Here is a 496,929-nt window from a genome sequence, read left to right as displayed (position 1 = left end):
TTCTTAGTCTTTTATTAGTTTGGCTTAAAACATTTCCCCGCCTCCTTTAGCTCTATCTCCTTTTTTGTGTGCCATTAATTTTAAGTTGCCGTTTCCTCTTGTGTGTTCAGGCCCCTCCCATTGGTCCAGCTACAGCTAGCCTGTGTTATCTCTGATGGCCTTCCTCAATATTATCTCTGCTCTGCAGCTTTCCGCCTCCCCCCCCCCCCCCCCCCCCCCCCCCACCCCCCCACCCCCCGCCACCGCACAGCTCCTGACCAAACGACTTGGCTCCCACTGCTTTTTCTTCCTTTCAGTGCTTCCCTTTGATGCGAGGTCCACCTTGCACTGTGAATTCTAAAAAAGCAGGCCGACCATTATCGGGCCGACACAAAAACAAATGTTTCCAGTTCTTGGCCCCCCCCCCCCCCGCACAGCTGGCGATATCCACTGGCTGTCATTTCAATTCTTAACTCCAACTCACCCCCAATCTATTAGATATACTTCCACAAAGCTTTCATCCAAAAACAATGGAGAACTTCCTCCCCCACTCCCACCCTGCAACCACCCCCCCCCCCAAGACAAACGGTCCCTGGATGTGAAATCAATGATAATATTCGGCACGCTGGGGCTCTCTTTTCTCGAAAAGGGAAGGCTGTGGGCTGAGCTGATAGGTATCTTTAACATTAAGAAAGGCTTTTCAAAATGTGGTGGTGTGTTTGAGTTCACCCAGAGTTGCTGTGGCAACAAATACTTTCTGCAGACATTTCTGGAGATGTAGGGGGCTTTATTAGCCTGAAATGGAGGCCGCTTAGCGGGCTTCCCGCTGGGCACCATGGCCTCCACATGCCTCCATCAGCCAGATTTCCAACGCCATCAGCTCCGCGCCGATTTATATATGCAAATAGTAATTTGTATGTATTTTAAAGAGCATTAGCTGCCTTGGGACTGAATCCCCAGGCCCGCTAGCATCCTCTCCCCCACCCCGCCAGGAGTGGTTCACTCCAGCGGGGTTTAGTATAGCTCCCCACTTGCGGGGAGCTGGAAGCCCGACCCTGCTGGGAGTGAAGGAGGAGCAATTGAGGACCTCCTAGAGGGTCGTGCGCTTGGGGGTATCCCCTGGGCATTGCCACCTTGGCGGTGCCAGCCTTGGCCCCCCCGGCACTGCCCAAGGGGCAAAGTGCCAATGCCCAGGGGGCATCTTGGCATTGCCCATCGGGCATTGCCAAGGGGATGTGGCATAATGGCGGTAGGGCTTGATGGGGTGAGGGGGGGGGGGAGATCTGTGGGGGGTTGGGGGTCCTGCTGTCACTCTGCACTTTGGGCTGAGTGACAGAGGGGGAGAGGCCATCGATCGGCGCTGGCCATCAGGGTGGGAGGGGGAGGAGAGGTCAGCCTGCTGGGGAGGGGGTCAGGACTGCCGGGTGGGGGGGCAGTCGGGGCTGCCGGTGCGGGGAGGGGAAAATCGGAAGATAGGGGCTGAGGGGTGGGGGGGGGGGGGGGGTTTGAGGCTGTGGGGTGAGGGGCGGGGGGTCGAGGTTAGCCCGGGCAGGTTGGGGGGGCCAGCGACTGGGCTGCGGAGGGGGGGTCGCACAGCATGTGATGCGGGGGTCGAGGGGCGAGCCAGCGTTCGAGCTGGCCAGCGATCGGGAGGCCAGCGATCGGGAGGCCAGCGATCGGGAGGCCAGCGGTGCGGGGCCACTGCGCATGTGCTGATCTTGATACAAACAACAAAGAACAATACAGCACAGGAACAGGCCCTTCGGCCCTCCAAGCCCGTGCCGCTCCCCGGTCCAGGATTGAATCCTGAATCCAGGATCCCCGCCCAATTTTCCAGCCTATCTACATACCAATATCCTATCCACCGAGCTGTCCCTCACAGCTACGATGCTTTGTTCATTACAACCTATTAACTCACCCCCACCCCCCCATTCCCGACCATGTGATCTCCAGGGAGAGGCGAAAACCCAGAGTGAAAAACCCCAGGGCCAATATGGGGAAAAAAAAATCTGGGAAATTCCTCTCCGACCCCCTGAGGCGATCGAAACGAGTCCAGGAGATCACAATGGCCCAACCCTAGTCATTTCCACTTCCACGAACACCATATGAATTCCCTGCCCCCGAGACAGGTTCCCAACTATCCGCAGTCTCGCTCTGTACTGGCACCAGCAAGATGATCATAGAATGAAGCCATGAAACGAGAAACAAGGAACAATTAGCCCGCGCCGCTCCCTGGTCCAAACTAGACCACTCTTTTGTATCCCTCCATTCCCACTCCGTTCATATAGCTGTCTAGATAAGTCTTAAATGTTCCCAGTGTGTCCACCTCCACCACCCTGCCCGGCAACACATTCCAGGCCCCCACGACCCTCTGTGTGAAATATGTCCTTCTGATATCTGTTAAACCTCCCCCCCTTCACCTTGAACCTATGACCCCTCGTGAACGTCACCACCGACCCGGGGAAAAGCTTCCCACCGTTCACCCTATCCATGCCTTTCATAATTTTATACACCTCTATTAAGTCTCCCCTCATCCTCTGTCTTTCCAAGGAGAACAACCCCAGTTTCCCCAATCTCTCCTCATAACCAAGCCCCTCCATACCAGGCAACATCCTGGTAAACCTCCTCTGTACTCTCTCCAAAGCCTCCACGTCCTTCTGGTAGTGTGGCGACCAGAACTGGACGCAGTATTCCAAATGCGGCCGAACCAACGTTCTATACATCTGCAACATCAGACCCCAACTTTTATACTCTATGCCCCATCCTATAAAGGCAAGCATGCCATATGCCTTCTTCACCACCTTCTCCACCTGTGACGTCACCTTCAAAGATCTGTGGACTTGCACACCCAGGTCCCTCTGCGTCTCTACACCCTTTATGGTTCTACCATTTATCGTGTAGCTCCTTCCTACATTATTCCCACCAAAATGCATCACTTCGCATTTATCAGGATACTGTCGATACCCACGATACTGACAGATCGGGGCATGCGCAGTACCCCACTCAGCACTATGTTGTTGGCCTCTCCAGCAAGAATAGCCCCAATCCATTGATTTTTGGACTGATTTATGCTCGGGCACTCTGCAGTGCACAGAGTGTGGGAGATTCATTTTGAAACTCCCACTGAAAAACGCAGCGGGATTTACTCCATTTATGCGAATTTGACATTTATGTGTCTCAGTGGAAAGGCTCCAACTTTCTTCCCCTCACATGGCTGAGCAGAATCTCTCCCACTCTTGCCCCCTGTGGGTTTCCTCCGGGTGCTCTGGTTTCCTCCCGTCCAAAGATGTGCGGGTTAGGTTGATCGGCTATGCTAAAACTGCCCATGCTAAAATTGCCCCTTAGTGTCCTGAGATGCGTAGGTTAGAGGGATTAGTGGGTAAAATATGTAGGGATATGGGGGTAGGTCTTGGGTGGGATTGTGGTCAGTGCAGACTCGATGGACTGAATGGCCTCTTTCTGGACTGTAGGGTTTCTATGTTTCTATGATTCTGTGATTGGTATGCGTTCGAAAGATTCATGGGCTGATACTCAATCTGGTCACGTTATGAGCCTATCCAACCATCACGTCCTGAGGTGGGATTCGAACACAGAGCTTCTGGCTCAGAGTCAGAGATGTTACCCACTCTGCCCACAAGACCTCCCCATTTGATAAGGTAGATGTAGAAAAGATGTTTCCACTTGTGGGTGCTGGGGGATGGGGAGTGGGTGCAGTACATAAAAGACCAAAACTAGGGGGCACAAATATAAGACAGTCACTAATAAATCCAATCAGGAATTTAAGAGGAACTTCAGTACCAAGAGAGTGGTGAGAACCTGCTGACACATGGAGTAGCTAACACATGGGGCGACACGGTGGCAGTGGTTAGCACTGCTGCCTCACAGCCTAAAGACCCGGGTTCAATTCTGGCCTTGGGTGACTGTGTGGAGTCTGCACGTTCTCCCCGTGTCTACGTGGGTTTCCTCCGGGTGCCCCGGTTTCCTCCCACAGTCCAAATATGTGCAGGTTAGGTGGATTGGCCATGTTAAATTGCCCTATGTATAAAGTCAGGGGGATTAGCGTGGTAAATACATGGGGTTATGGGGTAAGCCTGGGTAAGAGGTGGTGTAGACTTGATGGGCTGAATGGCCTCCTTCTATAAGATCTATGAGTTGGGGTGACCTAGTTGAGGCTGGCATAGATCAGCCATGATCGTATTGAATGGTGGGGCAGGCTTGAAGGGCCTTTCCTTCCTTCTATTTCTTGTGTTCTTTGATTTGCATTTAAGGGGAAGCTATATGCGAACATGAGGGGGAAAGGAATAGATGGGTTACGTTGATGGAGTTAAATGAGATGGAGTGGAAGGAGGCTCATTTGAAGTGTAAACATCTGCATGGACGAAGACTTGAATGGCCTGTTTCTGTGCTGTAAATTCTGTATAATTCTATGTAAATTGGCCACTTATTCCACACTGGGTCCTAATTTTGTATTGTATTGTTCTTGTGGTGCTTTTTCATTACTTCAGGTTTTCTTTGAGCTTTGAACTAATAATTAGTGCCATGCAATGCTGTAAAAGGTACATTCTGATACCAATTATACTCCAAGAGTGAGCCTGTTTTAAGAAAGGGTTTAAAGACTTGTCGTTGTGCCAGTGTATTTGTGGTAATTTATGTGCAGTAGGATATGCCATGTCTCTGAGTCACAGCAGTACTTTCCAACTTGGGGATCCAGAAAGTACCTGCCTAAAGCTAGTTAAAAACAAGATCTGCAGCCAGTTTCCATTTGGTTGAGCTATGCCCTTTGGTTATGCAAGATGTCCTCAGTCCAGAATCTGCAAGATTAGTCGTGAATCTGGCTGAAAAGAGAGCAATGTTGCTGAAGATTTGCAACTTGCACTCATCAGGACAAACACAAGGACGCCAAATTTCCAACAAACACAACAATTTATTACACAGGGGATGCCAACATCAGCACCCCTTCTCCTGTTCTTCTCCTACACAACAATATAAACAGTTGCGATCGTTTGAAATTGGACATTCTTGCAATTGGCCTGATGAGTGCAAGACAAAAAGCTTGGACAACCAGTCTCTCGTTTCAGCAGGATTCGAGCTCTGTACTACCAAACTGAAGGCTAGTCTTTGTCTACCTTTTCTGGGTGGCCACCCCATGGAAAATATTGGCAGACTTCTGGGAACCCTCCCTGGTCCTAATTTCTAGAGAGCTGAATCAGTTGCCCAAAAGTTGAGCAACTCTACCACTACATAAGAACAACATTAGGCAAAGAAAGATTCAGGAATTGAATGACAAAAATTAAGAGCCAATCACTCCAAGAACTCCCCGAGATGCTCTCACAGGTTTTCATCATCCAGGAATCCCAGTTTTTTTTAAAGTTAGAATCGTAGATTCTCTACAGTACAGAAGGGGGCCATTCGGCCCATCGAGACTGTACTGACCACAATCTCACCCCAGCCCTATTCCTGTAACTCTCATTTACCCTGCTAATCCCCCTGCACGTGGGTCAATTTAACACGGCCAATCAACCTAAACGCACATCTTTGGACTGTGGGAGGAAACCGGAGCAGCCGGAGGAAACCCACGCAGACACAGGGAGAAAGCGCAAACTCCACACAGACAGTGACCAGAGGCTGGAATTGAACTTTGGTCCCTGGCGCTGTGAGGCAGCAGTGCTAACCACTGCACCAGAAGTTTAAAGTTTATTTATTTGTGTCACAAGTAGGCTTACATTAACACTGCAATGAAGTTACTGTGAAGATCCCCTAGTCGCCACACTCTGGCACCTGTTGGGGTACACTGAGGGGGAATTTGGCTTGGTCAATGCACCTAACCAGCATGTCTTTCGGACTGTGGGAGGAAACCGGAGCACCCGGAGGAAACCCATGTAGACACGGGGAGAATGTGCAAACTCCACACAGACAGTGACCCAAGCCAAGAATTGAACCTGCGTCCCTGGCACTGAGGCAGCAGTGCTAACCACTGTGCCACTCTGCCACCCATATAAGCCCATGGCAGCCATATAAATGCAGGTTCTTACTTTAATAAAGGCAAAATACTGCAGGTGTTGGAACCTGAAACAAAAACAGAAAATCGCTGGAAAATCTCAGCAGGTCTGACGGCATCTGTGGAGAGAGAATAGAGCCAAACTTTCCAGTCTGGATGATGAAGCTCTGACGAAGGGTCATCCAGACTCGAAACGTTGGCTCTATTCTCTCTCCACAGATGCTGTCAGACCTGCTGGGATTTTCCAGATTCTTACTTTCCTTGATATATTCCAGGTTGTAAATTAATGATGAAACAGAAAATGCTGGAAATACTCAGCAGATCACAGGACATCTGTGGATTCCCCACAGAGGCTGCCTGACCAGCTGAGCATTCTCAGCATTTTCTGTTGCTGTTTCAGAATTCCAGCATGTGCCATATTTTGCCCTTGCGTGGTGAACACGACTCTTTGCACATGTGAAAATAGCTTTGAGAACGTTTTTGGTTCCATTCAAACCCTACCAAGTTGGACCTTGTGAATCACAGAAAGAGAGAAAGAATTGCTCTTAGTTGGAGCCTTTTACAACATTCAAAATCACTTTACAGCAAGTGACGTGTTTTTGCAGTGGTTGTAACGTAGGAATTGTGGCAGCCAATCTGTGCACAGCAAGACCGCACCATCAGAAATGCCATAATGATCAGATCGTTTGCCTCATCTGTCATATCAGGGATAAATATTGGTTGGAACACTGGTCAAACTCCTCTTTACCAAATAGTGCCTTGGGTTCATTTGCAAGAACATAAGAAACAGCAGCAGGAGTAGACCACATGGCCCAAAGAGCATGCTCTGCCATTCAATACATTCAAGGCAAGGCAGTGGCACACCGGTATTGTCACTGGATGAATAACCCAGAGACCCAGGGTAATGCTTTGAGAAACTGGGTTCAAATCCCACCACAGCAGTTGGTGAAATTTGAATTCGGTAAATAATTTGGAATTAAAAGTCTAACGATGACCATGAAAATCAAATCGTTGTTGTAAAAACCCATCTAGTTCGCTAATGTCTCTTTTGGGAGGGAAGTCTGCCATCCTTACCTGGTCTGGCTATAGGTGACTCCAGATCCACAGCAGTGTGGTTGGCTTTTAACTGCCCTCTGCAATGATTTAGCAAGCCACTCAGTTCAGGGGTGATTAGGGATGGGTAACAAATGTTGGCCCAGCCAACGACGCCCATGTCCCATGAAAGAATTAAAACAAATTTTGGGCTTCCACTCCATTTTCTCATCTACTCCTTAATATTCCTTAATTCCCTGACAGACCAAAAGTCTATCCCAGTCTTAAATATATTCAATGATGGAGCAACTACAACCCTCTAGAGTAGAGAATTCCAAAGATTCAAGATCAAACCTCTTCAGAATCTTGTAGGTTTCAAAGAGATTGTCTCTCATTCTTCTAAACTCCAGAGAATATAAGCCCGATGCCCTCGGCCTCGTATTATCGGACAACCCCCTCATCCAAGGGACCCAGTCGCACCTCCTTAGAAAGTGGACAGGGGCCTCAGATTGAGGTTCCAACTGAAAGGTAGCACCTCCGCTGCCCTCCCGAAGTACCGCACTGCAGTGTCAGCCTGGATTTTCTACCCAAATCTCTGGGGTGAAACTTGAAGCCACAAGCAGAGGCGAGAGTTACCAACTGAGCCATGGCTGATTGTTGAACGATTCACCTAGCAGAATGCCCCAAGGGGAGGTTTACAATTAGCAATATAAAGAGAGTGTAAAGTGTGCAGAATACCTAGTACACCATGTAATTATAATGCCCTAACTTGTAAACTAATAATTGTGTGGTTATGCACACCACCCAAAACACATTTGGACACCTGGGAGCTTTGGGAGCCTATCATTATCCCCAGTTGCTTTCTCCATGGCAACACCTCAGCCAATCAGAGTTGACCTGTCAACCAATCAGCATTATTTTCTCCTGTACTGTAAATTGACCTGATTTTGAAATTTGGTATTCTTGCATTTATCCTGAGGAGAGCAAGATGAAAAACATCATAACATGTCCCACATTCCAGCAACATACAATTTATAGAATGATAGAGAAGTACAGCATGGAAACAGGCCATTTGGCCCAACCACTCCATGCCGACCATGGTACCCTCCCAGCTGGTCCCAATTGCCCGCACTTGGCCCATATCCCTCTAATCCTTTCCCATCCATGTACTTATTGAAGTGCTTTTTAAATGTTGCTATTGTACCTGTATTGGGCGGTACGGTGGCACAGTGGTTAGCACTGCTGCCTCACAGCGCCAGGGACCCGGGTTTGATTCCCGGCTTGGGTCACCGTCTGTGTGGAGTTTGCACATTCTCCCCGTGTCTGCGTGGGTTTCCTCCGGGTGCTCCCGTTTCCTCCAGTCCAAAGATGTGCGTGTTAGGTGAATTGGCCATTTTAAATCGCCTTTTAGTGTCAGGGGGACTAGCTGGGGTAAATGCACTGAGTTATGGGGATAAGGCTTGTGTGGGTTGCGGTCGGTGCAGACGCGATGGGCCGAATGACTTCCTTCTGCGTTGTAGGATTCTATGATTCTGCCTCAAATGCTTTCTCTGGCAGCTCATTCCATATTGCACCACCCTCTGCATGAAGAAGTTGCCCCTCAGCTCCCTTTTAAATCTTTCCCCTCTCACCTTAAACCTATGCCCTCTAGTTTTCAATTCCACCTTCCTGGGAAAAAGACTATGGGTGGGATTTTATGACCTCGCTCGTCCCGAAACCGTAAAATCCTGCCTGAGGTCAATGGACCTTTCCCGTCTGTCCCTCGCCCGCTCCGATTCCCGTGGCGGGTGGGACAGTATAATTCCGGGCTGTGCATGTTCATCCTATCTATGCCCCTCATGATGTTATGCACCTCAATTACGTCACCCCTCATTCTCCTACGTTCCAAGGAATAAAGTCCTAGCCTGGCCAACCTCTCCCTATAACTCAGGCCCACCAGTCCTGGTAACATCCTCGTAAAATTTATATTATACATTTTGCGATAAAATGTGGACATTTAGCAAGAAACACGACACAAATATGCATCATGAAAAGTGCTTGGGGTAACTAATCTGTTGACCCAGTGCAATTAGGAAGCGGCAACTAATCATAACACAATGGGATTATGGATCTGTTACAGGTCATCAGTGTTATTAAACATGTATAACCCCACATAGTAATTTAGTAAAAATAATACCTCTGTGCGCACTTCCTGTCAACTGGCAGGAGGATGTAATTACAGCATGACAAGTTTACATGGGCAATTTCCATTATAAATACGGTCCTCATGACAATACATAATCTAGGGAGGATTTAGAAATTGTGCACTAGAATGGGGGCTAATGAATTGATGTGGATTTGTGAACACAATTCTTCACTCACCCGAAGAAGGAGCGATACTCCAAAAGCTTGTGCTACCAAATAAACCTGTTGGACTTTAACCTTAGAATCTTAGAAACCCTACAGCACAGAAAGAGGCCATTCGGCCCATCGAGTCTGCACCGACCACAATCCCACCCAGGCCCTACCACCATATCCCTACATATTTACCCACTACTCCCTCTAACCTACGGACACTAAGGGCAATTTTAGCATGGCCAATCAACCTAACCCACACATCTTTGGACTGTGGGAGGAAACCGGAGCACCCGGAGGAAACCCACGCAGACACGAGGAGAATGTGCAGGTCCCTGGAGCTGTGAAGCAGCAGTGCTAACCACTGTGCTACTGTGCCGCCCTGGTGTTGTGAGACTTCTTACTGGGCTAATGAATTAACTAACAGTTTTTACATCTCTCTTGATTTTTTTTATTTCCACCAACTCCCATTAAAGAGGCTGACAATGAATTAGTGCCAACCTGGATTCATGACAAAATGGTTATCAAGGACTTAAATATGGATCCTATTGGTGGGACCTCACCTTCTAATCTTGCCCCACCCAAAGATCACGCTTGATTCAGGCTTCCCCTGAGCGGGTAGCATCACATCTGGTGAACCAGCTTCCCAATATAGTGTAAGAATGGTACTGTAAGTACTGTAATTCTTGTTTGGACGCACCCTGCAAGTATTAATTGGCCTACTCCATCCCCACCCACCCCAATCCCATGCCAGGACAGCTGTGAAACTCCTTTTGAGTTTTAACCATAACGTTTCCGCTGGCAGTGCACAGAACAAGTGGAAGTGATACATTTCTCCCCACACACACACACACACACTGGCTAATAACTTACTAAGAAGTTTGACAACACCAGGTTAAAATCCAACAGGTTTATTTGGTAGCAAGTGTGATTTGGTAGCAAGTGGTGAGTGTCACCTGAAGAAGAGGCTTGGAGCTCCGAAAGCTTGTGTGGGTTTTGCTACCAAATAAACCTGTTGGACTTTAACCTGGTGTTGTTAAACTTCTTACTGTGTTTACCCCAGTCCAACGCCGGCATCTCCACATCATAATAACTTACTGCCATGCCGTTCCCCTTTTAACGTGTGGTTTGTGTGCCAGTTGCAACATTCACAATCGAACTTCAAGAAATTTTGGAGAACTTTAGTTGCATCCTTTAACTTTTTTCTGAAGGGGAGGGGGATTAAAAAGCAAGGGGTAACTTTTTTTAAAAATCACATTTCTGATGCTAAACATGCACTGTGTGAGATAGTTTTACCATTCTGGCAACATTCAAAATGTTGGTTTGTTTTCGGGGGGTGGGGAACGGGAGAAGGGCAACCCTTACAATAAGTTTCTGCAGGCGAGCTGTGTGTGTGAGCAGTGATCAGGATCTACTCACGTCCTGCAGCTAGGAGCTCACTCTCACTCTCTCTCTCGTAATCTCGCGTTAGTGGCTTTGTCTACCTCCCTACAAACTGACAGGCGAGTGCATGCAAACCAATTCCAGGATTTTCATTTCAACATGGCCACTACCGCAACGTGTACCAGGTTTAGCGACGAGTACCAGTTGTATGAAGAGCTAGGAAAGTATGCTGCCTTCTCCTTTTACCCCCTCTTTCTCTCCCCCCCTCCTCCTACCCCTGCAGAGACTGTCCCACTCCAGCTGTTGTCTCCCCCCTTGTTTTTGACCCCCCTCCCTCCCTCCTCCTTCTTCTTCCTCCTTGTATATTTCTGGATTAAAATCCCTGTTTGCCTTTTCTCTCTCTCTTTCCCCCTCTCTATCCATACCCCACCTCCCCCACTTTTCCTTAGGGGTGCCTTTTCCGTCGTTCGCAGATGTGTTAAATTATCCACGGGGCAGGAGTACGCTGCAAAGATTATTAACACCAAGAAACTGTCTGCCAGAGGTGAGTGACTGGGCAGGTTGTGGAGGGTGGGGGCTTTGTCTCTGGCGTTCAGCAGAGTGTGGGTGGTGGGGGGGTGTTTGAGACAGGGAAGGATTTAATGTCAGCATCAGCAAGGTGGAAGTGTCTGAACAATATATCCATCTGTATCCACCCAGCCTCCCTCCCTGTTCGATTCACTTAAAACGTTGACAGTGTGTGGGTCACAGGAGAGGGGGAGCAGGATTAGATTATCTGTCCAGCATTTCTGATATTTAACAAGTAAATTGCTGCTCTGAAGATGGAAATGGTGTACATTGTGTGTCTGCGTTTTCCAAATCCTGCTTCCAACGGCCTCAATTTAATACATATGTGATCACTGTGTGTGTATGCTGTCCTTACCCAGTATCTTTGATAGTCTTTTGTAAAAGTTTAATACAGCCTTTGCCACTTGATGTAGGGGGTCTGTTTTTGGGCTTTGATCTATCTCTCTAACTTAAGTTGATATATGGAATAGAATTTGTACAGGTAGAATATTCTGTGCAAGAGCCTTCCTTGTTTGTGTTGTGGTGTGGGGTTGGGGGTGGGGGGGAAGGAGGAAGCTGGTACAGTAATGCAAGACCAGGGGAGAGTGAGGTTTACCACTTCTTCTGCCCCAAAGTGGTCCTTTTTAAATTGTATTTGTACAGACCGTGAGTGCCCACAGTGTAAAGCAGACTCCCCCCTCTCTTTAAACAATTCAGGCAGGGAATTCACGGTGACCGGAACTAGTGCATTATTACTACCAGACGGATCTGTTACCAAACACACGAGACCCGCAACCCCACCAAGTTCAAACTCACACCCGCGGTTAGAAGACCCAGGCTGGTTGGGTTAACACTTCTATAAACTGCTGTGTTACCCTTCCCGTGTGTGTGTGTGTGTGCTGCTTGTATCTGGGAAGCGCTCTCTCCACAAAGTCTTCCAATGTACCATGGGGATGGAGAATTTTTTTTGGTCTGGGAGTTTAAACCTCATCCACAGCTCGGGATGTTGTAGTTCAGGTGTTGACAGAGCAGGTTAAACAAATAGATTGCCTCTTCGGAGGGAAAAACTAAAACAAAGCAGCATTCATTGTCCTAGATACTGAGCCCTCTGTAAAAGTTCCATGGAAGGCAAATCGACCTGGTCTGGTTAAGCCCCCCTCTCGTAGGGCTAAAACCCCAATTGTGTACCTGAAGAAAGTGACCTACAGGGAGATTGTGATTATTAGAAAGTGGGTGGGAGGGAGTAATCTAGAGGCTGAGCAGGGAAGCTCTGTCTGCTTTGAATGGGAGGCGGGGGGGGGGGGGGGGGGGGGGGGAGATTTTCCTTTTGTTTCTTCCATTTGGCAGAGAGGGTTAAGGGGGGAGGTCAGTAGACTTGTTTGGGGGTCACTTCAGCCGCAATGCAGGTGTGGGAGCCGCGAAGGAAGGGGAGGGGAAATCGGATTATTTATCACTGTACCTGCAGACAGAGAGAGAGAGAACGCTTTGCAAAAAAAACAAATCCCCCAGTCCTGTTGCAGTACCCTAGCTCGAAGCAAGAGAGATAAAAGGACGTGTGGCGTTCTGCCTTCTCCTGTCTCCCACTCCCCCCTCTCTCTCTCTCTCTCAGCCCAGGAGATGAATCACACTGTCCATGTCTCAACCACGCACTGGCTGCGACACAAGTGGCTATTTTTAACCATCTTCCTATTTGATTTAGCGATGCCACTAGCTGTAAATGTCACAGGCTTCCGAATAGCTTCTGGGGGTCGGCATGTTTACAGTTTGGTGGGATCTCAATCCCCTTCCAAGAGGGAAGGGGGGTGGGTGGAGGGTGAACAAAAGGAAGACAAGAGGTGTCTCAAGTGTTTCCAAAAGGAAACTGAACAGCATGGATTGTATTTTGTACTCCCCTTTGTAATAAAGCAGTATTCCTGTCTACCTTTCCTCCTGTAACCACCACCCCCCCCCCCCCCCCCCCATCCTACATCTTATGTTAAGGTGCAGACGATAGTTGGAATTCTGCAGGCAGTGCATTGGGGACACTGCCGGTGACTGAGTTGACGTTTTGTAGTTTTGCAAAAGTGTGCGCTTTCAGGGGTAATTTTGGGAAGCGGCGGCAGGGGACGCTCGGATAACTCTCCTTTGCTTAAACCACTGGAGCTTTTGCTACAGGGCAGTTGCTTGTTGGCAGCCTTGCTTCAGCAGATGCACTCAGCACGACTGTGTGAGAATGATCCACCCCTCTTTGTTTTCATAGGGTTTCTTGCAAGAATGTTTTTTTTAAAAAAATGATGTTAACAGCATCTGGGATTAATCTCTCCACATTTTTGATATCAGTTTAGGGTAGGGAGTGTGAATTTGCATTCCAAAGGTGCCAGACCCAATGACATTGTCAATCTTTAAAATTCCCTACGTTGTCCAAATTACTTTTCTCTCTCTCTCTCTCACCTACTCCCACTCCCCTATTCTGTACCAGATGACTTGCTGCGGTCCACAGGGGTGACCAGGAGGCCAGTTCTCTGCACTTAAGAGGCAGTTTTAGCTTGAGACTGGGAGAGCTGTATGTGTGGGGAAACTGCGTCTCTTGTTCTGTGCTGCAGTGCATCAGCGCCCGAATATGTGCACTATGCCATCAGCCTGTCAGACTGCTGCATGTGTATATTCATTCTCTCTCTCTCTCTCCTGGGCACAATATGCCTCTAACTAATCCGTGAAACTGGTTGGCCTACAGTCTTTGCCGCTGCATCATTCTGCCTTTTTAATAGAGGTATCTGAAGACATGATTTGCAAAAAGCAAATGTGCAGGGTGGCACAGTGGTTAGCACTGCTGTCACTCAGCGCCAGGGATCCGGGTTCGATTCCCGGCTTGGGCCACTGACTGTGCAGAGTCTGCACATTCTCTCTGTGTCTGCGTGGGTTTCCTCCGGGTGCTCCGGTTTCCTCCCACAGTCTAAAAGACGTGCTGGTTAGGTGCGTTGGCCGTGCTAAATCCTCCCTCAGTGTATCCGAACAGGCGCCGGAGTGTGGCGACTATGGGATTTTCACAATAACTTCATTGCAGTGTTAATGTAAGCCTACTTAGAGTCATATAGGTTTACAGCATGGAAATGGACCCTTCTTTTTAACTTGTCCATGCTGCCCATTTTTAAAATTACTAAGCCAGTCCCAATTGCCCGCGTTTGGCCCATATCCCTCTATACTCATCTTACCCACGTAACTGTCTAAATGCTTTTAAAAAGGCACTAATAAATAAATAAAATAAATTGGTCTGTTATTGTGTCCCCCTCTAAGTTAGAATCCTTTGCCACTGCTTGCCAATCTTTCTGGCTTCCTGATAAGAGAATGAAGCCAAACTAATTATAAGTGGTACCTTTTGGGACTTAATTTGTAGCCTTCTATTTGAGAATCAATTTGAGATGTTTGGTTGAACATCTCCCATTTTGCCTTTTGTGTCTTCCCACCCTTTACATCGAAAAAGTGGGGGTTTTGTGAGGATTGTGTTTCCATTGGTAACAGAATCTCCCCACATGATCATTTGCATGAATGTGCACAATTAACATTGGGAGGCTAATTGACTGAGGAGGTGTGTTACCAAGGAAAATAAACTTGCACATGCGCTTTCTCGTAGTGGGTCATTGTAGCAATCCTGAGAAAGAACTCTGGTCTATTCTCCTCTGTCTGCCTGCTTGGAGCTACTCCTACCGGTGAGATCGTATCCTGGTGTGTCACGCTCGTTTGCCTTGCTCCATCCGCACGGTGGTTGTTGTATTGGAGGTGTGCCATAGGGCGGCACAGTGGTTAGCATTGCTGCCTCACAGCACCAGGAACCCAGGTTCGATTCCCGGCTTGGGTCACTGTCTGTGCGGAGTCTGCACGTTCTCCCCGTGTCTGCGCGGGTTTCCTCCGGGTGCTCCGGTTTCCTCCCACAGTCCGAAAGACGTGCTGGTTAGGTGCGTTGGCCGTGCTAAATTCTCCCTCGGTGTACCCGAACAGGCGCCGGAGTGTGACGACTCGGGGATTTTTCACCGCAACTTCATTGCAGTGTTAATGTAAGCCTACTTGTGACAGTAATAAATAAACTGTAATAAAACTGGGATTCCTGGTTGCTGAAACCTGTAACAGCGTTGGCAGCTCGTCTCTAACTGTCCATCGTCCAACTATACTTAGGCCATCTTTCTGCTGTCTCTACTTTACTCTCTGGAAATGATCCCTGCAGTTTTTCAGCTCTGATCAACTGGCTGAAATCCTGACATGTCTTTTTCTGGAGGTCATTTTTGTTCTTGCTATTTTGAGCACCTCTTCATTTGCCTTATAGACTGCAGATGGAATTTTCAGCACATGTCTTAGAATCTACATTTCAAAGGTCTTTACTTACTTCCACAGATCTTTACTTAGTGTCCAGGTTCCCAAGGCAGATGGGAAAGTCGATGGAATGTAGCATCTTGTGAGTTTCTTTCCTTTGTTTGAGGCTCAAGGTTTCTTGATAACACACCCTCCATCTTCACACCATTGCTTCTGGCTGTCTTCAGCATTGAGTCTGCCATTTTTTTGATATCATTTGTCCCGAACAGACAAAAGTTATCTATCTGCTCCAGTGTGACATCATCCTCTTCAATCTCCACTCTAAAGATTTTCCTTGCTATCACGTTCACCCCTGCCTTGTCCAGAGGGCACTGGTGGGGAGGGTCCAGAACAAAAGGGCATAACATTAAAGTTAGAGCTAGGTCATTAAGCGGTGAGGAATTTCCTCCTCCTCCCTGAAAAAGCTAGGGGTTGACGGGATATTTTCATAGAATCCTGACAGTGCAGAAGGAGGCCATTCGGCCCATCGAGTCTGTACTGATCACAATCCCACCCACGCCTTATTCCCATAACCCCACATATTTACCTTGGCAATCCCGGTGACTCTAGGGTCAATTTAGCATGGCCATTCAACCTAACCGGCACATCTTTGGACTGTGGGAGGAAACCGGAGCACCCGGAGGAAACCCACGCAGACATGGGTTTTAAAACTGAGATTTTGATGGATTTTTGTTAGACCAAGGGCATCAGGGTGTATGGATTCCAGGCAAGTCGCTGGAGTTGTTAGCTGATTGGATACGTAATCTCATTGAGTTGCGGAGCAGGCTCAAGGAGGCGGAATGGCCTACTGCTGTTCCTATGCTCCAGCACCCTCCACACAGGTCGGGGATCAGACCTACAACATTCTTTGCCTGCACGACCCTGTACCTCACCAGTCAGCTCATCTGCTCACCTAGTTGAGAGGACACCACCTTTTCTTTTGAAAAGGAGTATGAACAATTGTTCCGTACATTAAGAAACACAGAATCAGAGAGGTTTACAGCGTGGAAACAGGCTCTTTGGCCCAACTTGTCCATGCCACCCTCTTTTTTTTTAAACCCCTAAGCTAGTCCCAATTGCCTGCATTTATATAGTCATAGAGATAAGGTCCTATCATTAAACAAACCTACTCTTGTGGCTGAAAGCTAACTAATCAAATAGCTTGATTTTTTTCCCCCAAAATATGTGCACTTTGTTAACTCTCCGAGAAACCTCTTGCTTTGGTTCATCATCTGTGCACGGGTGACACAGTGGTTAACACTGCTGCCTCACAGCGCCAGGGACCCAGGTTCGATTCCCGGCTTGGGTCACTGTCTGTGTGGAGTCTGCACGGTTCTCCCTGTGTCTGCGTAGGTTTCCTCCGGGTGCTCCGGTTTCCTCCTACGGTCCGAAAGACGTGCTGGTTAGGTGCATTGGCTGTGCTAAATTCTCCCTCGGTGTACCCGAACAGGAGTGTGGTGACTAGGGGATTTTCACAGCCAACTTCATTGCAGTGTTAATGTAAGCCTACTTGTGACACTAATAAATAAACTTAAACATCTTTCATTGAATTATATAGTTCTAAATCTAGATTTTAGCAAGGCCGTTCATTGCGGAAGTCTAGGGATCTCACAGTTTTAAGTGTAGCCTGTCTAGAGTTGGGATTTAATGCGGTCTATCACAATCTTTCTGCAAACTTCTACATGTTTAGCTCCTGGCATAGCTCCAGATGTTTTTAACCTGAAGACCATAAACTATTCCATTCACAAATCCTCAGATGTTGAAGCAGTTTGTGTCCACATTCCGCAAGACCTGGACAGCGTTCCAGCTTGGGCCAAGTGGCAAGAAACATTCATGCAAGCACCAGGCAATGACCATCTCGAACAAGAGAGCCTAACCACACCTCCCTTTGATATTCAGCAACATTACAATCGTCAAATTCCCCATCATCAACATCCTGAGGGTTGACCAGAAACTGTGCTGGATCTGCCGTGTAAAGACTGTGGTTACAAGACCAGGTTGGGGGCTGGGAATTCTGCAGTGAATGACTCACCTCCTGACTCCCCAAAGTCTGTCCGCCATCTACAAGGCAGAAATCAAGGATGTGATGGAATACTCTCCAGTTGCCCGGATGAGTGCAGCTCCAAAAACATTCTGCCCAAGCATCCATCCAAGACACATACGTTTGCTCGACTGGCATCCTACCCACTACTTTAAACATTCATTCCCTCTGCCACCAGTGCCTGGTGGCAACAGTGGGCACCATTTGCAAGGTGCACTGCAGCAATTGACCAAGATGTCTTCAAAGCATCTTCCAAATCCATGACCTCTACCATCTAGAAGGACAAGGACAACAAAATCAAGGGGCAGCACCGCTTGAAAATTCCTTTTCAGGTCACAAATCATCCTCACTTGGCAATGTATTGCTGTTCCTTTGTTGTTGCTGGGTTAAAGTCCTGCAGCTCCATATCTTACACCACTGTGGGGATACCTTGCAGCACGTGGCATGCAATGGTTCAAGAAGTTGGCTTACCACCATCTTCTCAAGGTCAGTTAGTGATGATCAATAAATGTTGACCCAGCCAGCATTGCCCATTGTTGTCCATGGAAGAATAAAACAAAGGCAAATTCTCTTGCTCCAATTCCTATTTCCTTTATAACTTTTTAGATTGCAGTATTTGTGCCAGAAAGAGAGAGACGTTGCCAAAGCTTTTTGTCTTGCACCCATCGAGGTAAATTCACAAAAATACCAAATTTCAAATGATCACAATTTGTATTGCTGGAAAATGGGTGCTGATTGGTTAGCAAGGTGACTCTAATTGGCCAAGGAGTTGCCATGGAGAGAGCAACAAGGAACTATAGGCTCCCCAAGCTCCCTGCTAATAGCAGCTTGTAGTTCCCCATTGGCTAGTGTGTTGCCATGACAAAAGCAATCAGTCAACTTGCCAACCAATTGACACCCTCTCCTGTAAAATAAATTGTTGTGATTGTTTGCAATATGGCATTATTGTGTTTGTCCTGATGAGTGCAAGATGAAAAGTTTTGACGACATGTCTCTTTTTTGTCAGCAATACTTAAGTTCTGTCCTACCAAGTGACTGATGTTTTCCTAGTTGAGTTTGAATTCCATGAGCGGCAACTTCAAAAGGTAATGAAAGACTTGTCCCTGCTCACTATAAAGGAGGCAGCTAAAAGCTTGGAACTCTATTGCTGTGTTCTCTGTCTCGATGCAGATCTTGAAGGATAAGTCACAGCTTGAAGCATCATTTGGCAAGTATGTTGTGTGTGGCGAGGTCCAACAAACAGCGAACACAAAAAAATAAAACGCTGCAGACATCGGAAATTGGCAATAAAACCAGGAGGAGCTGGGAATACTGAGCAGGTCTGGCAGTGTCTGTGGAGAGAGAGACAGAGTTAACGTTTCAGGTCAAGTTCTGTTTTTCTCCCCTCGTATGCTGCCAGACCTGTTGAGTATGTCCAGCATTTTGTCTTTATAAAAAATGCTGAGAAGGTGCATGTGTTCAAGGAACTATATTTAGCTTATCTGTCTGGAAAATAAAGTCGGTGCAGGCTCGGTGGGCCAAATGGCCTCCTCCTGCCGTGTCAGGATTCTATGTCCATCAACTCCGAGGCAATGCTACAGAATGTGCAACTTGTAATAATCGGGATGCAGTGCTTTGGGGCCCTTTTAAGTATAGCTATAACACCTCTGAAATGAAAAGATATTTATTCTGCCCCATCCTTATTCAAGGTGGGTCGGTTAGCACAGTTAGCTGGTTGGCTGGTTTGTGATGCAGAGTGATGTCAACAGAGTAATGGGTTCAATTCCGGTACTAGCTGAGTTATTCATGAAGGCTTGCCTTCTCAACCTTGCCCCCTCCACCTGAGGTGTGGTGATCCTCGGGTTAAGTCACCACCAGTCGGCTCTTCGCTCCCGGGTTCAATCCCGGCCTTGGGTCACTGTCTGTGTGAAGTTTGTAGGTTCTCCCCATGTCTGCGTGGGTTTCCTCCCCGGGTGCTCCGGTTTTCTCCCACACCCCAAAGATGTGCAGGTTAGGTTGATTGGCCGTGCTAAATTGACCCTGGTGTCAGGGGCTTAACAGAGTAAACATGTGCGGTTACGGGAATAGGGCCTGGGTGGGATTGTGGTCCATGCAAACTTGATGGGCCGAATGGCCTCCTGCACTGTAGGGATTCTAAGGTCTGATTAGAGAACATGGAATGAAAACAGGGTTTGTGTTGACCAGTCTAGGTGCGCAAGTGCTGGCCTGGCCATGTAAATGTGGCCGCTTTAAGCTGTGGTGCGGCTGGTCAGATTTGCTGATGTCCCAGGTGAGAGTGAATTTTGGCAGCTCTTACTGCTGGATGGTACACCGTACTCCTTGGCTGGTGACGGGGGGGACTCGGACACCAGCCTGCAAAGGTCCAGGGTGTAGTGCAGAAGGAATAAAATGAATCCACCCTCCTTCATTTTGTTTGCAAACATTCAGATTTCATAATCTCCAACTCTAGCTGAAAAAAAATCTATGCTGTTTTATAGTTAAATAAAATGGTTTTACAAAGCATTGCACCTGAACAAGCTAATAGTGTCCTCAAATAGTCCCAAGTTGATTTAATAGAGTTTTCCTGTTCCTCCGTTTCACTTATGCACATTTCTGTGTGTTTGGTTCTAACAGGCTGTTTCCTGTCTTTTGCCGACAGCACCCCCACCTCTTTGTTTATTTTGACAGAATGGATACAAGGATACATTCAATGTCACTCCTAACTAAACTCCACTGTGAATAGTCTAGTCAGCTTTCCTCCTTGTCTGCAGAGTTTGAAGATGATTGTCATGTTGATCTGGACACTCTGGTCTCATAGCTATTCCTTTAGCCTTGTAGTTACCAAGAGCACTGGCTTCCTTGTGAGTGCGCTTTAATTTCCAGATCGTTCATAAATATACCAGACAGATTTTTGTAGCAAGCATCTTGCTGGGTGGTGCGTTACAGTTCTCTGAGGGAGTCCGAGTTGCTGTGGCAACCTGCTCTTTTCCACGCGTGTTGTATTGGAGCTATGGATCGTGATGGTAAAGGCTCCAACCAGGAATCTTCCCTTCACTTACCACCCGCGCGAAGGGAAGATGTTCAGGTTGATACTCAACTTGTTTGGCCGCGTTATGAACACACCTTCCTTGGCCTTCAAGTCCTGGGGTGGGACTCGAACCTAGAGCTTCTGGCTCAGAGGCAGGGACGCTCACCCCACTGTGCCACAAGACCTCTCGTCTTGCTATGGTGGCATAGGTGTCATGTTACTGGACTAATAATCTGGACTTAACCAGTGGTCTGGCGATGTGAGTGCAAGTCCCATTGTGGTGGCTGGGAAATTTAAAATGAATGACTTAAATAAAGCTGGAAAGATCATAAGATATAGGAGCAGAATTAGGCCATTCGGCCCATTGAGGCTGCTCCGCCATTCGATCATGGCTGATAAGTTTCTCGACCCCCATTATCCCACTATTCCCCATAACCTTTGATCTCTTTACCAATGAAGAACCTATCCATCTCTGTCTTAAATACACTCAATGACCTGGCCTCCACAGCCTTCTGTGACAATGCATTCCCCAGATTCACCGCACCCTCTGGCTGGAGAAATTCCTCCTCAGGAAAGAAAAGCTAGCAACAGCAGAGCTGAGCATGAAACTAACAGATTGTCATTACAAAAACCCCCTGGCTCACCCAAGAGAAGAAACTTTGCTGTCATTACCTAGTTTGGTCTGTGTGTGAAACCAGACTCTTGGCAATGTGGTTGACTGCGAAGTTGCCTTGCAAATCTCTCAGTTTAGGGGTTAGTGATTAATTGCCGGCCTTCCCATTGAAGACTATGTCCCCTGAGTGAAGGAAGCTGTGTTTTCTTGGTCAGAGGTACAGACTGAGAAGGTTAAATGATCTAAGCGGCAATGTCTCTTGCACAGTTGGAGAGGGGTGGGTGGCATAGAGAGTGGGGAGTTGAATCATTTTTGTACATGTGGAGCAGCAGAGTAAGGTGGAACATTGGGGATGTGAATATAGAGGAATTGTTGCAGGTTACCTTGTTCAGGAAATGTGATACACTGCAAAACTTTCCCTTTGGAAACAAAATTGATGGAAGATGGTTGCATTGTTGCGTAGGATTGTATCCGAGCAATGGCAGGAGACAATGCATTGACCCAAATGACCTTTTCAGATTCCATGGGAGGAATTTTCCCATCCTGCCTACCGGGAATCATAGCTGGCGGGGCAGGACCATGTAAAGGTCCGTTGACCTCAGGTGGGATTTTCCAGTCTTGGGGCGAGCGCAGATGGAAAATCCCACCCCATGTCTGTGTTATTGAGTCAACCTGATCTGTCCACCATGAGTTGTAATGTAACAGTATTGCCAATGTCTTGCTGACTGCTTTATTACACCCTTTAATACAGATAGTTACTAGTTAACTCCGCCTACCAGGTCACACAATGTCTTGATTTAAAAAATTCTCTTCCCTATTTTCAAATCCCCCCTGTGGCTTCACTCCTCCCTATCTCTGTAATCACCTCCAGCCCTACAACCCTCTTGAAATATTTGCGTTCATCTAATTCTAACCTCTTGAGAGGATCCCCAATTTTAATCCTTCCACCACTGGTCACTTTGGCAAGGAAATCTGCCATGCCTACAGCGACGTGGTTGACTCTTTAACGGCACTCTGAAATGGCTGAGTTAACCACTCAGTCCGAAGGCAATTGGGGATGGGCAACAAGTGTGGGCCTTGCCACAGATGTCCCCGTCCCGTGAAAGAATAAAAGAAACATTTAGTGTCATCAGTTGTCTAGATTCTAAGCTCTGGAATTCCTGCCCGACACCTCTCTACTTCACTCTTCAAATTCCTGAAAAATTTACTTCATTGACCAAGATTTTGGTCATCTGTAATGACTTTAATCAGGCTGTTGAGGTTGGCCTGTTTAAAATATGAACTCCCTGATTAAGGGCCAAATTGTTGGGCCAATCAGGGAGCCTCTTGTTTTGTATTTAACCAGGAGTGTCAGTTCCTCTGGGACCCCTCATGTAGGCTGTTAACTGAAAGCGCTCTGTATGCTGTTGTCAGACTTGTAAATAAAGCAATTTTGGTGAAGGGACTTCTGCCTCCAAGGACTTAATCCATCACCTTCCCCTAATACCTCCTTATGTGGTTTGGTGTCCTGTTTTGTTTGAAGTTCTCCAGTTTAGTGCCTTGGGACATCTATTACATTAAAGATGCTATCTAAATGTAGATTGTTGGGGGTTATTAATCACTAAACTCCCTTTATTTGGCAATATGGATGCGATAACAAGGCGATGTGGTATCGGAAATCCACTCTGCCGCAGAGAGAGTGGGAATGAACCCAGGAATATGTCTTCCGCGTAGAAATAACTCCACACAAGACCAGTTAACAAACAAGTAATTGTGTGTTGCAGAGCTGTAGGTATTTGGATAATAACATGAGATGAATTCGCCAATCTCGCACTCCCTGCCGGGAACCATGCTTGAAGGGAATACTAGTTTCCTGCTGGGAGTGTCTAAATATTCAATGTCAGGTTTGTTTTAACAAAAAGAAAACCTAGTAGCACTTCAGCTAATTCATCACACAAGCAACATACAGTATTGCAGTCAACTTCATTCCAGCAGAGGATAGCAGGTTCTGAGGACAATTTTGTCTTTTAAAAAAAAAAAATCCTCTTGTTATTTCTCCATGGGGAATAGGCCCAAAGGTATTATTTGGAGTTTGGTGAGTATTCTGTGTCCTGACCAATATTTGGCCCCTCAATCAAACCCAACCAAAATCGGACAAAAAGAACTTGCCTCGGGGTATTCCAAAGTACTGTCCAGCCAATGGAACACTTCAATGGCTATTCGCTGCTGTTTCGTAGGCAAATTCCACTCCCAAACCATGCATCACCTTGGCTTCAACTGTGTCATCGTTCCTTCACCGTGGCTGGGCCAATATCCTGGGGTGGCACAGCGGTTAGCACTGCTGCCTCACAGCGCCGGGGACCTGGGTTCGATTCCCAGCTTGGGTCACTGTCTGTGTGGAGTTTGCACGTTCTCCCCGTGTCTGCGTGGGTTTCCTCCGGGTGCTCCGGTTTCCTCCCACAGTCCGAAAGATGTGCGGGTTAGGTGGATTGGCCGTGCTAAATTGCCCCTTAGTGTCGGGGACTAGCTAGGGTAAATGCATGGGGTTATGGGGATCGGGCCTGGATGGGTTATGGTTGGTACAGACTCGATGGGCTGAATGGCCTCCTTCTGCGCTGTAGGATGCTATAACATTCTCCCTAACAGCACTTTGGGTGCACCTACACCACACAAACTGCAGTGATTCTAGAAGGTGGTTCCCTGTCAGCTTCTTAAGTGCAATTAGAGATGGGTAATAAATGCTGGCCTTGTCAGGGACATCCATATCCCCATGAACAAATTTTTAAAAACCGATGACAATTTATGCAAAGCAAGATCCCACAAACAGCGATGAGCTAATGATGGTTGTTAATAGCAACCATGTTTTGATTTAAAAATTCTCATCCTTGCTCTCAAATCCCTCCATGGCCTGGCTCCTCATTATCTCTGTAACCCCCCTCCCACCCCACAGCCCTCCCAAGATATCTGCGCTCCTCTAATTCTGCCCCCTTGTGCATCCTGGTGTTAATGCTCCACTGTTACTGGTCGTGCCTTCAGTTGCTTTAGGGCCTAAGCTCTGAAATATCCTTCCTCTATCGCTCCACTTCCCTACCTCAACTGCCTCCTTTAAGCCACTCCTTAAAATCTACCTCTTTGACCAAGCTTTTGGTCACCTGACCTAATACTCCTTAGCAAGGCTTTTGAACATTGTTTTATCATTCCTCTGTATTCTAGGGTGTGTTAAAGACACTATATAAATACAAGTTGTAAATGTTATCTGTTTTAATGGTGTTGTTTGAGAGGTAGAACTTGCCCAGATACCAATAGAACTGGCCGGCCTTCATTCTAGACCATGTCCTAGGAGCTTTTGTATCCAGCTGAGAAGATGGATGGTGCTTCAGGTTCACATGTCATCTGAAAGGCTGTGTCGCTGACTGTGTAGCACTCCTCCAGTACTCTGCTGGAGTCTTAGCTTGTATTATGTGCTTATGTCCCTGGAATGGGGCTTTAAACTCCTCCCCTTTTGACTATTGATGCAAAAGTGTGACACACGGTGGCACAGTGATTAGCACTGCTGCCTCACAGCGCCAGGGACCCGTGTTTGCTTCCCAGCTCGGGTCACTGTCTGTGTGGAGTTTGCACGTTCTCCCCATGTCTGCGTGGGTTTCCTCCGGGTGCTCCGGTTTCCTCTTGCACTCCAAAGATGTGCGGTTTAGGTGGATTGGCCATGATAAATTGCCCATTAGTGTCAGGGGAACTAGCTAGGATAAATGCGTGGCGTTATGGGGATAGGGCCTGGTTGGGATTGTGGTCGGTGCAGACTCAATGGGCCAAATGGCCTTTTTCTGCACTGTAGGATTCTATGATAAGGCAGGCACTGGTCAGTAATCTTGTTGCTGTTTGTGAGATTTTGCTATGTTCAAGATGGCTGCTGTGTTTTCCTAAATAAATCATTGAATTTCGGCGTTGCTTCAGTGTACGTGAGGTGGGCTGAGATTTTTTGAGGAGTGATAAGTAATGGAAGAATTGATGAGGTCTACATGTGTTTAAAATACAAATATGAGTGGAGCTTATTCCCCCCCTCCATCGCAAATACAATCTCATTGCCTCCTTTGCTGAAAGGAATATAATCGATAGACTTGCAGCCTACATAACTGTCTCAATTTGCGGTAATTACAACTGTCTGTAGTGAAATGCTGTGTATGTTCCTTAGTCACTGACGTAAACAATTACAGGATTACTGGGTGAGTCATGGATGAAGCATGCACTAACAGTGTATTTAATATTGTTACTGCCTCTTGGGGGAGGAGAGTGCGTTTAAGCTTTCTGAGAAACAGCCACTTCCTATTGGCGTGTTATTTCCAAATGAACTGACTCGGTTGTGTGAAATCTGTTCCCTTCATTCCTACAATTTATGGAGATGAAAACAGCACTCGATTCCTTATTTATCACCATCACATCCACTTTCTCTGTTTTTCATTTATATTACCGTGAAATATTATGGGTGAACTCCCCGGTGCGTCTGTCTGTCTGTCTCCCTCTTATGTGTGTGTGTCTTATCTCGGTCTGTGTGTGTCTCTCTCTCTCCCTCTCTCTTTATTGGTCTGTCTGGGTGTGTGTGACCCTTTCCTTGTGTGTCTTTTGCTGTCTGTCTGTGTCTTTCTCTCTCTGTTTCCAATTGTGCCTCTCTCTTGGTGTGTGTCTGCCTTTCTTTCTCTCTGTTCGTTTCTATTGTCGGTCGCTGTGTGTTAGTCTTTCCTTCTCTCTTTGTAGGTCAGCATGGTGGCACAGTGGTTGGCACTGCTGCCTCACAGCACCAGGGACCTGGGATTGATGCCCGGCTTGGCTCACTGTCTGTGTGGAGTTTGCACGTTCTGCCCGTGTCTGCGTGGGTTTCCTCTGGGTGCTCCAGTTTCCTCCCACAGTGCCAAAGACGTGCTGGTTAGGGTGCATCGGCCATGCTAAATTTTCCCTCAGTGTACCCGAACAGGCACTGGACTGGGGGATTTTCACAGTAACTTCATTGCAGTGTTAATGCAAGCCTACTTGTGACACTTAATACATTTTAAAAAATGTATTATGTTTCCATTGTCTGTCGCCCTGTGTGTGTCTTTCGCTTTCTCTCTGTATGTTTCCGTCTGTCACCCTCTTGGTGTCTGTCACCCTCTTGGTGTCTGTCACCCTCTTGGTGTCTGTCACCCTCTTGGTGTCTGTCACCCTCTTGGTGTCTGTCACCCTCTTGGTGTCTGTCTCCCTCTCTCTCACACTCCTCCATCCCTTTCTGTGCCACTCTCTCTTGGTATTGGATCAATGGCATTGAAAAAGTGCTGAACTCTTGTGATTGTGCAGAGACTGATTATTAAATAGCTACAACTTTCCTGGAGAAATCCAGAAGCTGCTGCATCTAGAGCTGCCTTCTGACACCCCTGAGAAAGGAACATCCTTTTACAGGCTTGTTGCTAGTAAACAAAATGATGTAACGCTAGCCGAAAGTTTATCTTCAAGTTTTGTCTAGAATCCTGTCACTAAGTCAAGGTAACCTTCACTTACTCACGTCAAGGCCTCATTTTTTTTATGTACGATTAAAAATGTATTGATTTTTATTGAGTATCAAAATATTTTTTCAGCATTGTCATGTCATAGAGGTTTACAGCATGGAAACAGGCCCTTTGCCCCAATTTGTCTATGCCACCCAGTTTTTACCACCAAGCTAGTCCCAATTGCCTGCGTTTGGCCAATATCCCTCTATACCCATCTTACCCATGTAACTGTCTAAAAGGCAAAATTGTACCCGCCTCTACTACTACCTCTGGCAGCTTGTTCCCGACACTCGCCACCCTCTGTGTGAAATAATTGCCCCTCTGGACACTTTTGTATCTAAGAACAAAGAACAGTACAGCACAGGAAACAGGCCCTTCGGCCCTCCAAGCCTGTGCCGCTCCTTGGTCCAACTAGACCCTCTCGCCTTAAATCTATGCCCTCTAGTTTAAGACTCCCCTATCTTTGGGAAAATATATTGACTAGCTGATCTATGCCCCTCATTATTTTATAGATCTCTATGAGATCACCCCTAAGCCTCCTATGCTCCAAGGTAAAAAGTCCCAGTCTATTGGGCGGCATGCCAGAGACCCGGGTTCAATTCTCGGGTTAATGTCAGTGTGGAGTTTGCATGTTCTCCCCGTGTCTGCGTGGGTTTCCTCTGGGTGCTTTGATTACCTCCCACAATCTAAAGATGTGTGGTTAGGTGGATTAATCATGCTAAATTGCCCCTTTAGTGTCAGGGGGATTAGCAGGGTAAATAAACGGGGGTGCGGAGATGGAGCCTGGGTGGGATTGTTGTCGGTGTGGACACGATGGACCAAATGGCCTCCTTCTGTACTGTGGGGATTTTATCCAGCCCCTCCTTATAACTCAAACCATCAAGTCCCGGTAGCATCCTAGTAAATCCTTTCTGCACCCTTTCTAGTTTAATAATATCCTTTCTATAATAGGGTGACCAGAACTGTGCACAGTATTCCAAGCGTGGCCTTACCAATGTCTCGTACATTGTACAAGATTTCTTTAATCTGGGGTCACTGCACTGCAAGATTCCTTTGTGCAAGTTATGCCAAAACAAAACCACGGAACAGGAGATGAGTGGCCTATAATGATAACCTTTCGAGATGCAGAGTAGACGCAAATGATTGCGATGTGCTCTGAGATATCCAGTCCTGGCAGCTGAAGGTCATTCCTCCAAACCAGCAATTTCTGCACCACCTGAGACTGGTGCACCGGTCTTAAAATGAGATTAGAAGTGCTTTCAAAGTAGTTTGCATTCCGTCGTGATTCGCAGCACTCTTGTGTGAAAATTATTGGGGAATTCGATAGCACAGAAGAAAGCCAATCAGCCCATTGTGTGTGCGCGCGCGCTGGTCTTTGGAAGAGTTGTGTAATCACACTCGCCCTCTTGCTGTTTCCTGGGGTTGGTGTGGGCAGTGGGGGTAAACCCCATTAACTTTGGGTGTGGAGTGTAGCCCAAAGAATCGCTGCTATCCATTTAACCATCTGAACACTTGATGCATTCCTTCCTTTTGCTTTTGCAACAAGACCTAAACTATTGTGTTTTTGCCTGGATGGGAGTATTTTAGTTATAAGCAAAGATTGGATGGAATAGGCTGGTTTTCATTGGCGCAGAGGAGGCTGAACGGGGGTCCTGATCGAGGGGTCTAGACAGAGTGGATAGGAAGGCTCTCTTCCCCAGTGGTTGAGGGAGATGGTAACTTAGGGGCCTAGTGGCATTATCGCTAGACTGTTAATCCAGAAACTCAGCTAATGTTCTGGGGACCTGGGTACGAATCCTGCCATGGTGGATGGTGGAATTTGAATTCAATAAAAAATATCTGGAATTAAGAATCTACTGATGACCCTGAAACCATTGTGGATTGTCGGAAAAACCCACCTGGTTCACTCATGTCCTTCAGGGAAGGAAATCTGCCGTCCTTACCCGGTCTGGCCTACATGTGACTCCAGACCCACAGCAATGTGGTTGACTCTCAACTGCCCTCGGGCAACCAGAGATGGGCAATAAATGCTGGCCAGCCAGCAACACCCTTGTCCCATGAATGAATAAAAATAAATAAATTAGAGGACTGCGATTTTAAGGTAGGGGGTTTAATGGGGACTTGAGAGCACGCTTCTTCACACAAAAAGGTGCCTCGTGTCTGGAACTTGCTGCCTGAGAGGGTAGCAGAGGTGGAACCCTTGTTACATTTAAAAAGTACTTGGATATGTACTTGAAGCATGTAACCTGGAGTTGACCAAGAGCTGGAAGGTGGGATTGAGCAAGATGCCTCCTCCTTGGCTGGCATAGATATGATGGACCTATTGGCCTCCCTCCATGCTGTAAATTTCTGTGTGTCATTTTGGACAACTTGCCAGTGTTAAAGTAGCAGACTGAGGAATGTCAGTGAAATGTGTTAGTTCACTAATATTGCTAACAGTAATTTCTGGGTTCCATTTTTTTATTAAATGGGGACCCACATTCTTTTATATATTCTTACACCATAAGACATAGGAGCAGAATTAGGCCCCTCGGCCCATCGAGTCTGCTCCACCATTCAATCACGGCTGATATTTTTCTCATCCCCATTCGCCTGCCTTTTCCCCGTAACCCCTGACCCCCTTATTAGTCAAGAACCTATCCATCTCTGTCTTAAAGACACTCAATGACCTGGCCTCCACAGCCATCTGCGGCAAAGAGTTCCACAGATTCACCACTCTCTGGCTGAAGAAATTCCTCCTCATCTCTGTTTTAAAGGATCGTCCCTTCAGTCTGAGGTTGTGCCCTCTGGTTCTAGTTTTTCCGACTAGTGGAAACATCCTCTCCACGCCCACTCTATCCAGGCCTCGCCGTATCCTGTAAGTTTCAATAAGATCCCCCCTCATCCTTCTAAACTCCAACGAGTACAGACCCAGAGTCCTCAGCCGTTCCTCATACGACAAGCTCTTCATTCCAGGGATCATTCTTGTGAACCTCCACTGGACCCTTTCCAAGGCCAACACATCCTTCCTTAGATACGGGGCCCAAAGCTGCTCACAATATTCCAAATGGGGTCTGACCAGAGCCTTATACAGCCTCAGAAGTACAACCCTGCTCTTGTATTCTAGCCCTCTGGACATGAATGCTAACATTGCATTTGCCTTCCTAACTGCCGGTTGAATCTGCACGTTAACCAGAAGAGAATCTTGAACAAGGACTTCCAAGTCCCTTTGTGCTTCTGATTTCCTAAGCATTTTCTCATTTAGAAAATAGTCTATCCCTCCATTGCTCCCAAAGTGCATAATCTCTCACTTTTCTACATTGTGTTTCATCACCCATTCTCTTCCACCTTCTTCCATCTGGAAAAAGATGCAAAAGTCTGAGATCACCTACTAACTGACTCAAGAACAGCTTTTTCCCTGCTGCCATTTTGAATGATCCTACCATATATTAAGTTGATCTTTCGCTAAACCCTAGCTAGACTGTAACACTACATTCTTGCACCCTCTCCTTTCCTCCTTCCCTATGTACTCTATGAACAGTATGCTTTGTCTGTATAGCGCGCAAGAAACAATACTTTTCGGTGTATCCCAATACATGTGGCAGTAATAAATCAAATCAACGTTTAAAAGGGATTCTGCCTGTGTAAACTGGGAGAAGAGTGTGATCACAGACTGACGTTTACCAGATGCATTTTCCATTTTAAATGTGGACACTGGAATACAGAGTGGAATATGTTATATGTTCATCTGAACATTCACTGCTCACTATATTCCTTGCCCAAGGACTTCAATTTTAGCCTGTATTATTTGTACCAACTCTCAACAGTTTTTCCCCAGTAAGGGTGAGTGATTTGATTTGATACATGTATTGGTATACAGTGAAAAGTATTGTTTCTTGCGCGCTATACAGACAAAGCATACTGTACATAGAGAAGGAAAGAGTGCAGAATGTAGTGTTACAGTCATAGCTAGGGTGTAGAGAAAGATCAACTTAATGCAAGGTAAGTCCATTCATAAGTCTGACAGCAGCAGGGAAGAAGCTGTTCTTGAGTTGGTTGGTTCGTGACCTCAGACTTTTGTATCTTTTTCCTGACAGAAGAAGGTGGAAGAGAGAATGCCCGGGTTGCGTGAAGTCCTTAATTACGCTGGCTGCTTTGCCGAGGCAGCAGGAAGTGTAGACAGAGACAATGGGTGGGAGGCTGGATTGAGTGATGGACTGGGCTTCGTTCATGAAGTTCACAGTTCACGAGTGGGAGAAGGGAATATGATAGTTCAGTTGTTAGAAAATTACTGAGTCACAAAGGTGTGCCCGGTTGCATTTTGCGTCTGGAATTGCACATTTATGTTCTGTCTTTGGGAGGAGGCTGTGGAGGGGGAGGACTTTTCTACCACCCTTGGCATCTTCCAAAGTCTTTGCTTAGACTACTCTTGAGCATGAATGAATTGATGGTATTATAGCTACATTTCTGAGAAGTTTTATTTACTATGACATGAGAAATGGAGGATTTATGGATTGATGTTGGCTGTTCAGTCATTCGGAAGCGTGTGTACATTTGCTGCTTCCAGAATAATTTGTATTGGATTATTATGGGTGGCACGGTGGCACAGTGGTTAGCACTGCTGCCTCTCGGCACCAGGGACCTGGGTTCGATTCCTGGCTTGGGTCACTGCCTGTGCGGAGTCTGCACGTTCTCCCCCTGTCTGCGTGGTTTTCCTCCCACAGTCTGAAAGACGTGCTGGTTAGGTGCATTGGCCATGCTAAATTCTCCCTCCGTGTACCCGAACAGGCGCCGGAGTGTGGCAGCTAGGGGATTTTCACAGTAACTTCATTTCAGTGTTAATGTAAGCCTACTTGTGACTAAGATTAAATAAACTTTATTTCCAAGCACAAATGATCTGCCACCCTATTACTGCTGTGTGGTCTGTGTACTGTATATAAAATATATTGGGTAGTTTCGCCAACTGATGACATGTTAATATTCAATTGGAGTATCTGCCATTTGGTGTATGGGTTAGAGCATTCACTAGTTAGCATTGGCCTCTTGTTTCAGACTAGGTGGAAACTGAGTCCCAGAGTTTGCAGCCATCAAATAAGATCTGTTTTGGTGATTGTAGAGGAACAGCCGCAAGTTTACTATTCAGTTTTTTTTTGTTTATATCCAATTCAAAGTCTCAGCAAGCGAGACATTCCAGATCCAAGCTGACAAGACAGGCTCACCACTTCCTGTCTTGGACTTGATCTACGTGATCCAAGCTGATTGGGGCAGGCTTGCCCCTTCTCCAAGGCTTGATCTCATTTGCATCTTAGCCAAAAGGCCTAGATGCCACTTTACAAAATTGCTTCAAATGAAGCAATGACTTCAACCAAGTGCAGGATGCCAAAACTACACTTGATTTTCACATCTTGGCCAATAGCCATGAGTTTGCTATCCAGTTTGTCTGGTTGAATATTAAACCCCCCCATCTTGTTTGCGTGACAAGTTTTATTATCTGGATTAAGTGCTTCTCAGGACACATTTTGCAAATTGGTTTTAAAAGGGTAGGGAGGATAAATGGTGCTTCACTGATACCAATATCGCTAACATCAAAGTGTCGCTGTGCTCTGATGAAATTTAACATTTTTAGTTGAGAAGAGGCTCGCAAAAAAATTGGGAGATTTTGAATTGTAAATTAGGTGCAAACACAATTGTGACCAATGAAAGCTGAGCAAAATATGGCAAGGTCCCCTGAAAATTATTTTGCTCTTTTGAAAGCAACATAATGGCACAAATGGGCTGAGACTACATCAGAAGAACACCTGGTGCCTGCGATTGGCTATTAGGATGGCAGAAGGTAGAATGAACGGTGGTAAACACAGTTTGGAGAAGGCCAACATTATCTTCAATCAGTCAGGCCCCATGCTGAGGTAACAGTGGTGATACCTTTTCCAGTGTTTAGGATGCACCAATGCAGAAAAGACAAAAACAAAGGAGGCAGTGGACACGAAAACCAAAGAAATAAATTGTCTTATTAAAAAATAATCATGTTTAAGGGTAGCACAGTGGTTAGCACTGCTGCCTCACATGTGCCAGGGACCTGGGTTCGATTCTGGCCTTGGAGTCTGCACGTTCTCCCCGTGTCTGTGTGGGTTTCCTCCGGGTGCTTCGGTTTCCTGCCATAGTTCAAAGATGTGTAGGTTAGGTGGATTGGTCATGCTAAATTGCCCCTTGGTGACCAAAGATGTGTAGGTTAGGTGGATTGGCCATGCTAAAGTGGCCCATCTGTTAGATAGATTAGCCATGGGAAAGGTGCAATGTTACAGGGATCGGGAGGGCATGGGTAAGATACTCTGTCTGGGAGTTGGTTCAGAACCTAAAGATGACTATTATCCTCTGTTCTCTTTATCCCTTCTCTGTTGACTTATCCTAGTGTCTGTGAATATGGACATCTTTGATAGTACAAGAACAATTTGCACTCGAGAGAGCCTGCAGTGCTTTAAAGCGGCTGAGGAGACGAGCAGCTTTGGGGAAGAGGCAAGTCGGTGCCGACTCAAAAGCTTGCTTAAGGGAGTGAATTCCGAGGAGGCATTTTTCCAGAGGATTGGCAAGGAGGAGAGTATTTTGGGAAGAGACCCGTGGAAAGCATGACTCTGATAGCTGCACACGGTGTCACCAATGGTGGGCTAAAAGGAAGATCAGTTGGGTGCAGGGGATGTGAACCTATGGCTGGGGCAGGTTGTGGAGGTCGCATGGAATGAGGGCTTTGAGGAGGGAAAGGGGTCTTGCTCTGTACTGGGAGAAGAAACTTTGACATGAACACTGAAAACTAAACCATAATCATTGCTTTCTGTTCCAATATATTCATTCACATATGTTCATATATTCACTTGTATGTCACTGAGGCATTTTCTCAAACTAAGACGACAGTGGAACTTATTTGGATATTAATTCCTCAAAGGATTTTGCTCTCCCCCTCCGATTTGGCAGTTATAATTCCCCCCTCTCTTTTTTTTTTGTAGCTTTTTCCACCTCCAGTAGTGCCATGCGTCATTTCCGACTGAGAGTGTGGGAAGGTGATCTGTTCCCAAGTTGCCTCCTCCTCCTCCTCTCTAACCCATTGCACACAGTTACTCACGGTTGCTATGGCATCCCTCCTGACTACAGCAGAGAGCTTCTGGAGCTTCCCCGCGTCTTGGGAAACAATGATGTCTGAAATGTGGAGAGGATAAAATAATTCCGCAGGCGGGACTGGCCGTGACTGAAATCCCCCCCCCCCCAAATTTCTGAGGGAGGAAGATGGGTCGCTGAACTTCACAAACGAAAGGCCTCCCTCTGCAATCTAGACTGCTCGGTAACGCAAATGCAATGAATGGTTCTGTGGGAGCCTGTCTGGCAGGGCGAGAAAACATTGGCTGCAGGGTCAGTAACGCTGGGACAAAAAAAAACAGCATAAAGTTGTTCTATTCAACATTAACTGCAGAGGGCTACATCTTCCAAGCTGTGTTTGTCCTAGACATTTTTATTCCCACATCCCATAACATTTCTGTTTGGAACATGTGGGGAAACAGTTCTATTACCTAGTGGAAGAAACATTTCCCAGCATAAACAAATAAGGAGGAGGCAATGCAGAAGTTTGTGCCAGTCCCATTAAATTGTACTGAAATAGATTTGTCTACAACTAGTCTTCACAAAGTACAAAGCTGTCCATACATCATTTCCCCTTGAATGTAGTGGTATAATGTCTCAATGCGATTACACCAGATGCAAATCTGTTACCAAAACATCAAACACATTTAAGGTGAAGGTTTTCCTAAATTCTGGTCATAAGACAACCGCATGTTTGTTTCACCTTGCACTGTTAAAACCTTTGCTGTTCGCAGCAAACTACCCAGCCTTCAGGAGAACAGCGACCATGACACCACGCAACCTCTGCAAGATGTGCCAGATCATCGACATGGATACCACCATCATACGTGGGAACACCACCCACCAGGTACACGGTACATACTCATGCGACTCGGCCAACGTTGTCTACCTGATACGCTGCAGGAAAGGATGTCCCGAGGCATGGTACATTGGGGAAACTATGCAGACACTGCGACATCGGATGAACGGGCACCACGCAACAGTTGCCAGGCAGGAGTGTTCCCTTCCTGTCGGAGAACACTTCAGCAGTCAAGGGCATTCAGCCTCCAATCTTTGGGCAAGCGTTCTCCAAGGCGGCCTTCAAGGCACACAACAATGCAGAATCGCCGAGCAGAAACTGATAGCCAAGTTCTGCACACATGAGGATGGCGTCAATCGGGATTTTGAGTTCATGTCACACTACTTGTAACCACCACCATGCTGCCTGGGTTTGCAAAATCCTGCTAACTGTCCTGGCTGGAGACAATTCACACCTCTTTAACCTGTGATTATCCCTCTCTCCACTCACACTGTTTGTACCTGTAAAGACTTGTTTACCTGTAAAGACTCGCATTCCAATCATTCTTCACATTCCAATCTATAATTATCTTGCAATTGTGTCTTTGCCTATATGTGCCATGTTTGTGAAGCTACCTTCACTCACCTGATGAAGGAGCAGCGCTCTGAAAGCTCGTGATTCCAAATAAACCTGTTGGACTTTAGCCTGGTGTTGTGAGACTTCTTACTGTGCCCTCTCCAGTCCAACGCCGGCATCTCCACCTCAAAGTCTTTGGCAAATGAGGAACTTTAATTTCCTGTACGTTGATTCTTTTTGTTTTTTCATACGATGATGCGGTTGCATGCTGTCTTGACATCTATCTGTGGAAAAGGAAGTTTCTGTGACTGTTGGTAACCTACAGTCTTTGGAGTGACTTGCATTGACTTCAGCTGACACAGCACGTGGCCCTGGAACCATCAGTTAGGGTGACAGTGATGGTCAGGACATTTCTGTAACCTCTTCCTTTCAGGAAGCTGGCAATAGGATTTCCAGCTCTTTGTTTGATGGGAAGCCTTCTCATAGTTCCTCTAGGATGGTGGCAAATACCACAACATTTCTAAAAGCAAAATACTGTGGGTGCTGGAAAGCTAAAAGGGAAACCACAATGAAATCTGATTTTTCAGCAGGTCTGGCAGCATCTGGGGAGAGCAAACGAGAGTTAAAGTTTTGAGTCAAATATGACTGTTCAGAAAACGATGGCTGAACTGTGTAAGAAAGTTGGAGTGTGCAAAACAAAAAGACGTTGACTCGTTCAGCCCACGATAACTTAATTTCTATCTCTACAGGTTATTATAAAGTCTAATAAATAAAATTTAAACCTTATGTTTTATGAGGATCCACAATCCACTTTTGTTTTGGTCATTTACCTTCTGTCCCTGTGCACCGAGGTTATTATTGTCACATGTATTAGCATACAGTGAAAAGTATTGTTTCTTGCGCGCTATACAGACAAAGCATACCGTTCATAGAGAAGGAAAGGAGAGTGCAGAATGTAGTGTTACAGTCATAGCCAGGTTGAATGGACTTAATGCAAGGTAAGTCCATTCAAAAGTCTGACGGCAGCAGGGAAGAAGCTGTTCTTGAGTTGGTTGGTACGTGACCTCAGGCTTTTGTACCTTTTTCCCGAAGGAAGAAGATGGAAGAGAGAATGTCTGGAGTGCGTGGGGTCCTTAATTATGCTGGCTGCTTTGCTGTGGCAGTGGGAAGTGTAGTCAGGATGTGGAGATGCCGGCGTTGGACTGAGGTGAACACAGTAAGAGTTTTAACAGCACCAGGTTAAAGTCCAACAGGTTTATTTGGTAGCTAATGGTATTTGCTACCAAATAAACCTGTTGGACTTTAACCTGGTGTTGTTAAAACTCTTACAGTGGGAAGTGTAGACAGAGTCAATGGATGGGAGGCTGGTTTTCATGATGGATTGGGTTACATTTTGTAGTTCCTTGCGGTCTTGGGCAGTGCAGGAGCCATACCAAGCTGTGATACAGCCAGAAAGAATGTCACACTTGTGTTTGAATCAAACCTCTTGGTTCACTGCCAGCTCCTTCCCATTTACAGCAAGTATGTAGGGAAATGGTTACCTCCTGTCCAGCCTCTTCTCTTCCACTGCCTATCCGTGACTTGCCATGCATGCTAAAAGATAATTAAAAGCATCGTTGTAGTATTCAATGGTTCAATTATTTGTGCTTGATTATGTTTGTCTGTTCACTGATTTAAGTTCACTGCCTGCAGGCTTAAGCAATTAAACACAGAGCTAAAGAACTTGAGCAACTGACATCATACAGTGGTTCCAGAATCTGGGCTGAGAGCATATGTAGAAATCCTGAACTTGCTGAGATGTTTTAAAGTACTGTAAATAAACCTTATAGAATGGGAACTCGTGTCGTCACTGTACTGCTCTGAGATAAATCTGATATGTACAACAAACCCAAACAATCAGGATTATTAAATGTAGTAAATATATCAGCACATGTTCATGTGGAATGTTTCGCAAACTTAAGAGTTTGAATTCCCCTACTTAAAATTGGGGATGAGAAGGAGGATGGCCATGTTAGGGGTTGTGTGGGCTCGGTAAGTTATATCACCACCAACTGACCTATGGACACGGCCCAACATAGCTGGGCAAAACCAAAGTACACGCATCCTGACAATCCCCATCTATTTGCTCCTCTTTAACAGATGTAGGGTTCAGCATTTTCTTGGGCTAGAAAACTAAAACTCAACATCCCCACAGTTTATTTTGTACAATAGCATTTCAGTTTACATCATTCACTCTTAAAGTCCGCTACCCGGTTGAAATGGGTTGCATGCCTTGATAAACTTATTTCATCTGCGAGGTTAACTTGGTATGAAATAATTCAAAGGTGTAAATTCTAAAGAATGAATAGTCAGGGCTGTTGTATAAGACATTTTCACACTTCCAGGGCTGAGGGAGTCATTGGTAAACCACTAGAATTCTCATGTATCATAGCAGTGTAATCTGAACTCTTCAATGTTTTATGATTTTAAAATTCTCCTCTTGCGTTTCAATCCCTCGAGGCCTCATTTTCTCCCGATCTTCTGTAATCTCCTCCACCCCTCTGACCTCTCTGTCCCTCCATCTCTTGGCTTCTTGCACATCCCAGATTTCCATCGCTCCGCCAATAGTAGCTGTGTCTTTAGCTGCCTGGGCTCTAAGTTCTGGAATTCCTTCTCTGCTTCTCCTGCCTCTCTTTCTTTCTCAAGTCAGATGCTCCCAAGAAACGCACCTCTTGGACCAAGCTTTTGGTCATCTGCCCTGGTATTGCTTTATGCTTCAGTGTCATATCTTGTTTGACAACAATGCTCTAATGAGCCTTGGAATGTTTTATTGTGTTCAAAGTAATGTAATGCAACATGTTGTATCTGCTTTATTTCGTAGTGTCCAACTGTTTTTCTTAACAAGCTTGCTCTCTTCCCCTTCCCTTCTGGTAATGATGATAGGAAAGGGAGGAGGCCATTTAACTGTTCGAGCCCATTTTGCCATTCCATAAGACCATGGCTGGTCTGTGATGAGGGTCCCTGTTGCCACCTTTGCATCAAATCCCTTAATGCCTTTGGCTAACAAAAATCTATCCATTTCTGATGTTATTTATAGGTAGGAAAGTATGTTGTGAAGAGGGCAGACGGAGGTTACCGGTAGATACAGATAGGTTGCTTAAATGGGCAGAAATTTGGCAGATGGAGAATAATGTGGGCAAAATGTGAAGTTGTGCACTTTGGCAGGAAGAATAAGAAGGCAGAGTGTTACTAAAATGGAGAATGACTGCAGAATTCCAAGATGCAGAGGGATCTAGGGGCGGTACAGTGGTTAGCACTGCTGCCTGATCCCCAGAGACCCAGGTTTGATTCCCGGCTTAAAAGCTAATTTCTGTGGATGCTGGAATCTGAAACCAAAAGAGAAAACACTGGAAAATCTCAGCAGGTCTGGCAGCATCTGTAAGGAGAGAAAAGAGCTGATGTTTCGAGTCCAGATGACCCTTTGATTCCCAGCTTGGGTCACTGTCTGTGTGGAGTTTGCACGTTCTTCCCGTGTCTGCGTGGGTTTCCTCCGGGTGCTCCGGTTTCCTCCCACAATCCCAAGATGTGCGTGTCATGTTGATTGGCCATGCTAAATTGCCACTTAGTATCAGGGGGACGAGCAGGGTAAATACGTGGGGATAGGGGCTGGGTGAGATTGTGGTCGGTGCAGACTCGATGGGCTGAATAGCCTCCTTCTGCACTGTCGGGATTCTATGGAGGTGTTCTAGTGCATGAGTCGTAAAGAGTTAGTCTGCAAGTGCAGCAAGTAATTAAGAAGGCTAATGGAATCCTACCTTTATTACAAAAGGATTGTTCAAAAATGTAAGGATGTTACACTTTATACAGGGCATTGGTGTGAAACCACATCTCGATTACTGTGTGCAAGTTGCCTATCTAAAGAAGGATGCAAGTGCATTGGAGGCAGCTCAGAGGAGGTTTTCTCGATTTGATATCTGGAATAATTAGGTTTTCTCATGAGGAAAGGCTGGACAGGCTTGCCTTAGAGTGAGAGGTGACAAGTATTCAAGTATCTACGATCCTGAGTGGTCTTGACAAAGTGGATGTGGAAAGGATGTTTCCATTTGTGGGTGAGTCCAGAATGACGGGGGCACTGTTTTAAAACAAGGGGTTGCCCTTTTACGATGGAGATGAGGAGAACTTTTTTTCCTCCTTGAGGGTTGTGACTTTGGAATACTATTTCAGAAGGTGATGGAGGTTGGGGGTCATTTAATATTTTAAAGGCAGAGGTACTTAGATTCTTGTTAGGCAAGGGAATCGTAAGTTATTGGAGGTAGATGGGGATGTGGAGTTTGAAACACAAACTAATCAGCCGTGATGCTGAATGGCGGGGCAGGCTCGAGGGGCCAAAAGGTCGCCCACTCAAATTTTACATATGGACATATGTAAAATTTAACAGTTGATCTAACATCAATTGCTGTTTGCAAGAAAGATCTCCAAGCCTTGTTCCCCTTCTTGTATGCACTGTTTCTTAATTTCACTACTCAAAGGTTTGGCTTAATCTTTAGACCAATGGTTTGAGTTATAAGGAGAGGCTGGATAGACTGGGACTTTTTTCTCTGGAGTGCAGGAAGCTTAGGGGTGATCTTATAGAGGTCTATAAACTAATGAGGGGCATAGATCAGCTAGATAGTCAATATCTTTTCCCAAAGGTAGGGGTGTCTAAAACTAGAGGGCATAGGTTTAAGGTGAGAGGGGAGAGATACAAAAAGGTCCAGAGGGGCAATTCTTTCACACGCAGGGTGGTGAGTGTCTGAAACGAGCTGCCAGAGGCAGTAGCAGAGGCGGGTACAATTTTGCCTTTTAAAAAGCGTTTAGACAGTTACATGGGTAAGATGGGTACAGAGGGATATGGGCCAAATGTGGGCAATTGGGACTAAGGTGTTTTTTTTTTAAAAAAAGGGCGGCATGGACAAGTTGGGCTGAAGGGCCTGTTTCCATGCTATAAACCTCTGACTCTGTGGCTCTATCTCCCTTGCCCCAGACTTCCCAACCAGCAGAAATAGTTTCTCTTTATCTGTCATACCTGTTTCCCTTAATATCTTGGAGATTTTGATAAAATCACACCTTTTAACTTCTAAATTTGAACTCTACTTTCCAGTTCATTTTTTAAATGATATCGATTCATGTTTTTATAATTTCTGTAAAAAATAGCAATGTTGCTAAGGCACTCAAACAAATTAAAAATCTAACTTACTGAATGATGTTGTAGAGATTGGACAATTGCACAGCTGTCAAAATTGGTTCGAAATGGAAATAAAATAGTCTCAAGCTAACAAGGTAAAATCTGGTTGCCATTTTCTTCCATATTTTACTATTGATGATAAGAGGCTAATTAATGAAACAGATGTGGTACAATGATTAATTTTCATCCGATAGGACTTTTGTGTGTCGTAAAAATTATTGATTTCAGAAGAAGCAGTGCAAATTGGATTTAATTTTGAGTAATAAAGGTCATTAGCGACAAGGAATTTTTGACAATTTAAGTAGTCAATGTGATTCTACTTGTCTGGACTGAATTGATAGCTCTTTACAATATGGTGGCCAATATTGTCACGTATTTTGGAAGGGTTAGACAATGGGCAGGTGCTACAGTGTCACTACTGGTGGGAGGGCGCAAGTACAAGGGTTCCACTCCACAGATGTTTTCCAAGTGAAATGTGTCCATTGGAAGGGATGAGGCAAATTTCAAAATAAGGGCAGAATGTCTGATTTCAAAATGAGGGTTGTGTGATCTGTTTATGCCCTGGTTCAATTATCCAACCGTTTCGTGTGCGTGCGTGTCTGTCTCTCTGTCTGTAAACTTGGGCTTACAGCTATGTATGGCATGGTGGCAAAGTGATTAGTCCTGGCTCCTCACAGTTCCAGGGACCCGGGTTCAATTCTGACCTTGGGTCACTGTCTGTGTGGAGTCTGCACATTCTCCCCGTGTCTGCATGGGTTTCCTCCGGGTGCTCCGGTTACCTCCCACAGTGCAAAGATGTGCAGGTTAGGTGGATTGGCCAAACTAAGTTGCCCCTTAGTGTCTCTAAAGGTGTAGGTTAGGTGGATTAGCCATGATAAATATGTGGGGTTACGGGGATAGTCATGATGTGGAGATGCCAGCGTTGGACTGGGGTAAACACAGTAAGAGTTTTAACAATTTTGTAGAAACTTGATGTCTGTGTCGATATGTGTTGATATGTTGTTAAAACTCTTACTGTGCTTACGGGGATAGTCATGATGTGGAGATGCCGGCGTTGGACTGGGGTAAGCACAGTAAGAAGTCTCACAACACCAGGTTAAAGTCCAACAGGTTTATTTGGTAGCAAATACGAGGGCAGGGGAGAGGCCTGGGTAAGATGCTCTGTCAGAGAGTCGGTACAGACTTGATGGGCCAAATGGCCACTTCTGCACTGTAGGGATTCTATGATTCTTTTCTATACTTCACTGGAGTGACAACAACCTGCAATACCACAGGCATTCCAAGTGGTGTTTATTGCACACTGGAATGAAGTACTTTTATAATTGCATAAGTTTGTAATTCTTCAGTTGATGTGGCTGCTTTGTAGGTCTCTGTAGTGGTTACTCTGTAGGATCAGTGCAACCTGTTAGCACCAGTTGGTATGGCAGTGGGCCACAGAGACAAGCAGTCTTGGGTTCAGTCCTTGCTTTGTGCTGTACTGGCAGGCTCTTAACCATGATGTGGAGATGCCGGCGTTGGACTGGGGTAAACACAGTAAGAAGTTTAACAACACCAGGTTAAAGTCCAACAGGTTTATTTGGTAGCAAAAGCCACACAAGCTTTCGAGGCTCTGAGCCCCTTCTTCAGGTGAGTGGGAATTCTGTTCACAAACAGAACTTATAAGACACAGACTCAATTTACATGAATAATGGTTGGAATGCGAATACTTACAACTAATCCAGTCTTTAAGAAACAAAACAATGGGAGTGGGGAGAGCATCAAGACAGGCTAAAAAGATGTGTATTGTCTCCAGACAAGACAGCCAGTGAAACTCTGCAGGTCCACGCAACTGTGGGAGTTACAAATAGTGTGACATAAATTCTGATTCTAGGATCGCATGATAAAGACTCAGGAGGAAAAAAGCAGAAATATTTATGTGAAATAGTGTGACATAAACCCAATATCCCGGTTAAGGCTCTTAACCAGCAGTTGTAGCACTCACACCTTTAATTTTCCCTGGGGCTATTGGCAAGGCTGCAACTAATGTCCACCCATCATTGTCATGGAGGGGATTAAGAGCATACAATGTTGTGAGGGTGTGGAATTGCATGCAGGCCAGTCAGAGTGGTTACGTTCGCTCTCCTTGGAAACTTTAGCGAGGGTGTTGGCACTTGATGAACGCTTGGCAGCTTTGTTGCCCTAAATACCTGAGAGCTGGAGAGGCCTTTCTGTCGATACTCAGTCTTTTACTGTATCCAAGTGAGAGATCGACGGATATTTGAACACTCGGGGAAATCGAGAGACGTGGGAATAGTTTGGGAATGTACAGCTGAGGCAGAAGATCAGCCATGATCTTGCTGAATGGCAGAGCAGGCTTGCTGAGTCAAATGCTCCGATTAAGACTAATTTTATCTGCAGTTTTTGCTGCACAGAGATACAGGGGAACCAGAGAATATGATGCACCAGTTTTTCAACCCCTGATACAATTTTGTGAACACAGTAAGAGTTTTAACAACACCAGGTTAAAGTCCAAAATGTTAAAACTCTTACTGTGTTTACCCCAGTCCAACGCCGGCATCTCCACATCACAATTTTGTGAACTCAGTTTAACTTAAAGTGGATTCATTAGTTTTTAATCACATCCCAGGTATTCTCCCCAGTGAAAGGCTATTTCATTTTTCTTTTGAAAATGACTATCATTGGTGGCAGTCCCTGCTAATGAGTGTGTGACAGTGGATATACCTAACGTTAATAATCAGAGCCATGATTTTTTTAAATGCCAAACATGATTTTTGAACATCTCTCTCTAGATTCATCACGAGGTGAACTAGAAGCTACATCCTTGGGCAACAAGGCAAGGGTTTTATTCAACTTTGATCGCGTTTCTAAGTGGCAGCTTTCTGAATCAAAAATCCAATTTGCTCAAAAAATCGTCACAGTGGGAAGCTTTTGTAAAACAAGACCCACTGCATGATGATGATATCCACACACACGCAAGGCTCATGCTAAAGACATGTCAAAGAATAAAGCAGGCTTTTCACTTGTAATGAATGGCATATTTGGCCATTCCAATTTTGTGGATAACACTGAAAGTACACTTCACTCCAGCGCCTGAAGGGAAGATGGGTTAATTATTTGGCTGCAAACATTTTAAGTGTATCCCGCTCTTAATTCCGGATATCCGCCATTTCCAGTTTTATCACTCAAGTCCAAAATGTTCTTTGACTCCGTTCTCCCAGTTTAGCGTTCTTTTATTGCTACTATTTTGTTTCAAAAATATACTTAATTCTTAAATGCTCTGAAATAAACCATTTCCAATCATTACAAACGGCGCAAAAACAGTCATATTTACAATTTCCTTAACGTCAATACTTTACAGTGCTCAGTTCCAAGACATTACACTAATTACAGTTCAGTTCTTCAGCAAGCTGTACACATTCGTCACGTTTCGCTGTGTGCTGTTTTTACAGATTAGCACACAGTTACGCAGTCCGAGGGTATTTTTACAGTTACTGGCCCCTCGGTCTGCTTGGTTTAATGCTACTATTTGCCTCGTGCCAAAGCTGATGGGAAGATCTGGGATTCTAATTGTTTTCCGAAGGGTTTTCAGAATGGCTTCCTGGATGGCAAAAAATTCTTGTGATCCTGGTTTTGAAAGAAAATAATTTATCAGCACTGCCCGTGTAAAATGCCTCTTTCTAACATTAATGTTTTAAAAATCTTGTTGACCTTTTAAGTGCTCTTTAAGGTGATGGACATCAATGTCAGTCAAGCACAGTAGGGTTTGATAGGGGCAATAGATCCTCCTTTGTCTGAGTACTATCCTTTAGGTTCCATCTCCCAGAAGTGGCTCCTGTTACACTTGTCGAACATTTTGACTTGAGGCATGGGCTTGTTAATGTTGCAATCCTGTCGCAATGAAGCACGTGCTCTAGTTCAAAGTGTGAGCGGCGGTTACTAATTGGGGAAGACTAGGGCATTATTCTGAAGAATATTTCTGAACCGGTTTCCACCCAGGGTGAGGGGTGGGCAAGAAAAGGGGGACTCTGTACCTATGTTCTCTGGGTTATGCGAATAAAGCTATGTTAAGTTTTAAGTTTATTTATTAGTGCCACAAGCACGCTTACATTAACACTGCAATGAAGTTAGTGTGAAAATCCCCCAGTTGCCACACTCCGGCGCCTGTTCAGGTACAGTGAGGGAGAATTTAGCACGGCCAATGCACCTAACCAGCACGTCTGTTGGACTGTGGGAGGAAACTGGAGCACCCGGAGGAAACCCATGCGCACATGGGGAGACTGTGTATACTCCACACAGACAGTGACCCTAGCCAGGAATCGAACCTGGGTCCCTGGCGCTGTGCGGCAGCAGTGCTAACCACTTGGCCCACTGTGCCGCCCATAAGGAAATATTGGCTTGGTAAATGAGCAGTGAATTATAACAAAGCTGTCCTTGATGAACTTTCCAAGCCAAACTGGCAAGGCACTGATGCATTTATAGACATCAGTGGAGTGCGAATGCAAATGGCCTAACTGAGGCTAGTTCAACTATGGGGCAGCACGGTGGCACAGTGGTTAGCACTGCTGCCTCACAGCACCAGGGACCGGGTTCGATCCCCAGCTTGGGTCACTGTCTGTGTGGAGTCTGCACGTTCTCCCCGTGTCTGCGTGGGTTTCCTCCGGGTGCTCCGGTTTCCTCCCACAGTCTGAAGATGTGCGGGTTAGATGGATGGGCCATGCTAAATTGCCCCTTAGTTTCAGGGGGACTAGCTAGGGTAAATACATGGGGTTATGGGGATAGGGCCTGGGTGGGATTGTGGTCGGTGCAGACTCGATGGGCCGCCTCCTGCACTGTAGGATGAGGTGGCTCACAGCGATAACACCAAGGAGCGCTGCTTTCTCAACCCTCTCTTGATAGTTTCTGTTATTGAACTCATTTGTAAGGTTTTTTTTTAGGAATCTCGAGCACGCTTTTAACTGTATTTCCTGGCGATGACTGCAAAACATATATAGCCCAGACATGCTGTAAAAATCTCCCGTCAATTGCTAAGTACCGTGCAAGGACGACCCAGGAATGTTTTCAGAACATTCTCCAGATATGGGCATTGGTGGCAAGCCTGGCATTTATTGTCCAACCCTGGTTACCCACAGAAGATGTTGGCAAACTCCTTTCTTGAACCATTTGCGATCTGTATTTTTGTACTGTTTGATGCAGTTGAGTGCTAGTTAGAAGTTATCCATACTGGTGTAAGGGTGGTGTCACCTGTAACAACAACAGCTTGTATTTACTAGCACCTTTTAACATTGATGAAGCATCCCAAGGCACTTTTGAGAGCATGATTAAAATTAAGCTGAATTCCATAAGGAGACTTATTAGGTCAGATGACCAAAAGTTTGGTGAAAAGCGTTCGGTTTTTTTAGGAATGTCTTAAAGGAGAAAAGCGAGGTAGAGAGGAACTAGGCAAATGAAGGTGTGGCCATCATTGGAACAACTAAAATCGGGAAAGCGTAGCATCGTGGGGCCTGGGGGGGGGGGGGGGGGGGGGGGGGGGGTTACCAGGGAGGGGCTAAGCCCATGAAGGAATTTGGAAACCAGGAAGAGAACTTTACCATCAAGGAATTGCTTGGTGAAGAGCCAACGTGGGTCAGAATGCTACATCATAGAACCCCTACAGTGCAGAAGGAGGCCATTTGGCCCAACAAGTCTGCACCGACTCTCCAACAGAACATCCTATCCAGGTCCTATCCCTCTAACCCCACATATAGAAATACAGTTGTTGTTATATGTGACCCCAGTCCCACTAGCTTCATCAGACAACGGCAAGTTTCTTTCCTCAAAGACTGTTCATGGACCACTTGGATTTTTAAGATGTTCCAACAGCTTCATTAACACATTTTTGCTGCTACATTCCTAGATTCTCTTAAAACTCAATTCTAATTTGCATAATTCCGGACCCCACGCACCCCGGACATTCTCTCTTCCACCTTCTTCCGTCGGGAAAAAGATACAAAAGTCTGAGGTCACGTACCAACCGACACAAGAACAGCTTCTTCCCTGCTGCCGTCAGACTTTTGAATGGACCTACCTTTCTCTACACCCTAGCTATGACTGTAACACTACATTCTGCATTCTCTCCTTTCCTTCTTTATGAACGGTATGCTTTGTCTGTATAGCGCGCAAGAAACTATACTTTTCACTGTATGCTAATACATGTGACAAATCAAATCAAAACCGTCCGAACGGATCGATGTGTTTCAGTACAAGACATTTCGGATCACCAGGGTTATTAATCTGGGTCTCTTGATTACTCTTCCTGTAAAGTAGCCATTCCACCACGATGCCTGGTTCCAGCGCCTCCCAGTGGGAGGCAGTTGACTTCCTTGTTCGCCACCTGACTGCATATTTGTGATTGGTTTGACATGAGAGTCTCTGGTTTTCAACCATTTTTCAATCAATGGTATAGAATCCCTACAGTACAGAAGGAGGCTATTCAGCCCATCGAGTCTGTACCGACCACAAACCCACCCAGGCCCCATCCCCATAACCCCATGCATTTACCCTAGCTAGTCTCCCTGACACTAAGAGGCAATTTAGCCTGGCCAATCCACCTAACCTGCACAACTTTGGACTGTGGGAGGAAACCAGAGCACCCGGAGGAAACCCACGCAGACACGGGGAGAACATGCAAACTCCGCACAGACCTAAGTCGGGAATCGAACCCGGGTCCCTGGCACTGTGAGGCAGTAGTGCTAACCACTGTGCTGACCCCATTGGTTATTGTAAATAAGTCTGTACCTTATCCTAATATTAGACTTTCTCATAAAGATTTTGATTAAGCATTGTTGCACGTTTTAGCTTTTTTTCCATGGCTCTGCTGGTGATGCTCAAGAAATATTTCTTAAGTTAATAAAGTATTGTGAGAAATATTGACCTGTGTAATCTGGTTATCTGGCACTCCGTCCACTGGCTTGGACATTAGCTCCCTTAGCCATCATTATTCTGTGGCTGCAAGTGGGTGTCACATTTGGAGTACACTGCAGCAACTTGCCAAGACTTCAAGAACATCTCCCAGACTAACGATCTCTCAGCTGCAAAGAGGAGGGTGGCAGGTGCATGTGAGGGCCACCGCGTCCAAGTTTCGTGCCATCTTGGCTCCGAGCTTTGGCCATTGTTTCATGGCTGCCTTCACCACACAGACTGCAATAGTTCAAGAAGGCGGCTCACTACCACCTACTCCCCACGAGGAATGGGCAATAAGTTGTGGCCTTGCCAGTGATGCCCACGTCCCAAGACTGAAAAGCAAATGTCACACGACATTGCCAAGAGAAAACTCCATATGGTGATATGGGTAAGGTTATAAATTACTATTGTGGTATTATCGAACCAGCAAAGAACTGATTCAGGTGACACATCTCTGTCCAGTATTTTAAGCACTTACCTGTGGGTGAATGCTCATGTTAACATAATGAGCAAAAGAGTGTTGTTTGTCCTCTAATATCTTTGACATTAATATCTTGGCTATGGAGCTTTTCATATTTGAAATTACCTTTTCAAATCATTCATTCTGTGCCAAACAATTGTAGGTCCTTATGAAAACAGTAGACACAGAGGACAAATCATCAGTGTAGGAGACAGGGCCCTCCTAATAAGACCACAGGCACGACATATCCCTATTAATCCTTACCTACATGCTGTTTGAGTACTTGTAATAAAAGATTTATCATCTTAAAAAAAAAACAAGCACAGTGACCTCCTTTGATCATATTTAATAACTGAATCATAGAATAATGCAAATCAGAAAGAGGCCATTTGGCCCATCTTGCCTGTGCTGGCTCACTGTAAAAGCTTCCAGATCAGTCGCACGTTCCTTTCCTCATGGCCCTACAAAATGTTCCCTTTCCAGCATATATCAAATTTACCCTTTGAAAGTCCGTAATGGGTCTCTAATCTTTCAGGCAATGGGCTCCAGAGCATAATGATTCAATGTGTTTATTTTTTTAAAAAATTCTCTCCATAACCTCAGGATATTTTTGCTGATTTATTTTAAGTTTGTGTCCTATTGTAGCTGAGCTGCTTGCAACTGGGTTTCACACTCCGTCTACAGCAGGTTTGATGGTCTACCAGATCTCATCACAAATCTGCCAATGGCGGGGACTGCATTGGCATTCAGCTAATTGAAGCCTTGAGATGGGCAATTGATGCCCATCTCAAGTGGGTGGCACAGTGGCTGCCTCACAGCTACAGGGACTCTGGTTCGATTCCTGGCTTGGGTGACTGTGTCTGTGTGGAATTTGTACGTTCTCCACGTGTCTTTGTGGGTTTCCTCCCGGGTGCTCCGGTTTCCTCCCACACTTAGAACTTTAGTTAGGCCGCACTTGGAATATAGTGTTCAATTCTGCTCGCCACACTACCAGAAGGATGTGGAGGCTTTGGAGAGGGTACAGAAAAGATTTACCAGGATGTTGCCTGGTATGGAGTGCATTAGCTATGAGGAGAGGTTGGAGAAACTTGGTTTGTTCTCACTGGAATGTCAGAGGTTGAGGGGCGACCTGATAGAGGTCTACAAGATTATGAGGGGTGTGGACAGAGTGGATAGTCAGAAGGTTGGAAGAGTCAATTACTTGGGGGAATAGGTTTAAGGTGCGTGCGGCAAGGTTTAGAGGAGTTGTACGAGGCAAGTTTTTTACACAGAGGGTGGTGGGTGCCTGGAACTCGCTGCCGGAGGAGGTAGTGGAAGCAGATACAATAGTGAGTTTTAAGGGGCGTCTGGACAAATACATGAATAGGATGGGAATAGAGGGATATGGTCCCGGGAAAGGTAGGAGGTTTTAGTTCAGTCGGGCAGCATGGTCGGTGCAGGCTTGGAGGGCCAAAGGGCCTGTTCCTGTGCTGTAATTTTCTTTGTTTTTTTTGTTCTTTTTACTCGAAAGATGTGCAGGTTAGGCTGATTAGCCATGGTAAATTGACCCTTATTGTCAATGTTGCTCTGAGGTAGGAGTGTCCATTTAAGCGATGAGGTCCATGTCTGTGTCTCACTGTGCAATTCCAGTTGAACTTTAACGGGGGCAACTAATCTTCTACCAGAGCCCAATCCAGGAGCCATTTCTTTGATTAACTTCCCTGTGTGCAACGGGTCTCCACCCTTGGTGCCTTCCAATCTTCAGTTACATATAACCATTCAGGGATACTCTTCACAAGCATGAGTCAGCTTCTACCTCTCTCCCACTAACTTAATAGTGTGGATATTTGCCATTTATTTCTTGATGTAACCTCGACTTGGATTGATGAATCACTTCCTTAATCCATTTTTGACCTCATCTTCCCTTGGGCAACAAATGCTGGCCAACCAATGGTGCAATTATGGAGTCCAAAGATGTGTGGGTTAGGTTGATTGGCCATGCTAAAAATTGCCCCTTAGAGTCCTGAGATGTGGAGGTTAGAGGGATTAGCGGGTAAATATGTGGGGGCAGGGCCTGGGTGGGATTGTGGTCGGTGCAGACTCGATGGGCCGAATGGCCTCCTTCTGCACTGTAGGGTTTCTATGATTTCAATTCATGAATGAATTTTTAAAAAATGTTCTTCACATTTAACATAGAATATACAGCACCTTAAGGTCATTGAACCCAACAAACCCATTCTATATGCTTCACCAGAGTCTCTTTTATTCATTTGTGGGACATGGGCGTCGCTGGCTGGGCCAGTATTTATTGCCCATCCCTAGTTGCCCTTGGAGGGCAGTTGAGAGTCAACCACATTGCTGTGGCTCTGGAGTTGCATGTAGGCCAGACCTGGTAAGGACGGCAGATTTCCTTCCCTAAATGGACATTAGTGAACCAGATGGGTTTTTCCGACAATCAACAATGGTTTCATGATCACCAGGAGATTCTTAATTCCAGATTTTTTTAAAAATTGAATTCAAATTCCACCATCTGCTGTGGTGGGATTCGAACCCAGGTCCCCAGAACATTAGCTGAGTTTCTGGATTAATACCACTAGGCCATTGCCTCCCCTTCTCTCTCCCCTTCTCCTCATATCCTTCTATTCCTCTCTGCCCTGTTTGTTTATCTAGTTTGCCCTTCCGTGCATCACCACTATTCACTGAAAGTGGTAGAGACTTCTCTCTCACTCAGGATCAAGAAAGTTCTCCAGAGTTCCCTATTGGTAACTATCTTGTATTTATAGAACTCAAACACATTAAAAGCACCCTTTTATTTCTTTGTGGAGCTAGCTGCAGTGAATGTTAAAATGGAAGCTCACAGGGCCGATGAGGTCAAGTCTCCCAGGATTACAGTTCTTAAGAATAACTAAAAGAGAAAAATAAAATGATTTGAGGGTTCCAAATTGCCCGATAAGCTTTATATTCTCAAATGAAATCCAAGAAAGATCAGTGATATTTTTAAGTAGTGTGCAAAAGTGGTAAATTAATTTAAAAACATTTTTTTTAACGTTTGTGTGATTTTTTTTATTTTATTTCCCCTGGGTGGTCCATGCAGTGGGAGTTCTGGAGTTTAGTTTTTTATTTCTTGAAGGGTTGGCAATCTTACCACCTACGCAAGGAATAACTGGATAAGGAAAGCTGAAATGCACCCAAATGTATCCGGCTCCAAGTTCAACCTTCATTGGAGTATATTTTTATGATCTTCTGCAGATACCATAAAATAAGCACATATGCAAATCTACACAAAAGGCATTCAAGGTTCTCGGGATGGGGGAGGGTGGAAGAGACAAAACATAGAACATAGAACATAGAAAGCCACAGCACAAACAGGCCCTTCGGCCCACAAGTTGCGCCGATCATATCCCTACCTCTAGGCCTATCTATAGCCCTCAATCCCATTAAATCCCATGTACTCATCCAGAAGTCTCTTAAAAGACCCCAACGAATTTGCCTCCACCACCACCGACGTCAGCCGATTCCACTCACCCACCACCCTCTGAGTGAAAAACTTACCCCTGACATCTCCTCTGTACCTACCCCCCAGCACCTTAAACCTGTGTCCTCTCGTAGCAACCATTTCAGCCCTTGGAAATAGCCTCTGAGAGTCTACCCTATCCAGACCTCTCAACATCTTGTAAACCTCTATCAGGTCACCTCTCATCCTTCGTCTCTCCAGGGAGAAGAGACCAAGCTTCCTCAACCTATCCTCATAAGGCATGCCCCCCAATCCAGGCAACATCCTTGTAAATCTCCTCTGCACCCTTTCAATGGCTTCAACATCTTTCCTGTAATGAGGTGACCAGAACTGCGCGCAGTACTCCAAGTGGGGTCTAACCAGGGTCCTATAAAGCTGCAGCATTATCTCCCTTTCAAGTTTTGGGGGTGTGGGGTTGGCTGGAGGCAGAGGTATAGTGGTAATCAAAGAACCCCTACAGACCCTTACCTGGTCTTATGTGAGACTCCAGACCCGCAGCAATGTGATTAACTCTCAACTGCCCTCGGGCATTTCAAGGCTACGGTGAGATAATTGGCACAGGAGAATTCAATGTCAATTTCTCCCGTGCCAATTACAGATGCCTTCGCTGTCGTGCATACCAGCTTTCAGGGGAGCCCTTATGTCAGCACAATAGTTTCCCTCCTGCCTGGGAATTACTTCAGCAACCTCATAGTAAGGAAAAGTGTCTTGATAGGTGAATGACGGAGCAGACTCGATGGGCTGAATGGCCTACTTCTGCTCCTACATCTTATCTAGGTGTTGAGTAGCAGTCACTGCTGTCCCTAATATTCGCGAGTTGGCGTTGGACTGGGGTGGGGCGCAGTAAGAAGTCTCTCAACACCAGGTTAAAGTCCAACAGGTTTATTTGGAATCACGAGCTTTCGGAGCACTGCTCCTTCATCAGATGAGTGGAGGTTAGTTCACAAACACAGCTTATATAGGCCAAGACACAATTGCGAGATAATTACAGATTGGAATGTGAAGAATGGTTGGAATGCGAGTCTTTACAGGTAATCAAGTCTTTACAGGTACAGACAGTGTGAGTGGAGAGAGGGATAATCACAGGTTAAAGAGGTGTGAATTGTCTCCAGCCAGGATAGTTAGTAGGATTTTGCAAACCCAGGCAGCATGGTGGGAGTCACAAGTAGTGTGACATGAACCCAAGATCCCGGTTGAGGCCGTCCTCATGCATGCGGAACTTGGCTATCAGTTTCTGCTTGGCGATTCTGCATTGTCGTGTGTCTTTGAAGGCTGCTTTGGAGAACAAAGACTTACCCAAAGACGTGCCCGAAGATTACCTTAATACTTGCAGCAGATGCCTCCATCTCTTAGGGTGCTGTAGCCTGGAACTGACAGCACTGTCCCCAAACCTGTCATTTCACTTGCTAATCTAGGACTGGTTGGATCTTCTAATCTGCGGTTGTAGCGTGTAAAATCTAACAGTTAAGAGTGGCAAGATCCCTAACGTTCTGCAAGCATGTTCCAGGATTGCAGTTGTTCAAAAATCCAGCATCAGGCACTTGCAAGCATTGGGCAACATGTTTAAGAGTACAATGAAGCCTCTCCATTAGTCAGCATCCACCTATGATATTCCAAAGATGTGGGCTGGATTCTCCGGCTTCTGCTGCGGCTGGGATTCTCCAGTCCCGCTGCAGTGACCAGAGGTTTGGCCGAGCACCAAATTCTGCATTCTCGCTGGCAGCAATGGTGCAGTGAAGGGCTGGAGAATTCCAGCCGTGGATAGAATTCCACAATCCCTAATGCAGCAACTGACTTGCAGATCCAAGGGAAGCGGCAACTTATTGTCTCACCTCCGAGGTACGTTTCCTGAAATTGGGGAGAATTTTGTATCCCAATTGGCTCGGATGGTGAACAGCAAGGCTGATAGCTCGAGGGGCTTACTCTGCAAAACGACTGGAAGACTATTACCGTTTCAAAGGAGCCCGTAATTTAGGAAATTTACAGAAGGAAATAAAACAGATTTGTTATCAGATTGTGAGAATAGGGAAACAGACATGGCTCACGGTTTAATTCCCAAAGTCCTTAACATCACTGGATGAAAGCTTGCAAGATTGAAGGCATTTTTATTTTCGGAGCTGCAACTGCTGCCTTGGTGCAGTACCAGTTTGTGGGATTAGAAGAGATTTGTAAAACAGTCATTTGGAGTAAATGCCAAGCACTCATCTGGTTTTAGATCTGTACACCAGGAAAGGGTTTTTTTTTATTGTGGTATTCAACAAACATTCACTTTTTGATCATTTGTTTTAAGTGTTCCTTATTTATCTGTTTTGCCTAATGTCTAACTGGTCTCCTTTTAGTCTTTATTTCAGAGTTTATTAGACCATAAGATATCATAGAATCCTACAGTGCAGAAAGAGGCCATTCGGCCCATCGAGTCTGCACCAACCACAATCCTACCCAGACCCTATCCCTACATATTTACCCACTAATCCCTCTAACCTATGCATCCCGGGACACGAAGGAGCAATTTAGAATGGCCAATCAACCTAGCCCGCACATCTTTGGATTGTGGGAGGAAACCGGAACACCCGGAGGAAACCCACGCAGACACAGGGAGAATGTGCAAACTCCACACAGGCAGTGACCCGAGCCGGGATTCGAACCCAGGTCCCTAGAGCTGTGAAGCAGCAGTGCTAACCATTGTGCTACCATGCCGCCCATATAGGAGCAGAATTGGGCCATTCGGCCCATCGAGTCTGCTCCACCATTCAATCATGGCTAATAAGTTTCTCAACCCTATTCTCCCACCTTTTCCTCGTAACTTTTGACCCCCTTACTAATCAAGAACCTATCTATCTCTGTCTTAAGTACACTCGATGACCTGGCCTCCATGGCCTTCTGCGGTAATGAATTCCACAGATTCACCACCCTCTGGCTTAAAAACACAGTGGCATAGTGGTTAGCACTGCTGCCTCACAGTGCCAGGGACCCGGGTTCGATTCCAGGCTTGGGTCACTGTCTATGTGGAATCTGCACGTTCTCCCCGTGTCTGTGTGGGTTTCTCCCGGGTGCTCTGGTTTCTTCCCGCAGTCTAAAGATGTGCTGGTTAGGTGCATTGGCCATGCTAAATTGCCCCTAAGTGTCAGGAGGATTAGGAGGTTAAATATATGGGGTTACGGGGATAAGACCTGGGTGGGATTGTTGTTGGTTCAGACTCGAAGGGCTGAATGGCCGCCTCCTGTACTGTAGGGATCCTGTGATTCTAAATTCTTCCTCCTCTCGGTTCTAAAGGGCCGTCCCTTTACTCTGAGGCTGTGCCCTCGGATCCTAGTCTCTGCTACTGATGGAAACATCTTCCCCATGTCCACTCTATCCAGGTCTTTTAGTATTCTGTAAGTTTCAATGAGATTCACCCCCTCATCCTTCTAAACGCCATCGAGTACAGACCCAGAGTCCTCGAATGCTCCTCAGAGGTCAAGCTTTTCATTCCAGGGATCATTCTTGTGAACCTCATCTGGACCCTTTCCAAGGGCGGCACATCCTTCCTTTGATAAGGGGACCCAAAATTGCTCACAATATTCCAAATGTTGTCTGACCAGTGCCTCAAGCCTCAGTGTTACATCCCTGCTTTTGTATTCTAGTGTTTATTATTATTTCATTATTGTTACGAATCTGAATCCAGCTATCTAGATAGTGTGAATATTTGTTGTCTTGTAACCTTTGGTGTCGCAAATTGTTCTCCTGGGATCTGATTACGTTAGAGTAAGGAATCAAAGGAAATGTGGAATTTTATTTCCATACATTTGAGTTACAATTGAGAATGTGATTCCAAAAGGTTGGTGGGAGCAGATTCCATGGGCGGTACGGTGACACAGCGGTTAGCACTGCTGCCTCTCAGCACCAGGGACCCGGGTTCGATTCCCGGCTCGGGTCACTGTCTGTGTGGAGTTTGCACGTTCTCCCCGTGTCTGCGTGGGTTTCCTCCGGGCGCTCCGGTTTCCTCCCACAGTCTGAAAGACGTGCTGGTTAGGTGCATTGACCCGAACAGGCGCCGGAGTGTGGCAACTAGGGGAATTTCACAGTAACTTCATTGCAGCGTTAATGTAAGCCTTGCTTCTGACTAATAAATAAAAACTTAGACTTGACTTAAACTTAAAAACGATAAGTTTCTGAAGGGAATTGGATAAATTTGTGAAGGGGTCGGGGGAGGAGAAAAATTATGGGATGATGGGGATGTGTGGAGCAGTGGTATAAAGTGGATAGCTCTTTCAAAGAGCCAGCATAGATACGATGGACTGACTGGTCTCCTTCTTTATGCTATCATCCTATGATGCTATGATCAGGTCAAGGAGTGGCACAGGAAGGGACAGTCTTGAGTTTGAGAGAGAGTGTATTGAAACAATCCATGCCGTTGACCTTGCTAACCGACTGACCAGACAGATATCACGCAGATAGATGATGCAGAAGAGCACAAAGCTTCTTGATTAGACAGCGTAGATTCAGAAAGAATGTTCCCAATGGTGAGGAAACTCCAGAACTAGGGACCATAGTTTGAGGATAAGGGGTAAACCTTTTAGAACTGAGGTGAGGAGAAATTTCTTCACCCAGAGAGTGACGAATGTGTGGAATTCACTCCCACAAAAAGCAGTTGAGGCCAAAACATTGTGTGATTTCAAGAAGGAATTAGATATAGCTCTTGGGGCTAAAGGGATCAAGGGATATGCAGGAGAAGGGGGGAATCAGGATATTGAATTTGATGATCAGCCATGATCAAGATGAATAGCGGAGCAGGTTCAAAGGGCCAAATGACCTACTCCTGCTTCTAATTTCTATGTTTATGATACATTTTCCTTAATTTACTTGTCTTCCTTTAATGTTAGTCTCCTTTGATCAGGAAGGCTGAAGCTTTATCTGTTTTGAGTTGTAACATTACTCCTGCGGTAGTCCAAACATATTTTAGCAACATTGATATCCAGGTGCTTGCAACACATTCGTCGTGGTTTCAATGATTATTGATCACATCAACAGCACTTTTAACACTGCCTCGAGAAAAGCTTGATATTTATAAAGTGCTTTTAACGTAGAAAAATATCCCTTGGCTTCGCAGAGAGGGCATGGGAAATGAGTCTTTAGCTATAGGAGGAGTGAATGACGGCTTTGTCAAAGAGGTGGGTTTTAAGGAGAGTCCGAAAGGAGGAGTTGGTGCGATTTAGGGAGGGAATTTCAGAGTGTTGTATCTACGAGGTTGATTGGCAAGATGCTGGAGGGAAGAGTAAATGGAAAGGAGGGTATAGGTTGAGAGGTGGGGGAAAGGTTGTAGGGCCAGAAGAGGTAACCAAGGTGTTGGAGGAACTTCCAATTGAAGATGAAACTCAGTGCTTGACTCTGAGCCAGAAGGTCACGGATTCCAGAGACTTCATAGAATCATAAAATCATAGAATCCTTCAGTGCAGAAGGAGGCCATTCATCCAATCGAGTCTGCACCAACCGCATTCCCACACAGGCCCTATCCCCATAACCCCATGCATTTACTCTAGCTAGTCCCCCTGAGGGGCAATTTAGCATGACCAATCCACCTAACCCGCACATCTTTGGACTGTGGGAGGAAACCGCAGCACCCGGAGGAAACCCATGCAGACACAGGGAGAATGTGCCAACTCCACACAGACAGTGACCCAAGCCGGGAATCGAACCAGGGTCCCTGACGCTGTGAGGCAGCAGTGCTAACCACCGTGCTGTCCTTCCAGAGGCATGTAACTTAGGGTGGGTGACACCTCAGTACAATACTGAGGCAGGTCCAGAAAAGGTGCAGGAACGGAGGCTAGTTGGCCCCTCGAGCCTGTCCTGCTATTCCATTAGATCATTGACACCTCAACTTCATTTGTCCGCCATTGATCCTTGATACCCATAAACTGAGAACAAAAATCTGTCAACTTTTTTTGGAATTTTTAATTAAATTACATCTACAGTCTTGGGGAGGGACAGGGGAGTTGGGGGCTGCGGTGGCGAGAGTCCTAGATTTAGCTTTTTGTGTGGGGGAGGGAACAATACCTCGATTTTCAGTACAAAATGGCTCCTCTCGAGTTTGAGGATTATGTTCCCCAATTCTGGATTTCCCCCTCACACACTAAATAGCTTCCCTGTAAGTTCCGCATCTACCCTATAGAATCCGACTTTAATTTAAATAACTCAATTAAGTCAGTCATCAATCTTCTAAACTTGAGAATGTAAGCCAAGTTTATGCAGCCTGTCCTCATAATTTAATTCCTTCGACTCTGGTATCATTCTGGTGAATCGGCACATTATCTCTTCGAGGTCAATAAGCAGAGAAAATGCTGACTCTGTCCTTCACCCGTACAGAGTGCAGGTGGGAGCTTATCCTTCTTTGTGAAGACCGTGTGCGTGCAGGGTTAAAAGAGGCTGGAAGATTTGCCTAGCTTGGAGCTAGGGGAAGAGATTTACGCTCTAACCCTCGCAGTGAAAGTCATTTCTGTAATTCCAAGTTCCCAGACTGGGAAAGTAAAAAGGAAGTAACTCGTTGGAAGCTGGAAGCCACTGTGAACTGTTGGCGATGAAAACTATAAATGCATTGAGAGGCATAGTGTGATAAGTTAACAAGGCAGCATTATTTCTATAATTTAAAGTATAAGTTGTCTCCAAGAAAAATTATTTTTTTGGACATTTGATACAGTTAAAGTTTCTTTAAAATGTGAAATCTTGATGAGTTATCCTTTCAACCGACAACTGGGGTGGCACAGTGGTTAGCACTGCTGCCTCACAGTGCCAGGGGTTCGGGTTCAATTCTGGCCTCAGGTGACTGTGTCTGTGTGGAATTTGTACATTCTCCCCATGTCTGTGTGGGTTTCCTCCGGGTGCTCCTGGTTTCCTCTAAGAGTCCAAGGATGGGTGGGTTAGGTTGATTGGCCATGCTAAATGGCCCCTTAATGTCAGGGGGATTAGGAGGGTAAATATGTGGGGTTACGGGAATAGGACAGGACCTGGTTGGGATTGTTGTCGGTGCAGGCCCGATGGGCCAAAAGGCCTCCTTCTACGCTGTAGATTCTAACTGGAGGTTGGAATTTTCTTCAGACAGTTAAACTGTTATGGGTCTCTCGAGTGGGTAATGAAATGAGGAGTGGTGTTGAAAACTGAACGCAGTACTCCATGTGGAATGTGAATAAGTTTCTGTACAAATTGTACATCATTTCCTTCCCTTTGCATTTAAACTGCATTGAGATAACATCCTGCCCGTCTTAATGAATAGGTTTTGTACCTATGCGCTAGTTTGCAGTGACGCATGTACTTGCACACCAGAATCATTTTTCTCCATTGCAGTTCCTAGTCTCTCAGCAGTAAGGAAATACTCCCATTCTATCAACCCTGGGACCAAAATGGATGAAGGGACCAAGGACTGAAGCCAGAGTCAACATGAACACTGATCTTTGGTTCAACATGAAGTATCGTGTGCCGTTTCAGTGTCCTTATCTGAGCAAGGATGCTATAGAGGGAATACAGCGAAGGTTTACCAGGCTGATTCCAGGGATGGCAGGACTGTCATACGAGGAGGGACTAGGTCAGGCAGCGCAGTGGTTAGCACTGCTGCCTCACAGGGCCAGGGACCCAGGTTCGATTCCGGCTTGGGTCGCTGCCTGTGCGGAGTCTGCACGTTCTCCCCATGTCTGCGTGGGGCTGCTCCGGTTTCCTCCCACAGTCCAAAAGACGTGCTGGTCAGGTGTATCGGCCATGCTAAATTCTCCCTCCGTGTACCTGAACAGGCGCCGGAGTGTGGCGACAAGGGGATTTTCACAGTAACTTCATTGCAGTGTTAATGTAAGCCTACTTGTGACACTAATTAATAAATAAATATATTCACTGGAGTTTAGAAGAGTGAGAGGGGATCTCATAGAAACTTATAAAATTCTGACAAGGTAGATTCAGAAAGAATGTGGGGGAGTCCAGAATTAGGAGTCATAGTTTGAGGATAAGGGGTAAACCTTTTAGAACTGAGGTGAGGAGAAATTTCTGCACCTAGAAGGTGGTGAATTTGTAGATAAATCTCTTGGGGCTAAAGGAATCAAGGAATATGGGGGGGAATCAGGATTTGATGATTAGCCTTGATCATAATGAATGGCAGAACAGGCTCAAAAGGCTGAATGGTCTACTCCTGCTTCTAGTTTCTATGTTTCTGAGATATTGGGTGGATTCGGGAAGGGCAAGTCTATGGGATTTGTGGCGAGTTCAAAGCTTTGGCCTTGTGTTACCCTAGTGTTTATGGGGAGGAGGTTGAAGCCATTGCAAGTCAGTCTGACATGTAGGCAATGAAGGAATGAAAGGAGGTGGCAGTGAGGTAAAGCTTGGGTGTGAACTGTGTATATCATGTGTGCCCACACCTGAAAGCAGTAGGGTTGCAATTTCTGTGCTAGTGGATCTCTTTCTGTTCCGAGCCATTATGTTCAGAGATCAACGTTACCTCGTTATTTTTGCATCGGTACCACTAGGCGAGCAGGGAGAATTTACAATCACTAACGTAGAGCAGAGATGCCTCGTTGTACCAGGACACGGTGGCACAGTGGTTAGTACTGCTGCCTCATGGTTCCAGGGACCCGGGTTCGATTCCTGACTAGGGTCGCTGTCTGTGTGGAGTTTGCAGGTTCTCCCCGTGTCTGCGTGGGTTTCCTCCAGGTGCTCCGGTTTCCTCCCACATTCCAAAAATGTGCGGGTTAGGTTGTTTGGACATGCTAAATTAACCCTTAGTGCCCTGGGATGTGATAGGTTAGAGGGATTAGCAGGGTAACTAAGCTGGGATAGGGCCTGGGTGGGATTGTTGTCGGTGCAGACTCGATGGGCCGAATGGCCTCCTTCTGCATTGTCGGGTTCTATGACAGTCGGTGAACTCTGGTGACATTCCGATTCCTCCAGCCAGGATGTGATGCATTCTGCATGATGTTTCAGATCCTGTTTTACTTGAGGGAGTCCATCTAATTCAATCTCTTATGTTATCTGGTTGTGACAACAGTGAGCACATCTCTCCGAGGGCCACTCCTGTTTATCAGGCTGCTGCCCAAAAAATCTTCAGCTGCCACCCACAGGGAGGGCACAACTGTCGGAGCAGGTGATTAAAGTGTGCATCAGAAGTAAACGGGTACAATGCTTGCCCTGTCTTCTCCAACTCTTGGAAGATGGAGGGATGATTTGAAGATGGACTTGTACAAGTTCTCTGCTCAACGTTCGGAGTCCGGATTCACCAGGCATGTCATTGCGTCTTGAAGCCTAAACATAGTTCAGACACTGAATTTTCTAGTGGGATAGGAGCAGCTGGAACAGCCCTGGAATTGGAAGGGATGATCTTGACTCGACCTGCCTGATGAAAGTTGGTGGTAGCAGGGTTAAAGTTGACCTACCAGCTGCTGCTGCTTCTGCCACCGCTTCAACTCAGTCTCCATCAGTCAACAAACCAGATAGCAATCTCGGTAAAGAGTGTCAAGAATGTGGAGCTCATTACCATGGGGAGTGATTGAAGCAAATAGCATCGACGCAGTTAAGGGGAAACAAGTACTGAAGGTCTCGGGGGAAATTAAGGGAATAGAATTCTGGTGGATGAAATGTGAGAAGGCAAGAGGAGACTCGAGCAGAGCATGAATGCTGGCATGAGCCTGTTGGGTCAAATGGCCTGTTGCTGTGCTGTCTATCCGATGTAATAAGACCATAAAACATAGGAGCAGAATTAGGCCACTCGGCCCATCGAATCTGCTCCGCCATTCAATCATGGCTGATACTTTTCTCATCCCCATTTTCCTGCCTTTTCCCCATAACCCCCTATTAATCAAGAACCTATCTATCTCTGTCTTAAAGGCACTCAATGACCCGGCCTCCACAGCCTTCTGCGGCAAAGAGTTCCACAGATTCACCATTCTCTGGCTGAAGAAATCCCTCCTCGTCTCTGCTTTAAAGGATCGTCCCTTTAGCCTGAGGTTGTGCCCTCTGGTTCTAGTTTTTCCCACTAGTGGAAACATCCCCTCCACGTCCTCTCTATCCACACCTCTCAGTATCCTGTAAGTTTTAATAAGTATTAATTATGCAAACCAGCATCTGATGGCACATGTAGGACCCTCGGGCAAAGTTTGAGGACTTGCTGTGCACACGGAGTCACCAGGTGACTGCTGGGGGGCAGTGTCTCTGAGGCTCCGCACGAATATAATGGATCTCTGGTGGTCTCCTCCCCCCCCCCCCCCCGCCCCGCAGGTTGACCTTTTCTACTGACTGAATAGGCCTTGAGGTGACCTGCAGGATTCTGGGACGCTCATTCAGGGCGTGCCACTCTCCTGGGGAGTATTAACAGGAGCAACTAAATGGACTGTCACCCCCCCACCCCCTCCCTTCCCCCTTCCCACCCCTCCCCCGCCTGCACTGGATGGACTGAGGGACCTCACTTGGCATGCTGTGTGTGTGACCTGCCCAAACCTTGACACCCTTTTTTTATGACATGTTATAGTTCTATTTTGTCACACCCATTGCACTTTCTAAAGAATGTACCTCAGGTAATGCGTGCGTGTCTGGCTAGCCACAGCCACCTTTTAATCACACCTGTGACGTGTCCAAGTACTTCGAGGGCTCTTGTGAAAATGTCTTTAGTGGCAAATATGGGCCATGGTTACTCAGACATGGCGGCACAGTGGTTAGCATTGCTGCTTCACAGCGCCAGGGGCCCGGATTCGATTCCCGGCTTGGGTCACCATCTCTGTGGAGTTTGCACATTCTCCCCATGTCTGCGTGGGTTTTCTTTGGGTGCTCCGGTTTCCTCCCACAGTCTGAAAGATGTACCAGTTGGGTGCATTGACCCAAACAGGCGCCGGACTGTGACGACTAGGGGAATTTCACAGTAACTTCATTCCAGTGTTAATGTAAGCTTTACTTGCGATAAGTAAACATAACTTCACAGTTCTTTCCTGAATCTTAATTTGTGCTGTATTTATTGTGTGATGTTGACTACAGAAGCCGTGTAATGGTTAAGATATCTTGATCCATGTGTACAAGCAGGGAAGTAGCTGGGAGGAGCAACCTAGAAGGAAGTCCAGGTTAGGAGTTCATTGTAAAGAAAAGTTGGTATTTTGGTTTATTTCCCTCGCCTTCCCCTCTTTTTTTTCTCTCCCTTCATTTCTACCTCACATTTGCACACTCACATTCCATCCTGCCCTGAGCTTCCTTTTCTCTCTTCCGCTCACTCCCTACCTGTTGGCACAGTGGTTAGCACTGCTACCTCTCAGCGCCAGGGACCCGGGTTCAATTCTGGCCTCGGGTTACTGCCCGTGTGGAGATTGCGCGTTCTCCCCGTGTCTGCGTGGGTTTCCTCCCACACTCCACAGATGTGCGGATCAGGTGGATTGGCCGTGCTAAATTGCCCCTTAGCGTCTGAAAATGTGTAGGTTAGGTGGATTAACCATGGTAAATGTGCGGGGTTACAGGGATAGGTCAGAGTGGAGGGCCTGGGTGGGATGTTCTTTCGGAGAGTCAATGCAGACTTGATGGGCCGAATGGTCTCTTTCTGCACTGTAGGGATTTTATGCTAGTTTAAGATAAGGTGATATACTCTAAACATTGGAGTGAAATTCCCTTCAGCCTGCTTTTTATCTTGCTTAATAACCATTTCAGACTCTTGCTCATCAGTCTTGCCTTGCAGCAAGATGTCCAACTTACACTCCAGAGACTTGAGCTCAAGAGTCCAGGCTGACATTCTAATGCCTGACCGAGGGAGTGTTATGCTGTTGAAGGTGCTGCCTTTCAAATTAAGTGTTAAAACGAGGCTGCATCTTCCCCCTTGGGTGGATGTAAAAGATCCCATTGTGCTATTCTGAAGAAGAGCGGATGAGTCCTCCCGGGTGTCTTTGTCAATATTGATTCCTCAACTAGCATCCATTTAAAACACAATCCTCATCACTGTTGCACTGTGGGATCTTGCTGTGCGCAAATACAGACCCTGCAATACAACAGTGACTAATTGTAACTAATTGGCTGGAAAGTGCTTTAGGACATCCTGAATTTGTGTGACAGTCTGTCTTTATATTATTATAATGTTCTAATCTTCTTATCTGTATTTTTATATACTGAGCTGCAACCTTCCTGAGTCCACCTTGGCACAAGTATAATGCCCTCCCCATTCTTCCCATGCCACACTGGGCGAAGTGACCTACAAAAAAAACTGTTGCCCTCAGGCTCTGCGATTTGCAGTCAGTCAATAAATGCCAAGAATGGAACGCGGTCCTTTAGACACGTGGGGATAAGGCCCAAAGGCAGTTTGTGCTGTTTTCCATCCTCTGCTACCGGGTTTGACTTTGGACAACCATGTTTACACTGGCATCTGTTTGACTGCAGGGACTGAAATTGGACAGCTTTAGTGAGATGGTCGGCTGCCATTAACACCCTTGGTGCACACAGTTCCTGACGTTTTGTAGTTGGATCTTTCTCCAGCCCCCTTTTTGAAATTCAGTTACGTCTGAGATTTCTGCCTAATTAATCACCTCAGCGTACCGCAGGTTCTTGATCATTAGTCTCAATCTGTTTTGGCTCGCTGCTCTCTCTCTCTCTTTGCTGCAGCAATGGTATCTCAAATTTCACCACACACAAGCAGGCCATTTGGCCCATCAGGTCAGTGCTGTTGTTTATGCTGCACCTGAGCCCCTTCTTTATCTTCTAACCTGAAGAACCTTCTATTCCTTTCTCACTCAAATGTTTATTTATGGAATAGATAGAATCCCTACGGTGCAGAAGGAGGCCGTTTGGCCCACCGAGTCTGCACCGACCACAATCATATCCTCACCATCTTTACCCTAGCTAGGGCCCCTGACACTAAGGGGCAATTTAACATGGCCAATCCACACATCTTTGTGACGGTGGGAGGAAACCCACAGGGAGAACGTGCAGACTCCGCACAGACAGTGACCCAAGCCGGGAATCAAACCCAAGTCCCTGGCGCTGTGGGGCAGCAGTGCTAACCACTGTGCCACCATGCTGCCCCCAAAATAGTTTGCAACATTTTTCATATCCTTTTGCATCTCTTCAATCACTCCTCAGCAAGCATCCAGAGTTCTTACGGTGACTTCCAATTCCATATTTCAGGAGTGTCCCCAGTATTTGTGCTATCGACCTAGCATTTGTTTTAAGTCAGATAGGCCTTGGACTTCTTCACAGATTCATCAAAGGTGTGTGTGGAGGTGATGGGCTCCCTTTCTTTGTGCAAGTTTTGCCGTCTCTCTGACAGTGAAGGTCTCTGCTCCATTTGGTAATCCATCCCGCGATCTAGTGGAGAACTACCTTCAAGGTTGGGTCATTATTTCCAATTGGATATATTCCTAGACCGCTGTCAACTGTGTCACCCAGTCAAGAAACCATTTTTTTCCATCTCCCTATATCCAACGCTTCTCTTAAAAAAAGGTATTCAGGGGAAGTGAAACAAAAACACTTTTTTTGGTTAAGGTTCCTACATTGAGAGCAGGGCGGTGACTGAGTCATTAGCATTGTTGTCTCACAGTGCTAGAAACCCGGGCCAATTCTGGCCTCGGGTCACTATGGAGTTTGCATGTTCTCCCTGTGACTGTGTGGGTTTCCTCCGGATGCTCCGGTTTCCTCCCACAAACAAGAGAAGTGCAGGTTAGATCATAGAATCCGACAGTGCAGAAGGAGACCATTCAGCTCATTGAGTCTGTACCGACAACAGTCCCACCCAGGCCCTATCCCCGTCGCCCCACATATTTACCCTGCTAATCCCTCTAACCTACACATCCCGGGACACTAAAGGGCAATTTATCACAGCCAATGCACCTGACCCGCACATCTTTGGAATGTGGGAGAAAACCGGAGCACTGGGAGGAAACCCACACAAGACACAGGGAGAATGAGCAAACTCCACACAGACAGTGACCCAAGCCAGGAATCGAACCGGGGTCGCTGGAGCTGTGAGGCAGCAGTGCTAACCACTGTGCCACCGTGCAGCCCAAGGTTAGATAGATTGGCAATGCTAAATTGCCCCTTAGTGTCCCAAGATGTGCAAATTAGGTGGATTGGCCATGCTAAATTGTCCCTTGGTGTCCCAAGATATCTATAGGTTATGGGGATCAGTGGGATAAATTAGATGGGATTATGGGAATCGGGCTGGGTAAGATTCGGTGCCGATGTGATGGGTCAAATGGCCTCCTTGTGCACTGTAGGGATTCTATGATTTGTTTTCCTGTCTGTGGCTCCCAGTTGTATCAGGGAAGATTTGATTCAGTATTTCCTGGCGCTGCCAAGGTAATCATAGAAGTTGGAACGCAAAGAGCAGCAGAATTGGACTATATTCATTGGAGCTAGGATTGGAAATCCATGGGATTTTTACAGCACGCGGGACTTGGCCTGTTCAGCTAATATGAACTGCTTTAAAGCACATTGGTGGCGATCTGCATGCTAGAAAATGCTATTTCTAAGCAGCAATGTAGTTTCAGTGGTTTTCAAATCCTGCCTTGAGATGTGGAGCTGAGACGTTCAGGGTGAAGCGATTGAGCAGAAAAAGGGTTTTAGCAATTGACGGATTGAAGGAAATATGGACAGACAATGACGGCGTGTTCTGCCATGAGAAAAATAAAGCAGCCTTTGGAAACCATTTCCAGTGTAAATTTACTTGTAGCATTCAGAGATCTTGTTGGGTGATTACCTTGGGAGTGTTGTGGAGTGGGAAGAACTTGGCTTAGTTCAATCTATGAGTAGGTAAGTAATGATTATGGGGTCAGAGTGTTTCTTAACTCTGCTGCTCCCTAAACAGCTGGTGGGAAAGTGCAGCCCAGGCGATAAAGATACCTTGAGCAATTTTGCCATTCTGTCAATTTTGATCTCAGTCTGGCGCAGAAGTAGATGATTACTCCAAGGAGCTAAAAGCACCTCACGGAGGCCAATCTGGACGGCACAGTGGTTAGCACTGCTGCCTCACAGCGCCAGGGACCCGGGTTCGATTCCCGGCTTGGGTCAATGTCTGTGTGGAGCCTGCACGTTCTCCCCGTGTCTGTGTGGGTTTCCTCCCGGGTGTTCCAGTTTCCTGCTGCAGTCCAAAAGACGGTGTGGAGTCTGCACGTTCTCCCCGTGTCTGCATCGGTTTCCTCCGGTTTCGTCTTTCAGTCCGAAAGACGTGCTGGTTAGGCGCATTGGCCGTGCTAAATTCTCCCTCAATGTACCCAAACAGGCACCGCAGTGTGGCAACTCGGGGATTTTCACAGTAACTTCATTGCAGTGTTAATATAAGCCTACTTGTGACTGATAAATAAACTTTAATAGCTTTGTGTTATCCAGCATTTGAACCACCCAGAATTCTAAACTAACTGGAATTTCAGATGTTCCCTTAAGGCAAATAAATCATCACTTTGCCAACCAGAAGCAAAAAGTATCCAAAATACGTACCTGTATCAGTATTGTATTATACTTTATTTTCATATACTCATGTAGATTAGAAGTAAAAAGAATACTGTTCTTTACTTCCTGAGTACTTGAATTTTAGTTCATGCTATCAGTATTGTGCTGTATTTCATTAGTATATGGAACTCATTAACAAATGCTGGTCTGGCCAGTGACGCCCACATCCCATGAATTTTTTTTAAAAAAGCTCTCCGCTAAGTGGTATTTTTGATTAACTGCCCACCTGTACCACCCATCTTTCGCGCATGCCAGATAATAAGGGTTTTACTATATTTTAAATAACTCAGAACTTTTGCATTGCCAGCCCCATGTCATGAGTTGGAGCAGACTGCATATTCAATGCCTTTGTACGTCTTTGACTGGTAACGTTTGTAAATCCTCAGGATGGTTTCAGGTGGAGCTGAATCTAGTGTCCACTGGTCATGTTCTCCCAGGCTGCCAACCCTACAGACCACGCCCATAAACGGTGTGTAGTGTGACCTAAATATGTCCAAAGGTTGAACATGAACCCAAGCCAGCGAACAACCAAATATACTGGTGATGGCAGAAGCTGAAAGAGTGGCACAGAGAACAAAGTTCCAAAAGTGATGCCAGTTTGTCATGCTGTATTCGGATCTGGAAAAGAAATGGGAATGTGAGGATGACATTGGGTTAAGGAATTTGTACCAATAAATAAGTCACTGATTAAAATCTTAGTATTTTAATAGTGTAACGATTTTAATCAGGCAATTGAGGTGGGCCTGCTTGAATATGAGCTCCCTGATTAGGGGCCAAATTGATGGTCCAATCAGGGAGCCCGATGCTCAGTACCTAAACAGGCGTGTCAGTTCCTCTGGCACTCCAGATGTAGACTGCAAACTGAGAGCACTCTGTATAGTGTTGTTGGATCTTGTAAATAAAGGAATTTTGGCAGAGGGACTTCCGCCTCCGAGGATTTATTACATATACATTTTTTTAAAAATGGATTATATTTCAGTATATAGTGGAATTAATCTTGAGTTACAGCAGTTTGACCTTTGTGTATTGCCTGAACTGGATTTTAAATTCTAATTATTATATTTCTGCCGTATGAAATGTGATTTTGTTTTTATTGAGGACGCGATAGCCTAGTGTTATTATTGCTAGACGATTAATTCAGAAACTCAGCTAATGTTCTGGGGACCCGGGTTCAAATCCCACCACGACAGATGGTGGAATTTGAATTCAGAAACACATCTGGAATTAAGAATCTATTGATGACCATGAAACCATTGTCGATTGTCGGGAAAACCCATCTGGTTCACTAATGTTCTTTAGGAAGGAAATCTGCCGTCCTTACCTGGTCTGGCCTACGTGCGACTCCAGAGGCACAGCAATGTGGTTGACTCTCAACTGCCCTCCAGGGCAACGAGGGATGGGCAATAAATGCTGGCCAGCCAGTGATGCCCATGTCCCATGAATGAATTAAAAAAAAAACCTGTTTAATATACTGTGGTGATTTGAAGTTTTAAACCGTTATCTAATGAAGAGCTTGCATATCATCCATCATGGTGGACCTGTTGACATTCAAGATATCTACTCGTGGAAGGGTTTAGACTTCCTTGTTTCCGATCAGCTGATGTGTTTGGTGGTGTACGTGGCCATTGAGGAACCAAACAGAAATTACTTTCTTTGATAAGCTCTGACTGCAGACTCGTGGACTCATAGAACCCTACAGTGCAGAAGGAGGCCATTCGGTCCATCAAGTCTTCACCGACCACAATCCCACCCAGGTCCTATTTCCGTAACCCCATGCATTTACCCTAGCTGACACTAAGGGACAATTTAGCATGGCCAATCCACCTAGCCCGCACATCTTTGGACTGTGGGAGGAAACCAGATCACCTGGAGGAAGCCCACGCAGACACGGGGAGAACGCGCAGACTCCGCGCAGACAGTCACCCGAAGCCGGGAATCGAACCCAGGTCCCTGGCGCTGTGAGGCAGCAGTGCTAACCACTGTGCCACCGAAACGTGAACTCTTATTTGCTTTCCCCACAGACCTGCTGAGTTTTTGCAGCATTTTTCGGGCTTCTGTTGTGGTTTTCGTTCGTGCTGTCTCCTGAGCGAATTCAACCAAATGAACGATGGCATTTGCTCGCAGTTGTGGAATTGGTGCCCACCTGGAGCCCTGGGTGATTGCTCAGGTGGGCTGACCTGACTCTGGGCGGAGTGTAGGCTGACGTGCGCATGCATGAAAGCGCACGGAGCGTTGAGACTGGTGAGCCTTAGGATTGGCGTATCTTGAAAGTGAGCCGTCTTTTTAAGGCGATGACTTTGTGATTGTTTTCCAACAATTGGGAAATTAAGTTCTTATAGCCATATGCACTGTGAAATGATGGTAAGTAAAAGCCCGGAAAATTGGCTGGGGTCAGGGGACGGACGCTGGGGTGAATGGCACTCACATTTTGCTGCAGATGTGGAGGGAATTTGCGGACTTGGAGAACCCCGTGACATCTCGGGGAGACACAGTTCAAAGGAGTTAGAATCATAGAATCATAGAAACCCTACAGTGCAGAAAGAGGCCATTTGGCCCATCGAGTCTGCACCGACCACAATCCCACCCAGGTCCTACCCCCATATCTACCCGCTAACCCACACATCTCAGGACATTAAGGGGCAATTTTAGCATGGCCAATCAACCTAACCCGCACATCTTTGGACTGTGGGAGGAAACCGAAGCACCCGGAGGACACCCATGCAGACACGAGGAGAATATGCAAACTCCACACAGACAGTGACCCAAGCCGGGAATCGAACCCAGGTCCCTGGAGCTGTGAAGCAGCAGTGCTAACCACTGTGCTACCGTGCCGTGAGTTATCGCCCCTCTCAAATGTGCGCTGCTCGTGCCAGTGTTTGCACCATCCATATCTAATTTGAGCTAGTTAACATTTAATTCCTTCACTTGCTTTCACAGGGAGGCAGCTGGATAACACTTTATGCAGTGCTGTTGCCATCTTTTGTGTCGGCTGATCTGCGTGTTGAATCATGGTGTGGTTCGGTCCGCTAACCCACCGGGTTTCCAGCGATTTCTGTCTGGGTTCCACGATGGGGAGGAGTGTCTGCTGTGGCTGTTGCAATCCAGTCTCTGAATCAGAAGGCGTGTGGGTTCAGGTTGCACTGCAGGGCTATGAGTACGCAGTCCAGGTTGCTGGCACTTGTGCAGCACTGAGGGAGGTGCAGTCTGAGATTTTAAACCAAGCGACCGTGCTTTCTCAAGATGAGTCATTCCTTGATCAGCATTATACCAATAATCTGGCCATTATCATATTCCCGACTGTGCAAGCTCACTGTTTAAACTGTACCTCTTTTTTTATATTCATTCGTGGGACATGGGCGTCACTGGCTGGGCCAGCATTTATTGCCCATCTCTAGTCACCCTTGAACTGAGCGTCTCACTCGGCCATTTCAGAGGGCAGTTGAGAGTCAACCACATTGCTGTGGCTCTGGAGTCGCACGTAGGCCAGACCAGGTAAGGACGGCAGATTTCCTTCAACAATCGACAATGGTTTCATGGTCATCAGTAAATTCTTAATTCCAGATTTCTCCTGGATTCAAATTTCACCATCCGCCATGGTGGGATTCGAACCTGGATCCCCAGAAAATTACTCTCGGTCTCTGGATGAATAGCACAGTGACAACACCACTGCTTCCCGTTTCAGAGGGCAGTTGAGAGTCAACCACATTGCTGTGGCTCTGGAGTCACATATAGGACAGACCAGGTGAAGACGGCAGATTTCCTTCCCTAGAGGACATTCGTGAACCAGATGGGTTTTTGCGACAATCGACAATGGTCTCATGGTAATCAATAAATTCTTAATTCCAGATATTTTTTATTGAATTCAAATTCCACCATCTGCCGTGGCGGGATTCGAACCTGTGTCCCCAGAACATTTGCTGAGTTTCTGGATTAATAGCCTAGCGATAATATAATATAACTGGGGCACCGCCTCTCCTTTCCTCCATTAAAAACTTCAGAAAGTACTGCATTGGTTACGGGTGGCACAGTGGTATTGTCACTGGACTAGTCATCCAGGGACCCAGGATAATGCTCTGGGGAGCCGGGGTTCGAATCCCACCACAGCAGATCGTGAAATTTGAATTCAATAAAAAGTTGGGATTGATCATCATAAAAATCAATGTTTCATTAACGGAAGTAAATCTGCTGCCCTTGCCCGATCTGGCCTACATGTGACTGCAGATCCACAGAAATGGGGTTGCCTCTTAAATGCCCTCTGAATTGTCTGAGTAAGCCACTCGGGTCAAGGGCAACTGGGAATGGGCAATAAATGCTGGCCAGCCAGCAACGCCCACATCCCATGAATTAATTTTAAAAAGTCCTTTAGGATGTTGGTCATTAAAGTGTGTCGATGGCTGTTTTGTTCTTTTAGAATCATCGATACATACAGTGCAGAAGGAGATCATTCGGCCCATCGAGCCTGCACCGACCACAATCCCACCCAGCCCCTATCCCCATAACCCCATGCATTTACCCTATCTGGTCCCCGTGGCATTAAGGGGCAATTTAGCACGGCCAATCCACCTAACCCGCACATCTTTGGATACATTCAAAATATCCTGGTACAAAAAATAAATTGCTTTTGTAAAGTGTTTATCCCCATCTCCAGAACCTTCCCCAGACCTGCATTAACCGTCAGATCTCCGTGCTTACCAATTCTGGCCTCTTTATCCCCAATTTTAACTCGCTTCTTCGTTGGTGGCCATGCCTTCAGCTACCTGGACCATAAACTTTGGAATTCCCTCCTTTAACCTCTCGGCCCCTCCATCTTTAAAACACTCCTTCAAACCTAGCTTTTTAAACTAGTTTTGAGTCGTTTGCCGTAACATCTCGTCATGCAGCTCTGTGTTTCCTTTGATGTGGCTTTACAGGATTGTGATCTTAAAGGGAGCATAAAAGGCACGTTGTTGATCACAGTCGTGGAATAGTTCAAACCACTGGTTCAGAACTTGAAGTGTGATTGCTTTACTGGTTCGAACCTCATTTTAGCAAATAGAACGATGGTTAAGTAAACCAGTTAAGATATAGGCCACATCTGTGGTGAAAGCAACACAGTTAATGGGTGGGGTTTTCCAGCCTCGCTTGTCCCAAAACAGCAAAATCCTGCCCGAGGTCAACAGGTTCCACCCCTCGCCCGCTCCGATTCCCGTGGCGGGCGGGTCGGTAAAATTCCGGACAATGTTTCGGGATTGCCAACACTGCCAAATAAGTGTTAAACTTTTTAAAGTGTTCCCGATTTCTAATCTCGGCGCTATGTTACATGTGTTTAAACTGTGTAATAACTTGCATTTAGAATCGGCGTTGATGGGCTGGAGGTGATGTTAGTGCACTGGATGAGTAAGTACTGTGTGCAACGCTTGTAGAACTCCACACTATATAAAAACAAAAATGACCCTTTTAGCATGATCTTCACTGAATAGGGTTTCATTGAGGTAAGCAGTAGGCTTGAAAACAAACCGGCTACATACTTAACTGTGTTGTACTTCCAGCACTTCTATGCTGGCTGTTTGTTTAGGCAGCAATCTGGTTAGTGTGTGTGTGTGTGTGCAGCACTGTGTACTTTATCATGTGACCAGTATTAGTAATGGAGGTCGTCACATCGGTGGTTGGAACTGCCATTTTATACCAGCAGTTTACGGGGAAGTGTCAGGTTGGTGTGATTGTGGTTGGTGGCACAGTGGTTAGCACTGCTGCCTCACAGCGGCAGGGACCCGGGTTCGATTCCTGGCTTGGCGTCACTGTCTGTGCGCAGTCTGCACGTCCTCCCCGCGTCTGCGTGGGTTTCCTCCGGGAGCTGCGGTTTCCTCCCACAGTCCAACGATGTGCAGGTTAGGTGGATTGGCCATGCTAAATTGCCCCTTAGTGACACATCTTCTGTCACTCAAAATGGCAATGCACCAACTGCAATTGGACACCTGGCAACCCTGCCTTCTAAACTCCAATTTCTTAAAGAGAGACCTTGCATCTATTTTTCTCTGACTGTGTACAGCCGGTGTTTATAGCGCTAGCAGGCAACAGCTCTGTACGAAAGACAGACTCCCGTGGATGTCAATTAGCCCTCAGTGGGAAAAGCTGTTCCATTTTTTGCATATGGCGATTTTCTTCGGCTAACCTCATTAGTGCTTCGATCCAAGGGCACAATATAACCTGTCTGCAGATAGGAACGTTCCACGGGATGGGGGGAAACGACTATTTCCCCTTCATTGCACAATGTCATTACCATGTGAAGCCCACGCCTCTTCCTTTCCTTCACCATAACTCCTTGGAGGAAGAATGCCCCAAGAGGCTTGTGTTGTGTATTTTCAAAAGAGAAATTTTGGCGTCGTACCAAAATCATGAGCAGAGGATGTGTCACAAAGAGACGTGGATTAGATTTCCCAATTTGGACTAGTTTCTGAGCAGAGGAGTGCTCTTCAACCGTGAGGAATACAATTATTGTACACAATATAGTCTCCTCCTGATAAAATATCACCATTTAGGAAAGCTTAATGGGCAATAGAGATGTGATTCTAATCCATGTAACATTAATATAAAGAGCCCATTGAAATGTTGACAGTTACATAACAAGAACTGAGTTGAGTGCACATCAAGAATACTGGGGCAGCACAATGGCACGGTGGTTAGCACTGCTGCCTCACAGCGCCAGGGACCCGGGTTCGATTCCCGGTTGGGTGACACTCTGGATGGAGTTTGCGCATTCTCCTCGTGTCTGCGTGGGTTTCCTCCGGGAGCTCTGGTTTCCTCCCACAGTCTCAAAGACATGCTGGTTGGGTGCATTGGCCGTGCTAAATTCTCCCTCACTGTACCCGAACAGGCGCCGGAGTGTGACGACTAGGGGATTTTCTCAGTTACTTCATTGCCGTGTTAATGTGAGCCCACTTGTGACACTAATAAATAAACTTTAAAAGAGGCACAGTGGCATTTTAGCTACAATATTGATCGTGGTAGCATTGCGATGATATTAAGGTAGAATACAATCCTACAGTGCAGAAGGAGGCCATTCAGCCTATTGAGTCTGCGCCGACCCCAATCCCAGCCGACCCCTTTCCCCACAACCCCATGCATCCACCCTAGCTAATCCCCCTGACACCAAGGGGCAATTTAGCATGGCCAATCTGCCTAACCCTCGCATCTTTGGACTGTGGGAGGAAACCGGAGCACCCGGAGGAAACCCACGCAGACACGGTGAGAATGTGCAAACTCCACACAGACAGTGACCCAAGCCGGGAATCGAACCTGGATCCCTGGCGCTGAGAGGCAGCGATGCTAACCATTGTGCCACCCATGAAGGTGTGTTAGGCCCATGTCTGTGGGCCACACCAAACGTGCTGCAATGGTGCTTTGTATCATTTCCGAGTTGAGCCGGGAGCTGTGTGCTTTGCGATTTGGGGATGTGTGCAGAAGTATGAATCAAAAGCATGTCCTGTTCAAGTCTGTCTAGTGTCACTTGGGGTAGCATTTCACAATATGGGGTATGTAATCTATGCGGGTTAGCCCATTCAGACTGGCAGCCAGCGCTCATTCCCCGTACTGCCCTGTTTATTTGTCAGCAAGTCGTTGCACAAACGAGTCCTTTATTTCCTGTAACTTCACTCGTATTTGCTTTAAATCTTTTATATAGTGTCCAATAAAACAGAGTCGAGTAAACCAGCGTATATTTCAACTCTGGTATTCAATATGGGTGTTCATCATAACTTCCATAACTTTGCTCTTTTCTGTTGGTGATGCTGTCTGAACTCCTGGATTGCGATACGTCCTTTGTTTCAGAGATTTATAGAATCCCTACAGTGCAGAAGAGGCCATTCGGCCCATCGAGTCTGCACTGACTCCGAGTATTTTACCCAAGTCCCCTCCCCCTGTAATCCACACGTCAGAAAGACGTGCTGCTTAGGTGCATTGGCCATGCTAAATTCTCCCTCGGTGTACCCGAACAGGCGCCGAAGTGTGGCGACAAGGGGATTTTCACAGTAACTCCATTGTAGTGTTAATGTGAGCCGACTGTGACTCTAATAAATAAATTTACCATGGCTAATCCCATCTAATTTACACATCTTGGGACACTAGGGGCAACTTAGCATGGCCAATCCACCTAACTTGCACATCTTTCGGACTGTGGAAGGAAACTGGAGCACCCGGAGGAAACCCACGCAGACACGGGGAGAATGTGCAGACTCCACACAGACAGTGACCCAAGCCGGGAATCAAACCCAGGTCCCTGGCGCTGTGAGGCAGCAGTGCTAACCATTGTGCCACCCTCGTGTGACATCTCATTCTATAAAATGGTGGTTAAGAGTTCTGTTGCATCATTCGCCCTGACCAATTTTCCACTTTCAAACACCAAGAATTTCTCTGTGTATCATTTAACCCTTCATGTAATTTTCATCTGAGTTACCCAGCTGAAGTATACTTGCCCAGAGCTGCTGCTTTTCAAAGAGTTCAGAAAAAATGGGGAAGATTTCTTTTAGGTGTCAAGAATTAAAAACTTATTCTTTTATAAGTGCTTTAAATGTGATTGATTTTTTTTTTCATTCGTGGGACGTGGGCGTCGCTGGCTGACCAGCATTTATTGCCCATCCCTAGTTCCCTTGGAACGCAGTTGAGAGTCAACCACATTGCTGTGGCTCTGGAGTCACATGTAGGCCAGACCGGGTAAGGACGGCAGATTTCCTTCCCTAAAGGACATTAGTGAACAAAGATGGGTTTTTCCAACAATGGTTTCATGGTCATCAGTAGATTCTTAATTCCAGATATTTGTTACTGAATTCAAATTCCACCATCTACCGTGGTGGGATTCGAACCCGGGTCCCCAGAACATTAGTTGAGTTTCTGGATTCACAGTCTAGGGATAACACCACTAGGCCATCGCCTTCCCATTTATTTGTAAAGGATGTGTTTGGTGATGAAATACAGAGGGCATATTTTCCGTATGTGTATTTGCAGTGCCCATGATGTCCCAGGTGGTTGTCTGAATCAAAGATGCTGAATATCTAGGAAAAACAAGTCCTTTATTTCCGCAATGTGTGCTGGTATCTTGTTGCAGCGCTGAAATTTTGGATGCCAAATATTAGTTGTCGAGGTGTTTTAACTGTAGAATGTGTTTCTTATCCAGGCAATGTTAAACCCAGTGTACTGCTGAGGAATGTACATTTTACTGCACATCCCTTGTCTGGTTTGCGTCGGAGAGGGAATGAGGTAAGGAGTGTACCTGGCGAGTGAGAGAGCAAGGTGCAGGATCCTCGGAGGGGAGGTGTGGGAGTGGTGAGATGGAGCCTGATGCATTGCCACTCACACTGACCAGAACAGGGGAAGCGATGGCCTAGTGGTATTGTCGCCAGACTATTAATCCAGAAACTCAGGTAATGTTCTGGGGACCCGGGTTCGAATCCCGCCACGGCAGATGGTGAAATTTGAATTCAATAAAAAATATCTGAAATTAAGAATCTACTGATGACCATGAAACTATTATTGATTGTTGAAAAGACCCATTTGGTTCACTAATGTCCTTTAGGGATGGAAACCTGCCAAGCTTACCTGGTCTGGCCTATATGTGATTCCAGAGCCACAGCAATGTGGTTGACTCTCAACTGCCCTTCAAGGGCAACTAGGGATGGGCAATAAATGCTGGCCAGCCAGTGACGCCCATGTCTCATGAATGAAAAAAAAAAGCAACGCATAGCTCGGGTTTGGGAGAAGGGTGGCGAGGGGTTACCCGAGCTGCAGGCAGCGAGAGGCAGATGGGCTGGTTGGTGTGCCAGAGTGATTGGTGGAGTGAGCAATGTCACCACACGGGCAGGCACCAACCAAACTGACAGCAATGTGGGCAGTGCTGCACCAGGCACACATGCAACCCTTCCTGGTGCCTGTCCGAGCGCAGTTGTTGGTGTCTTTGGCAATATGTTGTTTTTGTTCTTTAGCATTTCTCGATGGTGTTTGTCAACCACCCCCGCCCCCCCCCCCAGGCTAGATGATGGTAGAATTTCTTTGGACCCTTGATTTTGAAGCCATCTATTGTGCTGAAATATTCCGAGTTTCAACATTAAATGGCTCCCTGCTATTCACCAAATGTGGATTTACCACTTTATAACAACGGTCAAATCTTGGCAAATTCTACTGAAATGATGTCCCTATTCATAAAGCTTCATGTCCTTATTTGGCTCTCAGTCCACCCATCTTACATGTTGTGGTTCACTGAAGATTGAAATAATCTCACAATTTGATTTATTATTGTCACATGTATTGGGATACAGTGGAAAGTATTGTTTCTTGCACGCTTTACAGACAAAGCATACCGTTCATAGAGTACATAGGGGAGAAGGAAAGGAGAGGGTGCAGAATGTAGTGTTACAGTCATAGCTAGGGTGTAGAGAAAGATCAACTTAGCACGAGGTAGATCCATTCAAAAGTCTGACAGCAGCAGGAAAGAAGCTGTTCTTGAGTCGGTTGGTACTTGTCTTCAGACTTGTGTATCTTTTTCCCGATGGAAGAAGGTGGAAGAGAGAATGTCCGGGGTGCGTGGGGTCCTTGATTGTGCTGGCTGCTTTTCCGAGGCAGCAGGAAGTGTAGACAGAGTCAATGGATGGGAGGCTGGTGTGGTAAACCACTGTTATCTGCTATCTGTTACCTGTATATGTGGCACATCCCTGTCGGTTCCGCCCAAGTCCCCTCCCCCTGGTCTGGGTATAAAGGCGGTGGCTCCTCCCCCCTTGCTCTCTATTCAGAGCAGATCACCGACAGGGATGGCTCCAAGTTCTTGCCAATAAAATTGATGCACTATCAATCGAGCTGAGCCTATTTGTCTTGCTCACAACTAGTCTCGGCTCGATTGATAGTGCATCAGCTGGTTTGCATGATGGACTGGGCTTCCTTCATGACCCTTTGTAGTTGGTTTTGGTCTTGGTCAAGGCAGGAGCCATACCAAGCTGTGATACATCCGATGGGATACTTTCTCTGGGGCATCTGTAAAAACTGATGCAGATACCGGAGAATGTATTTCTCCGATCTCACCATGTGCTGTGGAATGATACGTTGCTTGCTTGGTACACAGATTGTAGAGTGGTGGTGACTTTATATGTTATAAGTCGAATCCTGGATGCTTCTATTTACATGCGTAAAACAATACAGATCTAACTTATCTCGAATAATACAATAGCCATGATATAAAATTCTCACTCTCACCTTCAAATGCTGCCACATCATCATTCCTCCTTATCCTAGTAGCCTGTTCCAATCCTAGTAGCCTGTTCCAACCCTACCACCCTCTGCGAACTTTGTGTTACTCCAGTTCTATCCTCATGTGACTCCTTCCATGCCATCATTGGTGGCCATGATTTTAGTCATCTGGGAATGTAGCTTTGGAATTCTCGCCCTCTCCACCTGTCTCCTTTTAAGACACTCCGTGCAACCTCCCTCTTCGACCAAGATATTAGCCACCCATCCTGATGTTCCCTTTGGTTCTGTGTCAATTTCAGTCTGTTCTACATTCCCAGAGATGTTGTTTATTTTAATTTAATTTAATTTATTAGTGTCACAAGTAGACTTACATTAACATGGCAATGAAGTTACTGTGAAAATCCCCTAGTCGACACACTCTGGTGCCTGTTCGGGTACACCTGAGGGAGAATTTAGCATGGCCAATGCAGTTAACCAGCACGTCTTTCGGACTGTGGGAGGAAACCGGAGCACCCGGAGGAAACCCACGCAGACACGGGGAGAATGTACAGACACAGACAGTGACTCAAGCCGGGAATCGAACCCGGGTCCCTGGCGCTGTGAGGCAGCAGTGCTAACCACTGGGCCACCGTGCAGCCCAGTCTTGATTTGTTAAATAATTGTTGTATCATTCTGCATTTGAATAGTGCCCCAAAGATCTTTTTTATAGATTCTAACTCTTGTGCAGACTCTTATGAATAATTGATCGTGTCTGCAAACCTGCTGTATTCCTTGAAGCAGTAGTTTCTTTTTTCTGATTTAGACTCTTTATTCAACAATAAATTTATTAACAAACTACTGAGGTTGTACTATTTCAATGCATCTGGCAGGCAGCCTGAGTAAGAATACAGCATCGCTTATATAAACATAAACTGCTGCTGCTTGACACACAGTCCCTGTTGTTTTTGTGTTTCATGGTTTGGTCTGGGAATTTTGAGGTGAGAACCAGTACACGTTAGAATCCCTGCACGCTAGTGCAGAAGGAGGCCAACTGGCCCATCGAGTCTGCACTGACCACAATCCCACCCAGGCCCTATCCCCGTCACCCCATGCATTTGCCCTAGCTCGTCCCCCTGATGCCAAGGGGCAATTTAGCACGGCCAATCAACCTGACCCGCATATCTTCGGGCTGTGGGAGGAAACCGGAGGACCCGGAGGAAACCCACGCAGAAACGGGGAGAACGCGCAGACTCCACACAGACAGTGACCCAAATAGGGAATTGAACTCGGGTCCCTGGCGCTGTGAGGCAGCTGTGCTGACCACTGTGCCACCGTGCCATTTAATAAAATGTTGAAGTGAATGTAACTGGACCCAATTTGCAGATGGACAAACATTTGTTCACAGACCAGTGCTCCCGGGTTACAGAAGCAACACAGGGCGAGGGGTTCTCAATGGAAGGAGGAGTTACAGCAGGTGACAGAGCAAAGCAACTCCTGCCTTTTCTGAAGAAATGCTGCAGACACTGCAGCAAAATATAAGCTGAACATTTTGTCAGGCACCTCCAGCGCTGGCTGTGCAGATATCAGAGTGCTGTTATTACCTGATTTCATAGAAATCATAGAAACCCCACAGTACAGAAAGAGGCCATTCGGCCCATTGAATCTGCACCGACCACAATCCCACCCAGGTCCTACCCCATATCCCTACATATTTACCCGCTAATCCCTCTTAGCCCACGCATCTCAGAACACTAAGGGACAATTTAGCACGGCCAATCAACCTAACCCGCACATCTTTGGACTGTGGGAGGAAACCGGAGCACCCGGAGGAAACCCACGCAGACACGAAGAGAATGTGCAGACTCCGCACAGACAGTGACCCGAGGCGGGAGTCGAACCTGGGTCCCTGGAGCTGTGAAGCAGCAGTGTTAACCACTGTGCTACCGTTTGCAAAGATTTTTTTAAAGAATGGTTTTTCTTCCCTCTTCAATTGAGCCGCAGGATATTCTGCGCGGTCTCAGCCACGGCTTTGATTGGTAGCACTCTCGCCTCTGGCACGCAAGGTCTAGGATCCACGCCGGAGCTTCAGCACCAACCAAAGGCTGCCTCTCCAGTCCAGTGCTGATGGAGTGCTGTACTGTCAGGGGATGCTGTTTCCAGTACAGTGCTGATGGAGTGCTGTATTGTCAGGGGTGCTGTTTCCAGTACAGTGCTGATGGAGTGCTGTACTGTCAGGGATGCTGTTTCCAGTACAGTGCTGATGGAGTGCTGTACTGTCAGGGGATGCTGTTTCCAATACAGTGCTGATGGAGTGCTGTATTGTCAGGGGTGCTGTTTCCAGTACAGTGCTGATGGAGTGCTGTACTGTCAGGGGATGCTGTTTCCAATACAGTGCTGATGGAGTGCTGTATTGTCAGGGGTGCTGTTTCCAGTACAGTGCTGATGGAGTGCTGTATTGTCAGGGGTGCTGTTTCCAGTACAGTGCTAATGGAGTGCTGTATTGTCAGGGGTGCTGTTTCCAGTACAGTGCTGATGGAGTGCTGTACTGTCAGGGGATGCTGTGTCCAATACAGTGCTGATGGAGTGCTGTATTGTCAGGGGTGCTGTTTCCAGTACAGTGCTGATGGAATGCTGTATTGTCAGGGGTGCTGTTTCCAATACAGTGCTAATGGAGTGCTGTATTGTCGGCGGTGCTGTTTCCAATACAGTGCTGATGGAGTGCTGTATTGTCGGGGGTGCTGTTTTTTGGTTGAGACATTAATGTAAAGTCCCTTTTGCCAGTTTGAGTAGATGTGAAAGATCCAATGGGCTATTTCGAAGGGGAGCAGGGGAGCTACCCTCTGTGTCCAGGCTAATATATATCCTCATTCAGCATCACAAAAGAACAGAGCCCCAGGGACCCCGGTGCGATTCCCGGCTTGGGTCACTGTCTGTGTGGAGTTTGCACATTCTCCCCGTGTCTGTGTGGGTTTCCTCCGGGTGCTCCAGTTTCCTCCCACAGTCCAAAGATGTGCGTGTTAGGTGGATTGGCCGTGCTAAATTGCCCCTTAGTGTCAGGGGGACTAGCAGGGTGAATATGTGGGGTTACGGGGATAGGGCCTGGGCGGTATTGTTGTTGGTGCAGGCTCGATGGGCCGAATGGCCTCCTTCTGCACTATAGGGACTCAATAGATGTACCTTTGTTGAAGTGGAAACTTTCCTGCACCCTGACTGTGATAGAAAGACTCAACAAAATTTGTTTCGACTAAATAACTAGCCTTTATTTATGAAAGACTGCATGCAGTATTTGGTTGAAACCTGAGTTCAGAGAGCAGTTATTACAACTTGCTAATTCCTCCCCAAGTCCGCAATTACACAGAGAAACAGTTCAGTATTTATACATTATCATTATCAGTTTTCGTGACCAGAGCATATTCAGGAATTCGATTAGTAATTGAATCATAAGCAATATCATTCACCATGTTTTAACTTGCTGACCTCCTCGAACTCTTTGTCTCATTATTCATACCCTTATCTTGTCCTTTGATGGAACAGAAGAAGGTCGGTGACTCCTTCCTCCCTGACCTTATCTTGTTTTATTTATTCATACAGCCTTATTAACTCTTACAGGGGTCTGGCATTTTGAAATAGCTTTGGTCAGCCGTTCTTTATATTGTAACAAATAGTTGACCAATTTTCCCAGCATGCCCTTACTTAGTTCGTACAGCTTCACACCTTCCCCATCCAGCCCGCCACGGGAATCATAGCGGGTGGGACCCGGACCATGCAAAGATCCATTGACCTCGGACAGACCTTTCCGGCCTTGAGGCAAGCGCGGCTGGAAAACCCTACATTACGATTCTAGATGATCTGGTCATTGCTGTTTGCGGGATCTTGCTGTGTGCTATTTTGTCTGCCATGTTTCCTACATTGCAACGGTGACTACACTTAAAAGTACTTAATTGGCTGCAAGGCGCTTGGAGACATCCAGTGGTCATGAAAGGTGCTATATAAATGCAAGTTTTCTTTATATTGTTTGATTTGATTTATTATTGTCACATGTATTAACACACAGTGAAAAGTATTGTGTCTTGCGTGCTATACAAAGCATACCGTTCACAGAGAAGGAAAGGAGAGGGTGCAGAATGTAGTGTTACAGTCATAGCTAGGGTGTAGAGAAAGATCAACTTAATATAAGGGAGGTCCATTCAAAAGTCTGACAGCAGCAGGGAAGAAGCTGTGCTTGAGTCGGTTGGTACGTGATCTTTTGTATCTTTTTCCCAACAGAAGAAGGTGGAAGAGAGAATGTCGGGGGTGCGTGGGGTCCTTAGTTATTCAAGTTCTCTTGATATTCTATGAAGGGTTTGCTTGCCCCCAGCGCCCAGTCAGTAATTAGAATTTTCACTAGAGAGGGGGTTGATATGTGATAACTGTTTGCTTCGAATGCACCAGGTGGTGTTTGAGGCTTTTTGTGAAATCACCTGCAGTTATCAGCCTTGGACTTGTTTATACATTTTCTGTCCCACTTGGTGAAATGCAATGAATTCTTAGGCGAGTTGTTTACGTTGCTGTGTAGTTTATATATATATTTTTTGCCTTCACGTATGATTTGCCAATGAAATGCTTGAAGCTCTCAACAGATTAATTTCCGCCAGTTGCGTAAATTAATGTAGCCCATTAAAAGAATTTAACTCCAGTCTGAACATCATTCTCTCTGCCACTTAATGGTCGGGAGCTTAAGGGTCATATCCTGGGGCAGGTAATGGAGTGGGTATTGACAGCTGATGGGGAAAAATATATTCAAGAGTGTTGAAACCATTGTTAACGGTCATTGCCAGCCTATCCATCGAGGATAATAGAATCTGCTAACAGATCGTTGAATTAAAAGGAATTATTCTAAAGGTGCAGTGGGGTGGTTAACCCACTTTTTCTCTTTCAGGTGTCAATGCCGCCATGGTGGCACAGTGGGTTAGCACTGCTGCCTCACAGCGCCAGGGACACGGGTTTGATTCTGGCCTTGGGTCCACTGTCTGTGTGGAGTCCGCACGTTCTCCCCGTGTCTGCGTGGGTTTCCTCCGGGTGCTCCGGTATCATCCCACAGTCCCCAGATGTGCAGATGAGGTGGAATGGCCATGCTAAATTGCCCCACGTCGCGTCGGTTAGGATTTTCACAGTAACTTCATTGCCGTGTTTATGTAAGCCTACTTGTGACGCTGATAAATAAACTTAAGCTTAGGTTAGGGGGATTAGACGTGGTAAATGTGTGTCGGGTTACGGGGATAGGGCGGGGGGTGTCGGCATGGGTAAGAAACTCTGAGTGTCAATGCAGACTCGATGGACCGAATGGCCTCCCTCTGCACTGTAGGGATTCTAATGTGGAACCCTCAAATTATAGTAAAGACTGCCATGATCACTGGATGTCTTGAAGGACCCTTACAGATGTGCTTTTTGAAGCATAAACACCCTTTGGAATGTAGGAATCTCAGCAACTAATTTGAATATAAGCTCCCACAAACAGCAACGGGTGGCACAGTGGTTAGCACTGCTGCCTCACAGCACCAGGGACCCGGGTTCGATTCCTGGTTTGGGTCACTGTCTGTGTGGAGTCTGCACGTTCTACCCGTATCTGCCTGGGTTTCCTCCGGGTGCTCCGGTTTCCTCCCACGGTCCGAAAAACGTGCTGGTTAGGTGCATTGGCCATGCTAAATTCTCCCTCAGTGTACCCGAGTAACTCCATTGCAGTGTTAATGTAAGCTTTACTTGTAACACTAAGAAATAAACTTTACCTTATGTGATCATCTGTTTTATGTGATGTTGCTTGAGTGATAAATATTCTGGGACACCCAGAATAACTCCCCTGCTCCCCTTTGAAATAGTAGCTCTTGCGTCTACTTGAGTAGGCAGATGGAACTTCAGTTTAATGTTTCATCTGATAGACAGCACCTCCAACTATGAAACCTCGCCGCAGTGCACTGGAGTGTCAGCCTTGATTTTTGAGTGCAAACATTGAGAGTGGGTCTTGAATCCAGAACATTGTGACTCAGGGATGAGTGGACCACCAACTGAGCCGTGGCTAATTGAAAGAGCGAATGTCGGGCAGGATCGGTGATGTTAAAATCTGGGCTCTTACTGGTGTGCCATCGACCAGTTATAGCTGCCCTTTAACGTGACTCCATCTGAAGACCGTGTTCAATCCTGAATTGCCCTGCGCAAGTCCAGAAGATTGTCTGGTCTACATGTAACATGTAGGAGTGATCGTCCTGTTGTGATTTGTGAGATTGCAGAGACTGCAACAGTTCACGGGCACCATTGATCCTTGTGTTGATGTGTTTTCATACTAAATATTTATATTTTACATGTGGACTTGTGTGTTTGAGAATCTGAATGATTAATGGCATCTCTTTGTACTTAAATGGTTCCTTTAGTGGCATGGTGGCGCAGTGGTTAGCACTGCTGCCTCGCAGCACCAGGGACCCAATTCTAGCTTCGGGACACTGTCTGTGTGGAGTTTGCACATTCTCCCCATGTCTGCGTGGGTTTCCTCCGGGTGCTCCGATTTCCTCCCACAATCCAAAGGTGTGCGGGTCAGGTGGATTGGCCGTGCCAAATTGCCCCTTAATGTCAGGCTAGGGTAAATATGAGGGGTTATGGGAATAGGGCCTGGGTGGGATTGTGGTCGGTGCAGGCTCGATGGGCCGAATGACCTCATTCTGCACTGTAGGGATTCTATGATTGTACCATTGCCCAGAGGAAAAAGATCAAGGAGAAATTCTTTGGGGGTGGGGTGGTTGTGTCACCTGTGCGAGGTCACCAAGGTAACGCCTGCCACCTGTGCCGGGCTGGCAAGATGCCGCCTGCTGCCTGTGCCAGGCCGGCAAGGTGACGCCCGTGTCACCTCTGCTGGGGGCAGGTAGGGTCCATCCTCAAGGGCATTTCAGCAGCCAATCCGTGCTCTGATTTTGGGGGTGGGGGGGGGGGGGGGGGGGGGGGTGGTGTGTGTGTGGGGGGTGTGGTGCGGGGGGGCGGTGAAAGGACTGAACTATTGACATTCTGAGGCCTATCCTGCAGCTTAAGAAGGAGAGACTTGCATTTGTATAGCATCTTGCCAATTTTATGATATCCCAAAGTGCAAGGCCTCAGAAGTGTAGTCATTGTTGTTATGTCAAAAAAAAACATGGCAGTCACTTTGCCCACAGCAAGCTCCCACAAACAGCAATGTGAAAATGATCAGATGATCTGTTTTCCTGATTTTGACTGAGGGATAAAGATTGGACAGCACAGTGGGGATGACCCCTCTATGAAATAATGCCATGTGATGTGCTATATCCGCCTGAGGTTGCAGATTCATCCCTCCCTCCCCCCGCCTCACTGAAATGCAGCACCTCCCATAGGACCACGTTAGAGTGTCATCCTCGATTTTGTGCCAAGGTCGCTACAGCTGGATTTGAACCCGCGACCTTCCGGCTTCAGATTGGAACTGCTCCCCGCTGAGCCGTGGCTGACGCAAAGGATGAAACGACAAGAATGTCTTCAGGTCCGACGGGAAGCGTGCACCACTTTAAAAACTAAATCAATCGATCTCTTCTTCAGTTACCCATTTCACTGCAACTGCTAGGCAGCCAAGGTGGTGGGAGACCGAGCTTCCCACTCTGCAGCAGCATCTAATTCATCCTGCAACTGGTGACAAGATCACAATTATACCGTACTTAGAGTCATAGAGGTTTACAGCATGGAAATAGGCTCTTCGGCCCAACTTGTCCATGCTGCACTTTTTTTTAATGACTAAGCTAGTCCCAATTGCCCGTGCTTGGCCCACATCCCTTGATAACCACCTTACTCATGTAACTGTCTAAACGCTTTTTAAAGACAAAATTGTCCCCATAAGACCATAAGACATTGGAGCAGAATTAGGCCACTCGGCCCATCGAGTCTGCTCCGCCATTCAATCATGGCTGATATTTTTCTCATCCCCATTCTCCTGCCTTTTCCCCATAACCCCTGATCTTCTTAATCAAGAACCTATCTATCTCTGTCTTAAAGACACTCAATGACCTGGCCTCCACAGCCTTCTGCAGCAAAGAGTTCCACAGATTCACCACTCTCTGGCTGAAGAAATTCCTCCTCATCTCTGTTTTAAAGGATCGTCCCTTCAGCCTGAGGCTGTGCCCTCTGGTTCTAGTTTTTCCTAGTAGTGGAAACATCCTCTCCACGTCCACTCTATCCAGGCCTCGCAGTATCCTGTACCCGCCTCTACTATTACATCTGGCAGCTTGTTCCAGACACTCGCCACCTTCTGTGTGAAAAAATTGCCCCTCTAGACCCTTTTGTATCTCTCCCCTCTCACCTTAAACCTATGCCCTCTAGTTTTAAGACTCCCCTACCTTTGGGAAAAAATATTGATTATCTAGCTGATCTATGCCCCTCATTATTTTATAGACCTCTATAAGATCACCCCTAAGCCTTTCATGCTCCAGAGAAAAAAGTCCCAGTCTATCCAGCCTCTCCTTATAACTCAAACTTATTTTTTAAACACTGAGTATTGGTTGAGATTGTGGCAGCATGAGTTAGAGTCAGGGTGGGGACATATGCTTGCAGGGCTTACAGCAAGTGGCCTTCAGAAGTCGTGGCATTGATTTGATGTATTATTGCCAAATGTATTGGGATACAGTGAAAACTACATTTCTTGCATGCTATACAGACAAAGCATACCGTTCAGAGAGAAGGAAAGGAGAGGATGCAGAATGTAGCATTATAGTCATAGCTAGGGTGCCGAGAAAGATCAACTTGATATAAGGTAGGCCCATTCAAAAGTCTGATGGCAGCAGGGAAGAAGCTGTTCTTGAGCCGGTTGGGACATGATCTCAGAATTTTGTACCTTTTTTCCTGATGGAAGAAGGTGGAAGAGAGAATGTCCGGGGTGCATGGGGTCCTAGATTATGCTGGCTGCTTTTCCGAGACTGCGGGAAGTGTAGACAGAGTCAATGAATGGGAGGCTGGTTTGTGTGATGGATTGGGCTTCGTTCACAGCCCTTTGTAGTTTCTTGCAGTCTTGGGCAGAGCAGGAGCCATACCAAGCTGTGGTACAACCAAAAATAATGCTTTCTATGGTGCATCTGTAAACATTGGTGAGAGTTGTAGTGGACATGCCAAATTTCCTTTGCCTCCTGAAAACGTAGAGGCATTGGTGGGCTTTCTTAACTACAGTGTCGGCATGGGGGGAACAGGACAGGTTGTTGGTGATCTGGACACCTAAAAACCTGAAGCTCTCGACCATTTCCATTTCATCCCCGTTGACGCAGACAGGGGCATGTTCTCCTTTACGCTTCCTGAAGTCGATGTCTATCTCCTTCATTTTATTGACATTGAGGGAGGGATTACTGTTGGTGCGCCAGTTCACCAGATTCTCTCTCTGAAACTGCGACAAAGTCTCCCGATAACGCAGGATTATTTTTCCTGCGAAAGTGGAGGTTGGTTGCGTATTGTGATATGTAAAGTCAATCTCAACCACTTGGCAGCAGTGAGGTGTCCGAGTGTGATTGATGGGTTAATTACTCCCCCCATCATCTCGATTGTGGCTGGAACTTACGCTTTCACTCACTGCAGTTTAGCTTGCCTTGGATTCGACTAACACTGGCAGACCTATACATTATTCCTCTCAACTCCGTTGCTCTGAAGCCGTGCTGGGCCTTCGAGCGATGGTCTGCTTGTACAACTGAGAGAATTAAATCAATGAGATAAGTGTAAACAAAGGTTGCATGCAGCCAGACATGGCTGGTAACTAAAGGAAAAACAACTGGGTTTTGACCATTAAAGGAAGACGGCGAGCGCACAAATGGTTATATTTATTGGATTTGGTTATTGTGCTTTTTGTCGAAGCCTCGAGAATGGAGATTTATTGTTGGGATTGGCAGACATTTTATATCCTGAAGCTCGAGGCTGTGACAAAATGTGAAGTGGGTTTGCTGCTGTTGTTTGTAGTGATTGAGAAGGTGTCACTGCAAATCCAGTCAACTGCATGTCGAGGCTGTGGGAGCTGCTTTCAAGCAAACCTGTCACCGCATCAAAAATGTCTCTGGCTTCATCCAATATGGTTGACAGCATTGATGGCAGAAACATAGAGATTCTCCCCAGGTTAGAGGAAGGGCTTGTCTATAAGGACTCTTGCCACTTGTCTGGCTACTTACAAGCATCTGATGTTGGAGGACATGTGAAAGGCATCCGCGTGAAACCATCGCCAGACTTGCACTTCAGATTATTTGGATCACTGCAAAGAAAGATAAGCATTTTGATAGGACTGCGTTAACCTCTGGAGGTCTGGGGCCCTCCATATACTGGATCTGTCTGAATTACAGCTGGCTTCAGTATAATCAAACTTCGCATGAAAGAATCAACAAGCGAAGGAGAGAAAGCATTTTAATTATCTTTTTGGTTCGAGAAGTTTCCCTTCAATGTGGCACAGTGGGTTAGCACTGCTGCCTCACAGCGCCAGGGACCCGGGTTCGATTCCCGGCTTGGGTGACTGTCTGCGTGGAGTCTGCACGTTCTCCCCGTGTCTGTGTGGGTTGCCTCCGGGTGCTCTGGTTTCCTCCCATGGTCCGAAAGACGTGCTGGTTAGGGTGCATTGGCCATGCTAAATTCTCCCTCAGTGTACCCGAACAGGCGCTGGAGTGTGGCGACTAGGGGATTTTCACAGTAACGTCATTGCAGTGTTAATGTAAGCCTACTTGTGACACTAGTAAATAAACTTCTGTCTGAAATACAGTTTGCTTTAGTATAATCAAGCGTTGCATAAAAAGACCAACAAGTGAAGAAGGGAGAGCATTTTGGTCCACTAAGTTTCCCTTCGTGCAACCTTCTTTGCTTGACTATGATTTGCATGGGATTTTTATTGTTCGACCTGTAGTACAAAGAACAAAGAAGCACAGGAACAGGCCCTTCGGCCCTCCAAGCCCGTGCCGCTCCCTGGTCCAAACTAGACCATTCTTTTGTATCCCTCCATTCCCACTCCGTTCATATGGCTGTCTAGATAAGTCTTAAACGTTCCCAGTGTGTCCACCTCCACCACCTTGCCTGGCAGCGCATTCCAGGCCCCCACCACCCTCTGTGTAAAATATGTCCTTCTGATATCTGTGTTAAACCTCCCCCCCTTCACCTTGAACCTATGACCCCTCGTGAACGTCACCACCGACCTGGGGAAAAGCTTCCCACCGTTCACCCTATCTATGCCTTTCATAATTTTATACACCTCTATTAAGTCTCCCCTCATCCTCCGTCTTTCCAGGGAGAACAACCCCAGTTTACCCAATCTCTCCTCATAACTAAGCCCCTCCATACCAGGCAACATCCTGGTAAACCTCCTCTGTACTCTCTCCAAAGCCTCCACGTCCTTCTGCTAGTGTGGCGACCAGAACTGGACGCAGTATTCCAAATGCGGCCGAACCAACGTTCTATACATCTGCAACATCAGACCCCAACTTTTATACTCTATGCCCCGTCCTATAAAGGCAAGCATGCCATATGCCTTCTTCACCACCTTCTCCACCTGTGACGTCACCTTCAAAGATCTGTGGACTTGCACACCCAGGTCCCTCTGCGTATCTACACCCTTTATGGTTCTGCCATTTATCGTATAGCTCCTCCCTACATTATTTCTACCAAAATGCATCACTTTGCATTTATCAGGATTGAACTCCATCTGCCATGTTAATATGTTAATATTTTGTATTTATGCTAAAACTATGTGCTGGTGTTGCTGGCTTTATTACTCTGTTTACTGTTTTTTGCTTAACACGTTTATTTCCAATTAGCTCCGCATTCCTTTTCACCCTGCCTAATCATTGGTCAAAGAGAGCTGGAGACATCTAGTGGCATGCTGTGTAATAGGATGTGGGAAAGGAAATTCGCACAGCGTGGGGAGGACAGAATCCTCTTAAAAAGGGACAGGAAATCCATGGCAATCTCTACCTCCCTCCCTGCGGATTTCTCACTTTAGTTGACATGTACCAGTGAGTGATTAGGATCTGGAGTGCATGGCCTGAGCGTGTGGTGGAGGTAGAGACAACTGTGGCTTTCGTTGGATAAGCATCGAGAATTTCCAGGGCTACAAAGCAAGGGTTAGGGAGAGAGACTAGCTCAATTGCCAAACTCTTGCAGAGAGGGGTAGGTGTAGGTATGATGGGCCAAATGGCCACCTCCTGCATTGCAACCATCCATGAATTGCATTTTGGGGCTAAAACCAAACTGATTACCAATTGGTTTGTTCTCCAGAATACTTCTAGTCTTCCCAACTTGTGGATCCTGTTCTGTTTCCCACTGGGTACTTGGAATGATGTGACCTGCAACTTGAGCCATTGTGCTTAAAAAATAAAATCATTGTCTCTGTTGTAAATGGCCTTGTGTGGAAATTTTGTCAAGCATATCACAATGAGTCGTTCTTAATCTGTAGATTTTGATGTATTTTTAGCTATTCGGATTCTCATGACCTCTATGTCTTCACAAACTAAGTCTCTTAACTGCACAGATGACCACAGTAATCTTTGTAAATCTTTCTGATCATCTGCAGCTTGTTTTTCTTTCACCAGAGTGAAGGGGGATTGTGGGTATAGTCATGTTGCACGTATGACCTGGCTGAGGCAGTTTTCCGTAGTTTTTGCACATCTTTCTGTTTTCCGTTAGTCGCAGTCATGCTTGCTCAGTTTGGACCAAATTTTGCTTTCCACTGTTGCAAAATGTCCATCAGAAAGTAAGAAAAACCTCCTGTAGCATTTCTGTAGCATCCCACAACCGGGCCAGTGAAAGACCTCCCAAGTCTAGCCAGCCACAAACAGCACTGAGATAAATTGTGCTCTGACGAAGGGTCATTCAGACTCTCAACGTTGGCTCTATTCTCTCTCCACATATGCTGTCAGACCTGCTGAGATTTTCTAGCATTTTTCTGTTATTGTTTCAGATTCCAGCATCCTCAGTTTTTTTTTGTCTTTGTCTGAGATAAATTAGCTGTAAATCCACTTTGGTGTTAATGGCACAAGCCAAAACACTGGGAGATTTCCATGTCTATCGCAACTGGTAGTTAAGCCCTGGGTCAATGTCACCTCCCCAACCTTCAACAGTGCAGCACCTGCTGAAGATTACATGCTGAAGGTCTGGGATAGGAGTGAACCATTCAGCACTTCAAGTCTGTTCTACCAGTGAATAGCATCATGGTTAATTTGTACCTCAATTCACCTGCCTTGGTTCCATATCCCTTGATAATCTGGCCCGAACAAAAAAAGCTATTGCAATCCTGGGAATTTGGATTGACTGAGCGTCCATTGCCTGAGGAGGGAGTTCCAGATTTCCATTGCCTTTTCACTACTTAAAAAATTTGTTCATGGGATGTGGGTGTTGCTGGAAAGGCAGCATTTGTTGCTCCTCCCCATTTGCCCTTGAGAGCAGGTAATAGTCAACCACACTGCTGTGGGTCTGGAGTCACATGTAGGCCAGACGGGATAAGGATGGCAGAATTCTTTCCCTAAAGGGCATTAGTGAACCAGATGGGTTTTTTAAAGACGGTCAGTAATTTCATGCTTACTAATACCGACACTAGCTTTCAATTCCAGATTTTATTCACTGAATTTGAATTCCACCAGCTGCTGTGGTGGGATTGGAACCTGTGTCTTTGGGGTATTAGCTTGAGCCTTTTGGATTGCTGGTCCAATGACATGGCGCCACACCACCATCTCCCCACGGTCTGGGTTCCTGCACCAGAGGAAATAATTATCCTCTTCAATGCCTTAACCATTTTAAACGCCTCCAGTAGGCCACACCTCTGCTTCTGAACTTGGGAGACAAATGTGGCTCTTGAAATCTGCCTTCTGTAATTTAACTTTCTAAACATTGGTGTCCTTCTGGTGAACCTGTACCCCTTCCAATGTCACTCCCTAAACTAAACAGGGTCCTCCAGATGGAAGTGTAACCAAGAGAGACTCTGTACAACTGAAGCATCACCTCTTCTCCTTGGGGAGAAAGCCAACATTCCATTAGCCTTTTTTGCAGACTGTTCGTCATTCCCTTTAAGTTGGAATTAAAGCGTGACTGACTCATCAATCAACAACAATTGTCCACCTTTGGAAACAATGTTTTACTGTGAGCAAATTCAAACCAGTTTGTTCTGGTATAACTAGATTATTCTTGATGACAGCAGATTACATGCCATACCTGGTATGCACTTTTCCTCCACATGTTTTCGTAGACCTTTTTCAAAGCAGCGAGACTGTCGGTGCTTGAAAGATATTCGGCCGCAGCGTTCATGAGTGATCGCTCCTTTATTGCCTTCTTATTGATAGGAAGAGGAGAACTGGAGAATTCCTCAGGCTTCTTCAGTCTGCTCTGCTCAATTGTGTACAGTCCGCTTTTTTTATAGGGCACAACTTCTAGGAAAGATTGTTTCTAGTCACGCATACCGGTAAATTACTTGCATACGATACACAGGTAGGCCCGAGACAATAGCTGCTTAATTGTGTCCCATCTATAATGTCATAATCTTTAGTGATAGACAGATGGAATGTCCGTCCAGACAATGGTCACTTAATCATGTCTTTATTACAGTTTCGGTACTGTTAGCAAGGACATTCAGCTGTGTCCTGTTGATAGATACAGTGAAACATCCACCTTCATCTGTGCTGTCTATTTCATGTATATGCAAAGACAGCCAGAATACAGTGAGGGTGCTGCTGCTGATGTGTTAATTTTCCTGGAACCCTGGCCGACCCCTTGCTGAGCTCAGTCTCCTCTCCTCATTAATAAAACAATTCTGAAAAGTTAGAGTAACATAATGAAATCAATGGTAAAACACCGTCAATTTATCGTCAAGTTAATAAGCCTGGAGAATGGCAGTGAACTGCTCGATGTAAATAAACTACTGTTTTGACTTAAGAAACCATCAATGTAGAAGTAGTGCACCGAAGAAGTCCAGGAATCACATACAACCCAGAATCATTATCAATATATAGAGATCTTTTAAGATTAGGAAAGTGTGGTGGACAAGATTTTTTTTTCACTGCAGGGTAAACTAGAACCAGGGATCTTAAATATAAGGTGGTCACTGATAAATGTAACAGAGAATTCGGGAAAAACTACCTGAGAGTGATTTGAATGTGGAACCACCAGGAGCTATTGAAGCTGGATAAATACATCAGGAAGAAAGGGATAGAAATCTTCATTGGGTTGGATGAGTGGGTAAAGATTTGCCTTTGAGCGTAAGCACTGGCATGGACCTATTGATGTGGAGATGCCAGCTTTGGACTGGGGTAAACACAGTAAGAAGTTTAACAACACCAGGTTATTGGGCCTAAGGTTGTGCTTGTGTGTGTTGTAAACAGGGCACGGGTCAGGGGTGTGGTGGAAAGCTTGGCCTGGATGAATGCTGTTTCAACAACCTGAAGCTTGACACCATCCAGGACAAAGCCGCCCACTTCACTGGCACCCCATTCACTTTCTTCAATGTTCATTCCCTCATTGCAAATGTACATTGACACATACAGCTGTGCAAAGCTTTTATGACTGAATGAATTTAGGAAGGACGAAAAAAACTAGAATCTCTTTGCACCATAGAGTTCTCTAAACTCACTGCTGAGCTCACCAGTTGATATTTAAGAATGGAAGTTGAGGAAGATGAGTGTCTTCACAGTGGTTGCAGTGTGTACCATCGCCAGGACGCACTGCAGCAACTCCCCAAGGTTCCTTCGACAGCACCTTCCGAACCCGAGACCTCTACCCTCAAGAAGGATGAGGACAGCAGCTGCATGGGAACGCCACCAGCTGCAAGTACCCCCTCCAAGCCACTTGCCATCCTGACTCAAAAATATATCGCCGTTCCTTCACTGTGGCTGGGTCCAAATTCTGGGAGCTCCCTCTCTAAGAGCACCGTGGGTGTACCTACATGGACTTCAGCGGATCAAGAAGGCGGCTCACCACCGCGTTCCCGAGGGCAACGAAGGACGGGGAATAAATGTTGGCCAAGCCAGCGATGCCCACATCCCGTGAAGTTTGTGTGTGTATACAACGAAACCAAAATTAAGTGAAGTTTGCGAGTTGCTGCTCAATTGCTTGGCACGCGGAATGGAGAATCCGATGCAGAGATCAGATGGCTTTTCTCCTTGTGCAACATGAGTTGGTTGCTGGTCCCTGCGCCTGGAGTTCATTCCTGTCCGGTGAAGCTATATGCTGGAAACAGTGTCCAGCAAAGCTTGCGCTGTTGAATCTGATCCAATGTATAGCCACACATTTTCTATTTTGAGAGACCAGGCGACACGCCTGGCCTTTCACACTCATCATCCTCGACTTCCATTCTTAAATATCAACTGGTGAGCTCAGCAGTGAGTTTAGAGAACTCTATGGCGCTAAGAGATTATAGTTTTTTTCATCCTTCCTGGCTTCATTCAGTCATAAAAGCTTTGCACAGCTGTATTTGCGTCAATGTGCGTTTGTTTTTAATTTGCGCCTTGATCCCTTTTTTTCTTACTGCTTTAATCCCCTCGAGAGCTCCTTACCCGCCAAGCTGCAGCAGCGCTTAGATGTGTTTTAGGTCATGAACTTGTGACTTCTGATAGACGCTATGTCCCGCTCCTCGTGGTCAACGGGGGTTACCACTGTTTCTGGCTGTTGAAGGAGCCTCTAACCAGTTCACAATGTTCCTTGAACATCCCACGGCACTCCCCAGGGAGGGGGGGAAAAGAGATTTAAAAAAATAAGTCGACTAGATTTAAATGAATGGATATTGAACTGTTGTTGGGAGGGTTTAAAGAGAACTGTGCTTTGAGAGTTAGATGAGCAGCCCCGGTTTTGGGAGGACATGTTAGAGTACGTTTAAGGCTACTAAAGGGACTTCACACCTGTGGCCAAAAGGAAGAGAGGATGGAATGGTCAGAATTAAAGTGTAAAGTTTATTTATTATTGTCGCAAGTAGGCTTACATTAACACTGCAATGAAGCTACTGTGAAAATCCCCTCATTGCCACACTTTGGGTACACTGAGGGAGAATTTAGCATGGCCAATGCACCTAACCAACACAGCACCAGGGTTTGATACCCGGCTTGGGTCACTGTATATGCAGAATCTGTATGTTCTCCCCATGTCTGCGTGGGTTTCCTCTGGGTGCTCTGGTTTCCTCCCACAGTCCGAAAGACGTGTGGGTTAGCTGCATTGGCCGTGCTAAATTCTCCCTCAGTGTATCCGAACAGGTGCCGGAGTGTGGCAACTAGGGGATTTTCACAACTTCATTGCAGTGTTAACATAAGCCTACTTGTCACACTAATAAATAAGCTTAAAGTGGTGTTGGTGTTGGAATTTGCGAATGGGATCCAAACCCCAAGAGATGCTAAGGTGTCATGTGAGTAAGCGGCATGAACGAGTGAGAAGGCCAGAGACTGGAATCAGTGGCAAATGGGCAGAGGTTAAGACTGAGATGACCACCAGTATCTTTGGTCTTCCCAAGTTCAACGGGGGGGGGGTGGTTTTGAGGCACACTTGGCTTGCTATGGGACTGGACAAGCGTCAGGGGTGATCGACTGTGTTTCTGTGACATGCACTAACTAGCGGCCTGACTCCAAACCAAGCTCATTATTTTTCCTCAACCACTGCGTTGATAATTCATTTGGCATTGGGATAATTTGGGAATCCATTTCTTCCAGTTTGCCATCAGCGATTGTTCACAATTTAACTGTTAAGTGGAGTACTCTGGAAGTCTTTAGCAGCTGAGAGCTCATTATGGTCTTCTCATATGTTACCATGAACTCGTAACAAGATCTATCTCAAACAATAAGATGCTCAATTTATAGATTGAAATATAATTAGCTTTAAATTATATACAATTAATTTTTGTTGCAATAAACCTTGATCAGCATCTGCAGCCCTTGTAAAACAAATTAGCCTCGAATGACGAGCTTTAATTTGATTGATGTTTTGTGGAGGGAGTATAAAATGTTTTTCTATTAAAGTCCCTCAAGTAGCCCATTGAGGCACAATCTGTCTGGACCACAATTTAAATATTAAGGTTGATCTTTCAGGCTTTGAAAAATTGTCTTCCCCGTCCCCGTGCTGAATGCGTCTGTAATTCGTTATGCAGTGCTGCTGTGGCGGCAATTGTCTCCAAAGGGGGTGAAGCATGTCTTTTTTAAAAATCTTGTGCTGTACAGCCTGTGAATTGTGTCGAAGTTCAGCAAATCTGTGCTCAATTAATGCTCTTCCAGTGGCTTTAAGTCTCCTTCTGCAGTGGGGAAAACGGAGTTCGGGCTTAACAGCCCGGATTTTGCAGTGGTCGTGATGGCAAAACTGTCAGCGTTTGCCGTCACTGGAATCTACAGCAACTTTGGGAGTCTACGCATTCACAGAATAACAAGGAAAACTAAAAGTTGCTGCAAGGAAGTCATTGCTCAACCTGAGGGTATGCAATTGAGGAAACCTCCCACCCCCCGCCCAGTCTGCTACTCATGGAAATCAATTGACTATCAACTCTTGTGGTCGTCACATTATAGGAAGGATGAGGCAGCTTTGGAGAGGGTGCAGGAGAGGTTTACTAGGATGTTGCCTGGATTAGAGGATGCGGGCTATATGGAGAGGCTGGACAAAATGCACAGTGGTTAGCACTGCTGCCTCACGGCGCCTGGGACCCGGGTTCGATTCCCGGCTCGGGTCACTGCCTGTGTGGAGTTTGCACGTTCTCCCCGTATCTGCGTGGGTTTTCTCCGGGTGCTCCGGTTTCCCCCCTCAGTCCAAAGATGTGTGGGTTAGTTGGATTGGGCATGCTAAATTGCCCCTTAGTGTCGGGGGATTAGCCAGGGTAAATGCATGGGGTTATGGGGATAAGGCCTGGGCGGGATTGTGGTCGGTGCAGACTCGATGGGCCGAATGGCCTCCTTCATAGAAATCAAATCATAGAAACCCTACAGTGCAGAAGGAGGCCATTCGGCCCATCAAGTCTGCACCGACCACAATCCCACCCAGGCCCTAACCCCACATATTTTACCTGCTAATCCCTCTAACCTACACATCCCAGGACTCTAAGGGGCAATTTTTTTTTTTTAACCTGGCCAATCAACCTAACCCGCACATCTTTGGACTGTGGGAGGAAACCGGAGCACCCGGAGGAAACCCACGCAGACACGAGGAGAATGTGCAAACTCCACACAGTGACCCGAGCCGGGAATCGAACCCGGGACCCTGGAGCTGTGAAGCAGCAGTGCTAACCACTGTGCTACCGTGCCGCCATATCCCTCTATTCCTTCTGCACTGTATGATTCTATGAAACTAGGGTTGTTTTCTCTGGAGCGGTGGAGGCTGAGGGGAGACCTGCTGGAAGTCTATAAAATGATGAGTGCCATAGATATAGGGTTGACAGTCAAGAATCTTTTTTCCAGAGTTGAAATGTCTAGTACTAGGGGACATGCACTTGAGGTGAGAGGGGGAAAGTTCAAAGGAGATGTGAGGGGCAAGTTTTTTTTTACACAGAGTGGTACATGTCTGGAATGCGCTGCCGGGGTGGTGGTGCAAGCAGGTAGGACGGGAACATTTAAGGGGCTTTTAGACAGCACATGAACGTGCAAGGAATAGAGGGATATGGATAAGGGCAGGCAGAAGGGATTAGTTTAATTTGGCATCATGTTTGGCACAACATCGTGGGCCGAAGGGCCTGTTCCTGTGCTGTACTGTTCTATGTTCTTGCTCTGATAGCCTCGCTGTAAAAACCTTTGAAATAGTTGAACCTGACTTACTGGGGAGTAACTGGGTTTTTAGCTTTTTTATTTGACCATGGGATGAGCGCGTTGCCGGCAAGACCAACATTATTTGGCCATTCCTAATTGCGTCTGAAGTGGTGTTGGTGAGCCGCCATCCTGAACCTGTGCAGTCCAGGTGGGGTAGATACACCCACAGCGCTATTCAGGATTCAGGTTCCAGGTTTCCGATCCATGACGGTGAAGGAACAACGAAAGCATTCCGGCTCAGGGTGGTGTGTGGCTTGGAGGGAAATTTCACAGGTGGTGGTGTTCCCTTGTCTTTCTAGGTGGTAGAGGTTGCGTGTTTGGAAGGTGCTGTTGAAGGAAGATTGGTGAGTTGCTGCAGTGCACCTTGCAGATGGTAGACACGGCTGCCGTTTGTACCAGTAGTGGATGAGATGTTGATGTGCTGGATGGTGTTGAGTTTCTGTTGTACACACTCTCTTGGTTAAACCCCATCTGGAGTACTTGACTTGGTTTTAGCCACTGCATTGATGTTGGAAGGGGCACGGTGCAGTTCACCAGAATGATGGAGAAATTTGATATCCTGCAAGCTTCCCGGGGCCAATTAGGGTAGTTAGTAGTAATTATTATGTTTGTATATCATATATATAAATAAATAAATACTATGGTTACTGGAGCAGGTCAGAGGCTGGGAATTCTGCAATGAGTAAGTCACCACCTGACTCCTGTCCACCATCTAGAAAGGCACAAGTCAGGAGTGTGATGGAATACTCTCCACTTGCCTGGATGGGTGCAACTCCAACAACACTCGAGAAGCATTGCTACATCTCCTCGAGTTTCAGGACATTGATCACTTTCTGTACCAAAGAAAATCTTAAGTTAGGAATTAAACAGCTTTAAGTGTGGAGTCTCGTGTTTTCAGGTTGCAATTTGTTTTATATTTAATAAATCATAGAATCCCTACAGTACAGAAAGAGGCCATTCGGCCCATCAAGTCTGTACCGACCACAATCCCACTGAGGCCCTGTAACCGCAACGTTACGTGGGGTCAATTTTAGCATGGCCAATCAACCTAACCCGCACATCTTTGGGAGGAAACCGGAGGAAATCCACGCAGACACGGGGAGAATGTGCAGACTCCACACAGACAGTGACCCGAGGCCAGAATTGAACCTGGGATCCTGGCGCCGAGAGGCAGCAGTGCTAACCACCGTGCCGCCACAGATGTTAATAACTTCCAAATTTTTAATCTTTTCCACTCCCTCTTAATCCAATCTTGAGTTCTCTTTCTTTTTGTGTGCTCGATTTTAAATTAAATATCCACTCTCTATCATTATTGGATAATGAGATGGGCTGTCGGTTCTGCAGTTCACCGAGGTCCCAGATGCCCCGTTAGCAACTTGCACTGTGGGCAAAAATACTTGTAAGGTTTTTTTAAAATTCATTTAAAAATTATTTATTGCCCATCCCTAGTTGCCCTTGGAAGGCAATTGAGAGTCAGCCACATTGCTGTGGCTCTGGAGTTGCATGTAGGCCAGACCGGGTGAGGATTGCAGATGTCCTTCCCTAAAGGAAATTAGTGAACCAGATAGGTTTTTCCGACAATGGTTTCATGGTCATCAGTAGATTCTTAATTCCAGATATTTTTATTGGATTCAAATTCCACCAGCTGCCGTGGCGGGATTCGAACTCTGAACCACAGAAAGTTAGCTAAACTTCCGGATTAGTGGTCTAGCGATAATACCATTAGGCCATCGCCTCCCCGGACAATGCAAATCTAACAGGCGGGACTCAGCAAGATGCTCCAGCAACATATTAATATTTTTAAAGTTGCGTTCTCAATAGTTACATCTCTGAAAATGCAAGTCTTGGGGGGAACAAAATAAATGAGTGGTTTTCCCACCAAAGCTGTTCCCTGTTTTTTTTTAGATGTCCAGTATTTTTCCTACTTGCCATTGCCTTCATTGTAAATTGCACCTAACTTTGGCTTGAGAGGCAGTCATTTGCAAATCATCACGCTGGAAAGAGTCCGGTTCACAAGGATGCTGTTTGGGACTGATGCCAGATCTTGGAGCGCTTGAAAGTGGGGTCAGACATTTTGAAGCAGAGGGGATTAGTCTTATTGGGTTGCTTGCAAGTTGAAATTCGATCCTGGGAGACTCCTGCGAACGTCAGCTTCAAGCTGTGTTACCAGCTGTGCAGGAAATTTGCAAGGCGTGGAGAGGTTGCTTTAACAGTGATTTGTATTCGGACATATTGCCGATACCTTTGCACACCCTGGTTTTACCGAAGCATCAGAAACGTTCTCATAGAATGTGCTTCCATGGCCACAATGCTGCTTCAGGTTTGCATGTCATCTGCCCTCCATTAATATAAAGAACAAAGAAAAGTACAGCACAGAAGCAGGCCCTTCAGCCCTCCAAGCCCGTGCTGATCATGATGCTGTAACTAAACTTAAACCCTTCTGCCCTTACTCTGTCTGTATCCCGCTATTCCCTCCCTATTCATGTACCCATCCAGATGTCTCTTAAATGTTGCTAATGTGCCTGCTTCCACCACCTCCTCTGGCAGTGCGTTCCAGGCACCCACCACTCTCTACATGAAAAACATCCCCTGCATATGTCCCTTAAATTTTCTTCCCCTCACCTTGAACCTGTGCCCCCTTGTAATTGATGCTTCCACCCTTGGAACAAGTCTCTCACCAACCACTCTGTCTATGCCTCTCATAATTTTGCAGACCTCCATCAGATCTTCTCCTCAACCTCTGTCTTTCCAGTGAAAACAATCCGAGAATACATCAATAGCAAAGGAGTTGGCTTAATTCTTTTAACTGTTGGTTGAAGGTGTGAGATTCAGTGACTAATACAGTTTCTATGTCCTTCTGGTTCCAAAGGTTCTGGAGTTAATCTTTATCCATGCTGTACCTGATGGTGGAGATGCAATGCTTGAGTTCGGTACAATGGGCAGGATGCTCCAATTGAGTGTCACTGCTTTAGGCAAAGGGAAGATGAGGTCCACCTAATTGCTGCTTGGTGCGTGTGCATGATCCAACATGCTCTGAGGCTCTCGCTTTCTCCCCATCAGCCTCAAACATTGATAGTCATGGGTCCTGGTTAACTTGGTGAGTTGGCTGGCGGATCCTGGTTAACTTGGTGAGTTGGCTGGCGGATCCTGGTTAACTTGGTGAGTTGGCTGGTCGATGCCAATTGTTGGCATTTGCTGAGAAGCCCGTGTACCAACAGGCATCCAAACGGTGCAAATATAGAGAGAGAGAGAAGGAGCCTTGGGTGTGTCAGTCCTGTCCAACTTTGCGCATTATGAGTTCAGATCCCACCCCGGAGACTTGAGCACGTGATCTAGGTCAACGCTCCCAATGTAGAGGAAGGAGCGTGGGTGGTGCGTCTTCCAGATGAGACCTTAAACCGAGTCCTATCTACCCTTTTAAGTGGATGCAAGATATCCCTTGGCACTACTAAAAAAAAGACATGGGAGTTCTCTAGGTGTCCTGACCAATTTTAAAAAAATCTACAGGATATGGACTAGGCCAGCATTTATTGCCCATCCATAATTGCTCTTGAGAAGGTAGTGGTGAGCTGCCTGCTTGAACCGATGCAGTCCCTGAAGTGTAGGTACACCCACTGTGCTGGTAGGAAGGGAGCTCCAGGATTTTGACCCAGTGACAGTGAAGGCACGGTGGTTAGCACTGCTGCCTCACAGCGCCAGGGACCCGGGTTCAATTCCGGCCTCGGGTGACTGTGTGGAGTTTGCTCATTCTCCCTGCTTCTGCGTGGGTTTCCTCCGGATGCTCCGGTTTCCTCCCACAGTCCAAAGATGTACGGGTTAGGTTGATTGGCCGTACTAAATTGCACCTTAGTGTCACGGGGATTCGGACTGTAAATATGAAGTGTTACAGGGATGGAACCTGGGTGGGATTGTGGTTGGTGCAGGCTCGATGGGCCAAATGGCCTCCTTCTGCACTGTAGGTTCTATGAAAAAATATATTTCCAAGCCAGGATGGTGAGTGACTTGGAGGGGAACCTCCAGGCGGTGGTGTTCCCAGGTATCTGCTGCTTGAAAAATATTGAACATTTTCCCTCTCAACTAACACCTTTTTTTGGTTTGGTACGCTTTGTGGGAGCTTGCTGTTTGCAAATTGGCTGCCATGTTTCCCACATCGAGCACGACCATCCCTCCAAGGTACTTCAGTGACTGCAAAAAGAGTGCTTTTTAAAAATAATTCAAAATGAGTCACGACAAGAATATAACTTTTTTGTAGTTATGAGGGGAAAATATCATACATTCAGAGTTTCAAGTTGTGTTACTTCACCCAGATTGCCTGTTTTCCAAGGTGTGGGTTCCTCCAAGCAAATCTCCCTTTCATCTTCATCTGAACATGTCACTTTTTACTGTCAATCCCTGGAAAATCCTCATGTACACATTCACTTTTACATTTTCTTGTCAAATAAGTCAAACTCCACACTCGTGACTCCCAGAGAATCTGCGATTATCAGAGAATCATAGAATCCTACAGTGCAGAAGGAGGCCACTCGGTCCATCGAGTCTGCACCAACCACAATCCCATCCAGGACCTATCCCCATAACCCCATGCATTTATCCTTGCTAATCCCCCTGACACTAAGGGGCAATTTAGCACGGCCAATCCACCTAACCCGCACATCTTTGGGACTGTGGGAGGAAACCGGAGCACCCGGAGGAAACACACACAGACATGGGGAGAATGTGCAAACTCCACACAGACAGTGACCCAAGCCGGGAATCGAACCCGGTTCCCTGGCGCTGTGAGGCAGCAGTGCTAACCACTGTACCACCGTGCCGCTTGGAGGAGCAACAGCCACGGTGAAGTGTTATAGGGAGTGAGCATTGGGTAGTGAGAATAGATTCACTGATTCACGCTTCTAATTGGAGCAGTTGTATGTCTAGAAATCAATGATGACGAATCCAGTCGATTATCCGTACATCCAAAGACCAAACGCATCCAAAATTGGAACTTTCCTCCTTTTTTGAAAGGACCATGACGTGAGCCAACACGCACCTCACCGACATTTGCATGGGAAGTCTGTGACCTGAGCCGATAAAATAAACTATGAAGTAAAAGAAAAGCTTCTGAAACAAAAACCAACCTTGATGAAGGAGATGAATCTGGTAGAATCCTTCAAGGAGGCCTCCTGGAAGAGTGCATTGAAACCCTATAACTGCATCACATCTGAAACTACGTCTGCTGTTCCCCCTTTTTCTACCCTACCTGTTACATCCACAAAAAGCTCTTAATCCATTTGTCAAACAAGGTTTCCCTTCTGTAACACTGTGATGACTTCTAATTGCACATCTTTCTTGGCACATTGAGACTTCCTTAATAATAGACTTCAGCACTTTGGTGATGATTGATGTCAGGCTTACTGGCCTGTTGTTCCCTGTTTTCTCTCTCCTACCTTTCTTGGATGGTTCGGTTACATTCACTGTCTTTCGATCTGCAGAATCTACAGAATTTTGGAAAATCAGAGGTAGCGCGGAGATCCCTTTGAGAACTCTAGGATGTAGTCTGTTGGGTCTTTCTGATTTTAGTCTCTTGAGTTCGTCCAGTACCTTTTCTCTGCTGATTATAGTTGTACAAATCTTTAGCTAATCTGTGACCAGAACCTTTTATTTTCCATGGTTGGGGAAGGGAAAGACTCTTCCCCTTTAGCCAAGCAGCACAATCCAGGGCTCACGTCTTCCTTGGGTAAGGAACTTGGGTTAACATTGTGGGAAGATGCAAAAGCCTGAGGTCATATACCAACCGATTCCAGAACAGCTTCTTCCTTGTTGCCATCAGACTTTTGAATGGACCTACCTCGCACTAAGTTGATCTTTCCCTACACCGTGACACTGCTGCCTCACAGCGCCAGGGACCCAGATTTGATCCCCAGTTTGGGTCACTGTCTGTGTGGAGTTTGCATGTTCTCCGTGTGTCTGCTTGGGTTTCTTCTGGGTGCTCCCGCTTCCCCTCTCAGTCTGAAACACGTGCTGGTTAGGTGCATTGAACCGAACAGGCGCCGGAGTGTGGTGACCAGGGGAATTTCGCAGTAATTTCATTGCAGCGTTAATGTAAGCCTTACTTGTGACTAATAAATAAATAACAGGTGGCACAGTGGTTAGCACTGCTGCCTCACAGCGTCAGAGGCCCAGGTTCGATTGCCGGCTTGGGTCACTGTCTGTGTGGAGTTTGCACATTCTCCCCATGTCTGCCTGGGTTTCCTCCGGGTGCTCCGGTTTCCTCCCGCAGTCCAAAGATGTGCTAGTTAGGTGCATTAGCCATGCTACATTCTCCCATAGTGTACCCGAACTTTCTCAGAAGGAAATTTGGCATGTCAGCTACGACTCTCGCCAACTTTTACAGATGCACCCTAGAAAGCATTCTTTCTGGTTGCATCACAGCTTGGTATGGCTCCTGCGCTGCCTAAGAGAGGAAGGAACTCCAAAATGTCATGAATGTAGCCTAATCCATCACGCAAACCAGCCTCCCATCCATTGACTCTGTCTACACTTCCCACTGCCTTGGGAAAAGCAGCCAGCATAATCAAGGACCCCACGCACCCCGGACATTCTCTCACCTTCTTCCTTCGGGAAAAAGATACAAAAGTCTGAGGTCACATACCAACTGACTTGAGAACAACTTCTTCCCTGCTGCATTACCTTACATTAAGTTGATCTTTCTCTACACCCTAGCTATGACTGCAACACTACATTCTGCACTCTCTCCTTTCCCTCTCTATGAACTGTATGCTTTGTCTGTATAGCACGTAAGAAACAACACTTTTCACTGTATGTTAATACATGTGACAACAATAAATCAGAACAGGCGCCGGAATGTGGCGACTTTGGGATTTTCATAGTAACTTCCTTACAGTGTGAATGGAAGCCCACTTGCGACTAATAAATAAACTTTAAACTTAGAGTTAAAAATAACTTGCATTTATATCACATCTTTCAGAACTGCAGGACATCCGAAAGCACTTCATTGCTTGCGAGTTCTTTTTCACATCTAGCCACTGTTATATGGACAAACACAGGAAAGTCTTTTTTGGTGTTTGTTGAAGGAGAATTATTGACTTGGCATCCTCTGAATGGTGTATCAGATCACTTTGGCAGACGGATAACCAGATGATCTTGTTTTTGTGAGGCTGGTTGAGAGATGATTATTGGCCAGGATACTAAATAGGTGCATATCCAGTTACCTCATTAGGCAACAGAAGGTATCCTGATCATTCACAGCTGTTTTATTGAGATATTATAGTTCAGTCCAACACACTGCTTTCCACTCTACCCTTATGTACCTGCTCCCTGTCCAGAAGCCGCCCCTACTGTTTCTCTGAAATACAAACCTCAGTCAGCATCACCTGCTCTCAATTCACTTCTGAAGCTAGTCCTGGTGTAGTCTTAAAGGGACCTGCATTTCTGACACTTGCAGGACACTGGGCGTAACTAACCTGTCCTTCTCCAAAGTAAGAGTTTTAACAACACCAGGTTAAAGTCCAACAGGTTTATTTGGTAGCAAATGGCGTTTGCTCCCAAATACACCTGTTGGACTTTAACCTGGTGCTGTTAAAACTCTTACTGTGTTTACCCCAGTCCAACGCCGGCATCTCCACATCATGACTTCTCCAAAGTCCAAAGGATGTGAAACAGAAAAGATTTACCAGGATGTTGCCTGGCATGGAGGGCATTAGCTATGAGGAGAGGTTGGAGAAACTTGGTTTGTTCTCACTGGAACGACGGAGGTTGAGAGGTGACCTGATAGAGGTCTCCAAGATTATGAGGGGCACGGACAGAGTGGGTAGTCAGAAGCTTTTTCCCAGGGTGGAAGAGTCAATTACTAGGGGAGCCATAGGTTTAAGGTGAGAGGGGCAAGGTTTAAAGGAGATGTGTGAGGCAAGTTTTTTTTACACAGGGTGGTGGGTGCCTGGAATTCACTGCCGGGAGAGGTAGTGGAAGCAGATACCATAGGGACTTTTATGGGGCGTCTTGATAAATACAGGAATATAATAGGAATGGAGGGATATGGTCCCCGGAAGGGTAAGGGGTTTTAGTTCAGTTGGGCAGCATGGTCAGGGCAGGCTTGGAGGGCCGAAGGGCCTGTTCCTGTGCTGTAATTTTCTTTGTTCTTTTTACCACCATGGTATCTTTTGGCTACACTTGAGAGTGCAAACTGGATCACAGCTTGATGTCCATTCCATAAGGCAGTACCTCTAACTCCCCACTGGAGTATCAGCCTGGAATTCTGTGCTGCAAGCTCTGGTGTGGGACTAGAACCCACAACCTTCTGACTTGAAGACCACGGCACTACTGACTGAGCCACAGCTGACATACTGAATGTTAGCTGCGTAATGTTAAGGAACCCTTGCTATACCAGGTTGCAGCATCAGCTCAGGTACAGACCCTCTGGGACGCAGTGTGTTAAAATATTGGAATTCCAACACAAATGCTACTCTCCCTTGAAGCCACTTGTGTTGCATGAACAGCATAGAGCCTCAACAATCAGCGTCAAGTGTTCCTAAAATCACCAGCAACTGTGCCAGATGTCTGCTTAGAGGACAGCGATTAAAATAACTCCAGCAGATTCGATACTGGAAATGAGGAAGGAGGATGTGATGGGCCCACTTGGGTTTCACACTGAGCTTTCATCAGTCCCTCAATAGCTAAGGCCTGGATTGGATGTTCTTGTTCAATGGATGTTTCTGCAGGGTCAGTTTGAGGGCTTTGAAAAGATTCAAAATTATCTCCAAGCAAAGGACACCTCTTCACCCCCCTTGGTTACATCACTGATCCAAACGCACATCACTGCATGTGTGCCAGTGTGTAGCACACTCATCTCGGAGTCAGAAAGTTCTGGGCTCAATGTCCCCTCTAGAAACTACAAAGGGTCGTGAATGAAGCCCAGTCCATCACGCAAACCAGCCTCCCATCCACTGACTCTGTCTACACTTCCCGCTGCCTCGGCAAAGCAGCCAGCATAATTAAAGACCCCCTCGCACCCCGGACAAACCTTCCACCACCTTCCATCAGAAAAAGATACAAAAGTCTGAGGTCATGATCCAGCTGACTCAAAAACAGCTTCTTCCCTGCGACTTTTGAATGGGCCTACCTCGCATTAAGTTGATCTTTCTCTACACCCTAGCTATGACTGTAACATTACATTCTATACTCCTTTCCTTCTCTATGAATGGTATGTTTTGTCTGTATAGCGCGCAAGAAACAATACTTTTCACTGTACACTAATACATGTGACAATGATAAATCAAAGCTGAATCTAGTGAAGTGTCGAGGGAGTGCTGCACTGCCGGTGGTGCCATCTTGTGGTTGGGATGTTAAACCGAGGCCCTACACTCGGGCTGCGTGAAATAAAAATAAAGGGGTAACGTTTGGAGGAAGAGTAGGGGGGGTTATCTCCCGGTCCTGGTTAACATCATAGCATCTTGTCATTAACACAGTGATATTTGTGGGAGCTTGCTGTGCACAAATTAGTTGCTGTGTTTCCCACGTTGCAACAGTGACCTATTCATTGGCTGTAAAGCACATTAGGGTGGCCTGGGACCCACAAAGGGCACCAGAGAAATGCAAGTCTTTTCGGAACATTCCCCAACCACGGAACCAAGATCTTTCACTTGGCACAGAGAGGAAAGGAGTAATTTGATCTTTGAGGGAGTGAGCATAAAGTTGACCGTACTGTAAATCTTCTAGATAGTTGGTGACCCAAAATCAATCCTTTTTTGTGCCGGATGAAAGGTGTTCATTTAACTTCCATTTCTGTAGATCTTTATTTTTTTGGGTCCCTCCAGATGTGAACACTGCCTCTCGCTGTTACATCCACATTAAATTCGAACCCAGAAATCGAATACAGAATTGTCGTCACCGTAGTTTGGTTTGCTAATTGTATCGCATGATGTCCCCAATTAGGAAGACAGTCAAATGAAACTTTACAAAGCTGTGGCTTTGGCTGCAAACTGTGACATTGATTTAATCAGCAGTATAAGGCAAAGTCGACAATCGCATCATCAACACGATAGATTTCAATTGGGCACAAGTTATCTTCCGAGATGGAAAATAATAGACACTATTGCAACATGAGTTGACCCAATCGCAAGATCCTAAATGCTAACCCTGCATGTGATAAGCTTCTGACCATCCAGTGTCTCTTTCTCACTTCGATCTCTCTCTCTCGCACTCCTATCACTTGATGCACTTTCTTGTTCTCCCTTACTCTCACTGCTCTCGATCACTTGTCACCTTTTTGCCTCTCCCTTTTACCCTTTTGCCCCTCCATCTCTCTCTTGCCTCTCCCTTTCGCCCCCTCACCCCCTTTCTCTTTCGCCTCTCCCCCCTCTCTCTTGCTTCTCCCCCTCTTTCTTTTGCCTCTCTCCTTCTCTCTTTTGCCTCTCTCTCTCTTTTGCCCCTCTCTGTCTCCTGCTTTTGCCTCTCCCTCTCCTTCTCTGTCTCTCTCTCTCTCTCTCTCCCCCTTGCCTCTTTCCCTCTCTCTCTCTTTTGCCTCTCACGCATCTTTGGACTGTGGGAGGAAACCGGAGCACCCGGAGGAAACCCATGCAGACATGGTGAGAATGTGCAAACTCCGTACAGACAGTGACCCAAGCTGGGAATCGAACCCAGGTCCCTGGTGCTGTGAGGCAGCAGTGCTAACCACTGTGCCACCGTGCCGACCCACTGATGAATAGAAAATTGAGCAATAGACCCCCTCATTGGGCCTGCGATCTTGATAGCCATTTGCATGAACTTTAATCTTGTTGGTCATTGATAAGCAGGAGTGCGCGAGTGTTTCCTGATTGTATTACTCATTTTCTGCAATACAGGAGTATTTTCGAAAAGAAAAGATCAATTTTTGATTGTAAAAAGTTCGTATTTGTGTGTTGAATAATAATTTTGTGTAACAAACCTGAGTGATTATGTAAAAAAATATGGCAGTCTGTAATTAAATGGGATTAAATTCTGTGCTTATTAATGTCTTTTTTGTTCAGGTACATATCAATTAAACTAACATTTGGATGCGAGCAGCTGACAATTATGTAACAGAGCCTCATTGACATTCCTCTTTTGTCTTTGTACTGTGTTGGCTCCCCGAACAGCAAGTCGTATCTTTTTTTTCCTGCGCACATCAGAAGTTTTTTTTTGCTGAATAATTATTTTGAGGGAATTGTGGCTGATTGTAAATTTTGTCTGCAAGTCAGTGACTGACTTTTCTTTTGTTCAATAAAACATTCTAAGCGTAGCCCCAGCCATTACAGGCCAAGTCGGTTTGACATCAGCGCTGGGCAAGTTTCCGGAAACAATTGTTCAGGATAGATTTGATTGATTTGATTTATTATTGTCACACGTATTAACATAGTGAAAAGTATTGTTTCTTGCGCACTGTACAGACAAAGCATACCGTTCATAGAGAAGGAAAGGAGAGAGTGCAGAATGTAGTGTTACAGTCATAGCTAGGGTGTAGAGAAAGCTCAACTTAATGCAACACAAGTCCATTCAAACGTCTGACAGCAGCAGGGAAGAAGCTGTTCTTGAATCGGTTGGTACGTGACCTCAGACTTTTGTATCTTTTATTCCCGAAGAAAGAAGGTGGAAGAGAGAATGTCCGGGGTGCGTGGGGTCCTTGATTATGCTGGCTGCTTTTCCGAGACAGCGGGAAGTGCAGACAGAGTCAATGGATGGGAGGCTGGTCTGCGTGATGGATTGGGCTACATTCACGACCTTTTGTAGTTCCTTGCGGTCTTGGGCAGAGCAGGAGCCAAACCAAGCTGTGATACAACCAGAAAGCATGCTTTCTATGGTGCATCTGTAAAGGTTGGTGAGAGTCGTAGCTGACATGCCAAATGTCCTTAGTCTTCTGAGAAAGTAGAGGTGTTGGTGGGCTTTCTTAACTATAGTGTCGGCATGGGGAGACCAGGTTGTTGGTGATCTGGACACCTAAAAACTTAAAGCCCTTGACCCTTTCTACTACTTCCCTATTGGAATGAGTATAGAATGAGTAGTCACATGGAAAAATGTGGGTTGATTTTGAAGAACCAGGAGGAATTTTAGGAACATAGAAACATAGAAGATAGGAACAGGAGGAGGCCATTCGGCCCTTCGAGCCTGCTCCGCCATTCATCACGATCATAGAAATCATAGAAACCCTACAGTGCAGAAGGAGGCCATTCGGCCCATCGAGTCTGCACTGACCACAGTCCCACCCAGACCCTACCCCCACATATTTTACCCGCAAATCCCTCTAACCTACGCATCCCAGGACTCTAAGGGCAATTTTTTTTTAACCTGGCCAATCAACCTAACCTGCACATCTTTCGACTGTGGGAGGAAATCAGAGCACCTGGAGGAAACCCACGCAGACACGAGGAGAATGTGCAAACTCCACACAGACAGTGACCCAAGCCGGGAATCGAACCCGGGTCCCTGGAGCTGTGAAGCAGCAGTGCTAACCACTGTGCCACCGTGCCGCCCTATGGAGTTGGATGTTCATAGCTGATCATCCAACTCCATAGCCTAATCCTGCTTTCTCCCCATAACCTTTGATCCCATTCATCCCAAGTGCTACATCCAGCCGCCTCTTGAATACATTTTTTGTTCAACAAGCTTGCTGAGGTTTGTTGAGGAGGTAACAGGGTCAATGAGGATAAGTGCAGAAGGAGGAGACGGAGCAAACAAAATTTGCACCAGCAGATAAAACTAGCGGTTACGCAATTAATAAAAAGACAGAACTGAAGGCACACAGCATCTGCAATGAGGTGGATAAATAGACAGCTTAAAAGTCTGGATCTGCACCGACTCTCCAACAGAGCATCTTGCCCAGGCCCTATCCCCACGTATTTATCCTGCTAATCCCTCTAACCTACACATCTTTGGACACTAAGGGGCAATTTAGTATGGTCAACCTATCCTGCACATCTTTGGACTGTGGGAGAAAACTGGAGCACCCGGAGGAAACCAAGGCAGAATCGGGGAGAGCTCCACAAAGTCACCCAAGGCTGGAATCGAACCTGGGTCCCTGGCGCGGTGAGGCAGCAATGCTAACTAGTGTGCCACTGTGCTGTCCTGTTGTGTACATAGACTTTCAGAAGGCATTTAAGCTTATAGAATGAAAGGGACAGTAGCAACATGGATACAAAATCAGTGAATAACAGGAAGCAGAGAGTAATGGTCGATGGATATTTTTCAGGAAGGATTGCAATGGTATTCCTCAGAGGTCGGTATTGGGGCCCTTGCTTTTCCTGACCTATATTAGTTTTAAAAGTTTATTTATTAGTGTCACAAGTAGGCTTACATTAATACTGCAATGAAGTTATTGTGAATATCCCCTAGTCGCCACACTCTGGCACCTGTTCGGGTACACAGAGAGAATTAGCACGGCCAATGCACCTAACCAGCACGTCTTTCGGACTGTGGGAGGAAACCGGAGCACCCGGAGGAAACCCATGCAGACACGGGGAGAATGTGCAGACTCCACACAGACAGTGACCCAAGCCAGGAATCGAAGCCGGGCCTCTGGCGCTGTGAGGCAGCAGTGCTAAGCATTGTGCTGTCCCCATTTTTGTGCCACACAAGAGCCGCCTTCCACCTTCATCTCGCCTGAGCAACATATCCTTCTCCTATTCCTTTCTCCCACATGAACATTTCTAGCTCCTGCTTCAATGCTATTCACCTTAATGACTCCACATGATGTCAAGTTCCACTTTCTGACCACTCCGGGTAAAAGTGCAACTTGCCACAGCTCACGGGGAAATAGCTGCCATCATTGTGTTTCTCGTTGCGTGTTGTGATTCTTACCTCCAAGTACCTGTTGTGAATGCTCACCAAAGGTGTAATTTATAAGAACATCAGGAGTAGGCCCCTCGAGCCTGCTCCGCCATTCAATAATATCATGGCTGATCTTTTCGTGGACCCAGCTCCACTTACCCGCCCACTCACCATAACCCTTGATTCCCTTTCTGTTCAAAAATCTATCTATCCTTGTATGATGTTTGTCATTCTGCGTTTGTGTACAATTGAAAAGCATAAATGACCAGATATATAGTGGTTCCATTTTTGGCATCACAAAATTATTGGGTGTTCAAGATTACTGTGTTCGTGCTACTACACAGTTCAAGATTTTTGATGCAGGATGTCAACAGGCATCATTATGGCTGGAAATTTCTGGAAATTCATTCACACAGGATCATAGAATCTCACAGAATCCCCACAGTGCAGAACAAGGCCATTTGGCCCATTGAGTCTGCACCAACCACAATCCCACCCAGACCCTATCCCCTTAACCCCATGTATTTACCCTCCTAGTCCCCCTGACGAGGAGAATTTATCATGGCCAATCAACCTAACCCACACATCTTTGGACTGAGGGAGGAAACCGGAGCACCTGGAGGAAACCCATGCAGACACGGGGAGAACGTGCAGTTTCCACACAGACAGGGCGAACACAGACAGGTCGAACGCCATTTTCCTGACACGCATTGACATCGTAATTATTTCCCGGGGGGGGGGAAAAACATTTACAAGTGGCACAGCGAGCAAGTTGTGTTCCGTGGAGCTGAGAGGCAGCGTGCCCAATGGTTGGCCCCAGGAATCCTGGGAAAGTTTGTCATTGGCATCTCCTGGCAGGGCGCCTCGTGCACCCTGACCCCCAACCCTCCCTCCCCTTCCTAGTGAACAAGGGGGAAAGGACCCGATGCGATGGCCTTTGCTGCTCCTTTGCTGCCCTCTTGAGCAGGTTCTGAAAGCAGTGCGACGTTACAAAGCTCGAGTAGGCCTCTTGCCACTGAGAAACAGGCGAGAGCCATAAATTAGGCAGCCCGTAGGTGACCTCCAGGTCGACTGGCGTCTCGATTTCCCAACACAACTGGCCGTCATGGGAAAACTGTCATAAATCCTGGAGATTTACGTTTGCGGCTATTTTGATGGTGAACGGAGGTTACAGAAAATTCCAGTTGATATGGAAACTGGTATGACTTGCTGGCACAGTATTATCCTCGGATTTTTCCCCCTGGAAAATGACCTTGCAGTGTAGATTTGACATTGCCATGACGCACACTTCCAAGAAATTCTAGACTATATTTTGTTTCGTTGACCCATTTTTAAACTCCAGCAAGGTTGACTATAAAATCGTTGATATTGAAACATGACTTGAACCTTTAGCCATCGCAGACCTAGGCCGACTAGGAGCGACACAGTGGTCAGCACTGCTGCCTCACAACACCAGGGACCTGGGTTTGATTCCCGGCTTGGGTCACTGTCTGTGTGGAGTTTGCACCTTCTCCCCGTGCCTGCGTGGGTTTCCTCCGGGTGCTCCAGTTTCCTCCCACAGTCCAAAGATATGCGGGTTAGGTGGATCGGCCATGATATTTTTAAAAATTGCCCCTTAGTGTCAGGGCGACGAGCAAGGGTAAATGTATGGGGTTATTGGAATAGGGCCTGGGTGGGATTGTGGTCGGAGCAGACTCGATGGGCCGAATGGCCTGGTTCTGCATTGTTGGACTCTATGATTCTAGGCCAGGATTCTCCAGTCCCGCTGCGGTGAACGGGGATTTAGCTGAGCCTCCGATTCTCCAACCTCGCTTCCAGCTGCGGCAGGGCATGAATTGCTGGAAAATTCCAACCCTATTCTCTACAGTTCCTCTTTGATGCTGCTTTGCTTTTCTCTCCAATAAGAACCTAACACCTCAACCAAACGTTTGACCACCCTCCAACTCTCACACCAGACCTCGTGTTGCAGTTCTTCCCTTTTACCTTTTAGTTATCTTAACCTTACTGGAAAGGTGCCTTGGCACATTCCTTTGTTGATATGAAATGCAATATGAGGACGGGTTTAATTGCTGTTGTTGTAACTGGACCTTTCAGTCACAAAGTTTATCCTTCATCGTTGAGATGAATGATATTCTTGAACGCGGCAGTTAACCAGCTGAAAACTGGGTTGCTGTTTGCATTTTCCAGAAGGCAGTTTGAGAGCACTGAACGCGTTTAGTTAGGGGGAAGCTAGACAGGTCCAGGAGGGAGAAAGGGATAGGGAGTTGTATTGATGCTGTTAAATGAAGAGCAGAGGGAGAAGTTTGTGTGGGTCTTAACCACTGGCAAGGACCAGTTGGGCTGAGCGATCTGTTTTTGTGCTGCATATCATAGAAAGAATCATAGATACCCGACAGTGCAGAAAGAGGCCATTTGGCCCATCGAGTCTGCACCGACCACACTCCCACCCAGGCCTGACCCCCATATCCCTACATATTTACCCACTAATCCCTATAACCTACGCATCTCAGGACACTAAGGGGCAATTTTTTTTAGCATAGCCAATCAACCTAACCCGCACATCTTTGGACTGTGGGAGGAAACCGGAGCACCCGGAGGAAACCCACGCAGACACGAGGAGAATGTGCAAACTCCACACAGACAGTGACCCAAGCCGGGAATCGAACCCAGGTCCCTGGAGCTGTGAAGCAGCAGTGCTAACCCACTGTGCTACCGTGCCGCCCACATAAATATTCCACATTTTTAAAAAAAATACTGACTTCATATGCATCAGTGGATCTATCGGTATGCGTGGTGTTGCCTCTTTCTGCCACTGTTCTGGTGTGTGGTAATACTGTTCCCTCTCTGTATCCGTGCTTCTGCCTATCTTTCCCCAGCATGGCTGGAAACTCATATATTTTCCCTTTTTTAGGTGTCTCTATGCTTCTTGTTGGTTTTTGCGTGCGTGTGTGTGCACCTGTCCCGTGTGTGTGCACCTGTCCCATGTGTGTGCACCTGTCCCGTGTGTGTGCACCTGTCCCGTGTGTGTGCACCTGTCCCGTGTGCGCGTCTGTCCCGTGTGCGCGTCTGTCCCGTGTGCGCGTCTGTCCCGTGTGCGCGTCTGTCCCGTGTGCGCGTCTGTCCCGTGTGTGCGTGTGCGTGTCTGTCTCGTGTGTGTGCATGCATATATCTCGTGTGCTTGCGTGCGTGAGTGTCTGGTTTGCATGTGCGCGTGTGTATATGTGTCTCTCTCTATCTCTTTTGCCCTTCTTCCTCTGTGTATATGAATGGCTCTTTTCCTTATCTGAATGTTAAGAGCCACAGGTTGGATTGGACCACTGATCCCCACGTTCAGTTTAAGGATTTATATAGCCCAAATACGTGTAAGTGGACCACCTCATGAAAAGTCTATATTTATCTTTTTTTCCACATATCTCAAAGCACCAGAACAAAGATGTTATACTAGTCTCAAAGGAGAAAAATATTTTTGGGATCGAATGCTCAGATTCCTGACTTTCCGAATTCAGCCAAATGCAGGTGAATAAATTGATATTCAGCCTCCCCTTCCAGGGATGCTGTTTGATGCAGTCTCATTTTCTTTGCTATCACTTTTGTGTTCTACTTATTGAGAAGTATTTGAACCTCAATAGACAAGGCACATCCATGCACAATGGTCTCCATAGAGCCTGAAGTCAAGGGCGCCAACTGTTGTCCATGACGTCCTTTATCCGTCGAAGCTTCATCGACGTTTTTCCGATTTTGTAGAAATTCACTTTTCTGTTCTCTTTTTGATCCTGTTTTTATTCGCTCAGGTGCTTGCAATTACATTTCACATCATATATCGCGATTGGCTTTACCTTCTTACATGGGGAAACATGTTGAGCATTTTGTGTGTAGCAAGGTTCCACACTGGCTTTTGGGTGGATTTGTTTGAGGCAAGGACATGGCTCAGTGCTTTGTTGGGGCGAAGAAGCTTCATGTCCCTTATGACTTGAGTGAAACTAAATTTCGCTCCTCCTCATTTCCTTCTGCTTTCTATGAATCCGTCTCTTGCTCCTTATTTTCTTCCTCCTCTTGTGCCCATTATCTTTGGGCGGCATGGTAGCACAGTGGTTAGCACTGCTGCTTCACAGCTCCAGGGTCCTGGGTTCGATTCCCGGCTCGGGCCACTGTCTGTGTGGAGTTTGCACATTCTCCTCGTGTCTGCGTGGGTTTCCTCCCACAGTCCAAAGGTGTGCGGGTTAGGTTGATTGGCCAGGTTAGAAATTGCCCCTTAGAGTCCTGAGATGCGTAGGTTAGAGGGATTAGCAGGTAAAATATGTGGGGGTAGGGCATGGGTGGGATTGTGGTCGGTGCAGACTCGATGGGCCGAATGGCCTCCTTCTGCACTGTAGGGTTTCTATGATTCTTTCTATGATCTTTAATTGTCCAATGCTGCTTTTCTGAGAGTTGTGGACAATCACAGAATGGGCAATTCCTTGTCCAGCATCTCGGGATGCTTTGTATTTAAGTATTCTTTCATCGGTCATGAGGGCATGGCCAGCATTTATGGTGAGTTGCCTTCTTGAGCCGCTGCAGACTGTGTGGTAAAGGTACTCTCCCACAGTGCTGCTCGGGGCACAGTGGTTAGCACTGCTGCCTCACAGCGCCAGGGACCCGGGTTCGATTCCCGGCTTGGATCACTGTCTGTGTGGAGTCTGCACCTTCTCCCCGTGTCTGCGTGGGTTTCCTCCGGGTGCTCCGGTTTCCTACCACAGTCCGAAAGACGTGCTGGTTAGGTGCATTGACCATGCTAAATTCTCCCTCAGTGTACCCGAACAGGCGCCGGAGTGTGGCGACTAGGGGATTTGCACAGTAACTTCATTGCAGTGTTAATGTAAGCCGACTTGTGACTAATAAACTTTTAGGTAGGGAGAGAACAGAGATATATTTCCAAGTTGTAAGAAGGGAGGTGAATCGTTCTGCGGAAACTTGGGATGAATGTCCCTCTAGTCCCTAGCAGGGAAAGTCCTGATGCACAAAATCCTGAAGTGCCTATTTTCTTGGAATTAGTCGAAAGAAGAGCTTTGAGCAAATGCTTTAAACCTTTGTATGTGAATATCCCAGAGTTTGAAGGCCATTAATAGACTTTTCATTGGTCACGACTGATAGAGATATTGAGAAGTCTCACAACACCGTGGGGTGGCACGGTAGCACAGTGGTTAGCACTGCTGCTTCACAGCTCCAGGGACCTGAGTTCAATTCCCGACTTGGGTCACTGTCTGTGTGGAGTTTGCACATTCTCCTCGTGTCTGCGTGGGTTTCCTCCGGGTGATCCGGTTTCCACCCACAGTCCAAAGATGTGCGGGTTAGCTTGATTGGCCAGGTTAAAAATTGCCCCTTAGAGTCCTGAGATGCGTAGGTTAGAGGGATTAGTGTGTAAATATGTGGGGGGAGGGCCTGGGTGGGATTGTGGTCGGTGTAGACTCGATGGGCCGAATGGCCTCCTTCTGCACTGTAGGGTTTCTATAATTTCTAAAAAAAAAACACCAGGTTGAAGTCCAACAGGTTTATTTGGAACCACGAGCTTTCGGAGCACCGCTCCTTCATCAGGCGACTCACCTGATGAAGGAGCAGTGCTCCGAAAGCTCATGATTCCAAATAAACCTGTTGGACTTTAACCTGCTGTTGTGAAACTTCTTACTGTGTGACCACCCCAGTCCAACTCCGGCATCTCCACTGATTGATAGGATAGAGATTGAGGAAAAATTTCTGCATGGAGAGTGTTATTGGAACTTGGCATGCTTTACCACGGGGAAACTTATGAAACCAAGACTATGGCACGTTCTTAAGGGAAAAAGCAATAAATATTCGAAACGGGATGATGCTGGTCGAAGGGAAAGGAGCAGGGCATTGAGCTCCGGTCTGACGAAGAGTCATCCAGACTCGAAACGTTGGCTCTATTCTCTCTCCACAGATACTGTCTGCCCTGCTGAGATTTTCCAGCATTTTCTGTTTTTCCAGCACCGGCAGCACTTTCCTTTCATACAAGGACAGTGAGGGTAGTTTTGGATTGCCCTAGCAAAGGGCAGCAGAGACATAATGCACCAAATGACTGCCTTCTGTTTGTTGGTTCCAGCATTATTCCAGTAATCTCTAGCCGCGGGAAAAGGGGAAGGTTTCATAATTAGCAGCAATGTCTGAACTTGAGAGCGAATGCCTGGTAATAGCCAGCTGCTGGAGGGACTGAATTTTGATCTGTTGTCAGGATGATCTTGAGGAGAGAGAATAATTGATTGGCCCTGTGGTCTCTGTGACACTCTCACTGGAGAGAATCAGCTGGGTGTCTTTTTTTTGGCTTTGTGAGAAGTTTTCCAATAGGCCACACCGTTCCCTTTAACGGGAGCGGTGCCAACTGTGGCACATGACAAGGGCACAGCTGCGGCAATTTGTAGCGGCACAGTTCTGTCCGTCATGCTGTTTGATGGTAGTGCAGTGCAGCACAAGCTGCGTGCCTCTTCCCATCCGTGTGGCATTGCGCCACGTTCCCCCCCCGTCCCCCCCGCATGTTTAGTAACGGAGGGGCAGGAAGCTGCATGGAGCGAGTGGCTATCGAGCACAGACAGCAGGAAATGCCTGGCCTGCGGTATGCGGCTGGTGACGTTATCTCTTGCAAAACCCGAGCTGCGAGAGAGAGGAAAGCAGGCTCTGCTCCGAACTCTTGCCCAATTGTTCAAACGAACAGAGACCGGCCTGCTTCTGAAAAAGAGAAGAGGTGCATTTTGTATCCGGGGTTGGGAATGCAACTCACGTCTGAAACTGGAAGAATAATTAAACCTAATAGGACGACTAGGAGAGGCTTGCTTTTATCTCATGCCTTTCAATACCTAAGGATGTCTTAAAATGCTTTTAAAACAAAGAAGCATTAGACCCATAGAATCCCAACACTGCAGAAAGAGGCCACTTGGCCCATTGAATCTGCACCGAGGCTCCTCCCTCTTCCCTGTACCCACGCATTAACCATGACCAATCCACCTAACCAGCGCATCTTTGGACACTAACAGGCAATTTAGCATGGTAAGGAGTCTAACAACACCAGGTTTATTTGGTAGCAGACGCCACCCAAATGGCCAATTGGTAATGGTAGCAAATGGCCAATCCGCCCAACCACCGCATCTTTGGACACTAATGGGCAATTTAGCATGGTCAATGCACCCAACCCCCGCATCTTTGGAGGGTGGAAGAAAACCGGAGCACCCGGAGGAAACCCACACAGACACGGGGAGAACGTGCAAACTCCACACAGACGGCCACCCAAGCTGGGAATCGAACCCGGGTCCCTGGCGCTGTGAGGCAGCAGTGCCACCCAACTAACCTTTTCAATATTGTGGGAAACACAGCAGCCAATGTGTGGCAAGTTTCAGATTATTAAACTTGGATGCTTTATTTACTCTTTTTTTGTGGGATGTGGGTTTGCCAACATTTTTTTGCCCGTCCCTAATTGCCCTTGAACTGAGTGGTTAGCTGAACCACTTCTAATGGCATGCAAGAGTAAACCATTTAACTGTAGTCTGGAGTCATGTGTCAGACAGACGGGGGAAGGATGGCAGATTTTCTTGCCTAAAAAAAAATCAGTGAACCAGATGTGTTTTTTTATGACAATCAATGATAGTTTCACCATTACTGAGACGAGCTTTATAATCCAGATTTACTAACTGAATTTAAATTCCACTAGCTGTGGTGGGATTTGAACCCATTTCCCCAGAATGTTGGCCTGGATTCTTAGTCCAGTGACATTATCACTACACCATCGTGGTGTGATGGAATGCTCTCCCCTTGCCTGGATGAGTGCAGCTCCACCAGCACTCGAGAAGCTCAGCACCATCCAGGACAAAACAGCCCCGCTTGATTGGCACCACATCCACAAACATTCACTCCCTCCACAGTGACAGCAGCGCGGATCATCTACAAGATGTGTTGCAGGATCTCACTAATGCCCCTTTAGACAGCACCTTCCAAACCCACAGCCACTACCTTCTAGAAGAACAAGAGCAGCAGATACCTGGGAACACCACCACCTGGAAGTCCCCCATCCTGACTCAAAAATATATCGGCTGTTCCTTCACTGTCTCTGGGACACAATCTTGGAACTCCCTCCCTAACAGCACAGTGGGTGTACCTAGCACTGTTCAAGAAGGCAGCTCCCCACCAGCTTCTCAAGGGCAATTAGGGATGCCACTGATGCCCACACCCCGTGAAAGAATAAAAAGAGAATTGATTTATGGTATAAGATTGATTAGATATTATATAAATCTCCCTCCCTCTGAGCACGATGTATTGATCAGATATCATTAGAATCCCTACAATGCAGAAGGAGGCCATTCGGCCCACCGAGTCTGCACCGACCACAATCCCATCCAGGCCCTATTCAAGTAACCCCACACATTTATCCTGCTAATCCCCTGACACTATAGCATAGCCAATCCATCTAACCCATACATCTTTGGACTGTGGGAGGAAACCAGAGCACCCGGAGGAAACGCACGCAGACACGAGGAGAATATGCAAGCTCCACGCAGACAGTGGTCGGAGGCTGGAATTGAACCTGGGTCTCTGGCGCTGCAAAGCAGCAGTGCTAACCACTGTGCCACCGTGCCGCCCAATCTTGTTAGTAAGAGTATTAAAAACTCCTAATGACAACTTCTCAGATGTGAGTCAGACTGAACTTCAGTTAGTCGGAGCACACACTGTGAAACCCAAGGACGATACATTTGATCTGATTTTATCTTTTGTATTTGAAACACTGCGTCAGTTTCACAGGCAGACTGTTGAGCCAACGAGTCATGGTAAGGAGCGTCTGTGTAGCTCCTCCAACCAATGGCAGCTTACACTGCGGGACAGTTTTGCTCCAAGGCGCACACTGCTTTTGTAAGAAAGCTATTAATGGCCCAGCAGGATTTTTATTATAAAGTCTTACTTAAATTAGCAGTATTTTATTTGAATAAAGTTGGCACAGCAGGCCACTCAGTTGAGATGCTGAGCCGGCACGGTGGGGTTCTTAGGCATCAATCAAAATTTTCTTGTGGAAATCTTCAACTGTCTGAGATCTGACTGACGTCTGTCGGCAAAGGACAACTGGACTCAACAGTCAAGGCCGAAGATTGGAAGGCACCTTTGATCGCTTGGCTGATCACAGAGTGGGATGGCACGGCACTGGAATGGGGCAATTCTCACCAACGACTAACTCCAAAGTGCATGCCCAGCGAAAGGATTGAATGGAAGTGTACCTGGTCTTTAATGGCAACCTGTACTGATAGAAGGATTGAGTTTCGGAGCCAAGAGGTCATGCTGCAACTGTACAAAACTCTGGTGCGGCCGCACTTGGAGTATTGCGTGCAGTTCTGGTCGCCGCATTATGGGAAAGATGTGGAAGCGTTGGAAAGGGTGCAGAGGAGATTTACCAGGATGTTGCCTGGTGTGGTGGGAAGGTCTTATGAGGAAAGGCTGAGGGACTTGAGGTTGTTTTCGTTAGAGAGAAGAAGGTTAAGAGGTGACTTAATAGAGGCATACAAGATGATCAGAGGATTAGATAGGTGGATAGTGAGAGCCTTTTTCCTTGGATGGTGATGGCTAACACGAGGGGACATAGCTTTAAATTGAGGGGTGAGAGATATAGGACAGATGTTAGAGGTAGGTTCTTTACCCAGAGAGTAGTAAGGACGTGGAATGCCCTACCTGCAGCAGTAGTGGACTCGTCAACATTAAGAGCATTCAAATGGTTATTGGATAAACATATGGATGATATTGGAATAGTGTAGATTAGAGGGGCTTTAGATGGGTTTCACTGGTCGGCGCAACATCAAGGGCCAAAGGGCCTGTACTGCGCTGTAATGTTCTATGTTCTATGATGCACCTTAGCGGCACAGTGGTTAGCACTGCTGCCTCACAGAGCCAGGGACCCGGGTTCAATTCCGGCCTTGGGTGACTTTCCATGTGGAGTCTGCATGTTCTCCTCGTGTCTTTGGAGTGTGGGTTTCCTCCGGGTGCTCTGGTTTCCTCCCACACTCCAAAGATGTGCAGGTTAGGTGGATTGGCCGTGCTAAATTGTCCCTTAGTGTCCCAGGTTGTGTATGGTTCGATGGATTAGCCATGGGTAATGTGTGGGAGATCGGGCAGGTGAGAGGGCCTGGGTAAGATGCTCTGTCAAAGGGTTGGTGCAGACTCAATGGGCTGAATGGCCTTTTCTGCACTGTGGAGATTCAATGAGTCTATGAAAAGCTGCATTTAATATTTAATTATTTGATTGTTTCAGTACCTTGTAGCACAGAGGGCGGCCAATAGGTCCACCGTGCCCACTCTGTCACTTTGAAAGAGCTTTCCAATTAACCTCACTCCCCTGCTCTCTCCCCAAAGCTTCACAAACTTTGTCCTCTTTGGGTGGCATGGCGGCACAGTGGTTAGCACTGCTGCCTCACAGCGCCAGGGACCCAGGTTCGATTCCCGGCCTTGGTCGCAGTCTGTGTGGAGTCTGCACATTCTTCCCGTGTCTGCGTGGGTTTCCTCCCCGTGCTTCAGTTTCCTCCCCCAGTCCAAAGCTATGTGGGTTAGGTGGATTGGCCATGCTAAATTGCCCCTTTGTGTTAGGGTGACGAGCTGGGGTAAATGCATGGGGTAATGGGAATAGGGCCTGGGTGGGATTGTTGTCGATGCAGACTCGATGGGCCAAATGGCCTCCTGATTTGATTTGACTTGATTGATTATTGTCACATGTATTGGTATACAGTGAAAAGTATTGTTTCTTGCGCGCTATACAGACAAAGCATACCGTTCATAGAGAAGAAAAGGAGAGTGCAGAATGTAGTGTTGCAGTCATAGCTAGGGTGTAGAGAAAGATCAACTTAATGTGAGGTAGGTCCATTCAAAAGTCTGACAGCAGCAGGGAAGAAGCTGTTCTTGAGTCGGTTGGTACGTGACCTCAGACTTTTGTATCCTTTTCCCGATGGAAGAAGGTGGAAGAAAGAATGTCCGGGGTGCGTGGGGTCCTTAATTATGCTGGCTGCTTTGCCGAGGCAGCGGGAAGTGTAGACAGAGTCAATGAATGGGAGTCTGGTTTGATTGTAAGTACATATCCAATTCCCAGGTTGAAAGTCCCTATTCCATGTGATCATAACTCGTGTTAAAAGAAGAGTCATCTCCCACTTGGTGCATTTTGCCAATTATCTTAATTCCTCTAGTTATTGACCCTCCGGATTGTTTCTCCTTAATTACTCTCTCAACATTATATATAGAAAATCGTTAAAATGACAAAAAAAATTACAACCAGCGAGTTGTCCCTAGCAATATATAAAAGGACATCAGTCTGAGCTTCAACTGGACACAGCTACCTGTGGTCACTCAGTAAATACTTTGTCCAGGGCTCACCTTTGGGTCTGTACAATAAGCCAATTTCAGAGATATATGGCAGGGGAGTCATAGAGGTTTACAGCATGGAAACAGGCCCTTCGGCCCAACTTGTCCATGCCACCCTTTTGTTTTAAACCCCTAAGCTAGTCCCAATTACCCACATTTGGACTATATCTATCTGTGCCCATCTTACCCATGTAACTGTCTAAATGCTTCTTAAAAGACAAAATTGTATCCGCCTCTACTACTACCTCTGGCAGCTCATTCCACGCACTCACCACCCTCTGTGTGAAACAATTGCCCCCCTGGACCCTTTTGTATCTCTCCCATCTCACCTTAAACCTATGCCCTCTAGTTTTAGATTCCCCTACCTTTGGGAAAAGATATTGACTATCTCGCTAATCTATGCCCCTCGTTATTTTATAGACCTCTATAAGATCACCGCTCAACCTTCTACGCTCCAGAGAAAAAAGTCCCAATCTATCCAGCCTCTCCTTATAACTCAAATCACCAAGTCACGGTAGCATCCTAGTAAATCTTTTCTGCACTCTTTCTAGTTTAATAATATCCTTTCTATAATAGGGCGACCAGAACTGTACACAGTATTCCAAGTGTGGCCTTACCAATGTCTTGTACAACTTCAACAAGACGTCCCAACTCCTGTATTCAATGTTCTGACCAATGAAACCAAACTGAATGCCGCCTTCACCACCCTGTCCACCTGTGAGTCCACTTTCAAGGAGCTATGAACCCGAGGGAAATGTAGAAATAAGGGTAGGCCAGTGATTTAAACCTAGATGAAGATAACTATGAGGGTATGAAGGCAGAGCTGTTTAAAGTGAACTGGGAAAGTAAGTTGAAAAGTCGGGCAGTTCAGATGCAGTGGCAGATTTTTAAGGACATATTTAATAATTCTCAGCAACTTGCCAAGCACGTTTCATGTTAAAATTCCTGGCCAAATTGGGTGCCTGGGGCAATTAAGATTAAAGCGCTTCCTGATTTTTTTTCTCATTTATCTTTCAAAATTCACAAAATTTATTAATAATTGTAAAGTTTTATTATATTTATTTATTGTTAAAGTTTACAAGCATGCTAGAAATCGTAGGGTTATTAATAGACTAATTAAGGGAAATTAATAGATTAATTGAGAGAAATAAATTAATTAGCATACAATAAAGATCATAGATCATAGAAACCCTACAGTACAGAAAGAGGCCATTCGGCCCATCAAGTCTGCACCGACCACAATCCCACCCAGGCCCTACTCCCATATCCCTACATATTTACCCAACTAATCCCTCTAACCTATGCATCTCAGGACACTAAGGGCAATTTTTAGCATGGCCAATTAACCTAACCCGCACATCTTTGGACTGTGGGAGGAAACCGGAGCACCCGGAGGAAACCCACGCAGACACGAGGAGAATGTGCAAACTCCACACAGACAGTGACCCAAGCTGGGAATCGAACCCAGGTCCCTGGAGCTGTGAAGCAGCAGTGCTAACCACTGTGCTACCGTGCCGCCCCTATGGCAGGGCAGGTGATGTGTTGTGGCTGCTGTATGTGGGGGAGCTGGTGGAGGCCAGTCTGATCCAACGCCATCCCATTTGCGGTAAGAGTCTGCATCTTGAGGAGCTTCGGACGCTAGGGCTGAAATTTTACCGGCACGCCCGCCCCAATTCCGGGGGCGGGAGGGGCTTGGAGACCGGGATGCTCCATTGGCCTTGGGCGGGATTGTACAAACCTCGGGCGGACGTGCTGGTAAAATTCCGCCCAGACTCTCGGTGAAGATTTATTTAGAAAGAAAGACCCTTTGAGAAGGATGCATCTGTGACTAAGTAGGGAAGTTATGGGTAGTATCAAATTCAAAGGAGCGCTTACAATTCTGCAAAGGTCAGTGGTAGGTCAGAAATTTGGACACATTTTTTTTGGAGGAACTAAAAAATAAGATCGTAAAAGTTTCTAGGGTGACCTGCATTCCAGGGTCTCAAAGGAAATGGCTGTGGATAGATTGGAGACATTGATTATAATCTTCCAAAACTCTTTAGACTCTGGAAGGGTCCCAGTGAAATGGATAAGAGGAAATGTAATACATTTAGTCAAGAAAGGAGGGAGACGGACAGCAGGACATTATTGGCCAGATATCCTCACACCTGCCATGGAGAAATTGCTGGTATCCATTATTAAAGAGGTTGCAGTGATATACTCAGAATGTGAGAGTTCCTGAGAGGACTTGATCGGGTGGATGCAGGGAAGAGGTTTCCGCTTCTGGGACGGGGACAAGCTAGAAGCATGTTGTGAAGTTCAGTTGTAGCTAAACATGGGCAGTAAGAGGATGATAAACTCCACGCCTTATTGGTCAACTCCAGCTTGAGTTTTGTGTGACTTATTCACTCTCTGGTTTGGGCAGTCCTGGCAAGGCCTTCATCCATTATAGAATCCTACTTTGCAGAAGGAGGCCATTCGGCCCATTGAGTCTACACTGACCCCAATCCCACTCATGTCCTATCCCCGTGACCCCATCCATTTACCCTAGCTAGTCCCCTGACACTAAGGGGCAATTTAGCATGGCCAATCAACCTAACCCGCACATCTTTGGCCTGTGGGAGGACACTCCGGAGCACCCGGAGGAAACCCACGCAGACACGGGGAAAATGTGTCCACACAGACAGTTCCCCAAGCCAGGAATCGAACCCGCATCCCTGGCACTGAGGCAGCAGTGTTAACCACTGTGCCATCGTGCCACTCTTTATCTATTCCTTGAGGTGGTGGTGAATGTGGATTGTCTTCCTGAACCTCTGTGGTCTGTGTGGTGAATGGTGCTCAAACCTTGTTGTTCTGCTGAGCGAGGTTTATTATCGAGGGGAGTTAGAAACCTTGAATTTATTCCACGGCGCCTCTCTCCAAATGGTAACACAAGCTGGATAAGTTATCTTCTCCACTCCACAATGTTCTGGGAGAGGCAACACAAACTTGGCCAGTTTGGGGAAAATCAAAATCTGAAATATTTTCCCTCAACCCCTGAAGTGATGAAGCAAGCTCCAGGAAACTGCGCTCAGCACTTACACATCGACTCATCCAGCTCCTGCAGTTGAGACATCATAGAATCCTACAGTGCAGAAGAAGGCCATTCAGCCCATCAAGTCTGCACCGACCACAATCCTACCCATGCCCTATCCCCATAACTCCATGCATTTACCCCAGCTAGTCCCCCTGACACTAAGGGGAAATTTAGCATGGCCAATCCACTTAACCCGCACATCTTTGGACTGTGGGAGGAAACCGGAGCACCCGGAGGAAACCCACGCAGACATTGGGCCCTCCAGTCTCTGGAGCTTGCCCAGCTCCCTTGCGCCCAGTAGCAAATCCATGCCCATTGGACCTTCTGCCCATCCATTCCAGCTGGCACTCCCTCACCACAGAGACGCACCTCACTTCGCTGAATGTTGAGGGAAAGCATGGTCGGTGGTTAGTACAAACTGAGGTTTAATAGGTCTATTTGCATTAACAAAGCACCTTTCAGCCAATGAATTATTTGTGAAGTGTATTCAGTGTTTTAACGTAGGCAAGGCCACTGCCAATTCTTTGGTGACAGTTCCCATGTATAGCAATGTGATAATTTGGTTCAGCGTTGTTGGTTGAGTGATGATGACCAGGAGGCTGGGGAGAACTTACCCCCTCTTCTTTGAATAATTCCACAGCTTTTACATTCGCCTAAGAGAGAAGTTGGTCTCAGTTTAATGACTAAAGGATGGCACAGAGGTTAGCACTGCTGCCTCTCAGCACTAGGGACCCGGGTTCGATTCCCGGCTTGGGTCACTGTCTGTGTGGAGTCTGCGGGTTCTCCCCATGACTGCATGGGTTTCCTCCGAGTGCTCCAGTTTCCTCCCACAGTTCGAAAGATGTGCGGGTTAGGTTGATTGACCATGCTAGGTTGCCCCTTAGTGTCAGGGGGATGAGCTAGGGTAAATACATGGGGTTATGGGGATAGGGTCTGGGTGGGATTGTGGTCGGTGCGGACTCCTTCTGCACTGTAGGGATTCTAATCCAAAAGGCAGGAGATTCAACAGTGAGACATTACATCAATGCTACCCTGGATTGTCAGCCTGGATTTTGTGCTTGTCTGTCCAGAATGGGACTTGACCTGGTGACTTTATGACTTGGGCAAAATTATCATTCAACGGAGTAATAGCTGGGAGGGTGTTGCCAGAGAATAACCAGCTACGACTGTGATTAGATTACCAAAATGAACACAGTTGGGTTGCTTCCTGCTGTTGACCCAGTTTAACCTGGAAGCTGATGAGTTTCTCCAACTCCCTTTCATGAGGTAGGTTGACTTGTCCCGTGGATGCGATTGCTGACGCTGCCACAGAGACCTGACATGGTTCCAAACTCCACTCACTATGCATCAGCATGGAGCCAATTGGACCTAGGGGATTAGTCTGTAACCTTGACACAGAATAGTGTACCTTCGAGTAAAGATGGGCATTGTTGTATAATTAAGCACCGAATAACTTATTATGATGGATGGTGCCATTGATTGGAGGGTATAATGTACACCGCAATGTTTCCTGCGACTGCAGCAGTTACCAGTTGAACCTACATGAGGCTAACTGCATTGAAATCAGTCTGAAGAAAATACTGATTTCCAATTTTAACATTCAAAAAGGCTGTATTAGAGGATGCATTTCTGAGTATTTATTTATCCTGTTGAATTTGAGCATAGTGATTATGTTTTAAAAATAAATGATCATGTCTCTAATTAGGTAGGATTAGATTCTGTGTTCGTCTCTGTCAGTTTAATTGATAGGTGCCTGAAAACGATTTAACGCTTGGGGGTGAGAAGCTGATGCTTATGCAGCCCAAAGATTCATTGACATTGTTCTTTCCTTCATTATGCAAGAGAAAGTTGTCTCCCTGCGCCATGTTTTTGTACCAAGCCAAAGGAATGCACCAAATCATAGAATCCTACAATGCAGAAAGAAGCCATTCGGCCCATCGAGTCTGCACCGATCACAATCCCACCCAGGCCTTATCCTCATAACCCCATGCATTTACCTTAGCTAGTCCCACTGACACTAAGGGGCAATTTAGCATGGCCAATCCACCTAACCCGCGCATCTTTGGACTGAGGGGGGAAACCGGAGCACCTGGAAGAAACCCATGCAGACACAGGGAGAATGTGTGGAGTTTGCACAGACAATGACCCAAGCTGGGAATCGAACCCAGGTCCCTGGCACTGTGAGGCAGCAGTGCTAACCACTGTGCCGCCTTCAATAAACATTCTTATCAAATGATTAATTTTCCCAAGGTGGTCCTATCCCTCGCTCTTTTCTCTCAGGGTTACTGGTGCCCGTGATCCCTTGGCCGGTAGACTGGACTTTCTGAGGACACTTTAGATCTGGGTTGCCAACTTTGACATATTCATGGAGATTCATCCCATGACCAATATTAAGAAGTCTCACAACACCAGGTTAAAGTCCAACAGGTTTATTTGGGATCACGAGCTTTCGGAGCGCTGTTCCTTCATCAGGTGAGTGACTCACTCAATTCATCATTCACCTGATGAAGGAGCAGCGCTCTGAAAGCTCATGATTCCAAATAAACCTGTTGGACTTTAACCTGGTGTTGTGAGACTTCTTACTGTAGTCCAATGCCGGCATCTCCACATCATGACCAATCATGGGAGGCAATGACCTAGTGGTATTATCGCAAGACTATTAATGCAGAAACTCAGCTAATGTTCTGGGGACCCGGGTTCAAATCGCACCATAGCTAATGGTGGAATTTGAATTCAATAAAAAGAAATCTGGAATTATGAATCTATTAATAACCAAGAATCCGTTGTCGATTGTCGGAAAAACCCATCTGATTCCCCTTTAGGGAAGGAAATCTTCCGTCCTTACTTGGTCTGGCCTACATGTGATTCTAAAGCCACAGCAATGTGGTTGACTCCAAACTGCCCTCGGGCAACTAGGGATGGACAATAAATGCTGGCCCAGCCAGCTTTGCCCATGTCCTATGAATAAATAAAACCAAGGACCTCCCACCTCTGACCTGCCTAGTCGAAGAGACATTTATCCTCCCACATTTCGGATATTGCCATAGAAGATCACCCATGGTCCAATTGAATGGTGGAGCTGACTCAAGTGGGAGTGTGCTCCTGCAACTATTTCTTACATTGTGTTTCTCTACAAGGCAAGACGGGGCGATATCTCCCCTTTTGAGTGACCGAGGCATCCTTAACCAGACTATACTATAGTTAAGAAAGCCCACCAACGTCTCTACTTTCTCAGAAGACTCAAGAAATTTGGCATGTCAGCTACGACTCTCTCAAACTTCTACAGATGCACCAAAGAAAGCATTCTTTCTGGTTGTATCACAGCTTGGTATGGCTCCTGCCCTGCCCAAGACCGCAATTAACTACAAAAGGTTGTGAATCCATCACGCAAACCAGCCTCCCAACCATTGACTCTGTCTACATTTCCCGCTGCCTCGGAAAAGGAGCCAGCATAATTAAGGACCCATGCACCCTGGACATTCTCTCTTCCACCTTTTTCCGTCGGGAAAAAGATACAGAAGTCTGAGGCCACGTACCAATCGACTCGAGAACAGCTCCTTCGCTGCTGCCATCAGACTTTTGAATGGGCCTACCTTGCATTAAGTTGATCTTTCTCTTTACCCTAGCTATGACTGTAACACTACATTCTGCACTCCCTCCTTTCCTTCTCTATGAACGGTATGCTTTGTCTGTATAGCGCGCGAGAAACAATACTTTTCACTGTATACTAATACATGTGGCAATATATCAAATCAAATCGGATGTTTGCCCATGGCATTGCGGGTGAGCGGTCTTCGGCATTGCTCCCACCGTAGACAGTCGCTGCCGTGATGCCGAAGAGTTAACCAAGCAGGTCAGCGATGGGGAGGCTTGAGGCTCTCTCTTTGCTTCGCAGTTGCGGTTGGGCTGACGGAGAGTCAGTGCTCAGAATGATCAATTGCTCTTGTGTAATAAAGACTCCGTTACATTCACGGGTGGTGCCATCATTTGATGCAGTTCCCGCTGTGACACACACACACACAAGGTAACATTAGAGGGTAACATGTTGGTGCCGCACTAACAGCATTGGTATTCACAGGGCGACAGAGCAGCTGATTGTGACGCCTACAACATTGGATCGTGGCAGCATGTGATTCACGGGAGGCTGTAGCGTGACTCTTTTTAAAAATAGTGGCTCATTAAATAATGATGCCGGTGATGTATCTTTTTGTATCGTAATTTTATACAGATTGGATCTAAAGTGGCACAGTACAGTGGTACTGCATCCTTTGTAAATTAATATCCATAAGTTGCTGTCATTGCTACCTAAAATAATGAACTCTTTCTGTTCTCTGAGTGAGTGCATGTTTTGTTGATTGCTCTGTAATTTTTCTCTGTAATGCACATACGTGCATTATGAGATTTGGATATCCCCTTGCTTGACTTCTTCTTTGCCCTCCCTTTGATAAAATGACCTTGGGACATCCCGTCTTGGGGACCGGCTTGCTTGATAAGTGGGAGCCATGAGCACCATATTTAGTGTCTGCATCCAATAATTTATTGTAAAGAGCACCGTGGACTTTGACCTTTTAACACCAGTGGAATCTGAAGGGCAATTAAGGAGTGGGCAATAAATGTTGGCCTAGCCAGTAACCCCCACATCCCATGAATGAATAAGAAGATAACTAATCTTCAAACACACCCCTCATCTTGAGTGTTTAAGTGGTTTTTACTTTGGTTTAATGTTCTCCATGCCATTTGTTGTTTAATTTCTAATTTCTGGGGTGCTTGAGATCTCCTCCAGTTGAAATGCCATACAATGGCTTGGTCTTGCAGCCAAAGAAAATATGTTCCCAGGTAGACGCTCAAGCGGCTTGTTTACAGAAGGTGGGCAGTGGCAAAAAGTGCGTACTGCCAGGGTTCAATGTACGTCACAAACCAACTCACATGAATGAAGGCTGATCTGTTAAACAGTTGCAATCAGCTATGAGGGGAGAAGGGAGAGTTGCTTGTGAGGGAGAACTAATGGTGTCAGACATGTTTGATTTGGTTACAACAGGTATAAATGTTTCCATAGCTCACTAGGGGATTTTCACAGTAACTTCATTGCACTGTTAATGTAAGCCTATTTGTGACACCAATAAAAAAAAACTTTAACTTATTTGACACTGAGTATGATGATGTCCCAACTAACTGATGAGGCAGGAAGGGAGCCTTTTACAACTTTCTTTGTTCTTTTAAGATGGGAATAGAGGGATAAGGTCCCTGGAAGGGTAGGGGGTTTTAGTTCAGTTGAGCAGCATGGTTGGTGCAGGCTTGGAGGGCCGAAGGGCCTGTTCCTGTGCTGTAATTTTCTTTGTTTTTTGTTCGTGTTCTATGTCACCAATGTACAATATTTGCAATCTTGAGTTAATTTCTATATTTTCAGACCCTTGTGCTTTTTGGGGGGAAAAAACCCTCCAACATGGCAATTATTTCTCTGCAATATTGCACCTCATCAGTTGTTGCTGTACTTCTGGCAATCATTGAAAGCCATGATGTGGAGATGCCGGCGTTGGACTGGGGTAAACACAGTAAGAAGTCTCACAACACCAGGTTAAAGTCCAACAGGTTTATTTGGTAACAAAAGCCACTAGCTTTCGGAGCGCTGCTCCTTCATCAGGTAAGTGAGAGTTCTGTTCACAAACAGGGCATATAAAGACACAAACTCAATTTACAAAATAATGGTTGGAATGCGAGTCTTTACAGGTAATCAAGTCTTAAAGGTACAGATAATGTGAGTGGAGAGAGGGCCAAGCACAGGTTAAAAAGATGTGTATTGTCTCCAGCCAGGACAGTTAGTGAGATTTTGCACGCCCAGGAAGTTGTGGGGGTTACAGATAGTGTGACACGAACCCAAGATCCCGGTTGAGGCCGTCCTCGTGTGTGCGGAACTTGGTTATCAGTCTCTGCTCAACACCAGGTTAAAGTCCAACAGGTTTATTTGGTAGCAAAAGCCACGAGCTTTCGGAGTGCTGCTCCTTCTCAACCGGCCTCAACTGGGATCTTGGGTTCATGTCACACTATCTGTAACCCCCACGACTTGCCTGGGCTTGCAAAATCTCACTAACTGTCCTGGCTGGAGACGATACACACCTCTTTAACCTGTGCTTAACCCTCTCTCCACTCACATTGTCTGTACCTTAAAGACTTGATTACCTGTAAAGACTCGCATTCCAACCATTATTTTGTAAATTGAGTTTATGTCTTTATATGCCCTGTTTGTGAACAGAATTCCCACTTACCTGACGAAGGAGGAGTGTTCCAAAAGCTAGTGGCTTTTGTTACCAAATAAACCTGTTGGACTTTAACCTGGTGTTGTGAGGCTTCTTGCAATCATTGAAAGCTGCATCGGTAAAACACCTTGCATTGTGAAATCTGCTTTCAATTGTACCATGTGCCCACCCAGACAGTGTGACTGATTAATTTTGCGTGGAAAGTTTAAAGCACACACTCCTATCAGTTACACGAGATAACAAGTGGCAAGGAAATTGATTCGAATGTAGGTTTCCAAACTGGGAGGCCGTGAGGTGATGAAATTGATGTCTTTCTTAGTAACTGATGAGTCATTTGCTGGAAACTAGTCAGTACGAGTGGAGGTTGTTTAGCTTAGTTGGCTAGATGTCTAGAATATGGTACAGAATGACCCAAAGTTGTGGGTTCAATCCCTCTACCAGTTGTAGTGGGTCTGTGTCCTTGCCTTGCCCCAAGCTACATAACCACTGGTGTGGTCCCTCATGAACAAGGCAATCACAGAATCCCTACAGTGCAGAAGGAAGCTATTTGGTCCATCGAGTCTGCACCAACTCCCTTACCCAGTCCCTCTCCCCTGCCCTATCCCTGTAATCCTACACGTTTCCCATGGCCTATCCACCTAATCTGTGCATCTTGGGACTGTGGGAGGAAACCAGAACAGCCAGAGAAAACTCATGCAGACACTGGGAGAACGTGTAGACTCCACACACGCAGTCACCCAAGGCAGATTTGAACCCGGGTCCCTGGCACTGTGAAGCAGCTGTGCTAACCACTATGCCACCGTGCCGCTAACTATTATCTAGTCAATGCTCATTTTTGTGACACCTGCACTTTCTATTTGGGCAGCAGAATAGCGATGTCCTTGGAGTCCGCTACAAATTGCAGTGGGTCCATCATACACGGATTGGAAACCAGGGAATTGGAGAACTGTGTCTTGGCATGGTCTGTCCGTGCTTTTAGACTTCCTTTAACCCCATCAGAGTTCCAACCAACATCGGAATCTTCCAGTCCCGCTGAAAGTCAGTCAACTCCTGGCTGGCCTGCTGCATCCCCCGCGGCGAGTCCCTTCATAGCAAGGCTGGAAAATCCGAGAATCTTACAGTGCAGAAGCAGGCCATTTGGCCCATCGAGTCTGCACCGACTCTCCGGAGCATTCCACCCAGACCCTATCCCCGCAGCCCCACTTATTTAGCCTGCTTATCACCCCCAACCTACACATCTTGGGACACTAAGGGGCAATTGAGCATGGCCAGTCCACCTAACCTGCTCAGCCTGGCCCACGAATAAAGAATTGCTGGGATCATTGAGGGAAATTCTGGCATTTGAAGAGGAAAACATGACCAATGCCAATAAATCACAAGACACAAGCATTTCCCCTCTTCCGCCAATGATTGTATCTCTGAAGCACTCATGCTGATATTAACTCCCATTGGGAGCACTCATCTGTATCTATAATACATATTGAGAATCTTGATAGTAAATGTGCTTCCTGTCAACTTGGTCCATTATAAACTCAACTGCCTAAATTTCTATTGGAGACTGCTTCTGCAAACGTGATGCATTATAATTGCATCCCTCAAACGATGGTAGCCACTGGCCTTAAAATGGTAATGGAATGACCTCTGAAAGTCTTGCTCTAATTAACCTTGACTATCACATCCTCCTTCACCTGAAGGCCAGAGATTGATTTCTTTTGTACAAAGTCACAAGAGCTCACTTGCTATCATAGCAAATGGTCGTGTGTGTGTTGTTTGTGTGTGTGTAATTCCTACCCCTGAAAGAAATAGTTATGGTCACAATTTTTGAGTGGAGCCTCTGCACAATATTGGGAAAATGCTGGAAAATCTCAGCGGGTCTGGCAGCATCTGTAAGGAGAGAAAAGAGCTGGCGTTTCGAGTCCAGATGACTCTTTGTCAAAGTCAAAGGGCATTACCACTGGTGTGGTTCCCTCATAAGCAAGGCTATCATTGAATTCCTACAGTGCAGAAAGAGGCTATTCGGCCCATCGAGTCTGCACGGACTCTCTCACCCAGTCCCCCTCCCCTGCCCTATCCCTGTAATCCCTACGCCTTTTAGCTTTGACAAAGGGTCATCCGGACTGGAAACGTCAGCTCTTTTTTTCTCCTTACAGATGCTGCCAGACCTGCTGAGATTTTCCAGTAATTTCCCTTTTTGGTTTCAGATTCCAGCATCCGCTGTAATTTGCTTTAACACTGCACAATATTATTTGATTCCTGTGGGGATTGCCCCTTTAAGGGCAACACAGCAGATTAAGGGTCACCAGGCTTGGGGGACCAATTAGAACTGGAGAGTTGGGAATCACCCCCATGGAGTGGAGGCCTCTTAGGCAGGAGACCAGGAGGGAACTGGCTGCAGCCACATAGCCGCTGAACAATTCTTAATAAATCTTTTTTTGCGTTCAATTAACGAAGACTATGAAAGTGCATCTTTACCTTCAACAGTGAACTATCACAGTTCTGATCTCTGTCTGGTCGGTGGCATTCTGCTGTCCCTCAGTGGCTTAGATTTTTGTAACAAAATTGTGCATCTCCTTCCCCCTGCTTCACCTTGTCTTCTGATGTTCCAATTTTTTTTTTTTGAAGCTTTTTGTGGTTGATCCTTAAATATCATGTTTTTATTTTCCTTGAGTTTTTGCCCTTGAGGTATGACCTTCCATTACCATGGCAATGTGAGGGGAGATGTATATAGTTACACCACAGTCAGGCTCATTACTATATCCAAGTAATTTTTGAGCATTAGTGTTTTTTTTATGGTACCAGGGTAAAATGGTTAATTCTAAGCCACGATGGTTAATATTTTTGCATTTTTACAATGCAGTTTACGATTGCTACAATATGCCCTTTAAAATTAAATGCATGAATATTCATTCCAGTATACTTGGCCGCCAAGGGAATGTGTGGCAGAATGTTTTGGATCTGTATGCCGTTGTGTTTTGATGTACCGTCTATGTACTGCTGCATAATCAGAGGTGTAGTTTACAGACCATCTTGTGGCTGACTCTGGCAAGTGTTAGTTCTATTTGCGCGCTGCTGTGATTACTCACCAGTGTTGCCTCTGATCGCATCTTAGCCTGGCTGTCACAGCCTTCGTGAACTATTCGCTGACGGGCACTGCTTGTCCGTGCTATCTGCCAACCGTCCTAAACCACCCCCCCCCCCCCCCCCCCCCCCCCCCCCGTGTTCCTCTGGGTCTGCAATCCTTTGCATTTCCTATTCCACTTTGATAGCATGATCACCACTGGGGCAGTGATCAGGGGAGATGATGGCCTAGTGGTATTATCGCTAGACTATTAATCCAGAAACTCAGCTAATGTTCTGGGGACACGGGTTCGAATCCTGCCACGGCAGCCCGTAGAATTTGAATTCAATAAAAATATCTGGAATTAAGAATTTATTAATGACCGTGAAACCATTGTCGGAAAAACCCATTTGGTTCACTAATGCCTTTAGGGAAGGAAATCTTACCTAGGAACCGTGGGTGACTATAGGAGTATGATGCTCAATGAACTACTACCCTGGAATAAGACATTCTCCCAGGAGAACATGAGTGGAGAAGGGATAAGATGAGGAAGCAAAACCCATTCACGAATGTCCTTTAGGGAAGGAAATCTGCCGTCCTTACCTGGTCTGACCTACATGTGACTCCAGAGCCACAGCAATGTGGTTGACTCTTAACTGCCCTCAGGCAACTAAGGATGGGCAATAAATGCTGGCCAGCCAGTGACGCTCATGAATGAATGAAAAAAAATCTAGGTCCTCAGCTCAGGGCGGGGTGGCACAGTGGTGAGCACTGCTGCCTCACAGCGCTAGGGACCCGGGTTCAATTCCAGTCTTGGGTCACTGTCTGTGTGGAGTTTGCACGTTCTCCCCGTGTCTGGGTGGGTTTCCTCCGGGTGCTCCGGTTTCCTCCCGCACTCCAAAGATGTGCAGGTTAGGCGGATTTGGCCATGCTAAATTTCACCTTAGTGTCCAAAGATGTGTGGTTTAGGGGAATTAGTGGAGTAAATATGTGGGGTTAAGGGATTCGGACCTGGGTAAGATGCTCAGTCGGAGATTCAGTGTACACTTGATGGGCCGAATGGCCGCCTCCTGCACTGTAGAGATTCTATGATTCCTTTTGCAAACCTACACCACCGTTGCCTCATTTAAGCTGCTCCTTAAAAACCTACATCTTTGATCAAGCTATCATAGGCTCTTTTTTGACTGTCAACTTTTGTCAGATCTCCTGTTTTGCGCCTTGGAGCATTTGTAGCCCGCTATAGGTGCCGCATAAATGCAGCTTCTTAATGACTTGGTTTCTCAAGCATCTCCTACTGTTGTTGGACAATGGAGAGTGAGGAATACATAGAAGCATAGAGTCCCTATAGGGCAGAAGGAGGCCGTTTGGCCCATTGAGTCTGCCCCGACCACAATCCCAGCCAGGCCCTATTCCTGTAATCCCCCTGACACTAGGGTTCATTGAGCATAGCCAATCAACCTAACCCAAACATCTTTGGACTGTGGGAGGAAACCAGAGCACCCGGAGGAAACCCACGCAGACATGGGGAGAACGTGCAAACTCCGCACAGTTATGCGTGGCTGGAATCAAGCCCGGGTCCCTGGTGCTGTGAGGCCGCAGTGCTTGCCACTGTGCCGCCCTACGTAAGTGGAGGATAGTTACATAATACAAATTTGTGCATATTGTGTACACAATTGTGTACAAATACATCTTTGGACTGTGGGAGGAAACCGGAGCATCCGGAGGAAACCCACGCAGACACGGGGCGAATGTGCAAACTCCGCACAGACAGTGACCCGAGGCTGAATCGAACCCGGGTCCCTGGCGCTGTGAGGCAGCAGTGCTAACCACTGTGCCAGCGTGTCGCCCCACCTAACCCGCACATCTTTGGGCTGTGGGAGGAAACCGGAGCACCCGGAGTAAACCCTCGCAGACGTGGGGAGAACGTGCAAACTCCACATAGACAGTGACCCGAGGCTGGAGTCGAACCTGGGTCCCTGGTGCAGTGAGGCAGCAGTGCTAACCACTGTGCCGTCGTGCCAGAAGTGAGCCAGTTCTGGCGGTGAGCCAGAAACAGAGGATGCAGTGGAGCAAATGCGTCCACCGGTCCTTTCTCACAAGTTTGCTGGTGGAATTTAAAAGTTAATCGACTCTGCAGGGAGTTAGCAAAGTGCTTTTGGAAAAGTTGCTGAAGGGGCATAATTTCTGTTGGAGCTGCTGCAGTGCGGATGTTTCAGAACAGACAGAATGTAAGTCATAATATAGCACGACTGTGACCCTTTCAGGTTGTATCATCTGTGATCAGACAGTCTGGAGAGTTTCCACAGCTTTCCGATCAGATTTCCATCTTGATAGTTTAAGAATTTTCATCAGCATTTAATTTCCTTGTGTAATTCGAGATGACATTTCTTTGCATTAGGTCGAGGCAAGGATTTCCCCACCCCCCCCAATAATTAATCAAAATCATGAACCTAGAATCCCCTATATTAAATGCAATTATTAATTAAGTATGCTAAAGACATAAACTTGAGTAAAAATGACCTACTTCTTTTGAGTTCTTATTCAGGATGCACATGCTTACTGTAAAACAAGGGCGGCACAGTGGCTAGCACTGCTGCCTCACAGTGCCAGGGACCTAGGTTCGATTCCTGGCTTGGGTCAACCGTGTGGAGTTTGCACATTCTCCCTGTGTCTGCGTGGGTTTCCTCCGGGTGCTCCGGTTTCCTCCCACAGTCCAAAGATGTGCAGATTAGATTGATTGGCCGTGCTAAATTGCCCCCTTAGTGTCAGGGAACTAGCTAGGGTAAGTGCATGGGGAATGGGGCCTGGGTGGGAATGTGGTCGGTGCAGGCTCGATGGGCCGAATGGCCTCTTTCTGCACTGTAGGGATTCTATGATCCTTGCTACCCGCTCTCTTCCCAAGCCAATTGGATAAAGGATAGAATTGTCGTTGTTTCAAAAATGTTCAAAGAATAAGAAAATAAACACACGTTTTTAATGCCTCTATGATATTTCCCCAATAGCAGTGTCCAGTTCTAGAGTATTGACAGCCCTTGTTAGAAGAAACTGATAAAGTCCCCCTGAATACTTGAGTTGCTTTCAGCCGTGAACACCGACTGAATGAACGCTTGTGGCGTACCATTGGCATCATTCCATTCACACCGGATTAGTGGGCATTCTGCAGATCCAATCCATTGGGGAAGAGCTGACTTCATATGATGCACCTCTGAAGAGACTAATCTGGGAGAGGCAGGCTGTGCCACCAGGTGAGGTGGTTCCCTGATGTTGTGAGTTGGTGGTCGTTGCCAAGCTGGTGTAGCCTCTGATCGTCATGGTAACACACGCTTGCCCACAGGTGATGTCATCACTTTCCTCTGTCATTGGCTAGTGCCTCCCAGGTCCAAGACTCCATGTTTTGGGTTTTCAAGCCATGCTTGCAAGCATCCTTGGAGCAGATCTTTGGCTGTCCCACTGGTTGCCATGAAAAAGGTTCTTGGGTATGCAACCATCTTCCATCCTGCAAACATGCCCAGGCCAATCAAGTTGCCTCAGCTTGATAAATGCGAAAATGTTTGGGAACTTTGCCTTGGAGAGGACTGCCAGGCGTCAGTGATTTTTAACTCCCATGACGCGCCCAGCTCACCCACTACCTTCTCAAGAGCAAGCTTGAAACTTGTAGCGCTTCCTTCCCTGATCGTTGTAAGTCATCCATGTTTCACAGATAGACAACACCCTCTGGTGTTTATCAGTGGCACCAAAACACTCTCGGTGGCACAGTGGTTACCACTGCTGCCTCACAGCACCAGGGACCTGGGTACAATTCTGGCCTCGGGTCTCTGTGTGGAGTTTGCACATTCTCTCCGTGTCTGCGTGGGTTTCCTCCCGGATGCTCCGGTTTCCTCCCACAGTCCAAAGATGTGTGGGTTAGGGTGATTGGCCGTGCTAAATTGCCCCCTAGTGATTAGCAGGGTAAGTATGTGGGGTTATTGGGATAAGGCCTGTGTGGGTTAGTGGTCGGTGCCGACTCGATGGGCCAAATGGCTTCCTTCTGCACTGTAGGGATTCTATTCTAAGGGTTGACTGCCTCTTTTTCATCTGTTTCTCCATGGCCTCCACTCAGTAGCGCAAAAGGCTCTCTGAGGCTGGTCCCTGTTTTTTCTGTGCGTGCCTCTTGTGCTTAGAAAGGGACAATTCATGAGTGGAATTGGAGGGCCAAGCGCAAAAACTGGGGACTTGAGAAATGAGGAAGCTGTCTGAGACGACGGTGACCGTGCAAAAACAAGATCGCTCAGAACAACAAAGCAACAGTTACGACCATGAGGACTGTAGAAGCTAAAGCTTCTATTTAAACAGAAATAATATTTATTTCAGATTTCCAACATCTGTCATATTTTGCTTTTATTCTTCTTGTAGAAGTTATAGAATCCCTACAGTGCAGAAGGAGATCATTCGGCCCATTGAGTCTGCACCGACCACAATCCCACCCAGGCCCTATTCCCATACATTTACCCTCGCTAGTCTCCCTGACATTAAGGGGCAATTTAGCACGGCCAATCCACCTAACCCGCATGTCTTTCAGAGTGTGGGAGGAAACCGGAGCACCCAGAGGAAACCCACGCAGACATGGGGAGAATGTGCAGACTCCACACAGACAGTGACCCAAGCCGGGAATTGAACCCAGGTCCCTGGCACTGTGAGGCAGCAGTGCTAACCACTGTGCCACCATGCTGCACTGTTTAAACAGCGCCTTGACACCTCTCTTTAGCACAGCAAAGTGAGGGTGCATAAATCAGCCAATCAAGCCAACTGGTTTGGTGTTTATGCTCCATTTTGGGCTCCTACTGCCTCTTGTTATCTCACCCCATCAACATATCTCCCTTGGCCACCTTCCACCTTAGCTAGATGTGCTTATCTCACTTCCTCTTGCAATTGGTGGCAAGTTCCACATTGTCACCACACTTGGGTCAGGTTTTCCCTAAATCTCTATTGTGTTTATTAGTTATCTTGCATTTATGGCTCTAAGTTTTGACCTCTGTCACAATTGGAAATACTTCTTTTTTACGTCTTGGCCATCAATCGTCTGTTGGGTCATAGAATCCCTACAGTACAGAAGAAGGCCATTTGGCCCATCGAGTCTGTACCGACCCTTGGCCTGCTGTTTTCTTGGAGAAAACTAGCCTCTGGCTGTCCACCCTTCCCTGATGAATATCACCTCTTGGTTCTGCGATCATCTCTTGTAATTTTTCCAGAGGGGATGCCATGGTCTAGCGGTATTATCGCTAGACTATTAATCCAGAAACTCAGCTAATGTTCTGGGGACCTGGGTTCGAATCCCACCACGGCAGATGGTGGAATTTGAATTCAATAAAAATAATCTGGAATTAAGAATCTACTGACGACCATGAAACCATTGTCGGAAAAACCCATCTTGTTCACTAATGTCCTTTCGGGAAGGAAATCTGCCGTGCTTGCCTTGTCTGGACTACATGTGACTCCAGAGCCACAGCAGTGTGGTTGACTCTGAACTGCCCTCTGAAGTGACCTACCAAGCCACTTGCTTGTATCAATCGCTCAAGAAGGCAGCTCACCAGTGAAGCTCAGTGCAAGATCAAGGAACAGCGCCTCCTCTTCCAAAAAGGCAATTCTGGGCTCAACATTTGAGTTCAACAATTTCAGACCAGGACTCAATCCCCAGACCTTCCCTATTGTCCTCCTTCCCCCACCTCCCTTTCAAATGACATAAAACCCAACACATTCCTTCAGTTCCAATGAAGAGTCACATTTGACTCGAAATGTTAACTTTTTCTTTCTCTCTACAGATGCTGCCAGACCTGCTGAGTTTTTCCAGCACTTAGCTTTTGTTTCAGATTTCCAGCATCCGCAGTATTTTGCTTTTATTAAAGAAGAGTATATGGATAGGAGATTGGTAGCTTCAGGTGGAAAGGTTGAGGAAGGAATACCTAAAAGGCTCCCAAGGAATGTATTAGATTAGATGATTTATTACTGTCACAGTAGACTTACATTAACACTGCAATGAAGTTACTGTGAAAATCCCCGAGTCGCCACACTCTGGCGCCTGTTCGGGTACACTGAGGGAGAATTTAGCATGGCCAATGCACCCTAACCAGCACGTCTTTTGGAGGAAACCGGAGCACCCACACAGACACGGAGAGACTCTGCACAGACGGTGACCCAAGCCGGGAATCGAACCCGGGTCCCTGCCGGGAATTGTGGCAGCAGGATCGAGGCAGCAGTGCGAACCGCTGTGCCATCGTGCAGCCTCTATCCAAATAGGCACTCGGTTTGACGTCTCATCCAAAGCCTCCCTCGTGCCCGCATCGAAGTGTTAGCTTTTAAAGGCAGGAGTGGGTCTGGAATCTACAACTGATCCAGACCGGAGTAGGACCATCTGAGTCGAGCCCCGCCACCATCTAAATCCAGAATTGTGCAGGCCCAAGACAGTAAGTGAAACTGAGCAGATTCATTCTCTTGGGAGAGAAAAACGAAGAGTGAATTATCGCCTGAAAAGTACTCCAGGTTTCCGTCAGACGCTTTCGCCACAGAGGCAACCCTTTGACTGCACACTGATTAATAGGTCTCTTTATCAGGCAGATTCCCAAATCTCTCGAATGCGGTTAGACAATGGAAAGGGTGAAAGCTTAATTACTTGACATGCCCATTTTGATTTTTCGCTGTGACAGACAAAGTCTGCATTTACATCAGATCGCACTTCCTCGCACTGTGTCGTAGCACCTCAAGGGGTGTAAATCATCCGAGGAAAATGTGCGCAGCCACTTCAGGTGGCAGGAGCTGTCGCCTGTTGGCATCTTTACATATAGTATCACCAGTGTTCTTGGCCAGAATGGAGATGATTGTTAGTCACAGTGGAGTCTGCACTGCAGTGAGTGACTGGGATTGATTTATACACAGACAAGTTGCATTTTTAACTACCCTCCACTCATTGCATTTTGGTGGCAAAAATCACTTGCTTTTTAAGTAAATGTTGCTGCAATTTTAGAATCATAGAATCATTTGATTTGATTTATTATTGTCACATGTATTTACAGTGAGAAGTATTGTTTCTTGCGTGCTATACAGACAAAGCATACCGTTCATAGAGAAGGAAAGGAGAGGGTGCAGAATGTAGTGTTACAGTCATAGCTAGGGTGTAGAGAAAGATCAACTTAGTGCGAGGTAGGTCCATTCAAAGGTCTGACGGCAGCAGGGAAGAAGCTGTTCTTGAGTTGGTTCGTATGTAACCTCAGACTTTTGTATCTTTTTCCTGAAGGAAGAAGGTGGAAGAGAGAATGTCCGGGGTCCTTAATTATGCTGGCTGCTTTGCCGAGGCAGCGGGAAGTGTAGACAGAGTCAATGGATGGGAGATAGAATCTGTAAAGTGCAGAAAGAGGCCATTCGGCCCATCGAGTCTGCACCGACAACAATCCTACCCAGGCCCTACCCCTGTAACCCCACATATTTGCCCCACTAATCCCGCTAACCTACGCATACCAGGACACTGATGGAAGAAGGTGGAAGAGAGTATGTCTAGGGTGTGTGGGGTCCTTGATTATGCTGGCTGCTTTGTCGAGGCAGTGGGAAGTGTAGACAGAGTCAATGGATGGGAGGCTGATTTGTGTGATGGATTGGGCTATACTCATGACCTTTTGTAGTTTCTTGCGGTCTTGGGCAGAGCTGGAGCCATACTAAGCTGTGATACAACCGGAAAGAGTGCTTTCTATGGTGCATCTGTAAAAGTTGGTGAGAGATATTTACAGGTTAGGTGAGTGGGCAACAAGATAGCAGATGAATTACAATATGGGGAAATGTGAAGTTATTCACTTTGGGTGTAAGAATAAAAAAACAATATATTCTTGAGGTGTGAAATGTCTAAGGGTTGATATTCAAGGACACTTGGATGTGTTGGTACAAGCAATGTAGAAAGTTGGCATGCAGGTGCAGCAAGCAATCGGGAAGGCAAATGATGTGTTGGCCTTTATTGCAAGGGGATTATAGGACATGAATAAAGACGTCTTGTTGGAGTTGTACAGGGTATTGGTGCGACCACATGTGGAGTAATATGTGTAGTTTTGATCTCCACATTTAAGAATAGATATACTTGCATTGGAAGTGGTACAGCCAAAGTTCACTAGGTTGCTCTTGAGGATGCGAGGATTGACCTATGATGACAGGCTGTGTCCATTGGGATTATATTCTCTGAAGTTTAGAAGAATGAGAGGTGATCTCATTGAATCCTAAGAAATTCTGAAGGGTTTGAAAGATTGGGCTGAGAGATTGTTTCTATTGGTCGGGGGATCTAAAACAGGAAATTACTTCACTCAAACGGTTGTGAACCTTTGGAATTCTCTACCCTGGAGAGTTGTGGGTACTCCATCATTGAACACATTTAGGGCTGAGATAGACAGATTTTTGGTGTCTCAGGGAATTAAGGGATATGGGGAGTGGGCGGGAAAATTGAGTTGAAGCTCAAAATCAGCGAGGATTGTATTGAATGGTGGGGCAGGCTCAGTGAGCTGTGTGGTGTATTCCCGCTCCTATTTCGTATGATCTTATTGCTCTGCCGAGTGAGTAACATTTGTAAATTTAAAACAGGCGGTTTGCCAAGAGTTCTCGGCAAGACCCAACTCACTGGTTGACACGGTGCCGTCAGTAGTCACTCTGATCTTTTCCTGATCAAGTCCAGAAGGGACAGTCACAAGCATGCCTCTTGGAAGCGGTGACTGTGTGAGGATGGTTCTGTCTCACGGATAGCACCTCAATCTCCACCGAAACATTTTACGAGGGCACAAAATATTGGGCAGAATAATGACAGTGTCAAAGAGAAAAAGGAACTGGGAGTACGTAGTGTGGCCAAAATATAATATCTGACCAAGGGTTTTACCCTGAACGTTATTAACCTATCATTTCTCTTTACAGATACTGGCTGGCCTGCTGTGTATTTCCGGCACTTTCTGTATCTCTTATTGAGTTTTCCGAATGTGCAGTTTTGTTTTATGAAAGCGATTGTGGAAGTGTGGGGGACAAGAAGCTGGTAAAGGTTCAGCTTTGCATGACTGTGGCACTTCCAGCAAGTAATTTTACTATTTTGCAGAAGGGCCATCGTGTGAGAACGTCAATAGATTCGACTCATTTGGGATTAAGGGTACAAGAAGTAGCAATAGGATTAGGCCATACTCGGGTTTGCTGCACCATTCAACGAGATCTTGTCTGCCCTTCCGTACCAGCTCCATCCACACTCCTTCCCTATCCCTATATCCCTTGATTTCCTGACTGAGTGTCCAAAAATTGATTTCCCTTTTGGTCACACTCAGCGATGCAGCGTGCTGACTGCTCTGGGTTAGAGAATTCCTGAGATTATAACAGGAATTATACCTTTGCTTCACACACTGACCTTTAGTGCATGCTCCAGGGATTTTTAAGGGCGTAAATATTTCAAATACCTGTCATACGACAGTTGTTGAACAAACTGTTTCCAGCAGTTGCGAGGAATGGGGCAGGCAGTGGCGCAGTGGTATTGTCACCGGTCTAGTGATCCAGAGCAAGATCTGGGGACCTGGGTTCAAATCCCGCCACGGCGGATGGTGAAATTTGAATTCAATAAAAATCTGGAATTAGAATTCTAATGATGACCATGAAACCATTGTCAATTGTCGTTAAAAACCCATCTGGTTCACTAATGTCCTTTGGGGAAGGAAATCTGTCATCCTTACCTGGTCTGGCCTACACGTGACTCTGACGACACGAAGATAAGTGGGAAAGTGAATTGCATGGAGGAAGCGGAAGGTCTGCAGAGAGATTTGAATAGGCTGAGTGAGTGGGCGAGGATCTGGCAGATGGAGTATAACGTTGGCAAATGCAAGGTTATTCACTTTGGAAGAAATAATAGCAAATTGGATTATTATTTAAATGGAAAAAAATTACAACATGCTACTGTGCAAAGGGACCTGGGGGTCCTTGTGCATGAGTCGCAAAAACTCAGTCTGCAAGTACAACAGGTGATCAAGAAGGCAAATAGGATGTTGGCATTTATCACGAGGGGGATAGAATATAAAAGCAGAGAAGTCTTGCTGCATCTGTACAAGGCATTGGTGAGGCCGCAGCTGGAATACTGTGTGCAGTTTTGGTCCCCTTACTTGCGAAAGGATATATTGGCCTTGGAGGGAGTGCAGAGAAGGTTCACCAGGTTGATACCGGAGATGAAGGGTGTAGATTATGAGGAGAGATTGAGCAGATTAGGTTTGTACTTGTTGGAGTTTAGAAGGCTGAGGGGTGATCTTATAGAGGCATATAAGATAATGAAGGGGCTGGATAGGGTAGAAGTGGAGCGATTCTTTCCACTTAGAAAGGAAACCAGAACTAGAGGGCGCAGCCTCAAAATATAGGGGGGTCATTTTAGGACAGAGTTGAGGAGGAACTTCTTCTCTCAGAGGATGGTGAATCTCTGGAATTCTCTGCCCACTGAAGTGGTGGAGGCTACCTCGTTGAATATGTTTAAGTCACGGATAGATGGATTTCTGATCGGTAGGGGAATTGAGGGTTATGGGGAGCAGGCGGGTAAGTGGAACTGATCCACTTCAGATCAGCCATGATCTTATTGAATGGCGGGGCAGGCTCGAGGGGCTAGATGGCCTACTCCTGCTCCTATTTCTTATGTTCTTATGACTCCAGACCCAGAGCATTGTGGTTGACTCTCAAATGTGTTCTGAAATGGAGGGCAGTTGGGGATGGGCAATAAATGATGGCCCAGCCAGCGACGCCCACATCCAGTGAAATGAATGAAAAAATATATAATGCATTTTTTAAAAATCCTTAATTGATTTACATATTTTGCCCAATTTTTTTGATTTGATTTATTATTGTCACATGTATTAGTATACAGTGAAAAGTATTGTTTCTTGCATACAATACAGACAAAGCATACCGTTCATAGAGAAGGAAATGAGAGAGTGCAGAATGTAGTGTTACAGTCATAGCTAGGGTGTAGAGAAAGATCAACTTAATGCAAGGTAGGTCCATTCAAAAGTCTGATGGCAGCAGGGAAGAAGCTGTTCTTGAGTCAGTTGGTACGTGACCTCAGACTTTTGTATCTTTTTCCCGACGGAAGAAGGTGGAAGAGAGAATGTCTGGTGTGTGTGGGGTCCTTAATTATGCTGGCTGCTTTGCCGAGGCAGTGGGAAGTGTAGACAGAGTCAATGGATGGGAGGCTGGTTTGCGTGATGGATTGGGCGACATTCACGAACTTTTGAAGTTTCTTGCAAAAGCCATTCAAACAGAAAAAAATTTGAATTCCCACTTGAACTGACCCTAACGAATTACTACAGTTGATCATTCATCAGCTTTGCCCCATTGGGGGATTATTAGTGGGACCACCACACTTACTGCATTTCCTCTGGTGTAGTTTGTTGGACAGTCTGATACTGAGGGCTCCTGTTGAAGTAACAAACTAGTGCGGAACCATCTTCCCACGGGAAATGTCCTATACTATGTTGCCAGTGAAGGCTTTTTTTTCGGAAAAGCTGCTTTGCCTTCAACACTTTGTGCAGTGGACAGAACATCTCAAACAATAGTCAGAATGTTTTTCTCAGAGTTGAAATGTCCTGTGCTCGGGAGCATGCACATAAGGTGAGAGGGGGGAAAGTTCAATGGAGATGTGAAGGGCAAATATTTTTTACACAAGAGTGGTAGGTATCTGGAACGCGCTGTCAGGGGTGGTGATGGAGGCACATACAATAGGGGCGTTTAAGGGGCTTTTAGATAGCATATGAATATGCAAGGAATGGAGTGATAGGGACCAAGGGCAGACAGAAGGGATTAGTTTAATTTGGCGTCATGTTTGGCACAACGTTGTGGGCTGAAGGGCCTGTTCCTGCACCTTATTGTTCGATGTTCTAGAATAATCATTTTTTTACGCCAATGATCAAATCCATGCCCTCGCCACCCATTCCACCTTCACTCTCACAGGCTGAACCTTGGTGTCCTTTTCAGCCCAAGTGGAGTGACTAGAATTATAGAATCCTACAGTGCAAGAGAAGGCCACTCGAGTCTGCACCGACCACAATCCCACCCAGACCCCACCCCGACAACCCCATGGATTTACCCTAGCTAATCCCCCTGACACTAAAGGGCAATTTAGCATGGCCAATCCACTAACCCGCAGACCTTTGGACTGTGGGAGGACACCACAGCACCCGGAGGAAACCCACGCAGACACGGGGAGAACGTGCAAACTCCACACACACAGTGACCCAAGCCGGGAATCGAACCCCTTCTCCTACTCTGTGTCCAAACTCTACCAGCTCGCCTGTCCTGGAATTGACGCAGGCAAGGGTCCCACAACGGAAATCCTCAGGCAGGATCATACGGTCTCGTCCAAACAAGGCCATAAAATTCCACCCTATGACTCTTCTTAAAACCCACTTCCTTGACCAGGTTTTGGGTAGCTCCTTGGTACATGTTTGTATGTTTAGGACACTGTTGTTACTTACTGACGAGCGTAGTGACAATTTGATGCAAAGCACGTGTTTCATTAATCAATTTTGTAATCGATGCCACTTAGCACTGCTGCCTCACAGCGCCAAGGACCTGGGTTCACTTCCCGCCTTGAGTGACTGTCTGTCTGGAGTTTGCACGTTCTCCCCGTGTCTGCGTGGATTTCCTCCCAGTCCAAAGCTGTGCAGGTTAGGTAGATTGACAGTGCTAAATTGTCCCTTAGTGCCTCAAGATGCTTAGGATAGAGCGTTTAGCGAGTAAATACGTGGGGTTGTGGGAGTAGGGTCTGGGTGGGATGCTCTGTCGGAGAGTCGGGAGAACACAGTAAGAGTTTTAACAACACCAGGTTAAAGTCCAACAGGTTTATTTGGTAGCAAATACCATTAGCTTTCGGAGCACTGCTCCTTCGTCAGATGGAGTGGAAATGTGCTCTCAAACAGGGCACAGAGACACAAAATCAAGTTACAGAATACTGATTAGAATGCGAATCCCTACAGCCAACCAGACCTTAAAGATACAGACAATGTGGGTGGAGGGAGCATTAAGCACAGGTTAAAGAGATGTGTATTGTCTTCAGACAGGACAGCCCGCAAGTCCAGGAGGCAAGCTATGGGGGTTACTGATAATGTGACATAAATCCAACATCCCGGTTTAGGCCGTCCTCATGTGTGCGGAACTTGGCTATCAATTTCTGCTTAGCGACTCTGCGCTGACGTGTGTCGTGAAGGCCGCCTTGGAGAACGCTTACCTGAAGATCCAAGGCTGAATGCCCGTGACTGCTGAAGTGCTACCCCACAGGAAGAGAACAGTCTTGCCTGGTGATTGTCGAGTGGTGTTCATTCATCCGTTGTCGTAGCGTCTGCATGGTTTCCCCAATGTACCATGCCTCGGGATTGGTTGGCCTTTCCTGCAGCGTATCAGGTAGACAACGTTGGCCGAGTTGCAAGAGTAGGTACCGTGTACCTGGTAGATGGTGTTCTCACGTGAGATGATGGCATCCGTGTCGATGAATTGGGAGTGCAAACTTGATGGGCCAAATGGCCACCTTCTACACTATCGAGATTCTATGCATTCTAATTGGGATTTGGTGTTTTTAATCCATCTAACTTTAGACTTCTTCAAAGTAGCAGGCTTATAATTTTATCAGTTTGGTTGCTTCTCAATAATCAGAATGACCATAGAATTCTCTAACTTCCATTATAGTTTTCAATTTAAACTTGAAAAATGAATAAAAATAACAGCGCGTAATAAATTTCTGGTGGAAATCATTTTGTGGATGGTTTAGTTTGTTCATTGAAGGAATGTATTTTCCTAATGATCTGCCTGGAATCCATCATTTTAAATTGTAGAAATGCTGTGAGATTGATGCTCATGGTATGCTGGTACAGCCACTCAGAATGCACCTCCAGTATTGTTGCTAGGATGCCCGTGGATGGAAGCACTCCTGTCTCCGAGCCAGCACATTGTGGGTTCATGTCCCACTGCAGAAACCTGAGTGCATAACCCTGGCTGACAACCTCGGTGCGATACTGAGGGAGTGTTGCACTGTCAGAGGTACCTTTGTGTTTTGATGAGATGTTTTAAAAAGTGTGGGGACGAGGTCTCCTCAGTGAACATTTATTCCTCAAACAATGAAGAAATAGATTATTCATGCAATTATCTCAGCGTTGCTGGAAAAAAAGACCCATGTTGTTGAAGCTTTTTGCCCTGTACTCATCAGAACAATTCACAATACCAAATGACAAGGGAATAAGAATTTATACTTCAAGAGAACATGGTGCTGATTGGTTGGCAAGCGGACTCTGGTAGAGCAGTTGCCACGGAGAATGTATCGATTAACTGATGGTGCTCTCTCCTCATGAAGTATGAATTGTTGTTTTGTTTACATTTGGGCCAGAGTTTTATGTCCCCCCCCTCCCCCGCCCGGGTTCCAACCTGCCCCAACCTTGGAGCAATTTTACACTGGGTAGGCCTTGGACAGGAAGGCCACCCTTGTCTCAATTAAGGCCTAGTGAGCTCCGGACCCCCCTAACCGCCACAACCTATCACCTGAGACCCTGGTCACCTATCCCGCCCGCCCCACCTCCCTAGCCACTTACCCTGTCCTCCAGTTCCTCGGACTTGGTGCCAGGAAGCTCTCTGCAGCTTCTTCTTGAGAATTGTCCTGATGAGTGCAGGGCAAAAAGCTTCAGCAACATTGGTCTTTTTGCTGCAATACTCGAGTATTACCAACGTCGATTAATCTCATTGTTGTTTGTGCGGGCTCTTGCTGTGCACAAATTGGCTGCCACCCGCCTTGCATAACAACCGTGGCTGTACTTCAAAAAGTGCCTCATTATCTATAGAACAGTTGGAGTCCTCCTGAGATTGGCGCTGTAGAAGTCCAAGGCTAAATTTTCTTTGCTGAAGTGTTAGGTAATAAGTTAGATTTATTTATTTTTTTAAATGTTGTGTATTGGTAGGTGTTCTATTTTCTATGCCTGAAAATGAAGCTTGCGTTAAAATAATCATTTGTGTGACTGGCTCTCGCTGTTAACCTAATGTGACTTGTCAGTGGATCTTAGACGGAGCCACCAACTTCTGGAACAGAGCAGAAGATGGTGGCTTTCCGTAAGATTTGGCTAGGAGTACATGTGCTGTCACACAGAGATATGCCAGTGGACAGTGTTTCAGAGACTGGAATGTCTGAAAGGATGAGCACATTCTTATCATCATTGGCATTATTTTGCACTGTAAGTTGCCAAGTAGCATAGGGTGCAGTTATTACCAGGAAACACGTGTAAAAGGAATGATCTTTATGCAATATTTTGTGCTGCGGTGTATGAATCTCTGTGCAAGAGTAGAGAAATGGAATGCTCTCTCACACAAAATAACTTTATTCACCTGCCAAGTCTTTCACAACCGATAAAGTTGTTGCGAAATGCAGTTAGTTGCTTTAGAAATGCAATGAGATGCAAATGATTCAAACAGCAATGTAGCAATCTGTTCAGGTGATGTTGGTTGAGGGCAATGCATTGACCAGGACGTGGGGGAAAATTCCTTTCTTTGAACTAATGGCATGGGATATTCCCACCCACTAGATAGGGAGCCCACCTGGATTAGTGTCTCTGGAGTGGTCTGGGGCTTCATCTGTTTGACTCAGGCGGAAATAGTTTTTGATTTGATTTAGTATACAGTGAAAAATATTGTTTCTTGCGCGCTGTACAGACAAAGCATACCGTTCATAGAGAAGGAAAGGGAGAGAGTGCAGAATGAGGCAAGGTTGACAACAGTTGAGAACCTGAGAGATAGGGGCTGGAGCTGGCCATTCAGCCCCTTGAGCCTGCTCCGCCATTTAACACAATCATGGCCGATCTTCAACTCCACCTTCTTGCACTATCTCCATGTCCCTTAATTACCCCATAAATCTACCGATCTCTGTCCTGAAAATGTTCATCCACTGAGCATCGGTAGGTAATGTTGAGGTAGAGAATTCCAAAGATCCACAAACCTTTGAAATTTCTAAATCCAAAATGGTCTATTCCGAGACCGTGACTCCTAGTTCTAGACTTCCCAGCCGGGGGGGAAACGCTCTCCCAGCATCTCCAACGCAAATCCGACAAGAGTTTGACACATCTCAATGAGTTCATGCCTCAATCTTCCAAGTTCCAGCTCCATGTCATATATTTTGTTGGAATGCTGATTTTTGGTGTTCTTAGGGCAACTCTGCCTTGTGATACCAGTTGACTTGGGTGATGTCAGTCTCTGCCTTTGTGTCGGTGACTACCTCGCACAAGTGACTGGCGCAAAGTAAACTCTCCAATGTCACATTTCTACATGTTTCAGAAAACACCTTATTCTTTAAAGCTGTGAGATTCTTGAGGATATCTGAAGCACCTGTCAGTGAAAGGTTTCGGCTCCCGAGTAGAACAAAGCACAGCACAGGAACAAGTCCTTCGGCCCTCCAAGCCTGCGCCGATCACTTTTACCGATCTAGACCAACTACTTATATCCTTCTATTCCCCGTTTGTTCATATGCCTATCAAGATGAGTCTTAAATGTCACTAACGTATCTGCCTCAACCACCTCACTTGGCAGTGCATTCCAGGCCCCCTCCACCCTCTGCATAAAAAAAACTTGCCCCGCACATCTCCACCGAACCTTCCCCCCCCCTTATCCTGAACGTGTGCCCCCTTGTAATTGTCATCTCTGCCCTGGGAAAAAGCTTCCAACTGTTCACCCTATCCATACCCCTCATAATTTTATAAACTTCTATCAGGTCGCCCCTCAGCCTCCGTCTTTCCAGGGAGAACAATCCCAGTTTATTCAATCTCTCCTCATAGCTAATACCCTCCATACCAGGCAACATCCTGGCAAACCTTTTCTGCACTCTCTCCAAAGCCTCCACGTCCTTCTGATGGTGTGGTGACCAGAATTGGACGCAGTATTCCAAATGTGGCCTAATCAACGTTTTATACAACTGTAACATAATTTGCCAACTTTTATACTCAATATAATTTGCCAACTTGTATACTCGATTCCACCGAGTAGGCTACAGTAGCAGCAGTCAATTTTTTCTGTTCCTGTCAGAATGCCATTTTTATACATTGTAACCGGCAGAAATATCTGATACATCCTGTGTGGAGCCGGCATTTGAATCTCTGTACCTCGGTTAAACTCGATCACACCAGCAGCAGACTCAGTCTGAAGGCCACCCAGGTTTGATGATGAGTTTCAGCAGCTCAGTAGCTGTTCCCCAGCGCGCACAACCGTTCACAGCAAGACATTGAAATGGTTATTGAATCGTGCAGCACTGCTTCATAGATCAACCTTCCCATGTCAACGCTAGTCTGCGCCGACCCCCCCCCCCCCCCCCCCCCCCACAGGGTTGCCAAGTCTCAAGAATTTTCTACTGTCAGTGACCTGAGGGGGATGGCACAGTGGGTTAGCACTGCTGCCTCACAGCGCCAGGGACCCGGGTTCGATTCCCGCCTTCCACTGTCTGTGTGGAGTTTGTATGTTCTCCCTGTGTCTGTGTGGGTTTCCTCCGGGTGCGCCGGTTTCCACCCACAGTCCGAAAGACGTGCTGGTTAGGTGCATTGGCCGTGCTAAATTCTCCCTCCGTGTACCCGAACAGGCGCCGGAGTGTGGCGACTCGGGGATTTTCACAGTAACTTCATTGCAGTGTTAATGTAAGCCGACTTGTGACTAATAAATAAACTTTTTAAAAAAAACTTTAAAATCACGGTCGGTGGGGAGAATTACAAAATATATATATTTTATCTAATCTTTGAATTTTTTCTCATTAGGTTTAGACAAATTGGAAATGATGGTGGAAACTATATTTTGTATTCATTCATGGGACATGGGCGTCACTGGCTGGCCAGCATTTATCCCCAGTTGCCCTTGTTCAGAGGGCAGTTGAGAGTCAACCACATTTCTGTGGCTCCAGAGTCTCACATAGGCCAGACCGGGTAAGGACGGCAGATTTCCTTCCCTAAAGGACATTAGCGAATCAGATGTCAGTCGACAATGGTTTCATGGTCATCAGTAGATTCTTAACTCCAGATATTTTTTGAATTGAATTCAAATTCCACCATCTGCCGTGACGGGATTCGAACCCGGGTCCTCAGAACATTTGCTGAGTTTCTGGATTAATAGTCTAGCGATAACGTGGGCTTGCAGTGTTGGAGAAACTGAAGTGACCCGAGTTTCCTATGTTCTGTCTGCTTCTGCTTCTACTCCCCATTCATTGCTCTCTGCTGTAAACCCAGCCACTGCTGTAACATAAGCTCTGATTAGACCAGAGATTTGTCAAGACTACAATTTCTCAACCAGGTCCTCTGGTTTGGATTTCCCGAAGCGGGGTTTGCCCCATGATAGCAAATCTTGACCCGGATTTTAGCCACATTTGCCCCACAAATTTGCCTGCCTTTTGCATAAGGGATTTGATTTGATTATTGTCACATGTATTAGTATACAGTGAAAAGTATTGTTTCTTGCGCGCTACACAGACCAATCATACCGTTCATAGAGAAGGAAAGGAGAGAGTGCAGAATGTAGTGTTACAGTCATAGCGAGGGTGTAGAGAAAGATCAACTTAATGCGCGGTAGGTCCATTCAAAAGTCTGACAGCAGCAGGGAAGAAGCTGTTTTTGAGTGGGTTGGTCGGTGTCCTCAGGCTTTTGTATCTTTTTCCCGACGGAAGAAGCTGGAAGAGAGTACGCCTGGGTTGCTTATTTATGCTGCCTGCTTTTCCAAAGCAGTGGGAAGTGGAGACAGAGTCAATGGATGGGAGGCTGGTTTGAGCGATGGACTGGGCTTCGTTCACGACCCTTTGTAGTTTCTTAACTTTGTGGTTTATAATTTTGGAGTCGGGTTAAGGGACAGGGAAAAAAAATATTCATTTAGTTTAACTTTCATTCGATATGTTGAGGGTCATGCAAAACCACTGATGCTCTCAATTATTTTGCTGACTATTGCTTTAACTTTAATTGTCTATGGTTGAATGGGGAAGCTTAAACTTAGTATAAGCAGAAGTCGCTTAGTTGAGCTTTGAGTAAGAAAGCAATTATCTGTTTGTTAGCCGTTCCTGAGGGTTTGGCATTATCCGCAGATTTATTTATATGTGTGAAAAATGAGTTGCCTTTCAATTTCTCTCTCCTCCGTCTCTCTGAAAAGCAAAAAGAAGCTGCATTTCTGTAGCGCCTCTCAACGATCTCAGGAAGCACCCAAAGCACTTTGAAGCCAATTAAGCACTTTTTGAAGCCTAGTCACTGTTGCAATGGGAGGAAGCGCAGCAGCTAGTTTGTCCACAGCAACCTCTCTCGCACAGCAATGTGATAATGACCAGATAATCTAATCTGGTGAGCAGCTGAACTCTCGGTGAACCTTCTGTCACATGAAAGTCTACGCCAAGGACTAGATTTTTAAAGTTTACCTCATCAAGCTAATTGAGCAACCGTGCCCAAAGTTTCCCGGACTGAACAGCAACTGTTAATGTAGTAATATGCCCCCTCCCCCCCCCCCCCCCCCCCCCCCCGCCCCAAAGGCGCTTCAGTGGCACCTTATCAAATACAGTTTGAATTCTGAGCTGCGTAATGAGATATCGGGACAGATGGTCACAGAGTTAGGTATTAAGGTGCGACATTACGGAGGAGAGAGAGGGAATTCCAGAGCCTAGAGACCAGGCAGCTGAAGGTATAGCTGGAATGATTTGATGTGTTGGGAGCAGATTCAATACAGTAACTTTAGGCAAAAAATTCGATCTTTGTGCACAGTTTTGGTCCCCTTAGTTGAAGAAGGATGTAGTGGCATTGGAGGCAGTTCAGAGGAGGTTCACTAGATTGATTCCAGAGATGAGGGGTCTGTTGTAGGAAGAGAGTTTGGACAGTTTAGGCCAATACTCTCTGGAATTTAGAAGAATGAGGAGAGATAGAATAGAATCATAGAATCCCTACAGTGCAGAATGAGGCCATTCGGCCCATCGAGACTGCACCGACCACAATCCTATCCAGGCCCTATCCCAATAACCCCATGCATTTACCCTAGCTAGTCCCCTGACACTAAGGGGCAATTTAACATGGCCAATCCACCTAACCCGCACATCTTTGGACTGTGGGAGGAAACCGGAGCACCCGGAAGAAACCCACACAGACATGAGCAGAAAGTGCAGATTCCACACAGACAGTGACCCGAGGCCAGGAATTGAACCCAGGTCCCTAGCGCTGTGAGGCAACAGTGCTAGCCACTGTGCCGCCCTATCAAATTGAGGTATACAAGATGATAAAAGGTAGGGATAAAGTAGACGTGGAGCGGATGCTTCCTCTTGTGGGGCGTTCTAGGATGAGAGGTCTTAGGATAAGGGGTAGCAAATTTAAAACAGAGTTGAGGAGAAACTACTTCTCCCAAAGGGTTGTGAATCTGTGGAATTCACTCCCCCAATGTGCAGTGGATGCTGGGACAGTGAGTAAATTTAAGGAGGAGTTAGACAGATTTTTAATGGGTTGAAGGGTTATGGGGAGAAGGCAGGAAAATAGGGATGAGGAGCATATCAGCCATGATCGAATGGCGGAGCAGACTCGATGGGCCGAATGGCCTAATTCTGCTCCTATATCTTATGAGCTTATAAGATCTCAGTATACAGGGGGGGTGCGGGGGGGGGGGGGGGGGGATATTGCAGTGCTTTTGGAAAAGAATTGGGGGGTGTGATAAATTGGGTGTTTCTTTCAGAGAATGGACAAAATGATTCCCTTTTGTCCTGCAAGATTCCATGAATTTAGCCTTGTTTGACTGTGAGCTCCTGGTTCTAGCTTTGTCGTCACTCCTGTCCCTCCCCTGTCTCCATTTACCCTAATTAAAAACCAATCTGTATTTGGTACTGATGGGCATCTTTCTTCTTCCATCCATGTAACCAAGCTATTTTCTTTTGTCCACCCTGCTGTAGCTGTTGGCTGATTTTTTTTTTAATTAACTGCACCGTTCTTGCGACCAGCTATCTCCTTCAACACCTGTTCAGCACAAAGCAGTTACATCAGCGTTGTATAATTAGCAGTGCGTGGGAGATCTGGGGTCAGGATGCGTGATGGAAGAACCCTTTCGGCACCTTCCTGTGCACAGCTCCATCACCGTCCCACCCTCCCCTTCTTCGGGAGCTTCTGAAATGCGGTCATCAAACGTAGTCAACTTCGAACAACATCGAAAGCAGCGATTGAGAATTCTCTGACAGAACCCTGAACACTGTGACCCCCGTGCGGTGCTTTTGTCACTTCTTTTAACATACGTACGCTTTTGACAGAACAAATTGCCACTTTTTATCGCACACAGCTCTACAGCTCCAATCTTTTACAGCTGGGGCAAGTTCAGAGAGATTTTCCCAGCACAGCATAATGAAGAGTTTGACTCGGCAGAGCTGAAGGTGTGAGGAAACCTTTTGATACTGGGTTCTCGCTGTTGTAATGTGGGAAGCGGTTTGTTTCGTATCTCAGCCAGAGCTGTCTGGCTGACGGGTGGGGGGAGCGGGGGAGCCAGTAGCTGGTGAATTTAGCGACGTTACGCCTAGGCAGTCTGTCATTGCAGCGAGTAAGGCAATGGTTGATTGTCAGAAAGAGGCAGTAAGATGCCCCTTGGGTCATGAACGCACTCGCAATACATGACTGTCGCCATCGACGGCCCTCCCACCTTCAGGGTTTCACTGAAGCGAAAGATGATGATTGACTTGCAAGGAATGCGGGGGATGTCAAACAGGCCGGCGAGTGTGCTCACTGGTCGGAATTCTCCGGTCTCGCACGAACGGAGGATGTGGCGCTCAGCCGAATCTCCTTTCACAGCAGCGGGACTGGAGAATCCCAGCTGCGGGCGAGATCGGAGAATTCCGGCCACTGTCTCACTCAACAGTCGATCCCCTTGGCGGGTCAGACCGTCTATAATGCATTACTGAGGCTCAGTTAGCTCGGACTGATTGACTGAAGGTAGGATTGTCCATTCCTTCTAGCTGGCGAGATCATCGAATCCTACAGAGGAGGCCATTTGGCCCATCGAGTCAGCACCAACCAAAAACCCACCCAGGCCCTATTCCCCGTCACCCCACGCATTTATCCCAGCTGGTCCCCCTGACACTAAGAGGCAATTTAGCATCTTCTCGTTCCGCCATTGGCTACCAGAAGATTTTGCCAGCGGCCAATGTCAAGCCGCCTCTGCCACCAGAAAACAGGCCGCGGCGGGCAGGAAAATCCCGCCCAGTGCCTTCAAGAATAATCTTATAAATGCCTTGTTCTTGCAAAGAAGAGTTACTCATTCCGCTCTTAGAGCTACTTTCAATATATTAAGAGATTGAACCCTTTTGAAAAAAAATGAAAATAATGTATGGAGATTGGAACTTTGCAGCAGGTAGTTTGCGTTTCTTGTACAAAGGAGTGATATTTGTCTTTTGCCCCCATGCCATTATCCACTCACTACCCCATCCCCTATCATAAAACACTGAGACCCTTCACAATCACAGAATTGTTACAGCACAGCACGAGGCCATTCAGCCCATCTACACCGGGGTTTGAATGAGCATTCCCCCACCTTTTTCACATGGCCCTGCAAATTATTCCTTTTTAGATAACAATCCTGTATATTCCCACTTGAATGCATCGATTGAAACTCTCTCTGCCACGCAATCATAGTCAGATCTCAACAACATGCTTCATAAAGAAATTCTCCTCGTGCCTCCATTGCTTCTTAAGTCTATAGCCCCCCCCATGTCCTGTTCCTTCCACCAGTGGGAACAGTTTATCCCGACTGCCCTGTCCAGACCTCTTACGATCTTGCAATCCTCCATCCTACTCGACCTTCTCCTCCAAGGAAAATAATCCCAACTTCTCCAATCTATCTACGTAATTGAAGTGATCGTAACCTATTGCTGGGCTAGTGGTTTTTCCAATTGCTGCCAGGCCTCCAATACCTCGCTCCGGTGTAATTCTTTGCTATTTGACTGCATAGGGCGTCGCAGCTGAGCGGAATGTGGCCCTTTGCCCGACAGGTTTGAGCGATTTTCCTGGATGGTAACCTGGAGTGGGAATGCTGAATACACCAGGACAGCTAAGTCCACTCCCTACTCTCCCTGAGGTCTTTTCCTTTGTTTGGGATCCCACTTCACCGGTGAGCTGTTTGTAACTCTCCGCGATTTGCTGGCTCAATTGTAATCGGATTCAAGACCCAATATCGGAGGCTACTTGTGTCTCACCAAGTGCAGTCGGTGCACCTTCAGGACTCAAATTACGCGATCAATATAGTTTTTCTTCCCAGGATAAGCAATGTGTATTTTTCTGTGTGCTTGTGTCCACCATATATGGACAAATTAATACCACTGCACTTAAGTATCAGGTTGCTGTTTTCTATTGCACAGAAGGCGGCACAGTGGTTAGCACTGCTGCCTCACAGCACCAGGGACCCAGGTTCGATTCCCGGCTTGGGTCACAGTCTGTGTGCTGTCTGCACGTTCTCCCCGTGTCTGCGTGGGTTTTCTCCAGGTGCTCCGATTTCCTCCCACACTCCAAAGAGATGCGGGTTAGGTGGATTGGCTAAATTGCCCTTTAGTGTCAAAAGACTAGCTGGGGTAAATGCATGGGGTTATGGGGATAGGGCCGAGGTGGGATTGTGGTCAGTACAGACTCGATGGGCCGAAAGGCCTCCTTCTGCACTGTAGGGATTCTATGATTCTCCCCGTGTCTGCATGGGTTCCCTCCGGGTGCTCCGGTTTCCTCACACAGTCCAAAAGATGTGCTTTTGACCATGCTAAATTCTCCCTCAGTGCACCCGAACAGGCGCCGGAGTGTGGCCACTAGGGGATTTTTGCAGTAGCTTCATTGCAGTGTTAATGTGACACGGATAAATAAACTTTAAATTAAACTTGGGCCCATCGTGCCTGTGCTGGCTCTCTGAAGGAGCAATTTACCTAGAGCCATTCTCCAGCTGTCTCACCATAGCCCTTCACATTCCTCTTTTGTGATATTAGTCCTATTTCCTTTTAAGTGCTCAATTGACTCTGCCTCCACCACACACACAAAGAGTGCGTTCCAAGTCCCAAACACCCGCTGCGTGAAAACATTTTTCCTCCAATCTTCACTGTTTCTTTTGCCTTAAAGCTGTGCCCAGTTGAGTTTTCCTGAGCTCAAATTTGATTTTGCCATGGAGCTTGATCTTAATTCATTCCCAGTAGTGACTGTTGCTGCATTGTGAAAGCCCCCCTGATAATCACAGATAGTCATTTGTCTGGAACAAAGCTCGACTGGATGTTGGTTCTTGTTTCAAGGCTGCGTCAAATGCTGACCAGTTGATTCAAAGCTCTGCCCAAACCTTATTTCAAAAGAAGTGCTTTATAATTTCAATGCTGGTGTCCCCTTTCAGTGAGATCACCTCTTATTCCTCTAAATCCCATTGCGCAGAGCACCAAACTGTTTAACCTTTCCTCAGATGACAATCCCTCCATACCGGGGATCATCCCAGTGAACCTTCTCTGAACTGCCTCCAATGAAATAATATCTTTCCTTAAATAAGGGGACAAAAACTGCTCACAGTGCTTCAGATCTGCTCTCACCAGTACCTTGTACAGTTGCAGCAAGATTTCCCTACTCTTATTCTCCAACCCCCTTGAAATAAGGGCTAACATTCCATTAGCCTTCCTGATTCCCTGCTGAACCTGTGTGCTAGCTTTCTCTGTTTTGCGCACAAGTACCCCCAAGTCTCTTTGTGTTGCAGCTTTCTGCAGTATTTCTCTGTTTAAATAATACTCTGTTCTTTTGTTCTCCCTTCCAAAATGAACAACTTCACATTTTTCCACATTATACTCCATTAGCCAACTTTTTGTCCACTTACTTAACCTATCAATAACTCTTTAAGCCGTTTGATTCTCTCTTACAACTTGCCTTTCCACCTATTTTTGTGTCGTCTGCAAATTCACCTGCAGTTATTCGCTTCCTTCCTCCAAGTCATTAATATATATTGTAAACAGTTGCGGTCCCAGTCCTGTGGAACCCCACTGGTTACAGGTTATCAACCTGAAAAAGAACCCCTTATCCCCATTCGCTGTTTCCTGCCCATTAGCCAATCCTCTATCCATGCCAATATACTACCTCCAACACCATGGGTTCTTAACTTAACCTTTTGTGAGGTACTTTGTCGAACGCCTTCTAGAAGTCCAAATACAACGCATCTACTGTTCCTCTCTATCCATTACTTACACATTAGCGATTGAGACAGTTTTGCCTCTTGACCACACTAGCCTTCCTTTCTTTCATGAATTGTCAATGAAAGTGTGTCATACAATGATTGGGGTGTTTCTGAGCCAGCAGTGAACATAACAAACATAAGTTAGGATTTGGACCCAAAATGGAAATTGGACACAACGCATTCCCCAGTTTACATTGGAGAGAGGAGCCTCCAGCAATGAGTGATATTGCCTCTACTGATGGATGGTACCATTGTAGTGTTGCCAACCCTCCAGGATTGGCCTGGAGCCTCCAGGAATTGAAGATTAATCTCCAGGATACTGCTTGTGCGACCCTGGAGAAAAATCACTGGACAGTTATAAAAAATTTTTTTTGTTGTCATTATCTTTGAACATTCTATTTGCCAGATTACTGTTTGGCTGACAATCAAACATCATCCAATTGGGTAATGAGTGTTTTTGCTTTCCGATTGGTGTAGATAGGCAGTGCGTCACAAGGATGGATGTGTTGGCCGACTAATGGCTGGAGTCTGGGAGGGTGGGGGTGGGGGCAGTCATGTGATGAAACCTCCAGGAATTCATTTAATCAAAGGGGCGGCATGGTGGCACAGTGGTTAGCACTGCTGCCTCACAACTCCAGGGACCTGGATTCAATTCCGGCCTCGGATCACTGTCTGTGTGGAGTTTGCACGTTCTTCCCGTGTCTGCGTGCGTTTCCTCCGGGTGCTCCGGTTTCCTCCTACAGTCCAAAGATGTGTGGGTTAGGTTGATTGGCCATGCTAAATTGCCCCTTTAATGTCAGGGGATGAGCAGGGTGAGGTTACGGGAATAGGGCCTGGGTGGGATTGCGGTCAGTACAGACTTGGTGGGCCGAATGGCCTCCTTTTGCACTGTAAGGATTCTATGAAATTAGCAACCCTAGTGGGCAGAGATCAAATTTTAGTTTAGATTCTTAGCTGTTAACCCAATTAACAAATGTTTCCAGAAATGTTTATCATCTGATGGGCCTGGTCTGGTCCCCAGGGTTCTTCATCGACCTACTTTGTGCATTCCCTTAGTTCCAGATTGGCTATACTCATGGAAAAGACATCCTTCTGCTACCATTTGATGGAGTCTGTGAAGGGTGGAGCAGACTTCGATGCTGCCTGCTGGAACATAGATAGATTCTTTAATCTTAATTCACCACCAATGAGGTGGACCATGTTGAGACACCTAATGATAGCAGTGTGTGAGCTCCTGACAGCATCCTCATGAGTCTCGGACTGCTTGCATGTTGCTACCATGTCAGGTTGGCTCAGTTGGAAGGTTGTGGGCTCTCAACCTTTTGCAAGAGTTGGGTGCAGTATGTAGTCTGACACTTGTGCATTTCAAAACCCCAGTCTGTCTGTTAAAATAAATGGTGCCAATTCAAAAAGAAACAATTGGGGCAGCACAGTGGTTGGCACTGGCGCCTCAGAGTGCTGGGGACCCGGGTTCGATTCCAGCCTCGGGTCACTGTCTGTGTGGAGTTTGCATGTTCCCCCCATGTCTGCATGGGTTTCCTCCAGGTGCTCCGGTTTCCTCCCGCAGTCAACAGATGTGCAGGTTAGGTGGATTGGCCATGCTAAATTGCCCCTTAGTGTCAGAGTGATTAGCAGGGTAAATACATGGGGTAAGGGGATAGGGCCTGGGTGCGATTGTGGTCGGTGCAGACTCGATGGGCCGAATGGCCTCCTGCTGCACTGTAGGGATTCTGTGAAATGAGCAGAGTGTTCTCCAGTGTCCTGGTCAACATGTCCCCTTAGAGTCTTAATGTCATTGCACAAAATAGCTGAAGCAAGAATGTCCACAGAATAACTGTGACTGTTGCAGAAGTAGTACATTGCCTGTGAAAACACTGATAAGTGCGGTTTCTTTTTCTTATGCAGCACTGAATTACTGTCCCTAAGCTGCAACTTGGAGAGGATCAAAGTTGGTTCCGTTAATCGATTAACGCACTTGCAGAGCTCGATAGACTGGGACTTTTTTTCCCTGGAGCGTAGGAGGCTTAGGGATGATCTTATAGAGGTCTATAAAATAATGAGGGGCATAGATCGTCAACTAGATAGATAGTCAACATCTTTTCCCAAAGGTAGGGGAGTCTAAAACTAGAACGCATAGGTTTAAGGTGAGAGGGGAGAGATACAAAAGGGTCCAGAGGGGCAATTCTTTCACACAGAGGGTGGTGACTGTCTGGAACGAGCTGCCAGAGGCAACAATAGAGGTGGGTAACCTTTATTTATTCGTCATAAGTAAGGCTTACATTAACACTGCAATGAAGTTACTGTGAAATTCCCCTCGTCGCCACACTCCGGTGCCTGTTCGGGTCAATGCATCTAACCAGCACGTCTTTCAGACTGTGGGAGGAAACCGGTGCGCCCGCAGGAAACCCACGCAGACATGGGGAGAAGGTGCAGACTCCACACAGACAGTGACCCAAGCTGGGAATCGAACCCGGGCCCCTGGTGCTGTGAGTCAGCAGTGCAATTTTGTCTTTTAAAAAGCATTTAGACAGTTACATGGGTAGATGGATATAGAAGGATATGGGCCAAACGCGGGCAATTGGGCCTAGCTTAGTGGTTAAAAAGAGGGTAATATGGACAAGTTGGGCTGAAGGGCCTGTTTCCATACTGTAAAACTGTATGACTCCGTGATAGGTTTGCAGTCCAGCCGAATTGTCCTTTGGTCCCCGGATGGGGCTCTTTGAGTCAAGTGAGCTTGTTCAGCTTTTTATTAAAATTCACGTGAGCCGCCTGAATGGCGGATTAAATCCTGACAGGTGTTTGGAGAAACAAACACTTGTCAGGCTGGCCTGCAGGAAGAACTGAAGACGTTGTGATCATTGCATTAGGAGCCTGGCTCACGACAGACTTCTATTAAGCTGTTTGTCTTTGCGAGATGCTTGCCACGGTGGTGAATTGAATTTGTCATGTGCTGTTAGACAGGTGGATCGATGAGTTGATTTCCTGCCGCTTGCTGAAAAGCATACTTTTGATTGAAGTCGCTGCTCGGAAAAGAGCATCTCGCGCTGATCAAACAAAAAAAAAGAGAAAAATTTAATCTGCAGGATGGATATCTCCTGATTATGTACTGAGCAGCAGCAACTGTACTTCTTATTGGAGCAGAAAACCAGGTTGCTGTCAGTTCCTCCATTTCGTTCTAATTCTGGTCACGTATCCTGTTTAACAAAAACAAAACCAAACAAAAAGGACACTTACTGTATCCAGGCTACACGAACCAAACTGTATTGCTCTCTGGGGAAATGGATTAGGAAGATTCTGCCAGGGTGATAACAGTCTCTTATGATCTTGGTAACAATATGTTATGAATCTTCTGCAAAGTTCCTGGTGTGTGAAAATGTCTGGCAGCGATGCTTTGTTGACAAAGGAATATCTTCCGAAGGGCGGCACAGTGGTTAGCATTGCTGCCTCACAGCGCCAGGGACACAGGTTCGATTCCCGGCTTGGGTCACTGGCTGTGCGGAGTCTGTACGTTCTCCCCGTGTCTGTGTGGGTTTCCTCCGGGTGCTCCGGTTTCTTCCCACAGTCTGAAAGACGTGCTGGTTAGGTGCTAAATTCTCCCTCAGTGTACCCGGACAGGCGCCGGAGTGTGGTGACTCGGAGATTTTCACAGTAACTTCATTGCAGTGTTAATAAAAGCCTACTTGTGACAATAAACTTTAAATTTATCCATAGAATCATAGATTCAGTACAATGCAGGAAGAGGCTATCTGATCCATCAAGTCTGCACCGACTCTCTGAAACAGCATCCCACCCAGGCCCCCTGCTCTACCCTATCCCCAAATCCCCTTTCAAGAAGATCATCTCTCAATCTTCTAAACTTCAATGGCTATAGGCCCAACCTGTCTGACCTTTACTCACAAGATAACTCTTCCCATCCCAGGATTGAGCCCGCTCTGAGCTGCTAGCTTTCTCGGAAAGCTATCCTTTCTTAAATAAGACCAAAACGGTGCGCTGTACTCAAGATGTGGCCTTAACAATGACCTGTAAAGCTGAAGCCTACATCCCTACTTTTATATTCCATTCCCCTTGCAATAAACGACAACATTCCCTTCGCCTTCCAAATCACTTGCTGCCCAGCTAACAACTTGTAATGTTTTTGGTGAGGATTGATGTGTGTTTCGGTCAATGCACTGGGCCAGTTTGGTTAGGTTTTAGGAATTTGTGAGCCTTTGTTGGTTCATTGTTCTGAATATACACATTGGGCATTGGGTTGAGAGCGTTGTTTGAATAAAATACTGGTTTATGAAGCCAGTCAAGGGTTAACGGAGAGTTAAGAGCAAGTTTCTTCAGTGAAGAAAGTTATCTCCAATTGCAACGGGATCTTGATCAATTGGGCCAGTGGGCTGACGAATGGCAGATGGAGTTTAATTTAGACAAATGCGAGGTGATGCATTTTGGTAGATTGAACTAGGGCAGGACGTACTCAGTTAATGGTAGGACATTGGGGAGCGTTACAGAACAAAGAGATCTAGGGGTACATGTTCATAGCTCCTTGAAAGTGGAGTCACAGGTGGACAGAGTGGTGAAGGCGGCATTCAGCATGCTTGGTTTCATCGGTCAGACCATTGAATACAGGAGTTGGGACGTCTTATTGAAGTTGTACAAGACATTGGTAAGGCCACACTTGGAATACTGTGTGCAATTCTGGTCACCCTATTATAGAAAGGATATTATTAAACTAGAAAGAGTGCAGAAAAGATTTACTAGGATGCTACCGGGACTTGATGGATTGAGTTATAAGGAGAGGCTGAATAGACTGGGACTTTTTTCCCTGGAGCGTAGGAGGCTGAGGGGTGACCTTATAGAGGTCTATAAAATAATGAGGGGCATAGACAAGGTAGATAGTCAATATCTTTTCCCAAAGGTAGGGGAGTCTAAAACTAGAGGGCATAGGTTTAAGGTGAGAGGGGCGAGATACAAAAGTGTCCAGAGGGGCAATTGTTTCACACAGAGGGTGGTGAGTGTCTGGAACAAGCTGCCAAAGGTAGTAGTAGAGGCGGGTACAATTTTATCTTTTAAAAAGCATTTAGGCAGTTACATGGGTACAATGGGTATAGAGGGATATGGGCCAAATGCGGGCAATTGGGATTAGTTTAGGGGTTATAAAAAAAAAATGGCAGCATGGACAAGTTGGGCCGAAGAGCCTGTTTCCATGCTGTAAACCTCTAGGACTCTAAGTTTAGTGTTTTGCTGTAGTGGGGCAGAAGATAATTGGATCTTCAAAAAAATGTGTAATTTAGTCACCATTTTAACTTCGTGCATTCTGGCTGCATTCCCACAAAATATGTTGATTTTATATTGCTGCAGTTTTATAGGATAGCTTACAGCAGTCCAGGAAGCAGAGAAGCAGTGTTGGTTGAAACCTCCGAGTCCCTAGAATAGGTAATGAAGCTGGGAGATATAAAGCCAAGGTGACCCAACACTAGCACCAGCCAGAGAGTGGAAATACAGCGTGGCCGTTTACATAGGTCAACTTAATATATCTGGGGAAAATGTTGACGTAAAGTAAAACACGTCGCAAAAACATGACACAAAGTAAACTGTGGCAGACAAGAAGTGATTGTTAGTATTTTGTAGATGCGACGCATTATGCATTACAAAATTTCTTGGTGGGGTTAACTTAATACATGTGCATAAAATTCATGACACCACTATTTTGATCTTGATATTAACCAGAGTTACATTTAAAGGCACTGTTAAGAGGTCAAAGAGAAATTTAATACAAATGTGTCAAGTCTTTGCACAATGAAGTGGCGTGGTGAATAGGCATGGGTGGGTCTTAACCTTCTGACCGCCCAAAGCCCGTCCACCATCTACAAGGCACTGATCAGGAATGTGATGGAAAACTCTCCACTTGCCTGGATGAGTGCAGCTCCAACATCACTCAAGAAGCTTCACACCATCCAGGACAAAGCAGCGTGGGGTGGCACAGTGGTTAGCACTGCTGCTTCACAGCGCCAGGGACCCGGGTTCAATTCCCGGCTTGGGTCACTGTCTGTGTGGGGTTTGCACACTCTCCCCGTGTCTGCGTGGGTTTCCTCCGGATGCTCTGGTTTCCTCCCACAGTCCAAAGAGGTTAGGTTGATTGGCCATGCTAAATTGATCCTAGTGTCAGGGGATTAGCAAGGTAAATGAGGGTTACGGGAATAGGGCCTTGGTGGGATTGTGGTCGGTTCAGACTCGATGGGCCGAATGGCCTCCTTCTGCACTGTTGGGATTCTATGGGTTCCAGCCCGCTTGATTGGCACTTCCTCCACCACTTTCAACATTCACTCCTTCCACCACTGATGCACAGTGGCAGCAGTGTGCACCATCTACAAGATGCACTGCAGCAACCCCCCAGGCTCCTTGGACAGCACCTTCCAAACCTGTGACCTCTACCACCTGGAAGGACAAGGATGGCAGATGCATGACAACACCAGCTGCGCGTTCCCCTCCAAGCCATTCGCCATCCTGATTTGGAAATATCTTGCTGCCGTTCCTTCACTGGGTCAAGTCCTCCAACTCCTTCCCTAACAGCACTGTGGGTGTACCTACACCAGGTGGACTGCAGGGGTGCAAGAAGGCAGCTCACCACCGCCTTCGCAAGGGCAATTAGGGACGGGCAATAAATGCTGACCTTGCCAGCAATGCCCACATCCCCTGAATTAATAAAAGTGGCAGACCAGTTGGGCTGTCTGGCCTGCTTGTGTGTGCTGTAAATTCTATGTAAAAGCACTGATTTCTCTCCATGGGCTGTTCCCCTTTGAGTCAAATCGAGGAGATCCATACACAGATAAGTGGCAACTGAACCACAACGGAAGAGAGGGTAGCTTGGTCGAAACAGATTCGGGACAAGATACCTCTAACGACTGCTCTGTGCAGTAGGGAAACTGAAGGAGTTGCCACTGATGCTATGCAGATAATGTGCAGTTTTTGTAATCATTTGGACAGTTGAAATGTTTTCAGAGAAGTATGCATTTTTTTCCCCCCTCCACTTGCGAGTCATGTTACAAAAACTGTTGATCTGGTAACCATAGCAGATATTGTGGTTAGCAATTGACGCAGTGTGTGCATGCAGTACCTTTGCTGAAAATCATTAGACTTGTTTACCAACACAGCTTGTGGCATAGCCCCTTGCGCTCATAATTTTACAGATTCTCAACAGGCGAAACCGCCAGATTACTCTGTCAATACATTATTCCACTGGATAAAACATAGATGTAAATGGTTTTTGACATCAGCAGAGCTAACAAGTGGGTTAATCGCACATTTCAAATTGCATCCCTCCCCAGCGGAACATCCATTTTAATTTTAATCTTGTTAAATCAATTTGGGGCAGAATAAACATGGCTGTTGGTTTTTGAAACCACTGATTCAAAACAGTCAAATTTGAATGCCTTTTATTTCATAGAATCCCCATGGTGCAGAAGGAGACCATTCGGCCCATCGAGTCTGCACCGACCGCAATCCCACCCAGGCCCTATCCCCATAACCCCGCTCATTTACCCCGCTTGTCCCCCAACCCTAAGGGGCAATTTAGCATGGCCAATCCACCCAACCTGCACATCTTTGGAGTGCAGGAGGAAACCGGAGCACCCGGAGGAAACCCACGCAGACACGGGGATCATAGAATCCCCACAGTGCAGGAGGAGGCCATTCAGCCCATCGAGTCTGCACCGACCACAATCCCACTCGGGTCCTATTCCCATAACCCCACATATTTACCCTACTAATACCCCTGATACTAGGGTCAATTTAGCATGGCCAGTCAACCGAACTCGGACATCTTTGGACTGTGGGAGGAAACCGGAGTACCCGGAGGAAACCCACGCAGACAATCACCCAAAGTCGGAATTGAACCCGGGTTCCTCACGCTGTGAGGCAGCAGTGCTAACCACCGTGCTGCCTTAATTTGTAGGCTGTTATATGAGTTTATGCTAGCCAAGCACTGGAAACCTTTTGGTTTACCCTGTGGCACCAGTAAATGCACACGGATTGAGGAAAAATATATTGAGAGCAACCCTGTAATGCTAACATGTTTACAGTGCTTTGCCCCCAAGGTGGTAATGTGGCAGAGTGTGCCCGCACATGCTTTATTTTCATCCCATTGGTTTTCCAACCATGACTGGTTGGAGTGGATTCTACAGCGGCCAACTTATCCACTCTTGCCTACTCTGGTTGGACATATCCCTGATGATTTCTTCCCATCAATTTATTGCTCACCTGACATGGCTGTCCTCTGGTGGGGAGGGGTTAAGGGGGGGTTGCTCCCAGCATTCCCATGTTGCCCACTGGCTGAATCTTCAATGGCAGTCAAGTGACACCAATTGGGTTCCTCCCAGCCGTGTTGGGAGGTTCATCCTCAATTCCGCAGGACATACCTGCGGGGTTGACAACCTGATACTCGCAGGATGAAGATCTTTAAAAAAAGGAATCCGATTTTCTCCGTAATTCTTCCTTGAGGAAGAAGTGTCCAACCACAGTGCGCCTTTCAGATGATGGAACCATTGTGCTGGAGGAGACGTCAGGTATCAGAGAGAAGGTTCAGGGCACTAAGGACACAATCCAAGAGGTTTTGAGGAATCGTGAAACTGAGGAATGAAGCTAATCGAACTGAATGTTATTTTTGATGCGGGGGAGATTGCCCCCTTCTCTTGCCTTGGGTCAACGTGTACCATTTGACATTCTTAGCTCGGGGGGACGCACTTGTCCATATGCTCCCCATTTCTCAAGCTCCCTCGTTTCATTCAATGTTGGGATATAAATGTTAAATTCAATTCACTTGTGAAGTCGTTTAGCTTTTAAGAAGCTGCACTCTTGAACCTTGCAGAGAGAGTGTCATCTGTACCTGCACGTGTTTCTGTCAAGGCCAATTATGGTAAGTAGGACAAACGGAGGTCTACTTGCTTGTAGCGTTCTAGAGTAATTAGACTGTGACAAGAGTGCATTGCAGCGAAAATGATTCTTTTTTATTTTATTCGGGAAGTACGTTGACTCAACATTTGCCTTGTATTCGCTTGCTCCCTGAAAAATAATTAGCAACATATATTGTACAAGGGCTGACTCATACGTACATCTCACTCTGACACCTACTGAACAGGATCATGAGTGATCCTGTTAATTATTTTCAGCGCGGCAACAAACTGACCTTCTCCCACCCACCTCCCCAAACCAGGGACCGCTAGGAAATAACCTATTGGCAAACACGTCTGGCATGCTGACAATGAGGCAGAAATTCGGAGAAATAAGAAGTTTTCCGTTTCTCCACTGCCCAGTGACTGGACAAATGTAATGATTGAATCATAGAATCCCGACAGTGCAGGAGGAGGCCATTCGGCCCATCGAGTCTGCACCGACCACAATCCCACCCAGGCCCTATTCCCGTAACCCCATACATTCACCCTAACTAATCCCCCTGACACTAAGGGGCAATTTAGCATGTCCAATCCACCTCACCTGACGCAGTAGTTATTATGAGGTCCAATCATTCCAAATGTGCGAAACCTCTAGAATCTTTCCCAGGGGAGGTCACACTGTTTCGTCTCCTTGGAAGGGCCTGAGCAGGTCACCATTGTGACAAATAGCCCACAATTGACCCAAGTATTAGAATTGAGAGAAATAACGAGGGTTAACACCTCGCTTCCAGCTTTATCTCTCAGTCATAGACCTTCAATTCACTGATGGACTAAAGTGTCTCGTCCCAAAGGAATCCCTACAAATTCAGCATCTCTGAAACATTGGGTCGAAAATCCGGCCCTTCCCGCCAGCAGAATCTTCCGGCCCTGCCAAATGCAGTTCCCTGGTGGCGAGACAGGTGAGGCATGCCAAAATGCCACAGATGTCGGCAGGACTGGAAGACCCTGCCGGCAACTGGAAGCAAGCTATTTCCACCGCTGGCAAACATGCCACGTATTTGGGGGGGGGGGGGGACCTGGAAAATTCCAGCATTGTCTTAAGGTGCTCAGTTGTGTGACAAAGCGATTGCCTCTGGCTCACTGAGGCAATTCTAAGATCCAAATGAATAACGAGTGTTGTCCCATCTGGACCACGTTGGCATCATAGTTTTAATGTTGTCATGATCAATGCCCACACCGTTTGTGATGCCCGGTTTCTCTTGTCCCCCTTTACATCTGCTGAGTAATTGCGTTGTTGCTTAAAATGTTACCCCGCTCTTAAATTCCAGGGTCAATTTAAAACGCACTGATATTTTTCTAGCATTAATCCTCTATTTCTCCCACCTTTTTAAGTTCCCTTCAAGTTATTATATGCAAGTCAAGAGAAGGGGATGGGGGAGGTGGGTAACCTACCCTGCGAGGTCTCACAGTACCATTCATGAGCCACCTCCAGGAAAGGCCTGCAAGACTGGATCTTGATGGTCATCTCAAAGTCTTTTTGAAATACTTTTGTGATGGTATAAGTGCGGTGGGCCATCACCCGGTTTCCTTTGGGTGCTCCGCTTTCCTCCCACAGTCCAAAGATAGAACAAAGAAAATTACAGCACAGGAACAGGCCCTTCGGCCCTCCAAGCCTGCAACGACCATGCTGCCCGACTGAACTAAAGCCCCCTTCTCTTCCCGGGACCGTATCCCTCTATTCCCATCCTATTCATGTATTTGTCAAGACGCCCCTTAAATGTCACTATCGTATCTGCTTCCACTACTCCCCTGGCAGCGAGTTCCAGGCAACCACCACCCTCTGTGTAAAAATAAAAACTTGCCCCGTATATCTCCTTTAAACCTTGCCCCTCGCACCTTAAACCTGTGCCCCCTAGATGTACGGATTAGGTTGATTGGCCATGCTAAGTTGACCCTAGTGTCAGGTGGATTAGCAGGGTAAATGTGTGGGGTTACGGGGATAGGGCCTGGGTGGGATTGTGGTCAGTGCAGACTCGATGGGCCGAATGGCCTCCTTCTGCACTGTAGGGATTCTCTGTGTGAAATGTTGTTCATTCAAACCTTCAAATCGCTGAGCTGGACTTGATTGTCTGAGTGGCCGCCTTCTGTGCCCTAATGAACGTTTGAACATCAGACTGAAGTGGGGGTCATGATTGCACCTTCATTGATTCAGAAGATTGTGGGTTTGAGCCCCCCTCTGACACTTGAACATCTGCAACGTTTGTGCTGTGTTCCAGTGTGGTACAGAAGAGCTGTCAGATCCCTGCGGTTCAGAGGAGGTGTTATCCAGCTGTTTCAGGAGCTGACGTTGGATATTAAAGGCCCCACGACACTTGAAGCGAGCAGGGTGTTCTGAAGCTGGGGCCCAACAATTACCCCAGCCAGCGCTGCTAAAACTCCCATCACTGTTTATTGCTTTGGAATCTTGCTTTGCACTCGCCTGCAGCATTGTGCAATTAAGGAACCATTACACCATGTAATGCACAATTCTGGTCTTGTGGAGCACATTTAAGTGGACCTTTCCCTTTAAGACCAGGAAATAAATTTCAAGCGAGGATTGGGGCCAATGCTTGAGAAACATCCTGCAAGGTTATGGGTAAAGAACAGGGTGTAGGACTAATTGAATAGATCTTTCAAAGAGCCAGCAGAAGTGTGATGGGCCGAATGGCCTCCAGTAAGATTCTATGAAGCCGGTATGAAAGCTTGAGGTCATTTAAAGTATAATTGGTGCTTGGTAATGGAAACTTGCAGACGGAATGGGGAGGTAGAGAAATAAAGCATTATTTCCAGCTCACAAAGAAAGGAACTTGCATTGATCTAGCACTTTTCCCATGCTGAGGATGCCCCTTGGTACTTTCCAGGCAGTTGGTTCTATTGGGAGTGCAGCCACTGCTGTAAAGACTAACGTGGTAGCCAATTTGAACACAGCAAGATCCCGTAGACAGTAGATGAGTGGTGAATCTCTTTTGGCTGCGTAGATGGAGAATGGGAAAAGGTTGAGTCTTCAGGCCATATAATGAATGTATGACTATCGAGCAGTTTTGAGTTGAGGTAGATTTGAAGCTCTTCAAAAATCCTTCCATCCTGAACACCAGTAGGGAATCAAGTTATACAACACTTTGAACCCCATGTAACTCCAGACCAAGAGGTAGTAGAGTTGTGTAGAATTTTACAGCATCGAAACAGTCCATTTGGTCCATCTAGCCCATGCCAGTGCTTAAGCTCCACATAAGGCTCTACCCACCTTATTTCATCTCACTGAATCAACAGATCCTTCTATTTCTTTCTCCCCTCTGTCGCTCTACTTACCTCCATTACACCCTGTGTCCATGAGTCTCCACATTCTTACCACTCTCTGAGAAATCTTGAAATGAATCACAAAATTACAATCAATAAATTATGCTGGACAAGGCCTCAAGTCAATGTTGGACCAACCTGTAATGATCAGGCCATTGAGGTTGCCCCTATTGGAATATGAGCTCCTTGATGAAGGAGTCAATTGATGGGCCAATCAGGGAGTCTTTTCCTTGTATTTAACCAGGGGGGGGTGTCAGTTCCTCTGGCGTTCCCGAAGGTAGATTGCTGACTGCAAGCACTCTGTGTACTGTTGTTGGAATTGTAAATAAAGGGACTTTGGTGTCGGGCCTCTGAAGACTTATTACACAACCTTAGTACAAGAGGCTTCCAGTCTTGAACTCCCTCCCTCCTTTCTTCTCGCGAACCAGTTGCCAAAAAAAAGGAATAAATAGCGTCTGCAGTTTTACAGTGAGTAAACTGTCTTTGCAAAAAGGATTAATTCAAATTGACTTCTCCTGTGCTATCACCCTTAGACCATTTAAACCTTGGGGTATAATTACCTGTAGTGGTGCGCTGTGCTAATGGTCTTGCAAAATGACTTTTTGTGTGCACGTGTGTTTGTGTTTTAATGGAGTCAACAGCAGGGTTAATAACTGCGATAAAATGGCATGCTGAACAATGTTACCCAAACACTTTAACCAGCTTGGTCCCAGAGGAAATGATACCCCTTAATGATGTGACAGAAGTGGCAGTCCCTGTGACAAGAAATCTTAAGTAGGTGCTTAGTGAGTAAGGATGTTGTAATGAGCTACTTGACGACTACTAAAATATAACGTGCCCTGGTAACCACCAGTTGTGACTTCCATCAGCGAGAAGACAATGGAAGGCCGACGCGATATGTATCCACTGGTACAAAACCCCTTTGGGTGGGGCGAAATCCTATATTATTCACCCCTCGGGGTCTTGGGAAGAGGGGTAAATGGCTCATTTACGCTGCTGTCTGTTATGAGCCAGCTGGAGGCCTCAATGGGTTGTCCATCCTCCTGTATTGGCCTGGAGTCTTCAATCATGAAGACCAACCTTCAGGCCAATAAAAAGCCAGGATAGAAATCATAGTGGTGTTCGATGAAATGTGGCAGATTTCTTATTTGTTTATAAGTTTAAAGTAAAGTTTATTTATTAGTCACAAGTAAGGCTTACATTAACATGGCAATGAAGTTACTGTGAAATTCCCCTAGTCGCCACACTCCGGCTCCTGTTCGGCTCAATGCACCTAACCAGCACGCCTTTGTACTGTGGGAGGAAACCAGAGTACCTGGAGGAAACCCACGCAGACACGGGGAGAACGTGCAGACTCCACACAGACAGTGACCCAAGCCGGGAATCGAACCCGGGTCCCTGTAAAGGTATTGAAGAAGGATTAAAAATTGTGAAGGTTTACTGGGTGGACTGGATGCAGGTCTTGATGACACCTCCAGGAATACATCCAACTGGGTTGGGGTGGCACAGGGTGCTAAGTTGACCCTTAGTATCCAATTATGTGTGGCTTAGGGAAATTAGTGGAGTAAATATGTAGGGTTACGAAGTTAGGATCTGGGTAAGATGTGCAGGTTAGATTGGCCATGCTAAATTGTCACTTAGTGTCAGAGGTGTTAGTAGGGTAAATAATTGGGGTTACAGAGATAGGGCCTGGGTGGGATTGTTGTTGGTGCAGGCTTGATGGGCCAAATGGCCTCTTTCTGCACTGTAGGGATTCAATGGAACGTCTGGATGACCTCTCCAACACCCCCTTCCTCCCCCACCCCCATTCACTCCTGCGGCCTCAGCCTTGTTCCTGCCCACCTTGCCCCTTTTCCTACCATTTCCCCGCGAGTAATAGACAAAGCCATTGGTTGGTTCATTCTGGGAGTGAAGATGGTTCCCTATTTGATGTTCCAGAAACAAGACAGAGACCAGGGAGGGTGGGTGGTGCTTCCGCGCTCTTACAAGTCAACTGAGGCGGTCTCGCAATACTTGCGGCCAAAAATAACGAGAAAAAGATCGGAGGTGTTCAGCAAATATTGGTGACTAAATGTGGTTTTAAAATGAAGGGATGCGCTGCTGACAGTTTAATCCTTCAGGGTTAACTTTGATAATTTAGCCAGTATTAACAACCACGTCTGGTATAAATGTTCCTGCAAAAAGAAAATCTTTCGCTGGTGTGTGGGAGTGCCTGTGAGATGCCTGATTATCCCAGTGCTATAATTCTCCTTGTGACAGATAGTCCACAAAAAAAAAATAAACAGCGTGATGGAATTTGAGCCGTGTGATGATTATCTTGCAACAGGAAAATGGTGTTACTCTGACTTCGAGTGTCTTTTATCTTTGCGTTCCACCTGTTAGCACCAGAATGGATATAGATTTCTACGGCCTAAAATTAGGCCACAGTTTAAAATGAACCCTGGTGAAGACAGCAAATACAAATGCTCCTTTACCAGAGCAACAAAAGGAATACAAAGCCAAATGGCGAATATTCCACTTGCTACAATATATAATAGCTCGGATTCCATCTGCAAATAAATTCGCTGCCTTTTATTCGAATCGCGTTTTTTTTTTGAAATGGTTGCTTGCTAACACCACTATTTTTATTGCAGAAATTATACTGCACTGTAACTTCATAATCTGTTGTAAAGCGTTCATGAGACCAGACGAAATAGGAGCAGGAATAGGCCATCGAGCCTGCCCCACCATTCAAGAAGACCCTATCCACGTAACCCCACGCTTTCACCCCTGCTAATCCCCCTACCCTACACGCCTCGCATGGCCAATCAACCTAACCAGCGCATCTTTTGAACTATGAGAGGAAACCAGAACACTCATTTAAGTCATGAAGAGAGGTTGGATAGGCTTGGGTTGCTTTCGTTGGAGCAGAGAAGACTGAGGGGCGACCTGATCGAGGTGTACAAGATTATGAGGGGCATGGACAGGGAGCAGCTGTTCCCCTTAGTTGAAGGGTCAGTTACGAGGGGACACAAGCTAAAAGTGAGGGGTGGGAGGTTTAGGGGGGGATTTGAGGAAAAACGTTTTTACTCAGAGGGTGGTGAGGGTCTGGAATGTGCTGCCTGGGAGGGTGGTGGAGGCGGGATGCCTCACATCCTTTAAAAAGGATAAGAACTTGGCATGCAGTAACATTCAAGGCTACGAGCCAAGTGCTGGCAAGTGGGATTAGGTGGGCCGGTCAGGGCATTGCATGCGTCGGTGCAGACTCGATGGGCTGAAGGGCCTCTTCTGCACTGTAGCATTCTGTGATTCACTCAGAGGATACCCACGCAGACACGGGGAGAATATGCAGACTCCACACAGACAGTCACCTGAGGCTGGAATTGAACCCAGGTCCTTGCCGCTGCGAGGCAGCAGTGCTAACCACAGTGCCACCGCTTCATCTCTTGTCCCCAGTTGCCCCACATGCCGCCAGCTCATTCTGCCAACACAGCTGCCCAGAGCTTGTGACAGCAATTTACTCTCCCTCATTTTTTACTCATTTGTTAATGGTGCCCCTCCCCTCTCGCCCCAACTTCATCCCGATGTGGGCTCCTCACTGCAGCCAGGGGCCTAACAAAATTCTGCTGTTGGGACTGACCAACCCCTGAGGTTTTCCTGGGGGCAGCGGTAGGGAGGGCTAGCGGGTTGCGAACCTGCTTCCACTGGCTTCATGGAAGAGCTTCTCAAGAAGGGGAGCTGGGAGAAAGTTTCCCCGTGTACCACCTCCAACAAAAATTATCCTTCATAATAAACATGTTTACCATTTTGTCGCACCTCAAAAACAAACCTCTCCCCAGTGACAAAGCAACGCTTTGTTCTTACTAAGGACAAAACACCTTTCGCTACCATTGGTTGCATTGTTCTCCTGTATACTGTGTTGTAATGTTAATTGTGTGCATCACTTGCACACCATTGGAACCAAATCGCCGTTCCTTCACTGTTGCTGGATCAAAACCCTGAAACTCCCTTCCAAACAGCGCTGTGGGTGTTCCTACTTGAAGTCCTAGAAACATAGAAAACTACAGCACAAAACAGGCCCTTCGGCCCCACAAGTAGTGCCGAACACATCCCTACCTTTTAGGCCGACCTATAACCCTCCATCCTATTACTCATCCAGGAGTCTCTTAAAAGACCCTATTGAGTTTGCCTCCACCACCACTGACGGCAGCCGATTCCACTCGCCCACCACCCTCTGTGTGAAAAACTTCCCCCTAACATTTCCCCTGTACCCATCCCCCAGCACCTTAAACCTGTGTCCTCTCGTAGCAGCCATTTCCACCCTGGGAAAAAGCCTCCGAGAGTCCACCCGATCTATGCCCCTCAACATCTTATATACCTCTATTAGGTCTCCTCTCATCCTACGTCTCTCCAAGGAGAAAAGACCGAGCTCCCTCAGCCTATCCTCATAAGACATGCCACTCAATCCAGGCAACATCCTTGTAAATCTCCTCTGCACCCTTTCAATCTTTTCCACATCCTTCCTGTAATGAGGCGACCAGAACTGAGCACAGTACTCCAAGTGGGGTCTGACGAGGGTCTTGTATAGCTATATCATTATCCCCAGACTCCTAAACTCAATCCCTCGATTGATAAAGGCCACCTGTTGGACTTTAACCTGGTGTTGTTAAAACTCTTACTGTGTTCCGACACCACATGGACAGCAGCGATTCTAGAGGTGACTCATCACCACCTTGACGGCAGTTAGGGAAGGGCAACACACGCCCCATGAAAGAATGTAAGAAATCTGAGACCAGTCTACAAACCGGATTAGCACAGGCAGAGCAATGAACAATTACTGGTACAAGCTGGTGACTCGAGGTAATGCAACATTCCTGCTATGTGCAATAATGACGCACATCATAGGGCCTGTAAAATCTCTTGTGAATGAGTGCCCAATGAATATTCCAGCAAAGTTAGAGCCTGTATTTATAATAACACATTCCATAATCCCAGGATCTCCCAAAGCACCAGTGCAGTACATTTGAAGTGTTGTGCTGTCGGAAACGCATAACCAATTTACACACAGCAAGCCCCCACAAGCAGCAACGAGATAATGCCCAGAGCGCCTGTTTTAGATGTGTCGATTGAGGGGTAGGTACTGATTGGAGAACTTCCCTGCTCTTCAAAAGCTGTCTTACATCCAAACTGAGGTGGATCCTCAGTTTAAAGTCCACCTCTGACAATCTGGCACTCCCTCAGTGATTCACTGGAGTGCCAGCCTTGTTTCTGGGCTCACGTCTCATTGAGCCAACAGCCTTGCGATTCAGAGGTGAGAGTGCGACTCACTAAACTACAGTGGACCCCTTTTGTTCAGTTTAAAGTTTTTAAAGTTAGTTTATTTATTAGTATCACAAGTAGATTTACATTAACACTGCAATGAAGTTACTGTGAAAATCCACGAGTCGCCACACTCTGGCGCCTGTTCGGGTACACTGAGGGAAAATTTCGCATGGCCAATTCACCCAACCAGCACGTCTTTCAGACTGCGAGAGGAAACCGGAGCACCCGGAGGAAACCCATGCAGACACGGGGAGACTGTGCAAACTCCACACAGACAGTGACCCAAGCCGGGAATCGAACCCGAATCCCTGCCACTGTAAGGCAGTAGTGCTAACCATTGTGCCACCATGCCACAAGCACAGAAGCTGGATAAGGGAACCTTAAAAAGGGTTTACTCATTTTAACGAAGGCAATGCACGGGTGGCACAGGATTTCTGAAGCTCAACTGTGGCCTTGACTGTCACTGGTTGCCTTGGATAAGCGGAACCAGAATGAAGGATGTTGGTCAGGGAAATGTGTGTGGAGAGTTGGATGAGTGACACAGTCTGGCACCTTATGAAGAAATTGGAAATGAGGCAATAGACAGATTAAAGCAACCAACACTGTCTCATGCTTTGAAGAACCATCTGTCCACTCAATCATAAGATGTAGATATAGGAGCAGAATTAAGTCATTTGGCCCATCGAGTCCGCTCCGTCATTCGATCATGGCTGATATGCTCCTCATCCCTATTTTCCTGCCTTCTCCCCGTAACCCTTCAACCCATTACCAATTAAAAATCTGTCTAACTCCTCCTTAAATTTACTCACTGTCCCAGCATCCACCGCATTTTGGGGTAGCGAATTCCACAGATTCACAACACTTTGGGAGAAGTAGTTTCTCGTCAACTCTGTTTTAAATTTTCTACCCCTTATCCCAAGACCTCTCGTCCTAGAACGCCCCACAAGAGGAAGCATTCACTCCACGTCTACTTTATCCATACCTTTTATCATCTTGTATACCTCACTTTGATCTCCCCTCATTCATCTCAATTCCAGAGAGTATCGGCCTAAACTGTTCAATCTCTCTTCACACAACAAACCCCTCATCTCTGGAATCAATTGAGTGAACCTCCTCTGAACTGCCTCCAATGCCACTACATCTTTCCTTAATATTATTTTATAGTTGAGTAATTGACCTGATACCTCTACAGGAGCTCCCTCGTGAGACGTATAAAAACAAAAGGCAGAGAAAACAATCCATGCTTGAACTTTTTTCAAGATTTTCTTCTGACTGAAATGGCTACATTTATTCAAGATGTGTTTTCCTTCTCGTTTTAATGATTCAAGAATGTAGGGGATCAGACTGGTTTAAGTGCCTTTGCCTGTGTAGAATTCTAATGTGGATGTGTGTACTGCTGTGGGCACCGACACATAGGCCCTCGAGGCACAGCCCTTATCCATCTTACCCAGAGATGCAAAACATTCTCCCGCAATGACAAATGACTGATCAACTCCCCGTGCACCGTCACATTTTTTGAGGATCAGGGAGAAGAAAGCTGCATCCAACGCAACATCAGTTCAGGAGCCGTTTCTCGCTGGAATGATGCGTCTTTCCATATCCTAACTTTCATAGCTGCCCCATCATGCTACAATGTCTTTTTTTCAGTACAGAAGGAGAAGGAAAACTCAGTTTGTACATCTGATTAATTTAGAATCTCAAATTTACCAGCAGTTTGCTGGCTTTTGGCGCCACATGTTTCTGAATGTTTACCTGGATTTATTTGATTTGATTTATTATTGTCACATAGAAACCCTACAGTGCAGAAACAGGCCATTCGGCCCATCGCGTCTGCACCGACCACAATCCCACCCAGGCCCTACTTCCATATCCCTACACATTTACCCGCTAATCCCTCTAACCTACGCGTCTCAGGACACTAAGGGGCAATTTTAGCATGGCCAATCAACCTAACCCACACATCTTTGGACATGTATTAACATCCAGTGAAAAGTATTGTTTCTTGCGCGCTATATAGACAAAGCATACCGTTTATAGAGAAGGAAAGGAGAGAGTGCAGAATGTAGTGTTACAGTCATAGCTAGGGTGTAGAGAAAGATCAGCTTAATGCGAGGTAGGTCCATTCAAAAGTCTGACAGCAGCAGGGAAGAAGCTGTTCTTGAGTCGGTTGGTACGTGACCTCAGACTTTTGTATCTTTTTCCACTTGAGCAGGAATCTCACAGGGTGACAAATAAAGTAAAGTTTATTTATTAGTCACAAGTAGGCTTACATTAGCACTGCAATGAAGTTGCTGTGAAAATCCCCTAGTCGCCACACTCCGGCGCCTGTTTGGGTGCATTGAGGGAGAATTTTAGCATGGCCAATGCACCTAACCAACACATCTTTCGGACTGTGGGAGGAAACTGGAGCACCCGGAGGAAACCCGCGCAGACACGGGGAGAATGTGCAAACTCCACACAGAGAGTGGCCCAAGCCAGGAATTGAACCCGAGTCCCTGGAGCCATGAGGCAGCAGTGCTAACCACTGTGCCACCGTGCCGCCCAATAAGTAGCCCAGCTGTGACTAATGATCTGTTAGCTGTCGTTGCTGACGAAGAATCCACGTGAATGTAACTTGGCACACAGCTTTGAGGCCAGCGGAATTCTCCGCGCTGCGAGCGAAAAGCCAGCGATGAAACACGTGACCCTCGTTCTTCCTTTTATTGAAGATTGTTTTGGAATCCATTAGCGGACTGCGACATCCAGAATGTGGCACAGAGCAAAATACTGCATGTGGATCGCAGAATGGTTACAGCACAGAAGGAGGCTATTCAGCCCCTCGTGTCTACGCCAGCCCCCTCGAATGAGCAATGCACCCAGTGCACTCCCTCACCGTCTCCCCATAACCCTGCCCATTCTTCCTATTCAGATAATCCGACTCACTCTGGAATGCCTCGCTTGAATCTGTTCCGCCGCACGTTTGGACATTCCAGATCTGAATGCTTATTACAGGAAAATGTTTTTCTTTGTGTCCCAACTTGCTTCTTTCACCAGTTATCTTAAATCATTCTCAATTCTTCCACCAGTGGGAATGGTTTCTCCCTACCTACTCTGTCTTGGACCCATCATGATTTTGAACAACTAGTTTTTTAAAAAAGGGCAGCGTGGACAAGTTGGACCGAAGGGCCTGTTTCCATGCTGTAAACCTCTATGACTCTAGAATCATAGCATAGAATTATAGAATCCCTGCAGTGCAGACTAAGCCATTTGGTCCATTGAATCTCTGACAGAGTATCTCACCCAGATCCTCTCCCCCGCCCCGTAACTTCACACACTTACCATGGCTAATCCATCTAACCTGCACATCTTGGGACACTAAGGGGCAATTTAGCACGGCCAATTCACCTAACCAGCACACCTTTGGACCGTGGGAGGAAACCGGAATACCCAGAGGAAACCTACACAGACACGGGGAGAATGTGCAAACTCCACACAGGCAATCACCCCCAAGTCCGGAATTGATCCCGGGTCCCTAGCGCTGTGGGATAGCAGTGCGAACCCGCTATGCCACCCTATCAAATCTCCCCTCAACCTTGTCTTTTCCAAATACAAGTCTCAACTTCGAATCATAGAATCTCAACAGTGCAGAAGGAGGCCATCCGGCCCATCAAGTCTGAACTTCTCCGATCTATCCATGTAACTCATCCCAGGAGCCATTCTCGTGAATCTTTTCTGCACCCTCTCTAATGCTTTCACGCCTTTTCTGAAGCACAGTGCCCAAGACTGGACACATTGCTGCAGTTGAGGCCAAGCTGCTGTTCAAAAATGCTTAAGGACGGCACGGTGGCACAGTGGTTAGCACTGCTGCCTCACACCGCCAAGGACCCGGGTTCAATTCCCAGCTTGGGTCACTGTCTGTATGGATTTTGCACATTCTCCTCGTGTCCGCGTGGGTTTTCTCCGGGTGCTCCGTTTTCCTCCCACAGTACAAAGGTGTGCGGGATTAGGTTGATTGGCTATGCTCAATTGCCTCTTAGTCTCCCAGGATGCGTAGGTTGGAGGGATTAGTGGAGTAAATATATGGGGTTGAGGGGATAGGGCCTGTGCTCGGTGCAGACTGGATGGTCCGAATGGCCTCCTTCTGCACTGTAGGGATTCTGAAGATTACTAACATAATCTCCTTGCTCTTGTACTCTTGTGTTGTCCTGGAAATGCTGGAAAGACTCAGCGCATCGGACAGCATCTGTTGAGGCAGACAGGGAGGGGTTAAGGCTACAGTTGGATGATCTCTGGTAAGAACAATAAATAAGTGTGACAAGCACGAAATATAAGACTTCATTATATGTGTGCAAGCTGATCTCCCCGAGCAGATAGAGATGTTTTTTGTGAACAATGGAGGTGTTATCAGCAGTGGCATGGGGATAGTACTAATGAAGATAATTATTGGAATGAAGCATTGTGTGTCAGCAATCCGTGAATACCCATTAGTGGACTTCCTGTGGCACTTAAATCTTGGGTATTGCACACAATTTTTTTAAAAGTTAAGTTTAAAGTTTATTTATTGTCACAAGTAGGCTTACATTAACGCTGCAATGAAGTTACTGTAAAAATCCCCTAGTTGCCACACTCCAGCGCCTGTTCGGGTACCCTGAGGGAGAATTTAGCATGGCCAATGCGCTTAATCGGCACGTCTTTCGGACTATGGGAGGAAACCGGAACACCTGGAGGAAACCCACGCAGACACGGGGAGAATGTGCAGACGCCGCACAGACAGTGACCCAAGGCCGGGAATTGAACCTGGGTCCCTGGTGTTGTGAGGCAGCAGTGCTAACCACTGCGCCGCCCAAAGATTTTAATAAAACATAGCAGTGGCAGAAAATGACAAGAGGTCTGGCAGCATCAGCGGAGAAAGAAACATCATTACCAGGCTGAATTTGGTGGAAGGTGCCAGGGTAGACTTGATGCCAGGTAGGGACTGGTGGAATCGTGTTGTAGCATCCGCATCCAATTCCCAGTATCAGGAAAATCTCCCGAATTAAGTCAGGGATGGGAAGGGCTTGACATGGGCAGCAAGATTCCTGTTCAGCTCCTGAATGAGCCACTGAAGACCAATTATTCCTGAGATAAATGGAATTTAGTGCTGGCTCGGGGATTTAATGGGAATCACTCAGGTCACCTGTAGCTCCCCAAGGCTGGCTGGCAAGCCCTACTGGGTTTGTCTGTGACCCAATGGTTGGCGGGGGAGTTGTCCTCGTTGACAGGCACCTCGTGCCTGATCGAGATCTGGCATCAAGGAGCACAGGGGTTGCTGACAGCCGATCCTCTGACCTTGCCCCCCCCCACCCCAAACCCAACCCTGTGACCTCAGTTGCCCCAAGTGCCCCTTCACTCTGGCGAGCCCCCTTTCCAACCCACTGCAGCAATCCGGAATGTTCCTCCGGGCAGACCTCGAAGCATTACCGACAAAGCAGCCAACGCTCTCAGTGGTGCTGCCCACAATGGGAGAGAGGCTGGCCTCCAATTGGCCGGGCAGCCCTTCTGGGCAGGATGTCCATACTCTGGGGTCCTTGATCAGATGGGAGGCTTGAAGCTGGCCAGTCCAGTGCCTGGTTGCACTTCAATTCCCCCACAGGAGCAGCACGGAACTCCCACTGGTGCTCAAAGCGATGGGGTGAAAAGGTTGGGTGCGGGTTGCTGGTACTTGATTGCACCCAACAGATCTGTGCCCCCTGCCTCAAGTCTGAGTCATGCATAAAGAAAGCATGCATTCCGTTTAAGTGTTGCACACGTTTCCTTTCAGACTTTCTCAGTCACGTTTTCCTTAACTCACGTTGAAGTTATTGTGTTCATAGTTCGAGAAGTCCTTCAAATTCAAAAAGATATAGCTTCTCGCGTATCTGAAAGATAATTGCACTTGTTTAAAATAATTTATATAACATTTGCTTGGAGCAGCACATTAATGTGGAGTTTGCACTTCTGCTCTCTCTCTCTCTCTCTCTCTCTCGAGAGGGGCTGAATGGGGCCTCCTGTTCTTGTGCAACAGGCTTGAGAGAGATGGGCTGTAGGGGAGACTACAAAATAAACACACTTGCATGAAAGCAGAGGTGCCTGAATTTGCATTATGGCACGTATATTTGTATCATGAAATTGAGTCAGAGAAATATGTACAGAAGAATGTTGCATCCCATTTCTTTGGCCTGCTTGAGGAGATGTGACTTTCGGCCTGTAAGTAGATGGACCTTAATCAGATGTCGGTTCCCAAGGATTTGGAAGGGGTGAGAATTCTGGGGAGCTGTTCCCAAATGATATCCAGTGGAAATCCTAGTGTTTGGAGTTGGATTTAATTTAATTGGCTTTTCCCTTGGTCAGATAGCTTGTTGACGCAAGACTTGGCACCGCGACAATGAACAGTGGTTGCTACAGTTCTGGCACCCAGCCTCAAAGGAACCACTGTGACAGTGGTTAGCACTGCTGCCTTACAACCCCAGGGACCCAGGTTCAATTCCCAGCCTTGGGTGACTGTCTGTGTGGAGTCTGCACTTGTCTCCATGGGTTTCCTCCAGGTGCTCTGGTTTCCTCCCACACTCCAAAGATGTGCGGGTTAGATGGATTGGCCATGTAAATTGTTCCTTTCGTATGCCAAGATGTGTAGGTTTGATGGATGATAAATGTGCGGATATACAGGGGAAGGGGGCCTGAGTAAGATGCTCTGTCAGAGAATTGGTGTTGACATAAAAACATAAGAACTAGGAGCAGGAGTAGGCCATCTGGCCCCTCGAGCCTGATCCACCATTCAATAAGATCACGGCTGATCTTTTCGTGGACTCAGCTCCACTTACCCGCCCACTCACCATAACCCTTAATTCCTTTACTGTTCAAAAATGTATCTATCCTTGCCTTAAAAACATTCAATGTGGTAGCCTCAACTGCTTCACTGGGCAGAGAATTCCACAGATTCACAACTCTTTGTGTGAAGAAGTTCCTCCTCAACTCAGTCCTAAATCTGCTTCCCCTTATTTTGAGGCTATGCCCCCTAGTTCTAGTTTTACCCGCCAGTGGAAACAACTTCCCTGCTTCTATCTTATCTATTCCCTTCATAATCTTCTATAAGATCTCCCCTCATTCTTCTGAATTCCAATGAGTATAGTCCCAGTCTACTCAGTCTCTCCTCATAAGCCAACCTTCTCAACTCAGGAATCAACCTAGTGAATCTCCTCTGCACCCCCTCCAGTGCCAGTCAATCCTTTCTCAAGTAAGGAGACCAAAACTGTACACAGTACTCCAGGTGTGGCCTCACCAGCACCTTATGCAGCTGCAACATAACCTCGCTGTTTTTAAACTCCATCCCTCGAGCAATGAAGGACAAAATTCCATTTGCCTTCTTAATTACCTGCTGCATCTGCAAACCAACTCCTTGTGATTCCTGCACAAGGACACCCAGGTCCCTCTGCACAGCAGCATGCTGCAATTTTTTACCATTTAAATAATAGTCCATTTTGCTGTTATTCCTACCAAAATGGATGACCTCACATTTACCAACATTGTACTCCATCTGCCAGACCCTCGCCCACTCACTTAGATTATCTATATCCCTTTGCAGACTTTCAGTGTCCTCTGCACACTTTGCTCTTCCACCCATCTTATGATGGGCTGAATGGCCTTTTCTGTACTGTAGGGAATCTATGATTCCATACACCAAGAGCAAAAGAATCAGGAAGGGGCTGCGGGGCAGGTGAGGAGAGGAGGAAGAAAATTTGTGGGAGGTTTTAAAAAACAATGCAGTTAATTGAACTAATTTAGATCCTCAGGTTATTGAACCTCCCCCCATGTTATTGCAAACAATTGAATTGTTCTTATGAGAGAGATGACTCTAATTCTCTGGTGATGTGAGGTTATTTGAGGCCTCCCTTCCCCTAGGGGAGAGACGGCCGAGATCTCATTGCGCATCCTTGTACATTTAGTATTCGCATGGCTGGCACAGTGTTTACTAAGAGTCTGAGTCGGCAGCAAGCTGGAACAGATCTTTGAGCTACATGAGGGCTTGACGTACCGCTGTAAATCCGTCTTCTGCGGGGAGGCAGGAAGGGGGGGGGGGGGGGGGAGGGGGATGCTTGGTCCTGTTCTGGGGAGTAAGAGAGTGCTCCTTCTTGATGAAGGCCCCACTGCCGATTAAAGATGATTTGCACTCTCTGCTCAGAGATATCCGATTATGATTGTTCGGTTTTCAATTTGGGGCTGTTGCTTTCTGGCCCAGTTTTCACCCCAATAATAGTTGCTCTCCATAACTGGTGTCGAGGGCTGTTTCAGGGGGCATAAAGAGCCCCATTTCACAACCACCTTCATTCATAGAGCACCTTTAATTCAATAGACCATCCGAGGCACTTCGCAGGAGCAAAACCAACGTCAAGCCAGAGAAGGAGACGCAGTATTAGAACACGAGAAATGGCAGAAAGAGGAGCAGGAGTAGGCCATTCAGCCCTTCAAGTCTGCTCCGTCATTCAGCGGCATCATGGCTGATCTTTGTTTTTCCTGCACTATTCCCATACCCTTTGATATTTTTAATGAAATCAGATGATCTAAAGCTTGGTCAAAGAGAGAGTGTTTAAGGAAGCGAAGGGGGATGGAGGGGAAATTCCACGTTTTAAGATGATATGGAATAATGAGGCTAAAAATGGGGATGTACAGGAGGCCAGAATTGGAGGAGCCGGGTTAGAGAAGGGAGCAGATAGATTTGCAAATATTCCTGCCCTGTTGGGTATGAGTGATGATGTGGAAATGCCGGCGTTGGACTGGGGTAAACCCAGTAAGGAGTCTCACAACACCAGGTTAAAGTCCAACAGGTTTATTTGGTAGCAAACGCCACTAGCTTTCGGAGCGCTGCTCCTTCGTCAGATGGAGTGGAAATCAGCTCTCAAACAGGGCACAGAGACACAAAATCAAGTTACAGAATACTGATTAGAATGCGAATCTCTACAGCCAACCAGGTCTTAAAGATACTGACAATGTGAGTGGAGGGAGCATTAAGCACAGGTTAAAGAGATGTGTATTGTCTCCAGACAGGACAGCCAGTGAGATTCTGCAAGTCCAGGAGGCAAGCTGTGGGGGTTACTGATAGTGTGACATAAACCAACATCCCGGTTTAGGCCGTCCTCATGTGTGCGGAACTTGGCTATCAGTTCCGCACACATGAGGACGGCCTAAACCGGGATGTTGGGTTTATGTCACACTATCAGTAACCCCCACAGCTTGCCTCCTGGACTTGCAGAATCTCACTGGCTGTCCTGTCTGGAGACAATACACATCTCTTTAACCTGTGCTTAATGCTCCCTCCACTCACATTGTATCTTTAAGACCTGGTTGGTTGTAGAGATTCGCATTCTAATCAGTATTCTGTAACTTGATTTTGTGTCTCTGTGCCCTGTTTGAGAGCTGATTTCCACTCCATCTGACGAAGGAGCAGCGCTCCGAAAGCTAGTGGCGTTTGCTACCAAATAAACATGTTGGACTTTAACCTGGTGTTGTTAGACTCCTTACTGGGTATGAGTGAACCAGATTGGTTTCTATGACAATTGGGCAACATTAATGGTTGTGTTGCTTGGTGCTTGGCAACATGTTGCCGGATTTGTTGAGTTAATTCCAATGATCTGTCCAGTGGGCTGTTGATTCCTCGATACCCCAAGCATTACTGTACCCCTTCAGATCTAACACACAAGTGCCAGATACTATGAGGCTACAGGTTGTATTGCAAATACAAACCTTCCTTCTCTGACCGAAACAAACAATAATTAATGCGTTATTTTAAATATTTTGACCCTTCCCACTTTTTAGTGTTTGCGATGGTTTCCTCCCATAAACCTTGTTGTCTATCCAATAATTCCCCTCGACCTCTGTGGGCATAAAGAACAAAGAAAATTACAGCACAGGAACAGGCCCTTCGGCCCTCCAAGCCTGCACTGACCATGCTGCCCGACTGAACTAAAACCCCCTACCCTTCCGGGGATCATATCCCTCTATTCCCATCCTATTCATGTATTTATCCAGGCAACCCTTAAAACTCACTATCGTATCTGCTTCCACTACCTCCCTGGCAGTGAGTTCAAGGCACCCACCACCTTCTGTGTAAAAATCTTGCCTCGTACATCTCCTTTAAACCTTGCCCCTCGCACCTTAAACCTATGCCCCCTAGTAATTGACTCTTCCACCCTGGTAAAAAGCTTCTGACTATCCATGCCCCTCATAATCTTGTAGACTTCTATCAGGTCACCCCCTCAACCTCCGTCGTTCCACTGAGAACAAAGGCATGTCCTGTTTCCCATCTATCCTTCTTGGAAGGAGGTCTCTGCATGATGCCACCCCCCCGTACCTGGCTAAGATCAAAGTATGGCTGGGAACCTGTGCCCCATCAATCAAGTGGCACAGGCAGCACTGTCACAGTAGCTTGGCAAAGCCAATCTTGCTTGCTTGTCTCACCCTGCTTGGTTTGACGCACACACACACTGCCAATTCTGGTGTTGTACCAACATTCAAAGCTATTGTGTTGATGTTCTTCCGGACGGAAGCACTTTCCCATTTGTTTCGATGGATGCAATGAATTTCTTTCTTACTGTCTACGCGTCTTGCATTTCAAAAAGCTACTTTGTGTATGCAAAAGGACGCAGGCTTCCATAATTCATTCCAAGGCGCGCTTCACATGAGCGGGAGCCCCCCCACAGAACAAGCACAGAGTAAAGTGACATGTGAGGTCCCAGTGCTCTGTTTCTTACCTCTAACAAAGACCATCTGATTTCACAAAGAATGGGCAGTCGGTATTCAGGACAGAACTGTAACTATTCAGTTGCTTGACAAAGATTCCTTCCATATAAAAACTCATTGGCCGGAACCCTACCACCTCGCCCGCCATGGAATCGACACGGGCGAGGGTCCGACAACAGAAATCTCCAATGACCTCGGGCGGGAATTTCCAGTCTCGCCCGAGCGAGGCCACAAAATCCCGCCTATTATTGTGTTTTATTGCACCATTTACCGCTGAGATGCTGATGTTCATTCGTGGGACATGGGCGCCACTGGCCGGCCAGCATTTATTGCCCATCCCGAGTTGCCCGAGGGCAGTTGAGGGTCAACTGTGGGTGGCTGAAATATCATTTAGATCCCTGCAATTTTCAAACCGTTGGTCATTGACCATCAAGCTCACCCCAGGGCTCAAACTGGTCTGACAGAAGAGAGTTATTACCTTTTAGCCAGGGAAATTTCATAGTAACTTCATTGCAGTGTTAATGTAAGCCTACTTGTAACACTAATAAATAAACTTTTAAACTTTAAAAACTCTGGTGAAAGCGACACTCTGGCTCTGTTTCTCTTAACCTGGACGTCATAACACTGCAAACCTCTCCCGTGTTACAAGGTCAGTGGGTTTGAATATAGACCAGTGGCATTGATCAATGATTAGCTCTGAAACCTTGTATTGTGAAACAGGTAGTCCCAATGCTAATCATTAGTGAACCCAGTCAGGTTACTAGCACAATAGCATCTTAAATAGTTCTTCTCTTTAGTTAAACTTCTGATCGATATAATTGCCCCATTCCTCTACATGAAGGAGGAAGGGATGGAAGGGTGATCTGATAGGGTGAGATGAAGAGGAAATGGGAGCAAGCTCAGATGGAATTATAGAATCCCTACAGTGCAGAGGGAGGCCATTCGGCCCATTGAGTTTGCTCTGACTCTCCGACAAACTATCTTGCCCACCCTTCCCGCCCCATGCTTAACCCCGCCCATTTACCCCACTAAACCCTCTAACCTACACATCTTTGGACAGACACTAAGGGGAAATTTAGCATGGCCAATCCACCTAACCTACACATCTTTGGAGTGTGGGAGGAAACTGGAGCACCCGGAGGAAACCCAGGGAGACACTGGGAGAAAGTGCAAACTCCAAACAGACAGTGACCCGAGGCTGGAATTGAACCTGGGTCCCTGGCGTTGAGGGGCAGCATTGCTAACCACTGTGCCACTCTGCCGCCTACATGGTTTCCAGAGCTACAATGGACATGAGAGGGATGTTGAACATCTCGTAAAAGTGGCACAATTAGGCCAATTTCCACTTGGGAGGGGGGCAAATGAATCCTCCGTTATAAATATAGAGATAATGTAGCCAGGGGAATGTAAAAGGTCAGTGTGAAAAATTACATTGAAGTAACTTGTAAATTGAAAGTAAATTTAGCTGGGATATTCAGAAATTCTTCTCACAAATCAAATTACAGAATGGTTCCATCATGGAAGGAGCATGTCCGTGTTTACTCTCTTGCAGCAACCATTCATCTCGTCCCTTTTGCTTGTCCCTGTAGTTTTATTTTCTCTTCAGCTTATTATCCAAAACCCTTTTGTGAACCGCAATTGAATCTGCCTCCACCACACTCGTAAAAAGATAAAGTTTGTTTATTAGTCACAAGTAAGGCTTACATTAAAACTGCAATTAGGTTACTGCGAAATTCCCCTAGTCGCCACACCCTGGCGCCTGTTCGAGTCAATCCACCTAATCAGCATGTCTTTCAGACTGAGAGGGGAAACCTAGAACACCCGGAGGAAACCCACGCAGACATGGGGAGAACGTGCAAACTCCACACAGAGAATGACCCAACCCGGGTCCCTGAGGCTGTGAGGCAGCAGTGCTAACCACAACGTCACCGTGGGCAGCACATTTCTGATTCTAAGCACCCACTGTGTTTAAAAAACAAATTCTGTTGTATCCTTTTGCCATTCGTCAATTGGTGTCCTCTGGATCTCGACCTTTCCTCCAATGGGAGCAGTTTCTCCCTCTTGTACCTTATCCAGCCCCTCGTGATTTTGAATTCACTCTCAAGCCCCCTCTCAACTTTCTCTCTGAAGTGAACAGTACCCCATGTTACAGAAGTCTCTCATCCCCGCAATCATTCTCGTAAATCTCCTCCACACTCTCTCCAACGCCTTCACATCCTTCCGAAAGTGCCGTGTCCGCAATTGGACACCCTTTCCAGCTGAGGAGGGACCAGTATCGAGGTTCACTTTGCTTTTGTACTCTTGACATGACATAAAGTCGCCCACAGTCCCAGATGACCGTAGACTGCTCTCCCCCTCAAAGGGTGGCGATTTAACCCGAGGATCACCACACCTCAGGCGAGGGGCAAGGTTGAGAAGGCGGAGCCTTTATGAATAACCTCAGGGAATTGAACCCACGGTGTTGACATCGCTCTGCATCACGAACCAGCTGTCCAGCCAACTGAGCTAAACTGACATCAGGGTGTGGTATGCCCTATGAACCACTTTCTCAATCCATCCTGCCTACTTCAACAATTTATGCTCACAGAACAGTTCTCTCTGCTCCTGAATCTGCTTTATAATCGTACGCTGAGTGAACTCATTCTGGATCCGATTCTAAAGCGGACTCTTTTTTTAGGTAAAGATTAGTCACAAGTAAGGCTTACATTAACACTGCAATGAAGTTACTGTGAAATTCCCCTAGTCTCCACACTCCGGCACCAGTTCGGGTCAATACCCCTAACCAACACGTCTTTCGGACTGTGGAAGGAAACTGGAGCACCCGGAGGAAACCCACGCAGACACGGGGAGAACATGCAGACGTAGACACTGACCCAACCGGGAATCGAACCCGGGCCCCTGGCGCTGTGAAGCAGCAGTGCTAACCACTGTGCCGCCATGACTTCCAAAGAGTAGTGCAATATTTGGAGGATCAATTTGATGGGGAAATTGTAGGGACCGTTCCACTACGATGGGCCAGATAGCGTGCCTCAGCCTCAAGTACTCAAGTGATGGTTCGAGGGTTAGTTGCTGAGTCACAAGTTAGCCTTCAAGCCAAAGTGATATTGGAATTTTCTGCCTGAAAAATATGGGGAAGAACAGGAATTCTCATTCACTGTAGGTTTAATGGTTTTCTGCTCACTATGTTATCCCTTCACCGATAATTAATGATATCTCACTGAAGTATAATCCTTGAAGTCCTTTCACTGAACATTCATTGTGAAATGCATTATCTAACCTAAAATGAATACTCAAGCTGCCATATCTCAAAAAAACATCAGTATTAGGGGTTGTTTATTGCCATCTTTGTAGCAAGATTTCTCTTTGCACCTATTTGAAAACAAACGTTACTTTAAAAAATGTCATTGTATAGTTGGATCAAGTGTGGGGCAGATGGGGCTATACATTAAGAGACAATAATGATTGTAAGAGGTTGAGGTGAGGTTTAAAATCATTGATAAATGTGCCTTAATCAACTTATCAGACTTGGCGGCACTGCTGCCTCACAGCGCCAGGGATCCGGGTTCAATTCCGGCCTCGGGTCACTGTCTGTGTGGAGTTTGCACGTTCTCCCCGTGTCTGCGTGGGTTTCCTCCGGGTGCTCCGGTTTCCTCCCACAGTCTAAAGACGTGCTGGTTAGGTGCATTGGCCGTGCTAAATTCTCCCACAGTGTACCTGAACAGGCGCCGGAGTGTGGCGACGAGGGAATTTTCACAGTAACTTCATTGCAGTGTTAATGTAAGCTGACTTGTGACACTAATAAATAAACTTTAAAAATGCTGTTTGAATTACTCATGCACAATGGAATCTCGCCGGGTGGCACAGTTGTTAGCACTGCTGCCTCACAGCGCCAGGGACCTGGGTTCAATTCCAGCCTTGGGTCACTGTCTATGTGGAGTCTGCACATTCTCCCCGTGTCTGCGTGGATTTCCTCCGGGTGCTCCGGTTTCCTCCCACAGTCCAAAGACGTGCTGGTTAGGCGCATTGGCCATGCTAAATTCTCCCTCAGTGTACCCGAACAGATGCCGGAGTGTGGTGACTGGAGGATTTTCACAGTAACTTCATTGCAGTGTTAATGTAAGCCTTACTTGTGACTAATCCTATGTGTGACACTAATAAAAATAAACTTTAAACTGGAAAAAAATGTTACTTTTAAAAATGTCATCGTACTCATCAGGATCAAATGTGGGTACATATTAAGAGACGATGATGATTGTAAGAGGTTGAGGTGAGATTTAAAATCATTGATAAATGTGCCTTGATCAACTTATCACCTTACGGTTCATTAGTGAAACCTCAGGGAAAACATTGGGTGGGATCACAGTCCCAGATGTGGTACCTGCAATACTGTGACTTCCTGTTAATCTCCTAACGAGAAGAAATTTAACCGGCACTGTCCATAAGACATGGGAGCAGAATCAGGCCACTCGGCCCATCGAGTCTGCTCCGCCATTCAATCATGGCTGATATTTTTTCTCATTCCCATTCTCCTGCCTTTTTACCATAACCCCTGATCCCCTTATTAATCAAGAACCAATCTATCTCTGTCTTAAAGACACTCAATAACCTGGCCTCCACAGCCTTCTGCAGCAAAGAGTTCCACAGATTCACCACTCTCTGGCTGAAGAAGTTCCTCCTCATCTCTGTTTTAAAGGATTGTCCCTTTAGCCTGAGGTTGTGCCCTCTGGTTCTAGTTTTTCCTACGAGTGGAAACATCCTCTCCACGTCCGCTCTATCCAGGCCTCGCAGTATCCTGTAAGTTTCAATAAGATCCCCCCTCATCCTTCGAAACTCCAACGAGTACAGACGCAGAGTCCTCAACCGTTCCTCAGACGACAAGCTCTTCATTCCAGGGATCATTCTTGGTGAACCTCCTCTGGACCCTTTCCAAGAATATTGCTGTACACATTTCAAAAGGATTTGCAACCTAAGCTCGGGTCACTTCTATATACACAATGGAAACACTTGTTGTGAATCTTTTCAAGCCTTTGCATTCATGCAGTCCAGTCCCAAAAAAACAACTAGTGGATCACATTGTTTGCAGAGGCCATCTACTGGAAGAATTACGTTAATGGACACCGGGTATTAAGGATTAGGCAGGAGATAATGAGCGGTTTGCTTTCCAAGTGTATGCAGAGTAAGGGAATGTTTCCTAACCCTCTCAGTGAAGGGAGTGTGTATATAAGCTGCTGGTTAACTAGTTCTTGCTTGGAGAGGTTATATTTTATGCCCACTAATGCCGTTTTTAGCTTGTTTGAGAGCAAGCATCTGCATGACTCACTCAGTAATTGAAGTTCAAGTAGGTTAATGCAGCGATAGGGAGGAACCAGCTAGTTGGAGCATTTTGTTATTTGGTTTTCTTGTTACGATGCCACGTTTTATTGTGTTGCCTGTTCCCTGATTTGTGCCTTGTAGATGCTGCGAATGCTTTGTATTCAATTTCGAATCATTAGGTAGGTGGGCGGGTTAGATAGGGTGAGATTCAATCTTCACTCACATTTTAAAGTTTTAAGTTTATTTATTAGTGTCACAAGTAAGGCTTACATTAACACTGCAATGAAGTTACTGTGAAAATCCCCTAGTCGCCACACTCCGGCGCCTGTTTGGGTACATAGGAGGGAGAATTTAGCACGGCCAATGCACCTAACCAGCACGTCTTTCAGACTGTGGCAGGAAACCGGAGCACCCGGAAGAAACCCACGCAGACATGGGGAGAATGTGCAAATTCCACACAGACAGTGACCCCAGCCAGGAATCGAACCTGGGTCCCTGGCGCTGTGAGGCAGCAGGGCTAGCCATGGTGCCGTCCCATTTTGTCACATTAAATCCGCTCACCCACCAAGGTTATTTTCTTGAGTGCCAAAAACTGCCCGATGTTAGCTGTGGCTCACTGGAAAGATGGCACACGCTTGCCTCTTGAGCCTGATGGTTGAGAGTTCAAGTCCAGCTCCCGAGACTTGAACACAACACTCGAGGCTGCCAGTGCAGTACTGAGGGAGTGCTGCAGTGTCGGAGGTGCTGTCATTCGATATGCGCCATGAAACCTGAATGAACCTGGACATAGAAGATTCCATGGCATTATTTGGAGAAGAGCCGGTGAGTTCTCCCAAATGTGGAGCTTGCACTTTCTCCCCGTGTCTGCGTGGGTTTCCTCCGGGTGCTCCGGTTTCCTCCCACAGTCCAAAGATGTGAGAGTTAGGTTGATCGGCCATGCTAAATTGACCCTGGTGTCGGGGGTGAGCAGGATAAATAGGTGGGGTTACAGGAATAGGGCCTGGTTGGGATTGTGGTCAGTGCAGACTCGATGGGCCAAATGGCCTCCTTCTGCCATGCAAGATTCTATGAAGTGACCTGCTCAGTACTTACCCCCTCACTCAACGTCACAAAAAACCCATAATCAGTGTTGTTTGTCAGAAATTCTCATGTGCAAATTGGCTGCCACGGTTCCTTCGTTACAATAATGGCCAACTTCAGAAGTCCTCCATTGATGGGGAAGCGATTTGGTGCATTCTGATGTTGTGAAAGGCACTATATAAATGCAATTCTTGCCTCTGTCAATGAGTTTGATGCAAGGATTGGAGTCTCTTGAAGGTTTCATCTTTCTCTTGATAACTCCATGGCCCAGCAACGAGCAATCCATCGGGTTTCTATATTCAAGGTGGCCCTTGTATTACTAGGTTAGAGAGCGCTATTAGAATGGTGCGTAAGATGGTTCACAAATTTTAAAATGGATGAATTCAATTTATACAATGCTTTTCATGACCACTGGCTATTTCCAACCGCTTTGCAATTAAGTCATTTTAAAGAGTAGCCAGTGGTGTCACTAAAGAAAGTGGCAGCCAACTTGTGCACAGCAAGATCCCTCAAACAGAAACCATGATACTGACCAGAGCTGTTATCTGATATTGGCTGAGGGATATGTATTGGCTGGAACACTGAGGATAGCTCCCTCGCTCTCTTTCGAAATAGCGCCATGGGTTCTCTGGCATCCACTTGCACAGGCAGGTTTACTGCCTCGTGCGAAAGGCGGCACCTCTGGTTGTGCCGCACTTAGCTCTGCGCTGGAGTGCCAGCTTTGTGTTTTGCCCTGGAGTGGGACCCGACAGAATCTCGTGATTCCGAGGCGAGGGCGTTTCCTAGCTGAGCCACGGCTGACGCCCAGGGCAATCGTCAGACATTAGGACAGGGCGGCCCAAAGCTTGGCCAAGGAAGGTTTGGAGGAGCCTCTTGAAGGAGGAGGAGCGGTGAAGAGACGTGGCACCAAGTCTCAGTCTGTAAGGCATGGAGAAATTTGGAAACAGGAACAAGAACTTGAAGATCGTGTCATTGCGAGGCCAGGAGTTGAAAGTCACTGAGCAGTTGGGTGGTGAGGGAACAGGAACTTGGATAAATGCAGCATTGTTTTGAATCAACTCAAAACTGCTAAAGCCCTTCTCGGTTCAAGTAACAATATAATAGTTTCCAGACAAATCTCCCTGCTAACCTTATTCAGTTATTGCAAAATCATTCCATTCCCGGCAAAGTAATATATATTTAGCCCGCAGGTCATCTTTGACCTGAAGTTTAAAAGTAATTTATATCTGGAAAATAACAGGTGCCTTTGAAGAACACGCCACAAGGGAGTGCAAATTTCTCAGTACCTGTCAATGCTGACGGCTGCGCAAAACATGTCCCCTGGTGTCCCCTGGTGAGACAGATGGTCTTCATTATAATTGCAATGAGGAGTGTATTTCTTCCAAGCAGAACACAGTAGCTGATTTAGCTGGCCATTGACATGATACACTATGTGCGAAGCCCTTCAAATCAGCCAGGCGGCTGCAGCTTAATTTTTCCGTGAACCCTTGTTGCTTTCTGTGTCCTGAAGAGTTAGCGCCGAGTGGAGATGACTTTGGTCACCATCCGATGAGAAGTAGCACAAGTATTTTAGATGGAAGCCAACATGGGAACACATTACTTATCTAATTCTTAGGCATTTTTTTATTAAATGTTTCCTAAGCCTGGTCTATCACAGCTTTTAGCTCTAATATTTTAGTTTGTATCTGATACTCAAGAGGTGCTGTGCTACTTCTCATCGGAGGTGCTGTGCCTGCCAATCTTTGCACTTCTGAATGCATTACACCGTTGAGATTGAGTGACATTCTGTAAACGGCCAGCTTGTAGATACTTTTCTAAATTGTCTATAACACTGGAAACTATTTTGAAAGATTAATATCTGGGGAAATGTTGTCATGGAAATACTGTTCCGAAGCAGGAAAGAAGCAGATCTTTTCCGGATGTATCACAGCTTGGTGTGGCTCCTGCTCTGCCCAAGACCGCAGGAAACTAAGAAGCATTGCAAACATAGCCCAGTCTCATCACGCAAACCAGCCTCCCATCCATTGACTCTGTCTACACTTCCCACTGCCTCGGGAAAGCAACCAGCATAATCAAGGACCCCACGCACCCCGGACATTCTCTCTTCCACCTTCTTCCTTCGGGAAAAAGATACAAAAGTCTGAGAACACGTACCAACCGACTCAAGAACAGCTTCTTCCCTGCTGCCGTCAGACTTTTGAATGGACCTACCTTATATTAAGTTGATCTTTCTCTTGACCCTAGCTATGACTGTAACAGTATATTCAGCACCCTCTCCTTTCCTTCTCCTCTATGTACTCTATGAACAGTATGTTTTGTCTGTATCATGCGCAAGAAACAATGCTTTTCACTGTATCCCAATATGCGCGACAATAATAAATTAAATCAAAAGAATTAATCGTTTTGGGATTGTTGTCAAGCTTAAGAATGTAATTATCAATTGTATTTTAGATGGAAACCAACATGGGGACACATTACTTATCTAATTCTTAGACATTTTTTTAATTAAATGTTTCCTAAGCCTGGTCTATCACAGCTTTTAGCTCTAATGTTTTAGTTTGTATCAGATACTCAAGAGGTGCTGTGCCTGCCAATCTTTGCACTTCTGAATGCTGTTTCATAATCCCTTCTGATGAATGTATATCGGTATTGGTAAACGAAGGCTGGAAGTTGCCTTTTTTCTGTGACGCTCTGCCCAGTTAAATAACATAAAGACATTCCTGTCTCGTCTAATGCCTGAATACTGGCTGGTTAGTTGCAGCTAGCTGATGCGTAGGCGACCCTACCCCAGCATGAGCAGGGTAACTCATTGAGAGAAAGAGCTTTCAGATAGATTATGGACGTTTTTGCATCAAAAATATAGCTCTGCCTTTTGAGTGGGTCTTATTGGTACCCCAGGCCTTCACCAGTGCTACGCACAAGGTTCCCATGGGTCACAAAAAACCTGGAAAAAACCATGGAAGTAGCCGAAAGAGGCCCAAAGTCATTGACAAGTCATGGAATTTTATTAAGACTTTGGATGGAATTCCACCCCTTTTCTTTCCCAATGTTTTTCCAACACCATTATTTGCTTCACAGGTTGAGAATCCAGTGCAGGTAGACAGGTGACCCCCATAAGCACCTTCCACGGACCACACAATTTTCTCCAAAACAAGATAGCCTTGTGCGAAATTGAGGTGATTGGATAACTGACTCACGCTGCAAGGTTCCACCGCTTGTGTAAAGCATTGTTCCCATTCTTGATGCGTTTGAAGGAAGCAAATGGTCACGAAACACTTCAACTTGGTTACGGAAAAGTCGTGGAATTTTATTTGACTGAAAGGTGGGAGAAAACCTGTACAGAGGAACAAGCCTTCGGAAGAGAATATTTGTAACAAATACTTCCCAAACATTTAATCTTTGGATTGTTGGTAAGGTCTGAGATCTTGCCCACCTCAATTGTTTGAGAAGGTGGCGATGGGCTTTCTCCTTGAACTATTAAAGTGCTTCTCGTGATCGTAACAGCAACAATTTGTATTTATATCACGCCTTTAACATCATAAAACATTTCAACAACGGAAAATACTAGAAAATCTCAGCAGGTCTGACGGCATCTGTGGGGAGAGAATAGAACCAACGTTTTGAGTCTAAATGACTCTTTGTTAGCTCTGACGAAGGGTGCATTTGAATAGCTGAGGCTCGATGTCGCACAGGCATGAATGAGGGCTTCAACAGTCGATGAGCTGAGGCAGGGATGAAGTCGGTGACTGATACCCTCTCCAGTCCACTCGGGCGGTTGTTTGAGGGGTTCAGGTGTGGTGCTGACATTGAGTGAACCATGTGGTGAGAGATGGTTAGTTCTTTGACTTGGTAAAATTTCCCTTCCTGAAGAAGATTAACGAACCAGTCGGGCTTGATGATAATCTGAGGATTCGGGGTAGACCATTTAGGACGGAGATGAGGAAGCATTTCTTCACCCAAAGAGTGGTGAGCCTGTGGAATTCATTCCTACAGGAAGTAGTTGATGCCAAAGCATTGAATGTATTCAAGAGGTGGCTAGATATAGCACTTGGGGGTCATAGAATCATCATAGAATCATAGAAACTCTACAGTGCAGTAAGAGGCCATTTGGCCCATCGAGTCTGCGCCGACCACAATCTCATCCAGGCCCTATCCCCATATCCCTACATATTTACCCGCTAATCCCCCTAACCTACGCATCTCAGGACACTGAGGGGCAATATTTAGCATGGCCAATCAACCTAACCCGCATATCTTTGGACTGTGGGAGGAAACCGGAGCACCCGGAGGAAACCCAGGCAGACACGAGGAGAATGTGCAAAAATTCCACACAGACACTGACCCAAGCCAGGAATCGAACCCAGGTCCTTGGAGCTGTGAAGCAGCAGTGCTAACCACTGTGCTACCGTGCCGTGGGTGAATGGGATCAAAGGTTATGGGGAGAAAGCAGGATTAGGCTATTGAGTTGGACGATTAGCCATGATTGTGATGAATGGCGGAGCAGGCTCGAAGGGCCGAATGGCCTCCTCCTGCTCCTTTCCTCTATGTTTTCATGCTTTCTGGGCAGACCAGATTTAATGAATTCAATTTCAGAACTAAGATTTGAACTCACGGCCTTTAGATTGCTAGTCCATTATCATAATTACTACACTGCTATAACCTACGTCTGAACTAGCTCAAGTACAGTGAGATTGATGTTCAGATTACTTTTGTACCGGTGAACCATAAGCCATTGGCATGCACATCGCAGTAAAACTTATACTTCAGCTTTGACGCTGTTATGCCTGTAGATCTTCCCGCATTGATCGATTAGCTGGAGGTATCAAAGGCATTCATTTTCGCTGATGACATTTGTGCAGATATAGATTACACAAGTGCAGCTGTAAGCTATCTGTCAATTCACAGCTTTATATTTTAAAGAAGTGTTCTACTCCTTGCAGGATGTTTTTGGCTTACAATTCTCTGTTTTGTTTTTCGACCTGCAGATCACCAGAAGTTGGAACGCGAAGCAAGAATCTGCCGGCTGCTGAAGCATCCCAATATTGGTATGTCATTTCGAAAGGCAATTGTGGCTTGTTGTTGGTTTAGAAATTTAGGGTGGACCGGCTCCCCCCGAAGGATGTGGGATTCACGTGGTAAGGAGGCAGGAAAAGGGAGCGGGCTATAATAGCACCACCTTCTGGCCGTTTGTGCATGCATATAAGCAAACCGGAATAAACCAGTTTCAGCTGGATATTAGGACTCCATTGGTGTGCTGAATGTTTGTGTCCTGCAAAGATATCACAGTCTAGCAATAAGGTAGGATCGTGGGTTTTCTCCAACTGAACAAGTTTGTGTTGGAGAAGCTTTCAGCAACCTTGCAGAGGAACTGACAGTTTTATTCCTGAGAAAAGACTTAAAAATCTGGTTTTGAAGTAATATCTGTTTCTACACAAAGTTGGATTGGTCTTCAAAGGTGAGCACATCAACATTTTGAATTTGATTTGATTTATTATTGTCGCATGTATTGGTATACAGGGAAAAGTATTGTTTCTTGTGCACTTAACAGACAAAGCATACCATTCATAGAGAAGGAAAGGAGAGGGTGCAGAATGTAGTGTCACAGTCACAGCTAAGGTGCAGAAAAAGATCAACTTAATATATGGTAGGTCCATTCAAAAGTCTGATGGCAGCAGGGAAGAAGCTGTTCTTGAGTTATTCTGCAACTGGGAGAGACTAGTCATAACTGTGAGTCTTTTGACAGAGGGTAGCAGTGGAAGGGTGCGTTTCTGAATGGAGAGCTGTGACAAGTGGCGTTCTTCAGGGATCAGTGCTGGGACCGTTGCTGTTTGTAATATATATAAATGATTTGGAGGAACATGTAACTGGTTTGATTAGTAAGTTTGCGGACGACACAAAGGTTAGTGGATTTGCGGATAGCGATGAGGACCATCAGAGGATACAGAAGGATATAGATCGGTTGGAGATAGGGGCAGAGAGATGGCAGATGGAGTTTAATCTGGACAAATGTGAGGTAATGCATTTTGGAAGGTCTAGTACAGATAGGAAATATATAGTAAATAGCAGAACCCTTAAGAGTATTGATAGGCAGAGGGATCTGGGTGTACAGGTCACTGAAAGTGGCAACGCAGGTGGAGAAGGTAGTCAAGAAGGCATACGGCATGCTTGCCTTCATCGGCCGGGGCATTGAGTTAAAAAATTGGCAAGTCATGTTGCAGCTTTATAGAACCTTAGTTAGGCTGCACTTGGAATATAGTGTTCAACTCTGGCCGCCACACTACCAGGATGTTGTCTGGTATGGAAGGCATTAGCTATGAGGAGAGGTTGGAGAAACTTGGTTTGTTCTCACTGGAACGATGGAGGTTGAGGGGCGACCTGATAGAAGTCTACAAGATTATGAAAGACATGGACAGAATGGATAGTCAGAAGCTTTCTCCCAGGGTGGAAGAGTCAATTACTAGGGGGCACAGGTTTAAGGTGCGAGGGGCAAGGTTTAAAGGAGATGTACGAGGCAGGTCTTTTTACACAGAGGGTGGTGGGTGCCTGGAACTCGCTGCCGGGGGAGGTAGTGGAAGCGGATACAATAGTGACTTTTAAGGGGCGTCTTGACAAATACATGAATGGGATGGGAATAGAGGGATATGGTCTCCGGAAAGTTAGGGGGTTTGAGTTAAGTCAGGCAGCATGGTCGGTGCAGGCTTGGAGGGCCGAAGGGCCTGTTCCTGTGCTGTAATTTTCTTTGTCCTTTGTTCTTTATATGCGCAGAGGGGCTAGAGATGTTTTTCAGTGGTAAGTGGTCCTTGATGATCCGGATAATCTCGCTGTCAACCAGGCAGTAAAAGAAAGTAAAAGAGCGATGTTGTTGACTGAAATCGGCTCAGAAGTGTTTGAGACGCTGGCTGGGATTTTCCTGGTCCCACTGGCAGCAGGCATTGCCACGGGGCGGACGGGCAAACTTGAGGAGCTGCCAGCCATTGAACGTTCTACAAATTTTCCTGACCCACCCGCGATGATGTCCGCTGCTGCTGCGTGACTAGAAAATCTCATCCGCTGAAGAATTTGCACACCCCTGCTGCAGTTGTCCGAGGAGGAGAGCATCAGATAAATACGGCCCAGAGTGATGGGGAGTGTTTAATTGGTAATGGCGTGGCGATGGAGAGGGGGGGCAGGCAAGATGGTGATGTCCGGGCTGGAGTTCAGCAGAGTACAGGTTGACGGAATGAGGTTTTGAGTTGAAACTATAAGAGGAAAGGAACATATGATTTTAAAAACCAAAGTGTCAACTGTTGAATTTGCCAAAAATCGGAAGTTTAAAAAAGCTTTGTTTTTTTGCCGGAAGGGAAATCTCACAGGGGAGCCATTTTGCAGAAAATAAGCCATGGAAGTGGAGATTGTAAATTGGCCATTTTGTACTGAATGTAACACCTACGGATATAAATTGATTCATAATTCTGCCATAATTTACAGATTGATTCCAAATGAACAGATCTTATGAAGGTTGGCAGCTTAATTCGAAAACACAATTCAAAGCTTGCTAAAGGAAGGAGATTGTAGTTTTAGTACTGTAAAGCGAGTTGTGGTAATGGCACGGTGGCACAGTGGTTAGCTGGTAAACTGCGCATCGCTTTTGGAGAAGATCTTGGCTAAATCTAAACACAGTGTGCACAATTCGATCGTGGCTTTTGTTCCCTCACTTTGTTGTCGAGCTCATCCTTCCTTTGCTTACTTTTTCCTCCGGGCGCTCCAGTTTCCTCCCACATTCTGAAAGACGTGCTGGTTCGGTGCATAGGCCATGCTAAATTCTCCCTCAGTGTACCCGAACAGGCGCCAGAGTGTGGCGACTGGGGGATTTTCACAGTAACTTCATTGCAGTGTTAATGTAAGCCTACTTGTGACACTAATAAATAAACTTATTTTCGTTATTGTTGAAACTGGACCATAATGGCAGATTTGGTGACAACCGATGATTGGAGTTCATCTTTCAATGAACGTGATTACTTGGATTGAAGTTTTTATTCATTTGTGGGGCATGGGCGTCGCTGGCTGGCCAGCATTTATTGCCCGCCCCTAGTTGCCCTTGGAGGGCAGTTGAGAGTCAACCACATTGCTGTGGCTCTGGAGTCACATGTAGGCCAGACCAGGTAAAGACGGCAGATTTCCTTCCCTAAAGGACATTAGTGAACCAGATAGGTTTTTCCGACAATCTACAATAAAGTTTCTAAGTTTATTTTTGGTGTCACAAGTTGGCTTGCGTTAACACTGCAATGAAGTTACTGAGAAAATCCCCTAATTGCCATACTCTGTTCGGGTACACTGAGGGAAAATGGCAAATGCACGTAACCAGCACATCTTTTGGACTGTGGAAGGAAACCGGAGCACCCAGAGGAAACCCGCGCAGACACGGGGAGAACATGCAGACTCTGCACAGCCGGTGACCCAAGCCAGGAATCGAACCCGGCTCCCTAGCGCTGTGAAGCAGCAGTGCTAACCCACTGTGCCACCCTTGGTTTCACAGTCATCAGTAGATTCTTAATTCCAGATATATTTTTGAATGAATTCAAATTCCAGCATCTGCCATGGCGGGATTCGAACTCAGATCCCCAGAACATGAGCTGAGTTTCCGGATTCATAGCCTAGCGATAACACCATTAGGCCACCGCCTGCCCAAAGGCTGAAGCATTGATTGCTATTTGGGACTCTACTCCACCTGAACAAGGTGAGCTGATAACTCTTGGTGAGCCAGCGCAGGTGTCATTCCTTGGACTGAAGATGTGTTTGGATTAAGTATCTTGCGAGCCTCATGAGATACATAGTCTGTTCTTCATCTCCAGTTCTGTGCTTAACTGTGATAGCTGTTTCGCATTGCGCCTCATAATTGACTTTGACAGTTACTTGTGTTTGACAAACTGTTATTAGCATGTCGAATAACACCCACCCCACTCGAGAAACTCCAGCGCGACCAAAATAAGAGGTGGTCCGGATGAGACGGTGTATTTCCGAGCTATGCGGCATTGACTGAGCATGGCTTGATACCCCCTTGAGCTCCCAGCTTGGCGAACCGAGTCCCTGTAAATCATTAGTGCTTTGTTTTTTTTTCTCTGCCCTGGTGAAAATTTGTCAAGCGATGTACTTGTGTGAGCTTTAACGTGGCGGAGCGTGCAGTCACTGCTAATGAAGAGCCACGAACTGTAGCAATGTTCAAAGCTTTGTACAGCTGATGATATTGGATTCACTTCCAGCTTTCTGGCTGCTCCTCGTCCCCCCCCGCCCTCCACTATAAAGGTTGCAGTGATGTTTATCGGCAAACCAGATCAGAGCCGATGCCGCTGTGAAACCTGACGAATTGTAATTGCTTTTGGTCAGCACGCTGGCTCATAATTCATATCGTACCGTCTTGAATTTTCAAAACTTCCTCCTCAGAATTACTCTCTGAGAACGGGTGCTCAGCGCGCTGGCTTGAGATTATTTTTGGTCTGCTGCATTGACCTATTTATTTTAACTGGTTTAACCCCTGCGCAGAAATAGGGGGCAGCAGAATGTCACAGGGACGCGTCAAGCATAGATCTGGAAGAGTATTTTCTGGAACCCAAAGAGAAAATGCTGGAAAATCTCGGCAGGTCTGGGAGATTTTCTACGGAGAGAAAAGAGCTGATGTTTCGAGTCCAGATGACCCGGCACGGTAGATACAGTGGTTAACACTGCTGCTTCACAGCTCCAGGGACCCGGGTTCGATTCCCGGCTTGGGTCACTGTGTGGAGTTTTGCACATTCTCCCTGTGTCTGCGTGGGCTTCCTCCGGGTGCTCCGGTTTCCTCCCACAGTCCAAAGATTTCCGGGTTAGGTTGATTGGCCATGCTAAATTGCCCCTTGATGTCCCGAGATGCGTAGCTTAGAGGGATTAGCGGGTAAATATGTAGGGATACGGGGATAGGGTCTGGGTGGGATTGTGGTCGGTGTAGACTCGATGGGCCGAATGGCCTCTTTCTGCACTGCGGGGTTTCTATGATTCTTTCTATGATCCTATGACCCTCTATCAGTCGACAAATTGACAAAGGGTCATCTGGACTCGAAACATCACATCTTTTCTCTCCTTACAGATGCTGTCAGACCTGCTGAGATTTTCCAGCATTTTCTCTTTTGGTTTCAGATTCCAGTACCTGCAGTAATTTGCTTTTATTCAAAGCATTTTCTAGGTTTCAGTATATATTTCTGATGTGTTGAATTCGACTGGATAATTTGGGTAATTCTGTGGCATGCTCTGGAAGGAGTCATCTGACTTATTGCGAGTCTAACTAGGCCTGGCCAATGAGTGACCCTAGTCCCCACTCTTGCAAAGAGTCAGCATGGACATATGCTTACATTAACACTGCAATGAAGTTACTGTGAAAATCCCCTAGTCGCCACACTCTGGCGCCTATTCGGGCACACTGAGGGAGAATTTAACATGGCCAGTGCACCTAACCAGCGCGTCTTTCAGACTGTGGGAGGAAACCGGAGCACCCGGAGGAAACCCACGCAGACATGGGGAGAATGTGCAAACTCCGCACAGACAGTGACCCAAGCCGGGAATCAAACCGGGGTCCCTGGCACTGTGAGGCAGCAGTGCTAACCACTGTGCCGCCCCATTTGTGACTCTGCCCCTCAAAGAGTCCTTTCCAGCAACTTGCTTGTCCAACTATTTATTGCGGCCTCACACCATTGTGTTAGTATCACCACAAGGGCTCCAGTGGTTCGTGAAATAAGGCCCATCTCCATCTTGTCAGCGCAACTAAGGATGGGCAGTAAAGGTGGCATTAACAACATGCCAAAAATAAATGTTAAACATGGTTGTGCAACCTGGTACCTACCAAGAAGCTCATTACCTCCTGATTTACATATGAAGCAATGACGTACATTTGTTCAATACATCGTGCCCATTATATGGTCCAATTGAAATAGAGTGTTTGGTACCGAATAATCATCTCCAAGCTAGTATTAAAAACGTATTAATGGGACATGGGCGTCGTTGGCTAGACCAGCATTTATTGCCCATCCCTAGTTGCCCTTGAGAAGGCGGTGGTGAGCTGCCTTCTTGAACTGCAGCCGTTGCTGAGGTGTAGGTACACCCACAGTGCTGTCAGGGAGGGGGATCCATAGAATCCCTACAGTGCAGAAGGAGGCCATTTGGCCCATCGAATCTGCACTGACAGTAATCCCACCCAGGTCCTATCCTTGTAACCCCATGTAATGCCTCTGGCACTAAGGGGCAATCCCACCCAGACCTGTCCCCTGGAACCCCAGGAGGCTAATACCCCCAATTTACACATCTTGGGATATTAAGGGGCAATTTAGCATGGCCAATTCACCGAACCCGCACATCCTCCAGACTGTGGAAGGAAACCGGAGCACCTGGAGGAAACCCACGCAGACACGGGGAGAACATGCAGACTCCACCCGAATTGAACCCGGGTCCCTGGCGCTATGAGGCAGCAGTGCTAACCATTGTGCCACTGTGCCGCCCAATGATAGTGAATAGGCCAACTGCTCCACATGGGAGAGGAGCTGGTGCAATGAAAGGAAAATCTTTCTGGCTCTTTCTCACACATGGTTCATTGTAATATTGACTGAGACCTTTCATAAACAGGGGGGGGGGGGGGGGCGGGCAGGGGTGAGCAATGTTTTTTTTACAAAGGAGAGATGGCACTTGGTTGTTTGAAAAAGAAAAGACATCTTATAGTCCAACAAGAGAAAAATGTAATTGAGAATTAATGAGTAGGAAGGGTCACTTGAGTGTTTGGGCTGCGACCAAAGGAAGAGGGCATGTCACCAAAAGGGTCCCAATGCCAAGATCGTATCCTGACCACCCTGTTGTTAGTGAAATGGTCAAAATTATCATTTGAGGCCTTGTCTTTTAAACTCATTCACTCAGAGTCTATTCCTGGCAATGACTCCTTCACACTTTACCACTTTCCAAAGACGATGACAGCTATTCTGGAATCAGCAGTTGTGGGGGTGATGAGTGCAGGCAATCATTGTAATTCGGACCATCCTGGTGAGTGGTAGGTCAGAGTGAGGACCAACTGGCCGCTTCCTAGAATCCAGGCATTTGTGGAATAGTGCACAGCTCTGCCTTCCCCCTTGGAAATGAAGCTTTCAAACGATGAAACAACAGTGTCACAAGCATGGGAAGCTAAAATTCTCCCAGCCTTTAACAATGGTGACATTTGCGGGTAGTGTTGGCAAGGAGAAAGTGGATGGCGGGGTGAGAGTGTCAGTTTAACATGAACAAAAGCGGAACTCCACACAGCAAGTAGTTGAACAACTGTGTTGATGGCTAAAATGCCAAGTACAGATGATGAGGGAGATACAGTTTTTTAAAATTCATTCGTGGGACATGGGCGTCGCTGGCTGGGCCAGCATTTATTGCCCATCCCTAGTTGCCCAGGGGCAGTTGAGAGTCAACTACATTGCTGTACCTCTGGAGTCACATGTAGTCCAGACCAGGTAAGGATGGCAGATTTCCTTCCCTAAAGGACATTTGTGACCCAGATGGGTTTTTCCGACAATGGTTTCATGGTCATCGGTAGATTCTTAATTCCAGATATTTTTTATGAAGTTTAGATTCCGCCACCTGCCGTGGCGGGATTTGAACCCGGGTCCCCAGAACATTAGCTGAGTTTCTGGATTAATATTCTAGCGCTAATACCACTAGGCCATCACCTCCCTGTATTAAATCAGTTGTTTCATAGAATCATAGAAATTCCACAGTGCAGAAAGAGGTCATTTGGCCCATCGAGTCTACACCGACCACAATCCCACCCAGGCCCTACCCCATACCCCTACATATTTACCCACTAATCCCTCTAACCTACGCATCTTAGGACACTAAGGGGCAATTTTAGCATGGCCAATCAACCTGACCTGCACATCTTTGGACTGTGGGATGAAACCGGAGTACCCGGAGGAAACCCACGCAGACATGAGGAGAATGTGCAAACTCCACACAGACAGTGACCCAAGCCGGGAATCGAACCCAGGTCCCTGGAGCTGTGAAGCAGCAGTGCTAACCACTGTGCTACCGTGCCGCCCATTTTGGTTGGACAACGATTGTAGGTCTTAGAGGGGACAGATCTTGAACAAGATCAGCGATCAGCTTCCCTTCCCATGGACGTGGAAGAGACCGTCAGAACAGACAAACCATTTGGGGGGTGGTCAGTGGACGTGTATAAAAGGCTGCTGGATTGTTATCTGTTGAGGAAAATTGAGGAAATCAATCGCATCATTTGATTGAAAAATCTTTGTATTTCCCAAAGTAAAGCTAAGCAGATAGTGAGTGGCAGGGAGATATCTGGTGGAATAATCACACACGCACCTGAGAAAAGTAGGTTCAATGGTCTGGCTTCTCTCTTGGTCTTTTGCTCCTGTGAGGGTTGTGAATCTTTGGAATTGTCGGCCGTGGTAAAATGTAAATGCTCTTGAGTTTATTCAAGACTGAGATTGCTGAGACTTTTGAACACTTGAGGAAATCCAGGGTTGTTATGAAATGTTTAGAAAGTGAAGTTGAGATTAAAAAACAGTCACGCTTGCACTGAGTCGAGCGACTGTACATCCCACTCTCATTCCTGTTTCCTGTGTCCTTAAAAAAAAAAAATAGGGTGACAATCTACTTGGGGTTGCATGGTGGCACAGTGGTTAGCACTGCTGCCTCCTCACAGTGCCAGGGACCCAGGTTCAATCCCTGGCTCAGGTCACTGTGTGGAGTTTGCACATTCTCCCCATGTCTGTGGGGGTTTCCTCCAGGTGCTCCGGTTTCGCCTCACAGTCTGAAAGACGTGCTGGTTAGGTGCATTGGCCATGCTAAATTCTCCCTCAGTGAACCCGAACAGGCGCCAGAGTGTGGCGACTAGGGGATTTTTACAGTAGAATCATAGAATCCCTACAGTACCTGAAGAGCCCATCGAGTCTGCACCAACCACAATCCCACCCAGGCCCTATCCCCATAACCCCATACATTTACCCTAGCTCATTCCCTTGACACTAAGGGGCAATTTAGCATGCTCAATCCACCTGACCCACACATCTTTGGACTGTGGGGAGAAACCAGAGCACCCGGAGGAAACCCACGTAGACACGGGGGAGAATGTGCAAACTCCACACAGACAGTGACCCAAGTCGGGAATCGAACCCGGATCCCTGGCGCTGTGAGGCAGCAGTGCTAACCACTGTGCCACCGTGCTGCCAGTTCATTGCAGTATTAATGTGAACCTATTTGTGACGAATAAATAAACTTGAAAACTTTACAAAAATCTAAAGGTTGCAAGAGAAAAGGTTAGATTCAGCGATCAGTGAATTGGATTTTTTTTGGGGGGGATTGGAGAACAGGAGAGGTCACGAAAAAAGAATGAACTCTTGTGATTTCAGCAAACTGAAATGAACTGTTTAAAAAGAAATCAAGTTGCCTAACAATTTTTCCATTGAGCGACAACACTTTGCTTCCTGAATCCGTCTATAGACAAGACTTTGGAATAATTAAATGGTGATAACAAAAGAGTTTAACGTTCAGCATACTTGAGGCAAAAAAAGCTACTTTTCATTCACAGCTTGTTCTCCATCTCCATTCACTCCAACTCGCGAAAAGACGCCAGATTTCTTTGCGCACATTTGAAAAGGAAGTGTGGGACAAAGCAGGGCATTGCATGGGAAGTCGTTGCGTAAGATGGCTTCAGTGTTTTGTTGTCCCTTGCGAGACGGAGTGAAAGCTAGCCTTTCGATTCCGGGGTCTCCTGCTGAGGGCTGGAGCTGGGAGCACCGTGGTTTTCAATGACAGCGATTTTGTGATGTCTCCGGTTCAGCGGTGGATATGGGACAGCTGTCTTCAGGGTATTTAAACTGGGGACTCGGAGCTGGCCACTGAACACGGAGGATGCATGAGCTTGCTAACATTTGAAAAATGGCTGTTGACATTTGTCTCGCTCTGCTTCCAGCAATAACTATCAAGTTGTGGCCAAAGGACAGAGCAAGTCACAACAGTAATAAATGACGTTTACTCTTCTTTGACCGAGCATTTGGGAACACGTGATTGGAATACAGTACATGCCAGTTGACGGGCATTGGGCCAGCAGTGGCTTGTAAACTAAAGCAAACATTTCCCAAGCTTACAGCCTATTTCCGTTACGTTGTACAGAATGTCTCCTGGCCAACGACTCGAAGGTGGACTGACACTCGTGACCGGACTTGCAGCAAAAGTTCAATTTACTGGGCATCAGCAAAACAAGACTAGTCTTGTTTACAAAGTCTTATATAAATCCAGTCTGCCACAAGCTTATGTCCCAAAACTGCAGAAACTACCACCCCCCGCCCCCCCTCCCTTCCCCAGCCCCTCCAACACACACCAAATGCAGGATTATGCCTCCAGCAGAAGGCAGTATAGAATCCCTACCGTGCAGAAGGAGGCCATTCGGCCCATCGAGCCTGCACCGACAGCAATCCCACCCTATCCCCGTAGCCCCACACATTCACCCTAGCTAATCCCACCCAACCCCGAAACTAGGGTCAATTTAGCATGGCCAATCAACCTAACCTGCATATCTTTGGACTGTGGGAGGAAGCCTGAGCACCCGGAGGAAACCCATGCAGACACGGGGAGAACGTGCAAACTCCCCACTCCAAGCCAGGAATCGAACCCGGGTCCCTGGCGCTGTGAGGCAGCAGTGCTAACCATTGTGCCACCATGCCACCCTAGTTAAGTGGAGGATATTTACACAAATATTCTTATTGAATGGCGGGGCAGGCTCGAGGGGCTAGATGGCCTACTCCTGCTCCTATTTCTTATGTTCTTATTATGTTCTTATGTAATACAAATTTTAACATGTGAGAAATCAATCCCGCTCATTTACAACCATCCAGTCTCCAGGCGAGAATTAATAGTCATCTCCATTCTGGTTGAGAACAACATTGTTACCTATATGCAGCTTAGCTTGTAGAATCCGCTGGCGAAGAGTCATCCAGACTCGAAATGTTGGCTCTATTCTCTCTCCAGCGATGCTGTCAGACCTGCTGAGATTTTCCAGCATTTTCTGTCTTTATTATAGAATCCTCGCTTGATTTAATGATTAGATAAAGGATAATGTGCAGATGCCGGCGTTGGACTGGGGTGGGCACAGTAAGAAGTCTCACAACACCAGGTTAAAGTCCTGATGAAGGAGCAGTGCTCCGAAAGCTCGTGATTCCAAATAAACCTGCTACACTGGTGTTGTGAGACTTTTTACTAGATGAAGGATGATGTTGCCTCCGCCCTACCTCCTCCAAACCCTGAGAGCACTCAAGTTGAAAAGGCATAAACTTGGGATTCACGGCGCAAGATGCAGAGGCAACGTGTTGAATTCTTCCTTACCCTTTCACCAATTACAAATTGGAGTTCTTATTAACCGACTTCTGGGGTTATTTATCTGTCAGCCTGCAATAGCAGTTATAAGAACATAAGAACTAGGAGCAGGAGTAGGCCATCTGGCCCCTCGAGCCTGCTCCGCCATTCAATAAGATCATGGCTGATCTTTTTGTGGACTCAGCTCCACTTACCCACCCGCTCACCATAACCCTTAATTCCTTTACTGTTCAAAAATCTATCTTTGCCTTAAAAACATTCAATGAGGTAGCCTCAACTGCTTCATTGGGCAGGGAATTCCACAGATTCACAACCCTTTGTGTGAAGAAGTTCCTCCTCAACTCAGTCCTAAATCTGCTCCCCCTTATTTTGAGGCCATGTCCCTAGTTCTAGTTCCAACTGCCAGTGGAAAAAAACCTCCCTGCTTCTATCTTATCTATTCCCTTCATACTTTTATATGTTTCTATAAGATCTCCCCTCATTCTTCTGATTCCAATGTGTATAACCCCAGTCTACTCAGTCTCTCCTCATAAGCCAATCCCCTCAACTCCGGAATCAACCTAGTGAATCTCCTCTGCACCCCCTCCAGTGCCAGTATATCCTTTCTCAAGTAAGGAGACCAAAACTGTACACAGCACTCCAGGTGTGGCCTCACCAGCACCTTATACAACTGCAACATAACCTCGCTGTTTTTAAACTCCATCCCTCTAGCAATGAAGGACAAAATTCCATTTGCCTTCTTAATTACCTGCTGCACCTGCAAACCAGCTTTTTGTGATTCCTGCACAAGGACACCCAGGCCCCTCTGCACAGCAGCATGCTGCAATTTTTTACCATTTAAATAATAGTCCATTTTGCTGTTATTCCTGCCAAAATGGATGACCTCACATTTACCAACATTGTACTCCATCTGCCAGACCCTTGCCCACTCAAACTATCTATATCCCTCTGCAGACTTTGTGTCCTCCGCAGACTTTGCTCTACCACTCATCTTAGTGTCATCTGCGAACTTTGACATACTCCAAATCAACTTTGTAAATTGTTAACAATTACGGTCCCAACACTGATCCCTGAGGCACATCACTAGTCCCCTTGTGTTCTGGCATTGTGCCAAATCAGTTTATGTCAGTGATCCTCCACACTACAGTGTTGTCCAATTCGGTGGCACAGTGGTGAGCACTGCTGCCTCACAGCGCCAGGGACCCGGGTTCAATTCCGGCCTTGGGTCACTGTCTGTGTGGAGTCTGCACGTTCTCCCCATGTCTGCGTGGGTTTCCTCTGGGTGCTCCAGTTTCCTCCTACAGTCCAAAGGGTTAGCTGGATTGCCCGTGCCAAATTGCCCCTTGGTATCCAAAGATGTGCAGGTTAGCTGTATTGGCCATGCTAAAATGCACCTTAGGGCCCGATTATACCAAAGATTCGTGCCCGTTTTCGGGCGCGAAATCGCAGTAAATTTGGGCGTCGGGCCTTTAACGCGATCTGCACCTGAATCCGAGCAGATCGTGGCTTTACCGACACCCGATTCGGGCGTGGATTTAAATCGATTTAATGAACTGCCCGCCCAATTCTACCGCCAAATACCACTTTACCATCGCGCGGCCCAATCCGGATCCGCGCTTTTAGCGACCTGCTAAATAAAAGTCGGAAGCCGGCGCTTCCTCAGTGAGGGTTGGCGAGGAGGTAGGTGCATGGCGTCCGAAAGCTCTCCAGTACTTATGGGTGTCTTGTAGTCGCAGCCATTCCGCCGTCCCGGGTCGGTGGTGGCTCTGCGAGTGTGTGGGGGGGAGGATGGATCTCTGGTTGGGGGGGGAGGAGGGGGGAAGATGGATCTCTGGTTGGGGGGATGGGGGGAGGAGGGAGGGGAGGATGGATCTCTGGTTGGGGGGGGAAGAGGGGGGAAGATGGATCTCTGGTTGGGGGGATGGGGGGAGGAGGGAGGGGAGGATGGATCTCTGGTTGGGGGGGGAAGGATGGATCTCTGGTTGGGAGGGGGTAGGACGTAAACCATTCCAGGCATGTAAACCATTCATTATCTTTACTGTTAAAGGATAGGAATTGAAACATTTGAATGTTTTAATTCCTATCCTTTAAAAGTAAAAAGCATCTCTTTTCAAAATATTGTTACACTTTAGAAAGTTGATAAACTAATTTTTCTGTATAAACGACCATTACATTCATTTGATCTAAAATATTAAACTTCTGACACTGTTTAAGAAGATCCTGGATGTTCCTGGGACTAGAAATTTCTTCTAAAGAGCTGTTGCTTCAGGATATATGCTGCAAGTACTGGGTTTGTTATATATTTATTTTACAATATGTTGATGGGGAGATGTCTCTGTGGCAACAGGAATGAACAGACACTCAAAATGATATGGGTGTACTTTGTTCTGTGTGGTCGAAGATTCTCAGAAATGCACATTTTATTTTTCACTTGAGCCCTGTAAGTCGACACAATCAGCCCAAAATAACCCAAGCAGCTCACATTCATTACTGAGGCAAAAGCAGACAGTTGAAATAGATGCAAGTGTAATCTTTCGACAAAAGCTTTGAGTTTAATAGCGTTATCAGATTGTTAGAACAATATTTTCTCTAACAAGAGCAGGTATAATTATTGCCAACTCTTCCATGTGTCAGAGAGCCGCTCTCTCTGCTTTTTTTTCTTTCCCGCCTGGGCGCGCTGCTTCAGATTTTTTTTCGAACTGCGCATGCGCAGTTCAGAGCTCCGATCGTTCAGGCAGCGCTAAGCCCCGCCCACTGCGCGGATCGGACCGGAGCCGGCAAAATGCGTATGGGCGCGCTGGGAAGAGGATTCCGGGCTCGGATCTGTATTGCGCCCGGATCCGGCACTTAGACTCCAAATGGTAAAATCGGGCCCTTAGTGTCCTAAGATGTGTAGGTTAAATGGATTAGCCATGATAATTGCATGGGGTTATGGGGATGGGGTGAAGGGGTGGGGGACGCCTTTATGGGATGCTCCTTGGACAGACGGTACAGACGTGATGGGCCGAATGGCCGCCTTCTGCACTGCAGGGATTCTATGGTCCTATGGTTAGACGCAAGCCACCCGTGACGAGTTGAGAATCCAATTGTGGCTAATTTTTATTAGCCATTAAAGCAAAGGTGAGTAGACAACACCATTATTGGGCAAGGGACCTAAATATACAACACCCCTGAGATGGAAACACCATTCATATGGTGTGGAGAGGGGAACTGTCCCAGCGGTCCACTTAACCAACCAGAATATCCAGGCCAGGAGAGAGGAGGCGATATTACTTCCCTCAAAGTGTTGCCAGTCTGTGGAATTTGCTAACCCAGAGCGAGGTGGACGCCAGGACTTTAGTGAAGAGGTGGACCGATTTTTAATTAGTAAGGGTTTGAAGGGTCTTGGTGAACGGGCAGCTAAATGGAGTTGAGGCCAAGATGAGATCAGCCATGATCGTGTTGAATGCAGAGCAAACTCGAGGGGTTAAATTGCTGACTCCAGCTCTTAGTTTTTGTGATTCTTACCAGAAGGAAGCAAGCACAACCCCTGAACGAGCAACTCCAATCTAATGGCAACGAGTAAGCATCGTCCCACTGCAATCTGGACAGATTGTGTAGTTTCTGTCTACAAAAAATGACTTTCTGAAGTCACACTTAATCAATTTATTGCATCTTGAGTTTGTATGGAGGAATTCGAGCAGCATTTTTAAAGTTTATTATTGTCACAAGTAGGCTTACATTAACACTGCAATTAAGTTACTGTGAAAATCCCCCAGTCGCCCACACTCCGGCACCTGTTCGGGTTACACTGAGGGAGAATTTAGCATGTCCAATGCACCCTAACCGGCAAGTCCTTCGGACTGTGCGAGGAAACCGGAGCACCCGGAGGAAACCCAATCAGACACGGGGAGAAGGTGCAGACTCCGCACAGACAGTGACCCGAGCCGGGAATCGAACCTGGGTCCCTGGCGCTGTGAGGCAGCAGTGCTAACCACTGTGCCGCCCAGCGAGATTCCATTGTGCGGGAGTTGATTGCTGCTTTTTCCTGCACAATAACATCTACGACACCGAAGTTTTTTTCCCTGTGACCGAACGATTATTCTTGAGAAAAGTGAAAAAGCTCTTTTTGTAAGCGATAATCCATCATCTTTCTCACAGCGTAGAGTGCTTCAGTAGATTGCATCTTGAACTACAGTTCTGTATTTACTCTGTGATGTGGTGGATCATTTTATTTTACTCTTGATGGTCTATTGCAGCTCAGCTAAAAAATTATCCCATCGCTTTCACTCAAAGCACTGCATTCCTGATTGACTATGATGAATTGTCAACAGCCCTCCGAACGTAAACAGAATGAAATAAATGCGATATTATGTTGCCTTTGCCCCAATGCCTCAGTCCTACTGTATTAATGGATCACAGCTCCTTTACCCATGAAAGAAAACAAACAAACACAGAAGGCCATTCGGCCCATTGAGCTGCTTTGCCATTTTATTAGACATTGGGCGGCACGGTGGCACAGTGGTTAGCACTGCTGCCTCAGGGACCCGGGTTCAATCCCAGCCTCGGGTCACTGTCTGTGCGGAGTCCGCACATTCTCCCCGTGTCTGCGTGGGTTTCCTCCGGGTGCTCCGGTTTCCTCCCACTGTCCAAAGATGTGCGGGTGAGGTGAATTGGCCGTGCTAAATTGCCCCTTCGTGTCAGGGGGATATTGGGGTAAATGGGTGGGATTAAGGGGATAGGGCCTGGGTGGGATTGTGGCCTGGGTGGGATTGTTGTTGGTGTAGGCTCAATGGGCCAAATGGCCTCCTCCTGCACTGTAGGGATTCTATGATTCTCTGACAAGGCAATTTTTTCTCCATATCGCTGAATATTCTGACTTCCCAGTTAAGCAATTATCTCCCCTTGATGAACTGAGAATGCTTGATGAGGTCCAGGCTACTCCCCCTGACTGGAGAAATAGCCTCGACCTCCGGATGAGGGCTCAGCCATCTTGCATCGAGCTGGGAAGAATTTTCTCCACTTAAAGTGGATTGTGAATCTTAGGAATTCTCTTCCCCCAGAGAGCTTTGGTTGTTCAGTTGTCCAGTATGATTGTTGAGCTGTAGGGTTGGAGGGAGATGGGATTGGGCAGGAAAGTGGAGTTTGAAAATCGAGGGGCACCCATGATCTTGTTAAATGGCAGAACAGGCTCAAGGGGCCACATGATGACTAATGCTTGTATTTCTGATCTTCTAATGAGCAGCGCAATTGACTCTGCAAGCTGTGAATGTGTCGTCAATGAGTTCTAAATTATCAACAAATTCATTTCCTTAAGCATTCTCATTGCTTGATTTTGTCCCAGCATCAGATTTGGAAGTTCGACTGATGCATTTAATTCCTTTTTATTGGCTTGCGTAGAGTTGCTAATGTTTCAAAATGTCAACCATTTGTCAATGTCAACCAGACTCCACGACCGAGTTCTCACCTATCTGTCTCCAGAAGATTTGCGACTCTCGGGATTTAAGCACAGCATCTAGACTAATGCATGGGTAATGTAGTGGGTGAGGGAATGCTGCACTGTTGGTGCCCCAGGTGAGAAGTCAAACCGACGCCCAACAGGTCTTGTCGGTTTGGGTAGGCGTGACATGATTGAAGAAGAGCAAGGAAGTGTCCTGGCCAACATTCACTCATCAACCATCGCCACCAAAAATGGATTGACTGGCCATTCATCTCATTTGCTGTGTGGAGGAACTTTCTGTGGGCAAATTGGCCACCATGTTTTCCCTCGAAACAAGGCAGGTTCTATACCTTAGACAGAATCTGTTGTTTAGGAAGCACTTTCGATTGTCCTGATGATGTGGAAGACTCTTGTTGAGAGCTTTTGGCCAACATCGTCCCTCAAGTAATTAAAGTAACCATGGTTCCAGATGACCATAGGCTGCACTCCCCATTGAGTAATAACTCGAGCTTTTATTCATTCCTGGCACATTGGTATTGCTGACTGACCAGCATTTGTTACCCATCCCTAGTTGCCCTTGTTCAGAGGGCAGTTGCGAGTCAACCACATTGCTGTGGCTCTGGAGTCACATGTAGGCCAGACCAGGTAAGGACGGCAGATTTCCATCCCGAAAGGACATTAGTGAACCAGATGGGTTTTTCCGACAATCGACAGTGATTTCATGGTCATCGGTAGATTCTTAAAATTCCAAATTTTTTTTATTGAATTCAAATTTCACTATCTGCCATGGCGGGATTCGAACCTGGGTCCCCAGAACTTTAGCTAAGTTTTTGGATTAATAGTCTGGCAATAATACCACTCGGCCATCACCTCCCCGACATCTCTCCTTTGTGGACATTGCTTTCATTTAATGTATATGAACTTAGCTGTGTGTGAAGTAGTTGTCTAAATAGCAATGGTGAATATAATCTGGGCGGCACGGTGGCACAGTGGTTAGCACTGCTGCCTCACAGCGCCAGGATCCCAGGTTCAATTCCGACCTCGGGTCACTGTCTGTGTGGAGTTTGCACTTTCTCCCCGTGTCTGCGTGGGTTTCCTCCGGGTGCTCCGGTTTCCTCCCACAGTCCAAAGATGTGCCGGTTAGGTTGATTGGCCGTGCTAAATTGACCCTAGTGTCAGGGGGATAAGCAGGGTAAATGCATGGGGTTATGGGAATAGGAACTGGGTGAGATTGTTGTCGGTACAGACTCGATGGGCTGAATGGCCTCCTCCTGTACTGCAGGGATTCTATTCTATCCTAATTCATGAAAACGCTGAGGATGTGGCAAGAGATTATAAAAATGTAAGTTGGTTCTTTCCTTTCATTGATTTTTATCAGCTTTCAGTGGGTGAGACTGTTCCGCAAGGCGTTTTGCAGAAATGTAGTCAGTTCATGGCTCACAACCGGGTGTTAGTCTTTGCAAATCATCTTGAATGTAGAGTTTTGCAGTTAATTGGCACTATTTGCAATAGGGAGAGAGTGATGAACAGAAAGCCCTCCCCATTGCTTAGATCCTGGTTCTTTCCAACTGAGGCTTCTGAAAATAGCGTCCGTGACTCTTATTCTCCGAAACGTTCGGGTAATGTGAGAAATCTCACATCGTCCACCATGTATTTGATCCCGTACCGCACCATGAGCTATCGCCACGAGTGCTTCACTGCCTCTTCCATTTTTAGACTAAATAGCTCAGGACAGCTGCAATGTTAGGGCCTTGTGACATCTGGTCAACACTGTCAGAGGACTGGGTGGTAAGGTTGTGAGGAAGTCATGGGTCTGTAGAATTGACACATTGGGTCGCAGCATAGTCGGGCACTAAATTATCGGAGCGGGTCTGTGATAAAGTGTGTTTTTGCCCAATCTTCACCTGGGAAACACCAATCTCTCTCTTGCTCTCATGAATGTGTTTCCTCCCCTTGGTTAGGGCTTGATGTATCTGACCAAGCAGGTGAATGGGATGTGCTTTAACCTGATTCAGACTGATTCAAATGCCACTTTCTATACACATACGAAAGATGTGCCAAGATTATAACTCCTGAATTTTCATTCCGTCTGTGCAGAGAGTGAAAAACTTGCACTTATGAATTCCTTTTTGTGATGTACTTTTGAAGTGTTATCACTATTGTAATGTAGGAAATGAGGCAGCTCATTTGTGCACAGCTCCCGCAAGCAGAATCACAGAATACTACAATGCAGGAGAGGCCATTCGGCCCATCGAGGCTGCACCGATGCTTGAAAGGCCATGACCTGCCCACCTAATCCCACTTGCCAGAACTTGGCCCATAACCTTGAATGTTATGGCATGCCAAGTACTCAAATGGTCTTTTTTTTGTGGTGTTGATTGAGGGATAAACAATGACCTGGGCACTGGTGATAACTCCCATGTTCCCCTTTGGAATAGTGTAATGGAATCCTTTACATCCACCTGAGCAAGCAGGTGGGCCTCCTTTCAACTTAGAGGTAAATTAGTGTGGATGCTGGATTCTGAAACAGAAAATGCTGGAAAATCTCAGCAGGTCTGGCAGCATCTGTGGAGAGAGAATAGAGCCAACGTTTCTGGATGACGGAGGATCATCCAGACTTGAAACATTTCTGTTTTTGTCCTTGTTTTAACTTCCCATCTGAAAGACAGCACCTCTGGCAGTGCAGTGCTCCATCTGTATGGCACTGGGGGTGTCAGCCTTAACTTCTGTGCTCAAACCCTGAAGTGAGATTTGAACATGGAATCTTGTGACTCAGGGTGAGATTGCTACCCGCTGAGCCACGTCTTGACACACAAGAGGAAGGGGGGATTCTCTGGTGGAGGGGCGGTCACTGTTGTTATGCAGGTGAATACAGCAGTCATTCTGCTCATAGCAATGCTCCACAAAAAAGCAAATCTGTTTTTTTTTGTCATGTTTGAGGGAGGAATATTGGCCAGGACTCTGGCAAGCAACAGTACTTGCCAGAAAACTAAAGTTTTAAAGTTGATTTATTAGTGTCACAAGTAGGCTTACATTAACACTGCAATGAAGTTACTGTGAAAATCCTCTAGTCGCCACACTCTGGTGCCTGTTCGGGTACACTGATTTGATTTGATTTATTATTGTCACATGTATTAGTATACAGTGAAAAGTGTTGTTTCTTACGCGCTATACAGACAAAGCATACCGTTCATAGAGAAGGAAACGAGAGAATGCAGAATGTAGCGTTATAGTCATAGCTAGGGAGAATTTAGCATGGCTAATGCACCTAACTTAGGGGCGGCACAGTGGTTAGCACTGTTGCCTCACAGCGCCAGGGACCTGGGTTCAATTCCCAGCTTGGGTCACTGTCTGTGTGGAGTTTGCACTTTCTCCCCGTGTCTGCGTGGGTTTCCTCCGGGTGCTCCGGTTTCCTCCCACATTCTGAAAGACGTGCTGGTTAGGTGCATTGACCCGAACAGTCGCCTGACTGGGGGAATTTCACAGTAACCTCATTGCAATGTTAATGTAAGCCTTACTTGTGACTAATAAGTAAACTTTAAAATTCAACCAGCACATCTTTCGGACTGTGGGAGGAAACCGGAGCACCCGGAGGAAACCCACGCAGACACGGGGAGAACGTGCAGACTCCACACAGCCGGTGACCCAAGCCGGGAATCGAACCCAGTTCCCTGGTGCTGTGAGGCAGCTAACCACTGATAGCCCCCTGATAGGGTAGAAGCTGAACTAAATCACTGCCCTCAGTGGTAAGGCAGCTTAGTTGAATTAAATTGCAGCTCAGTTGCATTGTAATAATGCACATTTCTGTATATTAGCTCCTTCTGAGAGCCATAAGCCGGAAGCAATGTATAGTGGAGATTTTGAGCATTGTTTTAACATTCAGAGTGAGCACATGGCAATCAGTCAATATCAGTCCATCTTTTGACTCTAATCACTCCCCACTGCTTCAATCATGCCAAGTCAGTTGAATAAATTATACTCCCACTGTGACTGGAGGTCAAAAGCCAACAAGCAGCTGTCTCCTGTACGGCTGCTGAGATGTTGCTGCCTGGAGATGTAACATGGACTGAGTACAATAAATAACCTCCAACGTGGAGGCTGTCCCTATGTGTCTGCTGCAATTGGTTGGATACTTGAACGTAAAAGATTTGTTGGGTGCTTTTCTAACCTTGGTGTTGCAAAATGCGTCCACCCAGAAGTTACCGCAAGTTAAATTCCCATCAAGAGTGTGGTCCTACCAAAATCAGTCAGTTGGTACCCAAAAGATCTACTTAACCAAATTGGTTAATTGCGTGTTTTTGCTGTTTTTTAAATTCATTTGTGGGACATGGGCGTCGCTGGCTGGGCCAGCATTTATTGCCCATCCCTAGTTGCCCGAGGGCATTTGAGAGTCAACCACTGTGGCTCTGAAGTCACATGTAGGCCAGACCGGGTAAGGACAGCAGATTTCCTTCCCTAAATGGACATTAGTGAACCAGATGGGTTTTTCTGACAATTAACGATGGCTTTATGGTCATCAGTAGATTCTTAATTCCAGAATTTTTTTGATTGAATTCAAATTCCATCATCTGCCGTGGTGGGATTCGAACCCGGGTCCCCAGAACGTTAGCTGAGTTTCTGGATTAATAGTCTAGCGCTAATACTACTAGGCCATCGCCGCTCCCTGATTTATTCACAATATCTATTAGAAATACGATTCAAGTCTCATCTCTGTGTTTCCTGCTACCTTTATCCATTATATGTTCCTAAATTATTCCTATTTATAATGCATACGACACATATAAATCTGTCACCATTTAAGTACAACACCCCTTGTATAGAAGCAAGAGGACACCATATGCCCTGTCGGGACAGCTCTGCCATTCAATAAAATAATGCCTGATCTTGGGCTTCAGCTCCATGTTCCCGCCCACTCCCCCCATCCTTAATTCCCTGAGAGACCAAAAATTAGTCCTCCCCAGCTAACTGTATTCAATGTTGGAGCCTCCACAACCCCAATGAGGTAGAGAATTCCAACGATTCACAACCCTTCAACTGAAGTAATTTTTAAAAATTTGATTTATTATTGTCACATGTATTAACATACAGTGAAAAATATTGTTTCTTGCGCGCTATACAGACAAAACATACCATTCATAGAGAAGGAAATGAGAGAGTGCAGAATGTAGTGTTACAGTCATAGCTAGGGTGTAGAGAAAGATCAACTTAATGCAAGATCCAAAAGTCTGACAGCAGCAGGGAAGAAGCTGTTCTTGAGTCGGTTGGTACGTGACCTCAGACTTTTGTATCTTTTTCCCGATGGAAGAAAGTGGAAGAGAGAATGTCCGGGGTGCGTGGGGTCCTTAATTATGCTGGCTGCTTTGCCGAGGCAGCGGGAAGTGTAGACAGAGTCAATGGATGGGAGGCTGGTTTGCGTGATGGATTGGGCTACATTCACGGCCTTTTGTAGTTCCTTGCTGTCTTGAGCAGAGCAGGAGCCATACCAAGCTGTGATACAACCAGAAAGGATACTTTCTATGGTGCATCTGTAAAAGTTGGTGAGAGTCGTAGCTGACATGCCAAATTTCCTTAGTCTTCTGAAAAAGTAGAGGTGTTGGTGGGCTTTCTTAACTATAGTGTCGGCATGGGGGGACCAGGACAGGTTGTTGGTGATCTGGACACCTAAAAACTAAAAACTTCTCCTCATCTCAATCCTCAATGATCGGCCCCTTGCACTGAGACCCCTGCATAAGGTCAACTTGCCCGTGATGCACTATCTTTCCTTTTGAACTTCCCTATCGGAACCAACCATCTCAGAAGTCACTCTTGATTACCTTTACCACATGAATTTGCCTTTTGGAATGCAAGTGAGAAATTCACCTCTTTTGGACCTTTACCCTCTTTACTTAAACGCTTGACGCTCTATTCCCCATTGTTACTAACTTGCTTTAGGTAAATGTCTGTTTACAGTGTTGCTAGGCTAATCAGCATATCAAAAATCTTGGTTCCATCAACTCTACAATTCCCATTTTAAAATAGTTTTGTTTTCTTTAACCACACCACCACCTGAGCACATTCCCAATCACTGCATTCCTTATTTTTCCCACTTTTTCATGATTTCCTAACACTACGCTCCCTCAACTGATGAATCAGTGCTCTTCCATGCTGGCCACCACTTGGATGAGGCACTGAGCATAACAATGGCACAGAATGTACTCTAGTTGGGTAGGGGGGGAGGGACATCAACGTTCTTAGGCAAAATTTGTCAGAAGACCGCAAATAAAGATATTGGGACAGTTGACGAAAAATATCTGAAAGGAAGATCGAGAAGTTCAGGGAGGGAATTCCAGAGCTTAGGATATAACTTAGGGGTATATGGGTGGCATGGTGGCACAGTAGGTTAGCACTGCTGCCTCCAGGGACCTGGGTTCAATTTCCAGCTTGGGTCACTGTCTGTGCGGAGTCTGCACGTTCTCCCCGTGTCTGCGTGGGTTTCCTCCGGGTTCTCCGGTTTCCTTCTACAGTCCAAAAGACGTGCTGGTTAGGGTGCATTGGCCTTGCTAAATTCTCCCTCAGTGTACCCGAACAGGCGTCGGACTGTGGCAACTAGGGGATTTTCACAGTAACTTCATTGCAGTGTTAATGTAAGCCTACTTGTGACACGAATAAGTAAACTTCAAAAACTTTAAGGTTGCAGGAAGGTGGAATGAGTCAGCTAAATGCGGTCCGCTATTGATAATTTGGCACCGGTAGGAACTGTTGTCATGTGGAGTGTATTGGAAAAAGATGAGGCAGTGTGGGGGGGGGGCATCTTCCCACATCCACATGGAGGTTTATTGTTCTGCACGCATTGAAACATTTCCAGTATTGGAAGAGTGCCAAGATCTGAGGGTTGTAAAACTGGTGGAGGTTACGGAGAGGGAGATGGCAAGGCGATTGAGAAGAAGAATGAGAATTTTGAAATTGAGGTGTAGTTGACTGCATTCATATGACAATTAATGCAGCAGGAAAGAACCCCATAATGTACGTCATTTGAGAAGGACATCTTTCGTGTGAGATCCGCGACGTGTACCTCAAAATGAGATTGTCGGGTTTGCTTGACGGTTGGCAGAGATCTTTTATTCGAGGGCAGTCCAATACATGAAAGCTGATCTGTTAAGCACAGAACACGTGGATGTGCTAGGACACCTCTCGGTTACCCATTTGTGTCCAAAGCTCCATGTAACGACATGTTACTTCAGTCCCTGTTGCTGCCTCATTATCAATGTCTGACTGCAGTGCAGAGAACTGACTATCCCTCCTGGAAAATATCCTCTCAAGGAATCGGGTCGTTTCCTGGTGTGCTGCAGGTTCTGGAAATCAGTAGCTGCAGGCAAGAGGTTCCAAGGCATCTTCCAATGAGTGGGCATGGTGCCAATGCTTCAGCGCTCCTCCATTGTTGCGGTTACTTGTACTGCATCCTTATCACTGGTGCCAGCTTCTGCGGTTCTCAGCATTCTTTTGCCCTCCCTGCAGCCTTTAGATCTCAATGTCTCTAAACTGGCCCTTCTTGCCACCATTCCGGTGCACACTGAAACACACAGTGTCCCCCTCCGACACTGCCTCCATTTTAAAATACTCACCCTTCCTTTTCTGTGCAACCTTCTCCAACCTTCCGAGCTTCGCTGCTCCCAATCCAGCCTCCTGAGCATCCCCAGTTTTAATCACCCTGCAGTTGGTGGCTGCCAGCAGTGGAGGCAGGCCCCAAACTCTGGAATTGCCTCCGTGAACCCCCTTGTCCCTTTCTGTCTTCGCTCCTTTCGGGCACCTCTCAAAACATACCTCCTTGAGCATGTTTCTGCCCCAATACCGGCTTAACATGGCTGAAGAGTCATGAATGTAGCCCAGTCCATCACGCAAACCAGCCTCTCATCCATTGACTCTGTCTACACTTCCCACTGCCTCGGAAAAGCAGCCAGCATAATCAAGGACCCCACGCACACCGGACATTCTCTCTTCCGCCTTCTTCCGTCGGGAAAAAGATACAAAAGTCTGAGGTCACGTACCAACTGACTCAAGAACAGCTTCTTCCCTGCTGCCATCAGACTTTTGAATTTTTAAAATTCCTTTGTGGGACATGGGCGTCGCTGGCTGGACCAGCATTTATTGCCCATCCCTAGTTGCCCTTGTCCAGAGGGCAGTTAAGAGTCAACCACATGGCTCTGGAGTCACATGTAGGCCAGACTGGGTAAAGGCGGCAGATTTCCTTCTCTAAACTACATTAGTGAACCAGATGGGTTTTTCTGACAATCGACAATGGTTTTGTGATCATCAGTTGATTCTTAATTCCAGATATTTTTTATTGAATTCAAATTCCACCATCTGTCATGGCGGGATTCGAATCCCGGTCCCCAGAACATTAGCTGAGTTTTCTGGATTAATAGTCTAGCGATAATACCACGAGCCAGGTTACTGCCTCCCCTAGGAATGGACCTACCTTATATCAAGATGATCTTTCTCTGCACCCTAGTTATGACTGTAACACTACATTCTGCATCCTCTCTTTTCCTTCTCTATGAATGGTATGCTTTGTCTGTATCGCACGCAAGAAACAAGACTTTTCGCTGTATCCCAATACATGTAACAATAATAAATCAAATCAAATCAAAAATAATGTCAGATCTTGCTCCTCGGAGATGTTCTACTGGATTTGCGGGTGCTAAACAAATACAACTCGCTGCTGTTATAATTCTGACTAACCTATTCCCAAAACCGCCAGCACAGGAGCTGTGAATGCCGAGCAGAAACAAAGACAGACCTTTCGCGATTAAACAACTTGGAATTAACCAGATTACACTGTAATGGTGCTTTGCTGAAAAAGATAACAGAATGAAATCTGCTGTCTATTTTTCAATTAACTTTGTGCTGGGGGAATGTCTGGAAGTAATGTTTTGAAAAAGCAGCAGCGTGTTAATGGGGATTAAAGCAGCTTATGTGATTGGGCTCTGGGCTTCTGAAGTGGGACGAATATGTTTGGGCCCGAATTTTGCCACTTAGCCAAAATGGCACCAGAGTCCTGATCCCAGAAGTGCCACCCCTGATCCTGGCATTGGCGGGGAACCAGGGGCAGGTTGTGTTTTGCACATCTGTGCTTCACAGAGATAGTTGTATACGTAAAAGTACCTGCTGCCTAAATGGAGATATGATTCTCATTACTGGGATGTCCATGTTGGCTTTAGATATCTCAGGAAAAGGCCTAAAGCTACCCGTGTTATTTGGGGAGGTAGGGTAAAGTACAGGCACCTCTTTGGGAGTGTTAAAAGTAGTCATGAATGTGCGTGGAACTGTCAGGCTATCAGGTTATTTAAATCCCTAAGCTCTACAAAATTTTCAAAAAAAATCTAGCCCGCTGTGTGGCAGCTTGCAATTTCACTACCTGTCTGTTGACATATTCCTGAGGGTCATCATTATGGAATTTGTGCTTCAAGACTGAATCTGCAACCTGTCCTTATCACAGCAGGGTGTCCTGTAGGTTCGCTGTTTGATTGTCAGCCTCAAGTGGTTATAAAATCCTTGTGGGGCTTTGAATGCAAATGTCTGTTTTCATAAGAGATTAAGCACTTGAAGGAAATGTTTGCTTTTTTTTTCAAAGGAATTTAAATGTTTTGAATTTTTTAAAATAAATTGACACATAGGATATTATTTTATTTCTTCTCACCATAACTTCTGAGGGCTGCCCATGGCAGATACTGGGTGAGTTGACGTGGAGGCTCTAATGTCAAAGGATGGTGGGTTGGGGCATGGGTTAGCATGGATTAGCACTAAATTGGCATGACTCTGGAAAGGGGATGGGTAGAAGGGGCATAAACAGAACAGCACGGCGAGTCTTTCAACCAACCTGCTTCCACACCTGGCAGCCTGTGGCTGTCGCTGCATTGATTCCTGGGGTAGTGGGGGGCCTGTTCCTTCACGTATGCGCGCACGCACAGGCAAGGCCACACACCCAAAGGGAAAGGCATTTATAATGCAATGTAGTGAGAGGCCATTGGCCACTGTCTGCGTCTGATCCCAAAAACTCCATTAACTGGATACACACACGTGAAGCTACTGAGCAAATTTGATGTTCTCTGTGTGTCTCTTCATCTGCTTAGCTCAAGCTAGCTTCTCTCTGACTATCTCTGCGGTTCTGTCATTGAAGCCTTCCTTTTCTTGTTGAGTTTGCCCACATCTAGCTGTGGCCTGATGCGCAATGCCAACTTTTCCTTTATAACTCCTGCGTAACTCATCACCAGTTGAACGGGATTGGCCTTTAATATCTGAATAATTTTCATGAGGCTAACACGGGATAGGGATAGTTTTTGGAAGAGTGTTGAACCAGAATCTGCGGCTTTCCATCAACAATGTCTTTCTCCTTGTACTTGAGTAGCAGAGGGGAAATATAAGGGTTGAGAGATTCATGTTTTTAGGTGTCCAGGTCACCATCAACCTGTCCTGGTCCACCCCATGCCAACACTATAGTTAAGAAAGCTCACCAATGCCTCTACTTTCTCAGAAGGTTAAGGAAATTTGGCATGTCAGCTATGACTCTCATCATTTTTTACAGATGCACCATAGAAAGCATTCTTTCTGGTTGTATCTCAGCTTGGTATGGCTCCTGCTCTGCCCAAGACCGCAAGAAACTACAAAACGTTGTGAATGTAGCTCAAACCAACACGCAAACCAGCCTCCCATCCATTGACTCTGTCTACACTTCCCGCTGCCTCAGGAAAGCAGCCAGCATAATTCATGACCCCACGCACCCCGGACAGTCTCTCTTCCACCTTCTTCCGTCGGGAAAAAGATACAGAAGTCTGAGGTCACGTACCAACCGACTCAAGAACAGCTTCTTCCCTGCTGCTGTCAGACTTTTGAATGGGCCTACCTTGCATTAAGTTGATCTTTCTCTACACCCTAGCTATGACTGTAACACTACATTCTGCACTCTCACCTTTTCTTGTCTATGAATGGTATGCTTTGTCTGTATAGCGCAAGAAACAATACTGTATGTTACTACATGTGACAATAATAAATCAAATCAAATCAAATATGGGGACTTATCTGCATCAACCTACAGGTGTTTCTTTTTATATACCGTGGATAGTCCATCCACTGTAACATTAGCCGTCATTGGTTGTTCGCCTTGTAGGTTGTTCACTGCTTCATGTCCCTTCATTTCTGCCTGTTTTTTCTTGGTATATCCAACCCCAGCACCATATCTTAAGTTTAAGTTTATTTATTTGTGCCACAAGTAGGCTTACATTAACACTGCAATGAAATTACTGTGAAAATCCCCTAGTCGCCACACCCCGCCGGCTGTTCGGGTTACACTGAGGGAGAATTTAGCACCTAACCAGCACGTCTTTTGGACTGTGGGAGGAAACCGGAGCATCCGGAGGAAACCCACGCAGAAACGGGGAGAACGTGCAGATTCCACACAGACAAGTGACCCAAGCCGGGAATTGAGTCAGGTCCCTGGCGCTGTGAGGCATTAGTGCGAACCACTGTGCCACCATGCCACCCTACTCAACTGTACAGGATGATCCCAAGGCATTTTTCCCTTTGACTTAATTACAGACAGTTATCCTTCAAATAAGCCGGTGCTGGCCTCCTCCAAGCTCTGCCCAGGAGGTCGATGCCTGTCAGGGGTTGTATCATAGGTTGGCTGGGCAACAGGTTCGACAACAACTTGTATTTATCTAATGCCTTTAAGGTTGGTAAACATCAGACACTGTGTTTGTGCGTGCGAGCACACGTGTGTGTTAACCACTGAGTCACGCAAGGGGACATGAGGACAGGTTACAACGTGGCCAATGAGGTGTGTCTTCATGACTCCCTTTAGGGACGGCACAGGACACAGCGACAGATTTGAGAGGGAATTCTGGAAAGTAGGGCCCAGGTAGCTGAAGACATTGTTACCAACAGTGGATTGTAATGAATAGGAGAAGCGATGGCCTCATGGTATTATCGCTAGACTATTAATCCAGAAACTCAACTAATGTTCTGGGGACCCGGGTTCGAATCCCGCCACGGCAAATAGTGGAATTTGAATTCGATTTTTAAAAATCTGGAATTAAGAATCTACTGATGACCATGAAACCATCGTCGGAAAAACCCATCTGGTTCACTAATGTCCTTTGAGAAAGGAAATCTGCCATCCTTACCTGGTGTGGCCTACATGTGACTCCAGAGCCACAGCAATGTGGTTGATTCTCAACTGCCCTCCAAGGGCAACTAGGGAAGGCAATAAATGTTGGCCCAGCCAGCGACGCCCATGTCCCATGAATGAATAAAGAAAAGCGCAGAGTTGGAGAATGAATGAGTTAAGGGTGTTAAATGGCCTACCTTTATTCAGAACAAACATGTGCTCCTACACCACTCTACCAGTTATGCCATGCTAGGTGTATGTTAATGTATTCTGAGTTGTCAGTATGGGGTTGCGCACACTTTGCAAACGCAGCACTTTTGGGAAGAAGGGGCTGGTGTCAGGACAATGTCAGAACGGTCTCAGTATTTATGTCAATCAGAAGGTGGAGATTTTCGCCTGTGCTCCACTTCTGACTTCTATTAAATCTCCTCCTGGTCTTCACCGCTCTGGTGAACGTTGAGGTGAACTGCCTGTACATCGGACCATCCACTTCTGAAGAGCTACAACTTCTGAAGAGCTGTATCCCTTCTTCCTCTGATTTCCATGATGCTGATTGCGTGCGTTATCAACTCGCCAGGATATTTGACCTATTCTATATATGGTCCACGTTCATGGTCAGCCAGACAAGGATGGACTCTGTGAAGCTTGTGTGATGCATTCAGTGCAATGTCCTGATGTGCGATCTCCCTTGTTCAGAGCTTTTTGTTTCAATTGACTCCTCAAGAAACCGGCAGAGTTGTCTCTTGGGCGGCACGGTGGTGCAGTGGTTAACACTGCTACCTCATCGCACCCGGGACCCGGGTTCGATTCCCGGCTTGGGTTTGTGTGGAGTCTGCACGCTCTCCCCGTGTCTGCGTGGGTTTCCTCTGGGATGCTCTGGTTTCCTCCCACAAGTCCGAAAGATGTGCTGGTTAGGTGCATTGGCCATGCTAAATTCTCTCAGTGTACCCGAACAGGTGCCGGAATGTGGCAACTAGGGGATTTTCACAGTAACTTCATTGCAGTGTTAATGTGAGCCTACTTGAGACACTAATAAATAAACTTTAAGATTTATTCAGGATGGATTTTGTTGGATTTCTAAGTGACAGGTTTTCTGTATTTCTGACTCAAAAACTGTCTGCTGCAAACACTGTTTTAGTTTCCTTGACAGGCAAGATTTTCTTCACTCACCTTGACCCAGAAAGATTTCATTTATTCTTTCACGGGGTGTCACTGGCAAGGCCGGCATTTTTTGCCCATCTCTAACTACCCTTGAACTGAGTTCTTGCTCGGCCATGGTGTAGGGTAGTTAAGAAGCAGCACATTGCTGTGGGCCTGGAGTCACATGTAGGCCAGACCGGGTAAGGATGGCAGATTTCTTTCCCTGAAGGACATTAGTGAATCAGATGGGTTTTTTTACGACAATTGATGGTTGTTTCATGGTGACCATTACCAAGACTAACTTTCAATTCCAGCATTTATTAATTTCATAGTGATTTGGCGAATATCATTAGAAAAAGCACTGGAAGATTTTGGGATCCAGGATTTAGGTCGGTGCAGTGTGGCCCCATGGGGAGAGGGTACCCAACCCACTTGCTTAATTAATACTTATGTTCCCTTTTGAAGGAATGCACCCGCTTTCTTTGCCTGCACTTCCCAGAACGAATTAGCTTTTGTGTGAGTGGATGTGTGTGTTCTGCAGGGTTTCTTGGTCCACCAGTGCTTCTGTGCACAACTTGAAGCATGTACCAGAATCTGAGTGCATTTGCTTTGCGATTTGAATGCATGTCAGAGGATGAGTTTAGAAAGCTCCTTTCAGGGGAAACTTTTATCATCTCAGTGTTTGATTTTTGCTTCAGAGAAACTGGGTAAGGTTTTCCAAAGACAGGAAGGGGGGGGGGGGTGGGGGAGGTGTTGGAGTCACGAACGCGATGCCTCGATGATGTCCTGAGCCCAGGCCTGAAGTGCGTCGTCATGGTGACACTTGTTTTCAAACATAAATGGGCTGATTGGGCGGAAGCTGTTATCAACACCCAATAGGAGAGGCGGAGTGGGTCCAAGAGGTGGGAGCTGCCTCTTGGGCGCCAGCGGTAAAAGCAGGTAGCGGCCATGTTGGAGCCTGCCTCTGCCTTACCAAGTACAGAGTCGGCAGCTCATGAAAGGGTCTGGAGGATAAAGATGGCGCAAGGTGGCCCAGACCACCGACTTGAGGTACAGCAATCAAGCCGGTGCTACTTGATCCCTCACATTTGATTGATTGGGCGGCACGGTAGCACAGTGGTTAGCACTGCTGCTTCACAGCTCCAGGGACCTGGGTTCGATTCCCGGCTTGGGTCACTGTCTGTGTGGAGTTTGCACATTCTCCTCGTGTCTGCGTGGGTTTCCTCCGGGTGCTCCGGTTTCCTCCCACAGTCCAAAGATGTGCGGGTTAGGTTGATTGGCCGTGCTAAAAATTGCCCCTTAGAGTCCTGAGATGCGTAGGTTAGAGGGATTAGCGGGTAAATATGGAGGGATATGGGGGTAGGGTCTGGGTGGGATTGTGGTCGGTGCAGACTCGATGGGCCGAATGGCCTCCTTCTGCACTGTAGGGTTTCTGTGATTTCTATGATTTGATTTATTATTGTCACTTATTAACATACAGTGAAAAGTATTGTTTCTTGCGCGCTATGCAGACAAAGCATACTGTTCATAGAGAAGGAATCCAGAGAGTGCAGAATATAGCGTTATAATCATAGCTAGGGTGTAGAGAAAGATCAACTTGATGTGAGGTAGGTCCATTCAAAAGTCTGACAACAGCAGGGAAGAAGCCATTCTTAAGTCGGTTGGTACGTGACCTCAAACTTTTGTATCTTTTTCCCGACAGAAGAAGGTGGAAGAGAGAATGTCCGGGGTGCGTGGGGTCCTTAATTATGCTGGCTGCTTTGCCGAGGCAGCGGGAAGTGTAGACAGAGTCAATGGATGGGAGGCTGGTTTGCGTGATGGATTGGGCTACATTCACGACCTTTTGTAGTTCCTTGGTGTCTTGTGCAGAGCAGGAGCCATACCAAGCTGTGATACAACCAGAAAGAATGCTTTCTATGGTGCATCTGTAAAAGTTGGTGAGAGTCGTAGCTGACATGCCAAGTTTCCTTAGTCTTCTGAGAAAGTCAGAGGCGTTGGTGGGCTTTCTTAACTATAGTGTCGGCATGGGGGGGCCAGGACAGGTTGTTGGTGATCTGGACACCTAAAAACGTGAAGCTCTCGACCCTTTCTACCTTTGTCCCATTGATGTAGACAGGGGCATGTTCTCCTTTACACTTCCTGAAGTCGATGACAATCTCCTTCATTTTGTAGACATTGAGGGAGAGATTATTGTTGCCGCACCAGTGCTGTACATTCCTCCCCCCACCCCCACCAAAAAAGCACGGATGGAAACAAAACTTGTTCCACCTCGCGCCAATCTCAACAGCTTGCATTATTGTGCACCAGACTGCTTGGCTTCCCGCGGAGTAAGGATTGAAAATTCCCTGGGGTTCCAGACATGCCCCCTTAACAGACTCCTTCAGGAAATTAAGGAATCATTAGTTGGCAGCAAGTGTATTTCCAGTCTCCCATCTCTCCCCTCCCCGCAGACCTTTGGAAACTTGCAAATCGTCCCAGAGTTGATGGAATCCAGTGCCAGCCGCCAGGAACGCAATGTTCAAATTGCGCCCACAACCCTTCCCGCCCCCCCGTTCCCCCACTCCCCCCACCAACAATGGAAAATCCGGCCCCCAATCTCTGAGTAATTACAGCGCATACTTTCCTCTGTTTGCACTAAGAATTCAACAATAATGACTGTTTGCAGAAATTGTATTTGTTTCTCTCAATACAAATCTCAAATTGCATCTTTCCTCATCTTGTAATTGGGATTTGATTTTTGTTGTTGTTGCTGTGTTTTTAGCAAACCATTTAAAATGAAGGCTTCGCGTCGGAACTATTATCAACGGCTTACTTTTGCTTTAACTTCAGAGAAAAGTCGTAGAATAGAACCACAGAATCCCCACGGTGCAGAAGGAGGCCACTCAGCCCATCTGGTCAGCACCGACTCTCCAGAAGGGCATCACGCCCAGGCCCTCTCCTCTATCCCCATAAACCCTCACATTCACCATGGTTAATCCGCTTATCCTGTACATCTTTCCTGTTGCTATTAAACTTTTGAATGGACTACCTTGCACTAAGTTGATCTTTCTCTACACCCTAGCTATGACTGTAACACTACATTCTGCACTCTCTCCTTTCCTTCTCTATGAACGGTATGCTTTGTCTGTATAGCGCAAGAAACAATACTTTTCACTGCATGCTAATACATATGACAATAATAAATCAATAATAAATAAATCTTTGGACACAGCGGGGCAATTTAGCATGGCTAATCCACCTAGCCTGTATATCTTTGGACACTAAGGGGCAATTTAGCATCACCAATCCACCTAACCTATTCATCTTTAAACACTAAGGGGCAATTTAGCATGGCTAATTCACCTAACCTGTACATCTTTGGACACTAAGGGGCAATTTAGCATCACCAATCCACCTAACCTATTCATCTTTAAACACTAAGGGGCAATTTGGCATGGCTAATTCACCTAACCTGTACATCTTTGGACACTAAGGGGCAATTTAGCATGACCAATCCACCTAACCTACTCATCTTTGGACTGTGGGAGGAAACCGGTGCACCCGGAGGAAACCCACGTAGACACGGGGAGAAAGTGCAAACTCCACACAGACAGTGTCCCGAGGCCGGAATCGAGCCCGGATCCCTGCCGCTGTGAGGCAGCAGTGCTAACCACTGTGCTACTCAAGAAAGCTGGGCAAGAAATTTGTTTTTTTTTCCTAAATGATACTGTGAATCTGAACACAAATATTATTTACAAAGAGATGTAATTATTCAGCTGTGGAACCTATACCCAGAACACATTGCCAGAAAGGTTAAAAATAGAAGAAGGCAAGAACAGCTTATTTGTGCAGCTTACAGGTTTAAGCAGCAATTTGTTTTGGAGAGTTGTACGAAAGAAAGACTCTCATTTACGTAGCGCCTCAGGGCGTCCTCGAGCAGGGTGACTAGAGGCAGGTGGTGGGGTAGTGACTCAGCTAGCAAGCCAGTAGACCGAGGGTAATCCCACGGGGAATGGGGTTCAAATCCCACCACGGCAGATGGTGAAATTTGAATTCAATATTTAAACAAAATAATTTGGAATTAAAAGTCTAAGGATTGACCATGATGTGGTTGACTCTTAACTGCCCCAGCAAGCCACTCGAGGGCAATTAGGGATGGGCAATAAATGCTGGCTCAGCCCAGATCCCATGAAATAATATTTTAAAGGGTTTACAGTCAGTTTTGTAGTGTAGTCACTGTTGTAATGTGGCAAACGTGGCAGCCTATTTTTACGCAGGAAGATCCCACAGACAGAGGTTGTGAGGCAAGAGCGAAAGGTTTGCTTTGGGTGCCGGCTTTTTCTAAGCTCTGATTTAGCCTGCCGCTAAATCAAACCCCACGGCTGTGCAGATTTCGGGGATTCATCCGGAGCACTGTTCAAGATGCTGTCTTTTGGATGCGCCACTCAACTCAAGTTGAAGAACAACAGGGAGGTTCCCCAGCACCTAATCGTAGAATCCCTACAGTGCAGAATGAGGCCATTCGACCCATCGAGCCTGCACCCACAGCAATCCCACCCAGGCCCTATCCCCGTAACCCCATGTATTTGCCCTGCCAATCCCCCTGACACAAACGACCAACTCCACATGGCCAACCCACCTCGCCTGCACATCCTTGGACTGTGGGAGGAAACCGGATTACCCAGAGGAAATTCACGCGGACACACGGAGAATGTGCAAACTCCACATGCACAGTCACCCGAGGCTGGAATTGAACCCTGGTCCCTGGTGGCGTAATAGTGCTGTGCCACCATTATGCTGCTCTTAATCCTCCCCCAAATAACACCATTAAAATCCAAGGCCAGATTATGGAACCTAGCTGAGTGTAGATGCCATGCTGCATTTGCTTAAGACATAACAGGAAAATGTTCTTTTAAACTACACTTGTTTGTCAAGCTCTTTGTGAGGTTCAGAAGCCAGGATAAGACTCGATGAAAGTGTAAGATCTTCCTTGAACGTTCTATTCTCTCTTGGCAATGGAGTAATACTATCCTTGTTACATAATATATTGCTCCAGTGATTGTTAAACACTGTAATAATTTGCTTTATTATGAACATTTCTGTACAGTGAGCCACTCCAACGCACTCTCCCTATTTCATATTTATACCTCACTTGCAATTAATGAGGCTCACAACATTACTGAAGGAGTTGGAGACCATTCGTAAAACATTAATAATATTTACAGCACAGGAACAGGCCATTCGACCCAACAGATCCATTCTGGATCCCCTTCCCATCCTCCTCCTTTTAACCTCATCAGGGTTTCCTGCTATTCCTTTTTCCCTCGTGTGTAGTTCAAAGGAGTACACACGGACAGTTTAACCTCAATTCAACCAAAGCTGTGAAACCCATTCTACTGTTTTATTTTTCTCTCGTATATCGAATAGTTTGTCATGTCAGGGGAGATGCTTTCTTCCTTCGGTCCTGCAATCCTCTGTGATTGTAGTCAGACACCAGACTCGTCCAACACCGGATTCAACATGCCAAACATGAATGCAAACTCTGTATTTTTACGACGAAGGGGCTGGTGTCAGCACCATGTTTGAAGAGTCTCCATGTTTGTCTCATCTGGAGATATAAAGGGTCCTGTCGGGGGGAGAACCAGGGCAGCAGGGTGGCACAGTGGTTAGCACTGCTGCCTCACAGCACCAGGGACCCGGGTTCAATTCCCGGCTTGGGTCACTGTCTGTGCGGAGTTTGCACATTTTCCGTTATCTGTGGACTTCCCTGCCCAGAGAAGCAGTTGAGACTACCTCATTGAATGTTTTTAAGGCAAGGATAGATAGATTTTTGAACTGTAAAGGAATTAAGGGTTATGGTGAGCTGGTGGATAAGTGGAGCTGAGGCCACAAAAAGATCAGCCATGATCTTATTGAATGGTGGAGCAGGCTCGAGGGACCAGATGGCCTACTCCTGCTCCTAGTTCTTATGTTCTCCCTGTGTCTGAGTCGGTTTCCTCCGGGTGCTCCAGTTTTCTCCCACAGTCCAGAGGACGTGCTGGTTAGGTGCATTGGCCGTGCTAAATTCTCCCTCAGTGTACCCGAAACAGGCACCGGAGTGTGACGGCTGGGGGATTATCACAGTAACTTCATTGCAGTGTTAATGTAAGCCTACTCATGACACTAATAAATAAACTATAAAACTGGGATGAGGTTGTTGACCTGTGATCCAGTCCTGACTTCTCTTAAATGCAGCCTTTGAGATTAAAATTCAATGTGAATTTTACAGTAGATTGGGGTTGAGGCAGGTTGGGGGGGGCGCGCGCAGAACACAACAATCCCATCCACGTCCTATCCTCTTAAGCCTAGCTAGTCCCCCTGACACTAGGGGGCAATTTACCATGGCCAATCAACCTAACCAGCTCATCTTGTAAAGTGTGGAAGGAAATCGGAGGACCCGGAGGAAACCCACGCAGACACGGGGGGAGAACGTGCAGACTCCGCACACACACACTGACCCGAGGCCGGGAATCGAACCCGGGTCCCTGGCGCTGCGAGGCAGCAGTGCTGACCCACCGTGCCGCCCTGGAAAATGCTTGAATAAAAGCTGAAGTTGGAAATTCATTTATTTACTCTTGGGTTACAAAGGGAAAAAAAACTATCAGGGTTTAAAATTTGGAAAAAGGTCATCGAAAATCCCACCCAAAGCATTTACCTCCCCCCTCAGAACACCTGCTAACCGACCGAGCGATTCCTGCAGGCCCCCATTTCACTTCCTGCGCCCTAGTTTCCTGCATGCACTGAGGCGAGTTTCTAACACACTCAGCAATCAGCTGTGTTTGCGTTCATAAGAGAATCTCTTTCGATTGAGCTGGGTTCACGTTCCTGAACTTCATGGGGTTTTTTTTGGTGGGGGGTTGCTGCCTGGTACTTGCGTTGCAGTAATTCAAGCATTTTCCAGGGCGGCACGGTGGCACAGTGGTCAGCACTGCGGCCTCGCAGCGCCAGGGACCCGGGTTCGATTCCCGGCCTCGGGTCAGTATGTGTGTGCGGAGTCTGCACGTTCTCCCCCGTGTCTGCGTGGGTTTCCTCCGGGTGCTCCGGTTTCCTCCCACACTTTACAAGATGAGCTGGTTGATTTTAAGTCAAGAACGGTTGGCATGTTTACCTCGGAACCCTCAGACCGCCGAGCTGGGCCGTCACTTGACAAAAGCCCGGAACCCCAGAAGATGGTGGTTTTCAGGAAGCATGTCCGCCCATTGCCATGACAACAGTGAGCAGCCCCCCCCCCGTACCACCACTAATCTTCTGGGCATCGAACCTCGCTGCTACTTTGCACCAGCAACGCCATGTTCCTCCCTGCCGCCTGCCAAAATGTGAACGGTTATATACGCAGAAAGGCTTTCAGAAAGCTTGCTGATGTAGCTGTGTCCCTTTTATCCTTTTTTATTCTGTATTTCAACCGGCGCTGCTGTGAAACTGCTGGGGCAGAGTCAGCAAGTAAACAGGCATTTTGTACAGAACGCTCCCCGCTGTGGGTATCAGCTGTGAGGATTGCTGCCCACAGCCCACTGTCTCATCTGTGCTAGAATCCTTCCATGTTCTCACCACAGGGCAGCAGGCTTATGCAAAATGTCTGCTACCCAGCAGTGCATTTCTTCGTCAAGGCAGTTTGCCGGACTTGGGTTGCCAGCCGTGACTAAATGCGTTCCTGGCACGGTGGCACAGTGGTTAGCATTTCTGCCTCATAGCGCCAGGGACCCTGGTTCAATTCCAGCCTCGGGTCACTGTCTGTGCGGAGTCTGCACATTCTCCCCGTGTCGGCGTGGGTTTCCTCCGGGTGCTTCGGTTTCCTCCCACAGTCCAAAGATGTGTAGGTTAGGTGGATTGGCCATGCTAAATTGCCCCTTGGTGTCAGGGGGACTAGCTAGGGTAAAAACATGTGGTTCTGGGGATGGGGTCTGGATGGGATTATAGCCAGTGCAGACTCGATGGGCCAAATGGCCTCTTTCTGCACTGTAGGGATTCTATGATTCTGTGACTTGCCCCACCCACCCACGCTCCAGCCGTTAGTCGGCCAACACATCCATCCCTGTGACACACTGACCTCCTACGCCTATTGGAAAGCCATCACCCAATTGGATGATGCTTTGATTGTCTGCCAAGGAGCCGCCTTTTCTCCCATTTTCAATATTTATATAGAAACATAGAAAAACTACAGCACAAACAGGCCCTTTGGCCCACAAGTTGTGCCGAACACATCCCTACCTTCTAGACCTACCTATAACCCTCCATCCTATTAAGCTCCATGTACTCATCCAGGAGTCTCTTAAAAGACCCTATTGAGTTCGCCTCCACCACCCCTGACGGCAGCCGATTCCACTCGCCCACCACCCTCTGTGTGAAAAACTTACCCCTTACATCTCCCCTGTACCTACCCCCCAGCACCTTAAACCTGTGTCCTCTCCTAGCAGACATTTCCACCCTGGGAAAAAGCCTCTGAGAGTCCACCCGATCTATGCCTCTCAACATCTTATACACCTCTATTAGGTCTCCTCTCATCCTTCGTCTCTCCAAGGAGAAAAGACCGAGCTCCCTCAGCCTATCCTCATATGTCATGCCACTCAATCCAGGCAACATCCTTGTAAATCTCCTCTGCACCCTTTCAATCTTTTCCACATCCTTCCTATAGTGAGGCGACCAGAACTGAGCACAGTACTCCAAGTGGGGTCTGACGAGGGTCTTATGTAGCTGCATCATTATCCCCGGACTCCTAAACTCAATCCCTCGATTGATAAAGGCCAGCACACCATACGCCTTCTTAACCACCTCCTCCACCTGCGGGGCCGATTTCAGAGTCCTATGGACCCGAACTCCAAGGTCCTTCTGATCCTCTACCGTACTAAGAGTCTTTCCCTTTATATTGTACTCCTTCATCCCATTTGTCCTACTAAAATGGACCACGACGCATTTATCTGGGTTGAAGTCCATCTGCCACTTCTCCACCCAGTCTTGCATCCTATCTATGTCCCTCTGTAACTTCTGACATCCCTCCAGACTATCCACAACCCCACCAACCTTTGTGTCGTCGACAAACTTACCAACCCATCCCTCGGCTTCCTCATCCAGGTCATTTATGAAAATGACAAACAGCAAGGGTCCCAGAACAGATCCCTGGGGCACACCACTGGTGACCGCCCTCCATTTAGAAAAAGACCCATCTATACCCATCTCTGCCTCCTTTGGGCAAGCCAGTTCTGGATCCACCGGGCAGCAGCCCCTTGGATCCCATGCCCTCTCACTTTTCCTAGAAGCCTTGCATGGGGGACCTTATCGAACGCCTTGCTAAAATCCATATAAACCACATCTACCGCCTTCCCTTCGTCAATGTGTTTAGTCACATTTTCGAAGAACTCCACCAGGCTCGTAAGGCACGATCTGCCTTTGACAAAGCCGTGCTGAGTATAATCTGGTTAAAAAACAAAATGGCCAAAGGAAACCCTTTAAATGTCCCGATGGTTTTCCTCCAGGGTCGTACATAGCAGTGTCCTGGAGATTGATATTAAATTCCTGGACACTCCAGGCCAATCCTGGAGGGTTGGTGACTCTATGCAGGCCAGGTGTCCCCAGAGGAGCTAACATTCACTTGATAGTATTCGCTGCCTATAGCCCAGTTATGAACTGAGATTATAAGGAGACCTGATTGCAATTTAGCGTCCAGCTCTTAACTTAACCGTCCCATCGGATGTAGGTATCACTGACAGGGTGGCACAGTGGTTAGCACTGCTGCCTCACAGCGCCAGGGACCCGGGTTCGATTCCCGGCTTGGGTCACTGACTGCGTGGAGTCTGCACGTTCCCCCCGTGTCTGCGTGGGTTTCCTCCGGGTGCTCCGGTTTCCCCTGTCTGTCCGAAAGACGTGCTGGTTAGGTGCATTGGCCATGCTAAATTCTCCCTCGGTGTACCTGAACAGGCGCCGGAGTGTGGCAACTAGGGGATTTTCACAGTAACTTAATTGCAATGTTAATGTAAGCCTAGTTGTGACACTAATAAATAAACTTTGAAACTTTAAACTTTAAGATTACATAGAAACTAGAAGCAGGAGAAGGCCATTTGGCCCTTCAAGCCTGCTCTGCTGATCATGGCTGATCATTGAATTCAATATCCTGATTCCCCCCTTCCCCCCCATATCCCTTGATCCATTGAGCCCCAAGAGCTATTTCTTCTTGAAATCAGACAATGTTTTGGCCTCAACTACTTTTTGTGGTAGTGTCTTCCACACATTCGCCACCCTCCGGGTGAAGAAGTATCTCCTCACCTCAGTCCTAAATCCTCAAATTATGACCCCTAGTTCTGACTCCCACACCATTGGGAGCATTCTTTCTGAATCTACCCTGTCTAACTCTGAAAGAATTTTATAAGTTTCGATGAGATCCCCTCTCACTCTTCTAAACTCCAGTGAATATAATCCTAATTGACTTAATCTCTCCTCATATAACAGACTTGCCATCCCAGGAATCACAATACTCCCTCTGTAGCAAGGACATCCTTCCTCTGATAAGGACACCAAAACTGCACGTAATACTCCAGATGTGGCCTCACCAATGCCCTATACAACTGCAGCAAAACATCCCTATCCCTATACTCAAATCCTCACGCTATGAAGGCCAACATACCATTTGCCTTCTTTCCTGCCCGCTGTACCTGCGCGCTTACTTTCAGCGACTGATGCATGAGGACACCAAGGTCTCGCTGAGTAGCCACCTCTCTGAATTTACATCCATTCAAGTACCATTCATTTACCATCTGTAGTTGGTCTTGAGAAGATGGTGGCGGGCAGTCTTCGGGGGGCGGGGGGGGGATGTGGGTGGCGAAGACGGAAGGGGGGATGTGCTTCCACAGTGCTGTTCAGTCAGGGCTTCTGGGATTTTGACCCAGTGTTGATGAAGGAACAGGTGGTGTATGTACAAGTTGGGATAAGGAATGTCTTGGCACCTCTGACAGTATAACGTTCCCTCAGAACTGTTCAGTTTGCGTGTTGAAGTCTGGGATGAGGCTTAACCTAATCCCCCTGCTTCAGAGGCGAGAGTGCTATCGGTTGAATCAGGTTGATGCTGCTTGAATTTATCTGTGTACCTTTTTAAACTGCTCAAATGGAGCTGTGTTCAAGGTGGCCTGTCTCTTTAAGATCTTTATTCAGATACTCTCTGGCCAAGAAGAACTAGTTGATTGGTTGATAGCTGTTTGCAAGCCTTTCACCCTTGGTGAAATAGTTAATTATCAAGATTGTTTTTAAAAAAACTAAAAGGAAATGGCTACTTTGTATTCCTTTATTGAAATAGTTTTTGCCAAATCGAAGCAGGTGGGACACATTAAAGACATAGGGGCAGAGTTTTTCCACCTCACTCGCCACAGGAATCATAGCAGACGGGGGAGGCGGATGATACAAAGGTCCGTTGATGTCGGATGGGATTTTCCTGTTTTTGGGAGAGCACCACTGGAAAATCCTGCCCATTGTGTTGTGTGTAACAATGTTCTTGCTGAAAAGAGAGTTTGGTGCTGTGCTGCCGAAGTTTTTCATCTGGCACTCATCAGGACAAACGCAAGAGAGAGGGTGTTGATTGGTTGGCAAGTCGACTCTGTCCGAGGCATTGCCATGGAGAAAGTGTGTAATCAGATCAGAAATCAATCAACCCTCTTGCCAACCAATCAGTGCCCCCTTTTTTACTGTAGTACAAATTGTTGTGATTGTCTGAAATTTGACATTCTTGCGTTCGTCCTGGTGAGTGCAAGATGAAAAGCTTCGACAACCTGACCCTCTTTTCAGCAATATTCAAGCGACAACAGCTGTTGCCCATGTTGAATCTAAATATTCTGCTTTCTCTTTCCAGTTCGCCTCCATGACAGCATATCAGAAGAAGGGTTTCACTACCTCATATTTGACCTGTGAGTAACTGCATGTTTTCTCGTGAAAATCCAATTTATTTCATCCTGTTTTCATCTTGTTTTGTGTTTGACCGAGGAGGAAATTAGCTGCAACTTGTCTATTGCCATTAACATTAAGCCCCTCGGAGCGTAACAGATCTGGACAGTTGGCATCAGCACTTGGTAATGGGAGCGGAAAAAGGAATCCTGCTAGTGTTGTGCATGCGACAGGCTGGAACAGGCCAGTTGGTGCATCGAACCTATCGCTCGTACCTCATAATGGATAATAAGGAGTGGTAGACTTGTTAAATCAGCACTTTATATCCCTTTCACAGCAGCAGAACAGGAAAAGTGGCACAAGGGAGCTGACAGTTAAGGAGGGACAGGGATATTTAATGGATTTATTAGTTGTGAATACCTGGTAATGGAGAAAATAATGGGACTCAAGATAGGCAAATATCGAGGACCTGATGGTTTCCATTCATAAGCATTAAAAGAAAAAGATGAGGAACTTCTTGAAACATTAGTCACAAACATATGAACATATGAAAGAGGGGCCGTTTGGGCTAATCTGTTTGTTTTTTTTGCTACAATCCCATTAGTCCAAAGATGTGCGGGTTAGGTTGATTAGCCATGCTAAATTGACCCTAGTGTCAGGGGGATTAACAGGGTAAACGCATGGGATTACGGGAATAGGGCCTGGGTGGGATTGTGGTCAGTACAGATTCGATGAGCTGAATGGCCTCCTTCTGTACTGTAGGGATTCTATGATTCTTCTTGAGGGTGTTGGCAATGAGGAGAGGTTGAATAAACTAGGATTGTTTTCACTGGAAAGACGGAGACTGAGGGGAGACCTGATAGAGGTCTACAAAATGATGAGAGGCACAGACAGGGTGGATAGTCGGAGGCTTTTTCCCCAGGGTTGAAGTGTCAATTACAAGAGGGCACAGGGTTCAAGGTGAGAGGGGGGCAAGTTTAAGGAAGATGTGCGGGGGAAGTTTTTCACGCAGAGAATGGTGGATGCCTGGAACGCGCTGCCAGAGGAGGTGGTGGAAGCAGACGCATTAGCAACATGTAAGAGGCATCTGGATGGGTACATGAATAGGGAGGGAATAGAGGGATACGGACCCAGTAAGGGCAGAAGGTTGTTTCTACTTTAGTTGGGGCATCACGATCGACACGGACTTGGCGGACCGAAGGGCCTGATCATAGAATCATAGAATCATAGAAACCCCACAGTGCAGAAGGAGGCCATTCGGCCCATCGAGTCTGCACCGACCACAATCCCACCCAGGCCCTACCCCCACATATTTTACCCGCTAATCCCTCTAACCTACGCATCCCAGGACTCTAAGGGGCAATTTTCTAAAACTGGCCAATCAACCTAACCCGCACATCTTTGGACTGTGGGAGGAAACCGGAGCACCCGGAGGAAACCCACGCAGACACGAGGAGAATATGCAAACTCCACACAGACAGTGACCCGAGCTGGGAATTGAACCCAGGACCCTGGAGCTGTGAAGCAGCAGTGCTAACCACTGTGCTACCGTGCCGCCCGCTGTAGTGTTCTTTGTTCTAGATATTGCTTCGTACTATCACAAGGCCTTATTTTTGTCCATGAAAAAAACAACTGTTATATGTTGGGATGGGTAGTATATCCTGAGCTTTTACAAGATTCGCACTGGGTCATGAACCAGACACGATAGATAAGCTCCTTGTTGCAGCATCCAATGACTTATTAATTGGTTCGCAGATTTTCACCTAATCTGGACCTAGGCTGCTTCCTGGAGGGAAATGTATCACTTCCCTGATATAACTTTAGACAAATATTATCAATCCAATTCTTGGTGTGGTGAATAAATGGCCATAATTAATGCAGCGCATTGTTTCCCTTGGGCTATTGTACAGCATTTTGAGAACACGTTTAACATTGACTTAACAATGGCAGGCCCTAGGGAAGTACGCTTTAATTAACTGGAGTTAGATAAGAGGTTTTATTTTGTCAATCCATTCCTTGACATGCACAAATCCATCACCATACTTAAAAACTACTGAAATGACTAAGAAGTAGTGTTTCAAGTTTCCCAAAAGGTCCAGGCCGACATTCTCGGCCTGTAATGTCCAAGGTGTCATTTTCCAGATGAAACATTAAACCAATGCCCCGTCTGCCTCTTCGGGTGATTGCAAGAGAATCCGTAGCACTAACTTCAAGAAAAGCACTGGAGGGCGCCACGGCGGCACAGTAGTTATCACTGCTGCCTCACAGCACCAGGGGCCCGGGTTCAATTCTGGCCTCGGGTGACTGTCTGTGTGGAGTTTGCATGTTCTCCCCATGTCTGCGTGAGTTTCCTCCAGGTGCTCCAGTTTCCTCCCACGCTCCAAAGAAGTGCGGGTTAGGTGGATTGGCCATACTAAATTGCCCTATAGTGTCCAAAGATATCTAGGTTAGATGGATCAACTATGGTAAATGTGTGGGGTTATCGGATAGAGCAGGGGAGAGGGCATGGGCAAGATACTCTGAGAGCCGGTGTAGATTCAATGGGCCGAATGGCCTCCTTCTGCACTGTAGGAATTCAATGATTATCTGATTCACCCTGGTACCATGGTGAATTGAGTGGTGAAGAAGGCATTCAGCATGCTTGGTTTCATTGGTCAGAACATTGAATACAGGAGTTGGGAAGTCTTGTTGAAGTTGTACAAGACATTGATAAGGCCACACTTGGAATACTGTGTACAGTCTGGTCACCCTATTATAGAAAGGATATTATTAAACTAGAAAGTGTGCAGAAAAGATTTACTAGGACGCTACCAGGACTTGATTGTTTGAATTATAAGGAGAAACTGGATAGACTGTGACTTTTTTCTCTGGAGCGTAGGAGGATTAGGGGTGATCTTATAGAGATCTATAAAATAATGAGAGGCATAGATCAGCTAGATAGTCAATATCTTTTCCCAAAGGTAGGGGAGTCTAAAACTAGAGGGCATAGGTTTAAGGTGAGAGGGGAGAGATACAAAAGGGTCCAGAGGGGCAATTCTTTCATACAGAGGGTGGTGAGTGTCTGGAACAAGCTGCCAAAGGTATTAGTAGAGGCGGGTACAAGTTTGTCTTTTAAAAAGCACTTAGACAGTTACATGGGTAGTATGGGTATAGAGGGATATGGGCCAAATGCGGAATTGAGACTAGCTAAATGGTTGAAAAAAAAAAGGGCGGCATGGACAAGTTGGGCTGAAAGGCCTGTTTCCATACAGTAAATCTCTATGACTCAATGACTCTAATATTTATTCCTCTACCAGCACCACAAACATGGTAGCACCTTTGACACAATGAAAGATCTCGCGGTGCTTTGTAGGAGTGTTATAAAAACAAAAGATGGCACCAAGCCACAGAGGAAATATTAGGTTAGCTGACCAAAAGCACGGTCAAAGAGGTAAGCTTTAAGGAAAACAATCTTCCTTATATCCATATTAAATGGGAGACCCCTTATTCCAAATCTGTGCCATTTAGTTCTGGACTCCCCCCATGAGAGAAACTATCCACTTAGTTTCTACCCTGCCGAATACCTACCCTGTCGAGCACCCCCTTAAAATCTTAGTGGAGGAGAGAGAGGTCAAGAGCTAGAGAGGGTTCTGGAGGATTTTCCATGGCTTGGGGCCTAGGAAACTGAAGGCACGGCCACCAATGGTAGAGTGCTTCTAATTGGGAATGCACAAGAGGCCAGAGTTTGAGGAGTGCAGATATCTTGGAGGGTGGTGGAACTGGAGGGGATGACACAGATAGGGAGGGCAGAGTCCATGGAGGGATTTGAAAATGAGGATGAGAATATTAAAGTCAACCATTGCTTGTGACTGGGAACCAATGTGGATCAGCAAGCATAGGGCTGATGGGGGAATGGGTCTTGCTTCAAGTTAAGATGACCTTAACATTATTCTACCAACCACCTACCCTACCAGTGGATAACCTTGGACAGGTCAAATACTGGGCCTCTGATCTGATATATCCTGTCTTCTGTCAAAAGTGAATTTATATCCTTACAGTCTCTCATGACCAGAATGAAAAGACAGTTTCATCATTGAATCCCTACAGTACAGAAGGAGGCCATTCGGCCCATCGAGTCTGCACCAACAACAATCCCACCCAGGCTCTATCCCCGTAACTCCACACATTTACCCCGCTAATCCCTCTAACCTATGCATCCCGGGACACTGAGGGGCAATTTATCATAGCCAACCAACCTAACCCGCACATCTTTGGAGTGGGGGAGGAAATTGGAGCACCCGGAGGAAACCCACGCCGACACAGGGAGAATGTGCAAACTCCACACCGACAGTGAAGGACCCAAGCTGGGAATCGAACCCGGGTCCCTGGCACTGTGAGGCAGCAGTGCTAACCACTGTGCCACCATGCCAGGCTATTTATTCATTGCAGGATTCTTTGTTTTACCTTTGTTCAATGTTCCTTTGATGTGGCGAATCTGCCATTGCGAAGAGCATAAACCTGACGGGAATTTTCCCGCATTCAGTAAAGCATGGACTAACATTCCAGCCTCTCCATCTATAAACTGAAGTGTACGCAGGATTACTGCGTGGAATCTAATTGTCACCAAATTATGCAACTGCATCACCCCAGTTGTCGTTATTTTTTTTTATTTTAAAGTGCATTACTCGGGGATTTATGTGACACATTGTGAGTTGGCAGCATCATCAACTTCTAAATATTTCTGCTCAGACTCTCTCTTATCCCCATGTTGATGCTCTCAGGACTGCAGGATATATCTAACACATTGCGGAGAGCGGGGAGAAAAATAACTAACTTGTGAGTCAGACTCAGCACTATTCAACGCTCTGGTGCGGATCAGTCCAAATATTAAAAAGTGCTGCTTTTGCCCCATGTATAAAAAGCATTCTAGCTCGCAGCTCAGACCACACTGACTTCCCAATAGTTTTGTTTGTGTCTGGTTGGCAGTTTAAAAGATGTTTTTCCTTAACAGCAGCCCAGATGTGTTCACTTGGCTTCACCAGTTACACCCGTGCCTGAGAGTCAGTCTGCTGTGGGTTCACGTCCCACTCCCAGAATTTAAATCTGAGCTGGCATTCCAGTGAGTATAGTCAGAAGAAACAGGAGCAAGAGTAGGCCATTCAGCCCCTCGAGCCTGCTCTGCTGGCCAGTAAGAACATGGCTGATCCTCACTTTCTTCCCCCATAACCCTTGTGGATAAAAAATCTATCTAACTCGACCTTGAATACATTCATTGACTCAACCTTCACTGCTTACTGAGTACAGAATTCTAAAGATTAACCTTTCCTCTTGAGAGAACTAAATCCTTCTTGTATCCATATTAAATGGGAGTCCCCTTATTCCAAAACTGTGCCATCTAGTTCTGCACTCCCCCCATGAGAGAAAATATCCACTTGGTATCTACCCTGCCAAGTACCTACACTGTCAAGCATCCCCTTAGAATCTTTTACATTTCAATAAATCATCTCTCATTCTTATAGATCATACAATCCCTACAGTACAGAAGGAAGCCCATCAGCCCATCGATTCTGCACTGACTCTCTGACAAGATGGTCTTACCCACTCCCCTGCCCTATCCCCATAACCCCACACATTCACTATGGTTAACCGATCTAACCTACACATTTTGGAACACTAAGGAGCAATTTAGCACAGCCAATCCACCTAACCCGCACACCTTTGGAGTGTGGGAGGAAACCAGAGCACCCGGAGGAAACCCACGCAGACATGGGGGAGAACGTGCAAACTCCACACAGTCACCCAAGGCCGGAATCAAACCCAGGTCCCTGGTGCTGTGAGGGAGCAATGCTAACCACTGTGGCACCATGCCACCCTTTGCGCCACTGTGCCACCCTTCTCAACTTCAGTGATTATAGGCCCAACATACTCAATCTTTCCTCTTAAAACAGCCCCTTAATCCCAGAAATCGGCTGCGAACCTTCTCGGAATTGCCTCCAATACAAGTATAGAATCCCTACAGTGCAGAAAGAGACCATTTTGGCCCATCAAACCTGCACCGACAACAACTCCACCCAAGTCCTATCGCTGTAACCCTATAAATTTATCCCAGTTCCCCTTGACACTAAGGGGCAATTTAGCATGGCCAATCCATCTAACTGGTACATCTTTGGAGTGTGGGAGGAAACCGGAGCACCCGGAGGAAACCCATGCAGACACGGGGAGAACATGCAAACTCCATACAGGTAGTGGCCCAAGGCCGGAATTGAACCCGGGTCCCTGGTGCTGTGAGGTAGCAGTGCTAACCACTGTGCCACCGTGCCGCCCCTCCTTAAGTAAGGTAACCAGAAATGAATGTGATATTTGAGGTGCAGTTTTACCAATTCCTTTTGGAGGAGGTATTCACCAGAGGCACCATCTTGTCTGCTCCAGTGATTCAGAGAAATGTTAAGAAAAGATCTTGCAGCAAAGAGAGGAGAAACATCTCCTCTTGCCCTGGGCTACTGTACAGCATTTTGAGAACAAGTTTAACACTGACTGAACAATGGTCTAGGTCTACCCTCTGGCCGCATTATCAAGATGTGGAGATGCCGGCGTTGGACTGGGGTAAGCACAGTAAGAAGTCTCACAACACCAGGTTAAAGTCCAACAGGTTTATTTGGTAGCAAATACCATAAGCTTTCGGAGCGCTGCCCCTTCGTCAGATGGAGTGAAAATCTGTTCTCCAACAGTGCACAGAGACACAGAAATCAAGTTACAGAATACTAATTAGAATGCAAATCTCTACAGCCAGCCAGGTCTTAAAGGTACAGATAATGTAGGTGGAGGGAACATTAAGCACAGGTTAAAGAGATGTGTATTGTCTCCAGACAGAACAGCTAGTGAGATTCTGCAAGATCGGGGAAAGCTGTGGGGGTTACTGATAATGTGACATAAATCCAACATCCCGGTTTAAGCCGTCCTCATGTGTGCGGAACTTGGCTATCAGTTTCTACTCAGCGACTCTGCACTGTCGTGTGTCGTGAAGGCCGCCTTGGAGAACACTTACCTGAAGATCCAAGGCTGAATGCCCGTGACTGCTGAAGTGCTCCCCCACAGGAAGAGAACACTCCTGCCTGGTGATTGTCGAGCGGTGTTTATTCATCCGTTGTCGTAGCGTCTGCATGGTTTCCCCAATGTACCATTGCCTCGGGACATCAAGAAACCGCATTATCAAGAAACAGGTTTGATGGTCATTTTGTCCATCACTGCTTGTGGGATCTTGCTATGCGCATCACAGTTTCGTGCATAAGAGTCACGGCATCCCAAGAGCTCTTCCTTCTGTGGAACGTTTCTGATGTACAGTGTTATAGTTTATTAACACAAGTTTAATACAGCTAATACAAGAGATATATATATCATAGAATAGAATAGAATCATGGAATCCTAGAATCCCTACAGTGCAGAAGGAGGCCATTCGGCCCATCAAGTCCGCACTGACCACAATCCCACCCAGACCCTATTCCCGGAACCCCACATATTTGCCTTGCTAAGCCCCCTGACTCTAGGATAAGTTTAGCATAGCCAATCAACCCAACCCGCACATCTTTGGAGTGTGGGAGGAAACCAGAGCACCCGGAGGAAACCCACGCAGACACGGGGAGAACGTGCAAACTCCACACAGACAGTAACCCGAGGCCGGAATTGAACCCGGGTCCCTGGCGCTGTGAGGCAGCAGTGCTAACCACTGTGCCACCGTGCCGCCCTAGATATAAACAGTCTATTCATCTGATGTGACAAAATTTAATTGGAGCATAAAATATTATATGCAGTTCAAGGTCCCCCAGAGATGCTAGCATGACTGAAGCCTCAGTTGTCACCTTTGCAGAGCTCTGGAGATAAATCTTGTATTTTCGATATACGCTCATGGGCTGGTATTTGCAGCAACTTATCATAATTAGTCTCAACCATCAAAGGCATCCCCAGCATGTGCTTTGATATTGATAGTCAATGAGATTTATTTTAATTCATTTATGGAACATGGGCATCATTGCCTAGGCCAACATTTTTGGCCCAATTCTAATTGCCGTTGAGAAGGTGGTGGGTGAGCTGCCTTCTTGGACAGCTGCAGTCCACGTGGTGTAGGTACACCCACAGTGCTGTTAGGGAGGGAGCTCCAGGATTTTGACCTAGCGACAGTGAAGGAACGGCGATATATTTCCAAGTCAGTATGATGCGTGGCTTGAAGGGGAACTTCTAGGTGGTGGTGTTCCCATGCACCTGCTGCCCATTTCCTTCCAGATGGTAGTGGGTGTGGGTTTGGAAGGTGCTGTTTAAGGAGCCTTGATAAGTTCCTTCTCTATATCTTGGAGATGGTTCATACTGTTATTACTGTACATCGGTGATGGAGGGAATAGATGTTTGTGGATGGGGTGGCAATCAAGCGGGGCTGCTTTGTCCTGGACGGTGTCGAGTTTCTCGAGTGTTGTTGGAGCTGCACCCATCCAGGCAAATGGAGGGTATTCCATCACACTCCTGACTTCTAAATGGTGGACAGATTTTGGGGAGTCAGGAGGTGAGTTACTCGCCACAAGATTCCTAGTCTTTGACCTGCTCTTGTAGCCACAGTATTTATATGGCTAGTCCAGTTCAGTTTCTGGTCAATGGTAGCTCCCAGGATGTGATAGTGGGGGATTCAGTGATGCTAATGCCATTGAATGCCAATGGTTAGATTCCCTCTTGTTGGAGATAGTCATTACCTGGCACTTGTGTTCCACGAATGTTACTTGCCACTTGTCTGCCCGCTTGTGTAGTTTGGCGAGTAAAAACATCTCTCTATATGCTTCATCAAGAAACCTTAAAAAGAGAAAAGATACAAAAATCTGAGGTCACGTACCAACGGACTCGAGAACAGCTTCTTCCCTGCTGCCATCAGACTTTTGAATGGACCTACTCAATATAGAATCCCTATAGTGCAGGAGGAGGCCATACAGCCCATTGAGTCTGCACCGACCACAATTCTACCCAGGCCCCATTCCTGTAACCTCACACATTTACCCTGTTAATCCCCTTGACACTAAGGGCCAATTTAGCATGGCCAGTCCACCTAACCACATCTTTGGACTGTGGGAGGAAACTGGAGCACCCGGAGAAAGCCCAGGCAGAGACAGGGAGAGAGTGCAAACTCCACACAGACAGTGACCCGATGAACCCTGGGTCCCTGGCGCTGTGAGGCAGCAGTGCTAACCACTGTGACACCATGCTGCTTACGTTAAGCTGATCTTTCTCTCCACCCTAGCTATGACTATATTCTGCATCCACTCCTTTCTTTCTCCCCTATGTACTCCATGAACGGCATGTTTTGTCTGCGTAGCACGCAAGAAACAAGACTTTTCACTGTATCCCAAAACATGTGACAATAATAAATCAAAGGTGTACAGTTTTTTGAGCACCTTTTCCCGATTTCATCTTGTATATCTGCATTGATGCTTTTGAGAAAAGAATCTCAGTTCCTACCTGAGGAAGAGTCACCTGTTTTGGTCTCCTGCCCTAAGACAAAGGGAGCGGTGTCAGCAACTGACCAAGATTAAAAATACCACACTGGTTCCGTGGACTTCCTTTTATCTTGAAGTTGAGCTGTCCTGTAATTAGTACCGTCATTACGAAAGCGGGGATAATATTTAAGGACGCACACTGCCACAGACTAGTGTTCTACAGGTTTTAATCCCACTCTGATTAATTGCAATGAAAGCTGGCAGGAAGAAATTGGTGATTATTGATGGAGCATTTGTGATTGCCTCTTGAGGACCTGTGATTTGGCACCTTTTGTGTTTGTGACTGCGCAGGCACACTACAGCAACACGCACTGGGACTTGCGGCAGAAAACTGCAGCTCTACAACTCTGTAAGAAAGGGAATTCCCACAATTGTTCAGGGTGTTTTCTCACCTTCTGTGAGTGCCGCGTGGCAGCCCCACGCAACGCTTGCATCCTTGAGGCAATGTCTCCCTTGAAATCCGTGTCTGCGGAAAGGAATGAGGGAGGCCGTTGGAGCTCGATACTTGGGAGTTGGCATGCACGCACCCTGCCAGGGCTCGCTCAGTGGGTAGCATTTTTCGCCTCGGGGTTGGTCAACGATTGTGGGTGCAAGCCCCGCTCTAAAGAATTGAACAAGAAGTCTGGCCAGTTACTATTGGTGTAGTACTGAGGGAGTGCTGCGCTAAACAAGGTGCCATCTTTTGGATGAGATGGGTGCCCGCTCAGATGTGTGTATAAGATCTCACAGCATGATTCAATAAAAAGCAAGTGCTTTTTATGGCAAAAGATTTATCCCTCAACCAGTGGCTGAATCAATATGGTTATTATTGCCGGCTGTGGGAGCTTGCTGGTGAAAGATTTATCCCTCAACCAGCGGCTGAACCAGTATGGTTATTATTGCCGGCTGTGGGAGCTTGCTGTGTGCAAAGGGGCGGCACGGTGGCACAGTGGTTAGCACTGCCGCCTCTCAGTGCCAGGGACCCGGGTCCGATTCCCGGCTTGGGTCACTGTCTGTGGGGAGTCTGCACGTTCTCCCCGTGTCTGTGTGGGTTTCCTCCGGGTGCTCCGGTTTCCTCTCACAGTCCAAAGACATGCGGCTTAGGTGGATTGGCTGTGCTAAATTGCCCCTTGGTGTTAGGGGGATTAGTGAGGTAAATACGTGGGATAGAGCCTGAATGGGACTATTGTCGGTGCAGGTTCAATGGGCTGAATGGTCTCCTTCTGCACTGTAGGGATTCTATGATTCTAACCATGCTAAATTGCTCCTTAGTGTTAGGGGGATTAGCAGGGTGCATACGTGGGGTTACAGGGATAGGGCAGTGGGTGGGACTGTTGTTGATGGGCCGAATGGTCTCCATCTGCACTGTAGGGATTCCATGAATTTTAAGGTGGCTATCATTTCCTACATTATAACAGTAACAGTAAGCTAGTCTTTGTAATAGTTGCTATCAACCACAATCAAATGTAGTTACAAAGCCATCTGGCTCACTAATGTCATTTATGGAAGAAATTTCTCATCCATCTGGCCTACATGTGAATCCAGACCCACAACAATGTGGTTGACTCTTAACTGCCAATTAGGGATGGGCAACAAATGATGGCCTGGCCACTGATGCCAACATCCCATCCAAAAGCATAAAGAAAATCGCACACACTTCAAGAAGTTAAAAGCAACTTACTCTGCAGATGCTGGAATCTGAAACAAAAACAGAAAATGCTGGAAAATCTCAGCCGGTCTGACAGCATCTGTGGACACAGTAAGAAGTTTAACAACACCAGGTTAAAGTCCAACAGGTTTATTTGGTAGCAAAAGCCACACAAGCTTTTGGAGCTGCAAGCCCCTTCTTCAGGTGAGTGGGAATTCTGTTCACAAACAGAGCATATAAAGACACAGACTTAACTTACATGAATAATGGTTGGAATGCGAATACTTACAACTAATCAAGTCTTTAAGAAACAAAACAATGTGAGTGGAGAGAGCATCAAGACAGGCTAAAAAGATGTGTATTGTCTCCAGACAAGACAGCCAGTGAAACTCTGTGGGGGTTACAAATAGTGTGCCATGAACCCAATATCCCGGTTGAGGCTGTCCTCGTGTGTGCGGAACTTGGCTATCAGCTATAGTCCATGAAGCTGCACACACGAGGACGGCCTCAACCGGGATATTGGGTTCATGGCACACTATTTGTAACCCCCACAGAGTTTCACTGGCTGTCTTGTCTGGAGACAATACACATCTTTTTAGCCTGTCTTGATGCTCTCTCCACTCACATTGTTTTGTTTCTTAAAGACTTGATTAGTTGTAAGTATTCGCATTCCAACCATTATTCATGTAAATTAAGTCTGTGTCTTTATATGCTCTGTTTGTGAACAGAATTCCCACTCACCTGAAGAAGGGGCTTGCAGCTCCGAAAGCTTGTGTGGCTTTTGCTACCAAATAAACCTGTTGGACTTTAACCTGGTGTTGTTAAACTTCTTACTGTGTTTACCCCAGTCCAACGCCGGCATCTCCACAGCATCTGTGGAGAGAGAATAGGGCCAACCGTTTCGAGTCTGGATGATCCTTCGCCAGACCTGCTGAGATTTTCCAGCATACGCTTCAGTAAGTATTGAATTGGCTGTAAAGCATTTTTGGGTGGCCAGAGGTTGTGCAAGGTGCTATAGAAATGCATATTCTTTGTTTCTTCCTTTCCTCTTTGGTTTGGATTTAACCAAAGGTGGTGCCACATTTGAGAAATCCTTAGTAGGAGGACTTGCGCTTTTATGAAGACTTACACGTACTACAGCGCAGCAGAGTCTCAAAGCACTGCACATCCTGGCAAATCGGGAAGTGTTTTTACTCACAAAGGAGTGAAGAAATCTGGAATTCTGTACTCCCAAAAGGCACTGGATGCTGGTGTCAGAGATCGTGGGTACAGCAACCGTAGGCACTCTTAGTCGACTTGAGTCCAAACAGTGCTGGACACCATGCATAATCCAATGCGAGGCCTTTAATGACTTGTGCACAAGCAGAACCACCTTACACAGAGTCATAGAGGTTTACAGCATGGAAACAGGCCCTTTGGCCCAACTTGTCCATGCCGCCCTTTTTTTTAAACCCCTAAGCTAATCCCAATTGCCAGCATGTGGCCCATATCCCTCTATACCCATCTTACCCATGTAACTGTCTAAATGCTTTTTAAAAGACAAAATTGTACCCACCTCTACTACTACCTCTGGCAGCTTGTTCCAGTAAGAAGTCTCACAACACCAGGTTAAAGTCCAACAGGTTTATTTGGTAGCAAATTTGCTACCAAATAAACCTGTTGGACTTTAACCTGGTGTTGTGAGACTTCTTACTGTGCTTACCCCAGTCCAACGCCGGCATCTCTACAGCTTGTTCTAGACACTCGCCACCCTCTGTGTGAAAAAATTGCCCCTCTGGACACTTTTGTATCTCTCCCCTCTCACCTTAAACCTATGCCCTCTAGTTTTAGACTCCCCTACCTTTGGGAAAAGATATTGACTATCTCGCTGATCTATGCCCCTCATTATTTTATAGACCTCTATAAGACCACCCCTCAACCTTCTACGCTCCAAGAAAGAAGTCCCAGTCTATCCAGTCTCTCCTTATAACTCAAACCATCAAGTCCCGGTAGCATCCTAGTAAATCTCGTTTGCACTCTTTCTAGTTTAATAATATCCTTTCTATAATAGGGTGAAAACTTACAGCTGTCCTGCAAGTGTTTCTGAAGTTACAGAAAAGCAACTTGGCAATTATAGTCAGTTACAGTGAATCAGAAACAAGCAATTTTTCAAATCCTTCAATTACGTACATTTTCACCAGTTAAATCCTGGCTTTCCACCCTTTCTCATTCGATGAAAAACTGACTTCTGCTAATCCTTTATTTGCATAGCGTATCCCCATATCTTGCCTTTGGTATTTGTTATGGAAAAATCTGGTCTTGCTCACCCTCGGGTGAGGGCCAAAAAGCAGAACGTTATGGGGCCTACGCAGATGAAGATTAGCCCGTTCATGCTGAAATAGCAGACACAGACTCCTTTGAAGGTCTGCATAAGCTGATAAACGTTTTAAAAACTGCACAGAGAAGGCATGAAACTTGAAACTAGCTGATGGCCTCGTGGTATTATCGCTGGACTGTTAATCGAGAAACTCAGCTCATCTTCTGGGGACCCGGGTTCGAATCCTGCCACAGCAGATGGTGGAATTTGAATTCAATAAAAGTTATATAAGAATTAAGAATCTATTGATGACCATGAAACCATTGTCGATTGTCGGAAAAGCCCATCTGGTTCATTAATGCCCTTTAGGGAAGGAAATCTGCCGTCCTTACCCGGTCTGGCCTACATGTGATTCCGGAGCCACAGCAATGTGGTTGACTCTCAACTGCCCTCCAAGGGCAACTAGGGATGGGCAATAAATGCTGGCCAGCCAGCGACGCCCATGTCCCATGAATAAATAAAAAATAATTGAACGGTTTAGCTTCCAAACTTCAATTTGAGAATTTTTGGGATTTCCAGCGTCTGTGTATTGTGCTTGAATTCAACAAATTGTTGTTCAGTCAAAGGATACAAAGAGACAGGCACAGGGCAGCCATGAGAAGGCTTGAGGGGCTGAATGGCCTGTTCTGTTTGGCTTCGACGCATTCAAGAGCGCAGATTATCTCTGCATTCTGCCAATTTTTTTGAACGCATTCCCAATGTTGATCTACTTTGACCAGAAGTGAGCAGTTCATCCCCTTCTTAGATGAGAAAGGAATGTGGGCCATTGGCTTTCCAACTCGTGGTCAGATGGATCATTCTGTTGAAGGCGATTTTGGCAGTAACTTCAAGCCTTAAATGGCCAATTTTCGTAAGTGGAAAAACGAAAAGGCAGTTTGAACAGTCAGAAAACCGGCTGCTTTCTAAGCCTCGACTCACAGGAACAACTGGATCCTTTCAAAACCCAGCAAATTATCTAATTGTTTGCTATGCACAAGAATCACAAACTCTCGCTGCCTGTGGTATGAATAATTCAAGGGCCAACAATGTTCTCAGAAATGACATTTAAATTAATCAACAGAGGAATGATGCACATTAATTTTTGCACTGTGATTTCATCTTCTTGGCTGCGGTTTAAAAATTTCTGCTGTCACGAGAGTCGCAATTATACCTATGTTAAGAAAATTAAGTGCGTGTTTCTCATTATTGTCAGCTTTCTCATATTTTAATGTATTTCTGACGAGAGTTCTGCAATCCCTGTAGAGTCATTTACTATACAAGGCTGGCTAATAGGCCATCGCGTACTTTAGCATCAACTTTGTGATGATAGTCTCTGCGGTAAACGGGACCAGCGTTCACTGTCATGCAGCCTTGCCCTGACCACTTCTGCATCTTTTCCATAGAATCCCTACAGTGCAGAAGGAGGCCATCCGGCCCATCGAGTCTGTACCGGACTCTCCGAAAGAGCATCACCTGGGGCCCATTTCTTACATGCTACTGACTTGCCAGCCTTGACTCAGTGAGGCCATTCTCGTGTCAGCCATTTGTGAGTTTAAGGCTAACTCCAGATATAATCTAGGCTCATGCAGTAGGGAAGGTGACCGTTGCGTGAGATTTATTTTTTATTAATGTGACACGTAAGCTTACATTAACACTGCATTGAAGTTATTGTGAAAATCCCTTAGTCGCCTGTTCGGGTACACTGAGGGAGAATTTAGCATGGCCAATGCACCTAACCAGCACACCTTTCAGAGCCGTGATGTGGAGATACCCGTGTTGGACTGGGGTGGGGCACAGTAAGAAGTCCCACAACGCCAGGTTAAAGTCCAACAGGTTTATTTGGAATCACGAGCTTTCGGAGCACTGCTCCTTCATCAGGTGAGTGACTCACTCACTTCCTCACTCACCTGATGAAGGAGCGGTGCTCCGAAGGCTCGTGATTCCAAATAAACCTGTTGGACTTTAACCTGGTGTTGTGAGACTTCTTGCTGGACTGTGGGAGGAAACCCACGCAGCACTGGGAGAACATGCAGACTCCGCACAGACAGTGACCTGAGCCGGAATCGAACCCGGGTCCCTTGGGCGCTGTGAGGCAGCAGTGCTAACCACTGTGCCACCCCGATGGAAAGCCCAGATGTTCTGACAGGCAGCATATCAGTGCAAGTTCTTGTCTTCCTTCAAACCTACCAAAGTATGGAATCTAATTTATTATCAACACTTCATCCATTGGGATGTGTGTGTTTTTGATAATCTTGATGCCCCGAAAACCTTGCTCACACTATCTGTTCTTTTGTAATCAATATTCTTGGCAGTTTCTCATACCCGTTCGTTCATCGACAGTACAGCAAATTAAATTTAAGGATTAATGATCCAGTTTCAACAACAAGGGTTCAATTCAAAATTTTGCTGGGTCAACAAAGAACAAAGAAAATTACAGCACAGGAACAGGCCCTTCGGCCCTCCAAGCCTGCACCGACCATGCTGCCCGACTGAACTAAAACCCCCTACGCTTCTGGGGACCATATCCCTCTATTCCCATCTCATTCCATCTCAGCTGTAATTTTCATTGTCCCAAAGTACTTTTGCCATTCGTGGTCCACCCACCGCAGTCAATAGATCACGGCCTCAAGAATAAAACACTTTCTCCTCTCCCCTCCATAACAATCTCAGCTGTTCTCACATTCTTCCAGCTGTGACATTTCAATTTAAAAGCGTTCTCGGTTACCTTCCCCCATTCTTCTCTGCTCCCGTTGGATGCAAGTGTGCGTGGTTCCTGTGGAGAGACAAAAGCTTTTACAAAATCAATGAAGTTCGCAGGCACTGGGGTTTCGGAACGTAACACACCTCTCAGGTTTCTGCAATGTTCACCATTGTGTGATGGCCGCACGCTCTGTTAGTTTGGAAACCTGCTTCCACGGCTCGCTTTCTTTAGCTTCCCCTAGCTCGCGTTCTTTCCAAAAAGCAAAAGCAAAGCTCTCCTTCCTCAATCTAAACCTCATTCTCACCCCTACTTACACCAACACCACCCCCCCCCCCCCCCCAAACCAAAGTAGTTGTACTTCCAAAGCGCACCATCTCGATCGATGGGAATCGGTTAGCTCCGTTGGCTGGACGGCTGGTTCATGATGCAGAGTAACGTCAACAGTGTGGGTTCAATCCGTGAAGCCTCCGCCTTCTCAACCATGCCCCTCGCCTGAGGTGTGGTGATCCTCAGGTTAAAATCGCCACCTGTCAGCTCCTCCCCTTTGAAGGGCAGCCTACGGTCATCTTGGACTTTATCTTTGCCTTTACATCTATGTTAGACTTGATGAAATGGGGGGGCTTGCAGAGGTACAAAATTGGCACACAGGAAAAATCCAGTTGGTCTGTCGAACCCACCCCGCAGGACTATAAACTTTGTCCCACCCCCACACCCTCATCACTTCAGTACAGATCAGACATCAGGCAGTATCTCTCAAGAAAAAAACCGAGACAGTGATTCAACTCAATGACTTTCATGCCAAGTTCTCAAGGTGCCTTCTTGTAAGGTAGTCAAGAAGGCATACGCTATGCTTGCCTTTGTCGGTCGGGGCACTGAGTATAAAAATTGGCAGGTCATGCTGCAGCTATACAGAACCCTAGTTAGGCCTCATTTAAAATATTGTGTACAATTCTGGTCACCGCACTACCAGAAGGATGTGGATGCTTCGGAGAGGATTCGGAAGCGGTTTACCAGGATATAGCCTGGTCTGCAGGGTATTAGCTATGAAGGAAGGTTGGATAAACTCAGTTCGTTCTCACTGGAACGACGGAGGTTGAAGGGTGGCCTGATAGAGGTTTACAAGATTATGAGTGGCACGGACAGAGTGGATAGTCAGATGCTCTTTCCTAGGGCAGAAAAGTCAAGTACCAGGGGACATAGGTTTAAGGTGCATGGGGAAAAGTCTAGAGGAGATGTGCAAGGCATGTTTTTTACACAAAGGGTGGTGAATGTCTGGAACGCGCTGCCCGGGGAGGTGGTGGGAGCTGATACGATAGCGGCATTTAAGGGGCAACTAGACGAATACATGAATAGGAAGGGAATAGAAGGATATGGTCCCCGGAAGAGTAGGGGGTTTTAGTTCAGTCGGTAAGCATCGTTGGTGCAGTCTTGGAGGACCGAAGGGCTTGTTCCTCTGCTGTAATTTTCATTGTTCTTTGTTAGTAAGGCTATTCTTGGAATACTGTGTACGGTTCTGGTCACCCTATTATAGAAAGGATATTATTAAAAAGAGTGCAGAAAAGATTTATTAGGATGTTACCGGGACTTGATGGTTTGAGTTATAAGGAGAGGGTGGATAGACTGGGACTTTTTTCCCTGGAGCATAGGAGGCTTAGGGGCGACCTTATAGAGGTCTATAAAATAATGAGGGGCATAGATAAGGTAGATAGTCAACATCTTTTCACAAAGGTAGGGAAGTTTCAAACTAGAGAGCATAGGTTTAAGGTGAGAGGGAGTGGTACAAAAGGGTCCAGAGTGGCAATTTTTTCACACAGTGGGTGGTGAGTGTCTGGAACGAGCTGCCAGAAGTAGTAGTAGAGGCGGGTACAATTTTGTCTTTTAAAAAGCATTTAGACAGTTGCATGGGTAAGATTGGTATAGAGGGATATGGGCCAATGGTGGGCAATTGGGACTAGCTTAATGGTAAAAACTGGGCGGCATGGACAAGTTGGGCCGAAGGGTCTGTTTCCATGCTGTAAACCTCTGTGACTTTAAATGTATTATCTCAAATTTGCAGATGATACAAAGTTGGGTGGGAGGGTGAGCTGTGAGGAGGATGCAGAGATGCTTCAGCATGATTTGGACAGGCTGAGTGTGTGGGCATCTGCATGGCAGATGCAGTATAATGTGGATAAATGTAAGGTTATCCACTTTGGTAGCAATAATAGGAAGATAGATTATTTCTTGAATGGAGTAAATTGAGAGAGGTGGATACTCAGAGACCTTGGAACCTTTGTGCATAAGTCGCTGAAAGTAAGTGCGGAGGTACAGCAGGCAGTAAAGAAGGCAAATGATATGTTGGTCTTCATAGCGAGAGGATTTGAGTGTAGGAATAGGGATGTTTTGTTGCAAATGTATAGGGCGTTGGTGAGGCCACACCTGTAGTATTGTGTGCAGTTTTGGTGTCCTTATCTGAGGAAGGATGACCTTACTATAGAAGGAGTACAGTGAAGGTTTACCAGGCTGATTCCTGGGATGGCAGGTCTGTCATATGAGGAGAGACTAAGTCGGTTAGGATTATACCCACTGGAGTTTAGAGGAGTGAGAGGGATATCACAGAAACTTATAAAATTCTACCAGGGTTAGACAAGGTAGATTTGGAATGAATGTTCCTTATAGTGGGGGAGTCCAGAACTAGGGGTCATAGTTTGAGGATAAGGGGTAAACCATAGAACATTACAGCACAGAAACAGGCCTTTTGGCCCTTCTTGGCTGTGCTGAACCATTTTTCAGCCTAGTCCCACTGACCTGCACCTGGACCATATCCCTCCACACCCCTCTCATCCATGTACCTGTCCAAGTTTTTCTTAAATGTTAAAAGTGAGCCCGCATTCACCACTTCATCTGACAGCTCATTCCACACTCCCACCACTCTCTGTGTGAAGAAGCCCCCCCCCCAATATTCCTTTTAAACTTTTCTCCCTTCACCCTTAACCCATGTCCTCTAGTATTTTTCTCCCCTAGCCTCAGTGGAAAAAGCCTGCTTGCATTCACTCTATCTATACCCATCATAATTTTATACACCTCTATCAAATCTCCCCTCATTCCTAACCTATTCAACCTTTCTCTGTAACTCAGTTTCTCAAGTCCCGGCAACATCCTTGTAAACCTTCTCTGCACTCTTTCAACCTTATTAACATCCTTCCTGTAATTAGGTGACCAAAACTGCACGCAATACTCTAAATTCGGCCTCACCAATGTCTTATACAACCTCACCATAACATTCCAACTCTTATACTCAATACTTTGATTTATAAAGGCCAATGTACTAAAAGCACTCTTTACGATCCTATCCACCTGTGACGCCACTTTTAGGGAATTATGTATCTGTATTCCCAGATCCCTCTGTTCTACTGCACTCTTCAATGTCCTACCATTTACCTTTTAGAGCTGAGGTGAGGAGAAATTTCTTCACCCAGAGGGTGGTGAATGTGTGGAATTCACTCCCACAGAAAGTAGTTGAGGCCAAAACATTGTGTGATTTCAAGAAGAAATTTAGATATAGCTCTTGGGGCTAAAGGATTAAGGGATATGGGAGGAAGGGGGGATCAGGATGTTGAATTCGCTGATCAGCTATGATCAAAATGAATAGCTGAGCAGGCTCGAAGGGCCGAATGGCCTCCTCCTGCTTCTAGTTTCTATGTTTCAAACAATTTTAAAGGGGTTGTTGACTTGAAAAACGTATCCTGTCCATCAATTGGTAAGAATTGAACATTATTTTGTCAAATACGATGGGATTGATGCTAGCTAACAGCTTCTCTCCGTCTTCTGGCTGATGTTGTAAGTTGAGACCTCATCCACCCTCGAGTGAATATGAAAGAATCCATGGCACTGTTTCAAAGGATAGCTGAGAAGTTCTCCCCGGTGCGCTGCTCGATATTTATCCCTCAATCAACATCATCGAAATCACATTGTAGAAGTGCGGAGTGATTAGCATCAGAAGATAGACTGATATTGACTGACTGCCCAGTTCTCACTCAATGTTAGAATAATGCGCACAAGGCCAATGCTACGTGTGTGTGCATTACTGCAATGCAGTGGAGCTCTAAATTAAATCAGCTACGCCACCTTGATTGAGAGGGTAATGATAGAGCAAATGACAAGGTTTTTCAGCACTGTTGCTTCCCAGAGTCCCAATCAACATTCCTCCCTCAATCTTGACAAAAGAAAAGACAGATTTAGCTTTCTGTGGGGTATTACAAAATAACTGCTGTATTCACCAACGTAACAATAACTGGACTTCACCAGATAATGGATTGGGGTCCCCGTCCCTCTGAGTATCAGATGTGGCTCAGTTGGTAGCGCCCTCACCTCTCAGCCTCAAGGTTGCGAGTTCAAGTCTTCCTTTAGGGTCTCAGTGCAAGAATCAAGGCTGACACTCCAGTGCAGTACTGAGGGTGCACTGCACTGTTGGAGGTGCGATCTTTTGGATGAGACGTTATAACGGGTCCCATCTGCCTGTGGATGTAAGAGAACAGCAGGAGAGATCTTCCACGTGTCTTGGTCAATATTTATCCCCCAATCAACATTAAAAAAAACGATTACCTGATCACAGTGGGAGCTTGCTGGGACTGGATTGAAAGTAAAGTAAAAGTTTATTTATTAGTCACAAGTAAGGCTTACATTAACACTGCAATGAAGTTACTTTGCAATTTCCCTAGTCGCCACACTGCGGTGACTATTCTGGTCAATGCACCTAACCAGCATGTGTTTCAGACTGTGGGAGGAAACCAGAGCACCCAGAGGAAACCCACACAGACATGGGGAGAATGTGTCAACTCCACACAGACAGTGACCCAAGCCGGGAATCGAATCCGGGCCCCTGGTGCTGTGAGGCAGCAGTGTTAACCACTGTGCCACCGTGCCACTCCTTGGTTATTGGGTTTCCAAAATCATAACAGTGACTAGATTTCAAAAGTACTTAATTGGTTGTAAAATGCTTTGGGGTGCCTTGGGGCAGTGAAAATTAATGTATAAACATGAGTCTTTCTTTCTGTTATGAAGCTTCTGGCTCTCTTTCTGGTAATGCAGATGCTCCCTGATCGTTGACCGTATTGCAGTGCTTTGCATTGACTGCAGCGAGAGCACAGGGAAGGAGATTTCAGCCACAATCTGTTCAGAATCGACTGGCTACTCAACCATAACCGCAATGACTAGATAATCCGTTTTGGTAATGTTGGTTGATAGATAAATATTATTGAGGATTTCAAAAAGGGAATTATCCCCGTTCCTCTTCGAATAATGCCATTTGGTCATTCACCTCAACCTAGAAGTACAGAGGGGCATTTGGTTTAGCATCTCATCTGAATGGTGGCATCTCTGACAGTGCACTTCAGTGATGCACTGGAGTTTGCCCGTCTGGAGTTTGCCCGTCTGGAGTTTGCCCGTCTGGAGTTTGCCCGTCTGGAGTTTGCCCGCCCGGCTGGAGTTTGTCCGACTGGCTGGAGTTTGCCCGGCCCGAGTTTGCCCGCAAGCCTCTTGTGTGGTGACTCGACATCCTTCTGATTCAGAGGTGAGAGTGTTACCAGTGGACCTTTTAAATAGTCAGCAAGCCTTTGGACCATGCCCAAACCACCTACACATTCTCCCCAGGATCCTGGGCAAGGAATTTAATTAGTTAGCGGTGTCTTTGCTAGCTGCAGAACCCTGGTGATGGTGAATGACGGGACGTTTCTGAGAGACATCTTTAAAGACTACAAAGCTGATATTGGGATTTGGATACTTATTTCCCAGAGCGGCAACGAAATTGACATTTATTTAAGTTTTCCAAATATACTCCTAAATTGTAGTCACACAATCTTGTTTTGGGGAACCTGCTTGTGTTAATGTTACACGTTGCATCCCTGAGCAATTAGTCCTCTGTCTCTAACGCAGCTGATATATTCTGAAGTAATTGAGTGGGAATATTGTGCACTCTGATCTCTGAGCTGAGAAATGTTTTCATCCCCATTGAAAGATGAATCTTGGCACTCCAGCCAATTAGCCATCAGTCCTTTGGATAACGTTCCAGTTATGTCATAAGAGCGAGATGATTTATCGAACCAAACTGCAGTGTCAGCATTTCAAAACAGCATTTGCGTGTTCCACGCCAAATCATTGCTCTGCATAAAACCAAACAGGGTGTTCAAAGAGTGAACACTGCAGTTGTTGGAGCTCAAATTGGCTTTAGCTCAGACTCAACTATCTCCCATCGCCCAACTCCCACCAAAGAACAGTACAGCACAGGAACAGGCCCTTCAGCCCACCAAACCTGCACTGATACGTGGTTTCTATCCCTCTGTTCACCTCCCTTTGCCTTGAAAGTTGCTGTCTTCACCACCTCCACTGGCAGACCGTTCCAGGCACCCACTACCACCACGGCTACCATCATCACAAAGAATCAGTGCAACCTACCCCATGCCCAAACCACCTACACATTCAACCCAGGTCCCTGGGCAAAGAATTAAGTTAGTTAGCGGTGTCCTTGCTATCTGCAGAACCCTGGTGATGGTGTATCCCGGGACTTTTCTGAGAGACATCCTTTAAGAGTGCAAAACAAACTTGCTGAAATTGGTTAGAGAAAATTCGGGATACACAGCACGCCTGGGCCAGCGAGCATACAAGTCAAGATGACCAACAGCTAAGATATATTTACCATCCAGATAATTTCTTGAGTAGAAGCGCAATCAGATGGGGGAACAAGCTGTCCGTGTCAGGTTGTTGAACAGAAAACTTAAGCGAGAGTAAAATAAGAGGCTGAACAAATTCCTGGTGTCTCTCTGGGGGATTTGTATTTACATATCTGTGTAAATGATTAGACCGAGTACTGAACGTGTTCACCAACTGATGCCTTGTCAGTCACATCCCTCTGCCAGTCGAAGGTGTTGACCACTTTAAAAGAAGGGATTATGGTTGCCAACTCTGGTTGTCACATGACCTCCAACCTCTCTGCCACCCTCCTTTCATCTCTACTTTCTCAGGAGGCAAAGGAAATTGGGCACGTCCGCTACGTCCAATTTTTACAGATCAAAGAACAAAGAACAGTACAGCACAGGAAACAGGCCCTTCGGCCCTCCAAGTGGGATTGTGGTCGGTGCAGACTCGATGGGCCGAATGGCCTCCTTCTGCACTGTAGGGATTCTATGATTCTATGAAGCCTGTGCCGCTTCTTGGTCCAACTAGACCAATCGTTTGTATCCCTCCATTCCCAGGCTGCTCATGTGACTATCCAGGTAAGTCTTAAACGATGTCAGCGTGTCTGCCTCCACCACCCTACTTGGCAGCGCATTCCAGGCCCCCACCACCCTCTGTGTAAAAACATCCCTCTGATATCTGAGTTGTAGCTCGCCCCTCTCACCTTGAGCCCGTGACCCCTTGTGATCGTCACTTCTGATCTGGGAAAAAGCTTCCCACCGTTCACCCTATCTAACCCCTTCATAATCTTGTACACCTCTATTAGATCTCCCCTCATTCTCCGACTTTCCAGGGAGAACAACCCCAGTTTACCCAATCTCTCCTCAAAGCTAAGACCCTCCATACCAGACAACATCCTGGTAAACCTTCTCTGCACTCTCTCTAACGCCTCCACGTCCTTCTGGTAGTGTGGCGACCAGAACTGGACGCAGTACTCCAAATGTGACCTAACCAGTGTTCTATACAGCTGCATCATCAGACTCCAGCTTTTATACTCTATACCCCGTCCTATAAAGGCAAGCATACCATATGCCTTCTTCACCACCTTCTCCGCCTGTGTTGCCACCTTCAAGGATTCGTGGACTTGCACACCTAGGTCCCTCTGTGTTTCTATACTCTTGATGGCTCTGTCATTTATTGTATAACTCCTCCCTACATTATTTATTCCAAAATGCATCACTTCGCATTTATTCTTCCAAAATGCATCACTTCGCATTTATGCACCATAGAAAGCATCCTTTCTGGATGTATTACAGCTTGGTATGGCCCCTGCTCCGTCCAAGACCGCAAGAAACTACAAAGGGTCGTGAATGTAGCCCAATCCATCAGGCAAACCAGCCTCCCATCCATTGACTCCGTCGACAATTCCCGCTGCCTCGGGAAAGCGGCCAGCATAATTAAGGACCCCAGCAGCCCGGACATTCTCTCTTCCACCTTCTTCTGTCGGGAAGATACAAAAGTCTGCGGTTGCCAACCAACCGACTCGAAAACAACGTCTTCCCTGCTGCCCCCACCAGACGTTTGAATGGACCCACCTATATTAAGTTAATCTTTCTCTACACCCTAGCTATGACTGTAACACTACATTCTGCACCCTCTCCTTCCTTCTCCCCATGTACTCTATGAAGGGTATGCTTTGTTTATATAGCGCGCAAGAAACAATACCTATCTATATGTGACAATAATAAATCAAATCAAATCCCCCACCCTGTCACAGTTTGACAATTGGTTGCCCGACATATCCATCAGTCTCCCTGTGGCCAATTGGAAACCATATAGACTCCTAGTTACCTGACTGGACGTCGATCAGTCTTTCATTCCCATATATTTTTAAAAATAAATTAATATGTTTCGACAGAATTTTTAAAGGAACACAATTTTTCATCTGGATTTGCTCACAGTTGTTGGCTAAAGTTCATATTTAAAACCTGATGTTTCCAAGGAGGATTGGCAATGCTAAAGTGGGTTAATGTTTGCATGAAGTAGCAGCCAAGAGAGCTCATGCTCCCAGGTGCCATTCAGAAACTACTGAAGGGAGCTCACTGGACAGGAAATGGATTGGTAAATGGGCCCAGCTCAATGGGCCTGTGTTCATCCCCAGCCAGAATTGTGTCATTAATACTTACCAGATAACCTGCATCACAGCATATTATTCGGTATGGTGCCTTGAGAAAGAAGGAACATACATATCTATCATACATAACCTACCACAACATCCCAAAGCGCCTTACGGTCAATGATGCACTTTTGAAGTATGGTCATAGAATCCTACAGCGCAGAGGGAGGCCATTTGGCCCATCGAGTCTGCACCGACCACAATCCCACCCAGGCCCTACCCCCATTTACCCTAGCTAGTCCCCTTGACACTAAGGGGCAATTTGGCATGGCCAATCCACCTAACCCGCACATCTTCGGACTGTAGGAGGAAACCGTAGCACCCGGAGGAAAACCACGCAGATACGGGGAGAATGTGCAAACTCCGCACAGACAGTGAGGGCGGCACGGTGGCTCAGTGGTTAGCACTGCTGCCTCACAGCGCCAAGGACCTGGGTTCGATTCCTGGCTCAGGTCACTGTCTGTGTGGAGTTTGCATGTTCTCCCCGTGTCTGAGTGGGTTTCCTCCGGGTGCTCCGGTTTCCTCCCACAGTCTGAAAGACGTGCTGGTTAGGTGCATTGACCTGAACAGGCGCCGGGATGTGGTGACTAAGGGAATTGCACAGTAACTTCATTGTCGTGTTAATGTAAGCCTTACTTGTGACTTATAAATTAACTTTTAACTTTAACCCAAGCCGGGAATCGAACCCGGGTCCCTGGCACTGTGAGGCTGCAGTGCAAGCCATTGTGCCACCATGCTGCCCATTGCTCTAGGAAATGAGGCAGCCAGCTTATGCACCGCAAGGTTCCACATGCAGCCAAATACTGATCTCCAGGTTTTGAGATACGGATTGAGGGATGAATGTTGGCCATGAGACTGGAGAGAATATCCCAGCTGTTTCCTTTTTGCGATACTGCCGTGGTGTCTTCTGCATCTGCCCAAGAGGGCAGCCAGGGCCTTGCTTTGACATAAGACAGTACCTCCGACAGTGCAGCACTCCCTCAGTACCTCACGGAAGTGTCAGCCTATTGTTTTGTTTTATTTTGCTCAGTTCTCTGGGGTGGGAACTGGAACCCTCAACTTCTGAATTAGACGCGTGTGCGCGCTACCCAATGGGCCAAGCCTGACACCTCAGGAAGCTTGATAAATATCTCCCTAAAATTAAAACTGAAAATTTAAAAAAAAAAGTCTGAACTACTTAAATAGCATAATTTTAGAAAAAAATAATCATGACATTTGAAAAGATAGGAATAGGATTACAGATTTATTGAAAATATAATTTCTGTCACAGGGTGCAGAGGAGGTTTACCAGGATGTTGCCTGGTATGGAGGGGAGATCCTATGAGGAGAGGCTGAGGGATTTGGGATTGTTTTCGCTGGAAAGGCGGCGGCTAAGAGGGGATCTTATTGAAGCATATAAGATGATTAGAGGTTTAGATAGGGTGGATAGTGATAGCCTTTTTCCTCTGATGGAGAAATCCAGCACGAGGGGGCATGGCTTTAAATTGAGGGGGGGTAGTTATAGAACCGATGTCAGGGGTAGGTTCTTTACCCAGAGGGTGGTGAGGGATTGGAATGCCCTGCCAGCATCAGTAGTAAATGCGCCTAGTTTGGGGGCGTTTAAGAGATCCGTAGATAGGTTCATGGACGAAAAGAAATTGGTTTAGGTTGGAGGGTCACAGTTTTTTTTTAACTGGTCGGTGCAACATCGTGGGCCGAAGGGCCTGTTCTGCGCTGTAATGTTCTATGTTCTATGTTCTAGAACGCTATGATGTATTACGTCAATTTAAAACAAATAGATCCTGAAAAATTACCCGAAATATAGATTATTAAGGGCATGATAAATTGGTTCAATAAGTTCAGTGAGAACACTTTAGACTGAGACACGATACTCATCCGATTATCCAGCATTAATAATTCATACATTAATAATTGATATATAATTTTAAGATAATGCGTTCAATTATTTTGAGAAGAGCTGCCAGTCGGAAGCTAGGCTGAACATTGGGACAGGCAATAGTTTTCCTCTGGTTATGAGCCACTCTGAGCACTGGTTAAAATTAAGAAATTGTTTCTTCTTTTATTCATTCGTGGGACATGGGCGTCGCTGGCTGGCCAGCATTCATTGCCCGTCCCTTGAAGCGAGTGAGTTGTTTGGCCATTTCTTAAGGCACTTGAACCTTGTTGGACTTTAACCTGGTGTTGTGAGACTTCCTGCTGTGCCCACCCCAATCCAACGCTGGCATCTCCGCATCACTTCAGAAGGCAGTTGAGAGTCAACCGCATTGCTGTGGCTCTGGAGTCACATGTCGGCCAGACCGGGTAAGGGCGGCAGATTTCCCTCCCTAAAGGACATCAGTGAACCGGATGGGATTTTCCGACAATGGTTTCATGGTCATCAGTAGATTCTCAATTCCAGATTTTTAAAAAATTGAATTCAAATTCCATCATCTGCCGTGGTGGGATTCGAACCCGGGGCCCCAGAACATTAGCTGAGTTTCTGGATTAATAGTCTAGCGATAATACCATAGGCCATTGCCTCCCCATGCGCCATATTCCAATAGTAAGAAGTCTCACAACGCCAGGTTAAAGTCCAACAGGTTTATTTGGAAACACGAGCTTTCGGAGCGATGCTCCTTCATCAGGCGAGTGGAGAGATAGGTTTCACAAACACGCCATATTTAGACAGAGACACAATTGCAAGATAATGGTTGGAATGTGAGTCTTTACAGGTAATCAAGTCTTTACAGGTACAGACAGTGAAGACTTTTTGATTTGATTTGGCGGTGAATGGTGGAACACGCTGCTTGGGGAGATGCTGGGACCAGGTACGATAGCGGCATTTAAGGGGTAACTAGACGAATACATGAATAGGATGGGAATGGAAGGATACGAACTCCGTAAGTGCATACGTGTGGTAAACCACTGTTAGCTTATTGCCTGTGTGTGTGTGACATGCCTGGACATGCCCCTGCCGGCCTTGCCTGGGACTCCTCCCCCACCTGGTCCAGGTATAAAGGTGACTGCTCCCCACCCCCTGCCTCAGTCTCTGGACCAGTTCATCGGCATGGGTGTGCTCCAAGCCTTTTGCTAATAAAAGCCTATTTGTTCTTGCATACAAACTAGTCTTTGCTTGATTGATAGTGCCTCAAATACAGTTTTAGTTTCGGCAGCCGTCACGATCGGTGCAGGCTTGGAGGGCCGAAGGGCCTGTTCCTGTGCTGTACTGTTCTTTGTTCTTTGTTGAGCGAATCAGCGTCTCTGGTTAACGGAGCAGGGGCACTGGCTGGTGGAACCAATGGAGGTTTCTGTTAACCGACTGCAATTGATCTTTATTCATTTAGTTTCAAAAGGGATACACTGCTTGTTCCATCTGTAGTCACTGATCCAGTCACTTAGTGGTCCTGAATTTCTTCCACCACTCCTTAAAGAAAATTGGCTGTCAAAAGAAGGGTTGAATTCTGGTCCAGGATGCAATGGAGTCCTGCTGACAAAAAAAAAACATGAAAAGATTAATCTGCTAATGTAACCTCACTGCACTTGTCACTGATGTTGGTAAGGATTCAGTCTAACATTAACCTCTCTGAGTTTTCTAGGGAGTGGCCTTTTTGTGGGTTTCAATCTTTTTTTATTAAAAAAAATTGATTTTCCTTCCTGCAAAATGTAGGACAAAGTTCTGTTTTCCATGATGAATTTATTTGAAAATGTCTCAACTCACTGAAGCGGTTAATTGTACAATGCACAAGATTCCCGGTTTCACCTTTTTAATTTATTTTTTGCGCTCCTTCCCCTTTCTCCCACATCCTCTCTTCCCTGTTTTGCCTGAGCAACATTTCTTGTTATCAGGATTACACGCGCCCTCTTCCCAGCAATCTTATTGGCTGAGTTGACCACTACCTAATACATGAAGGGCATACCCAGATGTGAATTCTTGTGGCCACCTGAAGGATGGTGTTCAGCCCTGTGCTCAAGGACCTATGTTATTTCCTAGTCTGGCAAAGCCTCATTTTTAATATTCTTATCTATTCTGTCAAATCCCTCCTAGGCCTCACCCCACCCCCTCTCCCCTCCCCACCCCCATCTCTGTCACCTCATCCAGACCTAAAACCATTTAAGAATTCTGCGCATCCCCCGATTTTCACTCTTCTTAGAATCCTTACAGTGCAGAAGGAGGCCATTCGGCCCATCGAGTCTGCACCGACCACAACCCTTCTCGGCTCCTCTCCCCGTACTCCCCCATATGTACCCTGCCAGTCCCCCTGACACTAAGTGGCAATTTAGCACGGCCAATCAACCTAACCCGCTCATCTTTGGACTGTGGGAGGAAACCGGAGCACCCGGAGGAAACCCGCGCAGACACGGGGAGAATGTGCAGACTCCACGCAGACAGTGACCCAAGCCGGGAATCGAACCCGGGTCCCTGGCGCTGTGAGGCAGCAGTGCTGACCACTGTGCCGCCCATGTTCCATCATTGGCAGCCATGCTTTCCAGTGCCTGGGTCCCAGGCTCTGGAATTTCCTTCCCGGAGACCTCTTGGGGCCTTGGTAGCTGAACGCACTGCAGACAATGGTGTAGTGGTTAAAATTGTGGATGCTCAAGAGGCTGGAATCTGAGGAGCACAGATATCTTGGAGATTTAGATGGTTGAAGGAGGGTACAGAGATAGGGGAGGTGAGGCCCTGAAAGGAATTGTGGGAAAATTGTCCACATGTTAAGCAGCAACTCGGTGTAGGTCAATAAGCACAGGGGTGAGAAGGGGAGGTTGGACACGGAGCAGAGATTGGGATCATAAGTTTAGAGAGTAGATCGGAAGCACGGTGGCACAGTGGTTAGCACTGGTGCTTCACAGCGCCAGGGTCCTGAGTTCAATTCCGGCCTCGGGTCTGTGTGGAGTTTTCACGTTCTCCCTGTGTCTCCCCTTTTGGAAGGGGGCGTGCACGATTTGCAGCGGTTGGCGGAGTCGCAGTGTTCTGCCACGGGCAGCAAATGTCCTGATGAGTGTTGGTGAATGTGTTAGTGGGGGCGGGCTCGATTTGCAGCCGTGTGCCGGCTTCCAGGAGTCTTCCACGGGCAACAACGTTCAGACTAGGGTCGGTGAAGGCTTTGGAAGGGGGCGGGCACGATTTGCAGTGGTTGGTGGGGTTGCAGTTCTCTGCCACGTGGGTTTCCTCCGGGTGCTCCGGTTTCCTCCCACAGTGCGAAAGCCGTGCTGGTTAGGTGGATTGGTCGTGCGAAATTCTCCCTCCGTGTAACCCGAACAGGCGCCAGAGTTTGGCGACTAGAGGATTTTCACAGTAACTTCATTGCAGTGTTAATGTAAGCCTACTTGTGACTAATAAGTAAACTTTACTTTCAAGTTTAGATGGGTGGCATGGTGGTACAGTCATATCATAGAAATCATAGAAACCCTACAGTGCAGAAGGAGGCCATTCGGCCCATCGAGTCTGCACCGACCACAATCCCACCCAGGCCCTACCCCCACATATTTACCCGCTAATCCTGCTAACCTACGCATCTCAGGACTCTAAGGGGCAATTTTTAACCTGGCCAATCAACCTAACCCGCACATCTTTGGACTGTGGGAGGAAACCGGAGCGCCCGGAGGAAACCCACGCAGACACGAGGAGAATGTGCAAACTCCACACAGACAGTGACCCGAGCCGGGAATCGAACCCCGGGACCCTGGAGCTGTGAAGCAGCAGTGCTAACCACTGTGCTACCGTGCCGCCCATACAGTGGTTAGCACTGCTGCCTCACAGCGCCAGGGACCGGGGTTCAATTCCCAGCTTGGGTGTCTGTGCAGAGTTTGCACATTCTCCCCGTGTCTGCGTGGGTTCCGTCTGGGTGCTCCAGTTTCCTCCCATGGTCCAAAAGACATGCTGGTTCGATGCATTGGCCACGCTCAATTCTCCCTTATCGTACCCGAACAGGTGCCAGAGTGTGGCGACCAGGGGATTTTCACCGTAACTTAATTGCAGTGTTAATGGAAGCCTACTTGTGACACTAATAATGAATAAATAATAATAAACTTTAAGAATGTGGGCGGTGACCCAGGACTGTGTTGCTATGGTCAAAACCGAGGTAACAAAGGGGTGGATGAGTGTTTCATTAGTAGATGAACAGAGGCAAGGGCAGATTCATGTGATATTGGGGGGGGTGGAATGAGGTGGGACTTAGTGGACATGGGCTCAGAAACTGTTATCAGGCAAACGATATCAAGGTTGCAAGCATCATTGGCCAATCATTTTGCTCAACTGTAAACTGTGTGCGGTTCAAAGCTGGGACTTTATTAGTCAGTGTTGAAGCAGTTACAGAGACGCTACACTATATCTTCAATATACAGAAAGTGGAACGAGGCTTTGTGACTGACCTGGGATTCGCAGTAAATATGGAGCTGGGGATATTTATTCCAGGAAGTGATTACAAGCCAGCAATCTAATGCAGGGAATCTGATGATGTCAAACCACAAGCACGGCTTAAACTGCTGAGAATGGTTAATTGTACACCAAAATGAGATTACAACCTTAAACTAAATCCAGGGCATTTTTGTCTATGAACTTTTGTGATCAACATGCGAAATGTGAAGAAGGTCGACATCGGAATAGGCTGGTCTCTTATCTCTAGAAAAGGAGGGTTGAAAGGTGAACTAATGGTTTCTGACACAAGGATAGGATTTGACAGGTTAAACATGGAGAAGATGGTTCCTCTTGTGTGGGAGTTCAAAGTTAGATTACATAATTATAAGGTATTTGTAGTTCCACAGATCATGAAGCAGTTTATGCCCACAGCAGCAAGACCGAGCCACCATCCAGCCTTGACATATGAGGACAGATTGAGTCAGTTAGGATTGTATTCGCTGGAGTTCGGAAGAATGAGGTGGGGGGACCTCATAGCAACCGATAGAATTCTAACAGGACTAGACAGGGTAGATGCAGGAAGGCTGTTCCTGAGGGTCGGAGGTGTCCAGAAACAAGGGTCACAGTCTGAGGATCATAGCATAGGATAGCATCCCTACAATGCAGAAGGAGGCCATTTGGCCCATCGAGTCTGCACCGACCACAATCCCACCCAGGCCTTATTCCCGTAACCCCTCATATTTACCCTGCTAATCCCACTGACACTCGGGCTCATTTAGCATGGCCAATCAACCTAACCCGCATATCTTTGGAGTGCGGGAGGAAACCGGAGCACCCGGAGGAAACCCACGCAGACACGGGGAGAATGTGCAAACTCCACACAGACAGAGAAGAGGAGAAATTCCTTCACCCAGCGAGTCTGCAGAATTCGCTATCACAGAAAGTAGTTGAGGCCAAAACATTGCTTTGAAGGAGCAGTTAAATATAGCACTTGGGGGGGCAGGGGAAGGGGATCAAAGGATATGAGGGGGGGGAAGGCAGGATCAGACGATTGAATTGGATGATCAGCCATGATCACAATGAATGGTGGAGTAGGCTTGAAGGGCTGAATGGCCTACTCCTGCTTCTGTTTTTGATGTTTCCATGTTTGGACTGATTAATGGCAAGTGACATTCCCACTACCCAAGTGCCAGCAATGATCATCTCCAACAAACAAAATTCTAACCATCTCCCCTGACATGCAATGACGTGACTGTCCAATAATTCACCATCAATAATCTGGAGGTTACCAGGAACGTGACTGGACCAGTCCATAGATACTACCACCACTGGAGCGTTTCAGAGGATGGGTTTGCTGCAATGAGTAACTCATAGAATCCCTACAGCACAGAAGGAGGCCATTCAGCCCATCGAGTCTGTACCGACCACAATCCCACCCAGGCCCTATTCTCATAACCCTGCTACTACTACCACTGCTAACCCTGCCACCTAGTGAAATATTCTCTGTAAACATATTTCTTCTCAAATATTACCCTGCTATTCCCCCTGACACTAGGGCCAATTTAGCCTGGCCAATCAACCTAACCCCGCACATCTTTGGACTGTGGGAAGAAACCGGAGCACCCGGAAGGAAACCCACGCAGACACGGGGAGAATGTGCAAACTCCACACAGACAGTGACTGAGGCTGGAATTGAACCTGGGTCCCTGGCGCTGTGAGGCAGCAGTGCTAACCACAGTGCTGCCCTTCACCTCTGATTCCCCAGAAGGCCCAAGTCAGGAGTGTGATGGAATACTCTCCACTTGCCTGGAATAATGCAGCTCCAACAACACTCGGGGAGCTCAACACCATCCAAGACAGAGTAGCCCATCCACTATCTAAAACATTCACTGTCTCCCACTGGTGTACAGTGGTAGCAGTGTGTACCATCTTCAAGGTGTACCACACCTACGCGCCAAGGCACCCTGGGCAGCACCATCCAAATCTGTGAGCTCTGCCACCAAGGGCAGCGGGCGCATGAGAACACCGCCACTTGCAAGTTCCGCTCCAAGTTGCACCCCAACCAGGAATAGAAACATACTGCCCCCGTTCCTTCACTGTAGCTCGGTCAAAATGCTGAAGCTCCCTCTCTAACCAGACTCTGGGTGTAACTACACCATGCTGAGTCCAATAACCCAAGAAGACAGCTCACCACCCCACCTTCTCAAGGCTAATTAGGGATGGGCAACAAATGCTGACTTGGCCACCCCATGAGTGAATATTTTTTTTAAAAAGTGCACCAATAAATCCAATATGAAACTCAGGAGTAAGCTCTTTTCTCGAAGCGTGGTCTGAAACAGAATTCACTGACGCAAGTAGTTGAAGGGAATGGCATGGGTATATACAAGTGGAAAAGCAAAAGGGATAAAGGATTTGCGGATAGGGTTGGATGGAGAGGTGTGGGAGGCAATTCTTGTGGATCATAAATTGGGCATAGACCATTATGGCCAAATGGCAGGCTTCTACTTTACTTTCAAGTGCTTGTACTTGATTCATTAAGTGCCTGGAAAGGCATCTGGACTGCACCAGGGATCTGATTGCAAGCATATTTGAATTGAGTGTAAACAGCCCTGCTCACAGAGGAGCTGCTTTTTAGGCCCTCAGTGTGTGAAGTGAGGCAGTAATGGTGTGTTTTGGGATCGAGACCATCTTCCTCCACTGATTCGCTGAGGGACGGTGAGGAGGTTTGCTACAGACTAGATACCTAAACTTTTTTAAAAAGTTTATTTATTAGTGTCACAAGTCGGCTGACATTAACACTGCAATGAAGTTACTGTGAAAATCCCCTCGTCGCCACACTCCTGTTCGGATACACTGAGGGAGAATTTAGCACGGCCAATCCACCTAATCAGCACGTTTTTCAGACTGCGGGAGGAAATTCGGAGCACCCGGGGGAAACCCACGCAGACACGGGGAGAACGTGCAGACTCTGCACAGACAGTGACCCAAGCCGGGTATTCGAACCCGGGTCCGTGGCAGTGTGAGGCAGCAGCGCTAACCACTGTGTCACTTCCCTTTCACCTCGGAGACTAATAGGTCAAAAATGTCCCCTCTTTCCCCAAATGTGAGGAGCCTGTATAAATAAGCTGGCTGATCCCACCCCCACCTTCCACCCCATCCCAGCCAGAGAACATTCTACGTAACCTGTGAAAAGGATGCTCCTCTGCACAAGGCTGCCAGTGGGACAATTTCTATTTCCAGAAAGCCGCCATCGTGGCATGAGAGTGGGGGGTATTTTTTTTTTGCTTGTTACAAGCATACAAGTTCGCACCTTCCAAACACTGCCGGCCGGCAATGCAGCTTGCTCACAGTGGATCCTCACATTTGGAGCGCAGGGGACATATTTTTTGACCTATTATTCTCTGAGGTGAAAGTGAAGTATCTAGTCTGTAGCCAATCCCCCCCACCTCCTCCGCCAACCCTCCTTTAGCCAGCCAGTGGAAGAAGATGGCGTAGAACTAAAACTAGCCATTACTGCCTTAGTTCATTCTGTCGAAGCTTTCTTGACCAGACTGAGAGCCTTCATAGCATCTGCTGCACTCAGTGACCAGGGCTGTTTTCACTCAATTCAAATGTGCTTGCAATCACATCCCCGGTGCAGTCCAGATGCCATTTCAGGCACTTAATGAGTAAAAAATAAGCACTTTTCCCAAGGACTGCTTTAGCCAACAAATATCTCGACTTGCATTTAACCAAGTCCAGACTCTTGTAGCGGACGATATTATCATTTCATCAGCAGTTCCGTGTGGAATGCACAGTGGCAGAACAGCCAGCAGCTGGGAAAACTGCGCAGCCTGAAGGGAGACGCACTTACAAATTTCTCCAAATCTGTACACACAAGCATGTCAATTATTTCAAAGGCTGAATTCTGTTCAGCCATTTTACACAGGGTGCTGATTCCACAGCAGATTGTTGGGTTTAGCGTAAGCTTTGCTTTTTATAGTTATGAAGAATTAAGCGGAAAGTGGAAACATTTCTGACGAATTAAGTGGAAAGTGGCTTTGACTGATAGGATGCTTACATTACCTACCCCTGGATTAGATTAGGCTGCAAGGGTAAAATGGATACCCAGTCAGGACTTTCTGATCCATAGGAACAAGGAAGGTTTTTTTCCCCCTTCTCTTTAAGATGCTCACTTTAACTCTTCTTTTCTCATCTTGATTTTGATTTGATTTGATTTGTTATTGCCACATGTGTTAACATACAGTGAAAAGTATTGTTTCTTGCGCGCTATACAGACAAAGCATAACGTTCATAGAGAAGGAGTGCAGGATGTGGTGTTACAGTCATAGCTAGGGTGCGGAGAAAGATCAACTTAATGCGAGGTAAGTCCATTCAAACGTCTTGACGGCAGCAGGGAAGAAGCTGTTCTTGAGTCGTTTGGTACGTGACCTCAGACTTTTGTATCTTTTTCCCGAAGGAAGATGGTGGAAGAGAGTATGTCCGGGGTGCGTGGGGTCCTTAATTATGCTGGCTGCTTTTCCCGAGGCAACGGGAAATGTAGACAGAGTCAATGGATGGGGGGCTGGTTTGCGTGATGGATTGGGCTAAATCCACCACCTTTTGTAGTTCCGTGTGGTCTTCTATCAGCTGTTGTGTGGATAGGGCGTCTCAGTTTAGTCCAATTCAATGCTTAAGGCAGGCAGATACCTGGAATAAAGGCAAAATACTGCAGATGCTGGGATCTGCAGCAAAAACAGAAAGTGCTGGAACATCTCGGCCTGACAGCATCTGTGGGGAGAGAATAGTTTTAAAGTTTATTTATTAGTGTCACAAGTAGGCTTACATTAACACTGCAATGAAGTTGCTGTAAAATTCCCCAGTCGCCACACTCTGGCGCCTGTTCGGGTACACTGAGGGGGAATTTAGCACGGCCAATGCACCTAACCTGCACGTATTTCTGACTGTGGGAGGAAGCCAGAGCACCCGGAGGAAACCCACGCAGACATGGGGAGAACGTGCAGACTCCGCACAGACAGTGACCCAAGCCGGGAATCGAACCCGGGTCCCTGGCGCTGTGAGGCCGCCCAAAGAGCCAATATTTCGAATCTGGATGACCCTCCGTCAGAGCTGGTTTCTCTCCGACAGAATTTCCATTTGTCTCTTTTAGCCTGTCCAGTGCTCTGACGAAGGCCCGTCCTGACTCGAAATGTTGGCCCTAATCTCTCTCTCCACATAATAAATAACCTTGTCTGCGGAGTTTATACGAAGGGGGTGGACCCAGTGCGCTGGACATAATTGCGCTTGGTTTCTGTGATGGTGAACTTGGTGGGGGTCAAATGACTGCAAAGCAAGAAGGCTTTGTCATAAAAGTAGGAAAGGACACGTTCAGGACTGACTACAGGAAGCAATTCTTTGCACATGCAGCGACCAGTGCTGGGATGGGGTTAAGATGGAGGCAAAATCTCTGGAATCATTCTGGGAGCAATCGAAATGTCAGTGGAAGCATAAATACATAAAAGTATGAAAGGGTGAACACCATTCCTTCCTTGCCCTTGTGTTTCTAATCTATCTTAAATGTCCTTCCTTATCTCATCTTTTCGTCACGTACCTCCAGGCCATTGGCCAGCTGTGACAGAGAGAGAGCTGAAAGAAATGCTTCGATGCATCTTATTCCTCCATGCTTGGCATGAAGAACGAGTAGGATCGAAGGAAGCTATTGACATTAGATGCGCTGCGCTTTATTGTGAAAGGACATACATTTGCAGGAATTGTGCCTTAGAACGAGGCATTGTAATGTGATAACTATAATTTTGCACTTATATAGCGTCCCCAGCTTAGAAAAATATCCCGGAGGCGTAATCAGACTAAACTGGATGCTGAGTCAAGAATTGATGACTAAACGCTTGCTGGGGGGTTTTTGAAGGAGGATCTCTTCACTGGGTAGGTAGGTAGAGAGAGAGACAGAGAGCTTAGTGAGGGAATTCCAGACTTTGGAGGCTACACAATTGAAAGCAGGGTTATTAATGGAAAGGTGAAGAAAGCGAGCTGCACAAGGGATCAGATGTGAAGGGACAGAGTGTTCAGGTGACAATCATCAACCTGATGGCGGGGGTAGGGAGAGCAACATGAAGGTGAGAGAATTTTGAATGGGAGGAAACGGGGAGGCGATGGTACAGTCGCTGGACTAGTAATTCAGAGACCCAGGATTATGCTCTGACAATGCGGGTTCAAATCCCGCCATGGCAGGTGGTGAAATTTGAATTCTTACTTAAGTCTAATGATGACCATGAAACCATTGTTGGAAAAATCCATCCGGTTCACTCATACCCTTTAGGGAAGGAATCTGCCATCCTTACCCGGCCTGGCCTACATGTGACTCCAGAGCCACAGCAATGTGGTTGACTCTTAAATGCCCTCAGGGATGGGCAATGAATGCTGGCCCAGCCAGCGACACCCACATCCCATAGAGTCATAGAGGTTTACAGCATGGAAACAGACCTTCGGCCCAACTTGTCTTTGCCGCTCGTTTTTAACCACTAAGCTAGTCCCAATTGCCCACGTTTGGCCCATATCCCTCTATACCCATCTTAAACATGTAACTGTCTAATTGCTTTTTAAAAGACAAAATTGTACCCACCTCTACTACTACCTCTGGCAGCTTGTTCCAGACACGCACCACCCTCTGTGTGAAAAGATTGGCCCCCTTTTGTGTATCTCCCCTCTCATCTTGAACCTATGGCCTCTAGTTTTAGGCTCCCCTACCTTTGGAAAAAGATATTGTCTATCTAGCTGGTCTATGCGCCTCATTATTTTATAGAGCTCTATAAGATCTCTATAAGAAAAAGGCGACAGGAACAGGGGTGAAGTGTGAGTGCCAGGTTAGAATACTGGCAATGGAGTTTTGAATGAGTTGAATTTTATAGTGCCTGGTCAGAGAACATAGAATCATAGAATCCTACAGTGCAGAAGGAGGCCATTCGGCCCATCGAGTCTGCACCGATCACAATCCCACCCAGGCCCTATTCCCGCAACTCCACATATTTATCCTCCAATCCCCTGACACTAGGGTCAATTTAGCATGGCCAATCAACCTAACCCACACATCTTTATCCCCTGACACTAGGGTCAATGTAGCATGGCCAACTAACCTAACCCACACATCTTTGGACGGTCGATGGGGAAGCCAGCCCCCAGACCTTTTCATAATAGCGGAATCTGTAGCAACAGATGGGCTGAGGTAGCCACAGAGCCTCCTGGAGATTCCCACCATTAGCTGTTTGGAAAACAGTGAAGGTTGGGCTGAAACCGTGTTGAAAGTAATTTAGAGTGATCAAAATTGATGTCTTAAGTACCATAGAAAATAAAGCTGAGGGTAAGTCTCAACTTGATTTAATAAATCTGTTTCTCATGTGTTTTGTGAGGGTATTTTTGTCAGTATTGATGTTCTTCCATCATATTAATAATTTGATGAGTTTGCTTCAGTTTTGACAGCTGTGAGTATCTCTCACACCTCTGCATTTTATCCGAGCATTCTCTGAGGTGATGATATGTGGATTTTCTCCATATGTCTTTTTTTTTATTGGATTGCAGGCTTAATAATCAAATAAACAACACTCAGGCAGTCAAGCCCTGTGCAGGCAAGAATTAACCTTGTCAGACTGCAGTGCTGAGCTCCCGATATCTCTGGCTGCTGCTAGTATTCTGTTTGATATGGTGCCCCAGGTTCATAGAGTATCACTGAATCCCTACAGTGCGGAGGGAGGCCATTCGGCCCATCGAGCCTGCACCGACTCTCTGACAAAGCATCTTATCCAGGCCCTGTCCTCGTAACCCCACATATTTAGCCCACAAATCCCCCCCTCTAACCTACACATCTTGGGACACCAAGGGGCAATTTATATAGAAGCAAAATATTGCGGATGCTGGACTCTGAAACAGCAACAGAAAATGCTGGAAAATCTCAGCAGGTCTGACAGCATCTGGAGGGAGAGAATAGAACCAACGTTTTGAGTCTGGATGACCCTTCGTCAGAGCCCTGGTTCAAGGGGCAATTTAGCACGGCCAATCAACCTAACCTGCACATCTTTGGAATGTGGGAGGGAACCGGAGCACCCGGAGGAAACCCACACAGACACGGGGAGAAAGTGCAGACTCCACACAGACAGTCATCCAAGCTGAGGATTGAACCCGTGTCCCTGGCGCTGTGAGGCAGCAGTGCTAACCACTGTGCCGCCTGGTTGTGTGGGGCAGTGACCAAGGGGCACAAGAGTGTCACGTGAGCACGATTGGGTGCCAGACGTGCCTTTATTTTTAAGTCCTCCTCATGAAAGATGTGCAAGTTACGTTGATTGGCCATGCTAAATTGCCCCTTAGTGTCAGGGGGATTAACTAAACGCTAAATTTAAAGTTTATTTATGAGTCACAAGTAGGCTTACATTACCACTGCAATGAAGTTACTGTGAAAATCCCCTAGTCGCCACAGTCCGGCGCCTGTTCGGGTTACACTGAGGGAGAATTTAGCACGGCCAATGCACTCTAACCAGCGCGTCTTTCGGACTGTGGGAAGAAACCAGAGCACCCGGAGGAAACCCACGCAGACACGGGGAGAATGTGCAGACTCCGCACGGACAGTGACCCAAGCCAGGAATCGAACCCGGATCCCTGGCGCTGTGAGGCAGCAATGCTAACCCACTGTGCCACCGTGCTGCCCCATAGGGTAAATGCATGGGGTTACGGGGATAGGGTCTGGGTGGGATTGTGGTCGGTGTAGACTCGATGGGCCGAATGGCCTACTTCTGCACTGTAGGGATTCTATGAGGGGGAGGGGTTGCGGCATGGTGGCATGTCCATGTTGAACTTTGCAGGGGGAGTTTGTGAAAGACCCCTGCCATGGCGAGTGACCACCAGAATCTCATCTGCCCCCAGATGCCTGGTTCAAGAGTTTGGAAAAGACACTTCACCGACATCAGGAAGGAAAGAGATAATCCTTCTTTGTATTCCGAACTGTCAATATCCTGAATGTATCTGTTATCCTAAGGGTGTACTACATTAAGGAGATTAAGGATTAGTTTCTGACTTTTTCGAATACATAAATTCCCCATTTACACAATCATTTTTAATTTTGGACCATGGAGACTGTGGCCTCCAATTTCGCAATGGCTGTCAATTTAAAGGCAGCTTAAGAGCAAATCCATTTTGTGCACTACTGGAGTAATTCTCATGGCAAACGCTGATCTGTGAAGCAGTTAATCACTCAAAAATCTTTGCTAGACAGTTCACCGACATGAAGTTTAGAAACAAATTAAACCCTGTGTATTATTTTACAACCCTTTATTATTTGTTTAGTCTGGGCACAAACAATTTCAGAGAGGAAAAGTTGCTTAAAAGCAAATTAATTTGATTTATTATTGTCACATTTATTAACACACTGTGAAAAGTATTGTTTCTTGCGCGCTATACAGACAAAGCACACCATTCATAGAGAAGGAAAGCAGACAGTGCAGAATGTAGTGTTACAGTCATAGCTAGGGTGTAGAGAAAGATCAACTTAATGCGAGGTAGGTCCATTCAAAAGTCTGATGGCAGCAGGGAAGAAGCTGCCCTTGAGTCGGTTGGTACGTGACCTCAGACTTTTGTATCGTTTTCCCGATGGAAGAAGGTGGAAGAGAGAATGTCCGGGGTGCGTGGGGTCCTTAATTATGTTGGCTGCTTTGCCGAGGCAGCGGGAAGTGTAGACAGAGTCAATGGATGGGAGGCTGGTTTGCGTGATGGATTGGGCTACTTTTATGACCCTTTGTAATTCCTTGCAGTCTTGTGCAGAGCAGGAGCCATACCAAGCTGTGATACAACCAGAAAGAATGCTTTCTATGGTGCATCGGTAAAAGCTGGTGAGAGTTGGAGCTGACATGCCAAATTTCCTTAGTCTTCTGAGAAAGTAGAGGTGTTGGTGGGCTTTCCTAACTATAGTGTCGGCAAAAGCTAGACAAGCCCCTGTGAGAGATGGCAAATCTCATTTGATTGGAGCAAGGAGAGGAGAATGATAAAAATTTGGGAAAATCATCTCAGACCTCTTCAATATCTTCAGGGTTACGGGGATAGGGCGGAGGGCAAGGCCTGGGTGGGATGCTGTTTCGGACAGTCGGCGCGGACTTGATGGGCCGAATGGTCTCTGTCTGAACTGTTGGGATTCTATGGTTCCATGGCTGCCCCAGTTGGAATCCCGCTCAATTTCAGGCAGGAGAATGGGGATGAGGAAAATGTCAGCCATGTTTGAATGGCGGAGCAGACTCGATGGGCCGAGTGGCCTAATTCTGCTCCTATGTCTTCTGGTCTTAATTTATCATCTATTCTTTTAAATGGGCGATCGACCAGCTCGGCTCCCCTGTGGCCGTGCAGTCTTCCTCAGCTGATTAACCTCCAGTTATAGCTCCCAGCATTCCAGCAAAGAGCAGGTTCAAACCTACTCTCCCCCCTCGTTATCCCAAGTTAGTGAAAGCTATTTACCAGCATCATTTCAGCTCATCCTGTGACTGGATTCTGAGTGAGTGACCCGCCAGATTAGTTTACTTGGGTCATTGTTTGAGGATAAGGGGTAAACCCTTTAGAACTGAGGTGAGGAGAAACTGCTTCACCCAGAGAGTGGTGAATGTGTGGGATTCACCTCCACAGAAAGTCGTTGAGGCCAAAATGTTGAGTGATTTCAAGAGGAAATCAGATATAGCTCTTGGGGCTAAAGGGATCAAGGAATATGGGGGGAAGGGGGGGGGATTAGGATATTGAATTTGATGATCAGCCATGATCAAAATGAATGGCAGAACAGGCTGGAAGGGCCGAATGGCCTCCTCCTACTTCTATGTTCCTATCTCTTGCTTTGGAGTTAAATGTCATGATTTCAAGCCCACTCAAGCAGTTGAGCACATAATCTAAACTGACCATTTGAGGCATTGTACAGTTGGAGGTGCTACCGTACTGCTATGACATTAACACAATGAGTAACATCATGGACGTATTTGGTCAACATTCCTCTACCATCAGCTCAGATTAGTACGGCACGGTGGCACAGTGATTAGCACTGCTGCCTCACAGCACCAGGAACCTGGGCTCAATTCCCGGCTCGGGTCACTGTCTGTGTGGAGTTTGCACGTTCTCCCCGTGTCTGCGTGGGTTTCCTCCGGGTGCTCCAGTTTCCTCCCACAATCCAAAGACGTGCGGGTTAGGTTGATTGGCCATGCTAAATTGCCCCTTAGTGTCCCTGGCGCTCTTGAAACAGCAGCGCTAACCACTGTGCTGCTCATCTAAACTTGAAAATAAAGTTTATTTATTAGTCACAAGTAGGCTTACATTAACACTGCAATGAAGTTACTGTGAAAATCCCCCAGTCGCCACACTCCGGCGCATGTTTGGGTTACACTGAGGGAGAATTTAGCACGGCCAGTGCACCTAACCAGCACGTCTTATGGACTGAGAGAGGAAACCGGAGCACCCGGAGGAAACCCACGCAGACACGGGGAGAACGTGCAAACTCCACACAGTGACCCAAGCCGGGAATCAAGCTTGGTTCCCTGGGGCTGTGAGGCAGCAGTGCTAATCACTGTGCCGCGGATTAGCATGGTAAATCCCTAGGGTGGGATTGTTGTCGGTGTAGACTAAATGGGCTGAATGGCCTCCTTCTGCACTGCGGTTTCTATGATGTCGATGATCAACTGTCCAGTTATCACCTATGTTCTTTGTGGGATCTTGCTATGCACAGATTGGCTGCCATATTGATATACATAACTACAATTCAAAAGTACCTCATTTTGTATTAGTTGCCTAGAAAGGACTGTTGACTACACAGATGTGTTATAAATGCCAGTCCCTTTTCTTGACTGGTAGTTATAAGCAATGTTTTTAAAAATTCAGCTTTCTGTTTAATATATATGAACAAACAGATGGAACTATCTGTGTGATTATTGCACCCTGAAAAGCTTAACCTGAAATGAACTCGAGTAACAGGGCAATTTAATCTGCTGTGCACATTTGCCTGTTTAATTTTTTATAATGGCTCTTTCAAAGACCATCACAAAGACTGCACTTGTTACAAGCTACTCTCACGCTAAGTGTGGCTGTTCCGAGGGCCCTAGCTCCCAGGTACATGGGTCCTGCTGCTACCTGAACATTATTCACTGTGGCCGCTGTTCCCCACTCAGATATTCTGTAAGCTGTTCCTCTTGAGAATCTGGCAGGTTTATCGTCAGGTGGGAGAGCATGTTTGGGGCCACCGCATTGCCAGCTGCGGACACAGGATTTCCTCAGGTGCAAGCAAGCCGACGCAAAGGTCTATTTCCCTAAAGATTTCAATTTGTTACAGCGAGCAAGGTTTGGGGGGATCGGGGTTCAACATTAAGCAAAGGAAAGACTTGCATTTATATAGCACCATACGTGGATGGCACGATGGCACAGTGGTTAGCACTGCTGCCTCTCAGCGCTACAGACCCAGGTACAATTTCGGTCTTGGGTGATTGTCTGTGTTGGAGTTTGCACGTCTTCCCCGTGTCTTTGTGGGTTTCCTCCGGGTGCCCCGGTTTCCTCCCACAGTGCAAAGTTAGTTTGGCCATGCTAAATTGCCCCTTAGGGCAGGATTGTATGGCCTTGCTCATCCTGAAACCTACCCGAGGTCAACGAACCTTCCCATGCTATCCCCCTCGCCCGCTCCGATTCCCATGGCAGGCGGGGCAGTACAATTCCAACCTTAGTGTCCAAAGATTTGTAGGTTCGGTGGATTGACCTTGCTAAATTGCCCCTTAGTGCCCAAAGATTTGTGGGTTAGGTGGATTGGCTATGCTAAATTGTCCCTCACTGTCCAAAGATGTGCAGGTTAGGTGGATTGGCCATGCTAAATTGCCCCTGAGTGTCCAAAGATGTGCAGGTTAGGTGGATTGGCCATGGTAAATGCACAGGTTGGTCTGAGTAAGATGCTCGTCAGAGAGTCGCTGCAGACTCGATGGGCCGAATGGCCTCTTTATGCACTGTAGAGATTTTATGATTCTATGACCCAAAGCATTTTGCAGTCAATTGAGCACTTTTGAAGTGTAGTTACTTGGAATGTATGCACTGTGGCAACCAATTTGCACACAGCAAGCTCCCACATGCAGCATGGGCAGAACTGACCTGACTGCCAGCTGAGGGAATGAAGTATTTGACCAGGTCAGCTTCCCTGAGGCCACAGATTGGGTCTTGGTTTAACAAAATGAAAATAGAAAATTCTAGAACATCTCAGCGGATCTGACAGCATCTGTGGAGAGAGAAATGGAGTTAATATTTGGAGTCTGAATGACTCTTGTTCCAGAAGTGAAGAGAGGTCGAAATGTAATGGACTTTACACTGTTGGGTGGAAGCTTACCATATTTTTTCAATGTCAGACTCAGACTGAAAAACAGCGCGTAGCTCTCTATTCGCATGGGCCAGTTTTCCCTCCAGGGAAAAGCTGACGCAAAGGCCTATTTCCTGGGCCTCTCTGAGTGAAAGTATGAGTGGGCAGGGATAACACCCTCACTCCGGCAGCACTGGGTCTGATGGAGCCACCACCATCACCACCACCAACCCCAGCATCCACCGACCCCTGCATCCACCACGACTGAGGTACCGGGGACTCTCCCACTCCAGACACTCATCAAGAGGGGTCCACCCACCAACACCGCCACGGAATTACCGCCAGTGTCTCTTCCCCCCCACTCCCCCCATGTCTGTAAGTTCCTATATCTTTCTTCACCCCCTCCCTCTCCCTCTATCTGCGGATCTTGATTCCAAAAAGATGGAGAACACTGGATCAGATTAAATTCTCAATTCTGCTCCAGACCCCCTCATATTTTCTCAGTTGTATGGGGAGTTGGACCTTCGAGCTGTTTGAGTAGCTGCCCTGTGATAGTGGCCGGCAGCATCTTATTACAACAGCTTTCCTCCTCCGTTCTGTTCCTCGTAGACTTCTGCCAAATGAAGCACTTTTAAATTAGTGTTTCCATGTTAACCAGTTAACAACCATTTAGTCATGGCAACCTGCTGCTTTGTGGTATCTGACCGACAGTTCCATTTGAGGTGCTCTGCCTTTAGTTTAGTTTAGTTTATTTTATTAGTGTCACAAGTAAGGCTTACATTAACATTGCAATGAAGTTACTGTGAAAATCCCCTAGTTGCCACACGCCAGTGTCTGTTTGGGTACACTGAGGGAGAATTTTTGATTTGACTTGATTTATTATTGTCACATGTATTATCATACAGTGAAAATTATTGTTTCTTGCGTGCTATAGAGCCAAAGCATACCGTTCATAGAGAAGGAAAGGAGAGAGTGCAGAATGTAGTGTTACGGTCATAGCCAGGGTGTAGAGAAAGGTCAACTTAATGCAAGATAAGTCCATTCAAAAGTTTGATGGTAGCAGGGAAGAAGCTGTTCTTGAGTCGGTTGGTACGTGACCTCAGACTATTGTATCTTTTTCCCGAAGGAAGAAGGTGGAAGAGAGAATGTCCAGGGTGCGTGGGGTCCTTAATTATGCTGGCTGCTTTGCCAAAGCAGCGGGAAGTGTAGACAGAGTCAATGAATAAGAGACTAGTTTGCGCGATGGATTGGGCTACATTTACGACCTTTTGTAGTTCCTTGCGGTCTTGGGCAGAGCAGGAGCCATACCAAGCTGTGATACAACCAGAAAGAATGCTTTCTATGGTGTATCTGTAAAGGTTTGGCACCTAGAAATCATAGAAGAATCAAATCATAGAAACCCTACAGTACAGAAAGAGGCCATTCGGCCCATCGAGTCTGCACCGACCACAATCCCACCCAGGCCCTACCCCCATATCTCCACATACTTTACCCACTAATCCCTCTAACCTACGCATCTCAGGACACTAAGGGGCAATTTTAGCATGGCCAATCAACCTAACCCGCACATCTTTGGACTGTGGGAGGAAACCGGAGCACCCGGAGGGAAACCCACGCAGACACGAGGAGAATGTGCAAACTCCACACAGACAGTGACCCAAGCCGGGAATCGAACCCAGGTCCCTGGGGCTGTGAAGCAGCAGTGCTAACCACTGTGCTACCGTGCTGCCCTTAACCGGCATGTCTTTCAAACTGTGGGAGGAAACTGGAGCACCCGGAGGAAACCTACACAGACATGGGGAGAATGTGCGAGCTCCACATAGACAGTGACCCAAGCTGGGAATCGAAGTCCCTGGCACGGTGAGGCAGCGGTGCTAACCACTGTGCCACCGTGTCACTCTCACACTGTTAATATGCATTACCTGCACTTATCAGGAAATCCATAGGATCAAAGAGACTTGTTGTCAGAGTTTAATCTCTTGTAGTCTGTTGCTGCTGACCTGGTTTCTGCAGTAGAAGTTGGGCACTTTTACCATCAGCACACACAGAGTTAAGGAGTTTGGCAGAAGAACTGCAGGCAAGATGGGAATAAATGTTTCTTGACAGTGAGTTTTAATTGGGAATGCACTGCCTGGAAGCAGCTTCAGTGGTGACTTTCAAAAGGACACTGGAAGAAACAATCTGAAGGGGAAATGGTGAGCAAGTGGGGTAACTCTTCTGAAGAGCTGGCATCGGCACCGTGGGCTGAATGGCCTCCTTCTGTTATTAATTATTGTTTCTATTCATTATTTCTCCCCCAAAGATACCTACCCTCACACTTGAATGTTCTATGTATGTTTCTGGGGTGGGGTGGGGGGGGGGAAGAGGTCCGTGACCCTCAACCCATGACCTGCCCCAGGAACATTCCCACTCGATGGAGGCCAGCCTGGGCCTCAGGATGACCCAATGTGCTTCAACTCAGTCAAGTACCCTCTGAACCGCAGTCACTGTTGATATATAGGAAACGTGGCGGCCAATTTGTGCGCAGCAAGATCAGATGGTGTCCAGATACCCCTGTCTCTTTCAGATGTTGGCTGAGGGACAAAATGTAAGGCACGGTACCGGATTAGAATGCCCCACTTCCCTCACCCTCCTGCAAAAGAATGCTGTGTGGTCTTTTACTCCTCTCTGAGAGGCAAGAGAGTTGTATCTTACCCAAATGTTGGCACTTCTGACACTGTTCCCCCCCCTCCCCCCAACTCAGTGCTGCCCTGGAGTGCCAGCCTAGATCCAGTGTTCGCGTTTCTAGAGCACTTCTGACACTGATTTGAGAATGCTCCCCATTGAGCTGTGGTCATCATTACCTCTTGAGAAGAACAGCTCCTGAACATGTACCCCTGTCCTCCCCCACTCCCTCAGCAGCACCGACCTACCCCTTGGCAGTAACCAACACCAAAAGCTACGAAGGTTGGGTTTGCTGAAGAGAAAGCATTAAGGGCGCACCACAATGAAGCTCTGTGTTACAAGGAGAGAGTTGGGGGGTGCGAGGAGTGAGCAATGTGAAAAATGGCCCCCTTCTCAACCTCACCTTTCTTTTCAATCATTGGGAAGCTCCCTAAACAGGAATCACATATCAGTATCTTTAGAGGCTTCACTGGAGACTGTAACCTTGCTCAATGGGAGCATGGATCCGCGAACCTGGTGCAGAGGTCGACAGAACATCAGGTGCCTTGCTCCCTTTGCTCGATTCAATTTCACATGCCCTCGCTGAGCAAGGGGTGGCCCAGTGGTTAGCTCTGCTGCCGCACAGCGCCAGGGACCCGGGTTCGATTCCAGCATTCGGTCACTGTCTGTGTGGAGTTTGTACATCCTCCCCGTGTCTGCGTGGGTTTTCTCCGGGTGCTCCAGTTTCCTCCCACAGCCCAAGGCTATGCAGGTTAGGTGGATTGGCTTGGGCGGCACAGTGGTTAGCACTGCTGCCTCACAGTGCCAGGGACCCAGGTTCAATTCCCAGCTTGGGTCGCTGTCCGTGTGAAGTTTGCACATTCTCCCTGTGTCTGCGTGGGTTTCCTCCGGGTGCTCCGGTTTCCTTCCACAGTCCAAAGATGCGCAGATTAGGTAGACTGGCCATGCTAAATTGTCCCTTAGTGTCAGGGGGACTAGCTAGGCTAAATGCATGGGGTTATGAGGATAGGGCCTGGGTGAGATTGTGGTCGGTGCAGACTCGATGGGCTGAATGGCCTCCTCCTGCACTGTAGGATTCTATGAAACCTTAATGGAGAAACTATAGTGCAGTGCTGTCATGTTGCATTGTGTTAGAAACCTGCCAGAACAGGAGCTGGATTAAACCTTTGATTGACCACAAACAGGTTGCTTGCAATAATGGGAAACAAAGGGTATCTTTTTAATGCACTGTTGGGTTTACCATGTTGAAAAAAACATTTGCCCAGCTCTTTGGGTATGCCTGTGGGAAGAACGATAAAGCGAAAATATGCAGCCCAGTGCCCTTTTGTGGACGCTGTACTCTTCACATTGTCTGACGGCAAGCCCGTTCGAGACAGCAAATCATAAATGCAGCCCGGTTTTGTTGCTTGCTCTTGCGTCCTCCTTGTTATCTGCGGGACATTCCGTGGCCCTACTCCGTGCGCAATGTGACGCTCCCTTTTGGGAAATGTTCAGGGATTGCAGGTAGGGCCATAAAATAACCAGATGAAGATGCAAGATAAATAAAGGCTATTTTTAAGTGGCCTAGGCAACCGAAAGGGAGAAGAAACACACAGAACAGTGGTATCAAAGGATTCAATCTCCCAGCACGGAGAGAAGAGGGACTGTTGGAATTTTCTCCCTCAAATTCTCCCAGGGTCTCTCAGACACACCATAAATAGTCATTGGAGCAGGCATTGAAATTTCATAAATCATTCTGCTAACTCTAATGTCAATCTAATGGAGAAAGGGATCTATTTAAAGTACATTTCCCTCCCTTCACATTCCTGTTAATGAATATAACTGTTTTTCATCCACTCAGGACCTGGGAACTTGTTGACTGCGTTAACAGGGGCTCATTAAACACACTGATGTGACTGATCTTGGTCCATATTGTGACAGGGGCTTTAAAGCATTCAAAATAAACAGGTTCAACCCCATCAAAGAGCAACTTCTTACAAATATATTAAACTCTCATGAGTCACACTCTCTTGGCTTCCTTTTGACTTTCTTCGCTTGTTTTGGGTATAAGTCGGCCACGAGTAAACCTCAAACCTCTCTTCTCAAAGAGTGAATATCAGAATGAGTGCAGGCAGTTGAGGTGAAGATCATAGAATCCCTACAGCGCAGAAAGAGGCCATTTGGCCCATCGAGCCTACACTGATGACAATCCCACCCAGGCCCATTCCGCATAACCCCATGCATTTACCCTAGCTGACACTAAGGGGCAATTTAGCATGGCCAATCTACTTAACCTGCACATCTTTGGACTGTGGGAGGAAACCGGAGCAAACCCACGCAGACACATGGAGAACGTGCAGACTCCATACAGACAGTGACCCAAGCCAGGAATCGAACCCAGATCCCTGGCGCTGTCAGGCAGCAATATTAACCACCATGCCACTGTGCCGCCCCAACTTGAAGGGTTATTGGCCATAGCTTCATTCCTGCCCTTGCCTCAAGCTGATTGTGATAAAACAGACACTAACTGAATCATCTATCGTGCAAAAGAAGTTTATTCAACCCATCTGCAAGTCCCACTCCACCAGCATTTCCTCTGTATACCTGCATTTTCTGGTCAAGATTGAGCCTGCCTCCACCAATCTTTCAGGCCGTGCATTCTAGATCCTAACCACTGGCTGCATTTAAAGAAAAGCTTTTTCCTCGCATCACCTTTGATCCTTGAACCTGTCCCTCCCCCCAATTTCTCAACCCTTCCAACAATGGCAACCATTTCTCTCTATCTATTCTGTCCAGATCCTTTGTGATTTTGAGCGTCTCCATCAAGTCCCCTCTCCAAGGAGAGCAACCTCAGTTTCTCCAATCTATTCACGTAACTGAAGTCCCTCACACCTGGGAACATTCTTGCAGATCTTCTCTGCGCCCTGCCCAAAGCTTTCACATCCTTCGGAAAGTGCAGTGCCCAGAATTGGATACAATACTCCAGTTGGGGCTGAACCGATGTTTCTTAAAGGGTTCATGATAATGTCCTTGTTTTTGAACTCTTCAAGATCCTATAAAATCCAGGATCCCATATGCCTTTATGACCACTTTCTCAACCTGCCTTTCACCTTCAGTGATTTGTGTACATATCTCCACAGGTCTCTTTGATTTGATTTATTATTGTCACATGTATTAACATACAGTGAAAAGTATTGTTTCTTTCATGTTATACAGACAAGGTATACCATACATAGGGAAGGAAAGGGGGAGTGCAGAATGTAGTGGTACAGTCATAGCGAGGGTGTGAAAAAAGATCAACTTAGTGCAAGGTAGACCTATTCAAAAGTCTGACAGCAGCTGGGAAGAAGCTATTCTTGAGTCGGTTGGTACGTGACCTCAGACTTGTGTCTCTTTTTCCTGACGGAAGAAAGTGCGTGGGGTCCTGAATTATGCTGGCTGCTTTCCTGAGGCGGTGGGAAGTGTAGACAGAGTCAATGGATGGGAAGCTGGTTTGCCTGATGGATTGGGCTACATTCACGATCCTTTGTAGTTTCTTGCAGTCTTGGGCAGAGCAGGAGCCATACCAAGCTGTGATACAACCAGAAAGAATGCTTTCTATGGTGCATCTGTAAAAGTTCGTGAGAGTCGTAGTGGACTGTCTGTTCCTGCATCCATTTTAGAATTCTTCCTTTTATCTTATATTGACTGTTTCATTTTTCTTTACGTATCACCAATTTGCAAACTCCTGTGTTAAATTACATCTGTTCATGTCCATCAAGGTTGTCTATGTCCTCTTGAAGTCTTCTCGCCATCCTCCTCCCAGTTCTCCAACACTTCCAAATGTTGTGTCATCCGCAAATTTTGAAATTGTGCCCTGGCGCACTCCAATCTTGGGCCATGAATGTAGATCAAGGAAACTCCAAAAGGTCCTGAATGTAGCCCAATCCATCACGCAAACCAACCTCCCACCCATTGACTCTGTCTACACTCCCCGCTGCAAAGCAGCCAGCATAATTAAGGACCCCACGCACCCGGACATTCTCTCTCCCACCTTCTTCCATCGGGAAAAAGATGCAAAAGTCTGAGGTCACGCACCAACCGACTCAAGAACAGCTTCTTCCCTGCTGCCATCAGACTTTTGAATGGACTTACCTCGCATGAAGTTGATCTTTCTCTCCACCCTATCTATGACAGTAACACTACATTCTGCACTTTCTCCTTTCCTTCTCTATGAACGGTATGCTTTGGCTGTAGAGCGCGCAAGAAACAATACTTTTCACCGTATGCTAATACATGTGACAATAATAAATCAAGTGAAATCAAGTCAAAGCAGTTATGTCGGTGCTGTTCCCTGGGAAACCCCACTGTACACCTTCCCCGTCCACCACTCCTCTTGTTCCCTACCACTCGGCTAACTTTTGTTTCAATGCCCAGTGTTTTCTGTAACAAACTATGAATCTGAGAAGGATTCCTTTGTGTGTGTGTGTGGACGCTAATGAATAATGTGTTTTCATCCTTACCAATACAAAGACTGTGCTAGTTTGTGATTCGCTCGTCGTAATAGAGTGCACATAATGTTCAGTGAAGTGATTTTGTCGAGACGAACTTCAATTCTCTAAATTATTATGGGACATGATTGAGCATTGAAACCCTATTTTACCTTGGCCTTGAGAGCAATCAGTAATATTGCTGCTGAAAATACATCTCGCCTGACACTCGGCTATGAGTGACTGGGGCTGAATAAGCTGAGGAAGTTGGTGATCCTTGCCACGAATGCTTGATTAACGAGACGGCTGAAGCCAGCCAGATAATTGCTTCGGAGAGCTCGAGAAACAATTGAGAGTGTGTGGGAAGGATCTCTTCCAGTGTGCGCAGCCAGGTATAATCACCGGGCTCCTCTGATTACTGCTTTCGACCTTTAACGTCTGCTTTTGATTTTAATTTGTAGGGTCACCGGGGGAGAGCTTTTTGAAGACATTGTTGCCAGGGAATATTACAGTGAAGCAGATGCAAGGTAGGTTGCCAAAACAGGAGGCTGGGCTTGAACAATGTCTTTCCTTTTGTTATTGATGCAAACTAAACAGGAAGCGAAGACAATTTGATGGCATCATCAAACTTTCCAAACCGAGGTAAATGTCTGATCAGCTGGTTCAGTGTGAATTACAAAGGTTGGCTCAAACTGGAGGTTGAAAATTGATGCAACGCTTTGTCCTACATGTTGCCCCTTCATTACATGCTACGCACAAAGTGCTCTTTCTCCAATATTTAAATAGCCCTACTTCAAGGATCGGCCATGGTCATAAAGAATGGCGGAGCAGGCTCGGGAAAAGAAAGGGGCGGCATGGACAAGTTGGGCTGAAGGGCCTGTTTCCATGCTGTGAACCTCTGTGACAAAGGGCTGGATGGTCTACTCCTGCTTCTAGTTACTATGTCAAGGTTGCTCTTTTGGAAAGGTCATGCCTGGAACTTAGAGGTATGGCTATCTATGTTTCTCCACACCGCGTTCACCTGTATTCCTGTCAGTTGTCGCAGGGCAGAATTCAGTGCAAGGTGGCAGAGTGTAAGTATGTTCCACAGCCCTGTCAGTATGGCTGCCACTTCTGGTTGAGTATATTTTTGGAGGTTTGATCGTGTGACATCCTGCTGCTGACTGACCGCCCCCACACTCTTACCATTGGCCGCCTTTGTGGTGCATCGTATTCCAACACCCATCGGAAAGCAAAGAGGCTCTTCCTTTTCTGATTGGTTGATTCTTGGCCATCAGTCAAGCAGTCCTGTTTCCCCAACTCCATTCTTTTTAAAACATAGGTTGTGCAGAGAAATTTGAAAGAAAATCACTCTTGATCATAGAATCCCTCCAGAATAGGAGGCCATTTGGCCCTTTGAATCTTCACAGACTCTCCAAAAGAGCATCTTATCCAGGCCCTATCCCGTAACCCCATACCTTTACCAAGGCTAATCCATCCAACCTACACATCTTGGGACACGAAGGGACAGTTTAGCATGTCCAATCCACCTAACCAGCACATGTTTGGACACTAAGGGGCGGTTTAGCATGGCCAATCCATTTAACCTACACATTTTGGGACACTAAGGGGCAATTTAGCATGGCCAATCCCCCTAACCTGCACAAATTTGGCCACTAAGGGGCAATTTAACATGGCCAATCCACCTAACATCTTTGGATGATAGGTGGAAACTAGAGCACTTGGAGGAAACCCATGCAGACACGGGGAGAGCGTCCCAAGATTTTTCCCTACGTTGTTTGCAACAATTTTAGCTTCTTGACATTCCAGGGCAATCTCAGAAGGTTGGCAACCCGACTCCTGAGCCACACTGATGCACAAAGACCAGGTGGGGAGAACCTCCATCAAGCTCTTCTTGCATGTATTGGCCTGACTGGCAAAAACCAGACATCTAAAGACATCCACACAAGAGAAGCTTTGCCTATTAATAGGGATAAACTAGGGGAGTAAGTGGGGAAAAAAGGGAGTCTTTATTTGCCACAACATATACATTTAAAAAATAAACTGGAAACCTAGAGTTAAAGTGATTATGGCACAGAGATGGCCATTCGCTCCATCAAGTCTATGCCAGCTCTCCGTGGAGCAATCCAGTCAGTCCCGTTCCCCTGCCCTATCCCCGTAGCTCTGCAAGTTTATTTTCTTTGACCTAATTTCCTTTTGAAATAATTAATTGTTTCCGATTCCACCACCTTCGTGGGCCATGAGGTACAAGTCATCACCATTCGTTGCATAAAGTAGTTCTCACATTCCCCCCTTAATCTCTTGCCCTAAACCTTAAATTGTTGAGTTTGCTTGGTCTTGTACCATCAGTAGCTGGGAACTGTTTGTATCTGTCTACCTTTTCCAAGAGGTGAAGATGCCGGCGTTGGACTGGGGTGGGCACAGTAAGAAGTCTCACAACACAATGTTAAAGTCCAACAAGTTTATTTGGAATCACAAACTTTCGAAGTGCTGTTCCTTCGTCAGGTGAGGGACCTGGTGAAGGAGCTCCGAAAGCTCGCAAGTCCAAATAAATCTTTTGGACTTTAGCCTGGTGCTGTGAGACTTCTTACTGCACCTTATCCAAGCGTGTCCAGATCTCACACACCTCTCTCAAATCCCCCCTCAATCTCAGTTGCTCCCTGGAAGAGACACCATTTTGCCAATGAAGATGATAAAAGCAAAATACTGCAGATGCTGGAGGTCTGAAGTAAAGATGGAAAATGCTGGAAAAACTCAGCAGGTCTGGCAGCATCCGTGGAGAGAGAAGCAGAGTTAACAATTCGAGTCCAATAGGAATCCTCTTTGGGACAGTGTCACTGAATAAGAGTTGGACGGGACTCGAAATGTTAACTCTCCACAGATGCTGCCGGACCTGCTGAGTTTATCCGGCATTTCCTATTTCTACGATGCGAGGGTGAGATTGATTGGTCAACTTTGTTAGTCATGGATACACCATCAGCCCCGAAGGATTAATCGGGAACATGGCGCACGTTGCACAGTGATGGGCACTGCTGCCTCACAGCACAAGGGACCAGGTTTAATTCCCGGCTTGGGTGACCGTCTGTGTGGAGTTTGCACATTCTCCCCGTGTCTGCGTGGGTTTCCTCCGGGTGCTCCGGTTTACTCCCACACTCCAAAGATGTGCGGGTTAGGTTGATTGGCCATGCTAAATTGCACCTTAGTGCCAGGGGGATTAGTAGGGTAAATATGTGGGGTTACGGGGATAGGATCTGGGCGGGATTGTTGTCGATGCAGACTCGATGGGCCGAATGTCCTTCTTCTGCACTGTTGGGATTCTATGATTCTATTCTATGAGGTGAAATCTTTGTGCTTACGGTATTGATCTTGGGAGTGTTTTATTCTTTACTTTCCTTTGTCATATTCTTTCAGAATAAAACCATGTATTCTTTCAACCCATACAATGCACCATGTCTAGCTAAGAAGGCTGCCCAGGCGGCAAACAGCCATCTCAGATAAGGACACTCTAGAACTGTCTATCGGAAGCTGTGTAAGAAAGGCCTAGCTAAAGGCCACACTTGCTCCCTCTCAGGAGATAGCCTAACTCCATTTGATAAAACTCCCCCCAATGCAACCAGATGCCTTTCAAACTGCTTCCCTGTCCTAGCTTTGTTTTAAAAGGGATAATTAAATTTATTCTGTCACTCTTAAAATGGACAGAAGGAGAAAGGCTCTTAAATCTGGCCTCTATGGCGCCTCATTAACTTTGTGATGAGTGAAAAGCAGCAATTATAAAATTAATAAATAATTTTAATATTAATTATTGCAGGCAACCACAAGAAGTTGCCAAGTGCAGGCTAGATATTATGGAAAACAATGAAAGCTGAGCGGGTGGCACGGTGGTTAGCACTGCTGCCTCACAGCGCCAGGGACCCGGGTTCGATTCCCGGCTTGGGTCACTGTCTGTGTGGAGTCTGCACGTTCTCCCTGTGTCTGCGTGGGTTTCTTCCGGGTGCTCCGGTTTCCTCTCACAGCCCAAAGATGTGCCGGGGTTAGGTGGATCGGCCATGCTAAATTGCCTCTTAGTGTCAGGGGGACTAGCTAGGGTAAAATGCACGGGGTTATGGGGATAGGGCCTGGGTGGGATTGTGGTCGGTGCAGACTCGATGGGCCGATGCACTGTAGGGATTCTATAATCCTGAGCTTTATATTGATGAGGGGGACCATAAAGTGCTCAGCATAACGTTTGCTGCAAGGACCAGGTTCTGGTTTATTCAGCTGAGGTAAAGGTTGTCCAGTTTTGTTGTGGCTGCGGGCATCATCTTCTTGCGATATGTATCACCAGAGTGTGAGGGGAAAAAGGCCCAATGAATCTGCCCAATTCCTGAAGCGATCAAACCCACCCCTTCTCACCAAATTCCCTTTCAAAAGAAACCCACCTTGAAGCTATAGACTCCATCTTCTTCAGCGACCTTCGCTGCTAACGCACAGCCCTTGTCACTCCTTAGTCGAAAAAATATTTTGATCACAAATAAATGGGATTGGCACCACTGTGGCACAGAATTCACGGGTGTGTGTGTGTTGGGGTTTGTGTGTGTAGGGGTATGTGCATGCACGCACGCGTTCTCTACCATAGGAGACAGCATAGTGATAGCAAAATAATTAAAAGCTTCAATGATCGGATGAGAGAATGACCATGACACAGTGCTTAGGCCAGTTTGCATTACAGACTAAAAGTTATTGTGATATATGTAGATTGGTGCGTGCTGCCCCGGGAAAACAGAACAATACAGCACAGGAACAGGCCCTTCAGCCCACCAAGCCTGCACCCATGCATGGTTTCCATCCCTCTGTTTGCCTCCCATTCATGTGTATGTCTTGAATGTTGCCAACGTGCCTGTTTCTACCACCTCCACTGGCAGTGCACTCCAGGCACCCACCGCCCTCTGTGTGAAACACTTTCCCCACAAGTCTCTCCTCAACCTACCACCTCTCACCTTAAACCTGTGCCCTCTCGTAGTCGACCCTTCCACCCTGGGAAAAAGCCTCAGACTCTCCACCCTATCTGTGCCCTCTCATAGTCGACTTCTATCAGGTCGCCCCTCAGCCTCTGTCTTTCCAGTGAAAACAATCCGAGTTTATCCAACCTCTCCTCATCCGTAAAACCCTCCAGACCAGGCAACATCCTGGCAAACCTTCTTTGCACCCTCTCTAAAGCATCAGTGTCTGGCAGTGTGGCGACCAGAACTGCGTGCAATATTCCAAATGTGGGCTAAATAAAGTTTTATACAGCTGTAACATAACTTGGCCTCTTTTATATTTGTCAACGAAAACCTTCAATAAAGAGCTCCCCTTTGTTAAGTCTTCAAGGCCTACCATGTGGTCCTTCTCACACTCTGCATCACGATAATTACATGTAATAATTGTGGACCCAGGTTGAAAGAGGGCAACGTCTACTTTCGCGATATTCCTCCTTGGACAAGTATTTCCCCGTTCCTTAAAAATCCGCAGCAATTGCAAACCGTGCTGCCAATCACAAGATGGGGCAAAAGTTCCAGGAACAAACTTAGTGACTGGAGCCACTTCCTCAGTCACAGGAAGCTGGAGGGTGAAGATAATAGGCCAATGTTGAATGAGGGACTGTACTCTCTGCATTGGTAACCAATGGTTGTGGATTTAATACAATTAGCAAAAGGGGGAAACGAGGACAAAGATTTCCCACGGCGAGTTGTTAGGATCTGGAACTCATGACCTGGAACGTTTGGGGAAGCTGATCCCATAATGAATTTCTAAAGGCAGTCGGACATGTTTGCAAAGAGGATGAATTTGTTGGGTCAAGGAAAAGCGAGGCTAAATTTGACAGGTCTTTCAAAGAACCCGATGGGCCGAACGGCAGCTTTCGGTGATTTGCTGATTCTAAGATTCTAATCCTTAGGGTCTTTTTAATGATATCATTGGAGTACAATCGTGTCCAAGTGAGCAGGGTGGGTGACGGCCTGTCAGAGCTGCTGTCACTGCCATGTGAGATGTGAAGGTAGTTGATTTTGATTTTTCCTTCTGCCTCAATGCCACAAATTGTTTCCCCACATGCAGAATGTTTTGAAGTAATTGTAGTAACTGTGTCATCCTTTAAACGGAGACCAATTCGATGGGACTAAATTGCTGCCCAGTTTAGTAGCAGAGAACCAAAGTTATATCTGTTATCTATAAAGTCTTAGTGCATGAAGGTGCCAAAAGTACATCGTCTACATTTTGTAGGCTTCTGTCAGGTCGCCCCTCAGCCTCAGACTCCCCAGTGAAAACAATCCGAGTTTATCCAACCTCTCCTCGTATATAAAACCCCCCAGACCAGGCAACATTCAGCTAAACCTCCTTTGCACCCTCTCCAAAGCATCCACGTCCTTCTGGTAGTGTGGCGACCAGAACTGCACGCAATATTCCAAATGCGGCCTAACTAAAGTCTTATACAACTGTAACATAAAGTAGAAAAACAGTCTATTCATGATGTGTTTTTTTCACATCCATGTTTGCGAGACTCCGTTCCCTTCCCCAACCAGGCACTTTGGCTGCCAGTCTGTTCCTCAGCTTAGAGCCTTCAGTAGTGCTCAAGGTGGAGCTGGCCTTAAAGGGCCCCTACTAACAGTGAGCAATGCCAGCGGAGGTCAGCCTGAGGCAACCACAGCTCTTCGGTTGACTTCAGGTTAACTGGTTGGAGTTTGACGCAACGAAGCCCATGTAAGGATGTAGCACGAGTTGCTTTATATTGGGCTGCAATTCCTGTTTGTTATCATGGGAAGAGTATTTTGAGAATTGTTAATTTAGAGCAGCATTAGCCACTTGTCACTGCTTTCTTTATTATATTCTTCATTTTGAAACTCTGATAAATATCACACCCTTGGAAATCTTAACTTTTTTTTCAAGAGATTAAATCACATGGAACTTGGCGCGACCCAGAGCCAAGATGTTATTTGGCCCAAAGTGTAATTGTCAACAAATCTGAGAATGAAAGCAGCACGGAACATAGAACATAGAACAGTACAGCACAGAACAGGCCCTTCGGCCCACGATGTTGTGCCGACCTTCATCTGAAACCAAGATCAAGCTATCCCACTCCCTATCATCCTGGTGTGCTCCATGTGCCTATCCAATAACCGCTTAAATGTTCCTAAAGTGTCTGACTCCACTATCACTGCAGGCAGTCCATTCCACACCCCAACCACTCTCTGCGTGAAGAACCTACCTCTGATATCCTTCCTATATCTCCCACCATGAACCCTATAGTTATGCCCCTTGTAATAGCTCCATCCACCCGAGGAAATAGTCTTTGAACGTTCACTCGATCTATCCCCTTCATCATTTTATAAACCTCTATTAAGTCTCCCCTCAATCTCCTCCGTTCCAGAGAGAACAGCCCCAGCTCCCTCAACCTTTCCTCATAAGACCGACACTCCAAACCAGGCAGCATCCTGGTAAATCTCCTCTGCACTCTCTCCAGCGCTTCCACATCCTTCTTATATTGAGGTGACCAGAACTGCACGCAATATTCCAAATGCGGTCTCACCAAGGTCCTGTACAGTTGCAGCATAACCCCACGGCTCTTAAACTCCAAACCCCTGTTAATAAAAGCTAACACACTATGTGCCTTCTTCACAGCTCTATCCACTTGAGTGGCAACCTTTAGAGATCTGTGGATATAGACCCCAAGATCTCTCTGTTCCTCCACAGTCTTCAGAACCCTACCTTTGACCCTGTAATCCACATTTAAATTTGTCCTACCAAAATGAATCACCTCACATTTATCAGGGTTAAACTCCATTTGCCATTTTTCAGCCCAGCTTTGCATCCTATCTATGTCTCTTTGCAGCCTACAACAGCCCTCCACCTCATCCACTACTCCACCAATCTTGGTGTCATCAGCAAATTTACTGATTCACCCTTCAGCCCCCTCCTCTAAGTCATTAATAAAAATCACAAAGAGCAGAGGACCAAGCACCGATCCCTGCGGCACTCCGCTAGCAACCTGCCTCCAGTCCGAAAATTTTCCATCCACCACCACCCTCTGTCTTCGATCAGATAGCCAGTTACCTATCCAATCGGCCAACTTTCCCTCTATCCCACACCTCCTTACTTTCATCATAAGCCGACCATGGGGGACCTTATCAAACGCCTTACTAAAATCCATGTATATGACATCAACCGCCCTACCTTCATCAACACACCTAGTTACCTCCTCAAAAAATTCTATCAAATTTGTGAGGCACGATTTGCCCTTCACAAATCCGTGCTGACTATCCCGGATTAATCCGCATCTTTCTAAATGGTCGTAAATCCCATCCCTAAGGACCTTTTCCATCAATTTACCAACCACCGAAGTCAGACTAACCGGTCTATAATTACCAGGGTCATTTCTATTCCCTTTCTTAAACAGAGGAACAACATTTGCCACTCTCCAGTCCTCCGGCACCATCCCCGTGGACAGCGAGGACCCAAAGATCAAAGCCAAAGGCTCTGCAATCTCATCCCTCGCCTCCCAAAGAATCCTAGGATACATTTCATCAGGCCCAGGGGACTTATCGACCTTCAGTTTATTCAAAACTGCCAATACATCCTCCCTCCGAACATCTATTTCCTCCAGCCTATTAGCCTGTAACACCTTCTCTTCCTGAAAAACGTGGCCCCTCTCCTTGGTGAACACTGAAGAAAAGTATTCATTCATCACCTCGCCTATCTCTACTGATTCCATACACAAGTTCCCACCACTGTCCTTGACCGGCCCTAACCTCACCCTGGTCATTCTTTTATTCCTCACATAAGAGTAAAAAGCCTTGGGGTTTTCCTTGATCCGACCCGCCAAGGACTTCTCATGTCCCCTCCTAGCTCTCCTCAGCCCCTTTTTCAGCTCATTCCTTGCTAACTTGTAACCCTCAATCGAGCCATCTGAACCTTGTTTCCTCATCCCTACATAAGCTTCCCTCTTCCTTTTCACAAGACATTCCACCTCTTTTGTGAACCACGGTTCCCTCACTCGGCCATTTCCTCCCTGCCTGACAGGGACATACCTATCAAGGACACCCAGTATTTGTTCCTTGAAAAAGTTCCACTTTTCATCAGTGCCTTTCCCTGACAGTTTCTGTTCCCATCTTATGCCCCCTAATTCTTGCCTAATCGCATCATAATTACCTCTCCCCCAATTGTAAGCCTTGCCCTGCCGTCTGGCCCTATCCCTCTCCATTGCAATAACAAAAGACACCGAATTGTGGTCACTATCTCCAAAGTTCTCTCCCACAACCAAATCTAACACTTGGCCCGGTTCATTTCCCAGTACCTGGGTCAATTGGCCCACTCATTGCCTCCTTGAAAGAGTTATTCAATTAGACCCACCCTCGCCCCCCTCCCTTTCCCCAAAAGCTCTCCATTAAGGTTTATTTATTAGTGTCACAAGTTGGCTTACATTAACACTGCAATGAAGTTACTGTGAATATCCCCTAGTCGCCACACTCCTGTTCGGATACACTGAGGGAGAATTTAGCACGGCCAATGTACGTAACCAGCACGTCTTTCGGACTGTGGGAGGAAACCCGGAGCACCCGGAGGAAACCCACACGGGGAAAACGTGCAGACTCCGCACAGACAGTGACCCAAGCCGGGGATTGAGCCCGGGTCCCTGGCGCTGTGAGGCAGCAGCGCTAACCACTGTGCCACCGTGCCGCCCATTTCCAATTCACCGAGGGTGAACGAAGCAGTTTCAATCCTTTCAGTCAGTGCTTTGCACACTGTAACTGAGATCTCTTCCATGACTGCACAAGCCTGCCACTTGGTTTGCGCCATCCAAGAACCGAATTCCCTTGCCTTCAAGGCGATGAGGCTGACCTGGTGATAGTACCATTTTTGGAATGGCGAGTGTTGAATCGGAAACTATTAATTTTGGTGATTCTGGGGCAAGGACAGAATTCCACGGGCACAGTTACTGAGAACTCTCAAACCTACAGTGGCTGGGGGGGTGGGGGGGGGGGAGGAGTAGGCAAGTTATCCCCTGAGATTCATGTCAGCTCTGGTCTAATTCAATAACACAACAGGTTCGAAGGGCTGAATAGCCTCCTCCTATTCCTATGTCAGTAAAGTAGAATCTACAATGCAGAAGGCGGCCATTTGGCTCATCAACTCTGCACTGACCACAATCCCACCCTATCCCCATAACCCTATGGGGTTACCCTAGCTAGTCCTTCTGACATTAAGGGGCAATTTAGCATGGCCAATCCAGCTAACCGGCATATCTTTGGACCGGGGGCGGAAACTGGAGCATTCGGAGAAAACCCACACAGACACGAGGACAATGTGCAAACTCCACACAGACAGTGACCCGAGCCGGGAATCGAACCCGGGTCCCTGGTGCTGTGAGGCAGCAGTGCTAGCCACTGTGCCACCGTGCCGCCCTCAATATTGATCTGCTCTACCATTCAATTAGATCATTGCTGAGTTGGACCTCAACTGTGTTCTCCCACCTTATCCTTAATTCCTCTTGCTCCCCAAAAAACTTGAGCAATCTGTCTTGAATGCTGCAGTTGATCCCCAGCATCTATAATCCATCGGGAAGGCGGGAATTCCAGATTGCGATGACCCGTTGTCGGTGCTTCCATGATTTTGCTCCTGAATGTTCGGAATAAATGATGTGAAATAGATAGTCTACCAGAGTGATTCCATTATCCCATGAGTTAAACCCAAGGAAGTGTTTTGTCTCTGAAACGTGCTGAGATTTGAGGTTCCACAACACTCTCCACTACCTCTAATGCACAAGTCAGGAGTGTGATGGATTACTCTCCACTTGCCTGGATGAGTGGAGCTCCAACAACGCTCAAGAAAATCAGCACCATCCAGGACAAAGCTGCCCCCTTGACCACCTTCCACATTCGCTCCCTTCACCCCCAACGCGCAGTAGCAGCCGTGTGCAGCATCTGCAGGACTGCAGCAACTCAGCAAGGCTCCTTCGACAGCAACTTCCAAATCCACAACCTCTCCCTCCCAGAAGGACAAGTGCAGCAGATGCATAGGAACGCCACCACCTGCAAGTTCCTCTCCCAAGTCGCATGTTATCCTGACTTGGAAATATATGGCCATTCCTTCGCTATTGCTGGGCCAGCATGTTAGAACTCCCACCCTAACAGCATGGTGGATGGACGGACACTAGAAGGGGTGCAGTGGTTTAAGAAGGCGGCTCCGTCTACTCAAAGGAAATTAGGGATGAGCAAATAAAAACCGATTACACTCGATTACTGTTTAGATGCAATGATGGGGCCTTTCTGATAATGCTGTGCTTCTGAACCTTGTTTCAGGAGGACCCTGGCTCAGGAATATCATAGAATTGACTTACTATAATCTTTCATTCAAGTGGAAGATGGGCCGCCTTGCTCTTGTACAATACAGAAGGAGCCTTGTTATAGTCCTTGCTATTGAGGGAGTGCAGCAAAGGTTTACCAGGCTGATTCCTGGGGTGGCAGGCCTGTCATATGAGGAGAGAATAAGTCGGTTAGGATTATATTCACTGGGGTTTAGAAGAGTGAGAGGGGATCTCATAGAAACTTATAAAATTCTAACAGGGTTAGACAGGGTAGATTCAGAAAGAATGTTCCCGATGGTGGGGGGAGTCCAGAACTTAGGGGGTCATAGTTTGAGAATAAGGGGTAAACTTTTTAGAACTGAGGTGAGGAGAAATTTCTTCACCCAGAGGGTGGTGGAATTCATTCTCACAGAAAGTAGTTGAGGCCAAAAAGTTGCGTGATTTCAAGAAGAAATTAGATATAGCTCTTGGGGCTAAAGGGATCAAAGGATATGGGGGGGATGGAGGGGAAATCAGGATATTGAATTTGATGATCAGCCATCATCAAGATGAATGTCGGAGCAGGCTTGAAGTAGGAGTAGGCCATTCGGCCCTTCAAGTTTCTATGAGCCCTGAATCTCAGGCAGCCTTGAAATGGGTTTGTAAATATTGTTCCAGTTTGTCGGGAATGAATTTGTATTTTTGTTTGTCTTTGTCGTGAATCACCATTCGTTCCACTGAGCGAGAAAATCGCCACTCACTGCCCAGAGTCTAGGCTTGGAAGATAGTCAGTGCAGTTGTGCAAAATGACTCCTCCTGTCATCTTGACAGAAACAATGACCTTTTGTAAAGTCGGCACCTCCCTTAAAATAGCGAAGGAAAGAATTTTGTCCAAATGCATTTAGTATTGGTCTATTGATGTCCCAGAGCGGGATTTCGAAGCCAGCGTTGAATCTAAAGTTAAAGTTTATTTATGAGTCACAAGTAAGACTTACATTAACACTGCAATGAAGTTACTGTGAAATTCCCCTAGTCGCCACAGTCCGACGCCTATTTGGGTCAATGCACCTAACCAGCACATCTTTTAGACTGTGGGAGGAAACCGGAGCACCCGGAGGAAACCCACGCAGACACAGGGAGAATGTGCAAACTCCACACAGACAGTGACCCGAGCCGGGAATCGAACCCGGGTCCCTGGCGCTGTGAGGCAGCAGTGCTAACCACTGTCACACACCAAGAAGTGTTACGCTTGAAAGTCTCACATGGAGAGGCAGTGGCGCAGTGGTATTGTCACTGGACTAGTAATCCAGAGACCCAGAACAAGATCTAGAAAACCCAGTTAGAATCCCGCCAAAGGCAGATGGTGAAATTTGAATTCAATCAAAATCTGGAATTAAAAGTCTAATGATGGCCATGGAACCATTGTCGATTGTTGGAAAAACCAATCTGGTTCACTAATGTCCTTTAGGGAAGGAAATCTGCCGTCCTTACCCGGTCTGGCCTACCTGTGACTCCAGAGTCACAGCAATGTGGTTGACTCTCAAATGCCCTCTGAAATGGAGGGCAGTTAGGGACGGGCAATAAATGATGGCCCAGCCAGCGATGCCCACACCCCGTAAAATGAATTGGATAAATGTTGAAGCCCGCCGTCACATTCACAATAATTTAAGCAACAACAACTTGACCGAGGAAGCTAGCAATGAATAAACGTTAGAATGGAGATATAACTTGCTCATGTCAAATCATAAATAATCAAATTTCGAAACTGGGTCCCTCAGTATTAGTAAAGAGAAAACCAGGTTCACGTTTTGAGTGTGACTTCTTTGTAGCTAGGATTTGCCCTGGAATTTATACCCAAAACTAACCCATTTTTACTGGGAATGGAAAGCATTTGCTGTTTACATGGATCATCCATTGGTTACTGCCTAGATAGCAATCCAAATTACAGAGAGCTAAGCATAGAATCTTACAGCACACATTTGGTCACTGTGTGTCCATATTGGTTCTTTGAAAGCAATCCAATCGTGTCCCATTCCAATCCCCTTTACCCTCTCTACCATAAACCTTCTCCCCTTCAAGTGTGTATCTATTGCCCTTTTGAAAGCCAATATTGATTCCGCTTACGCTGCTCTTGTAACAGAGAAAACATCCTTTTGCTCAATCTTTCTGATGCACTCGAATTGCTCAAGAAGATCGAGTATAGTCAAATTGGCTGTTAGAAATGTCAACCAATCCAACATAATACATTTCTGTTCTTCCTTCTGAGATGTGTCTGTTTTCTGCAGTTTGCTTCACTGGCATCAGTTGCGTTGATCCATTACTCTTGTGCGTTTTTTATTCTTTCATTTATTGCCCCATCTCTAATTACCCTTGAGAAGGTGGTGATGAGTAACCTTCTTAGAAATCATAGAAATCATAGAATCATAGAAATCATAGAAACCCTACAGTACAGAAAGAGGCCATTCGGCCCATCGAGTCTGCACCGACCACAATCCCACCCAGGCCCTACCCCCTTTTCCCTACATATTTAACCCGCTAATCCCGCTAATCTACGCATCCCAGGACACTAAGGGGCAATTTTAGCATGGCCAATCAACCTAACCCGCACATCTTTGGACTGTGGGAGGAAACCGGAGCACCCGGAGGAAACCCACGCAGACACGAGGAGAATGTGCAAACTCCACACAGACAGTGACCCAAGCCGGGAATCGAACCCAGGTCCCTGGAGCTGTGAAGCAGCAGTGCTAACCACTGTGCTACCGTGCCGCCCGGTGAAGCACTGAAGTCCATATGGTGTAGGTAGATGCACCCACAGTGCTGTTAGGGAGGGAGTTCCAGTATTTTGACCCAGAGACTGTAAAGGAACGGCTGCAGTCCATATGGTGTAGGTACACCCACTGTGCTGTTAGGGAGGGAGTCCCTGTATTTCCGACTCCTATTCCAAACCAATTTACTGCAATTGTATAGTGTGTTGGTGATGCCACACCTGGAGTATTGTGTGCAGTTTTGGTGTCCTTATCTGAGGAAGGATGTCCTTGCTATAGAGGGAGTACAGCAAAGGTTTACCAGGCTGATTCCTGGGATGGCAGATCTGTCACATGTGGAGAGGCTAAGACAATTAGGATTATATTCACTAGAATAGAGAAGAGTGGGAAGGGATCGCACAGAAACTTATAAAATTCTAACAGAGTTGGGCAGAGTAGATTCAGAAAGAATGTTCCCAATGGTGGGGGAGTCCAGAACTAGGCGTCATAGTTTGAGGATAAGGGGTAAACCTTTTGGGACTGAGGTGAGGAGAAATTTCTTCACCCAGAGGGTGTTGAATGTGTGGGATTCACTAGCACAGAATGTAGTTGAAGCCAAAACATTGTGTGATTTCAAGAAGACATTAGAAATAGCTCTTGGAGCTAAAGGGATATCGGGGGAAGGGGGGGAAATCAGGATATCAAATTTCATGATCAGCCATCATTGTAATGAATGGCGGAGCAGGCTTGAAGGGCCAAATGGCCTCCTCCTGCTTCTAGTTTCATACATTCTCCCCATGCAGACACAGGGAGAATGTGCAAACTCCACACAGACAGTCACCCGAGGCCAAATTGAACCCTGGTCCCTGGCACTGTGAGGCAGCAGTGCCGCCATGCTGCCCAACTCGTAACTGCCCACAGAAATGGCCGAGCGAACCACTTAGTTCAAGGGCATTTAGTGGTGGGCAACAAATGCTGGCCTTGCCAGCGAAACCCACATCCCACGAAAAAAAGGTTTAAATTAAAATCTAGAAATGTTCTCCCCGTGTCTGTGTGGGTTTCCTCCCACAGACCAAAGATGTGCAGGTTAGGTGGATTGGCCTTGCTAAATTGCCATTTAGTGTCAGGGCGCTAGCAGGTAAATATGTGGGGTTACGGGGAGAGGGCCTAGGTGGGATTGTTGTCGGTGCAGTCTCGATGGGCTGAATGGCCTCCTTATGCACTGTAGGGGTTGGAGTTTAAGAGCCGTGGGGTTATGCTGCAACTGTACAGGACCTTGGTGAGACCACATTTGGAGTATTGTGTGCAGTTCTGGTCACCTCACTATAGGAAGGATGTGGAAGCGCTGGAAAGAGTGCAGAGGAGATTTACCAGGATGCTGCCTGGTTTGGAGGGTAGGTCTTATGAGGAAAGGTTGCGGGGGCTAGGGCTGTTCTCTCTGGAGCGGAGGAGACTGAGGGGAGACTTAATAGAGGTTTATAAAATGATGAAGGGGATAGATAGAGTGAACGTTCAAAGACTATTTCCTCGGGTGGATGGAGCTATTACAAGGGGGCATAACTATAGGGTTCGTGGTGGGAGATACAGGAAGGATATCAGAGGTAGGTTCTTTACGCAGAGAGTGATTGGGGTGTGGAATGGACTGCCTGCAGTGATAGTGGAGTCAGACACTTTAGGAACATTTAAGCGGTTATTGGATAGGCACATGGAGCACACCAGGATGATAGGGAGTGGGATAGCTTGATCTTGGTTTCAGATAAAGCTCGGCGCAACATCGTGGGCCGAAGGGCCTGTTCTGTGCTGTACTGTTCTATGTTCTATGTTCTAATTCCATGAAAATTTAGATTTCGGCGTATAAAAACAGCTCGGCAAAAGGTCTGCACATTTATCAGGATCTAACTGACATAAAAGGGCTCAATCGCTTGTACCATCTGAGGTTGTGACAAAAAATGGAGGTCAACCCATTTTTTTTCCCCCACCCGACAGATATTGTTTGAAAGTTGACCTTTGGAGTTTGTACAAGAAAGCAGCAAGATTCTTCAAATGGGGAGATAATCAAACCAAACATTTCATCCATTTCTGAGATGCTGGAAGCATCTGTGTTTTAGATTTCCAGCAAGCACAGGATTTTGCTAGGTGGTTTTTTTTATTTAAAAAAAAAGAAATGTTTTTGCCTCCTTAATTCATGGCCGTTAAACATTAACGGGAGACTTTATTGATGCGTTTTCTTGAAGTCTACAAACTGCGCCGTTGGCTGAAGAATGGCAAGAGAACGAGTACTAAAAAAAAAACCCCTCATAATAATTCGAGCAGAACAAAAAGGGATTTAATCAGTAGCCATAGAAACCAAACTCAATCTCGGCGCTCTGTTTATACATGTGGCTTAGAGGAATTGGGGGTGGTACACAGCTGGGAGTGCAAGGGGTTTTTGCTTTATAAGAAAAGAAAATATAATTGTTCCGTTAGAAAGGAAAGGCGACTAGAATTTCCCAGCGCAAAGAAATACAATTTTTAATTTTATAGATGCGTTGCAATCTGATGCACAAAGGGAAGAAATAAATCAGAAAAAACCGCATCAGATGCACAAACATAAAGCTCCACTTTATAAACTGCGATATCAACTATAATGCTACATGACAAATACCCCTAATGTTTCTAATCCTAGTGCCAGCTCAGTATAGAACCTTCAAGCCAGAGCTTATATATAGATTTACCTCAATCTTCCTAACCTTAGTTGAATCACTGAGAGATACGGCATAGAATCATAGAAACCCTACAGTGCAGAAAGAGGCCACTCGGCCCATCGGGCCTGCACCGACCACAATTCCACCCAGGCCCTATCCCCATACCCCTACATATTTACCCACTAATCCCTTTAACCGACACATCCCGGGACACTAAGGGGCAATTTTATCATGGCCAATCAACCTACCCCGCACATCTTTGGACTGTGGGAGGAAACCGGAGCACCCGGAGGAAACCCACTCAGACACGAGGAAGAATGTGCAAACTCCGCACAGACAGCGACCCAAGTCGGGAATCGAACCCCGGTCCCTGGAGCTGTGAAGCAGCAGTGCTAACCACTGTGCTACCTTGCCGCCCATAGAAGAAGACCATTCGGCCTATTGTGCCTGTGCAACCAGTCGAAATTAGATTCAGTTAATAATTTGGGTGGGAGGTTTAGGGGGGAATTTGAGGAAAAACGTTTTTACCCAGAGGGTGGCGAGGGTCTGGAATGCGCTGCCTGGGAGGGTGGTGGAGGCGGGATGCCTCACATCCTTTAAAAAGTACCTGGATGAGTACTTGGCCCATCATAACATTCAAGGCTATGGGCCAAATGCTGGCAAGTGGGATTAAGGTGGGCAGGTCAGGGCCTTTCATGCATCGGTACAGACTCGATGGGCTGAAGGGCCTCTTCTGCATTGTAGTAATCTGTGATTCTGTGAAATCTGTAATATAAAAGCCAGTCTCAGTAATGAAGTTTATTTATTAGTGTCACAAGTAGGCTTACATTAACATTGCAGTGAAGTTACTGTGAAAATCCCCTAGTCGCCACACTCTGGCGCCTGTTTGGGTACTTGGAGGGAGAATTTAGCACGGCCAGTGCACCTAACCAGCATGTCTTTCGGATTGTCGGAGGAAACCGGAGCACCCGGAGGAAACCCACGCAGACACGGAGAAAAGGTGCAAACTCCCCACAGAAAGTGACCCAAGGCAGGAATTGAACCTGGGACTCTGGAGCTGTGAGGCAGCAGTGCTAACCACTGTGCCACCGTGCCGCCCATGGTGACCATGAAACTATCTGCCATTGTCGTAAAAACCCATCTGGTTCACTAATGTCCTTTTAGGGAAGGAAATCTGCCATCCTTACCCTGTCTGACCTACGTGTGACTCCCGCGCCACAGCAATGAATCAACGAATCCCTACAGTGCAGAAGGAGGCCGTTCGGCCCATCGAGCTTGCGCTGACAACAATCCCACCCAGGCTCTATCCCTGTAATCCCAAGTATTTACCCCCCTAATATTCCGAACCTACACATCTTGGGACACTAAGGGGCAATTTAGCATGGCCAATCCACCTAACCTACACATCTTTGGAGTGTGGTAGGAAACCGGAGCACCCGGAGGAAACCACGCAAACACGAGGAGAATGTGCAAACTCCAGAGACAGTGCCCCGAGGCCGGAATTAAACCCGGGTCCCTGGCGCTGTGAGGCAGCAGTGCCGCCATGCTGCCCAATGTGGTTGACTCTTAACTGCCCTCTGAAATGGCCTAATGAACCACTCGAGGGCATTGAGGGATGGGCAGCAAATACTGGCCTTGCCAGCGACCCCCTCATCCCATGAAACCAAAGTTTAAATTAAAATCTGGGCAGCACGGTGGCCCAGTGGTTAGCACAGCTGCCTCACAGCGCCAGGGACCCAGGTTCAATTCTGACCTCGGGTGACTGTCTAGATGGAGACTGCACATTCTCCCCGTGTCTGCGTGGGTTTCCTCCGGGTGCTCTGGTTTCCGCCCACACTCCAAAGATGTGCTGGTTAGGTTGATTGGCCGTGCTAAATTACCCCTTGGTGTCAGGGGGATTAGCAGGGCAAATACATGGGGCTACGGGGTTAGGGCCTGGGTGGGATTGTTGTTGATACAGGCTCGATGGGCTGAATGGTCTCCTTCGATGATTCTATGAAAATTCAGATTTATGCTAATTGACAAAAGGAGAGAGAGGGGGATGTGAGTATTTTTACGAGTGAGTTGTTGTGACCTGGAATGTGCTGCCTGAAGGGTAATGGAATGAGATTCAGTAGAAATGTCCAAAGGGGAATTGGATAAATACTCCAAGGAGAGAGAAAATTCAGGGCAATGTTGCAGCGAGCGGTGTGTCACTAATTGGAAAGTTCTCTCAGAGGTGCAGCATGAGCTCGATGGGCCAAATGGTCGCCTTCTGTGCTGTGTGATCCTCCGATAGTCATGGCCCTAGAGATGACAGACCTGCCAAACAAGATGTGTGGAAGAAAGCCCATTCCTCAGACAAACCTGGCTTCTCTCGACTGGATTTTTTTGCTGTCTGTGCTGCGTGGCTCTTCATCATCTCTGAAAAATAAAACGGAAATTATCTTCACACGTTTATTTGTAGCCATGGCAATTGAGGTGTGTGTGTGCATGGGTGTGTGTGTGTATGGGTGTGTGTGTGGGGAAGGGTGCGTGTGTGTATGGGGAAGGGTGTGTGTGTGGTGGGGAAGGATGTGTGTGTGGTGGGGAAGGGTGTGTGTGTGTGTGTGTGGGGAAGGGTGTGTGTATGGGGAAGGGTGTGTGTGTGTGTGTGGGGAAGGGTGTGTGTGTGGTGGGGAAGGGTGTGTGTGTGTGTATGGGGAAGGGTGTGTGTGTGTGGGGAAGGGTGTGTGTGTATGGGGAAGGGTGTGTGTGTGTGGGGAAGGGTGTGTGTGTGTGGGGAAGGGTGTGTGTGTGGGGAAGGGTGTGTGTGTGTGGGGAAGGGTGTGTGTGTGTGGGGAAGGGTGTGTGTGTGTGGGGAAGGGTGTGTGTGTGTAGGGAAGGGTGTGTGTGTGTGTAGGGAAGGGTGTGTGTGTGAGGGGGGAAGGGTGTGTGTGTGTGGGGAAGGGTGTGTGTGTGTGTGGGGAAAGGTGTGTGTGTGTGTGGGGAAGGGTGTGTGTGTGGTGTATGGGGAAGGGTGTGTGTGTGTGTGGGGAAGGGTGTGTGTGTGAGGGGGGAAGGGTGTGTGTGTGGTGTATGGGGAAGGGTGTGTGTGTGTGTGGGGAAGGGTGTGTGTGGGGAAGGGTGTGTGTGTGAGGGGGGAAGGGTGTGTGTGTGGTGTATGGGGAAGGGTGTGTGTGTGAGGGGGGAAGGGTGTCGGTGAGGGGGGAAGGGTGTGTGTGTGTGGGGGGAAGGGTGTGTGGGTGCGAGTGTGTGGGGAAGGGTGCGCGTGTGTGCGGGGAAGGGGGTGTGTGTGTGTGTGTGTGTGTAAGGGTGCGTGTGCGTATAAAGGTACAATAGTTTCTCACAGTGCAATAATTGATTTAACTTTCAATAGCATCAAACTGGGTGGCACAGTGGTTAGCACTGCTGCCTCACGGCACCAGGGACCCGGGTTCAATTCCAACTTTGGGTCACTGTCTGTCTCTGCGGAGTTTGCACATTCTCGCCGTGTCTCCTCGTGTTTCCTCCGGGTGCTCCGGTTTCCTCCCACACTCCAAAGATGTGTGGGGTAGGTTGATAGGCCATGCTAAATTGTCCCTCAGTGTCAGGGGGCTTAGCAGGGTAAATGAGGGTTACGGGAATAGGGCCTGGGTGGGATTGTGGTCGGTACAGACTCGATGGGCCGAATGGCCTCCTTCTGCACTGTCGGGATTCTAAGATTCTTCTACGAGACTAGGAACCCCGTCGTTACCCACAGTGCCCCGAGAGTAAGGAGGCTGAAGCGAATCAGTTGAGTATTGACTCCAGTCTCCATTCACACCACCTGGAGATGGTGTGGACAAGTGAGGATTGGCTATGTTCTCTCTTGTACACCCAGCACCGTGTTTATACAGAACGTAGTCTTCTTTATTTTCCCCTGTGCTAGGAGAATTTGGAAATAGTTTGAGGTTTGTTCCTATTTCAATATTGTGTCTATACAAAGCGACATAGAAGGAAAATCACTGGAAGATGTTTGTCCCTTTTAAGAAATGTCAGCCAATCCCACCGAACACATTTCTGTCCTTCCTTCTGAGGTGTGCCTGTGGCCTGCAGTTTACTTCACAGGCATCAGTTTCCCAGATCCATTGCTCTTGTGGTTTTTTTATTCCTTCATTTGGCCAGCATTTATTGCCCATCCCTAATAGCCCTTGAGAAGGTGGCGATGAGTGGCTGCCTTGAACTGCTACAGTCCATAGGTACACCCACAGTGCTGTTAGGGAGGGTATTCCAGTATTTTGACCCAGAGACTGTAAAGGAACGGCATATTTCCAAGTCAGGATGGTGAGTGACTTGGAGAGGAACTTGCAGTTGGTGGTGTTCCCATGTATCTGCTGCCCTTGTCCTTCCAGGTCATAGAGGTAGTGGATTTGGAAATTGCTGCAGTGATGGTGCAAACTAGTGTGCATTGTAGCGGGGGGAGTGAATGTTTAAGATGGTGCCAATCAAGTGGGCCGCTTTGTCCCTGGATGGTGTTACACTTCCTGAGAGTTGCACTCATCCAGGCAAGTGGAGAATATTCCACCACACTCCTGACTTGTGCCTCATGGGAGGTGGGCAAGCTTTGGGGAGTCGAGAGATGAGTTGCCACAGAATTCCCAGCCTCTGACCTGCTCTTGGAGCCACAGTATTTATATGGCTGGTCAATGGTAACCCCCCCCCCCCCCCCCCCCCCAGGATCTGAAAGAGAGAGAGCCCTTAATTTCTGTTGGTAGATTGTCCATTTTCAGGCCGGTGGGTCAAAGGGCGTTTTGAATCTCACCATGTTCAACCCTGGCCCAATATCTTCACAACAGTACACCGTGGTTTTGGAAATTCAGAATCGAAGGTCATTATAGAATCCCAACAATGTGGAAGAGGCCATTCGGCCCATCGAATCTGCACCAACCCTCTGACAGGGTATCTTACCCAGGCCCCTTCCCCCGCCCTGTCTCCATGATCCCAGACATTTCCCTTGGCTAATCCATCTAACCTGCACATCCTGGGACACTAAGGGGCAATTTATCATGGCCAATCCACCTAGCCCGCACACCTTAGGTATGGGCAGGCAACGGCTTAGTGGTGTTGTCTGGGGGTTTGTCATTCAGAGGCCCAGAGTAATGTTCTGGAGAATGCCCACATCCCTATGAATGAACGAACAAATTGTTTTCTGTGCTGTAAATGCCACGCAAGGAAGATTGCACAGATTGAATTTGATGAGGCCTCCCCAAAGGGAAAGGAGAAACCGTCCCATGTGAACAATACCAACTGCTGAAAATCCTGAGAGAGTTTAGTTTATTCATTAGTGTCAGAAGTAGGCTTACATTAACGCTGCAATGAAGTTACTATGAAAATCCCCTAGTTGCCACACTTCTACGCCTTTTGGGTACACTGAGGGAGAATTTAGCACGGCCAATGCACCTATGGGCAGCACGGTGGCACAGTGGTTAGCCCTGCTGCCTCACAGCTCCAGGGATCTGGGTTCAATTCCGGCCTCGGGTCACTGTCTGTGCGGAGTCTGCATGTTCTCCCCATGTCTGCGTGGGTTTCCTCCGGGTGCTCCGGTTTCCTCCCACACTCCAAAGACGTGCAGGTTAGGTGGATTGGCCATGCTAAATTCTCCCTCAGTGTACCCGAACAGGTGCTGGAGTGTGGCGACTAGGGGATTTTCACAGTAACTTCGTTGTGGTGTGAATGTAAGCCTACTTATGACTAATAAATAAACTTGAACTTTTTTAACCAACACGTCTTTCGGACTGTCTGCGTGGGTTTCCTCCGGGTGCTCCGGTTTCCTCCCACAGTCCGAAGATGTGCAGGTTAGGTTGATTGGCCATGCTAAATTGACTTTAGTGTCAGGGGATTAGCAGGGTAAATATGTGGGGTTACGGGAATAGGGCCTGGGGTGGGATTGTGGTCGGTGCAGCCTCGATGGGCTGAATGGCCTCCTTCTGCACTGTAGGGATTCTATGAAACCGGAGCAGCCAGAGGAAACCCACGCAGACATGGGGAGAATGTGCAAACTCTACACAGACAGTGACCCGAGGCCGGAATCGAACCCGGGTCCTTGGTGCTGTGAGGCAGCAGCTCTAACCACTGTGCCACCCTGTACTTTGTGTTCATCTGTTCTCCTCATGTCTACGTGGGTTTCCTCCGGGTGCTCCGGTGCTGGTTAGGAGAACGTGCAAACTCCACATAGTCGCCCCCAAGCCGGGAATCGAACCCGGGTTCCTGGCGCTGCGAGGCAGCAGTGCTAACCACTGTGTCACCCTGGTCGCAACATGGAAACGAATTACAACAAGGAAGGATGAGATGAACGGCATGAAGGCTGCTTCCTTCTCGAGGAATACAAACAGAAAGTGCTGCAAAAAAAACCTCAGCAGGTCTGGCAGCATCTGAGAGAGAAACAGAGTTCACGTTTTGTGTCCAATCCCTTCTTTGGGGGTTCCCCTTCATGGATGCTCCCTTGACCAATCAGTCTTTGACGGGACTGGCAACCAACCCACGCTCGGGAGCATCAAGCTTTGAGTCATCGTCGCTATCTTTTTCCTCCCCTCCTTGAAAGATAAATAAGTGAAGTTCCAATCTTCTCACCCACGCTCTAAACAATCACCTTCCACTGATGACACGTTCCAAGTCCCAGAGGGAACACCGTGTTCTGCAGAGTATTAGATCATTCCAACACACTGATGGCTTTTACCGAGAGCCTGAAATTCATCTAATACCAATATTATGAATTCATTATGGTAGAAAAGTTCAATGTTGTAAGAGTACCGATGTTTGAGAGAGAGTGTGACAGTATTGTGCTAATTCTATGCAAGATGATTATTAATTTATGGCCATTGTAATAAAGTAGTTGAAAAATAAGACTTCAACAAGGGCTGTCACACTGCTGTGTATCTTCAGCATTCTCTCTGAAATTCTCCCCATCAGTTCCAAGAAATTTTAGTCACATTTGAGTTCTTGGAAAATCTGTACCTTGCGTTCATCTGTTTTGTATACTAGTTGATTTGTTGCTATTACTGCTCAAATGTGTTTACTCCAAACTCGCAAGCAGTAAAACTATTATGGAGAATTCCACCTGCAGCAGTTTCAGGTCCTTTGTGCTTTGTCACAAGGTTGAGGTTGATGTATCTGACATTTTTATCCCCATTTTAATACTGCTATATTTGTTTGGCACAGTGGGTTAGCACTGCAGCCTCACAGCGCCAGGGGCCCGGGTTCAATTCCGACCTCGGGTCACCGTCTGTGTGGAGTTTGCACGTTCTCACCCTGTCTGCGTGGGTTTCCTCCGGGTGCTCCGGTTTCCTCCCGCAGACCAAAGATATGTGGGTTAGGTTGATTGGCCATGCTAAATTGCGCCTAGTGTCAGGGGGACGAGCAGGGTAAATGTGTGGGGCTACAGGGATAGGGCCTGTGTGGGACTGTGGTTGGTGCAGCCAAATGGCCACCTTCTGCACTGTAGGGATTCTATGATTCTCACCCCCATTTGAATACTATTAATGCTGTGGGCAGCACGGTGGCACAGTGGTTAGCACTGCTGCCTCACAGCGCCAGGGACCCGGGTTCAATTCCCAGCTTGGGTCACTGTCCGTGTCGTAGAATTCATGGAATCCCTACAGTACAGAAGGAGGCCATTTGGCCCAACGAGTTTGTACCAACCACAATCCCACCCTGGCCCTATTCCCATAACCCCACACATTTACCCTGCTAATCCTCCTGACACTAGGGTCAATTTAGCACAGCCAGTGCACCTAACCCGCACATCTTCGGACTGTGGGAGGAAACCGGAGCACCCAGAGGAACCCCACGCAGATATGGGAAGGACGTGCAAACTCCGTACAGAGAATGACCCAAGGCCAGAATCAAACCTGGGTCCTTGGCGCTGTGTCACCCTATACTTTGTGTTCATCTGTCCTCCTTGTGTCTGCATGGGTTTCCTCCGGGAGCTGCGGTGCTGGTTAGGTGCATTGGCTGTGCTAAATTCTCCCTCAGTGTACTCGAACAGGCGCTGGAGTGTGGCGACTAGGGGGTTTTCACAGTAACTTCATTACGTTGTTAATGTAAGGCTACTTGTGATACTAATTATTTTAACCTTGCTGCTAAATTTAACGATCTTCACCACTTGTTGTTTTGTGTGTTTATTTACCGACCCCCCAGTGTCGACACCGGCCTGAAAGTATGACTCAGGAGTGGGACAAGTCTGGCTCGTGCTGTGTTCCCACGGTAATACTGGCAAGAGCTGGGGGTGGGGCTTTGTTAACGGAGTGTCCTCCTGCAGGACCATCTCGCCAGTTTTCAAAGTTAGTGTGCGTGTCGGGAGCAAGCGGCTGCATCCAGCGCCCTGGCCCCTTGCTCTCCTGGACTCCAAAGCAGGAAATAATGATTTTATCAGGAGTACTCCCATCTTGGAAAGGTTGAAAACAAAAGCACTACCCAGTGACGGATGGACAAGCAGAAGAGAAAACACGGGAAAATCTCAGCAGGTTTGGCAGCATCTGTAAGGAGAGAAAAGAGCTGACGTTTCGAGTCCAGGTGACCCTTTGTCAAAGCTAAAAGGCATAGAAAGTGGGTGATATTTATACTGCAGGGGGAGGGAATGAAAGATGAGTCATAGCCACAGAAACCAGGGGAAAGTAAAGGAAAGTTTATTTATTATTCCCAAGTAAGGCTTACATTAACACTGCAATGAAGTTACTGTGAAATTCCCCTAGTCGCCACAGTCCGGTGTCCGTTCGGGTCAAGGCTGCTAATGGCTGTCCATAGAGAGAATAGAGGGCCAAACGGCTGAGAAGCTGAAATCAGAGGGTAAACTGGGACAGATGAAGATGTGGGGGGAGGAGGGAGATGGGTGGGAGAGAGGTAAAATTGATAATATTTGAGGAATTGATGACCTTGGGAATTTCCTCAGACACTGGGGGCGGGATATTACGACCTCGCCCCTCCCGAAACCGTAAATCCCCCTCCGAGGTCGACGGACCTTTCCATGATCCGCCCCTTGCCCGCTCCGATTTCCCGTGGCGGGCGGGACGGTAAAATTCCGCCCTTGGTGTTAGGAGTGGGGCCCCCTTTTTGAGGGCTGGCGTCTCTCGATCACAAGGGTATTCTGGGAGATCAGGGGGCCCATAGAACCCTTGACAGTACGCAGCACACCATGGTGAAGCATTTTCATATCCGTCTCTGTGGTATCTGCTGGTAAGCACAATAAAGATCGTAAGAAATACAAGGATTAAATCACTCGGGGCGGGATTTTCCGGCCGGCTTCGCTCATCCCAAAACCAGAAAATCCCACCCGAGGTTAACGGACCTTCCCATGCTCCCGCCCCCTCGCCCGCTCCGATTCCCGTGGCGGGCAGGACAGTAAAATTCCGCCCCTAGTGTTTCAAGCCTGCCGCACCATTCAAAAGCATCATGGCTGATTATTGCCTCAACACTACCTTCCCACACTCTCCCCGTCATTCCCCCCATAGTTTCAAAAATATTTCCAATTGCAGATACACCAAACTTGGCGGCCCTCTGGGCTGGAGAATTCCAAACATTCACAACTGCTTGAGTGAAGTAATTTCTCCTGGTCTCGACCCCTCAATGGCCAACCCCTTATCCCGTGACTGTGCTCCCTAGTTCTGGACTCTCCAAGCTGGGTGGGGATGGGGGGGTGGTTTGGGTTGAGTTGGGGCGGTGGGGTAACACCCTCCCAACACCTACCCTGTCTCATCCCCTGAAGAATTTTCTATGTTTCAATGAGCTCACCTCTCATTCTTCCAAACTCCATGGAACGTAAGCCTAATTTACACAATCTCTCCTCATAAAGCAATCCCCTTAACCCAGGAATCAGTCTGGTAAATGTTTGTTACACTCCTCCTCAGGCAAGTATATGCTTCCACCATTAAGGAGACCAAAGCAGTACATGGTTCTCCCTGAATGATCTCACCAAGGCCCTGCATTAATTACAATAAGACTACTTCAATCCTTTTGCAATAAAGGCTAACATATCATTTGCTTTCTGAATTGCTTGCGGTGCCTGAGTCCAAAGATGTGTGGGTTAGGTGGATTGGCCATGCTAAATTGCCCCTTAGTGTCAGGGGGACTAGCTACTTGATTTGATTTGATTTGATTTGATTTATTATTGTCACATGTATTAACATACAGCGAAAAGTATTACTTCTTGCGTGCTATACAGACAAAACATACCGTTCATAGAGAAGGAAACGAGCGAGTGCAGAATGTAGTGTTAGAGGCATAGCTAGGGTGTAGAGAAAGATCAACTTAGTGCAAGGTAGGTCCATTCAAAAGTCTGACAGCAGCAGGGAAGAAGCTGTTCTTGAGTCGGTAGGTACGTGGCCTCAGAGTTTTTGTACCTTTTTCCCGGAGGAAGAAGGTGGAAGAGAGAATGTCCGGGGGGTGTGGCATCCTTAATTGTGCTGGCTGCTTTACCGAGACAGCGGGAAGTGTAGATAGAGTCAATGGATGGGAGGCTGGTTTGCGTGATGGACTGGGCTACATTCATGACCTTTTGTAGTTCCTTGCGGTCTTGGACAGAGCAGGAGCCATACCCAAGCTGTGATACATGGGATTATGGGGATTGGGCCTGGATGAGATTGTGGTCGGTGCAGACCCGATGGGCCGAATGGGCTCCCTCTGCACTGTAGGATTCTATAACTTTGTGATTTATAAACAGGAACTCCCATGTCGCTCTGAATACCAACATGTGCCAAGTCTTTCACTGTTTAAAAAGTATCCTGCTGTTCTATTTTCCTTCCGGTGTGGATAACTTCAGCCGTCTTAATGATCTATTTCGTCTGCCGCCCAACCTGTCTGCCTGCTTTTGCGCCGTCCCCCAAATTTGCTCTGACACCATGTTGATGGTATTCGGTGAACATTTTGGCTTGCCCAGATCTTTGTACCTTGCTGTCCACAGCCTTCTCAGAGGGAAAGGCATGATGGTCCAAAACAATGGAAGGGTGTGAAGTGTTCAGTGCAATACGAAAGAAATGTCTGGAAATTAACAAGAGCTGCCCTATTTGCAGCCTGTTTCAACCTTGGAACAACGAAATGGATAGCTATGTGCATTGAATAAAAGATTAAGAATTCTACAGGAATCTTGTAATTGTATGGATGTTTTCTTATGGTTACGCAGACTTGCCTCAGGAGGTTTGTTAAGGAATATCTATGCCTGATATCAGTGTTTTCCTATTAAGATCAGGAGTCGTGTGTCCTGATCTTGCTTCCCACTTTGACAGTTTGTTACAATCTTGAAATTCATGGAAATTCTGGTTTCTCCCTCCTCCCGCCCATCCCTTTCCTCACCCTTTGCTACCCTCCGCCACCCCTTCCCTTCTTCCCCTCCATCTCCTCCTGTCCCCTTTTTGTTTTGCAGTCAATGTATTCATCAGATTCTAGAAAGTGTTAATCACATTCACCAACACGACATAGTGCACAGAGACCTCAAGGTCAGTATCCGCTGATAGAGGCGCGGGGACGCAACCGTATCTCTTGGAGGCAGTGTAATGTTACTGTATGTTGTCTGTGGCCTCGCACCGTCCAGAACTCTTGGCTTCGAATCTCCTGTGCGGGTTTTGTTTCCGTCCCACAAGCCCGATGAGTTATAATTTATGACAGACAGCTGACTACAGCCAGCAGGATGACTCACCTAGACTAAACGCTCCATGTCTCCGGCTCGCACTAGGATCAATAACAGTGGTCGAATAGCCTTTCCTGTCAGCCTGGACTTTTATTTCACACTGCAGCAATAAGCAGCGTATATCAGGAGGGCTGTCCCCTCACCTTCCCTCTGACGGTGAGCCGAACAGTCTGCGCCGAGTTCTGTTTTGTTTTAAACCTCCTAACAGCTCCTTCATTATTTAAAGTGAAGTAAAGTTTATTTATTAGTGTCACAAGTAAGGCTCACATTAACACTGCAATGAAGTTACTGTGAAATTCCCCTAGTCGCCACACTTCGGCGCCTGTTTGGGTGAATGCACCCTAACCAGCACGTCTTTCAGAATGTGGGAGGGAAACCGGAGCACCCGGAGGAAACCCACGCAGACACGGGGAGAACATGCAGCCTCCGCACAGACAGTGACCCAAGCCGGGAATCGAACCCGGGTCCTTGGCGCTGTGAGGCAGCAGTGCTAACCCACTGTGCCACCGTGCCGCCCAAGTGGAACCAGGACGCTTGGCTTTTGTATTTCCCGACTGACTGCCACACGAGACGGGGGTGGCACAGTGGGTTAGCACTGCTGTCTCACAGCGTCAGGAACCCAGGTTCGATTCCCGGCTTGGGTCACTGTCTGTGCGGAGTGGGCATGTTCCCCCCGTGTCTGCGTGGGTTTCCTCCGGGTGCTCCGGTTTCCTCCCACAGTCCAAAAGATGTGTGGGTTAGGTTGATTGGCCATGCTAAATTGCCCCTAGTGCTAGGGGTTCAGCAGGGTAAATCTGTAGGGTTACGGAAATAGGGCCTGGGTGGGATTGTGGTCGGTGCAGACTCAATGGGCCGAATGGCCTCCATCTGCACTGTAGGGTTCTATGATTCTAGACCTGTGAGCGTCCCCATATTTTTCAAATTGATTCATCCAAATTCTACTCATTTTGACCTTGTTGCTTCATTGACATCTTATTGGAGTGTAAAGCTTCCTCTTTACTGCCAACTAAGCTTGCTTGATGTGCTTCTACCTAAAACATGCATTGCATATATTCAAAGGTAGCTGAATTTGCTGGATATATTCACTGCTATCAAAAGGAATGTACATCAACCTTCATCGCAGACAGATAATAAAATGAATTCTGAGGTGCTTTCAGGGGCTGACGTGACTTATAGAGAGGGAATTGATGATAGGCCCATTAAAAGTACACATTGGGCGGGATTTTCCAGCCGTGTTCGTCCCAAGGCTGGAAAATCCCACCTGAGGTCATGGTCCCATGTCCCGCCCGCTACAATTCCCATGGCGGGCGGGACAGAAAAATTCCACCCATTATCTTTCAAGTCAAATTTTATTGTAACCAATCTGTTATCCCACTGCACGTACAGCTTGAGGGGCATCTTCCTCCGGGTGAGATATTCCTCTGGGGTACAGGAAGACGCCCGTGGCATTTTGTTCAAAGATTTTCCTGCCAACATTCCTCCCCAAAGCAGCCAGGAACCAGATTAATTCGCCCTTGAGTTTACTGCTATTTGTTTGGGGAAAAAACATTGAAAAATTTGAAAAATAAATGTGGGTGGCACGTTGGCACAGTGGTTAGTAAAATTTATTTATTAGTCACAAGTAAGGCTTACGTTAACACTGCAATGAAGTTACTGTGAAAATCCCCGAGTCGCCACACTCCGGGACCTTTTCGGGTACACTGAGGGAGAATTTAGCATGACCAATGCACCCTAACCCGCACGTCTTTTGGACTGTGGGAGGAAACCGGAGCACCCAGAGGAAACTCACGCAGACAAGGGGAGAATGTGTGAACTCCACACAGACAGTGATCCAAGCCGTGATGCCCTTCAGCTAGCACTGCTGCCTCACAGAACCAGGAACCCAGGTTCGATTCCCGGCTTGGGTCACTGTCTGTGTGGAGTTTGCACATTCTCCCCGTGTCCGCGTGGGCTTCCTCCGGGTGCTCCGGTTTCCTCCCGCAGTCCGAAAGACATGCTGGTTAGGTGCAGTGGCCGTGCTAAATTCTCCCTCAGTGTACCCGAACAGGCGCCGGAGTGTGGCGACTAGGGGATTTTCACAGTGACTTCATTGCAGTGCCGACTGGTGACACTAATAAATAGACTTTAAAGTAAAATGTGACACTAATAAATAAAGTTAAACCCAAAATTGCCGTGCATGTAAAGAGTTGTCGCTTGTCACTGTGCCTCTAAGGTCATTCCAAGTGAGGTGACAAGGTGCTGCTTAAACTGCAGGGCTGTTTTTGAAATCAGTTTTATATAAAAGGAGTGATATAATCTGGAGAGTGGGGCTGATCATCTCTGCATCACAACAGGGTATAATTATCAAACATAGCCTAACAGAAGCTGTTTATCGCAGGAAGAACAGAGATGAGTGTAAGTCAATATTTTTGGACATTTGAAAGGTCAATATTTCGGGAAACATCCCCCTGATATTAAGCTGCAGAAAGCACTTCAAATTACCTCGGGGAATTTTATTTGTGTTTTTAATTGTGCATTATTCAGCAATAAGGTGACAGTTACTTCGAGATATGACCATGTGAGCTAACACTCCAGTTCTGAGCCTTGTTTCCGAGGCTCCACAAAAGCATAGCTGCTGTGCCCCCTAGTGTGCATGTGCTGGCTTTGCACCCATTGCCATTGACGGAGCCTTTTGTGTCCCATGGCATTAACCCTTTGAGAACTTCAGTTGCGTTAAACTTTGTGGGGGGGCGGCGGTTGGGGGAGGGGGAGGGGCGGGGCGGACTTGTGAAACTATCCTGTTTAGATTGCGACGACAGCGTCGTGAAACATTCCCACTTTACCACGAAATGACTGGCAGGCGGCAATCATGAAAGCCGCCCAAAAGTAGTTAAAGGGTCTGGTGACAGTGGTGTAATTGTGGGGGTGAAGCCATCGGTTGCGGTCGGTGCATAACCCCATTTTATTTCGCAGGCAAATTGTTCCTCGATGTCTTGTTTCGTCGCAAGCGGACGGGGGTGGGGGGGGGGGGGGGGGGGGGGGGGTGGGGTGGGTAGTTTTTGGGCATTATTGGTTCGCAGTCCGGCCACAGGGTGGGGACATTGCCCGGATCCAAGCTGGTGGGTGGGGCGGGAGGGGGATTGGGGAACCACACCCAGACACCAGCTGACCATGGCATGGGATTGCTGGAGGGAGCTCGACAACTGCAACCTCCTCACCTTCCTGCTGGCAAGCGGAAGCATCTGGGCTTGAACAGCAGCTTTAGAAACCTTTGTGCATTTCACAAACCGGCCGGAAATTTCAGCCTGGCCACAGTTCCCAATTTGGCAATTAAACCTCTTAAAAGATTGAGTAGTAAAGGGGGCACCTGTTTGAAGGGTCTGGCCGAGCAGGCGGGCGGCACGGTGGCAGAGCGGTTAGCGCCGCTCCCTCACAGCTCCAGGGACCCGGGTTCGATTCCCGGCCTCGGGTCATTGTCTGTGCGGAGTCTGCACGTTCTCCCCGTGTCTGCGTGGGTTTCCTCCGGGTGCTCCAGTTTCCTCCCGCACTCCAAAGATGTGCGGGTTAGGTGCATTGGCCATGCTAAATTGCCCCTTAGAGCACCAGGATGCGTAGGTTAGAGGGATTTGTGGGGTAAATATGTGGGGCTGTGGGGATAGGGCCCAGGTGGAGTTGTTGTCGGTGCAGACTCGATGGGCCGAATGGCCACCTTCTGCACTTCTATGATTCTATGACATTTGCATTGTATTCCCTGAAAGATTGATCTGTTTTAAGTTGTGATGCATCAGTGTTAACTGTCGACAAGTATTTATTAAGTGTTACAGCTCCAGCTTTGTGTTTTGACTTGTCATTAATTACCTCTCTTGTTAATTCCATCATTTTCCTATAACTGCTGTGGTTTTGCCACCCCTCAAAGCCAGAGAACCTGCTGCTTGCCAGTAAATGTAAAAGTGCCGCAGTGAAGCTGGCCGACTTTGGATTGGCAATCGAAGTGCAGGGAGACCAGCAGGCATGGTTCGGTAAGTCCCTGAACCTTTGCGGATCCGTCGCAGTAGAATGTAGAACCTGATGCGCCGCCACCCTCGGTTTAAAGCTCTTGTTCAATGCTCTGCCCAGCTCCAGTCAATGTGCGGTGGGATGGCACGAGGAGGGTATGTCAAAAAACAGGGGGCAGGAAATTAGGAACGTGAAAGCTGGTTGGCACCAAGAGGTTCCTCTGCAGTGGAGGGCGAATTGCTGGGAGACTCGAACTGAAGCACGACAGCGGCACAGTGGGTTAGCACTGCTGCCCTCACAGCTCCAGGGACCCGGGTTCAATTCCAGCCTCGGGTCACTCTCTGTGTGGAGTTTGCACCTTCTCCCTGTGTCTGCGTGGGTTTCCTCTGGATGCCCCGGTTTCCTCCTACACTCCAAAGATGTGCAGGCTTGGTGGATTGGCCGTGCTAAGTTGCCCCTTAGTGTCCCAAGATATATAGGTAGATGGATTAGCCATGGGAAATGTGTGGGGTTATGGGGATAGGGTGCAGGTTAGGGCCTGTCGAAGATGCTCTGTCTGAGAGTTGGTGCAGACATGGGAACTGTGTGGGTTTTTTGGGGATAGGTGAGGGTTAGAGCCTGTCGCAGAGTCAAAGCAGACTTGATAGGCCGAATGGCCTCTTCTGCACTGTAGCAATTCTATTCTATGAGCTCCCCCAGTGGACAGAGGGTGCAGTTACAGTGTGCAAAGTTTACATAGGCAGTTCCCATTAAATACACAGACACAGAAGGACTCGACCCTCTGGGAGAAGGCACTTCTCCTTATTCATCTTCAATGGGAGACCCCTTATTTTTAAATTGTGTCCTCTAATTCTGGACTCCCCCCCCACCCCCACAAGGGGAGAAAACCTTTTAGCATCCACCCTGTCAAGTCCCCTCAGGATCTTATTTGATTCAACAACATCATCTTCCAAACATCAATGGATACAAGCCCAACACAAACCAACAAGGTATCCGAAAGACCCAGCGATTATATCCATTTATTAAATGAGCAATAACTTCACAGGGGGCGTATATCTATTTACATCCTGCCAATAAATAAGGTCCAAAGATATGCAGGTTAGGTGGATTGGCTATGCTAAATTGCCCCTTAGTGTCCAAAGATGGGTGAGTTAGATGGATTGGCCATGCTAAATTGCCCCTCAGTGTCTAAATCTTTTTTGAGTTAGGTAGATTGGCTACGCTAAAGTGCCCCTTAATGTCCAAAGATATGCAGGTTAGGTGGATTGCTAAATGCGTGGGGGCTACGGGGATAAGGCAGGGGGTTGGGTCTGGTTGGGATGCTCTGTCAGAGAGTCGGTGCAGACTCGATGGGCTGAATGGCCTCCTTCCGCACTGTAGCGATTCTACGGCCACAGAGAGAATGAGTAAATCTCTGGCTCCAGCTTCACTTGGCCCCGGGCGTGTTTTACATAAATTGGTTTCTCACTGATTTAAAACCAATCCTCCAGCAAACATCGTACTGGGCAAGTCCTTTCTGGAACGTTAGAACAGGTATCGCTGTGTGATCATTTCAGGGACACTCGGTGCTGCCAATGCGCTGCAGGCCCATCGGCACTGGGAAAGAGAAGCGACAGTTTGCTGCCTTGGCCGTCTGTTAGTTTTGTGTCGAATGGTTAACCTTTTCCCTGCTGTCAATGGGCCTGTTGTACATTAACAGCAATTGCCCCGCAGCGTAACAAATCCACTCTCCCATAACTGACCCAGCGGGATAGCATCCTGACTTCGACCTCTCCGTGCTCCACCCCGCAGGGCGTGGACGCAATGGCCCCCCCGAAATGTGTTTGCGGCTGTGAGGTCCAGATGACAGCCTGCTGCAGGAGACACCTCATTTCTCCATTCTGTGTCTCAGGGGGCCGTTCCCTGGCGCTGTGAGGCACAGTGATTAGCACTGCTGCCTCACAGCGCCAGGGACACGGGTTCAATTCTAGCCTCGGGTGACTATCTGTGTGGAGTTTGCACATTCTCCCCGTGTCTGCGTGGGTTTTCTCCGGGTGCTCCGGTTTCCTCCCACAGTCCAAAGATATGCGAGTTAGGTTGATTGGCCATGCCGAATTGGCCCTCGGGGGGGATTAGCAGGGTAAATACTCGGGGTAACAGGGATAGGGCTTGGGTGGGATTGTTGTTGGTGCAGACTCGATGGGCTGAATGGCACTGCACTGTACGGATTCTATGAAACAGCTAAACTAGACATCCCATTCTAAGCCTTTCCCATTATGCAAATATAGCAGTAATAGGACAGCATTTGCATTAAGAGCATTTTTCGGCCACAGTGTAAGAGCAACTTGCTGTGGCTCAATGGTTGCCCCACAGTTTACAAGCTCCACCAAGACCATCCAAGTAGGTTCGCTCCTGGGTTTAGAGACAGAGATCTGGAGTCAAGTCTCTCCAGCCCAGTGAGAGTCCAACTTGGACATCAAGTTTATCAATGAGCTCGAACAGGGATATGACCCCATGTGGTCCTTGCCCTTTGCTTGATGGAGACTGCTGATTCAGAGCTAATTAGTACGTTACCTCATTGATCCAGCCCCCCCCCCCCCCGCCAGAATGCGTCAGAACCGCCCATTCAATTCAAACAGGACCCTGGCAGCCATCTTCATTCAGTCTGAGCTGGATACAAATCCAGCTGTCTTTGCCAGGATTAACATCTGGATACCTGGCAGCTGAGCCATTCACTAAAATTATCCAGTCAGTCGGACTTCTGGCGTGTGAGAGAACCATTTTAACAAGGTTGCAAGCTGGGTAGCAGAAATAAGTGTTCACAGCTGCTTATGGCTAAATTGAAAACACAAACGCTTTCACCCTGAAGCAACATGAGTAAGTGAGTTCTAAATCACATTATTTCATCACTAAATGTTCCTGTTTACGAAGCACTATGTCAGAATACAAAATCCACTAAATCTACAACACTCGGTGTGATGCACTGTTGTCACGGATACTTTGCAGAATCTCTCCGTGCAAAAGAGGCCCTTCGGCCCATTTAGTCTACCTCAACATGTGAGGAACATCTAACTTACCCACCTAATCCCATTTGCCAGCACTTGGTCCACGGCCCTGAATGTTATGACGTGATGATGTGGAGATGCCGGCGTTGGACTGGGGTAAACACAGTAAGGAGTTTAACAACACCAAGTTAAAGTCCAACAGGTTTATTTGGTAGCAAAAGCCACACAAGCTTTCGGAATTTCCACACACAAGCTTGTGTGCCTTTTGCTACCAAATAAACCTGTTGGACTTTAACCTGGTGTTGTTAAACTTCTTACTGTGTTATGACGTGCCCAGTGCTCACTCAGATGCTTTTTAAAGGATGTGAGGCAACCTGCCTCCACCACCCTCCCAATACATAGGGGAGACGGAAAGGAGAGGGTGCAGAATATGGTGTTGCAGTTACAGGTAGGGTGAAGAGAAAGATCAGCTTAATATCAGGTAGGTCCACTCAAAAGTCTGATTACAGCAGGGAAGAAGCTGTTCTTGAGTCGGTTGGCACGTGTTTTCAGACTTTTGTATCTTTTTCCCGACGGGAGAAGGTGGAAGAGAGAATGTCCCGGGGTGCGTGGGGTCCTTGATTATGCTGGCTGCTTTGCCGAGGCAGCGGGAAGTGTGGACAGAGTCAATGGGTGGGAGGCTGGGTATCTTACCCCTTGATTCACGATGAACAGCTCCACAGGACTGTCCTGAGTAGATGCACACATTGTGGAGAGGCAATTGATATGTTTTCCAAATACGCCTAAAAGGAAATCTTCTCGTACGTAAATTGTCAATGAAAGAGTTATAATTCTGTCTTATTTGACCCAGAGTTAATAGGCTTACTCTGTTTGTAATTTAATTAAAGGCACTAACTGAAATTAAAAGCATTAATACTAATTAAAACTATAATTTACTGCTCTGCGATGGGGGAATTCCCCCGTGACCCCTTGAGTAGCTGAGCCCTGTAGCTCTCACTGGAATGTCATCCACATTTTCTTAACCCTCAATTGGCTTTGGGGTTGGCACCTGTTTTCTTGACCTCTCTGTAGTGGTTACACTGTTGGCACTGGGGGAGCTGGTGTTGGGAACGGTGACTCCGAAGGCAGCACCAGAGTGCGACGCAGTTCTGTTGGACCAGCTGAGCTGCCCCTGTCCATCATCTTGCCACCATGTCCTGGCTGAGCTGATATCTTCCCCAAAGCTTTGTCAACGCTGCCCACTCGTCACCGCACACCCCCACATCTCCCCCCCATCTATTGATAACCACAGGCGGCACGGTGGCGCAGTGGGTTAGCACTGCTGCCTCACAGCGCCAAGGACCTGGGTTCGATTCCCGGCTTGGGTTACTGTCGGTGTGGAGTCTGCACGTTCTCCCCGTGTCTGTGTGGGTTTCCTCCCGGTGCTCCGCTTTCCTCCCACAGTCCGAAAGACATACTGGTTAGATGCATTGGCTGTGCTAAATTCTCCCTCAGTGTACCCGAACAGGCGCTGGAGCGTGGCGACTAGGGGACTTTCACAGTGACTTCATTGCAGTGTTAATGTAAGCCTACTTGTGACACGAATAAATAAAGTTTTAATGTTTGTTTCTTTCTCCATACAGCTCTGTGTAGCACCTTGGGACATTTTGCTATGTTAAAGGGAGGTAGAGAGAAAACGGGGGAATTATAGACCAGTGAGCCTAACGTCGGTTCTGGGGAAGTAGCGAGAGTCCATTATCAAGGCTACCATAACTTGGCATTTGGAAGATAGTGGTATAATCAGACAAAGTCAGCATGGATTTACAAAGGGGAAATCATGCTTGACGAATCTATTGGAATTTTTTGAGGATGTAATTGTTAGAGTTGACCAAGGAGAATGAGTGGATGTGGTTTATTCAGACTTTCAGAAGGCTTTCGATAAGGTCTCACATAACTGACCACTTTGTAAAGTTAAAGCACGTGGGATTGCAGTTAATGTCTTGAGATGGATAGAAAGCTGGTTAGCAGATAGAAAGCAAAGAGTTGGCATAAATGGGTCTTTTTCTGATTGGCGGTCAGTGACTAGTAGGGTTCCGCAGGGATCTGTGCTGGGACCCCAACTGTTTGGAAGAGGGAACTGAATGTATTATCTCCAAATTTACAGATGATACAAAGTTGGGTGGGAGGGTGAGCTGTGAGGAGGATGCGGAGCTGCTTCAGTGTGATTTGGACAGGCTGAGTGTGTGGGCATCTGCATGACAAATGTGGTATAATACGGATAATGAGCCAAGCCAGGAGTGCAGGTTCAATTCCCGTACCGGCTGAGGTTATTCATGAAGGCCCCGCCTTCTCAACGTTGCCCCTCGCCTGAGGTGTGGCGAACTTCAGGTTAAACCAACACCAGTCAGATCTCCCCCTCGAGGGGAAGAGCGGCCCATGGTCCTCTGGGACTGTGGCGACATTCATTTTACAATCCCATCTCTACCAGCCCACGATCAGGGCCATTAGTCTCCAACACTTGGTGCCTTCAAGTCATCCCATCCGTCCTGAACGGATGTAAAGGCCCAACCAGGAATGCTTCCACAGGTGACAGAGCACAGGAACTCCTTCCATGAGTTTTAATACATGGGAAATCGTGGGAAGCATGCTCCTGATTTTGTGGTGTGCTCAGTCATCAGACAAGGCACCCCCGCTAGCAGTGAACAGTCGCAATTGGGGACCTGAGTGTCAGCCTGGGCTCAGTCGAAATCAGAGTTGCCTCTGAATCAGAAGCTTGTGTTCCACTCCTGGTTTTGGGCGGTGCAGTGGTTAGCACTGCTGCCTCACAGCGCCAGGGACCCGGGTTCAATTCTGGCCTCGGGTCACTGTCTGTGTGGAGTTTGCACGTCCTCCCCGTGTCTGTGTGGGTTTCCTCCGGGTGCTCCGGTTTCCTATCACAGTCCGAAAGACGAGCTGGTTAAGTGCATTGACCATGTTAAATTCTCCCTTAGTGTACCCGAACAGGCGTCGGAGTAGGTGGCGAGTAGGGGATTTTCACAGTAACTTAATTGCAGTGTTAATGTAAACCTACTTGTGACATTAATAATTAAACTTTAAACTAACCACTGTGCCACCACTTAGTTGCCCCTTAGTGTCGGGGGGATTTGCAGGATGAATATGTGGGGATAGAGCCTGGGTGGGATTGTTTTCAGTGCAGGCTCGGATGGGCCAAATGGCAGCCTTCTGCGCTGTAGGGATTCTGTATAATGCAGACTGATGCAGGAATGCAGTAGTGAAGGGGTGCTGCCTTGTCAGAGGCACCCTCCTTTGCCCAAGGCACCAAACCAAGGCTTGCTCGGCGTAAATCCCATTGGCACCACTTTGGTAAGAATAGGAAATTCACCTCTTGTATCCTAGCCAACATTCCTCCCTTGTACCTCTCATTCCTGTTTCTGTGAGATCATTGTGTGTGAGATGACTAATGGCTGCCAATGGTGCCAGAGTAATTCGATGTTGTAAAGTGTTTCTGACATGGGATAAGACATTATATAAATGTGAGTCTTCCCTCACAGCTCAATTAACTGGATTCAAACCAGTTGTCATATTTTTGCAAAGAAACATTTAATTTAATACTCCCTGTCTTGTCACAACAGTTGTGCAGCTGAACGTTTTACAAAACTGCTTTTTTAAAAGAAAAACTAGTGTTCCTCATTAAAGATACTGATAATGAGGACGCAAGTGTTCAAGTGAAGCTGCGACTAACACTTGACAACTAGCAACAGGGCTCACTGGCCCTCTAAGTCAACAGGGTGTAAAGCACTGGTCACTGGCTAGTAATGTCATTAGGCATGGGTGATAGGATTCAGGAGTGCGATGGAATACTCCCCACTTGCCTGGATGAGTGCTGCTTCAACAACCCCCAAGAAGCTTGACACCATCCAGGACAAGCACCACATCCACTCCCTCCACCACCGACGCTCAGTAGCAGCAGTGTGTGCCATCTACAAGATGCACTGCAGCAACTCTCCAAAGATCCTTAGTCAGCACCTTCCAAACCCGCAACCATTTCCATCTAAAAGGACAAGGGCAGCAGATACGTGGGGAACACCACCACCTGCAAGTTCCCCTCCAAGCCACTCACCATCCTGACTTGGAAATATTTCGCCCTTCCTTCACTATCGTTGGGTCAAAATCCTGGAATTCCCTCCCTAACGGCATTGTGGGTCAACCCACTGCACATAGACTGCAATGATTCAAGAAGGCAGCTCACCACCACCTTCTCAAGGGCAACTAGGGGTGGGCAATAAATGCTGGCCGAGCCAGCGACGCCCATGTCCCATGAATGAATAGAAAAAAAGAATTTTAAAAAGCTTACTGGAGCAGCATCGAAGGAAGCTTTGGCTGATGCTGTTACTGTGTTACATACAGCACTTTCCCTCTGCTAAAATAGTCAAAACACAGCATAGACAGTGGGAGTTGAAGCAGTAATTACCTGAACAGCGCTCGAGAGCAGAAACAGCTTTGTACTTTCAGGTTAATGGCGAGATTAGATTATCATGGCGCCTATGTTGGGTACAGTAGTGCACTAACTCCACTGCTGACTCGTTAGTTATTCAGTGGCCTGGACTAATGATCTGGAGACAAGAGTTCAAATCCCACAAAGGCAGCTGGGAGAATAATTAAACAATTCTGGAATGAAATGCCTGCATCAGTAATGGTGGCCATGGGCTGTTTTGCTGAGACCAAACATCGTTGGATCAAGCCCAAGATGGGGCACAATGCTTTACCTTGTCAGCTTGGATCTTGTTTGTCTCTCTTCTGGGGACCATGAATTGGATTCAATTGGATTTTGAATTTGGTTTTTGGAGCAAGCAAGGGTTCGAATCCATCCGGTCCACTCTGAGCATTGGCTTTGTGACTCGAAGGATGGAGTAAAAACACTTTTTTAAAAAAAAAGAAACTACCAGGTTTTTGTAGAAAAATAAAACAGATCTGGTTCACTAATGTCCTTTAAGGAAGGAAATCTGCCGTCCTTACCCGGTCTGGCCTACATGTGACTCCAGAGCCACAGCAATGTGGTTGACTCTCACCTGCCCTCTGAAATGGCCCGGCAAGCCAATTAAATTATTACCACTCCGACAAACACAAGAACTAGGAGCAGGAGTAGGCCATCTGGCCCCTCGAGCCTGCTCCACCATTCAATAAGATCATGGCTGATCTTTTTGTGGACTCAGCTCCACTTACCCGCCCGCTCACCGTAACCCTTAATTCCTTTACTGTTCAAAAATCTTACAGTTCTGTAAAAAAAAAAAATCTTACGAGGGGTCATCTAGACTCGAAACGTTGGTTCTATTCTCTCCCCATAGATGCTGTCTGACCTGCTGAGATTTTCCAGCGTTTTCTGTTTTTGTTTCAGATTCCAGCATCCGCACTTGGCTTTTAAATTATTACTACCACCTTCTCGGGGGCAATTAGGGATGGGCAAAAAAGACTGGCCTTGCCAGCGACACCCAGAAAGAATGAATAAAGAGTGGTGTATGTTGGATGACATGTAACTTGCAATGCAATATGACACAGACTAGGAGCCTGGCACAATTTGTACTGCACGGGGGAAAAAAAGAGATGAATATTATTCCGTATGTCGAATGCAGACATGTGAGAGCAAATGAGGGAAGGATGAACAGGCTAGGCTTGTATCCACTGGAGTTTAGAAGAGTAAGAGGCGACTTAGACCATAGAATCCTACAGTGCAGAAGGAGGCCATTCGGCCCATCGAGTCTGCACCAACCACAATCCCACCTATCCCCATAACCCCATGCATTTACCCTAGCTAGTCCCCCTGACACCAGGTGGCAATTTAGCACGGCCAATCCACCTAATCTGCACATTTTTGGAGTGTGGGAGGAAACTGGAGCACCCGGAGGAAACCCACACAGACACGGGGAGAACGTGCAAACTCCACACAGCCAGTGACCCAAGCTGGGAATCGAACCCGGGTCCCTGGCGCTATAAGGCAGCAGTGCTAACCACTGTGCTGCCCAAGAAATAGCACAGGATGGTTGAAACATAAAAGTTCCTGAGGGTTAGATGTGGAAAGGATGTTTCCTCTTATGAGAGAATCTGGAACGAGGGCTCACTGTTTAAAAATAAGAGGCCGCTCATTTACGACAGAGATGAGAAGATTTTTTTTTCTCTGAGGGTAGTGAGTCTTTGGAAAATCATAGAATCCCGACAGTGCAGGAGGCCATTTGGCCCATCGAGTCTGCAACGACCCTCCAACATCTTTACCCAGGCCCACCCCATTGCCGTAACTCCACACATTTATCCCACTAATCCCCCTAACCTACGCATTTTGGGACAGTAAGGGGCAATTTATCATGGCCAATCCACCTAACCCGCACGTCTTTGGACTGTGGGAGGAAACCGGAGCACCCGGAGGAAACCCACGCAGACACGGGGAGAATGTGCAAACTCCACACAGACAGTGACCCGAGGCTGGAATCGAACCCGGGTCCCTGGCGCTGTGAGGCAGCAGTGTGCTGCCTGATGGAAGTACAATGGAAGCAGAGTCTTTGAATGTTTTCAGGACAGAGCTATCTCATTGAGTGGCAGAGCAGGCTGGAAGGCCAAGTAGCCTGTTCCTAATTCGTATATTCATATGTAAGTAACCATGCAATGTAAAAAGGTGTCAGATAGAATTTGAATGGTCCTATCATATATAGTGTGGTAAGCCACTGTTAGCTTATTACCTGTATATGTGACATGCCTGAACACATCCCTGCCGGCCCTACCCGAGACTCATCCCCCCCGCCCCCCCCCCGGTCCAGGTATAAAGGCAACTGCTCCCCACCCCCCCTGCCTCAGTCTGGACCAGTTCATCGGCATGGGTGTGCTCCAAGTCTTTTGCTAATAAAAGCCTATTCTTGCATACAAACTAGTCTTTGCTCGATTGATGGTGCATCATATAGTCTTACCATTCTCTCCACCCTATCTTTAACTGAGTCACTATATTCTGCACCCTATCCTTTCCTTCTCCCCTATGTACTCTATGAACGGTATGTTTGTCTGCAAGAAACAATACTTTTCACTGTACAACAATACATGTGACAATAACAAATCAAGTCAAATCATTGGGGCGGCACGGTGGCACAGTGGTTAGCCCTGTGCCTCACAGCATCAGGGAACCGGGTTCAATTCCGGCGTCGGGTGACTGTGCAGAGTTTGCACATTCTCCCTGTGTCTGCGTGGGTTTCTTCCGGGTGCTCCGATTTCCTCCCACAATCCAAAAATGTGCAGATTAGGGTGATTGTCCGTGCTAAATTGCCCCTTAGTGTCCCAAGGTGTGTAGACGAGGGGGATTAGCATGGTAAGTACATGGGGCTACGGGCTGGGTGGGATTGTTGTCAGTGCAGGCTTGATGGGCCGAATGGCCTCCGTCTGCACCATCGGGATTTTATGATTCATTCAAAACAAGCTAGCTGGTGAAGCAGAAACCAAGACACAGAACTTTTCTTTATTGATGGAGTTTATTGATTTTTGCTCAGTCTCATAGCTCTCCTCACACACCCCCAGTGTCCCAACTGTCCTCTATTTATACTCTTTTAGTAAAACTAGTCATCAATAAATTAAGTAAAAAATGACAGGGGTGACATTCCCTGCTGGGGCATTGTGCCCTCTTTATAATTTCTCTCCATCAGTTTGTGTGGTTCATTCACTCATTTGACTTTTAATTCCAGATTTTTAAATTTCAAACCTGAGTCGTAAGACCATAAGACATAGGAGCAGAATTAGGCCACTCAAGTCTGCTCCGCCATTCAATCATGGCGGATATTTTTCTCATCCCCATTCTCCTGCCTTCTCCCCGTAACCCTTGATCCCCTTATTGATCAAGAGCCTATCTATCTCTGTCTTAAAGACACTCAATGACCCGGCCTCCACAGCCTTCTGCGGCAAAGAGTTCCACAGATTCACCACTCTCTGGCTGAAGTCATTCCTCCTCATCTCTGTTTAAAGGAGCGTCCCTTCACTCTGAGGTTGTGCCCTCGAGTTCTAGTCTCTCCCACTCGTGGAAACATCCTCTCCACGTCCACTCTATCTAGGCCCCTCAGTATTCTATAAGTTTCGGTTAGATCCCCCTTCATCCTTCTAAACTCCATTGAATATAGACTCAGACTCCTCAACCGCTCCTCATACGACAAACCCTTCATTCCTGGGATCATTCTTGTGAGCCTCCTTCTGGACCCCTTCCAAGGCCAGCGCATCCATCCTTAGGTATTCCTCACAATATCCCAAATGGGATCTGACCAGAGCCTTGTACAGCCTCAGCAGTACATCCCTGCTCTTGTATTCTTGGGTCCCCAGAATTTACAGTCGGACTCCAGCTTACTAGTCCAGGGACAATACCACTAGGCCATCACTTGCTCAGCCCTATCCAAATGTGCTCCACACAGATCATTGAACAATGTCCTTCCCCTGTGTATCCCCTGTGTATCCGACCAATGTGATTGACATTGTAATTAGTCCAATGTAACTAACATGCAATTAGCACTTGGCCATTATTTTCCCCAACACTGTTTAAATGCAAGTTGTTATGAAGAAAGACCAGCGGAAACTTGGGATCTTCTCTGGTCTGGAAAGGTGTCCAAAAGACAAGAGGTTTCAGATAGTTCAAAGAAATGTACAAGGTGGATCTAGAATGTTAGAGAAAATTACATTTCAGGAGCAGAAGTTGGGGAATCAATTCTGAACCAGCAAACGGTAAATTAGAAAGCAGTGCCGGGGAATTCTCTTTTCCACAACGTCATCAATATGTGGAATAGATTTCCAGATGGAGCAAGGAACCTGTTGGTATTTAAAAAGCTATTGGGTTCTTCAGTGAAAGGAAAGTGGGTTGAATAACTTCCTTCGTCAGGAATGATCACAGTCTGAATGCTATTTTAACAGGGGCATTATGCAAAAATGGGTTAACACCTTTAATATGGTGACCAAGTAAACACAAATGCATCAAGTTTCACATAGCACAATGCTCATTTCCAGAATTTAATGGTTACTGCAGCGTTCTAGTTAGGTCGCTGGCTGGCCAGCATTTATTGCCCATCCCTAGTTGCCCTTGAGAAGGTGGTGGTGAGTTGCCTTCTTGAATCACTGCAGTCCATGTGCTGTGGGTTGACCCACAATGCCATTAGGGAGAGAGTTCCAGGATTTCAACCCAGCGACTGTGAAGGAACGATATATTTCCAAGTCAGGATGGTGAGTGCCTTGGAGGGGAACCTGCAGGTAGTGGCGTCCCCATGTATCTGCTGTCCTCGTCCTTCTAGATGGAAGTGGTCGTGGGTTTGGAAGGCGCTGTCTAGGGATCTTTGGTGAATTGCTGCAGTGCATCTTGTAGATAGTACACACTGCTGCTACTGAGTGTCGGTGATGGAGGGAGTTGATGTTTGTAGATGTGGTGCCAGTCAAGCGGGGCTGCTTTGTCCTGGATGGTGTCGAGCATCTTGAGTGTTGTTGGAGCTGCATCTATTCCAGCACCCTCCTGACTTGTGCCTTGTAGATGGTGGATAGGCTTTGGGGAGTTAGGAGGTGAGTTACTCACCGCAGTATTCCTAGCCTCTGACCTGCTCTTGTAGCCACTGTGTTTATGTGGTGAGTCCAGTTGAGTTTCTGGTCAATGGTAACCCCCAGGATGTTGACAGTGGGGGATTCAGTGATGGTAACAACATTAAATGTAATTGAATGAATTTGCAATAGAGAAAGCAGCCATTTAGCCCAACTGGCCTATAACCACTGGCTTCATACATCCTTCACCCCATTCTCCATCTCACACTATCAAGAGGACATTCTATTCCTTTCTCCTTCATGTTTATCTGGCTTCCACTTGAGTGCATCTACGCTATTGACCTCAATGGTTCAGTGAGGGAGAATTGGTTAAGGCAGACCTCTGAATGAAGCAGCAACTTTCTTTCAAAATGTCTTACGGGGAGACTGAATTAAACACGGCTGATGTTGTACGGGCAGCCACTAGTCAAAGTTGCAAGTACCATGCACCTGTGCTAAGCAACCACCTTAGAGCTGTGTTAATTGTATGAAAAGCCTACTCAAATATTTGTTCAGTGGATTCAAACACCACCTACCTTAGGCAAACATGATCACTGAAACATGGGCCTCTGTCATTTACACTTACCTATTCAAGTCCTCAGAAAGCATTATTGTACCTCGGGAGCCCCGTGCAGGGTGGAATCCCTCCCCAGCCCCTCTCCCTCCCCATCCCCTCTCCCTCCCCTCCCCCTCCCCTCTGCCTCTCTGGAGCCTGAGTTGAAATAAAGGCAGAGTCAGACAGTACGCGATGAGGTTTTCCGAGCTATTACATAGAAGATAGGAGCAGGAGGAGGCCACTTGGCCCTTTGAGCTGCTTCCCCATTCATCACAATCATGGCTGATCGTCCAACTCAATAGCCTAATCCTGCTTTCTCCCCATAACCTTTGATCCCATTCGCTCCAAGTGCTATATCCAGCCGCCTCTTGAATACATTCAATGTTTTGGCATCAGCTACTTCCTGTGGTAATGAATTCTACAGGTTCACCACTCTTTGGGTGAAGAAATGCCTTCTCACCTCCGTCCTAAATGGCCTACCCTGAATCCTCAGACTGTGACCCCTGGTTCTGGACTCCCCCACCATCGGGAACATCCTCCCTGCATCTACCCTGTCCAGTCCTGTTAGAATCTTATAAGTCTCTGAGATCCCCCCTCATTCGTCTGAACTCCAGTGAAAACAGTCCTAACCTCATCAATCTTTCCTCATACATCAGTCCCACCATCTCCAGAATCAGCCTGGTAAACCTTCCCTGCACTCCCTCGAGAGCAAGAACATCCTTCCTCAGAAAAGGAGACCAAAACTGCACGCAATACTCTAGTTGTGGCCACACCAAGGCCCTGTATAATTGCAACAACACATCCCTGCTCCTGTACTCAAAAACCTCTCGCAATGAAGGCCAACATACCATTTGCCTTCTTTACCGCCTGCTGCACCTGCATGCTTACCTTCAGCGACTGGTGCACAAGGGCACCCAGGTCCTGCTGCTCGCTATTGTACCTGTGCTGGCTCTTTGGAGGAGCGACTCAGTCTGTTCCGTGGCCCTGCCCTTCCCACATAGGTTTGTCTCCTTCGATTATTTACCCAGTTCCCTTTTGGAAGTGACCCTTCCACCTGCTTCCACCATCCTTACAGGCGAGGCATTCCAGAATACAACATTTCATTGCATTTTTATAACAAATTCTCTCACTCTCCCCTACCACGCAATCCCAGTTCTTTTACCAATCATCTGAAACCTGTCCCCTGATTCCCTGTTGAAATAGTTTGCCCCCTACTCCATCAAGACCCCTCAAAACGCTCACCGTGTGTTTGGGTTTATTTCCAGTCATTGAGGATAGAGGGCTGCTCCCTTAAAGCTGCCACTCGGAACTCAGAATCCAGTCCACCTCCCTGACTCTGTCACCCAGTCACGTTTCTTCCTAAATGGGTTTAATTAATATTTAACGACGCCTCTAAAGCTGCCAGCTGCTTAATCTGAGTATTACTCATTGCCTGACAGCGTAATGACCTATTGCCTCTGTGTGCGTATATCATTCTGTGGCACTTTTAGCTTTCTCAGGTAATGGACAAGTTTAAAGGATTGACAACATAATCCAAGATTGCCAAGTATCCAATTCTCAAGACCTTTTCTTGACCTTGTGTCTTGAGCTTTCCTATTTAATCATTCTCAAGCGACTGCTTTCAGACTCCTGACTTGTAGACTCATACAAGACAAGAGGAGGCCACCCGGTCCATCTGAAGCTTGGATAGAACATAGAACAGTACAGCACAGAACAGGCCCTTCGGCCCACGATGTTGTGCCGAGCTTTGTCTGAAACCCAGATCAAGCTATTTCCTCCCTATCATCCCGAAGTGCTCCATGTGCCTATCCAATAGCTTCTTAAATGTTCCTAAAGTGTCTGACTCCACTATCCCTGCAGGCAAGTCCATTCCACAACCCAACCACTCTCTGAGTAAAAAACGTACCTCGGACATCCTTCCTATATCTCCCACCATGAACCCTATAGTTATGCCCCCTAGTTACCGCTCCATTCACCCGAGGAAATAGTCTTTGAACGTTCACTCTATCTATCCCCCTCATCATCTTATAAACCTCTATCAAGTCTCCTCTCAACCTCCTCCGCTCCAAAGAGAAAAGCCCAAGTTCCCTCAACCTTTCCTCATAAGACCTCCCCTCCAAACCAGGCAGCATCCTGGTAAATCTCCTTTGCACTCTTTCCAGCGCTTCCACATCCTTCTTATAGTGAGGATGTGGAGACACTGGAAAGAGTGCAAAGGAGATTTCTTAAGAGATGTCTTAACTACAGTCCTTTTAATAATCTTATCACCACCTCCACCCCCCGATATATTTCCCTCTGATTTTAAAGAGACTGACTGATTCTAGGACACAGTCCCACGCGCGCTGATCTCTCCCAGAGTGTGTCTTCTTGTCCAAGTCCATTTAGTGTGTCTCGCCCGGCATGAGATAAATTGCAATTCTGACCTAAGGGGACGACCTCACTGGTTCGCCACGCCAGTCAATCGGTGAGGAGAGCCAGTGAGATTGGCCCCATATTGCTGGAGTCATCAGTCTTGCGCTCATGAACGGTGATATCTGGGGCAGCGATTGGCCATGACGGGTGTATCAGGGGCAGTGATCAGCCGGTGGGGGATCACTAACAAGTGTAGCGATAATGTGATACAAAACACATGCTTCATTAAAGAATTTTATAATCTGTGACACTTAGCACTGCTGCCTCACAGCGCCAGGGACCCGGCTCGATTCCAGCCTTGTGTGACTGTCTGTGTCTGAGTGGGTTTCCTCCGGGTGCTCTGGTTTCTCCCCACACTCCAAAGGTGTGCGGGTTGGGTGGATTGGCCATGGTAAATGTGTGAGGCTACGGAGATAAATCGGAGGTGGAGGGGGAGAGAGATTGGGTAATATACTCTGTCAGAGTCGGTGCAGACTTGACAGACCCAATGGCCTCTTCTGCACTGTTGGGATTGGAGTGGAGTTTGCATGTTCTCTCCGTGTCTGCATGGGATTCCTCTGGGTGACCCAGTTTCCTCCTACAGTCCAAAAATGTGCGGGTTAGGTGGATCTGCCATGCTAAATTGCCCCTTAGTGTCAGGGGGATTAGTCGGGTAAATATGTGCGGTTACAGGGCCTGGGTGGGATTGTAGTTGGTGCAGACTCGATGGGCCGAATGGCCGCCTCCTGCACGGTAGGGATTCTATGATTCTATTCTACATCTGCCTGCAGACCCTCAGCAATGAGGTTGATTCGTAGCCGTTCTCTGAAAAGGTCCAGTAAGCCACTTAGCTCAAGGACAGCTAGGGATGGACAAAACATTCTGGCCTTGCCAGTAAGCCCACAACCTGTGAATATTTGTACGGCAGAGTTACAGAGATTGTTGAATAAGAAAGGAGTCACAGGGTGATGGGGATAGATAGCAAAGTGGCAAGGTGAGGCCACAATTAGATTAGCCATGATCTTATTGGATGGCGGAGTAGGCTCGAGGGACTGAATGGCCTATTCCTCCTCATTCGTATCTTTGTCTATCAAACACACTTCTTTGACCAAGTTCTGGTTGCTTCAGAAACTCCATGGATACTCTTCTGCCTCACAACTCACGTTGCTCTTTACTTTATTCATTTGCCGACATAACAGGCACCATTCTTCAATGTATTTGGTTGTATGAAAAGTCTTGATGATGTATTAGGCCATTGTAATTGCCGAGTAACTTGGTCAAAATCAACGCCAAATTGTTTGTCCTTATTTGACGTCTCAATGATTGACTTTGTGTGTGCACTGGACAGTGAGGCAAAAAATAGTTTAAACCTGGTGCCGCATTCATGTGATAACCCCCAGGATCTGCATGGGGAATCACTAATTCACCTCCCATTTGGGCTTGTTGAATACAAGCTGCCTGGAAATTGGTAATTAGCCAACCAGGTGGAGCTTGGATACCGAGCCCTGTATAAAGCAAGACCCTGAGAGGGTCCATTAACCTTTTACTCCCGGTTGGGACCTGTTGCGTTCACCACAGGCTTGTGGTTATTGTTTATTTTCATTTTGTGCAATAAAAGCACGGTTCCTTCACCGCCGACTCCTGGAGTTATTATAGTTCAATGCATGGAACAGAACTGTTGTAATGCTGCTGTTCTTCAGCGGATGAACCAATGTTAATGGAAAGGAAATCACATCTGGATGTTTTGTTCCCCCCCAGGGTTTGCAGGTACTCCTGGATATCTCTCCCCAGAGGTTTTAAGAAAAGATCCATACGGAAAGCCAGTCGATATCTGGGCATGCGGTGAGTGGGAAAGGCAACTATTTGGATGGTACTCCCAGGGTTCGAGGTAACCGGTCTTCAAAAATAAACCAATAACTTCCACAAGCACTCATTAATTCTCATGTTTTGAATAAGAACATAGGAATTAGGGGTGAGAGTAGGCAATTCAGCCCTTCGAGCCCCCTCTCCGCGATTCTATATGATCAAAGCGGATCTCCATCTCATCCTAACTCCACTTCCCTGCCTTTTCCCCATAGCTCTTTATCCTGCTTTTGATCAAATATTTATCTATCAATCTCTTGAATCCATTGTTTGATTCTGCACCCACTGCTCTCTGGGGCAGAGAGTTCCATAGATTCTCAACCCTCTGTGAGAAGTAGCTTCTCCTTATCTCTGTCTTGCACCTCCCCCCATTTACTCTGCAACTATGACCTCTTGTCCCAGACTGTTCTAGAAAGGAGGACAAAGGTAAACTTGCAGGTTGAGTCCGTAATTAAGAAAGCAAATGTAATGTTGTCATTTATCTCAAGAGGCTTGGAATACAAAAGCAGGGATGTACTTCTGAGGCTTTATAAAGCACTGGTTAGGCCCCATTTGGAGTACTGTGAGCAATTTTGGGCCCCACACCTCAGGAAGGACATACTGGCACTGGAGCGGGTCCAGCGGAGATTCACACGGATGATCCCAGGAATGACATACGATGAACGTCTGAGGATCGTGGGATTATATTCATTGGAGTTTAGGAGGTTGAGGGGAGATCTGATAGAAACGTACAAGATAATGAACGGCTTAGATAGGATGGACGTAGGGAAGTTGTTTCCATTAACAGGGGAGACTAGGACGCGGGGGCACAGCCTTAGAATAAAAGGGAGTCACTTTAGAACAGAGATGAGGAGAAATTTCTTCAGCCAGAGAGTGGTGGGTCTGTGGAATTCATTGCCACAGAGGGCTGTGGAGGCCGAGACGTTGAGCGTCTTCAAGACAGAAATTGATAAATTCTTGATTTCTCGAGGAATTAAGGGCTATGGGGAGAGAGCGGGTAAATGGAGTTGAAATCAACCATGATTGAATGGTGGAGTGGACTCGATGGGCCGAATGGCCTTACTTCCGCTCCTATGTCTTATGGTCTTATGGACATTTGGTTAACATTTACATAATCAATCCCGTTGAGTATTTTATATACCTCAATCAAATCCCCCCCCCCAATACTTCTGTAGTCCAGCGAGTACAAGCTCAAGCTACTCAACCGCTCCTCATATGACAGCCCCTCCAAATCCTTGAATCAATCTAGTGAACCTCTTCTGAACTGCCTCTAGTGCCGCCACATCCTTCCTCAGAGAAGGTGACCAAAACTGAACACAATACTCCAAGTGTGGTGTCAATCCCTTATAAAATTGTATCAACATTTCTCTACTTTTATAATCTGGCCCCTTCACAATAAATGCCAAGATTCCATTTGCCATCCTTATAACCTTCTGCACCTGCATACCCACTTTGAGACTCATTCACTACGACACCCAGATCCCTCTGCACAGACGCCTTTTGAATCTGTTTCCTATTTAAATAATAATTTGCCCTTTTATTTTTCAGGCCAAAATGGATAACCCCTACATTTATCCACATTAAACTCCACCTGCCAGATTCTAGCCCATTCTCCTAGCCTGTCAATGTCCATCTGTAAACTTTATAATCTCCTCATGACAGCCTGCTTTCCTACCTATTTTCCTGTGCAATGGGAGAATGGGTTGATCTCCATTAGCCTTTTTGGAAGCTCAGAGTTGGTTCCAATACTGGATTGAAGCAGGGCCGGTGCTTTGATTTGTCTTTGCACCCTTGCTTCCTCCTATTGAATGAGTTCTGACAGCTCTTGGGAAGTCCAGTAGATAGAGCCGTGGATACAGTGGAGGTGCCGCTTGCTCTGTACTCAATAATGTGACAGGTGAAGGCTATGAAATGGGGCAGCAGACACTAACTTGACGGACTCCGTCTGACAGATTAATTCTAACACGTTTATTTATTTGTGGTTTCTTTCAGGTGTCATTCTCTACATATTATTAGTAGGCTACCCTCCATTCTGGGACGAGGACCAGCATAAGCTTTATCAACAAATTAAGGCTGGTGCTTATGACGTAAGTGGAATCAGAGGAGATGGTGCGGTTGTGGTGGTAATGTCTCTGGACTAGTAATCGAGAGGCCTAATTATCTGGGGATGTGGGCTCAAATCCCATCATGGCGACTAGTGGAATTAAATTTTGGTTAATAAACTGGAATGTAAAGCAGGCCTTGATCATAGTGACCATGGCAACTATCATTGATTGTTGTAAAAACCCATCTGGCTCACTAATGTCCCTTTAGGGTAGCAAATCTGCCGTCCTTACCTGATGTGGCCAACATGTGACTCCAGAGCCACAGCAACGTCATAGAGGTTTACAGCATGGAAACAGGCCCTTCGGCCCAACTTGTCCATGCTGCCCCTTTTTTTTAAACCACCACTTTTTAAAATATGGTTGACTCTTAACTGTCCTCTGAAATTTTTAGGTCATTGAGTGTCTTTAGGACAGAGATAGATAGGTTCTTGATTAATAAGGGATCAGGGGTTATGGGGAAAAGGCAAGAGAATGGGAATGAGAAAAAAATCAGTCATGACTGAATGGCGGAGCAGACTCGATGGGCCGAGCGGCCTAATTCTGCTCCTATGTCTTATGATCTTATGGAAATGGCCTAGCAAGCCACTCAGGTTGAAGGGCAATTATGGATGGGCAACAAATGTCCACATCCTGTGAAAGTATAAAAAATAATTGAGTACCATCTTATGAAATTGGAGTTTGCTTAATCTGATTGAACCATACGTAATATTTTGGCTTTTGACCGAGGCGCTGCTCCAATCTAAGATTAATGGTGTGGGGACAGCGGAGAAGCGGATCACGTCTCCACACTTGCTGTCATAAATAAAGTCTACAGGTTATTAATAAAACATATTTTAAATGTGCAGAATTATTAATGATATGATGGGCTATCATGAGGCTTAGTCTAACTCACTGGTGTCAAATTGTTCTAAAGTTGTCCAGACAATCTGTCCAATCCAAAGATGTGCGGGTTAGGTGGATTGGCCGTGCTAAATTGCCCCTTAGTGTCAGGGGACTGGCTAGGGTAAATGCATTGGGTATGGAGATAGGACCTGGGTGGATTGTGGTCGGTGCAGACTTGATGGGCCGAATGGCCTCCTTCTGCACAGTAGGGATTCTATGACTCTATGAATCTCACCATTGGAGGCAATTGTATGTGGGGTCAAAGTAACATTTTTGAATGAAATTTTGCTTTTATTTTGAAAGCATTTGCTAGATCGGTGTTACACTCATTGCAATGAGAGGTATTTAATGCTGAGAAATCATCAGATCTTCCAGCTCACACGGAGACCATTCGGCCCATCGGAACCCGTGCTGCCCCTCTGAACAAGCCATGTAATTAGTTCCACTTCCTTAACTTGGGGCGGCACGGTGGCACAGTGGTTAGCACTGCTGCCTCACAGCGTCAGGGACCCAGGTTTGATTCGTGGCTTGGGCCACTGTCTGTGTGGAGTTTGCACGTTCTCCCCATGTCTGCGTGGGTTTCCTCTGGGTGCTCCGGTTTCCTCCCACAGTCCAAAGGCGTGCTGGTTAGGTGAATTGACCGTGCTAAATTCCCTCTGTGTACCTGAACAGGTGCCGGGGTGTGGCGACTCGGGGATTTTCACAGTAACTTCATTGCAGTGTGAATGTAAGCCTACTTGTGACTAATAAATAAACTTTTTTTCATCCTGTAATTTTCCTTTTCCCTTTCCGATTTCCCGTTGAAAGTTGCTGTAGAATCTATCTCCACCACCCTTTCGGACAGCTCAGTCAGGATCATAATATCTGGCTTTGTAAACCCAATTCTCTTCCCCTTCCCCTTGGGTCTGCTGTCAGTTATCTTCGACCGGTGTCTTGGTTGCTGATCCTCCTGAATACAGTTTCTATCAAAATCCCTTATAATTGTGAGAAGGCATCCATCATTTTGATGGGGAATTTTGATGGGTAGGGCTAGGGGAATGGATGGTATGGTAGCACAGTGGTTAGCACTGCTGCCTCACAGCGCCAGGGACCCAGGTTCAATTCTGCCCTCGGGTCAATGTTTTGTGTGAAGTTTGTGCATTCTCCCCGTGTCTGCATGGGTTTCCTCCGGGTGCTCCCGTTTCCTCCCACAGTACAAAGATGTGCAGGTTAGGTTGATTGGCCATGCTAAATTGCCCCGACTGTCAGGGGGATTAGCAGGGTTTTTGTGCGGGGTTACGGGGATAGGGCCTGGGTGGGATTCTGGTTGTTGCAGACTCGATGGGCTGAATGGCCTCCTTCTGTACTGCAGGGATTCTATGTTTCTTCTCTGATTCTAAATCTCTCCCTGACCTTTTCTGCTTTAAAGACAAATCGATCTTCTCCACGTAAGTGAAGCCTTCAATCCCTGCACCCTCTCATTCGAGGTCTAAAGATTCACACAGGTTTAGCATTGCTGTTGTACCCTACGTCTCTGTGTAGAAAGCCCAGGATCACATATGCTTTACTTGACCTTACTGACCTGTCACTGTCATTGCCAACATGGGCCCCACAGTATCTGTCAGGTTAACTGTAGAATGGCTACATGCAGAGTAACAAACGCTCTCTTTTTTATGTTTATAAGTAGGCTGACATTAACACTGCAATGAAGTTACAGTGAAAATCCCCTAGTCGACACACTCCGGCGCCTGTTCGGGTACACTGAGGGAGAATTTAGCACGGCCAATGCACCCTAACCAGCACGTCTTTCGGACTGTGGGAGGAAACCCATGCAGACACGGGGAGAACGTGCACACTCTGCACAGACAGTAACTTGAGGCCAGAATTGAACCCGGGTCCTTGGGGTTGTGAGGCAGCAGTGCTAACCAGTGTGCCACCGTGCCGCCACTCCCCTACTCTTAACAATGCACCCTTAACAATACAACTCTACACCCTAGCTATAACTGCAACACTACACTCTGCACCCCCTCCTTTCCTTCTCCCCTATGTACTCAATGAACTGTATGCTTTGTCTGTAAAGCGCTCAAGAAACAATACTTTTCACTGTATCCCAATTCATGTGAGAAAAGTAAATCAAATCAAATCCTTATTCCTCATCGGAATATCACCCTACTTGCAGTGAGGTTCCTCCACTTGCCAGATGGTCCTTCTCGTGGTTTTTCTGAGCGAGATTGCCAAGCCAGGAGTGGCGTATGCCATTAACCCAATGGAACACAACCGTTCACTTCACACGTGACTCTCTCAACCACTCGACACAAGGAGTTGACTCTGTTTTATTTCAGTGCTTGTTTCAACTTTCCTGTGATCGAGTCCATTTTCCCATTGGCAAGTTACTTAAAACAAAACTGCACAGCCTGCAGGGTCTTGAATTTTTCACTTCTGCAATGAAAAGCTGGAAAAGTGTCATTATTCATCAACACGATGATTTATCTGGCCCTGCCAGTGCCATGTATAATCATTATTGCACCATTCTCAGTTACGCTGTGGCAAAAAAAAAGCAATGTATTCTTCTCAAATGCAATAAAACACACTTCTAAAATTACCTGGCATTATATCCATCTGATGGATGTTGAACAAATAGAATACTTTGAAAATTGATTGAATAAATTGTGTATTATAGTGAATTAGAATGGCCAAAATGAAAATTTAAGCATCTGTTGCAATATGACATGGGTTACTGGATAAATCATCCTGACTCCCAAATGGTTTAGATTGCCGTTCAATTAGTTAAAACACTTTTTTTTTTAGTAAGAGGACTAGATCATTAGAGTGAACAGGCACATACCATTTGACAAATGTCAACTCTGTAAACCTACTCAATCCACTCTCTCCAGAACCACCACTGGACCCTGTTTGCACTGTCTGCTTCCACGGCCATCATCAAAGCTCACTTCGGCAGCACATATACTAAAATTGGAACGATACAGAGAAGATTAGCATGGCCCCTGCACAAGGATGACAGGCAAATTCGTGGGGCATTCCATCATTAAGGGTGGCACAGTGGTTAGCACTGTTGCCCCCACAGCACCAGGGGCCCGGGCCCAATTAGACAGAGTCAATTAAATAAAACAAATAAATCAGAGAGAATCATCGAGTCAATTCCGGCCTCGTTGACTGTGCCGAATTTGCACGTTCTCCCCCGTGTTATATACGATCACTAGGCTATTCCCTAGATTATATACTGTGTGGAGTTTGCACATTCTCCCCCATGTCTGCGTGGGTTTCCTCCGGGCGCTCCGGTTTCCTCCCACAGTCCAAAGATGTGCGGGTTAGATGGATTGGCCGTGGTGTCAGGGAGATTAGCAGGGTAAATATGTGGGGTTACAGGAATAGTGCCTGGGTGGGATTGTGGTCGGTGCAGACTCGATGGGCCGAATGGCCTCCTTCTGCACTGTAGGGATTCTATGATGATGTAGGGGTAACCCCTCCCATCATTCAACTGCCATCAGCAAAGGCCCCGCTGGCTTCCCTTCTCACTCGGAATATTTTAATTGTTAACTGTCTGTAAATGCTTTGTTATTGTTAACTATTTCCGTGTCCCTTTGAGGTCTTAAAAACCTCTGTGGGGCCAAATGCTTTCCCAGCCATCCTTCGTCACCCATGCACCATATCCAGGACCACCTTCCTTGCTTGCCTCTGTACCTCTTTAAGAATGATAATGGTTTTGTGACTCAGAGTGCACACACAGCTCCGGATTGAGTGTGGCAAAGACACAATAGCCGGAATTCTACTGCCCCATCCGCCCGAGGCTCATAAGATCCTGCCCGAGGCCAACGGAGAATGCCGCTCTGCGATCCTTGCCCACCTCTATTCTGGGATGGGCGTGCTGGTAAAATTCCAGCCAACATCTCCACAAGGCAAACTCTTGGGATGTGTACACTGTCTTTCTTATGTAATTAGCACCTTAATTACTGTCCATTTTCACTCCGGTCATCAGTGCAAAAGTTACAGTTTATTTATTAGTCACAAGTAAGGCTTACATTAACACTGCAATGAAGTTACTCTGAAATTTGCCACACTCCGGCGCCTGTTCGGTCAATGCACCTAACCAGCACGTCTCTCAGACTGTGGGAGGAAACCAGAGCACCACTTTTGTCTCACTGGTCTTGCAAATGTTTCACTTACTCATTTGCAATTGATGAAAATAATTATTGGGTGTAATGAATTGTAATGAAAGGGGACAGAGTTATTTTTAAGAGTAAGAGTCATCTAAAGATATTGATTCTGTAACCTAAGAGCAACACTGTATTCCTGTAGGATTGTGATCCCATTGCCAGACAGCATTGAGTTTAGAAATGAGGTGTTGCTGGAGCCCTATTGTGCTCTTGCCTCTCACAAGACTGGTGACACGTTGATGGATAAAGTCCTTTAGTCAGCACTCATTCTGACGAAGGGTGATCCAGACTCAAAACGTTGGCTCTATTAGAATCCATAGAATCCTACAGTGCAGAAGGAGGCCATTTAGCCCATCGAGTCTGCACCGACCACAATCCCACCCAGGCCCTATCCCCATCACCCCCTCATATTTACCCTAGCTAGTCCCCCTGACACAAAGGGGCAATTTAGCATGGCTAATCCACCTAACCCGCACATCGTTGGATTGTGGGAAGAAACCGGAGCACCCGGAGGAAAGCCACGCAGACATGGGGAGAATGTGCAAACTCCACACAGACGGTGACCCAAGCCAGGGAATCAAACCTGGGTCCCTGCTGCTGTGAGGCAGCAGTGCTAACCAGTGTATCACAAAAGTCATTGCTAAAGAGCGTTGAGTTTAGAAATGAAGTGTTGTTGGAACCCTATTGTGCTCTTGCCTCTCACAAGACTGGTGATACAGATTTGGATAATGTCCTTTAGTCAGCACCTGTTCTGACGAAGGGCGGATCCAGGCTCGAAACGTTGGCTCTATTCCCTCTCCACAGATGCTGTCAGACCTGCTGAGTTTCTCCAGCCTCTTCTGTTCCTGTCACCATTGCCTATGGTTCCCGAATCATTCCCAATTTGCGTTCAGTCGCAACGTCATTTCCTTCCCAGGATGTTGGGGGAAACTCTTGCCAAAATCTAACAGAAATTGGGGCGTGAGAGATGTGAAGGTTTCTTGCCGTTGAAGGTGAAATTGGTAGCCCCAGAGAAAAGCCAAGCTTGATGGAGACTTGAGTGAAGTACCATTTATATAGACGATCTGGAGGAGGGGACTGAGTGTAGGGTGACAAAGTTTGCAGACGACACAAAGATAAGTGGAAAAGTGAATCGTGTGGAGGGCGTAGAAGGTCTGCAGAGATTTGGACAGGCTGAGTGAGTGGGCGAGGATCTGGCAGATGGAGTATAACGTTAACAAATGTGAGGTTATTCACTTTGGAAGAAATAATAGCAAATTGGATTATTATCGAAATGGAAAGAAATTACAACATGCTGCTGTGCAGAGGGACCTGGGGGTCCTTGTACATGAGACGCAAAAACCCAGTCTGCAGGTGCAACAGGTGATCAAGAAGGCAAATGGGATGTTGGCCTATATCGCAAGGGGGATAGAATATAAAAGCAGAGATGTCTTGCTGCATCTGTACAGGGCCGCAGCTGGAATACTGTGTGCAGTATTGGTCCCCTTATTTGTGGAAGGATATATTGGCCTTGGAGGGAGTGCAGAGAAGGTTCACCAGGTTGATACCAGAGATGAGGGGTGTTGATTATGAGGAGAGACTGAGCAGATTGGGTTTGTATTCGTTGGAATTTAGAAGGCTGAGGGGGGATCTTAGAGAGACCTATAAGATAATGAAGGGGCTGGATAGGGTAGAGATGGAGAGATTCTTTCCACTTAGAAAGGAAGCTAGAACTGGAGGGCACAGCCTCAAAATAAAGGGGAGTTGGTTTAGGACAGAGTTGAGGAGGAACTTCTTCTCTCAGAGGGTGGTGAATCTCTGGAATTCTCTGCCCACTGAAGTGGTGGAGGCTACCTCGTTGAATATGTTTAAATCACGGATAGATGGATTCCTGATCGGTAAGGGAATTAGGGGTTATAGGGATCAGGCGGGTAAGTGGAACTGATCCACTTCAGATCAGCCATGATCTTATTGAATGGCGGGGCAGGCTCAAGGGGCAAGATGGCCTACTCCTGCTCCTATTTCTTATGTTCTTAAGTACCCCCACATTGTAAATTCTGACACAGAATTTAAAAAAGAAATCTAAAAGAACATAGGAATGACTGTAGCTGAGGTTAGTGCATGATATTTAGCACACTTGTGTGACCTCCTTTCTGCTAATGTAATGCAGGCAATAACCTATTTTGAGAGAAATGGGTTAATCTCTGTTGAAAATACCAGACAAAGCAATGTCATTTGAGTCCGTTGGAAGTCATTGACAGCAGTACTTTTTATTTTATGCATGCTCAGAAGCCAACAACAATGTCATTAGAAAAATGTGAAGAGATATCTACACTGGAGAATGACTCATGAATTTGCCTTCGATTAGTCTTTCAACAAGTGCATAACGTTTCTCTCGTGTGTGTATATTTTGCCATATAGTCGCAGAAAGAATAATCTCCCCATCTCTCAACCACCCCCACACTTCGGCTTTGAACTATTTCTACCTCAGTGAACCTCTAGTTTCACATGGGTTATAAATAAGTAAGCAGGTTAACTGTAGTCTCTTTCGCCCGCCCCGTGCCCCCTCATATCCATTCCCATTTGGATCCCAAAAAGAGGTGCCAGTTCTTCTTTTGATGTGGAGATGCCAGCGTTGGACTGGGGTAAACACAGTAAGAAGTTTAACAACACCAGGTTAAAGTCCAACAGGTTTATTTGGTAGCAAAAGCCACACAAGCTTTCGGAGCTCCAAGCCCCTTCTTCAGGTGAGTCTCTACACCCTAGATATGACTGCAACACCTGAAGAAGGGGCTTGGAGCTCCGAAAGCTTGTGTGGCTTTTGCTACCAAATAAACCTGTTGGACTTTAACTGGTGTTGTTAAACTTCTTACAGTTCTTTTGCCAGGGAGTTCCAGGTGAAAAATCATCCAAAGTGCCTTGGAAAGAGGGGCATGACGATCCATCTACAGACCTCGGGGTCTCGATGAATACAATATGATCACGTCACTTTGGACTCTCCTACCCGCCTTAACCCTTCACTGTCATACCTCCCTTCACACTTCATCCAATCAGGGGAAACTTCATCAGGCAAACCAGCCTCCCAACCATTGACTCTGTCTACACTTCCTGCTACCTTGGGAAAGCAGCCAGCATAATTAAGGACCCCACGCACCCCAGACATTCTCTCTTCCACCTTTTTCCATCGGAAAAAAGATACAAAAGTCTAAGATCACGTACCAACTGAATCAAGAACAGCTTCTTCCCTGCTGCCATCAGTCTATTGAATGGACCTACCTTATATTAAGCTAGTCATAGAATACCTACAGTACAGAAGGAGGCCATTCGGCCCATCAAGTCTGTACCAACCACAATCCCGCCCAGGCCCTATTCCCGTAACCTCACACATTTACCCTGCTAACCCCTCTGACACTAGGGTCAATTTAGCTTGGCCGATCAACTTAATGCGCATATCTTTGGACTGTGGGAAGAAACCGGAGCACCCGGAGGAAACCCACGCAGAGACAGGGAGAATGTACAAACTCCACACAGTCACCCGAGGCCGGAATTGAACCTGGGTCCCTGGTGCTGTGAGGCAGCAGTGCTAACCACTGTGCCACCGTGCCCCTAATCTTTCTCTATACCCTAGATATGACTGCAACACTATATTCTGCACTCTCTCCTTTCCTTCTCCCCTATGTACTCTATGAACGGTATGCTTTGTCTATATAGCGCGCAGGAATCAATACTTTTCACTATCGCAATATATGCGACAATAATAAATCAAATCAAATCAAAATCAATGTGGCCAACACCAGAACCCTTGAAGGATATTTTGCAAATTAGACAATCCAAGTCTTGTTTCTCAAGCATTTTATTACAAAGGTGAACCACCCTGTCTCTGTAAGTCTCTGGACTATTGTTGGTTCCAATTTCTTTTGAGTTATAAAGTTATTTAATTTTTTTTGCTGTGCATTCGTGTCAGTGTGCAGGAATTTCAGATCCAGGAATGCTGCAGTTTTCCATCCTTGCACCCAATGACAACATCAAATATCTTCGATCTACAATCTACTCCCAACTGAGTTACTCTAGGCTAGGCCCTATCACTCCCATTTCTCACACAAGTCTTATTTCTTCCTTTTTCAACTATCGCTAAATGATAGGTAGTTTCATGTAACCAACGGGGGAATGGTTGACCCCAGGTTCAGAGGGTCAGTCATGTTCAGAGGGTTTGGGATATCTGGGCAATTCCCAAAATTCCAGGTATTGGAATGAAGAAAAATGAGGAGCGTAGTCCACAACAAAAAAAAACCTGGATCCATCTCTCCTAACTCGTCTGCAAGAGTTAGGCCAGTGCCAATGGAACATAACCTCGTCCCAAAGTAGTAATGGGCAACCTAGGCTAGCGAGTAGGCTGCATGAGTGGTCTGCCTTCACCTGAGTGGGCCGCAAGCTTAAAATCAGGCTTGTTCACTAACCGTGACCCCATGAATAAGATTAAATACATTTAATACACGCTGAACATGAGTTAATTGAAAATTCTTAATCATTTATATATTAAGAAAATTTATTTATTAGTCACAAGTAGGCTTACATTCACACTGCAATGATGTTACTGTGAAAACGCCCTTGTCGCCACACTCCTACACCTGTTTGGGTACACTGAGGGAGAATTTAGCATGGCCAATGCACCTAACCAGCACATCTTTGGACACTAAGGGACAATTTAATATGGTCATATTCACCGAACCTGCACATCTTTGGACTGTGGGAGGAAAGCGGAGCACCCGGAGGAAACCCATGCAGACATGGGGAGAACGTGCAGACTCTGCACAGACAGTGACCCAAGCTGGGAATTGAATCCGGGTCTCTGGCGCTGTGAGGCAGCAGTGCTAACCACTGTGCCACCGTGCTGCCCATCTTCTGCTGATTTCTGTCTGTGTACTGGTCTGACGGAAATGATATGCACATAAAGCGTATTAATAGAACTCTCATCAACTTCAAATGATAAAAACAAAAGAAGTATTGACACTTTGGACACAGAGCGAGCTCTCACAGTCAATGTTGTGAGCAATCAGCACACATCTCACTTCACGTGCCCTTGCTTTACGTGCGAATCACTTCCGTCATATCAGTACGCAGACGGAAATCAGCAGAATGTGGCGCATGGGCAACTCTCAGGGTGCTCTCAGAACCCTGATGGGCCACATGTGCCTACCATGGCCCTAAAACTAGATTAAAGGCCTCTCCATCCAGTTGACTAGGAGCTGAATGGAACAGAGAGACAGAATTCTCAGTCTATTGGTCTGAAGTAGAATCAAATTTGTACATCAGAGATGGAAAGGGAGTGTTCTTACTCTTTGTACTCAACTCTCTAATTCAGTACTCCAACATAGACCCTAATGGCCTCCTTCTGTGCATTAAAGACTCTATGATTCTTGTATCGTCTGCAACCATTCACTTTAAGAATGTGATGCCTTTTTGCTCGTTGTCTCTGATGTTGCATCCAGCCACTGACGAGTTGGAAGAGCTCACTTTCAATGATATTCCCTTTCTGTGATAGTTTCCCTCTCCAGAATGGGACACCGTTACCCCAGAAGCCAAAAATCTGATCAATCAGATGCTTACCATCAACCCAGCCAAAAGGATAACCGCAACCGAGGCCCTGAAACACCCATGGGTTTGCGTAAGTACCGGTCCCAATTATAAATCAACCTTTCAGGTGTAAATAGTAAATGATGTTCTTAATCCATTGCATGCTCATTAAGTGTAATTTTCTTAGTTACCCTGTACTGTGGTTGATGTAATTTTCTTAGTTACCCTGTACTGTGGTTGATGTAATTTTCTTAGTTACCCTGTACTGTGGTTGATGTAATTTTCTTAGTTATCCCGTACTGTGGTTGATGTAATTTTCTTAGTTACCCTGTACTGTGGTTGATGTATCCTCTGTGTTTTCAAGTTCAGGCCAATTAGACCTTTTCCAAGTAAATTATCTTTCAAAGCTAAAACTTGGAACTATTGCTGGAATTTTACCGCCAGCGCGGCTCGCAGAACGGAATTCTCCGTTGGCCACGGGCAGGATTTTACAAGCCTCGCCTGAGTGAGGTCGTAAAGTAATTGCCTACATCTCCATTCCTTCCCTATTGCTAGTTTAAGGACCTGAAGCTCCTTTTATAACAGCACTATGGTTGTACCTAAACCACATTGACTGCAGCGGCTCAAGAATGTGGTGCACCACCAGCTTCTCTGGGGCACTTAAGGGTAGGGAACAAATGCTGATCTAGCCTGTGATGCCCAGGAACAAAGAAACCAATGGTATAAAGACCTCACATCAAGGATACACCTTCATGTGTCCATCATTAAGGAGCTGCATTGGCGATTACAGTTGACCATCACAATGCTCTGAATTGTTCCCAGTGGACACATCATTGACTATAATGGACTGGTTTAACTAGTCGAATAAACATTCTGTGTTTGTTTTTACCTTTTGGCATTTACTGACCTCAATAACATGAGACATCACTTGATATTTTTTCAGCAACGTTCTACAGTAGCATCAATGATGCACCGTCAAGAAACCGTTGAATGTTTGAGGAAATTCAATGCCAGAAGAAAGCTCAAGGTGAGTGACGGTAATATTTAATTGTCAGATATTTAAATATATTACCAAACGATGCAGTGTGGCGCATTTAGCTGAAAGCCATGGAGGGTTTCCATGTAGGTGTATATTAACCAGGATATTGGGTTCCCTGTATTTTATGGTCAGTAAGAGTTTTAACAACACCAGGTTAAAGTCCAACAGGTTTATTTGGTAGCAAATACCATTAGCTTTCAGAGCGCTGCTCCTTCGTCAGATGGAGTGGAAATCTGCTTTCAAACAGGACACAGAGACACAAAATCAAGTTTACAGAATACTGATTAGAATGCGAATCCCTACAACCAACCAGGTCTTAAAGAGACAGATAATGTGAGTGGAGGGAGCATTAAGCACAGGTTACAGAGATGTGTATTGTCTCCAGACAGGACAGCCCTCTCCACATCATGACTTTTATGGTCAGTCCCATAGGAAGATGATGGGTGGGATTCTCCGGCCGCGCTCGCCTGAAAACTGGAGATTCCCGCCCAACTTCAATGGACCTTTACATGGTCTGCACCCCCCGCCCACACCCCCGCCCGCTAGAATTCCAGTGGCAGGTGGGATGGGAGAATTCCAGCCAATATCTTGGCTCCATCTTTCTTTCACACATAGTGCCTCCATATTTTCCTCAGCAACACTGCACTAGGTGAAATTTCAGGACATGGATAAGACAGCAATTACCTGCTCCACAAATTTGTCAGGTGCTGTTTCCAATTAGATAAATGTAAGTCCCTTCATTGCGTCTTTTAAGCAAGTTATCCAACTCCTTCTAACAAGTAATGTACTCATGTGCTCCCTATAACAGCTGTTTTATCGAGAGGTATTATGAATGTGCAGGACACAAGGAGAAGCCATGAGGGAAAGCACTCAGAAGCCAACTGTCCATGAATGATAAGACTTGCCCAATGTGCTCTACCCTTTGATACTCTTCCATTTACCAATAGTGCACCCGTCTCACTTTTTGGACTTCCAGATGACCCGCCCCATTGCACGCTTCTCATTTCTTGGTTTTACACACGTAGTGTATTGAAAAGTGCATTGTGCATTTTATCCACTTGAAACTGCCATGCACACACACACCAGCAGCGAGCATCAACCAGGAAGAGAGAATGATAAAGGGTTCATGTTTAACACCTCTCGCAGTTCTGACTCGAATTATCTCTGGCTGAATATAGAACTGCTCCTGCCCCATAAACTTCATAACATGCACACTTATGCAGAATAGATTTGAACTAATCTGTCTGTCATGGTGAATGGTGACTTATTTATTTATTAGTGTCACAAGTAGGCTTACATTAACACCGCAATGAAGTTACTGTGGAAATCCCCTAGTCGCCACACTCTGGCGCCTGTTCGGGTACACTGAGGGAGAGTTTAGCATGCCCAATGTACCTAACCAGCATGTCTTTAGACCGTGGGAGGAAACCGGAGCACCCGGAGGAAACCCACACCGACATGGGAGGAACGTGCAAACTCTACACAGTTAGTGACCCAAGCCGGGAATCGAACCCGGGTCCCTGGTGCTGTGAGGCAGCAGTGCTAACCACTGTGCCACCGTGCCACCCCTTATGATCTGTGACGTTCATCTGAAAGAGCATCCCAACAAGGCCCTCCCAAATGCCCTGTAACCCCCATGTATTTACCATGGCTAATTCGCCTAAGCTCTCATCTTAAAAGTTTAAACTTTATTTATAAGTGTCGCAAGTAGACTTGCATTAACACTGCAATGAAGTTACTGTGAAAATCCCCCTAGTCTCCACACTGAGGGAGAATGCACCTAACCAGCGCGTCTTTCAGGCTGTGGGAGGAAACCGGAGCACCTGGAGGAAACCCACGCAGACACGGGGAGAACATGCAGACTCCGCACAGACAGTGACCCAAGACTGGAATCAAACCCGAGTCCCTGGGTGCTGTGAGGCAACAGTGCTAACCACTGTGCCACCGTGTCGCCCTTATCCAGTATTAACACAGAACTCATTCTAATGAATGATAGCTGATGAAATATCATCTACAAGATTGGAGGCGTTAGAATTTACAATTGTTCTGTATATCACATTGAAAAGGTGAATTGGAACTTATTTTTGAGAAATAGTTAAACTCTTTAACGAGCACGAGTTCAAACTTTTGTTACTGTCAGGACACGGCTAAAAAAAATGACCTGCATTTATATAGTGACTTTCACAACCGCAGAATGCCCCAGAACCATTTACAGCCAATGAAATTACTTCTTGAAGTGTAGACACTGTTGTAATGCAGGAAACATGGCAGCCAATTTGTGCATACCAAGCTCTTGTGGACAACAATGTAACAATGACCAATTAATAGATTTTTTTGTAATTGGTTGAAGGATCAGTGTTGGCCAGGATACCGGGGAAATCTTTCCCACGCCTCATTGCAGTAGGATATTTTTTATGCCCACCAGACTTCTGATCCAAAAGACCAAATCCTCCAGCAGTGTAGTGCTCCCTCAGTGCAAACTGTTGTGTGTCAACTGTTGTTATTTACTCAGAACTCTGGGCTGGGACTTTTCATTCTTTCATACAATGTGGGTATCGCTGGTTGGGCCAGCATCTATTGCCCCATCCCTAATTGCCCGGGAGGGGGGGTGGCATTTAAGAATCAACCACATTGCTGTGGATCTGGAGTCACATGTAGGTCAGACCAGGTAAGGCCAGCAGATTTCCTTCCCTGAAGGACATCAGTGACACCGATGGGATTTTTTCCAACAATCGACAATGGTTTCCTGGCCATCATTCGGCTTTTAATTCCAGATTTTTATTGAATTCAAATTTCACCTTCTGCCCTGGAGGGATTCGAACCCAGGTCCCCGGAGCATCGCCCTGGGTCACTGGAATACTAGTCTGGTGACAATACCATAGTGTCACTCCCTAATGAAAATCATTATTGAGAAATAGCTTTCAATTCCAGAATTGTAAATTGAATTTAAAATTCCCCCCAGCTGCCTTGGTGGGATTTGAACCCTTGCCTGCAGAGCATTGGACTGAGCCTCTGGATTAATAGCCCATTACCACGAGGCCAGCGCCTTCTAATACAGGGGTGAAAGTGCTACCACGGAGTGTGGGTGATGGGAACTAGAAGATGTCTCCAGCTGAATTAATAAAAATAACTTTAAAAAGATGATTTTGATCAGTCTTGTTGAGGGTTGAATGTTTCTTCTTTACTCTGTCAAATCCTAGCATGGTAAGTGGAACAGGATTATCGGAACAGGTTCACTAACTAATCTTTTCTGATACAGGGTGCAATTCTGACTACAATGCTAGCAACAAGGAACTTTTCAGGTATGTCTCTGAGTCACTACCTTTGCTGTATTGTCTTGCACACACTGAAATAAACCATACCTAGATTGACTGCTGGGGATATTAGTGGACAAATGCTTGGTGTTTATAAGACATTCCTCTATGCTATTTTAACACCAGCATTAATCCATTAACATCTGCATTGAAATAGCAGATAAAACCATTTCCACCTTTGTCAACCAACATTTACAACCCAAGTTTCTAGGCTCATATCAACTTGATCGTTTTAAACAACGCATTATTATATACTGAAAACAATGTTTGCCCCAAGTAAGAAGGAATTTGCCAACGACTGTTCCATTTTTCTATTGATAAAGTAGGTGGCCAGATGTGTTTTATTTTATTTATTTTTTTATTCATTCGTGAGACATGGGCATCGCTGCCTGACCAGAATTTATTACCCATCCCTAGTTGCCCTTGGAGGGCAGTTGAGACTCAAACATATTGCTGTGGCTCTGGAGTCACATGTAGGCCAGACCGGTTAAGGATGGCAGATTTTCTTCCCCAAAGGAAGTGAACCAGATGGGTTTTCACGGCAATTGACAACGGTTTCATTTCAGATACAAAATAGAGAGACTGTCTCCTCACAAGCTCTACAGTCTAATCGTCTCTTTACAGCCCTCCAGCAGTTAGTCTATTAATTGGTAAGGTATACTTTGTGAGGAACAATTGTTATTTTGCAAAGCTTTTCCCTAAGTTTTCTGTTCTTGGGGTGGGAGGCGTCGCTGGCAAGGCCAGCATTTGTTGTCCCTCCCTAGTTGTCCCTTGAGAAGGTGTTGGTGGGCTAACCCCTTGAACATGTGGTGGAGGTTCTCCCTCAAGACCGTTAGATCGCAAATTCCAGATGTTTATCCCAGCAATGAAGAAGAAATGCTCCCGGAGGGATATTTAGAGATGTAGGTGTTCCCATACATCTGCTGCCTTTATCCTTCTCAGTCACGGAGGTCATAACATTTGGAAATAACAGGTTTTGTTATAAGTCCTGGAAGTTGGACTGTTTTCCCCTTTTATTTTGCACATTGATGCACCTCCTACTCGTCACCGGCCTTACAGAAGCAACAGGGAGGCACATAGCTTATTCCTAAATTGCCACCTTGGAGGCAATTGTCAAGGAATACCCAGGCGTGACTTGCCCCTCCATTCTAGCCTCCCCTCTGTCAGCAATGATATTAGTTGCTACATTCAGCACCTCCCTGCTCAGTGAAGCTCACATCAGGCCACTGGCCTCAAACCCGGCCATATCGCTGTTCTGCCCTCGGAATGAAAGTCAGTGAAGATTAATCATTGTGCTAGGTTTGAGCACAAATTGGTTTTCCAGATGGCCTGTGCTTATTCTGGCAGCATTTATTTGTTTCCATAGCGCCAGCGTACTGACGTAAGAATTTAACAGGCAGCAAACTGGTTCGTCAAACCCGGCCCCACACCTATATAGTCGTACCCATCAGGGCTTCGTACTTCTTCTTTCCACCACCCATGCCCCCAATCAGTCTCCTACCTCACCCGCCCACAGTCCAGTAACCTCCTTGGCAAGGCAGTCAGTCAGAAACCCAAACCAAAGGTCAACAGGGCAGAGATGTACTAGAAAATCCCAGTCCAACTGGCATTTTCCAAGTGCCACAATGCAAAGAGGTAGCGACCCCAAGGCTATCAGATACACCAGGTGCAAATGACAAGTTGTCCTCATCACTGGTCACTAGAGAAACTCTTTGTGGAGGTTTCTTGAACTGTACCCTTTGACTGTCTTCTTGTGGATTTCAAAAATCAATTGGAACATACGATTGCTAATCCAATGAGCTGTTACATTCACCAATTAGCTCACAGTGAGATCAACAGATGACCTCTGCTGACCTTAAAGTGCTTGTTGAATCTACCAGAGAACGCCGCAGTAGACTTCCCGGCGCTTTGTGTTAGCGGGAGAACAGTGTTCCTTACATCACTGGCACATCTGTTCTAATTGGGAAATAAAAAAGACAGCAATTTCTCTAGTGCCCTTTAAGAGAACAAAACATACCAAGGTATTTTTTACAAAGAAGAGGATATTAGGTTAGGAGGAAGAAATGGTGAGGGAATGAGGGAAGAAAAGTGTTGGTTGAAAATAATTGCTCCCGCTGGTGGAATTGAGGGGAGTAGGCCTGAGGTGTTTCCTGCAGAGTGTCCAACTCTGTCCCTGCCTCAGACCAATTGCTTGTCCAATCCTCATCCGTGCCTTTGTTACCTCCTGGGTGTGACTTTTCCAATGCTTTCCCAGCCAACGTTCTACCCTCTGTAAACTCCAAGGTCGGAGAGAACTCTGCTGCCTGTGTCCTGACTCGGACCAAGTCCTGTTCAGCCATCATCTGACCTACATTGGCTCCTGGTCTGGCTATGTGTGCTTTTTAAAATTTCCTCCTGATTTTCAAATCCTTCCGTGGCCTCGCTCCTCCTGCCTCTGCAATCACCTCCAGCCCCCGACTCCACTGGGATCTCTGCCCTCCTCTGATTGTGGCCACTTGCGCATTCCCAACTTTTAACCCCGTCCCCCTTCGCCAATGACGACCATGCCTTCAGTTGCCTGGACCCCAAATTCTGGAATACCCTCCCTAAACCTCTCCCACCACCTCTATGTCCTCCTCCAAGACATTCCTTGAAACCTACCTCTTTGACCAAACCTTTGACCATCTGACCTAATAACTCCTTGTGTGGCTGAATGTTGAACCTAGCTTTATAACATTCCGATCAAGTGCTAAAGGGCGGAAGGTGGCACAGTGGCTAGCATTGCTGCCCCTCAGTGCCAGGGACCCTGGGTTCAATTCTGGCCTTGGGTGACTGTGTTGAGTTTGTGCATTCTCCCCGTGTCTGCGTGGGTTTCCTCTGGGTGCTCTGGTTTCCTCCCACAGTCCAAAGATTTGTCAGTTAGTTGGCTTGGCCATACTAAATTGTCCCTTTAGTGTCCCAAGATGTGTAGGTTAAGTGGATTGGCCATGCTGAATGGTCCCTTAGTGTCCAAAGATGTGTAGGTTAGGTGGATTCGCCATGGTAAGTACATGAGATTATGGGGATAGGGTGGGGGTGTGGAAGGGGTGGGGGGGATGCTCTTTCAGAGAGTCAGTGTAGACTCAATGTGCTGCAGGGCCTGTTTATGCACTGCAGGGATTCTATGGTGCTATGGTACATAAATGCAAGTTGTTGTTGCCACGACAGCGACCCACAAAAATGATGGATGGTGAGTTTTAAGGTGTTTGGTGCTGTCACTGTGCATTTGTACACAAGCGGATCAATGATTTGCAAAACAATTCTCCCATGAAGATGGCCCCCCTTTGATGGATAGTCCATTTGTACTGGGGAACAGGAGTTTTCTCGTAAAGGTCAATTTAATTTGTGAGGTTGTGGGACTGTAAATCTCCCTTAGCGCAGCAGCACTCTGGCACATTCCATTAGAGAGCCACCCCGCAGCGTCTGGTGCTGGTGGGACAGAGTTTCAATTCACCCCACCTCCTCGGCTACAGATTCTCAGTTGCATTGGGGTCTGGGGTGGGGTGGGAGGGGTGTGTGTGTGTGTGTGTGTGTGTGTGTGTGTGTGTGATGTGACTGTGCCTCTCTCCCTCTCTCTGGGAAATCAGCAGGGCCAAGAGATAAAATATCTGAGGAGGAATGGGAGGAGGGGGTGGCACGGTGGCACAGTGGTTAGCACTGCTGCCTCACAGTGCCCAGGGACCCAGGTTCGATTCCCAGCCTGGGTCACTGTCTGTGCAGAGTCTGCACCTTCTCCCCGTGTCTGCGTGGGTTTCCTCCGGGAGCTCCAGTTTCCTCCCACAGTCCAAAGATGTGCGGGTTAGATTGATTGGCCGTGCTAAATTGCCCCTTAGTGTTAGGGGGATTAGCAAAGTAAAGTTAAAGTAAAGTTTATTTATTAGTCACAAGTAAGGCTTACATTAACGCTGCAATGAAGTTACTGTGAAATTCCCCTCATCGCCACACTCCGGCGCCTGTTCGGGTGAATGCACCCTAACCAGCACGTCTTTCAGAATGTGTGAGGAAACCGGAGCACCCGGAGGAAACCCATGCAGACACGGGGAGAACGCGCAGACTCCACACAGACAGTGACCCAAGCCGGGAATTGAACCCGGGTCCCTGGCGCTGTGAAGCAGTAGTGCTGACCAACTGTGCCACCCTTGCAGGGTCAATATGTGGGGTTACAGGAATAGGGCCTGGGTGGGATTGTGGTCGGTGCAGACTCGATGGGCCGAATGGCCTCTGTCTGCACTGTAGGGATTCTATGATTCTAAGTATCCTGCTGTATTGCCGAGCGGAGAGGCAAACCGGCATCATCCAGTAGCCTCGGCATGAGAGAAAACCTTTATACAGGGGAGAAAGGGAAGAGGATAGTTAATCATTAAAAGCAACAAACGCAGGTAAAGTCTATCGGCAGTAAGGAGCTTGCAAAGTGTAATGATTTCAATTGATGTTTTAGACCTTCCCCCCTCTTCCCCCCTCCTCCTCAACCCCCGCCGCTGCTTTAAGTGAAACACACCCAATAATGTTCTCAGTTTAACAAAATGCAAATTCAGGCTCGTAAATCCGCTAATGGATTGAGGTCAATGTCCCTGCATCAGCTGCTGGGAGGAGAAAAATGCTCCATCGCCATAACAACACAGCAATGCCAGTGGGCACTGCCCCCCCCGCCCTCCCCCAGTATCAGTCGCTGCCTGCGTGTGAGGCACACTGTCTGATCGGTGACATTAATCCACCATTAGAAAGGGCGGGATGGGTGAAGGGTGGGTGTGTGATTGGAGGAGGTTTGTGTGTACGGGGAGGTCTGTTGCCAACATTCTTCATGGTTAGCCCTGCCAGGAACCCAGGTCCGATTCCAACCTCAGGTCACTGTCTGTGTGGAGTTTGCACATTCACCCCCGTGTCTGCGTGGGTTTCCTCCGGGTGCTCCGGTTTCCCCCCACAGTGCAAAGATGTGCAGGTTAGGTGGATTGGCCGTGCTAAATTGCCCCTTAGTGTCAGGGGAACTAGCTAGAGAAAATACGCGGGGTTAGGGGGATGGGGCCTGGGTAGGATTGTGGTCAGTGTGGACACGATGGACCGAATGGCCTCCTACTGCACTGTAGGATTCTATGTGCGGGTTAGGTGGATTGGCCATGCTAAATTGCCCCTTCGTGTCAGGGGAATTGGCAGGGTAAATATGTGGGGTTACAGGGATAGGACCTGGGTGGGATTGTGGTCGGTGCAGACTCGATGGGCTGAATGGCCTCCTTCTGCACTGTAGGGATTCTGTGTATTTATGTAAAACCCACAAGTGGCTGGAAGAACAAGACATTCTCTTGCGGCCAGCTCGGAAATTTCTGGGCGGCACGGTGGCACAGTGGTGAGCACTGCTGCCTCACAGCGCCAGGGACCCGGGTTCGATTCCCGGCTTGGGTCACTGTCTGTGTGGAGTCTTCACGTTCTCTCCCAGTGTCTGCGTGGGTTTCCTCCGGGTGCTCCGGTTTCCTCCCACAGTCTGAAAGACGTGCTGGTTGGGTGCATTGGCCATGCTAAATTCTCCCTCAGTGTTACCCGAACAGGCGCCGGAGTGTGGCGACTAGGGGATTTTCACAGTAACTTCATTGCAGTGTTAATGTAAGCCTACTTGTGACACTAATAAATAGACGTAACCCCTTGGCTTGGCTATTGAGGTAGATTTGGCAACGTGCGCACTGCAGAGGGTGAAGGCAGGAATCTTTCTACCCATAATGATGCCTTGCTGCATCTGGCAAAAGGACCAGAGGGGGAGATGAGGGAAGTTTATGTCTCATGCCGCAAGGTGTCAGGATCCGAAACGGGAGGGGTGGTGGAAGCAGCTTCTGTGGCAACATTCAAAAATAAATGGGATAGAATTCTGAAGTGGAAAGACTTGCAATGGAAGAGAAGGGTGGTGCTGGCGGGACCATGAGCCAGCAGGGGTGCACTGGGCAGAATGGCCTCTTTCTGTGCTGTGTGATTTTAAGATTCCTTTGCATGCATTAAGATGTGAAGTGGGATGTGATGTAGAAGGTTTGGGGCAAATGGTGGCGGGGTTAAAAGACTTGGGGGTTTTGCTGTTCCTCTCTCTCTCTTTTTTTTTATATAACCTTTGGGCCTTCTGGGCTCCTGTCACTAAATCCTTCCCTTCCGATAGTTGGCAGGCAGTATACAGCTCCAGCTGCAGCAGCCACAGCTGCTGTTGGTCTGGCTGAGCAAGGTATGTGGCATTGAACAACACTGTGAAAAGCAGCATGCAGACTCAGTGCTTTCACCTAACTCGGAATGACTGTCATTTAACCATCACTCATCATCGCTCACCCGGGTTACTTGTTTCCTTAACAAAACGGAAAAGGTACGTGGACCTCAACTGAACGAATAATTAGGGAGGGAAGTGTCATTGTCCCTTCCCCGGCCACAAGTGGGTCAGCCCGTCCGTGAAGTGAAGTGGGCTCCGGCGTGCAAGCAGTTAACGCTGCTGCTGTTGTCTGCGTTGTTTAATGGGTGGCCGTTTGAAACGCACTGGTTAACAAAATGGCAGTCGTGGGACGGGGCATACCGAGGACAACTTCCCAACCCAAAACTTAGGCAGCTGCTCACTGGACCTTCCGACTTGCAGCACCCAGCAGTATTCTGCTGTTTGAGTTAGGCGGTTATCTGTTAACATTGGGGGAGCTGATTAAAGCACTGTTGCGGTGCTTGGGTTCATGTAGAGATTGTTGTGGAGGATAAATTTATTCCCTGACGTTGTTTTTGACAATCTAAAGAGCCTTTAATAGAGAGAGCCTCCAATTGAACACGTTAGACACACACACACACACTATATATACACACACACACACACACACACACACACACACTACACACACACACACTCTCTCTCTCATACATGCACTCATTCATACTCGTGCGCACACTCTCTCTCACGCTCTCACTCTCACTTTCTCTCTCTTACACGCTCTCTTACACGCTCTCTTACACGCTCTCTTACACGCTCTCTTACACGCTCTCTTACACGCTCTCTGTCACGCTCTCTGTCACGCTCTCTGTCACGCTCTCTGTCACGCTCTCTGTCACGCTCTCTGTCACGCTCTCTGTCACGCTCTCTGTCACGCTCTCTGTCACGCTCTCTGTCACGCTCTCTGTCACGCTCTCTGTCACGCTCTCTGTCACGCTCTCTGTCACGCTCTCTGTCACGCTCTCTGTCACGCTCTCTGTCACGCTCTCTGTCACGCTCTCTGTCACGCTCTCTGTCACGCTCTCTGTCACGCTCTCTGTCACGCTCTCTGTCACGCTCTCTGTCACGCTCTCTGTCTCGCTCTCTGTCTCGCTCTCTGTCTCGCTCTCTGTCTCGCTCTCTGTCTCGCTCTCTGTCTCGCTCTCTGTCTCGCTCTCTGTCTCGCTCTCTGTCTCGCTCTCTGTCTCGCTCGCTCTCTCGCGCTCGCTCTCTCGCGCTCGCTCTCTCGCGCTCGCTCTCTCGCGCTCGCTCTCACACGCTCACTCTCACACGCTCACTCTCACACGCTCACTCTCACACTCTCTCACACTCGCGTGCACGCGTACATGCACATTCACAGCTGAATCTGAAAAACGAAACAGGGTGACATTATTTCTAGTGAAGTATTTGGAGCATTTTCTGACAATGTCAGAATTAATTTTTCAAATGTTGGAGAACAAACACTCTGCACACTGCAAGCTTTGGTCATTCTGTTAAAAATATGTCCAACTCTTATTCGCTCCTTTGGTAGAAGCTTCTTTACACTGCTCTGTCATCCAGTCACATGTGGCAGGAACACAGCATTGAGGCACAATGAGAAAGAGGTTACAAAAAAATCCATTCAGGGGAGGCTCTGTTAAATGTGGAACAAGTAGCTGTTGAAGGCAAGTCAGTGGCAACATTCAATAGAATTAGATAAGAAATTGAAGGAGAAATATTAGGATAACAGAGAAGAGAAACAGGATTGAAGTTGGGACTGAGATGTTGGAGGACAAGCATTGGCGGGGAGTAAGCAGAATGGCTGACAGTAGCAAGATTTCCATTATTCAATAGATGTTCTAAATGTCAAAACAGCAGATATCCATATTTTCTTTTTAAAAAGCATAGCACAATTGTGTTTGAAGGAGTTTCTTCACTCTAGATGCTGTCTCCAGCAGTTTGACAGTCTTGTTTTAGTATCTAATATGAAGGTGAGGTTATAAATCAGTAAGCCTCAAATTGCAGGAATTCTTGAAGATTGTTCCAAATGTTTGAAACTCTTTTTCACGAGAGTACAGTTGAGTACCTCTGCCTGTCGATGCTAAAGCAGTAAAGCATCAGTTGTTATGCAATAAGTTAAAACCTCTGAAGCTCCTTTGCACACAGCAAACGCAGGTATAGGTTGAGATGCAGTAGATTTAAAACTGAGATAAAGAAGAACTACTACTTGCAGAGGGTGGTGAATTTGTGGAAATCGGTGCCCCATGGCGCGATCTGAAGGAGATAGACACATTGACTGATTTTTAAAAACGGGTTAAAGGGATATGGGGAACAGGTGGGGAGGTGGATTTGAGACCAGGGAGAGATCAGCTATGATCTGATTGATTCTGGCGGAACAGGCTCTAAGGGCTGAATTTACCTACTTCTGCTCTTAATTCCTACGTTCCTATCCCAAGAGCGGCACGGTGGCACAGTGGTTAACACTGCTGCCTCACAGCGCCAGGCACCCGGGTTCGATTCCTGGCTTGGGTCACTGTCTGTGCGGAGTCTACACATTCTCCCCGTGGCTGCGTGGGTTTCCTCCGGGTGCTCCGGTTTCCTCCCACAGTCTGAAAGACGTGCTGGTTAGGGAGCATTGGCCATGCTAAATTCTCTCTCCGTGTACCCGAACAGGCACCGGAGTGTGGCAACTAGGGGATTTTCACAATAACTTCATTGCAGTGTTAATGTAAGCCTTACTTGTGACACTAATAATAAAATAAACTTTAAACTAGAGGTACCAATCAGGAGAGACAAGGTCACAAAGACAAGTCTTACACTTGCTTTTGAAGGTGGGAACATAAGAACATAAGAAATAGGAGCAGGAGTAGGCCATCTAGCCCCTCAAGCCTGCCCCGCCATTCAATAAGATCATGGCTGATCTGAAGTGGATCAGTTCCACTTACCCGCCTGATCCCCATAACCCCTAATTCCCTTACCGATCAGGAATCCATCTATCCGTGATTTAAACATATTCAACGAGGTAGCCTCCACCACTTCAGTGGGCAGAGAATTCCAGAGATTCACCACCCTCTGAGAGAAGAAGTTCCTCCTCAACTCTGTCCTAAACTGACCCCCCTTTATTTTGAGGCTGTGCCCTCTAGTTCTAGCTTCCTTTCGAAGTGGAAAGAATCTCTCCACCTCTACCCTATCCAGCCCCTTCATTATCTTATAGGTCTCCATAAGATCCCCCCTCAGCCTTCTAAATTCCAACGAGTACAAACCCAATCTGCTCAGTCTCTCCTCATAATCAACACCCCTCATCTCTGGTATCAACCTGGTGAACCTTCTCTGCACTCCCTCCAAGGCCAATATATCCTTCCACAAATAAGGGGACCAATACTGCACACAGTATTCCAGCTGCGGCCTCACCAATGCCCTGTACAGGTGCAGCAAGACATCAACAAGTCTGGACATGCATTTCAGAAGGTGGAAAAAGGACAAATCTAATCCTTAGAAAAAAAACTCCTTAGGCAAAAAAAGAATTAAGGTGATTATAAAAAGCTAAGTGTGCTCCAATGTAGCAGCTTCTGAAAATTTCACCCAAGTCATCTTTTTTAAAAAGTTCCAGCGTGCGGTGGGAGCTAAAGCGTCGCAGTAAATGGAAAGAATGCCCATCATCTATTTGGAATCATTTTGCTTTGAGCTCTGGTTCCAGATCCTTGGGCATTTCCAGGTTCCCAACTGCAGCCCATACCACTGTCCCAGTCATTTCTCCCCTACCGTACACTCTTTCATAGGACTTTTCAAACAGTGGAGGTTCTACCACATGTATCGAAGTATGTGTGAAGTGTTTGGCTTCCCCGGGCAACTGTTGTGCCATTGCTAAAGGATGACACTTGTAGGATACCAACATCGGAAGTACTTGAGGATACCACGTTGCTGCTAATATGCTTAAACTAGGTTTCCCCAACTCCCACTTGTGTTGTTGTTTTCCGCATACCCAGGGGACAGGTCCCTCCAATGGACCTGGTGTCAACCGGTAAGAGGAGGAAGAGTCTTCTAGTCAGCCACACTGCAGAACGCAACGGCACGGTGGCACAGTGGTTAGCACTGCTGCCTCACAGCGCCAGGGACCCGGGTTTGATTCCCGGCTTGGGTCACTCTCTGTGTGGAGTTTGCACGTTCTCCCAGTTGTCTGCGTGCGTTTCCTCCGGGTGCTCCGGTTTCCTCTCTCAGTCCAAAGATGTGTGGGTTAGGTGGATTGGCTGTGCTAAATTGCCCGCTTAGTGTCAGGGCGAGGGTAGATGCATGGGGTTATGGGGTAGGGCCTGGATGGGATTGCTGTCGGTGTAGACTTGATGGGCTGAATGGCCTCCTTCTGGCATTGTAGGATTCTATGCAATGGCAAACCACTGCGATACTTTGCCAAGCATAACCATGGACCGGTCCAGTGGAAGTTCTTGGTCGCCAATGCCCTCTTTGGGGCAATGGTGCCTGAGGGAGGAGGAGAATAGGACAGGAGGAAAGTATTAGTCCATTATTAGTAACTTGAAAAGTGTTTTGGGGCAGGGAGGAATAAACCCAACACACTCTTCACTTGGGAGAAACTGGGTGAATACGATTTGTGTTCCAGAGTGTGTTTTATAACCATTGGAAGAAGCGTACGTCACCTCATTTCCACACTTCCCATTTACCGCATTGACTTAAGTATGCGCTCTCCCCATCTCATTGAACTAATGCTTCCCTTCACTTTCTGTGCATGCATGAGGATTGGTTGCCTGCCTAACACGTTTCATCATGCGGGCGCCCTTTGCTAAAAGGACTCCTTCGCTGCAGCGTGTGATGTACATCAGGACGGTAGCTGCCATTCATACCCACCCATGTGGAGACATTTCACTCATAGATCCACTCCATCTGGATTGTGGAATGTAATGGCGGAGAGAGAAAAAACGAGCATGTTGATCCCCGCTCAGAAGTCTTGTTCTTTACGGCAGGCCCTTAGGAAGCATTCTTAAAAGTGGTACGCCCACCTCTCCTCCTCCCCATTCAGATCTCCAGTAAAGAGCTCTGTTCCTCCTCGTGTGTCCGTCTAATTTTCCCTTTGTTGGTGGCAATTTGTCAATTTGGGTTTCAAATTTAGTTCCTCTCTGGGGACTCTCTCTTTGCCTATCCCCTATTTTCTGTCATCCACCTTTGCCCTATATTGTATCTGGTCACAGATTCGCCGCAGGACGGAGCAGTCCGCTCAAGAGACAAGGCCAGGCTAATTTCAGACGAAAATTGATAAGGCCATGATTGTACCTGCCTTAGTGGTTCCTATGGACCTGCCTCATGCTATTCCCACCACTTAATACAAGACCACTGCATTTTGGAATGAAAATGCCTTGAAAATCAAAAGAACTAATTGCTAAATATTGAAATTCAAACATCATTCTTTCTCCTCTATATCTCTCCCCCTTTTTTTTCATTGTGTAATTCATGAAAGGTAAGAACGAGGCGGTAATTTCCATCCTCTAACTAAAAAATGTTTGAACTTGCCCCCTTCAATTGTGGTTTGCTCTCTGGCGCTGACCGTTTCCCCGTCCTCAGCCGTTAGAAAGCTGTTAAATTCTCCCGAAATGTTGTGTGTTTTTTTTGTGTGTGTGTGTGCGCCGACCGGAACGATGGTCGGATTTGTCGGAAATTGCGCTCACCTTCGCAGAAGCGAATCGGTCAGGCGACAAAGCGCTCACGTTGTTTCTCTTTGTTTCATTTGGTTTTACAGCAGCAAAAAATTTACTGAATAAGAAAACAGATGGAGTCAAGGTAGGTTTGAGGCGTTGCGTTGCATGTGCGCTGCATGTGCGCTGCGTGTGCGTTGCGTGTGCGCCATTTTCCTCCGGGTGTTTTCACCCTGCCCAAAACCCTGTGGTTGTTGGCGAACGCGATGGAGGAAAGACTCAAGATGGAGTCGGCCTTGCAAAGCAAGATGGCTGGACCTCATTGTATGTGGCGGAGTTGTCTGGGTCATTGTTCCCCCCCTCGTGATAAGTGGTTGCATGTTGAAATTGGGTGGTCTTGCTGATTGATAGCTGCACTGCCTCATCCTGATTTTAGCTATGCTGTGGATCCAAGAGTTGCAATCAGCCCTGTCTTTACCAGCCAGACGTCCTTTCAGGGCGGAATGCGTCCTCCGTCGCCCTTCCCCGCCCGTTCCTGATTCATGCGAAGGTCTTTACTTTTTGGGAACGACAGGCCGGAATTGCACGCAGAGCTTTAGCGATTGTGGCAGTGTGAATTCGTGAACCGTGACGTTATTCGACGGGGATTTGTAAGGGTCGATCCAGAGGCGTGCCAAATGTGATTTGCCCTTTTCAATGAAGCATTGTTGATACGTATATCAAGGGGCTTAAACTTACTCTGGTTTCAAAGAGAACGCAATCACCCCCACCTCCCTCGATGACCTTTAATAGGCATTCACTTTGTAATTATGCTCAGTGCTTTCAGAATTGGTTATTAGTTAGTAGGATGATGGAACACTGTTCGAGTACAAATGACGGTTCGGATAATTGTGCATCCTTCGCGTCAAGTATAATTAAGACTATAATAATAGTGTAAAAACCGCACAATGGATTATACAACGCAGAAACAAAAACATCTGCAGATTAGTCCCATTAAGGAGATAAGTTTTAAAAGCTGCCCTACATTTAGTCAAATAAGACCTTAATTCAATGGTGGCCCAATGATCTCACTCGGACAGCCCCTAGACTGCCAGTCCGAAAGAGATTAAATCCATCTCGCCTGCGCAATAGGCATCCGTGCGAATGTGAAGTTGCCCACCCTGGGGCATAGAAAAATAATCAGATAAAACACTCTCTCTAAATGGTGAAAAGCGAGAACGGGTGGAGGTCCAAATGGACTCTCGGTACATCGACCATTAACTGTCACAACCAGGAACTGAAAATAAACACTAAAGAGGCTCATGGGATGTAGGTCACTGTATCCGGAGGAGTGGAACACAAGGGGGTAAAGTCATTCTTTAGTTGTACAAAGCTGTGGGGGAGTGGGGGGGGCGGCGGTCGGGGGGGGAGGTGATGGGCGGGGGAGGTAGGGTTGGGCAGATGGGAAGAAGTGATGTTGATGGAGTTGGGGGGGCGAGGTGATTGGGGGCGAGGTGATGAGGTGGTGTGGGGAGATGGGGGGCGAGGGTGGAGGGGCGAGGGTGGGGGTGGGCGAGGGTGGAGGGGTGAGGGGGGGGCGAGGGTGGAGGGGGGGCGAGGATGGAGGGGGGGCGAGGGTGGGGGGGGCGAGGGTGGAGGGGAGGCGACGGTGGGGGCGGCAAGGGTGGAGGGGAGGCGACGGTGGGGGGCGAGGGTGGAGGGGAGGCGAGGGTGGGGGAGGCGAGGGTGGAGGGGAGGCGAGGGTGGAGGGGAGGCGAGGGTGGAGGGGAGGCGAGGGTGGAGGGGAGGCGAGGGTGGAGGGGAGGCGAGGGTGGAGGGGAGGCGAGGGTGGAGGGGGGGGCGAGGGTGGAGGGGGGGCGAGGGTGGAGGGGGGGTCGAGGGTGGAGGGGGGGTGGAGGCGGGGAGCGAGGGTGGAGGCGGGGAGCGAGGGTGGAGGCGGGGAGCGAGGGTGGAGGCGGGGAGCGAGGGGGGAGCGAGGGTGGAGGGGAGGCGACGGTGGGGGCGGCGACGGTGGAGGGGAGGCGACGGTGGGGGGGGGCGAGGGTGGAGGGGAGGCGAGGGTGGAGGGGAGGTGAGGGGTCGAGGGTGGAGGGGGGGTCGAGGGTGGAGGAGGGGAGCGAGGGTGGAGGGGTGTGAGGTGGTGAGGGTAAGGTGCAGTATTGGTTCACCAGAATGAAACATGGATTTGAAGGGTTTCGCGACCAGTCGAGATGAAACAAACAAGGCTTGAATTCCCTGGTGAAGGGGTGATTTGATGAAGTTTTCAGGATATTCAGGGGAACAGACTGGGTTGATGGGGAGAAATTATTTCTGCCAGTTGGGATGTCCCAAACTAGGACACATATGATCAAAACTTTGGAGTTAGACCTTGCAGGAGGAAAACTTGGAAGCACCTTGGGCGAAGTTTCAAACCCTCCTCCACAAACAGCAATCGAAACCCGATCGATTCATTTGAAACCTGAGATTAATGGATTTTCATTAATTAATGGGTATTAAGGGATATGGGGCAAAGACAGGGAAATGGAATTAGATCAAACTGATAGTTGGAATAGGCACAAGGTACTAAATGGCCAATTCCTGTTCCAATGTTTCTAATCGAGCATAATGCACATTGGTTCGATGCAGAGCAAACTCTGTCAATGTGCAGATGACACAAAGATTGGACGGGTGGTTAACAGTGAGGCTACAAGAAGATATAGACAGAATGGTCAAATGGGCAGATGAGTGGCAGATGGAATTTAACCCTGAAAAGTGTGAGGTGATACACTTTGGAAGGAGTAATTTGACAAAGTCCTCAATGAATGATAGGACACTAGGAAGTTCTGTGGAACAAAGGGACCTTGGCGTGTTTGTCCACAGATCTCTGAAAGCGGAAGGGCTTGTTAGCAGGGTGGTGAAAAAGGCATTTGGGACACTTGCCTTTATCAATCGGGGTGTAGATTACAAAAGCAGGGAAGTCATGATGGAGTTGTGTAGAACTTTGGTGAGGCCACAGCTGGAGCACTGTGTGTAGTTCCAGTTGCCACATTATAGGAAGGATGTGATTGCAGTGGAGAGGGTGCAGAGGAGGCGCGTGGAAATACCACCACCTGAAAGTTCCCACCAAGCCACGCACCAGCCCCACTTGGAACTACGTTATCATTCCTTCATTGTTCATAGGATCAAAATCCTGGAATTCCCTTCTGTGCACCTTCCCAAGAGCGCTGCGGGAGAGCTGTACTATGTGGAGAACCCGCAACAGATGGATTGCGGCAGTTCAAGATGGTGGCTCACCCACATCATCTCGAGGGCAATTAGGGATGGGAATAAATACGGCCTTAACAGTGACACCCACATCCTGTGATGAATAAAAATAGAGGATGGGGCTGGAAGTTTGTCCCTGCCCTGCCTCTGCTTTCCTATTGGTTGATCAACAATAGTACCAGTAAAATCCCTAGAGTGTAGAAAGGGGTCATTCGGCCCATCGAGCCTGCACCGACAACAATCCCACCCAGGCCCCATAACCGCATGTATTTACCCTCCTAATCCCCCTGGCACTCGGGGCCAATCAACCTAACCTGCACAACTTTGGAGTGTGGGAGGAAAGCGGAGCTCCCGGAGGAAATCCACGCAGACACTGGAAGAACGTGCAAACTCCACACAGACAGTGACCCGAGGCCGGAATCGAACCCAGGTCCCTGGCGCTGTGAGGCAGTAGTGCTAACCATTGTGCCACCGTGCCGCCCTGTTAGCAGATAAATTTACAGAGCAGCGTCCCCACAGGAGGATGGTTTGTACTGATGAATCCTTAAGGGCAGATGCAAATGAAAAGCTTTATAAGAATGTTAGGAATATAGTTTTCTATTCCCCAAGCTATACAATGGAGTGGATACTCTCAAAAACGCTGAGCAAATACTTAGTGCGGTTAATAACATCAAGCAAAGTTTTAAAAATAGTTCTTTTCAGATTTGCTTTAGAGTGTTTCAGTTAAAAGTTCTGAATAAATATAAAGTATTAAAATTACACCCTGGCACTTTAGCTTACAAATGTTTAATACACTTTTTAAGACAGTTCTTTTCCTGCCATTTTAGCAGGACCAGTTAATCCATTTTAAGTGAGGTAGTTGGTATTCTGAAGAGTGATCTCAAAGCCTTAGAAATCAAGCAACTGAATGTTAAGCGTGTTACCATCCTGGCAGGTTTTTTTTTTAAACCAAAAATAAAACTAAATTAAATAACTTGCCACATTCGATTCTCGCAAATAAAATGCGAGTGGGTTAATGCAAAGGGTTTCATATTTTGCGTCAAACTGCTTTAGAAGCAGTACATTCTGTGTTTCCCAGAAAAAAATATTCACATACATTTCATTACATGTTACTGAGTGCTTTACGTTGCTGTTGTTTCGCGACATTTTTGTCACTGAAATCCTCTTTGTTGCTTTCATGTTGGGGATCCAAGCCAACCAATGCTGCAAGAGCCTCGTTTTGCCCGTATCTAGATCAGCAGAATCTCTCTTCATTTTCTCTCTTATCACAAAGGACGTGGACACGTTCCGAGAAACAAGCTCCTGTGTCTCCACTGCCCCCTGGCAGCGTTCAGCTTGCTGCATTTATTGTGCTTCCCTGTTTGACGTCGGGATGTTATCAGGGCCGCATTTGCACCATCCCCTCCCATCCTTACGTTCAGGGTCCATCGAGGCTCCCTCTATCTGTAATCTCCTCCAGCCCGACAATCCTCTGAGACCTTTGCACTCTCCCAATTCTGGACTCTTCTGCATCACTGATTTTCATCGTTCCGTCATTGGCAGCTACCTCAGTCTTGTTAAGCTCTGGAATTCCTTTCCTAAACCACCACTCTCCCAACTTCTCTCTCGAGTTGTTCCTTAAAACCGACTATGTGAACTAAGCTTTTGTCTTGCTCTCTCTTTTTGTAACTCAGTATCATAGAATCCCTACAGTGCAGAAGGAGGCCATTCGGCCCATCGAGTCTGCACCGACCACAATCCCACCCAGGCCCTATCCCCGCAGCCCCACTTATCCACCCTACAAATTCCCCTGACGCTAAGGGGCAATTTAGCATGGCCAATCAACCTAAACCGCACATCTTTGGACTGTGGGAGGAAACCGGAGCACCCGGAGGAAACCCATGCAGACACGGGGAGAATGTGCAAACTCCACACATACAGTGACCCGAGGCTAGAATTGAACCTGGGTCCCTGGCGCTGTGAGGCAGCAGTGCTAACCACTGTTGCCACCATGCTGCCCCTGTCAAGTTATGTCAGATCATAAGTATATAAGATACTCAATGGATTGATAAAGTCAATCTTAACCAAATGTTCCCCCTTCTAGAACGGTCTAGGACAAGAGGTCACAGTTGTAGAGTAAGAGGGGGGAGGTTCAAGACAGAGATATGGAGAAGCTACTTCTCACCGAGGGTTGTGGATCTATGGAACTCACTGCCCCGGAGTGCAGAATCAATCAATGAATTCAAGAAAGAGATAGATAAATATTTGATCAAAGTGGGATAAAGGGCAATGGAGAAAAGACAGGGAAGTGGAACTAGGATGAGATGGAGATAAGCAATGATCATATAGAATGGCAGAGCAGGGGCTCGAAGGGCTGAATTGCCTACGCTTGTGCCTAATTCCTATGTTTCATAAGCGGCTTGGGTCCTTTTAACCCATGGTAAAAGTGCTACATAAATGCCAGTTGTTGTTCCTGACAGTCAAACGATTGGCTTCAGAGGACATTAAGTTGACCACTCAGTGCGTGACTGAAGCCATATGTAGGGCAGACCAAAATATTCCCTTCCCTCCCACAAAGAACAATCTTTGAACTGCTGCAACAATCTGGTCACTTACAGAGCCATTGGGTTTTTCCCTGGCACTTGTCCACACAATACCACAGCTCTTGAATTAATTTTCCGAAATGGTTATGGGGGAGGGGAAATTGAACCCACGACCTCACATTGCTGCATCGAGCTCCATGACCTCTGCCAAGTGTTGCAGGCAAATCTCCTTGCAGCAATGCAGACCTCTCCGATTATTAATTGCTAGGAATTATCCTTCTCGCATCGGAAGTGTGTCATAGACGGTATCGTTAGAATCCAGCACCTTCTGTGCCCCTCAGTCAGTGGGTGGCACAGTGGTAAGCACTGCTGCCTCACAGCTCCAGGGACCCAGGTTTGATTCCGGCCTCAGGTGACTCTCTGTGTGGAATTTGCACTTTCCCCTGTATCTGTGTGGGTTCCATCCGGGTGCTTTGGTTTCCTCCCACAGGTGTGCAGATTAGGTAGATTGGCCATGTTAAATTGCCCCTTAGGGGGATTGGCTATGCTAATTTGCCCCTTAGGGGGATTGGCTATGCTAATTTTCCCTTTAGGGGGATTGGCTATGCTAATTTGCCCCTTCGGGGGATTGGCTATGCTAAATTGCCCCTTAGGGGGATTGGCTATGCTAATTTGCCCCTTAGTGTTTAAAGATGTGTAGGTTAGGGGGATTGGCCATGCTAAATTGCCCCTTAGGGGGATTGGCTATGCTAATTTGCCTCTTAGTGCCTAAAGATGTAGGTTAGATGGATTAGCCATGGTAAAATGTGTGGGGTTATGGGGATAGGGTAGGGGAGAGTACCTGGGTAAAATAATATCAGAGTTGGTCAGACTTGATGGGCTGAATGGCCTCTTTGGCACTGTGGGGATTCTATGAGAAGGCACGAAGATTGATACAATAAGGAGCCGTTTTAAAGTCCAGTTCCGTCCTCAGATCTCCCACAGGTTACGCTGTAGCCACACCACATTTCCTCCACTCCAGTCTCACTTCCACAAATACACTCTGAGAAACCAAGCACTCTTTCAAGCAACAGCCAACAGGAAGATTATTACACTGGGCCAAGATGGATGAGAGGATTGTTATTTTATGGTAGGAATCCACCGGTGGCTATGCAGCAAACAGAGTGAGATTGAGCATTCTCATTGGATTTCTGTGCCTGCGTTCCTGATCAGTTGGAAGATGGTGCTGGGGAAATGGAATATTTATCCCGCTTATTACCCACTTAGCCCTCCAGCGTCAAACTCAAGACAGAATCCAGAGACTCTTCTCTTGTTAACTTGTACTCAAACATCCAAACGCTACGATTCTCCAAGTGCACCCAGAAAGTGATTTGGGTAAAAGCAGAATTGCAATCCAATGTGTGTTGATTTTTGTGCGTATGGAGCAGGAGTGGCTCAGTGGGGGAGCTCCCTGCCTCTGATCTGGAAGGCCCCGGGTTCAAGTCAACTTGTTGGCCACGAAAGAACCTGACCACTGGCGCAGGCAAACCAGTGCGCGGCCCGGGTAAAACTCGGCTGGGACGGAGTTTAATGGCAGGAAGAGCAAATGACTGTCAAAGGTATGTAGGTTAGGTGGATTGGCCATGCTAAGTTGCCTCTTAGCGTCCAAAGATATGTAGGTTAGGTGGATTGGCCATGCTAACTTGCCTCTTAGCATCCAAAGATATGTAGGTTAGGTGGATTGGTCATGCTCCGTTGCCTCTTAGCGTCCAAAGATATGTAGGTTAGGTGGATTGGCCATGCTAAGTTGCCTCTTAGCATCCAAAGGTATGTAGGTTAGGTGGATTGGCCATGCTAAGTTGTCTCTTAGCATCCAAAGGTATGTAGGTTAGGTGGATTGGCCATGCTAAGTTGTCTCTTAGCATCCAAAGGTATGTAGGTTAGGTGGATTGGCCATGCTAAGTTGCCTCTTAGCATCCAAAGGTATGTAGGTTAGGTGGATTGGCCATGCTAAGTTGCCTCTTAGCATCCAAAGGTATGTAGGTTAGGTGGATTGGCCATGCTAAGTTGTCTCTTAGCATCCAAAGGTATGTAGGTTAGGTGGATTGGCCATGCTAAGTTGCCTCTTAGCATCCAAAGGTATGTAGGTTCGGTGGATTGGCCATGCTAAGTTGCCTCTTAGCGTCCACCAATCCAGAAACTATGGTTGTAAAGTGAAAGTAAAATTTTATTTATTTGTCACAAGTAGACTTATATTAACACTGCAGTGAATTTACTGTGAAAATCCCCTAGTCGCCACACTCCGGCGCCTGTTCGGGTACACTGAGGGAGAATTTAGCATGGCCAATGCGCCTAACCTGCACATCTTTCGGACTGTGGGAGGAAACCGGAGCACCCGGAGGGAGAACGTGCAGACTCCACACAGACAGTGACCCGAGCCAGGAATCGAACCCGGGTCCCTGGTGCAGTGAGGCAGCAGTGCTAACCCACTGTGCTGCCTCACATTGACATTATCAAGCTGATCAAGCAACTTTGCGAAGACCCCATGCAACGAACCAGAAATGGGATCGGATCAACTGTGTGTGGGGATGTTGCTATTGGGTGTTGAGTCAGAAATTAGCTCCCCATCATCCTCCATTCACGAAAAATGACTGTTGTTCAGATATTGTTCCCTTATTGACAGCATGTGAGCCCAGAGAGCAAGTTGCAGTAGGACTGGGGTGACGGGGAGGGGGGTGGTGGAGAGACAGAGGGAGAGAAAAGGGAGGTAAAAAAAAGGCCATTTTTGTCAGCCAGTTCCGAGTCTTGACTACAGTGCTTTGAAGCCACTGACCACCCCTCCTGTTTAATGTTTTCTATGAAAATATTGCTGTCCCGTTTCATAGAATAGAATCCACACAATGCGGAAGAGGCCATTCAGCCCATTGAGTCTGTACCAACTCCCTGACAGAGCATCTTACCCAGACCCACTCCCTCACCCTATCCCTGCAACCCTGCGCATTAACCATGGCCAATCCACCTAACCTACGTATCTTTGGACGCTAAGGGGCAACTTACCATGGCCAATCCACCTAACCTACATATTGTTGGATGCTAAGGGGCAATTTAGCATGGCCAATCCACCTAACCTACATATCTTTGGACGCTAAGAGGCAACTTAGCATGGCCAATCCACCTAACCCACATATCTTTGGACACTAAGAGGCAACTTAGCATGGCCAATCCACCTAACCTACATATCTTTGGATGCTAAGAGGCAACTTAGCATGGCCAATCCACCTAACCTACATATCTTTGGACGCTAAGAGGCAACATAGCATGGCCAATCCAACTAACCTACATATCTTTGGACACTAAGGAGCAACTTAACATAACCAATCCACCTTTCATCCCTTATGCTGCTCATATTGGTGCACCTTTACATAACTTCTGTCAGTTGAAAGGAAGAACTTGCATTTATATAACACCTTTTAGGAGCTCAGGCCACCCCATAGTTTTATAGCCATTGAACTACTTGTGAAGTATCATCCCTGTTGTAATGTAGGAAACACTTGTACAGGGCAAGATCTCACCCATAGCGCACTGAATAGATAATCTGAAGATGTAGAGTGAAGGGTTAATATTGACCAGCGTACCAAGGTCAATCCCTGCACCCTCCTTCAAAATGGCGCCATGGTATCTTTTCCTAGGAGGGCTCTTCTGACAAAATGGCTCCTCCAGCAGTGGCTCCCTTGCACAGAAGCGGCAGCCTAGATTTTGTGCTCATGTCTTTGGAGTGGGACCTGAACCCAGAGCTGTCCAGGTTATAAGTGTGAGAACTCTGCACTGAACAGTTGACATGCAGTTGAAGGAGGTTCTATGTTACATGGGCCCAATTGCCTCTTCTACACTGTTGGGATTCTATGAGAAGGCAAGAAGATGTACATGATTGGGAACCATCACCAGAGTCCAGCTCCGTCCTCTGATCTCCCACAATTTACACTGCAGGTTCTATCTTCCCCATAGCAGATGGCCTTGGCAATCCATAATTGTCTAACTGGAGATAACTTGTGTAACTGGGTGCAGAGATACTTCTGCACAACACCCAACCACCCATGGTTTCACCTATGAACCCCAATGCTGGTAACGCTATCACTTGGCCATGCTAAATTCTCCCTCAGTGTACCCGAACAGGCGCCAGAGTGTGGCGCCAAGGGGATTTTCACAGTAAATTCATTGCAGCCTTAGTGTAAGCCTACTTGCGACACTAATAAATAAACTTTAATTTTCGATAGCTTAGATGATATGCCATAACTCATTATGGTGGCACTGTTGCCAGCTCTGCTGACTCATAGCTCCAGCGACCCGGGCTCGATTCCGGCGAATGACTGTTTCTGTAGAGTTTGCACGTTCTCCCCGTGTCTGCGTGGGTTTCCTCCGGGTACTCCGGTTTCTTCCCACACCCCAAATATGTGCAGGTTAGGTTGATTGGTCATGCTAAATTGTCCCTTAGTGTCCAAAGATATACGGGTTAGGTGGATTGACCATGCTAAAATTATCCCTTAGTGTCCAAGGATGTGCGGGTTAGGTTGATTGGCCATGCTAAATTTTCCCTTAGTGTCAGGGGGATTAGCAGGGTAAATATGTGGAGTCACAGAGATAGGGCCTGGGTGGGATTGTTGTCAGTGCAGACTCAATGGGTTGAATGGCCCTCTGCACTGTAGGGATTATTCTATTCTGTTTTTTCATTCCAATTTATTACATGTAACATCTCCCCCCAACAGTCTTAGTGTAAAATTTGCCTGAATTTCATTGATTTTCAGTTTATTCAGCAGGCTAGGGATTGAAAATACCAGCTGGGTGGTGCACATAGAATCATAGAATCCTTACAGTGCAGAAGGAGGCCATTTGGCCCATTGAGTCTGCCCCGACCACAATCCCACTCAGGTCCTGTCCCCGTAACCCCACATATTTACCCTGCTAATCCCCTGACACTAAGGGTCAATTTAGCACGGCCAATCAACCTAACCTGTAGATCTTTAGACTGTGGGAGGAAACCGGAGCACCCGGAGGAAACCCACGCAGACACGGGGAGAATGTGCAAACTCCACACAGACAGTGACCCAAGGCCGGAATTGAACCCGGGTCCCTGGCGCTGTGAGGCAGCAGTGCTAACCCACTGTGCCACCCCAAATGTAACATCTTCTTTCCAATTAGACATTTGCAGTCTTGGACCCTGCCTCGTAATATTGCGAATGCCGTTGTTCTATGTCATTTGTAATATCAGCTTGGGATCGAAGGAGAAACAACTTAACTCGTTCACCCAATGCCATTTAAAACAATCCCACAACAGTGTGACCGCTATCCTATCTCCCAGTTAGTGTATAAACTGAGTCCTTTCAATCTAATGTCATATAATTAGCCCATTGCAGCAATCGTGTTTCAATATCAACTCTTGGGGAGGGATAGATTTCCTGTTATCTCTCTCTGTTTGAACTGATATTTGCAAGGGTAAAATAGGCGTTTCACTACCTGTTGTGTAGCAGCCAATTCTGTGATGCTGGTTTCCAGAATTTTACTGGTGATTTTTGTTGGAACGAAGCCAGGGTTTAAAAGTAAAATAATCATTTTGTTTTGTATAATCTGCCATCATCCTCAATGCCACGAATGAATCCTCGGTATTAGCATGTGTTTGACCTGCCCAGGACCTGAATCATGCAACCAGTGTAATGGACGAGATATGAAGGCACACCTATCCCTCGTTTGTGGGTTTCAGGTTGACAACTGATCAGAATTGGTGTCGAAGGAGATCTCAAATGTTGTGTCTTTCCATAACAGTCAATAGCAATAGGACTGAAAGGGAGTAAGATCCTTTGATCGGAAAACAGGCTAACTGTCATGCTGTTGTATGGTTGTTTTATGCTGTCTGATCTGTCATGTTGTTAACGTACCAAGTCTACCTTCTCCAGTTTATTTGTCCTTTCCCCCATCCCTCTTGACTGCCTAGTTTGCATCTTGTTTTTAAATTGAGTTAATTGCGCCAAGGAATATCCATTCCTTTACCTTGCTCACTTAGGTTGCCCCTTAGCCGCATCACCTCCAGTGGCTTAATTTAGACTCGATGTGGAGATGCCGGCGTTGGACTGGGGTTGGACACAGTAAGAAGTCTCACAACACCAGGTTAAAGGCCGACAGGTTCATTTGGGATCACGAGCGTTCGGAGCACTGCACCTTCATTAGATGAGTCCTGATGAAGGAGCAGCGCTCCGAAAACTCGTGATTCCAGATAAGCCTGTCAGCCTTAAACCTGGTGTTGTGAGACTTCTTACTGTCATTTAGACTCATCATAGAATCCCTACACTGCAGAAGGAGGCAATTCGGCCCATCGAGTCTGCACTAACCCAACTTTTTATCTTACCCAGTCCCTCTCCCCATAATCCCACGTATTTACCTCATTAATCCCCCTACATCTTGGGATACTAAGGGGCAATTTGGCACGGCCAATTGGGAGGAAACCGGAGCACCCGGAGGATATCCATGCAGACACGGGAAGAATGTGCAAACTCCACACAGTCACCCAAGGCCGCAATTGAACCTGGGTCCCTGGCACTGTGAGGCAGCAGTGCTAACCACTGTGCCACCCGAAGTTAAACCTAAATTAAACTTAATCTATGATGAAATTGGAATTTGGGGCAATTTTAACCCATCCTCCCCTCCCCCTCAGGAAACTGATTATTGATTGGGAGCCATATTGGTTTTCCACCTTGGCTGATGTTACGTTTAACTCAACCTGTAAACTGGCAGGATTGTAAAATACAAGTGCAGCCTCATCTGAATCATAGAATCCCAGCAGTACTGAAGGAGGCCATTTGGCCCATCGAGTCTGTACCGACCACGATCCCACCCAGACTCTATTCCCGTAACCCCACATATTTACCCTGCTAAACCCCTGACATTAGGGTCAATTTAGCATGGCCAATCAAACTAGCCCGCACATCTTTGGACTGTGGGAGGAAACCAGAGCACCCGGAGGAAACCCACGCAGACACGGGGAGAATGTGCAAACTCCACGCAGACAGTGACCCCAACCGGGAATCGAACCTGGGTCCCTGGCGCTGTGAGGTAGCAGTGCTAACCACTGTGCCAACATGCCACCCAATCTGGTGGGTTTTCCACAAGATGAGTTGCATTAGCGTTGCCCCTAGTCTGTTTTCCCAATGGCGCAGAGACCTGCTGGTTAAATAAATCCAAACTCCAGTACCTGAGAAACCCACAGTTTACCTTGGCAGTAGATTGGACCTTTCCTTTGCTTTTGTTGTGATCCATCTATCCCTTCACAAACAACCTTTGTGCTTTTCCTATCTAACCAGTGGAAATTTCTTGTTCTCTTCCCTCTCTCTCTCTCTCTCTTTATTGAACTGTTCAGAAAAGGAAGTCCAGTTCCAGTGTTCACTTAATGGTGAGGACCTTTTGTAACTTGGAACATTTTCACCTCATCTTTTGCGTCTTGTGATCACCTGACTGTGTGCATCATCCCGCTATCCCATCCAGTGGTGTTACGAGGGGCAGATCTTAAGTGTGCCTGTGCCCTGTAATGTTTGTTGTGTTACTTGTCCTGTCGTTCATTGTTCCGTGTTCATGTACGCACCACAGCCATTTTACCGAGGCATAAGACCGGCAGGTTTGAGATCACAATGATTCCTCTTCCTCCTTCTTTTCGTACTTTTAAGATAAAGCCCTGCTTCTCCTCATCTGCCAGGTGTCCACCAGAGCCTGCACGTATAAACTCACCTGATCCCTTCAAAACTGCGGCACCATTTCTTGCTTTAAGATCCTTAGGCTCATCTGCTAACAATTATCAAAGGACATACTTGTCACCATGTTAACCCCCAAGCATAATCATCATTTCACAGGATGATGTGGAGATGCCGGCGTTGGACTGGGGTGGGGCACAGTAAGAAGTCTCACAACGCCAGGTTAAAGTCCAACAGGTTTATTTGGAATCACGAGAGCGCTGCTCCTTCATCAGGTGTGTGGTGAAGGAGCAGCGCTCACCTGATGAAGGAGCGTTGCTCCGAAAGCTCGTGATTTCAAATAAACCTGCTGGACTTTAACCTGGTGTGGTGAGACTTCTTACTATTCACAGGGTGAAGGTTGCACCGGATGCTTCTTCACTAGCGTGGTTCCATTTGGGAGGCTCATTTTAGCCGGGAAGGATTATCCTGGGATTACATAATAACTGGCAGCAAAACACAACGGTGGACTTGGCCATTTAAATTATGGAATGAATGGAACTTAAAATAAAAAGACCCGACATAATGCAGGAAATATAAGACAGTTTCACGCAGAGTTAGAGAAGCATCTCCATGCCACCCCACCGGTAAATTTGCCCACAAGAGTGGTCTAAAAATATTAGCCGAAAGAGAAATGTTTTCGGGGGAGGGGGTGACCTTGAGGATCAGGAACTTGAGTCCAAATCAACAGAGTGGAAGTTCCCCCTCTCACAGTGGTAAGGATCTTACCTGAGGTGGTTCAGGGGACAGTGGAGGTGGGGGGGGGGGGGGGGGGGGGGCGGGGGACATGATGGAAGCTATGCGGGCAGTGGTAATTGGACGATGAGAAACTGCAAGTGTTGGTTGGTTTGGAAAGATAAGTGTTCGCTTGGTAGCGCAGACATTTTTCGTCTTGGACAAACCTTTGAAAGTTGGCATTCTTGCGTTTGTCCTGATGAGTGCCAGGTGAAAAGCTTCAACATGCCTCTCTTTTCAGTGATACGCATGGCACGGTTACAATGACACGACGGAGGGTTAAAACACTTGGTGTGAGCAGAAAATAAAAGGCACTGTGAAGGTTCAGAAGTGATAAATTTACAAAAATTAATTGACCGAAAATTGATTGGGGTGGCACAGTGATTAGCACTGCTGCCTCACAGCGCCAGGGACCCGGGTTCGATTCCCAGCTTGGATCACTGTCTGTGGGGAGTTTGCACATTCTCCACGTGTCTGCGTGGGTTTCCTCTGGGGTGCTCTGGTTTCCTCTCACAGTCCAAAGATGTGCGGGGAAGTTGCATTGGCCGTGCTAAATTCCCCTTTAGTGCCAGAGGGACCAGCTAAGGTAAATGCATGGGGTTATGGGGATGGGGCTTGGACGGGATTGTGGATGGGTGCAGACTCAATGGGCCGAACGGCCTCCTTCTGCACTGTAGGATGCTATGAAAGCAAGAGATACTGTCCCAGTTCTATTATCCGTGTGCACGATTGCCCTTAATGCTATCCAGACAGATAATCCGGTCGGGAAAGCTTTAAATGACAGGGGAAAGTGTTCTCAAGTGAAGAATTCTTTCCAAACAGATTTAACGCTGGATTCATTCAAATCCTGTGCATGTATCTAAGTTGCCTTTAAATACAAACGGCCGCATTAAATCCCTGACAAATATAACTAATATAATTGACAGATTATGTGCGCCTTTACTTTACCCAGTTGGTTTTGGGCGTGCAAAATTATTATTTCTTTAGCTGTGCTTATAGGACAGGAACTGCACTTATTTGGAAAGCAAGCTACACAGACAGGATGTTAGTGAGTTACATCATGGGAAAGCCAATGGAAGAGTAGCCAAAGTGTTAAAGTTTATTTATTAAGTCACAGGTAAGGCTTACATTAACACTGCAATGAAGTTCCTGTGAAAATCCCCCAAGGTTAAGACCTGAGACCAGTACTTCCCCAACTACTTCTTGGTGCGACCCCCATTTTAAACCTCCTAGACTTCACATGACCCCCGAATGCAAATTTGGGGACGGGGTGGGTAAGAGAGGTGAGCAGGGCGGGGTTGGCTGGGATGTGGTGATCAGTACAGTGTCAGGGGATTTTATTTTGCGGCAGCAATCTCAAAGATCTGCCACGTCCATCATGACATAAATTTGTGAGAGGCAGCTTTGCGGTTGTTAGCGTTCAGTCCGAGCGCCATGGCAGCCATTGCCGCCTTGGCACTCATGACCTTTATTATCCCGTCACATGACCTTACTCGGGGTCGTGACTCAAACGTTTGAGAAGCCCTGGCTTCGACCAACCAGAAATGGGAATTGTGGCCAAGGAGTCCATATCCTGTCAAGAGAGGTACCTTTGACCGATTAACGTGTGTGTGTGTCAGGGTGTGGGTGTGTGTGTCTGGGTGGGTGGGTGTGTGTGTCTGGGTGGGTGGGTGTGTGTGTCTGGGTGGGTGGGTGTGTGTGTCTGGGTGGGTGGGTGTGTGTGTCTGGCTGGGTGGGTGTGTGTGCACCTGGGTGGGTGCGGTTGTGTGTGTACAACTGGGTGGGTGGGGGTTTATGTGTGTGTGTGTGCGTGTCTTGGTGGGTGTGTGTGTGTGCGTGTCTGGGTGGGTGTGTGTGTGTGCGTGTCTGGGTGGGTGTGTGTGTGTGCGTGTCTGGGTGGGTGTGTGTGTGTGCGTGTCTGGGTGGGTGTGTGTGTGTGCGTGTCTGGGTGGGTGTGTGTCTGGGTGGATGTGTGGGTGGGTGTGTGTGTGTGTTTCTGGGTGTGGGTGGGTGGGGGTGTCTGGGTGGGTGGGTGTGTGTCTGGGTGGGTCTGTGTGTGTGTCTGGGTGGGTGGGTGTCAGTGTGTGGGTGTCTGTGTGGGTGTGGGTGTGTGTGTGTGCGGGTCTGGATGGGTGTGTGTGCGTGTCTGGGTGTGTGTGTGCGTGTCTGGGTGTGTGTGTGCGTGTCTGGGTGGGGGTGTGTGTGTGTCTGGGTGGGTGTGTGCGTGCGTGTCTGGGTGGGTGTGTGTGTGTCTGGGTGGGTGCGTGTGTGTGTGCGTGCGTGTCTGGGTGGGTGTGTGTGTGTTCATGTCTGGGTGGGTGTGTGTGTGTGGGCGTGCGTGTCTGGGTGGGTGTGTGTGTGTTCATGTCTGGGTGTGTGTGTGCGTGTCTGGGTGGGTGTGTGTGTGTGCGTGTCTGGGTGGGTGTGTGTGTGTGCGTGTCTGGGTGGGTGTGTGTGTGTGCGTGTCTGGGTGGGTGTGTGTGTGTGCGTATGTCTGGGTGGGGATGTGTGTATGAGTGTGTTTGTGCATGTCTGGGTGGGTGTGTGTGTGTGCGTGTCTGGGTGGGTGTGTGTGTGTGCGTGTCTGGGTGGGTGTGTGTGTGTGCATGTCTGGGTGTGTGTGTGTGTGTGCGTGTCTGGGTGGGTGTGTGTGTGTGCGTGTCTGGGTGGGTGTGTGTGTGTGCGTGTCTGGGTGGGTGTGTGTGTGTGCGTGTCTGGGTGGGTGTGTGTGTGTGCGTGTCTGGGTGGGTGTGTGTGTGTGCATGTCTGGGTGGGTGTGTGTGTGTGCGTGTCTGGGTGGGTGTGGGTGTGTGTGCGTGTCTGGGTGGGTGTGTGTGTGCGTGTCTGGGTGGGTGTGGGTGTGTGTGCGTGTCTGGGTGAGTGTGGGTGTGTGTGTGTGTCTGGGTGAGTGTGGGTGTGTGTGCGTGTCTGGGTGTGTCTGTGCGTGTCTGGGTGGGTGTGTGTGTGTGTCTGGGTGGGTGTGTGTGTGTGCGTGTCTGGGTGGGTGTGTGTGTGCATGTCTGGGTGGGTGTGTGTGTGCGTGTCTGGGTGGATGTGTGTGTGTGCGTGTCTGGGTGGGTGTGTGTGTGTGCGTGTCTGGGTGGGTGTGTGTGTGTGTGTGCGTGTCTGGGTGGGTGTGTGTGTGCGTGTCTGGGTGGGTGTGTGTGTGCGTGTCTTGGTGGGTGTGTGTGTGCGCGTGTCTGGGTGGGTGTGTGTGTGCGCGTGTCTGGGTGGGTGTGTGTGTGTGCGTGTCTGGGTGTGTGTGTGCGTGTCTGGGTGGGTGTGTGTGTGCGTGTCTGGGTGGGTGTGTGTGTGCGTGTCTGGGTGGGTGTGTGTGTGTGCGTGTCTGGGTGTGTGTGCGCGTGTCTGGGTGTGTGTGTGCGTGTCTGGGTGGGTGTGTGTGTGTGCGTGTCTTGGTGGGTGTGTGTGTGTGCGTGTCTGGGTGTGTGTGTGCGTGTCTGGGTGGGTGTGTGTGTGCGTGTCTGGGTGGGTGTGTGTGTGCGTGTCTGGGTCGGTGTGTGTGTGTGCGTGTCTGGGTGGGTGTGTGTGTGTGCGTGTCTGGGTTGGTGTGTGTGTGTGTGCGTGTCTGGGTGTGTGTGTGCGTGTCTTGGTGGGTGTGTGTGTGTGCGTGTCTTGGTGGGTGTGTGTGTGTGCGTGTCTGGGTGTGTGTGTGCGTGTCTGGGTGGGTGTGTGTGTGCGTGTCTGGGTGTGTGTGTGTGTGCGTGTCTGGGTGTGTGTGTGTGTGCGTGTCTGGGTGGGTGTGTGTGTGCGTGTCTGGGTGGGTGTGTGTGTGCGTGTCTGGGTGGGTGTGTGTGTGTGTGTGTGCGTGTCTGGGTGGGTGTGTGTGTGCATTTCTGGGTGGGTGTGTGTGTGTGTGCGTGTCTGGGTGTGTGTGTGCGTGTCTTGGTGGGTGTGTGTGTGCGTGTCTGGGTGGGTGTGTGTGTGCGCGTGTCTGGGTGGGTGTGTGTGTGTGCGTGTCTTGGTGGGTGTGTGTGTGCGCGTGTCTGGGTGGGTGTGTGTGTGCGTGTCTTGGTGGGTGTGTGTGTGTGTGTGTGCGTGTCTGGGTGGGTGTGTGTGTGCATTTCTGGGTGGGTGTGTGTGTGTGTGCGTGTCTGGGTGTGTGTGTGCGTGTCTTGGTGGGTGTGTGTGTGCGTGTCTTGGTGGGTGTGTGTGTGTGCGTGTCTGGGTGGGTGTGTGTGTGTGCGTGTCTGGGTGGGTGTGTGTGTGTGCGTGTCTGGGTGGGTGTGTGTGTGTGCGTGTCTGGGTGGGTGTGTGTGTGTGCGTGTCTGGGTGGATGTGTGTGTGCGCGTGTCTGGGTGGGTGTGTGTGTGCGTGTCTTGGTGGGTGTGTGTGTGTGCGTGTCTGGGTGGGTGTGTGTGTGTGTGCGTGTCTGGGTGGGTGTGTGTGTGTGCGTGTCTGGGTGGGTGTGTGTGTGCGCGTGTCTGGGTGGGTGTGTGTGTGTGCGTGTCTGGGTGGGTGTGTGTGTGCGCGTGTCTTGGTGGGTGTGTGTGTGCGCGTGTCTGGGTGGGTGTGTGTGTGCGCGTGTCTGGGTGGGTGTGTGTGTGTGTGTGTCTGGGTGGGTGTGTGTGTGTGCGTGTCTGGGTGGGTGTGTGTGTGCGTGTCTGGGTGGGTGTGTGTGTGTGCGTGTCTGGGAGGGTGTGTGTGTGCGCGTGTCTTGGTGGGTGTGTGTGTGCGCGTGTCTTGGTGGGTGTGTGTGTGTGCGTGTCTGGGTGGGTGTGTGTGTGTCTGGGTGGGTGTGTGTGTGTGCGTGTCTGGGTGGGTGTGTGTGTGTGCGTGTCTGGGTGGGTGTGTGTGTGCGCGTGTCTTGGTGGGTGTGTGTGTGCGCGTGTCTTGGTGGGTGTGTGTGTGCGCGTGTCTTGGTGGGTGTGTGTGTGTGCGTGTCTGGGTGGGTGTGTGTGTGTGCGTGTCTGGGTGGGTGTGTGTGTGTGCGTGTCTGGGTGGGTGTGTGTGTGTGCGTGTCTGGGTGGGTGTGTGTGTGTGCGTGTCTGGGTGGGTGTGTGTGTGCGCGTGTCTTGGTGGGTGTGTGTGTGCGCGTGTCTTGGTGGGTGTGTGTGTGCGTGTCTGGGTGGGTGTGTGTGTGTGTGTGTCTGGGTGGGTGTGTGTGTGTGTGTGTCTGGGTGGGTGTGTGTGTGTGCGTGTCTGGGTGGGTGTGTGTGTGTGTGTGTCTGGGTGGGTGTGTGTGTGTGCGTGTCTGGGTGGGTGTGTGTGTGTGCGTGTCTGGGTGGGTGTGTGTGTGTGCGTGTCTGGGTGGGTGTGTGTGTGCGCGTGTCTGGGTGGGTGTGTGTGTGCGCGTGTCTGGGTGGGTGTGTGTGTGTGTGTCTGGGTGGGTGTGTGTGTGTCTGGGTGGGTGTGTGTGTGTGTGCGTGTCTGGGTGGGTGTGTGTGTGCGCGTGTCTTGGTGGGTGTGTGTGTGCGCGTGTCTTGGTGGGTGTGTGTGTGCGCGTGTCTGGGTGGGTGTGTTTGTGTGTGTCTGGGTGGGTGTGTGTGTGTGCGTGTCTGGGTGGGTGTGTGTGTGCGCGTGTCTGGGTGGGTGTGTGTGTGTGCGTGTCTGGGTGGGTGTGTGTGTGCGCGTGTCTTGGTGGGTGTGTGTGTGCGCGTGTCTTGGTGGGTGTGTGTGTGCGCGTGTCTGGGTGGGTGTGTGTGTGCGTGCGTGTCTGGGTTGGTGTGTGTGTGTGTCTGGGTGGGTGTGTGTGGGCACGTGTCTGGGTGGGTGTGTGTGTGCGTGTCTGGGTGGGTGTGTGTGTGCGTGCGTGTCTGGGTTGGTGTGTGTGTGCGTGCGTGTCTGGGTGGGTGTGTGCGTGCGTGTCTGGGTGGGTGTGTGTGTGTGCGTGTCTGGGTGGGTGTGTGTGTGTGCGTGTCTGGGTGGGTGTGTGTGTGTGCGTGTCTGGGTGTGCGTGTCTGGGTGTGCGTGTCTGGGTGTGCGTGTCTGGGTGTGCGTGTCTGGGTGTGCGTGTCTGGCTGTGCGTGTCTGGCTGTGCGTGTCTGGCTGTGCGTGTCTGGCTGTGCGTGTCTGGCTGTGCGTGTCTGGGTGTGCGTGTCTGGGTGTGCGTGTCTGGGTGTGCGTGTCTGGGTGTGCGTGTCTGGGTGTGCGTGTCTGGGTGTGCGTGTCTGGGTGTGCGTGTCTGGGTGTGCGTGTCTGGGTGTGCGTGTCTGGGTGTGCGTGTCTGGGTGTGCGTGTCTGGGTGTGCGTGTCTGTGCGTGTCTGTCTGTGCGTGTCTGTCTGTGCGTGTCTGTCTGTGCGTGCCTGTCTGTGTGTGTGTCTGGGTGCGTGTGTGTGTGTGCGTGTCTGGGTGTGCGTGTCTGGGTGTGCGTGTCTCGGTGTGCGTGTCTGTCTGTGCGTGCCTGTCTGTGCGTGTGTCTGTGTGTGTGTGTGTGAGGAATGTGTTCAGTGTGACGCTGTCAGACCACACTGTGGATGTGTATTTTGTGGCATTGTTTGAACTTGCAGAGATGCCACATTCTACCCCGACTGGTCACCAACTCAATGTCCACCCTTACCTAATGGGTGAATCATAGAATCCTACAGTGCAGAAGGAGGCCATTCGGCCCATCAAGTCTGCACCGACTACAATCCCATCCAGGCCCTATTCCCATAACCCCATGCATTTACCCTGCTAATCCCCCAACACGAAGTGGCATTTTAGCATGGCCGATCCACCTAACCCGCGCATCTTTGGAGTGTGGGAGGAAATCGGAGCACCCGGAGGAAATCCAAGCAGACACGGGGAGAATGTGCAAACTCCACACAAACAGTGACCCAAGCCGGGAATCGAACCCGGGTCCCTGGCGCTGTGAGGCAGCAGTGAATGGTGTTCCTGTAAATGACCACAGTACGTGCACGGTCATTAGCTCCATCCTTCTCGTACTGTAGCCCCATGCTATCCTTGCAGTGACAATTAAATTTAAACCACTGCCACTTAGCATTAGTCCTTTTGATGCACAGTTAACCAATAGCAAAATGAAACATGGGCCTGAATTTTTAGGATGAGCCTTAGTCATCTTAAGAGTCGGCAGGGACCATCGCCCTGCCAACTCCAGCTGCCCTGCAACCACTCTGTCCTAATGAGTGTTGATTGGCAGTGGGTGGGACTCTCGCCCCCTCACTCAGGACTATGAGCCACCTTGGCAAGCTGCCAGCCAATCAAATTGGTTCTCCAGTCCCTGTGGCAACAGCGTTGCAGTGGCTGGAAGAGGAATGGTGGGGAGTTGGCCTGAGACTAAATCCAGGGAACTAGAGATCCAGGTAAGTGCCAGGCCTCCCGGTGTGGGAGGGTAGAGAAGGCCCGGGAGGTCACGAGTGGGGCGGGGGCAATCGGGTTCTCAGGCTGTGGGGGAGAGGGGGTTCCGGCGATCCCAGTCAGAAGGGGGATGCTAATGGAACCCACCCCCGTAATCTAACTTCCCTTATTTTTGGGTTTCCCCCATGGCATTTAAATCTGTCCGCCAGCCTCAAAGTTGAGGCTGAGTGGGAAGTGGTCATTCCTAAGGGCCTCAGCTGGGGCAAGAGCAGACTTCTTGTCTAAGAGCTTTGCCCACCTTAGTGTAACATCACTGCAAGGTCCCCTTCCACCATCATCCTCCTCACTTCCACCATCACCAGTCGTGTGACAAACCTCCAGGACGGGGGAAGGAGTATAAATTTCTGGCCAAGGTGTTGACTTAACAGGAGTATTCTTAAAGAAAATTCAAAAAAACTCCTCCTTATTCCCAGCTTGTGGTTTCGGTACAGGATAGGAGAAAGTATTCAATGTCGCTCAGACCCTCTACTTAATCCTTCCTCAAAGTGCTGTTGATAAAGTCTCTCCCCGCTGAATGATTCTTTCATCTGCCTCTGACATCCTTGAATCCATCCGCGATTAAAGTTTGACGTGCAGATAAAGTATTTGATTCAAGGGAGCAGATACAGTCTGGAGATTGTCTAGCTTTAAGGAGCTCTTTCTCACATTAGGAGGTTCATGCTTCGCTTCCAAACAGAGCTGGAATCAAGCGTACTTTCAATCAAAGACATAACAATGGTCCCAATAGATATGCTGGGGCAGAGTAAAGTATTTAATGATGCGAGAAGGCTTCCCCAACAAATCTACTATGGGGCAGCACGGTGGCACAGTGGTCGGCACTGCTGCCTCACAGCGCCAGGGTCCCAGGTTCGATTCCCGGCTTGGGTCACTTGGGTCTGTGTGGAGTTTGCACGTTCTCCCCGTGTCTGTGTGGGTTTCCTCCGGGTGCTCCGGTTTCCTCCCACAGTCTGAAAGACATGCTGGTTAGGGTGCATTGGCCGGAACAGGCGCCGGACTGTGGCGACTAGGGGAATTTCACAGTGTCTTCATTGCTGTGTTAATGTAATCCTTACTTGTGACCAATAAATAAACTTTATGAACTTTACTAGACCAAGAATGAGATTCTCTGGCCTCCCCTCAGTGTTTTTCTCAGCAACGGGAGATAGCGTGCTGTTTGTTGGTGGGGGGGGAGGGGTGGGGGGGGGGGGAATCCTCTGGTCCTCCCATCTCTTGTCAATGGGACAGGGGGTGGCATGAACGGCCAGAGAATTTCTGAACAACTCCACTAAAACCGAGCTCTGAATTTTTGTTCCTCTCCGACGGGTAATTTGGGCCCCAATCCCCAAACTGAGATCAGCAGACTCGCTCTCGGCCATAGATAACAGACCAAAAGTGTTAAATTGTGGGGACAGGTTGCAAAGACCTTGGGCGGTGGGGGGAAGTGGGGGCGGGTTTGGATCCGACTGGCTCGTCACGCTGGTGGATCGGTGTGGGCGAGCTGGTAAGATTGCGAGCGTGGTGAAAAACCGGGTTCGTGTGCCCAGTTTCCCGCCTCTCGCCCTGATACCGGCACTGAGATACTGGCCCTGAATGAATTGCCGACGGAATCTGGGCGGGAGGCTGATTTTAATATTTAAATCTGAATTTAAATATTATTAGTGAGCCGGGGCAGCAATCGTCCGGGCTCACTTGCCTTCGTGGCCTCGCTGGTGTAGGTCCTCGCCGGCAAGGATCACGTATGGTCCCTAGCAATGGTTAATTTGTATCCCCACAGTGCAGAAAGAGGCCATTTGGCCCATCGAGCCTGCACTGACTCTCTGAAAGAGCATCTTAGCCAGGACCAACCCCGCACCCCCCCACCAACCTACTGCCGTAACCCTACGCATTCACTATGTCTGATCCACCTAACCTAATCCTCTTTGGACACTAAGGGGCAATTTAGCATGGCCCAATCCACTTGACCTGCACAACTTTGGAGTGTGGGAGGAAACCGGAGCACCCGGAGGAAACCCACGCAGACACTGGGAGAAGGTGCAAACTCCACACAGACAGTGACCCAAAATATCATTAATTTGTTATTAGAGTGCAAAGCAGTTTACAGCCAATTAAATACATTTGAAGTGAAGTGTCCTCATTGTTGTAGTGAAGGCAATGTGGCCACCACATTGTGCACAGTAAGCATCAACCTGATAATAACCAGATAATCTTCTCTGGTAGTTTGGGTTGCAGGATTAATATTGGCCAGGGGACCAGATAAACTTCCCAATTCTTCCTCCGTGTGTTCTTTCTGTCCTCCTGGTTTAATGGCTCCTTTGCAGAGCGGCACTGTGCAGCATTGCCTCAGCACTCTGGGCTTGGAGTGAAACTCAAACCACCAAAATCTAACGAGAGTGATGCCAGCTTGAGCCGGGGCTGACTGATGAGTTTTAGCTCCTCGAGGAATCCAGGGATATGGGGAGTAGGATGAAGTTTGAGACAAGCTGTGATCATATTGGATGATAGAACATAGAAAAAATACAGCACAAACAGCCCCTTCGGCCCACAAGTTGCGCCGGTCATGTCCCTACCTACCTAGGCTTATGTATAGGCTTACCTATAACCCTCAATCCTATTAAGTCCCATGTACTCATCCAGAAGTCTCTTAAAAGACTGATGGAGTGGACTCAATGGGCCGAATGTCTATTCCTGTTCCTAACTCTTGTGAAAGTTACCTCGATTATATCAGTGCAACAGATGTGCCCTTTGCTCCAACGCGGCAGCGTATAGCTGCCAATTAATACCCTAAAGGGTTAAACCTTAGCTCTCCGCATTGAACTCATTTGTGAACCTTCTCCCTTAAGCAAGCAATATTTTCTGTCTGTTCAGTTAAAAAGTCAGGAATGGAATTAATAGGGAATAGGTTGTCCATCTTCAAAACCCAAGTAAGACTTGTACTTAGGTAGAATGTTCATCCATTCACAGATTGCCTTGTGACCTGTGCACTAGTAGTGATTGGTAATGGTAGGGAGGGCGCTGGAGCTGTCTCTCGTGTGGCTACAGGCGTGGCGTGTAAGAGAGGTTGAGCACCTTTGTATTAAACTGTTAAAGTTGTCGCGTGTGTCACCATTTCTGTACAAGTACACAACAACACAAGCAATACAAAGAAAGAAGCTGTGTTACACATACAGCGTTCTTCACAAATCCCCGGGACATGTCAAAGCATTCAGGCAGGCGTGTGATTATCATGGATGCCACGGTGGCGCAGTGGTTAGCACCGCTGCCTCATAGCTCCAGGGACCCGGGTTCGATTTCCGGCTCGGGTCACTGCCTGTGTGGTGTTTTGCAGGTTCTCCCCGTGTCTGTGTGGGTTTCGTCCAGGTGCTCCGACAGTCCAAAGACGTGCTGGTTAGGTGCATTGGCCATGCGAAGTTGCCCCTTCGTGTCCTGGGATGCGTAGGTTGGAGGGATTAGAGGGGTAAATATGTGGGATTACGAGGATAGGGCTTGGGTGGGATTGTTGTCGGTATAGACTCGATGGGCCGAAAGGCCTTCTTCTGCACTGTATGGTTTCTACCATTGTAATGTACAAATGTGATGCAGCAAATTTTGGAACATGAGAAGTCTGAGACGCGTGGCCTGGTAAGTCTAAGGCAGAAGTGTTGGAACGAAATCAGTTATGTAAAATCCGTGTTTCAATACAAAGATGGAATGAACTGCGCGGCATGACGCTGGGGAATTAACACTTTTGCTCCGGCTGATTTCAGCCTTTGATGTACTACAACCCTTGACATGCAGCTGTGCAACTCTCCACGGTTCAGGCTTTGGTTGGTATTAATCTTGGATGAATGGCTGGTAAAAATAGTCGCTGACCTTCCAACAAAAAGACAAACCCTTCGTTCTTATTATCCTGCCCCCTCAACCCACCCCCTAACCGACCGCAACCCCAAACTCGAAGGCAGCCAAGTGCAGCTGAATCAGGACCTGAAGGCATTCAGGACATTGCGGTATCTGCATGTTCTACATTGGTTGGTGTTAACAGTTTCTTCTTTGGTTTTCCAATTTCTTTGTGAAAAGCTAAACCATCCTTTTGTTTCCCGTACAGCCACAGACAAACAACAGCAAAAACAACATAGTCAGTGCCCCGAAGGAACCCTCTACAGCAACCACAATGGTACCTGCTGACTTCTTTTCATTACCTTGGCGTTGTAACTCTGCTTTGGTGCCGTCAAGATGTGTGTCTTGTGTTTATCTTTCCAGGGACAGTCCGGTTGGCCTGTCATTTTTTTATTTTCCATCTTTTTTTCTGGTTGTGTAATGATGGGTTAGACATTCCACCTTTCTTTTACGTGCCTGCCAGAAAATGACTGGTCGGCAATGTTCACCCGAGATCCGGAGCACATTCCCGCTCCACTGTTTTAAGACAAAAGGGTGGGATTTTCTTGCCTTGCTGGAAAATCCCGCCCGAGGTCAACGGATCTCTGCATGCTCCGTGTCCCGCCCGCTACGATTCCCCGTGGCGGGCGGGACGGGAAAATTCCACCCATTTTCACAAAAATGCTGCTGGAAATCTGAGATCCAAGACCGAAAGTGCTGGAAATGCTCAGCACATCTGGCGGCATCTGGTGAAAGAGGAGAGGAGTTAATGTTTCAGGTCAATGACCTACCGTCGGGACGCGAAGACGTTTGGGATCGAGAGCTTTTAAGGAAACACAGACCCAGGGATGTGGGGGTCTAGAAAGGAATAAAAGGGGGTTCAATGACTGGTGGTGCAAGGCAAAAAGATGAGAATGAGACAAATAACGGAAGGATGGGCCCAGAGGAGGCATAAGTTGTTTAAGAGAATAGTGAGGAGGGCAACATGGAAAATCTGGCAAAGCAGAGAGGGTTGGTTTGATCGGGGAATGCGGCCAAAGGAAGTCAGGTCAACCCCATGGGTGCGGCCTACCCTCGTGTATCGCTTAGGGATCCCCATCCTGAACAGCAGCCCACACCTCTTCATTCCCAGCGGTCTCCCATTACCAGAAAACAGGGGCAATGGAAAGTTGGTCAGACTGTATCTGGTGATGGTTAACCCTTCCATTAAAGTCAGACAGAGGAATGTGATACAGTTGTGTGAAGTACTTATACACCAAGAGCAGGGATAGTAAGATCCAGCCAAATCTTTCCACAGAGGAGAATGTTGAAAGGAAGGTAGTCGGAAACATTTTCAACCCTGCGTTGTTTACTCTCCAAGTACAATAAAAGTTCATACAGGTACAAGCAGATAAAAAGACAACACCCCAACATGTTTTGACTATGTTGGCCATTTAGAGACAAGCATGGGAAGTAACCTTATAATTATAGAATCATAGAATCTTACAGTACAGGCCATTCAGCCCATCGAGTCTGCACCGACCACAATCCCACCCAGGCCCTATCCCCATAACCCCATGCATTTACCCTAGCTAGTCCCCCTGACACTAAGGGTCAATTTAGCACGGCCAATCCACCTAACCCGCACATCTTTGGACTGTGGGAGGAAACCGGAACACCCGGAGGAAACCCTCGCAGACACGAGGAGAATGTGCAAACTCCACACAGTATATAATCTAGGGAATACCCTAGTGATCACTTAACGCACTAGTATGAAGTACTTCTGTCCACTAGAGTAAGAGATTCTAATCCATTTAAAATAAATGTCTCCATCAAAATAATAGGCAGAAGGTTTTCATAAGCATGCTCTTTGTAATTTTTTTGGCCTTTTTTTTATTGGTACAGTATAGCTGCAATCTTCTTGAAGCAAATATAATCCAAATGCGATGCGTTTCCACTCTGCGAAAGGCATTTTGTTATTTTCTTTACTCGATGGGAAGAGCATAACGTATTATTTTTTAAAACCCTAAACTAAGTTGGAATGGAACAGAAGTCAGTCAGCACTTGAAATGAATAGTTCATGAATGAGCAATTCAACAGGAAGCAATCTAAACATTAATGTACCGTTCTCTTTTAGATGCCAGTTTCTCTACTGAGCATTCCTATCATTCCTTGGTTTTATTTCAGATTTGCAGAACTCATGGGGTTTTGTTTTCCTTCTAGAATTTAACCTCAATCTGCCTTCAAGGAACAAGGAGAAGTACAGTACAGGAACAGGCCCTTCGGCCCTCCAAGCCTGTGCCAATCATGATGCCCTAACTAAACTTAAAAAAAACCTTCTGCCCTTACTGGGTCCGTATCCCTCTATCCCCTTCCTATTCATGTACCCGTCCAGATGCCTCTTAAATGTTGCTAATGTCTCTGCTTCCACCACCTCCTCTGGCAGCGCGTTCCAGGCACCCACCACTCTCTGCATGAAAAACCTTCCCCCGCACATCTCCCTTAAACTTTCCCCCCTCTCACCTTGAACTTGTGCACCCTTGAATTGACACTTCCACCCTGGGGAGAAGCTGACTATCCTGACTATCTGACTATCCATCCCGTCTATGCCTCTCAATTTTGTAGACCTCGATCAGGTCTCCCCCTCAGCCTCCGTCATGGAGCATCTTCAGATAACAAGGAGGGATGCTGTTTAATTTGGTTATTATTCCCATATCTTCCAACCGGGCCGGTGGCAATTGCCAAGAGTCTATGGATCTACAGTAAATGCAAGCAGGCTTTTTCCGCTGAGGCGAGGGGAGAAAAAAACCAGAGGGCATGGGTTAAGGGTGAAAGGAGAAAAGTTTAAAGGGAATATTAGGGGGGGCTTCTTCACGCAGAGAGTGGTGGGAGTGTGGAATGAGCTGCCGGATAAAGTGGTAAATGCGGGGTCACTTTTAACATTTAAGAAAAACTTGGACGGGTTCATGGATGAGAGGGGTGTGGAGGGATATGGTCCAAGTGCAGGTCAGTGGGACTAGGCATAAAATGGTTCGGCACAGACAAGAAGGGCCAAAAGGCCTGTTTCTGAGCTGTAATTTTCTATGGTTCTATGGATCCAGAGCAGATATGGGCACCTCTGCTGAGTGGTCACCTCGGCCATCACTGTTCTGGGATTTCATAGTTGTGTAGGGTTAGTGATCTGTAGCTGAAGGATGGAAGGATTAGCAGTGAACTTCTCAAGCCAGTCGCCCAGTGCCTAGCTCAGTGGTGGGCAACCTGCAGGCTGGGGGCCACATGCGGCCCATCTGAGTTCTGAGTGTGGCCACGAGACAGTTTGTTAACCGTTGCCCGAATACAGGGTTGGCACTTTCTGCTGATTTCCGTCCGTGTAGTTTTTTTTTCCTATCAGTGACTGAAGTGATTCGCACGTAAAGAAAGGGCGAGTAAAGTGAGGTGGGTGCTGATTGCTCACAACACTGACTGTGAGAGCCGTGCGCTCCCTCTGGGTCCAAAGTATAAATATTTATTTTGCTTTTACCATAGAATAGAAAGAATAGATCATAGAATCCCTACAGTACAGAACAAGGCCATTCAGCCCATTGAGTCTGTACCGACCACAATCCCACCCAGGTCCTATTCCCGTAATCCCACACATTTACCCTAGCTAGTCTCCCTGACACTAAGGGGCAATTCAGCATGGCCAATCAACCTAACCCGCACATCTTTGGAGTGTGAGAGGAAACCGGAGCACCCGGAGGAAACCCACACAGACACAGGGAGAATGTGCAAACTCCGCACAGATGGTGACCCAAGCTGGGAATCGAACCCGGGTCCCTGGCGTTGCGAGGCAGCAGTGCTAACCACTGTGCCACCCACTTGAAGTTGATGAGAATTCTGCTAATATAAAAATGATGAAGCATTTTCTATAATTCGTTCCAAAATATTTGGCGTGTATTAAATGTATTTAATCCTATTCACGGGGTCAAGGTTAGTGAACAAGCCTGATTTCAATCTTGTGGTCCATTGAGATGAAGGAGGGCCACTCATGCTGCCCACTCACTAGCCGAGGTTGCCCATCACTGGCCTAGAGATTGAAGGTTCAATGTTTCTAGGGAGATTGTTACATCGTTAATACTAATTTTGCCATTTTGATGCTTCTTTTCCTGCACACTAGCATTACTGTAAAAAGGGATCGATTAATGCGTATTAAAGCTTATCTGTTGTAGTTTTATTCCTGTCATTAAAAAACTAAGGCAGATGTCACTGAACGTTGGACTGAAGGATTTATCCATTAAATCTCCTTTTTTTTGCTGTCTTATCTACTCAGGAACCACAGACAACAGTAGTCCATAATCCCACAGATGGCATTAAGGTACCAGTTTGAAATCAGTTGTTCATGAAAACTGTTCACATGTTTGAAATTCCTGGAATGTGTTTGTGTTTACAGGCCTTGCCGTTTCTTGTTGAAATTGGAACAGTATCTGTGACGGGTTTTTAAGGGGTCTAACTTCAAAAAGCAGGTTTCAGAGATGCCACCTTCCTCACCCTGTGTAAAATGGACAGATTTACCTCCACTGCACCTTCACTTGCAACTTGACATTCCACGGCTTTACCGTCGCTGAATCCCCACCCCCAACACTGTCACCATCCTAGGAGTTACCATTGACCAGAAACTGAACTGGAGCAATGATATAAATGTGACTACAAGAGCAGGTCAGAGACTGGGAATCCTGCGGTGAGTAACTCACCTACTGACTCCCCAGTGCCTGTCCACTGTCTACAAGGCACAAGTCAGGAGTGTGATGGAATACACTCCCCTTCCCTGCCTGAGTGCAGCTCCAACAACACTCAAGAGGCTTAACACCATCCAGGACAAAGCAACCCATTTGATTGGCACCCCATCCACAAATATTCCCTCGGTCTACCATCGACACACAGTAGCATTAACATGTGTGCCATCTGCAGGTCTCCTCCGGGTGCTCCGGTTTCCTCCCACACTCCAAAGTTGTACAGATCAAGTGGATTGGCCATGCTAAGTTGCCTCTTACTGTCCAAAGAGGTCGATCGGACATAGTAAATGCACAGGGTCATTGCAATAGGTTGGGGAGGTGGGTGCTCCTGGCTAAGATGCTCTTTCAGAGAGTCGGTGCAGACTCAATGGGCCGAATGGCCTCTTTCTGCACTGTAGGTATTCTATAGTTCTATTCTATGGTTCTAAAAGCAACATTGTTTTTTGAAAAGTTTAGTGTAACTAAAGGTTCTGTCCTGGCTTGAACTATTACGATAAGAAGTTTAACAACACCAGGTTAAAGTCCAACAGGTTTATTTGGTAGCAAATGCCACTGCAAATGCTACCAAATAAACCTGTTGGACTTTAACCTGGTGTTGTTAAACTCCTTACTGTGTTTACCCCAGTCCAACGCCAACATCTCCACATCTTGAACTATTATGCCCAATTCTAGACATCAAACTTCAGGAAGGATGTCAAGGCCTGAGAGAGCGTACAGAGGAGATTTACTAGACTGGTACCAGGGAGTATGTGGACCTGTTGGAGAAGCTGGAATTGTTATCTGGGTCAAGAAGGTCAAGAAGTGGTTGGCACTGCTGCCTCTCAGTGCCAGGGACCTGGGTTCAATTCCGGCCTTGGGTCACTGAGTGCCAGTAGTATGGCACTCAGTGACTCTAGTATGCCTCGATTTGCTAACTATTTTTAAAGAGGGGTTTAAATGTGTATGGAGTTTGCACATTCTCCCCGTCTCGGCGTGGGTTTCCTACGGGTACTCCGGTTTCCTCCCACATTCTGAAAGACGTGCTGGTTAGGTGCATTGACCCGAACAGGCGCCAGAGTGTGGCGACTAGGGGAAATTTCACAGTGGCTTCATTGCAGTGTTAATGTAAGCCTTGTGATGAATAAATAAACTTTAACTTTAACTTTTTACTTTTGAAAGTGTAAGGGTGCCAGATCAGAAACCCCAGACTATTAAGCCAGACAATTTTTCTATTTTGGTGTAAATGTGAGGAAAAGATGCTTTGACCCAGGGGTGATTCCACGAACAAATTAGGGATCTTTTTATCAAAACAAGCTTTATTCATAACACAGTTTAAGTATAACTCTAACAAGATAAAACAGTTTAACTCTTGACCATTGAAAAATATTTAAACATGCAAAGAAACAAACTCTTAACTTCTAACTTATTGCTATTCAGTTCCAATTAATCAGAATTTCTCTTACACATTTAAACCCCTCTTTAAAAATAGTTAGCAAATCTAGGCATACTCGGGTTAACTGCTTTGGAGCTTTCAATTGGGTCTTTTCAGAGAAAGAGAGAGAGCCTCCAAGCTTCTGTCTTTCACCAGCTCCAGGCAGCAACTGCTCTTTTTTAAAAAATGAAAATGAAACGGCTTTTCTGCTACAAGCCAAACTCCTCCCATTTATAGTATCACATGATTCTATACTTGTATGCATAACTCACCTTTTAATTTAATTGAAAACACCCAATTAAACCTTCTGCTAAATGAACACTTACATGACTAAAATGGGTAATTATCCTGCTTTCTCAGCATCTGCTGCATTCCCACCAGATAAACCGATTGCTTTTAACAAAACACTGCCTTTTATAGCAGTCCCCACTTAAACATAGAATATTAATAGCACAGTATCGTCACAAAAGGAAATTGAATGGGCAGTTGAAGGGGAAAATTTTGCAAGGTCATGGAAAAGGAGCAGAGAGCTGGGATAGATAACTGGATATCAGAAAGAGCCTGGCACAGGCATGATGGGCCAAGTGGCCTCCTCCTGTGCTACATGAATGAATGCAATGCTTCAATTGTACCGTTATCTAGGATTAATGATGAATGCCTTAAGTGCTGAGGCCAGATTGATGGCACCAGGCCGTTTTATCTAATGTTGTTTAGTCAGCACCTTGACCACCCTCAATGATAATCCTAAATTTAGTGGCAAGCATGGGTTACAGAGTGAAAGCTCAGTATTGCAGATATAACACTCAGTGCCAGTAGCAGTGGTGAATCAATGGAATTGAAGTTGGTAAAGCATCTATTTTACTCGAAGAGTTTCAATCTGGCATCATGGTTAAATACAGTAAAATCCCAATTGAGGCAGATCCAAGGGAATCTGTCTCCAGGTTAGTGTTAAGTGGAGCTTTGTGATCTCCAAGGAGGCCCTACTCCCACTCAAATCCATCCCTCCAACTGGACATGCCTACAAACACAGCCTCTGTCAAAAACGACAGATTCAGATGCTGAATGAAGACAGAGTTAAGCAGGGAATGTGTGAGAAAGCCTTTATTCAACTTGTCTGCACCTTACAATAGCTTGACCTTGCAAAGAAGTTGGGAGTTTTGCATTGAAACATGCCGAGAGTTCACTTTGGAAAAGCTCCATGGTCACTTTCTGCTCAGCGTTCTGACTTTGGACACTGTCCACTTTTTCATTAATGCAGTCAAAATATTTCTGTTGCCAGTGTGAGATTCTGAAGCATCTCCATGGCCTTTGCAGTATTACCTGGGGAAACAGGGCAGGCAAGTGGGCAGGTGTTCCTTCGACTCGTCCAGTCACTGGCCTCCTCCGGCTCCTCAGTTAAAGAATGTGCTTCATCTACGATGGCATTGTCTGCCATTCCCATCATGCAGCATACAGTATCGTCCATGTCCCTGTAAGGGTTGGCTCTGCTGGATGGTCCATGCCAGTCTCCTGCAGGCGAGCGCAAAGTACCTCGCCATGGGGTTGCTTGGCCTCCTTGTTCTCGATGTCTGTTGCGGTCGTAACCTGTTTGAAGCCAGTGTGAAGGAAGCAGTTAGCAATTGTGGCTTCCATCACGGTCATCCTCACCTCCTTCAGCATGGTCTCTGTTGGATTATTGTTTTTTTTATTCATTTGTGGGACATGGGGCGTTGCTGTCTGGCCAGCATTTATTGCCCATCCCTAATTGCCCTTGAGAAGATGGTGGTGAGCTGCCTTCTTGAATCACTGCAGTTCACATTCTGTGGGTTGATCCACAATGCCATTAGGGAGGGAATTCCAGGATTTTGACCCAGTGACAGTGAAGGAACAGCCGATATATTTCCAAGTCAGGATGATGAGTGGCTTGCAGGGGAACTTGCAGGTGGCGGTGTTCCCCACGTATCTCATAGAAACCCTACAGTGCAGAAGGAGGCCATTCGGCCCATCGAGTCTGCACCGACCACAATCCCACCCAGGCCCTACCCCCACATATTTACCCACTAATCCCTCTAACCTACACATCTCAGGGGCAATTTTAACCTGGCCAATCAACCTAACCCGCACATCTTTGGACTGTGGGAGGAAACCGGAGCACCCGGAGGAAACCCACGCAAACACGAGGAGAATGTGCAAACTCCAGACAGACAGTGACCCGAGCCGGGAATCGAACCCGGGACCCTGGAGCTGTGAAGCAGCAGTGCTAACCACTGTGCTACCGTGCCGCCCAAGTAGTATCTGCTGCCCTTGTCCTTCTAGATGGCAGCGGTTGTGAGTTTGGAAGGTGCTGTTTAAGGATCTTCGGTGAATTGCTGCAGTGCATCTTGTAGATAGCACACACTGCTGCTACTGAGCGTTGGTGATGGAGGGAGTGGGTGTTTATAGATGTGGTGCCAATCAAGAGGGCTGCTTTGTCCGGGATGGTGTCGAGCTTCTTGAGTGTTGTTGGAGCTGCTCCCATCCAGGCAAGTGGGGAGTGTTCCATCACACTCCTGACTTGTTCCTTGTAGATGGTGGATAGGCTTTGGGGAGTCAGGAGGTGAGTTACTCGCTGCAGTATTCTGCTCCTCATCAGTCACCTCGATAAACTGAGAGATCGTCTGTTGTCAGTAGTGGGTTTCCGGGATCCTAATCATCCTCCGATCCATTGGTTGGAGTTTAACAGTGGTGTTGGGAAACAAGATGCAAGTTTGATACTCTGGAGGCCAGTGTTGGGTGCACAGGGAGTTGGCTGTAATGATGACAATCTTCCTTTTCTTTCCCCGATGCGTTTCGCCTCCTTTCCCTGATCCAACCCTCAAAACTGCTGGAGCGCATTCAAGCAGTTTCATTAACTTCGTACTGCATGGATAGCGTCTTAACATTTGCGAAGCCATGTGGCTTCTTGGACAACTTTCTGGTGCAAACCATGGCAGTGACATGTTCCTTACTCAGTTTTCCACATTATGTCTTCCATCTTTAAACATCAAAGAATGGTCTGGCAAAAGATAGTCCGGTTTCATCCACATTAAAGACGTCTCATGGTCCATACATGTTCAAAATCTAGGAGAGTCCATTTTGGTGCCAATCATCTGTCATTGTTGCCATAACCACTGTTATAACGCAGAAGTTAATCCCCTTTACCTCGCCTCGTAATCTGGTAAACGTGTTTGGGAAGATGTTAACTCTTCTACATTAACATTTAGAGGTTCATTAACATGAAGATCTGACACTCACTTTAAGTGAATAATTAACAAGTTATTTTATTTAACTAACCAAAACTTTAACTAAACAAGTAACATATTAATTAAAGGATGGCTCGACTGAAATGCTGTTCAAATAAAGACAAGGACCATTCAGTACCAAAAGAGTAATAGCAGAATCTTAGTCACTCTCAATAAAACTATATACAACCAAGTCTGATGGCTTGGAAAAGATTTGGATAAAGGGTCATCTGGACTCGAAACATCGGCTCTTTTCTCTCCTTACAGATGCTGCCAGACCTGCTGAGATTTTCCAGCATTTTCTCTTTTGGTTAAAAGTTTTGGAGTTTTGTTCTGGTGATTTCTCTGTAAGGTCTTTCTGACTTGATATCCTGTTGTTGGATAGATGGAGAATTCTCTTCAGAGAGAGTTCTTTTAGCTGGCAGGGTGGAGAACCGCCCCAGAGATGACCTTCTCAGCTGAGCTCACTAACTGAACTGGAGTCACTGAAGACAGGCAGTTGAATTCCTATATTTATGTTCTTGATGATCTGTGTATTTTCTATATCAGGATTGGATTGATGTTGACAGCAAAAGCAAAATTTAAGTTTGATCGGTTCCTTTGAGCTGAGTGTCTCCTTTTAAACTGATAGGCTGTTAGCTGAGTGTCTTCTTTAATCCAATATGCTATCAAAATGCAACTGCCTGCAAAGTCTGTCACCAAGGCAACCCTGATGCTTGGTCCTGGTTACGATTGTTGCAACCTATGTACCCTGTATTTTAAACATTCAAGCTTTTAAAGGCACTGTTGTCCTCCTTCTGGTATTTTACAATCTTTACAAGCCGCCTTTACATCTTTACAAGCTCCACTTCATAACACCGCCATCCCTCACCGAGTGGAAGACAATGTCGTCTTGAATAGTTCCACCCATTCGTCACCCGCAGGTGAACTCCACGTAGCTTCTTGGCCAGAGCTACTCCCTCTTTGCTGCAGGATTGGACCGGAGGTGAGAGTGTTCTCTCTCGGGCTGCCTCGAACCACGTTGACAGAGCTTCTTCAGTGTCAGGATGGGTAGCTGTTCTTCCCTTGCAGGAGAGATAGTGCCAGCTTGTTGAACTCTTCCAAGGTTTTCGCCTCGTTTCGTATTGATGGATAGACGTGATGGTGGAGTGTCTCACCCCTCCGCGATGTCCCCTTTCCACTTTACCCCACAGTTTTCCACTTGTTCCAGCTTCACCCTCTCTCCGATCGACAACACTTTTTCAACTTCCTCTCAGGCTTAGCCGTACTCAAGGGCCTAACACTTCCTCCCATGGGGAGATCTCAGTGTCAGATGGTGGCTTGCCCAGCTGACTGCGATTTTGTGCTCTTGCGCGGTCTAACTCGATTGATCAGAGCAGAGTTGGGTGACAGGCATAGCTAAATCCGGCTAATTTGTAGTTACCGTTGCTGAATCTCAGTTTGTCACGGGCATAGTTCCATAGGATTTGCTGCTCTCTGGCACGAATGGGTGACAACTTCAACATAACGTGAATCTTGTGTCATCCAAGTTTGACTCATTGCCATTTCACTGCAGTTAAATATCCACGGGCTACGGTAACCATGGAGCTTGAGGTCTTAACTAGTGAGAGCGTGAGTTATTTTAATCTATTTTTTTCCTGTCATAATTGCAAGCATCAAGGAGCAGTCAAACTGTAGAGTTCCACACTCTGGCGTTCCGAATAAATAATGCAATAAGGGTGGGAAATAAATGGATTCCATTATCTGTATGAAATGAACTGCCACAATATTGTACCTACTCTTTTGAAAAATGTGTTCTGTTTTGTATCACAAATGGGGGATTATTTTTGTATCTGATCCTGAGAAAGGCAGACACATCTACCATCCAACCAAAATTCCCAAAGAAGGTGGTGAGGGATTATGCCATCGACCTCTCCAACCCTGTGATAATAGACCATAAGACGTCAGAGCAGAATTAGGCCACTCGGCCCATCGAGTCTGCTGCGCCATTCAATCATGGCTGATATTTTTCTCATCCCCATCCCACTGCCTTTCCCCCATAACCCCTGATCCCCTTATTGATCAAGAACCGATCTATCTCTGTCTTAAAGACACTCAGTGACCTGGCCTCCATAGCCTTCTGCGGCAAAGAGTTCCACAGGTTCACCACCCTCTGGCTGAAGAAATTCCTCCTCCTCTCTGTTTTTAAGGATCGTCCCTTGAGCCTGAGCCTACAATGGTGTCAAGTAGAATGAAGTTGTTCTTTCCATTGACTCAGTGACAATGGTGGAACGAGGATGTTGGTCCAAGTTGGGATGGTGTCTGACGGGGGAAGGTGTGCAGTTGAAGGCATGGTGGCCACAGTGGTTTGCACTACTGCCTCACAGCGCCAGGGACCCGGGTTCAATTCCGCCCTTGGGTGACTCTCCGTGTGGAGTTTGCACGTTCTCCCCGTGTCTGCGTGGGTTTCCTCCCGGTGCTCCGGTTTCCTCCTACAGTTCAAAGATGTGCGGATTCTCTGATCTCATCCGTGGCCGCACTCCGGTGCAATTCCGAACGGAGAATGTGACGTTCCAGCTGTAATGACTTCAATCAGGCCATTGAGGTTGGCCTATTGGAATATGAACTCCCCAATTAAGGATCCAATTGATGGGCCAACCAGGGAATCTTTGCCTTGTACTTTACCGTGAGTGTCAATTCCTCTGACACCCCCGGAGATAGACTGCTAACTATTAGCACTCTGGGCGGAATTTTACCAGCATGTCCGCCCGAGGTTCGTACGATCCTTCCCGAGGCCAATAGAGAATACCGGAATCGGGGCGGGATGCCGGTAAAATTCCGGCCTCTGTGTACTGCTGTTAGAGTTTGTAAATAAAGGGATTTTGGTGAAGGGACTTCTGCCTCTGAAGACTTATTACTTCAACCAAAACTCCATTCAGTTTCAGCAGGACTGGAGGATCCCAGCCTCGAATGAGGATGGACGTTTTTAAGAGTGTGGTTAGCCAGCAGAATGCTGAATTGAAGTTAGAACACCATTTACTTGGAGAAAAGAAACAGCATTGACTTCCTGGGCTAAACCCAATCGATGAAATAAGACAACATCATTAACATAAATGTACTGAGGAGTTTGACAGGAGCGGTGTCAAATAAAATTTGTCACTGAGCCACATATGGAGGTATTAGTTCAGGTGACCAAGAGCTTGGTCAAGGAGGTTGATTTCAAACGTCTTAATAGAGGGAAGTTTTTTTTTAAAGTTTATTTATTGGTTTCACAAATAGGCTTACATTAACACTGCACTCCAAGCCACTCGCCATCCTGGCTTGGAAATATATCACTCACCTGATGAAGGAGCAGCGCTCCAAAAGCTCGTGATTCCAAATAAACCTGTTGGACTTTAACCTGGTGTTGTGAGACTTCTTACTGTGCCCACTCCAGTCCAACGCCGGCATCTCCACATCATGGAAATATATCGGCCGTTCCTTCGCAGCCGCTGGGTCAAAATCCTGGAATTCCCTCCCTAACGGCATTGTGGGTCAACCCACAGCACGTGGACTGCAGCGATTCAAGAAGGCAGCTCACCACCACCTTCTCAAGGGCAACTAGGGATGGGCAAAAAATGCTGGCCTAGCCATGTCCCACGAATGAATTTTTAAAAAACTGAAGTTACTGTGAAAATCCCCTAGTTGCCACACTCCAGCATCTATTCGGGTACACTGAGGGAGAATTTAGCACGGCCAATGCACCTAACCAGCTCATCTTAGGAACTGTGGGAGGAAACCGGAGCACCCGGAGGAAACCCACGCAGACACAGGGAGAACGTGCAGACTCAGCACAGACAGTGACCCAAGCTGGGAATTGAACCCAGGTTCCCTGGCGCTGTGAGGCAGCTGTCCAACCACTGTGAAGAGGGGGAAGGGAGGAAATTCTGGCGTTTGGGGCCAAGACAACTGAAGATGGAGCAATAAAAATAGAGAATGTGTCATGAGTGCGATTAGATGAGTGCAAATCTTGCAGGGTTGTGGTGTTGGCAGAGATGGGGGCAAGCAAAGGCCATGGAGCGATTTGAAAACTAGGACGAGAATTTTTACGTCAAGACATTGCTTGACTGGGTGGGAGTCAATGTAAGTCAGCGAGCATGGTAGACTTGTTGCTGCTTCCCCAGTGATAAAGCCTCCCTACCAACGCTTAAAAAAAGTGGTAATACGTATTAAACTTAAAGGGTGGTTATGGGTTCAGCGCTCTGAAGCCATAGTAAAAGAACATCCATTAAGATACATTAGCTCCAGCAGAAGCAGCATTATTCACCCAGGTGTATAACTGCGTGTAACAGCTTACATCCCAACACAATTGTCATAGAGACGAGCACGCTGCTTTTGGATGTTTTCTTCGGCGAAAGTGCTAATTTGCCAAAAGAAAAAGCCTTTGAATTGAATTAGGAAATTACACGTGGGGATAATGTGTTTTGAAATTCAGCAAACATCGATATTGTAGAATTCTGTGTTTCTTATGTGCTTTGAGACACTTTTACAACCTACACCGGATCTGCCAGGTGGTAAAGTTTTGAATTTAATGTAATGTCGATTGTGCTGAGTGCATTTGCATTCGTTTAGAGATCTGTTCCTTGCAGATGTTTCCCCTACAGGCCTGCTTTATTAATGCATTCCTCCCGCATCTCGAAGCCTTGCATTCCTGGAGGCCTGACTGTTGCGAGGATTGGGAGCATTTGCCATATGTTTAGGGGCTATTGGGGTCCTTTTAAATGCAGCCCCGATGACGTGGTTCGTTCTTTCAGTGACCAGTTCAAAACTGAACGTATGGGCTGGACTTCAGATGAGACATTAAATCCGCGTCCAGTCTGCCCTCTCAATTAGATGCAATGATTCCATGGCACTTACTTTGAAGAAGGGCTGTGGAGGCAGTGGCGCAGTGGTACTGTCACTGCACTGATAACCCAGAGATCTAGGGTAATGCTCTGGGGACCCAGGTTCAAATCCCATGATTGCAGATTGTGAAATTGGAATTCAATTTTTTAAAAACCTGTAATTAAATGTCTAATGATGACCATGGAATAGTTGTCGATTGTTGTAAAACCTATCTGGTTCACTAATAAGGAAGGAAAGCTGTCATCCTTACCTGGTCTGGCCAACATGTGACTCCAGAGCCACAGCAATGTGGTTGACTCTTAAAAGTGCCCTCTGAAATGGCCGAATGAACCACTCAGTTCAAGGACAGTTAGGGATGGGCAACAAATGCTGGCCCAGCCAGCGATGCCCATATCCCGTGAATGAATTTTTAAAATCCTAAGACGAAGAGTCATCCAGACTTGAAACGTTGGCTCTATTCTCTCTCCACAGATGCTGTCAGATCTGCTGAGATTTTCCAGCATTTTTTGTGGAAAAACAAATCTATACCCTGGTCAACATTTAAGTTACAACCAACATCAGTAATGCACTTTACCCGGTTATTATCGTAATGCTGCTTGTGGGAGCTTGCTGTTTGTAAATTGGCAAACTTTACCACAACGGTGACCATGTTTCAGAGGCATTTCATTGCTTGTAAAGTGCTTGGAGACGTCCTGAGGTTATGGACGGCGCTTTATGAATGCAAATCCTATTCTTTCAACGTTATTGCCTCCCTAGACCTGTTGTCTGTGAAGGCCAGTGAACAATAAGAAGTCTCCCAACACCAGGTTAAAGTCCAACAGGTTTATTTGGAATCACAAGCTTTCGGAGCACTGCTCCTTCATCAGGCAACTCACCTGATGAAGGAGCAGTGCTCCGAAAGATTGTGATTCCAAATAAACCTGTTGAACTTTAACCTGGTGTTGTGAGACTTCTTACTGTGCCTCACCGCAGTCCAACGCCGGCATCTCCATGTCAAGGCTAATGAAGCCAAGGAACTGTGTTTAGAGGAAGATACGAGTTCTGTGCATCCGTTTGAAGTGTGACCCAAAACTGGTGCAAACCGATTGTGGCCAGCATATGCACCATGTGTCTGCATGTCGCCTCTGTGTCTTCTTTCACCGTTCCTTCCAATTCGCCTCCTCTCTCTAATGGGAAAGGTGCTGATCACGGTTCTACCCACGCTGGCTAAAAGCAAAGAGCTGGTGTCTAAGATGGGCAGAAAGTATCAAAAATCATGGCTGCTGAAGAATAATAACTTACTGGTCGCCTGTCTTCCTTGGGTTACTGAGTGTGCGAGCAAGTCCACATGTGAAACATGTCCACATATCCAGCAGCTCCTTGGGCTCTTGTCCGGGAGTGATACCCTGCCCTTGGAAATAAGTAAAAGTGTTGGCAAAAAAAGTTACCCAGCGATTCCCATCCATCTTCACGAAGACTCCATTATAGCAAATATTTTCAGAGGACAATCTGTAAACAGTTCTGTTTGACCTGAGACATCTCTGGAGATGAACCAGTGTTGCAGACACTGAGGTGGGGGTGGGGGGTGGGGGAAGGGGTGCACATCGTTATTACAATAATGTTTCAAATGCACCTTGAAAATAGCCCGAGAAACTAAAACCCTGGTTTTGTTTTAAGCTGTAATCATTATTTTAGAGGACAATGCTTTTCATGTTTTTGAAGATAATCGCAGGATTTTTGCAAAAAGGTTTGTTGGCAGGGATATTTCCCCGAGTTATATTCTCCCCACCAATAGCAATTTGCTACAAGCCTTTAACTAATGGCCCTCAATGTTCTTTGCAAAATGACAGGAGGCTGAGATGATTTAGAAGTGTTTACTGCTGACAACCTCAACAATAAAAGAGCTACAGCTCCCTCCGGCAAATCTCGAGAACAGTAACTCTCCACGCGTCGTTGGAAGAGAGCAGCTGCTTACTGAAAGCACACTGACGCAGTGGATCAGATGGACTGCAGCCTGCGACTTGTGTTACACAGGCTGGCTCTGTACCAGAGCACTGTCATTACACTGGCTACAGTGGTGATGCAGGCATCTGCATTATTTATATTATTATACACTCGTGGGACATGGGCATCGCTGGCTGGGCCAGCATTTATTGCCCACCCCGAGTTGCCTTTGGAGGGCAGTTGAGAGTCAACCACATTGCTTCTGGTTCTGGAGTCACATGTAGGCCAGACCAGGTAAGGACATAGAATCCATAGAATCCGACAGTGTAGAAGGAGGCCATTCGGCCACTGACCACAATCCCACTCAGACCCTACACCCATAACCCCATACGTTTACCCCAACTAGTCCCCATGATACTATGGGGCAATTTAGCATGGCCAATCCACCTAACCCGCACATCTTTGAATGGCAGATTTCCTTCCCTAAAGGACATGAGTGAACCAGATGGGTTTTCCAACAATCGACAATGGTTTCATGGTCATCAACCGATTCTTAATTCCAGATAATTTTTATTGAATTCAAGTTCCACCACCTGCCATGGCGGGAATTCGAACCCGGGTCCACGGGACATTAGCTGATAATACCAGTAGGCTATCACCTCCCCTATTTTCATCCACAACCAGCTCTGGTTAAGATTATTTCTGTTGTGGGCTTGGAAGGGTGAGTGGGGGGGAGGGGATTTCCCCTTAATATCAGGGGGATTGACAGGGTAAATATGTGGGGTTATGGGAATAGGGCCTGGGTGGGATTGTTGTTGGTGAAGACTCGTTAGGCTGAATGGCCTCCTTCTGCACTGTAGGATTCTATGATTCTGTGATTCTATGATCCCAGTATGTTGCACTTTTCCCAAAGCTTTCCTGCGCGGTTTGACTCCGGGTGACTTGAGGTTCTCCGCTGAATTGGAGCTCCCAACAACCAACCTAATGGTGTTGGATTTATTTATTTTAGTGGTGACACAGTAGGCTTACATTAACACTGCAATGAAGCTGCTGTGAAAATCCCCTAGTCGCCACACTCCGGCGCCCGTTCGGCTACACTGAGGGAGAATTTAGCACGGCCAATGCACCTAACCAGCACGTCTTTCGAACTTTGGGAGGAAACCAGAGCACCCGGAGGAAACCCATGCAGACACGGGGAGAACGTGCAGAGTCCACACAGACAGTGACTCAAGCCGGGAATCGAACCCGGGTCCCTGGCGCTGTGACACAGCAGTGCTAACCGCTGTGCCACCTGGATTAAAAGTGACAGCTTTAGCCATTTGTGGCTACTGATTGCACAGTTTCTGTGTTGCCTTTGTCACAAACAGCACCAGCAGCAGAACTTGTCGGGACTTTGGAGGTGTGACGTGAGAATTGGTTTTCGAGTGGAGAGCTTGAATTTTCACACGTTTGAACCACTTTGAGAAAATTTGCTTTCTCCTGGGAGGATATGATTCGTCACAGCGTGCGTACAGTTTTGCTAAGACCTGGAAGACCGCACAATTGGTGTGAAATGCTGTCACCCCTCAGGTTTCACATGCCTTGTGCGTTTTGAGTGGTTACAGAGTAGTCCTCGTTGTAGGCATGGCAACCCGCAAAGGTTGCGGAAAGTGGCTGCTGTAGGGACAACCTTTGCTCATTCCCAGAACACCAGGCAGTGAGTGGCCCCTCCGGAGATCTTGAGCTCAACTTCACCCAACTCTTGAATGTATCTAGCCAAATTCAAATTGTGCGAAAACTCGATGGAAAGGACATCGCAAGATCCAATTGGGAAGGGAATTAAAAAATTCAACAAACTCCCAAATTTGAACTCCAAATCATGAGAGGAATGAGCAATATTTCATAGAATCCCTACAGTGCAGAAGGAGGCCATTTGGCCTATCGAACCTGCACCAACAACAATCCCACCCAAGCTCTAACCCCGCAATCCATGTATTTACCCTGCTGATCCCCATGACACTAAGGGTCAATTTATCATGGCCAATCAACCTAACCCGCACATCTTTGGACTGTGGAGGGAAATAGGAGCACTTGGAGGAAACCCACGCAGACATGGGGAGAATGTGCAAACTCCACACAACAGTGACCCGAGGCTGGACTTGAACCCGGATCCCTGGCGCTGTGAGGCAGTAGAGCTAACCACTGTGCCATCGCGCCTTTTAAAAAGTAAAGTGATTCTTGATGTGTAAGCAACATTTAGGCTGAGTATTGAGTTCACTTATCATCTTGACCAACTTTGTGAATCACTTCACAAACCCAACGTGGAAATCTCGGAGAATTGTTCGGTGTTTAAGGGTTCAAGTAACAGAAAGTGGGGGGAAAAAATAACGACTCAGATGCAAGAAGGGAAGTCAGGCGGAGCTCTTTCATCCAATGGTTAATGGATGTAGTGGAAATGGACGTTGGGTATTCCAAACCTCCCAGATTGTTCTGGATTTTCATAATTGTAAGACTGATCTTTCGGGTACTACTGCTAGCAACCCGGGATGAATATAAACCTTTTTGTATTACGCTATCTGGGAAAAGCTAGTGTGCTGAGTAATATGCTGATTTGTGACTCAAAGCAGAGTTACAGATTGAGAATCATCTTGGGTTGACTGTTGCGATTATGTCAGTAAGCCTCCCACGTAACTGAATGCAGCAAGAAGCCCTCTTCGATAAAGGTTTAAGAAGACGTCACGTTCAAAACATACCGGGGCAGGCAGTGGCCTGGTGGTATTGTCACTGGACTAGTAATCCAGAAACCCAGAGTAATTCTCTGGGGACCCAGGTTCGAATCCCATCACGGCAGATGAATTCAATAAAAATGAAATCTGGGATTCAAAATCTACTGATGACCATGAAACCATTGTCGATTGTCGGAAAAACCCATCTGGTTCACTGAAGTCCTTTAGGGAAGGAAGTCTGCCATCCTTACTTGGTCTGGCCTACATGTGACTCCAGAGCCACAGCAATGGCCTAGCAAGGCTCTCAATTCAAGGACAATTAGGGATGGGCAACAAATACTGGCCCAGCCAGCGACGCCCGCATCCCATGAAAGAACTTTTAAAAATACCAATCATATTAAATTTGCCATGCACTCCTTATTTGCACATCACTGTTCCTTAATGCATAGTCACACATGTTCCTGTACACAACCACCCATTGATGGAGTTTTAGATGTTGCAGATTCATGTACCTGCAGTATCAGTAATGAACCCCTATACTGACACCCTAATCCCAGTCAGAATGAACCCTTATACTGACACCCCTAATCACAGTCAAAATGGACCCCTATACTGACACCCTAATCCCAGTCAGAATGGACCCCTATACTGACACCCCTAATCCCAGTCAGAATGGACCCCTATACTGACACCCCTAATCCCAGTCAGATTGGACCCCTATACTGACACCCCTAATCCCAGTCAGAATGGACCCCTATACTGACACCCTAATCCCATTCAGAATGGGCCCCTATACTGACACCCCTAATCCCAGTCAGAATGGACCCCTATACTAACACCCCTAATCCCAGTCAGAAAGGCGATAATTGGGTATTCACCCCATCACAGTGGCCCAGTGGTTAGCACTGCTGCCTCACAGCGCCAGAGTCCCGGGTTCAATTCCGGCCTTGGGTCACTGTTTTTGCGAAGTTTGTACATTCTCCCCATGTCTGCGTGGGTTTCCTCCGGGTGCTCCGGTTTCCTCCCACAGCTCAAAGTTGTGCGGGCTCAGTCGATTGGCCATGCTAAATTGACCCTTAGTGTCAGGGGGATTAGCAAGGTGAGTCTGTGGGGTTGTGGGAATATGGCCTGGTTGGGATTGTGGTCAGTGCAGACTCAAAGGGCCGAAAGGCTTCCTTCTGCACTGTAGGGTCATAGAGTCATAGAATCCCTACAGTGCAGAAGGAGGCCATTCAGCCCAACGAGCCTGCACCGACCACAATACCACCCAGGCCATATTCCCGTAATCCCACATATTTACCCTGCTAGTTCCTCCTGACACTAAGGGGCAATTTAGCATGGCCAAACAACCTAACCCGCACATCTTTGGACTGTGGGAGGAAACCGGAGCACCCGGAGGAAACCCACGCAGACACGGGGAGAATCTGCAAACTCCACACAGACAGTGACCCAAGGCCGGAATTGAACCCAGGTCCCTGGCACTGAGAGGCAGCAGTGCTAGCCACCGTGCCGCCCCCTAGGGATTCTATGATCCTTTATGGAGATTGTATCACTGCAAGTGACTGGGCTTGAGTTTATGCACACATAACCATCTTCTACTCATTCCAGTTTGCTGGAGAAATGACCCTGCTCTTGTCGGGAGACTTTGCAGTGTTCGTGAATTCTATTTGCTGTAGTTTGTGGCGACTCTCTACATTCCGTACATAGGCTTCAGTTTGTTTTGCTGTTTGATTTTTGATTTGAGTTGATTTATTATTGTCACATGTATTAGCATACAGTGAAAAGTATTGTTTCTTACGTGCTATACAGACAAAGCATACCGTTCATAGAGAAGGAAAGGAGAGAGTGCAGAATGTAGTGTTACAGTCAGAGCTAGGGTGCAGAGAAAGATCAGCTTAATGCGAGGTAAGTCCTCGCATTAAGTTGAGTCCTGCCACGAATTGGCTGAGGGGAAGTCAATTGTGTGGTTCACGGAATTGCAGAACTATCGCCCCTAAGCCAGCCCGCCCACTGTGAAAACTCCGCAAATTCTATGTACGGATGCAGCTAATTATCTGTTCTTGCAACAAGGTTTGTGGGTGGTTTAATCATTTAACTTGATCATGAACATCAAAATAAAATGTTAGCACCGCTGCCTCACAGCGCCAGGTTTGATTCTGAGCTTGGGTCACTGTCTGTGCGGAGTCTGCACGTTCTCCCCGTGTCTGCGTGGGTTTCCTCCGGGTGCTCCGGTTTCCTCCCACAGTCTGAAAGACGTGCTGGTTAGGGTGCATTGGCCGTGCTAAATTCTCCCTGAGTGTGCCCGAATAGGAGTGTGGCGACTGGGGAATTTTGACAGCAACTTCATTGCGGTGTTAATGTAAGCCGACTTGTGACAGTAATAAAAATAAAACTTTATTCATAAGGTGCAAATAATAATTGCCTGTGTGAGAGATCGATCAGTTTTGGGGGAAGGTGTTCAAATCTCTCAATTTCTTCTTTTGTGATCCTTATACCTCTCACACAGTGCTCGATGTTGAAAGTCTGTTCTGTTTTTTTATAAAAATGTTTGTGTCTCCTAGGGGTCAACTGAGAGCTGCAACACGACCACTGAAGATGAGGAGGGGAAAGGTAGGTGTTTATCTAAGCTGACCCAGTATTTTAATATCAATCTGTGTGTGAAGGATCCATGTAACAGTGCAGACTTGCAGGCAAACTGGAGCCGGCCATCTTTTTCTGGTCTAGTTGAGTGAAGACACACACTATTTTTGTGATCGTATCTGAGTAATAATGCAACTCCTTTACAAAAACAATTCTTTCACTTTGCTCACTTGATTCGGTCAAAAGTATGAAGATGGGTGAGAGATTTAGGGTGGCACAGTGGGTTAGCACTGCTGCCTCACGACGCCAGGGACCCGGGTTCGATTCCGACCTCGGGTCACTGTCTGTGCGGAGTCTGCACCTTCTCCCCCCGTGTCTGCGTGGGTTTCCTCCGGGTGCTCCGGTTTCCTCCCACAGCCCAAAGATATGCGGGTTAGGTGGATTGGCCGTGCTAAGTTGCCCCTTCGTGTCTCAAGACGTGTAGATTAGGGGGAATGGTGGGGTAAATACATGGGGTCAGGGTCTGGGTAGGACGCTTTGTTGGAGAGTCAGTGCAGACTCGATGGGCCAAATGAACTCCTCCTGCACTGTAGGGATTCTATTCTATGATCTTCTACACCAGGCCAAAGATGTGCAGGTTAGGGGGATTAGCAGGGTAAATATGTAGGATTACGAGGAAAGGGCAGGGGTGGGCCTGGGTAAGAAGCTGAGTCGGAGAGTTGGTGCAGACTCGATGGGCCGACTGGCCTCCTTGTGCACTATAGGGATTCTATTTAAATTAGTATGTGTGATTTGGATCATGTGTGAGGATGGATTCATCTTCCCTTCCATTCTGTCCCAAGCACTGAAGCTCAGATCTTACGGCTAACCAGGCCCCCTGGCGATTTTAGTTAAACATCAAAGCATTGAAGAAGATTTTATGACACACATATGAATGTGACCTGTTCACCTGCAGTCTCTGTAGCTATTCATCATCCCCGTTTTGCTTGATATCTTCCCCTTTAACTTTGCTACCGATTTTTGCGTGCTTGGTTTAATACTGCTTCTGCTTTGGGAAGGGGTTAGCATCCACAGAAAACAGCATTTAGATCTTAAACTGTATGTAGGCTGCAGCTATGTCATTGCAAAACCAAGAGCCAGTATCGCAAACCACAACTTGTGAGCACGGCAAAGCAGAATTGGAGGATCTTTGGTACAAATGTTGAAAGATCCATCCATCTTCTACTGAAGATCTGATTAACTGTGTACGGTTCTGTGGAAATGAGTAGTACCGGGTGCTCCAGTTTCCTTCCACAGTCCAAAAGACGTGCTGGTTAGGTGCATTGACCATGCTAAATTCTCCCTCAGTGTACCCGAACAGACGCCGGAGTGTGGCGACTAGGGGATTTTCACAGTAACTTCATTGCAGTGTTAATGTAAGCCGACTTGTGACACTGTTAAACTTAAAAACCTTACTCCAGTTTGCTTTGGAGTTGCTAGGTCAGGTGAGTGTTGTATATGGAATAAAGTAACCTGTTACAATCAAGCCCTGTTTAGCTGGCTTGGGTATTATAGAAGCTTCATGACCTTTGTGGAAAAATGGGATTGATACACACGGTCTGGGTTCAGAATGCTACTAATCTGTAGCCTAACCAATGACTAACAAAGGACTTTTAGCTTGGCAAAGAAAAATTCAATAGCGAGTGACACTAAAATGTAGTTTTTAAAGGATGAAAGACATCTCTTTGAAGACACTTATCAGGTTCTTAAGCCTCCACAATTTTGCTGAAAATCTTAAAAGTGTTTGCCTACTGCTTTGCTACCTGTTTGTACCTGTAAATCATTCCTTGTATTTGGTCAACTGCACTTGGATACTGAAAGTTTGCATTCTGGAAGAACACAAAAATATGGAAGTGTTGCTTCTTGATCTACACTTGATAATCTTGAAGGTAGCCCTTCAACGGTATGCCTAACCTTTTAACTTCCCTGCAAGTGATTTAAGTACCAAATCACCACTGCTCTCAATCCAGTGTCTTTCACATCCCTTGATACACACACAACATGACGGAAGATATCTGTCTACATCAATGGGGGCGAAGTAGAAATGGTCGACAGCTTCAAGTTTTTAGGTGTCCAGATCACCAACAACCTGTCCTGGTCCCCCCATGCTTGAGGATTAGATAGGGTGGATAGTGAGAGCCTTTTTCCTCGGATGGTGTTGGCTAGCACGAGGGGACATAGCTTTAAATTGAGGGGTGAGAGATATCGGACAGATGTTAGAGGTAGGTTCTTTACTCAGAGAGTAGTAAGGGCGTGGAATGCCCTGCCTGCAGCAGTGGTGGACTCGTCAACGTTGAGAGCGTTCAAGTGGTTATTGGATAAACATATGGATGATATTGGAATAGTGTAGATTAGAGGGGCTTTAGATTGGTACCACTGGTCGGCGCAACATCGAGGGCCGAAGGGCCTGTACTGCACTGTAATGTTCTATGTTCTATGACACTATAGTTAAGAAAGCCCACCAACGCCTCTAACTCCTCAGAAGACTAAGGAAATTTGGCATGTCAGCCACGACTCTCACCAACTTTTACAGCTGCACCATAGAAAGCATTTTTTCTGCTTGTATCACAGCTTGGTATGGCTCCTGCTCTGCCCAAGACCGCAAGGAACTACAAAAGGTTGTGAATGTAGCCCAATCCATCACGCAAACCAGCCTCCCATCCATTGACTCTGTCTACGCTTCCCGCTGCCTCGGCAAAGCAGCCAGCATAACTAAGGACCCCATGCACCCCAGACATTCTCTCTTCCACCTTCTTCCCATCGGGAAAAAGGTACAATAGTCTGAGGTCACGTACCAACCGACTCAAGAACAGCTTGTTCCCTGCTGCCATCAGACTTTTGAATGGATCTACCTTGCATTAAGTTGATCTTTCTCTACACTCTAGCTATGACTGTAACTCTACATTCTGCACTCTCTCCTTTCCTTCTCTATGAACGGTATGCTTTGTCTGTATAGCGCGCAAGAAACAATACTTTTCACTGTATGCTAATACATGCAGCAATAATAAATCAAATCAAATCAAAAGACATGTTCACTACAATTGTGGCCTTCTCACCAAGATCAGCCACAAATGTTCTGTGTCCACAGCACAGAACTCACAGTGGAAACCCATTCTCAGCTCTGCTTCTGAAAGCTCCTTGATGTCGAGGTTAACCAGTCAAGCTCAGCGGGGCTCCCACACACATGCCACTGAGAATATACATCACAAGGATAACACTGAACATCGAGGACACTTGGAATGCATCGAATCTAGAAGCCTTCAGAATGAAAGACGCCAATTCTTTTGTACTTCCAAAGAGAAAATGCTGTTGATTAAATAAACAGGAACAAAACTAACCTTCTCACCTTCCAAACTTGGCTGCCATGGTGAGCGATGTCGGCAAAACATAGCGGACTAAGAATCCACCATACACCGCGAGTGCTCACCATGGGGCGGCATGGTGGCACAGTGGGTTAGCACTGCTGCCTCACAGCGCCAGGGACCCGGGTTTGATTCCGGCCTTGGGTCACTGTCTGTGTGGAGTTTGCACGTTCTTCCCGTATCTGCGTGGGTTTCCTCCGGGTGCTCCGGTTTCCTCCCACACTCCAAAGATGTGCGGGTTAGGTGGATTGACCCTTAGTGCCCCTTAGTGTCAGGGGGACTAACAGTGTAAATATGTGAGGTTACGGGGATAGGGCCTGGGTGGGATTGTGGTCGGTGGAGACTCGATGGGCCGAATGGCCTCCTTCTGCACTGTAGGGATTCTAATTCTATTCCCCCCGGTTCAGACACATGCGTGAAAGTAATCATGTGTAAAAGGGTTACCTTGCAATATGTTTAGCCTGTAATATACGTGTAATATATATGGGGGCGGCACAGTGGTTAGCATTGCTGCCTCACAGTTCCAGGGACCTGAGTTCAATTCCCGGCTGTCTTTGTGGAGTTTGCACATTCTCCCCGTGTCTCCATGGGTTTCCTCCGGGTACTCCGGTTTCCTCCCACATTCCAAAGATGTGCGGGTTAGGTTGATTGGCCGTGCTAAATTGCCCCTTAGTGTCCCGGGATGCGTAAATTAGAGGGATTAGCGGGGTAAGTATGTCGGGTTTTGGGGGTAGGCCTGGGTGAGATTGTTGATGGTGCAGACGCGATGGGCCAAATGGCCTCCTTCTGCACTGTAGTGTTTCTATGATTCTCTGTGATTCACTGTAGGACCCTGCACTAAGCAGTCACGTTGGTGGACTTCAGGAAGATTTGAGAGCAGGTTTGATTGCAAGTGAGAGGGAAAGGTTTCTTGCATCCGTCCCCTCTCTGAGGCACCCTTTGAAAGGAGCGTGAACCTTTTCTCCAGACCCATCAATCGCAGGACCCCTAACCCATGGTGCCAGGGTGGGGAGTCTTTCTTACAGAGCAGGAACAATGGGGGGGATATATTCGCTTGAATAAGACTTGGAGGCTTTCGAGAAATAAATCAAGAGGACGTGGATGAAGGAAAGTGAATTTTGCATAAATGGCCTGATCCTTCAATGCTGCTGTAGCCTCCAAACCTGACAACTGCTACTAGTCCAGAGAGACACGGCCATGAACTACACTGAATGCAGTGGGAATAAAACATGATGAGTGTGTTATGCACTCGCCGTGGGGCAATTTAAGAACCGTCTATGCGGACTATGACAAAAATCAGGCACTCCAAAAAAATGACGCAAGGAAAATGATTAGACCAGGATACTATTCTAGACCTCAGTGTTTGTTACACAGGTGTAAATTAAAGTATTGGTACGGTATCGCATGATGTTGATAAAGGCAAGTCAATCTCAGTGCAAAATCCTGCAGTGAGGGTAATGGAAGAGAGAGTATATATTGATAATGTTAGTAAAAACGACCCAGTATCAGTAAGGACCTGTGAAATCCTGTTACATATCCTTTATGAACTGTGAGATGCAGCATCACATCTCATTTTTGCTATGGGGTTGTATTATGTAGGCGGCACGGTGGCACAGTGGGTTAGCACTGCTGCTTCACAGCGCCAGGGACCCGGGTTCGATTCCCGGCCTCGGGTCACTGTCTGTGTGGAGTTTGCACGTTCTCCCCGTGTCTGCGTGGATTTCCTCCGGGTGCTCCGGTTTCCTCCCACAGTCCGAAAGATGTGCTGGTTAGGTGGATTGACCCGAACAGGCATCGGAGTGTGGCGACCAGGGGAATTTCACAGTAACTTCATTGCAGTGTTAATGTAAGCCTTACTTGTGACTAATAAGTAAACTTTACTTTTATTACTTCTGAAATTTCATGGCACATCCTTTATGTCTTGTGAGGACTTGCATTACATACATGATGTACGCCTTGTGAGGTTATACGTCACATTGCCCACGCTCAATGTGATGTCCCATCACATTCAATCTTGCCAGTTGGTTATTTTAGTACATCCTGTGTGCCCTGCGACATCCAAAGTGGCGTTAAATTCAACCTGCAGACACGTGGGGACACCACCACCTGCAAGTTCCCCTCCAATCCACTCACCATCCCGACCTGGAAATATATCGGCCGTTCCTTCACCGTCGCTGGGTCAAAATCCTGCTCCCTTCCCCAACAGCACTGTGGGTGTACCTACACCACATGAGCGGCAACAATTCAAGAAGGCGGCTCACCACCACCTTCTCAAGGGCAACTAGGGAGGGGCAACAAATGCTGCACTAGCTAGTGATGCTCCATGCCGTGGAAGAATTTTGGATTAGGTTTAATAGCCTGAAGGCCAACTAACTCTCCCTTTATATCAGGGCTGGAGATTGGTAATAACACATGCTGGTTTGCCTGCACCAGTTAGTTTCAGGCGCCTGGGCTTAGTGGTGGGGGTAGATGGAAGTATGGAGATTAAGCAATGGATTAGCACTGATTTGATTTGATTTATTATTGTCACATGTATTAACATACAGTGAAAAGTATTGTTTCTTGCGCAAAGCATACCGTTCATAGAGAAGGAAAGGAGAGAGTGCAGAATGTAGTGCTACAGTCATAGCTAGGGTGTAGAGAGAGATCAACTTAATGCGAGGTAGGTCCATTCAAAAGTCTGACAGCAGCAGGGAAGAAGCTGTTCTTGAGTCAGTTGGTACGTGACCTCAGACTTTTGTATCTTTTTCCCGACGGAAGAAGGTGGAAGAGAGAATGTCCGGGGTGCGTGGGGTCCTTAATTATGTTGGCTGCTTTGCCGAGGCAGCGGGACAGAGCCAATGGAATGGGAGGCTGGTTTGCGTGATGAATTGGGCTACATTCACAACCTTTTGTAGTTCCTTGCAGTCTTGGGCAGAGCAGGAGCCATACCAAGCTGTGATACAAGCAGAAAGAATGCTTTCTATGGTGCATCTGTAAAAGTCGGTGAGAGTCGTAGCTGACATGCCAAATTTCCTTAGTCTTCTGAGAAAATAGAGGCGTTGATGGGCTTTCTTAACTATAGTGTCGACATGGTGGGGGGGGGACCAGGACAGGTTGTTGGTGATCTGGGCACCTAAAAACGTGAAGCTCTCGACCCTTTCTACTTCATCCCCGTTGATGTAGACAGGGGCATGTTCTCCACGACGCTTCCTGAAGTCGATGACAATCTCCTTCATTCGGATCGATTCGAAGTATTTGGGAGAAACTCAGTAATAGAAAAGGGTCACTGCAACTGAAAAGAAAAACCTGTAAAACAGTTGTGGGACCGGCTTTGTAAAATAGTGCAGAAATCTGGACACTATCAAAAGGAGAGGAACAGCAGGTGGACACTAACGGGTTGCAGTTGCTGAGATGGATGTGTGGAGTAACAAGAAAGGACAAAAACTCATCGGGTCAGTGAAGATTGTGGGACCGTCGGAGAAGGTTTTTTTCGGGCAGAGATGGTATGGTCATCCACTGCGGGAGAGAGGGGAAATGTGGTGAGGCGAGTGATGGAGTTGGCACTGCCAGGAAGAAGAGGAAAGAGAAAGGCCTGAGACAAGATGGAAAAATGTGGAGGCGGGACAGTTAAACACGGTGGGATTGGAAACGGAATGGGTTACTGACTGAGGAGATGGGTGATCAAATCAGCACAACTGGAGCGTGTGTGTGTCCACGTGTACGTATGTACATGTGTACGTGTGTCCTTTGTGGAGCTGTGTGTGTGCACGCACCTGTGTGTATGTACCTGTGTGTGTGTGTGTCTGTGTACACACCTGTGTGTATGTAACTATGTGTGTGTGCGTGCACCTGTATGTGTGTGTGTGTGTGTATGTACCTGTGTGTGTGCACATGTGTGTATGTACCTGTGTGTGTGCGCACACATCTGTGTATGTACCTGTGTGTGTGTTCGTTTGTGTGTGTATGTACCTGTGTGTGTGTGTCTGTGTGTGCGCACACCTGTGTGCATGTACCTGTGAGTTGTGTGTGTGTGCACACCTGTGTATGTACCTGTTTGTGTATGTACCTGTGAGTGGTGTGTGTATGTGCGCACACCTGTGTGTATGTACCTGTGTGTGTATGTACATGAGTGGTGTATGTGCGCACACCTGTGTGTATGTACCTGTGTGTGTATGTACATGAGTGGTGTATGTGCGCACACCTGTGTGTATGTACCTGTGAGTTGTGTGTGTGTGCACACCTGTGTGTATGTACCTGTATGTGTGTGTACCTGAGTGGTGTGTGTGTGTGTGCACATCTGTGTGTATGTACCTGTTTGTGTATGTATCTGTGAGTGGTGTGTGTGTGTGCACACACCTGGGTGTGTATGTACCTGTGAGTGGTGTGTGTGTGTGCACACACCTGGGTGTGTATGTACCTGTGAGTGGTGTGTGTGTGTGTGCGCGCGCTCTGGTTTATTGGGTAACAATATCAAAATAACTGCTTCGGTTGATGGGTTCAAATAGTTGGAAAAGTAAAACCTCTGTTGATATTCCTCCTCCCTCCTCCTGTTTTTGCTCCTGGAAAGAAATATGTTTCATGTTTTTGTACCATTTTATTTCTGTGTCTTCTGTCTCCTGTTTGCAAACGGCTGCTTGTTCTCTGCCATGCTGCTGTGCCATGAATGCCAGCACCGGCCCCCGAGGTTGGCAGTAACGGCGTTACGAAGAGTCAGTCCACTGCTTTGCACTCGGCTGAATCGGTGCCCACTGACCAACCCCCCGAGGTGGCACCCAGTAAGTCAGCAGCGATTGGCCCCCTGGTTGCTGCCCCCTCCCCGCCCCCCCTCCCCCCCCAGTGTGTGTTGTGTGCTGTCGAGTGACATGGTAATCTACCCTGGGTGTGGCTTTCTGCATGCTAAACTGGAAAATAGGATCGTAATGGCAGGTTTCAGCCAGCTGACTTCTTCACTTGGACTTTGCAATCTGTTTTTGCAAACTTAAAGCTTTGTAAGTGTGTGTGTGTGTGTGTGTGGTTGATGGTAAAACTTACAAAGGTGTGCAGCTTGTTGCAGATAAAAATGCACAATAACAAACCAGTTGGTTTGGTTGTTTTTGCTTTAATAAGCCTACAGAGCTACAAATGTGTGTTATCTTCCCCACTTGCAAAGCTAATAACTACATATTATCTTGCAGCGTTCCTCAGGAGCATGTACACAGCCCAGCCAGCCTGCTCACGTGCACTATCCAGTGGCTGTTTTACAGAATAGCAATTGGCAGGGACCCTATGAGTCAACTGCCTCCCCAGCCTGGCCTGTGCTCTTTGGAAGGACACGCCATAAGAACGGTCAAACGATAACGTAACAGACATCCCCTTAACTGCACTGCAATAGATCACTTCCCCCTCCCACGTAACCCTCACTTTGTTGTTAACCGGGGAGTCCGTAATTAGTGTGATATTGTAAAGATATCACAGCAGAAGCCTTCGCAAATCAACTCTGATACGTCGGGTAAGTGGTTTGTCTCAAAAGGCACTCGCTGCAATGGAATAGGAAGCGTCGCTTTCTCCATGGGAGTTCCTGATGGATTTTAGATTGCATCAAATTGCATAGAGTTCACAGCACAATTCACCGTCTCTTTTGCGGTGGAAACAAGCCTCACATATTTCGCTTTCCTCTTGGCTTAAATTGCTGATGGCAGGGGTCCTTTCAAGTCTTGACTCGGCACTCTTACAGTGTCCTGCGTGTGATTCAGTGATCAGGACTGTATGTCAGGTGTTAAATCAAAATCAACTGGTGCCCTTTGCATCAACAGGTCAACCCCATTGATTTAGCTGTCTGCTAATGAGACATAATTTGCCAATTTTTTGAATCGGGACAGTTTGATAGATTTATCCACCAGAAACACTACATTTCTTCATGATTAACACCTCACAGCAGTGCCCCCATTTAACGCACGCGTCCTCTTTTGGTCTCACACTCCTGTAGTAATCAGTTTGCACACAAACTTTTCACTTCAGTATCTTTATCCTTTTTGGAAGCAGTGTTACTATTCCTTGTGATCCACCTGAGCCTCTATTTAGGTATCATCTACAAAACTGACAATAAAATTAAATCACAGGATCATTACGGTGCAGAGGGAGGCCATTCGGCCCATCATATCTGCACCGGCTCTCCAAACGGCCATCATGACTTAGCACCATTCCCCTGCCTCTTCCCCGTACCCCTGCACATTGTTTCCATTCGAATCATCATCCAAATGCCCTTTCGAATGCCCCGATTGAACCTGCCTCCACCACACTTCCAGGCAGCGCATTCCAGACCCCAACCACTCGCTGGTGAAAAAGATTCTACTCACGCCTCATTTGCAAATCACTTTAAATCCGTGCCCCTCTCATTCTCGATCCTTTTACCAGCGGGAACAGTTCCTCCCTCTCTACTCTGTCCAGCTCCCTCATGCTATTGAACATCTCAATCAAATCTCCTCTTAGCCTTCTTCTCTCCAAGGAGAACAGTCCCAATCTCTCCAATCTATCCTCATCACTGAAGTTTCTCATCCCGGGAACCAGGGAATGGAAACATAGAAGATAGGAGGAGGCCATTTGGCCCTTCGAGCCTGCTCCGCCATTCATCACGATCACGGCAGATCGTCCAACTCAATAGCCTAATCCTGCTTTCTCCCCATAACCTTTGATCCCATTCGCCCCAGGTGCTATATCCAGCCGCCTCTTGAATACATTCAATGTTTTGGCATCAACTACTTCCTGTGGTAATGAATTCCACAGGCTCACCACTCTTTGGGTGAAGAAATGCCTCCTCATCTCCGTCCTAAATGGTCTACCCCGAATCCTCAGACTGTGACCCCTGCTTCTCCCACCTTCGGGAACATCCTCCCTGCATCTACCCTGTCTAGTCCTGTTGAAATTTTATAAATCTCTGAGATCCCCCCTCATTCGTCTGAACTCCAGCAAAAACAATCCTAACCTAGTCAATCTCTCCTCATATTAGTCCCACCATCCCCGGAATCAGCCTGGTAAACCTTCGCTGCGCTCCGTGAAGAAATTGAAGAACAACAGATAACAAATTGCCACTGGGAGAGCTGTTTTGGCACAAAATATTCTTTCTTTCAATGCAGGAGACCAAAGTCTCCGCACAATGCTTGGAGATGGTGTCTGGAAGTCCAAAACCTTTGCACCTTCGTATCATCAGGTCATACAGAGCTAATAATCTCCCGTATGCTTCTCCCAAATGCTGATGTGTTGCTAACTCTGTCTCTGGTTGCCTGTTTCGACTGAGACCCTAACATTTCAACAACAGTTGCAGCCTTCCCTCCACATCAGGGAAACTCAGGTCAGAAATCAATTGTTATTCCAAAGGGATAGGGGTTGGGATCCGACTGAAGTGGAGCAAGTTGCAAATACTCAGGAAACATCTCTAGAGGGAGTTCTGAGAAGATTCACTCGGCTGATTTGATTCCTGGGACATGTTGATGGGATCATAGAATGATAGAATCCTACAGTGCAGAAGGAGGCCATTCGGCCCATCGGATCTGCAACAACCACAATCCCACCCAGGCCCTATCCCCGTAACCCCATGCATTTACCCTAGCTAGTCTCCCTGACACTAAGGGGCAATTTAGCATGGCCAATCCACCTAGCCCGCACATCTTTGGACTGTGGGAGGAAACCCACACAGACACGGGGAGAATGTGCAAACTCCACACAGACAGTGACCCAAGCCGGGAATCGAACCCGGGTCCTTGGTGCTGTAGGCAGCAGTGCTAACCACTGCTACCGTGCCACCCCCAAGGGGGCGAAGGGGGTTGTCTTATGAGGAAAAGTTGAGCAGGTTGGACCTATATTCATTGGAGTTTAGAAGAATGAGAGGTGATCTTATTGAAACGTATGAGATTCTGAAGAGGCTTGATGGGGTGGATGCTGAGAGGATGTTTCCCCTTGTGGGGGAATCTAGGACCAGGGGGCACCGTTTCAAATTAAGGGGCCTCCTATTTAAGATGGAGATGAGGAGGAATCTGTTCTCTCTTGGGGTCCATCATCTTTGGAATTCTCCACCCCAGAGAGGAGTGGAGGCTGAGTCATTGAATGTATTCAAGGCTGTGTTGGACAGATTCTTGATCTATGAGGGAATCGAGGGTTTTGGGGGGCAGGCGGGAAAGTCACGATCCGATCAGCCATGATATTATTGAATGTTGGGGCAGACTCAAAGGGCCGAATGACCTCTTTCTGCTCCTATAATACTGCCCTAGGATGTTCTTGCTCTCGAGGGAGTGCAGCGAATGTTTACCAGGCTGATTCCGGGGATGGCGGGACTGATGTATGAGGAGAGATTGACTAGGTTAGGATTGTTTTCGCTGGAGTTCAGACCGAATGAGAAGGGAATCGCATAGAGACTTATAAAATTCTAATAAGACTAGACAGGGTAGATGCAGGGAGGATGTTCCCGGTGGCGGGGGAGTCCAGAACCAGGGGTCACAGTCTGAGGATTCGGGGTAGACCATTTAGGACGGAGGTGAGGAGACATTTCTTCACCCAAAGAGTGGTGAGCCTGTGGAATTCATTACCACAGGAAGTAGTTGATGCCAAAACATTGAATGTATTCAAGAGGCGGCTGGATATAGCACTTGGGGCGAATGGGATCAAAGGTTATGGGGAGAAAGCAGGATTAGGCTATTGAGTTGGACGATCAGCCATGATTGTGATGAATGGCGGAGCAGGCTCGAAGGGCCGAATGGCCTCCTCCTGCTCCTATCTTCTATGTTTCCACATGAAAAACAAATTGTAGTGGAAAGCTGACTGAAGGCTGTTCGCAGAGTACAAGAAACATTCCCAGTTTGTGCTTCAGTTCAAGATTTTATCAACATGAAAAATTGATATTTCCTCACCGCTTGCAGTATTCCTATTACTGGATTTCAACCTGCCCTGTGTTAACCAGCTGTGTTTTTTCTCATTACACCTTGGGTAATAACAGACTATCTCTTTTCTATTACACGCATCACTGCACTCTCACCTTCGTTAACTACAGTGAAGCATTTTGAGCTGGATTAACAAAAGAAGCATGTCTTAACACTCTATCTCACCTTAAACAGCCGCTGTCGGGTTTTACACAGGGGATAGCAGAAATATTGTCTGTTTCTCTAGCTCTCGGGCATTCTTCAAGACACTCCTTCATGCCTCCCTCTTTTGGTCACCTGCCCCTCGACTTTTAGTGATGTGATGTGATGGTTACGTTCCAGAGCAGAGCCATGTGACATTCTGCCATGTTAAAGGTGCTATATAGATGCAAGATGCTGTTGCTGCCACTTCACGTAGGATCGGGATAAGGTCCATCTGACTGCCTGTTGGCGGCAGGACACTTGGAAGGGGAGAACGCTGCAGGGCCTTAATCGAGTCCCTGCAAGGGGCGGCGGCATGGTGGCACAGTGGTTAACACTGCTGCCTCACCAGGCCAGGGACCAGGTTCAATTCCGGCCTTGGGTCACTGTCTGTGCGGAGTCTGCGCGTTCTCCCCGTGTCTGCGTGGGTTTCCTCCGGGTGCTCCAGTTGCCTCCCGCAGTCCAAAGATGTGCGGGTTAGTTTGATTGGCCATGCTAAAATGCCCCTTAGTGTCAGGGGGATTAGCAGGGTAAATATATGGGGTTACGAGAATAGAGCCTGGCTGGGATTGTGGTCGGTACAGACTCGATGGGCTGAATGTCCTCTTCCTGTACTGTAGGGATTCTATGGAAACAACAAGGGGAACTTTCATGGCATGGGCATGATGGGCCAAGGTGCCTTATTTCTGCAATCTTCTCCACAGAGGAGCGCAGATAAACTCGTTCCATGGGAATTCTTTTTTTTATTCATTTGTGGGACACGGGCATCGCTGGCTGGCCAGCATTTATTGCCCATCCCTAGTTACACTTGGAGGGCAGTTGAGAGTCAACCACATTGCTGTGGCTCTGGAGTCACATGTAGGCCAGACCAGCTAAGAACAGCAGGTTTCCTTTCCTAAAGGACATTAATGAACCAGATGGGTTTTTCCGACAATGGTTTCATGGTCATCAGTAGATTCCCAATTCCAGATTTTCTTTTATTTTGAATTCAAATTCCACCAGTGGCGGGATTCGAACCCAGGGTCCCCAGAACATTAACTGAGTTTCTGGATTAATAGTTTAGCGATAATACCACTCGGCCATCGCCTGGCTACCCAGGAAAATATCCACTCCGTTCTTGCCACTGAGTTAAGCCCTTCCTCTCTCTATTTCCCGCATGGCTGTGTGGATTGAATCATTTATTCAGCAGGCTGTGAATCAGTGCATATTATAACAAATATCAAGAAAAATTTGTAACAAGGGGAAAGTATGAGTCATACTTTTATATAAGAAGCTATTTGTAATCTTATTGTTAATGCAATCCTTCAGGGCATTGTCTCCTGTATTATCCAACTCTCACCATCAAACAACAACACTTAAGTTATTGGTCATTGATTAAGTATGATAGCTGATTTCTGCTGTCACCTCCTGAATGAAATCCTTGTCTCTGGCACATGCAGAGTCCTTGTGTTTAATAGCCGTGCTCCATCCTTCATTGCAAGCCAGTATCCCTTTGTCAACCCCATCTCCAGTTTATACAGTTATCGGAAAGCTGGATTGGGTCCAAACTGCAGCACCTTTCAGGTTCCACCTGGCACTGTGACAATGGAGAACTCGGGAAGCAGATTGCCTCTGCGCTGTGAGCGCTCTCACTTCGCAGAATGTCCTCCAGGTCGGTCTGGAAGCAAATCATGATTATCTATCGAAATCATTTCCGACACGGCAGAAAACGGCCGTCACTTCCCAAGGAGTTGGTCAGCTATGCTGCCGATGGCGAATCAAGGGAAAGGAACAATGTCTGAAGGCCCACCTTTGGTAGCAGGAGAGCCCATCAACCCCGTTGTCAGATGTTGTCAGTTATTTCTATAACCAGGGGTCACCGTCTGAGGATTCGGGGTAGACCATTTAGGACTGAGATGAGAAGACATTTCTTCACCCAAAGAGTGGTGAGCCTGTGGAATTCATTACCACAGGAAGTAGTTGATGCCAAAACATTGAATGTATTCAAGAGGCGGCTGGATATAGCACTTGGGGCGAATGGGATCAAAGGTTATGGGGAGAAAGCAGGATTAGGCTATTGAGTTGGACGATCAGCCATGATTGTGATGAATGGCGGAGCAGAATCGAAGGCCGAATGGCCTCCTCCTGCTCCTATCTTCTTCTATGTTTTTATGTGTGTAGCATGGTCTCCTGAAGAGGTCTAGTTTAACAGTAAGTGCCTATTAAAACAATAAGACATAGGAGCAGAATTAGGCCACTCAGCCCATCGAGTCTGCTCCACCATTCAATCATGGCTGATTTTCTTTCTCATCCCCATTCTCCTGCCTTTTCACCATAACCCCTGATCCCCGTATTAATCAAGAACCCACCTATCTCTGACTTAAAGACACTCAATGACCTGGCCTCCACAGCCTTCTGCGGCAAAGAGTTCCATAGATTCACCACTCCCTGGCTGAAGAGATTCCTCCTCATCTCTGTTTTAAAGGATCGTCTCTTTAACCTGAGGTTGTGCCCTCTGATTCTAGTTTTTCCTACCAGTGGAAACATTCTCTCCACATCCACTCTATCCAGGCCTCGCAGTATCCTGTAAGTTTCAATAAGATCTCCCCCCTCATCCTTCTAAATTCCAACGAGTACAGACCCAGAGTCCTCAAACCATTCCTCATGCGACAACTTGTAATTAACTACTTGTAATTATCAACATATATTCAGTGGAAGGTCTAAGCTAGTAGCTGTCTCCATGCTTGCTTCTACACACGTCTCTGTCCAATACAAGACTGCCCTCTAGACTCGGGTCATCTGTTCCTTTCTGTCACACCGGAGGCGGCCCTGTACCCAGTGCCATGTTAACTCCTTCTATGCCAGTCCCTTATCAACCCACAAATATCACTAGTTGGATAGGCTGTGAATTCAGCAGTTTTAGGAGCCTGATAGCCAAGGTTTGATTGCAGCTTTTTGCCTGAAAATTCCCCCCTTTTAAAAAAATATCCTGATGTTTTATAACCGCTTGGGTTTGTTCACTGCCGCAGAGAATCCAGGACAACACTGGTTGGTCGGTGAGGGTAAGACTCTTGGCTTGGGAGTGGGATGCTGCCACAGGGGAGAAACTCGTACACCGGGAGCAAGCGACTCACTCACTCCGATCTTGGCTGAGGGCTCAGTAATGCGCACAGCGCCCATTTCTATGTGTCTTTGCCACAAGATGTTCTGGCACTACTCTCCTAATCTGGGCAGCACGGTGGCACAGTGGTTAGCACTGCTGCCTCACTGCGCCAGGAACCCAGGTTCGATTCCGACCCGGGGTCACTGTCTGTGCGGAGGCTGCACATTCTCCCCGTGTCTGCGTGGGTTTCCTCCAGGTGCTCCGGTTTCCTCCCACAGTCCAAAGATGTGCGGGTTAGGTGGATTGGCCATGCTAAATTGACCCTAGTATCAGGGGGATTAGCAGGGTAAATATGTGGGGTTACGGGGATAGGGCCTGGGTGGGATTGTGGTCGGTGCAGACTCGATGGGCCGGATGGCCTCTTTCTGCACTGCAGAGATTCCAATTCACAATCTGGGGGAAAAATGAACAGAGAGAGCTTCCCCGGCACCAATCCTATCTGCTTGTTTGAAGTTGTATGTGATATTCCGGTGCTGTGTTTTATTTGCTTAAAGTTCCATGCCTGTTTGCTGTTGCATTTGCTGTTTTGTGTGTACGTGTGTGTGCGTGTGTGTGCGTGTGTGTGTGTGTGTATTTATATATACATATTTTACGTTTGTGTCTTTTTTTTTTCCTCCCCACCCTACCTCCCCCCACCCCACATACACTCAGCCACTGAAAGTGTGGAGCTCACATGTGCAGTGAATCATACAGATAATGCGGAGCTGTTTCCGCCCATCTCTCCTCCCACGCTGTGTAAGTCGAAGATTCTTCTGAGCCATGCCTCAATTTCAGTGCCTGTACTGGCCAGAGATTAGGCGGAGTGAATAACACTAACACTTTTTCTTTTTTTCCCTCTGTACTTAATACCTACATTTTTTTAAAAAATTAACAAGCATATCTGCATATTAATTTTCTACACAGTTTTTTTTAAACATTCCGCTGTACTAAAGAAAATGCCAATTGCTAATCTTTCATTTGAATTTGCTCATTGCTCCTTCTTAATTCTCCGATGGGGTTGAGCTTGCTCCTGGCTATCGGTTTAATATGAGCGTCACTTTGCAATTAATCACCATAATTATTCCAATGCTTACTTGAGCGAAGGATGACTTCATGCATTTTTTTTTAAATGTTTGATGAAGTCTAGTTGCTTAGTAGTTTTAAGTCTCTGCTGCAAGTGTGAAATTATCCATTATGGTCGGGAAAATAAGAAAAGGCATAATTTCTTTTCCTGGAATGTTGACAGACTGGGAAACGTTTATATCCAGAGGGACCTGGGTCCCTCCGAATAGGGCGGCGCAGTGGGTAGCACTGCTGCCTCACAGCGCCAGGGACTTGGGTTCGATTCCCAGCTTGGGTCACTGTCTGTGCGGAGTTTGCACAGTCTTCCCGTGTCTGCGTGGGTTTCCTCTGGGTGCTCCTCCCACAGTCCCAAAGATGTGTCTTTTAGGTGCATTGGCCGTGCTAAATTCTCCCTCGGTGTACCCGAACAGGTGCTGGAGTGTGGCGACTAGGGGATTTTCACAGTGACTTCATTACAGTGTTAATGTAAGCCAACTTGTGACACTAATAAATAAACTTAACCTTAAATCACAACTGACGTTCCAGTGCGTTGCGAGGGTGTCCTGCACCGTCTTCATTGCAGTGTTAATGTAAGCCTACTTGTGACACTAATAAATAAACTTTAACTTTAAACTGGGTGTTCTTGTACATGTGTCACAGGCAGAGAAAATCTTGGTTTTCTGTTATGAAAGGATTTGGATGTAAGAGTAAAGAAGTCTTAACACAGGACATTGATGAGACCACGTGAAAAGTACCGTCTGCAGTTTTTTCCTCTTTACTTAAAGGACATGCTTGCCCGAGAGGGAGTGTGACGGTTCACTAGTCTGATTCCTGGGATGAGGGCAGAGTGGAGGCTGGGTCACTGAATATATTCAGGGCTGAGTGAGATGGATTTTTGATTTATAAGGGAGTAGGGCTGAGGGCAGACTGGAAAATGGAGTTACTGCCGCAGTCAGATTGGGGCTATGTTCTTGCAGAGCAGGTTTGACGGGCCGGATGCTCCTCATTCCTATATTCCTACCTTCACTGGGTTACTATCTCACCATAAGGGATTGGCCTTTTGGCACCGAGGTAACAAAGAACTTCTTTACTCCAAGGGCTTTGCAACTTTCTATCTCAGAGCTGTGACTGCTTATTCATTGAGCATATTTAAGACTTTATGGGTGGCACGGTGGTTAGCACTACTGCCTCACAGCACCAGGGACCCGGGTTCGATTCCCGGCTTGGGTCACTGTCTGTGCGGAGTCTGCACGTTCTCCCCGTGTCCGCGTGGGTTTCCTCCGGGTGCTCCGGTTTCCCCCCACAGTCCAAAGATGTGTGGGTTAGGTGGATCTACCATTCTATAATTGCCTCTTGCTGTCAGGGGGACTAGCTAGGGTAAATGCATGGGGTAATGGGGATAGGGCCTGGGTGGGATTGTGGTCGGTGCAGACTCGATGGGCCGAATGGCCTCCTTCTGCACTGTAGGATTCTATAAACCTCTGACTTAGAACATAGAACATTACAGCGCAGTACAGGCCCTTCGGCCCTCGATGTTGCGCCGACCTGTGAAACCAATCTAAAGCCCATCTAACCTACACTATTCCAATATCATAGAGAACATAGAACATAGAACAGTACAGCACAGAACAGGCCCTTCGGCCCACGATGTTGTGCCGAGCTTTATCTGAAACCAAGATCAAGCTATCCCACTCCCTATCATCCTGGTGTGCTCCATGTGCCTATCCAATAACCGCTTAAATGTTCCTAAAGTGTCTGACTCCACTATCACTGCAGGCAGTCCATTCCACACCCCAACCACTCTCTGCGTAAAGACCCTACCTCTGATATCCTTCCTGTATCTCCCACCATGAACCCTATAGTTATGCCCCCTTGTAATAGCTCCATCCACCTGAGGAAATAGTCTTTGAACGTTCACTCTATCTATCCTGAGTACTAAAGGACTTCTGAGTATTAAAGGAATTAAGGGATATGGGGAGAATATGGAAAGGGAGGAAATTGGCCAAGGTGTTATTGAATAAAGCAGCAGATTCAATGGGCCAAGTGGCCTACTGTTGCACACATTGTTTCTGTGATTTTCAACCTGGTGACAGTTGTGGGGGAGGTAACCCGCAGGTTGGAAATCTGATAGGATTGGGTGCGAAAATAATTTTACACCCCGTCCGATATGGCTCCCCACTGAAGTCACCAGTGAGTTATATCGAGTGGGGTGAGAATCCTCTGTCTATTGGGAATCTTTCATCCAGTTCCGATTCCCCGGTGCCTCTGATATTGCAACCCGGTTGCCCTCAGCATTTAACCCAGCACTGCTAAAGTTATCTCCATTAATATTTAATGGAAGGCTGAGCCAACAGATTGAAAAACTCTCCCCCCCTCCTCCTCCCCCAATAAAATAATTCAAGAATTTCACAACAATTCTCTCTGACGAGTTACCGATCTGTCAGCACAGGATTCCTTGGGAACTGAACAATTATCCTTTGTTTTATGTCATTGATTCTCTCTGAATTTAGTCCATTTTCTTTGCAGGTTTGTTGCCTTTTTTTTGTTCAAACTAGCCAGTTTACCTAATGTGTTTTTTTTTTCGTTTGTGGATTTTGATCATTTCATTGGAAGTTTACAGCATGGAAACAGGCCCTTCGGCCCAACTTGTCCATGCCGCCCATATTTTTTTTTTAAAACCCCTAAACTAATCCCAATTGCCCGCATTTGGTCCATATTCCTCTATACCCATCGTACCCATGTAACTGTCTAAATGCTTTTTAAAAGATAAAATTGTACCCACCTCTAATACTACCTCTGGCAGCTCGTTCCAGACACTCACCACCCTCTGTGTGAAAAAATTGCCCCCCTGGACACTTTTGTATCTCTCCCCTCATCTGATTGTTGTGTTGTGTGCACGTGCTCATACTGATTTTTATAAACCATTCTGTTGTTCTCTCTCCTTCTCCCAACCCCAGCACGGTGGCGCAGTGGTTAGCACTGCTGCCTCACAGCGCCAGGGACCCTGGGTTCGATTCCAGGCTCAGGTCACTGTCTGTGCGGAGTCTGCACATTCTCCCCGTGTCTGCGTGGGTTTCCTCCAGGTGCCCCAGTTTCCTACCACAGTCCGAAAGACAAACTGGTTAGGTGCTAAATTCTCCCTCAGTGTACCCGAACAGGCGCTGGGGTGTGGCGACTGGGGGATTTTCAAAGTAACTTCATTGCACTGCTAATGTAAGCCTACTTGTGACACTAATAAATAAACTATAAAAACTAAGCAATATAGGGGCGGCACAGTGATTAGCACTGCTGCCTCACACGCCAGGGACCCAGGTTCAATTTCCAGCTTGGGTGACTGCCTGTGCAGAGTCTGCACGTTCTCCTCGTGTCTGCGTGGGTTTCCTTCGGGTGCTCCAGCTTTCCCCCACAGTCCGAAAGATGTGCTGGTTAGGTGCATTGGCCGTGCTAAATTCTCCCTCAGTGTACCCGAACAGGCGCCGGGGTGTGGCGACTAGGGGATTTTCACAGTAACTTTATTGCAGTGTTAATGTAAGCCTACTTGTGACACTAACAAATAAACTATTAAAACTAAGCAATAAAAGGGCAGCACAGTGGTTAACACTGCTGCCTCACAGCGTCAGGGACCCGGGTTCGATTCCCGGCTTGGGTAGCTGCCTGTGCAGAGCCTGCACGTTCTCCCCGTGTCTGCGAGGGTTTCCTCCGGGGCGCTCCGGTTTCCTCCCACAGTCCAAAGATGTGTGGGTTAGATGGATTGGCCATGCTGAATCGCCCCTTAGTGTCAGGGGTACTGGCTAGGGTAAATACGTAGGGTTACGGGGGTAGGGCCTGGGTGGGATTGTTGTCGGTGCAGGCTCGGTGGACCAAATGGCCTCCTTCTGCACTGTAGAGATTGTAGGGATTCTACGAAAAGGGGAAGATGTAAAGCCTGTGCTTCAACATCTTAAGAGTGAAAAATAAATATTCACCATTCCATGAAAAGACCTTTGAGCTACATGTTAATCTAATTTCCCTTCTCATTTCTGTGCTCTTGCTATTTATTCCCAACATTTTCTGCTTAATGTTACAGAATTCCAGGATGAATACACAACAATGTAGTGAGTCACCATAAACCGGAGACCCTATTTATCCCTCCAAGTAGTTATGTATCTAAAGTCAAGCTGCCGCCTTGGGACCTGGTTTTCCCATCACCATGGCCATGTTTGCAGCTGCCTTATAAAAACAGCATTTTATTTCTCCCCCAGCACTATTATTCCACAGTAACAAGCGGCTGCATCCATGGGGTGGCCTCGTTATTCGGAATCGTGATTCTAAAGGGAGTAAGCAGGTCAAGTCAACTGAAGGGAAAAGCCGTGAATGAACCTTTGTTGGCCTACATTGTATCCAGATGGGGCTTGACAGTGGATTTAACCATCAGTCGATGTTTGGTTGCTAATGTAATGCCTTCACCGTGCAGTTTATTTGTTACTTTAGTGAATAACACGAGCACTGTTGAAAATCAGATCAGAAACTCCAAGGTATTTTCTGAAGTTAGCCTAGAGCCCTAACTTGTACATTTGATTTTGACATTAGGGGGAGCATAATCGCTCTAGGTATGATTCAAGTGACCCACTGGGGAGCTTTTATCAAAACAAGCTTTAGTGACCACAACTCTGTTAACTTTAGGATAGTAATGGACAAGGATGAGTGCTGTCCTACGGGCAGGGTGCTAAATTGGGGGAAGGCTGACTATAGCCGGATTAGGCAGGAATTGGTGGATGTTGATTGGGAGAGGATGTTCGAGGGTAAGTCCGCGTCTGGCATGTGGGAGTCTTTTAAGGAACTATTGATAAGGCTGCAGGATAGGCATGTGCCTGTAAAAAGGAAAGATAGGAAAGGTAGGATTCGAGAGCCGTGGATAACCAGGGAAATTGAGGATCTGATTAAAATGAAAAGGGAGGCGTACGTTAAGCCCAGGCAACTGAAAACAGATGGAGCTCTGGAGGAATACAGAGAGAGTAGGAAAGAACTCAAACGGGGAGTTAGAAGGGCAAAAAGAGGTCACGAGATGTTCTTGGCAGGCAGGATTAAGGAGAATCCTAAGGCATTCTATTCATACGTTAGGAACAAAAGAGTTGTCAGGGAGAAAATCGGACCTCTCAGGGACAAAGGAGGGGAATTATGCTTAGAACCCAAGGGAATAGGGGAGATCCTAAATGAATACTTTGCATCGGTATTCACGAAGGAGAGGGGCGTGTTAACCGGGAGTGTCTCGGAGGGAGGTGTTGACCCGTTAGAGAAAATCTCCATTACAAGAGAGGAAGTGTTAGGTTTTTTAGGGAACCTTAAAACTGACAAAGCCCCAGGGCCTGATGGCATCTATCCTCGACTGCTCAGGGAGACGAGAGATGAAATTGCTGGGCCTCTGACGGAAATCTTTGTCGCTTCTTTGGACACGGGTGAGGTCCCTGAGGATTGGAGGATAGCGAATGTGGTCCCGTTGTTTAAGAAGGGTAGCAGGGATAACCCAGGAAATTATAGGCCGGTGAGCTTGACGTCCGTGGTAGGGAAGGTGTTGGAGAGGATTCTTAGAGACAGGATGTATGTGCATTTAGAACGGAACAATCTCATTAGTGACAGACAGCATGGTTTTGTAAGAGGGAGGTCGTGCCTTACAAATTTGGTGGAGTTTTTTGAGGAAGTGACAAAAACGGTTGATGAAGGAAGGGCCGTGGATGTCGTCTATATGGATTTCAGTAAGGCATTTGACAAAGTCCCACATGGCAGGTTGGTTAAGAAGGTTAAGGCTCATGGGATACAAGGAGAAGTGGCTAGATGGGTGGAGAACTGGCTTGGCCATAGGAGACAGAGGGTAGTGGTCGAAGGGTCTTTTTCCGGCTGGAGGTCTGTGACCAGTGGTGTTCCGCAGGGCTCTGTACTGGGACCTCTGCTATTTGTGATATATATAAATGATTTGGAAGAAGGTGTAACTGGTGTAATCAGCAAGTTTGCGGATGACACGAAGATGGCTGGACTTGCGAATAGCGAAGAGCATTGTCGGGCAATACAGCAGGATATAGATAGGCTGGAAAATTGGGCGGAGAGGTGGCAGATGGAGTTTAATCCGGATAAATGCGAAGTGATGCATTTTGGAAGAAATAATGTAGGGAGGAGTTATACAATAAATGGCAGAGTCATCAGAAGTATAGAAACACAGAGGGACCTAGGTGTGCAAGTCCACAAATCCTTGAAGGTGGCAACACAGGTGGAGAAGGTGGTGAAGAAGGCATATGGTATGTTTGCCTTTATAGGACGGGGTATAGAGTATAAAAGCTGGAGTCTGATGATGCAGCTGTATAGAACGCTGGTTAGGCCACATTTGGAATACTGCGTCCAGTTCTGGTCGCCGCACTACCAGAAGGACGTGGAGGCGTTAGAGAGAGTGCAGAGAAGGTTTACCAGGATGTTGCCTGGTATGGAGGGTCTTAGCTATGAGGAGAGATTGGGTAGACTGGGGTTGTTCTCCTTGGAAAGACGGAGAATGAGGGGAGATCTAATAGAGGTGTACAAGATTATGAAGGGTATATATAGGGTGAACAGTGGGAAGCTTTTTCCCAGGTCGGAGGTGACGATCACGAGGGGTCATGGGCTCAAGCTGAGAGGGACCTCACCCGTGTCCAAAGAAGCGACAAAGATTTCCGTCAGAGGCCCAGCAATTTCATCTCTCGTCTCCCTGAGCAGTCGAGGATAGATGCCATCAGGCCCTGGGGCTTTGTCAGTTTTAATGTTCCCTAAAAAACCTAACACTTCCTCTCTTGTAATGGAGATTTTCTCTAACGGGTCAACACCTCCCTCCGAGACACTCCCGGTTAACACGCCCCTCTCCTTCGTGAATACCGATGCAAAGTATTCATTTAGGATCTCCCCTATTCCCTCGGATATCAGAGGGACGTTTTTTACACAGAGGGTGGTGGGGGTCTGGAATGCGCTGCCAAGTAGGGTGGTGGAGGCAGGCACGCTGACATCGTTTAAGACTTACCTGGATAGTCACATGAGCAGCCTGGGAATGGAGGGATACAAACGATTGGTCTAGTTGGACCAAGGAGCGGCACAGGCTTGGAGGGCCGAAGGGCCTGTTTCCTGTGCTGTACTGTTCTTTGTTCTTTGTTGTTCTTTGTTCTTAGAATATAACAAAAAGAATCAGCTAAACGGTGGCACAGTGGTTAGCACTGCTGCCTCACAGCGCCAGGGACCCAGGTTCAATTCTGGCCTCAGGTCACTGTCTGTGCAGAGCCTGTGTCTGCGTGGGTTTCCTCCGGGTGCTCCGGTTTCCTCCCACATTCCAAAGATGTGCGGGTTAGGTTGATTGGCCATGCTAAGTTGACCTTGGTGTCAGGGGGATTAGCAGGATAAATATGTGGGGTTACGGGAATAGGGTGGGATTGTGGTCAGTGCAGACTTGATAGGCCAAATGGTCTCCTTCTGCACTGTAGCGTTTCTATGACTCTATAATTCTACTTAAACATGACCAAGTTTAATTCTAAATGTTCCAATTTAGCAGTCTCCCCCTTCTTTAGAACCAGTTAGCACATAAACCAAAAATGTTTATGTAGGTAACAGATTTCCAGCCTTTTGACCCTTCTGGAGACTGACCCAGACAGGCACTTGTCTTCTAATCCTCATGCAGCAACTTCTAGAGAAAGCTCCACCCCCCAAACATTGGACAATTCCCCAGGGCCAGATAGGGTCTATCCCAGAATACTGAGAGAGGCAAGGGGAGAAATTGCTGACGCCTTGGCTAAAATAATACATGAATAGGATGGGGATAGAGGGATATGGTCCCCGGAGGAGTAGGGGGTTCAAGTTTAGTCGGGCAGCATGGTCGGTGCAGGCTTGGAGGGCTGAAGAGCCTGTTCCTATGCTGTAATTTTGTTCTCAAACAATAGAATCTCTGAAAGAAAGGCTGATTTCAGAGCAAGAGATACAGAGAAAGCAACCTCTCTCTAAATATCCCAAAAGCAAACTGTCTTGAGTTCTATGCGAAAGCCAAGCTGCACCCAGTCATATGACCCTACAAGCCAATCAACCTAATCAAACCGCACTCTGCAATATCTCAGGGGAAAACACAATGCAACAGAACTCTGCATTAATTCAGATTAAAACAAACATTGTATCAATTAAGATCAATCATGTTGCTGCAGTGACAATACAGTGCTCTGTGATCCAGACAAAATGGCTCCAATAAAATGGACGGGACTTATAAACACATTCAGCACACAAACATGGCTAAAATACATTTCTTAAAAGCACAGTATCATTGCACCACCCCATTTTCTTATTATTCATTCTTGGAACGTCACTGGCATGACCAGTTGCACGGTGGCACAGTGGTTAGCACTGCTGCCTCACAGCGCCAGGGACCCAGGTTCAGTTCCTGGCTTGAGTCACTGTCTGTGCGGAGTCTGCACGTTCTCCCCGTGTCTGCATGGGTTTTCCTCTGGGTGCTCCGGTTTCCTCCCACAATCCAAAAGACGTGCTGGTTAGGTGCATTGGCCATGCTGAATTCCCCCTCAGTGTAACCCGAACAGGTGCCAGAGTGTGGCGACTGTGGGATTTTCACAGTAACTTCATTGCAGTGTTAATGTAAGCCTACTTGTGACTAATAAATTTTTTTTTAAAAATAAACTTAAACAGTATTTATTGCTCATCCCCAATTGCCCCTGAGAAGGTGGTGGTGAGCTGCCAGTCCCTGTATCAGAGGCACTCCAAAGTAAGAAGTCTAACAACGCCAGGCAGTCCCACAGTCCAGATCGATGGCGAGTTGCATGACTTTGACCCATGAATGAATTTAAGATAAATGGGTTAGTGAGTGCATTAAAATAGCAGTCGCACCCCAACTGAATTCTACACCAGTGAGATTTTTATTTTGTCCTTCCATGGGATGCAGGGCAGCATCAAATGCCCATCGCCAGCTGCCCTTGAAAAGCACTTGGATTGCAATTCTGCGGTTATACTCAATTTGAGTTGCACTCAAAGTCCATTTGAAGTCCGTTCATTGTTGCTGCACGGTGATGTAGTTGTTCCTGTGCTTGTTACACAGCTTTTAATTTAAACACCTTCCAAGCATTCCAGTTTAATGAGACAAATAAAGACAGTCATTCAATTATTTCTTTATTTAACACTTCTAGCACCAACTCAAACATAAACAGTTTCAACTCATTAACTCCTCACTGAACTATAACTCTAACTGAACATCAACTTTAACTATTTAACTGAAAATAGATGCCAACGAGTTTAGGAAAGCCTGGCCAAGAAATATTCTAGATCTATCATCTTCTTCTCTGAAGCATCCTTCAGGGCACAGGTCTTCCTGCGATGGTTAGTCTCTTCGAGTTATCGCTGGCAAACAAAGGCTCACATGTCTTTTTATCCACAATTCCCCACTCACTTCCGGAAGATTCTCTGTCATCCAGCCAATGATTTGATCAGTAACCTCAATTGCATTATTCGATTAGGCCAATCAAATAAGCCAGAGTGATGGCATCGGCCACTCCAGACCTCACCCTAGGCCCCTTAAGTGCATATTGTTTACACTCCAATGCCCAGTTAAGGAACACTGGCTCCAAAAGTCTGTAAAGAACTCCTCTCTGCCAAGGACAAGCTGTTAAATCTGACATCTTATGTCCATTGACAAACTCTAGGCCACTGGTCACAAGAAATCCCAGCATGCTTAACTCTCAGCCAGAAAAGCCATTTTAAAGCCACTATTGCCATTATAGTTGTTAAATTATTGTTGCAGCTGTCATCCACATGCTGCGCTGAGTAATGTCCCTACCTCTGAGCCAGAAGCTCCGGGTTCGAACCTCACTCCAGAGTGAGAATCCTCCCAGATTCTTCCAGATTCGCCAACAACCGCCTGGTGACTTTTAAAAGCAATTGAGGGGATTTTAAAAGGCCAAGGGTTCACTTCTACTCCCCTCCTTGCACCCCCGTCGCTGGGAATAGTAATCAGAAATTAACGGCATAAACACTAACCCAAGTTAATGGGTTTGTTTCCCTACATTATGTTGGGATCGAGAGACATGTTCAAAATTAGATAATTCTCCTCACTTGGTGCTTAGGGAATCTCTGATAACAGACAGCACGGTGGCACAGTGGTTAGCACTGCTGCCTCACAGCGCCAGGGACCTGGGTTCGATTCCTGGCTTGGGTCACTGTCTATGTGGAGTTTGCACATTCTCCCTGTGTCTGTTTGTTTTCTCCGGGTGCTCCGGTTTCCTCCCACAGTCCAAAGATGAGCGGATAAGGTGGATTGGCCATGCTAAATTGCCCCTTAGTGTCAGTGGTACGAGCTAGGGTAAATGCATGGAGTTATGGGGACCACAATGGGTGGGATTGTGGTCGGTGCAGACTCAGTGGACCGAATGGTCTCCTTCTGCACTGAAGGATTCTGTGTTTCCTGGCTTGGGTCACTGTCTGTACGCAGTCTGCACATTCTCCCCGTGTCTGCATGGGTTTTCTCCGAGTGCTCCGGTTTCCTTCCACAGTCCGAAAGACGTGCTGGTTAGGTGGATTGGGCCTTGCTAAATTCTCCCTCAGTGTAACCTGAACAGGCGCCGGAGATTTTCACACTAACTTCATTGCAGCGTTAATGTAAGCCGATTTGTGACACTCATAAATAAACTTAAACTTAAATCAGTAAATGTGACCAAGATTCGAGGTTGCGTAGAAGCGAGCTCACCAACGGGGACAGACAGGCGGACAGAGTGGAACTACAGTTCCGAGCCGCTGTTGTGTTGCAGATTCTGTCTGTGTGCTGCACGCTTCCGGGTTCTGCAAATGGTGTTCAGGTGGAGCGTGTGGCTCTGGCCTTCAAGTATTGGTGCGAGATTACACCAGTTAAGTGTTTGATATTTCAAACGCATCTCAGTTCAAGTAAATCCATCAGATACTGTCTGCATTCACGTGGAGATCTGTCTGCCAGAGAAAGGTGCTGGTTAAATTATTCATTTCACTGAATTGAAAGGGCAGTCCAAGGACTTTTATAATGTTTAGCGTCATGTCAGTTGCTGCCCAACTAATGCCCTGTTCACTCAGTCAGCGCATTGCGAGTGGTGCGTTGCTTGTTTTCTTCTAATCTTGGGACCCTTGGACAAAACCCCTGTCCAAGCCAGAAGTTGGAATTGAATGTTTAAAGGTCCCCACGGTGCTTGTTGCCGGGGAGAGAAAGGAGGAACCGCAGAGAGGAATAAATGTTTCAAAAGAGAACTGAATCTGAGGCAGTGGCCAGGGGAAATGGGGTAAGATGACGGTGTGCGTGGGAAATTGGGCCAGTGAAGCCATTATCCCGCTGGCGCCATGCCACTGCCTTTTCGTAACCCCACTTCCACCATCGTTTCCCGGAATACATCCAGCCCGAGGTGGCAACTCATCCAAGGCCTAGATGGTCCAAAGGAAGGTGGGTTCATAACATGGCCAAACAGGGTTGAGTATCGACCTGCAAATCATTCCAACACGCCCCAGTGGTGGGGCGATAAATGTGGGAGAAATTCCTGGACAGCCATGTGATGTTTAAGCTTTAAGTTTATTTGAAATGATGAGCTTTCGGAGCGCTACTCCTTCATCAGGTGAGCAGCGCTCCGAAAGCTCGTGATTCCTGTTGGACTTTAACCTGGTGTTGGTGAGATTTCTCACTGCGCTCCAGTCCAAGTCGGCATCTCCACATTGTTTATTTCTTAATGTCATAAGTAGGCTTACATCAACACCGCAATGAAGTTACTGTGAAAATCCCCTAGTCGCCACACTCTGGCGCCTTTTCGGGGACACTGAGAGAGAATTTAGCATGGCCAATCCACCTAACCAGCACGTCTTTTGGACTGAGAGGGGAAACCGGAACACCCGGAATAAATAAACTTAAACTTGATTGGACTGGTGATGGGCAACCTTGGCTCGTGAGTGGGCCGCATGAGTGGCCTGTCTTCATCTCAGTGGGCCACAAGATTGAAATCGGGCTTGTTCACTAACCGTGACCCCATGAATAAGATTAAACACATTTAATACACGCTGAATATTTCATAAAGAGTTATAGAAAATGCTTCATCATTTATATATTAATGGAACTCTCATCAACTTCAAATGGTAAAGACAAACGAAATATTGACGCTTTGGACACAGAGGGAGCGCACGGCTCTCTCAGCCAATGGTGTGAGCAATCAGCACCCACCTCATGTCACTCGCCCTTGCGACAGAATCACTTCTGTCATATCGGTCGGGAAAAAAAACTGCACGGACGGAAATCAGCGGAATGTGACAACCCTGCTCGTGGGCAAAGATCAACAAAATGTCTCGTTGGGCCGCACTCAGATGGGCCTCATGTGACCCCCTCCCCCGCAGGCCGCAGGATGCCCACCACTGGCTTAGACCCAATGTTCTTTTGAGACAGTCTAGTTAGATTGGCCAACATGGCGAGATTAAACTTCTGAACCCTATTGCAGAGAACCCAGTCAGAAAATCATGGGCGGGCGTGATTTTACTTTTTGAGCTGATTATTCGTTAGTTATACAACGTTAAAGATGGGGATATAAAGGCTGTTTGGCCAGTTGGGGCAGTGGAGGTCTTGTAACCTCCAGGAAAAGGTCCTACCAATATTGGCAACCCTAAGTAGCGCGTGACAGCGGGACTGCACCTCAGCAGGGACTATTCAAGGGAGCAAATGAGTCATGAGGAAACCTTGGTCTACAGCAGTGTTACTTTACTTTAACAAACTACATTCTGCTCAACCAGTGAGCCTAAAAGCACAATTTGGTGGCTGGGTCAGTGCAGTTCCTAATGGAGGCTGGTGATACTGGTGCAGGATAGCAGGAGCGGTCTGTATTGCGGCCAAGAGGCCCAAATGGCACAGGCACCTTTTGTCAACCGCCCACCTGTTCCTGAGGAAGGAGTTCAGAGTGGCGCATGAGCACAAGCTCCTTGCTGGGAGGAAGAGGGCGAGCCTCGTGCTCTCCGAAGCCAGGTGCACACACCAAGTGAAAATCACCTTCATCAGTGAAAACACCTCGTGCATCTGGAAATTCAAGCAGAGAACAAGTGGTCATCATTTACAATTAGCATTGTTGCTTCTATCTTGATGAGTGCAAGGGAAAAACTTTGACTGCATTGCCTTTTTCAGAAATACTCGAATAGTTGTAATGGGCAACTCAAGTTATTGGGAATTATCCTATACATATTGGGAATCATTCCACACTTATTGGGAATTCTCCTGTACATATTGAGAATCATCCTACACTTATTGGGAATTATCCTATACATATTGGGAATCATCCTACACATATTGGGAATTCTCTGTACCAATTAGGAATTATCCTGTATCTATTGGGAATTATCCTATACATATTGGGAATTATCCTATACATATTGGGAATCATCCTACACATATTGGGAATTCTCTGTACCTATTAGGAATTATCCTGTATCTATTGGGAATTATCCTATACATATTGGGAATCATCCTACACATATTGGGAATTCTCTGTACCTATTAGGAATTATCCTGTATCTATTGGGAATTATCCTATACATATTGGGAATTCTCCTATACATATTGGGAATTATCCTGTACCTATTGGGAAACTAAGAGTGTAAAGAGCAGGGAGTTCTTCGAGTGGAATTCACTTGAATGTAAGTGACGCTGATATTTTTTTATTTGCTGTGTTCTGGCGGCTTTCCTCTGAGCTGCTGAGTGTATCCTAGTTTCTATCTCATGCTTACACTCCTACACTCACCCCTGTGATCACTAGGTAAATGTTGGGTGAGTCAGGGTTTCTGCTGAATATATTGATGCAAACGTGCTGCAGTGAGACCAGGCGGGTAAGGTCTGGAAGGTGAGTACCCGTGTGATTAGCTCCTCCTCTTGTTGGGCTGGTGCTGCAACTTTTGAAATCTCCATTCGAAGGGAGGGTTTGCCACCGATTTTTAAGCCATGTTAGCTATTCCCCTGGAGACGGTGGTCGAAGGTGGCTTAAGTGAACGTTTCCATTGAGAAGCAGAGCTGTTGTTACACACATAGGCTGGCGAGTCTAATGCCCTTCGCTTGATCAGTGTCTACAGCCTCATACTACAGAAGGCAACCTCATGTTCGACCGCGCTGGATTATTTTTGCACCGCAGAGGCACAGACGTTAGTGTAACTTAACGTCTCAACTGAGGAAGGAGCAGCGCCCCAAAAGCTCGTGATTCCAAATAAACCTGTTGGACTTTAACCTGGTGTTGTGAGGCTTCTTACTGCGCCCACCCCAGTCCAACGCCGGCATCTCCGTATCTTGGTGTAATTTGGAATTGTACTCAAGAAAAATGTGCTCAATTCAGTTAAATTTGCCTGATATGTTTTAGAAATTATAACTTTTTTTCACAGCAAGTATTGGAGTTTTTGGAATCTCAGATGTTCTGACACCTGACACTTTACTGTGACAGCTCTTCATTTTTCTCCCTCTTTCTGTGTTTCCACAACTTGTAGCACGCAAGCAGGACATCATCAAGATTACCGAACAACTCATCGAAGCAATCAACAATGGAGATTTTGAAGCCTACACGTGAGTTCAGACTAGTTCCGTCCTGTTGGCTCTCCGCGCAAAGAGAGAGACCACCAGCCGTGTGATCGACTTGGGGAGCGAGTGGGCTTGATTCCATAATGTTGCACCTTTGGGTTTGTGTCACAGTGTTTGGCAGATCCTTCAACCTGTTGAGGGGCAGTGGGATGGAAGAAAAACTCAAGGACAGGTAACTGGGGAGGTGATGGCCTAGTGGTATTATCGCTAGACTATTAATCCAGAAACCCAGCTCATGTTCTGGGGACCTGGGTTCAAATCCCGCCACGGCAGATGGTGGAATTTGAATTCAATAAAAAATATCTGGAATTAAGAATCTACTGATAACCATTGTCGGAAAAACCCATCTGGTTCACTAATGTCCTTTAGGGAATAGAAATCTGCCGTCCTTACCCGGTCTGGCCTACACGTGACTCCAGAGCCACAGCAAGGTGGTTGACTCTCAAATGTCCTCTGAGTAAGGACAACTAGGGATGGGCAATAAATGCTGGCCAGCCTGCAATGCCCATGTCCCACGAATTAATTAAAAAACTTTAGATCGAGCAAGCCCCTCCGGGAAAGATAACCCCCATTTTGAGGCATTGATTGGTGAGCCCTCACCTCAGATTCATGCTGAGGCTTCAAGAAGATGTTGTCTGTCCTTGCACAACAAGGATGTATTAAGAATAACTCAGCGACCAGTTACTAAGAAGTGTTACAAGTCAGGTCGGATACTTCAAGGTGTTTTATGAAGCTCGCCTGACCTGTAACGTTTTACGGTGAATTTGGCTAGGACGAGCATGAGAGGTTTCACTCCGGGCATGATTCAACTGACCCACGAGGAGCTTTTATCAAAAACAAAGTTTAATTAAGAATATTGTTGAAATGTATAGTAAGACAATTAGCAAGAACTTTTAACAATTACAAACAAGAAACACAACAACCACGATAATGTATAACTCTTAAGGAAATATCTCTATTGTGTTCCAACCAAAGCCAACATCTAAAACACACAAACTTCCAAATAAACACTATACACCATAGGTTAACGCCCACTTGTTACAGGAATCCAGCCTCCTGAGTTCAATGCTGAAAATCCCTTGTGAAGAAACTCAGAAGAGATTGTAGTCGAATCTGTTTCCCAAAACACAGCTTCTTTAAGGCAGGATGGCAATAAGCCTCTCCCTCAGCTAACTGATAATAGTTTCAGAACCAAACAAAGAGAACAGGGAGAGAGAGAGAGACTGCTTCTTAGCTTGCTGCTAAACTGCTTCCAGCATACTCCCCAAAACGAAACTGAAAGCCCAAAAGAAAACCCCCCATCACCTGACTGCCACAAACGAAACTGAAACCCATATCACCTGACTGTCACAGCTTAGCTCCACCCCCAATGACATCACTGAAGCTGTAAGCTGCATGATTTTTTAAAAACCTTTCTTAAAGGTACACTCACATGACAGAAGGCCTAACAGAATTTTTGAGGAGCCGGTGTCACACAGAAAGGGGAGTTAATCCACAAGTCCTTCCCGAGAATTGGATCTTCTTGTCTTCACATTTCACTGATTGACATTCAGTTCAACTCCATTGTGGCCAGTCTCGCACATTCAACTGTCTTTATGTGACAAGTTAGGTGAGGGATATTCAGCCAGAATTCTTGGTGGTTTATTCCGTGGGATAAGACTGGTAATGGCTGGGAAGCTAAGTTGTGGAAGGAAAACTATAGAGGGAATCTGCGGACAGTTGAGGAAGACAAGTAGGAATTCCAACATTGTTTTTCCAGGGAAGTTTCATCATCCATCCATTGATTACAGCACAGGGATGTGGTAAATGAGGCAAAAAGAATTTCTAAAATGTGTGCAGGATTCCTTATTTGACCTACAAAGGGGAAGAAGGTGTTGCTAAAATTGGTTGCGAATAACAAAATAGGTCAGGTAGATAAATTAAATGTAAGCGAGCACTTTGGCAACAGTGATCATAATATGGTGAGATACAAGTTGCAAATAGAGCGGTTAAAGGAGGTTAGTGGAGAACAATGGCACCAGTTTGGACTTCGGCAAATCTTGGAAAGGTAATGAGTTAACTCACCATTAAGAGCTAGATGCAGGAATTAGTACACAGGACTGGGCAATGGTATGAAACTAGGGAAGGATAATACATTGCATTAATTTTCATTTGTGGGACATGGGCGTCGCTGGCTGGGCCAGCATTTATTGCCCAACCCTAGTTGCCTGAGGGCAGTTGAGAGTCAACCACATTGCTGTGGCTCTGGAGTCACATGTAGGCCAGAACGGGTAAGGACGGCAGATTTCCTTCCCTAAAGGACATTAGTGAACCAGATGGGTTTTTCCGACAATCGACAATGGTTTCATGCTCGTCAGTAGATACTTAATTTTTATTGAATTCAAATTCCACCATCCTCCGTGGCAGGATTTGAAACCGGGTCCTCAGAGCATTGGCTGAGTTTCTGGAATAATAGTCTGGCGAAAATACCACGAGGCCATCGCCTCCCACAAGATGAGAGTAAAGGCAAATTTCTGGGAGCGAATGGGATTGTGTAGCAATGACTCAGAGCATTCTGTTCTGGGACTCCATCTGTTCGCCATGTGCATCAATGATTTGGGTTTGTAAAGCGTTGCACCAATGAGTAAAAAATGTTAAAATAGGAAACGTAGTAAATAATTCTGAGCAGCAACACAAACTGCAAGTCTTCTTCCTTCTCGCAAACAAAGGAGCGTTTAAAAATACAGCTTAAGCAAATTGCCTTTTTTTAAGCACACAATACTTTGCACTGTCTAATATTGTAATGCAGAGAACTTACAGTATGAAGCTGTAATTTTGTTATGCATAAGGATAGTCTTTAATCATTTATTTTTATAACACGCGAGTTGATGCATTTTGGATGATCAAATTCGGGTGCGAATTATTCTGTAAATGGCAGAACCCTTCGGAGCATTGACATACAGAGGGATCTGGGCGTACAGGTCCACAGATCCCTGACAGTGGCAACACATTTGGATAAGGTGGCCAAGAAGGCATACAGACGAGGCATCGAGTATAAAAGTTGGCAAGTTATGTTACAGGTGTATAAAACTTTCGCTAGGCCGCATTTGGAATATTGCGTGCAGTTCTGGTCGCCACACTACCAGAAGGACGTGGATGCTTTGGAAAGGGTGCAATGAATGTTTATCAGGATGTTGCCTGGTCTGGAGGATTTGGGCTATGAGGAGAGGTTGGATAAACTCGGATTGTTTTCAGTGGAAAGATGGAAGCTGAGGGGAGACCTGATAGAAGTCTACAAAATTATGAGAGGTACAGATAGGGTGGATAGTCAGAGGGTTTTTCCCAGGGTGGAAAGCTCGACTACAAGAAGGCACACATTTAAGATGAGAGGGGGTAAGTTTAGGGGAGAGTCTTTCTCCCCTAAACTGGTGGTCTCCCTTTCTGTGGGGAAAATCTTGCCAGTGGAGGTGGTGGAAGCAGGCATGTTAGCAACGTTCAAGGTGTATCGTGATAGACTCATGAACGGGAGGTGAACAGAGGGATAGAAATCATGCACCGGTGCAGGCCTGGTGGGCCAAAGGGCCTGTTCCTGTGCTGTATTGTTCTTTATAGGGTTTTGTTTTAAATAGACAATGTTTCACAGGTAGGATTCGAGAGCCGTGGATAACCAGGGAAATTGAGGATCTGATTAAAATGAAAAGGGAGGCGTACGTTAAGTCCAGGCAACTGAAAACAAATGGAGCTCTGGAGGAATACAGAGAGAGTAGGAAAGATCTCAAACGGGGAGTTAGAAGGGCAAAAAGAGGTCACGAGATGTTCTTGGCAGGCAGGATTAAGGAGAATCCTAAGGCATTCTATTCATACGTTAGGAACAAAAGAGTTGTCAGGGAGAAAATCGGACCTCTCAGGGACAAAGGAGGGGAATTATGCTTAGAACCCAAGGGAATAGGGGAGATCCTAAATGAATACTTTGCATCGGTATTCACGAAGGAGAGGGGCGTGTTAACCGGGAGTGTCTCGGAGGGAGGTGTTGACCCGTTAGAGAAAATCTCCATTACAAGAGAGGAAGTGTTAGGTTTTTTAGGGAACATTAAAACTGACAAAGCTCCAAGGCCTGATGGCATCTATCCTCGACTGCTCAGGGAGACGAGAGGTGAAATTGCTGGGCCTCTGACGGAAGTCTTTGTCGCTTCTTTGGACACGGGTGAGGTCCCTGAGGATTGGAGGATAGCGAATGTGGTCCCGTTGTTTAAGAATGGTAGCAGGGATAACCCAGGAAATTATAGGCCGGTGAGCTTGACGTCCGTGGTAGGGAAGTTGTTGGAGAGGATTCTTAGAGACAGGATGTATGTGCATTTAGAACGAAACAATCTCATTAGTGACAGACAGCATGGTTTTGTAAGAGGGAGGTCGTGCCTTACAAATTTGGTGGAGTTTTTTGAGGAAGTGACAAAAACGGTTGATGAAGGAAGGGCCGTGGATGTCGTCTATATGGATTTCAGTAAGGCATTTGACAAAGTCCCACATGGCAGGTTGGTTAAGAAGGTTAAGGCTCATGGGATACAAGGAGAAGTGGCTAGATGGGTGGAGAACTGGCTTGGCCATAGGAGACAGAGGGTAGTGGTCGAAGGGTCTTTTTCCGGCTGGAGGTCTGTGACCAGTGGTGTTCCGCAGGGCTCTGTACTGGGACCTCTGCTATTTGTGATATATATAAATGATTTGGAAGAAGGTGTAACTGGTGTAATCAGCAAGTTTGCGGATGACACGAAGATGGCTGGAATTGCGGATAGCGAAGAGCATTGTTGGGCAATACAGCAGGATATAGATAGGCTGGAAAATTGGGCGGAGAGGTGGCAGATGGAGTTTAATCCGGATAAATGTGAAGTGATGCATTTTGGAAGAAATAATGTAGGGAGGAGTTATACAATAAATGGCAGAGTCATCAGGAGTATAGAAACACAGAGGGACCTAGGTGTGCAAGTCCACAAATCCTTGAAGGTGGCAACACAGGTGGAGAAGGTGGTGAAGAAGGCATATGGTATGCTTGCCTTTATAGGACGGGGTATAGAGTATAAAAGCTGGAGTCTGATGATGCAGCTGTATAGAACGCTGGTTGGGCCACATTTGGAGTACTGCGTCCAGTTCTGGTCGCCGCACTACCAGAAGGACGTGGAGGCATTGGAGAGAGTGCAGAGAAGGTTTACCAGGATGTTGCCTGGTATGGAGGGTCTTAGCTATGAGGAGAGATTGGGTAGACTGGGGTTGTTCTCCTTGGAAAGACGGAGAATGAGGGGCGATCTAATAGAGGTATACAAGATTATGAAGGGTATAGATAGGGTGAACAGTGGGAAGCTTTTTCCCAGGTCGGAGGTGACGATCACGAGGGGGCACGGGCTCAAGCTGAGAGGGGCGAAGTATAACTCAGATATCAGAGGGATGTTTTTTACACAGAGGGTGGTGGGGGCCTGGAATGCGCTGCCAAGTAGGGTGGTGGAGGCAGGCACGCTGACATCGTTTAAGACTTACCTGGATAGTCACATGAGCAGCCTGGGAATGGAGGGATACAAACGATTGGTCTAGTTGGACCAAGGAGCGGCACAGGCTTGGAGGGCCGAAGGGCCTGTTTCCTGTGCTGTACTGTTCTTTGTTCTTTGTTCTTTGTTTCCTGCTTTTTCCCTGAAACACAATGCAGTTCACCAACTTGGATGAAAGGTGTTCAGAATGCAAGCTGAACACAAAGAACTCTCCTGTTGAGTTCTGGGTTTGCCAGCTTCTCCCACAGCATCTGCACCTTGCCCTGGGTTAAATACAATCGCAAAACCTACTGCCATAATCACCCATCAACCCTTCACAAACCCCATTCTTCAAAAGCAGCACGGTGGCCGCAGTGGTTAACAGGTTAGTTACTTCACAGTGCCAGGGACCCGGGTTCGATTCCCAGCTCGGGTCTCTGTCGATGTGGAATTTGCACGTTCTCCCCGTGTCGGCGTGGGTTTCCTCCGGGTGCTCTGGTTTCCTCCCACAGTCCCGAAAGACGTGCTGGTTAGGGTGCATTGACCCGAACAGGCGCCGGAGTGTGGCGACTAGGGGAATTTCACAGTAACTTCATTGCAGTGTTAATGTAAGCCTTACTTGTGACTAATAAATAAACTAAATATTTTTCTTGAATTGACCGTCAGATTAGTGGAGACTATTGCAGAACACACAAGTTTCAGTCTCCCAATGTAGCCCAGGGAAAGCTCAATTATACAAATGCCTGGAAACTCCATGCTTTTCGGGGTCTAACCTTAAAGCAGGCCTGGGTAACTGAGAGCCATGTTAGAAGCATTAGCTGTCCAACTGATTAGAATCATACAGTGCAGAAGAGGCCCTTTGGCCCATCGAGTTCGCGCCAACACATTATCAATCTGCCTGTCAAAATGTGTGGGGAAGAAAAGCAGTTGTTTTGTAGGAATTAGTCCATCGCTGTGCGGTATAGCAGGAGTGGCTGAAAAACAATTCCTTATACACAGAAAAACTCATCAGAAACAACGCGGTTTTCAAGTTAGTGCTTGTTAGTCGGTACTTGCGAGGCACTGAGTTGGGAATAGTACTAATTAGCATGTGGGAGGATGGGGGAGAGACCAGCGCAGAATGTATTGTGCAAGTGTCCCCAGTAGTTCAGCCATTGTTCAAGAGTTAGGCGCTCTGAGCCTACGCACTGTAAACATTGATTCAGTCGCAACAATTTGAAGAAAATAATTTTCATTTAATATCAAGGCGGCACTCATTATTGCCTTGCCAACTCAGACTGAATGTCTTCGGCTGGGGGCAAACGCCCACGTTTTTGGAACTATACACAACATTTCGCTTCAAGTCCCAGCTTCTTTAATTGCAATTCCAGTGTCTTTATTGCCTCTTCTCAGCAGATGAAATATTAATCCATTGATTGCCAGAGCCATGTGTCATCTTATTCACGCAACCTTAAAAAGAAAACATCTAGAAGGTTGTCAGTGGAGAAATAAACATCAGATGCCTTGATTCAGTTGTAAAGAACATTGGTTGGACTGCTCTTGGAGAATTGGTTCCCTTAACTAAGGAAGAATATACCTGAGTACAGCGGAGGTTTACCTGACTAATTGCGGGGACGGTGGAACTGTCCTCTGAGGAAAGGTTGAGGAGGCTGGGCTTGTATTCTCTACAAGCATTGAAACGTACAAAATTCTTAAAGGGCTCGACGGGGTAGATGCAGAAAGGGTGTTTCTCCTGGCTAGAGTGTCTAGATGTGGAGATGCCGGCGTTGGACTGGGGTAAACACAGTAAGAAGTCTCACAACACCAGGTTAAAGTCCAACAGGTTTATTTGGTAGCACAAGCCACTAGCTTTCGGAGCGCTGCCCCTTCATCAGGTGAGTGGGATTTCAGTTCACTAACAGGGCATATACAGACACAAACTCAGACTAAAGACTCAAATTGAGTTTGTGTCTTTATATGCCCTGTTTGTGAACTGAAATCCCAGTCACCAGATGAAGGGGCAGCGCTCCGAAAGCTCGTGGCTTTTGCTACCAAATAAACCTGTTGGACTTTAACCTGGTGTTGTGAGACTTCTTAGAATGTCTAGAATCAGGGGACACAGTCTCAGAATGAGGGGCAAGCCATTTAGGACGGAGGTGAAGAGGAACGTCCTCACTTGAGGGTGGGGAATCGTTGGAATTCTTGACCCCAGAGAGCTGTGCAAGCTCAGTCATTAATATATGTTCCAGCCCAAGATTTTCAGATACGGGTGACATCAAGGGAATGTGCAGGTTGCGCAGGAAAATGGCACTGAGGGAGATGATCAGCCATGGTCTAGTTGAATGGCAGAACAGGCTCGAGGGGTTGAATGGCCTACTCCTGCTCCTATGTTCCTGATAGTCAAGCTCCCCTAGTCGTTGAATGAGCAACTCCTTCTCATAGTGCAATGCTCAGTGATGCTGACACCAGGAAACTCTGAATCATTAGTAACAGGGCGGCACTGCAGCCTCCCAGCACCAGGGACCCAGGTTCAATTCCGGCCTTGGGTCACTGTCTGTGTAGAGTTTGCACGTTCTCCCCCTGTCTGAGTGGGTTTCCTCCGGATGCTCCGGTTTCCTGCCACACTCCAAAAATGTGCAGGTTAGGTTGATTGGCCATGCTAAATTGTCCCTTAGTGTCCAAAGGTGCGTAGGTTAGGGGGATTGGTCATGCTAAATTGCACCTTAGTGTGCAAAGATGTGCAGGTTAGGTTAATTGGCCATAGTAATTTCCCCTTAGAGTCCCACGATGTGTAGGTTAGAGGGTTTAGCGGGGTAAATGCGTAGGGTTACAGTGATAAGGTCTGGATGAGAGGCTCTATTGGAGAGCTGGGGCAGACACGATGGGCCCAATGACGTCCTTCTGTGCTGTGGAGATGCTATGATTCTATCAGTATAACTGGCTTCCAATTAACCAGACCAGGAAAAGTGCCAAACAAATATCTTCCAGGGTTGCAGTGACTATCCAGTAACCCCTCCATGCGAGATGGGATGAGGACAGGATTGGGTATGATCACCCCATCCTCTGGTCCCTTCCCAGGGTTCAAAAGCCTACTGGCATCTGTTATCCAGGCACACATGAAGAATAGCCACCACTGTGAGCTCGCTATAGAGCAGTACAATCAAGGACCCCACACACCCCGGACATTCTCTCTTCCACCTACTTCCGTCAGGAAAAAGGTTCAAAAGTCTGAGGTCACGTACCAACCGACTCGAGAACAGCTTCTTCCCTGCTGCCATCAGACTTTTGAATGGACCCAACACATACTAAGCTGACCTTTCTGTGACTGTGACACTATATTCTGCACCCTCTCCTTTCCTTTTCCCCTATGTAAGTTCATAAGATATAGGAGCAGAATTTGGCCATTCGGTCCATCAAGTCTGTTCCGCCATTTGACCATGGCTGATATGCTCCTCATCCCCATTTTCCTGCCTTCTCCCCATAACCCTTCAGCCCATTACCAATTAAAAATCTGTCTAACTCCTCCTTAAATTTACTCACTGTCCCAGCATCCACCGCACTTTGGGGCAGCGAATCCCACAGATTCACAACCCTTTGGGAGAAGTAGTTTCTCCTCAACTCTGTTTTGAATTTGCTGCCCCTTATCCTCAGACTATGACCTCTCGTCCTAGAATGCCCCACCAGAGGAAGCATCCGCTCCACGTCTACTTTATCCATATCTTTTATCATCTTGTACACCTCAATTTGATCTCCCCTCATTCTTCTAAATTCCAGAGAGTATAGGCCTAAACTGTCCAATCCACTCTGGTAATGTAAAGTTTATTCATTAGACATAAATAGGCTTACATTAACATTGCAATGAAATTACTGTGAAAATCCCCTACTCCCAACACCCCGGCGCCTGTTCGGGTCAATGCACCCTAACCAGCACATTTTTCAGATTGTGGGAGGAAACCAGAGCACCCGGAGGAAACCCACGCAGACACGGGGAGAACGTGCAGACTCCACACAGACAGTGACCCAAGCCGGGAATTGAACCCGGGTCCCTGGCGCTGTGAGGCAGCAGTGCTGACCACTGTGCCACCGTGCCGCCCCCAATGTACTCTATGAACGGTATGCTTTGTCTGTATAGCGCGCAGGAAACAATACTTTTCGCTGTCTCCTAATACACGTGACAATAAATCAAATCAAAGGACGTGGTGTGTCTGTGGAAACCTGTTGTGGCAAAACAATTCCCCCCTGCAAGAGAAGAAAATAAGAGAAAGACTCAAACAAAGTAAACTGTATATAATATTAACATTTTGGCGGGGAAGGGGTGCAGGGTGTGCCAAATTATCTTAAGAACAATAGCAGATATATCATTTTTTGACAGCTTGAAATATTATATCTGAAGGTGAGACATTTACAGATAGATAATTGGCCAGAGATGATATAAATAATAAGGGTCTGCTTTTTGAAGTTTGGGTAATTGTAAATATTTATGGTAAGTTATTTATGAGACGGCCATCATCTGTCCCCGATGCACAAGATAATCCCCTCGGGCATTGTATTTAATTACTATGCCTCATATTCCTAGGTGACTAATAGGAGCTGTAATGTTATTTCCATGAAAATCTCACTGAAGCTTGATATTAATATTTAAATCCCAATTTGAATAAACATTTGGAGGACTGTTTGTCACCTGGTGAAGAGGAAGCGTTCAGGTGGCCTTTCGAATTGAGGAGGCGTTCAGGTGGCACAGCTATCAGGGAAAGGGACAAGGAAGATGAACATTCTGTCGAGAGAATGGTCAGAAGAGAAGACAGTGAAAATGTAATCCGATAAAAATCATTCCCGATTTCCTGAGAGTAATGGAGTGGCCAATCTTACAGTCTGATTAACACAGCTCGAAGCCACTCTTCTCTAGTCAAAAGTTTCATCGATATTATCCTGGAAAAGGAAAACAATTCCCGGAGTACAACAGTGGCAATATCCTTGTAAAGGAAGACTCACATTTCTATAGTTAGTGCCTTGGACCACCTCAGCCCCAAAGCATTTCACAGCCAATTAACTACTTTTCTGAACTGTTGTCACTGCTATAAGGTAGAAGACGCAATAGGGTAAGAAATCATAGAATCCCTACAGTGCAGGAGGAGGCCATTTGGCCCATCGAGTCTGCACCAACAACAATCCCACCCATGCGCTAATCCCGCTAACCGACACATCCCGAGACACTTAGGGGCAATTTAGCATGGCCAATCGACCTAACCCGCACATCTTTGGACTGTGGGGGGGAAATCGGAGCATCCGGAGGAAACCCACGCAGACACGGGGAGAATATGCAAACTCCACACAGACAGTGACCCAAGCCGGGAATGGAGTAATTGGAACACAGCAACCCCCTACAATCTGCAAAGTGGCGATGGATGGCATGGTGGCACAGTGGTTAGCGCTGCTGCCTCACCGGGGACCGGGTTCAATTCCAGCCTTGGTTGACTATCTGTGCGGAGTCTACACATTCTTCCCGTGTCTGTGTGGGTTTCCTCCGGGTGCTCCAATTTTCTCCCACACTCCAAAGATGTGTGGGTTAGGTGGATTGGCCATGCTAAATTGCCCCTTAGTGTCTCAAGATGTGTAGGTTAGGGGGATTAGCAGGGTAAATATATGGGGTTACAGGGATAGAGCATGGGTAAGGTGCTCCGATGAAGAGTCAGTGTAGACTCAATGGACCAAATGGCCTCCTTCTGCACTGTAGGGATTCTATGATCCCTTTCTCTGTTTTTTTTAAGTGTCCTTGCTTGAGGGAATACTATTCGTCACAAATTCCCTGCTGATCCTTGAATGATTGCCCTGGGACTTTTTAACATCCACTCATACACAGGGAGATTCGGTTTGAATCCAGCATCGGGTGAAAGCGGGCACCTCCAACAATGCGGGTTGGAGGTGTAGACCTGGCTTTGGTGCCCAAGTCTCATGGATTCAGAGACGTAAGTGCTACTCAGTGACACAGCCATCTGAATCCCTCTCCGCACTGCTGATGCTTTTCAGCAAGCCTTTTGAATTCACAATTGTCCATGCAAAGGAGTCTTGTGTAATTTGACAATGCCACTTTGCAGGGTTTTACCTTGGCCTTCCTTGAGACTTTGTTGTGCTTTTCACGCTCTGCATTTCAAAGTGAAAAGGCAACACTTTAACTTGTAGAGAAGCACCGGTAATAAAGAATTATTGAAAATAAAACGCCTGAGTTAATAAGCAGAGCTGGCATGGCCATTAATCTTGGAGAGCGTGTCACATGCTCCGATCAGGAAATAGCGCTCCTTATTAGATGCGGTTGCCATGGCAATTTAGAAATCAGTAGCATCTTCCTCTCTAGACAATGGAAAATAAGACTTGAAGCAAAGCTCCTCAGTGCTAAGTGTCCAGGTTCATGACCGAGTTGAATTTGCCCTTCTGATTGTAACTTTTTGAAGTGGTTATTAAGATTCCCCCAAGCACTTCCTGCAGCTGACAGGATATTGTGGGCCAAAGGAGTGCCAATTTGCCCTGTCTTCAATCCTTCCAATTGCTCGGTGCCCATTCAGTACCTCCCCATGGCGGGGATGGTGAAATTCAAGGCCCTGGGTCAGTTTTTTCACATCTCCATCATTTCAATCATAGAATCCCTACAGTGCAGAGGGAGGCCATTCAGCCCATTGAGCCCACAGAGGCCCTATCCCCACAACCACACGCATTTGTCCTGCTAATCCCTCTAACACTAAGGGGCAATTTAGCATGACCAATCAACCTAACCCGCACATCTTTGGACCTTGGAAGGAAACCGGAGCACCCGGAGGAAACACATGCAGGCATGAGGAGAATGTGCAAACTCCCCACAGACAATGACCCCAAGGCCAGAATTGAACCTGGGTCCCTGGCGCTGTGAGGTAGCAGTGCTAACCACTGTGCCGCCCTGCTGCCCCTTGCTGGTGTCATGGTGGCACAATCCTAGTTGCTTTTGTTTTTTTTTGCAGAACCATGGATCTGATTACCTTTAGCTCACCCGAAAATGTATTGGAAGGTGCTGGACATCCACTCACTGCAGCCTTCCAATCTCCAGACAGCTTTAACTTCATCTTGGTACTAGGTTGCGGTCAGATAGCAGATCGAGTGAAGCAAGCTCTCTGCAAATTTCCCAGCCTTCAATCGATCGCAAGCGCACTGGCCTCTCCTCTTGTACCCCTTGGAAATGAGATGAGACTCTGACCAGCTTCCCCACTGTTGAAAAACAAGTGATGCGTATACATCCAGTTATTTACTGGGGGGAAAGGGGAAAAGCAATGTGGTCAAATGTAGCCCTTTCTCCAATTGCTGTTTCCTTGAACATCCCTGATTTTAATCGATGCACCATTAGTGGCCGTGCCTTCAGCTCCCCCAAGGCCTTAACTTATGGAAATCTCTCCCCAAGCCTCTCTGCCTCTCTCACTCCTCCTATAAGTCATTGAGTTGGTTGAGACATGAACCTCAGACTTTTGTATCTTTTTCCCGACAGAAGAAGATGGAAGAGAGAATGTCCTTAATTATCCTTAAGTTTAAATTTAAAATTTACATCTTGTAAAATTACACTCAGATGTACAAGTTTCAAGTTTCATTTTGAACATTATACAAGTTCAAAGGTATCCCAATCAGTCTACTTTTTTATACAGTATATTTATAAGCACTCATCACAGTGGATGATTTACTCCACTGTTTCAGTTTATTGCTTAGACACAAATGTCCATCAAATACTTACTTTCAGGTGTTCATTTTTAAAGAAACAGATTTGTGATATGCTGCTTTTCCAAGGCAGTGGGAAGTGTTGACGGAGTCAGTGGATGGGAGGCCAGTTTGCGTGATGGACTGGGCTACGTTCACGACCCTTTGTAGTTTTTTTGCGATCTTGGGCAGAGCAGGAGCTGTGATGCATCCAGAAAGTTAAAGTTTATTTATTAGTCACAAGTAGGCTTGCATTAACACTGCAGTGAAGTGACTGTGAAAATCCCCTAGTCGCCACACTCCGGCGCCTGTTCGGGTACACTGAGGGAGAATTTTGCCTGGCCAATTCACCCTAACCAGCACGTCTTTTGGACTGTGGGAGGAAACCGGAGCGCCCAGAGGAGACCCATGCCGACACGGGGAGAACATGCAGACTCCACACTGACAGTGACCCAAGCCGGGAATTGAATCCGGGTCTTTGGCGCAGTGAGGCAGCAGAGCTGACTACTGTGCCAAAGAATGCTTTCTGTGGTGCATCTGCAAAAATTTCACCATGGGATGTTTCACTCTGTTATGCACGCCATATAAACAAAAGGTATCTGAAGGTATCAAAGTAGAGGGAGCCACGTTGAGCAGAATTGGATGCTAGGGGAACTCTCTGGAGACTGAGAGTGGCCAAGTTTCCAACTGTTGAAGAAACAATCCTGGTTTTTGATGCTTCTTCATATCAATTCAACCTTAAGAACAATGCAACATAATGAGGGCAAATATTTCCTTAGACTTTATCTGAAACTATCAGGACTATTGGAGCTGGCATTTGCCAGGGAAACAAGTGCTGAAATCTTTTCACAGTGAAATATGAACCGGGAGTAGCAAAACAATGCATCGTAAAGACTCCTTTTGTCACTTTAACCCCTGGGTGCACAAACCTGTCGGGAAACACATTATTGGACTTAAAGAACTTCTGCCCTTAAAATAACATTTGGCATCTTGCCGATTGAGGCCAAGTGCTCGATCCTGACGGCCTGCCAGTTTCAACTATGAGTAGAAGCAAATTACTGCGGATGCTGGAATCTGAAACCAAAAGAGAAAATGCTGGAAAGTCTCAGCAGGTCTGTGAGAAGAGAAAAGAGCTGCTGCCTCATAGTCAAAGGGTTCAATTCTGGCCTCAGGTCACTCACTGTCTGTGTGGGGTTTGCACATTCTCCCTGTGTCTGTGTGGGTTTCCTCCGGGTTCTCCGGTTTCCTCCCACACTCCAAGGATGTGCGGGTTAGGTGGATTGGCCATGCTAAATTGCCCCTTAGTGTCAGGGGGATTAGCAGGGTAAATATGTGGGGTTACGGGGATAGGACCTGGGTGGGACTGTGATCGGCGCAGACTCAATGGCCGAATGGCCTCCTTGTGCACTGTAGGGATTCTATGAGAGAAGTGAGCTGACGTTTCGAGTCCAGATGACCCTTTGTCAAAGCAAAGGGTCATCTGGACTCGAGACGTCAGCACTTTTCTTTCCTCACAGATGCTGCCAGACCTGCTGAGATTTTCCAACATTTTCTCTTTTGGTTTCAGCAATGAGTAGGTTGTTTTTGTGTCGGAATCCAACCCTTTATGCCCCACATTGGCTAGCAAGCTCGTATCCAGGATCCTGTCAACCACTGTTTCATTATGTAGCACTGTAAAAGCTGGAGGGTGAGTGCTTTCCCTTTGCACCTCCGTTAGTTTAACGCTGTCCTTTGGAGAATATAAATTCTCCCCCCTCTTTCATTGGATTAGGATTTCAACAACATTGACACTTCGATGCTACACAAACTGCAACTCAGAGTAATCTACCCCAATCCCATTTCACTGCTCTTTCCCCAAACACTTCAGCACTTTTCTTTTGAAGGTTTTATCCAATTTCCCGCAAATATTTTCATTGATTTGGCACCTGCCACTTGGGGTAATGCACACCACCACCTTAATATTCTTTTGCATGGAAAAGAAAGGGTCCAACTTCTTACTTTTGTGTTCTAAATGCTAATTAAGTAATAAAACTTGGAAAGTCATTCTGTTCTAAGGGCAGCACGGTGGCACAACGGTTAGCATTGCTGCCTCACAGTGCCAGGGACCTGGGTTCAGTTCCGGCCTCGAGTGACTATGTGGAGTTGGCACATTCCCCCCATGTCTGCATAGGTTTCCTCCGGTTTCCTCCCACAGTCCAAAGATGTGCAGGTTAGGTGGACTGACTATGCTAAATTGCCCCTTAGTGTCAGGAGGACTAGCTAGGGTAAATGCATGGGGTCATGGGGATAGGGCCTGGGTGGGATTGTGGTCGGTGCCGACTCGATGGGCCGAATGGCCTCCTTCTGCACTGTAGGGATTTTATGAATAATATAACCATTATTGTCTGAATTTGCTTCAATTGAACACTTATGATTTACTGTGTTGCAGGCATTATGTTGTTAGCATTGAACATGCTATTCAGCCCATTAAGTCAGTAATACTGTTAATCGCCATATTAACAACCTGGCCTGATCTCTACTCCCTGTAATATTCATCTTCTTCACACAATTACCTCATTCTCTTTTAATATGGATTATGCTTCATCTGTGGTTTGTGACAGAGTTCCACATTCAGAGCACCCTTTCAAGAAAAGTGTGATTTATTTTTAACCTTCCCTTACACTTTGTTGTGACTCTCTTCAATCTCCCACATTTTCACAAACATTTAATGAGATAAAACCCTTACATAATCTTGAAAGGCCTCCTCCATATCACCCCTGAATCTCATAAGAAAGTTATCCTCCACTCTCTTCAACTTGCAATTCTTCATCCTTGGTAAAATGCCAATGAATCTTCGCAGCATCTTTTCCGTCACTTTCATATCCTTTATATAACGCTCCCCAAACCTGCATCCAAGACTCCAACTGTAGCCCAGTTAGGCAAGTACAGTCCAAAGACGTGCAGGTTAGGCGGATTAATGGGCGGCATGGTGGCACAGTGGTTAGCACTGCTGCCTCACAGCGCCAGGGACCCAGGTTCAATTCTGGCCTCAGGTCACAGTCTGTGTGGATTTTGCACGTTCTCCCCGTGTCTGCGTGGGTTTTCCTACGGGTGCTCCAGTTTCTTCCCACACTCCAAAGATGTGCATGTGAGGTTGATTGGCCATGCTAAATTGCCCCTTAGTGTCAGGGGGAATAGTAGGGTAAATATGTGGGGTACGGGGATAGGGCCTGGGTGGGATTGTGGTCGGTGCAGACTCAATGGGCCAAATGGCCTCCTTCTGCACTGTAGGGATTCGATGAACTTCAACATTCTATGAACTTCTAAATACGTGGGATTAAGGGGATAGGGCCTGGGTGGGATTGTGATTGGTGTAGACTCGATCGGCCGAATGGCCTCTCTTTCTGCACTGTCGGGATTCTACGATTCTAACCATGCTGAATTGTTCCTTAGTGTCCCAAGACATAGGTTGAGGGTGATTAGCGGGGTAAATATGTGGGGTTACAGGGTGGGGGGGGAGGGGCGGGCGGTGTATGGGCCTATGTGGGATGCTCTGTCAGAGAGTCGGTGCAGACTTGATGGGCCGAATGGCCTCCTTCTGTACTGTAAGGATTCTATGTGCGCGAGGAAAGCAGCTCGATTGATGTGACATTCCAACGCATGGCGAGACAGTAGGATTGTTTCACCAGCTAGTTAATTTAATATGGACGCCACTTGCAAAAATCCTAATGGAACTTATTTCAATCATGGACCTCACGATTGAGGCCTCAGCGCTACTGTCGATCACCAGAAGGTTTTGCCGCATTCTCGTTACAGGTTGCATGTCAATTAAGCATTAGTCACTCTTGTGTTGAAGCCTACCTGAAAAACAGTACCTCGTTATAATATTTTTGAGAGCCTGAACATAACGAGAGGGTTGGTTTCTTTCAGGAAAATCTGTGACCCTGGTCTAACCTCATTTGAACCTGAAGCCCTTGGAAACCTCGTGGAGGGAATGGATTTCCACAAGTTCTATTTTGAGAACTGTAAGTATGCAGTTTAATTCTGAACTGCAAAGCTTTGCATCACACCAGCTATCCTCTAGCATTTGTACGTAATGAGTTATCTCTCAAATTCCAACACACTGCAACTTATTCAGGCAAAGAAGAGAACATAGTTCTGTTTTGTCTTATTGGCAAATTTTCCTAGGCCTTACGCATGGTTAGTTCATGAATACAAGTTATGTTGTGTGTCTGGAACACACAAGGTTTAGAACTTTATTCTTCCATGGGGTGTGGACATCATTGACAAGGCCAGCATCCCTAAATACTCTTGTCCTGAGTGGCTTGCTAGGCCATTTCTGAGGGCCATTGAGAATCAGCCACATTGAGATGGGTCTGGAGTCATGTGAAGGCCAGACCAGCTAAGGACAGCAGATTTCCTTCCCTAAAGGGCATGAGTGAACCAGAAGTATGTCAACAATCAGTAATAGTTTCATGGTCACCATCACTGATGACAATTTTAAATTTTGGGCGGGATTTTCCGGACACTCTCGCCCCAAAACCGGAAAATCCCGCCCGAGTCAAAGGGGCCTTTGCATGGTCTGCCCCCACCCGCTACGATTCCCGTGGCGGGGGCGGGACGGGAAAATTCTCTCCTTTTTTGGTTGAATTTAAATGCCTTTCTCAGGGTCACAAAGCCAATGCGCAGAGTGGACGGGGCATCCATCTCCTTGCTTGCTCCAAAAACCAATTCAAATTCCAATTGAATCCAACTCATGGACCCCACAAGAGAAACACACAAGATCCAAGCTGACATTCAAGGATATGGGACAAGTGCTGTAAACTGGGACGAGCGCGACTTTAGTGGTAGTTATTGTCGGTGCAGACTCGACGGGCCAAATGGTCTTTACTGCACTGTATGACTCTGACATGGGGATGAATGTGAGAGAAATGCACATGACATCTTCCTGGGGTAACACATTCGCCACAGGCCAATGAGGAATTGGGATATGGAAAATTGCATTTCTGATTGGCAAGTTCCATAAAAATCAAGCATGGACTACTGTTGTTGATCAGAGTCAACATCTGAACTTTAACCCTTTTTGTATTTTATTGGGAAGATGGAAAACGAGGACTTTTTTGATTGTTGTGAGTGTTTATCTTTCTCGCACACTGAATGATGATCGTGTTTGCCATGGAAAGATGCAGGCATGAAGTATTTAAAGTTTATTTATTAGCATCACAAGTAAGCTTACATCAACACTGCAATGAAGTTACTGTGAAAATCCCCTAGTCGCCACATTCCTGTTCCGGTACACTGAGGGAGAATTTAGCATGGCCAATGCACCCTAACCAGCACGTCTTCCGGTCTGTGGGAGGAAGCCGGAGCACCCGGAAGAAACCCACGCGGAGAAGGTGCAGACTCCGCGCAGACAGTGACTCAAGCCGGGAATCGAACCCGGGTCCCTGGCGCTGTGAGGCAGCAGTGCTGACCACTGTGCCGCCCCTATTACGTGAACCCTTGTGACTCACGCACCACAGCCACGCTAGTAGCTAGTCAAAATTTTCTGTTGGATCATACTGAGCTCACACTGTTCAATCAGCAAAAGCTGAGACCCAAGCAAATCGACTAGTCCAGTTGGTTTTTCCACAGTTCTGCTTTTTTATATGGAAGATCTGACTGTAATTTTCCATGTGTCTATCACCAAAGAATGAGTCTGATTGTGGTGGTTCGATGCATTTGTTACTTTTCTCAAGTCGATACGAGATGATTTTTAATCGCCACGTTTTTTTTTAGTGTTGGCAAAGAACAGTAAGCCAATCCACACCACCATTCTCAACCCCCACGTCCACCTAATCGGAGAGGACGCTGCCTGTATCGCTTATATCCGTCTGACGCAGTACATCGATAACCAGGGCAGGCCCAGGACCACCCAATCCGAGGAGACCCGCGTCTGGCATCGCCGCGAAGGAAAGTGGCAGAACATACACTTCCACTGCTCGGGGGCCCCCGCTGCACCGCTCCAGTGAACACATTGTGCAGGTAGTAACACCGCTACGTCTTATCGCATGTTTTCCTCTCCCCTTTCCTTGGCTGAGATGGTGGGTGGGTAACCTCTGGAGACACTGGGGCAAGAGTAGAAATCATAGAACCCTTACAGTGCAGAAAGAGGCCATTCGGCCCATCAAGTCTGCACCGACCACAATCCCACCCAGGCCCTACCCCCATATCCCTACATATTTTACCCACTAATCACTCTAACCTACGCATCTCAGGACACTAAGGGGCAATTTTTAGCATGGCCAGTCAACCTAACCCGCACATCTTTGGACTGTGGGAGGAAACCGGAGCACCCGGAGGAAACCCACGCAGACACAAGGAGAATGTGCAAACTCCGCACAGACAGTGACCCAAGCCAGGAATCGAACCCAGGTCCCTGGAGCTGTGAAGCAGCAGTGCTAACCACTGTGCTACCGTGCCGCCCTCGAGGTGCAGGATACAGGACTATGGTAACACATCTGTGGAACCCGCTGGCAAAACCTCCCCCCTCCTGATGGTTGAGCCCATTCCAGGAAAGTGGCACAAAGGGAGCCGGGTGTACGAAACATGTTTCGGCAGTGGGATTGAGAGGTGACCAGAAAAACCTGGCCTTTGGCCTTGTAAGCCAGTGGGAGGGCATCTTAAACTATTGATGATACAGGAAACACGAAATCTCAAACACTGTTTCACGCAAGTAGAACAAAGAAGCACAGATTCAAATAGCCAAGAGGCAAATTGAAGAATGAAAATCAAGATGATTGACCATTTAATGGTTGAGACATGCAATAGGCTCCTGGGAGGAGCGGTGGGGGGGTGGGGTGAAACCTTAGTGTATTTTAGGAAAAAGTTTGACATTGTGACAGAAGGGGAACTCATGAGAGGCATTACAATCAGCAGGAGGCCATTCAACCCATCACATCCATACCGGCCTTCTCTATAGAACAATCCCATCAGTCCCATTTCCCTGCTGTCTTCCCGTAGAACTGCAAAGACTTCATGGGTGGATTAGCTAAGTTAGTCTGAATGAAAGAGGATCATAGAATTCCTCCCATCCCCACGTATTTATCCTGCTAATCCCGCTGCCACTAGGGTCAATTTAGCATGGCCAATCGACCTAACCCACGCATCTTTGGACTGTGGGAGGAAACCAGAGCACCCGGAGGAAACCCACGCAGACTCAGGGAGAACGTGCAAACTCCACACGCACAGTGACCCGAGGCCGGAATTGAACCCAGGTCCCTGGCACTGTGAGGCAGCAGTGCTAACCACTGTGCCACCGTGCCACCCAATAATATATTCCCATGTGTTAATCTACACCTTGCGGGGTTGTTCCCCCACTTGTGCCCTTAACACTGCACATTTAGTCTGCTCATCCACCTAACCTATACATCCTTGGACACTAAGGGGCAATTTAGCACGGCCAATCCACCTAACCCGCACATCTTTGAACTATTGGTGCAAACTGGAGCACCCGGAGGAAACCCACGCAGACACGGGGAGAATGTGCAAACTCCACACAGACAGTGACCCGAGACCGGAATCGAACCCGGGTCCCTGGCGCTGTGAGGCAGCAGTGCTAACCACTGTGCTGCACAGATGCCAATGTCAAATCTCCATATCTCTGTTGTGTTTGTGAATCTCATTTGGCCGGTAAATTTTTGAGGTAGCCCTTTGGAGTTTTGGAGGAAGTTAAGATGCAGGGGACGGACATCATTCTCAACTCATCTCACTTATATTAGTGCTTCTGAGGGGGTTTTTTATTAATATGTGGGACACGGGTGTCTCTGGCTGGGCCAGCATTTATTACCCACCCCTAGCTGCCCTTGGAGGACAGCTGAGAGTCAACCACGTTGATGTGGCTCTAGAGTCACATGTAGGCCAGACCAGGTAAGGACGGCAGATTTCCTTCCCTCAAGGACATTAATGAACTGGATGCGTTTTTTTGTCAATTGGCAATGGGTTCATGGTCATCAGATTCTTAATTCCAGATTTTTTCAAATTGTATTCAAATTCCACCACCTACCGTGGCGGGATTCGAACCCATTAGCTGAGTTTCTGGATTATTAGTCTGGCGATAATACCACTAGGCCATCGCCTCCCCTTTTTCAGCACAAGGTAAGGAAACAAAGGGCGGGAATTTCCATCCACGCTCGTCCCAAAACCGGAAAATCCCACTGAGGTCAACGTACCTTTGCATGGTCCGCACCGCCCCCATCTCCCACCCCCAAGCTTCTATTCCTGTGGCGGGCGGGACGGGAAAATATCCATTGTAGAGTTGAGTTATGCTGCTGAGTTTCTATAAAGCTTTGGGACAGTTGGTTATGAGTGTGCCACTTTGGGGAGGGCGGGCGGGCCATTATAGAGTTGAGTTGTGATGGTAAGTATCTTGGCACAGTTGGTTTTGGGTATGCCACTTTGGGGGGGGGGGGGGGGGGGAGTGGGCGGCGGTGCCACAAACTCTAGGAATGGCATTGAGGCAATGGGTGGATTGGTCAGAACGGAATCGAATCCCTACGGTGCAGAAGGAGGCCATTTGGCCCATCGAGTCTAGGTTGACTAGACCGGGTGGCAGGAAGCACACAGTGAACGCGTTGTATTCTTGCTTTGCAGTTTGGAGATGCTGGGTGTAGACTTCTCGTCTGAGCAGTGGATTGAAGCTGATCACTGTCGTGGGGAACTCTTGGAGACCAGCAGCACCATGCGCCAATCTGCATGTGTATGATGCTGTGGTGACTGCCTAATTGTTGTTTTCATGGCTCCATCGTGTTTGTTTCTGCTGTATGGGCGATGTACAGATAAAATGGCTGCTGTATATGTACCTGATAACTCACTTGTTTGATGGCAGCGGTTCAGAAAGTAGATTCTGAACCCGTTCCTTGCCAAAGTACGGACATCCATAAATTTAAAACAAAATAACTAAAAAAAAAAAAATCACAAAGCTAACAGCCGGTGTAGAGCTCAGAGATCTTTTTTTATTTTTAAAGAAAAAGTATGCCATTCTTGTCGAGATTTAATCGCGGTTACTCCAACCCTGATCAGTAATTGTCACTACGAGAGTAACATTGGTAACGGTAGGTTAAGGTGCCAGGAGGACACCAATGCAACTGCAGCTCCTCCTGTCAATGAGGGTTAAAGGTTAATAACTAAAAACCCGTGAGCCCTCCTGGAGTATGTTAAGCGACACATGTTGAGATTTGGAGACCATGACTTATGACATCACTGTTCTGTGAAATGGAAACAAAAATATATTAATACTTCTAGGCGATCGTATTTTCCTCTCTCTCTCCTAACAAACTATCCGCAAAGTGAAGCTTTGTGTGATCACATTTATTGAAATGGAGTGCACACAAAAAAAAGTATTTTTTTTCCTCATCTGTTAACATTTCTTCCAGTGTTCTCTGCAGCAGAATTGATATGAATGTATAATATTGAAGTTTTTTTGTCGTGACCTAAGTGCAGTAAATTTATCTTTGGTTTAAAAAGAGTCATTTTTTGCATACATAAGTTTGCAGTATGCTGTAATCTAGTCACCAGCCACGACCATTTGGACTGCCTGGTGGTTTTACTCTGCCTTGTGTCACTGGGATATGGTGTCAATGTATAGCGAGGTAGCATTTCTTTCCAAGATCAAACGCGAGGCGCAGGGCGGTGGCATTGATGAGACGTCGCCTTGCGAGCAAGGAGGGGGGGGTTGGGGGGGGGAGGGGGGGGGGCTGGTCACCTGAGGACACAATGGTCACATTTAAAATATATATGCAGTTTTACAGAGGTTATGCATGTGTTGTTTATGGTCAATATTTTCACTGTATGTGTTAACTTGACAAAAATAATAATGATGTACCTAGTTCCGCATCTTTAACATTCTTGCACAGTCTGGAAGTATGTACTACATAATTTAAGCCTGAGCTTGGTATGATAAAATTCCTGTTTAAACGGGGCAACGTAAATTAATTGCATTGTTACTGTATCTTATGGGGCTAATATCTTATAGTTTTAAATAAGGCAATCGATGCAGGATTTTGCATGATATATTACAAAAAAAAAAATTACCCAGTGTTTGTTTGTTCTGAATGTTGGTAGATCTTCATAGCTTTGTTACTATAGGATTGATCTTAACAAGAAAAGTATTTAATAAAAAAGGGAACTGATGGTGTTTTAACCGCTGCAGTTGATGGATGTTTACCTTGAAACCTGCTTGAACATGTTTGGCAAAAAGAAAAAAAGTTGTCGATTAGTAAAAGATCATTCTTGAAACTTTAAAAAAAAAGAGTTTGCGGTATTCAGTCTTTACAATTAATTCACTAAAACAAAAGAGTCCAAAATATGTGAAACTGAGTGTGGTTTCCCCCATTCCGATACCCAAGCAAAACCAGTCTGCATCTGGGGAAGCTCCCCTTACAAACCGTACGTTTTGCTTCATTTTAAATTGTCACAGTGTTGCTAGGACGGGTCAAGAACGATTTTAGCCCATTGATTGGGCAGATGGAGTTAAATATTATTTGGGCTCGTCCTTGCTGGGACTATTATTGGTTATATCTACAGTAAGTAGTCTCGCAACACCCAGGTTAAAGTTCAACGGGTTTATTTGGTAGCACGAGCTTTCGGAGCGTCGCCCCTTCAACTCGGGGGCAACGCTCCGAAAGCTCGTGCTACCAAATAAACCTGTCGGACTTTAACCTGGGTGTTGTGAGATTACTTACTGTGCCTCCCCCAGTCCAACGCCGGCAACTCCACATCATGGTTATATCTAGGATGCCGTTCCTCCGTTTGCTTTACCCGTATCCCTTCGTCTGTGTTTTAAATGATTGCTGAAGTTTGAGAACGGCCTTGCGTCCAGAAGCTACTCCCAGTTGAAGGGTTAGGGCCTGGTCAGAAGTTTAAAAAAAAAAGCCACCTGTTCCAACCCAAGTAATTCAGGACTGTGGTTTAAGCACAATTGCCCGACCCATCGTCAACCAACTCAAGATAATCAGTGACCCTTGCCCTGAACCAGCCTCGCCACGTTTCACTCATTTTGAGACTCGATACTTTTAGTTACCTAAATGTAACCTGTTTCTGTGTGTCTCGCACTTTTAAAATAAACACAATTCTGTGTACGTAACTGGGTTTGTCTCTCTCTTTGGACCCATTGGTAGGTCGCACCCAGCAGCCGAGAGAGGTCGTTAGCCCCTCGAGAGATGTTTGCGTGTCACGTTGCTATGGGGTTACTCCAAAGCATCTATTCAGCTGTTGCACACCTCCTTACTCTCACGCTAAATTGAAGTATGTTTGGAATGTTAAAAGTGTGATCGGGATGTGGGGAACACCATCTATCTATTGAAATATGCCAATTTCAAATATGAACACGGGTAGGGATGTGCTAGGTACATCTTTTATTCATTTGTGGGACATGGGCGTCGCTGGCTGGCCAGCATTTATTGCCCATCCCTAGTTGCCCGAGGACAGTTGAGAGTCAACCACATTGAACATAAGAAATAGGAGCAGGAGTAGGCCATCCAGCCCCTCGAGCCTGCCCCGCCATTCAATAAGATCATGGCTGATCTGAAGTGGATCAGTTCCACTTTCCCGCCTGATCCCTATAACCCCTAATTCCCTTACCGATCAGGAATCCATCTATCCGTGATTTAAACATATTCAACGAGGTAGCCTCCACCACTTCGGTGGGCAGAGAATTCCAGAGATTCACCACCCTCTGAGAGAAGAAGTTCCTCCTCAACTCTGTCCTAAACTGACCCCCCTTTATTTTGAGGCTGTGCCCTCTAGTTCTAGCTTCCTTTCTAAGTGGAAAGAATCTCTCCACCTCTACTCTATCCAACCCTTTCATTATCTTATAGGTCTCTATAAGATCCCCCCTCAGCCTTCTAAATTCCAACGAGTACAAACCCAATCTGCTCAGTCTCTCCTCATAATCAACACCCCTCATCTCTGGTGTCAACCTGGTGAACCTTCTCTGCACTCCCTCCAAGGTCAATATATCCTTCCGCAAATAAGGGGACCAATACTGCACACAGTATTCCAGCTGCGGCCTCACCAATGCCCTGTACAGATGCAGCAAGACATCTCTGCTTTTATATTCTATCCCCCTTGCGATATAGGCCTTCTATCCCCCTTGCGATATTGCTGTGGCTCTGGGGTCACATGTAGGCCAGACCGGGTAAGGACGGCAGATTTCCTTCCCTAAAAGGACATTAGCCCATTGTGCCTTATTTTGGCCAACCACCTTGGTCTTCAGCATTGCTGAGAACTCCTCTAAATCTTTGACATAATTGAAATGTTTTGTCTGTACTCCAAAGGGGTTTAAATGCTCCTTTGAAAACTGGTTGTGTTTTCTAGAAAAGACCACTAGTGACGGCCTGTGACTGAGGAAGCCCCTCCTACAGTCGTTAATATACAATTTAGAGAAAGGCCAGAAAGATTAGCGCAAGAACTCCATTCTTATCTTCAGTAAGAGATGACTGATTTCCTTTCCCAAAAATATAACAGATGAAGGGGAGTAAGGAATTTGACCATGTCATTGGCCTCGTGTCATTCCTTCTTGCTATTAAAAATGAAAAGTATTTCAAGCAGCAATAGTTATTCTCCCCCCCCCCCCCTCCATTCTTTTAAGAAGCTCTCTCTACTTGTTTGGCTTCTCTCAATGTTTACCCAAATCAGCCAAGTTTTCTGCTGGCATCAATGATCAACTTCCAACTAGTGCTTGAAAAGCAACCTGGAAATCCAAGACTGTCCAGTACTCCAAAGATGTGCGGGTTAGGTGGATTGGCCATGCTAAATTGTCCCTTAGTGTCAGGGGGACTAGGTAGGGTAAATGCATGGGGTTGTGGGGATGGGGCCTGGGTGGGATGGTGGCTGGTGTAGACTCGATGGGCTGAACGGCCTCCTTCTGCACTGTAGGGATTCTATGAAGTGATTGGAGAGTAAAATTCCTCTGAGTGACATTTTGTCTCATAGAACATAGGAGCGTGCAGCACAGGAACAGGCCCTTCGGCCCATCATGTTGTGTCAAACATGTTAACCAAATCCCTTCTGACTGCCCTTGATCCACATCCCTCTATTCTTGCTTAGCTAAAAGCCCCTTAAACATCCCTATCGTATCCGCCTCCTCCACAACCCCTGGCAGCACGTTCCAGACACCAATCACTCTTTGTGTAAAAAGAAAATGGCCCCTCACATCTCCTTTGAGTTTTCCCCCTTTCACCTGAAGTGCTTGCCCCTCACTTTGTCACTCTGCATTGATCCTTCACCGCAACACCTTTTGATGAAATGCACACTCAAATCACAACATCCTTGGATGCACAACTTACCCGTACCTGAATGGTAGGGGGCAGTCACATTTACCAAGCTTGTTTGAACAACACCTCCTTGCAGCCACTGTCGATGAGAGAGAGAGAGAGATAAGAGAAACAAGAGCTTTGACAAAGGGTCATCTGGACCCGAAACGGCAGCTCTTTTCTCTCCTTACAGATGCTGCCAGACCTGCTGAGATTTTCCAGCATTTTTCTCTTTTGGTTTCAGATTCCAGAATCTGCAGTAATTTGCTTTTATAAGAGAAACAATGTGATGGGAACGCCATCACCTCCATGTTATCCACACACAAACACACCCCCATCCAAACTTGGCACAAACCTGGAATTCGTGGGACACCATTGTGGTAACAGTAACATAATCATTTTAAGAAGGCTTTAGGGAGACATTTTGAGATCATATCCTGAATTTTAACGCAAATTATTCTGTCCGTTTAGAAATAACAGTACATTTTAACTGGAAAGCCAAGGCAAGGCAGGGTAGTGTAGCACTATTGGAATAGTATAATAGTAGCTTCATCCGTATGTGGCTTGTTTTACACACAATAAGCATCTGATTTTAGCCATGCAACCACAATGCTGGCAAGCAGAGAGCTATGAACAAAGAACAATACAGCACAGGAACAGGCCCTTCGGCCCTCCAAGCCCGTGCCGCTCCCTGGTCCAAACTAGACCATTCTTTTGTATCCCTCCATTCCCACTCCATTCATATGGCTATCTAGATAAGTCTTAAACGTTCCCAGTGTGTCCGCCTCCACCACCTTGCCCGGCAACGCATTCCAGGGCCCCACCACCCTCTGTGTAAAATACGTCCTTCTGATATCCATGTTAAACCTCCCCCCCTTCACCTTGAACCTATGACCCCTCGTGAACGTCACCACCGACCTGGGGAAAAGCTTCCCACCCTTCACCCTATCTATGCCTTTCATAATTTTATACACCTCTATTAAGTCTCCCCTCATCCTCCGTCTTTCCAGGGAGAACAACCCCAGTTTACCCAATCTCTCCTCATAACTAAGCCCCTCCATACCAGGCAACATCCTGGTAAACCTCCTCTGTACCCTCTCCAAAGCCTCCACGTCCTTCTGGTAGTGTGGCGACCAGAACTGGACGCAGTATTCCAAATGCGGCCGAACCAACGTTCTATACATCTGCAACATCAGACCCCAACTTTTATACTCTATGCCCCGTCCTATAAAGGCAAGCATGCCATATGCCTTCTTCACCACCTTCTCCACCTGTGACGTCACCTTCAAGGATCTGTGGACTTGCACACCCAGGTCCCTCTGCGTATCTACACCCTTTATGGTTCTGCCATTTATCGTATAGCTCCTCCCTACATTATTTCTACCAAAATGCATCACTTCGCATTTATCAGGATTGAACTCCATCTGCCATTTCTTTGCCCAAATTTCCAGCCTATCTATATTCTTCTGTAGCTCCTGATGGTTTGAGAAGGAAAGGTTGATTCCCTCTGAGCTGCTCCTACATACCTCTGATCAGTCCACCTTAGGTTAGTATTGAGCAAGGTTAAGCCCTAACCTTTCTCCTTGGATTGGGGAATGACTAGAAAAAAGAACGGAGAGAAAACATTTCTTCCCACCGTGTTCAAGTTGGGGAACGGTCCTGCGATGTTCACATCTGAGTGATCTGGTAAGTGATCAGTGCAGAGGGACCACTGGATCCCCCACACTCACATTCCGATTGACGTGGAGACAGCTGATCTTGACTGCAGTTGATGACAAGGCTCCAGGGTAAAGCAAATGGGACAAAGCAAGTCAACGGTCGTGGTTCCAAAACACTGAAGGATGAGGAGGAAAAAAATGGTGAGTGAGTCAATGTAATTGAGACGATTTTCATTCGTATTGCACCTTTCCCAAGCTCAGGACATCCCAAAGTTTTTTTTAATTAATCTGTGGGACATGGGCGTCGCTGGCTAGGCCAGCATTTATTGCCCATCCCTAGTTGCCCCTGAGAAGGTGGTGGTGAGCTGCCTTCTTGAATCACCGCAGTCCATGTGCTGTGGGTTGACCCACAATGCCGTTAGGGAGGGAATTCCAGGATTTTGACCCAGTGACTGCGAAGGAACGGCCGATATATTTCCAAGTCAGGATGGTGAGTGGCTTGGAGGGGAACTTGCAGGTTAAGTGCTTGGTAAAGTGTAGTCACTGCTGTAGTGTGAGAAACATGGCAGCCAGTTTGCACACAGCAAACTCCTACAAGTTGCCGTGTGATAATAACCAGTTTATTTTGTTCCAGTGATGTTGTTTGAGGAATAAAAATTGCTCAGGACACCAGGCCTATGATCCTTTGCATCCCTCTGAGAGAGCAGATGGGTCATCGATTTACCATCCCATTTGAGAGAAAGTGGAACACTCTGCTGCAGTGACGGCTTTGATATTTTGGAATCAAATTAGAGAATAATCAGAGAATCCCTACAGCGCAGAAGGCAGCCATTCGGCCCATCGAGTCTGCACAGATAACAATCCCACCCATGCCCTATTCCCGTAACCCCACATATTTACCCTGCTAGTCCCCCTGACACTAAGGGACAATTTAGCATGGCCAATTCACCGAACCCACACATCTTTGGTTTGTGGGAGGAAACCGGAGCACCCGGAGGAAACCCACGCAGATATAGGGGGGGAACATACAGACTTCGCACAGACAGTGACCCAAGCCAAGAATCGAACCCAGGTCCCTGGCACTGTGAGGCAGCAGTGCTAACCACTGTGCCACTGTGTCGCCCAAAGTGCTGTCAAGTGTTGGAGTAAAGCTTTAAACCCACAAGCCTCTGAGGTGAAAGTTCTCCCAAGTGAAACGTGGATGACACCTGGCATTAGATTAATCGGAATCACCGGGACACTTGATAGAACAGTTTTCCAGGAGGCGAGTGGTGGATTAATTTGCATGTATTACAGTGAACACAAATCTTATCTGTAGAGACTGGGCGATCCCAGAGCTATTTCTGATACCCTCCTCCTTATGTTTCACCCTTATAAGTGTCATCTGTTGCATAGAATCATAGAATCCCAACAGTGCAGAAGGAGGTATTTAGCCCATCGAGTCTGCACCGACCACAATCCCACCCAGGCCCTATCCCCATAACCCCATGCATTTACACTAGCTAGTCCCGCTAACTAAGGGGCAACCTAGCATGGCCAATCAACCTAAGCCACACATCTCTGCACTGTGGGAGGAAACTGGAGCACCCGCAGGAAACCCACGCAGACATGGGGAGAATGTGCAAACTCCACACAGGCAATCACCCAAGGACGGAATTAAACCCCAGTCCCTGGCACAGTGAGGCAGCAGTGCTAGCCACTGTGACGCTGTGCCACCCCTCTTGAGTGGGAAGGTTCTGGGTAGACTTCCCCCACACCCTACCCGCAGCCCTGCACAAAATGGGGCGGCACGGTGGCACAGTGACTGGCACTGCTTCCTCACAGCGCCAGGGACCCAGGTTCAATTCCTGGCTTGGGTCACTGTCTGTGTGGAGTTTGCACATTCTCCCCGTGCCTGCGTGGGTTTCCTCCGGGTGCTCCGATTTCCTCCCACAGTCCGAAAGACGTGGATTGGCCATGCTAAATTCCCCCTCAGTGTACCCGAACAGGCGCCAGAGTGTGGCGATTAGGGGATTTTCACAGTAACTTCATTGTGGTGTTAATGTAAGCCTACTTGTGGCACTAATAAATAAACTCAAATTTAAATCAAGACTGACGTTCCAGTGTGCCGCTGAGGGAATGCCACACTGCCTTCCAGCTGGATCTCTACACTGTTGGGATTCTATGAATCATTAAACCAGGACATGTCTGTCTTTGATGATGGGTGCCGGTACTTGGAACAAAAGTCAGAGTTTCAGCCTTTCGTGACCTGATCGATATTTATTCCCCAATCAACATCACTAAACCACAATCACAGTGCTGAAGGAGGCCATTCAGCCCATCGAATCTGCACCGCCCACAATCCCACCCAGGCCCTATTCCCGCAACCCCTCACATTTACCCTGCTAACCTCCCTGACACTAGGGTTAATTTAGCATGGCCAATCAACCTGTGGGAGGAAACCGGAGCACCTGAAGGAAACCCACGCAGACACGGGGAGAACGTGCAAACTCCATCCACACAGACAGTGACCAGCCGGATCTTTTATCTCGATGCTGTTTGTTGGAGCTTGATGTGCACAAATTGTTCAGTGTGTTTCCTGCAGTGCATCAAAAGATATTGTCACAAAGGCATTGTGATGCCTTGAGCTCATAAAAGGTGCCTTTTAAATGCAGGTCTCTCATCAGATTTAGTGGTAACGTGTGTGTGTATCTGTGTATGTGTGTGTGTGTATCTGTGTCTGTGTGTATGTGTGTATCTGTGTGTCTGTGTGTGTGTATCTGTGTGTGTGTGTGTTCACAGTAAGAAGCTTAACAACTCCAGGTTAAAGTCCAACAGGTATATTTGGTAGCAAAGTCCACACAAGCTTTCGGAGCCCCAAGCCCCTTCTTCAGGTGAGTGGGAATTCTGTTCACAAACAGGTATTTTCCCACTCACCTGAAGAAGGGACTTGGGGTTCCGAAAGCTTGTGTGGCTTTTGCTACCAAATAAACCTGTTGGACTTTAACCTGGAGTTGTTAAACTTCTTACTGTGTTTACCCCAGTCTAACGCCGGCATCTCCACATCATGTGTGTGTGTTTGCATGTCTGTGTCTGTGTGTGTGTGTACGCTGGTATTTGTTACGATGAGAGGATTCGAACTTTCTTACCAGCAGTTGATTTCTCTCTTGTTCAGACAGTCCTGTAAGCAGTTGACTTGCAGGCCAACATAGCGTGTGCTTTGCAGAAAAAAAGGATCCTTTACATGAAAGTGTGCAATAAATACATCAACATGAACCACTAGATGTCAGTATTATATAGAAGATTCCATTTAGACTTGACTGCTTTTCTCAGCTACCCCACCAGACTTGTTTTGTGTCTGATCGACTGTAGTGCTTGTAATAATGTATGATAAAGATCCATTTCGGTTACGGTACTCTGACTGAATTGCCTTCATGCTATTCGCTTTCTTGCTCATGATGCAGCAGAACTGTAAAATAAATAGTTTTGTTTTCATTTATTATTGTCACATTTATTGGAACACAGTGAAATTGTTTTGTATTGGAGTATTGTTTCTTGCTTCCCTCCTTTCCTTCTCTATGAACAGTATGCTTTGCATTGTGCTATGCAGACAAAGCATACCGTACATGGAGAAAGAAACGAGAGAGTGCAGAATGTAGCGTTACAGTCATAGCTAGGGTGTAGAGAAAGATCAACTTAATATGAGGTAGGTCCATCCAAAAGTCTGATGGCAGCAGGGATGAAACTGCTCTTGAGTCGGTTGGTACGTGATCTCAAACTTTTGTATCTTTTTCCCGATGAAAGAATGTGGAAGAGAGAATGTCCGGGGTGTGTGGGGTCCTTGGTTATGCTGGCTGCTTTCCCGAGGCAGCGGGAAGTGTAGACAGAGTCAATGGATGGGAGGCTGGTTTGCGTGATGAACTGGGCTACATTCACGATCCTTTGTAGTTTGTTGTGGTCTTGGGCAGAGCAGGAGCCATACCAAGCTGTGATACAATCAAAAAGGATGCTTTCTATGGTGCATCTGTAAAATTTGGTGAGAGTCGTTGCAGACATGCCAAGTTTCCTTAGTCTTCTGAGAAAATAGAGGTGTTGGTGGGCTTTCTTAACTATAGTGTCGGCATGGGGGGACCAGGACAGATTGTTGGTGAGCTGGACACCTAAAAACTTGAAGATCTCGACCATTTCCATTTTGTCCCCTTTGATGTAGACATGTCCTAGATACACAGAATGAGGCCACTGTGCCGATTAGCCGTACTCTACCGCCTGTGACAGCCGCGGCCCAGTGGGTAGCGCACTCGGAGGATTTGTGGGTTCAAGTTCCTCTCCAGGGAGCTGAACACAAACTCCAGGTTGACGCTTCGGAGCAGTGCTGGTGGGAGTGCTACACTGCTGTCATTTGGCTGGGATGTTCACATCAAGGCCCTATTGCCCTCTGAACTGACAAGACATCAAAGTAGAGCCCTGGCGATCTCCCCAGTGCCTTGGTCAATATTTGTCCCTTATCCAGTATCTTAGAAAATGGATCATCCAGTCATCACTTGATCTGGACGTTGGAATCGTAAAACAAAATGTGGTTTAATGACAATGTTAGCTTCCCTCGTGTTAAACAAAGGGAAGCACATGATCAGTAGATGGCTCAGTTAAATGGTCACAACAGGTATATACAGTGAACTGATCAAGTGAACCAGGATCAATTGTGTGTGAAGATAGTACGGGTGAGACATAGAATCTAGAAGCAGGAGGAGGCCATCCAGCCCTTCGAGTCTGCTCCGCCATTTAGCCCCAAGAGCTATATCTAATATCATCTTGAAATCATACAATGTTTTGGCCTCAACTACTTTCTGTGGTAGTGAATTCCACACAATCACCACCCTCTGGGTGAAGACATTTCTCCTCACCTTCGTACTAAAAGGTTTACCCCTTCTCCTCAAACTATGACCCCCTAGTTCCGGACTCGCCCAGAGCGGGAGGATGGTGCAGGCGGGAGGGAGCATGCACAGACATGGTGTGGGCACCAGGGGGCATGCGGGGATGGTGTGGGCACAAGGGGGCATGCAGGAATGCTGCAGGCATGAGAGGGTGTGCGGGAATGGTGCAATCCCGGTTGAGGCTGGGATATTGGGTTCATGTCACACTATCTGTAATCCCCACAGCTTGCCTGGACTTGCAGAATTTCACTGGTTCTGTCTGGAGACAATACACATCTCTTTAACCTGTCTTAATGCACTCTCCACTCACATTGTTTGTACCTTTAAGACTTGATTAGCTGTAAGTATTCACATTCCAACCATTATTCTGTAAATTGAGTTTGTGTCTTTATATGCCCTGTTTGTGAACAGAATTCCCACTCACCTGAAGAAGGAGCTTAAGGCTCCGAAAGCTTGTGTGGCTTTTGCTACCAAATAAACCTGTTGGAATTTAACCTGGTGTTGTTAAACTTCTTACTGTGTTTACCCCAGTCCTACGCCGGCATCTCCACATCATGAGATTGTAGAACCAGAATAAGCTAACATTAAAAAGTGGCACAATACTTAGGAACAAGCATGCCAATAAGAATAATATTGTTCCCAGTAACTCATCAGGGGTCCGAATGTAAGCGACTATTCACAATGGTGCTAAATGATGTCCAAAAATCTTTGAGATGAGAAGGAAGAAATTTGGAAGTCTGTAATAGTGACAGAAAATAGTGGATAGAGTCACGTACAACTTGGACATTCTGCCATCTCCTGGGTCAGTTTCCAGCAACATAATTATACACAAGAAATGTTGATGTAATTATAGAATCACTGAGTTGTTGAATGAGTTATTTGTTCGGGAATACTAGATCGAGATTAAGATTGAATAACCTATTCATGTAGAAAAGTAACTTTAGCATTGCAAGGGAAGCTAATTACTTCTTCCATCGGGAAAAAGATAGAAAACTCTGAGGTCACATACCAACCGACTCAAGAACAGCTTCTTCCCTGCTGCCATCAGACTTTTGAATGGACCTACCTCGCATCAAGTTGATCTTTCTCTACACCCTAGCTGTGACTGTAACATTACGTTCTGCACCCTTCCCTTTCCCTCTCCATGAACGGTATGCTTTGTCTGTATAGCGCACAAGAAACAATACTTTTCACTGTTTACTAATACATGTGACAATAATAAATCAAATCTAAACACAGAACACAATAGATCCCCTTATCAATCAAGACCCTATCTATCCCTGTCTTAAAGACACTCAATGACCTGGCCTCCACAGCCTTCTGTGGCAATGAATTCCATAGATTCCCCACCCTCTGGCTGAAGAAATTCTTTCTCATCTAAAGGATCGTCCCTTTACTCTGAGGCTGTGCCCTCAGATCCTCGTCTCCCCTACTAATGGAGACATCTTCCCCATGTCCACTCTATCCAGGCCTTTCAGTATTCTGTAAGTTTCAATGAGATCCCCCCTCCCCCTCATCCTTCTAATGAAATAAAATAGATTGGATCATTAATATTGGCAAAAGGATGGCAATTGCACATTTGTTTGGGTTCAAAGGAACCTAAGTAAGGCGATTAGAAGGAAGCGCTTTTAGGCTTCCAATCTACGACATGGTTACAAAAGGAAAATACTTCAAGCTTTCTGTTGTTGCTAGTGTACAGCAATTAAACTGAATGAAGCAATGGTGGTGTGTAGTTTGACACTTCTCACTGGGGCTTCAGATTTCTTCAACTTTTCTTTTTCATTGCTTCTGCCTTACTGGAAAGAAAGTCTTGCCTTTAACACCTTTCAGGCAATGATGTACACTTTAAGTTGTAATGGGTGAAACACTGCATTTGGAACATCGCACCACTATCCATTCAGTAAGTAAGCTCACTGATGGGGCCATCACATCACTGAGTGGAGTCTGAGCAACTTCAGTGTCTGTGAGGTTATTTGAAAGATCAATATTAAAGACGCCTTCGGCGCAACGGTTGTTCTCCCTATGGCAGAGAAGGTTCAGAGGAGATTTACTATAATCAGGAACGAATTAGATAGTGTAGGTTGGGAGAAAGTGTTCGCAGTTGGCGCCCAGAGAAACAAATTCAAAATAATTGGCAACAAAAGGGAAGGGGGGAGGTGAGACAAAAATCTCTTTGATCTGAAATGTAACCCTAAACATGGAGACACCAAGCAGAATGAAAACTGAAAGGAATTGGAGCTTTGAAGGGTGGCACGGTGGCATAGTGGTTAGCAGCGCTGCCTCACAACGCCAGGGACCTGGCTTCAATTCCCGGCTTGGGTCACTATCTGTGTGGAGTTTGCACATTCTCCCCGTGTCTGCGCGGGTTTCCTCCGGGTGCTCCGGTTTCCTCCCACACTCCAAAGATGTGCGGATTAGGTGGATCGGTCATGCTAAATTTACCCTTAGTGTCAGGGGGACTAGCAAGGGTAAATGCACAGAGTTACGGGTATAAGGCCTGGGTGGGATTGTGTTGGTGCAGACTCGATGGGCCGAATGGTCTTCTTCTGCACTGTAGGGATTCTATGATTTCCAACTCCCAAGGATTCTATAATGGAGGGAAGGTCACAAGTTACATATGATTACTCGCCAAATATTCTCAAAGATTACCAACTATAATGATGATTAAGAGTAGAAGGGAGTTTTGTGGTGCACTGGACAGAGTCGCTGCCTCTGGGGCCAGGGTTCCATGTTCGAATCCTACTCCAGGACTTGACAACCACAGAAGGTGCATTCATAAACACGTCGATTGCCTCACCTTGTAATTCCTTCCAACACATACTAAGAGTGCGAGAGCACTCCTGCTCATCCACGTTTGCTGTATAATGGCACCCCTCAAACCATAGCCTCTGGCTTCTGGAAACCAGTTCCAGGAAAAGCAAGCTACTAAAAGCCTCATGTATCTATAGACAGAGGAAGTCTTCTAAGTCTAACATATGGATGAGTGTAAAAAGGAAGTAAGGATGTGATAATGAAATGGTCACTAAGAAATGCTGCAAGTTCCTCTCACCAGGAATAAAGATTTCTTTATTAAAACTGACTTAAGAGGTCATGTCCTGGCCCAGAATAATTCAGTGTGCTACTCATGTGGTAATGAATCGCTCATCCTACTTTAAATATAAACTAAACCAACAAGCTGAATCACTGAATCACCCAGCGCTGCACCAATTGTACCCACAAGTCAGAATCAATTTGTTCATGTGGCAGGGGGAGGGCACATCTGCCGTCCCTAACAACTGCTCAGCATCCTCAGAGTTAGGCACAGTCAGCAACATCACAAGGAAATGAATTACAAAGCACAGCAAGGCGATATTTCCCAAACATGAATATTTACTGAGTGCTCGGGAGAAAATAGGCTCCACTTCACACAACTTTCAAACCTAAATTGCCTCTCACAGATTAGCTCAATACCCCATTAGGGGGTGGGTTAGTGCTAACACAGCCCAATACCCCATTATAGGGTGGGTTAGCTCAATACCTTATTATAGAGTGGGTTAGCCTGATACCTCATTATAGAATGGGTTAGCCCATATCCCACTATAGAGTGGGTTAGCCCGTTACCCCATTATAGAGTGGGTAGCTCAATACCCCATTATAGAGTGGGTTAGCCCAATACCCCATTATAGAATGGGTTAGCCCGATACCCCATTATAGAATGGGTTAGCCTGATTCCCCATTATAGAATGGGTTAGCCTGATACCCCATTATAGAGTGGATTAGCCCAATACCCCATTATATAATGGGTTGGCCTGATACCCCATTATAGAGTGGATTAGCCCAATACCCCATTATATAATGGGTTGGCCTGATACCCCATTATAGAGTGGCTTAGCCCGATACCCCATTATAGAATGGGTTAGCCCGAAATTTCATTATAGAGTGGGTTAGCTCAATACTCCATTATACAATGGGTTAGCTCAACATCCCATTATAGAGTGGGTTAGCCCGATACCCCATTATAGAATGGGCTAGCCCGATACCCCATTATAGAATGGGTTAGCCCATATCCCCTTATAGAGTGGGTAAACCCAATACCCCATTATAGAGTGGGTTAACTCAATATCCTATCATACAATGGGTTAGCCTGATACCCCATTATAGAGTGGGTTAGCCCGATACCCCATTATAGAGTAGGTTAGCCCAATACCCCATTGTAGAGTGGGTTAGTCCGATATCCCATTGTAGAGTGGGTTAGCCCGATACCCCATTATAGTGTAGGTTAGCCCAATACCCCATTGTAGAGTGGGTTAGTCCGATATCCCATTATAGAGTGGGTTAGCCCAATACCTCATTATGTGTGGGTTAACACAATACCCCATTATAGAATGGGTTAGCCCAATACCCCCATTATAGAATGGGTTAACCCAATACCCCATTACAGAGTGGGTTAGCTCAATACCTCATTATAGAATGGGTTAGCCCGATACCCCATTATGGGGTGGGTTAGCCAGATACCCCATTATATAATGGGTTTGCCCGATACCCCATTATAGAATGGGTTAACCCAATACCCCATTATAGAATGGTTTAGCTCAATACCCCATTATAGAATGGGTTAGCCCAATATCCCATTATAGAATGGGTTAGCCCGATACCCCATTATAGAATGGGTTAGCTCGATACCCCATTATAGAATGGGTTAGCCCAATACCCCATTATGGGTGGGTTAGCCCGATACCCCATTAGAGAGTGGGTTAGCCCGATACTCCATTTGAGAGTGGGTTAGCCCAATACCCCATTATGGGATGGGTTAGCCCGATACTCCATTAGAGAGTGGTCAGTACATAGGGAACTCATGACGGAGAATAAGAACCATCTTGTCTGTCAAGGAACAAGCAATTAAGGCTGGCAATTCAGAAAACGCAAGGTAAGAAAGGCACATCATTTTTTTATGTTGCTATGGTGTAAATCCACTTTTACCCACAACTTTGTACTAAGTATGCGTTGGAAGAAACAGGTGCGTCCAAGGTTGTACTTGACACAAGTACAGGCTGCCTTACTAAGACACATTTACATTGCCGCTACAAAATGGGTTCAGGGTCAGGGTAGTTGATTAATGTGGTTTTATAATCCAGAGACAAGTCAAAGCTGATCCCAGAGTACTGGCAGTGAGAGATCCTGAGAGGAACTCTGGGAACCTCACTTATCTTGGGGCGATTGTGGCCACAGGGGGTATAAAACATTCTCTCAAAGTGCGGACAACGAAGGAGCAGGAGGGGAGCTCCAGTCAATGTGCGGTCTATGCTGCCCTGGCAAGGTGCCAACTGACTGGAGTGGACACTGGCATCGTATTGGCTGAGCTTAAATACAAGGCATGCATTTTAGATTGAGTAATGAACAATCATTGGCCCTCATTTTAACTCTGTAAGTGAATGAGTTTAGCGTGAATTAATCTGCCACAAAATTAGTGTGTTCAGTATCTTTAAGTGACTATTCAAGGATAGACTCCCACTTGATATAAACCCCCTTGCTTCAAAAACTAAAAATAAAAGCATTGTTCAAACCAATCACTCAGGATATAATTTTTCCATTATTGCCAACAATCTTCAGGTGAGTGACAGCAGAAAGTAATAAATTAATTCACTTTTATCTGGGACACGAAAAACAGGCCAAGATGAAGTGAAAATATATTTCGGGTTTTGAAATAAATTTTAGCTGAAAGGCATAATTAAAATCTATATTAATGACTTTTTTTTTTAGGCTCAGCATTTGTTTCTTCGCTTCCAGAAGAGCTCTCACACAAGATACTATTTTTCTTTAAAAGCTTTCCAAATCATACCAATATTTGGGTGGCACAGTGGTTAGCACTGCTGCCTCACAGCGCCAAGGACCTGGATCCAATTCCGGCCTCGGGTCACTGTCTGTGTGGAGTTGGCACATTCTCCCCGTGTCTGCGTGAGTTTCCTCCGGGTGCTCCGGTTTCCTCCCACACTCCAAAGATGTGCAGGGTTAGGTTGATTGGCCATGCTAAATTGACCGTAGTGTCAGGGGATTAGCAGGATAAATATGTGGGGTTGCAGGAATAGGGCCTGGGTGGGATTGTGGTCGGTGCAGACTCGATGGGCCGAATGGCCTCCTCCCGCACTGTAGGGATTCTATGATTGGGGCGGCACGGTGGCACAGTGGGTTAGCACTGCTGCCTCACAGCGCCAGGGACCCGGGTTTGATTCCTGGCTTGGGTCATTGTCTGTGCGGAGTCTGCATGTTCTCCCCGTGTCTGCGAGGGTTTCCTCCGGGTGCTCTGGTTTCCTCCCACAGTCCCAAAGACATGCCTTTGTTAGATGCATTGGCCGTCCTAAATTCTCCCTCAGTGTCCCCGAATAGACACCAGAGTGTGGCGACTAGGGGATTTTCACAGTAACTTCATTGTAGTGTTAACCTTATTTATGCACTGCAGGAACTCACCAAGACTCTTTAGACAGCACCTTTCAAACACACGACTGATGCCATCTAGAAGGACAAGGGCAGCAGATACTTGGGAACACCACCACCTGGAAGTTCCTCCCTGAGCCACACACACCATCCTGATTTGGGAATATATCACTGTTCCTCCACTGGGTCAAAATCCTGGAACTCCCTCCCTAATAGCACTGTGGGTGTACCTACACCACTTGGACTGCAGCAGTTCAAGAAGGTAGCTCATCACCACCTTCTCAAGAGGCGATTAGGAAGGGGCAAAGAAAGTTGGCCTAGCCAGCGATGCCCACATCCCAGGATTGAATAAAAAAGACAAAATGGCTTGAACCTTTTGAGCTTCAATATTAGTGCTCATTCACATTCATAACGAGAGAGGAACTGTATTCCAATACAGACCAAAAGCTGCTCTGAAAACCCGCACTGAAGAAAAGTCATACAGATTCGAAGTGTTAACCGTCTCCACAGACGCTGCCAGACCTGCTGCGTTTTTCCAATATTTTTGGTTTTTATTTCAGATTTCCAGCATCTGCGGTATTTTGCATTTAATTTCGATCAAAAGCTCTCTCGGCTGCTAATTTGTCAGAATCATAGAATCCTGCAGTGCAGAAGGAGGCCATTCGGCCCATCGAGTCTGCACCAATTCTCCGACAGAGCATCCCACCTCGGCAATATTCCCGCAGCCTCACATACTTACCCCACTAATCCCCCATAACATGTACATATTGGAACAATAAGGGACAACTTAGCGTAGCCAATCCACCTAACCTACACATCTTTGGACACTAAGGGTCAATTTAGCCTGGCCAATCCACCAAACCTGCACATCTTTGGAGTGTGGGAGGAAACCGGAGCGCCGAGAGGAAACCCACGCAGACACTGGGAGAACGTGCAAACTCCACACAGACAGTGACCCAAGGCCGGAATTGAACCCGGGTCCCTGGCGCTGTGGGGCCACAGTGCTAACCATTGTGTCACTGTGCCACCCTTCTACACTAAATAAGCTGCAACAGATTTTTTTTAGATCTGGAATTCACAAAACAAACACAATTAAGGGAGGAAATGTTTCCAATCTTAACACATCCTTCCAGAAAAAGTTTTTTTTGGTTCCATTACATTATCTGGCAGCACATTCCAATTATCACTGGCCCTTTGTTTGAAGAGGTCCTTCCTGATATTTATTGTCGAGTAGAAACTGATGGCCAAGTTCCGCACGCATGAGAACAGCCTCAACCTGGATCTTGGATTCATGTCACACTACGTGTAACCCCCACCATACTGCCTGGGTTTGCAAAATCCTATTAACTGTCCTGGCTTGAGACAATTCACACCTCTTTAACCTATGATTATCCCTCTCTCCACTCGCACTGTTTGTACCTGTAAAGACTTGATTACCTGTAAAGACTCGCATTAAAACCATTATCTTGCAATTGTGTCTCTGTCTATATATGCCATGTTTGTGAAACCTACCTCTCCACTCACCTGATGAAGGAGCAGCGCTCCGAAAGCTCGTGATTCCAAATAAACCTGTTGGATTTTAACCTGGTGTTGTGAGACTGCTTACTGTGCCCCACCCCAGTCCAACGCCGGCATCTCCATATCATGATATTTATCAGACATGGACACTTTACCAATGTGTCTATGTTCCGCTGAAGCGCAATGGGACAACATTACCATATGGGGCTGCCAACCCGCCAAGATTGGCCTGAAGATCAATCCCCACTACACATGCAGTGCGTGACCATGGAAAAAATTGATCGGGACACTTAAAAAAAAATTAGCATTTTCCTTCATTTTCTGTGAACATTTCTCTTTATTGGGTATGAAAATATTGAAAATTGGGGGAAAACAAAAGATGCTTGCCTGATCTTCAAGCATCATCCAATTGGGTAATGAATCTATTTGCTTTCCAATGTTGGAGTGAGTTTGCTCACCAACTTTTACAGATGCACCATAGAAAGCATTCTTTCTGGTTGTATCACAGCTTGGTCTGGGCTCCTGCTCTGCCCAAGACCGCAAGGAACTACAAAGGGTTGTGAACTTGGCCCAATCCATCGCGCAAACCAGCCTCCCAACCATTGACTCCGTCTACACTTCCCGCTGCCTCGGGAAAGCAGCCAGCATAATCAAGGACCCCACGCACTCCGGACATTCTCTCTTCCACCTTCTTTTGTCGGAGAAAAGATACAAAAGTCTGAAGTCACGTACCAACCGACTCAAGCACAGCTTCTTCCCTGCTGCCATCAGACTTTTGAATGGACCTACCTCGCATTAAGTTGATCTCACTCTATACCCTAGCTATGACTGTAACACTACATTCTGCCCCCTCTCCTTTCCTTCTCTATGAACGGTATGCTTTGTCTGTATAGTGCGCAAGAAACAATACTTTTCATTGCATCCCAATACATGTGACAATAATAAATCAAATCAAATCAAATCAATTGGCTTAGGAAGACAGTGCATCACAAGGATGGATGTTTTGGCCGACTAATGATTGGAGTGGGGCCGAGGGGAAAGTCGTGATAAATCCTCCAGGAATGCACTTAATAAGACCATAAGACTATAAGACATAGGAGCAGAATTAGGCCACTCGGCTCATCGAGTCTGCTCTGCCATTCAATCATGGCTGATATTTTTCTCATCCCCATTCTCCTGCCTTTTCCCCATAACCCCTGATCCCCTTATTAATCAAGAAGTTAATCACAGTTGGCAACCCCATATATACACACCCACACCCACACACACACCCACACACACCCACCCACACACCAGCACATACACACAATGCCATTTTATATGGAGCACAAAACCCACTCCCAATGCTTAAATGTAATTAGTGAAATTCTATAATTCACTCTAATGATACTGACCCCCACGAGAAGACGATTCTTAACTAGCTACAAGCCTCTGTACCAGAGTAATCTCTGAACAAGCTGAATAGATGGCAGGTTTTTATTTCAATTCGGTATCCTGACAAACAGACTTGGGTTACTTTGCTTGGATGGGGTAGCACCTGGAGAATGGATTTCTCAGTTCAATCCATTGGCGCAGTCCTGTTAACCTAGTAAAGCATCCCATACACCATTCAAAATGAAAGTGAACATTACACTCCTCTTGGCACACCCAACTTACTCACATCAGAGCTCTTGTTATTTTGCGAAGATATGGATTACCCTGGGTGCAGAGATTTAATACGTTTGGGATTAGTTGATCTTTCAATCCCTTTTCCAGTTATTCTGACTTCTATTGTCTGACTCTCACATCGTTGATTTTGATTTGATTTATTATTGTCACATGTATTAACATACAGTGAAAAGTATTGTTACTTGCGCGCTATACAGACAAAGCATACCGTTCATTGAGAAGGAAAGGAGAGGTTGCAGAATGTAGTGTTACAGTCATAGCTAGGGTGTAGAGAAAGATCAACTTAGTGCGAGGTAGGTCCATTCAAAAGTCTGACAGCAGCAGGGAAGAAGCTGTTCTTGAGTCGGTTGGTACATGACCTCAGACTTTTGTATCTTTTTCCTGACGGAAGAAGGTGGAAGAGAGAATGTCCGGGGTGCATGGGGTCCTTAATTATGCTGGCTGCTTTTCCGAGGCAGTGGGAAGTGTAGACAGAGTCAATGGATGGGAGGCTGGTTTGAGTGATGGACTGGGTTTTGTTCACGACCCTTTGTAGTTTCTTGGATAGATAGTTGTCACCAATAGGCCAGAAGTTCAAATGTAGACCTAATGCTGACTAAACTATGTTTAAGTTTATTTTGTTAGTGCCACAAGTAAGGCTTACATTAACACTGCAATGAAGTTACTGTGAAAATCCCCTAGTCGCCACACTCCGGCACCTGTTCGGGTACACTGAGGGAGAATTTAGCATGGCCAATGCACCTAACTAGCATGTCTTTTGGACTGCGGGAGGAAACCGGAGCACCCAGAGGAAACCCACACAGACACGGGGAGAACATGCAGACTCCACACAGACAGTGACCCAAGCCGGGAATCGAACCCGGGTCCCTGGCAGTGTAAGGCAGCAGTGCTAACCACTGTGCCACTGTGGGTGCTATGGGAAAATCTGAGACATTCCTGATATTGCTTTGCTGCAACGTCTCCAAGTGTGTCCAAGCTACCTGCAAACATTTTGCCCAGTAATATCCAATTGTTCACTTTTCTACCATCTCATACTGCAGAAGGAAGACAGAATACAAATTCCATCCTGATAGGTTTTTTTCATTAAGTTCAATAAGAGAAACAAGTGCGGAGACAGAAATTGGAAAAACCTTCAGTTGTCGGGAACCGTTCCTCCATTATAATCTATAACACATAGCGTCTCAAACATGCCAATCAGTGTACTTCAACTATATTGACAGCAACAAGCCAATATTTCACACTGTCAAACCATTAAACTCCCAACCAATGCCAAAATTCAGCCTTCGCTTGGTTCTGATTGGAACTAAGTTGCCTTAACTTGAGGCACCCTGCCAGACTTTTGTTCAGACTTGATGTGGAGATCCCAGCATTGTGCTGGGGTGGGCACAATAAGAATCACGAGCTTTCGGAGCGCTGCTCCTTCATCAGGTGAGTGGAGAGGTCGGTTTCACAAACACGGCATATGTAACCAAAGACACAATTGCAAGATAATGTGCAATTGCATTTGTGTCTTTGTCTATATATGCCGTGTTTGTGAGATCTACCTCTCCACTCATCTGATGAAGGAGCGGCGCTCCGAAAGCTCGTGATTCCAAATAAACCTGTTGGACTTTAACCTGGTGTGGTGAGACTTCTTACTGAGTTCCGATTGACCATCCATACATGTTTTGGGAAGTGGGTGAGGGTTAAAGTTAGCTTACCTCTGGTGGGCGTATCATGAGTTGGCACTGGCACCAACCATGGGTTAAGTTCACTTCCAGCAATGCATTTCCTTCTGGTGGGGGGTGGAATTGCAAGTCAGCACTAAGTCAGCAAAAATGCTGCAGTGGCGAATAATAAATGCAGTGTAATTACTGAATATCATTGCGTTGAACTTTCAGACAGATCCCATCAATCAATTATAGTCCTGCTGTTGCATCAGTTACAAATATGTAGTGTCAGCATACTCACACTATTTTATGAAAAGTGCAATTTTGGAAGCAGTCCTTCAAGGCTGGTATTTCTATTGGGAATAAAAAGTAAAAATTGCTCTTGTATGGCCAGCTGGAAGAAAAAAATAAGACACCGTGACATTCACAAAATATAATATATTCAAAATTTGCCAGCATTACTTGAATAATAAAATATCACTTTGCTTAATTTTTGCTTAAATAAGTCTCTACGTTCCAAAGAATTCAATCTAGAAAACAAATTTTTCAGCATATGCTCTTTTCTAGACATTTTAGAGCCATTAAGAATAGCAACAATAACTTGCATTTCTATACACCTGGAACATCATAAAGTTCCCCCCCAAGGCACTTCACATAAACAATGTTTGTACCATATAAGGAAATCTTAGTGGTTGGCACTGCTGCCTCACAGCGCCAGGGACCCAATCCGATTCCTGGTGTGAAGTTGTACGAACTAAGGAATAGCATGATGGGAAAATTGGTCAGCTATTTGTTACAATATAAGCAAGGCTGATTCCGCATAACTTTAAGACTGTATGAGTAAATAAAACAAGATAAGGTCAGGGATGACGGAGTCACCGACCTTCTTCTGTTACATCAAAGGACAAGATAAGGGTATGAATGATGAGACAGAGTTCCAGGAGGTCAGCAAGTTGTGCCATGATTAATGATATTGCTTATGATTCTATTACTGATCGAATTCCTGAATAAGCTCTGGTCACGCAAACTGATAATGATTATGTATAAATACTGAACTGATTCTTTGTGTAATTGCGGACTTGAGGAGGAATTAGCAAGTTGTACCAACTGCTCTCTGAACTCAAGTTTTCAGACAAAACTGCATGCAGTCTTTCGTAAATAAATACTAGTTGTTTTGTCGGAACGAACTTTGTTGAGTTTTTCTATCACAGTCAAGAAGAAGGAAAGTTTCCACTTCAACACTGGCTTGGGTCTGTGTGTAGTTTGTATGTTCTCCACGTGTCTGCGTGGGTTTCCTCCAGGTGCTCCGGTTTCCTCCCACAGTCCAAAGATGTGCAGGTTAGGTGGATTGGCCATGCTGAATTGACCCTAGTGTCAGGGGGACTAGCTAGCGTAAATGCATGGAGTTATGAGGATAGGGCCTGGGTGGAATTGTTGTCGGTGCAGACTCGATGGGCCGAATGGCCTCCTTCTGCACTGTTGGACTTTAGGGTTCTATGATTCTATGACAGGTTACCAAAAACGCAGTCATTTTTAATGAGTGCCTTAAAGGAGGAGAGACACGGAGAGGTGGTTAAAGGAGAGAATTCAGGAACTTGTCACAACCCTAAGAGTGAGGCGATTAAAATGCACGGAGTACTTAGCATCAGACCATCGCAGAAATCTCGGTGAGGTGTAAAGCTGGAGGAAGTTACAGAGGTTGGGCGGGGTGAGGGATTGGTCAAAAAAAGGAAATGTGTTAGGCTGGAAGCCAATGTAGTTCAGGGGGTCACTGGGTATGATGGATGGATGAACAGGAGTGATGTGAGTTAAGTTAAGTTAAGGGCGGCACAGTAGCACAGTTGTAAGCACAGCTGCCTCACAGTGCCAGGGACCCGGGTTTGATTCCTGCCTCGGGTCACTGTCTGTGTGGAGTTTGCACATTCTCCCCATGTCTGCGTGGGTTTCCTCCAGGTGCTCAGGTTTCCGAAAGATGTGCTGGTTAGGTGCATTGGCCATGCTAAATTCGCCCTCAGTGTACCCGAACAGGCGTCGGAGTGTGGCGACTAGGGGATTTTCACAGTAACTTCATTGCAGTGTTAATGTAAGCCTACTTGTGACACAAATAAATAAGCTTTAAAAAAAAGATATTTAGAATCAGACGTACACGGTGTTAAACATGTCATCTCTTCCAAGCAAACTCCCTCTGCTGGTTCAAGTGTGTATGGTAGCCTCAAGCGGTCAAAATGCACAATACCATTTTCAATACACTACGGTGGTCATGCAGCACTGCAGAGTAGCAGATTGTGGGCTCCTCCGAGCCTGTCCTTCGGCAGCACGTTTTGCCTGTCACTAGCTTCATGAGGGG

At 46.9% G+C, this 496,929-nt stretch overlaps 1 protein-coding gene and 1 non-coding gene across 7 annotated transcripts; both read left to right on the top strand.

Moving 5' to 3' along the window:
• Window positions 1-10,734: 10,734 nt before the first annotated feature.
• LOC144480213 (calcium/calmodulin-dependent protein kinase type II subunit gamma-like) lies at window positions 10,735-474,590 on the top strand. 6 transcript variants are annotated; one of them, XM_078199435.1, is made up of 23 exons: window positions 10,735-10,950; window positions 11,176-11,270; window positions 199,938-199,997; window positions 241,864-241,918; window positions 294,135-294,200; window positions 321,748-321,820; window positions 325,907-326,009; window positions 343,228-343,311; window positions 345,325-345,419; window positions 355,995-356,117; window positions 356,970-357,053; window positions 360,325-360,367; window positions 366,531-366,593; window positions 372,316-372,356; window positions 397,841-397,909; window positions 401,900-401,944; window positions 419,065-419,113; window positions 427,137-427,241; window positions 435,349-435,432; window positions 450,226-450,301; window positions 467,407-467,501; window positions 469,255-469,500; window positions 472,108-474,590. In XM_078199435.1, the coding sequence occupies exons 1-22, from the start codon at window positions 10,886-10,888 to the stop codon at window positions 469,485-469,487; spliced, it is 1,806 nt and encodes a 601-aa protein (XP_078055561.1). In that variant the 5' UTR covers window positions 10,735-10,885; the 3' UTR covers window positions 469,488-469,500; window positions 472,108-474,590. The 6 variants fall into 6 exon arrangements, with proteins under 6 accessions (XP_078055561.1, XP_078055562.1, XP_078055564.1 ...); XM_078199436.1 differs by lacking the exon at window positions 366,531-366,593 and having other exon boundaries at window positions 10,809-10,950; XM_078199438.1 differs by lacking the exon at window positions 427,137-427,241 and having other exon boundaries at window positions 10,809-10,950.
• LOC144480379 (U6 spliceosomal RNA) lies at window positions 349,244-349,348 on the top strand. Its single transcript, XR_013495660.1, has one exon. It is a non-coding gene; the product is annotated as a U6 spliceosomal RNA (small nuclear RNA).
• Window positions 474,591-496,929: the final 22,339 nt, after the last annotated feature.

This window comes from Mustelus asterias, chromosome 28, assembly GCF_964213995.1.
Source record: "Mustelus asterias chromosome 28, sMusAst1.hap1.1, whole genome shotgun sequence".
Taxonomy (NCBI): Eukaryota; Metazoa; Chordata; class Chondrichthyes; order Carcharhiniformes; family Triakidae; genus Mustelus; species Mustelus asterias.
Note: the sequence above shows the minus strand (reverse complement) of the source record. Positions and strands in the feature narration are given on the sequence as shown.

Excerpts from the sequence above, each read along its gene's own strand:
- LOC144480213 (XM_078199435.1), top strand. The coding sequence starts at position 10,886 with ATGGCCACTACCGCAACGTGTACCAGGTTTAGCGACGAGTACCAGTTG. Across the intron at positions 10,951-11,175 it reads TTGTATGAAGAGCTAGGAAA|GGGTGCCTTTTCCGTCGTTC; the intron begins GTATGCTGCCTT and ends ACTTTTCCTTAG. Across the intron at positions 241,919-294,134 it reads CACTACCTCATATTTGACCT|GGTCACCGGGGGAGAGCTTT; the intron begins GTGAGTAACTGC and ends TTTAATTTGTAG.